We start from the raw sequence: 527032 nt of genomic DNA, 5'->3' as shown, positions 1-527032 counted from the left end.
AAATAAGTTGAATAGAAGTGCCTAAAATTTGATTTCTCGTGATCGGAAATCAGTTTCTGGTGCATAAAAGTAATTCGTTGTCAAATTATTGAGCCTCGGAAGGCTGAATATTGTTCTAGAGTTCAGAGACGGGGGCTGAGGGTCAAGGGGAATCGGACTGTTCCTGGGTTGTCAACGTGTTTCATGATGTCGCTGAAAAATGCGTAAATTCTTCTTGTACTTGAGTGGTCAGAAGTTCGTTTTCATTCGTTTTTTATTATTAAAATCATGTCGCTGTAACTTAAGATGCTTTACAAAGCTTTAATTCGCTAATAACGAGTGCGATGCCTCGTTTTCCTTTTTTCCCTACCGACAGAATGTTCATTGGTAAAATTACCCTAGAATTTAAGTATTTAGTAGTTTATGCTTCGTTTCATTTCGCTCTTACTTCTTTGTTTTCTCATTAATATCGACAAGACGAAGCTTTCGACACAATAAATCTTTGTTTTACGTCCAATCATAATAATGTTTGTTTATAAATGTCAAACGATTATATTGAATCGTACTCTATTCGCGAACATATGAGTTAATAGCTACGTGTATTTCGTGATCGAAAATTTCACCTTCGATTAATAATACTATGTATATAATTGTTTATATATAAAATCATATGTAGTTGATTACTTTTTTGTGGTAAATATGTTTGATCAAACAAGAGGTAGTCAGAGACGACTTGCACTTACATGTCCGGATGTTTTCTTGTTTTATTTTCATTTAGTTTTGTTCCACAGTCACTTACAGACTAAGCGGATTTATCAAAGTCCTGGAAAAATCGTCACGTCGACGGAGAGTGCGGCGATCTCGAGATAGTTTTTGTTTTGTAACCCTCTCATTTTCATTTTTCCACGTTTCTTCTAGTCTTATCATAATATAATAAATGAGTAAACGTGTTGTCACGTAACTGCACATAGAGAATAATAACGAAGAAATATGGGGAGAAAATGAGAAATTTGGAGTTAAAAGAAAAGCCAAAAATCGATCACTCTCGTCTTCGCGAGGGTAAACTAACATACAAATTATATATATGTAAATATATAATGCTTGGATATATAAATACGGACATACTCTTTGCATCAAACCGATTCGTGTCATTTTTCTGTCCTCTATCAACAGTGTCATCGAGCACGAAGAGACAAAGTATTTAGTCTGTTTTGTTCATCAGCAATCCCCCCAATTTTGGATGTAAAAAAGCAATTAATTGTAGAACTGTCGAATGCTAATCGACGTTCGAGACATACTGCAATTCATTCATTTTAACCCCCAAGTCGAGATGATTATCAATCGTAGTCGTAATTTCGTTTCATTCGTATTTTCTTACGTCTCCATTGCTATTTACTTTGTTTAATATCGTCTTCTCTTACTGTTGGGGAAATCGTCAGGGCGGTTTCTGTCGTTGCCACCTTGCCAACGACCACCACCGCCACCCCCGACGTTTCCACCAACACCGATACCACCTCCGCCGCCACCACCCACACCGCCTCCGCCTCCTCCTCCGGCGTTGTTACCACGATTGTTTGGCATGTTGCCCATATCAACCCTCATATCCATCAGATCCATTATCTGTCCGCGATCGTCGTTATATCCCCCACCACCCCGGTTACCACTACGATCCATGGTATTGTAAGCATCCATGAAAGATTTTGGATCCTTCAATTTACAATTTAATTGTTGATGCAAGTATTTTTGGTTGATGTCGTTTGGTTTTTTTTTTTTTTTTCAAAGGGAGACACACAGATCGACGACGTAATTTAGTTGATTTACGTTAGCGATAGCGTGTTTTACGTTTCATAATTTGTTTTGTTTGTTTAGGAATTGCCATAATAGATATCACGTTTCAGGACGACCATCCAATGTTCGACAGCAGCAACGGGTCATCGGCAATTTTCGTCAAATCACATAGAAAAAGAAAGGGGAGAAAACACAATGTTAGAAGTTTGCGATGTTATTTTTTCGATATTCAATCGTTCGGCACGCGCTATAAACGTATCCGTTCAAACAAACAAACAGTTACAACGATAATACTAGAAATAATAAAATTTTAGTTTTAATGCTTAAGTTCAAGAATGACCAGTCAAGAACTCAATCCACTCCCTTCCCCTTCGGTGTCGGAGCATCCAAGTTCTTTCCATCTTATCAAACTCATTTTTGTACTTCATACCAGACCAAGCAAATGCCCAACGCAGACCACGCGCGTTTACTTGTTATTAATTGGTTTTTCATATTTCTTTCACCTGAAAACAAAAATTTCAAATTTTCGAGTAACTTTTCAATCGTTTACAATTCTGCAAACTCCATGTAACTAAATTAGTTCCTCTTTTTCGCTCTAGTTCTTTTTCCGAGCCTATTGACTCGAAAAAATCGCATCGTGATAACTCCGACGACATCGCCGAGAACATTTATTCATTCCTATGTTAATCGCTCGATTTTAGTCGGAGAACAGGGCTGGTTTGTTAAAGGATTTATCATGTGCTTTTGTGCGGACAAATCCATCGAGAATTTCTATTATTCAATTATTTCCCCTCAAAAAATATTATTAGAAATCCGAAAACACGTTTGCGGATTCGTCACGTGCAATCATGTAAGCAGTTATATACCAAAAAGTACTGTTATTCGCACACAAAGAAGATCCAACGATCGTTTCATAAATTGGTCCTGACAAACGAGGAGAAAACGAAACGAGGTGCTCCAAAAGAAAAAAATATAACGAGGTTCGAATGATACTTTGCTAATCGCATGAATAGTTAAGATCTGTTTGAAATTCTCGTTATAAACTTTTCTTTAGGCGATGAATAAGGAGTCATTATAAAATTCGAAGTGAAAAAATAGTTGAGAGAGCCAGAGGAACGTGATCAGGGCTCCTCGGAAAGCTCCCTGAACTTTTTAACCTCCGACTTTTCCAAACGACACAAAATTTTTTTACTACAGTGCTCAATCTCAATTGATACTATGTGAAATCAGAAAATGCAGATTTTTCGGGTGCAAAACCAACACGATACCCCCCCAAGCTTCATTATCAACCCCAGTTTTTAATTCGTAACCGTTTTAATGTTCATTTTGTTCTCAGCCGGAATTGTTTCTCCGGATTCAATAATATCGAATCACTTATTTCAGTGGTGAATTCATTTGCGTCTACTGAAAAAACATTGACAAACGTTCATCTCCAAATTATGAAAATCGAACCAATAAGTTCACGAGAACTTTCAATAATTCCTAATTCGATCTTTTACCACCCCCCCCCCCCCCCCCGCTCTATTTTCCAATATTTGCATGCTTTTTAGTAAAAATACATAAAAGTGCGAGTAAATTTTGGTGCGTTTTTAATTTACAGGACGTGGAAACGTCGGAAATTCAGTGGAAAAATCTTCGGAAAGTATTCATCTTTTGGTCGGTTTTTTCATCATTGTTTACGTTTCCCACGCGGGATAGAGTACTAGAATTTTTTAAATCTTCGGTTCTTGAACCCTGAAGAATATTACAAAACTGCGAATAAGTCACTTTTCAATTCAGCTTTCTGAAAAATAATAACGAAGTCAATTCAAGAGTATTCGTGGTAGAATACTCTCTGAAATGTCCCGGTGATCAGTTGTTCCCATCCTTTTCCGTTTTTCATTTTTCTATTAGAATACGTCGACACGGTTTCGTGAACGAGACCGAATAAACCTTAAACGCAAAGTCTGATGCGGTTGGGCATTTTTTGGTCGGTACGTGGATTTAGCACCATGGAACCGTATTAATTTAATTAGTCTGATTTCTCAAGACGAGAAATGAGATAAAATTTTGTTAAAAATTACACACGCAGCGGTCCCATAGTGCATGAATAACTATTTTCGTGATATATCTAAGCCTTGAAGGATAAGAAATAGAAAAGGACAGTGTCTTTTGTCTGCAAGCACGCGGAGAAATTCAGACGTGGCACGAGAGTATTTAAAAGATAGCAGATCTTTATCGTTATACCGATTAATCTTAGTTTTTCCATTCTGTTCCAAAGAGAGTATCGTTCCCAAAGAGAGTGCGTTTGTTTCCCTAAACATTATTTTCATTTTGGGGTCAAAATATCACTTGTCCCATAAGTTATTGTCAAGAGCCTGTCCTTATTTTCATCAGTTCCGATCCACATTGGGATTAGAATTTCATTTATTAAAATGCGAGAAATAAAATCAGACAATCGAAATATCCACTGATGCGTGTCTCGATGACAAATTGGTTAACTGGTGCTGTTGAAAGTTCGGTCCCCTCAAACATGCTGAATTTTCTTTCGGTCCGCGGTTATCAATGTAACGGCCAAATGCCAGCTGAATTCTCCGTGTGTAAACGCTTATGGTCGTTATCAACAACTTTTTCACTAGATTTTGTTTCTTTATTCAAAATTCTAATCAAAGTTTACCTTTTCACGGTATTCGAAATAGTAAAATTCATTGGACTATTTGATTTTTCGAGCGGTCTTGCAGGCACTAGTACCACTGTTTTATCATCACCAACTTCGTCACAAAGGACTGGTAAGGTATTCTCTTTTATCTTTTCATTTCTGGTTCGAGCAAATTCCCGACTGATCTGGGATTGGAATTTTTCGCGGAAAATTAATATACGCTGTGATCTTTGTAGCGACAAATAAATTGTCAGATGTCCAAAGATTTCTCGGAAAAATCGAGTGAAAATAGGGAAAAACACGAAAAAAAAAAATATAAGAAATTTCGAGTTTTTTTTTTTTTTTTTAACGCGATCGTCGTGAAGTTAGAAAAGGGTTTTTAAACTTAAGAATAGGATAAAATCGTAAAGGGGTACGTTACCACTGGCAAGTTGTTTCCTCCTGCAAAATAAAAATTCAACAAACTTCATTAACAATAGAACTTACGTAGAGTGGAAAAAGATTGAAATTTTCTGAGTCTCAAAATAAGCGGGAATCGTTGATTTATTCGTGAGATTTATACGCCAGTAAGAGAATTGACTATTCATTTATTCTTAAAAAATTATCTTCACAATAAAAAAATGGAAAAAAAAGTGTCATTAGGAATTGTTTTATGACTTACCATCGGGTGCACCATAACCATCGCGTTCACTATTACTGACATTGTCGTAATTCTTTCCACCGCCAACTCCACCACCACCGCCACCGCCTCTCATCGCTTGTTCCTGCACAGAAAGAAATCATTCAAAATTAACACTCGTACGATTACAGTTTACCTTTTCAATGTAAATTAATGTAGTCAATGAATTCTTTGTCTTCTGCACGCCATTATTCGATCAAAATTGCCCTGAACGCCACTTCAAACTTTACGCTCGAAACATTCACTAAAATTTGCATGAAATAACAATTTCCATCACGTCAGCTATGGAATATAGTTGAACAATGTGAAAACATTCCGTAATGGGACTCAATTTTTCAAGTTGCATAAAAACGTTACCTGCATGAAAAGATTGTTTTCTTGCTGACGGCGATGTAATTCTTCTTCCTGTCGGCGAATACGCATGGCCATTTCCTCCTGCTGACGTCTCCGCATTTCTTCGTCGTGAGATCGCTGCTCTTCAACTTCTCGCTCCTTCATCTCCCACTCGCGCTTCTGGCGCTCTCGGTCGGCTTCTCGTTGACGTAGTTCTGCAACACAAAAAGCGATTTCTCAGTTATTTGTTTCCTTTGAGTTTTCACTCTTGAGCTTTATGATATATCGATGTATCCAGTACTTTGGCACATGGAAAGGTATAAAGACCAAACCATGCTTCCTAGCCGGGATTTTTTTCAATATACCCCATGAAAAAAAAAATCTTTCTTCGGCACTCGTCGATTAAAATTCGATCTTACGAGCGTGGCAACGGGGATTTTGTAAACTTTAACAAAATGTGGAATACTCAATGGATTTAGAATCGATTTAAATCTTTATGGGATTGAATATTCATATTGTCAGAAAATTATCAAATATCACGTCTGGCATCTTATGAACATTGATACTTCAAATGTCTTATGAAATGTGAATTGTCATTAAAATTTTAAAGAAACGAATATCACAAAATTTCAGACCACCGGACCTTCATTGGAAAGTTATTATTCCTGAACGACAAATAATGGTTAAAAACAGTACTTACGTTCGCGTAGGAGTTCGGTTTCGTGCTCGTATCTGGCGAATTCCATTTGAGCTTCAAGTTTGTCCTCTTCCATAGCCATTTCGCGTTTGAGTGCTTCCTCCTTTTGTTTGTAAAGCTCGTGAAGCTGTTTCCATCTCGTGCCATACTCATGCTCAAAGCTACCAGGGAGAGCAAAGCGCGGTCCGACTTCACGAGCTTTGTAGAACTCTGGTTTTTTGCGGGCCAAATTTTTATCAGGATAACCATCGATGTCGTCTTGTTGTTCGAACATCTCAACGACAACGGGTCTCAGAGACCTGTGATCGAATTAAATAATTAACCCATTTATAAAACTCAAACAATTGTTCACGTGAAAATGAAATTCTAATGTGATAGTGAAAAGTATAGTGTATCCAGAACTTTGGCACACGGATAGGCATAGAAATGGCCAAACCATGCTTCCTAGTCGGGACTTTATTTTTCTATTCCCCTTGTTTATTATTAAATAATGGCACTCGCTGATCAAAAAAGATCGTAACAAGCGTGGCATCGGGGTTTTTGTTTCCTTTTCAAAACCTTCACATACAGACATGGGTCTTTAAAACCCACACGAGGTTATCACTGACCAAAGTCTAACTTTACTTTTTCTTTATCAATCCATATTAATCAAGACTCTTCAAGATGATAAAGAATTTCAAAAAACATCAGATATTATTCAGAACGACTGCACACGGCTGATCGAATATTGATTTGATCGCAATATTTTTCAAGATTTCAATATATTTTAAGGAATCTACGATTGAAAAACAACTCGAAGTAAGCTGGGACAACTTACGCGGTAAGGAAGTAGCAGCCATCGGTGCACTTGCGTACAGCAAGCATGGCAGATGGTTTACGGCCATATTCGACGATGCCTTCGCCGGTAGTTTTTCCTCGATCGTCAACAATGACAATGGCACGTTCGATTTCGCCGAAAACACTGAATGCTTTTTCCAACAATTCGTTGGAGACCCAAGGTGTTAGATTCTTGACTTTAATAGTGGACGAATTCGGTGCGAAACGAACTTTCAACGCGCGCCCTTTGCGCATTGTACCGTTCAATTCGTGCTTCGCTTTTTCGGCGTTCACTCGAAAGTCCTTGGAAACAGAAAAATCTGTTGATTAGCCTGACATTCTTGACAATAAAAAATTCACGATTCGTTCAAAAAAATGTCATAACTTTGTAAAAAGCAGCCGGGGGTTATTATCACAGCGGTTCAAACGGTAATTTTTTAAATCATATTTCCAAATTTCATTGTTTTGAATATACGAGAAAATTGATAAAGCATAAGTGAAAAGAAAATTCTTACCATTCTCAAAAAAGCGAAATTCTTTACAGTATTGACAAACACTTCGGACACTTCGCCATATTGACTGAATAGCGTCTGAATTTCTTCTTCCGTCACGTCACTTGTCAAGTTACCAACATACAAACGATTACGACCACTAAACTTCTTCTCCGTTATCTCCTGGGGTGGCAACTCGTGGGTCGGTCCTTGTAAAGCCATGACTCGCTCCATTAGACGATCCTGAATAATGAATGGAGTTATGAATTGAATTGAAAAATCAGATAACTTGGACGAATTAATTACGAGATCAATATAATTAATGCTTTTAGCTTGAATTTCCAAAATAAATGGCACTCACATCTTGCGACCTTTGACCCATTGGTCCCCTATCTCCGCCTCTCATTCCACCGCCTCCTCTGCCTCCTCGCATCATACCTGGTCCACCACGACCCATCATCCCGGGTCCACCACCCATGATGCCAGGACCTCCCATTCCGAGAGGCTCAGGCGCACCATCCATAGGTCCATCCATCATTGAATCGTTCATCTTTATTTGCATCTGAAATCATATTGAAAAAATTACGGTATTTCAGTACTTCATAGTTACGCATTGAAAAAAAGAGATCATGCGTAAAAATGCTAACATTCTTCAATTGCGAGGTGTCGGAAGTCTGACTTTACTAGATGAGTTTAAAAAAATGTATACCAAAGGGCTTATAAAAATTGCACTGGAGTTTTCGATACATTTTTCAAAAACGTTTGCTTTTAAACATGAAAAACTTTGCTATTCGTTGTCGCGGGTGGTACGAAAGTGATCAATACTCATTGCCGTAAGAACAATTTGCAAATAAAATGCAACTCTCTGTCAAACAGTTTCCCATGAGAATTTTTTCAGACGATAAATAATCTCAAAGTCTCTACCAGTTATAAGTACAACTGTGGCATTTTTAGGTATATTTTCAATCCCGTATCACAAGGATTATTTTCTCAAACAACCCATGTAAAATGCTAAATGATAAATGACGAGGAATCCTTTGATGAAAAATTGAATAATTAAAACATAATTAAATCATAATGAAGATAAAAGAAACCTAAATGCAGGAGGGCCAAAAATTCAGTCTACATCTGAAATGCTATTTTTTCTGCTGTACAGCTAATATTGATGTAACAATGCGGATAAAACGACTCGAAACTCCATGACAACGATGAGAAGAGAAATATCGTAAAAGAAGCGGTAAAAACAGAAATATTTTCATCACTCTTTAAACGAGGTGAGTTTTTTGGGCGAGTATCATGGTAATTTAGAAATTTCATTGGCAAGAAGCCGGAAACATGCCAATTGTTGGACAGCTTTGAAAATCTTTTCGCCGATTCAACTGATTCAACATGGCGTCGAGTTTTTTTTCGTAAAACTCGTCGCCATCATCGCTAACACGCGTCGTTTTTTTTTTTCGGAAATAGCTTATAAGTAGGTTTTCAAATGAGTGAGGTCTCATTTTCAATGAAATTTACGACGAGAAAAAAAAGGAAAAGCCACGGATTCCGTAGAGGGTAGATTTCAATAACGCAGTAGAGCGAGCTATGCTGAGTAATCAAGATGGCCGCCCATGACCCAATTACGAATCCAGTGAAGGTGAACTTCCGCTTAACATGTGCTGTGCAAAAAAATTTCCAGAATAATTACCTGATTATCATTTCTGCCGGGTCCTCCGCCACCTCCAGCCGGGCCACCTCCGCGTCCACCGGAAAACCTAGAGCCGCCTTTACGACCACGTCCACCGCCTCCACCACCACCTCCTCCTCCTCCTCGTCCACCACCGCCACCCGGTCCATTGGGTCCGCTACGTTGATTATTCTCGTTACTATTTTCTTGCGGAGGTTTTTGAGGTTCGGTTTTGACTGGCGCCGCTTCCGTAGCTGCCATTGCACTTTGACTTTATTTTTCAAAGAAAACTATGCTCTTAGTTTTGAAATATATACTAGCGATGCCTTGTGGGGCACGCTGCTGCGATCTTGACAAAAAAACCCTTTTCGCGAAATGCTGCGCGTCGCTCTCAATCAAAAGGACGAAGAAAAAATAATGGAACGACCCGAACGACGCAGCGACCAACGACGGAGAGAACGGCAAGACGCCAGAATCACCGACAAAACTCGTTCTCCTTCTCCCCACCCCCCCTCCACGTAGCGATAGCGTCTCTTCACTCTCGAGAAACGGTGCGTTTCATTGGACACCGAAAACTCCCGAACGCTTCCATTGGACAACGAAAACTCCCGAATTATTTTATTCCTACACTCGCTAAAAACGACCGATTTCATTGGTTCGAATGGAAAATGCTCAACGGAAACGGATGTGTAGTCGAAGTGTTAATAATTAGCAGAAATATAATCGAACGTTAAGATTTCTCGGTTACACTCATTTATCATGTGCATTCAGATCTTAACGTGAATTCTGAATTATTTTTTATTCTACTTTATTTCCGAATTTTCGCTTAAAAATCCAGTACGATTCCTACATTAAGACAATCAAGTACGGAAATAGCGGCCCGACCTATGAACGTGTAGCGTCATCGTGCGGTATCTTCTTTAAACTTTTATTTCGCCTGGAGTTTTTCAACCAAGTGAAATACCGGTTGAAAAGTGATGAGAGCGAAAGTCTTAGCAGTGTCTTCGTTTTTTATAACTTTTCTTCTTGCTCAAAACATGGATTTGTATAAAAAAAGGAGAATACTTTGTACTAATAAAGACGAACAATGTTTTCTTCAAGTCTTATTCGGGGAGGACAAAAATGTTTACCGACTGGGCGTTTTCACGTATGATAAACTAGCTTCTGCCCCCGCGTCTTCGCTACGTAGGATTACTACACGGGTATAGTAGCTTATTTTTTGGCCGAGCTCTTTTTTTACCAATCACCTTACTATTCACTATATTTATATGACAATTTATATAAATGCAGAAACATTTATTTCTTACAAAATGAAATTATGCATGTTGACTTTTTTTATGTTTCTTATTAAGACTATACCGAGAATTACTTTCGTGCTTTCGCATTCATAAAAGTATAGTAGTGATAAAAATATATCGCGGAAGGTTTTTTTCTTCGTTTTTTGTGATTTTTCGAGAAATGAGAAAACTAATATAGCACAAATGTTTATGCTTTCAAAACTATAATTCGTTAAAATCGTTTTTATAAATGTTTTTTGTTCCGTAAACAACAATTTTTAAAGAAACCTTCGATTCGATAATTTCGATCAATAAATTGACCCTTTGGCGTTTCGACAGCCGTCGATTTCGGTATAGATTTGACGGGCTGATGAACGTGTCGAATTTCCGAGTTGTCGAAGACAGTCGATACGGCCGCGCGAGCCATGCGACGTATCATGCAAAGGTGTTTCGTTTTTTATCGAATTCGAGTCGACATGTCTCAAAATAACACATTCGAGATCATATCAGGATAAGTATTGTGAAAAAAGTTCGTTCTTCAGTTCACCTCACGAGTTTTCGTTTACGTGTCGTAGACGTTTGTGGGTCTACAATATCGTTAAATAATGAGCTTTTCGCAAGGACTTCTGCGGAGCAGGGAAAACAGGTTAGAAAGATAATTCAGTTCAGCAGTTGAATATTTTAGTTGAAACATAATTTTAAGATGTCTCGTGCAAAAAAGCTTGGACAACATTTTTATTGTTAACCGCAGAAAAAAGCCATATACACTTTCACACGTAATCGATCGCTGGTTTTACAATGACGTCGAAAAATTTATAATAATTGAATGTTGTACATGAATATAAAGTCGATAACGCGAATTCACGTTGGTTTCTTTTATTTTTCTCCCGTCATATATTTCTTCTCGTTTTCATGTCTTCTCATTATCATTATTATTATTTTTTCTTTTTTTATTCTCCTGTTGCATAATGGGTATGTGCCAAAACGGTACAAAAATTATTTTGAACATTTATTTCACGAAATGTTTTCTATCGCCGAAGCAACGTATCGGGGTGGCAATTGCGTCGCTACTTCTTACTTCATTATTTTTTTCATGTCACATTTTATTTATTTATTTATTTATTTTTTTTCATCGTATTTCGCGAACGGCATTGTACAAACATTTTGACGCGTTAGATTCAATTGCAATAGGGTGCGCTTAGTTGAAGACGTTTTTCTTTCTTATAACGTTTTTTTTTTCGTATTTTCTTTATATATCCAGAGAGCAATTGGACTTTACAGTATGAGATGCGATATATTTAAAAATTGATAATCAAATGTACGGCCGGAGCGGGTGGAAGGAACGATTTTGGTGTTTTTTTTTGTTGTTATTTTTTTTTTTTGGTTTTTTTTTTAAATCATTTTTTTCCTTTTGTTCTTTTTTGCGCTTCTATCAGTCTATATCTATACTCTAACTTAATTTAGTCGCGATAGGAGGGTGCCATGTTTTTGTTCTTGTTATTATTCATTCTCTTATTTATCTCTCTCGTTCTTACATAATTCTGTTCCTCTTGTCCGCAATAATTCGTAATCGCGTACACGCGCCGAATGATTTCCCGATGTTTTTGTTCCTCTCACGTGTTCGTTTTTCATTATTCTTTAAATCCTTTTTATTTTGTTTGTTTTATTATTAGTTTGCGATTTAGCACGGATTAACAACAGCAAATATATTTTTATCTAGCTCTTACCACGATTTGCCATCACGACGAACGAAATAAGAGAAACAAAACCGTACAGTTTCGATACCCCTCAAATTTGCTCGGTGATTTTTCTTCTCTCTCTCTCTCTCTCTTTATATTCATTTTTTTCCTCTGCTTTTTTTCACTCCCTTCAATTCTTCTATTAATTTGCTTACTTAACGCTGTCTCGTACGCTCCACAGATATTTACAATAAACGCCTTTTTATCCTCGAGAAACGTATGACGATTGCCCGAATTTTTTTTAAGCACTCCCTACAAAAACGAATGAAAAAACGTAAATTTTCTCGTCATTATATCTCACGTCGCGAATAAACTCACCCATTTTTTGTCGTATTTTTATATCCCCCCTTTCTCTTCTCTCGCATTCCCGTCTATCCTTCCTCTCGGTCTAATAAACGTTATCAATATTTGTTTGTTTGTTTGTTTTTTTGTTTTTCATTATACTTTTACTTGTCAATACTTATTACATATCTCTTTTTTTTTTCATCATCTTCTTTTAATTATTGTAGATCACAGACAACTTGTTCTTAATTCATAAAAACAATTTCAATTATTAATTTGTTTTCTCTTTTTAGTTTCGTTTGTTGTTCTTGTTGTTGTTTTATTAAATCCAATGAGTATCGGCGGCGTTTTGAAAATCTCCCGTCCGTCCTGGTTTTAAGTTCGGATGTTCGAATGTGAATCTCGTACAACTCGCAGTGCGCGCGGGGAACGAAAAATATTGGTTTTTTCAAATTCCTTCGTATCTCGAATAGAATGAACAATTATTATTATTATTAATTAACTACTTTTTCGTCTTCCGTTTCATCGAAATTTCTCGTCTAGTTAGTCAGTTAACGTGATTGAGCGAGAACTTGGGTTTTTCTTTTTCTTTTCTTTTTTTTTTTTATTTTTCGTGTGTTGTGTATGCGTGTACGTTTTGTCCTCCACTCGCAATTAAGGGGCTTAGGGCGCTGCAAATTAATTGACCACGCGAACAATTCGCTCCCTCGTTAAGCTCGTAGCTGCTTGAAAATGGCGATTTTGTTGGCCACGCGCGTTATTATTTCGGCGTGCAGTAAAAATCGAAGCTTCGTTAGACGGCAAGGAAACCTATCGAAAAAGCTGCATCGGCAACGAATCCAAAATCAAAGTTTCAAGCGGTCCAAATATTTTCAGCGCTCGAGGGGAGGCAAAGTTTCAATATTTCGCGGCCAAGCACAGCAAAAGTGATTTATAAGCGTCACAATATCTTAATGCAGCTCTCATCTCCGTCGATCGATCGCGGATGCGAAGCATACAGATTTCTCTCATTTTTTTTTCCTTTTCCTCGGTACTCGAGTGAAATAATTATCACGTGCGGCTCGCGGAGCGGAGCGCGGGAGGGAATCAACATCGATTTACAATATATATATATATATATAGTCAATACACGACGGCGAAGTAGAAATATATAGACTTCCGGTTTTCAGTGTAGAGCGAATCGAGAAAGAAAACAATGAATAACAGAAGCGAATGTGATTTCGACAAGAGCGCACTTGAACTTTGTATTGGTTTCTGGAATTGTTCGTTTTTCTTTGTTTCAGTTCCCAACGCGTGCACGTTTCTTCAATTTTTATTATATATATATATGCGTATGTATACAATATCATATCTCGTGTTTGGTGAGCGAGCGCAATGACTTTTGTATTTGAGTATCAGTATTGGATTTTTGTTTATTTTTATATATTCTCCTTCGACGTATCGGACCGCAAGATCTGAGACGTACGATTGAGAAGAGAAGATGTATCGATGGTGAGACACAACGAGCGATTTACTTAGCGGGTACTTAAACATTATCACGATCGTTAATCTCGTCGGTTTTATTCTCGGGCCATTTACAATTTCGTTTTTCCTTGTCTTCGCGCGCGATTAGTCTTTACGATTTCTGTGTTCGCGAGTGACGGGCTCTCGCACTTTGTTTATAAACAACGTTACAGACAAGTGTCCCCGTGCGAGTGAACCGGAGAAGCGCCCGGCTGGCTTCGGCTCCGGCCGTGTTTTGCACCAGCGTCCTTCAACGACTCGAACGAAGTCGATATTTTTCACTTTTATTATACGAATGGATGGCTCGTTCGCTCTAAAAAATTCGGCTCGACGGATACTCAGGAAACTCGACTTCTCTTCGGAGCAGCTTGCAGGAATTTTTCGTCTTTCGCGTGTCTCTATGTACGTGTTACGTGTGTGTATGTGTAATTTTAACATTACTCTTCTGCCTCGAAATCGATGATAGCGATATCAATGAATCCTTACTTTGGACAACATTCATATAGTGAAATTATTTTCTGGCGCAGCTTTCAAATTCTAACTTCGATCCCTCCTCGTATGTACACACTTATGTAAATAAATATTTATGTATATACGAATTTATATTTACATGTGAGACGATCGATATCAAACATTGTTTTTCTCTTGTTGTTCTTGTCAATAGAATCAAGCGAAGGACGCGGCCACTTTTCGGCTCGACTAAAAGACATTGCATATTTTTCCAATCCGTGATGCTCAAGCTCGTTACCTTTGCATATTATAACAATTTTTCATTTTATAATCAGTTAATCGTATATTTATTATTGTTACTATTATTATTAGAATTATTATTATTATTATTGTTATTATAATATCGATATAGCGAATTTTTGTTTTCTTTTTTTTTGTTTTTTTGTTTTTTTGCGCAACTATAATTCGTCGCAGCCGAAACGAGAGACGATTTAGCGTAACGAAAGTGTTTAAGCAGCGATCGAACTTTGATGAATGGTTATATTCGAAACTCTTCGATTTTCGCATGCTTTTTTTTAGCAATTTTTGTTCTCGTGTCCGTGGCAATTTGCTCGATGGTCTGTGATGAATGAAAAAATTAAAATATTTCTGTTTTATTTATATTTCTCGTGAAATTTGGGATTTCGACTCGAATTTACTTCGGAAATGTGATCGTTTGTGGTTTATTATTTTTGCTCTTCGTCACCCGAAGGTGAAGGTTCATATAAACGTCAGTTATACAAGCACACTCGCAAGATCGATCCAGTTCGACGTAGAAAAATTGAACTTACAAAATATCTTATCTGTACAGGTAAAATATCCACGGTTGATGCGACGCGTTTTTTTTTTATTTTGCAAATGAATTAATCAGTTACGTGTGTGTGTGTGTGTGTGTGTTTTTAAATTTTCTCCTTGTTAAATGCAATAATTACTCACATCTGGTGGTTTTCCTCATCGGACTCTGACGCTCGTATTTTTTAAAATAACGTTGCTGTTATGCTTCATTATTTAAAGTCATTTATTTGTTTCATATGTTATTCAGTTTGTGTGTGTCGCATTCGTTATTTCTCCCTAAAGCACCCGTAGTATCGTTACTCAATTTTTTGACATGTTTTTAAGCAACAGGATGTAGAGCAGTAGAAGGCTTTGGGTGGATTTGAATTTGCCCATGAAACTTTATCGAGAATCATTATTGGACTTAATCTGTATGTTTTCTTCAGTTTAATCTCCTTCGAATGTTTTTGTTGTTCGAGCATTTGGGAGGGGTCTTGTAATTGCTAATTTATTTATTATAATGCGTGTACAGGACTTACGATCGATCTTCTCCTTCGGACGGTCCTTTCTTGCTTTCACACGTTATTTAGACAATTTATTTGTATGCTTTTTCAACCCTTTGTTCATCTCTCTCTCTCTCTCTCTCTCTCTCTCTCTGTCTCTATTTCTCTCTGGTTCACTCTGGTTTATCAGTTTCTTGTACATTTTAATATCGTGCTCGGATGTTGTTTTTTCGTATGTTGGAAGAGTGTGAAAAATAGGGCTGAGAGAGAGAATTCGTCGATGAAATTGCGGAGATGCCTTCGTCGAGAGTAATCGCGGCCATCCCCCAATAACAATCACATTTTAATTCAGTGTGGCCTCCACGAAATGTTGTTCAGTCCTTGAAAATGACGCTTCAAACTGCTGCCGTCGGCCCAGGCGGAGTTGAGATACTCGTCGTCATCGTCTTGCTCAAGTTTCTGTAAAAAGAGGACGCAAATGTTGGGTGATTCTTCGACACATTTGTATTACCTTTACCGCCGGAATTATACGCTCTCTCGAACTGTTTTCGTGCTTAGTATTTGTGTTCCTTTGAGAATTCTACGCCCTACGTAACGCGCTCGCTCTCTCTCTCTCTCTCTCTCTCTCGTTTTATCTGTTGAATTATTGAGCCGGCGAGTTCCAGGCAGGTACATAAGTCTCGGCGCGTCACGAGCAATTTGTCCGATTGACCGATCCGAACCGTCAATGATTCTAACCGACTCGAATAAAGAATTTATTGAGCCCTCTTACGAACAGGGAGTTGGCGAGTCTCTAATCATCGTGGGCGCTTACCGAATGGATGGGATCGAGAATCGTTCGTTAAGAAACGCGTTTTCTAATCGTTTTTCTTCGACGTCTCTATGAACGGTCCGGAATCGTATTTTCACGCGGGGAATCTAATCGCAACGAGAATTCGATGCTTTTAGACTCACGATCAGATACCGAGTTCTCAAATACCTTTTTTTTGACCAACGGTTTTCCAAGAGGAGCGAAAATGCTCTTGGGATTGCGATCTTGGGGATCTCGGGGCGGGGTTTTCGGCGGCGAACACCCTCCGAACGTCGAAATATTGGAACAGCCGAACCGCGAACGCTAATGGAAAGAGAGGCAAAGAGAGAACGAGCGTGAGCTCGGCAAGCTTTCAGCAATTTGCGTTCAAATCGATGTCTGACGTCCTTGCCTGACTTAATACTCCTAAAGCTTCTACCCACATAGAATCGGGTACACGTTAATACACGCCGACACGTGTACAGAACTTTGCATCGTTTTTATCCATCCGCCTATAAATATATAAATATATCAGGCCGTAGCAGATACTTTTCATGAATATATAAATGCTCTAGACCAAAGCCCTTGCGAGCAGGTATCGCTTTACGTTGAATTAGCGCGAAGCATGTGCAAGGCCGTCCTCCTGGACTTGCAAATTAATTATAAAACACGCGTACAACTCGGACATGACGTTTTATTACTTATCTAGAGTTCTACTAGGCCCCGGAGGACTGTGTTCGTATGAGTGCGTCGAGAAGACGAGGGAGGCTTGAACATTTCAAAAAATCCACGACCGTCTCGACTGGGTACGAATAGAAGTGGTAAATATGATGATTTTCCAGCCCTGTTTCGCTGCAGCGTTTGAAATGATGCTCCAGAATTGAAAGTAAGTATTCAAAGCTCTGAATGAATCTAAAAGTCAACTAACCGGAAGCGTTTAATCCAAAATATTTTGGAGGCTGTATCTGAGGAAAAAGGAACCTTGTATTCCAGGCTTTTTTAACATTTTTCAAGGGGGAATATCGGTATGAAAAAAAGAGCTGAGGTGCAAAGGAACTTCTGTACGGTCCAGGGATAGCAGACTAATCGGCAAGAACTTGTTTTACATTAATATTTAAGTTACATCATTAAATTTCATCCTCCCAAAACTTTAAACACGTTTTTCTCGAAACTATGTTTTTTCACCTGGTTGACAGTATAACTCTGTCAAATTTTGTCCAATCGACTCCGCTCAAAAAGGCTTCTCATTAGAAAACTTATCGCTATCGTCTTGTTTTTATTAACAATTATCTGCAAAATTTTTGTGTGAAATTCGTTTGTTTTAAATGGCCGCCATTACTGTCTGATCAAAATTTTCAAATTTCCTGCCATGCCGTACTCTTATAATTCAATAATCTTTTGAATTTTTTATTTCAGTTGCTTGCTGTGGCACTTGTACTGTCAACCGTCGGGGAGTCTTTTTTTGGACGCGATTTCGCGACCTCCATTACTTCAATAATTAATACACAAAACTTCAAATAATTTGATGGAGCCGTTGAAAAAAAAATCCGAAAAAATACCTCCTGCCGTCCACACTGATATTCCCCCTTAATGATTCGTCCGTAGAGAATGCGCGAGCAGTGAAAACCCTCGTTAGCGACTGTCCGAAAAATCGTTCTCCGTTGGCCACGGTTGAATGAAAAAACAGAAGCGAAAAGCACATGCAAACTGGATAACCCGTCGAAGCGTGGAAATATGTTTTATGAATAAACGTTAGAGGAGAGAAATCCGTTCAATTGACCCAAATTCAAGCTTTACTCCACGGATTCGATCAATGCGCTGTTCGCAGTCGAGGCTTTCATCGTGGACACACGAATGTCGTTGGTCTTCGAGCATGCGATAATTTTCCGAGTCGTGACACAAGCGAATACGATTTGCGAATGATCGCCCCACGTATTTACCTGCAGACATAGATTCTCGTACACACTATCGAATAATGCACCAACGATGCATATTTCAATCTGGAATTGTCCAGCATTCCGTAGAGAAAGGGAGGAAGGAGCGACTCGGAAGTATCGATCTCGTCGGAAGTGTTGCGCCAGAAAGAGAGAGAGAGAGAGAGGGCCAGAAAATGGTGTTTCAATATGAACTCTGTCGTGGAAGGACGTCCCCGGTCTCGTCTCTGTTTGCAATTGTGCAAAATCGCAGGTACGTTCGTATCGAACCAATTATAAGAGGGCGTCGGAGCGGATGCTCCGTCGAGATTTCGGGACAAAGGTAACTCTGCGAAAAGAAACGACGAAGATTGCTCCACGAAATAGCAGGCTCGAAGCTCGTTACCAAAGGGAAAAAGAGGACGCGCGAATATTATCTCCAAATTGGAAAATAAATGTCCCACGCAACCCCCGTTTTCCCCTCATTTTTTCCTCCTCGTGTATACTTATCTCTCGGGAAGAATGAAGCAAGCATACGCGATCGTTATCGCCTAACTACAGTACTTGGCGATCGTTGACGCATATTTGTGGAAATGGTCAAGTTATTCAGTTGCCTCGTTCACGAGAGAGTTTGTAAGTGTGTGCGACGTCACGCTCCGTCAGAGCCTCGATTCAATAGCGTTTGGTACGTACGTATACAGGATTTGCTCGCTCGTGTTCATTGTTCGGCCACATCTATATATTCCTGCCGATCGAATTCTCATTCTTGCTACGCTACACCGGGCATTTATGACGAATCCGTACCGATAAGTGGCGATAGGCCGATCGATCGCTCGCCAATTGAATAAGTCGAAAACTCACGATAACTCGATGAGTGTTTTGGATTTAAATCTCTAATGAATATTGTCGAAGCGCGACAAATTCCAACGCGCTCGGGCAGCCACGCGTCGATGAGGCTTTTTTGAAGACTGCGAACACGGGAACACACGCTTCGCCTCGGAACAGCCCGAGCTTTCGCGCGCGGTTCTATTTTCCTCATCCTGTAGCCCGAGATCTCTAGCCGGGATAACAGCGCCGATAGACTGCACGTCGCCGCCTAGAGCCAGAGCAGAGAGCCACAAAACCCACCCTTGATGTACTATTATGTATTATGTGGATGTGTGTATGTACGTTAACAGGGGGGGGCTGTAGTGAATGCAAACATAAGGCATCTCGACGTACTCCACCCCCGACATTCAACCGTTTGTTACGACCCTCCTCTCTCTCTCTCTCTCGCCATACCAGCTGAGATTATTTCCCTTCAAGTACCGCAATTTCCTCGGCTACTGGAGCAATGAAAGTGAAGGGAGTGGAGGAACAAAGTCCACAAAGTTTTCGTGATTTATTACATTCGCGGGGATGTTGAAAAAAAACGAAATTGCTTGCTTTTTTACTCCGCACAGAGACCGATGCGTGACCAAAAAAGTGGCATCATTAGTCTTCCGTCCCTTGTTCCGTACATTCGTTATGAATAGTCCTTTTTTTCTATTGGGCTCAGAGCCTTTTTATAAATCGAATTTATAAAGCCTCCAAATTTATTGCTTTTTGTCTATACACAAGGTCTGTAACGTCTCCGAAACGTGTCGCGGCACCGCTGTGTGGGGGGTGCGGCTCGATATGTCGATCGACTGATGGTTTATTATATCCCACATACGTCATGGCCTCACAGCTGCTCGCGGGTGAAGGGATTGGCTAAATGACACTTCACTTCATTCGAAATTCTCTATTGAAAATTTGATGAATCTCTCCATTTTTTCGAGTTCGTATGCTTTAGAAATTTTTGAAAGAAAATCGCGCAGTTGGTCTATTCGTTGGGCCATCGCTAATTAGAGTAGTTTAATAATACAAACACTGATCAAAAGAATCGAATTTAGGAGAGGCTAAAGGTCGACCGACTTTGAATAAATGCTCGATATAAAAAAGCAGTTTTTACACCCACCGATCGAGATATCAACGAAGGTTGCTTATTCCATTTGAAAATACGATTTTTTAAGAAAATTCGAGAAGAAGCTCGATTTTATATTTTTATTCTCCTGGCACTGTTCTGTGTCTCGAAATAATACGCAATTCTCAACGGTGATGATCCGATATCTCGTTTAATTTTTAACGTTAATAAATTTGCCAGTCGTTTCCTATTAATTCGAGTAGCCTTTTCGGCTGGAACTGATTTAAATGAAAGCGAATTTAGGGCGTTTACTAAATCCGTGGAAATCCTTGCCATTCGGACTTTCAGTTTTAACATTTTCCGCTCACTTACGGTTATGAGAAAGTTCGAGTTGTCAGGCGCACTGCTGCGGGAATCGCCCTCGGCGTAGCCAACGAGATTTCCCTAAACAAAATGATCTCATTTTTCAAATGGAGCAAGCGGCATGCGAGTTGAGTCACGAGTTGTTCTGAAGAATGAAAAAAACAGGGGACAACAGTTTTCCAACAGCGAGTCGTCAGAATGCGAAAAGTCGATTACGAAATGACTTTTTTTTATTTTCAAATAAGAACAGTTGAAGGCGAGTTACGTTTTCGATAAAACGATGTTTTTGTCCATACAATTAACCCATTCCGTTTACCCGATTAATAACTTCACGAGACAGGAGAAATACGGTCTTTCTCCCCGAAGCTTTGCTGCCCTAAGTCTCTTGCTTTTTCCAATGAGATAACAGCCCTCGCAACTTCGTAATACACGTATACGTGGCAATTTAATAAAGCTCTACTTATACCCAGAGAGCTTTAACACTTTCGCTCTGGCTGGTCGTCGCGAGAGTGTCAATTTTTCAGGAGAGTGACCACGTCGATGAAGCCGTATGAAAGAGTGACAAGTTTACCACGAAGCATAACGAGGCAGTTGAGATGTTGAGAGTTTGCGACAAATGCCTCCGCTCGCGTGACAAAAGTGTCAAGTTTCGTTAAAGTTAATACGTTAAACGGGGATTTCATCCAAGTGTCTGTGAATAATGCGACCTCATAATTCTCAGGTTTCCAATTTCATGTTTTTTAAGCCCTTAACGTGATTTATAACAGTTCGAACGGTCGCTCCGGGAGGTTCGAGGGTTGCCAGAATCTCCTCGAGTCCGTTCTCACGCGCACTCTCGTCCAGAGTCAATTTAACTGCAAAACTTTGAGGGGAGAAAGGAACGCGAAAGCAAATTTATAAAATCCTGGTCGAAATGACGGACCGCGGAATCGATTCGCTCGAAGGAGCCCCGAGTCCAAGGGCCCCTGGGACTGAATTATAGAAATTTAGGGAGCCAGTGTCGTCGTGAAAAGACATAAATCCTAACTGTAACTCGAATTTTATTAATTATCTCTGCTTACCCCTGCGCTGAAATTGAATTTGGTATTCCTTCGACGCTCTCTCCGCTTATCGCGTCGGCCATAGTCACTTTGAGCTGGTGACCAAAACTCGCGAGGTTCTCCCTGAAGACGTCGCTACCCGGCGTCAATGCACCGCTCGTTGGTGGTATTGGGGTCGCGTTTATGTCAACCTCACCCTCGATACCATCGACACCGTCCTCGTCACGGACCAGCACCTCCTCGTCTTCGTTGTAAATTTTGAAGTAGGCAATTGTGAGATATATCACCGATATTATGAAAGACGGTATCGGTATCGCCATCGCGTAGACGAGATTCATGTAGACCTGTACATGTACATTTATTCCTCTTGTTTTTTACTCTCCAATGATAATCTCCACGCTCTCCTCTCTCCTTCAATTTCTTACGGATGGAGAACACTCTGCACCGACTCTAACTATATTTCGTCTAATCTTTTCTGTCGTTAGAGCGAGCCTCGTTGAGTAGTCGGGCGTCGAAGTACTCGTATCGCGGGTGTAAGCGAAAAATAAAAAAGCGGGAAGCCGAACACGATTCTGTTTCTCTTTCATAACGCGATTATGCTCGCGCTCGTTGCAACTTTTAGTCTTTTTGTTACGATTTTTTAATACGAATTCGACGGGAATTAAACATTTTTTTCGTAACTCACCAACTCATTTTCGCACCCTTCGAATATCGTTATTTTTTCATTCTCAAAGTTGCCTCCTCTCAATTCCGCTTCAAAGCTCTCCATTACCGGCTGTCTCGAGTATTCCGCGGTCTTCGAGTTTGCGGAAACTCCGCGCGGAGATAGACAAGGCCGCTTATTTTCAATTATACGTCGGACCGATGCACAGGCCGTTTGATGAGGGCGTCGAGCAGGTTTGAGAGTTCTTATTGAAAATCGCAACGCAAATTAAGGGCCCTGTGACACGAGATTTTTTCGGTAATTCACGATTCCGCGGGCGCATTCATTACTTTTCATTACATAAGGCTTCGGAGGGGAAGCGAGACACAGCGAAATGGTGGAATCACCGAATCGTTAAGGTGGAAAGACCCATATAAATGGACGTATAAAGGGAGCGTATAAATAGTCGAGGAGTTTTGATGTTATTATCGATATACCGCGGACGAGCTCGAGTGACATACACGCTCGTGTAAATTGAATTCAGGACTTTTTATACGTTTTGTCTCTTCGCACAACTCCCTTTTATCGAAAATAAGGGTAGGGTAGAAGAAGAGGGGAAAGCAGCAGTCGGAGTAAGAGACAGAAAAAAGGAAATTTCCGCTCGACAGAGTTTTATCGAGGATGCTGATGGTTTCCGTCTTTGTCATCGTGACGCTATTCACAGCGAGATGCTCATTGTGGACGACGATGGCGCGAGTTCTCGGCGCAGCGATGAGAAGCTCGAGGATTATTTCTCAGCGTTTTGCAATCCCAACTCTTTATATATTTATATAAATCTATATAAACACGTGAGAGTTTTGCTCTCGCGCTTTCCTCCGAGGCCATGCACAAACGATTTTCTCTTTCTATCGGCCGGCCCGGTGTGTGCCCGCATATTTCCAGGCGAATGGAACGAAAAACGGAAGCTCGTCGAGGCTTTTACACATGCAGGACTCTAGCTTGCACGAGACTTTTTTCCCCGTCTTTTCTCCCCAGTTCACAGAAAGCCTTCAAAGTCCAAGTGATTTTTCAAATTCAGGGCAATAGAGAATATGTACGCGAAGAGAAATAACGAAAGGGGACCGCGAGCTCATTCGAACGATCGTTAGTCAACAAAATAAAAAGGATTTCAAACACTCGATCCGAGTAAAACGATGTTTCGCTCTGCACGACAGAAAAGACACGAAAATGTTTATATTTTCATTGAATTATTTGGAAATAAAATGAACCCCGGTTCTCTCTCTCTCTCTCTCTCATTCGTACGAACAGATTCCTTGAACTAATTGATATCTGGACAAGCACTGGAAATGCTCGCCCTCGTTACGAGTATTGATTGGATAAAATGTTTGAACATTAGACTGAATTTCATGCATTTGTTTCTCCAATGATCGAGGGACGAGAACGCCGGAGGAAAACATCGAAAAAACATAAAATTCGAGACCTGCCACATGTCGAGATCGCTGATGACTATTCTCGGATCCACTTTCGAGTAGTAACAGCTAAAGTTTTGCCCTATGTTGGCGTATTGCCGGTAGAAAATACTGCAATTCAGCATTGGAGGGTATCCACAGCCTTTTACGTTGGGAAACAGCTTAGCACCGGTGAAGTACCACTCGGAGTCGTTGCCCATGAGACCTGAGAACCATCCGTAACGATATCTCTCAGTATCCAAATGGATCATAAAATAATAATCCCCGATAAAAAGTGACGTGCATTACAATGTACAACATTCGGATAGCCGTGTTTTTTCTCAGATTTTTATCACCCGTTCGAAATATTCGAAGCTTCCATTTCTTCGATCCAATTATACATGCTGCGCCCACATCGAAGATTTTCCATTCCAATCAATTTTTTGGCATTACTATCTTTTCGTTAAATCCCCCGTTTCATTCGTCGCGCACATCCGAAGATAAATATACCTGTAGGAAAAGGTTTTGGCAGTCCCAAATCATTATCCTCGTCCTCATTGAAATCGTCCTCCTCGATGTCCTCGATGTAATTATAATCCTTAAGGGCACGTTCGTAACGTGGTCTAGACCTGTTCTCGTCGCCCTCGACACCTCGTACCGCTCTGCCCTCCCCTGTCGTCCCCTCATTTTTCTCAATCACCAAATCCTCCTCAGTCGAGTTCTCGGGCAGCTTGTAATTCACCCGTATTTGCGTGCAATCGTAAAGTTCCTTGGTGCAACCCTCTCTACACGAGGTCCACGAGCAGTTGCTTGCACCTGGAGCCACGACGTTATTTTTCTTAAGCCACCGATTTAACCCTCGAGAAATACTTAGTCTGGGTCGCTCTCTTTTTATATTTTTTCGTGTGCTGCCCTTATTAGAGAGCGTCTCGATATTTCTAATTACATTTCCGTTATATTTTGCTTCAAACCCGATCGAATCTTCCCGATAATGGAAAAAATTCATTAACGAGAGTTTTTTCAATGTGAAATGTGACTCGGAGGCAAACGGTGCTTCACGATTAACGGATAATCATAAACACAATTAAATATGTAAAGTTGAGTGGGGACATGAACGTATAATAAATGGTGTCGGAGGCCGCAGGTTGCGAGAATGCGTCGACGGAAATCAATAAAAGTATCGAGAAGCCGCGTGTTCCACTCGCGGCCAAACTTTCCTATCCGAACGTTTAATCCTAGCGGGAATAGCGAGAAAGTATTTGAAAACGATTGAAAAATGGACGTTGAGAAAGGGCGATTCAAAAGGCTGGAAAAATGAAATGAAATTTACCGATCGTACGTTCGCGTTTGTAGCAAAATAACCGAAACGCGAGGTATTATTTGTTGCTACCAATCGACGAAAAAACGTTGATATTTAGAATCATCTCACGACTTTATTAAGCGCAATTCGTTTCACCGAATAATACGAAACAATGGAAAAACGAGTTTAGAATATTTGCTATGCATTGAACGCGACTGCACGGCGACACGCGGTGAAAAAAATCGTTGGAGCGAAGGTGAGAGAAGAAAACTCATGGAAAATATCCTCCCAACGTAACAACGATAGCAATCGTCCGTTACACTTAATATATTTGTTCTGTTAACACGAGAAAACAAAGTGAAAAACTATTTTGAGCAACGCCAGACTTTCGGGTATTATTAGAACGAATTTTTCGAGGGTTTTCATTCCAATCGTACCTTTGCATGCTTGACACAGATTCGGAAGTAATTAGTAGGAAATATATTCTTCAAGCTTTATTCGTTCCGCTATACGCGCAACCTTTCGACCGAAAATGGCGAGTCTCGTGTTTTTCTCGTTGCTAGGAGTGTATAAATATTCGAGCACGACGAATGACTACTGTTTCAACGGGCCCCGGGTTTCATAAGTTGAATATTTTATAACTTCTCGTATATACGGACGAGATATATAGAATCGCGAGAGAGCACATTGGTTCCGAGTGCTTTCGTTCCCTACTCTCGCGATACATTATTACGAAAGGAATATTTGGTGGCTCGAAGGATATAAACGAATACATAGGAAAGGCAGGTGGAACGTAAAATTTTTATCTCTCTTTTAGTACTCCAATTTCGATTCTTTTTACTATTCTCTTGCTTCCTGATTTTTCAATTTGTCTAATTCCCTCGCTTCCTCTCTCTCTCTCTCTCTCTCGTCTCGAAAATGAATTCGGACGAGTTTTATTTATCGATTTATCTTTATAATTCGTTCACCTCTCCGAGACTCGACATCGATGGTGACACACTCGGCCGGTCGGGTATCGAATTCCATAAATATCGTGGTGAACGCGGGATCGATGACGAAGGGGACCAAAAAGAGGAAGGCGAAAAGGCTAAAGGTGCCAAGGAGGATGAAGAACGCGGTTGTGTAGAACAACATCTTCTGAGCGAAGGTCTGTTGATCTTTTTCGTCCGCCATCTTGGTGAACTTGGGCAGTGAATCTTGCTTTGTTCGAGGTCCAGCGAGGTCGCCTTAGTTGGACGTTGGACGTTGAACGTCGAAGAATTGAGCAATCTGTGGAAATTCTTTTTCAGTTTTTCTTTCTACCATCTTCGAAGATGTCGTTACTGCCGGTTTAGCTATTTCTTGGACTTCAAGGTTTCAAGAGACTTGGAGGGATCAGCATCGTTTTTCTAACCGAGATTTCTTCAGTGCGTGCTGAAAGGATCGAGACTCGTTCGACTTTACATATTAGCAAAAATCCATTCGAATGAGCATCATTTAAAATAAGCCTCGCCAGAAGCTACCCTCGCTCAACATTTATAACGTCACCATGATTTATTCTGGTCCGAACTTCCGGAAAAAGAATACATGAGAATTTGGGATTGCCGGAGGGATGATTTGATCCTTTCGCGAGGCTGAGATTGCTTCTTTTTTATTTTAGAAATCTCGGTTATAATAAAAGGGGCGTTTGCCGCCCCCTTGAGCGATGTATTCGTGAGAAGCCGGAGGAAAGGGGTTGGCAAGAGGGAAAGGGGAGGTTAAAGGGTACACGTCTACACGCTTGGGGCTAAGTTTTCGCGTCATCCGGCTTTCCGTTAGCCCTCCTCTCTCTCTCTCTCTCTCTCTTTCACTCTTTCTTTCTCTCTCGCTTCCGCTCTTTCAGGCAAGCAAAGTTCCGGAAGTGAGAGAAACCCACGTTTCGAGGTGGAAATACATCCGACGTTTGATACCTGACGTCGGAGCTTATTTCACTTTCAACATTCATTACATCGAAACGTAAGTACGCTCACATATTTCAATGAATATGCAAATATATACCCTCTATAAAGGTAAACAATCATCGGGCTCGATAGTCCTATTTCCGTCCTCTCGTTGCATCGTTCATCCCTCACATTCAAAAAAATCCTTCCTACCTCCAAACCCAACAAAAACAACAACAACAACAACAACAACAACAGCAACAAAGAAAATAAGAAGAACAAAGCTGTTCCTAATTTTTTGTTGTTGTAAACATGAATAAAAAAAATATAGTATATCACTATTCGAAGGAGGCAATTTCCTCGCCTCCGAGCACTAAATCCCAAGAGCACTGTCCAATCACCGTACACATGATATTATTATTATTATTATTATTTTATTATCCCTCCGACAGAGACGACACCGACCATACGAAGAAGAGGGTATCCCTCCGTCAGTCTTCTCTTACTCAGGTCATGATTAATTGTTGCGATTTCGAAGGGCTTGCGGAGGGAACAGCGCGCTCCTTATATTTCACGACACAAGATCCACGTGTTTCTTCGATCGATGCTTTCGTTATCATTTATCTTGTTTTCAATATTATTACAAGTCCCGTACGTTGTTCAACATTAGTTTCGACCTTATTCCAATTGATTTGGTTAAAAATTTAAAACGGATTTAAAAAACGTAAAATGTCAAACTGGTAGTTTGTAAGACGAATTGCCTCTCGAGGGAAATGTATTTCGGCCACACGCTCCGTCTCGTTTCCTCGATCGCTAGGATTTTCTTAATGTGTTATTCGCTTCTCGGTCGCGTGTCCCCGTCGCTTATCTACACACGCACCGACTCATCTATATATACATAAATATACATGTACATACGCATATATAACTGACAGGGATATGAGTATGTATCGAATATAATAAATGTATATGCGAGGATGGTAACGCGACGAAACGACACCTCAATTCCTGGTGCGACGGCGGATGCCGGGCTACTGCAGTCGGGGAGCTTTTGGGCGAGCTTATTTTCACGTAGGTATACGACGACAGCGCCGCAACGGCGATTTCTAACATCGACCACCATCCCACCAACCACCGTTTTCCTCCTCCTCCTCCGCCTCCTAGTTTTCTTCTCCATCTCTTCCCTCTCTCTTCCTCTCGCTATTTCTCTGAGGGTGTCTCCGCCTCGACCACCATCAGCAGCGTCTCACTTTTGAGGGGTTTTCTTGCTCTTCAATCTCATCGGAACTCGTGGCCTCCCCTTGCACTTGCTGCGTGCGGTGCGATCTCGTGATTTTATCTTTTCTTAGGAATTTATCGCGAAAGAGCGCCAACAAAGATGAGGGGCACGATGGGACTTGGCGAAATGGGATACACCGAAGTGAAACGACTGAAAATTCCAGCTCGTTGCTTCCGTCGGGCCCGCCATGGGACTTGCTTTCATCGAGTTAACGACCTCCTTAAACGATACCCGCTTTTTAACGGAGATTCTAAATTAATATCCTGCCAAACGGAGGCTCGAACAAACCATTTTCAACGACGAAGCCCGGTGCTATCGACTGGAAAACCCGAGGACAAGTTTCTCTTCTGGTCGCGTAGCTTCTCGACCCGGAAATCTTCACCTTCGATGGATCGTACCGAGGGATCAAACCCCGACGAGGTCAACCGCGCCGATCGTTGTTCAGCATCGTTGCAACACGACTCTATTCCTCGCTAGTATTTACCCAGCGCTCTTCTTTTTTTGTGCAATAGGTTTTGACGTTTAAGGGGATTGGACAAGCCTCAGAGATCCGAAACTTGACACGTAACAGTGGACGTTCGACTTGTTGAGCACTGCTGAACACAAAGGACTCGGAGAAATACAGGCGACAGAAACTCTTTCGACGAAATCAAATTGTTCAAAATTTCTCAAATTACTCGTGCAAACGAGAGCTCCGAATACTCAAAACCTGCTTCGAGTGGCTCAAGCCCTTCCAGGCCGCGATATTTCGTTGGCTCGTAATTTGCGGCTTCTTGATGAGGTTTTCTATCGGTACTCTGCTCAACAATGGTAACCAAAGTCTGGAGTATTTGTTGTGTGTTTTCGAAGAAAAAGTCGATCGAAACGAATTCATCGGAACACGTGCTGGTCTATGCTTGTGTGCACATATTCATAGCAGTATCATAAGAGTGTTTGATTGTATGGGAGACCGACAACGTTATAACGAACCTCCTCGACACCTCGAGCTCCTTGGGCTTTGGCGTATTCAAAGTCGAGGACCCTCAACCCGGGCATAGAGTGCCTCCGGTTTGTTGCTCTAACGAACATAGAACCCCCGATCGCACACTTATGTATGCATTGTTTTATCACACGTAATGAAGAAAAAATCGGACTTGTATGCGTGTATCGACGAATTCCTGAAGATAACGTTGGAGGAAGAAAAAAATTGGGAAGTTTTGTACCATTTGCATCGAAGAATCGGTATAAGCAAGATTTTTTAAAAATTTTGTCCACGAAATTGTGAATTATTGGTACGAATTCTCGAATTGGAACGAGAACGGTTTTCAGTGGAACAGGATGAAAGTGTTAACAAGAGTTTTCGAAACGGAAACTCGATCGATGATTTTTTGCCCCCCTCAACGACTCGCCCCTCTCTCCCCGAGCGTATCTTTTGTTTTGGCAATTGTCACTCAAGGAATTTTCGATACGAGTAGTTGAATAGGCTACGTAAGCCCTCGACGACACTTCTTCAGGAGTGCCGAATCGAGAGGTTGACCTTAACAATTTTCTGGTAAAGTTCCAGACGCCCTGCCGGGGGGCAGGCACACGACAGAAACGAGGATATTTTGGCCGTGCGCCAGGCTCAGTTTGGAAGCAAATGTGGGCCAAACGGCTTCGTACCTTGTGCATGAGATGCACTCCAGGCTTTTACACTGTTAGAGTCCCCTCGTCAAGAGTTTAAGGATTAGCGATATCCGTGCGACGCATGCAAATTACATTGCTTACATTCTTCTTTATCTGTTTATCGCTTTTCTCTCGTTGCTAATTTCAAGTGTTCCTCACTATTTAATAGATCAGTTAATTCCTGAAATTTCTTCCATCTTTTCCCTTCCTTCTCGCCCCATCCATTTTCTTACTATTTACAAACTTGGCTCCAAGAATATTCAGCTAATTGCTTTACAGATTTCTCCCGATCTACGAAGATAATTAGAATCCTCGAGACAAACACGTTAATTGAACACATGGATCGCCGAGCAATCTCTCTTGCAGCCTCGCTTTTATTTCGCAAAACGAGAATGACTGGCGAGTGCAAATTTTCATTACGAGAAGAAAAGACGACGATTTTTCAAGGATTTATCGACACGTGCCTTCTCCCAACAATATTGGCAATTTGTCAGTGTTCGCGTCGACGAGATGTTATATTTATCGCATCGAGAATGTTCCTGTGGCTTTTACCTGTCGTTGTCACTATCACACACCATTCGGTACGCCTTCCCACACGTACCGCTTTCCCATGCTTGTGTACAAGGATACAACAGCTTGTATCGGATTCCATCCAGTTTGATAAACATGCTCGTATCATATTATAGCCACTGCATATTCACAGGCTTTCGAGTGTACCCCATTTATCCATCGTCAGCTAATGCTCATTCTCTGAATAATCCCGTGGTTTTGCGGTGAAATAAAGAAAATTGAAAGGAACAAAAAACCGGGAGAAATAATCGATGAAAGATTCTTCATTTCATCTGAATAATGTTGGTGTTTATAAATTTGTGGTCGCATTGATTTTGACACGATGATGGAGTGGAACGATGATCGGACAAAGTTTCGAACGACTCGTGGGCTGACGGGGTATTTATAAATGCCAGTTTTCCAACGGCATGCGCCAGCGTGTCGAGCGAGCACCTGGCGCAGTAGTAAAATCGGTAACTGGCCAGCCGTTCCAGGAGTTTGTTTTTTTTTGACTCGTTGCGCCTGAAGTTTAAAATCCGTCGGTTTTGGCGCTCCTGCCCGACTTTTTGTTCCATTTTTCTTTTCCATTGGTTCTTCGAATCTGGGCAACTTTGATTCTGGCACGAGGCACAACGCGAGATGCCCGTGTGGATAATCAGGAGGGAAAAGTAGAAAGAGCTGAAAAATAGGATAAAATAAAAAATGGTCATGCGTCAAATGAGGCGGCTGGAACAGTGGCGGTGGTGGTGGTAGTGGTGTCGATGGGTGGGGGGCTTCAAGAGAAAGGTGATGAGAGAAATCGTGGAGTTGGTACGAGAGAGCGACGGTACCACATACTATGTGGTATTGATTTAATAGTGCGATACGGCAAACTCGAGGTGGAGCTTCCGCAGCTTCATCGCAACCGCCATATTTGTTTCCCTCCGAAGGAGGCTTTTACGTGCGGGAATAGTGAGCTTTTAACGTACGAAACATTCTCGTGTCACGCTCCTTGAATTTGGTAAGTAAAATCATTTTTTTCAAGCCCCGTCACATAGCGATTGAGCGATTGGGGAATCCGGAGGAACGGAGAATCGTTGAGGATTTTGTTATTGGTGATGTGACTCGTAAATTTCGTGATGTTTCGCGAATCATTCATAGCCAGCGAACCCGGTGTGATGTGAATAGAAGAGGGAGAGAGAGAGAGAGAGAGAGAGAGAGAGAGAGCTTGCGACAGTTGCAGTACCCGCAGCACGTAAACACTATGCTTTGATCCTGTGAGATATGTGACATGAGAATTTTCACTAATTATTACTCCTCATGCTAAAAGATTCACGAGGCGATGATAAACGTGAAAGCGCGATGGATTTTTATGTTTATTTTTCCACGTGGTACCAGCACGCCCGAATCCGTATATGAATCTGCACAAAGAACGCGTTGCAGTCGATCACTTCCGATATATTTTTTATCCGCGAAAGCACGGGAATCGAAAGGTCCAAAGTACCGAGGCTTTTCCCCACGAATCGTACGAATTTAAGCCGCGTTAGATCGCTCCCGTGAAATGAGTATCGCAGTTATTGGAGCGCGTGGAAATCAAGTGGTAGTGACCGGAAGCTCATCGATTACATCGGAGTGCTCTTATGCACACACAAGCCTCCTAAGCCCCTAGCCAAGACTTCACGACCATCGCGTTTCTATAGACCATCCACCACGGTGTTTTGTCACGTGGTGATTCTCTCGAGGACACGAATCGCTCTCGTTTCGACGTTGGCTAATCGCGCGTGGAATAGCTGTTAGCTTCTCGCAGGGAGGAGGAAAAAATGCTGTTGGAGACTGTTGATAATAATCGGCTTTTCAAGTACCAACTTTGTTGAAGAAAAGCCCCACAAAACGAATGAATTCGACGATGTGCTTTCACCTCGAGCTTTTGTCTCTGATTATATTCCGTCGTTGTTCACGTATCCAATTTATTCGTCATTCGTACCCCCCCGCCCCCCTCTAAATTGTGTTCGAAACTGTGTCTCGAACTTATCACGAGGAAACCTTACGAATATGAGCGTAAGTCCCGTAACTTGTGTAGCAAACGAATGAGGTTTCGAATGATGATGATACAAGATGAGCTTCACGTTCGAAGCTCTCACACCAGACAATGACGTTGTCATGCAAAGATCCAAATACCGAAGACTTGCAATCGCAATGCCAGTCATACTCGGCTCGTACAAATAACGTGTAAATTCGAACGAATGCAATTATCTGGAGGATTATCCTGTGAACTGGATATCGTTCAGCACAGTACGACACATGATCGAATATTTCGTTGGGGCGGCTGAATCAACATTTTCATATTCCTTAACCACGCAATGTTTATCGAATGATTCGACAATTTGCACAGTTCTAAGTGCCATTCAGCTCGTGTGAGAAAATCGATCGTCGAGCGGCGTCAAATATTTACTGGCCGAGGCGACAAAGGTGTTGGGATAGAATTTTTTTTCGTGGGAAACGAACTTCCACTTTATTCGTAAGTCATTTGAGGCTGGGGAAACGTTTTTGTGTTGATTCAAAGAAATTTCTTTTCCCAGTATCACCATTTTAATCGATCAAATGAACAAATGGCTGAATTGAAATTCAGCCATTCAATAATGGACTGCGTCGCGCCCTGGATCAGCTCAACCAGCTCGTTCGAAACGGCCACGTTTTCTTCATAGAAAAAAATATACAGTCGCACTTAACGATTATGGAGTATCCCGTGTATTACTGCGATGCATAAACGGCACGCGACACGCGTATTCCACGGAAACATATATAGGTTAAGCGAGTACCGCATAGCCCCGGCGCCAAGCCGTCTAACCCAGTCGTCACTCTTTCTTTCTTTCTCTCTTGGCCTGGTAGTTTGCGTTCGATAAAACAACGTTTCGTGCAGAAACGAACCTTGCCATCGGCCAGCATTACGAGAGCCCTCGTAATATTTTTTTCCCACCACCAAACATCCTTTCATCCCATGACCTGCATTACGAACGTTAAATCGCGCTAAGTTCGTTCCAAGTGTGTCGAATTAACCGCATTGCACAACTTATCATTTGTGACAGCGATACGCTCGGGAAAAGTATCAAAATCGTGTATAAGAAAGCACAGGTTCGTATCGTTGGAAAAAATGTTGCTTGAATGTGGAAAATTTAAGAAGGAAAGTTAGGCGGGTCGGCATTTTTTATTTCCAACTCGTCTCAATCCCAGTCGCTGGAGCGTCTGAGACTGGTGAATGGCAATTGGCCAAGATCGTTTTCGCATCAATCAGACGTCCCAACCCACAGGTTTTATCCTTCAGTTAGTTATCGATGGTACACAGAGTCTGTAAAAATTCTTCCTCCTTTTTCGATCAGTCTAATACTATTTTCTTTCGTTCCTCAATATCCATCGAGCGGAGACTGCGACTTTCTTCCAATGCCAGTAAAAAATGGTGATAACGGAGGTGTGTAGATTACGGGAAACATGGTCAGGCTGAGCCAGAGCAAAAGTGGGTTAAAGTGGACGCATGACCTACAACCCGCTCACCCAACCAGGTGGATCGTTCGCTCCCCTTGTACCAGAACTCAACCACAATCGCCCCAACACATATTTGTAACTTCCGCGCTAACACACGTATGACTAGGGTCAATGGATTCCTCGCTTCGACCTGGTGACCTCCTACTCACGTGCTTCGAGTTAGGCGTCGACCGACTTTTTCTTGTCTAGATGCATATCTAGATTAATTGGCTGAAAGGGAGTTTGATTACCGCGCGAGTCGATTGTCCGCTTAAAAAACCGTCGAATCGAGCCATCGCCATTGCTATTAAACCTGAACCTTCGACATTCGTTGAATCGACTTTCCCGTCTAGCCGTGGCCCGATACGGCCGATTATTTATCGAATGTCGTCCGTAAAGGAGCCAGAAGAGAATCGATACATGACGCTCCACAGTTAGACACTTTGTAACGATGGCGGGCGGGTATCGAGTGTCGGAATCCCGTGGGAATTCTAACAATCCTCGGCTCCTCGAACAGCGAGCTAATAACAAAAATTGCAGGAGAGTATGAGCAGCCAGCAAAAGGGAAAGAGACGCGAAGCATGCCAGCGGGCGACCTTCGACCTACTTTTCACCTCCCACACAAGCTTCTCTGGACAAGCAGAACTCGACTCGGCCTTCTCTTTGCTCATCAATGAATGTCCTTTTCATTCGGAAACTCTGGCTCGAGTTCCGCTCCCAAGAGCTTTGTCGCGAGCAACTAAGATCCCTCGAGCCTGACGAATCTGCTACGTTGCAAGGAAGCGAGGAGAACAAGAAGCAGAAGCAGGCTCCGCTAATTTCCTTAAACTCACATCCTCCCCCTTGCCACGACGAAGTATCTTCGGTTACTTCGTAATGAGAAGCCCGTATTTAGTATCGAAAAGCTTCGTCACGAGGTTAAAACTATTCTCTGGCTCGGGAAGGGCTTTGACGGAGATTTCATTATCGTAAATCCGACCGTTTTCATCAGTGAATCAATCGACGGGTTTTCTTTCTCGTTTTTCCTCGTTCAACACCTGCGTACGCACTTTTGTGCAATGCACTTCCCCGTATCTTCTAGTCGCACACTTCTCGCAGTACGGGGCTCCCAGTATAGACATATATCCAGGAGAATACGTGTCGTCAAGAATGTGTTGATGACGTCACTGCGGCACAGCGAAAAGTGGCGGTGGAGAGGGCGCGAGGAGTCGGGTTTCGTGGCGCGTAGCTGGGGCGCTACGGCAGGAGAACCCCCTTGCTTATTGATCCTCTAGCACACGGTGTTATCTGGTACGAGGAATCGCGCGCATCCGGAGTCCGATCGGTAGATGGGGGATGGTGCGGGGGAGGATGGGGGCGAGAGGAGGGAGCATGAGCCGACGTTCCGTAGGGTGCAGGTTTGGCGTTCATGCGCAATGGTGTAACCGCGGATTTTCCCACCGTGCTTTTTCACCGCGATGGCCTTCTGACGCGCACGTAATAACGTCGCAGCATCGAGGCTGTCCCCGCAGCGAGAGCTGGTGTGCTTTCGTGTTGCCTCGCGAGAACACACCACGGGGCTGGCTGTTTTATATTTATTTTCGCACGTTTTCACGTTGCTAAGAAAATCATTTTGGTCGTTCGTTCGAAGCGGAGCGGAACGGAGAGCAGTGAGAAGCCGCGGGGAGGAGTCGAGCCGATTGTTTAAAAACGCGACTCCGGAGAGAGCGAGAGCGAAACGCTCCCCTTGGAAAAGGTAAAGCTCTCCGTCGGGAAGACTTAAACATCAAAAATGTAACGATAGGACAGAGCGCGCGCGCGTAATGCCTACGGCCGACAGATATTACGAGAGAGATACGTGATGCTCGTAAAGAGCATCACGATTAACAATTGGTCATCGAGAAGTTTGAAAGTTGTGTGTACCATCGGAATAAAAAAAGTTTAAAGATCAGAAGAATTCGCTCGACCGTTGGCTTCGTCCATATCGTTTGTCGTCGAGTCTCTCGGGTAAGAGACTCGATAGAGAGTGTAGCCATTTAATAATCGGGTAAGAAAACCATATAAATATATCTTTATTGAGGATAAAATGGGGAAACCAGTACCCGATGAGGATCTCGTAATACCACCGCAGGACGGTCGTATATGCGGGACGATATGCGTCTGTCAGATGACGGCCGTATTGTCCTCGGTCGCGCTGGTTTATTTGACCGTTGCGATTTACATGCCCAGCACGAGGGCGTTTCAGTCGGGAATTACCGAAGTTCCGGCAATGTGTACGACAATAAGAACGGTTAACGCGGACAATTGCGAGTGGGGCAGTTGCGGGGAATGGTGTTTGTCCAAGACGTCGGGACCATGCTCCCAGATACACGTAAGCCTCCGGCACAACGGCTCGACCATATTACTCGGCAATTGTACCAACACGACCAACAAAACGTGTTACGGTATCGATCAGGAGAACGCGAAAAAGTCAAAATGCATTGCCGACGAGTGCAGAAATTTAACGGGCACTTTCAATTGTACCGCCGGCACATGCATCAACATAACCGACGCGTTTGAGTGCATGTTTCGCGACACCGATCCACCGCTCAAGTGCTCCGGTAGACGGGGAAAAATCACGTGTATCGCCATAGACGGTCTGTTCAGTTGTAATCGTGGCACCTGCGAACGCATACGGACACCCTACAATTGCGATCGTCGATGCGTCGACATACCAACGAGAAATAAAAATGTAATACTATTGAGCGGTGACAGGGTTTATTTGAGCCAGTGCGAAAGGGCCATCGAAGTTACGGAAAATAAAGAAATTTGGCACGAAAGTCGTGGCGACATTATGATGGCTTCGTGTTACGGTATTTACAATTCGAGCCTCGGCGTCGAAGCGGTTGATTGTATAAACGGCTCCGTCCTCGAGAAGGACATGCTCACCGATCTCACTAACTTCACTTATCTATCGTATTTGAATATATTCGCGACGAAACCTCTCGACGAGACGAGAACGGTGACGCCACCTGAGCAGGACTTGATAATCGCCAACGAGAGTCGTTTGCTCATTAATCTCGAAGGTTGCGTCAACACCCTGCGCGACGAGTGTCGCGACTTTTTACACGAGTTCGGCAAAGACGGCTCCGATCACAACGCCAGAGCAAGATTCCCGTGCTACTACGCCGATGGTAAAACCAACATCGTCGTTTCCAAGTTTGATCTCGAAACAACCTACAAAGAGTTTCTCGTTGCTCTCATATTGCCCAGTGTTTTATTCGTCGTTAGCTGCTTGACCCTTATATTGTGTCAGCGCACCGTTGTCGTCGGGGACGATGCCAAAATGAGGTTCAAGGGCATGCCCGGATCGGCGTTGAACGAAATTGAAAAAAGCGCTTCAGGCAATCTCGCTGATGCTGGAGGGGGAGATTCCGTTATGGCGCTCTGAGATCCGTCACGTAAGACATTCTCGATATCATTTTCGCACGATTATCCCCCCAAAATAGACGCTCTAGCGTCGTCAGTCGTTCGCGAGTTTGGAGAAAATGCTCATTTCTTATATACAACTGCGTTTATCTTCTACTAAAATTATAATTATTCCTTCGATCGATTCCGTCGTTCCTCCAATGTCTCACTCTCAAACTATTCGTTCCATAGTTTCAATCTTCTCAGACATACATGCAGCGAGTTTCATATTTTCACGTCGTGCGTTTTTTTTTTTTTTTCAGGCATTCCCCTCCTGGAGGAGAGCCCTGCTCGCCAATCGATATTCTCCCTACGCGGGCACTACTGAAAAGCGCTCAGCTACGGGTCGCGGGAGGGGGTTTTAACGTAGAAGCGAAGGGGGGGAACGCGTGATCACACAAATGCTACTAATCGTCACATTCCTAGATAAACAAAACCGAAATATCACTCAATCAATGAAAAGAAAGAAAAAAAGCGCAGCACTCGTCACGGAGTGAGCGAAGATTATTCGAGAAGGAACCAAACGAATAAAAAAATTTTTTAAAAATAATAAAAAAAAAAAAAATAAAAAAAAAAAACATAAACACATGAGATCCATGAGAAATTGTGGATGACGAAAAAACTCACTAAGCGAACTAACAAAAACGACACTTTAAAGCAAGAATTTTTCCTACTCGCACTGCCCACGCAAGATTTAACATAAAACGACAAAACAAAAACAGTATAATAAACTATTGTCCAAAAGTAACAGAAGAAGAAAGCAGGAAGGATTTTTTGCTCGAGGCGAATACACAAAAGTGTTCTTGCGAAAGCTTGCACCGCGTAACGTAAAAGGGGTTGAATAAAAATAAGGGTGCGATTTCGCGAAAAAAAAAACAAACAATTTCAATAAGAATAAAAAAAAAAAAAAGTATTGGAGATTACGAGAAAAAAAAAAGAGAGCGGAAGTTGGATTCAAAGATTTCGGGGAGGGTATGGGAAAGACCCTCGGGAAACGGCGGAAAAGATACATTCGTTATTAACGAGAGACTATAAATTAACGTCCAAGGGTTTACATCGCGATTTACACATTCATCGTTCCAAGCGATAAGTAAATAAGAATAAAAAAGAATTAAAAAAAAAGGATTTAAAATACGCGTCGCACATTATTACAATCGCCCCCTTGACTACTGGCTGCCGCCATTAGATAGGTTCAATTATTCGTAAATAGATATTGAAAATAAAAGATAAACCCAAAAAAAAAGAAGATACGGTCTAGCGAATCGCTTCGTTCACATTGTAAGATAATTATGAAAAATAAATAAATAATAAGGATAATAAGAAGTACAACAGCTTGAATCGAGAGCTCATTAATTTGCTACCAATTTTTAACACTAGAATACACGTGACTTTTTCGCAGCTATTCAGCAAAAATACAACTGTCCCTTCGAAGAACGTGTGGAGAATCAGAGATTTTTCTTTCTCCCTCATTCCTCGCACCTCGGTCGATTGTTTCTTTGGATTTATCGTTTCATCAATTTTCCCTCGATTTCTTGTGTTCGTTCTCACATTTCTGATAACTCGAAAAGTGAGAAAAACAAGGAAAAACAAAGAGTAACCGATAAAAATCTCTGGAATACTGTAAATAGCGCACGTGATTGAAGGGTGAAGGGCGCGAGGGTCGCTAAGGGGGTTGAAAACATAACCGGCAAAATTCGTCGCATATCGTCGGGTCTTCGAGACCCGAAAACTGGCTCAATCATTGATTCTGACGAGTCAACAGTGATAATGGGGGCGCAGGAAGAGGACGGTAAATCGAGTATCGTCGGGGACGGCGCCGATGCTGGAAGCGCCGCTGGTGACCCGCGGGACAGCTTACCCGCTGGCGTCTTACCCGGCGTCGAAGTCGCTTCGCTCGTCGAAAAAGCAAAATTTTACACTTCTCTCTGCCTCGGGACTACCGCCATACTCGCCGTTTTCGGCTTTTTGTTCCTCATCCCGTTCGTCGTTGAGCCTGCAATATCGACCATACTCGCGGACTTTTCACCACACTCGGTCGCCTGTGTCGTCACCGAACACGTCTACGTCGAAGGACTGAAAAACTGCTCGTGGGCCAGCTGCAGAGAGGGTGAGGAGAATTTCAACTCTTTTTCTCACCCTCCCCCCTCTTTAGACGACTTTTTCACCTGCATTCTCTCTTTACAGGATGCACCAGCGCTGCGATTCGCTGCCATCAAATAAAGGTCAACTACTCGAGATTGACCTACGAGGAGTACGTTACCAAACCACCGAATACGGTCGCGTGGGACGTCGCCGATACCAAGTTTTTCGTCAACACCGAAGGCTGCGGCTATCCACCGAGAGTCAATTGTTCCGTATTCGCTAAAAAATATGGTTACAATAACATGGGAAAAATATTTCCTTGCTATTACAGCAGAACTTATCCACACACGGTTGTCGCGAGGTACGAACTCGAGCCGAATTCCTCCCTCTCGCTTCGATTTTCATTGTCTTTCTGACACTTCCTAATAATTCATTGTCGAATTCATATTTTTCTCTTAATCTCATTCATTCAGGTATTCCTGGGACGAAAATTTACGACAATTGATTCTGGCTCTCGTCACGCCCATATTACTTTTCGTCATATCACTCGGTGTCCTCTGTTACTGGTACTGTCCACCGATGAACAAGAGTTGCGGTGGTCCAGGAAGAAATTTGATCGACAAGTACGCGAGGAAGGAGGAGTAAGTTCGATTTTTTATGTTTCGCGAAATCCTCAGAGTTTCGCAGGTTTCCTTGAGCACAACAAGACTCCCCGCTCTTCCGATATTGTCGCGGTGAAAGAAAACCTTTTTACCTCGTTTCCAGTATTCTTGGAGAGGACGATTTCGAGGAGGACGAGGAGGAGTACTGATTGTTGCCAAGGGCTCACCCCCCTGCGCGGGAGTGACGCCGAAAGTTTCGCCGAGGACGTTTGGCTTTCTTCGCATTATAAAGGAGGAGGGATAAAAGATTAAATTTCGATACGTGAGGGGGCCGAATCGGGGGCGAAATTCACGAACCGGGAGAAGTTCCGTCAGAGCCTTGGACGTCTCGTTCCGTCCCAGTTAAAAATCGCGTGACGGAAAGTAAAAAAAAAAAAAAATAACGACGAAACGGAATAAATAATCTAGCAGCCACGAGCGATATCTGTTCTTCGAATTAATTCATCATCGAATTAAGGAAAAAAAAAAAAAAAATAATTAAAAAAAAACGCACAGAGCTTCTTGCAATGCAAAGAAAACAAAAGATTTAATTACGACAGTGACGAGAAGACAACCAAATAAAGATACGAGATAATTTCGAGATTCTCTCATTAAAAATATACGATTTTGAAAAGAAATGAAAATACGACGAAAGACTCGAGGTTTTTTTCTCCAACACTCGTCGCTACTCGTTTCAAGTGTACAGTGTCCCATTAAGTATATATATTGAAAAATAAATGATTTAAAAAAGAGAACAAACGAGAAAAAAAAAACAAAAGTGAAAACGCTCATTATATCGTGGTATTGTTGCAATTGTTATAATACGAGAGAATGTATGCAAGAATTACACGGGACTGCTGCAAATGACTTTTTTCCAATCTCGAGAATGAAATTTCCTCGTAATTCGTGTACGAGATCGTTTCGGCGGAGTACAATCATTCCGACGTTTATCGTATTTGCAATATTTCATTTGTTTATTGCTTCATACACGAAATAAAATGCCATTAAATTGAGACCAAGTTAAAAACCAAAAAACGAAAAAAATAAAACAATAAACGTGAAAGCGAAGCAGAAGAACCTACTTAAAAGAAGAAATAAGAATTAAACCAAAATTTTGCGTGGCCTACAATTTGTGAGAGATTCGTCCGTTCACTTATTACTCATCGATTATTATCAATGCATTCATTTATTTTGTTAAGTCAAATAATGTCAACGAATGACTTCCATACTTTCGAAATGTTTTATCAACAAACACCAAACGGTTCGTTGATTCTTTGACGTAAGATATAAAAATTGCAAAAACGACAGTAAAGTTAAGCCGGAGCCTTTTACATCGCCTTACAACAAAAAATATAAAAACGAAGAAAAACAGTTCAAACACTCCGAAAAACGATCATTCGATAACAGTATTCCATGAGAGATTTAAAATCGATGAAAAACAAAGATGAAAAAACAAAAACAACTGACGAGCGTGATATTGCGCGTCGAAAGAAATAAATCACACCTTCCGTAATATCGAGATAATTTATTTCTTGTTTATTAGAATTATATAAAACTGTAAACAGAAGCTCTATGGCCTCTCATGCATCAGCTAATCCTAGAAAATTTTTCATACCCCTTCAGTAATAAAACCGTATAAAGCTGCCCGTAGGAGCTGAAGAAAGAAAAATTTCGTAAATTCAAGTCACGTGCGATAGGTTCAAATTATTATCAACCATAGAAAAATCTACCGAAATCTTCTTACTAATAATTCCGCTTTAGTTGGAAGAAATCTCGGCTGTTTCATTCTTTCTCTCTCTCTCTCTCTCTTTTTTTTTGTTTTTTTTTTTTTATTTCGAGAACGTTTTTCGTTGTATATAGAAATATTTAAAAAATCCAAAGCTCCAATCACGCGAAATTCCTAGAAATTTAAGTATAGAAATAAGTTCTTTGCCTGTGAATATTATTGAAGTTATCGAGAGAATTAGAAGGACGTATTAAGTGACGAAAGAAAAAGAAATGTTATTAAATTGTTACGATTTTTGTACGCGGGCACGAACGAGCTCGTGGTCCTCGTTGGGACGCACCTCGAGATTATTAGACGTTAAAAAGGAGCGATGAGAGATGAAAACATGAGGAATATAATTGGCTTCTTCAACGAAATCCTTTAGCAACAAATTTTGAAAAAACAAAAAAAAAAAAACAACAAAAAAAAACGTTATTCTTCGTTCGTAGAATGATCGAGTACGAAATTTGATAGAGAAAAAATGTTCAAATTATTGAAAAATATTATCATGAGTTGTCACCGTTTTAAAATTGAGGAATACAAAGTGTGAGAATATTGTGATTTAAACATTCGCACTGATCTGCCACAAAAGTTCAACTCTGCATTTTCGTTTGTAAAAAATAAAAAAAAAAAAAAAAAAAAAAAAATCAAAGGACATGCATCAACCATTTTGACTGAATAATTTATTACGAATTTATCTCTCTCTCTTTTTTTTCTACTAAATTGCCGGATTGAGAGATCGATTTCTCCGTTCTATCGAATTTCCTCTATTCATAAGAAATATTTAATTTTATTTATCACTTTTCGCTTGATTCTATCGCCAAAGTGATTTTTACTTCGGACGACAAAGAGATGTGTCTGTGTCGGAGTAGCACGAAGAACGGATGATCATCGCGTAACAATTGAAAAAAAGATTGTAATTCCAGTGAATCATTCAATAGTTTGTATCGCCAAGTTGTAATAGTGCCAATGAGTATATTGAGGTCGATTGAAGATCGACGAAGAAAATGGAAAATTTACGAAATTCGGAACGGAGTTAAGGCACCAGCGATATTTCGAGGAAACAAGTACGGTTTTCACAATTCCGCAAAAATTTCATCGATATCACGTTTGCGTAGAACGTTCGCTACAGCTCCTGCTTGTGAAAGAGAAAAACGAATAAAAAGCAGCCGACATAAAAATTTTTCCAAAGTATTCATTAGTAATCTAATAGAAAATCAAACAAAAATCTATCAATCGAGCAGATGAATGAAAAAAAAATAAAAAAAAAAAAAAGAATAAAAAAATGAAAGACAAAAACTCTGTGACAGTCCTCGATCTCATCATAAAATCGCACTCTCTATTAAGCTTTATTCACACTTTAATCCGAGGACATTATCGATCGCATCGGATATGCTTCCTCATTTTTTCAAATTCGAAACATTACTCTCGCTATAGAAAATCGTTAAAATAAATAAATAAAAGCAATTGATCTTCACACCGCTTGTTGCATTAAAAGCCTGAAGGTAATATACGAAGGATAAAATCGAGAGAGGAATGACTCGTTTATCCTCAGGGTGGCCTGTACATACAGAATTTAATCTCATTATTATTCGCTCTTACGATTAAACAACAACAAAACCAACATAAGCAAAATATATATTGTAAATAAGCAAAGTGTACGAATTGGATTGAATATACGAACACGATTTTTTCTGTTAACCAAACAAGCCATAATTGCTTCAGTTTTGTCGACTGCTCGCTAAACATTTAGTTTCAACGTGATAAATATAAGCTTCCAGTCAGACCTTCCTTGGATATTTATGAAGAATTTTAAATAGCATCCGATCGGTATGATGCTCGACGTCGGTAAATTCGACGCTCCCAATCGTCCGATGGAGCGAGCACAATAGAAATCGACTTTATCAAACGAGGGGCACAGGAATAGGATGTTGGAGGTGCCGAAAACGCGCTCCGCTCGTTCTTAACCGGAAGCTTCGTTGTCTACGACCTTTGGACGAGAGGTCAGAGTGAAAGGAGAGAGAGAGAGAGAGAGAGCGACGGAGATTCGGAGCTGCAGGGGGTATAACGAACTCGGTACAACAGGCGGAAAACGCGAGCGACTCTCTCGAGCCGAAAAGAGGTCGGGGGTGGGTTACTTCTCGAAAGCTCGCTCACTCTCTCTCTCTCTCTCTCTCCATGCTCGGTGGAATTTAGGGCGCAAGCTCAAGCCGCCAGAGGCACGGAGGAAAAGGCATTTGCGCAAACGTGTACGAACGTACATTCATCCCTTTCGGCTGCGACGCATCCCTCAGAGCTCTGTCTCGCTCGCACAGCCCGATGCGTGCGTACGCCGCGCGTACAGACCCCTCACCCTTCCTATAAAACGGTGCGAGTGCGATGCTCACGTACATTCACATACAGAAGCGAACAAACCGTTGACTGACGAGCAGAAGGGCACGAGGTCGGTGTTGCTGCTCAGCGTATCGTAGCTACTTACGCCCTTTTCTCTCCGCGTTCATCATTCGCGTATAGACTCCGCGTACTTGTCTCTGTAGGCGAGTCCCTTGCGCCTCGGAGATTCAAACACTCGCCAGTCGCGAGGTGAGCTCTCAATCGCGCGTTTCGACTCCTGGAGCACGAGAATAAAAACAGTCTCGATAGAAAAAAACGAAGCGCGAAGTTGCCGCGAACTTTTCCTCGATCGGACAGCCCCTGCTGGACATCATCCCTCCTTAAGAGCCCTCCCACGCTCGTTACGTGGGACAGGATAGAGGAGGAGATTTTCAAGAGGGATATGCATCGTTGCAAATGTAGAGAATGGACGGAAATGAGTTCGGTTCCGAGTGTCATAGTGGATATTTAGACGGGTCTATCAAACTACCCGAGGGGTGGTCTTAAGTATACCTTTACATATATGCATACCCACCATTCATACTTTCACGTGAATTAGATCAATGTCCCATAATACTCCATGCTCTATTAATACTCCGTTTGACCCACGAACCATTGTGACTTCACCATCGACGGTCAACGACGACCAAAACATTAGGCGAGTCTCACTACACCCTCCAACCACGCTTCGATGTTTACCATTACCGAGAGCGTGCTCGTCCACCCTCGCACACGAATGCTCGTGGTCATTTGAGCCATTTTCCGTTTCCCCTCGATTAACACAGCTCGAAAAAGCCCATTGATTAAACATCACGTTGCATTCTGTGGCTCACTGTCTCCGGAATATCAAGAAATTACTGTTCAATTTTAACTCGACTTTACTGGGGTGCAAGTTAATCAGGGAAAAAAATTAAACTTCTTATCCTTCTGCCTTTTCTTAAAATAGTCCATGAAAATTGCAACCGTGGAAAAATTGCTGGAATACCCACGTACTCCCGCGCAACAGCCAGCTTCTTCGGGATTAAAAAATTTATGGTCGCTCGAGCTGGTAAACCTTCGGAGCACAAACCCCCGGAGATTCGAGCTTCTCGAATAATTCATAAGTTCAGGATATTTATTTTCCTTCTCACTCATCCTCGACGGTGAAACCTTACGCACAACGAATCGAGATAAACGAAAAATAAGTTTACGCAATAGCGGTACAGAGTCGGGAGAAACGGGGAGGAAATTTCTCGAGTTCTCAATTAAATAGTACTGTAACGAAGAAATCAAAAATCAAAGATATTCGAGACAAAATATATATGTAAGAATGGAAGTGCCGGAGTGAGTGGGAGAGAGAGAGAAGCGTTCGACAAAATAAATACTTGACCATTATTTCAAGTGCATTAGTGTAATTTTTATTGCAATTAAGTAAAAGTTAATGCGAGAGTGAGAGAAATCGAGAAAGAGAATAAAAAAGGTCGCTGGGAGAGGTGCGGCCGAGAAAGTACACATAGAAAAGGTCAAAGCTCCGCAACGTGCTTTTGTTTATTATTACTGCCGAGCTGTGCAAATGCTCTGTGTCGTAACGCGGTCCACAATTTTTCGAGTGACCACCAAACGCGCGAGCTCATTCGGGAAAAAAGTAATTTCAAACTCATTTATAGCAAGGCACTTGATTCATTCATTAGCGAAGTGCGAGTAGAGCGAGCAAGATTCGAGGGATCAAAGCGATAAGTAATACGACGACGAAAAAAATTAGCTATAGTAATTCCTTCGTAAAATTATAATCTAGCGAGACTGTTCTTCAAACACGTGCGCGAGGGGTTAATACGGATCAAAGCGAAAGTAAAACCTAAGAATTTGTTGGCTCGAGACTCAAGATATTTTATCGTTGAAAATGAAAATGAACTGTTGGGCTTTTTTTATTTATGAGAGATAATACGAATTCATTGAAATAACTACACAAACGGCAGAGTCTTTATAGACATATTCTCAAAGTATTTATATTTTCATTGTATCATATAATATATCTTCGAAAACAACAAGAATAACAACAACTAAAATGGGGCGAAAGTACAAGCAACGTATGATACCGGAACAGGATCGTAGAATTTGTGGGAGCATATGTTTCTGCCAATTCACCATTGTTATTAGTTGCGTCGCTCTCGTCTACCTGAGCGTCGCGATCTACATGCCTTCCCACAGGTAACTCCAATCTCTTGTAATCTATTGTTCTACAAAAAATGTTGTATTGAAAAAATGGAGGTCGTTCGATCGATTTCTCTTCACCAAAGTAACATGATCCGGTCGAAGCACTCGAATCAAACACTTTGACGTAAGCTGCGTGGAATTAATTTGACCAAGGTTCAAACGTAATTGCATTTTTACCGGAGTTGAAGTAATGACGAAAGGGTGAGGTAACTGGAGCATTTCGCAAAAGCTTTTAGCCTCCTCTCCATCGTGCGTTTAAACCTATAACGCTCCCGCATTAATTGCTTCTCATAAAATGGAATCGATGTAGACAAGGTTGCTTCGCCACCTCGATGAAGCCGGACGATAAAGAAAAGAACAACAAAGTTGACCCTTTTCCAGTGTGTCACTTGAAATGAAAAAGGAAAAAATGAAATTGCCAATTTTCTGCAAGACCGATCCCGGTTAACGATCCTTTCGTGCAAGCCTCCGTCCCTTGCCTGCGCTCGACTTCTCAACGTCGAGACCTTACGCCGCTTTGTTTCGCGATCAATCATTCGTCGAGTGGCGAAAAGAAACTTTTCAATCTCGAGTTTATCAGAGGGCTTGAATCTATTCTTTGTGGAGCATGAAAACGGTTAACGACGATTATGAAAATCCTGTTACTATTAGAACATCCGAGTCGTGAAAATAAACCCATCTCAGAATCACTGAAATGAATATGAAAATTTGGAAATACACTTTTCGGGGTACGGAAACATTGTTGAACACGCGATTCGGTTTGCAGAGCGTTCAATGCAGGCATCGAACCAAACCCGGTGATGTGCCAAACGGTAAACGCAACTCTGGTGAATTATTGCGCTTGGGCGAGCTGCGGCGAATGGTGCTTGACAAAAACAACGGGTTTTTGTCCCCAAATACACGCCACGGTGAGACGAAACGGGACAGATCTGTCGTTGGAAAATTGTACGAAGTTTACGAGCATTCCGTGTCCCCAGGTGAGAGAAACTTTTTTTATTCGCGTAGAGCATTTCGAGGGGGCGAAAAAATCGAGCGTCTCGATGGTTCGAAGCCCCCTCGCTCTCCCACGTATGCAACAACCTTTTTTTTTTATTACGAAACTGAGTGCGTGTCTAGGCCAAAGTAACAGCCTTTTAGAGACTCGCAAAAGTAGCGTACGCTCGTGATGAGGAGGAGAAAATAAAAAATATGTATTGGAGGTTCTCTTGATCTGGGATTTGCCGCGCCACCTTTTTAGAGATGAAGAAACGTTCGCGTAGCGTTGCCATGGTGATCGGATTTTCCTTCTGTCTGAACTCTCAGCTATTTCTGAAATACCCCAAGCACATTACGACGACTCTTTTGTTCCGAGCAGATAAAATCTCTTACCTCGTACCCGCTTAACTGTCGTCTAACTTTCGGAAGTTCAAGATGCTCTCTGACCTAATAAAGTAGAAATGTAAACGCAGTATCGACGTTAGCCCGTCTTCCAACGCTCGCAAGTTTTTTGAAACTGTCTCGCCAATCTCCGGCGAGTGTCACGGATTGAGGGGGAAAAAACGATCTTTCAAGCAATCTCGAATCAAGCGAATCGTTCCGTCTCCACAAGCCCACCGAAATCGACGGCTCGCCACTAAAAAATCAATTCCATTCAGGTTAATCTGCAGAGTTTGAAAAGATACAATTGCAACAACGGGAGCGAGTGCAGCAGTCTCGTGGGTGTCTTCAACTGCAGCCTCGGGCATTGCGCGAACATGAGCGAATTGATGCTCTGCCATCACAAGGCTGACGGGATAGTGATCGACAGCGAGAAGGACAACATGAAGCTGAACGGCTTTTTCAGCTGTCAAAATTCCCGCTGCACCAAAATAAAACGTCCGTTCTCGTGCGATCGTTACTGTCCGAAGATCAGTACGTCGAACGTCAACGTTTTCATGATGCAGGATGACAATATATTCACTGCGAGATGTTCCCGCGGTTACGCTCTCAATCGAGCCAATGGCAATCTTCCTGGGGAACGTCTCGAGGAGCCGAAAAAAATTTGGGACGAGGAAAACTCGAAGGTCGTCCTCGCCAGTTGCTTTCGCGTTACCAAGGACAACAACAACGTTAGGTAAGTTTCATGAAAAATCAATTGTCACGATTGAATCGCACGCGCTCAACGAGGCCGAGGGGAATGAAAAAACAAGAAAAACTAGGGGGAAATACGGAGAGGAAAGAAATGTCGAAGAAATAGGCGAGGGAGAGATGCGAAGAAAAAAGTGGAAAAACATGTAACAAACCCTCCGTGCGAATTACCGGAAATACGAGATCTCGGAGGGTGCGAGGGTCAAAATTTACTGCAAGGGTAAACTCTACCGTACTAGGACCCTCCTCACATTTGTCGAAAAATATCATGAGCGTTCCTGTTAAAAAACTTGAAAATATTTGTCACTTGGAGAATGAAAAATGAGAGCGATTCTTATCAGCGGCATGATTCATTTGAACACACATAATTCATGAAGAACTGGCTATTACGCGGGTCACCCTTCTCCAGATTTCACTAATTAGAGTCAAATTCGTTTCCCGATTTATCGATCCGGTACAATCGAGACGGGGGTCGTAATTCACGTGGATGGAAGGTCGGTGTTGCAATTTCTTCGTTGCGCTTGGAAAACAATATAAAAAAGGTAAAAATCACATTTTTCTCTGCGGTATTGAAATACCCTGCGAACCAATACGATCGAGATTCGTCCTCGAATTCAAACGTGTTACCATCAAATGAGACATTTATCCGATGAACGTGACGGTTTGTACGGAAAGTAGATAGACTCGGAGGCTCTCGAGGCTGTTGACGAAGGAGGCGAGAGACGCACAAATCGAATTACGAAATGTACGAATCGAGGTGGCTCTGAACCGTGAAAAATACGATAATGGAAAAAAGATGCGAGATGCTATGAAATTGAACGAACGCGAGTCCGATATTCCGCGCGCGCCGTCGCCGCTCACACGTTGCGCAGGTGTTGGTACCTTTTTCAGAAAAACCCTGACTCCGTAACCACGGTAACCCCACATTCCGTCCCGCTCACGTACTTGTATAAATAAATGTTTTCCGCGATGCCGTATGAATCGGCAATGAAGAAGCGGGATAAATCGGCAGGCCGATCGTCCCAAAGTAAAAAAGTATCCGATATCATTGACAACGGAAATTGACTTTATCGATAGCACAAAGATTGTAAAACAATGAACGTTTTGTACAGAACCGAGGATTGCGTCAATGGCACGTTGATCGATGAAAACTCGATAACTCAGCCGTACATAAACTTCACAACATTTCTAAAAATGTACGAGAAAAGCCTCGCGAATCCCATTGATCCTACTGACAACTACGTACCCTCTCAGCGATCACTCACCATCTACAATACTTCGAGGCTCTACATCAATTTGGAGGGTTGCGTTAACACACTCAGAGGAGAGTGCCGTGACTTTCTCGCTAGTCACGGACGTGACGGTGACAATCACACGTCGCAAAGCAGATATCCGTGTTATTATAACAAGGTATGAATTGTTTATTCGCCAATCTTGAGAGTAGTCTCCCTTTGGCTAGCATATTTTTCGACGAATCGCTGCTGTTTTCGTTGGACTTTTAAACGGCTAAGGAAGTTCATCTGGTAATCGAATTAACGAAGAGATTTCGATTCAAAAATTCGAGTACAGTAAGGCTTGTCGAAATTCCAAGGCCTGAGGATACTTTGTTCGTGAGAAAATAATTCAAAGGGATTCTCTGAATTAAAGTAGTTCGGCCGTTCTATGACTAGCGAAGTTCACAACTACTTTTTGTTGATTCATTTGAAGTCTAAATTATTAATAAAATTAATAAACACTCAAATTGAGAAGATTTTTATCACAAGAATGTAATAAAATGCTCCAAGAATATCATAAAAGATAACATTTACACTTCAAATGATGAGTGAAGTCAATTCGTTAAAAAAGCGAAGCTACTTGACGAATAAAAGTACGTGAGTCAGTCTCAAAAATACATATTTTCATGTTTTCTTTCTTAAAAGCCCCGTAGGGTAATGTTTTGTTTTAAAGTAATGAAATCTGTGATAAATTTTCTTCGCGATATAAACTTTTCCGAAGCTCCAACATCGTACAATTTTTCCCAGTTAATATTATTGCAAGTTCTCCCATAAAATACCGCGTTAAAAACTCAAAATTGTAAATGAAATAATTCGAAATTTTGCTTCGCAAGAGGCCCCGGAACTGTGCTCACCGTTATCGGCGGACCTTAAATTTATCATTTACCGCAAAAAAGTGGATCTTCACTGTACTTTATCGAACGGCCCGAACCACTTTACGGACTCTTACAGGTTTCGGTGGTTTTCCTGTCTTTATATATGAAATTTGGAGGCATTGACAACCAATTCTTGCAGAAACTTCCATAAGTGATAGAAAAATATCTAAAGTCTGTGTTTACAGTTTCGTAAAGTCCATCCAATACTTATAAAATTCGCAATTAATGATTTTTTTCTCGAAAAATGGTGATTTTATTGGGAGGTTAACCCAAATGTCACTTTCACGATGGCAACGTTGCGACCGCGTGTTTTTTGAAACCGTAGACGACGTTTTCCGATCGACGCAACTCACACCAGAGACTTGCAATAAAATATGACGGAGGGGTGAGAAAATATTGATGTAATTGAGAAAAACTTGTTTTTTTCGACGTTTCTGTCATGTTTTAATAACGCCAAACGTTTGAACACTGATTATGACATGAAGGCGCCCAAAAAATTCTGTCAAAACCATCCGTATTGACAGCCCCGGTTACGAGGTCGCGGCGTTGCCAAACTCACTGAACCGACCACGCTGGTCAGAATAATTTTTCTTCTGACCAACTCTGTACCGGATGAACTTCCTTAAGTTCGTTACTCCAGTCAAGCCTCGTACAACAGAGTTTCCGTAAAAACACGACATATTGTGGAGCCAGGGGAGAATCGATTCCTATTTATAATGTACCTATAGAAAGGCAGTCGACTAAGGTCGATGTTCCATAGCCACGATTAGAAAACAGTTGAACGAGAACGAAGAAAAATGAGGCTTCCTAGATTAGACGTCTGAGGTTAGTATACCTGTGTGTTTTCTTGCCTCTTTTCAGAACGATTCGTTCTTCGTCGTGGCACGTTTCGACCTGAAGAAAACAAAGACGGAGCTTTTGATCGCAACTATTGTGCCGAGCGTGCTTTTCGTCGTCAGCCTCACAACACTCGTAATTATAACACGATCGGTAAAAGTTGGCGACGATGCTAAAATGCGATGCAGATATTGCACCGAGGGACAAAACGTCGAAGGCGAAGACGAGGATCTCGTCGAGGGTAGCTCCTCCACACCGGCCACCACCATCGAGGAGAGTGAAATACGTAGTTTGACACTTTAGCAGTTTAAGTCTCCAGCCAACAACCTCAGAAATTACGAACGACTTCCCTTGGTAGACGCCGACGAGGTGGAAGATTCGTTCTAACGCTTTTATGGTCGTCCTGAGTTTGGCGATCAGGCAAGATATTCTCCAACGATTTGGCAGCCCGATCCAAGGATTGCGAGTTGTTTTACTTTGTACTCATTTTTTTGAAATTTTTTGAAATTATATTCGATCTTCGATATCACAATTTCATTCAATTCTCGAATAACCTTGGAATGGAATTCGATTTGAGCCAAATAGAGGACAGATAAAGGGGAGAGAATCGCCTATCGAAAGCTATTTGTACTGCAAACAAAAAGCATCGAAAGGCTTAGTGAATCGTGAGAAAATATGTCTGAAGGGGGAATACATGCTTAAAGCGAAAAGCTTTTCTCGAGGTGTTGAACACAAAAGCCTTCATCCTCGCGCTATGTCGGCGTCGTGTCCCGGTTATCCCGGTTGTTTCGTCGATAACGATGGCCGCAGGCGTTCCCGAGCGACCTTAAACGCTCCTGGGAAAAGGGCGGTGCGTAGGAAAGAGGCGTAAACTGCTCCTGCAAGCTCGCGAATAACGCGGGTTCGAATACGTGGTAATTTGTACTTTAAAGTGAAAAAAAGCCTCGAGGTCCAAAACCTTTCATTACAAAACTTCCGGAGATGTGAACTTCGCGTTTGAAACCCTTATTTTCATTGCGTCATTTGTTTTTTCATACATTTACAAATCAGACTGAATTTTACAACTCTAATAAAAACAAAAACTCACACAGATATCGATAAACAAACAACACCACCAGCACGTTAATTAAATGGAAATGAGAACGAAGCTTTACTATTTTACACAATCTGTAGAAAAACTTACACGTTACGAGTCTCATTTCGTGAATAATTTGCATAATTATCGTATACACAGAGAGGTTTTGATATTTTTTCGAACCCCATACCCCTGCAACAGGCTCGGGAACGACTCCAATTTATTTGATGAAATTCTTTTCCTTTTATAGACTTATTATTGTGAATTTGTCGACGAGAGTGACTTTAATACACGTCAGTTCATTCGTCATTGAGAAAAGGAGCGAACGGTGTGTAATTGAACGTCGTTATCACGTCTGAAGGACATTCCGTGCTTAGGAGAAAATTGGGGTCGATTTTGGCTCTGTTGAGGGGTCCACGTCCTGGCAAATATAAGATAGAAATGTTCGGTATAATAACTCGATCATAGAACATGATCGTTCGGTTTTAAGCAAAGTGTTTGAAAGGAAAGTAGTGTGAGAGTCAATCGCTGTGGAGACAGAGAGAGAGAGAAAATTTGTTGTACAATGCTGTCTGGCTTGAACGTAAAGTTGTGCATCTCCATTGTTTCCCTGAGAAACGATACAGAGATGTGATAAAAAGTATCGACCACTGCACGGAATCTTGAAAGTTCCTGCCACCGCGTGTAACGTTAAATCTGAACTCGGTAAATTGACCGATCAAGCGAGCCTGAATGCGAGTATTTTTTTTACGTACGCAAAGCGATTCGATTGTATTTATTTACTCAGCTGAATATTCCAAGTGTTTGGACGATCGTTGAAATGTCTTTTTGAATTTTTAATAGTCATTAATCCTCATTCGATTTCGTTAGCATATACGCGCACATGGATTCAATAAATCTCCAATGCCCCGGTAGTACTCTTTGTGCCTTCTTCCATATATTTACATGTATATATTAAATGCACATGTTTATATTCAGCTAAACATGATAAGAATAAAAATAATAATATTTCAAGTAATAAAACCGTGCAATATCGTGCTATTTACATAATGATACAACGTGCGGTTTAAAGCAAAAGTATGTACCAGAAAATGAAAGAAAACTTCACTGCGTGACGAGGAAAAATCCTCGTGGAATATGAAACATATTTGATAATCCGCCCTGGGCCCTAAATCCGGTGATTTACACAAAAAATAGCTGTAAGAAGTCCACACGAGGTTGCATCTCTCTTTCTGGCTACTTACGAGTTATTCTCGATACTAATCTCGAATAAATATACAATTACGAGAAAGCAAAAATAAATCGATAATTTTTCGATATTATATACACGAAAACATTTTTTAAACTCAAACTGGCCATAATTATACATTCTAAACTTGTTAAAAAAAACATATATACCTGTCATAAAAACACCTGCAAATTATATATCCACACACGCGTATTATACAATGCCATTTACACTGCGTTGGTGTTGACTATTATTATTATTATTATTATTATTATTGTCGTTATCATTATTATTACTGTCAACTTTACATCATCTCTCTATGATAATTCTAAGCCGTGATGTATTCACATAGTTCTCGATTCTCCGCTATCTATGTCGTGAGCTTTTAACGTCGCAATATATTTCTACGAATAAAAGTCTATCGGCCAAACGAACGAGGATTGAAAATTTTTTGTCAATCGCGACGATACTTCTACGCGATCCGCCGAACTGAAAGTATCCTCGCCCTTGCATGTGTTGTCTATAAATTTAATACGTAATGTCGAAACTCAGCCAGAAGGTTGTTCATTTTTATGATTTTTTTTATTAGAATATTTACTTCTCTCGTGAATCTACGTGGAAGGAGCTGAGTAGAAATATGAGGAAAATTTACTTCTTTACGAGCGAAGGGGGGACAAAAGTATCCCCAGAAAACCTCTTTCAATATCGTTAATCGAAGCGAGAGTGGGTCAATAACGAAGGGTCAATATAATACGCAGGTGAACGATCTAAAGTTTTCATGAGTTTGGATGTTGCGTACTCGTAATATATTTTTGCCTTCATACCTAGCCGGGATATCCCTCCGTAACACTATCTTTTAGAATAATATTAAGGCCGTCAACACGCATGGACGATGCACACGAATGGTGCGGGTACACGCTGATTTTTAAAATCGCTACCGAGCGTGTCAAATCGTTTTTCTCTTTTCAACAGAGTCAATGTCCCGAAATAAAAGAGACCGAAAATGTCTCTTGATGCGAAATCAATTTTTATTTGACAATAAATTTATATTTTTAGATCGCACTACTCGTAGTTCCTTTTGATGAATGCACGAACGTGGTTTTTCTATTGATTTTGAACGGTCCGTCGATTTTTCTTGTTCTTTCTTAAACTAGTGTGCGAAATGTGGAATAAATAGAGTATCGATCATCTCGCTCTGGGAAAAGTATGAGCAACGCGTATTCCAAGAGAAGAATGATTCACGCGAGACAAGGGCTGAGCAGGTTTTTAGATTTATCACTTTTCCCAGAAGTAATATTGGCATTTTCCATTTTTTTAATAAAAAATCCCCGTGATCAGTCGCCCTGGGGTCAACGAGGTTCTTCACCTCTCACCTGTCATTCTCCACTTTATTTTTAGGCTTCTCAGAGCCAAACAGTCTGGAGGTAAATGTATCGAATGTCGACACACATTTTCTCATCCATACAGAAAATAACGGACTCTACCTGCAACGAGAATTGTTTTTTGGAATTCTATCAGACGTTCCAAGCAGGAGGAACGTCGAAAAAGAAAATAAAAGTAATTCAATCAGGCTCTGTTGGTGCTGCACACAAATTCATTTAGACTTTTTAATCAAGCAAATGGATTTTACGAACAATTGCGATTGCGGATGCAATGAATGAATTTATGTTTATCCGCAAAAGAAAAGCTGCAGTTTGAGAAAACGCTGGTAAGCCTCTGTTCAGCCTTGAAACTTTGATGCATCGAATATCCACGAATTAGCATGCAAAGCTTCTTTCCTGGTGCGAGAAATTGCATCAGGATTTTTAATGCATACTTTAACTCGAAGTGGGAGTTTTTAGAGTGGATTCGCTCCTGAGAAATTCACCTGAGAATTAATCAACGTTGAAAACAAAGAAAAACTAGATTTTACAAAACTAGCGAGTACGCGAGGAAAAATGGGAAAGCTCCTCGCAATGTGCCTCCCAATAGGCGTATGGTCGATGACGTACTTCGATCGGTCGTTCCATACGAAGCTCTTTATTGCTCCCGCATTCACCCCATAAAAACGATAATCCATATACCTATCTCGGAAGGTGTCGCAAGGGCTTTCCAATTATACTAAAGACTCGAGAGACAAGCGTCCAGGTCCCAACTGACGTTAGATCGATTTTCAGCGGTATATATTTATGCCTGAATGACAGACAGCAACGTTGATCGACAGGATCACATACTCGCGACTGTCACAAGTAGTCATAAAGAAACCATCGATAAGGAAAAATAGTACGGTGTCAAACAGCAAGTGTCGAGGAGGGCGGTTAGTTATCATTGAAATCAAATCGATAAGCAGTCGACTACATTGAATAATAAATGGGTTAAAAGTAACATTATTTCACAGCGGTCGTTGCAATTTTTTCTGCCAGTTTCTCTTCGTTCGAGTGATATTAATAACCGGGTGTGTCTTTCCACACATTTTTAATGATCGCATATCATGCGTGATATTCAGTAATAATGAGATACACGCGTTATGATAAATCAACGAGAATTTTCAGTTATGTCTTTTTTTTTTGTAAAAATGCAGAAATACGAGGTCATGAAAATTGTATGTTTACGTGAGTGAGTTACAACGAGCTAGGAAAAAGGATGTTCCGAGTATCATCATTCTTCGAAGCGAATACTAAAATCCATTACCCCATATACGAAAGGGTGTTTCGAGGACACGCAACGAGCTTCGACGACAAGGGTCAAAGAGAAGGGCAAAAGAGTTGGCGAGCAATCGATAAAAGCGTTCGTAAATGAATGGATCGATGTCGCTCTCGTCGTTCAACATTATCCCTCCAGTAAGAAAATTATGTTGTCTCAAGAAATTTACTGCCCCCATGATAATTGCTCTTTCGCAAGGCTCAATTATTCTCTGTTTTATCTTACTTTTATGATGCGACTTCAACCGATAAAGCTTCGTCGTATTTTCGAGGGAACTTATCAATGGGATATTCGAACAAAAAGTTTCAGTGTGACGATTTTATTCTTGGTTGAGCGAACGTCCGAGCTTCACCGTTTGAGACTCAAAGCCATTGGATTTTCATGGATTTTTGAACGAAGAGCAGATCGAGTTTAACATTCCGTTGAGTTTAAAATAGCGGTTTTTATCTAAAATTGACACATTTTCTTAAAAACTTTACAATTCTGTAAAACTTGAACTCGAGGGCTGACACGTAATTCCTTCACTGCAGAGGGTGAAGCTCAAACCGGAGAGTATTAAAATTAAGTTATCCAATTTGTTGGCGACACCTTCTAAATTGGAGATGTTTGAGAGCTTCAGTGATGGATGCAACTAATTGGATAACTTTGACGTCGCGTCGAGCATTAACAAAGTGTCAAACACACGTTCGCTTGGTAAATATTCTGTGAGCAAGTTTTCTTCTGCAATTTTATTATTCCAAGTGAATAAAGCGAGCTGCGCCCTTCTTTTTTCCACGGGGTGGTAGAAAATAATGGAATTTTTTCCTCAAATGTCGATATTTTTATTCCCAAATGACCGTGTCGTGCTCGCCTGAGGCCTCCAAACGGAGGCGTAGTTATCATTCTGATTCTTTCGTCATAACCAGCCTCTGGCGTGACCGTTGTTCGAGCGAGCGCACTTACCGACGGTAACTACATCGACGGTAGTTAAGGTTCACTTTTTTTATCGGAAATGGTAAAAGAAAATTGTTGTGCTCTCTTCAACTATAAACTTACCTTCAGCTCTTCTTGACGCTTGAAAGCGTGGAGCATCAGTTGCTTCCGCTCGTCCTCCGACATCAGGGGCTCTCGTGCCGGCTTCCCTGTTCCACGTTTGTGCAATTTAACAACGACTTTTGTTTTCTCGTTTGGTCCCAAAAAGTCACAGAGTTTTTTCCCCCGCAACAATTCTTTTCCGGAAAACCATAGCTGCGCCGTTTGTACGTCCATCACCTTTGCATTTGTTCGATTCGAATTTGAAAATAAATAATTGAATTTCATTTCGTTCAAAATGATGAAAATTTTTTTAAAAAATTCAATTTTAGCCAACATTTTCTGTGAAATCATTCGGAGGGAGCGCATGACTTACCTCGAGGGAGGCTTGAGTCCCTTGCAGGTCTTCGGTATTCTCTAATTCGCGACGAATCACATCGTGCGGTGGCAATCCCATGGGATAAACGATCATCAGTGCTCCCTTCAGAATGTCCAGAGCTTCTTGAACGACTTTCAGTGTAACGAGCTTTTCTTGGGGCACCAATTTCTTAATGTCGATGAGGAGATACAACCGAAACAAAAAACGATTAAGGCACTACTTCCGTATTGCAGCATTTCCACACAGCTGTTCTTTTTTTTTTAAAAAATTTTATTTTACCTTCGACGTCATCGCCCGAACATCTTCGATGGCTTTTTTCAAGACTTCCTGCATTTTCTCATTCGGTTGACGACCATTGCGTCGGCCTGAGTGTCCAGTCGATTACCGGATAAGCAAGATTCAATTTATAAATTTACAGAGCTCATTCGATTCGTTCTAAATGTATGAGCGAGTCATGATTCAATTTATCATTTACCGATCGGATCTTTGTTGAAGTTCGATCCGCCCATGGGAACACATTTCTCGCCCCATTCGTCCTTGAGCTTCAATTCTTCGACTTGCTCGTCCGTGAGACCCATCATATTTTCTGGTATCAGAGTTCCATGTTTCGCTAGTTCTTCAATCTCTGGTTGCCAGAGTTGAGGGCAAAAATGATTGAAATTATGAAGCTCCTACAGTGAATTTTCCCAACTGGCGATAATGTCGTCAATGATTTGCGCGAAGTTACGAACGCACTCGAATTTTCGATACAATCCTCCACTTCGTCGTTATTTCGCGAATGATAAAAATTCGAAAAAAAATAGAACATTACATTGACAGTAGTGAGCGAAGCTGTTTTACCGTAACATATACGTGAAATCTTCAACCGGCCGTTGTAGATGACAGTGATGTCTCGGATGACGTCATCGACTCGTGCCTCGACAGTTGTATCGTATAAAAATTGGTTCTCATCCCCCTTTTTCACGTGCAAACGTACCATCTTACCGTCGAACTGTTTTATTTAGCAAAATATCAAGAAATATTACTCTTCGATCAACTCTTGTAATTTCCGGTTCTTTCCCGATGAAGAAATGGGAATGAAGTAGCGAGCAGTGAAACAAAGCAGTGTGCCGGCAGAGAAAGTTGTCTTGCCAACGACTGCCGATCGATCAAACAAAATCCAACGTGTGTTCTAACTGAAAAATCCACGAGATACTCATTTTTTGAGATTTTCTTGGAGGGAAACACTTGGAAAAATAAATAATGGTTATGAACAGTTTAATGAATATATATATATTTTTTTTATATATCATATATTCGTCATGAATTTTCGGAATATCGTACAATAATATACATATTTACATATTTTTCTTTCTCGCTTTTATCTCATTCATTGAAACACGAATTACAATATAATATATTTGAAAGGTTGACGAATACGTTGCTTCGCTCAAATCTCAATTCCCTACTGGCTTTAGGACACAAAAAATATGTTTTTCTTTTTTTTTTTTTCCATTTTCCAATATTCATATACATTTAACTCGAATATATATTCGTACAATTTTTTCCATATACTTAGTTTCTCTCTGTATATATTTCAATCTTTTGTAATCTTATGGATAAAATCTTTCAAATATATAATGACGTTGTGTATTATATACTAATGTTGTGTATTAGAAAAAAAAACTATACATTCATCTTTCTGGTTCCCTTAACTTTTTGTTTTACGTTTTTGTTGTTGTTGTTGTTGTTGTTTTTTTTTGACGAAAAAAAAAAATGCATTCAACTACCGTAAAGTGACTAGTATTATGTCAAAATACATTCATATATATTTCCCCCTTCGATGGGCTTTCATGTCAATGCACTTCGGCATCGTTTAGATTATTTATTTATTTTTTTTGGGATATTTGTGTTTTTTGTTTGTGTAAGGTCCTCGCAATAATCGTTCCAGGTACTCGTAAAGGTTGTTGCATAACACGGATTTCCGATAGTGATTTATTGTTGTTTCATCCATTCGTTTCGTTAATTGAGTTGAATTTTTCGCACACTCCGTGCAATTGGTCCGCATTGATTCGAATTTTTTAAAATATATATATTTATATATTTGTTCACACTCATACCATCTCACACTTACTCTCAGTTATCATTGACTCGAACTACGTTAACCGGGCCAAGATTACATCCATGATTTTTGTTTTTTTGCTTATTTTTCGATTCAAAAAACACGCAGTTAAGAACGACGACTAAATTTTTAATCCCCACAACGAAGGTGGGGAACATTCGAACACACGCTCGAATACTTCTCGCTTGCAATTTATGTACATAGACACGAGGCTCTCCGTTAGGTGACACTCGTTCTCGAAAGTTTTCTTTTATTTCGTAAATTTTTACTTTTCGTTATTATTTTGGAATTTTAATGTGTTTGTGGGCGATGTAATTTATCATTTAATTCTAAACACACGTCCACATTTATGCATACCAATATTTATAGATTGTACGTAATTTAAAGCTAAACGATATAATCGATCGTGCACCGTACATTATTCCATGCACAATTGAAGTGAATTTTGGTCCGAGAAATAAAGGTAAATTCAATAAAAAATGAAATATGTAAAAAAAATGATAAGGCAAAGGCATTGAATTGGATTTTTCATGTCGATGCGTTTGGGTATCCGAGAAATGTTTCGGGTTTTCTCGAGTTGACATTTTTTTTTCCTTGTTTTGACATTCTTTTCTCTAGTCCTCGTCGATAAAAGTGTCGACCATGAGCAAATGCTTCGGCACGGTAGCCTCTGGCTGCGACGAAATATTTTCTTGAGATGATTCCGATTGGCTCGATCCTTGCCTGTACAATGACTCGCATTGTACAGAGGCGTATTCTCAAACCTTACTCTCCGGACCATCGGTCGTGTGTTTGAAAGAATTGCGGATTTTGCTCAAGTGCAAGGCTGCTATGTGACCGTAACTCTTGTTGTACCATTCGGGGGTTCGACCTCTGTGAAAAAAAAGAAATAATTGCTTTTGAGAAAAGAGAAAATATCAGAGAGAAACTTTCACGTCGAAAGATCAAAAAAGTAATAATATTTCAATCTTTTTTCCCTTGCGCGAGGAAAATCATATTTGTGACAGTCAACTCACTTCGTATCGACTCTCGATAAATGCATGATTCGGGATTTTCCACTCCCACAGGGCTCGATTAGATAACGGGATGCCAACACTATTCCACGAGTGCCACCCAACATGACAGGAGCATCCGGATGTTCCACCGATGTCTCGACGACGACGCAAGCGCCCTTTGGTAAATCGTTTCGCCAGGATCTAGAAAAATATTCGAATGATTAAAAATAAATGGACGCACCACCGAAAAGAAATTGACAGTGATTTATATTAATTTGAAAAACTTTATCCGGCTTTGAAACTTTCAAACCATCAGTGTCAAATAATAATAATTTTCATAAGTCATTAAGCATATCGTTCACATAAAATATTCCTCGGCGTATAATCCGACGAGTTTTTTCCTCGTTCGGTGAAACGAGTTTCTCGATCTTCTTAACGCATTTCGTTTTCTTTACTTTCATTTAAAGACTCTTTAAAATACGGAAACTTTCAGAAAAATCGTAAAATCATTCGTCAACAATGTATCGATAATTTGATGACTGCAAAGCTGCCTAATTCGTCTCACATTTTTAGCAAACTCAATAAGGATTGTTACTTTGATGGAACGAAATGATTTGCAGTCGACGGGAAAAATAGTTCGAAAAATGATAGTCACCTCAAAACACAATAATCCCGTGCTGGTAAGGGGCTCATATTTCCGGCAGCGTATTGGAATATCTCGGCGTTGGTGTCGAGTTTGTTGACGAGTCTATATTTGAGTAGCTGGGGATCCCAAATGTGTCTTTCGCGTAATACGCGATGAAGCAATTCGTTTGGTGGTGCTTCAACCTCGGTGGAAACTCGCCAGAGTCTCAACGGATGACCGTCCCCAACTTTTTTGTAAGCCATCTCGACGCTCGTGTCGGCTGGATTGTTCACAGTCACCCAGCCCCGACTCCTAGAATATTAAAAAAAAAAAAAAAAAAAGGAACAATTAATGAATCGATAAATTTAAAAAGATGCCAAAAAATGAAGCTTGTCGATGGAGAACGTTCGACTCACTTTTCACGCGCTTCTTTCAACAATGCAGTCGTACAAGCGTACAAATAACCGCGCCAATCTTGTTTCATTTCAGTACCAAGTTCTTCAAGAGCAACGGGCACGCTCTCTTCCATGTAATTGAAGTGACACTGAGTCAGCATGTCCGAAGAAACCTGATGAATAAAAAAGAAAATATAGTTATCTTCAATAATCGCTGGAAGAATAAAGAATGAAAGAGGAGAAAATAATTCGAATTTGTTTCTCTTATTACCATAAAAAGTTCACGATGCATTTTGATGAGATACAATAGACAATCGTGAGCGGCTTTGTTTTCGGATAGTTCTCTCTGATCGGGAATACCGACGGTCTTTCGCCGGCGAGGTGATACGCTGCTGGATCTGTTGGTGACGTTCGGATTGCTGTGATTGAAGTGGAAGAGGCTCGGTGCGAGGCAAACCGCTAGATTCGATGCTGTCATCTGATTGTAGGGTGAATTGGTCGCTACGTGATTGAGAAAGTCTAGCAGTGTCTCGAGAGCCTCGCGATGCTCGTCGGGCAGCAGGAGCAGCACCGATTGTACAGCATCGGGACGAAGCTCGATAGGTACATCTTTACAAATAAAAATGAAAGTAAGGAAAATAAATGATTAATAAACTCCGATCGCGAGGTTGGTTCCGGGTTGGTCTCGGGGAAATGGGAACTTACGTTGGAATATCGCGATGAAAGTCTCGGAGAGTTTGTTGGTGAGCAGTGCCTCGGGTAACTCGCGGAAATACTGTTTGACAAGATCGGCAACGTCGAAGGCCTGTTGACCGTCGAAATTAATGGCATCGCCTTGAGTCTCGGTCATGACTTTGAGTTTTTGAATGCGGGATCGAACGCCGCTTTTGCGGAATATGCCGACTTGATCGAGAGCGTTGGCCCTCAGCCATCGGAGAGCGATTTGTATGCACTTTGGTAGAGCCTGTCCGGTCCGTTGCAACGAGAGCAACAGAGGGACTCCGAATACGGTTTTGTCCTTGTAATCGGGAGTTTTGATTTTCCTGATGAATTTCGGCAATTCCCAGTTCCATCCGGTCCGGTGAGTGGGGCAGTAGCGTTCCATGCAAGCCGTTAGTTTGAGGAGAGCTAATTTTCGTAGAACCAACAATTGTCCGCAGGACATGGAAGCCATTGCTCTTGAACAAAGTGGATCCAGAGGTTCTGGATAGAGAGAGCCTCGTTGGAAGCTGTGCCATCTAACGACGTTACCCTTGTGTCGTGGCGAGTCTTCCTCGTGATCGGAATCACGACTCGGTGCGGTGGAACTGCTTTCCTGACTTCCAGCGAGTTCGGAACTTCTCGATCGTGATTTTTCTCGATAGACCGTAACCTCTTTGGCGATAGTTTTGTTATCAGTGAACTGGCTCTCGTCCCTCTCGTGACGGAAACTCTTGTGGAGTTTGTCATCGCGTTTCGCGACAGGGCTCAATTTGTCCTCGTTAAAACGTTCCTGATTCTGTGAAAACTTGTCCCGGTATCTTTGGGAATCTTTGCCGAGGTTGAGACTGCTTGCTCGGGAGCCAATACCACCGGACATTTTGGAAGGTGATGTCGACGCTTCTTTGGCGCTTTGTTGATGCGCGTTCACGTACGCGAGTACTTTGGTGTGATTGCTGTTCGCGTCTTTGAGATATTTGTGTCTCCAACTGGTTGGCTGGCACTCCGAATCGCTCAGAGCGCCTTGATCCTCCCTCCCACGGTTTAGGAACCTCCGCGCCTTGTTGAGTTTCGTTCGCGTTGGTATTGGAGTCGGTCCACCACCTTGAGACCCGTCGGAGCAGTAGCTCGACGAATCATCGCCGAATGGACTGACGGAATGAACGTTGCTCATGCCGGACAAGGCCAGGTGATAAGGTGACGAGGGAACGGTCAGCGGTGACGTGGCTCTTGGAAGTGGTGAAGGTGGCAAAAGATCGCCCAGTGATACCGGCGGCAGCACCCCCGTCGGCGACACATCGACGCAGTTCAGATCCTTCATCTTCCGCTGCATCGATATCACGTCCAAAACTTGAGGCCCGCTGATCACAACACCCTCGCGATTCTGACGCTTTCTCCGGCGCGACTTCAACGACTCGACCCGTCGAAGAAACGCTTTGGCACCGTCGCGCAGCCTCTCCGATCCGGTCCTACGAAATCGGGGGCTGAGATCATCCGCTATCGGTCCGGTCGGTAGGCTCCGATACCGCATGGAATCCAGCATCGTGTCATCTCCCTCTTGAACCTCGACGCGATCCTCCATCGATTCCTCCTCCGATTGTAAATGTTGGCCAGCTATCGCCTGCAACCTCTCGACGTTGCTCTGACTGATGTCACCCACTCTTGACCATCGGCGAGTTTTTTTCTCGAAGGTCCAATTTTCACTCAGCGCGCATTGTGTGTCCTCGTCGGAGTCTTCGCCGGGAGCCTGCAACACAGCAACAACGGGAGAAGGTCAAAATAGCGCGTTTCCTCATCAACTTCTCAAGATCCCCGGACAAAAGCCACGTCCACATTGACAGTGCATTCGTGCCACATTTAATAATTCACGAGAAATTATTACCCAAACAAAGGTGAATTGCCTACATGATTGTTTAGAATATTAGGCTCCTCGTGATTATGTGCATGTTCGAGGGAGATAGTTCACAGGGGATTTACGTTACGAAACTTTACGCCTTTGTCACGAGAAGTGAATTTATGGCACGGTGACCTGACCCCGTGCGACAATGGACCTAGTTTCACCGCGGTGGGGCCGCTGCGGCGTCAGATCCTTTTGCTTCTCTCTGGCTTACCGATCGCTACATGAATATACATACCCACATCGCACATATACACACGTATCTTACGGTGTATAACTCTAGGATGAATTCTAGTAGACTCGAGATATCGTGTTACTCAAGTCAAGGAGGGCAAGTGAGCTATTCACTGTTAAAAAGGTCCATTTTTTCAACAAAACCGTTTTTTTGTTGTTCTTCCGTGCCTATATCGTGTCGGGCTACGTGTCTTTTCCGGACTTTCTCGAGTGGTCCATGTGGCAACCTCGCGACACAATAATTCGTACCGTTTCTTCAGACTTTAGGACGAAAGAGTTGTCGAAGCATTGTGTGCTCCTCCGGAAAAAGAGATCAGGAGGGAACGAGGGAGGGAAGAGGCGACGTCGATGGCGTCTCGGTGCGATTGCGTTCAATCGAAAATTAGAAAAATCTTCGGAGGAGGTAGAAAAGTGGGCCGGCTAAAAATACGCGCAACTGTAAGTGGGTCCGGGGTTCTCGCCCCGGCGAGAGGAGCCTAAGAAAAACGGTTCCGTGTGACGTTTCCAACTCGCTCGATTGCAGAATCGAAATTCATGAAAATATCACGTCGTTGAGCGACGTCTAAACATGCGTATAGTAGTGTGTACGCATAAGTTGCGGTCGTGGGACATATTCGTAATTTAGGGGAAGAGCATGCACGCCCACGCGAGCAAATATTGTAAGCGAAGCGAGGGAGAGAGAGAGAGACAGAGGTGAGTGCATTTTGTAAAGCGATTGGCCAAAAGGTTATACGGGGTTTTGACGAAGCGCCGAGTCTCTGGCTGGCCGGGTGCCTCCGACGTTGTTCTTTTTATTCCTTTCTTTTTTCACATCGGCCTCGAATCGTTCGCGTTGTAGCAGAGAGTGTCGGTCGACGGGTATTTTTCGAGAATTTCCGCGGGCCAAAATGCGAGGCGCGGTGAACTTTAGCGAGGAGCGATGACGTCCGTTTACGCGCGAGATAACCGTGGCTCTTAATCATTTCGTGACATGTGTCCACGTGACACACGGACGACTTATGCATACGCGAGTGCGTCTGTCCGCATGCGAGCACGATAAAACGTCTCTCGCGAGTGTTCTTTCGGCCGAAAGGAACATTCGATTATCGTGAATTATCGGTTGTGCATGATGCTTGTAAATCAAAAGAGCCGTTTTGCTTGAAGTATGAGGAGAAGCTCAACATTTCTTTTTCCAAGGTACAAAATATCCTGCGACGAACGCTCGAGCAATGGCCCATGGGAAAAAGTTAAGGATGAACGAGCTTTTAAATGTCGATGGAGGTGACGAGATGCTTAGAAATTCCAGGATCCTGCCTGGCACAATGCTCCACGCGAAGAGGCCAAATGGAATGAATTCCTTCGTATATGGACATCGCGCGTATATGTGTGTACATTAGGCACACATATCGTAACCCGAACGAGATGGACGACCCGCATGCTCCGCGTCTGAGATTACCTTCGCATATGCAAGTGGTTAACTCCCTCACTCTCCCTGCTCGCTTCGCTGTATCTATCTGCATATTTCCGTTCCGGGGTGTTAACGCCGCTGCGTGACGATTCAAGTGTACGAGAAGAGCCACACTCCTGTGTCTATATGAATACATAGTTTCTCCATACATTTGCAGCAGACACAGTAGACGCGTATAATGTACAATACGTGTACGTATAAGGTATATACGTGAGCTATTTTCGCAAGTTCGTTGAGCTCGTCGAGGCGTGCCTATCTCCCGCACCCAGACAGCGTCACTTCCGTCTGTATTTGCGCCCGGACATATACGTGTAATCATATTTGTGCATTAATAAACTCTGTTGATGGGGCGAAGCTAAAACTTAATCGCTCGATAAAAATGTAGAAATCGGAGGGATCGAACGTTACTAAAATTCGTAATTGAATAATTGATGATGCGGATGAGAGCCATTGTCGCGTCTAAGTCGAAAAAAACACTGTGCCCAGCCCAGAATTATTGAGCGACGTATAGCCTGGAGCGTTGAAAAATGATTTGAAAAATTTGAGCTGAAAATAAAAGCCGCCGAAAAAGCTGCGGAGGTTATCGAGTGGAAAGTGTTTTTTAAGTGCTTTTATTTTTCGTGTTTTTCGCGAGCTCTTTCGAACGTGCGCAGGGTAGATATGCGGGTAATTTACTAAAAAAGGCTTTTTTCCGTAGTGTATTGAATAGTGGAAAATATATATATACGCGTCGCGCGGTTGAAAAGAGTTTTAAAGGGCTTAAGGATAACAGCCGAACACTCGGCGAGGAAAGCGCAGCCCGTAACCGTCAATTACTCGGTCGGCTCGTCTCAACGTATTAATTTAACGGTTTCACTTCATCTGCAGTTCCTGTATATATCTATATATGCCTGTGTATACATGGAATGTATATTTATGTATAGTTTTTAGGTGCGTGTGCGCGCGTGTGTGTGTATAGCAGCGATTGCGGCACTTCTTTGCGTCTTGTGAGGCTGGCAGAGATCGCGCGGTAATTGGCTTGCGGGAAGGACCAACGGATCGTCCGTTCTCGCTTTGATCCGCTCCACGTAGGCCGTGACAACGAGAAGTCAGAGAGATGAGGGAACCTCGCGCCCATGCTTACAAGTATATTTATATATTCCTTTGAATTTAGTCAGTTTACGTGAACGAAGTGAGTTCAAAGAGCGTGGAAATAACGAATTATTCGCGGGATTTTTAACGCGAGCTGATTATTTGTTCTCACAATGCTTTTAAATTAAGGACAATTCAGTGAATTCGTACGGTCCCGAGTGTACGAACGTATAGACGATATACCGAAGGCAAAATATATATTAAGGTGTATCTTTGCTCGAGTAAACTCGAAAGTAAGTCGAGGCACGTACTCGTTCCCGGCGAGTCCTCCTCTATCGATCAAACGAGAGAGAGGGATCCACGAGAGGTATAAGAACGTGCGTGTGTGGGCAAGATCGGGATTCCAGGTGAGTCTCGAAGCGATCCCGATCTCGCGGCCTCGCGACGAAACGCGAGGGACAACGCGTCGCAATGTACACGTTACTTGTCCATAGATCCATCGTGCGTGTGCCCATATTCCAATGAAAAATATAATATTTACTCCGATTTTCTTAATTCATTTACAGAATGAGATATATAAAAGTTCGGTAAAAAAGAAACACGAGATGAAAAATCTTCGATTCGATCAAGGTTTCGATCCGCGGAATTCTTTTCTCCCGCATCTCATTCCTCGAGAGTTTAACACACCATACAGTCTACAGCTCCTCGAGGTAGCCTCGTTTTCAACAAAATATCGTTGTCACACGCCAAGAAAAATCTCGTTTTATTAGATTTTTTTAATCCTCTTTCCCAGAATCACACATTCTCGTTGGCATCGTACTGGTATTTCGATCGACTGCGGAATATTTCTTTAATTCAGTAGGCCTCGAAGTGGACTGTTTCCACATAACCAGGTAATAGCTACTTTTCTATACGTATATGCTTATGTACACTCGACACACACACCAATATTACACTGTTCCAAGTTGCCCACACATTTCGATGCGAATAAAAATCCTTCCTACGTCGACTGCATGAGTCGTTTCACATATTCGAAGGAAATCGTGCGCACAAACGTTTTTGAGCATTCCTTCAAAGTGCTGATTAAAGTCGCGTTAGTTTTGAGGAATTTGCTTGAAAGCAGTTGCGATGAGAATGGGAGAGCCGCTGAGAAAACTAGTAAATTCCAGTGATATTTCGTTTTTCAGAAAAGTCAAACGAAACTGTCGTCTCAGCGTAGAATCGCCCATATAGAAATGGCTGTGCAGGGGCTGCGTATAAATGTGATGCTTGGAATTTTTCAATGGGCTCGATGAACAAGTTTTTCCGAGGACAGACATGCATCAGCCTCGTTGATTCTCGCCGTGCCAGGCAGTCTGGTTTATCCGTGGAGGATTATTAAGAGTGTATGAGTATATGCGCGTATGCGTTATAGAGAAATAAAGAAGGAGGGATGCGTGGAGGTTGCTCGTAGCTGTATTGAAGTCTCGTTGAGTGTATTTTTCTCTCGCGATTTTCTCGAGCGCGTACAGACCAATGCGATACATCCGGTTGCGGTATTTCCACATGCATTTCGTGTACGAATCCCTCTCTCTCTCTCTTTCTCTCGCAATTCCATAATATAAAAAGTGTGTTTCTGCGAGGAGTAGTCGGAGTGTCATTGCTAACGAGCGGTTGCAATTGATTGATGGCGTTTAAATAAGCACCCTCGTTTCTTTCGATTCCGCCACGACCGAAACATCATTTTCGTTTGTTTTCATGCTACTTTGATTAATTTATATTTACCGATGATTAGCTCAACGATTTATTACATGTTGCGGCTTCCCTCAAAATCTTTCGATAAAAACAAAAAGCTTATACGCTCGAATTCAATCTGAGGCTGCTCCGCGTACACTTTCCCATTTCCTCGATTGCTTTTATGGACGAGGAAGCAAACGACACCGAGACGAGTTCTTCACTACCTGCTCTCTACTTTATGTATACATACAAATATGTACAATCGCGCACACACGCATTTATATGTATGTATATGAATGAATAAAGCACTCCATACTCGTATACTTTTTCCTGCTTAACAAGCCGCGTTTACTTAGCAGTTGACATCGGTGGTCTCGTTCGCTCCTCATAAATTCCAATCGCTTTCACGCCGCTGCCGTTAATCATTGTTCGGCCGCGATGTGTGCAACCCGATAAATAAATAATTCCGTACATTTAAAGTATCTGTGTTCGGTTACATTAAATCCGGCGTGGCCTATTCCCTTGGTTTTTACGAAGCTCTTCCAAGGGAGCTCGTTTCGTTCGCACGATTGGAAAATTGCACGTCTTCATAAATTCACGTGTATTATACAAAGGTATCCGGACAAATGTACATGTTCGTATATATATCCGCATGTTATACTCGCTTATATTCGAGCGCACTTTGTACAGCGTCGGGCGGAGTATTTCTCGCTGCCACGCAGTCTGGACGACTTCTCTCGTTCCTCACCAGTTTATATATTGACTCAAGCGGATGATGACCCTCTCATCGCTCTCGTCAACTCGATCGCATGCTTCCACCGCGGAGAAAATCATCTTGAAACATACTCATACCCGCACACATTCACGCAATGACAGTCTAATGAAGCTCTTCGTAAACGTATGTTCTCTCACTTCCAAAACGAAATGTGTAGGAAGCTAATACTAAGGCATGGTCCGAGGCATAATCCGTGGACGCCACACTCCCTTTGAGATCACACGCTCGCACCGGACTGGTGCAAATATGCACTTGGACTTTTAAAAACTCTTTATTTCGTGCATGAATGTTACAACGAGACTTTTTAGGGGTAACGATTTATTGGTAATCGATAACGATCATTTGAAAAATTGAAAAATCAAATATTATCATAGAAAAATGGGCAAATTGGAATGGGAGGAAAGGAATTTTGAAGTTTTAGACAGTGGACATTTTCGTGGGTGCAAGTTTGCAGCAGTTTCGTGTCTACGGGACAAAGGACCGCGTGGAGCTGGAAAGTCTGTAGCCTGGATTGGGCAACGTCCAATCATTACGGTATCGAGGTGTTTAGGCTTGCAAATAACCTATAGCCCGGAGTACACGTAGGATTACTATTTGCTTTGGTGATTTTGAAGGAGAAAAAGCGCGGGAGTCGTAGGGTTAAATGAGAAAAAGCGACGTGATCAGAGATTACGAATCTGTGACCTGATTAGGTGTGCTTCGTTCGGTCCTGATGACGTAAAATTTGTTCTGTTTTTATTTCTAAAGGCTTTCTGAACTCCTGTGACGAGTGGAGTATTCTTTGGATGGGGTTGAAAGTGGGGAAAGAATGACGAGGCCGAAGGATGAATGAGAGTACTATGCGCTCTGATGGAAGAGATGTTGTTCGTTATTTTGCTGGTAAACGCGAAGCGTTAATCTTGAAGCGCCCTAGGGCCTTTGCAGTACCGAACACACGCGTATCTTCGTATGTACGAATGAATACGAGAGCTGTGAATATACACAGCTTCGTATCAGAGATCGTTATAACGGTTTAATTCGCGACTTAGAAAACGCCGCGCGAACTCGTGAGGAGAATTAAGAGAGAAGAGCGAGAGAGGAAGAGAAAAAAGAAAACGACGAGCAGCAATTTTTTTTACCTTGGCCTCGTGTTTAGCGAGCGGAATCCTCTTCTCTCCTTCTCATGCATCGCTCACAAGATATTTCTTTGTATGTTATAATATACTAACTCGTCGCGCGGCCGAGATATGTCGGCCAGTCTTCCGAGCGAAGTTTTCCACTCCAATCGCCACTTCCGGTCGGGGCTCTATATTAATTTTCTCACCAGCTTCCTCGTTAAACTATTTTATTTAAAGTATTTATAAAAGAAGAAGAAGAAGATGAAGAAACGCTTACTCGTATGAGCCAAGGTTCATATTGTGTGCGATAAATGGTAATTCGTCCGGTGGGCAAAAAACGAACAATTTTTCACGACGTGAACGCGGTCGTGTCTCAACAAGGTGCTCGATAATTGCAACACCGCGGCCACGTTTTTATCGTTTTTTTTCCATCGATCCTGGCACAACGAGGGAAAATTAACGGCTCGACGAGCGAGAAACTATTAAAATTTATTTCTTCAGACATAACTCCGCTCGATTATTCATACAAAATACAACATTTATTTATCTCGTTATTTATTGCACCAGATAAACAGTCGTTATTCTTCGAACATTTCGCTCGAATAGTGAAATGAGCTCGTCAAAGTGATAATTCTTCTTCATAATCAATATGAAATCCCGATACGCCTCTCCCGGACTCGCTCTTTTCTTTAAATAATATTGAAACTTTCAAAAAAACGATCACTCCTCTCGTATTGAATATACCGAAAAAAGCCTGTCGACATCAAACGGCCCGAATTAATTGGATAAAGAAATGAGTGCTCTTGGATAAAATTCTCATGAATACGACGAAACCAGTTTTCCTTCATTTCTATGGTAAATAAGTTGGGGAAAAAAGCATCAACAAACCGCATAAATAGTGCCGCAGCGAAAGTCATAATCGTGCATCGAAAAATATATTGAAAAATAAGCAAAGAGGTCATTTCCAAAAATCCCTCGAGTGCGGCGATTAATTATCTTTTCGAAAATGTACTGCGGAGAGACGATCACAGCGAAAAAGAGAAATAAATTAAAAGAAAAATGAATTATTCAACGAGATCGGTAAGTACGCTCGCGCGTAACTCGAAGGTACTTTGATCGCTCCTTAATACGTACCGCAAACTACGATACGATGCACCCACCACGTATATATAGAATCATTTCTGACGTGGACAAGAAAAAGACAGCGCAAGTTGTACGGAGAACCGGTTGTGATAAATTGGCGAGTGAGGAGTGTGTCGGAGGGGGAGGGAGGGTCTCACCGATGCGAAATGCTTCTTCGGTGTGTCCGTGCGAGTACATGAACGAAAGAGTCTCGCCCTATCTCCTCGTTTCGACATTTTCTTCCTCCCCGTATATACGCTCTACAGACATCGATAAAATTAATATCAACGTAACATTGATATCGGTGATTAAAACCGGAGGGTTTTGCACACGCGACTGCACGCAGCTCCCAATTCATTCGTATCTTTTGAACAATCGATGGGGAAAACGGAGGAGCATTATAATTGTGGAATGCGAGGAACGAAAGAGCGCGGAAGATCGAGTCGGCGCGAATAGTTTTTTCCACTCGTCGTCGCGACGTTATTGAAAGTTTTTGTACCTCGGAAATATATCCCCCCCCGTAAACGAGAGGAATCGAAAATGTCGGTAGATTCGCGACGCGATTCCTCTCGATAGAGAGAAACGATGTCGAACAACGAGGCGCGCGAGTTGCATCAAGGTAAGCGCAGGTGATCGAAACCGTGCCGCGCAGTCTGGCTGCTATTTCGCGAGAGTGCGAGAGAGAGAGAGAGAGAGAGAGAGAGAGAGAGAGAGAGAGCGGGAGGGAGAGATCGAAGCGCCGTGCAAACTGCAGCAACGTCGAGTGCACTCGACCAGTTTACACCACTTTTATACGCAGAAAAGGCGGCGAGGCCGCGGATGCGTGAGTAATTACGGTTGCCTGCTGCGCTCTTTATCGTGTGCGTGTGTATATACGCATGCGCCGTGCGTACCGCGATGTACGAAGTGTATGAAATACGCTGTACGAATATAGCTAAGAGGATCCATGTGCTTGCAGTACGAAATTCTTGGGACGATCGAAAATATATGCGTGCTCGAGAACATTTTCCCAAAGCAAACATCCATTGCGCAACATTTTATGGGCTCGCATTGTCTGTTTCATCGGTTAAATATTTAACAAATTCCACATTTGATTTATTACTGCATAATATTATTGTAAATAAGGGGAAAAATGTTTCGTAGTAAAACTCTCGCCTTTTCGTTTTATCTCCCGTTACATTCCGAGCCCTCGAGAATAGACTTATGAGCCCGCGATAATAAATTTATAAAATGAAAGTCCCAGGTTTCGCACGTGTTCGAATGAAATTTTTGGCCGAGTGAAAGGTGCCTTTATTATCTGCTTCCAAGTCTCCAAGGGTGAAACACACGTGGGTTTGTTAAACGCGGGAACTTCTCGCGCACCGCGTCTTATTCGAGCTCCTCGCGCAAGCAGATCGAAAGTATCGCATTAAAAGTGGCTAAATGAGAAGGTGGAGTTGATGCGCGCACGGCGTCAAAGAGCGAAAGAAAGGAAAGCGAGGGAATGCCACCGCCGGAGGGGGGAGAGGAAATTAAGAGAAAACAAAAAAGTAAGAATGAAAAGCACACGCATCTAGGCCCGCGGCGTTTGATCGACGATCTCTCCATGTGCGCACCTTCGAGTACACGCGTATATGTGTGTTGTAATTGACCAAATAGATGGCCCCGGGTACCGCTATTATGAAACTGACACACAATACGAGCGTTATTACTCGGAGATTGTGCGCTCGGGAAACGGGAGAATACGCAGTGGCAGGCGAGCGAGACCTCGATTCCTAGGGATCTTGGCGCGTTCATGACGACGGAGAAAAGAGCGTCGAAACTCCTGCCGAAAGTCACGAATTACACGAATCGACTGGCTCGACCGAAATCATTTCGACTGTTGAGTTTACACGCGTCATTTCGCTTTTGTTCTCAATTCTTTTATGTTTAACTGAGTCATGAATAATGAAGAATGTAACGTCGATTATTCTCGGTATAGAAACGTTTCAAAATCAAAGAAATCGATTTCGAAAAGTTGCGAGTTATTATTGATCGCATACGACTCGTCAACGAGTTTAAATACGAACAAACAATTGAGCAATTTTTCCTCATCGTTTTGTTGTTCGATCAATTTGTATACATAAATTCTATGATCAATTTCGTTTTCCCTCATTAAATTATTCGACAAACCCCCAGCACGCGAGATCAACGTTTGCTAGTAGATTTACGATCTTTTGCTACATTCGCGCAATAGTCATCACGCCTGTAATCATCGAATGACTGGTCGAATTTTCGGACAAAAGTGAAAGCGACGTCGATGACGTATCGCTGTGTTGGACACGCGGTGAACGGCGTTCGAATACGCAACGCAATGTTGTCATTTTAGTAACGACAATAATCAATGCTGACGAGCCATGAATCATGAACAATTGGAAAATTTGTGGATCAGTTTTTTCACGTTTTCGTGGTGCCTCATCGAAGCAGCGTTCGAATTTGATTTGAGTAAAAAAGTGAAAAGTCGTCGTCACGATGAATTGTTCCCTTCAAAAAAGACAATTTTTTTTTTTTTTATTTCGCTTTCTGCAAGGATACGATTTTAGGCACCGCCTTACCGGGTTTTTGGGTCGCGTTTCTACGCGATGTTTTTATATTTTGTTCAAGGATCGAGGCAAGAGAGGATGGGAGACAAGGAGTTGGCGGATAACGAGTGCAATCGTACGAGAAGCCTCGTACAAAGTGCATACAAGAGCGCGGGGACTCGTCAAAACCGTTTATGGGCATGAAAGTCGTGGAGTTCGTACGGATCTGACAATATGATCTATCAAATCGTTCGCGGCTCGTTATACAAACTGCAACGCTACGAGGGAGAGAATCGTTCGCGACATTCTCGTTTTGATATGTGACTGCGCATACGTGTATATAAATATACGTGAATATACATTCATAAGAATATATATATAACGTATGAAAAATAAAAATGAAAATGAAACGAAATGAACGTGGGTTCGAATCGTTGCCCGTTTCGGACTTGCGAGAAAGCGTGTCGAGGGTCAATAAAAAAGTTCTTCCAGCACCAAAGATATTTGTGTGGTTCGATATTCATCGTTGTTTTCTCCCAGGAGCGAAGAAGCAGCGATTACCATTTTTATAGTAAATATTTCGTTCTTTCAGAACGGAAGTTTTGAGGCAAAAAATCTTGATAAAAACTGTACCGGCCCCTCGATTTTATCGGACGTAGAGCACGCACATTTTTGAAAACATTTCGCATATCTTCGTTGAAAAATGAATGCCAAAAATGATGTTTCGTCATTAATTTTTCTATTAGATACGATCTTAGCTCGGTATTTCTCGGTGGCAAAGTCGGGACACACTTTTCCCAAGATTCTTGGAAAATTCGTAGCGATAGACGATCTCAGGTGGATGCCAGCAGCGGAGCAGGTTTATTTTTCGGGTATTTCCCAGTCCCTTTCTCCCGCGCGGTCGGCAACTTTTGCAGAGATTGCGCGCGATAAAGTTTTCGTCTTGTTGACGCGCACGTGAATGGCTTCTCAAAGTTTCGTTAATTTTCTACCCCAAGGAAGCTGCGTTTTCGCTAGATTTTCTTCCAGCCAATGAGCGCATTAAGAAGTGCAAATTGATCTGAAAATTAGTACTTACGCTTTTGTCGTGATTGGTGCTGTGGTGGTGGCTGTGATGGTGGGTGTCGAGCTTCATGTTCGCGCAACGATTGAGGGCGTGAAGTCGACGGAAGAGACTCTGCAACGAGTCGGCTTCAAGGAACGGATGGTCCTTCGCCACCCCGGACACGTCGATTGGAAACTGATAGTCTGTAAAATAATGAGCGAAACAAACATGAAATATGGAAATGAGGCGATGTGGGTTGGATTAATTCCGCGGAGGATATCTCTTGAATGAGTTTTAAAGTATCGAAAATCATATCAATGTCGAAAGGTACGGGGGGTTGAGAGCAGGAGTTTGTTCGTGATCGTCGCGCGCAGCAGCGGATTGCGCAACACGGACGACCTACATCCATGATCCATTACCACGCTCGCGCGATCTCGTCGCTCTTGCTCCTCGCCGGGGCAAACATTGTGGGGCACGACCAGGCCGGAATGGAGCAAAAGGGGATCGGTAGGAAAAGAGATGGAAGCGAGGTTCAAATACGTCGAGTACAACCCCGTGTCGCTCGAGATCGTGACGGATGAGAAAAGTAGAACGCGCGATCGGTTTCGATACGATCGTGGAGCTAATGCAAAGCGAGTCTCGTGCGGTGGGGGTGAGAAGGGATTTTGTTTATCGTCTAGTCTCTAGCTTTTCATACCTACTAATACCAATTCGTGAAACGAGCTGTTCGCACAAGGTCGGGGACTCTCTCAACGAGCATTGAGATACGATCCCCGTCTCCTTTGAGCATATATACGTATGGCGTGCACATGCAGAAAGAGTTTACGACGGACGGAGCTATAAGTAACAAGCTCCAACTGCAGCGACACTTCCGGATGACGATCTGATCAGGTCCTTCTAACGAGAGACTGCTTAAAAAATGTGGCTATTGCGAGTCGTGACATTGGCGCGGTCTCAACGAATAGAAATTGCGATAAAAAAGCCCTCCAATGTTTTATTTCAATATGAAAGATCCAGGCCGGCCGACGACTGTGTCGATGCACTTGATGCATTTCCACGGTGCATGCATCCGCATATTCATATACACGTGTGTTGTACGGTATCGATTCTCGAAGCGTGATAACCTCAGCATCACGAGGGAGAAAACGAGGGTGCAATTAATCGTTGAAACGAACCCGATGAGAAAGCATTTCAAATAAGAGATTGTGATCGCCGCGGAGAAGCCTTATTTTTCAATCGCGAAACCATTTTTCTTCGGGAATCTTTACGCATCGAGAAACTGGCGTTCGTACGCGTTCGTGTCTCCCTGTGTGCGCGCACATTCATAATGTGAGTACACAGGCTAACGTATAACTCTGTAAAAGAGCGAGTTTATCGTCGATCACGATAACGAGATCGAGCAGGGCTCCATATGCTAACCGCAATAGAGCATGCTACTTTGCCGCTCCGCGGACGCCTGGCGAACACCCGCAGGAATAAATTAAACTTAACGATTGCTTTCTAGGAGGTACTAATTACCGGCGCACTACACTCCGCACACGTACGCTCGTTTGTGTGTCCATACGTGCACACAGACGCCATTTATAATGGCGAATGGGCCAGTACACCGTAAAGTCCGAACGAATCAATTATCGAGAGTTCCGCCGGTGCGAGAGCTTTATCGTCGTTGGCGTTCTATTAGAAAAAATATTTATTGATTTCATACGGTTTTAATTAGTCGATGAATGAACGCGAATGCAACAAACATTTTGTGCGTGGAACGAAATAAAAGTGTTTTTCGTAGTGCGAATGGGACAAAAATATGTCAAGAATAATGTCACCCCGGGGGTTGAAGGGCAAACACCAAAGGGTGCAAGTTTACTCGAAACGGTGTCAGCGATCCACGAGTCCCACGAACCGATTCCGATCAATAACGGGTCGCGAGGCTCCCGGCATCGCGGGTCCTATAAAGCTGCATTACATATAAAATAGCGGCGCGCACACGCTCGAGACCGATCGATTAATCGGACTGGTGCGCGATCGCGCCACGACTCGTGTATTCGTCGATGCGCCTCTCGATCTCCCAAGATCGCGATACCCGCTCTTCGCTCCCCCTTTCGTTTCTTCTTACGTACCTTCACCAACGCACTTAGATACCTGCACAGATTATAATATGGGATCGCGGAACTGCATCCTGGTCGGGCCAGGCGACAGCGCGAGGAGGGAGAAACGAACATTGACGGTTTATCGTTGAGCGATTCTTCGTGTTCCCAATGTTTGCCCATAAATCAACGAAAAAAAAATAATTTAAAAATATCCTCACGATATTTCATAATGGTTGTTTACAGCCATACTCGAGTTGACTAAAAAATGGAGCATAAAATGCTCCACGAGTCGGGAGTTTCAAAACCATAATCAACAGGGTTTTGTCAAATGACAATGACAAAATGTTCAGAAGAAAAGCATTGATTACAAGTGGTTGTCTGCGTGAAATTCATTATATATAATGTCACTTCGACAACGCAAGTTTTTTGTTCACTTGCAGGATTAGTGCTAAGCCCCAATCAGCTCACTTATTGAAGTGGTCGTTGGTAGGGCCTTATTCTGGCAACCCCTCGATCAGGACCATTTCAGGTTTGCCTGATTTCAAAGTTATTCTTGAAAACCTGGATAATAACCACATCAGGCAGCAACTTATGAGGTTGTCCATTCTCTAACCTGACGATGACCTCATCACAAATGGAGCGATTTAACGATTAAACCTTTATCGAATCGTCTTGCTCGGTTTTTGGTAATTTATCTCGGAATCCACGCATTGCTGAAGCGTGCTTTTTACACTACTACGAAACAAATGCGGCGTGGCTCATTTGTAGGTTTGAAGGCATTCTGCCTTCAAACCCTTCGCGGTTCCCTTTCTGTGCGCTCGCCGCGGTGTGACCGCAACTGCACACGACACACCGGTACACACGTACACGTATTTGCGGCTGAGAAACAGAAGGGTGTTACTCGCAGGGCCTGCAACGCGTAAACCGAGCTCCTTTGGGTCTCAGTGCCGATCTAACGTACCCAACTGTCATGAAACATTCGCTCGTCCCAGGGGTTCCACGCTCGAGCAACGGACACTTCTTTCGTACTCTGAGTGACTCACCGTACAAATATCCGTACAGGCTGTAAGGTAACATGTGTGTATATCAGCCGGTCTCGACCACCGGTCGTTCAAATACTCAAACTTCTCAAAAGTCTATGATGGGACATTTTGCTGTAGCTCTGAACCGAAATTATTCATCCGGGATCTCCTCAGGTTTCGTGTACTCTTTTGGAGCGACGTTCATGCGTGACGGCCCATTTTTCATTGAAACCGAATGCGAAATAATGCGCCGGGAGGAAATTAGAAAGAGGAAATTATACTTTTTCGGAACAACGCGTTCGTACACGACCGCTTTAATTTCTATGCCGTTTAAGCACGTACGGAGCAGCGTAATGGATTAAGTTGGAAGGACAAAAGAATGTCAAGCTCGCGTAAAACGCGTCATACGTGTGGTCCATTAAATATGAGCCGCGTATTTTACTCCAACACTCACGAGTTGGCCTGCCTCTGAGGTGCGCAAAGGGCGGGGGCGAGGGACGAAATATCGCACGACCGGAACTCGACACCGTTTTGCTTTCGACTTTACGACTGAATACGTGCGTATTCCCCGATGAGTGGTGAATACCATATTCCGTGTACGTACATCAACGCGCTTCCCGGTATTAATATATACGCAAAGTCCATGCGAATATTGGCCCTTCGAGGCGAGCCTGGAATTGATGATTTTTTTCTTCGACTCGGATTACCGGAGCTCTCGTTCCTTCGCTTGAAAACTGATTTTTCGAATTTATTTCCAGCCGAAAATAATCGAGCAATATTTAGCAGTTGCCTCTGGATAAATCAAGTGTTTTCGTTATTTGATTGTTTTTTTCATTTTTCTTAAGCAACCACGAATAAAAAAGAGAGAGAGAGAATTCCATAAGCAATCGTGACTCCGTAAGAATTACGTAGTAAAATTCATCGATCTTTATCTCCCTTGAGATCTCCTTTGAGATCTTGTAACAATCAGGAGATGATGATTCGATCATATATTCGTGCGCAGGGACGCTGGGCTGCTGGTGCTGTTGCTGCTGCGTCATCGATTAAATCGTCGAATCGGCAACGGCACTTCGCGATCGCTCAGCCGCATTCTCGTATATATATAAACACATGCGGGCATACAAGCGCGCATTTGTCGAGACTCATTCGGAATATGGAGAAAAAAAATGAAGTGTGCGATGTTGAGTATCATTACGTTTAATGCCCAGCCTCGACACACTCACAAAAGGCTCAAAGGATTGGAACGACAGGATTCTGCTCTCGAGATCGTACGTACATAAATGTGCAATAAACGTGTACACACACTCTTGATATATGACATTTTAAGCTCGATCTGCTAGCCTGCCGTTTTGATTCAGCCTTCGCTATTTTATAGAGATATAAAAACGAAGCGAGCCCATTTTTGAAAGTTTTCGAAGATCATAATTCCGAGTTGACTGAATCGAAAAATTGAAAGATTTGCCTACAGGTGAATTGAGCGTTGAAGGCCTCGCGTCGAGAGATAATAAAATGTCGAGTCTGCTGTGGCACCTGAAGTCGTTAAAATGTCATCTGATCACGAACATGTGTCCGGGGAACGATCGAATTATCGTGGCGATACTCAGATCGATCGATCCAAGCTAGAAACCTGTACAACGCGCTCGAATACTCCGCAAAGATATTTAAACGTTTATTCAAAAATGTAAAATACTATGAAATGAAATTGCGATTTAGACGATCTTCAATACACGCGACGAGGATCGCAGTGAAATTAAAGGGAAACGCAAAACTGGATTTAAAAGGAAAATCACATCCACGAGACGCCCTCGCTTACCGGATACGTTGGGCAAGCATTTCGGAGAGACGAATAACGCGGAGATTCATCTGAGAGGCTTGAATCTAATTACACCCACGCTAAACGGCGGAGTGGGTGACTGCTCGAACGTGAATGAGAATGATATACAATAGAAGCGCGCGTCAATTCGACACGCGGATGACTTCATTCGAGCCCATGGTATTGCGTGCTTCATACACACGTAGCTCGATCTCGAACCTGTTCGAATAAATCTCCCTCGATGTGCAATTGTGTGTAAAAACTATGTGTATCGGTCTCTCAGGATCACGATTCTTAGTTTTATTTTTTCGTTAATTTACAAGCATCGATTTTTACGGTCGCGTCACAGTGTTTTTTCCCGTGTGTGGGACGAGCTTTTTTGCATGCTAAGCCGAGTATTTTTTATTAAAATATATATGTTTTAACATGACGCAATTTACGAGATTCCCTGGCCGTATATTTCCGCTCTTTTCATATACGCTCGTCCGGTGCGTTTTTTCGCAAGTCAAATGATCAATATTCAGTGAGGTATACTCGGAGGTCTTTAAATGTCGATTATTTCAGCATTCGGGAATCGAATTGCGGCGACGTTTCGGCAGGCGGGAAATCGGGAGTAAAACGTTGTTCAATAACTTGCCTCTCATAATTGCCGTCCGATGAAATCGTTTGTGCATTCGTGGCTGGCCCACTTAAACAGGATTTATCTTTTCTTCGTACGCGAGTGTTGGTGCGATTATTTTTTGTTTTTTGCCTCCCTTGATGGTACGAAGTTGTGCCGCTAAGCGGCCCCTTAACCTCGGGTTCAGAGCCAGTAAAACCCGGTCTGTTTATATACACCGTGGATAATGGGGTTTCGGAGCTCTCGGTGAATTCTCACGGCACATTATGGCTACCGTTGGCTGTTTAGAAAAGTATGAACGAGGCTTCTTCCTCTTCTTCTCCTTTTCTCCATGTATCAACGTAACCGGCTCAATTTTAAATCTCGACACAACGAGGATATTTCACCCGTGCAGTATCTCTCAATCTCGGCCAACGGGGAAACAGTGTCACTCGATAAACTCTCGGAGCAAACAGCCCGAACACACAACAACGCGAACAAACAATGAATGAAATCGAAGAATGAATTTTCTTTAATTTTCGATATAATCTAATCTCCCAGTGCTCGAGAAATAAATGGATCGAGAAATCGTTAGTCCACGTGGACCGCGATCGCGACCACCTGATCAGCTCACCGAGAGTCTCATTGATAAACCCAAACGGTTCATTGACACGTAGCCCGGATTGTACGAAACCGAGAATTCGTTCACTCGCGATTAAGGAAGGAAAACACAGTTTTTCCTCCCTCTGCACCTTTGGCGAAGTGCTCGAATTCGCGAAACAGTCCAACCGCGCGGGATCCTTCTCGTTCTATAGAATCGGATCGTCGCATGCTCTCGCGCTGAGAAGTTAATGCAACGAAAGTGTGCGAAAGACTAAGACGAGAGTTCTCGCTCGGCCGTACGAGGCTGAGGAAACCTCGCGGTGGTGTTGGTATTCTGACTCCCCAACCTTATCGAATAGCGGTAGGTTTTGAACTAGCGGCAGTGCGCGTGAGTATCCGTAGAAGAGCTCGACGTCGAGGCAAACTGCCGAAAAGTGGGGGCGTATTCTGTTCCTTTCCTCGTACAAGCGTGTGTGCACATGACAAGTGTGTATGTTTCTGTTCTGTGTATGTCTCTCAGCCACGAACGTAGCTGCTCAAGTTACGAAGAGGGGGAAGAAAAGAGTGACGAGAGAATCGTGTAAAGGGGAACTTGACTGTGGCGTGTGGCTCGATGGAAAGGGAAACCTCTGTCGATGCGGAGGAGCGAGAAAGAGAGAACGACACACACGCACACACACACACACACATACGAACGTTTCAAGTGGTGGAGGATGTTCAAGTCGGAGGCAAGAGTTCGCCGTAACTGGGCTGCTCGGGGGCCTCCTGGAGGGGGATACACGGAGCCACATACGTAGAGATCTCCTGCATGATTATGAGTCAAATTTTCGTATTTTTCAGTAGGAAAACTCGAAAAAAAACGGCAGATCGTTGAAATATTGAAATTCGTTTGATAATCAAAGTACGCCGATTGAGTCGGGCTGTTTTTCGCATCAATTTCGCTTCTTCGTGTCGTTACGTATATCGTGAGAGTATGCAAAAGCCAAGAAGGCTTTGTTATTTCATAGTACAGGAGCGTCGCAACAGTTATATTCAAGCCCTATTGTCTATGCGGTTTATTATGCGCAAGATGCGAGGATTCTCGAGGCTCCCGGTGCGCGAGAGTGGATCCCGGTGCACGTGGTTTAGCTATCGGTGACTGGAATCGCTAGGCGCAATTTGCATGACACTCGCAACCGTATTTTGAGTGGGATGACAGATCGTGATGGAGCGAGGTATCGCTCGAGGTTGAAAAGCTGAGGAATAAAAAGCCTACTCGACATCCCGGAGGATACGACCGGGGAGATGATGCTGAAGTTTCCAACGTTGGAGCCCAACGAAATGATCTAAAAAATTGTTCAATAATTTCAGCAATTATCTAATTTATTTCCTGCCGAATTTATACTTCGTAGTTTCTCAATCTACACAATTATGATTCGCGAAATGAAAAACTGATGGATGTATTATTTTGTTTTCATTCATTTCGTTGGACTCCAACGTTGGAAACTTCAGCGTCGTGCCGGGGAGAACGTTTAATATACACACCCATGTACGTGGGCTGAAAAATCCACTTTTCACAAGTTTTATAAGACTGAATTCGCGATAATCGAGCAATTGGATCGATCCATCCTGATTAAGGTACAATGGGCAGGGCTCAGAAATAAATCGCGGTGCGCGATGAGGCCTAGAAATTCAGCACAAATCGATTCGGTTCGCTGATTTATTTTTTCCCCTCATTCGGAACAGGGATGAATACCGGATGAGGGAGAGTGCGCAGCTTCGAACGATGCGAAAGATGAATAGGCCAGAGGCAGACTCAGCGGTCGCGGGGCTACGCGTTTCTGAAGATCAGCTGTGGAGATATCGAAACAAGGGAGAGAGAGAGAGAGAGCGAGAGGGGGGTCAGTGTTGTGGACTAACCACTTTTTACTCTTCGAAACGCGAAAGAAACGAGGGACCAGTCCCATCCACGTGATCGATGGATCTCCTAAAGATCCACCTTGTGTGCTCGCGGAGAGCTCCGGAATTTTCTCATCGTACGACAAGCAGCACAAGAGGAGGCAGGAGAAGCAAAAAAGCAAGACGAAGCAGGAGAAGAAGCTTTTTCTCGTGAGTTTATATAAAGGCACGCGAGGTGTCGATTAAAGGATTTACTGCGAACGTTTTACCCACTACTCTATAACTTCGTGAAGCAAATGGTAGAGAAGCATCTCTCTTTTTCAGTCTCTAGGTGCAGCACGCCGTATGCATTCATGTCTGTATACATTGGCGCAGTTTTACCGATCGCAATGCTCGATATATCGAAACCGTTGAAGAAGAAGCGAACGCGTGCGAAATCGTGTCCCTGTTCTCTCACTAACTTTAAGAGATGAAGATATACGTATAAATATATCAACGGTGAACAACGTATTTAGCATTTGTCACTTTCACAACCTTCACCAGACGATAAATAAATTGCGTTCGAGATATTAACCCTCGCAAAAGAAAAACAACAGGGGCCATAAATTGTCCATGGTATGGCTCTCAATTATGGCAACGTTTTCAGTGAAAAACAGTGTCGACACCTGTGCTGTGACAGTAGGAAATAATATCCGAAGAATCATTGAGCTCGATTCTCGAACCCCAAGATTTTTGTTTTTGTCGGTTTATTTTTTTCCGAAGAGCCACTGGGTCACGTGCTCGATCAGCCATCCATTGGCTTTGTTGAGTCATTTCCTCGAGCATAACAATTCTCTGGAAAAGATCTCGCATGTTTTTTTGCTTTCGGGAAAAATCGTGCGTTCTCTGGGACAGATAAGATTTTTATGGGTTCACGACGTATTTTATGGCTCACAGGAATGAAAACGGAAGGGAGCTTCGACCATGAACGATGTAAACTTAGAAAAAATAAATGCGTTCTACAAAAAATTTGCGTCTCGCTGGGGTTTTGTGAGCTTTGACGATTCTTTCAGAGAAAAGCGCGCTCGTGGTCGGATGGCTGTGTACAACGTATATAGGTGCTTACACCTAAATTAAGTTGAAGTGAAAAGTGATTGAAGAATCTTTAGAAAGCACAATCGAAAATGTGCACAAAAGATTTTGACGAGTTCCGTAAATGAAGATTTTCTCAAAACAGCGAGAATATTCGACGTTAAGGATAACAGAAAAAACAGGTAAGTGGAAGAGCGCGGGCAGAAAAGCGAGACGAGGGAGCCCGGACGACATCACGCGAACTAAACGAGATGACATCTTTCGGAGAACTCGCAGCAGCGTTGGACAAACCCAAACGCATTAGCGTCTTTGTGCATTTTCTTGGGTCGCTCCTTTCCTTGCTTCTCTGCTGCTCCCTTCCTCAGCTTTTCTCGTTTTTGCCTGTCACGCGCAATTCCATTTAAGCCGTAATTTTCACTAGTTAAACGCCAACGGGGTTGCTGTACCAGATTCGAAGTCAAGTTGAACAAAAGAGACGCACGTGCGAAGATTGATGTCACACGGTTCTGAGCAAGCCTTAAATATTTCAGCAGGGTTAACTTGAATCTGACGAAACGAATTATAACGTCGAGTCAAATGCCAATGCCTGTTTTGTATTCTTTCCCGATCTTCGAGCTAAATTCCTCGCCCCGTGTCTATGCCAAGTGAGCAAGAATCACGCGCTAAAAGACAATCCAAAGATGCAGCTGCGATTCTAGCCCAGGTGTAAGTTGCGCCAACGCCAATGTCACTGCGTACGATCATTCGCGACTAGCGACCCCGAGGAGACCGAGACTTTCTGGCTCCAAACCAACAGATGTGTCAAAGACCTTTTTCGTCAGGATTCCCACAATCTTCCTTTATCTCCGGCCCCAATGTTCAACGTCGTCTTGGACTGAGTCCAGTCGCTGGAATCCGCCGCGTTCTTCCTCGGCGTATTTTGCCCGTGAATTTCTTCGACGACGTCCCTTGTTTCGAGTCTTGGAAGAGCTGGAAATCGAACCGGGCACCGCGAAACTCGAATTCTGAGAAGCTTCAACTCGAAATCATTCAACTCTGGATCGCGCACAATGATGAAGATTTTTTTCTTCAAACCTACTGTTGATCATCGCTGGATCTAGGAAGCGAATAGGCCATAACGGAGCTTTGATCGACGGGCTCTAATTTCGTATATACATACTCGTGTCTCTCACCAAGAGCTTTTGGTAAGTTGCCCAATTTTTCGTCGGCTCCCTCGGAGGAGCCTCCCGCACTGCCTCGCCGCTCGTTCTCTTCGCCTTTTTCTTCGAGCACACGGTTGCGTCGCTTTTTCAGCGTTCTGGACGAGTAGGATAATTTACCGTCGTATTTCGGGTAGTCGGGAGGTTAAAATTGGACGATACTGCGGGCACAAACGATGTATTTTTGGAATACGCTGAATTTCGTTTCGGAGACGGAAGGGGAAAGAGTGCAAGTTAATCCGAGTGTCGCGGTGTTATAGTTGGTACACTCAGCAGGTTGTTTCATCTCGTCATCTTCGCACCGTCGTGTCGGCAGTTCTTCCGATACATTCAAGAGGCTGGCTTTGAAGATTATTCAATGCCGGATGGCCAGTGGCCGATCTGCAAAACCTCACATATTTTATTTCTTCAAGGGAGATTTTTAATCGAAGGATTTTACCTCGGCCCATGTCAATTGGATCGTCTGGAGTGGCCGCCAAAGTCACTGTAATTGTCACTTTTGACGAACGGAGTGGTTCTCACGCCGAAGGAATATGAATTCAGCGGTAGGATGTTGCAGATTCACTCCGCGATGAAAATTTACAAGCGAAGAAAGTCCGGGACGTTTGAGTGCTACTTCAGGACACTTAGGGAATGGCGTCGCGGTTCAAAGCTTTGCTGAGATTCTCCCGGTGCGGCGATACGTGCACAGTGGACTTTCGAGACGTTTCATCTCCCGTCCAATATTAGGTTCCGACTGAATTTAACCAACTTTTTTCCTCCCTTTCTCCACGAGCACTTTCAATCTTAATTTTACGCCGTGGATATACATCTCGCCCTTTTATTCTTCCGCTCTTGCAATAGCTTCCATGAAATTGCGTGACACGTGTCGCACATCCGAGAATATTCTTCGATCGAGAGAAGCTCGAGTGCTCCTTTCATGAATTATGTCCGCTGGAAAGAGCTCCGATGAAGATATTATTCCTTGAGATACGCCTGTGAAAGACGAGCATCGAGGTGGATTAAATAGAGAAACCTTGCGATACGCGCGATTCATGATAATTATTTCCATCGTAAAAAACTGCGATATCAAATCTCAAATGATTCATGTCTGTAGAGCTAGTTCTCGAGCAGTGCGTTGTACCAATTCCCTGTGTATATACGAGTAATTCGTTATGCTGTATACATAAATAGATCGTTCGCACCGTCTTATATACACGAGGCAGAGGGAGGCGAAGGAAAAACTCCGGAGAAAATCGCGCTTGTGCTTACACTCGCCATCATCCTTTTCCTCTTTTTCCCAAGCTTTAAAACTCGCCTGTGTGAATCTCGTTCCGGCCTTCCCAGCAGTATATTTAAGAACACGCGCGAGCTCGCCTGTTCTCGCTCGATTTTTATTTCTCATTTTATCTCTTTCCCCTCCCTCCTCTTCCTTGTCGTTGGCCAATGTCACCGACCGAAATAAACGCTTGTCACTTAAACCGCGATGTATATAACCGGACTTGCACTAATTTTTTATTGCAATACACATCGGTCTTCCGAAGCCTGGATAAATTAAAAAATTATATAACATCGTTGCATTATTGATGAAATTAATGATGGATGCTCTCTGCGAGTTTGCGTAATCGAAATGTCGTCGCTTCGACTGGGTTCACACACCTCGCTCGCGATTGATGATGAGGTGCCAGCGAAATGAAACGTGGACAAATGAATTTCGACGCGCCCAGATATCGTGGCCCTGAATCCAAAGTTAAGATTTTCGTAATTTGTTATTCCCTCTTTCACTCTTTTATTCTACACGGTGACTTCAACAAGAGTTCCACCTGGCGTTGGATGACGTTTGACTCGCCCTTCCACTCATCGGTTGTTCTATATACATATACCTACGTCATTAGGGTGCCAAGAGCGAGAGATACGAGGCCGTATATTTTCAAGACCCTAAGCCACGCTCGATCCGCCAAACGAAATCATCGTGCGCACTCGTTCGGATGTTTTGCAGACATCGCCTCGACCCAAGCATCAAAACCATCCTCTCGCTGATATCTCAATTTTCTTTCGTCTTCCAATTTTTCTTTTCTTTCGTTTTGTTTTTTCACTTTACCTCTCCTGAAAGTCAATCGGGCGGTCTAACTCGTCAGCTTCTCGAGTGGCCAGTTGGCCAGGGAGCTATTTTCATACGTTCTCTGTTGCTCTCTCACCAATCTGGTACAGCATCCACTGGTCACGTTCGAGTATCCTTGCTAACGGATATTGATAGACTCGACAGTTATTCATAGACGATTGACAGACGCAAGACCCTCTTGTGCGAGGGTTTCCTTTTTATTTAGACGATAACGATACTTGGAAACGCGCGAGAAAAAATAAACGCGCATTTACTATAGCTGCAAAGGATTGGGGCGTGTTTTTTGAGCTTTCTATTATCGACGTACGTCGCTCGGTCATCCCGGATTAACCGACGTTTTTTCAAAACCACTTCGTAGAAAAAGACAAAATAGAACTCCGTCGCTGCGGAATTATCCGGACTGTGACTAACGCCCAAGAAGCAGGCAACTTTTGAAAGACGCTATCAACATCGCTCGCGTCCGAGCTCGGAACAAAGATCCGCCACAGTGTCTCCGCCATGATGTTGGCACGGTGTGTTCCAAGAGAGGAAACCGGGGGAAACGTGGGTGGATGTGTTAACGGTAGAGACGATTAAAAGAGAATAAAAAAAGTAAATAAAAAGAAAATGAAGAATCGAGAATCCGTAGACAGTACGTCTCCAAGATTGTCGACAGCGTGGCATCGTTCGCGACTGCATATAACAGAACGATATGTTGGTTGAATCGAAGAGAGAAACGCTGCGATCACCCCCATTCTGCTCGCTGCTCCGAGAGTTGCCTCTCTTTCATCGTCGATTCTCGCGTGCACGAGATAATTTATAACGAAAAGACAAAAAGCTCAGAACCGCGGGCCGAGATTAAGCTCGCGTAGGCAACGCCAAGATTTGCCAGGAAAGTATCGCATGCGTATTTACTCTCCCGGTAGGAAAAACGATAAATTGAGAGACGAGAGACGGTTCGTGAGTTCTCGCGAATACCGCGTTTCGTTTCGCGCATCTTGGGCTCTCTCTCCTCCTCGCCCGTTGGGCGGTCCGAGTCACACATTTACCTCACTCGAATGCACAATGATTTATGCCAAGATTTACTTTGTAGATGAGCGACGATAGGGTTCACAAATTTATACACACGCGCGCACATGAAGATAGCGAATGTTAAGAACTTTTCATTTTCCTTTTGCTACTCGATAAATAATTTCGTGGAAAATTTAGTTACGCCCCGGCAAGTATTTAATTCGAACGACCAGCTGCAACGAAACTCCGAACATTCGCAGCTTGATGCATGGACGTTGCTCTCAGTTTTTTCAGTCTTCCGAAATGTGCAAAATTATTTCCGCTACACGCGGAATCGCGAGTGGCGAAGAACAGCGGAGCTCAGCCTTAACCCAGATCTATTGTATACGTGTCTTCTGAACCAATCTGCGGCTCGAATTGCCCCTAACACATGTACGAGAACACTCGTTTCGAATCGGGTTAGATAATCATCCGGGTAACACGTTCCGCCCTACAATTTATGCAGATTAATGCTTCAAAGTCGTGGTCTGTTTCCTCGGGAAATAGATTTCCACTCACGCATGAAAAAATGAGCAAGCCGATATTCGAATTTCGTGTTTTTTCGCGTTCATCGATGAAAATACGATTATTCACGGGGACGTTGAATGAAAATATTGGCGCGGGTTTTCAGTGCCGAAAAAATGTGATTATTCACGTGTATTCATAGATATAAAGATTTATAACGTACGTCGTATATCGTGCACCAATACGGAACGGTTGGATTACAAATTGGAGCTGAGCCAAGTAAAATTGTTAATCTTATTGTCAATCTGTCATAAGGGACAACTGTTGGCTTTCCACGAAAGTTTCTATTCGCGACGTTCATACGCTAGTCGTCCATTAACTTGCCGTGAAGCCTACGAGACATGCGAGTCCAGAAGCAGCATTGCGAGCGAGAAAGGCGAGCGAGAAGAGAGAGAGAGAGAGGAAAGCGAGAGAAAAGTTAAATTACTTCGAATAACTAATGAAGTTTCTCAAGAAAACGTCAAATGCTGGATATATCCGAAGATTTCTATATCAACAGCTGCGGAAAGCGGATTCCAGGTAAAGGAGACGCGGAATGTCGACGAACTGGCGGAATGGAGATTACGCACCCTTCCTGGTCTGCCCGTAAATTGTATCACACTGGAATAAGCAACGGACACAGGATTTTCGTGGCCCGGTACAACTACTGGACAAAGAGGGAGCGGGCGAAAGTGGTCAAAAGACTGTGGCATCTTTTCAAAGCGCTTCTCGTTGATGGAAACGAGAGCGCGATCTCTATATGTTTGGAAAAGTAAGAAGGGGCGAATCGTCGCCTGCTAGTCTCCGTCGTTCGCGTCTTGGCAAACGTCCCACATCTCTCCTTGATTCTGTCCAACGCTAACATATACTCGGTAGTTTATAAGCATACAAGATCTTCCAAAAGTAGCGTTTATGCTGAGGCGAAGCGAGTTTAATTGTGAAATTTCCAGGAGAAAACTTTCAGTCCTTTTTTTTGTGATGGGCGTGTTACTTCGTTCGCGGGAGCAAGATTAAGTCTCCAGAAGACCGAAACAAGAGCTGCGTCCTTGGAGAGCAGTAGAGTGTGATTCGAAAGTTAACAACTCGAAACGTACATTACAGTTTGTTGGATTGTTGACCAAAATGGACGCGTATCCGGCTGTAACTGTAACTAATTACAGGTTTTCTTCGGAGGGGGAATCGTAGACTTGTCCTTGATGAGATTCACGGTTCTGGTCTACGCCGTTCGAAGCTACATTGACCAACGGGAAATGGATTGAATTCGAGTTACTTCCATCCTTTTATTATTCACTCGTTAGGTCCAATTATATCTCGTGTGCGTGTTTCGTCTTCCGAGAATTTATTTTGAGAGGTCGGCTGAGAGCCCGGAGCAATCATCGTGGCTCATCAATGTGTCCAATTCGACTCAGTTATTCCTTTTTTCCACGACACGCAAGTTAATAATTTTACAAAAGACCAGCTTCGTAGCAACAATACATTTTGTATTAAATATTTCAAAATAATCGCTGACTAGTCCTTCGCGATGGCGATTGTTCACTACGATTTTGAATAACTCGATGATTACCGGCAATCGATTGATTGCAATCATTGAAAGAACATTTCGTCGTAACATTTCTCCGTGGTTATATAAATCCATAAAATATAATCCACTGACCTTCGTACATCTGCGCGTACTGTGGGAAACCAGCTGCCCTCAGCCATTTGCATGCTTCTTGAGCTTCGATTTCTGAAAAAACAAAACGACAAAAGAGTTGTTACAAGCGGGATTCTTGTCGATCGAGAAAAACAAATCCATACGCATTCGTATGATGGATGAGTTTACAAATGTATTTCTTGATGAGGCGAGTCGTGCCACGACGTGACAAATATCATTCTATTAATATCGTATCTATCCTATTTAGCCCGAAGGGCAAAGTTCGAGAGTCTATTATCGACTATAAATCGTAGCGAAAAGGGTTGCTGTGTTCGATGCAAACCGCTGCTCGGGTTCTCATTTGTGTCGGGCATATGGAAATCAATCTTCATTAAACCAAGAGCAAACAGCATATTGGCTTTGTCGAGTTTATTTATGTATTTTTCTTTCAAAGCAGCTCCTCAGCCAATCGAAATTCAGCTCTGTGTTACTCAGGCTCGTAAACTCTTTCTAAAATCTACGACTGAAAATTTTCTCCCAAAGCTCGATGATCCTTTTGATCAGTTTTACAAACTTTAGTTAGAAAACGCAATAATGTTTGAAATCTCGAAGAAAAGTGTTCCTCTCCCGTCGACCCTTCCACGAGGATGCAATTAAATGGTGATTGGAAACTTGGCAAAGGATGAAAGCTCCCGGGGCTCCTCAATGAAATACCGTCGATTCATGATGCGAGTAAACTCTCCGAAGCGGCGAATGGCTTGATCGTATCTCTGCGACTTCTCGATCACTCGTCCTGCACGAGCGAGAGAGGGGAGAAATACAGTGTAGAATCGAGGGCGATACGTCCGCGAGGGATCGATGATAAAAAGTGGTTGGGCGTAAGGTTGGACGAGACGGAATGTAACCCGGGGGTTTTGCGAATGTCGGAAGGGTCGGCGTGTCGTCGTCGTCGTTGTCGCCGTCGCGAGCAAACTCACGAAGAGACCGGGATACGCGACAGGAATATCGGCTATGAGCTCATGAGGAATATCTAAGTAAAAAGGGGGAAAAGGAGCAGAATCAAAGGAATGAAAAAGAAGAGGAGGAATGAAAATAAGAGAGGGCCGTTTCATACGCGAGTACGATGAGGCCCCTCCAACGAGAAGCCGCTACCGAGTCGAAGAGTATATTTTGCGGAAAGCATGAATAAAACTCGGAACGATGGAACGGTCAGCGAGAGACGATATGCCCGACATAACCGGTCTCCCCTTCATCCTTAACTCTTTCTCTCTCTCTTTCTCTCAGTCGCATCCAGCATCTTTCTCAGTCATCTTTGTCCCCAACCTTTTTCGTCCTCACCCCCCTTCGACTTACTGTCTGTTTTATTCTCGGAGGCACTCGCGCGCGGCCTCTGTACAAGAAGCCTTGCGAAGCCTGTAAATCGTCGAATCGCCAAGCACGCTGTTATATGTGACATCTGCCATACAGTCACTGTGGCTCTGGTCCATCTTCCCCCTCTCTTTCGCGTCTCTCAACTTCCGTTGCGCATACATCGCAAAAGTTTTTATATGCGGGTACGAACAAAAAAGGGTCTTCAATCCTCCCGCATTGCACGCAACTACAACCTTTCCATCCGGCGCGGTTTTATCGAGATAATGAACAAAAGTGCGCGTTCGATTGCCTTCCGAATTTCTCGAGAGTAGAAACCCTGTTACGCGCAAACGCTTTAAATTTAAAGAACGAAATGCCTCGAGGCGAGGTTATGTTTGTTCGAAATGATCGATAAAAGTGGACTCGGATTATCCATTTAGTGTCAGCCAAGGGCCTCAGCCCGTTTGCGGTAGGCCCTGCGTCGACGAATGTAGAAGGAAGCCCGAACAACTCCTTCGATCTATCGGACACTCGGTCAAATCAGGTTTCATTAAATCACGTCAGTATATGCGCGCGGTCCACTCGAATAAGAACACGAACCGCAGAATGGCCGATCAGCAGACTGTGCGCCGGTCCACGATCTCTCTATTCGAGCAACTTTGTAACACGCGAATAAGGAACCAGAACGCTCCGACGAGCCGTGTATATGTGCACGGTTTAAATGGAGCCGCAGGCGTAGGAGCAGAACGGAGGATAGTGTATCAGAGAGACGGATAATACAGAGCTAAGGATAGGATCGGTGGTGGACCAGCACGAGCCAGATAATGGTGATTGCTTTGCGGTAGGTCTTTACGTATACCTACCTACCTCCCGATGTGTTTCCACATAGAAAAGTATGCACGTCTATGTAAATACGTGCAGGATATACAAGGATGACTTTTTTGTTTCTCTCGCATCGCCTGTTTATTATAATAACCTCGAACGCAACAACTTTAGGTGTGTCACGACTCGTACAGAATGATACTCGCCCTGCTAATAACCCAGAGACACACATCCGAGGGACTATAGATGTGCATTGTGCTTCGGTTCGTTCAACATATTCCTGCTATTTCGCAAGTGAACCACCGATGGATATTCTCGTACGTAATTTAAGGGACGGATCGTTGTTTATATTTGCAGGATGATGGACTTTTATGTGACGCGTGGTGTTGTTCATGGCGCGTTATTTGTCACGAGCTTGGCAAATAACATGCAAGACTTTTCAGATGTAACGTTTGTGAAGCTTCAATTTAGAAAATCCGAAAAGGGGCTCTCGAGGCTCTTGTTCAATGACGCGAGGGAAAGAGAGAAAATATGAGTGAGAGAAACGATACCGTTGGTACTATCAATCTTACTAGCCGTGACCTACTCCACGTAGGAATTCAATGAATCCGCATGTCCTTCGTCTGCAAACTCGAAATAAAGCGGCAATAAAGTCGTTTTGTGTTTCTATAACCTCACTTATCCCCGCATGGGAGAAGTTGACTTTTGTTGTGCCCCGCAGTAAATAATGCCTCTGTTATCACAGTGATTTTGTCCGACGTTTACACGACGTACCCAAAGTCCAAATATTTTTCTCACACGTCCTTCCATACGGTCTTCAACGATGTTTTACGTTTGCGTATGTTAAATCAATTCGGACGAGATACCCATAAAAGAAAAACGACGAAAACTTCACAAGTCCGCCCGTGACGACGGTTAACCAGCTAATTTTATGCGACGTTGAATATCTGTCGCTTGCCCAAAATACATTTATCTCTTGCCTTCGATTTTTTCTCTCATCCCACGCATTTATGACTCAAACTCTCCCTCCATTTTTCGATCCCCATTTAATTAACCTTCGGCAATTCGTTTGTTTCTATAAAGGGCAAGAATCCATAAAAATATTGAACCAAGGCGAAAATAATTGTTCTAACAAGATGGTTTACAGTAAAAGGGTAGCTCGTACTATCAAAGGACTACCGTGCATAACTTTATTGTGAGAAGAGCTGTGAAGCTTTCGTTATACATCGAAATATACAACGTCGGAACAATGCATATTGTCGAACCGCCCTAGATTAACTTCGATGTAGGTCTGGGTCCATTCATTATAGAAATGTAAATGTGGCCTTCCTGCTGTGTGTCCCGTGTTGGACCAACCACTTCCCATACTGTTCTCTTTCGGTCTCGCTCTTTCTCTTTCGTTACTCACCTTTTATATATTCGAGCACAAGAAGCAAACCTTTCGAATTTGCAGACAACAGCGGAGTTCACGTGGGAAGAAACAAACACACAAAAGGGAGTTTTGATTGTAGTCGCTGAAAATGCCACTGAACATGTCGGCATAATTATTTTTCCATCCGCGTTATGTTCTCAGTCACCTCAAGACTTAGCGATTCCATTTTCAGTATTAAATTAGAGAGAAAAAACGACTCAAAAACTGCTACCTCGCAAAAAGGTATAATGAGTAGGAAAAGTTTATTGGGAAAAGCACCCTTGTAATTTCAAGAGATTTACAAGAAAGTTCTTGCTTCAACGTTGACTCGCCCCCATAATGGAGCTTTGAGTAAATTGTATAGGAACATTCTCACCGTACCTGTTTGCCCTTTTGAGTTTAGCTTTCAAGCGCCACGTCTACGCAGAGGCCACACTGGCTCACGTAAATCATGCGACGATGCAAAAAACGAGACTCATTTACGAAACTTTTCCTTGAATTTATCGAAAGATTCGACAGCTTTTTTTATATTTTTGTCATTACGAAGTATTCTTAAGGTGAAACGCCTCGAGTAAACGAACACAATGAGGTATTTAAATGTTGGGAGAAAAGGGGAACTGGTCAAGGCTAAGAGACACAAGAAGCAGCATTGAACGGTAATAGTGGGATAATCATTACCACAAAAGGGGGTATTTATCACGTGGGCGTATTATAACGAGATGAAATATCCTCTTATTGTTACGGAGGCGAATATACATGCGTGGCCATGACTTTCAGCCCCTAACGACGCACAAAAAACCGCGTTGGGAAAAAAGGAGGCAAAATATTAAGAAAATCTCCTTGGCAAACAATGCTCGAGTGAGAAAGATGCAAAGAGATAAATCGACGTATATCCAGCAAAGTGGCCAAGTTTTAGTGCACTTTCGGAGATTATTGTTATCATACAAAACTCTTTGACGTTGAGCAAAGCGTAAAAGAAAATAATGATTCCCAGCTGTAAATCGCCTTTGTACGAAACTGTACGTAATATATGCTATTTTCGCGCCTCGCGAGACGACTTTCATGATCGATCGATCATCCCGGTAAATCGATGCGAATCAGCTCCGCGTAGATGCCGCGAGTAAGTATTATTACAGACCAAAAACTGCTCAATGCAAACACTCGACACTTGTTATTTTTCGTTTTCCCTTTTTTTATCCCCTCCGGAGGCGAGTTTACGTTCGAGAGGCTCGAAGCTCTTCAACCGAATCGGAAATTTGATCAATATTATCGCAGATAAAAATTCTCGAAGAATTTCCTCTTTGACATACAACGATCTATCATAACTTTTTTTATCACTACTTTATTTGTGCCCACAAACTTTTCGATCAATCAAAAAAACGTTTGAACACATTTGAATGACCTAAGAATTCAATGTATCGAGCCTACTGACAGCGATGGGTGCGTGCTCCGCGTCCGGATCCAGCGGCCTCTCAAGTAGCCTGAGGGGAGGCCAATACTTGGTGACTGCTCAGCCACCCACCGGCTCGTCCATCGGTTGCTGAGCAAAAGACAGTTTCTTTTAAGTTCCTGACGATGCTAACCAACTGGAATGTTTCGAAAATATTGTCACGTGCAACTTAACAACAATTCAACACAAACGAATGTAGCAGAAAGTAAACACGCCGAAATATCTCAATTTCTATTTTGTAACACTATTTTTTTCCTCGTACTATAAAATGAAGTGTGTGATCTAAGAAGACCAATCTTATATCCGCTTCTGAAAAGCAAACTCTCACTCGGTCTCATAAAAAATTGGTAAACATTATTTCTTCATGTTGAAATTTTCGTAAAAGTTTTCACGATTTTTCTCGAGTGTCTCAATCTCGTTATAGCTTAGGCACATCTTTTGGACGAGTCTGTATCGCTGAGAAGGGATAAGACACGCATTGACGTAGCTGGGTAGAGTGTCTGTCGAACTGGGTGTTCACGATGCGGTCTCCTTTTCCCGCGTGCCAACTCTTTTCTCGTCCCGAGTCCACTCCAAAGCGATCACACAAGGCTAGCTTTTATTAGACCCTCCTGTGTGAGCCACCGAGTTGAACTTTTATTCCTCGCACAAGCGCGCCCGATCATCATCATCATCATCATCATCATCATCATAGCCTTTGGTGGCTTGTAAAATCATACAATCCAGCACACACAAATGATGGTTAGGCGTTGCGCTCGCAGAAGCCGACAGGATCAACGTTAAATTGTTGTAAAAACCGTTTCAGCTCGACGATTCTCGTATAAAGTCTGTGAGTGCACTCAGAATGCAATTGCTTCTCGAATAAGGCTTCGCATTCACGATAATTTATGTGAGCTCAATGTAATCAGTTTCGAATGTGGTGGAGTGAGTGCAGCTATACATACAATGACTGAGATTCGAAGCCACCACGAGGATGATCGATCATGCGTGTGCGTGTCATGTGAGTACACGCGACGTCGAGAAATTTAGTACTAACTTCAACATTTTTTTCGTTCTGTGAAGAAAATTATTGTGAATTAAAAAACCAGATTAAAATGGGAATCGCTTGGATTCGTTTCCCCCGAAAAGCTGCATTTGCGATATTATCTCTCGACCGTTCAACACTTTTTTTCTTTCGCAGACCAAGAGCATCGAGCGATTTGAAAAGAAAATATTCAACGTTCCAGCAGAAACGAAAATTCTGTATTCTCTTTGGTGGACTCGGTGACAAAGGGCCGCTACGGATTATTTGTGGGCTATCGGGGACAGATATCGTTGCTTGCGCTGCTTCTATTTACATAGATGCGATACGGAGGGACTCTAGAACCGAGAAGATTACGAGAAGATCACGCTCAGAGAAAAAAGCATTTCAACTATGAAGTATTACGCCACGACGCGAATAAAGATAATTTATTTAATTTATTATTATTCCTCTGTATCTGTTGAGTGAAGAAAACTTTATCGCGTCTCGATTTGATGCGAGTGGTTGAAGCTTTGCGGGAAGTTTCATCGAGCAACAGCTGAGAGGAAAAAGCAAAGGGTAAGAGGCAAAGAAGGAAGAAAAGATAGGGAGAAGAAGTAAGAAGAGAAACGTGACACCACGTGTCGTCGACAAGATGAGTTTTGTGCTTGGCGAAATCCTTTATCCGCAAGAGTAGTTACCTCCCGTAGTTTATTTCGCTTCATAAAGCTGTACGGGAGAGAAAGAGAGAAATATAATGTTGTGGTATGGACTCGCTCGTCCACCGCAAACGGACCTCATCCAGAGGGGTTGCAAAAGACCCGGTGTATAGGTGTATATCTTAGAAGTATACGGTATAATCGTATACACTTAATCTGGCTGTATAGTTAAAACCGACAGGGAACAGCGCGTGAACACGTGTGTCGCACGCTTGAATACCGCAGACGTATATCCTAAACCTCTGCATTTGACGTTCCAGTGGTATCTGCGGAAAAGTATTTATTGTAGCAAAAATGAAAATGCAGTTAAGCGCGTAGATTTTCTACGGTTTCGAGTCAATTCAGTTGGCGCGTCGATATATTTCATTGAGCGTTAGTCGCGAGGAGACTCAAGGCCAGGACTTGGCGTTAAGGCAGCTCTTTCGATGAGTTTGACATGGGTGCGATAACGAGAGTGTTTTTTGAATCGAATTGAGCGTCGTCGCATTTTAAGTTCGTTGAAGAGAGTGTGGCTCTCGAAAGATGGAAGAGCAACTATTGAGGCACGGTGTAACGTACGCTCCCGATATACTTTATCCCGAAGAGGGACGGGGAGAGTGACTGGAGAGAGAGAAAGAGGAACAGTGGGAAGAGGAAAGATCCACGTGCACAGACGTCGCTGTTGGGTGTTACAAACAGTCTTTGCTTCGTTGTTGTGCTTTAAAACTCGACAATGCACCGTGATCGTACAAAATCCTCCTTATTCTTCTGCCTCGCACGTTTTCACACCGGGGAACGGAAAACACAGATGGGGGAGGCGATAGAGAAGGTTGGATTTGACAAGAACAGAGACGGATATCCTCCGTCGTCACAGTGCGTACGTTACCCGCACTGTATATAAATTATCCTTCGCAACCCCTTAACCTTGATCGTATGACTTCGTACTTATAGTTCAATTCGCAGTTTTATGCCGTTTCCTTTCAATATTTTTTCATATGAAAGAGGAAAAATGCAAGTATTTAAACGTGCTTTCTCGTAGTCGTGAAAACTTTTTTCTGCGGCTCCGATCTCTGTACGCGAAGCTTGTGTACTCGCGTGTATCAGCTCCTTAGCACGATGCAACGTTAAACGACCGATAATGAGAAGTTCTCATAAGAATATGCATAAAATATTCGACGACGTGTAATGGGATGAGTGCACGGAAGAGAAAAAAGACTTTTCTACCGCGCTCTCTCCTGCTCTGTGTGCTCGGAGGAAAACATCCCAGGGATCATGGACCCGATCAACGCTCGGTAGCTCAGATGCAAATGCATCAGCTCCGACCCACGCACGCGGTTTTGCACGCAGCGGCGTTTAGCAGCTCGTTAAAATCTTCCTCCCAGAAAACGAGATAGGGAAAAGATGAGAGAAAGAGAAGAGACTGGCTCGCGAGCCACGCGAGAGTAAGACTAGTCAATTTACTGTTCTCGGAACGTCAGAGAGAGAGAGAGAGAGAGACAAGATTCTTCATTTCGTTCTTCTCACTCTCCAGAAATGCACTTCTCTTATAAATGATTTAATTCTGGGAATGCATTCTCTACTCCATCTCTCTATTTTCAATCCCCAACTCGCGTTTGTGTACAAAAATGAGGGAAGAAAAATCGTTTAAGGGAGGGTCTTGCTTTAAGAAGTCAAAAAAATCTATTATTTTCGGGAATGTTTTTAGGGTAAACGGAAATAACGTCGTGACGTCCTATAAATATAGAATTTCGCAATTTTTTCGCATTTTTTCGACTTTGCGCATAAACCATGTACAAATTAATATTTCTCGCATTCCAATAATGCCGTTTTTATACTTTTGAAATATCCTTAAAACTTTACCGAAAAGTTTTGCTATGCCGAGTTCCCGAAACCAATTGATTTTTTTGACTTTATAAAGCAGGACCCCCCCTTAAATCCTCGATGCCTGTAATTACTGATCAACTGCCACGTTGACGGCTAAAATTTCATTTCAACGAGACACGCAGCGCACGCCGTTACGATCTCATCGTCATTTTATAGTTATTGACTTGTGTGTGTGTTTTTTTCTCCGTGATTGCAATATATCTTTGTGGAATACGTGAAACGTCGAGGCGGCATCAACATTTGCGATGAAATATGGTATATAGGATAGCTAATAAATCACTGTTCACAGCCTTTTCTCCCGATCCTTATGTACGAGGGCCAAGTGCTCCAATTGTATAATGGAGAGCGCTGAGAGATCCCCGTGAACACGGGAAGCACGAGGAGAGAATGATGAAGCTACGCGAACGAGAGATAAGAAACGTTCCTTGCATTCCATTACGAGACTTGACTATTTATTTTACTCCTACCGCGTATGGGTCGCTTAACGAGTAGTACAATTCATAAACATTTCATTCCGCGTGCACAAGTCCCTAATAGTCATCACGATTGTAATTTATGTGGAAAGTCTTTTGCGGCGTTTATTAATTACACGAATTATTTCACGATTTATCTTCATTGAACGGTTTAAGCGCTTCGCTATTCGACAGGATAAGATATTTTTATTGAAACGTCTTCAATTATTTTCATTAATTCGATAGCATTTGACTTTTGTGCTCATGAAAATAACGCGTCTTAGCTGTGAAAGAACTTTGAAGTGATAAGGAAGTTAGTTCCAAAGGGAAAATATTGCCGGGAGACAAAAATTCTGACAATTCTCGTGGAATGGCCCTTGTAAGTGTACGCGCTCAACAATATATACGTATACCCACTTAATGTATGTGTATGTACTCGTTGAGCGACCGTAGATAAAGCATTCCGTGTTCTTTCTCCCTGCGTGGACTCGAGAGGTTCGTACTTGTCCGGAGATTTCTGTTGGGAAGTGCCAACGTATTTTCAACGGAAGTGCGCGCATATTTACCCCCCCCCCCCCCCCCCCCGCTTCACTAAAGTGGTGTTGCACAGGATGAGCTAACGTTGGAGCAAGAGCTTCGAATTTTCATTATGAAATTTCGTGTTCTATCTCTCTCGTTTCTCGTCCAAACGAGAATGAAAGATTCCTCGAACAAGTTTGCCCAAAATGTAATTTCCGTTGATGGTGCATCCAACTTTACTGCGTTTCGCCGATATTTCGGCGGCCTTGAAGATTCTACTAGAAAATAATCTTCTTTCTACGACTCTACGGCGCACGGCAACAAAAAGCTCTCCTTGTAGTGCAAATCGTGATCGATGCATTCATTCGGGTTTAACCGAACGCAATAACTTATTTTGAGTTCTAAGAATATATCTGAACTTCCGTAAAGTCTGTTATTACGTAAGAAAATATTGAAATTTCAATAGCAAAGGAGCTCAGTCGTGATTCATGTTCAAATTAAAATTAATACGTACATAATGATTCTCGCACGTGTCTACGTCACTACTGCGCGTGCAAATGAAAATGGCTTATCGCGTGGTTAATAATGAGGGAGTGATAATGTGGCATTTTGCTGGGAGGGAGGAGCGAGAACTGTAAACAGAGACGCTTAGAGAAAGGTTTAGTCACTTCACCGGTTGCACAATGAACTTTGTTCTTGCGTCATTTTATTAACAATATATGAAATTATATCGCGAGAAGATAAACTGCAATCGTTTCTGCCCTCGCAGCCCGATATGAGTCACATTGCGAGCGCTGTATAATTGTTGAAACATTAGTTACCGATTCTTTATCGGTTATCTGCTCTACAATGATTACATTTTCTGTCTGACACGAGCACGAGCAAATGCAACTTATTATAGAAAAATGATTAGTTTGATTGTTCCGATAAAAAATGTTGAGAGTTAGCGAATCGTGAATTGATCCCGAGCTGAAGGGCCGCGGCGAAGCCTCTCAACCGTTCACGTACGAGACGTGAGAGATCTTAGCCGATTTTTCTGCTCTTCGAGTGCGGCTGGATTCGTGCTGTACGTATATATAGAACGAGTCGTAAAAAAATGCGGAGCGTATGTTTCGTTTCCGAAAAGCAAATAATCCGCGCGTCTTTTGAGGTGAAGCTACCGCACGCAGGAAAATGAAGTAAAAAGCAAAAATAAAGGTACATTGACGAACCACCAAGAGGCGTCTTATGAGCCTGGATAAAGGAAAGAACAAACGAGCGGCAGGGAGAGATGAGAGAATTAACAGCAGCCCGGAGGCTTGCGTTACGACCGCGTTAAATCCCGCGAGAGTCTCGTCAGATTGATTTGTTGGAATTGAAAAACGGGAGAAAAAACTTTCGGCCGATTCGCATCGCACAAGGCTTTACGAGAGAAAAAGCAGAGAAAGATCGAGGGGGTAAAGAGGAATGACGATGAAAGATGCCAGTAACGGAATTTTATGCTTTATGGGAATTCGCGTAAAGTACGAAGAGAAGGAAAGATCGACGACCCCATGAAATAAGGTAAAGAGAAAAAATGAAGTATCGTGAAAACGTCACAACATAAACATGAAAAATGATGAGCTCCGAAATGTAACGACGAGGGAAAAAATTCGGCCGGATCTGACGATAAATTTGATGTTTTTATTTTTCATTAGTGTCAGCACGCTCCGTGGGACGCTCGTCTGGAATAATTGTCCTAATTCATTGTCGCACGTATCGGTTTTGAGTCTCGAATTGCACTTTCCCTTTTGGCTCCTGGCTCTCGAGACAGACTGGGGCTATAATATTGCACGACAAAACGGCCAAGAGCGAATGAGAGGAGGCCGAAGTAGAGGAAGAAAAAGCATGGGGAAGCGAGAGAAAGAGAGAAAATAATACAGCGACACGTTTCCCTGTGTGATCTGCTCGCACGGGACGAGCAAGAGTGATTATATATTCGTATGTCGTGTCGGTGGAGCGGGCTGTTCTCCAGCGACGAGCGAAGTCTGCGAGTGAGTCTCGGGCGATAAGTGGGACACGTTGGTATCGCCTTTCCCAGGAAATTCGTAGGTGGTGAATGACGAATACGTCTCACGTATGTAAAGTCAAGTTATAAATTTCTAAAGGCACCGAAGAGTGCACTTCTCTTCGTTGTTCGCGCGCGGACCAACCTAGGGAAAGGATCAAAGATCTTCCATCAGGAGAGGAGGGGATAATACGCGGTAGTATCAATTTCACGTGGGTATTAATTCTATACAACAGTTTCTATATAGGCGAGAAAATATCGAGGCATTTTTATGAAACTAGGAGTTAACGATTTCAAAAATCGAAGGAATAACGAAACAGAACAAAAACAAAAGATGCATTTTTACCGATAGGAGAGTGCATCTCCCGGAGCATCGGTGCAACGAGAGCTGGCCAAGCGCAAGTACGGATGTGTGACTTTCTCGTGGCTGTAAATATGTCAAGTGCCTTCGCGACGTCGCCGAGGCATCGTAATCCCTCGACTTTATGCACAAATTAGTCGTTAAATTCATCTTTTTTTTTAACTTGCTCAATTTTTTTAAATCGACATATTTGCATGTTTTTCTCGTACGTATGTGTAGATATATTCGTACGATTAGCAGCTACATCGTTCAAAGGGGAAAACTGGACGAGACTCGTCGACTCGAAATCCTTTTTTTTATCTTTTGCTTCTACTTTCATCGCTGTGTCACGTGTATCGATGACTCAGAATAAAATTCTCTTATCCCATTGGACGTGTGTGCGTGCGTGTGTGTGTTCACTTCGAGAAACTTCAAACTCCGGATTGTACATTCTCAACTCGGATTCATGAAGGAAAGTGACGAAATTTTCGTGGTTCCCTGTACGAAAAATCAGATTGACAGCTGACGAATTTTCATGTACTTTTCTTCGTCGACCATGCGCGATACTTTGTGCGACCCCCGCTAAAATTGATTGTAAAAAATTGCGACCGCTATACCAAATGGTTTCGGAGAAGATAACGGAAACAAAAGACCGAGCCAAGTGAAGGTGTAGGAGTCTATAAAGTGTGGCGTTCTTCAGAGATCTCTTGAAATCGCCCCACTTTGATGCATGCAGAGTAAGAATATCCGATAGTTCACGATTGCTACCTCTCGATCGTACAGCTCATTTTTCTTTGTCCCGTTTTATTCTTTGCCCTGTGAAATCGTAGCCGAAGGAATAAAGCCCTTCCCACATGTAATGTATGGAAATTATTACACGTTGTATATACGTAATAGCGAAAACGGGATCGAAAATCGAAACTCTTGGTGAAGGCAATCGTCGTGTCCGTGTGAGATAATAATATTTCTCGAAATATTTTAGAATCGTGATCTTAGTGCATGCTCTCGAGATGACTTTTGATCGATATGAAATTCACGCAAATCATACTTTATCCATAAAAGCATAGCGCTCGGAAAATAAAATCATGCTCGTTACATTTAACGCGAGGAAAAAATGCATCGATACGAAAATCAAGGAACAGTTGTTTCCGTACGAAAAGTTTCGTAAATTCGGCCGCACCCTCGCTCGGATTATACGTCACTCGTGTTAAATTCCCCGGGTCTTTGGTACACTTCGAGAGTTATGAAATTAAACTGAACGCTTTTTATTCTAATCGATGTTGAAGCATCGATACAAAGCGAGGTTCACCGAGCTCCATCTTGGACGGTAGAATGGGCCTGCACGTAACATCTTACCGGATAATACACGCGTGCGTGCACATTTCGCCTAGGCCGAATGTACGTAGGCCCTGAATTATTAATATTGTATTTTTCATTACGCAAGTTCACTCGCAGCGCGGAGATATAAATTTGATTTTAATTCACGTAACATCCGAGAGAAGAATAATCTCTGTTCATCGCTTTCTGTTATTCTCAAATCATTACGAAATATATCGACGGGATAGTGTCAACAGAGATGGGTACGGCTCGACACTTTCGTTGCATTGCATTCTCTGTTCGCCCGTCTTTGAAATCGAATTATTTGATGAACCACGTAACAATCCACCGTCGACAATAGGTCGCCTCTGTTCTCGTTGGAATAATTTAGATCGAAAAACTCATTGAAACTTCATTTCCTCATGATATTCATTGGAGCTACTGAATCTTTTCAGGAATGCCGAAACCCTTGGCCAATCGCGAGCCATCCGTTCCAGCGGCTGTTTTCCAGACACCCACGCACATTCGGCATTAGGTTCGTGAAAACGTTAAAACGGTAAAAGTGCACGGCACGTATTTACGAACTCACGTGCGTGCTTACTTTATTTTAAAACGAGCGCAATGCGCATGAATGAGCGAAACCACAATTGGCGGATTCATGCTTCGGAAAGGATCGCTCTATTCTCGATTGATTTTCCCACTCCGATATATTCTTGCGTGAAGTGTTTCCATATGAACAAAACTTCAATGGCAACAAGTTATCCATAGGGTACAGCAACGTGACGTTTTATCGGCGTTACAATTGCATATTTGAACATAAATATATGCATACATCTAAACGTACCGAGTGTATCGACGTTCCTATATATTTATACAGAGAGAGGGAGCATTCGAATCGTGAGAGTGCAGCACACGTCTCGCGAGAACGGTAATACCAGACATAAAATGTTTATATATATACACCGATGCATAGACACAAATATACAGAGATATATATAAAGACGCAGGATCGTGCGTAGAGAACGCACACGGCGTAATCACAGCATCGGCCAACATTAAGCCGTTACGAGATCACCAATGAGTATATATAGGATCGAGTAGACGAGATCGGAGAGCAGAGAAGCAATAAGATCGAAATAAAGTGCGATAAAGATAGAAATAGAAAGACACAAAAACAGAGCGAGCGAGAGAAAGAGAGGAAGAGAGAGAGAGAGGGAGAGAGGAAAATGGCAGAATTGCCGATGCGGTTGCCGAGCTAATATTCTAATTCAAGATGGGCTGGGCGTACGTTGAACTGACCGACATTATAGTTAACCACATAGTGGCAAATGCACATACGAGTACCGTAATTCTCGTACTACTGCACGAGACATTTGCATCTGTGATACGTTGTATCAACAATGTAATTGACAATATCAATGATTTCAAGTCAGTTAATTATGAAAATAGTTAAGAGTGCCTCATTTGATTTCTTCGTAGGTATAAATATAGGAGGCTAAATATACCGAAGGGATTTTTTTCATTTTTCCGGTTGTCGCTTATCTTGAATTATTTAAAAAAAGGTTTAAAAATAGATATTGAATATAGGCCAGAGCGAGCGGCGACAAGAACCCCAACGTGGCAATTTGCATTTTGCGTCTCCTGTGGATGACCTATTGAAAATCAATATGAGCAAACCCTTGATGAGAAAAGCAAGGGCTCGGAGATGCTCTCGAGTGTGTGCATCCGTTACAAATAAATGGCGCAAAAAAACTACAGCGTTTGCCCCGTTAATAACGCCCGAGCGTTTTCGTTCCGCGTGTATTTCATACTTATTTCTTCTTTTTTTCCAACTTTTTGATCGAGAACACGAGAATCGATGCTGCGGGAAAAATACTCGAACGGATGTAGAGAAATTAATTATTGGTGCGATCGTAAAATTACTACGAAAACAATGAGAAATCTGAAGCGTTGGGAATCGGAGAAAAGACTATTAATAATGATTGAAAGGTTAGGGAGGTTTTTTTAGATCCTCCGAGACTGGGAATCGTTGAAGAGGGACAGAACATCAACAAATCGTCTCTGGGAGAAGCCTTGACCCGAAAACGTCGCTATAGTGGTTTCGAGAGAGCGGGAGACGGAGAGATTCCTCTCGCATCTCGTCGAACTGTGCGGATATACGTAGGTTAGGTGTTGTATGATTATGCTCGTCTACAGAGAAAACAAGAGAAAACAAGAGGTGCTGGAGGCGAACGAGAGGGAGACAGAAAAGTGTCAACTCCAATGGCAAAAGTCTCTCGTTTCAAACCACAATGAGTTGTGTCATTCGGACTGCAAAGCTCGCATAACTCAACGCGGATATCGGATCCTCACAAGGAGACGAGGTAGTATTTTGTTTGAGGATTCAACGCTACACAACAAAACACGATTTATATGTGCGCAAATGCGAAATAAGAGAATATGAACAACGAGCGCTTGCTATTTTTTTTTACGTATCGAGCCACACTGAGAAAAAAAATGATTGAATCAATAGAAACTGGTGTTATTGAAAGAGTTTTCTTCATTCAACTGCAATTTTTTCGGAGAGAATAAATCTGATCTGAGAATAAGTCTGATCGAGAAAAATTTTGGTCATTCAATCACTTTTAAGCTTCTGATGATCATATTTTTCATTGGAGTCCCGTAACGCCACATTTCGTTGTTGCACTAACTAACTTCTCAGTGCACACCGAAAAAGTGATCCTTCCAGCACCAATTTCAAATTCAAATCCAAGAACCCAAGAGAGTCGAGAAAAAAGTAGAAAGTAGCAAAAGTAGAATAAGAATTCGAGAGCATAATGACCGGCACGTTCTGTAGAGGAAGCAGATTATTGCGCAAGAGTTTGAGCTTAAAGTAAAAAAGAAGTGAACCAAAAAACCACTTCCTATTGAATATCGTTACATGAACGTTTACGTCGTCCGTCCAGTTTCCCACTAGAGAATATTCACAAAGTTTTCAGGCGGAATGAAAAAAGCAATGGCCCCAAGCGGGCTCTGCTTGGAAATTTCACGGATGGTTATGTCGGAGACCTAAACAAACAACTGATCGCGGTATAGACTGAGGAAATTTTCGTCTCCGACGTTTCGAATTTCACTCTATAGATCGTACCGCAAACCGTCAAAGATTTAACAGACGCAGTTAGGGATTTTGTCAAGCTCGAGATGTCTGAAAGAAAAAAGATAAAAGTGTCTGGTGTATAAGCAATTCGTTTTATTTTGGTTAAAGGCGCGTTATTTTTGTTGGTTGGGCGAGCCGGGGCTGTGCAATATAAACGGGATGGCTATTATATATGCACTATATGCGTCCTGCGCGCATTTCCGGAGCACATTTCCTCTGTATATTTATATATATATATCTGCCAAAGCTCGTTTCACGCATCAGGAAGTCGAAAGATTGAAGCTCATTCGCAGCTTCTCTCTCGCTCCCTCCTTCTTCCTCGCTCTCTTTCTCTCTCTGCACAAATATACATGTATATTTGTACAAACATGAATTTATAGGTCCGAAAGATGCGATGAAAGAAAGCCACAATATTCCCACAGAGTGCGAGTGGCGCGGTTGAGCAGCGGCCATTAGTCTTCGTTCATCTTGCCAATCGTCACAGACAGCTTTCGAGCCTCCCAATTTAGATAATGGCAAAGTTCCCGATCACTTTACAATATCGCTCAGAGTCTTTCGATTACAGACTCCTAAGTAAGATTAAAAAAGCCCACAAAAGAGTCGTCTCGAGTTTTACCCCGATGAAATATGAGCTCGCGGTGAAAGCCCGAAAAATCTTCGGATCATCTGTCGCAACACATTTCTCTGCGTAGCAATATTAATTATTTTATAAATCCATTGCTTTTAGGATCAATAAAACGGCTGCAATTGATAGCGCCCCCGGAATCGGTATGATTGAACCTCGATTATGCGGCGTGCTAACACGACTGACAATAATTAATGTTTCCCGCGACGAGAGAGCGAGCGTATCGAGCCCGTAAGAATTGCTGCACTAACAAAATAAAGCCTCCGATTGACGTCAGCGTCTAAAAAGAAAAAAATTAATAATGAAGCTTTCCGTGATAAAAATGATCCCGAAGAACCGGCGGATAATCGTTTCGCTCAATGTAGCGAATGAATATTCCATTAACTGCGTGTGCATCGACCAATGTAAGAACAAGCAAATACGTTTCTCGCTTTATGATCCTATTGCAGTATCGAACATATTGGCAAGGCTTTTGGGCCAGCCTATACCAGAGAATACAGTCAGAATGACAACTTTACAAGAGTCTCGTGTAAGAGAAGCGAAACAAATCGCGAGAAGAATTGTCTTTGTACATGGTCCGAGTTATGTGCTCTCGAACGGACTCCGGTACCTTAACCTTGTTTCAATGTACTTTACGACTTAACGGTGGACATAATAGGTAAGTATTATCGCTGTTGCGTCATATCGTTACGTATATCAGACCGAGGTTGTTGTGGCACTCTTCGACTCGTATACGTGGCAGCTCGCCCGGACATATTAGTCGACCAGTGAAGATGCTAAACAATGTTTTTATCGAGAAGAGCAACATATCGATACGGGAAAGAAGTTCGAAACACGATTGCAGCCTGGCTAGTAATACGAGAGAGGAATTATCATTAATTCATTCCGAACGAAGCGTGCGATAATTACAGTGAGTTTGATGAAACGCCAACGTGTTGTGAGCCTATTTTTATCGCTATACTCTTGCATGCGCGTTGATCTTTCGATACGTGATGAAAAATCAAATAGTACATGAGAGTAGGCCGCGAGGGTGGGGGCTCGTGTATTCGTCTCGATTCCGAGAATCGTGGCCGGTTTCTAAATTCGTAACGCCGAGAAGACGTTGTGTTTTAGCGGAAGAAAATACAGCGGAGAATCGAGCGTGTTCGGCCAGCCAAATGGACCGCGAATACGAATTGGGTGCCCTCGTGATTTTTCGGATTCGCGATATACCTTCGCGTCCGCTATGCGCGTGGCTGTGCCAGGTGATCGACGCGTGCCGACGCGTCACCGCGTGGCTCTTATCGGCAAATTCCTTTTTCCTAACTCCGAATTACTTCTCGCGGTATGTAACGCGTGTTAGACGATATACGATCATCTAAATATGAACCTCGAAAAGGAAAGCGAGGGAGAGGAGGGAGAGAGAATACGACCGCACCGTAAAACGTGGATCTTAACGAGTCGGCGTTCGGCCGGTATATCCCTCAAGTATATCGTTTTACTATTATGTGCCGTTGAGAAACGAGCAATCGCGCGGTTTTATTTAGTCTCTCTTTCTCTCCCAGAGACTCGATAAGACAGCAACACAGAATCCAGCGCCGAAAGAGTTTCGCGTAGATTGTCGGCATCTCTGAGAACGTCGTCATGCGTCTTGTTGCGATTTTAAACACGAAAACATTGAGCAACGTTCCTATGGATAAATATACGTATGCATCCTTCGAGCTGCTTGACCAAATAATTGCTCGAATCGTTAGCTGCGATTATCGCCCATTTTTCAGTTTATCCAACGTGGGATCGATCATACACGGAATCGGCCACACGCAGTGGCTTGAGCCTTTTTTTGTTTTACGCTGCCGCTCTCGTGTGCGCGTATCACGTAGATATGTGTGTTTATAAATGTTTATCCAAGTATTTATTTTTCAAACATTTTATCGACCTCCGGAAATGTTTTCCTGAGTAGAAATATGAACCATAAGTTATCTATCTCTAAAGTATCGTTACTTTTTCTCGCCAACGTATGCGCGCATATTTTTTACCTAGTGAATTAGAAAATCATATAAATTGCGTCCATTCAATAAAGATATATTTATATAAACATATACGGTTGTTGAAAGTAATGGCGCAAGTGTGTACTTGGGCAAAGTTGAAAATAGCGTTAGATGCGCGCCGGGGCGAGTTCGTCGACCCAAGTCTCGTGAAACGAGAATCTCGGGAGCAAGCAGAAGCCACTACCATACACATATCACCGAGAGAAAGAAGAGCCAACAGTTCTCTGACGTAGGAAATGCTGATGCTGCGTGTTCGCCACTCCGTGTATACGAGCCACATTGCGCGCTTTCTCACATACATTTCGATAGTACTATATGCCAACGTGATAAACGTGAGTTTGTGTCTTTTTGGGCGAGTAGTAACGACCGAGTCGACCAGCGGATTGATCGAGTTCAGCTCCGAAATTGCTGGCTCCAATAACTTTTTCGACAGCAAACGTCTCGAAATTTATTCGATCGATTCAACCAAAAAGATATTTTGTTCTGAGCTATGAATACTCTCGTATGGGACCGCGGAGGGAACTTTTTGTATGAATTTATCGAAACACCCCGGATGGCCTCAAGTACTGCCTTCAATTGAGTGACAAAATAAGCTTGTTTACCCCAACCAACCGCTGCGATATTCTGGGTCAAAGGTTCTGTTCGAACGTGGGTTAAATTGGTACAACAATTCTGATGATTCTTCGTTTGATCTTCATATACGCCGAGACTTTGTGTCCGTGTAACCGGCTCAGCACTTACAGATTTCTGGTCCACTTTTCTCTCTCTCTTTCTGATTATTCTCAACAATAATGCTATTCACTGCATCATACCTTTAGCATTGTGCTTGATATTGTTACCGACGAAGAGATAGAGACACACGCATGGGTGCGCACACAACGCACGTGCAGAGACACGGAAATAGAGAATTCCTTTGTGCCGAGCTGATATATGGATTTGAATAAGGTGAAGAAAAGAACAGAGCTCGAGGTCGAATAAAGAGAGAAGAGTAAAGAAGGTGTAGGTCGTCCCTGCCACCTTTTCTCGGGTACGCAGTGACGAGAGCTCTAGGAAAAAAAACCCCATCGGTCTGGAACGAGATTTGGGATCTCTGAAATTCTCCATGAGAGTTGCCAACATAACAGACCCACACGCACACGCGCGCACGCACACACACACACATCGATCTAGCAAACCCAGCATGAAGGGTTTCTCGACGAGGACGACCTTGCCCGGCACGCTCGAGGAATAAACGGGAGAAGTATACGACGAGATCCAACCAGCATTCCAAACTCACTCTCGATGTACGAGTTGGTGCCAAGTTGGACCAGCTCATCCATACGAATCCCTCAGTTATTGTAGGATCTGCCAATTGTTGGGCGGGGCTATTTCAAGCAGGCAAACCACCGAGAACTCATTTGAAGTATGGGAAATTCCTTCATGAGCAGCATCATCTTCTGGGGATGAAAATTTTACAAAACCGTATGTGCTGGTCCAAATTAGCACCAGTTGTTTCTTATGCGCACAGAGCGCGAGAGTTTTTGTTCATAAGTTTCAAGTCAGTCGACGTGTACGTATCCACGTTAACCTCGCGAAGAACAAATTTATCGCGTGATAACCGGAGCTCTCGTGTGTTCCGTCGAGGCACTTTTGAAAGCATTATTTCGTCATGAACAGGTGGCATGTGAAAAAACGGGAGCCCGCTGACGAAAGAAACTCTAGTGAAATAAGAGGCAAGTTTTTTTCACGCACCGTAGGAGAGGATGGAGAAGGAAAATCTGAGCACGATCTTCCATCTGTAATTGCGATGGAAACCTTACGAAAAGCCAAATAGTGTTGAAAAACGAAGCAGAGAGCAAGAGAAAAAACCACGTCGAGCGCGAGAACGTATCGTTTACCGGGAGATTTATCGATGACGAGCGAATAGAACGGTGAAGCAAAAGTGCCGATTGGATTGAAACGAAAAATCAAACAAAACAACGTCAGTAAAAACGGATAGAAAAGGAAGAAAAGTCGTTTCTTACATTGCTTCGTGCGACGGTGGTCGCGATACCGAGTATCGAGTAAACGTTATTTGGACCAGTGGAGTTGAGGAACGTAGTGGTCGTCATTGTCGTCGGCAATGGCCATAAAAGGAACTTGAACCTCTTGCAATTAAGGACGAGGTCGATATCTTTCTAAACCAGCAGTAATTCGTAGTAAAAATGTGCGGTAATGTGATTCTTCGGTGTATTGTTAAAATCTTTATGATTGAAGGAAACCCTATTTACGACGTGTACAAAGAAAGACGATCGACCGCGAGTCCTCATCGCGAGAACATCAATTTTTTCATAAAACACGCCTGTCGTCCAGTGGCGAACCTCATTTGATCGATTTGTTCTCAAGTGTTGGTATAATGTTAAGCGCGCATAATGTTAAAATGGGTCAATCTTGTCTCAGGAAAGGCTGTTTCCTCCCGTACGATAAGCAGTTTATATTATTCCCATATAGAGTACATACGACGTGGTCCCCGGAGGCGAAACTGGTTCGTAAAGTCCACAAGCGATGAATCGAGTTTGTTCGTAGTGGAATTATGGCGTATATAACGGGCTACCACTAATACCATCCGACTTACCTGAATATATCACCGAACCCTCCTGGCGCATATACCTGCCACGATATCTAAATCACATCGCCCTTGACTCCCTCCCTCCTCGTCCCCTCTCAAGTGTTTTTTCTCTTTTAATATTTCGAGGGTCGTCTGGTTAGAAGAGTTGAAAAAAGAATCATAAAAATAACGAGGATCACGAATTTTATTGTTAACCCGTCAAGTAGCTTCTGAGATCTCGAAATGGAAAGAAAGAATTCTCCATCTCAGTCTCTCGCCGAGGGAGTCGATGAGCTACGAGCTGATTGTTCCCAAGGAGACGAACCACAACATTCGATCAACCGTGGCCAGGGCTCTATATCTTTCATCCTGTTTCTTGAAGGACAGCTTACAGAAGATAACGGATGAGGATGGCTCGCTACGGTATGCTCGTCTATATACGCAAGACAGCTCGGAAAATCTCATCAGAGGCTTTTCTTCCTGTTAGTTCGTAACGGAAGTGAAAGCGGCGAACGTGATGGGGAGGAACACGAACGAGGCTTCTGGCAACCCAAATTTATAACTCTCTCTTACAAATAGGTGGTAATCATGCTTTTGCCGGTCTCTCAGTGTGGACGGAAGTCATGTGTACAAGTTCAAAGACAATTAGAGATCTTCTCAGCGTATATTACAGCAATCTATAAGTCCTGACGTTTGACTGACACTTCGAACAAGTAATTACCGCGTTCAGCACCGGCTAGAAGCAGTTCCTCATATTCGTACAAACACGCAGTGTTTTTCATTCCCTCGCGGATCGCCAAAAGTCTAAGCGCGCATTCTCCTAGCAGCGATACGCTCATCAGCCTGGACTCCACTTTATTTTCAGAACTATAAGTCATCCTCTATCAGGCACAGAGAGTACTTTTTATCTCGGCCTCTATTATTCCTAAAGCCGCGCTGTAGGCTCAGGCAAATTTCAACGTATCTATATGCAGCCGAGTGGATTCATTGATAAATGGTTAAAAGTTCATTCCCTAAGGAATTCTTCCCTAAGTGCCTAGGAGACCGGGAGAGGTTGAGCTACCTCTGAGATATCAGGAAGATCCGCAGTACAGATGATGCCTGCAGGGTCAAGGAAGAATGCGTAGCGGAATGGAGACAAGTTCAGGTTTGCACATCTTTTCCCCGTGTTGAGCTATCTTCTGGCGGATATGTACGCGAGTGATGCTTTCGAGCTCTCTCGAAGCACGATGAATTATCAGCGACAATGAGTACTCGACGGGGACACTTAACCCCGGACACTCGACTGTTCTTCTTCTTCTTCTTCTTCGTTGTCTCCTTCTCGTTCCGCGCCATGACTCTACCCGCGCGGCACTCCCTGCTCGCGTATTTGCCGATGCGATGTACCTGCAGCCGATTCGCGCTCACATGCATTCCCCTTGCGTAGCATATTATACCCGTTGGGTCCATCTGGCTGATGCTGCGATTCCTCGCACCAACGGACCCCGAGGGCAAACGGTGTGTGCTTGCCGCTTGTGGAACGATACATCACCGAATCCAATTACCAATACGTCGAGTCAAATGGAAGTTAAAGAAACGCCTAGTGCGTGACTCCGGGCCGAAGGTATCGCGGGGCACCCGAGGCCCAATACGAGGCTTATTATACCGGAGGATAACAGCGAATCGTGTATTCGCCGATGCACTATCGAAATGATGATGGAAATTATGGGAAAATGGCCCACCGCGTGCAATTTATTACGAACGGGTCAACTGTTTCGTTGGAAGGGAATATAATGAATGAAAATTTGGATGAGTAGGAGTTTTGTGGTTACAATGTGTTCGCATATAAAGGCGCTGATGGAAATATATCCACCTAAATTAGAGACATTCGAATTCGACGAGCGACAAAATGTTGGTGCATCGGGTTAACGATGATCGCGGTTAATAAACCTCAGAAATAATCCGCAGGATTGGGTGGATCGACGCAAATTGGACGACCCTCGTTTCTACACCGGAGAGGATCCATTTGTCAGCTCGGTTGGCTGTTGCCAATCGTGCGATAACAGCCCGACGAGAAGCAGCGTAGTTGTTGGACGTTCAATTAATGCGATAAGGAATCTCGGGTCGAGCGTTTCGTTTACGAGTGCCTCGTACGTTTCCATCCGGTCGTTGCTCGTTCACACTTGTGGATCTCTTTGTATTTCTAGGTTTACTCCGCGACTGTCGATTCGACTCGTCTCACAGACCTCTGTACTCTTATATTTGAGATACACTCACTGAGAACGTAAATAAATATGCAACAGGTTTGAATATAGCCGCGAAAGTCAACGGTTCTTGCCGTAGAATTCACACGCGAGACGATCGATATAAAAGTTTTTGTATCGCAGCGTATCTCCCGAATCAGCAATCTCCCGAGTTCTCGATATGCACACTTTTTATTTCTACTCCGGGGCGACGTGCCATGAGATTCGAGCGATTATTCCGAACAAGACATCGAGGACGAGCTAATTTGTAGTTTATCCTCGCTAGATATTCTCTCTAGTGTAAATGATTAATTCATCAATGGATTTAATAACGAGGAATCAATTCAATCCGAGCCCCTAACTCGTGAGGATCATGGACAAGGCGATTGCTGCTTTATGCTGGGCATGCGAGTCCGACCTTAATGTACCATTGTCGCTACCTGTTGATGCGAGTTCAATACAAGGGACGTCCACGCTTCTGAGCGAGCGAGAGAGGTGAGTAGAATCTCGAATCCGTTATAACGCACGCGATGAGAAACACACACCGGTAACACACATTTCTGAGTTGTCGCATTGCTGTTTTACCGGCCCAGGTATTCTCCGTCATGCTGGAGCGCAGCAACTGCGTATACCGACGAATAACGTAGAATCCGGTTTGTTAACAACTCACACCATCTGGTTATAACTTATATTATCGCGAGTCTGAGACAACGACCGAGTCGATCGATCGACCCATTTTCGAAGGAGCAACCATTTTGTCGTGACTTGTGTGGAAAGCCCGACATAATTATCATCGAGTTACGCTGCAACAAATCCTTCAAACTTGAAGGCCCGGAGAGGATCTGCTTCCAAGAGAAAATGAAAAAACTTTACTGCCGAGATTCCTCTCGCTGTTTTGAAGTCTCATTTTCCAATAAAAATCGATAGCGTCTCAGCCTGAGAGATTGAGTTATGAGCGTTCTACAGAAGCCGCAAAAAGTGTGATCCAATATAAAACGCAATCTCACACGTGAATCTTCGAATTTTACCAGCGTCGTTATAAAAACACTCGACAAGAAAGAGGTGGATCTATAATAATTATTTGAGGGGTGAATTACTTGAAGAGGTGCACGATGAGCAAGTTCTATCCCGTGAAAAACGAGGGTGTTTTTACACCTCATCTCCTCCTCGGTATCTTTTAAAGCATGCTCACCGAGTCTGCAATTATATCTGACCACATAATTCTTCGATTGATCCTAACGATCAAACGAAAGGGGCTGTTTCGCGTGCGCGTGAACTACGTTGTAAATTGTGACGGGATCGAGGACGATGAAGTAGCGCTACAACTAGTGAGCCCCCACATTGAGAATCCACAGATGAGCACTCGAGGGCCTGGAGGTAAATGTTGAATGAAACTAATTACAGTGAAGTTGTGTCTGACCTCGAGACACGGCGTACGTACGAAGAGAAAGGGAGAAAGGAAGATAGGGAAAACTGTATAACGAAGGTACGACAATATTGCCGTATACTTCCGAAAGTTCATTCCTCATCGTAAATTCATTTCAACAATACTGTCGACATACACACAAATTCATCTGCCAACGAACAATGGAAAATTCAATCTCACCCTCGGAAGAAACAGCCAACTAAAGTGCATTATGCGCGGGGGACTATGCCGCTAAACTTTTGCATCAGAAGCCTCCTGAGAGTTAAACAGGCAGCTTACCAACGAGAGAGAATCGAGTCACACGTGACGTACGCAGGATTCGCAACGTGGAATGGAGTTCTTGAGCAGACTCTCTTTCCCTCTTCCTTCTGCTGGCGCTGTACAGCCTACCCCACAATGTGCGAGGATCGGGATCCGGATAGAGTTGCGCAAAAATTAGCATACCCAATCGCAGCTGGCGCATATCTTAAGTCGAAGAGAAGAAGAGGAGGAAGAAGAAGAAGAATAAGAATAAGAATAAGAAAAGGAAAGAAAAGAAAAGAAAAGAAGCAATGGGCAGTCGCAACGCTTGGCGGGAGACTCGTAGGAGCGAGGAGAATGCGTGGTCATTTTGCTACACGTCTTATAACCATCTGGAAGCAAAAAGACGACTGTAGCACAATGAGTGCCTCGTTCTTCGCATTCCAAAGGCACGCAGTGATTTTTCCTTTATTTTTATATCCTACCGATAGCCCCATTCGCCAATTAATCACACGAAACCTCTGGACGCTTAGATTTATTGAATCGATTGGCAATTTTGAGCAGGATAGTGCGAAAGATTGATTCGTCGAGTGGACAATACAATAGTATTGTCCAAGGGCTTTTAATGCCAGGCCATTAAAAGCCCTTGGCGGGAGGTCCAAAAGGTTTCATGAATTGACAATAGCCACGTGGCTTGCGCCTGGTCAATTAGGAGCCTGTGTACACGTTCTCATTGGTACCCAGTAATTTGGGACGTCCCGTCGCTTCTGCGAGCTCGTCCCAACGACCGGACAGGCCCACAACTATCAATCTAGCCATCGTTAGAGGATTGATGGAGAGCTTCCATTTCTCTTATTTTTATTCGAAAAAAAAAAAAAAAACACGCCGGAAGTCTCTAAAACTCGTTAACATTTCATCATACGCTTCTTACATTCGAAATTACGTAATTCCGTTGGAATAAACTCTGTTAAAATTTTCCAAGCCCCTTTGTGTTCGAACTCGAACGATGTGTGTATGTAGAATAATGAGATCTATCTCTGCGGATGCTGAGGAAGAACGGCCCGAGGATGTAAGCGGTAATCTCGTGGCAAGGTGAACGCGTGCATGTATTATACACAGCTAGAAGGGTAACCTTCGTAGGGTATGCCAAGAACGTGACTCACTAATAACACCGCTAATTATGATTGCGTATCCTCAGCACTTTTCAGCAAACTCTCCCGGCATTGGAGGTCGACTGGTCGCCTGAAAATAGGAGGAAAGTGGAGGAATAAACGTAACCTTTCCATCCCTCGATCTCTCTCTCTCTCTCTCACTCTCCTGCTTTCGCTTTGCTTCTTATTACGGTGAACCTCAACGCCGAAGACGGTTCGGTTGCAATCTGAGTATCTTACGTATCGTCCAGCGTGTGTTTGTCCGCAGCCACCGGCTGCAGACCTCTCCGCGTATCTGTATTTCTCACTCTCTCCTCCGGCGATGACTGAACGATTTCCTCGTTCTCTCCACCTTTTTCATCGCTCTCTTCTCTGTGAGAATGAATAATTGTGCGGACATGTTCATGATTCCACGCGATAGAGACGCATCGCTGCCGCTTCTCTCTGATCTTCCTTGAACGTATTAACCACACGACACTTCCGAGCATCCTCACAAGGAATTAAGATTCTTAAGGGGACCAATTACCGTATTGACGAGCCTTCGTCGAATTACGATTGTCCTTGTGATTTTGTTAGCTATTTCATTTTCGCCATGAATTGAGATGTTTTAGTGGAAATTCCATTAGGCTTACTATCGAAAATACCAACGCAACGTCCGGCCGGGAAAATCAACGCACATTCGATCCCAACGAAATGCTGTCCTTTGTTTGAAAATTTTCATCAAGGATTTGAATATTCAGTTTATAATAGCTTTTACGCAGAGGAAGAACAGCTCGTCCTTGCCGGCTTATCTACAACGCTCCGCTGCTATCATTGTACGTACTATTATGAATACGATATAATCTCGAGACCAATCGTCACGTGGGCAACGTTAAATTCCTTCGCGAGAAAATCCGTTATTAAATGAAATCGCCCCTTTATGCTACTGGCAATTATTATACAGCGAGTGGCGGGAACGGGAGATAAATGCGGCGAACAAGAGGGAGAGGGAGAAGCTTACGGATCCATACGCGAATGCAATTACGCTAATCTGCAAAGAGAGTAAGAGATAACGATACGAGCATGTACGGGCAGATTTCATCGCCGTTTCTACTGTTATATAGGCAGACGGAAGAGCAATTATTTTAGTCCTCGCAAAAGGACTTTTTTCTTTCATCAAAAATATACCGTTAACATTCCTGGAACTCCGTCCGTTTGCATTAATGATTACAATTAATTGCGATGAAACTAAATCTACGAATGTGTGTGAAAAATATTATGGCGAATGAGAGAGTCGCGCGTCGTGTGAGCATTCAAAAATGAAAGTTCATCCGAATGATTTATTGAAATATTCCGAGTTAAATTCGTAGTAAACTTCAATACGATGCAAAAATTTGTGATTATTTGCAACTCCGTAGGAGCACTGAAGTAGTGAGTATATTTGAATTTCGTTGTAGCAATTAAGTCGCCTGGTACAGCGAGGCAATTATTCAGAAACTAGTCATGCGGCTCTTTCTCCTTGGATAAAACTCGATGTTGTTAAATCTGGCAAAAGTATGCAGATCGTAAAAACGTGTTTTGTACACGCAGATGAGAAATTCCTCGCGAACTTAGTGACCCAATTCATCGAACCTTTTTGCCTGCCTTTTCCAAGATCCCTTATGCCCTTGAAAGATAATTGAGAAAACTTAACTCTGACCTATTTGTAAAAAACACTTTTTCCCATAACTCATTCTCAACGCCCCGTATCGATGCTCTTTTTTGCGGCGGGAAAAGAGTGCACTAATGGAGGACAAAAACGTCATGAAATTTCATTTTTACGGCTGAGAGACAAAAATCCATAAGTGGAAAGTACAAGGGCGAGTATAAGCTTCGAGTACGTAGCTTCTAGTAAATTCATTCACTGAATTTCGCTCTCTTTTGTGTTCTTTTTGATTCCTCTCCTTTTGGCATCACTCTCGTTTTAAGCCGCATCATCGTAACGCGTCCGAATGCGGTCTGCCTTGAAGAGCGCTGGCGAACCTTTTCGCGATGTACTCTCGGAGGAGATCGCCGTATAGGGAGCCATGAAAATGCAAATTATCCTCCGAGCTTTATACCACATATAACGCCCTAACGATACGATCGTTCGATGCGGAGCACTCTTCGATGCGGCTCGCAAAAAATGAATGGCTCAAAAAAGGAAAAACTTTTTAAAACGAGCGTAAAAGCGAAGGAAGGAGAGCGAGTACACTTACCGGTCGTCTGGACGACATGCAAAGTGACTGCTGCTCTCCCAAGTTTACTGCGATCAATTCATTACTATAGTTTTTATGGAAAATCGAAACGAAATTAATTACAAAAATTACCCAGGCTTCAACGATTAAAACGACCTTAAAAGTCCTTACGAAGTCGTACTTTTGTGATAATTTACAGTCAAATCGTGTTGCTCGTTGAAACAATGCTAATAACGAAATTGCATACGAAAATGAAAACAATAATTCATTGTCCTCCATGAAATTCATTTTCATTGTTTTTTTACAAACTCTTCCAGTAACAACTGGAAGTGGAAAGTTGTGAGTGTATTCACAAGACGATAAATTGACGCAGAGCATCATGGAAACTCAATTTAGAGGAAATTAGTTCACGATGATATACATCGTTAATAGATATTGATGCGCATGTAACGTAGTGTATGAAAATTGTCAGCCAGACTGGCTGAAAACTGCAGCCTAGTTGATAGCTCTCCGGGAACGCTGGTGCCAAGAAGGTTGCTCTTCGCCAGGAGCCGTATTTATAGTTTGGATGCTTCACGTCGACATCATTTTCATTAATATCCACCAGCGAATATTTTCAAACGAAAGGAATAAAATGAAAATATCGAGAGCGTCAGTTTTCAATGGATGTCATCAAATTCGTACGCAATATAAGCCTTTCTTGAAAAAACATGATGTATACAAGCAAGTTCTCCTAGGGACAAAAAAGTTCGGAGAGAATTAGATTTCAGTGTACACATATTGGAAGAGGAAATGAGAATTCTCTTATAACTTTCTTTCTCGTCGTCGTCGCGAGCCACCGAAATTCGATCAACGACGTTGTTGAACTTTGAACACTCGCTTCCTATAACATCTTTCACCGATCTCTAGACTCGTGCAATACGGTCAAACTAGCGATAGCACATACAACTCAACTCCCTCGCGCAGACTCTCATAAATGGACCGACTAACTTCGCAAGTGTTTACACGCACTGCCGATGTTTTTCCGCTTGTATAAAAAGACAGGCGAGAGATGGCCGAACGGCAATGGGAATTTGATGAAAACCTAGACACGTACTCCGTCGAGTCGCAGTATCCAATAAAACTTGTGAAGAATGTTTCGAAAGCCTTCCCGGAAAATAGGATTCTACACTCGATTTCTCTTACGTCATATAACAAGCGAGAAAATACATGTGTAAATCGGGTCATATGCACACTTGTCTATCATAAATGTGTGATGTAACTTTTTATTTCTACTGGATTTCGAGTGATGAGAGTTACAATTGCACACGAGCGTTAGGATTCTGTCAAGATTACAGAGTTCCCATCGACGAACGGAGAAGAGTGTCCAGATACGAATTCTCTTTTTTTTCGCGACGCTTGACAGAAATTGGAAAATTGATTCCGTCACATACGATCTCTAGAAAACGTTCGTGATTCTCACTTTTTCAGGTCGGATATCGTCCTCTCTTTTTATCAAAATTCAATAAAGCAGAGGCGAATGTTTATCGCAAGTGTAGCCAGTCAGCAGTTCAGGCGATGCAGTTTTGCATGGAGGATATATTTGTATATGCAGCAGCTGCATTCCCACGTTTCTCGAATTGATATTTCTGCCATTGTGTTCGTCTCACTCTCTCCTCTTTTTTCTTCGTCTTTTTATATCTCTTGTCGTCCTTTATTGGAACGCGTTCTCGTTGCATTCTCAGGTGTAAAACTCACCTTGTTCTTCGCGGATGTATATCTCGTGTGTGACTCTCGTAAATATGTATACTCACGTATATTCCCCATGTATAGACAAGGGAGAATTTCACATTGAGCTGCCGAGTGCGCAGAGCGAAGAACGCGCGCATGAAGAGAGCTGAGATCGAGTTAGGCATGTGCGTGAACTTTCTAAACCTGGTCACTAACACAATTCGCCCACAAGTTTGACGAATCAGAAAACGAGAAATATGTAAATTAACCTCGATGCATCCCAAAGGAATGCGAAAGGTTTCCTTTTCTCGCCATTAATAGAGTCACCAATTGGGCAGATAAAGAGAAAAAAACGTTTTGTGAGAGGTCCCGAGATAACAATGCAATTTTGAACGAATACTACAAAACCAATGGCGATATCGATGGGAACGAGGCGCAGAGTTAATGCATATCCATCAAGGTATAATTGATGTTGCCCTTGCATACAATGAGACGTCATTGTTTTTTGACTACCAGAGCCCTATTATTTGCAATCGTTAATAATTTTTTGTTAAACGTCCGCTGGATTCCTCCAGCAAATTGAGATTAAATGGATTACCGAGACCGATGAGGGTAAGGAAGGTTGGGGAGCACAGAAATAACGATGTCGAAAGCTGTGAAATCATGGGAAGGGACAGCAGAAATAAGGAGACTAAGAATCGATATTCCTTGGCATGAGATTAAATAACTAATTCCAACAACATCCTGCAACTGTTTTATGACGATGTACGTTGAGATGCACCAAACTTGACGACGATTGACAATGCTTTACTAGCCAGTGTGATTTGAGCAACAATTTCTCGACAATAGTTCACAATTTCATGGATCAACTGATAACCATATGATAGACGATTTTTCACCAAAATCTTCAATTGTTCGCTTGCCTAAGGCTGACGTTGATGTCGGGGAAATTTGACTCTCCTGTCACAACATTTATCAGCGCACGTGGAGGCTCACACACTCGCAGACAGAGAATAATGTCAAACGTGTGTATGTAGAGAAACATCTTGGAGTTTATCGATTGGATGGAAAATGTTGTTTCTGCTGTATGAAAGGGCTGACCAAAAATTCCCATGGTAGGCCTTAATCGACCTATGTGATTAATAAACGATTCCTGAAATATTTTTACCTCAGAGGTTCTAGGTTATGGATTCTTTATATACATGTGATGTCTGAGAACAGCTATAAAGCGACAGAGCCTGAAGGAATGTATGAGAGGAAGATGGAAGAGTTGAGAAGCCACCAACACTTGTAGGCTAACAATGAAACGAGGCCGAAAAAAAATAACTGGAGCGTACATAAAGTTACGTATAGATCGCTAAAGCGGGTACATACACGCCACGTGCATGCAGATTAAAAGCATTGTGCAATGATATTTGACACGGAAGAATGATTTTCCGAAGGATGAAAATTCCAACGAATCGAATGGGAATACGGACTCAGCAGGAGGCGACGATGCACGTGTACCTATGTATATACAAAAGTATTCATCGGCATTTCCCCCTCCCGATGTGCCATTCAGAACGGAGCATTGTTTGAGAAAATAATTGAAACCAGTGTCCACTTTTGTACAACGCGTAGATTTTGTACGAGAAGTGAATTTAGTTATAACTATTCCTAGGGTTTTTCACGTATAAACGTATGAAGAGTGGTCGTCTCATAGGCAATGCATAACGAGAAAAAGAGGAAAAGCTGTGTTTGAAAATCGCTCGTTCAATAGAATTCGATAAAAGCGAGGGAAATAGAGCACGAATTCTATTGTGCACGGAGCGTAGATCTATTATTCTACAAAGCTACTCTTGTGCGAGTGCTTGTTGCCCTCAACGAAAATTACAAATATTTCGCAACGTCGTCTCATGGACACAGGCACAACTGGTTTTCAGCGGAGTCAACTTTTATGCAGATTATTTATTATAACACTCAAATGGTACGCTCTAAATTCGTGCGAAAATCGGGCTCCGGTTGATCCATTCGAGGATCATTGGGTCGAGAGTGCATATTCGTTCTGGAATATCCACCCACTCGGAGTGGTATTTATCGGGCTCCGACGACCTTTATTTATCCATACGAACTATACATACGAAACGTGTAGACTTTTATCGAGAAGGACCATTTTGATTTATTTTCATTGGACTCTTCCTTTGCCATAGTGCTCCAGCATCGCTGACACTCAACAGATATATCATACGTCGTTTGCAAGGACTAATGCAATCAGAGACACAACTATCAATCGAGGGAGATCGAGTTTCTCCGACTCGCCCGCCCCCCCCCCCCCCCCCTCGCCCCTCGCCCCTCGCTCTTTATCAATCGCTCTTTCTGTGTCGTGATAAATTCAACATGGTTGAATACTGCATCCTAGATCACGGTCTCGTCCAAAAGTTCAGGGATTCATCCGCATTCATGATACTTGTGTATGTGGGACTGTGTAGGACGCTTGCAGAAAGACGACCATTTGGCTGAATCGCCTTGATAAATGCGACACGTCGAGAACCGGTAAAAGAATTTGAGATCAAAGAGAAATATCGTGTGTATCGGTATGACAAGAAAAGGAAGAGGCTTCAATGGGCTTACGATTTTACTGGTTAAATTCAATTGCATCGAATATCGTGAGACTTTTGAAATCAGATTATTCGTCAATAATGTGGGCCGAATCTTTATCGTCTTTCGTGACTGATCGAGAAAGCTCCGATCTCAAATAGTCGACCCGCCGGTGTTGGCTCTGATGTTTATTATTTATATATACCGATATTCGGTGGACGCGGGTTCTCGTATAAAGGACCTCCTAACGAGATACCTCACGATATTTGTCAAGGGCAGCCAAGTGGGCATGATATTCTTGCTCGAAGCAAACATTATTACAGCACGAGCCGGAAGATATAAAAGTGGCAAAACGTGATAGAAATGGTCTTGTGACGGGGCAAGATGGGAGGATGTCCTGCTTCCCCCTGGGGATATATTCGGCTCCTTCCTACGGATTGATCCATTAGACTCTCTTTGGAATTTCTACGTGATCCCGCCAGTCACGTAATTGAAAAGCTCAACAATCTTTCTACGGTCTTTCCACTTGATCTTGCCGAGGGAACGTCGCTGTAGGCTTCGGAGTTCCTTCATTGCCGTTATTGGCATTATTAAGGGAATATCACAGCTGGACGTTTTCCTTCATTTGGACAAAACGACTACTCGTGGAGTAAAATTTTTTATCGTTCCTAATTTTTATTTGTTTTTTTCTCTACCCAAGTGCTGAAAAAACGGTCGATAAGGGGTCCTTGTATCACTTCGACATTTGCGGTTCGCGAGAATAAGCTTCTTGAAAGGAATCCACTCTCTTTCTTTCCCCTCACATAAATGATCATACGGATATCAGTATATCGTCGCGCGCAGGCCACTCTCGCAACCTCAACATCCACACGCTCTGTAATACATTTTTTATTAGCACGATCTCGGGAATGGAAGGAAGCGCAGGTAAAAGCGAGAGATCTTCAGATATTGATAAATCAAGACTTGCTTCGCAGTCGCAGCTGCGCAAGGAAACATTTTGTTCAGATTTTATCTGAGGGAAATCGATTTGATTTAGTAAGTAACGATAATCAATTGAGATTTGCAAGATTTCGTAAGATTTTCGTTCATTAAAATTGGTTGTAAGATCGCTGATTATAACTAATGAAAAAGTCTTGATAATCCTTCCGCTCAAGTTCACCACAAACATATTATAATGTTAGTTTTGTATGTACCTGCTATTTTTCTCTCCCTCATACGACGCCAAAGAGCTTCGGCTTTGCGCATCGGCCAATTTTCAACTTTCGCGCTGAAGCTTCGAAAGAATTTGTATTCTTTGAATTGTGACATCCTCCTACCACCCGAGTGGCCAGAAGTTGCTTCACTCAGGATGGACTGCGTCGACGGTGCCGGAGATCCGCGAACGCGACCTTTTTCCGACGCCATTTTTTCAATGTCTCGGATACGAGTCCCTTTTTATACGTTTTTCATTCAAAGTCTTCGGACCCGATGACTAAATTGCGAATTTCAGGTGCAACATCGTTGTCACTCACGTATTGGATGAAATACTTTCGAAAATACTGGATAAATAACATCGAACATCGATCGGTGATATACTCAGGTACTGTATTAGCGCACTTCGACAGATCGAAGGATAGAGTAACGTGAAAAGCTAAAAGAAATTTAACGCATTTATTGCCGCTCTCAAGATTGACGAAGCGAAGTAGAAATTTGAATGTTCTTTTCAATTTAAGGAAACATAAAAATCGACAGGAATCGGGAACGGAGAGGAAGGTGTGAAACCGAGTTAAAGAAACGTTGCGTGAAATGTGTACACACATTGAACAGAATATTGGCTCGACCTTTCAGATACTTCGGAAACTTCTACTCTCGAGATGCATAATTTTAATAACCCCAATAGAAAACGTACAGGACAATTTATCACCACCATAAAGTTAATGGTTATGTATGCGGTGAAAGCGCGTGAGGAAATAGTACTGATATTAAATAAAGAAGGAAAAGAAAAAGAGGTTGGAAATGTTGTGAAAAATTTGCGGAGAGATCGCGCGGATACTCACCGGAGGCGATCAATTATCAGTTATTCGGCTTGATCGATAAAAATTTATTTGCCCACGCAAAACTAGTGCTCGAATGTTTGAACCGGGCGATAATTTTCGAAAATTCGTAAGACCGAATGACGTCGAAATTTTCTTTTCAAGAGCATTTACCGTCACAAATGAGTGTCCCGATTTAAGGGCGAAGATTTTCGGCACGATTAAAAAGTTCCATCTTCAAAGGCCGTGTTGATCGATTAATTATTCCAAAGCCTACAGTGCGGTGGTTTTTTCCCTCATGTTTCAAACTTTATTCAGCGTTATTCTGGCGTCTGGGCACTTTGCCCGTTTATTTCAGCGATTTATTAATGGGAGTTGAGAGAATAAGAAAAAATTACGAAAAAATAAAGTTGAGCACAAAAAACTGGCAAGAGTAATTTAATTGTATCACGAAAGAAGCAATTACTCGGCGCGTGAGGGATGTTTCGAGAGAGTCGAAATTTATGGGGGACGAATTGAATGAGTGGGGATTAACCGTGGCAAATAAAATTTAAAAAAATCGATCGGGTATCACGGATAAAAAATTCTTCAAGCATAAATATAATTTTTTTTCGCGAAAACATTAGCTCCGGTCAAACCTTAATTCGTTGATTATGAAAATCGAGAGTGAAAAAAGCAATTTTGGAGTGCGACTTTCGGGATTACTTCTTTCTCGATCGAAAGTATTCCGTCTGAAAAACTTTGTCGACGAAAAACAAACTCCATCGTGGCAAATTTCTTTTAATTACTTTCTCAGAATCAATATACTCGCCCTATATATGAATTCGATAAAACAAGTTATCAGCAGACGCAACGGTCTACACCGAAACTTTATATCCCCCGACGATAATCGCCAACGAGTTTTAAAAACTGAATCAAAGGTGATACAAACGTCAATCGTTTTCAAAGTGTCAGCGGACCTGCTCCCACCTGTTTTGTAGTCTGCGAAAATGAATTAAATTTGCAATAGCATTTAAGCTAAAGGTTTAACGTTTTGATCGAATCGATACATTGTCCAAGGAAAATGAAAAATTAATCAACAACCCGTGTCGGAACGTGACTTTTTATTGGAATTGTGCGCTCCAGTCAGAGTTTATTTTCGAAAAGCCACGTGAAAAGGGGCAAGAGAAAAAACAATTAAGGAGTGCAGTGTGCTGTGGCAGGAGCTCCGTTGTGTGTTTCCCATGCATCGAGGATGGTGTCTGCTCGGAGGGATGATTTTTTTCAATATGGATGGTCATGTAACCTTTTAGATATGAAGTAAATTCTTATGATTTTTAGTTTCAACAGACTGTCAACGAAAAAATGTATTTTTTATGAGAAACAAGAATGAAATGAGCGTTTAAAGATGTTGGGGGTGAAAAGGTGGAGGAGTTCAAGACTGTTTGAAGGATTCTTTGGAACCCCACGTCCGAAGGCACACAATACTGGTCGCAGTAACGTACGCGAATCTTTCGAGTTCTCGTGATCCTTCCACTGGCTGAAGGTGGTACCGAGCGACTGCGGTTGTCAGGCTCGTAGGATTGTAGAAACGCGCGCGTGGTAGATGCGAGACTGGCTGTTAGGGAGTTAGGGAAACGGGCGAAGGAGTGAATATTTTCCAGCGCAGGCGCCCCCCACGAACCCGCGCTTTTTATCATGAAACCGCCACCGCCGGTGGACGAGCATCCACCCTCTTTAAAGCTGCCCTTTTTTAGAGGAGCAGCTTATTCATGGGCCGCATGTGTATTTTATTCACACCTGCATGCCTGCGCACATGTAAATTAATCGATAACTTGGCTAAATGTCCAGCAAGACACGTGTTCGAGCTTTCCACCCAACAGCGGCGCTGGTTCGGTATCCGACTATAAAATCTCCTTGAAACACCGCGGATGACGTTTCTCAGAGACACCTGCATACGTTACAGATTCAAAATTCTCGGAGTAACATGCTTCTCGCACAACTGGACGATCCTCCTGCTGCAGGCAGTTTTAATCAGACTACTGAAATTGTCATAATGAAAACGCCATAAAACTGAACTCAAACGAAGCAGAACAGCGCTGACGACGATAACGCCTTTAAAAAGTTCATCCACTTACAATATATAGATCCGTAATTCGATGAGAAGAAAAATGGCGATGAGTAATCGCCGATAATAAGATGACGGATATATCAACGAGAACACCTACGCTCAATCCAGTGATTTCTCGGGCTAGAGACTTTTCAACTGCTCGCTCTTTCGTAACGATCTCTGGCTCGTAATACAGAATTGTGCTTTGTACTATCAACACATATACAAAAGGGGAGTTTCGTGACTTGGCAAGGGATCCGAACGAGACACTAAATCCCGGACAGATCCTTTGACGCGTTTGCACACTGAAACACATTCGCACACACGAGCACAATATCGTTAAGACTCATTTCCGCATTGTCGAAAGTCGAACGTTCCGCCTCGTGTCGGTTAATGACGAAGTGTTGTGGCGCTTGTTTCTCCTCGTCCTATCCACGGTAAACAACTCTTCCTGTTACAAGCTTGTGATCGAGTTGAGAGTGGTCGGAAGTCGAGAGTTTCGTAATACCTCTTAATGGCTCTCCTTGTTCAAGAATACATGTTTTTACACACATAATTACATGGACACATATATCCATATGGGGCATTTTGTGTCAAGTTTACCGTTTTCGTTACGCGAGAACCGTTCATTTTGGAGCTGCGCTTCTGATTTACTTTCTCTTTGGCATTTCGGCCATGAAAGGTTCCAGTCAATTTTACTTTAAACTGCGTCTCCGGTTTCTCGATGTTGAAAATCGAAATTTATCGCCTCGAAACAACAAGCTTGTACTTTCACCCCAGAAAATCATCATTTGACTTTTCTTTTCGAAATCAATTCCGGTCTGTTCTAAAATCGAGAGAGTCAAGGGCCTAGAGCCCTAGCCCCATTCATTTTACTTATGCGCATCTCCGAGTAATAAAGGTTCATAAATCTAGACAATAGCCCGGGGAGCCCAGACCCGATGCCCCTTTGCCTCCCTCCTGCTCTCTTCCGCTCTTGTCCTATTTCACCTTTTTTACAAGAGCTCTGGAATAGCTTTGTCTCGGAGGTTCGCTGCAACCAGAGACCCGGAACCGATTTATTAAGGAAAGTCGCGTGAGTGATTGAAAGGGAGAAAATCTTGGCGAATATCTTGCGAGTATCTCGTCGATGAAAATTTGGAAAGTCAACCCATCTGTATATGTACATTTGCTTATTAAACGAACGAGGACAAGAGCAGGGCGGGGGAAAGTATGTGAGCGCGCCAATTCCATTTCCGCAAACCGTCGGAGTTATGCATTGTTCGTTATAAATTGACAAACGGAGTGACGCTTTGTTGACCGATGAATGGCGGTCGCGAAACTCAAATTGGTTATCGATTAAGCTACACAGCGATTCAACATGTATATTTCATAAGTACGTCAATGTTGCTACTCTATGAATCGAAGGGTTCCGAGTATTTTACACACGAACATGCTGTGCACAGAAAGAACGCGGTACCGAGTGATGTCCAACGCTCAAAATGACCCTGTTCGACGTGGATCTGCACTTTATTACAGCGAAGGCAAACGGCTACACGTGTCCATTGAGAAACACGAACGTATACAGAAAACTGAATAAGCATTATCACTCCAGTGGCATCGGTAATTTCAATCGATAGGTTCTTCAATTCACGCGGTTCAATCCCCAAGTTCATTCAGGGTCAGCGCATAGGTTAGGTGACGAGAAAACTATATTTTGCGATAACGGTAGAGTTTTGCGAATCGGAAGCTGGAGGGTTGAATGAAGATGGTTCAAAAAAGTAGAAAAATCAGAATCGACGAAACGTGAACGAAATTATAAGCAGAATGCTCCTTATAATTTCGTTTTTGTCGTCGAGTTCATTGGTGATTCGAAATAGATAAAGTGATTCGAAGTACTCACCAGAAAGTTGACGCTCAGACTGCGATCTCGGCTGTCGCGGTATCTGGAAAAATGAAAAGAAACGAAATCAGTGATACAGAATTGGAAAAACGATTTGGCGCGAGTTGTGAAAATTTTCATATTTTCTAGTTGTTTGCATCGACTACGAACTTTCATTTTTTTTAATTTCTAGGAATCAATCGTCATGATTTGTGTCTCGTCCTATACGCGTGTTTGAAACGAGTGAAATGTTCTCAGAACCTCGTAAATATCAGGTTTTGTATCGGAATGAATTCCTCTTCGTTCGTACTCAATAATGAACTTTAAAAAAAAAAAAAAAAATGTTCGAAACCTCCAGCGCTCCCGGGGATCTCGTGGAATGCAATATCCCGGAAAACCTTGAAATTTTGAATAGTTGTAACGAGAAACGAGACAGATGATTCGATTACATTGATTGAAACTCGCTCGTTCAAAAGGATTTAATTGAAAATCAAAGATATCGTAAAGTTTATCGCGATTTCGAAATCCATGGCAATCGGAAAATTCTATCAGAGCAGTTCAACACATGGGGAAGGAATTCGATTCAAATTTCGATGAAAATGAAAGAATCATTCGAGTTTACTGAGCCATGAGATTTCTCTCAACGACCATCGGTCCATCGATTCGTAATGAAATTCTCGTGCAAGAACTCAAGTCCAAAGAGTATGCGATCTGCCTGAAGTGGAAATTTCAAAATAGCTCGCGTATTTCAAAACGCTAGAAATTTCAGTAATCTGCAAACCCCAATTTTGTAATTCGAGTTATCCACTGTGGATTTGATCACGAAATTCGAATCGCAAATTTATATCCAAGGTGATTCGAAATGGAAAAATTCAGCTCAATCCATACCAACGTATCAATATTTATAATTAAATTGAGAGTACTTTCAATACCGATGAGAGTCAATTATTAAATTGTGCACGAAATGAATTCATTTATTCGTAACGGTTCGACGAGATGAACGTAAACGGGTATATTTTCATGCGAGTTATATATCGTGTCGGAGGCCAAAGGAATTCACCATGCATACGACGAGACACACACGCCCCCTCGACTGCTTGACGAGGAAGAAACAAAAGGGCGTAGCCCAGCTTGGATTTTCACAATTTTTGTTCCCACAGTGATGGCCTTCCGCCGGATAAAATTCGATACAGAATCAATTTATGCTGCTATACACGTATAGACATGGAAATATAGAGCTGTGCATAGAGTAGGTTCGTTGTAGAGCACCACAAGCGAATTATTCGAGGGTCGTGTGATACCAAGCGATTAAAGCGCGACACAGCTCACTGGTCTATTAGCTTTGATCATTCACGGACACCACCTGATCCAACGTATAACGTCTATTGCTATTTTCTCTCTCTCTCTCTCTCTCTCTTTTCTCGTTTGCGTAGTTTAGCGTTTATGTGGAACTCGCCAGTGGCGCCTTCTGGCTTGGCTAAAGCTCGGTATCCGATCATCCAGTCTCGTGTCCGGTTACCTGATCATGCGAAATGATAAAAAAAGTGCAAAACACTGGCGAGAGTAGGATATTGGTGGGCGCAATCTTTCAACGACGAGGGAGCATTTCATTGGCGATTTGTCAATCTCGATATTTCTGATCGCGTCAGAAGCTCCTCGACGAAAAGGTTTTCATTGCTGGGGACTCGCTTCTATCGAATTTATTTCATTTTCAAATAACTCTCTTAATTACGAGGACAAATTCGCAATTACAACGACTAATTTGACTCGTTGTTTTTGAAATATTTCGAATACATATCTCATGCAAATTGGTTTACGGGAATAAAAATTGTGTTAAGTCAGCCTGGAGTGAAATACAAATACCCGTATTTGCAACCGACTAACCGGGGTGTACACGCCTCGCGTGGGTTGTGACTAATGGGGTCCCATAAGCACGCGGATCTTTGCGGATCAAGGAAGGACGAATGGTTACGTTACTCGCGGAGAAAAGCAGAGCTCCATGGTCAAGTGAGACCAAGAAACTACACGGGCATTTGCGCATGCACGCACGCACACACGGACACATATGGAGGCACGATAATCTCAAAACTCTCGCGAACGCTGCGTATACTTCGTTTTTCTCACTTCTGTCACGTGATTAATGTACGCGTATTAAGGATATACACGCGTAAGTTCACACACAGACTGACTATTACAGTGGTACAGTTTCGAACGTTTAGTCACGTTGAATTTCTAAATCTTAAATCCTTCTATCATCGAGACCACCGATTCTGCGGCTTTGCCTATTTTGTGATAAATTAAGGGGGGTTCTGCTTTAGTAAGTCAATAAAATCTATTGGGGTTGTGAATTTTTTCTAGGATAGACGGAATAACATTGTTTTGATGTGAGAAATACTCGTTTGTACACGCTTTATGCGAAAAGTCTGATTATCGAAATTTCGGAGATCGTAATCATTTTCTGAAACGAAAATTCTCAATTTTTTTCCCATTTTCATCTATTTTCCTTCCATGCGAGCTTATAAAAACCCGAAAAAATTGCGAAATTCTATATTTACAGGACATTTTTTTTCTTTAGTTAGAAAATATATGAAAACGGGAAAAAAATTTGGAACTTTCGGCTCAGACAATAATTACAATCTCGACATTGTACACAGCTGAGAAATTTCGACAATTAGACTTTGCGCATAAACCATGTACCTAAAAATGAGTATTTCCCACATTAAAAAAAACGTTTTTGTTCTTTTGAAATATCCTTGAAACTATATCGAAAAGTTCGCAGCGCTGAATTATTTCCGTCTATCCTAAAAACATTCCCGAAAACAATGAATTTTTTTGACTTTCTGAAGCAGGACCCCCGCCCCCCTTAACGGATAATGAGAATTCGATTGGGTCGTATCAGAGACACGAAAAAAGAGAATGGCATCGAAGTACTTTTTGCATTACTCCGATCGTTTTGATGAAAAGTTGAAGCGAGTTTAATTGAGAATTGAATTGCCTGGAACTTGTACCCAGTTTGATGGTATCTACGAGCTCAACAGTGTATCGTGAAGGTAGGGAATCTTACCGGTTTGGTGGTGGTGTCCGTAGCAGATTCCTTGTTCTCAAGTAGAGGGGCACTGCTGCTTTTGCTTCCTAATTCGATCTGAAGGGGCTCGTGCTTGAGTTGAAGACTAGCAGCTGAGGGTGACGAGGGTGCGCGTGGCAGTGCATCGAGTAATTCAGCCGAACTTAAGGAGCTACTCGCTGTGATGCAAATCGCTGTGAATTCGAGAACGTTCGATTAATTTCGGTGTTAAAGTTTGGCGCTGTTTTTCAAACACGTAGGATCATACGAAGTTTCTTCAAATCATCAAAAATCTCATAATGATTCTATTGATTTTTGGCAATCGAATGTAATATTGATGTTGATAAATTCCCTTCAGGATTGAGATATTGCCGCTTTTACCTAGGGGCAGATTGGTCGGCCTTGGGGCTTTTGTTCGTGGCAGCGTGTCGTCCAATCCACTGCTACTGTCGACAGCCTCCTGTGAACATTGATCGTCATTTTCACGTGTCTGAGTGTGAACGCTCTCTCTGCGTATCCAAACGTCCGACGAGCCCCTCTCGCTGTGGCAGCTTAATTTCGAGGGTCTGCGTCGGATTCGTTCCCAGGTCTCTTTGCGGTGGCATTTGTTCCCCGTAGAGGCTGTGAAAATGGCATCGGTTTAGGAAGGGAACAAAAACTGAGAAAATGACGTATATTTTTGGACTGAAAAAAAAAAAAGATTTTCTTCCCCTCGCTACACTTTCACGCATCGTTTGTACGCGAAAATAACGGGAAAACGGAAGGGTGGATGAAGCAGGTTCGTACTCACGTTTGACCGGACGTCGATCTGTACTCCTCGGAGGACTAGCAGTTCCGATTCCACTCTCGAGGGGCGAAGAACCCCTGTCATTGGTCGTGTCAGGCGATATACTTCCGGATGAAATTTCGTCCATGCTCTGTAATAAATCCTGAGACGAGGAGGATGATCTGTTGTCGTCATCGACCGTGTCTTGTGGAGAACTGGGCTCCAGAGCGCTCTCGTCCTGGATGGAATGAGCGTCGAGCTGCGATTCGGCTAAGGGAGAAAGAAAACATGCTACTCAGGCGACGAAATCAAAGGATTTTTTGGTCCAGACGAAGTTAGAGCTTTCGGGTTTACCTCGAGGCGATTCACAATCGCTGACCCACGTAAAACTCGAGCTTCGAGACATGGCTGGTGATGTTTGCGTCGCTATGTTATTGTAGGCGAACGACTCGGTGGGCAGGTTACTCGGACAACAGGAGGTCGAGCCATTGCGGAGTCGGGAAAACAACGATTGGAGAGATATCGGCAGCTGGTTTACAAAATAAAGATTAACACGAGAATCCTTTGACGGCAAGATTTTCCAAATGGAAAATTCGAGTTTGGAAATAGAAAGGGTGAAATGCTTACTGATCCTGATCTCGAATTATTCTCATCGATCCCGATCCCCTTGGCCGCGGCGTCCTCCTGTTTAAACTTTTCTTTCGACCTCACGATTTCTGCGGACTCATCGGTAGCAAGGCATTTCGCCGTATCGTGAATATCGCAGCCAACGGCAGCGTCGTTAACGCTCGTACGTCGCACGGAGTTGAATTTCTTTAATTCAACGGGACTTATCTGGCTCACGTCCTTGTCCGATTCGGAAAGCCTCTTGGCGGTAACGTCGGATCTCAAGGTCAACGGAGATGCCGTACCGATATTTCTCGCAAGAGAAGAATCTTTGGCGACTGTTTTATCATTGATCGTAAAGTTTTCGTTGATCGGTACACCGGAGCCGAGCTCGAGGAGGTCCTCGTCGGGAAGCGAGGAGACTCGAACGAGTACCGCGTCGCTGATGCTCTCCCGAAACACAGGTATGTGACATTTGCGTAGAATTTTTGAAAAGGGAAGTCTCTTGTCGTCGGTCGGCGTGACTGGAGCGGATCTCGGGATTGATGGATTTTCGAGGGATTTCGAACGCGTCACGAACTCTCGAGACCTCGAAGGAAAAACCTCGCTGTAATCAGTGTCAGCAGATTCGGCACTGTTTTCCGAGCGCGCTAGACCGCTTTTTGCCAATTTACCGTGAAGCAAAAATCTCGGACGTTTTTGGGTGATCGGGCTTCTCGGTAGATTAGTCCTTTTGCAACGTTGTTCCTGCTGCCGCTGTCGAGGTGGCAACTTTTTCGAACATTCTTCATTCCCGTCGCTATTTATTGACGTCGATCTATCCGTCTCCCTCTCACTCGCCGGATTATTCGTCGCGAACGACGAACAAGAATCGAATGTTTTATTCTCACGAGCTCGCCTCTCCTTTCCGCACTCAACAGACCCTCGATCGTTCATCTCGCAATCTTTCCCTACATCTACGATTTTATTACTCTTTGGCAATACACTTACGACGACGCAATCGCTCGTACGTCCGCGCGACGTTGGGCCGCAGCGTTCCGAGTTTATCGGCAGACTAGAAATTTTATTCGGTACATCGACGATGAGCGAATCATTCGAATCGAGATTCGTTGACGTTTCTGGGCTATCAGCGAACGGTTCTTCGTAGTCGGAACTCTGAGGCTCGGTCAACGATTCTTTCTCATCTTTGCCGCCTTCGAGACTCTCGAGCGGGTAACTATTGTCTATTTTCGTGGGGAAATTATCGATTTTCTTGATCATCGGTTGTCGCGCGATAATCAGATCTTTCGGATCTTCGTACTCCGAATTTAGCACGTACGACGCGGTTATACCCATTTTCATAGACTCCGGAAGATGCTCATTCTTTACCGACACATCGTTCAACCGCGCGTCGCCATTTGTACAAACGTTCGATGACGATTTATCAGCCTCGAAGCTCTCGGCGCACTCGCTATCCGATAAACCAAATTCGCTCAATAATTCTTTGTAATCGATAATCCGATCATCGATCACGTTTTTCCGCCAACAAATCGTTCCTACCGGGCTCGAAAAATTCTCACGCACCTTCTCGTTCGACTCTTCATTTCCGATCTTTTCAATCGACTTTCCGATTCGATCCTCTGGACACTTAAAAGTCTTTCCAACTTCGTTCCTCTCCGATCGAGGAACAGACGAAATGCCTGAAGTTTCGTTGCATGACGATTTAGTCTCGACTAGAGATCGATCGTTCGGGCAAGATACGCTCGAGATACGAACATTGGAATTTATTTGGCTTTGCTTACGCGAAATGTCCGTTTCCCCGGCTCGGCTCAGCGGCGTCACTGCTGTTGGTATGATAAAATCGTCGATTTCCTCCTGCAACAAACGAGAAAAAAAAAATTACTTCAAAAATGCAAAAGTTCTGAAAAACCTTTTGGAAAAATATGTCCAAATATTGAGAAAACGCGACTCGAAAAAAAATCCTTGGAACGTCATTCCTCGTAGAAAAACAATGATCGATTTAAGGAACACGCGACCGTGTAATGATCGGCCTGTATCTATAGATTCCGGTGATCCTTGGCACGAAGTTGTGCACACGTATATAAAAACCGATTCGCGCAATCGATCGGTAGAAAATCGGCGCTGCGCTGCTTGTACCTCGATAAACATGTACGAGAGAACTGCAATCTGTAGTTGCTGCGAGTATATAGGACTGTATAGATAAGCATTGGCCTCGAGCGTATTATACGTCGATCAATTCAAGGCGCACATCATCGACAAATTGTACGTACACGATCGATAAACTTTTTTTTATTCTCCTTCCACTGGCAATTTAATTATAACGTGATTTCTTCTTAATTCCAGTGATTCCATATCTTCAAAAAAAAAAAATCTGAATAAAAGTATTGATCCATTGAATATTTTTGTTGTCTAGCATATTATGTTCGATCGTCTAAAAATAGATCCTTTGGAACGACTTTATGCATAATGAGACTGAAAAATTCCTGAAGCCTTTGTTGGAATGATTTTTCCAATGTTACGTCTCCCTCGAATATTGAATTATAAGATTAGGCGTGAAACTTCGAAGAATAGATAATTTGCCGGAAGTATAAATGGTTATCTGATGGCAGCGTAAATTTCAAAATATCGTGCCAATTATCAGACAAGAGGGGTGAATAACCCCGTGGCGAATTCGTGCAATTCCGCCAAGGGAAAGCTTCAAATGATTTCATCGAGTCTCGTTCCATCTTTTTCTCTCCTCTGGAGGAATAACACAGGATTACATTGGGGATATAATAATAAGAGGGTATTCGGTCTGGGATTCACCGAGAGAGGACCGGGGCGATTATTATTGTCGATTCCGTGAACGCGCGACGAGAAAGTGTTTCGGTATTCATGGCTGATGCTCTGTGAGACGAGAGCGAGTTCGGGAGAGAGAGATAGTCACGATTCACTCGAGATTCAAGCTCGACAACGGAGTCTGTGTGGTTCAGGTAAGATTACAGTATCGACGTTATGTATACCTGATGCATTCTCTCGTTTTGTTTCTCGTTTTTTTTATCTTGCTGTTTCGTTGTTCGCTTTTTTTTTCACCGTACGGGCGAATTATAATTCACGGCAGTTCGTGCGGTGCACCACGTGGGCGATGTGTTCACGTAATTTAATGGGTCAGACGTGTATACAAAGGAGCGTTGAGACGCAAATTACGTACAAACCATACCGTATTTTATACCGTTAAATTTACCGAATTAGAGTAATTAAATAAGAACGTGAAAATCGGAAAAATAAACAGCGTTGGAAGAGCCTGAAGATAGGAACAAGATCGAAATGCAGGCTAATTATTCAGCCTCGTTGAATACAGACCGATGAGAAATTTTGCTCGAATTTACGACGCGGTTTTTGAGCGAATACGAAAAATAATAAAGTGCAACTTTTACTGAAAAGGCCAACTTCATATTTGTGTATAAATATAAATATGTTTGCACTATTTGCTTCGTAGTTCTGCGAGCTGAAACGTGACGTCAACGAGCAAAAACTCGTGTCGCTTTAATTAGTCCAATTCCAACGGGTGTACTTCCACATGGAATCCTCCATTGGTATCTCAGTATCAATGTGTTTTCTCCAGTTTGTAGAAAATAACGAGATAGCGAGGAAAAAGGTCTCAGTGAAATAATCACTCGTCGAATAAAATTCTATTCGATCCTTTTTCATTCATTCGTGTATCACGTTTCAAACATCAACGAACTTCGGTTGAAATGACCGACGCTCGGATTATTTTCGCAACTTTTATATAAAGTTGTTCCACAGACTCGTAACTCATACGTCGAAGTTACGAAAATTATACGAATTGCGTTTTCCGGGTACCTTCGTTTTGCTCCAATGAGAATTGTTTGAAATTTCATTGTGTCAAATTTCCAGAAATCACAACGTAACCCCTTCGAATCAGCCTTGGAAAAGCTGCTCGCGATATACTCGATGAAATATCTGTCAAAACGAGGATTATATCGAGATGAACTTATCCCTTGGTACGCAAAACAACGACGTGCTTATACATTGGCTGCTTCACAGGGCACGTGGGTTTTCGAAAGCTTGTCGTTCAATCGATATTGGTGTATAGAGTGTTTGACGCACGCGCTACCACCCTTCTATAGCCCTCATTTTATACCTATCGCCAGGTAACCGTTTAAGGTCTATCTTCACAGCGAGATAAAGAGAGAAAGAGAGAAAAGTAGAGGAGGATGAGGGTTTTTCTGACGGTGGACCGAAGGTTCAGCAAGTTTCATCAGCATCCTAAACGAGAACATGCGATGAAGGAGACTTTGAAAGCCCATGAAACAGTTGCACAACCGATGCACCTTGTGACATTTTCTGACCAATTTTCCCTCACAACCCCATCGAATTCACTTGTGTACCCTTCAGATTTTTTATTCCACTGGCATCATCGTATTTGTACTTCTAAATTGATGCATCATTAAAGAGGTTGAAGTGTATCTTATGTTAAAACTATTTTCCAACTTTGCACATTAAAATTTTTTAAACAGAAAGCTTAAGACAGTATTAAACTTCTGGCAGGATATGCCGATGATTCACCGTCGTGAAATTGAGATATTTATTGTTGAAGTTTGCAATTTTTTGAAAGCTTCCATAAGAGCCCACGTTTAACCTTGTCATTATCAACAATGAATGTCTCGATTACTAGGCGGTGAAACCTCTCCAAATTTTTCACACATAATTAAGCGCTATTCAAGAAGATTCACGTAAATTTTCAATTCATTAATTTGGAATAATAAAATCTAATGTATTTTTCTATGTATGTCGCTCGAACTTGCTTAAGGAGCGAGTGGCTAGCGATGATACAATGTTGCCATGCTAAACCATGTTAAATACATTGAAAGTTTCAAAATGATAAGAATTTAATAAAATTTGATGAACATATTCTTTAGTGCCAAATTTGACAATACAAATTTTTAAAAATTTTTCTTCTGCACAGCTATCGAGTAATTGATCACTAAAGTTCACGCGTATAAGCATAGCGTTTCCATACATATAGGTATACATTCCGGGCATGAGAAATCTGCTTTAATGCGTAATTACTCGATAACTAAGCAGAAGAAAATTTTGAAAAAAATTGTGTCTTCGCACTTGATGTTGAAGAACATTATCACCAAATTTCATCAATTTCTTATCATTTTGACGAATGTAGTCACCCTCCTTAATCAAGTCACGCGTAGCTAAGCACAGGAAAGATGGAGTTACTTTACATACGTTTTCTCCATTATCTTCTTTCCTCTTCCACAGTGCTTAAAATCGATAGTTTTTTTCATTGATCACAACTTGGCGTGAAATATCATATACCCATACATATAATAATTTACCCACGACTTTTTCCTCGGTCCACTTATTCTCCAAGCAGAAACTTTATCACACCCACGTGGAGCACTTGTTCTCAGCGTCGTCGAGGTATTAACCAGAAACACTGGACCACGAAGCGATCCATACACAACTCCCACGTTCGCCGTTTAGATACCGAGCGCTATTGCATGTGTGCGTGTCTGTGAGAGATAAAGAATGTTGGAGAGAGTGAGACGGACATCGGGGAACCTCATCGAATTAAATTCCTCGAGTACCAGCACAACGAGAAATTACAAATGTGTCAGCGGAGATCGGTAAGAAAATAATGTTATTTTTCACTTCAAGACCGTGAAACGTGTCTGCCTCTCACAGCTCGCTGATTAAAAACATTTTTACACACTGCCAAAGAATCCCTTTTTCACTTATTTAATTAAACAACGAATAATCTTTTTTTTAATTAATCCATCTTATGCAGGCAAAGCTTCAGACTATTTTTCTCACTGTTTTCGTTCGTTCTCCTTCACGCCGTGACTAACGTTCCGATTGTTAATAATATAAGTAAAAACACAAACTAATATTATTTTGACAGATGAATTGAAGTGGAGACGCGACTTTGTGCATCGCGTGAGAAGAGACGAGCTTTGACTGCTCGGAAAATCGTAACCATGTGCGTCTCCGTCAATTTTGCCCACTCTCCTCGACTATTCTCACTTCTTCGCTCGACGCTTCGGAAAGCTTGGAGAGGGAAACGAGTTGCATGTGTACGCGAACGTCTGCATTCATACGGGAAGACTCAACAATCAATTATCTCAGTCAGTCATTCATTATTCTTATTATTAGTAGATAAAAAACCTTGTTTTCTGAAAACAGAGAAAACCCGATGAAACTTCGAGGCGGATGTAGCGGGGGGCTGGCACACTCATCCGATTCTTCTGGTTCGTTGTCGCATGAAAATGAGACCAGATGCGCTGAACAAAACAGTGGGCCTTTGAATTCGTGCGGATTGAGCGATAGCGAAAGACTTCTCGTTCAGATTTGAATCAAACTACGACGAAGCATCGAGGAATCCTTTCACGCTTTTCTGAACATGAGAAAATCAATATTCACTTCCCCGTTGAATCAAATGATGACTGATTCGTTTATAAATTTTCGCTTCGATTGAAAGAATCGAGAGAGGAAAAAGCATTCGCTGCGATCAGTGTTTGTACAGAATTGCGAGATCAAATCGTTTATGCTCGAATGTTTCGTCATTTTTTTCCATAAAAATATATCCTACGTGCACAATGAGTCGAGATAATTCATTGATCGGTGTATTTGTATATATGTGGAAACTGTTATTACTGGTGAGAGTGCGAGAGACGAGAACCCTTTCACATAGCACAGTGGTCACGATCGGACCTAACGATCGACAAATCGAATTAAGGGTAATCCTCGGCCGCACGAGTCGATAAATACGTCAATATACTCATTCGTATATACGTGTGCATCGACACAGATATGGAAGGAAACTGGAGAAGCAGCGCGGGCAAGGATGTGATAGTTTGTCTCCGTGGCGAAGTATTTTTCAATTTCGCAATAAAAGCAGGAGCGGTAAGCGCTCGGGGCGAGATCACGTGGGTGAAGGCAAGAGGGAACTGGTCTGCCCACCCATCAGCATCGATGCAAAATTCACAACTTATTATCGACACTCGGTTATTATGTTGCTAAAGAGGCAAGAGCCAGGGGGGCAACACGACAACTCTGGGTGGCTGCGGCTGACTCTGTACTTGGATCTTTCGTTTCGCACAACTTCGACGAAACTCTTTTTCTTCTGCTTTGTGTCTCATTTTTTCTTTCTTTCTCTCGCTCTCACTCCATTCGAGTCCACGAGGACACACCACTGTTCGTGACAAATTTATTAATTCCCGATTGATCGATCTACTCGAGCTGCTTTCGAAACGATCCATCATCGTGAGTGTCGCCGTGTTTAACGATATTGATAGAGCTCTATACTTCCGGTCTGTGAAGTCAGCCCGTCCGGTTCTTTACCAAAGTCTGCGATCGATGACTCGCGGACAAAGAAGCAGCGGCGATTGAATCTTCGATCTTTAGAATTCGTCGAAAACATTAAAATTCAACTTTCTTTTTCTCTCTCAATTTTTCATTCTACAACAAACTTTAACAAAAATAAAAACCTTTCTATTGGATAGTGAGATGCACAGCTCGAAAAAAAAAAAGAAAGAAAAAAAAATACCAAAAAAGGCTTCAACACCGAATCATCGACGATGCCGGTGAAGTAAGCCTTTGAATTCCGATACATCGAGCGTAGTGCGAGCTGCTATTCGGAATGGCAACGAGTCAAGTACAGAGGCACGATCGAATATTCAATTGGCGGACTCTCGCGGGGTGAGAAAATAGGTCGATGAGTGCGCGAGAGAACAAATCGGGTGTATAAATACAGTGAAAGTGTTAAAAGAATAAAAGAGAGAGAGAGAGAGAGAGAAAAAGAGAAAGAGAGATAGAAACGTAGAGGAATAGAGCGGGAGAGATTTCGAATGGTATCACGCGAATATAAATTCGAAGGTGTCTGAGAACAATACGAATTAAAAGTCCATCGGTAGATGGCCTAATGAATCGTGAATCTCGATTAGAGGTTTGCGAAAACGGGTTGTAATATTGCGGTACTGGGTGTTCTCGTGTTTCCATTAAAGTAGAAGCACAAACGTACAAAGGATCAAGAGAGAGCGCGGGGTGGTGAAAAAACAAGCAATTTAGAATAAAAAAACGCAAGCAAACAAACAAACATTGGATACATCGAGATTGGGTCAGTGTCCAAGATAAAATAGGCTCTGTCTTTCACTAAAATTAACGTGTAAGTAAAACCCTGTGTGATAGACCATTTTCAGTCTTACATAGTCGAATATACCACGCTCTTTCGAGTGTTTCTTATAATTGAAGATACGGCCTTTTAACCGTTAAAACTTGATATATACACAGGGAAATGGGCGCGAGTGTACGTGCGTGCCCGTCGAGCCCACACTCGAATGTATCGGGTTACGGGGAGGGACGGATCCGGAGAGTGAGTGAGAGTGAGAGAGAGAAGGGTTCAAAGAAAAATTCGAAATCGATGAAATTTACATGAGATCGGAGGCGATAAGTGTCAGCATTAAAAGACCATTCGTTCGTGTCGACGACTACTACCTGGTAACATAACTTTTCGGTACCGCGCGGCGCGGTCTCTATGGCGGCCTTCCCCGTGCACATATTATCCACTATACGAGACGCTACGCACAATACACACGCGTTTCTATACATGTGAAGTGTTTCTGGTGGCTGCTCGGAGCGCTTAGAGTGCTGTCTGGATGTTTAGTACTACGATTAGTCTGTATTACATTGGATGTAATGCGATTTGATTAACATCTCGGTGCGGAGGGGAGAAGAAAAGAGGAGGAGGCGGTGTGGTTGGCTCGCGGAAAGAAAAGAGACGGAGAGAGCGAGCGAGTTGAAACGTATGGTGGGAAACACGAGAGGATAGAAATGGAAAGGTATTATCGTGTGCGGCGTTACCGATACGCGCACCGTACACGCAATTCCCGTAGGCGTTAAGCATCCAGGCATCTGGATCACATGATCCAATTCCCGGAAGGGGGGCTCGAGCAATTGCGGAGTACGTTTTTATTTGATACCCCATTCATTAGGCTATTCTTACGCTTATGATTTCGAGATAATACTATTTATTAATGTCTCGAGAAAGCCCGTAATTAACGGTGCTTGAGAATCGGGCTTTATCATTTTTCACATCGAGATTATCATTTTTCTACTACGAATATCGACGGACTGTCGTCGATTCAGATTACCGCGGAAACTTCGCGATTGTTTGTTGTTGCAATAAGGCATATAATCGCATTAGTGCGACCTGCACTTGTGAAACGTGCTCCAGTTTATATTTACGAAGAGTTTTGTTGCGCGACGACACCGCGCGAACCCACAAACCCCGAAGCGCCCCAACTTCTCGTCGTAAATCATAGAGATAACGCGCCCCCGAGTCCGGCAAAATCCTTCGCGAGGACAGCGAATAGTATTGGAGCCGAGAAAGAAAGAGAGCCACGCTATTCACTTCCTCCGGTCTCGTGCGCTCGCTCTTCCTCTCTCGACCTCTCTTTCTACGCGCAGCTACAATCTCGAACGTACGCTTGAGCGATACTTTAACACGCGAGATACGTAACGCCACGTGACGTTATTAATTATGGTCATTTCGCCGAGAAGAGAGGCCGAGAGCAAGATCCGTGAAGAAGCAGCATAGAGACGGAGGAGAACGAGCGCGCCGAGAAGCGTGCGAGACCCTTTGGCGCCCTCGAGAAACTGGCTCTATACTACGGGGCTTCTTGAGACCGACAGCGCAACCCGCTACCCCATTTACTCTCAATGAAGGTAAAAATAGCTAAAGGGTTTTCTTTCTTTTTTGTATTCTTGGTACGCATCACGGTAAATAATGCATCGAATGTGGATTTACACAAATCAATGGATTAAAACAGCTTGATAGCGACCGACGGAGGGAAAATTCCAGTAAAAATTACTTTGGGGCCTTTGGAGTAGGGCTCTAGAAAAGTAACATTTATTAACCCCTTCCGTGGCACTGGCGCTATTTGGCATCAGATGAATTTGTGCATTTTGGATCCGCCATTTTGAATTTCCCTGAAAAGCTACCGAAAAAACACCAAAAAATTATGAACGCACGTAATCATTTTCTGTGAAGTGAGAAGTCGATGAAAATTCGATGCTTCGAATACAAAGGAAGCCTTGCAATGTATAATGTTTGTACAGGCGCTGTTGAATTTCGCCATAGTACATTTCCAAACATTCTGGCGGATCGGCGATTCAAAGTTTGAATCGTATTGAAATGCTCCACAGTAGAAAATAACTCAAAATGGTATATTAATGATCCTACTTTACAGTTCATCAACGATTAAACACAAATTTTACAATGTTTCCTCGTTCAAGCTTCGTTCAAGGCTCGCACAGGAGAAAATACGCAATTCAGAAATTTTAATTTGAAATTGTCACGAAAGTTACAACGTTTTTGGTAAAAACCTCTAAAATGGGCGATATAGAACCCCAATAATATGGTGTCACAGTAATTCTTACGATTTTTTTCTCTCCGTGATACGCTTCGTTGGATCGAAATTGTTTCTAAGTGATGCGCAAAGTTGTTTTTCACTATATGTTGAAGTTTGCAACGTTCGAGTCCAACGAAATGAACGAAAAAAAGATTAGCAATTCACCAATTTTTTATTTCCCGAACCATTGGTTTATAGGATGAAAAGCTACGAATTGAAAATTCGACAGGTAACAAAATTGGAGACTGGCTGGAATAATTCAAGTTTTTTTAGATCATTTCGTTGGGCTCGAACGTTGCAAACTTCAGCCTCATTGTTTTTCGATAGTCAGTGTTTTTGAGGACGGTGCAGTGCGCGGAGCTTCGACACGGGAGTCAAACGAAAAAGATTGGAATTCAATGGATCCACAGTTATTAATTCTCATCGATTACGGCGTCCTATTTCTCGAAAGCTTTTCTTTCCGATAATTGATCGACGAGGTCTCAAAGCGTATGCGGTGATAAATTGCCGAGCGCTCTCTTCCCTCCCCCTAGTCGATGTAACTGATACTAAATCTCATATAATAGGCGCGAGTATTCACGCGTGTAACGAGAGCCAAGAATGGCACTCGAGAGAGAGGAAACAAGAGAGAGAGCAAGAGCGAGCGCGTGCGAAATACCGCTTCAAAGGGCTTCCAAGTATAATAGCCATGGTCATTGTAGTACAAAAACGTACACACGAGTCACCCATATATTAAATACGTCCTTGTTCAGAGCGCTGCTATTGAAAACTCGAAACAATATATCTACGAAGTTTGCGAGAAGAGAGAGAGAGAGAGAGAGAGAGAGAGAAAAAGCAAAATCGAAGTGTCCCTCGGAGGGATTTCTCCCTCCGAATGTTTCGTTAAAGCGATAATAATCTTCGAGCTTTGGATACCATCAACAATTACATGCATCCTGACATATCGAATCTTCACCGGGAACACGGAAGGCCGAGTTTTCGAAGCCACGGTATTAGCTTCTTATGCAAAATACTCGTCTGACCAAGAGTGTCTATTTCTACTTGATCCTCCGCTGGCGTATTTTCGGCGACGTTCGTCGGGTGTATGGGCTCGCCTGGCGTGCTGGTCGTTCCATAAAAATTCATAAAATTCAAACTTTCGTAATTTTGAAAGCGGCAAACGTATCGAAGTTCCGTCCAGCCAATATTTATTTGGCAGCGATTTAAACCGTCCCTCTACATACTTATATGCGAGTACAAGTGTACGAAGAGAAAAAAATTCGAGTACATCGCGAGACAATGCTTCGAGGAGGATAAATAATGCGTGGCAAAATCGGCGAACAATGAGAGGAAAGCGACAGAGGCAAAGTAAATGGAAGATCGTTCGTGTATATATAAAGGCAAAAAGTTGAACGGGCCACACAGTGTACTGGATGCAGTGCTCTTCCTCCTCGTCTTCTTCTTCGTTACATACTCTTGGCATGATATTTTTTTTCAACCCAGCCCTTTTTTCGATTCCCGTCCTCCTTAACTTTGTTTTTTTCCTCATTCTATTCTTTTATTCTTCTTTTTTCGTTCAACTTCTCCTCCGACCCAGAGAGCACTTTTAAGATGCGGCGTGTGGCATAAATTTGGTCGAAAAGTCTCTGACGACAAGCGCGAGCTCACGTGTGCCCTCGTGCCTGCGTGTGTGCCTGCGTGTGTGAGGGCTTTTGATCGGATCTTTCGGCAGGGAGGGAGGCTGGGTCCCCCTCGACTTCTTTTCCTCCCCCACCGATATCGATCAACACGAAGAGACCAGCAAAAGAGTAACGGTTCCCCTCTTTCATTCTCTCTCTCTCTCTCTCGCCTTCCCTCTTCCTCGCTTCCGTCTCTCCGCTCTTTCGGCATAAATCTGGCTACCTTAAGAGTGTGAATATATCGCACACGATTTTATACATGCGGTACGAAGATTATGCAAGACCGAATGTGGGTGCCAGCAGCTACCGATGCGAGGAGAGGCAGGCACCGGGAGGAGGGGCGGGGGGGGGGGGGGCACGTAAGCGGATGTACGTGATCGTTCCAAACCCACGAAACTGTTTTTTTCCTGCTTTATAACGTGACTCTCCAGTTTTTCCTCATCGGTAATTCAATTCTATAAACCGAAAGTAAATCATACTTGCAGCATTTCAATGATTTTCGTACTTTCAGTTTAATCGAAACGATTATATTTGAGCTGATTTTAAAAATACGATGCCACAGGAATATTGAAACTGCGCTGTGCGTCCATCGCATGAATTTCTTTTAGAGTACACCCGTCAGACCGCAAAATGGGAAGATTAATAAACTGGGAGGCATCGGACGTACTCGAGACCGCGAAAAACAGCAGTGCATCGATTCACGAAGAGTTTCGTAACTGGAATCCCCTGGCCATCAACATACATGTATATATAATCAATAAAAAAGTTCATCGTAAATTCCATTGACGAAGTTGCTCCGGCCACATAAGCGATGGGCAAAGAGCTCGGCGTATCTGTTTCCTAATACGGCAGCTCGGCGTCCGAACCCCGAGAGATCTTTTGGACCCGCAGGGAAGCTGCGAGCCTACGTGGACTTTTGCTCAGAATGAAATGAAAAAGGAGAAGAAACGGCGGCCAGATCATTGCAGCATTTATGAGGGAGAGAAAGGATCGACGCAGCGAGCGGAGGGGAATCGTACACGCGCTGGCAGCCTCTGTGAATGGCTATTGAATGCATGTGTCGTTCGTCTCTCATTTCTGTCGAGGTCCACGCTGACTTAACGAGAGGAAACGGGCCGAAGGAATGTCACACTAAAGACGCGCGTTAAATCGTCGCAAAACCCATGAGAAAGAGAATAAAGAGAGAGAGAGACGAACATATTAAAATTCATCCTCGAGAAATGTCGATAAAAATTCTTCGAGGATTCCTGACGATTATACTCAAGTACTCGAGGAAAACGGGGTTTCCGTCGAAGCGACCGTGATTTCTATCATTTTATGGAAAAGTTGTGGTAAAAATGCTCATAATTCGATTGAGAAAAAAGGAGAAAAATCCTGAGCTCTTCGGTACGATGAGAAATTTAATTTCTTGAGAAAAGTCATTTATTTTCCGTTCCTGAACGTCTGTACAAGAAAAAAAGTTTTATTTGCCCTTCGCATAAGAACGGGACAACAATTTCTCGATAGTTACTTGTTCTATTCTTGATTTAGATGTAGTTTCATTTTCATGGCGAGTGCGAATTTAATGACTCTTGTTCAATCACTCGGATAATTTTGATTAAACGATATTAGCAAGTAGAAATTCATAATTTAATATAAAGTAAACAAAACATCGTTGAAAACATGAAAAATCCATTAGTATGTAAATTTCATTGCGCTAATTATCCGATGCATTTTTTCCCCCCTCGCAATGGTTACATAATGAGCAATCCACACATCAAGTTTTACGTTGGCTATACACAGAATAATTTACTCCAGCAAGGATATTAGCGAGCATGCATATAGCGATGAATGAAGCGAGAAAATATACGCATGTACACTTCGGCGAGATAAATATAAACCACAAATATGTGTATATAAACATAAAACGTTGGTTGTGAAACTACGACGAATAGAACGGTTCGCTCGTTAAGTAGATAAACCCCGATAAAGTCAGACGCACTGGCTCCTCTAATTCTTCACAGGGAAAGTGGCAAGCCGGAGATTAGTGAGGCACAGAAATGATTTCGAATTTTGAGACGCGCGTGTTTCCGATATATTGGTAGCATTAAGCTAGGACAATAAATATTTTGGTGTATACTCGTGACAAAGTAGGTCATCGTCTCATTTGAGAAGTATCGTCGCATGGGGATCGTCGTATCGTTGAGTCTGACGCTCTCGTCTTGTTCGTTTGATCGGAGCTAGGAAAAATACGATCTCAGCTACAGTGGCGCGATCTAGTACTGGGCTCGTCGACTCGTTTCTTCGAAAGTGTGTCGGGAAAACAGAAACCGACGATACCTCCCGATCAAATATGTACAAATTAAGTCGAATGATTGTTTGGGTTTTAAAGTATCGGGGCATTCGTCGATGGAAGAAAAAACAATTGAATTCGTATTTGAAGATTCGTTAAGGTAGTTGTAACTCTCCGGCAGGTCGGTAAATCGAGGAGGTTTTTTACCTCGAACTGGAGACCTCGACGTGATCGGCCGTCGGACATTCGTTGAAACGAGTGGAAGAAAAATTGTGAAACGAGAGCGATAGCGTATGTTGAAATATCATGTCTGGCAGCGATATTGTAATTGGCCTTTTGATTAGAATCACACCTCGTTCTACCGATGCGAAGAAATACTGAAATTCATGATGACCGTTTTATTGATAAAAAGGCAAAGGAAAAACTTGTTATTAAGATAAAATGAAAGGAGAAAAATAAGACGAATCTCGATGGTCGTTGTCGTGACGGGCAGGCACTAAAGACATCGATTAAGGGACTTTACGATTGGGATGATTTGTAACCGTCTCGGGATGAAGCAAATTTGAATATCAAATTTGTTCTCGCAGCCATGGACGGAGACGAGGGAGATCGAGAGAACGGTAAGCAAGAGAGAGGAAGAATGAGAGAGGAAAATATGGAAGAAAGAGATTCACTTCTAACATAAACCTATTCGGAATAATCATCAGCGTACACCAGAGAATCTCCCACTCGAGTGCCTTTTTATTCGGGTCGTTGAACTCTTGCTATTCGTCAATGTAAAATCTTGTTTATGAGCCTCGGAGCCATCTGGGTGCGGGACGAAAATCATAGGGGCCCAAGAACGAACCAAGGAAAATATTAGTTTCGATATACAACCGAGTCTCAAAGTATACGATCGTCCCAGTGACCCAAAGGCCATCGATTCCATACGTCAACAAAAAAGATTTTCATTGATTATTCAATATATTTAATATATTATTATTTGGGCCACAATTATTCAGAGTTGATAAGCTTTGAAAATTTGAAAAATTCAAAAAATTTATACGTGTATAAATTTTGCATATTCACCGGAAAATGTGAGCTCAAATTCGCCACAAAATCGTAGTGCACTGTACCGCTACGTCATTTAACCATTTACTGTTTATTTATATCTGTCTGTACATGCATATCCGTACGTATACGTATATAAACAATTTATGTCGTATAATCGCGAATCCATAGATTACCATACAATAGAAATCGCATAATAAGCAGTTGCAGAAAACATTTTGCATGCATGCTCTATCGTCCGATATCCTGAATTCACTTCCGTATGGTAGTTATAAGTATTTCTGACTAAGTATACATGTATAGAGAGGTGGATATAGGTGGATTCGTGTTTTACCAGACTATCGGATTGTGAATGATCGTTGTGTCGTACTAACGCGACGGCAATTAACCCTTGACACGAGTTTGCAAGATCTTTTATGAAGATACAATAATATATGACAATTAAATAACTGGGTGAAGCAAAGAGTTCGTTTATGACGAATAAAAGTTGAATTTGTTAATTATAAAACCCGATTCGACTGCATATAAATGCTTGAATAATGAACAAAGCAAATGATGGCGGAGCAATGAAATTTTTGAAATTGTAAATACTTTTATTCGAGTCGTGAAATTCGGAGCTCTCGTAACGAGGATTAATGAGTTGAAGACAAACTAAGAATATAGTGAGTTTTGTGCCCGCATCGGCGATCGCGTGTACCAGGATCGTAGTCCACGTCATCCCATTGTGTGAGCCTAAAATCTTGAAAACCTTGTACGGACTATACTCGTGGGAGTGAAAGAAAAAAATTCAATAAAAAAAATGAAATAAGGAGATGTTGGAGAGTTTGCGAGCTCGATCCTCGAGCATTGGATCATCGGCGTGACTCGCCCGATCGAGGGAGGGGGAGGATCGACGCGGGCAATCTCTCGGACGATTTTCTCGGCATATAAAAAATCGTGCGAGCGAGAGAAACAGAGAGAGAGAGAGAGAGAGCGAGAAATTTATAAAGTTAGAGAGACGTTCGCCGCGGCGAGTACTACGTAAGAGCGATCTTTCTCGCGTTTATAATAATTAGCCACGCTATTATTCCTCGTATTAGGTAACCATTGACCGGAGTTAAGCTGGAGAAGAAGAAGAAGAGGAAAAAGGTAGAGGATGAGAAGGCGCATGGGAGGAGGATCGTTCAGATTATTAATCGCGAAAACTCCGTCTCTCTCTTTCCCGCATCTGCCTTCGATAATGCCCGGTTGTTGGTGCGGATGATGCAAAGCTGCATCTGCTCATCGCGCCCTTCCCAGTGACCTCTGCCTCCACGTCGAGCCTAAAATTCTAAAAACGCAGTTCCGAATCGTTTTATGATCGTGGACCGGTATTAACGAAAATTCTGGGAACAACGTTTCATCAAAAACGTCTGAGCAATTCTAGGAAGCATATAAATACAAAAGGAGATAATCATAACAAATCGTCGGGGCAATATTAATCGAGTGACACTTGTGAGAATCTTTGAATTGACGTCGATTAAGAATCTGAGCCATTAATTAAGCCATCTAAAAATGCTCGCGCTCATCTCCACGAATAATTTCTCGCGTCAATGGAAACTTTTTCTCTCAATGAAAAATCACTTGCGTACATAGGGAATTGCATTGCGACAAAGAGTTCGTGAACCCTTGAGACATTTGGTCCCGCTCTCATTCAGGACTTTTATTTGTCTCCGTTCTACGAAGTTCATGATATTACGAGTCGCCAAGATGCCGTAACTCGTAATAGCTCTTGCCTTCTTTTCCCGGTGCCTTATCGGCGACGTTCATGATTCCCGTATACACATGCACGCGCATCGATATATAAATACATGCATTAATATACTTGCATACGCGGACACACATGCGCATGGACAGCGATAGAATAAGAAATATGGGGAAGATAGAGTACACACAAAAAGTACGTTAAATAAGCATCTATCGTTAACCGGTTACGGAACGAGAGAGAGAGAGAGAGAGAGAGAGAGCGGGAGAGAGAAAAGGATAAAGAAATAAAGGGAGAGAGAGAGTGACAGAGAAGACTCGTCGCGTAAAACTGATTCAACGATCGATTTTGTCGCGACTAATATAATACGTGGAGGATGTGTGTGCGCGCACCCGCGAGATATCGCGAACACGATCGACGAGAGAGAGAGAGAGAGAGAGAGAGAAATAAGAGAGTAGCGCGAATGAGCATGATGAGCTCATACGTACATGTGTGTAGAAGAATCTTTGCCGTGTGTCAGTCATTGAACTCGATAGTCGGAGACACTGACCTTTTTATATAGTTGCTAACACTTACGGTGTATAAATATACGTATATAGTGCATGCGTTTGAGCATAGAGACGTATATTTATGAGTGGTAAATGAAAAACAAAACACTATGGGACATTAATCATTCATCAATGCACTTGGGCATCCCGATAACTCGGTATATGTAGCGCAAGCTGAGGAAACTTGAAAAAATATACGTGCGCGTCTCTCTCGCTGTTGATGCAATAAATAAAGTGTCACGCAGCGTGTGTCTTTGATCGGTGCATATATTTTATTCAAATAATTGTTATATTGAGATTAGCCGTGGACCGTTTAACTGAAACATCTCTGAGATTAGATAAGACACTGGGAACGGTGAATCGAGGAATGATTATCATCTGATCGATATTACCCAATCGTTGGACGATAAGTATCGGGATTCGTACGGTTACGGTCTCGCGGTACGAAGGCGAGGGAGCGTGTACGTGGTGCCCGTCGAGGCGCTCGTATAGATAGAGAGATGGAGAAAGAGAGGAGGCTCTGTAAAGTCTTCCGATGTGCCTTATAAATGAGCCGTGACGGGGGATATAAATTGTGGAATAAATAACAACGCGGGGTGGGCAGTAAAGTACAGCTTTACGAGTTTTTCCCTCTTCATCTCTCTTTCTCTTTCTGTTCGCCGGGCTGTCTTATCCTCTCTACTTCTCATCGGATTGTTAAACCAAGTGGCAAAAGAGAGGAGGAGCATGCGGGGTGAACGATGTAATGGGGGTGTGTGCGTCGCATTCGAGTTTGGCAAGTGCGTGAAAATGCAACGAAACGATTGAAACGATAGGAGTGTAAGAGGAAAGAGGATCGAGCACATAATTGTCAGGAGAGTTAAAAGTCAAGATATATTTTTCGTCCAAATCGATAAACCACCGGAGCGTAAAATGATAAAATGCAAATAAACGATCATCGAGGGGCCATAAATCGATAAAATATAATAAATAATATGAGATGCGCGTAGAAACAGAATAATTGTCAAAACCATACGCATATATGAATACTCGATATAAAATGGCGTCTCGAGACTTCGAGAGATGCTCAATGTCCGTACTTTTTTACGAGGCGATTCTCGTATTGCCATAAAAATTCTATTGCCTAATGGCAAATTCTGGCTCAAGAAGGTTAAACGCAGGTAAGAGAGCAAGAGGCTCATTAAGATATGAGTTGTACAGGCATTTTCAGCTCGAATGCCTCTCGATTGGGATGTTCTCCGAGCCTCCTTTCGATCTTCATTCCTTTACACCACTTTCAACTTCGTCGAAGCTTATTCTTATTACGAAATATTTTACCGTCTTATCAGTAACGAAAGAGAAAACACTACGGTGACATGCGGACGTGAACACGGAAAAAAATGGAACAAAATTTTTTTATGAGATCGCTCTTTTCAGTGTTGGAATGTACCCTGAAAAAATAGCCCAGCTGTTTGCGAGGTATAAAAACAGGAAAAAAGGAAGCGAGAGTTGAGGGAAACGACGATCGAGCCATACTCGGCGTTTTCGTTTCGCGTGCATGTTACACTGTAAACGGGCACGCGTGAGAATTGATCGAAGGCACGAATAAAGTAGCGGCGGAATGTAAATTCCGTGGTCGTTGGTGTATCGAACGAGCGAGGGTGGTATTCTCGCCGAATCGCTAAATTTGGATATCGTAAAAGTCTTCGGGTAACTACCCCATAAAGGTGTGCAAGACGTTCTGTTAAGAGCTTTTTTTCTTTCTCTCTCTCTCTCGCCCTCTCTTTTCCTCGTTCCTCGAAGCGGCGCGCGTGTATAGCGCGACCTCTGGGACACGCATATCCTTGCGAGTGCAAATCGGCGAGCGAAGCTATGCGCTTTTTAGAGCCGATCGTAAAACCGATGGATCTTCTTTTGTTTCGCTTTTATATTCATTCTTAGCGAAACGATGTGTGCGCGCGTTAATCCGGTCTCCGCGCGCGAGAGTCCCGATATCGCCTGTTAAATTCGAGTGTAAAAACGAAAGGCCTTTTCGCGAAAACGAGCATGAAAAAGGCTGCCTTTTTTATTAGCAGTATCGAATATCTCAATAATAAAAATGGCTCTTCTCCTCGGTACTTTTCGCGAGATAAAATGGACTGTCATATAATAATATATTAATAAAAACCCGTCCGAGGCACTAAATTCATTAAGGATTCGCACTGGATCGATCGATTTAGTGACCAGCTGATTTTTCACTCGTCCCTTTTCATCCCCCTCGCACACCGCGTTATGGAGCGGATATCCGAGATCATCAGACGCGATTCCGAGTGCTCCAAACGAGTAATAAACTCTACAAGTATTACTGGCACACTTGCCGATGTTTTTATTGACGCGCGCCCGTGCACCAATAGCGCCGCTCCACCGATCAAGTCTCTTGCACACACGCAAGCATGGACTCGTATATTCAGTTTATTGTTACTCCGAAGGCGAATAGTTATCTCGGCAAGAGAAAGAGGAAGATATGCATCAATATATAAACATCGACATACAGCTGTGTACACTTTGTGAAATCGTGATTCGTCCATATACTGCTGTAATCGATGATCTCTCTGATTTTACAGCTCCGACGACTTTTTTCCGTTTTCTTTTTTCGTCCTTTATAACCGCGAATATAGTATTAATAGTCGTAGTAATCTGCCTAATTAAAAAACTTTCACGGCGTCTGATGCCTTTCCTGAGGCTGTTTATAGATGTATGTGGATTCGAGGACGAGTGAATACTGTAAAATGGAGGATTTATCGATCGCCAGTAGACGAAACACACCTGTTCGAGAGGGGACACGGAAGAAGAGAATTATATATGGATATACCGATGTTGTTGCGAGCACAGTCACCGCTAATGTATTTTATGGCACTAATAAGTCGTACAGCGCACGCATCGGTGATTCGCAATTTCTACCGCGAGCCTGATCAGATCTTACGAACACGTGTGCATACACACACGGAATAAACAAATAAACAAATATCTACAAACATACGTATGAAGATTATCAAGGCGATCGATTAACAATATCATAGCGGATGCGCGAGAGCGTAACAAATTTCTCTCACGCTGCTCATTAAAATGTAACATAATTAGGAGAAGTGAGCGCGCCAATCGTTCTGTAAAACCTGCCACGTTTCGTACCTACTAACCGCAAGAATATTACTTTCGCTTTCCCTATCTTTACTCGCTCTTCCTTTCCTCCACTTTTCCGATCCCCTTCCCTCGCGACCAATTATTTAAAGAAACACCCTTCAACACCATGCACTCATACAAATACGAGATGCTTTCACTGCGCGATCGTTGTGAGAGCAACGGAGAGTAAAATCGTGCAATTTTTATGCCGGCCGTTCTCTCCAAATTTCGTCAAAATAAATTCAGACGAAATTCCAATAAATTATTGCCGACTTTCGCAGAACCGAGTCGACTGATTATTGTGATATTCGCGGAGATAATTATACGAGAGATAAATCGAAGCTGACATCTGTTGCCGATCGTTACGAGATCCCTTTCATTGATAACTTACAAAAGACTCGAAGATTTTAGCAAGTTGCACTATACCATTGACGTATATACAGACGTACATTTGTACAGTCGAATCCCCTTTTAAGCCTGTCCGCTACAAGCCTCTTCCCCGCCTCCGACGCGGAGAGCTTCCCCCCCACCTGAAGCGTTTTCAAGGTGTGCAACATATCGATCATTTGAAATTATGGCATTACGTAAACCCAAGAAACAAATCAAGAAAACTGCGCGCGCGAGTAGGTAAAAATTCGATGGCGCGCTCTATAGTGAGAGAGTCCTTAAATTTCCCCGACGCAGCCCTTAAGCAGGTTTATAAGGGGATTCGACTGTACTCGAGACGAACTGCAAAGTGGATTGATCTCGCAAGAACAATAATTTCATTTGGTTATGAAACCTGCAGTCTCGAATGATTACGAAGACGGGAGTTTCGATGAGTTATGACCGAAGGGGTCTGTCCGCCTTAAAACGTGATAGTGCCGCTGTGGTCTCAGCTACAAACATATGAGAATTTTTTCCCGCTGCCGTATCTTCCAGAGCTGTTATATTTCGGGTTTTTTCGAATCTTTTTCCTCCTTTTTTTCTTCATTTTTATATGCTGACCTCCCATCTTTCTCTCGCTCACCGCCGTCATCCACACTGAAATTTTTCTCTCTCCCGCTCTCGTACCTCGCGTACAGACCGAAGGGGTGCAACGTGAGCGCGCTCGTATAGCGCGCCAACATTTCGTAACTCGGCGAGCGTGCAAATCGTGCCGCAAATTGACCGTTCCGAACTCTCGGTGCAGCTCAACGCTCTGTACGGTTGAATATGAGAGTGAGAAAGAGTGAGAGAGAGAGAGAGAGAGCGAGAGAAAGGGAAAGAGCAGCCACAACCGTTTAGTCAACATCGATATATAATATGGTATCAGAATTTTTATTCGAGGGACAACAGATATAGTATACGAAGCTCCTGAATCGCAACGGTTGGGAGATCGAGTATGGTATTCGTGCGTTCCTCTGTAGAGTACGTATTAAGCATGCGGCGTATTAAAATACACGGGATTCCATGAAACTAAACGATTCTCGATATTATTGGTTCTGAAACGTCTCAGCGATTATTACGAGCGTGGAGAATGATATTTCGAAAGATTTTTAATGCAAGCGGGCGTTTAAAATACGAGTGGGTGTGTATTCGTTATTACGGCGTGGATTTATGGCGGGAAATTTAGCTCGTACGCCGCGCGCGCAATTGTAGAGCACTCTGTTGAGACGAGAGAGAGCCCCCCCCCCCCCTCCCCCCCAATAGACAAGATTTATCGACGATTTTTCACTCTCTAGAAAAATATGATACACTTTTGTGTTTCTTTTTGGCGTGCTCTCCGCATTGTCGGCTGTGGACACGGGGTCGAAGCCCATGTGGACGAACAAGCGACCTCGGGCTATGGATCTCGTTATACAACTGTGCGAGCTTGTGCACGTGTGCATGCGGTCGAGAGTCAGCACCTCGACGGACGATTCCCTCGTCGGAGAGTACACTCTCGACCCCGAGAAAACCTCGCGATTCTCGGTGTGCCGGACCCACGAGAGGTCACGTCATACCTATAGAATAATCCCTGTCGATACACCGATAGAATGATCGCTGTTCCCACGTACAGAAATCCCGCTGTTGCACTTTTGTCCTGCTTTTCCTATACGTGTATGCGTAAACACATCTGGGTACAGGAGGGCCCAAAAGTCGTGTCAATTCGAACTGTTTGCGGGTCGGGGAAAAACCGAACACTTTTCACCCACATTTTCTCCGTCCAATTGATGCAACGGTCCCATCGTGACTTTTGGGATGTTCTGTAGACTTAGCTCTCTGCCTATAATACACGGTAAAAAGATGATGCCCATTGCACACACGCCAGAGCTATTACTCGAATGCTCGTCCTGTCGAAGAGTCCTCGGCGCACGAAACGCGCAATGTTTTTTCTCCCTTGAAATGACACCTACGTGAACAGAAGGTGAAAATAAAAGTACAGCATGCGAGAAGAAAAAACTGCGAGTTTTTGCACACTCGGGCGCGCATATTTTCAGATACGAATAAGAAGATTCGGAAATCTGCTCGGTTTCTCGACAGCGTACGGACCTCACGAGCAATAAATCCGGCAAGAAGTACCGAGGAAAAAAATAGAATTGAAAAAATCGAATAACTTGAGAAATGAAAAAAATCACAGACGACACGTGACTTCCTTCGATCGTTGCTACGAGAGCGGACGTTTCTCGTCTTGCATCATACACTCGGGAACGCGCGCGCACTCACACACACGTACCAACGTGCAGACACGTGACTAGGCAACTCGTGTGCGAGGAGAATGATCGAAGAGTCTCTCTCGATTAAGTCGTCGTCCTCGCGTGTGAAAAGTCGACACGCCCACACACTTTCGAGTGTAACAACACTCTTGCACAGAGTACAGACCCTTATTTCGCCATATGTGGATCCACGTAACCCAGAGTTTCACAAATAACGAATTATTTCGAAATTTATACTCGCCGGGTCGTGAGTCACCCTCGGCCTTTTTTCTCTCTTCGTCGCCACTGCACCCAACGAGTTCAATTGCTCTCGCACTCGCCTTTTATATCGTTGATGTTACACATTCGCACGAATTATATTCAAGTATGTACACAGACTTCTAATTTGTATGACGCTGAAGTTTGCAACGTTCGAGTCCAACGATATGATGGAAAAAACCCTCCAATTATTCCAGTAATTCTCCAATTTCCCCGCCGAGTTTGCAATTCGTAGTTTTTCGACCTGCGTCGATACTTCATGAAATAAAAAATTGGCGAATTATAAATGTTTTTTCCTTCATTCCGTTGGACTTCGACGTTGCAAACTTCAGCGTCGTTTATTTGTCGCTGGCGTCAGTTAGAAATGTCGGGTGACGGAGTCACGTGCGACACAAAAAATAAGATTATCTCAAAATGAGTCAACAATACGGAGAAGCAGAGCGTCGGATTCAAAAGTGTGAAGCAGAGCTACAGCGCGAGCTCATTACGGTAGCAATATTTGAGAGATTAAAATTGCTTATCGCGGTTGGCTTTCGTAAGTGAGGGATCCGAGGGTTTTACGTAAAGAAGTACCAGAGAGTCGATCTCAAAAATGGCTGGAACGCAGACTCGATAAGGAGCTCGGCAGGATTTTACAGCCAAAGTTTCCAACTCGCTCAACTGGAGTAAAATCGCTTTTAACACTCTTCACTAAAGGATCGGATGCGACCGCAAATCCTGTTAATTCTCAAAAGATTCTTGAACACGAGAATTATGAGAAATAGATTCGAGGGTGTATTTCTGGAGACGTTGAGGAAGGTGTTGCGACTTTGGTTGCCAGTACTCGTTCGACACCTGTTTGGCTCGTTAATCTTGTCGACACATATACAGGGGAGACCGGAGCGAAACGCAGTAGGAAAAATCTCGAAAATTATTTTTCTTACATTCTTACAATTTTGTGTATTTTATCAGGAAAGTAACAAAACGAACAGTTTTAAAATTTTCGAACGAAAGCTTCAAAAAGGAAGAAAAATAAGAAATTTTGTAAAACTGAAAATTGGAAAGGAATCAGAACGAATTTCGAAGGAATTCGAGTTTTTTTTTCGACTGCTTTTTAAAAGGAGCAGTCAAGATGCATAGGATCAAAATTGCAGTGGAAAAAAAAAATCAGCATTTTTTTAAGGGTACCTCTCATTCGGTCGGAAGAAAAATGATGTTTTATTTTTTCTCGAAAATAGCAAAAAATTGCAGTATATTTTTGGTGTAAAAGCGAGCATAAGACGAGGCTTCTCAAACTCCTAAAAATCAGAATATTTCCTCAGGTATCTCGTTTTGCGCAGTCTCCCCTATATATTTCGATGGAAAAACATTATGAACTCGAGTAAATTGGTGCAAAGATCGAGCGGCCACGTTTTGTCTCTCCATGTCCTGTGTAAGTGGCTAAATGCGTTGATATTCGTGAGGAGGAATGTGTCTATATTAACGTCGGCGCTATTGCTGGCGCCTCATCAATCTTCGCTACGTTGCGTAATTATGTTAGCAAATACTGTATGCCAGAGACAAAAGATATGCTCCACATATACGTGCGCGGGCTCGGAGTATATCCATATCGACTATGAAAACAGAGAGACGTATTTAAAAATATAGTAATACCGCGAAGCTCCTCAGGGAACTCGAATTCGCTATCGCATGTGTCGACGACGGACACCTCGCGAGAAGTATTCTCTCCGATATTTTTCTCTCGCGCGACAGAGCCTCAGACGTGTGTTCCGTTCGCGTGGCATATCCTTTCTCTCTCTCGCGCGCACACACATACTCGGCATCCGGCCGTTTCATCCAAGACAATAAACCATGAGAAGTACACTGTGTGTATATATGTATAGAAAAAGAGATAAAATATATGTAGAGAATGAAGAAGAATGAAGAAATAAAAGAGAGGAGAGTCTCGAGTCTCACAGTACAACGAATGGTACGCCTAACCGCCTTTATCATTGATTTATCGGCACGATAAGTCCATTATTTTCGATCACGTTTCGCATGCGGTCTTTCGCGCGCGTCTCTCTTCTGTATCGCTTCTATCCTAACTCCTCTCTCTCTCTCTTTCCTTTTCCTACTACTCTTTTTCTGAGGAGTACAACACCTTTCTTGGAGCATCGATATATCGGCAATCGACACGTTGACGCTTCATCGGCCACACGCTTTTCTGCCCTTGCTTACCCCATCAGCCTGGGAGGAAGAACTTTTTCGACATTCTCAATCTCCCCAAAAATGTCGTACGCTCGTTGTTTTCGTTACTCACAAATATTTGGTCCCCGGTGTTGAGTACAGATCGCGTGTTCAACGTGCGTTATTACACGCGTAATCTCGTTGTATATTTGTCTGTTTTTAATGAGAGGATTTAAGTGCGGCAAGGAGCGTTATTCGTTTCGAGTTTGGCTTGGCCAGTAGCCTTTCCTATGTACGCGAACCCGCTCGCTTTGGTGGTTAGAGTTGAACCCTCGTTGCGTTAGGCGGATAAAAGGAAATGGGATTGAAGATATTCAAATATGGACACAAATTTTCGGACATCGGGCCAGAATGATTCGCTAGGAGAAACGAGATCCGAAGCGTCTTCGTCGAGGAAATGGGTCACGTCGATATAAAATTTTGGATCTTTGATTTACCCTCGTTCGCTGAGTTTCGCACCGAATCGTTTTCTCCCCAATGGAAGATCATGAATAAATATTCACAGCGAGTGATGAAATTATTTCCGTTCATACTAAATTTAATAACATTTCGGAAACATAATTGACATGAATGATGAAGAAAAATAACGGTCAAACTAACGGAGCGTCGACTGTTGTGGCATTTGCGACAAGTTCGAATGGAACGCAGCACGAAGCCAGCAGGCGTACATTTACGATGTGACATTATGACATTGGCACGCGGTCCAATTGAACTTTAATTACACGTGTGTTGCGTACACACATACATTACTCATGTATGGGGGATCCTATGCGAACGGAACAAAGTGGAATGCGAGGAGCAGAAATATCGACACTGATTTGTCCAGGTACAGAACGCGGTGCGAAACGAAATGCGAAAGCGTTCGCCGTCGGAGCAATTTCGTACGAGGAATTCTCCAATGCCGCGCGGCCGTCCCCAAAGACCGTTTTGGAAAAGAAGCACTCGATTGAACGAGGAGTTGCTCATATATGTAAATAGACGGGATACTTACACGCGAGTGAACCGATCCCTCGCGCATTTGCGTGCGTTGCAAAAATATTCGACGAGAATTTTTATCAGAGCAGTAGCGGGGCATGACAGTCCGGGTGTCTCAAGATTTCTCATTAAAAGCCCGCACTCGAAGCACTCCCGGGGAGCTGAGGCGCAGAGCGCTGCCACGCAGTCGCATTGCTATACTCGCATACCGCGTGCGAGTACTTCTGTCGCGGCTCCAGTTGCACGCTTTGCAACCGAGTTTCGTGCACTCACGCTTATTCGTCCACTCGTTAAACCTCATTTCCTTCTTCCGCGACGAATCATTGCTCCGAGAGAAAGAATTATTCTCATGCGGAATGAGTGACCCGAATAACACGATACGACGGGAGAGGGCAGCGTTCGTTCTGAAAAATGTCAATAAAAGTATCAACAGTTTTTGCGAGAGACTTTTCCACGAATGCTTTTTGCTGATGGTCCAATTGGCGCCTCTCAAAAGTTGATGTTCGGAGTAGAGAACCTGCCGCTACGGGTCTAGTCCTATCGCGGAGGCCGAGTCCCCGCGACATGTGATCTTTATACGAGTGTGCCTCGAGCCACCCCGAGAATAAACGTGCCGCCCGAGTTTCTATCGACATCAATCCAACCGTTCACTTTTTTCTACTCGATTGCTTTCTTTTTTCACCTCGCGTTACTCGCCGGACCGACAAATCGCCCTCGGGGGAGGAGAAAAGTATCTTTTTCCTCCCTCTCGTGGCGGAGGTGCGCGGCGTGGAAACGCCGAGATTTCTTACTAGCCATTTCTCGCGTGCATAAAATACTGCTCGTTTTTTTTAATAGTAACAATTAATACAGCGGTTTTTCGAATCGTTAAGAATATATAAATGGATAAAAAGAATTCCGTTAGTTACGAGTTTATGGTGAGAGGGCCATTCGCCAACGTAATTATGGATAAAGTAACGAGAGCCGTCGATTATACTCGCCCAAGTATCACGGTTGAACTACGCTCGTTTCGGCGGAGGGGGGGAAAAAGCGAATTTCTTCCTTTCAAATTGTGCAAATTTTAATGATCCCCGGAGGGACTTAACAGACTTTCCTCGACGGAAATGCGAATAGCACTGAGATGAAGAGTCGAGATATATGGAGAGAGGAAAAATAAATGAGAGAGAAACGTTCGAGTCTCAATTTGCACCTTTTTTCGAACAAGATTGACTCTCGGCGAAACTTTTAGGCGCCTACACTCGCGATAATTCGATAACGAGCGTAATTACGGACCGGTTAATGTCTTACTGGGCGACTATCCCGCTCGAGCGAACAGGTTTGTTTGGAGAAGCTTCACTCGACCGATGAGATCGAACATCGAAGCTGACTCTATTCCTCCCCCCCGCCTTTTTCGTTCGCCCGACGCGATGACGCGGAGACTGATCATCTCAATTCAGGAAATTTCATTCCCGCTATTGCAGCTAAGCAATAAAGAAAAAACGAGCTGCATCAAGATTTAAGAAGTGGAAAACGATTTTATTCGTTACAACTTACGAGCTCGAAAACGTCCTTCGGATCAAATTTTATGTTCGTTAACATTTTTTTAAGGTAGCTCATGCAAGAGATGATTTTCTTAAGAAAGTCGTGAAATTTAGACAGAGTTTCAATTGATAGTCGACTGACACGTATATCAAATTTTACGCGTAAAAAATAAATAAATAAATAAATTTACGCAAATAAACTACGCGTAAAAAATCGTTTGTCTTTCCATATTACGAATGCGAACGCTTCTTACGAAGTTTATGAAAAAGTACACAACAACAATAGAGTAATAAAACTCAAGACGATTGTCTTACTAGTAATAAAGATATATTACGATAAAGATTGAACGAAATTGGTAATGAGCACTCGTATAAGCTCGCATTTGCTTATTTCAGCATTTTGTTTCTTCTTGGCTTGGCCCATTCCTGTTCTAGCCTTCTGTCTTTTTATTTATATTTTTCTTGATTCATTTCCCGTTGAGTTTTCCCTTGCGCTCTCTAAAGCGTTTTTTACATAAAAACTATAGTATTTTGGCCCGGAGCGAATAAAATTTCGGGTTCACTCAATGATGGATCCCCGATTAATTAAAGGCTTGTATCTTGATTCGTCAAAAGATAAGTTGAAAAGTATATATTTACAATTTTGAATAAATAACTCTGTCATTAATTTAGAGTGATTATTTCTTTAATTGGGGAGCAAGATCGATTGAATTTAGACACCCATAAAGTACGATCCTTCGGGCACGATCTACCTTAAAAAGTCCTCCTTAAAAGAATCCTTTTTGTTTGCTGTAGTCGCTCATCGGAACACGGAAATAACTGGGAAAACATGCACGTATTTATATTGGCGTTTCGGTCGAATATACCGGAAAATTTATTGTAATGACATTGGTATCACGCCAGGTGCAACCAACAGGTGATATATGTATACAAATACCTATGCCAGAGTGTATATAGATACGCGAATGCATACGTATATAGACAGGAGCTCTTGGAGACAGTAAGCAAAGCGACATAAATCGTTGGTCCGCGGGCACAGTCACTCGGAGGCTTGACCGCCGATAAAATCGCCGAATGCAAAATGTCGACAAATAAAAGGCCGGTTCTACCGATGTGTATTGCCCGGGGAATGAAAATGTGGCGCCGGTGTGCTCTGCGTACAATGGATTTGCGAGTAAATCTGCATGAAGCAACAAAACATATGCGCAACTGAGTTTATTTTCTATCGAATCTCGTTTACCATCATTTGATTTTATTTCATAGGGAAATAAACGTTTTCGATTCACTAGCAGATGACAGAGGAATATTGAAATAATAATTGGACGGATAAATCAAAATAGAACTTAGCAAGGCTCATTAATATTTACTATTTTTAGATCTTTATATCAAAAAGGACGAAAAAAACGAGGCCTGCTTTAGGAATAAAGTGAGTTGAGAGGTCCACTATAAATGGAGCAACCCATGTACAAAAGCTATAAGAATCATGGTGTCCACGTGATAGCAGGACTACGCGAGGGCAAAGCAAATGAGTAGCAGCAGCAAACAGCAGCAGCAACAGCAAGAGTCTATGCCTCAATAGTAGCTGGTATAGAGCTCAGGACAAGAGTGGAATGCTGGAATACGGAATGACATCCGGCTGCTGGTACAATTTTGTATTTATATGTTCATCTATTTGAATATCTGTACAGACACACTTACACATAGACACTTACAAGACGCTGCGTGTCAATAAAGATGACAGCGAGAACTTTATGGACACCTAAATTTCGGAAGGCATGTATTTGCTTATACTTTTTGTTTTTCTATCCTGTCAAATCCGAGGAGGGACTGCGCCACGAAGAATCCCATTTAGCCTAGGATCCTCCGGTATACGATAATGGCCATACATAAAGTAAAACTCTTTTTGCTTTCTCGTTTATTTCATCTCTATGCATATTAGTACGTATTCCAACGCGGTCTGTGCCCGAGGTTACGGATTATAATCAAAGCGCGCAGTCCGACCTCGGGCGTAAACACAAATACTCAATGCATATGCTGAATGCCTTGTGATCGAGAGGGACGTGGCGCGCTCGCGATCTAAAGTCCATATATATTCGTATATATACATAGACATATGTTACACAGTATCGTCTCCCCCGCAGGATAGCACGTTCGTGATCCATGCACGGAAAGTCCAGCAGCACAAGACGCCAGCGGTACGCGGGGGTAAGTACTCGCCACACGTCTATCCGCGTAGTTATCTTTCGATCTTGGTTAACACGTACTAAGTAACACACAGCGAGGGGTTTTCATGCCTCTCTTGACTTATACACGTTGCAACGCGGAGGCACACGAGAAAATCCTACGCGGAGAAAACGAATTCGTTTTAAATAGTGAAGAATACATTATTTTTCGAGGAATTTTCAAAGCATTTAGACACCGATTACAAAGAGCGTTGTTTTTATTTTTTTTTTTTCATTTTCCAATTTTTCCTCCCTTGAATTCTAAACAGCTTTATGTGGATTACAAAAAGTCAGCATAGTAAAGTTTTTTTTCAGGGTTGCTCGAGCATTCTTTGCGATATAAACATTTGAAGTGACTGAAAATATTTTTGACTATGCTTGTAGAGAAAAAGACTCTTGAGTCTTCGAATAAAAGATATGGGTGTTGGTCTTTTTACTATGGTGGAAAGAACAATTCTTATTACTGATCTTCGAATTAATGCTGAAATCCAGTCCGTATATACTGTCTGTATAGATCTTATCAATAACCATGAAATGAATCTGAATTGAATTGTCGTTTTTAATCAATCGGATTGAAAGTAATTTCAGCATTTCGTAAAAAAGGTTCCCATACTCGGGAACATTCATCGGAGACTCTCTCAATTTGGCTGTTCGTGTTCACAGTCGCAAATTTGTACATTGCTCGGATTTTTCATATTCAACAACTCACTCCGATTCCCTTGAGTTTTATTTTCGCCCAAGAGAATCGCTTTTACAAAAATTCAAATATGAAAATCTCTGATTTAAATTGTAACGTGAAAATCCGCGGAATCACACCGTGAATGAGAATAAGACACGAAAGATTCGTCGTCACGTACGAGAGATTTATCGCGTTTAAGTAATAATTGTGGAGACAGTTAAAGAAAAATTACGCCCGATTACGATTATTCAACAATTGCAAACCCTGCGAGCCTTTTTCATTTGTTTTTTTCTTCGTGCCGGCTTTGTTTATCATTCTTGTGTTGGAGGATTGGCGAAGAAAATAAGCTTGGTGGATGAGCAAACGACTCACTGAATTATTGCCTCTGGAACTTCCTTCACGGGGCTAGAGCTCGAACATACGCGTGTGCGGTATACACACGCGACTTAATCACTTTTCCACGAAGCCTTTGCGCGCATACGTTAGCTATGGTGAATATCGCCAACGTTAGCTCTCACGTATATAGTTGAGATATTCATATAAACTTGCCGGTATGGATGTCTCTATTTTGCATTTACATATCCCATGTATACGACACACGTTTATATAGATATACGCGTACATCGGCTGTTTACGAGTTTCGAGCACCCCTGACGCATTTGCGATGGTTTTTCGCCTCCTCCTCGCGCACGGACCTTTTTCATGGGTTTTTTTTTCTTTGCGAAACGCGTCATAAGGAGCAGTACCATTGACGCGTGGGAATGAGGTTGTGCTTCAAACAAAGCTGCGTACCACGTGTGTGTCAAGAATTTCGACTTATTCAGAATCTCGTTCTTTTTCTTTGTCAGCGTTTGCCGTAAACGTATTTATCGAAAGAGTCTTCGTATTTGCATTGACAGCAATGGACCTGTTGATAAATACGCGATTCTGAGTCGAATGAGGCAAAGTTGTAATGAGCGGAAAAAAAAATTCGAAGGCAATAGACTATGAAAAAATGCCAAGGTTCGAAAATTTTCGAAAATTTCAAAAATCGATAAAATGACCTCCCACGATGAGTTCGAAACATGTTTCACACGATTTTCAGTCGAATGAGACAAAGTTGTAATGACCGAAAAAATTCAAGTTTCAAAAATTTTCAAAATTTTCGAAAATTTCAAAAATCGAAAAAATGACCTCCAACGATGGGATCGAAGCATATTTCACGCGATTCTGAGTCGAATGAGACAAAGTTGCAATGACCGAAAAAAAAAAATTTTTCGAAGGCAATAGACTATAAAAAAATTCCAGGGTTCAAAAATTTTCAAAATTTTCGAAAATTTCAAAAATCGAAAAAATAACCTCGAACGATGGGTTCGAAACATGTTTCACGAGATTCTGAGTCGAATGAGACAAAGTATAAAAAAAAAAATTTCGAAGGCAATAGACTATGAAAAAATTCCAAGTTTAGAAAATTTTCGAAAATTTCGAATGGCCATGAGTCAAGCCTTTGCTAGGAATTCCAGGCTGCAGAGTTTCCCCAACGACAAACTCGTTCTTCCCTTTATTAAAGGATCGTACGAGGTAGGCTCGTGCGGACAGCGGATCGCGGTGACGCGAAAGAGCCCCCGTGCCAACGACACAGGCGCTGCATATACACCGGTAGCAAAATATCATGGTGCCACGTATGGGCTCAAGAGCGTGCCCGCCCTCTCTGCTGCGTCCTCCGGGCTCAACCATTCCCACTCTGCTCATAGAACTCTCGTTTGCCCCGCGCAAATATCGAAGAACCGCCCCCGCAGTTACATGCAAACCTGCATACTTGTCCTCGACTTTGCGCATCGTAGAGACTCGAATGCACGTGTGTATAAGCATGATAAGAAAGCTTAAAAGATTTCGATACTTGGATTGTTAAGGAAGTTCACGCCAATCTCAGGGAAATCGAGAATTCCAAGTTTAAGAGTTGGAATTTGGAAATATACTAGAAATATACAGCGTGCATCTATTCCCGGAATTATTATAGGACCTACCGTCCAGTTGGGAAAATCACTTGGGAATGGAAAAAGAAAAACACCCATTTGAGGTTAACGAGTAATTACGACACAAACGGTGGAAAGTTTGACAGCACCATGAGCCAGCTGGTTTAAAATATAGATATGCGTATGCATGTAAATAGAAAATGGCTGTTGTCACATTTTGCTTAACGATCATTGTATTAAAAATGTATCAATCTCAAAAAATAAGCTACACGCATAATTTCAATAATTGCGAGAATAAATTTTAATCGTTTCTTTGATCATGAGAAGAGCAAAAAAGTTCACTTGCTTTTTCGAATGACAAGTATCGCATGATCTTCCTTAATCGCTAACGAACACGGAGTCGGTACATAAAGTGGCAGCTCAGTTATGCGGACTTCGATTCAAAACTTCCCAATGTCTATCGTAAAAGATGTAAAAATATATTCGAAGTTTGGAAGTTTCAGGATTCGAAAAAGAATCGATTGGTGATGCGACAGAGTTGAATTCGTTCTTCCGGTCCCTGAGACCCATGTCTGCACAGTTAATAATAGTTTTTCAAAAATACGTTTGTGTTCAATAATCGGAAATTTCAAAGTTCAGCTCCAACGAGGAGATTTATGTACTTTGGTATCTTGATTTCGCGTATGCGATGTCGTACATGTGTACACAGAAGCGGATGTGTTTTTCTGCCTTCTCTGTCTCTCTCTCTCGCTTGCTCTTTCTCTGGAGTGTCAGCCGGATATCAGAGTACTCGATCCATGTGCTTTACGGCCATTCTCTCCGCTATCGATAGATTTTACGCAATCCAGCCTACGATTCGATTACGCGTCGGAGAACAGCACATTGCTAACTCACGCGATTTTTTTTTCGATTCTCTCGCGCACTTCCGGCGACGATAAATTAACCGATCACCGTGATTGGCATTATCATCGATCGTTGGAGCCTGTGGGCCCGCCTTCGTGTACTAATCGTAAACAACACGATACGCTTGTCAAGAGAGTACAAACAAGAATTTAAGCGACTGGGAAATTGTGCGATGAATCAACAAATGATTTTTTTTCCTCTTATAAAATGCTATTCGCGTGAAAAATCAAAAGAACGAAAGAAAATTTGATTTTCATGTACTCACGATAACTCTGGCGAGGTAAATTTCGAGCTCCCTGTAAGGATCCATGGAGCCGTTTTCTCGGCAGCCTCCGGTGTCTTCGTCCCCGACAATTTTCGTCGGCGGCGTCGTTGTCGTGGCTGTTGTCGTGGTCGTCGTCGTCGTGGTCGTCGATCGATCGAGCGAACAGTTTGGTGGCTGCCGAGAGCTCGATAACCCGACCCCGCTTGTCGTTTTGTCATCGATACGCGACTTGTTGTTACCTCCGTTCGATCGTGACCTCTCCATTTTCGCTACGTCACCTTGGTCCCCGGTACCATTTTCACGATAGTCACCTACGAGAAAAACAAATAAAAAATCGATCATTAGGCCACTTGTTTCTTCGGACAGCGGGCTGAATCAGCTCTTCCGAGAGCTTTCGAAGCTCGTCAAACGTTCGATATAGCATATCACCAAGTAAATCCTCGTCGTGCACAACCTTGTGGACGCACACGCGTATATCCAAAACTGTTCTATTTTAGACCGTACACAGATTGACGTTTAAGTATAGAATTTTCGCGTTAGTCAGTGCCCCCGCAATCTTCCAAGCTAATTATAATCCCTTGAGATTAGTTTTCACCGCTTTTCTCACTCTGCGACGAGAGCTGCCGTTGATGTTTATATTAGCCCTGCAGCAGCAGCAGCAGCAGCACCAGCAGAAGCACGTGCGTGGGAATGTATTTTTGAATGTTGTTTATTTCTATTCTCGTCTCTCATGGAGTATTTATTTATTTTTTTTCTCCAAATGAAAAGTAGCCTACAACACGCCGAGACGATCCAGAGCACCGAAAAAGTGAGGGACGACAAGCGACGCTAGGAAAGCTCAACGCACAGGCTCGATCCGGTCGAAAGAGGCGACAAGAAAGTCGATTTTATTGTACTAGACTCAGGCCCCCGATACACGAAATAATTATTCAAGTCAGGAGGGAGTGACCGGAGAATAATTTTCAATGATAACGTGCCAGTCTATCTCGTCGGGGCGATCGTCCGCCGATTCAATTTACCGGGCCCGCTCGTATCGCCGACAGGAGAGAGACACACTCCATATTGTGCGAATGGGTGCGCGCTGTCTCCGGAGGAGAACTCGCGCGCCCTCAACAATATCCACGTAACAAGCATATATTTAGAAGAACATTTTGATCAAACTAACGTACAGACGTTGGACCTCGAGGCATCGATATCGCCCCAGTTATTTACGACACGTATTTCCTCTCTATCTAACGCTACAAATTCCTCCACTACCTACGCGAGTGCGCGCTGCGTCGATCGAGCCTCGCGCAGGTAGACATACGCGAGACTCGGTATCAAACACGCCGGAAGTCTCTCCGCATACTGAGATCCTCGAAACAAAAAAAAACACGCACAAAAATCCAAATTCCAGACCCTGAGTCTGACCATTGAAAACTCGGGACAAGTAAATCAATGAAACGCTGTATTTAGGGAGATCCGAAATGCCGCCGTTTCTTCATGCACTTCGGATATTTTTTCAATTAGTTCAACTGAACGATTGTTGGCCTCAATACCCCGATGAACCACTTGGAATTTTCAACAATTCCGAAGGGAGGTTGAAAATTTACAGGACACTTTGAGGTTTGATTTACAGGACACGAGACAGGACACTTTGATCTATAGAAAATTTCACTAAAAACTACTGTGGTGCCATAGAAGTAGGGTTACGAACATACATAGTAATTTTTTGTGAAGCGACTCGATGAAAATTGATGAGTGATCTCAAAATAAATACATCGGTACACATGTATACCGGTATATTATCGTACAATCGCGAATGAAATTCTGTTATTTACCATAGTAAATTTCAGAATTTACAACCTTTCCTTGGTGAACTATGCTAGGAAAAAATAGCACAGTTTAAACCTTTGTCACAGCAAAATACGCAATCTAAGAAATGTTCATTCAGAATTGACTTGGAAATTACAATATTTTTGGTAGAAACCTTCAAAATGGGCGATATAGAACCCCAATACCATGGCAGCGTAGTAATTCTTACTATTTTTTTCTCTCCGTGTACGTATTATAATTGCCTGCAGCAAGCAACGGTGCCTCAAAAAGGCTAAAATTGTACAACTCGCGCAGAAACGTTGATAGCTACATGGCGGTACGTCGAGAAAGAGAGAAGAGGCGAAACGAGGGAAGGAAAGTGTCTTGCAATTCATTATGCATGTAGTTATAAAGCTTAGGACCCCGAGGAGCGTTAAGATCAATCTCCTTGAGGTGGGATAAGCTCGGTAAGTCTCCTCAGCATGGGCGATGAGTCACGTTCGCGCAGTTCATTCCCTCACTCCTCTTTTCTCCTCCCTTTTTATCAACTCTTCAATGCACGTATATATTTAGTGTGCGAGTGCAAACTTGTATATTTATACACGGCATGAGCATTGGTTGACTGGAGAGTGTCGGGGATGAAACTCCGGACAGCGGTCTAGTCGAAGAATCTCTCGAGCGAATTGTCGCTTGGCGCGCGTGCGAAACTTGCCGATAAACTATCGCGACGCCATCGAACGCGTGCGCGGCTGCTCTCGCGGCTCATCGCGCTCATCGATAACCATCTTCTTCTCCTACCCATACGCTTCCCTCCTTTCGTTCCCCTTCTCTCTTCGCAGGCTTGGCTCTTTGTTTTATCGACTTTATCAACGCTATAACCTATCAGGGATATTAATCGAATCCCACTCAATAATGGCCTAATTAATTTGAGCGAACGTCGATTTACGCTCCATCGAAAACTATAAAATGTTACTTTCACCCACGCACCTACCGATCCATTCGAAATCTCAGTCTCAAGAGCTGCCTAAATCGGTCCTCGAGACGAGGAAAGCAATTTAGTTAACCGTTAAGATGAAACTTATACATTTTTGATGAATTCGACAAGCTCGTAATTGGAACCGGAATTATCGGGTCGCTCAATTTCCTGAAAAAAAAACGAAGCAATTTAATGGACATCGGATTGGAGATTGCGGTGGGAGAAGTTTGGTGAAACGTCGATCTCTCTGAACTGGAAATTCTCATATTTTGGGGGGATGGGGTGAGAGAGTGAGAAAAAAAGCCAGAGATTCGTCTTCTCTGAAGTCGTGCCCGTCACTCGTGCCTTTTCTCGGTCCCATGGGCACAACGCCCTCCGATTTGACGGGAGGCGGCTAATGTACACACACGGACACACGCGCACTCAAAATATGTCGCGGTCTGACTTTGTAAGTTGAGAATAATATTCGGGCGAAGATGAGAAGGCAAAAAATACAGAAAATATTCATGAGGATGAAAAGAGAGACTTCACGAGTGTTTGCTTATGAACACCTCGAAAAATACATAATTCGAACAACCGTTCACGCTGTCGAGAGACCTTAAAATCTTTGGAATTCTTCAGAGTTCTTTCATGTCTGGGCCATTCAATTTGACCTAATTAACGACGCTTCTTTATAGCGAGATAAAATTTTTCGACTTTGAAAAAAGTGAAGAAATGATTCTCGAAGGATTTAGTGCTCGATTCGTTCGTTAGTGATCGAAATAATCGAAAGGCCCGAAATAGCTGCCACGGCTCTTGAAACGAATGAAAGTGAATAAATGTCGTTCCAACGTAGCACAAAGCACCAGTGTCGAAGTTCAAGTTTTATCGTGACCTAAAATAACATGTGCTAACGAAACGATTAAATAATTTTTCATTGTGTTCAACAAGAAAGGAAGTACAAAACGATAAATCAATCGGAACATCTCATTATTAATCGTCGCCTTCTTTGTCATTAAAACATAATTGAATGAGGTTATTTCTGATTATTTTTTCGCCACGTCTCTTGTTTTCGACTCACATTTTTTCTCGTCATTCTCACAATCTTTTATTCCGTCAATCTGGAACGATATTCATTACGTTTTTTTCTCGTACGCCTTGACCTCTTGAAGTCAACTGTTCACGAGTAAAAACACAACGAAGAACAAATGCTAGCCTCAAACTACTCACTTACATATCGCTCGTAGCTCAGTTATTTTCATCGTACGCGAAGTGAGCATTTGATGTTCAAAACTGACGAAAATATTGTAAAATTATTACGTACAGTGAGAAACATTCGGAACGTTTGTCGAAAAACTCCGCGTGCGCAAACGAATGGGGAACGTTTTATTTTCAATCCAGTCGCATTAAATTTAACAATGGATAACTCCGTGCATGCAGAATTCATGTTTTAACAATGATACAGCTGGGCTCTTGTGGTATTGTCCCGTATCCGGTGCAACCAACGACTGTGTACGTTCCACTCTGTCTTTAGGTTTTTCTCTCTTCTTCTCGCTCGCCCTGCCGTTTCTGGTCGCACAGATTGCTGGTAGGAATTAATGTCATGGTAATTACTGGTTGCCCGTCACTGTGGCGTACGAGTCACGCGCCCTAGTCAGCCTCCCAACAATGTACCGCATGCACATTCTCATTTTTCCCTGCTATTTATTTCGTAATAACAGCCAAATAAGATAATTAATTGAGTTTGCCCAGGCAAATTTCCACAAAAAAACCAAATACCGTTTGCTCGTTTTAAAAAAAAAACGACCAACAGCAGAAAATCCTTTGAAAATTATCGCTGTGCTGGTCACGTTCCCAACAACTTTGTCAACTCACATTAATTCATGTTCAAAACAAGTTCTACTGCAAACGAACGCACAAACTTTATTGGACAAAAATTGATTTGAAAAAACTCTGGAAATTACACGACACACAGCGTTCGAGTCGGAAAATATGAGCAAATTGAAAGAGTGTGTTGCGCCGTGTCGTTAAGACCTTACATACGTCCAGAATTTTCAAAAAAGTTTATTTTTTTTACAGATTATTATTCTCTATAGTTTTGGGCGTATTTCTGTGAAAGTCGATTGTAAAAATTCCTTATAGATCAAAAGTTATTACAGAAAACACGACTGCCCAACGAGAGGGCCTGATGCACAGATGAAACTTTAAATAAGTTTTTCTCAAAACTACTTTTTATGGCACGGTATGCACGATAACTCATAGTTTTTAATATTTATTGATGTTTTTTTGTTAAATATTCAAAATTGTTTTCTCTATAGTCTGCCCCATTGGATTTTTGATATTGCGATAAAAAAATTTAATAAAAATAATTAAAGCGTGACATTTATGACACAAAATGCACACTTTTTTCTGCCGTAATTTGCTCAATTTTTCGAATTTCAAAAATCCGGCTCCACAGACTATGACTTTATTTAAAATTTTCTTTACGTTTTGCAGATCTATCAACATATCAAGAAGAAATGTTTCGGAAAACGTCATTTTTTATGTTTTGATTATTGAAAAACCAAAATGAGATTAATTTCAATTGCTATCTCTTCTAGAAACAGTTTTTATCTTATCGCGTTTTAGGCACTGCTGGACGTATGTAAATCGTTGAGAAAAATTCCAGAAGACAAGATCCAGGAATTTGGCCAATCGATTTGAGCTCGTTCGATCTTCTCGTATCATTCCTTTTTGAAGAAAGCCCCTGAATCAACGGGTACACGTTCAACTTTGAGACCTGGAGAAGAAGTAATAAGCACTCGTCGTGCGGGAGTGCACAAGAGCCAATAACCGCGACCACCTTGCTCCCTCTCTCTGTATCCTCGTCTGTCCATCCCGCTCCCTCTTCCTCGCATGCATTGCTGGTTAACGGAACATCTTCTTGGTTCTGGACGAAGTCGACGACGACGACGACGACGACGACGGGGACGACGAAGAGTCCGCGACGTATATGCGCGCGGAGGCGTCGAGTGGCGAGCTCCGTCGTGTCAGTTATATGTCCTGGCCCCTCTCTATATTTCTCTCCCGTGTCTCTTCCCATCACCGCGATACTCTTTCTCTCCTCTCTCCTTTTTCTCGCTCTCCAAGATTTATCACTCGTTAAACGTTTCATGTGCATTTAGGCAAATTATCAAGGCCACCGTGACGCAGGTGCGAGCCTTTAAAAATGGCGCGTGCAGCAACTCGAGAGAATTTCAGTGCCGAAAACCGCTGTCGGTGAATAAGATGGTGAAAAACGCCTCATTTTTGTTCAAATCCTTCACTTTACCATTGGCGAAAGAAAAACCGTGAAATTTCGAAAGTAATACCCAGTGACGCTTGGTATTATATGGCTTCGAAAAATTCAAATTTTAACAAAATAAAATAGAAAACGAAACAACTCAGAGTCAAGGTGTACACTGAGAGGTGTTAATTTATCCTCTTAAATAAAAATACCCACTAAAAAACCCGAGCTATCGCCCCCATTGTGAAATCTCTCCTAAACGAATGTGAATCCACCGCATTTTCTCCGACACGAAAGTAAACAGATATGGAAAATCGGAAGGCGAGTGAGGCTATATAGAGAAAATCTTCTAGATGCGACTATAAAGATAAAAGTGTCAGCAATAAACACGAGATAAAAATGATATACGAATGCATAAAGCACACACATGGATGTGGGTAGAGCACTTACTACGTGAAGATAAATAAGACGATGGTAATTAAATTTGAAAACACTACGTCTATTTCGATTGACTCTCCGTCGCATTTCATTCAGCTACTGCTCGAAGGTAAACAAAAATTAATTAATCACCGCATGTACTCGCGTCGAGGCATTCGTGCTAAATTATCATTGAATACCAGCAATTAATATACTAGACCGAAATGATCCCTTCTTTTTTTTTAATCCCATTTCCGCAATAATAACAATAATGAATGTGTCTATCCACGTATATATACTATAATGTATATCGATGTGAATATTGACAAGGGTCGTTTCGTTCATATTCAACCCTGCTGCATGTAAGCCCGATTCGCTTCCGTCCATTCCCTGCAATCATCGTGTCAACTCGAGTAGCACGATAATGGCCCGTTTGTGATGGCAATTACAAAACGCTTACGCCTGTGTATTTCTCTCTCTCTCTCTCTCTCTCCTCTATCGTTCACATAACACTTATATACAGTGTACATACACACATATAGAAACACAAATTACTCGTGGTTTTTTGCTGCGGCCTCGGCCCTCAGGTAAACGTGTTTACACCACTGTCACGCCGTACGAATTAGCTCTCGACCTGTCCATGCATTTTCCTGTGTTGTTCTGCTCCTTAATATACATGTATACTCGTCCACGTTAATATATCAGGCATACGTATGTGTATTTTTTATAGCTGTCGTTGTTACGTAGCCCAGCTGAGATCGACGGACGTAGACACCTCGCATACGTAACTCTACATCGAATAGTACTATATGTACTGCTGACACTTGGCAAGAGATGAAGGATAAACGCTGGATAATTCACTTTCGATTGAGGCCGCGACGTGTGTATGATCAAATGATTATGCGATTCTCCTTCTCTCTCTCTCTCTCTCTCTGTCTCTCTTTCTCTTTCGTTAAAATAGTCGAACGGTTACCGGATGCTTGGAAATCGTGAATGCATAAATACATTTATAGTATTTCGAAAACACCAATATTATGTAATATCGAATAAAACAATTTTCCATAAACACTCAACACTCGTTTGATTATGGACCGTTCGCTCGGATACTCGCACGGAAAGGTCGAGAACTTTTGATCGTCCTCGAAATCTCGGCTGGAAGGCTTCGAAGTTATTTATTTTCAATGAGCCTTCGGTAGTATTGAGAAATAAAAGTAGCCGGAAGTGACGATTAATGAACAGACGAGGTGTAAATGTAAAGAGTGATATTTTTTTTCCTTTGCATTTGACTGTATCAATTATTCGATTGAAAGTCACAAGATTCACATTTTTTAAAATGACCTCGAACAACCGGTTGGCCCTTTTTCGAGTATTGACTTTAATGTTGTTGTGGAAGATGGAAATTTCTTGGTAAACGTAAATTTAGCGATTGGGCTCTCCGGTGGCGAAGGAGCAGTACGTATGGGAACGTCGCCCGTTTAGAAGCGTTTAGCGCTCGCTAAATAGCATGGGTACCTCTTCCCAGTCCGGCAGAGAAATATCAGAAGCCCCAGCACGACTCTCTTCTTACACACGTGTGTATATAGCTGCTCTTCGTACGTACGGGTCTATATCTATAGAAATCGGCGTTTGCTTCGAGGCTCGCAACTTCTCTCCTCCCATTGAAAGTCTCTCGTAGCGGGTCCCTCGCGATGCGAGATCGCGGGCCCGAGAGGCTGCAAGGAGGCCTTGCAAGGTTGTCTATCCGCTAGCGAAAGCTACGAGACACTGACGAGATCGTTCAAATTTCCACCCTCGCAGTATCGTCCAATAAAAAGTGTGCGGTACAATGATGATTCAGAGAAAATTGACCCTTGATTAGAAGAAATGCGAGTTTTGATTCTTCTGCATTGTTTGTAATTAAAAAAATACAGTTTTCCGTTTCGGGCGGTAGGTTTTTACTATATTTTACCAAATTCTTCGTTCGCAGGGTGTTGAGGGACAATTTGAATCCTAAATCGATCGATTAATTCAACGAGAAACCTCGAGCTCGATGTTCCCTTGGAATTCAGTTCATTCATTATTGCGCTAATTGAAATGAAATGTTGTGAAGATTGAAACTCTCATTGGCGCGATCTCGAGGGGTCCTCTCGATGAAAGACGATGATGCATGACCGCGGCGACCACGCGCGTGCGTCCTTGCAACGATATATCGATTTCTCACCACCAATGTGTAATGTAACACCTTTAACACCAGCATTACTTTGTTTTTTCTCAGGAAACATAAGGCGAGACGTGGCGGCTGCGGAGTTCTTGACACCCCATCGAGACCTTGCGAAGCTTCCGAACCGCGGTCTTTCTATCACTAGTTTTACACGCTCATATTCGTGTGTGTAACGCGCGTCAATGTGTGTTCGCCGGTGTGCCTCGACCGCTTGCCCACGAACGTCGATAAATTATGAAGGTAATACGAGTTTATAAAGTTGCTGAGAAATGGCATAAAATCATTTACAATATACAAATTTCTACTGTCACGGAAACGTAGCAGAGTTTCATCGCTGTTAGTTAAAATCAGCGTTACAGTACCATCGGATTTTCCACCTCTTTCACTAATTTGCAGATATAGTTTGTATATTGGAGACTGTTTGAGGCGCGCGATCCTCGTTGAAACTGGTTTAACACGCAGTTCGATTCCAATATGGTCGGAATATCGGTACCGGATCTTTACAGAATCGACCTCCCTCGGCGGCCTTGCTCTTGGCTACTTCCAGTCGCACTCTTCCATTTCACTTGTTATTTTTCATCGAGCAATACTTTTTGTGGCTCAACCGTGGGCCGAATTCCTCTTGCCTGGGTCCAAAGCACGCCCGCGACAATAAATTTTGCCTCGTTTCATCCTCGCGAAACACAATCGTCGCCAAGAATTTTCATCTTATCGAATGACGAATGAACATTTAAAAACGCTAATTAAAGAGATAAAGGATTGTCTTCCGGAGATTTATCGTCCGCACGAAGGCAGTAGACCAAGATCTCGGAACGAGCGCGCGCACAGCGAGAGAAGGAAAATAAAGGAGGCCGTCTGGTTGGCCGTTGATGCGTGAAATTAAACAGAACCATAGCGCAACGAGACCGGAAGTCCAGTGCACATATATAAAACAGCTGAAAGGATGTACACTTATTTTCATGTATCGCGGGTGAAGCTGCCGCTGGTGCAAGCTGCGCAAGAACGAAGCGCGCCGCATGCACGTGATGACAACTACGGGGGTGTGACGGACGACGGAAAACAATCGTGTTATTTATCGTAATATACGTATCATCAACCGGAAGTGGCGGCCGCGCGAGTCTCGGGTAAGATAGAGTCTCGGAAACGTGGGTGGTTTGTTCCGAGGCTTTTGCTCTCCGGCATTTCCTCCGAGTTTAGCCATTGTAACCCAACTCGTGTCGACCACCCAGCGATAATTGGCTCATTTGCCACTATCTATTTGGCACGAAAAATCAAATACTATTCGCATAAATCTCGCTGCGTTGTTCGTCTCGAAAAATAGCACCGAATTAGCCGAATAAATAAGCGGTCGAGCGGCTTTTTCATTCACACATCACCTCGATGTTACGTGTCCGCAAAGTCACGCTTCAGAGACCAATCATTTTGACGTTTCTCTTCGGCGAGCCCGAACAAATAATGTATTTTATAGGTTTTAGCTCGAGAAACGAGAAGCGTGGAAGGAAAAATAGAGCGTGTTGTCCAATAATAACTGTTTGAGTAAATTTCGCACGTCCAGCCCAGAGCAAGAGGATGTGTGCAATGCCGGAAATTCGCAGTTTCGTACGAGCCGTACGGGTGGTTGAGGTTAGCGTACTCCGCGAGGAAGATCATCGGTGGATTCTGCGGTTAGCGCGGGATAGAAGAAAACACGAGGAAGTATATAGAGGGCGCTCGAGAAATCGTTCGGAGAGATATACAACGCCTACTGCGCGTGCGACTCACGGACGCGTAGGGGTTTTTGCTCTATGTTCTATGAATACCGATACCATATTTTCTGCCTTCTACCTATTCCGCTTCCTCGATATTCCAACACACTATTCCCGAGCTCTCTAACACTCTCGGCTCGAGCGAAAACGGGAGAGAGAGAGAGAGAGAGAGGCTGAGAAAGAGAATTGTTTATACATACGTGTATATATGTATAAAACGAAGATTCGTATGTTAATTTTCGTGCTCGCGCGCGAGATCGACCGCGCGCGCGCAAGGAGAAACCGTAATGCCAGTACAGAGTTCGTTGTATGAAGAGTATCAAACGTTAAGGAGGAACATCATTTTGAGAATAATGCTGATAGCTTGACGAAACTTTTAGTTTACATTTTTGGATATATTTTCCATGGCCTCTCCAATTTTTCATCATTTCGTTCAGCCATTTTTCAGTAAATCGTTACCAAACTTCGAATATTAAACACGCACGCATAGGAAGTAAGTGCACAGACGCTTTCCGTACTCAAAAACAAATAAAAAATCGTGATGGGTTAGAAAAAAATGGACTGTTCCACAGTTTGAAAGCTAAAGAACACGCGTGCAAAATTCGAGGTCGTTTCATGCTGCCATTTTTTTATATCTCACACAAATTCCACCCCAAAATGACGCATTTTTGGGGGTTCATCCCGTATAAAAGAAGCAAACAGGATTTACATAAACTAGATAACTTAGGTAAAAACAATCGAATTCCCTTTACATAACCTCGCTTCACGTGAAGCTGATATTCCTCCTTAAGAGGATGGATCAGTCGGCACTCACGGTTGCGATATACCGACTGATCCATCCTCTTAAAGAGAGAAGGGGAGAAGCGAAAGGACGATCTGCTGGTAGAAGAAATGATTGGATCGTTCGTGCCTGGATTTTGCAGGGAGTCAACTTGGCCAACTTCCAATTCTCCTTTTCATAAAATTTCTTCAAGAAAAGTGAAGTGGGTTTATAGAAGTTTTGATATTTCGTGGTTTCGGGCACTTTGGTTGTGGTGGTGATTCGACAGGAAAGTACTATCGTTACGTAAATATATTTTCGTGGTGTGTTTCCGTGCGCTTGCGATTGCTACCGTTCTACGAATGAGTGGCTCACCGATTACGCTGATCGCACACAGGCCTCGTTTGCACGTTTTCCGGGAATCTCACTCTTTCGCAGCTATGGGGAAACGTGATAAGATTCCCTTCTACTGTATAACCAATTCAATGTACACACCTCCACGTGCACAGATACACGATAAATTATATAAATGTGCGGACATATACAGACAATGCGTATGTATAACTGTGTCTATGTGCATTTAAATAAATGATGTATCAGAAGGCCTCTGTACACGTATAAGTTGAACCAAGTCTCGAGAGATTCTCCGCGCTATATGATTCATAGGCATAACGCTGTACCGCAAACTCAACCGCAAGAAGACTCGGTGTATCTACCCGCACACATAGTTCCCTCCAGAGAACATTCATTCTCCGAGCGAGCGAGGAGTACACGTGTTTCGGTGAATAATTCTCGGTCTCGATGATCGGATAGACAAATGATTGTTTATGGAAGATTTATATTGAGGGTTTAAGTTCAATCGTGCGTTTTAATTAGTTTTGCGTTGGGTGAGAATCCATTGGGATGCTCGAGGGTGACAAATTTGAGAGACTCGCAGTCGTTTAATGTCGCTGAACTTTGCAAGGTTGAAGTCCAACGAATTTGACGACAAAAAAAACATCTGCAATTGACAAATTTATTATTTCACGAAATCATTGTTGCAGATTGAAAAACTACGAATTGCAAATTCGGTAGGAAACAAAATTGGAGAATAGCTGGAAATGTTGGGGAGGTTTTTAGATAATTTCGTTAGACTCCAGCGTTGCAAAGTTCAACGTCATTCGTTCACGTGAGCTCTCGACTCGGATATGCGACGTTCTATGTTTCGCGTTGTCACTCCGCTTGAATGATTGCCCCAATATATTTCGAGGCGTAGGGAGTGTCGAGGATGAAAATATATTTTCACATTTTCCGGGCGATTGATAAAGTTTTTAGTCATTTGGAACGAACGGGTTGTAATGCAGTGGCTAAAGAAACGGTAAAATCCGAGCAACCGATTTGTGCTGACGTGCTCAATGGATATGCAGTTTCTTCACTTTTTCCATTTCCTCCAGGACACATTTATCTCCCTCTCTTTCTCACTCAAGAGAAAATCAGAATAAAAGTCCGGAGACTTTTCGCGTGCATGAGATTTAACGTTGCGTCATAAATGCGGGGACGTAAATCATCGAGGAGTTTTCAAGGCACTCCTCGTGTGAGTGTAATACTCGTTCGGAACGAGCGGAAGCTCTGAGAGCCGCGAAAGAGCAAACTCTTGGCTGTCATGCACTGTTGCACGGTACTCGTTTCTGCTGTTGCTCCTGCTGCTGATCTTGCTCCTGCGAGAACAGCAGCAAAAGAGCCTCGAGGGACGATTCCTCGCGTTCGCCGAGTCGAGATATGCCCATCGATCTCCAAGCCCTCTCCCTCCCTTTTTCACTCCCCCACCTCGATGGATTCTCATACTGCTCATCCTTCACCAACTTGCATTCTCTTCTATGACTCGTAATCTCCCCAATATATTTCATCATCCTTCGAAACAATCAATGTTACAAAAATCCATTCAACTATTTGTAATAATAGAACTCATAAATCCATCGTCGTCTGACTAAACTTTATGGATTCTGATCATCCAGTCGTTACGTTCCGAAATCCCCCGTCAATTCTCTTCGACTCAGAATTTTGCGTCACGAAACGAGAGAAAATAAATAAACGGAGGGAATGAAATTTTTAAAGTTACCGTGAGTAACGATAGTGCGGCGACGAGCTGCAGTTCGTGATATTATTATGAGAGAAAAATTGAAATTACTTATAAATTGAATAATATTTATTTTTATAAAACTAAAAATTAGGCATAATATTTAAAATTTTACAGACGCGACGCTGAACCTTGCAACGTTGGAGTCCAACGAAATGAAGGAAAAGACCGTTTGTAATTCGCCAATTTTTCACGATGTATCGGTGGATGTTGATAAACTACGAATTGCAAATTCGGCAGGGAACGAAATTGGAGAATAACTGGAATTATTGGAGGGCTTTTGTCACATAATTTCATTGGACTCCGAAGTTGCAAACTTCAGCGTCATTTTTACAGTGCGTTACCGGAATGAATACTTTTCGTTAACTTGTCCCCGCAGTAAATACGTCTCAGTAAATTTAACATTGAATTTCACGTTGAATATTATCCTTTAATTCCCTCCGTGCAGAAAGAGGAGGTTCAAAAACTTTTGGAGCCTCGTACAAACTCGTTGAGATGCTTACAGTATACCTCATTGTGCTTCAGTTACCAGGCTAGCAGCTGAAAGAATTTCTCCCACTGCTTGCTGAACACGTGCTCTTTTTCGTCGCCACACTATCAATCTCCGACCTCGCATGAATGTGTCCATACACGTATATTCTAAAATCTATTGGAGAGAAGTATACGCGTATGTAGGTACATAAAATATATGTACGAAGGTAAAGACATGTGTGCAAGCGAGTAACGAAATACGAGACACGCGTAGAGACAGAAAGCGAGCTCAGCTGTGAAGTTATTATTCGAGCTGGTCTCGCCCAGCGACCTAGGTCTTTTTCTCACCGTCTTTCTCTCGCTTCCTCGTGCTTTATTTCTGTAGCTTCGTTCTCGCGGTGGTGCACACATACGCGCACAACCGAGCGAGCCCTAAAGCCCATTGCTCAAACTCCTCGTTTGCCTTCTAATATACCCAGGACCTTAAGCCTCATGGTTTTGCTTGGGGCTGCCAGTTGTACGTGTGTGTATATTTAAAAAGAAAACACATGTGCATCGTGGTGGCGCAGCGCGGCGCGCGAGAGGAAGAAAAAAATGAAAGAAAAGCAAGCACGTGTGTGTGCAACGGGTTGCCCCTCTATCCCCGCGCGAGAGCATAGTAAAATACGCGAGAAGAGGGGAGTGCACGTGAATTATCGGAACGTATACACAGCAGTCTCGAGGAGCAGCTCTCTCGCGGTTGGAAAATAAATTTGTCAATTTTACCGCTCGTAGTAGAACACCGATTAACTCCTAAACTAATAACAATTCCGATGGCTTATCAATCGTTGCGTCACTTGCATCGACTGTGTACGTGTCTCCATTCTATTTTCGTCGATGGCTATATTTTTCAGGGCACACGATCAACTGTATTTCTCTTCTCTACTTTTGTATCTGTTGTTTTTGCTTTCGAGGAATGAAACCGATACTAAATTCCTTGTGGCATAATCGATAGATAAAACGATTGTATCGTGCATGGACAGTAGATCCGGCAGGGAGATTAAGAAGAGTCGTGAGATTTACGAAATTTATGAATTTTCAATTTATTGGAATATCGGTAAAGACATGATTATACTCCGAGCCTGCAAACAGTCATCGAGAGAATGGAAGGAACGCGTATCCTTATCGTTCCCAGAACACTGTCAATGGTCAGCCCCATGATGGAGGTTCCTTTCTTACACCCTCGTTGCTCCGATGAGCCAACCTCTAGCTCCCTGTTTCACGCCTCCGCTATCATCGTACAATGTTTTTTTGTTATCTCCCAAGAAAGAGCTCGTCTTCTGTGTTGTGTATGATGTATACGTGACCGCGTGTCCATGTGTGTGAACACGCTGGGTGCGAGCTCGATAATACCGAAGAGTGTAAATATGCGGGCGGCGGCGTCGAAACGGCGGCTCCAACGTTCAAGTACACAAGTATATCGGTTCGATTAGCTCGAGCTTCGAAATACGAGAGAAGATTACACGCGAACGTGTACTAAAAACATTTCGATTCATATATGGAAATGGGAATGAATAATTTTTGAGGATTAATATTCCGATTCTATACGTCGTTATTCAGGCTTTCAATTGCAGTGGAATAATCATTCGTTTACGCCCAATTCGATTCTATATCTTCACCGTTCTTTGAGTATTCAACAATATTTCCATGAATTTACAGGGCGAGGGTTAAACGGTAATATTTAGCGTGAAATTCACTGTTAAATTTACCGTGATATATTCGACTGCAGGGACGAGTTAAGGAAAAGTATTCATTCCTGTAACGCCGTAAAGATCCAAAGTTTATTGCGAAACTTTCAGTTTTATGATAGCAAATATTGCAGATAGGGCGTCAAAATTTACTAAATACTCCAGTAAAAGTTCTTACTTGGAACAATAAATATTATTTAAGGATGATCGATCATGACTTCGGAGTCAAAAAGGAACCGATAACTATTTCACTTTTTGCAAGATTATTTTGTTAAAAACCTGGTGAGGCACGGTTTTTCTATTTTTTACCAATTTCTTAATGACCCATTTATCATAAAATAGATTTTTAATGAATAATCTTGGATTTTGGGCGAGAAAAATCGTGTTCACGGGACTTCCGGTCGCGATCTTTTAATAAAATATTCATCTCCGTGATACAAAAATTTCAGCTCAGAATCTTGGCCTGGTGATCGATCACCCTTAATTTATAGGAAAATACAATTTTCTTCCATAATAATATCATGAATTACAGCTCGTCACTGTAATGTACCTAGCAAATTTTTCTGCTGTTTTACAACTATTTCTAGTCCTTAACGTGTGCATAAATGATGAAATTTGTTGGACCTCGATGACTTATTGTCTAGAATATGCAGTACCACTTGGGTTATTAATTGAGCAATGGAATAAATAAAAAACAATGTTCCCCACACGCATTGCGCGAGTACCGCGACGCACGCGGCAATAAAACTTTGTTCCCGGGATCCCAGCTCAATGACAACGACGGAATGACCATTCACGTTTTATTTATCGTCCATTGATTGAATTCGTCCCACGTGGTCCGTTCACATTCGTGCGTATATACGCACGCAAAACTTGCGCAATTTGTTTTTGCGAAACTCATTCTTTCTCTCATTGTTGGGAGTAATAATTCGGTCAGTAATCTCGCGGTGTGAATTATCGATTTTTCCGCCTTTCCCATTTACCTTCTCATTAAGGAGCCGGCTCGTTTTTCCTCACGAATTCTGCTTTTATCGCTGAATTTTCTTTAGCGTGCAATAATTTATCATTCTCCACGATTATTACGTGACTCGATATTCCCTCGAAATAAAACCTTTGTAATCGCGAAAAATGGAACGTCATCGTTCGCATCGAAGCGACGCGCAAGCGTCGATCGGAGGTGGGGGGGCAATAAAATATTTATTGGAATCGACACGGTAGTCACGGGACGTAGATAAACGAGTTGTTCGCAAATCGCCTCGAGTATCTCAAGTACAAAAAACGAGGATATATGCGAAATATAAAAAATCGCTCTCCCGCTCGTGATTTAATCGCGTTGCTTGGGAAATTCCAACAGTATGATGATCCTCGATAGAGGTGCGAGTGATGTCATAGCTAATTTACACGCATGCCAAACGATCTACCGGCTCGCCGAGCATCGGTAATCGATTTCGCGCTCGGCGCGGCTCTTTTTTTCTCCGCGTTTCTACACTCAAATTCACCATTAGACCTGACTATTACAGCTTCATATTTTTTTAACCGTTACATCTCCCTACTTTCAACTCAAAAACTTTGCCAATTAGCCGCCCCTCGTACCGGCCCCTCGTGAGGAAAATATTTAATATCTTTCTGCAACCTTGATTCAAAATTAAAACGATTCACTCCGCTACCTTCTCCGAGAATATCCCATTTTATATAAACTCCTTTTTTTATCTCATTCCTTATCTCTTCGGTTGAGTTTGCTCTCGAGTAGGAAAAAATGCGGAGGCGCGAGATTACCCCCTCTCCCCCTCTCTTTTCTGTCACTCTCAAGCTTCTTCACGTTCCAAGCATGTCCGGCTATTACAATGTAACTAGTGTTGCAACTAATCTTGGTAGGCTTTTACCTCGAGCGGAAGTTCCGGTGATGCAGAGTTCAGCGCGGGAACAATTCAACAGATGTCAAGGTTATATCCGTCTTGAGAGAGATTTTATACACAATGCACGCACACGTTCACACAGATGCACACACGAGAAGCCACAGACACGGAAAACACAAGGTGTTTATCCAATGCTCTCTTGGCAGAGGCAATAAATAATATATTTTTGATTAAGAATAACGCACTCGGCAAACACAGCACTGCACTAATGTCTTTGGAGCGAGTTACTCCGAAATAAACGTCGCGATTGCGTGGGCGAATTTAGCGACGAAGTAAAGTCCTCATGAGAGAATGAAAGTCCGCACCGAAATAGTTGAAGCTTGTTTAGTTTAACGAGGTGAAACAGAATCAGGGGAAACGATATTTTGCCGGGATTCGCTTGTTCGCTTCTCCGAAGTTATATCGAAATTCAGATTTTCGTTTCGTGATTCGAGTGCTCCCCGAGGAAGAAGAAAAAAGGTGGAAAATCCGACAGAGACGAGAGAAACTTGTTTCGAAATATCGCGTTATGAGAGAGTCAAGAAAGAGGGGAATCCGCGCGCGCCAAAGTTTGAGCCGCCTCTCCGAGGCGATTTTTGACGGGACTCGATCAACGCTCGCTCAAGGTGCACGTGCTCGTCAACACGCGCGAGACGTCTTACCTCGCGAAAATACGCGATACGAAGAACACTCCGGCGGGTTTTCGTCCGAAATAATTTGTCGGAGTTGGCTGTCGGGAGTCTCCTCGTTGCAAATTAAACGAGATAAATACTCAAGGGACACGTTGATAAGACGCGTGTATATCGCGTTCCTGTCGACTCTTCGATCCTCCTTTTTCAGTCTTTGATCTTGCTGCACTGGCACACACGCGGTAGAAGAAGACACACACCTCGCAATCTCGGTCTCCGAGTGTGTCCCGATGGAATTTCAAGGCCGTCCGGAGAGATCCTCCTTCGAGCGTATATGGATCTTGCCAAGATTCCGATAGATCCTTGCCTCCTTTTCCCACTCGGTAGAAAATTGTTCGACGTTTCACGAGGAGAGCTCGTGTGCAACTAAACAAAAACTTTAAACCCTGAGCACACGAAGCTCATGGGCAGCGAAAATTCCCGATTGAGAGCTCTTGAAAAACAGTGTTTTCTGCACGACCAGACCGGAAGTACGATCGAAAGACGTGATTGACTGGCGGGAAAATAGAGAAAGTCAAACATGAGGATTTTTCGACGAGATCGACAGATCCCACGTGCCCGACGTCGAAAGATCGATTCGATAAAAACACCGACTAATTGCCTTCGTCATTCTCCCGGCTCGTGGGTTTGGCAAAAATGATTGAAATTAGAGAAATAAAGAAAAAGGAAACGCGCCGGTGAAACCGCGACAAAACCGCGTGCCTCGACGGCCGAAGCAACACTGAGAATACGAGCGCGCTTGAAATATACCGCTGGCGGAGAATCTCCCTCTCGCTCCAACGCACAGAGCCACCGCGCTCAACCGGCGCTCCCCTCCCCCGCTATCTTCGTTTCGTTTCACTTGGACATAAGACCCGCGCGCGCATTCGCGACCGGGCACACGCGGCATGCACACACAACGCGCGTATTCATCCTGCTGGCTTTTCTGCCGCTCTTCTCTGGCATGTGTTGCTTACTACATGCTGCTGCTGCTGCTGCGGCTGCTGCTCTTGCTGCTGTTTTGCTGGTGACTCTCGCAAACCCAATGGACAAGAGCTCCTTCCTTGCTCCGTTCTATACACAGTGTTACAAAAGTCACTCTCTCTCTCTCTTTAACATCGCATGGAAAACTCCTTGATCGTTTTCCCTTCGAATCGACTTTTCCCGAATTATTAATAACGCGGAGTTCCCGAAATATCATTGTCCTCGTTGCAGGAGAAAACTGAATTTTCCCAACGCGTGTGATATTCCCTTCATTAAAGTCCATCGGAGCGACGAATATCCGCAGAAATGCCAAGAATCCTGCAGCCGAGCCGATGCGAATACTGCGCGTGATTTTTAAGCGACTCTGTACCCACCTAAGGATAGTTCTCGTTAGTACCACGAGCCTTTTCCCCTGCTGTTAAACGACCAAGAAATTCGAACGTTTCAACTTGCTCGAGTCCGGCTGAAAGGGCACGAGCCCGGAACCTTTTTCTTTACAATTGGTCTTGGCTCCTCCGCGGACAAATTCCCTTCTTCGAGTAAACGAGGATGGTATACAACCGAGACAATTCTCAGCAGCGGAAGCTCAACAGCTTGAAAAATCGCATAAATCTGAGCACAATAGGATTGAAAAGCATTTTTTTCCACATGCGCAATAGTCCGCTCGCGAAGAAAATTACAGTGTTGAATAAACGGCTATCCTATTTTCAAGATTCTTCGAGTCTCCTTTTTTCCTGCCTGTTGAACTGCATCCGGGGTAAAATATGCTGGCTCCTTACCAGCCTCGCTCTGTCTTTATCATTTTTGGAGGCTGCGAGCACGGACGATATGTGTCTTTCGCTCGAAAGATTATGTAAAGATTATTCGATGTTGTGTATAATGAATGAATATGTATCGTGTACGCACGTACACAACAACGTGCTGCCACACGCACGTAAAAACTCGTGCATTATACGGGGAGAAACTTTCGTTCTCATTTAATCGCTTTTATATCGCGGGTGGTCCACCCGTCTCTCCTCCACAATTCCGCTCTCACCGTTCACATATGTTTATACATATGCATGCATGTTCGTACGTACACAAAAATATATGTATATAGAGAGATTTTAGTACAACGTTTGGGATCCACGCCCCGTCGGGCAAATTTCGTTTTCTTCTTTCTATTCTCTTATCCGCCCAAACTCCGCTACGTATTCGAGGGCATATGCAGGATTCGGATGAGGCTCCGAGGCATGAAATTTTTCGTCCGGTTTGTCTCCTCGTCGTCGTTTCTCTCCCTCGTCTTTCCACACATTGTGTATATAGATATGGGCATATTTTCTTTCTCCTCGTACTCTCAAGCGCACAAAGTGTCTCGCGGTCGTTCGAATAGCTGTCGTCGCCGTGGATATGCGAGACCGAGACGAACTTCTCGCACTCTTCAAGAGCTAAGAAAATGATAAGTCAGAGGGAGAACGAGGCGGAGAGAGGGAGAGAGAGAGCCTCGTCAATGCGCATGTGGTTGGCCGAAGACGAAGATGACGATGAGGACGAGGACGACGAGGAGGAGACGCGGACGCACCCACACGTGCATGTGAACGCACCAAAGACACGAACGCTCGAACCCCCCTCCTCGGAGGCAGAAGAACAAACGACCGGCAGAAATAGTCCGACGATATTGGAGCGAGGGCATGGGAAAAGCCGAGTCGAAAATAATAAAAAAACGTCTGATACATGAGTTACGGCTGGTTACACGGGAACGTTGTCTTTTTCTTTGGCTCGGCGATCATCGTCGCAATGTTAACCGGCGATTTTTAATACGAGGTCAAAATATGAACGCGGACGGAGGGAAGAATTTTCATTCAAGCTGCGTAATTCGATTCCTGTAAAACATATTTTGTCGCTGATACACGCGAAACGATAGCATGATCATTTTTATTGTTTATTTTGCTTCAATAAGGAAGAATTTATTCGAGACTCGCTTCCTCATCATTTTTCCCCATTGACGAGTGCCTTTATTTAAGTGGCGGTTTAAATGAAGTTGAGTTATCCGAAACTATTGATTTTCTATTCGAATGAAGAAAGACCCCTCTGCGATTCTCAATCTCGTTTTTTCTTCTTTCAAGTTTAAAGCTTTTCTGCAGCGTAACGCTCGATTGAAATTCGCTCTGTTATCTACTCCCACGAAATTTCTATCGAATCACTCTCATCCTCATTACTATCGTTCGCTCTTGATCATTATATTCACTTTTTTCCGCTGCCCCTGCTGCACTCCATTTTTTCATTTCCTTCCCACACTCCCGACACGAGCTGCTCTGCCTATCATCACCGCGACGTGTTGCACTTTCGTGATTGACGTACTCTCTGTGCACGCGGGTTTATCGAACGTCCTGTCCGTCGACGATGATCGTGGTGGTGGTGTCCGGTCGGCGATATTTGTCTCGTGAACATTGAGTTGAATGAACCGCGCATACGTATGTGTGTATAAAACATTACCGACACGAACATATACTTTATGCACACGGTGCAAAGTGGTTGCTAGAGCTCTCGGGCAACTTCAATGCACTCGGAACGCGCGACAACGAAAGCATTTAACACGAGAAAAAGGAGAGAAGCAAAGACGGAGAATCTCATAATTATACACAATCGTACACTTTCGGAGAGCTCTTCTCGAAGCTCGCTGTTCGCTTACGCACTCGAGGGATTTGACTTCCAATGCAAACTTATCAATTTCTAAATTCCGAAGGCTGCGTGATAACGAAGCTAGTGGATGGACAAAACCTGTGAATATACTCTACTTTTGCGGTCATTATTTAAAGGCTCTACCCTAATTAGACGCGCAAAAAAAATACTATTTTCCAGAACTTTTTTGATCAGTATATAAATTATAAATATGGATATAAAAAGCGTTAGGTCTAAAAAATACACAAAATTTTTCTTTTTATATTTATTTTACTCAGTTTTCGTACAGAAAAATTGAGAGGAAGACAGCAGGTCCAAAAAAAATGGGTGTGCGCTGTTGATAAAATCTCTGGAGTAAATGATTGGAGAAAAAAAATAAAAATCGTTTTAGATTAGGTAGGCAAATGGCTATGGCGCATATCATGCGATTTTTGATTTTTTCAAAAATGACAAAATGGTGGCCATTTTTCCAAAAACTACGAAAAAGCACGTTTTTTTGCAAAAAAAAAATAGTTCCGTTAAAAATTACAAAATTCTTATGATATGCACAATAGCTATAGTCATAAAGAGCGCGTGTTCGAATTTTGGTAAAAATCGGTTGAGTAGTTTCGGAGAATTTATCAACGAGCCGTCCAAAAACGTAATTTTTAGAAAAACGCGTTCAAACAAAAGGGAAGTACGCGGCACCGCACTGAGCAGTGCGCATTAGCGCGCTCAAACAGCCAAGTAACGTCGCTCAAAAGTATATTTGACTGCTCAGATCTTTGTAAAATTTAAGTACGAGACTTTTGAATACGTATACTTTCGAAAAAAGCAATAAAAAAAAATCAATTTGCTGAAAAAAGGCTGGACCCCGTAATATTGCGGAAATGAAAAGTCTGGTAAAGCAATCTACAAAGAAAAGTTTGATTAATTGACGCAATTATTGTTTGACTCGCGGGTACGCGTTCAAGGCTCGGTCGTTCACCACGCGATTACGTTATCACGCGCTACGATCGACTTTCAAACGTCAGCCAATACGTCTTCTCGCTGTTTATATGCAAACACGTTGTACCCGCATATTTAACACTTTATACGAGCCTTATCCATAAATGAGTTCTAAAATCATGTGTGCAGAAGCATGAGGAATAAACGAGGGTGGGTGGCGAGGAAATGTTGTAACGTTTCAGCAAACAATAAACGTAAATCAATTTTAATTTGATAATGAAAACAGAAGAGCGGATTATCCCACGGATCCTGAGCCTGTGGCCACCCACTTCATCATCAACCGTTTTACTTATCCGGGCAGTTTTCATCTGTTAAATAATATGTATACGTGTATGCGCACATGCCTTTCCATTAATCTCAATTAGCGCGTCAATTAAAGACGATTAACGAAAGTGGGGTCACGAACTTGCAGCAAGCGATCCACCTTCGTCGTCCGGGCGCGTAGCCCCCCGAGAGGCATATAATCGCATCTGCACATCGCTTTGGCTGTGTATATGAGTAAGTACAGCGCTGCTGATTCTTCTCCTTCGACCGTTATTATGATCGTCAGGACAGCGGTTAACGGAGCTTTTTAACGACGTACACGGAGCCGCTAATCGAACGCGATTATCGTTAATGCGCCATTAACCAAATAGCGGAAAAACGATTTTCTGTGGTTCGATAAATTTCCAGCATTTCGTCTCCTTCCGAACACATTTTTAACGTTTATTCGATTTTTCTCCACTCGCCCCTCCCCCCCTCTTTGTCCGTCCCTTTTCTCAAGTATTCGCCCAACATCCGAAGCACTTGTCCCGGGTAGTTTTGAGCGCGGTTAAATAAACGAAAACGTATCCGATGCGCGCGCGGCAATAGAACACACTCGACAAAGAAACTTCAGTGGTGGAGACGCGCACTGATTCGATGTGCTACCGCCACACGGTCCAAGGAGATCCGAAATCCGCTCGACAGAGTCTCACAGGCTTCTCCCAACGGGCGGTCGTCTTTCCTAAGTCCACTCCAAGATCCTAATCTTTTTCTTTCGCTCCCATCTCCTATATCTCCTTTTATACGTGTGACATATCTATATTTAAATGCAGCCTACGTTCGTATGCGTTTAGAGCTCATTTTGAGTCTTATCTCCGCCGCGCGCCAAGAGTCACTGAAATATCCCAGGCTTGGAGAAACGACTCGAGCCGCGTCATATCTTGGAGGCTGATTAGACAAGATTCTTCGGGAAACATATATTAAAAACAGCAGTCGAAATCCAGTCAATTTTTCCGCTGCTCGCCTCACCTGCGACACAGTCGGAGCGTGGATCGAAACATACATTAGCTTGTAGGATACGAACGGCGTGGAACCTATCAATGAGTCATAAAACTGCAACACTCTTTATTAATCATCGCCAGAGGAATCAGCAACGAGCATGTCGAGTCCATGCAACATTTGTCCGGCATGCGAGTAACGTTTTACTTTTTTCCCAGTATTTTCACGAATGTGGGCAGCGAGGAAGGATCTCGTTACACACGTATCCCTCAGGCGCTCTGATGCATCGAGGAATAATTGTCTGAGCGAGCAGAGGCTCTTCGGACGAACCTGAGTGCATTCTATCGTTCATTCATCGCCTCTGAGGCTCTCACAGCCATGGATTCTCCACCTTTTCCTCCAGATAATACGTATGTAATCACATACATATAAAATCCACATATGTACGTCGAGTATATAAATATAAACATATATTATATATTTCATTTCACTCGTTACGCTCTCTCGGCTCGTTCAGAGAGAGCCTCGATTTCATTGATAAAATGACCCATTCACCGTTGCCCCTCTCCCGCTCACGGGCACACACACACGCGCGCACACTCCGACATAATATCTTACAGAGTACACACGACTAAGGCAATAAGATTCGTTTCCCCTGCTTCCCTGCTTCGGGGGCCCGATCGGATTATAAAAACTGGTAAGTGCGCATGACAAATCCTGTCACCGACATAAAAAATTCCCCGGGGCTATCTTCATAAAGGTAAAAAAAACACTGAAGAAAGGAACACTCATATTATATTGCTCAAATTTTTCATCGGATTTAACAACAAACAGGGACGAATAAATTTTTCCTTTTCTTTAATCCACATATACACACGAATAGATGTAACACGAGATATTTCGTGAATTCATTTATTCCGAGTCGGTTTCCACCTCAGTTGCACGTTTTTATTGCTCCCTCCGAGACATTATTTTCTTTTCGCTTCGCTTGTTAAATTGCAAAATCGAAAAAAGCCTGAGGTGAATTAGATGCCTCTGGGGAAACGTTTTCGCGAGGTTATTTGGGGAATTATTTTTTCAATGGAACATTGTTGCATCGGTGGGGCTCGCTATCGATGAGAATCCGATATGATTCATATTACTTGCTTGTTATTTTCGTGATTAAGGTACGATTTAGCCACGTTTTAACCATTCGTTACAATCGTATTTCGAAGCTATGCAAATCTCCGGGCTAAATCAAGCGTTTACCCTGTGAATATGGGATGCGGTTGCATCAGCATTATCTCGTAATCGTCATTATATCTATCCCGGAGAGCGTCGAGTCGCGACACATTGCTCTTATCAATGGCATTTTATTATCAGTATAAACAAAAGTGTCTCGAGGTTCTCGTGTGCGTATTACAATACCGCGAGAAGCTTCATTACGCAGAGGTGTGTGACGCGGGGATTAAGGGAGTCTCCTGAAGCTGCTGCTCACGTGGTAACCCGAGAAATAAACACTCGCCCCGCCGTTCACTCCGGGAGACGATAATTGATGATTCGTGCAAGCAATCGAGTCTTTCTCTCGTCAAGAGGACTCGCGTTTTATCGAATCGATTAAATATCAACGCGAATTTGGATAAACGCCAGCGAATAATCAATTTTTATTTCCGTCTGAAGCAACCGAACAATCGGAAAATTTGTTCCGACGAAAAATTCCTTCGCAGCGTTATAATTTGAAGCGGAAAAAAATACTGAGCGTGCAGACAAAGCGTTCGAATCTTCGTATCGAAATATACACATGCACGCGGAATGATACGCTGTTGCGACGCCACGCTATGCAAATCGATGACACGGCTTAAATAAAGATTATGAGAGAGGGAGAGAATAGCATTCTCGGCATGTTGAAAGATGCCTGGATAGAATTCGCAACCAGAACCCTCAAGGCTACCTAGTTCTGCTACTCTCGCGAACAACCGCGCACGCCGCGGTTCGCAAAAAGTTCTGCGCACTTCTTCCAACACACAGTCGTATAGGTCGTATAGGCCTATACAACTGTGAGCACCTAAAAAAAAGAGCAGACCGACCTGTCCGAAAGCCAAATGGATTACGATTTTAGTGGTGAAATCGTTCAATCTCAAGTGAAATTAAGATCATATGGCTCGATAAGATAATTGAATAACTGCTGAGCGGCCTCGCAGGAGGATAATATGACGTTGAAAAATATATAAATTTAGGAAGCTTGCGAAAAAAAGAATAAACGAGTTATGGTGGATTGAGATTCGCGTAAGGGGATTTCTTGCTGCAAGCTTGTCGGGCTCGCTCGGTCTACCCACTTGAAGTGGTTCAACGAGGCCACGCGTGGCGCTGAGCTTCTCGAGAAAATATGTAACGCATAAAAGATCCCCTCTTACGGTTATAAGTACGTATATTTATATGTAAAGATATAGTATAAAGAGGGTTCAAAATATTTCGGTTTCGCGAGCAGTCAGCGCCAGGAATGCCCCGAGGACGTGGATAAAGGCGTCCGAATAGTTTTTTTTTTTATGGAGTTTTTTTTCAACTCTCCCAGACGCACTCTCCTCGTTTATTTTTTGTTCCTCTCGCCCCCGCTTCGTCGTCTCAGCGCCTCGCGATTCTCGCAATTTCTCGCGACGCTGGACTGGCTAATAAATGCACAGTAATTATCGTCGACCGACGGACCCGCGAATACTGGATTTCGCCTTTCGTTCCTCCACTTTCTTACTTCCTTTTTCTTCCCTAAACACTTTATTTAGTGTTTGCCTCGCGAAATTTTCGGTTTGGCGTTACGAGAAATTCCACGGGGTTTCGGCCGTCACATTTGGAACTAAATAATTACGAGTTTCTCACTTCTGACTTAATTCCTTTTCCCAAATTGTTTTTATTTCTGGCTTTTGAATCTCGGATCGGGCCAGTATTTTTTTACTTCCTCATTTCACGGACGTTAATACAATTTACGCTCGATTCGAGAGCCTTGGATGACGTTGGAGCAGAAAAAAAATGTTCCGCTTCGTTATTATCGAGAATGTAAAATCGACGATGAGCTCATCCCCGCGAAACGAAATTTGTTTTTTCGCTATTTTTTTTATTATTCACTCGATCTTGAGGACTTCGGACAAACTCGCGACAACAATGACGTATTTTTTTTATCAACCTTTTTCCCGTTTATCTCGATGCCGCAATTTTTTTTCATTCTCTTTGTTTTTGACCAACCTCCACTTTGTTTTCGTGCTCGCAGACTCGGACGATGGAATCCGCGAAATGAATCATCGTTTCGAATATTTCACGTATCGTATTACTCTGCCCGAGTCACTCGGTCCAACGGTTTATTATCGCGATTTCAGAGACACGGACACAAGAGAGACAAAAGGGCATCGGGACACATTTTTCAAATGTAAATATCGTGCGCTTCGTTATTTGCGGTGTGCATGACCCCGAGAGACGCGAATACGGTCGCATATTTGATCAACAATCATATTCGGTGAGCCTTCACTTATTTTTTCGTAAATTAAACTTCGAGAGAGAATCCTTCGCCGCGAGGAGGCTAATGGAGCGCTCGATTGCAGGCGCAGGCATTTTATTCTCAATAACAATATTGACCAATCTCTTTGTGCAATAAAACTGTAACAATTTTTTTCAAACTGTTACACCAAAGGAACAGTACAGCCGAGATATACGAGGAACCGGCATCCAAAAGTCCGGGAACACTGGCAAAGGGAGAAAGCATAAAAAAAGGAAGAGATCGAAAGAGAAACAAAAAAGATACATGGGGCCAGAAGAAAAAGACTTTTTCACCCTCGTCTTTATTGTTTTCTCGGTGCCATGTACGCGGACAAATAAGCATAAACATCATTCGTGAGACAGTCTTCTCGTCTCATCTCAAGAGCCGTACGGACGACACGGACGATATATTGTTTCGTGGATAAATATATATCTATATGCATAGATGGATATGTTCCTGTTCTTTCGTCGCTTTACGGCCATTCGATAGTGTTTTACGAGCTAGTAATGGACAGGTTGTAGCCTCGCGTTAAAATAACAATGATGATAATATTTCGAGAGATATGAGAGGCCAAGCTTCGAGAATATGAGAGAAAAAGAGGGAGCGAGAGCAGAGGGGAGGGGGCGAGAGAGAAAAGGGAAAAAGAAACGAGTACAATACGCGCGACTCCTTTGGATCCTTCGAAAGGGAACCACAGGGGTGCTTTCCTTCCGCCGCGCGTATCTCTTCGCGCATTTTAATCGAAAAAAGACGAGCCTGTCTGAAAGGGATCTCGGACCACCTCGAGCATGAGAAAACTTAATCCACCCACGTGAGCAACCCTCGAAGGAGACAGGAGAAAAAAAACGAGGAAGCACTATTCCGAATAACTGAAATTTCGACTTGACGGAATTCCCGGAAGCCTTCATTTCCATAAGTCTTTTATGGGCGTGTTAACAATGTTTAAATGTATTTTCAACAGGGCAGTTTTATTTTTCGTATTATTTTCAGCTCAAAATTTAACAAAGAATGGGGAGAAAATGACTCGGCGAAATAACGCCGAGTGTCAGATCATTTTCTTCACTCGAATTCATCGTATCGACCGAGTGTCAAATTCGCTCGGCCCCCGAGGCCCGAACTTCCAGCAGGGGTGGATCTGACGTTTCTTTCTTCCACCAAATATTGTGGCAGCTGCCTCATTTATCTTGCATCGTCAAACTCCCTCGCAGAGACAGGAGGAATATGATGCTTTGAAAAAAAGGATAAAAGGATGAACGACATGGAGTTTACTCTTGAAAACGTATCTACCCTCTTATCCGCTCGTTACCGTTATCGCAGAGCCATCAATGCCCCCGTTACTTTGAATTGCCTGTTCTAAAAAAATGAAGGCTTGTTCAAACCGAGGGATGAGCTCTGCTCCGATTACATTGTAACGAAATACGAGTCAATATAGTAAAAGTGATACTGAAAAAAAATTTCTCCTGAATATTCTTTTTTTTGATACTGCAACGAAAATGAAATGGGTCTGGAAATAAAAAGATGTTTTAATAAAACCATCGTCACTTGGATCCAGAGTTCTAATAATAAATCTTGAGCGAGAAATTCCCCATTTTATAGAACCCCTCTTTGCCTCGGTGAGTTTACATTGTAGCAGACGTTTACTCATTTCTTGCAGCAGCAGCAGCAGCAGCCATTTCACAGGGCTTAGATCAGTGTAAACACTAAAAATTCGTTCGCGTGAGTTTCGTGCTCTGAAAGTAATTCGAACTAAAATCACGTGGGGGAAATAGTCGTCGCTCAACTTAAGATAAAAATTGAAACATCCAAGATGCAAAGGAAAATAAATTTCAACGGTGTTTTCTTTGATAAATCAACTTATGCAACGGCGCATTCGTCTCGCTACAGGACAGCGTGGATTCAACAAAAGTGTCACAATTTTGTTGAAATATAATGAGAGAATGAGAATTATGCGGTGGAGGATGAGCCATGAAACGAAGCTGGCTTGATTCGTAGGACTGTAAATTCGTAGGCTCGAGAAGAGCAGAAAGAGAGCACGAGCCAGAGAGAAACGGAAGAAAAATAAGAAGGTAAGTGACGATGACGCGTATAAGTCTGTCAAAAGGGCTGTGTCATGCGTACAGGGTAGAGTGCAGAGAAACTTTCTTGCTAACATGCATGAATAAAGAAAAAGAGCGAGAGAGGGCCTCGCTCGTATTTATGCACTCGCTCGTTCACCCGCAACGTCAAATTTATGTCCGGCACGAATGAGAGCCGGACCTTTAGTGGCTTAGCCTAAAAATACAAGCCCGATGCGCCATAGTACACTGGGGAGCAGCTCTTGCGCTATAAACCCGGACTTTTTCTCTCTTTTAAAGAGGCAAAAATTCCAGTCACGAAGATAGATTTCTGTTCGGAAGAGCAAAGCTTTGAAACTCGTGGCCTCTCCGTTGTTTTTTCACGACTGTTTTTCTCTACGAATTTTCTTGTTCGTTAAAACCATACGAACAGAGTCCAACAAAGAAAAGAAAGCTCCGAAATTCTTCGCTCAAACTTGGCAGATTTTACATTTCGCGAGCGATATAAAAGCAAAGGAATTCATATATTTTAATACTATTTTTCACGATTTCATGCATTCCGTACCAAAGAATCGAGTTAGTGAAACGTCTTGGAACCGCTTTTCAATTATAGGTCAACGCAATTGTCTCCTCGCTCCTCTTTCTCTCTCCCCCCACTGCGATGCGCTGTTCCAACAAGCCCGCGATAGAAAACGCGTCTTCTCTATATACGTGAGGTTTTTTTCACGGCTCCATTAGGTCTACGAGAATGAGTAGAAACTTTTCTCTTGTCACTCGTTGCGAGCAATATAACAGCGCAACAGTTACGACGGGAGACTTTGACGACAGCAAAATGTGAGCTGTACGCGCGTCCCTGGTGTACGTGTGTACGTGATATCGCGGACAAGCTCGCGGAAAGCAATAGAAAACGGGCCAAACTCGCGAGATATAAGCACACGATCGTAAATCTCAGTCATTCATGATTTCACTTTGTTTATGCGTGTATGCTAAAAAAATGGACACGCTTCTAACACGAGCATATAAAAATAATGGATCAGTCCAATTTTTTACTCCCGAAAATATGCGTGAAAGTTTTATAAGAGGAATGAATGAAAAAAAAAAAAGAAATAAAAATCCATTAAAGAATCCACCGTTTTCGCACTTTTCATCACTTTCTGCCTTCAACGAGCAGAGATCGTAAAATATTTAGCTAAACTGCCTTCGTCGTATTTACACTTGGGAACTTCATGGCACCATTTTGACGATAAAATACCCGAGCACCCCGCTCGACAGGAGCTTCCATAAAATCACTTGCCAATTGTGTGTGCTGTACATTGTGTGTGCTCAATATATAAAGTTAATAACGGGTATTTGCGACTGTCAAGTACACGGTGTGTAACTCCAGAAAGCCCTCATTATATTTTCTATATACGCCAATTATAAAATTCAGGGGATATAATAATGCGGAATGCTCGGTTGCACGCGGCTCTTAACACTCTCTGTATCGACAGATCCATTGAAAGAGAACCGAGAGAAAGACTAGGAAAGAGAGAGAGAGCGCGAGACGTATCTAACGTTCGCGGTTATTATGTGCGAGATCATTAAATCTGACTTATTGAGAAAGACTCGCGTGGCTCGCACTCATTGAATTACATGAGCGCGTGCATTTACCTACACGTGCGAGTACGTATCCGTAAAGTAATTGCAGGCATTCCATTTTATTCATCTCAGGTGAAAATCTCCGGTCTTTCAACGATTTTGTTGAGCGTTTAATATTCAATGGATTACCAAACAAATATGTTTCTCTGATAGAATCGTCTGGGAAAAGGAGGATGCGAAACGGATCATAGAAAAATGGAGTAGTTTTATTTCATGGTGAGAATGTTTTGTTTTTATATCCAACAAAATTTCGTTCGGTCGGACTAAAATATGGTGGATTCAGCTTTTCTTTTGTTCAATGAACTGAACGATTTTGTCATTAAAAATACGGAGGACGACATTTGTTTTCACGGTGCAAACTTAAGGCCTTTCACTTTGAGCAGGCGCAAAAACGTGATTTTCTTGATTTTCTTTTCGACAAGAAAATAAATGTTTATTGAAATACTGTGAACGATATTCGTCAGCGAACATGTTCATGTACTTGTACAATTTTTTTCGTGAAAAAATTTCTCAAAATGGCGCAACTCCAGCTGCATTTCAGTAGCACCTTTTTATGAGTATCGGTTGCAGTGGACATAACTAAAAAACTATTAATCCGATCCATACGAAATTTAGATCACTTATTTATTATAATAATTGCTTGAGCCTGGACGAAGGATTTGTAAATATTTTGATTTGAAAAAAATGACGACAGTTTTAACAAAAAACTCATTTTCAAGGTGCTAAATTTTCATTTTTTTTGTTACAATTTTTTTTTCCAACGACATACGAAATCCTTTGTCCAGGCCCCAGCTATTATTATAATAAACAAGTGGTACAAATTTGGTATGAATCGGGTTAATAGTTTTTTAGTAACCGTGTCGACCGCAAATGTATTTTTCAAAAAAGACGTTTCTGAGATAACCGCGTTTAAAGATTCGAGTTTTCAACGATGTCTATATGAAATTTGGTGAGAATATTCTTCAGACATTGTACCTGAAGAATATCTAATAAAAAAATGTTTGATTTTTCCGCCCATCTTCGATAAACTACCGGTGAACAAAAGTTCCAAAATAACAATGCTTTCTAATTCAACCTTCGAGTTAATTTTTTCTAATTTAAATACTTAGGATACGCGTACGTAAAGTAATGCAATCGCTGATATATTATTTTGCATACACGCAGTGTAAACGCGATAGGATCGCTGCAGGAAAAAGTACGTACATGCTCGTGATAAACCGTTGGTTAAGGCGAGAATAAGAAATCGTCAAAGGTCCGCATACTCGATACGGACTGAATAGTACGAAGGCGCGTTGACTCGTCAATTTTGCGGGAGTGTAAGGCTCGTTTTTCATCGCATTGATCCTCGCAGATCGTCCTCGTTTTTGCTATCGGTGTCCTCCAAGCCGGCGATCATTTTATCTCCATTTTCTTTTTCGGTTACGTCATAACGAAGGCTCGCTTGACGTTGATTAGAATATTCGTTATCCTTAAGGTATGCAACAATTTGCACGTTTTCGTGTATCTGCGTTCGCTCGAGCTAACCTCAATGGCGCAATATATTAATGCACATATTTCAATGCTTGACTTCGCGTGACTCACCCGTCACCTGCTGGCTTGTAAAACGGAGTGAAAAAAGGAACGAATGTCGCTCCAACGGTTTTCAAGCCGCAAGTATCAACCGAACCCGTGAAACACATCGAAAATTTCCACCTCAAAAAAACTCGTGAGACCCCGCAGCAGCCTTAACGTTATCGGATTCTTTACTTTTCCACGACTTGTTTTCATCATTTTCTTAACCGCGTTCTACGCGCTGCAACCAAAAAACCTTGATATTGCACGAACATTGTAAATTCTATTCGACGTGCATTTTCCGCATGCAGAAAGTCATTCCCTATATGCAGCGCCGTACTGCGTTGCCTCTCCGAGTTTCTTTTCTCCACATATCTCGATGAATCTTCCGCACTTTGTCGGTCGTCCGCGCATCGAGGCAAAGTACGAAAGAGACAAAAAGAGTGAATTCCTTGCGATCCCGAGTCTCGCACGTCCGTTGTGTGTGCTCGGATCGTTTAGCATAAAACATTGTTGATTACTCTCGGGATGAGATCGCGTGCGCGCAAACGCCACCGTCCGTACACTCTCAGTTTATGTAATATCGCGTATCGTAAATACAAGAATACACACGAGGCCGCGTTGAGTTTACACTATTTTGGGAAAACCTCAACGGGACTGTCGTCGAAGAAAAAATCGATGGATGCAACGCGAGTGTAAAGTGATTCGAGGAAGCGATTGAAGGGAAATTAAAGCGACTCCATTTGATAGGAAGAACGAGCAACTTTTCCACCATCTTGCTTTGGAAATCGTCACTTTCGTGTTCTTATTTTCGGTAAAGAGGTTTATACACGGTAGAGTTGTAAACGCAGTAAAGAAGACGGGAGGATTTCCGTTGAGGTTTCTCGTAAGGCTGAAGAGAAGGAGAAGCAGGCAAAAAGAGATGCTGCAACGTCGCGGAGTGAGTACGTATTCGCGCTGTCGGCAGAAGCATTGATAGACGCATAATGCAGGCCTAACGAACCCACAATATCCTATAATTATTCCGTTCCACCGCGGAATGTATATTTACTTCGCTCACTCTTGCATACACATCTATGTCTACATAACTATAAACTCGCTACTCGTACTGATGTACGTCTATGCATAAACTTAATCGTATATTATACTACGTCGCAAGTGTGTATAGCGATGCGTTAGGCCAGTGCAAAAGAGGCTTTTGCTTTGTTTTTCATTAGTACGAACTACTTTTTACTTTATTTATATACGATTGATACGAAAGTCCGGAAAAATCAACTCAATTGCTCCATTTCGCGCGATGCTTCCACTCGTTCCCATCTTCCTCATTCGAATAACATACAATCAATGATTCGATGCAAATTGTACTCCAATCATTCGTGCAAAATACTTCATCGATGGTCTGACTGACAGTTGGACTGGAACGAGCGAAGCATCGACATGGGGAAGAAAAAGTGATGGATATTTGGTTGAAATATCATAAAATCGTAAGCCTCCCTTGCATGCCGTTCTCTTCCATTGTACACATTCATCGGAAAGATAATGAGTCGACATGAAATGAGGCAGTTGAGTTCGTGGATTGTAATTTTTTTCCAAATTCGTGTACGTCGATCTTTCACTGAGGTCTGGTGTCTCGACGCGTTACAAGGAAGCAGCTAAAAATGATTTTTTTTCGCTAAAACAACTCGAAGCAGGTGAGAGAATCACGGGCAATGCAAGACAGAGAGAAAACCGAATGTGATACCGCCTTTGAAGGGGTTCTCACACCGAAATAACTCTGAAAGCCCATCTCATCGGGATTTTAAAGTTGTAATAAATGTTTGATCGAAAAAGATGGTTTCTAGCGACGAGGAAGAGTGCTTGACAGTTGTTTACCACTGCGCAAATAAAGCCAGAGTCTCTCTCTCTCTCGCTCGAGTAGATTATTCAACGAGCTTAAAGTGTAGCATGAAAAAGTGGCTGGTGCACACACGCGGCCAGTTGATCCAACGCTCTGGCTGCGAGGACAGAGAGAACGAGCGATTAGCCAATTATCCGTGGAATTAATTGCTACGTCGGGAATAGTTAGTCACGACGTGGTGCGCAGCTGTGTGTACGGAGCGACTCCGCGCGCTCGATCTCGCATCCCCTCAAGACGTAGGCGATCGTTTCTCCTTCGGCCTCAACAATGTGCACGTTTTTAAGTGCCTCCCGTCGTCGAGATTTTTTCTCTTTTGACATTTATTTTTTTCTAAAAATCATTTGCCTTTGGAGCTCGTGAGAGAAATCTATTGTTGAGAAACATCGAATTTTTAATGTTCCTTGTTCGAGCGGAGTTTCGAAACGATTACCGCGAGAGCATATCCTTTGTACCAAATACAATGAGTCGCTTCACCAAATCTATTAAATATATTGATTCAACAGTGATTGAGCGACACCGTAATTAATTTTCATTCGCCTATGCGTCGACGCACGCACATCTGTATTAAAATATCTGGCTCCCCACGCCTGCGCTTTGATCCCGCATCCCGGCTGGAGCAGAATGAATCGAACAATGGCGCACTCGAGCGCTCGAAACATCTCAAGCGTGATACACACCGATTGATCGAGCACGCGTCATGCTCTATACGCTCGAGTGAGAGACAGCTTTCAACGCGAGCGAGGGTCCACAACAACCTGTCCCGTTCACGGCTTACCGATCAATTTCAAATCGGTACTTCTCTCGATGCCTGATCGCGTTCTCCCCGGCCCTTGACAAATCGATCGAGACTATGCGCTCTTGTGTTTATTCTTTTTCCTTTTTTCCGAGACATCTAATGTTCCGTCAGTTCTGAATCGTCCTGTATGTATTCGTATACGCACATAATATGTCCGCATAATAATGTAACCTGACGATCAACGATACAGCAAGTGCGTGCGGTGCGTCGTTGGCACGTGCACGCACATTTATTGCGATTGACTCCGGCGCGTAATAATTTTCGAAGACCTCAAGTCCCTCTCCGCCCTCTCCCGTTCTTGTGCGCGGAGTGAGTCACGCTCCTCGCGTTCCGCGAGAGACGCCTCGTCGGGAATACACAAAAGGGCCAATTGTTCGTAAACCGTAGTGGATAACGAAACTGTTTTCGGACGCCATCAAAGATCGACGTTCTTTACAAGCTCCGTATTTACGGCGCATTAAAAACGTCTCGTTGTGCAATCCCCCTTTTTTAAATCCTCGCCGGTGACGCGGCCCAGAAGAATAAATGTCTCGACATTTTTTTAAAGGGCCGCGACGAAAAAATCCAAATGCTCCAGAAGTTTGACGTTAGCAATGATTATTCGGGAGAGATGACGAGATAGGGGTTGCCGAATATGGCTGCAGCCGCGATGTTTCTGGACTGCGCACAGGGCGCTTGACGCACTCGTCGTACACGCGCGCATCATATACGAAGAAAATAAAAAAAAACGAGCGGACAGAAGGAGATGAAAATACGCGGTGCGATTTCCTGATTTTCGTGGCAATTTACCGCAATTTAAAGCCCACGCGAGCTCGCCAAACGCAAAGTGCACGTAGGCAGAATAAAATCCATGGGGAATCTCTCTCGGGTGCGTGGCACTCAAGATTCTCGACTCGCGCTCTCGCTCTAGCCTCGACGCCGCTTCCTCGCTCTTCTACCAGCACGCATCCGCACACACCTAACGCGTCTCAAGTTACTTTTCCGCGCGTATGTGCCTTCGTTCGTGTGTGTTAGAGGACTTTCGTTTGGCCGACAAACCGGAGAGTTTTGCCTTTGAAGACGATGATATGACGACGCTGATGACGTGGGCGAATATTCATCTGTGCGCACACGTCTCCTACGTTAAATGACGAACGCCAATGCGCGAGAGCCAAAGATTTTCCTTTCTCTCCCTTTTTCTACAAATTGCCTTTTTTTACTTCCTTCGCGGGCACTCGATGGGATCTGACCCGGTGAACGGTTGCTCGACGGACGAGAATTTTCTGCGAGCTTTTCGTCCTTTTCTCGACATTCGCGGTTCGATACATTCCTCGTTGAGTCGATTCTTCCATCCGTGTTTGCCGCGAAGTTACGTAACGTTGTTCGCAAATATAGTGAGACACGAATTTCCCTCGGGCCGTGAGCTTTGAACGCGTCTCTCGAGCCGTATTTCAAAACGTTCGCTCGCCACGCGCGACCAGATACAAAAACGTTTTTTCTCATGTTGCTTAATAATCGGGTGTAATAAAACCCGATGCGTGTTCTCATAATTGAAAATAATTGAACAGGGAAGCAGAGGCTCCTTCATCCCATTCATTGCGGGATGCTCGCGCATGTATCATGCGCTTTCGAAGATCGCCAACGGGGCTACAATAGTCTCGGAGTGATATTTTTCCCAGCTTGAATTCTCCTCGGTCGCTCGGAACCACGCGTTTCTCTATAACACACGTTGCGTCGTCGCGGGGCCTACAAAAGAGCGCGAGCGCGCGCGACCTGATAAAAGGAAAGCTCGATGGGTGCGGGCGCCGCGCTGGAATTTAGTATGATTAATTTGACGCTATTCCAATTCGTTAACGAAGCTTAAGTTACGTGTGATAAAGAATAGGCTCAAATGCATCAAGTGTATACGAGCATGCGCATGAATCACGCGCCGAGAATTCACCGCAGCGCGTTCAATGTTACACGAGCTCTTTCCAGGTCAGCTGACCTTTCGGTACAAATGCGGATGGAAAAAAGAACCTCTCCAAATATGTGGGAGTATTGAATTTTATCTTCTTTGATCAGCACAAATGAGCCACTGATTGAACGATCGAAACGTTCAGCGCGTCTTGTTACCAGCAAAACACGAGTGATCTTAAACTCCTCGTATTTGCTTCGTATCAAAGCTTTTCAACTACCGTTTCTGGAGCGTTACGGGCAAAGCTCTTCGCAGTCCCACTCAATAAGAATTATGCGATGCTGACTCACGCTCGAAGGACGCTAATACGATCCAATAAATGTACAGTCAAATTTATTCCTTATCCACGCATCCATGTGAAATTTCACATTTCATTTTTTTTCTCCTCCGCACTCCATACGCACCAATTTAATAATAACCCTCGCATTATATACTATATACATAATCTGTGATTACATTTATACCTATACTCGTATACATAGTAAGTACTTGGCTATGTATACGCACGTGGAACGTTGGACTCTCAAAGCTTCACGATTTATCGACGCTCGCAGCGTCGGCGCATTCATACAGACGATGCATTTCACTCGTACTGATTGCGATCGTATATGCACAAACGGAGCGATAATATAAAAATATTAATAGTGATTTAGTGGACGATCCCTGGAGGGAGGTACGTCTCGAATCAGGAGACGTTGGTGCGAATGTCTTTTGCCAGGAAATACTCTTCAAGTGTGCGACCCTGTGCTGGCGACATCGAAGAGAGAGAGAGAGAGAGAGAGAAAATTTGCTCCCGCGACGATGAAATCAAGTTCGAGGCTACTCGACCGGTGGATAATGGTAACACGAGTTGTGGCTCTTTACTTATATACATTTACACATATACCTTTACTTTTGTGTACACATATATGTTTGTACTAATGTATATATTGTGAACGAGTACCGAGAGGATACCGGGCGTACCAACGGTGCTCGCACAAGCTTCCTTAAAAGGTCTCCCGACTCTCTTTTAACTCGCGAGCGCACTCATACACGCGCATATACTGCGCGAGGCTCGGGAAAGCCGAGATTGCGGGCTTTTAATACCTCCTCGCAACGGTGGCGGTGGCGGCGGCGGCGGTGAAATGTTCACTCTGCCGCGGATAAGCGCGACCGCATACGATCGTTTAATTTACCAGAAATAAAGTCACCCGCACGTTTAATGCATGTCCCCGTGCACATATATACCTCCGGGTGCGTACAATCCTCGTAATTGTGGTCGAGGTGTGGATCAACCCTCGTTACATGGCACGGTGTATCCGCTTTATACATCGCACTCGCCGGTTGAGTTCGAGGCTCTTTCGGAATTCGTGCAATATCGCAAAATAGATTTAGTAAAAATGTTTTTTTACTGTGTGTCGATGGCTTTTAATTTTTAGGCTGAATCGACGCTCTGCGGAGTGAAGACTGCGTTAACTTTGGAGGAATATTGCCAGTATGAAGTTAGTCGGATCTGGAAATTTCGTTCCAGTTTTTTTCGAGCTCTTTCGACGCGAATCTCAACAAGGTGGAGATTTTATGATTGGCCAGGAAGCTTCGAGCAATAAATTTATAAAAAGCACTTTTATCATCTTCATTTTAACACATATTTCAAGTATTTAGCAGGGCTCGCAGTCGTTATCATTTTATTTTTCACGAGGCATCGATTAAGGGATATCTTTTGGCGGTGTGAGTGGATAAAAAAAGGTGAAGAACAGTCCGAAGGCGACGATGGTGGATGTGTCTCGAGAGCTAAAAGTGATTTATCCTTATCGAGCTCTCTCAGCCGTATCTAATGAGAAGGCAGGACGATTTATTTCAGCTCGTTTCTTCCCATCTCACCTCTCCAATCTGTTCGTATTTTGTTTTCATGCCGCTTTTCTTTTATTTTTTTTTTTTTACTCTAATCCATTTTTTCCTTTACCTCAGACTTGATGCATAATACGCGGGATTGTGCGGCATATACCTACGCGAATACGTGTCCTCGATAGCCGGGCTTTTTTCATATAAATTCTATATCTTGGCTAGGATTAGGCGATAAATCATCGTCCCTTCATCTTCCCGGTATGCAATTAATTATTCAATATATTTTTTCTAGATATACGAGTGCGTGATTTATCGCAAAGCCATCGGGTTCGCGAAGTGTTCTCTAATCAGAAAACGTAACAAGTGCGAAATTTTATCGGTCTAACTGGGCCAGCATTTTCTCTTCGATTATTCTCATCATTTCTTTTCCTTTTCTTCCTCCTGATCGCCGTACACGGTGACACCATTAATCATTCGTCCCTGTCAATTATTGATGGATAATTTATAGAAGTGAGAATTGTAAAAGCCGCGAACGCTTGTTCGCGAGAGAACAGGATCGCGGGATAGTCGCTCGGACGTGTAAACGATACGTGAATTGCGCGGCGCAGCTCCCATTCGCCTTGCAAACACACATGGGCGGTGCAGAGCTGGTCCAGCAGCAACATGCCTCTTTGCTTTTAACGAGTGCTCGACTCTGGCTACCGCCTGTATTTACGCATTCGCGTACTCTTTGTATTATTATCGGTTGGTATACACGTACGATGAAACATGGTACATGTGTACGCGTATTGAACGGTGGTCCAATAGCGTCGTTATAACCGTATCGAATCGATATCTCGAGGTGATTGAGCAACCAACGGCACAAAAGCAGTAGCATTCGTCGATCCGTATCTCGGCCTCTTTCCCCCACTTTTCTATGGCTGCGTAACACCTTCATAAAATGTAATACCGGAAGCAAACTTTGTAATCACGTCCTCGTCGTCGATCCTTCGATCGGAGCAACGCAACGCCCATTTTCATTTTCCGAGTTAAATAAACGCGTAAGCAAAGGAGCAATGAGCCTGTTAAAAGCGTGTTGTTCGACCGATTGAAATCTGCGAAAATGTACAAATGGAATAACGCGTCCTTTGCTCCGTCGCTCGTGTCAGCGTCCCTCGAGGCCTCATGAAGTAATAACTCGTTAGAAAGCGATAAATAATAGACGCTTACATCCTTCGTTCAGCGCATATCCAAGTTCCGCACTAAGTCGAGAAGCGCGCGATCCTTTGAAAACTGACAGTTCTCCCCTCCCCAGAGGCCCCGCGGTGCGGTATTATGTGTCTTCGATACTTTCGAGTCCGGGCAGAGAAAGCGAGACAAAGGGAGGATGAAGAATCTCTCTCACAATGGGACAGTTCGTGTCTTATGCAAATCTACGCATCCCGTGTCTCTGCGTGCATCTCTTTTGCTGTTTCGTTTCTCGAACTCTCGTATATTGTACGTGGATATGCCACGACAATGCTCATCCTTAGTATATACACTCGCGTGCACAATATAAACCGCGTGTATACACGTGCGCGTCGTGTATATTGATGAAGTACGATATTCACGTACGCGCACTCTCGTCCATAGTCCAGTTTGTGTACAAAGTGTGGGTGGTGAGTGTCTCAACGATGTTTATGTATACGTTCATAAACATATATAGACTGACACGGTGAAAGGACCTAATGGATTTCTGATGCGTTCTCTCGCAGTCTCCTCTCCCGGCGCGTCACGCTTCGCTTATGCCCACGTAAATTCGTCTATATTATTATAACAAAGTGCATTGGCACTGTTGGCGGTTGGACGCCGAGCAGGATACACACACGCGTTATTGTTCGTGTTTGAATAAATGGGATTATACGTTGGAAAGGTTCTAGGCGGTATCCGCGACGAGGACGAGCGCTTCGTCCTTGACTCATTGTAGGAACTCGTGTCTCCGCGGGGAGGAACGCGTTTTCGTTAACGTCGATTGTATTCACCGCGGTCAACGGTGAGGTCCGTTCGTCTCATTGGATATTCGAACTCGTTGCGAATTTCCCCTCTTCCTCTTGGCTCGTAAGAGCGCGTATGAAAAACGTGCTCGAGTCCCAAGATAATCAATCGCGCGCGGCAACATATTTTGTCGGAAGACAAAACAGCCGCAAACGTGGTGTACGAAGACAGAAAATCGTTGAGAGATTCTTCGGCTTCGTGGAAGCAAAGCTGCCAGGCGGCCGTGTATTAGCGCGCGGCACTCGCGATGCAACGATTCGCGGGGAAAAAACCGGACGGCAAGTTCTTCGACATCCGGCCATTCTCTTCGTCTCCTCGTTTCAATCAGACCTCGTGATAAATCGCGTCGACGATCGCGATTCCTCGCACAGATCATTTGTTAGTATAATAATGTGGTTACAATGCGGATAAAATTACGAGGATCAATTGTTTTGCTGATGACACGAAAATTACTTTGGTCTCGGCGAAGCAAACCGTTCGCTTTTTGTCCTGCGTCAGCAGCATGCAGCTTCTTCCATCGAGCAACCTCCGTTTGTTCCATGGAAAACCGATTCTTACAGACTCGAAAAACTCGCGAGTTTTTTCTCACCTGCCTCGCATCCGGTAGATGAAACCGTCGAGGGTGAGCTTGAGGGCGAGATTTCTTACGAACTTACCATTCGTGCATCAGATCTCGGAGCTTCCGGTTTCTCAAAGGGTTTCCACGCTTTTTCTTTTCCCATAGCTTCCTGGCACGCCGCACAAATATATACTGCGGATGCTTCCGTTGCATCGTCGTCGATCTACTCTCCTGATGCATATGTAGTCTCCATACGACTGTTGAATTACCAGCATACATAGCGGGCCCGTCACACGGGCCTGTTTTATTATGCAGATATACACGCGGAGACCCAGGCCACGATACATATGCCCAGCACGACCCTCCACACCATCTACGTCATACGCGTATACACACACACACACACACGCGCGCGCGCGCACACACAAATTGTATGCCGTTGTGTGCGTAAACGTGGACAGTCGATGTTTTCGTGTGGTGCATGTGATCACAATAGAATTAGATATAGCGATACTCGTCGCATGAACTTCGCCTCCTGGTGAATGTGCCTCGGTAGGTACCTCCGCGTTTCATCAATGGTGCACACGTACACCCGGTGCCTCATGCCGCTCGCATAACCCCCACCGGATTATCTTTTCTTCCGGCGAGCGTGCATGCACCACTTTGACGGAGAAATTTACTTCTGTGGCTAAGAGCTCGACTTGTCGTCAAAGCTGTTTCCTTCGAGTGGAGGGACACGATTCAGACACTCTTCTCAGTGAGTTCTCGCGCTTAATTCTCGCGCATATATAAACGACCCGCGGTATCCTGGGCGGTGGAAAGTTCCAACGGTTGAAAAATCATTGCGAGCTCGCGAGGGCGAGTTTGAAGGGAAAAGCAAAGACGCTCTCGTTCGGCGCTCGCGCAAACTAATGCGCGCATCGCTCCTTTTCCAGGAGAAAATTCCCCCGGGATTGGCGCACCTCGCGTATCTCTCTTTGTTTCTTCCCCAGGCGGTTGAGCTGCCCCGAGAGAGGTGGTCTCTTCGCTCGCGTCTCGACTCGAACCAACCAGTGGTAAAGGGACGAGTTTTTTCTCCGGGCAAAGAGCTGCTCGAGCCGAGTCTCCCCGATCCTCCGCCACGCTTCATCGCTGACTTGCACAAGTTATTCATCTCGTCGGTATTTGGTGGATGCGAGTGGCTAAAATCGCGTTCTGAAAATGGCAGATCGGGCGACGCAGTTTTACTGCGTCGACGGCGCGTATCTCTCGCGGTTTATAATATATTGTTAAGCGCACAAAGCACTTTTGCGTAATGCCAGGCGTGGCTCGAACGCCACTGCTCGTGTCGCCGAACCGCGCGACACAGCAACGGAGAGCAACGGACAGGATGTGACGACGTTTGAGGAAACCGAGCACGTACATTCGAAGGGAACATGTGCAACGCTCGAGTGCCAACCACGACGAGGCGCGGTGTCAGCAACCTCTTCGACTATAGGCAATCCTTTCGCGCTTGCTGCATTCTCGCCCGCGATATCGAAAGTGATGCTTTTTTCTTCTCCTTATATATACGTTACTTTTTATATTTCTTCGTCGCTTAAAACAGACGGTACGTAAGGTAATTTGCATATAACTAATTACACGGGAGTGCCTCGCCCGAGTACTTTGTCCGACAAATTATATACTTAAGTTCATTTCATTGGTGAAGAAAAAGTCATAAAAAGTTGAACCATCGGAGTGTGTCCTGCATCGGGGAAAGTTATGTCACTGGCTGAGAAAGTATTTATCTTGTAACGCAATCGTAATTAATGTAGTACGTAACGTACGCGCGTGTAGCGGAGAAGCGGCGATCGACGCAAGGCGACAATTCCATCTTTACATTTGTCATGAAAGCCTGCCGATTTGTTCTTCGATTTAGGCTTCGAGTGCGAGGAATTAATTTTAGAATGTCACTGATTTCATGAGTTCTGCGTGAACTTTTATTCCTCATCGCGCGATTTATCGGTGCGAGGCTTGGCGAACTTAAAAACGTCGATCCCGGTGAACGCGATATTTTGTTGGCTCGATGACACGGCCAAGATAAGTTTGCGAAAGATTCATGGCCTCGATTAAAGCCCAACCACGAAGCTCCTTCTTCGATCTTTCCACTCTGGGCAATCCTTCCTTCGCTTTTTATATCTCTCGTTCACAATGAATTCGAAGAGGGAGAGATATACTTGCTGACCGCATCGTATAGGATCACGGTGCAACGCGCACACCCGTCAATGGATCTTTCTCTCCTCCTGACTCCTGAATGGATTCGAGACGTCAGTTGAAATCAAAGAGACGAGAAAGACGGGCTCCTCTGCAGCGCGGGTACTGGAGGAGGAGAAGGAGAATTTCTTATACGAACCAGTTTTAATCGACGATTCATCGACCGCACACTCGTTGTTAGGGGATGCACTTTTTCGTCAGGAAGCAAACCCTTTTTTTAAATAATGCGTTAAAATTATCGAGAAATTAAGAGGAGTTGGGGTAATTCTGACAGCCTGAGGGAAATTGATTAATAACCAACCACATGATGAAATAATAAAATAAATAATGTTCGATCTATTTTACTCTTTGATAACTTGTTTACGATTTCCGATGTAAATTTTAACAAATAGGCGAAAACATTGCTAGATATTTGGCAAAAAACAACACTCCCTGAATTCGGATTTACCACGAACCTTGGGTGAATTCCGGACGACCCTTGGGCTGAATCTAGATTGCTTTAGAAATTGCAACGCATATACTCGACTCGTACTTTCACTTGTGCAACTTTGTCAGCCCACATTTCACACTCGATTCACATGATCCAGTCTTTGGATGGCTAATTTTCATATTTTTCAAAACAAAAATAACTCTTTTCGTATGTATTTACGACGTTACTGAAATTTGAAAAAAAAAATCAATCGATATGGGGTGAGAGCAGAACGTCCAGGATTTCTCCAAACAAGCCGTTCGAAATTACCCCAAACTGCGAAATTTCACAAATCAATAATTAAGAAACACTAGGGTAAGCCCAAGTTTAAACTGCCTTAATGATTCTCATATTAAATAAGGATATAAAATGAATTTTTCAATAACATTGAAACCGTTTATCACGTAGTTTCATCAGTTTAATGTATAAGCAAAAATTCGATCAAAATGTACGAAATTTTATGATCGGTCTTACCTCGAAGAAAATAAATCACTTCACGCCTGTGAGTACACCAAACATCGGCAGGGCTATCGCATCAGTTCAAAAGTGCGTGAGTGTGGGGATTTCGGAGTATAAAGAGATATTGCGCGGTGTCCGTATTATCCTGCGTCCGGAATTGCCCCACTCTTCCTTAGCCTGCAAGATCGAAGATTCCAACTAGTAGGACTGTGAACTTTGTTTCCCAAAGAAGAATCTTCGCTCCACCATCTGATGATACGTTTCGTAACATTTGCCTCGTTAACGTTGGTAAAAGCGAACGAGAAAGCGAGCGACCCTCGCCAAGACGACACGAATGTACTTCCGGCGAAGTTTGAAGCGTTTCCTCTGCACACGTCAGAAAATTTTCACGTTTCGTACATACTCGAGTAGGACAAAAACTAGGAAGCGTTTTGGAAGGGGTGAGAAAGACAGGATACTTTGTTACAACGGTGCAGCGTAGAACGAGTCGCGGGTAAATCTTGCGGAAGGCCTCTTTTGCCGAGGAGAAGACACAACCCATGCAGCGGACCATAGGACAGAGAGAAATTAGCCTGGCGCGCGCGTACCGCACTTTCCGTACGTGGGAAGCTTTGCTTACAAGGATAACGGGAGACGAGCTCCACGGATCCGCGGCGATAGCAAACAATCCCAAACCAATTTCTCCGTGAACAATTTGCGCTATTCGCCACGGTGTATAAGAAGACGAGAGACGTTAACCTTCTCGTATTATACTGATTATACGACGACTCTTTCGTATTTAGCTGCTTCGAACGATGCCGGATTGTTCGGATATCCACGGGGTCTCGTTCCTCCGTTTAGTGTCTGGTCTAATCGCCGTTTCATTTATTTTACTTATCTCTTGAGAGGAAAATTGTTATTCGTAAGAATTGATTTTGTAAGGAGCAAATTCTTCGTTCGTTTCTGAAATCGTCCATTGATCGAATACCGCAGCAGCGCACTTGCCGAATTGATCAGTATGCAGAGCTCACAGCTTCCGAATCCTTTCTTCTGCTTTCTCAACTTTCATGACTTTTTCCACGGCCCTCAACCGTGGCGAGAGGCACGAAAGAAAGATTTCCAAATCAAAGGGTTTCCGCGTCAAAGAATTATTTCTCAACGCGCTTCTTTTACCATACCAGTCACGTTGAAATACTGCTGCTTTTCCAAAGACGCAAAACTCCATACATATTCTGGCATTGGATCCCTTCATCAATATTACACACCACGATCCGTGACTACGTTCCTGAAAAAAACAACATCATTTGTATTGACGCTCGAAGCGCGGAAGGAGAAAAAATAATTAGTAGAATAACACGTTCGTGACAGGCGGGTTGTAAAAAAACGAAATATTGTACGAGTGCCCCGGCGAGAGAAGCTCGAAGACGGAAGGAAATTCGTCGCACTCCCGGTGAAGGGCTTCGAACAAAGAAACAACTGCGACAGACTCTTTCCCCAGCACTTTCGGCGTATGCTCCACACCAGAAACTTAAATATATCGTGGTCTATGGAGAGTATTTCGTTCCGTATCACGAAGCGCACATGCCAAGTCGTCGAAATGAAACGTTCCATGTGATCAGAAAAGACGAAACGAAAAGAGAGTCAAAGCTCGTGCGTTGCTGCTTCAGTCGCACAGAGCATCATATCTCAAATGTACATCTCAACTGGTCGAGTCATCCCGAACTGTGATGACGTTCCATGAGAGAGAAAGAGAGGAAGAAACAGTGACTATGTCTTGGATTCAGGCCTCGAGAATCATTACTAATTTTCCCAGAACTCGGTAGTACCAATCATGAAATACGAAGCGAATAAAAATCTTAGATGCTGATGAAATAGGTTCAGGCTTCCGAACAAAGCAGTAGTCTCCTTCGAGATCATCCAGTTTTTCTCGTCGCCGCGCATGCCATGCAATCATTCCTTCTCTCACTCATGCTTGTGAAATCATTTAACGCTACACCAGATGCTCCGCAGTGTGACATCACTCTAAAATCATTCCTAAGAGTTGAGCAACCACGACGATATTGCGTCTTATGGAAATTGTGTGATCAGAAAGACGAGCGGATCGTACGAAACTTCTGCCAGCTTTTAAGCCGCTTATGTTTTTTGTGGGTGTGTTTTTTTTCTCAAATGTATCTGTTCAAATGAGCGAGGCCGGAATTTCAAATTGCGAGTAAAATCGTCGCTCTGTTACGTCAATTCTTAAAATGAAGGATCTCCAATGGCCTCTCATATTTCATCTTAGTATCTTACCGAGATAAACATATTTTTTGCTTCGAATTACCGAAAGAGGCATTTTCCATTTATAATATTGTCCGAATTCGAACTCGTTTAATGGGTCTTTTGAGCTCTTTCGAAAAAGCCAACTCTTCGAAGAGTCGTTACTAAAACAAAACATAAATAATGCCCTGTACTTCGGCTGATCTCAGTTCAGATCGAAGGAGAAGTCTACTGAACTTGGAAGGAAAATGGTCTCTTCCCTTTTTAATACGACGCTGAAGTTTGCAACGTTGGAGTCCAACGAAATGAAGAAAAAATTCGCCAATTTTTGACTCCACGAAGTATTGGTGCAGGTTGAAAAACAACGAATTGCAAATTCGGCAGGAAACGAAATTGGAGAATCGCTGGAATTATTGGAGGGTTTTTTAAAATATGATTTCGTTGGACTCGAACGTTGCAAACTTCAGCGTAATTTTTTAATTGAGTACCTTGAGTTTAATGAGAATCTGAAATGATTGAAATTCGCTAGTTTGTTTTTTTTTTTTCAGTTACTGGGAACGTTGACAGTGCGATCTCTCCCATTTCACAGCACAAATTGGTTGAGATAGTACATCAAACTGTCTCGTTTTGACCCAGATCTCGGGGCGAATGGTTTGCGTCGAGTGATTCTCTTGTATCCGAAATATGCGGGGGCGAAAAGCAACAATGAGGCAAAAGACCCGCTGAATACTCTTTGTGCTCTTTAGCAATTATCCCGAGAGATTCCCGTCTCTCTTCCGGAACGCGGAAATGGCAAGAGACGTACGTGACGTTTATTATTCGAGTTAAAGTGTATAAGAGCGGCGGAGGCCGTTCTCTTACGCGGTCGCTTTTCGTTTATTCGCTTTTCGAGATCCGTCTACGGCGATGATGAGATACGTCCGTTGGCCCATTTCGTTCAGTTCACATGCAATTGCGGCAACGAGAGACCACTTGACTCCAGGCTCATTCGTTCACCCTGAGGGAAACACTGATCAACCTCACTCATTCTCATTCCGTATATTACGCGTTTGCCAACTTGTCGTTTGAGATTAGTACCAGGCTGCTTTCTCCCTTCAGCGTTCTCACGCAAAACGAGCATACGAAAACGGAGCCGCTTTCTTACCGCTTCGGGGACGCTGCACGTTTAATTACTTACAAATTTCATAAATTATTATCGCCATTGTTACTCGCTGCGCGATTGAATAACTCCGCGGTCGAGCAGCCTACCATTTCGACTAGACTTTTTCTATTCAATTTTCAATAAAACAATCTAATCTCCATCGATTGGGAACACTCGGTCAGGGTTTCGACTGTAGGCTCGGAGAGCGCTCTAATTTTTACAGTCAACGATTCGGGGCTCATCGATCGACCTTTCCTTCCCACCAATCTCACATTTCATCAGTAAATTTGAACAAGAGGGCTTGTAGATATTAATGTTTATGGAAGTAATACATCTTTCTGATGGCGAGACCAGGCGCTCGTAAGCCTCGAATTCTCAGACAAGATGGATATGTGTACGCGTACGGGACATTCCATACCAAAGTTATCCGAAGTAGCTCTGAGAATCTTCCATTCAGATGATATTTCCATCTCCCCTAATACGACGAGGCACCGTTATTTTATCGTGTTCGCCAAACTGAAAAACAAATTCTTCCACTTTTGCATAAGTATGCAGAGAAATACGAAATTGAACATTTTTTCCTTTGCTTTTGGCTGGCCGAGAGAAAAGTGTCGATGAAAATACGAATCCCGAATGTTTTGAAGAGAACTTTTGTCCCGACTGTATGCGTGGTGACAAACTGCTTACGCGCATGCAATTCCAAACTACTCGTGGCAACGTTTAGCTCATTGAGTGTCACAGGACAGCCAAGTCCCTCCGCTAAGTTTAAACTCCACGTTTTAACGTCAGGAACAAAGCAACGTTTCATAATCGTGGAATATTCGTCGGAAAAATAATTCACCAACAATGTTTTTACATGACGAGATTACAGCGAGGCTCGTCCCCAGCTGTTCCCTCAACAACTCAAAGACCAAACGCCAAAGCGATTTGATTGATGAGAATCGGGGATCCCGAGGATTCGGCATGGAAGAACCAATAGACTCGCTCCACTATGCGATATATCTACTAATATGGGATACCGAAATATTTTATCGGATTAAATGCGCGCTCGAGGGATTTCTGGCGAGAGCTAATCGACGCCGTGGATCCCGCGTGTGCGTCATACCTACATCCCGTTCGGTCGACCAACCGAATTACAACCGACAGCTCGGGCCTATGTATAAGGCTCTGAATACTTCAATACACACGAGCAGACGCGTGTATCCATTTGCCTTTCGGAGCCTGCTCGCGGGAACGTGAGCGATTTATAATTTATATACGAGCAAGTAGACTTAGCCCGGAAAGTACCCCTCGGAGGGACGAAAATAAAGCTCAACAAATTGCGCTCTACTAGTCTCGATCCTTCTTTTTAAATCCCGCTTCTTATCTCGCCGAGATTCCTGCAACGGTATTTTTTATTCGTTCGTTCCTTGACGTTGAACAAAAAGTTGAAAAATCCTCCGGTTTTTTCCAAACAACTCACTTTTCACTGTAATAATCACGCTGAATTTTAGGTCACGGAACACCGCGCAGAGGAGCTCAGTTTGCTCATTAAAAAAAGTACCGCGTCGTGGATGAAACGCTGCAAATGATAATCAATCCCAATCAACCCTTCCAATCGTTCCGAAACTCCTTCAGAGACAAATCTTTCCTTTTTCCTTTCGTATCTTTACCCACTCAATTTTTTTTATTCCCCATCGAGGAATTCAGGTTTTGCGCATGTAGCACGCGTACAGCGGCTGGGTGGTCCGCTCAGTGCTGCTGGTCCGGAGGAGACCCCGCGCATTGAGACGTCAACGAAACGTTGGTATTCTTGCCAGCCACCGAGCCTATACAAACGATGCACAATACACACTCATACTCGCTCATATTTATTTATACTATACACACAGCTGATTTCGTAATAATTGAAAGATACAAGAGTTTTCGTATCCGTATCCGAAGCTGAGGTACGACAGTATAAAATACAACGACTGCCGAGCCAAATGCTGCGAAATTACTGGATTAATTATCGCGGTAAATATAACCAGATACCTTCGCGATACTCTCGATAATTGGAGGACGAAAATGGCGTATACTTCATCTACTGATATAATTGGCCCATTGTCAACGATACGAGTTTAGTAAAGGCCGAAACGTACAAATAATACACACACACACGCGCATAGATATATTATCGATGTATGGGTTTACGTTGGATGATAAATTGACCGTCATAGTTGCCGGCTTAAGAGGATGGATCAGTCGGTATATCGCAACCGTGAGTGCGAGAGAGATAGCTGCAAATTTCGAAATCGAAATTCTTTGACACAGTTTAACCGATTAAAAAAAGGCTCTGTCAGTCGATTTTTGCCATCTTTCTGCGCAGGCTGACAGAGCCTTTTTTTAATCGGTCAAACTGTGTCAGAGAATTTCAATTTCGAAAATTCCAAGTGAGGTTAGTCGACTGATCCATACTCTTAAAGGAGGAAAAAGGGTACAGTTCTGGTCGCGTATAGAGCCGCGAGATGCCAACAATCGTTTCTACTCTACAAGCTCCATCTATTTAGCATACATGTAGATCGTTGCAGGAAGCTTCTGGCTTAACATATATTCGATCGAATCTGTTGGTGCATCGATCTTTCTCGGCAGAGCATTTGCAACGAGAGAAATCCTGTTCTATTCCTCCGGGCTCACCGGCGTAACGACACAAACACTCGTATTTATCGGTACACATATTTGCACTCGTACGAATAACACGAGGGAGATATACATATGCACATCAAAATGAGACTACCTACCACAGCAATGAGCCTTCTTCGCTCAGCAATCGACGAGGAGGAAGGATATAAATATTTTTCTATGCTGAATATATCCTGTAAATCGATCGACCACACGCAGTTTTCTTCTCCTTCTGGTTTGCTCTCCATTCGGTTCGCATAAATAAAGCTGCGCTCTGACACGCCGGTAACTGGATCATCGGAGTTCCCTACAGCACGCGCGAGTACAATCGAACGATGCAGAAGCTGGCAATTTTTTCATTCGCCAGTCCCAGCGTCATGCCCCATACGGAATGGCACCTGGGCTAGATCCACGAGAGTTTATAGGTCAAAATGAAATTGTCGAGTATTCAAGACACAAAAGAAAATTAATTGCTGTAATTTAAGGACTGTTTTGTCTCATTGTGTACTTCGTTCGCTACGAAAATGAGAAGTTTCATTGTCCTCGATATTTACTCGACTCGAAAAAAATGAAAAACAATATTCGTGAGAATAATGAGATGCGTTTGTGGAGTTGGCACTCTCGTTATTCTGGCGTGTGAATAACAAGATAGAGTTTCATTCGAGTATCAAACGGAGCGTTACAGCCCATTGTAAATGTGTATCAAGAACAATACTCGTGATCGGGAGATAATATTCTCACGCCGCAGATGTAGAAAGTATTACGGTCATAAAATCCCAATTGCGCAAAAAAAATACAGAAGAAACGAACCGACGAGCGCGCGGGTAATTTTTTTTTCGTTGAGAAGAGAAAAACAAATGATCTCTTCCATGAAACACGTTTTTCGCACGCCACTCGAGCGGTTTTTTCCCGCTCGATTATTGTACGTGCGCACCGAGCAATAAACTTTCACGCTAATAGCGAGCGCATCAAATGACGCATCGCGAAATACTCGCGGAAGCTTCTCGACGTTACTCCGCGAAAATGCCATAATTACGCTCCACAGTCCCGCACGAGTTCCAATTGAACGAATTGTTTTCACGCGTTTTTCTCTCATAAGCGACAAAAACCCGTTGATAAAAACGTATTCGCGTGTCACGGATACTTGAAGACCTTAACGAGCGTGATCCTTTTGTTGCCGAGCTACAGACGCAAACGTACTACGCGATATGCAACATTCCTCAACTATTGTGGCCCGAATTTTTTCATTTTTTGTCCCTGCGCGTCGTCTAAAGTTTCATATAGACCTTCGAATAAGGTCGCATGGTCATTTGAACGACTCGGAAAACTCCCATACCGATTCGCAAGCTGTCCAACGAACTCACTCCACAAGTAATAGTCCCAGGAATAGAGATGGCGTCAGCGTTTCGATCTCCATTTTATGCATGTTTTTCTAAGCAGCATGCACTAATAAGGAGCTGCACGGTCGTATATATTCATATACGAAGACGCAAAGCGAGTCGCAAAACTTGGCGAACAATGCCAGAGATTCATAGAGCATTCAATATGCTTCGATTTCAATTTCGCATATGCCGTAACAATACGAATCGTCGGGAATTCAAATTGAGTACTTTCTCGGTGCGGTATCGGTGGATAAAATGATTGACTTCTCCAGCCTCAGCCGCGGGCTTTTATATCCCTCGCGCCTTGTTTCTGGATCTCCGTTTCTGGGGGCAATCCAGTTTTGTCCAGTTTCAAATGCACTATGAAAAATTTTGTTGGATGCATAAAACAGAGATCGGCATAAGAAGATGTCTGAAGTAGGGGTTTTTTGAGAGTCCGTTGTGAGGGCGCTTTCCGTCGGTCAACTTGGCATATGAAAGTCTTGCTATGGGACTCGGCCGAGTCTGCAGATTCTGTTCCGACTGAGAGCAACCAATATTACAGGCTTACCCTATAAACCGTACAGACGTGCGGAGAACTATATACCCCTTGAGTCTTCAAGGAATTTCTCGAATAACCATCATGAAAAATTGGATGATCAGCATAAAAGTCCATAGACTGATCCCGGATTTTTTTTGTTTCTTTGCCAGCAAGATTTAATTGGAACGTGGAATTGTTAAAAAGTGACGAATGAATGAACCAAAACGTTCGTTCGAGTAGAGAGGTTGGCAAAGTTCTTATTTTTATTTTTTCGCCTGATTCCATCACTGCATTGCATGTGCTAACTTATCGTTTCATTATTAAACGTGTTAGGGAATAATGAAAAGGTTGTTTGAAGAGACAGCCAAACATTTCGACGACGATTTATTCCAGCTATGCGAATCTTATTAAATTTTCACGTTTAAACATTTTAATTGCGTGCTCGGGTCCAACTGGCGGAAGCGTTCCTCTTTAATCATCATTCGAATCGGAGCAATACTCTTTTCAATGTTTACCACTCGGTACCTTCACACATCAAACACGACACACACATACGTACATTCACACCACAAACATTTAGATTCAGGCTCATCAATATTCTGAGGACGAACTTGGGTTGGTTATTTCAAAAATTCTACTGCGTCTGCGCGAGAGTGCGAAATTTGAAATTCAATTTCTCTGATCGGACGTGATTATTATCATTCCCATTTTAGCAAAGTAACAGTAGATGACGCTGAACTTTGCAACGTTGGGGTCCAACGAAACGATCTAAAAAATCCTCCAATAATTTCAATAATTCTTCTATTTCGTTGCCTGCCGAATTCGCAATTCGTAGTTTTTCAACCTGCACCGATACTTCGTACAATAAAAAATTGGTGAATTACAAATGTTTTTTTCTCGTTCGTGATGTTGGACTCCAACGAAACGTCAAGAGCGTTTGTTACTTTACAAGATTTTTCCAAGTTCCGCCGAGGATGAACTCGCCTGCACGAATAAAAAGCGAGCCAATATTTTTTTGTGTTTCTTTTTTGACTCGACAAACTCTTTTATCGATGAACTGTCTCCTCGGAAAAGAATGTGCCCAGCATTTTGAGTGACAGAAAGAGATGCAGAGATAACCCGTGCCCAAAATTTGTGGAGATTCAAGCGTGCTCACGTGGGTTCGCGCGTGTTCTGCTGCTCGCGTGGTTTATGTTAACATTTTAATGAGAAAGAACTATTCGTAATGCCACATAGCTGCGGCTGTACACGCACACATTGCATGCGTCGCGTTGCGTGCAGCATCCGGGTTTTGTGCATGGACCTTGCCTGCGCGGCTTCGATATGATACAAGAATCTGTATCGGGGTCGGAATTGTCAGAATACGAAGTAGGTTTATAGCGTTTTCCGTGGTTCTTACGCCGACAATCCCACTGGTTTTACGGCATGTGTGCGTTTCGTGCACGATTCCCCAAGTTGTGATACAATCGTCACCAGACTCTTGCTCACGATTCTATTTTCCACGACACACACACATGGAAATATTGTAAATATTATTTTTCCTCGAATTTAAGACGGCAAGTAACATCGTGGCCGAGAGGTTTTTTTATCGCGATTAATCTTTGTGGTCGCGTGAATAAAATCCAGTAGACAAAAGTAAAAATTCGGGAATTCAAGACAATGAAAAAAAAGTATCGTTTTTTAATCTCTGTTTAATTCGTGGCCTTATGGCGAAATTATTCACTTTCAGGGATTATTCAATTTCCTATTTTTTTAATCTTTGATCAACGAAGTTAACCAAAATAATAATTGTAACCGATTTCCATGAATATTTCTCTCATTTGTTCATTCATTTGTGAATTATTTATATTTTACTATCTTTTTGTTTGATCAAAAAGAAAATTTGAATGAAAGGAAAGAATTGGATAGAACTCTTGTTTATCCACTGCAGACCAGAAATTTCACGTACCGTATTCTGTGCTCCATTTTCTCAACTTCGATGGAATCGACGAACGATAATGCACAGCGCGGCAGTTTTATATCTCTGCCACAGAAACACTTCTACCGAAATTCAATCCTATCAGAAACATCTATAACAAAACTCACTTATATCCAAAAAATCAAAAGTCACAAAATATCTCTACCATGAGCAAATACTACCCCTTAATAACTGCAGAACGCGGTGGGCCTACGTGAGAGAAAAATTATCCCCCGAGTTGACCCCCCACCCCTTTTCATAGTGACCGTATTGACTTGTTTATTTTCAAATCGTAAGACGGTTCATTATTAAAAAAAAATATATATTTCCACAAAATATCAAAACGTCATCCAGACACTCATGTATTTTGACTGTTCATATTACATTACTACAACTTATGGTAAAAATCTTTTCAGCCATTCATCATTTTCTGGGACATTCGTTGCGATTTATACATTTTTACTAATATAAATGTTCTGGCAAATGCCCTTTTGGTAGAGTCGATCGTTACGTCGTAGTTGTACTATCAAAATTAAATTTACTTTTCAAAACGAGTTTTTACATTCAGTAGAGTTTTTACAGGGTATTCGATCATGGTAGAATGTTGCGGGAGTTGATTTTTTGGGTATAAATAAATTTTAGTATAAATGCTTCTGGTAGAATTGAATTTCGGTAGGAATGCTTTTGGTAGAGATGTATAACTGTGCTCGCAGCTCCATATTGACCGACCAACGATAACAATATTCTCTGCAAACGTTTCTCGTCGCCCCCGCATCCCGGCCATTGGCGCTAGTGGCCGGAAAAACAAGAACGTACCAAGCGTACCAAGCGTTAACTGAGAGCGCGTAAAACGTAAACATATAAATAATTCTACCCTACACAATGGTTAACAAACCGAAAAGTTGATCAAAATTTATTCGGAAATATGAGAAAATCTCTAATTTCTACGGTGTATCAGTCGTCATAATCTGAAATTTGACAAAAAATGAAATATTTTTGTACTTTCTCGTTTATCAACGCACTAAATGTGTTCGAATAGTAAAAAAAATATCATCAACTAAAAAAGGTCGTGAATTTTTAACAAACTTAAAATTTAATCAACTTGGAAAATCTGAGCCAACATGTTTCATGACATTTTTTCCTTACTCGTGCAATTTTTTAAAATAATCCACTATTTAAAATAGTTGAATGGAGAAATGTACCAGAATGTTTAACAAAACAAAGTGTTTTGTTTAAAGTGGTCAAAATTATATTGAAGAAGCCAACTCGCAACACAGCTATTTAAAAAGTAGAAAAAATATTCCACAGGAAAATGAATGAATAAATAGTAACAAATAAAAAGCGAGAAGAACAAAAGAGAAAAAGAATCATGCAAAATAAAAAGAAGAATAAATTAATACAAAACAACATTTTCTTAATACAAGTACAACGATTTATTATCGCGATTCAATAACATAACTTTCGTCCCCTTTAATCTCTACATTCAACGTAGAAAAAAAAAAAGTGCAGTTCATCGTCACGATTGCAAACGCTTCGACAATCCTTTCATAACTTGGTCCCACGAAGGACTCTTCTCTTACTTAACTATTATTTACACTGGCACTTATATAGCTAGGGCAATGCAAACTTTTTTTTTTTTATATTAATTCTAGAATGTTTTTGTATTGATTTTAAAATTAATTTTATTCCAGTGGACTCTGGTATGTAATTCACGTAGTAAAAACAAAGGCATCGTTGAGAAAATGGCATGCGACTTTTTGGAAATATTGCTTACATAACCCGGGCAACAATTTCCATTAATAACTTTCGAATTGTTATTCTACGAGTCTAAACTTGAGACAGTAAAAATAAATCGTGGTCGAATAGCGAGCGTTTTTGCGCTGGTAGTTCTGAACCGTCGATCATATTTTTCTTTATCATATCTATTTACGCTTCAAATAAATTTAAGCTCGGTTAATCTACGAATATAAAAATAAAAGATAAAAGTTAAGAGCTAAATGATGCTCGAATCTCCCTAAGATTCTATCATTTTTATCACTACGAAAGGAAAATATGGGGGGCCACGGAAGAGTTAAACCATCAGTTGATATTTCTGATCCGACAGTTCGTAAGTTTCTGTCGAGTCGGCTGGGCCTGATGTTGCAGTCATTGCGTTAATCGTTGCCGGGTTTAAATGACGATGAGCGAGATGCGACATGGAAGATGTCAGCGTCATGTTGTAATGGTACTGAGAACGGTGGTGGTGATGATGGTGATAATTGTTCTGGGAATTATGATGCATGTTGCTGAGTTGCGTCTGATAATAATCACCGGAAGCGTACGGATTCTGGTAAGCGTTGTAAGCCGTTTGACTCACTGGGTAACATTGACTCGCGCTCATCGAGCTGGGCGATCCAGCGCTCCATGAAAAACCGTAGTCGCCATGGTGCATTTTGCTCACCGAAGTCAAATAGGGCGAAGGTGTCAACGGCGGTGAAGGAGTTGCCAGGGGTCTGTTCGACGCGTTTCCGGCTGGCGTTGCATCCGCTCTTGGATAAGCTGCGCTGCTCGACATCAGCGGAGACGTCGGTCCAGATATTTCCATGGTGCTCGATGGCGACATCGGCGCAGAGTTGATATTATTGTTGTTGTTGTTGTTATTGTTGTTGTTGTTGTTGTTGCACGCCTGATTCGATTGCAGCGCGCTCACGGCGTTGACCTGGGACTGAGCAGCCTTTGCTGATCCTTTGCCAGCCGAAGTTTGCGCCTGCAATTGTTGTCGGCATTTCGCGCGTCTGTTCTTGAACCATACCTATTGTTCGACAAAAATTACGATATCGTAAGCAGCCAATACTTCAGTGAACCACGGCCCAAAATTCTAATTCTTTTTGAACTTCATTTTCTCGAAGTGAACGAAATGAACTCTTACCTGCACTCGAGATTCCGGCAGGTTTATTTTCACAGCGACTTCTTCGCGCATAAAGATGTCCGGGTATCTCGTCTTCGAAAAAAGCTCCTCGAGCACGTCCAACTGGGCCCTCGTGAATGTGGTTCTTTCCCTTCGTTGCTTACGCTGGTTCACGCCTGAATTAACAAACGATGCAAGTGTTGAGAATCCATTTTTCGGACGGAAGCTTTTAACAATAAGCTGTGATTAAATCGTCGCTCATACTTTGACGGACTTGATCTTACCTTGCGGAAAACTCGCCAGCGCATGATCGAACGGATGCGAATGCGGGTGCCCGTGAGTCGCGAGGGCGAAAGGCGACGCGAGCCCCGGATCGGCATGCGGATGGGAATGAGATCCAACCCCCATCGGAGGATAACCGTAGTGATGGTACTGAGAACCGGCAGCCGCACCACACGTGGCGCCTGCTGCTTCGAGATATCCCGCCATATAATCCACGATAGCAACCACTTTCTCACAAAATTACCACGAAGACGCGAAAATCGTTAATTCCTCCGCCTGAGAACAATTCCATAATATCGAAGAAAATGAGTCGTAATTTTGGGGTGGATTACTTGGAATCACGATCGTACATCGGAGTTTTCCGGTTTTCACATCGGAGATCATATTTTTTCTAATTTTTTAAACTTGAAATACAATACTCACGAATTTGATTGAAGAACTTCCGCGAAGTCGAAGATTCGCCGTACACTTTTGGAGACTAGCTGCAGCGTTGTTTATCCTCAGTCTGCTCTGACTGTCCTCTCGCTCTCAAAATCCACGACAATTTCTTAAAGTCCCGAAAGGAGTGCAAGAAACGGGTTGCAGAGTGTTCGGCAGCGCACGAAAATGTTGAGAGTTGTTTCTATTCGAAACTTCAGCGCACTAACCAAAAACTTTGAAAGTATCGAAAACTTTGAAAAGTTCGAATAATTGAACTGACGTGAGTAATGATCTCAAGGAGAAGTGACACGACACTTGCACTTCTCGATCGACTTGGTCAAACTGTGATCAGCTACTCCGACGTTCGACACCTAAATACTTTTCCAGGGGCCCCTTGCGGACATGAGAGGGAGAGAGATGGAAAGACAATTAAGGGTAGTTTCTTGAAAAACTTGGGTCTCCCCCGCTTCAACGTCGTGGAGCCACTGCGGCATGGTGGGAGAAGATCCCTTCGCAAATGGCACACTTGTTTCTTCTCCCCGACTCTCGATTATTCACAGGAGAGTTGACAATTCTTGAAACTTATAATTATTCCCTGATTCCTCAATAACCGTCATTTTTTTCGTTTGTTATTAGCCATTTTTGATAAGTACATACATTCGAACGAATTAACCTTAATTTACGATATTTATAGAAAATTATAATTGATATTGAATTGGAGTCACTCCACAGCAATAAACGTGTCTACATAAATATTCGCGAAATATAAAATATCGTTTTGCTCATTACAATCGATAATCGATTTGCCCTCCTCCTTTTTTTAATACCGTAGAACATTTACAAGGGTATGCCCGTATGTAGCTTTTTCGGAACATTTTCATGGCAATAAAACATTCGAATAATATAACGCCCAAATGTGAGCGGGGCAAGAGAAAACGAGCGGACAACCACAATATTATAAAACAGTCTCGTTCGAACGGGCCATTCGACAGATCGTGCCATCCCCCTCGCACCATTTCCAGCGTACTTTCTTTGTTCCTCTGGAAGAGAAACCCCGGGTGGTCATAGAGCAAGGTGTCATAAGGAAGAAGGGGAGGAGGTTCAAAACGTCCCGCCTAAAACAACCCTTCTGGACTGGGTTCGATTCATAAATTTTTTTGTGGGCTCTGAGCATAGTTTTTTTCGAAAAAATAAAACACAAACGTCGAGATACAGAATCCTAAATACGACGAGTTTTACTGCTAGCCCCGCGGACATCGATGATAATGAGTAAAAACTTTCTGAGACTCATCAGCGCTCGGGATATTTTGATGAATTTTTCTAATGCACCTTGTCGGATAATACTATACCAAAGGCCGAAGTTGCCAAACGTTTTTCATCCATTGTCATCATTGAGAAGATGGACAAGCCTCTGAGGCTTTACCTTTTCGTCTTCTCAGGCCGACCCAGTGCCAAACTATTGACCAATCGGTGCTTCCGGCACTTGGTTTTTAACCCTACACCTCATGTGCCTTTTTTCATACCCTCAACCTCATGACCGGGGTTTGAACGCACCCCACTCTTTTTTTGTTTATAAATCCGGTCCTACGATGCTAAACTGACTTTATCCTGCACCATTTTCTTCGTTTTTTTATAACGAAAATAATGATGTGCGATAAAACTAATTTCAATTGAATTTATATATAAAAAAATCCGTCGATAATCAGTCGATAATGTGACTTGTTAGGACGGGAGCGTAGTTTGAAGTTCGCGTGGTGTGTGCTCACACCCCAGTCATGCGTTCTAGGGTTAAATTTCTCTTACGTCTTCTCGAATATAAACTCTCCCGGATGCCCATCGAAGGTTACGTTTCGCCGATGGTTTGCCAATGATTCGAAGAGTAAATAAATCTTGCGTGGACCAAAGTAGAGATGAAATGGTCAATATTTCTGCAAACCGCGGTGAGTTTCAACGAGTGTTTCTTCCAATTGATATTTCAGTCTGATTAAGGGTTAAAACACTCTTTCTCTCTCGCTCTCATTGAACCCGAGGAAAAGGCCCGCCAGGGTGCATCGCCACGGAAGCAGGTCACTAAACCGAGCCAGACGAGGATTGGGAAATCCCTGGGCACTCGTGTCGCCAGCATTCTCTACGCTCTTTATATGCTTCTCGCTCTCGCTCACTGTGGCGTGCGTGCGAAAGTCTTGGTCGGCCCGAAGTGTACGACGGTGCGGCGATCTCATTGTCGATTCCGACGCCCTTCTGGGTATTAACTAAGCATCGGTAAACATCGTTACGAGGGTGTCGTGGAGCACGTGACAGGTAGTAGGGATATGACCAAAAGTCTCATAATATCCCCATTACTTTTTCCCCACGATAATTACATTCGCCTGCAAATGATTCTTAGGACCGGGGCGTTCGTAGAACTTAGAAACACAGAATTGTTTATTTCGCACGTACAAATTCAAGCATTTTTTTAGTGAAAGAACCTTTTCAAGGAACGGACATTCGTGGCCAGTCTTTCGAAGCTGCCGGACCATTTTTCTGAATCGACGTTAAAAAGTGCGTAATTCAGCGACTGAACGTGAAAAATTGGTCACATCTTAATGAGCGATCAACGGAATGCAAAAAACTTGCAAGACACGGTTTTAACTATTTGATAAACTCATAGGAAGCAGTCACGACGACCCGGTACACGAAGGACTCAAATTTGACAGTTGCGCAAATCGTATAACGCCCTTTTTCTTATAAGCTCGTACACGATGGTTCCAAACTACAGCAGGCCACGGATCGGCTGTATATGACAACCATCCCAATTTACCCTCGGTACAAAACCGTTCCGGAAGTATTTCTATGACCGGGTTGTTGAAATCTTTCTCACTGTGTATTTGCCCCTTCATTTTTCTCTTCACCTCGATTACCACACAATTCTATGTGCCGTTTATTTACATCAGTATATTCTACCATTTCTCTTTTTTATTACCGTCGCAAAAATCTTCGGGTGGCCATAAAAAATTTCTTTTCAGGCACCTGCATTCGTGCGGCCCTAGTGCGGACAGGATGGATCGATGAAACACGCAAAAAACAAAGAGACGCGATAAAATTTCCTGCTATTAAAAAAAAAAAAAAAAAAAAAAAAAAAAAAAAAATTACGATGGCCCTTTTCTTTTTCAACACTTCCGAAACGAGATTTTTCGAAATGAGAGATTTGTTTATTGCCGTTTGCCCCTGAGGAGACATCGTGTGTCGATATTGTTTATTACTCACGGCGCCAAAGTGATTATCGCGCTTCGTCTCTACTAAAAAGGCCCAAGACAAAAAACAGCAGCCTCGTCGTGGAAACTTTTTTGCAAGAACCTTCCAAGCAGATTTAATTTTAACAAGAGAAAGTATAAGCTGAGCCAATTAAATCTTTATTTTGAAAACATCTTGAGAATTTCTACTCCATTCTATAATTGAACCAATATTATGTAAGTATAATCCCTGCTTTGCATTAATGTAATCAGCTCGTAAACGGAATTTTAAAAACGTTTTCGCTACCGTTTAATTTCATCCAATTTAAAGAGAGCCGAACACAATGACGTTCCCATGGATGATCCAACCTCTGAGCTTCTTTCCGAACGAAAAAATACCTCGCGATAGGATAAAGATGAAGATTATGAAGTAGGCAAGTGCGAGTCGAACCTTAGGAAAGGCAAACTCTGCAGTTCGTTCTCAAGCTCAGGGTGAATTTCGAAATTCAATGTTTTTGGAAGAGGAGTGGAAAACTTGCTATCATTCCGCCAACAATTTTCATCTGCCACTTGTAATCATTTCAATTTGACCCACTGCAATTGAATTGACGAAGATGATTCGTTCTCTTTAAGTTTTATATAGATCAACCAAAATGTCAACGAGTTTTATCAATTTCGAAAAACCAATTTTGAAAAGTCTCATTGTATGAAAGCGATTCCGAACGGATTTCATTCAAAAATTCAATAGTTATGTACGCGGATTAATAATCAAAACAAATACATTTAAAGAAAAAGAGTTGGCTCCAAGCCTCTCCAACGAAGCCTTTGCACTTGTTTTCAAGAACTTTTCAAATTATTTTTCAAAATCGTAAGAAAAAATTCCGATGGAAAAAAAAATTTCACATGAGAAGAGCTGAATAGAAATATGAGCACAATCGAGTTGAGGCTGCTCAATTGTTAACACAAATTGTTTTGGGGTTAAATTTATTCTGTATCAGGTTTTTTACAAATTTGGATTCTTGTTGTGCAGAAAAATTGAACTGTGGAAAACAAGGCTCTGGGAACGAAATAAAAGATCGATCCTTTGTTAGAAAGTATTGACTGTTGATGCTTCTGAAAGATTTTTTTCCACGATTTTTTTGTGAAATCTGGCCTACATTTTTATCACTTCAAACTGCTGTCTGGGAGAAATAAATACACTCGTCTCAACTTTTTTCTACAGCACTTTTGCTACTTTTTGCAATGTTTCATTTAATTCTACCAAAAATTCAAAGTACTGCATGAGGAATATGAAGTTTTTCTATCTTCTGTGTATCTGTGGTTCAATATTGAAAAAAATTATATTTAAAATGAATGTAGTATTGTATGAAAAATATATTCCGCATATACAAATAAAACATTTTTTTTAACTTTTATACATACAATTCTATGAATCATGTATTTATTTTATCGATAATTTCGCCGATTTCGGTCTATTAATCATGTTTTGTGTTGTTAGTAACAATATTTTTTTTTATATGAGATATCTATTTTTTTTTTGTATTGAAATTGCATTTTCTGAACATATATTTATCGAACACCAAATATGTGTAATTAATGTATGGAAAAATATATGTTTTTGATGTTTATATGCTAGTTTAAGGTTCCAGGTTAACGTCTTAACGTTATCTAAAAATCTTAGAAACTGCAATATCTATTAAATATCTTAGAAATTATAATGGCATTGTTTGTTTGCTGTAATGTTCTCTTCGCAGTCCATTTTCAAAAATATGAATTTGGAAAAAAACGTTGTTGATTAATAAAATCATACTTAGCCTCCAAGTGTCTCCAAGATGTTATGTTTTTCTATTATTGGCTAAGCTTGAAAATTTATGAAATTCTTTTTTTTTTATATAATTTTTTTACAAACGTTAACATGTAACCTTAAACTGGCATGTAAACATCAAAAACGATAAATATATGTTCAGTGCAATGAAAATGTAATTTCAATACGAAAAATTATAATAATATAGATATTTAAAAAATATACAAATAAATATATTTAAAAATGTATCGTTAATAACAACACAAAACATGATCAATATACTGCAAAATCATCGATAAATAATTACATGATTCATGTATTCGTATGTATGAAAGTTAAAAAAATATATATTTGGATTATACTTTTCATACAATACTTCATATATATATTTTTTAAATCTAAATTATTTGCATGGGGATAAGGCAGACCAAATATATTTAAACATTTGCAATAATGTTGAAAACTAGGCAATAGATGATCGAACGAAAGATACGACGAAATCTCAATCATTGTCATCCAAGAGTAGAAACCCTGAAAAAATGTAATCAATATTGGAACCAGGATCAGAATAGAAATACTCATAATATGTTTATTTCGATTGGCCAAATATTATTCTGCGATTATCGCATTTAAGGTTCTAAATCCAATAAAATCATCCGAGCAATCATTACACAATCTTCTTTTCAAGCATTCCTATATTCGATTCATTAAAATGGCGATATTATAATCGCTTTGTCGATAATTTAAAGTTGTCGTCAACACACGATTGCGTATAGCAGAGAACTCAGAAGACGCTCGTTGTCCACACGCCTCACCAATTTCACCTGACGAATTAATGGACATAGCTGTGAACTCATAAACCCATAAATTCTCAAGAAAAAACATGTTTCCCCAAGGATGTAAAGATATCCTCGTCGAGGCTGGACAATACCAGGATCAAGGGTTTTCCCCATGGACAGTGCATTTGGAAATAGTCCGTGTTCCATACCGCCCTCTGATTTCTATAATCTGAGCTCGAGCTCCAAAGAGCATTGGCGCCTTGATGGCGCCAAAATGAAAGGTGTCAAACGAATGACAATAACGCGGAGACGTTTCATCGCTGCTGACTCGGTAACGCTCACTCGCCGAGACGCGGATGGCACGATCTACGAATTATAACGCTCGTGGGCATTCCCACTTGTCCGATAATATCTTTCGTGGATTTTCCATATCGTGAATCGTCGATCGTTTCCTGAGACGTCCGCGTTCGTGCAGGTATGGGCATTAGCCAAGACGTCACGGGGATAATGAGCATTTCGAGAATGAAATCCCTCCTCCGCGCGCTTGCCTATCCTGACTTTCTTTCGAAGAGATAAAGCAAAGAAGTATTGAATCCAAAAAGGTTCGTCTGAAAAACGAATTCGAATAATCAATCACACAGCAGCAATTAGATTGTCTTTGTCGAGGGAAAGCAAGAAGCATGGCTACGTGGAATCTGACAGCTCGATGCCAAGGAGAACGGCGAAGAAGAGAACTCATCTCTCTGCTGTACCACACGAATGGTGTATTGATTTCGAGGAGCTCCAACAATTGAATTTTCCGACGCAAACAAATATTTGGGAAAGACTATTTTCGTGGATTCAGCAAATTCTAAATTTTTCAATGAGTTTCATTTAAAAACAGTTCCTTTGATCCTCATTATCTCGAGCTGCAGAAAAAATGCAATGCATCATATTTTAGCGCCTCGCACGTCGATTGGATCATGCGCACAAGTCTTTTCTGACACGAGCATGCGACTCATCTGTGTTGCTGATCTGTGTGTTTAGCAGATAGTTAGACGGCAGAAAAGACGGCAAGGAAGGACGCCACCCTTTCCGCAGCACCCCACGGCGGAGCATTGCCGTATTGATTTTTCGTACGGTCAAAGAACAGGGCGAACACTCGCAATTCGGGGTGGATACCAAATGCATCGAGGATGTATTATTTCTCGAGACTCTTCAGATTTATTCTCATCTCTGCGGTATTTTGCATTGGTAAATAAATTTAATAGAGCAACAGTTGTAATGCACGCGTGAATCTCCGAGTGTGTTGGGTTATCGTGACGAAATAAAAATAAGGGTGGTGCGTGTTGTGACATAAACATACTTTTTTCGTAGGTTTCTGTTCCGAAGATGAAGAAAGATTGGTGCGCGATCTCTTTCGTGGCTACAACAAACTCATCAGGCCAGTCCAAAACATGACGGAAAAAGTGCACGTCAGATTTGGCCTCGCCTTCGTCCAGCTCATTAACGTCGTTCGTATTTCCATTTCTCCCTCCTGAAAACGCTCCTGTCTCACTCCAGCGTTATTTATTCTTCATTGTCATTTTTTTCTTCGATTTTTAGAACGAGAAAAATCAGATTATGAAGTCAAACGTTTGGTTGAGATTCGTATGGACCGACTATCAGCTGCAGTGGGACGAGGCGGATTATGGTGGCATCGGAGTGCTGAGATTGCCACCCGACAAAGTATGGAAACCGGATATAGTTTTGTTCAACAAGTAAGAGAACAAAATTTCGGCGAAAAACAACATTTTTTTTATCGCTGATGAAACCACTCGTCCATGCTATTAAATTACTCATTTGCTACGTTCTGCTTTGCAGCGCTGACGGAAATTACGAGGTGCGTTACAAGAGCAACGTTCTCATTTATCCAAACGGCGAAGTGCTGTGGGTCCCACCGGCAATTTATCAAAGTTCTTGCACGATCGACGTGACGTATTTTCCCTTCGATCAACAAACGTGCATCATGAAATTCGGCTCGTGGACTTTCAACGGAGATCAAGTCTCTCTCGCCCTCTACAACGACAAGAATTTCGTTGATTTGTCGGATTACTGGAAAAGCGGTACGTGGGACATAATCAGCGTGCCAGCGTACCTGAACACTTATCAGAGCGAATACCCCACCGAGACGGACATAACATTTTACATAATAATTCGAAGGAAGACGCTCTTCTACACCGTCAATCTGATCCTGCCAACCGTTTTGATCTCATTTCTCTGCGTCCTCGTATTCTATCTGCCCGCTGAAGCTGGTGAAAAAGTAACCCTCGGAATAAGCATTCTCCTCTCACTCGTCGTGTTTTTGCTGTTAGTCAGTAAAATTTTACCGCCGACATCCCTCGTGCTGCCACTCATCGCCAAATATCTTCTCTTCACTTTCATCATGAATACCGTCAGTATCCTCGTCACGGTCATCATCATTAATTGGAACTTTCGCGGTCCGAGAACCCACAGGATGCCGCAAATCATACGAAAAATATTCTTGAAATTTTTGCCCACTTTTTTGCTCATGAGACGACCAAAGAAAACCCGGCTTCGATGGATGATGGAAATACCAAACGTTACCTTACCAGCCTCCACTTATTCCGCTAGTCCTACCGAACTGCCCAAACATTTGCCCACCGCCCTCGGCAAACCCAAAATGGAAATAATGGAATTGTCCGATCTTCATCACCCCAATTGCAAAATCAATCGAAAATCTCATCATACCACCGGAAGTTCCAACGCAGCCGGGGGTGGCAACGAAGGCATGGCCGATCGGAGGGGCTCCGAGAGCTCCGACTCTGTTCTCTTGAGCCCGGAAGCCAGCAAAGCTACGGAAGCTGTTGAATTCATTGCCGAACATCTTAGAAACGAAGATCTCTACATACAGGTGAGAATACGAAAAGTCCAATTTTGGTTCCGTCTTTAAAAAATTACAATGTTTCTGATTCTCTCAACCAAAGATAAGCTACGAACTGAATATACAATTTTTAATGGAATTTGCAATGAAAAACGCGAGCTTAACGTCGAAAAATCATGAAAATTAACTAATCCGAGGTCATCAATTTCAGCATTTCGTATCAGCATCATTCCACGTGAAATGCTTTTACTCAAAGTCCTTTTCAAATAAACATTTTACACTGCTGCTATCGTTAAAATGAGTGGAATAAAACTTTTCTACGATTGCAGACCCGAGAGGATTGGAAGTACGTTGCCATGGTGATCGATCGTCTGCAACTTTACATATTCTTCCTCGTGACAACGGCCGGAACCATTGGAATTTTAATGGATGCCCCGCACATCTTCGAGTACGTTGATCAAGATAAGATTATTGAGATTTACCGTGGAAAGTAATTTGTTACTTTTTACACCTTTACACGAGTGTCCTGCTTGGAAGTTCGTTAGCAGGAAGGGCACGAAACCTTCAACGTGGATTCGTGTCCAGTTCGAAGGAGCTCAGCAAAAATAGAGTGAATTTGTTAATTTTTCTCTTTCCATGTCGCGACATCGAATAAGAATCTAGACGAAGAAAATTGAAAAAATGCCATACACGTATGCGTACATATATCCCAACTCATGGATCTTTGTACCAGAGAATTAGAATCGTTCTCCCATTGTAAGAGAGTAGAAATGAACGATGGTCAACAGAATCTCCATTACGAAGTCAAGCAAAAAACTGCAAAGCTGGTTCAAATCGATCACCGCAGCGCTCTTTTCCTATCGAATTATTTCAAATTCAAGCATCGAAGATAAAAATGACAACACATAGCTACCATCTTCTGATTTCGAGGATGAGAAACACGAAAATATTGAAGTAACATATTTACGGATTTCTATAAACAATCCACTTGCTATTGAAGATCGTTAATCTTATGTTACAACTGTTAAGAGGGTTTAAGGGGGTCACCCTGCGTGGCGGCTGAATTTTTTCCGTTTTTTTCGCGATTTTTTTGCGACGAGAAAAAAGAACGTCGACTTTTAGAGTTTGAAGGGTTTATCTATTGGTATTTCAACTCTATGATCGAATTTTTTAATTCTGATATCTGAAAAAACCAAAAAGTCTTCTGATTTGTAGAACAATGGGTATATCGTCTGAGCTAAAATCATACAGAAATATTCAAAATTGAAGGATTTTTGCGTCTTGAAACATTTTTGAAAATTGAAATCTTGTGTTTCCAAGTGCGAAAGTCCTTTAATTTTTAATATTTCTGTATGATTTTAGTACAGGCGATAGCCACTGCTTTACAAATCAAAACGCTCTTTGGTTTTTTTATCTCGGATTAACCAATGCCCCGGAATAATGGAGACCATGGAGAAACATATGGGTTCCTGGGGAGTAGTTTGACACTGAATTTACTCGAGATAACCCTTCAAATTTCAAAAGTCTGTGTGATTTTTCCTCGCCGAAAAAAAATCGCGAAAAACCTCAAAAAATCCGACTGCCCCACGGGGCGACCCCCTTAACAAATATCATTAGATCATGTTCCAAACTCTGTTATATTTTATAGAAAATTTTTGTAATATCCCGCTACATCGTACAATAACCGAACGGTTGCTATGAGCGACTACAATGGAAAAAAAAAAAAAAAAAAAAAAAACGTCGATAAAACACGGTATCTCCGTTATTAATTGAATATCAAATACCCAGCGTAAAATCACCGGCGAATACGACACGCGACAGAGACGACTTAAAATCTCGTGTGTTATTTAAATCAAATTACGTTTTTTCAAATTTGAGAAGCTCAAATGATGAAATAATAAGAAAAAAATAATAATAACGAAAACAAAAGAAACAGAAAAAATACGATGATGTGTCTGCGTGTTCAAAATTTAACGTGATATACATATGTATATTATAGATATATTATTATATTACCTTTTAAAGTGCTTGCTACGTCGTATATTTATCGGCTCTATTTATACGAAAAATGGTATGACTAAAACTCGTAATCTTTTTCCCGAATCGCATAATCAACAAAAATCTTTTCGTTTCTACCAATATTTCGATGACAATCGAGTGATTTTTTCATCAGCTTTTGGACCTTAAAATCCATCCTCATTGTTTGTTATCCAAAGTCTATGAAACATCTGAAAAAGTGTGATTCATTTGCACGATTGTTCATCACCAAAGAATCGTTCATACATAAGGACTAACGGGCAAAACAACCTGTGCACGCTTTCCCCAAAAGGTTAAGGTGTTATCTCATTCCAACATCCAAAAATCCAAATTCGGCTTAGCTCCCATTACAAATTGTTGCAAAAGCCCAAGTCTTCCTTACAATAAATACAATAATTAGGAAATAAAATTCGAACGAGGAGGAAGTAGATACGATTATCGCGCGGTGTAGCGCCGACAATGGGAATATTCGCGACAAATTATTGTGCGCGCGATGTTAACTCGAACGAAACACGTGAGTCGATCGAAATCGTAGATGAAAAGGAAACAAGAAGACACGTCACAGCTCAAACATTAATCTTCTCGTCAGATACATGCATTTATATATGTATATGTACGTTAGATTATCCGAAGCTTTTAGAACGATTTTTGTAATCGAATATATCTCGTCATAAGCCCGGCAACGTACCCCAACCCTGAATAAATGAAGAAAGAACTAAAATCATTGTACCACCTTCGTTATTAGCGATACGAATGATGCGAAAAAAAACTATTGAATCCGAATCGACCTGTATAGAAACGAGAAAAGTTAGCAGGATGATGAATGTTTAGGGAGTCAAGCTACCACGAGGAGGAATAAATATGTATTAGCTTTTACATAAAAAATTAAAAAAAAAAAATGTACCGTAAAAGCAAAATAAATTTATAATATATAAATATAAAGATTCGTTAGGAAGTATGAAAGTGGCAGTTTGAAGAATTCGTAGTTTATACAATTTCAGTTGTGTCCGAGTTTTAATAAAATACTATTAACGGTCCAAAAGTCTTTTCTATGTTTTATTCCCAAAGTGTTTCGTATTCCTTTGTGTACGTACCTTTTTATTCTTCCGCCGTAGTATCGAAAATCTACATCGAGATTATCATTGTCTGGCTCAATCTCGAAGGAGACACGTCGTGACAGTATAAATTCGTAAATTAGATGGTGAAAAAAAAAAATAAGAAGCAAATGGAAGACATTTATTTTCATTTCGTTTATTTCAACAATTTCATAATAACGTAATAATGTCAATAATATTACAATGCGGTGATTTATGTGCTCACCAGTTAACAGGGATTCTCATATCAATCAACGTTTGCCTCGAGATAGAACCCAGCATAGAAATATAACAAATTTTTTTTCTTTTCTCCTTTTTCTTACTTTTTATACTCCTTCAATATGAATTTACTATTTATTTGAACCAGGCTGTTCTCGAGGCATTAATGAAAAGTCAAGTGAGAAAACAGGTGAGTCATTCCGTTGCATCGTCTCACGATCGTTCGTCGTTTTTTCTTATTTGTTTTTCTTATTTTCGTTTTATTTTTATTTTTTTCTTCTTCTTTTTATTCTTATTCTTCAAGAGGACAGCTCTCTCAATCTCATCAACTGGTTGTAACGTATATATTTTTTTTTTTCTTTTAATTTTTATTATTAACGGAAGATTTTCGCTTTAAAATATTCTTCGTGATCGTATAACGTTTATCAGCCGGTTAAAGACTGATTTGGAACAGAGTCCGAATTACTATACGATTCTTGAAGTTCAGGAGATGAAAGTATAGAAGAGTTGTTGTTGTTATTTTTTTTTTTCTTTTTTTTATAGATCCTCATAAATCTGTTTTTTTTTTCTTGAAATTTTCAGCATTACATACTCTTATCTTTTTTTTCAGTTTGTTTCGTTTCGTTTTGTTCTTCTTTTGTTAAATTCGTAGGTAAGTTTGAGATATTTAGGTTTTGGTTTTTCTTTTTTTGTTTTAGTTTAGAGAGAAAGTTTTCTCGATAAAGATTGACCCTAAATTACTAAGTAAACTACGTTGAACCGATTCCTAAAATTATTTGGCATAGCACTACTACGTCACTATCGATTACAGACTAAGTTTCTTTAATACTCGGTAATTGATTATTCACTTTTATTTTGTTATTCTTTTAATGCTTATTTTCACATTTTTGTTTATACGAATATGATTTTTAGCATTCAATAGTTTAAATATGTATAGATTATGTTTAATGGTACGCGTTTTAATAGTTCCGTTTAAATTTAGAGCTTTTTTCTTCTTCATTAAAGTATTCTCTATTATCGTTCATCTAACAGATCCTCGGTGATTCTTTCTTGTTTTGTTTTTTCTTATATTCTTTTTTATTCATTTCGATTTTGATGACGTGGCGAAGAAGGAGGGCGGGAAAGGAAGACGTGAGAATCAAAGGAAGCAGAGTTGGAGGGCACTGAGAGCTTTGTTTCACGTTATCGCGCGTAATCGGGGAAATAAATAATAGCGCAAAAGAGCTTTTCACACGTTGTTCTTTTTGTTTTACGTCTAATTAATCGTAAGTGCTTTCGGATTTATTGTTTTTTTAACGTCATTTCGGTATGGTTTTTTTTTACAATTCTGAGTGCGGCTACTTCCGTGTACAAAATTGCGTCGCTTGCTCAGCGCAGGCGGCATCGTGGCGGCTTTTCTTCATGCGATTACGTAAATTTATTTATTTTGTTATTTTACTTTGTCATTTTAATAAATCGTCGTTTTCAATCGCTTATCGGGAGATCTCGCGACAAGTCAGCCATTTTTTTTCGTGTAAAAGTCTCATACAAGCGCTCGATGCAAATATCCTAGAAGTTTACAACTATCAGACAGCGAAATGAGTCGACTCGCGATGTAAAAAAGAGACAGAAGATACGGGACAGTCAGGCAGATATCAGGTTCGTTCAACGTTCTTTCGTTTGGCTGTCGCTTTTCTCGAGTTTCCAGTGAAACGACACTCGCGAGGACGCAATTTCGATTTTTTTTTACCGGCACACGGATACCGGCAAGCCGAGTAATCAAGAAGTAACCCAACAATGCAAATAAAATCGGAAAGTTCAAATGGAAAAAAACGAAGGTCGGGAAAACTAAAAAAATATTGGTTCAATGAGACAAACTGCTTGAGATTCAATGGGCTCGTTCAAATCTTAACATTCGTTATCAGTTCTGTATGAATATTTGACGGCTCACGAAAAATTACAAAATACAAACATAAATAAATTCAACTGGAAATAGCAACACTCAATTTCACTTTTGCTTCTACTTCACTGTTGCTCCGTCAATAATTAGCCAAAGAAAAACAATAATATCGTCAAAAATTAGTCCGAATATAAAACTCTCATTGTACTACCCAATTCATTTGTTTTCTCCCGAGAATTGAATTTCACTCTCCAGTCAGAAAATATTATACAGCGAGCAATATTTTTTTCTCTTGTCATTGGAGGATAATTTCGCGAATATCACGCACCCACGGTAATACTTTTCAGTGCGTTTCATTTTTCCATTTTCAATTATCGTGTCGTTCATTTCTGTTTCGAGATCAGTCGTTTGCAACTCTTTCCGTAGCCCATTTCGATTCCGTAGAACGAAACATTTCTGTCAGGTGTTTATTTCATCTTGGCACAATTATTCGAACAGACTCATATCCGTTTGGCATCAAACTCTTACACTGTCCATACGTTTGTATTTTCAATCGATCGCTGTACGGTTCGATCAGTCGTTAACGAATTTTGGCACTTGAATCTCGTCGGACACTCCGCATTAAAAAAAACAGCAAAATCGACTCGAACATCAACGTTCGTTTGTTACTTTCCTCCGAGGGAATCGATCAATTAAAGTTGCTAGTAAAAGAAATTATTCATGCCCCATACGGTGTTGCATAATTTTTGCAAAAATGCGCGAATAATGGTGGTGGAAAAATGTCAAAAATTACGATAATGATGGAAATAAATCGACGAAAAAATGCCATACGAGAATACTCATATTTTTTGAGCTTCGAATTTATCGAGTGACATCTCGAAGTGGAATGATTAGTGAATTGATTCGTTATAGTTTGTTTGCTTTCGAAAAATTCTCTTTGCAATATTCACGTTCCCTCGTACAGGAGTTTTGAGCATTTTTCTTCTTTTTAATATTCGATTAAGTTATTTTAATTTGATTAAAAATTCAATTCGAAGACAATGGATGATCAAACTTGATTTTAGTAAAAGTTTCGACAAAATCACGATCGAGATATCACGCGACACTCGTAAATTTACAAATCCCATAATTATCGAGAAAAACAAACCGCAATACATATTATTTTCGTTATTATTATTATTAGTTTTATTTTTTTATTTTTTTAATTATTAACGCGCGTCAACGGAATCCTTTCTTCGACATATGATTTTTCGAGATGAACGGCTATTCGTTTCGCAAGCAAGTGGCAATATTTCGCGAGCTCGCAAGCGACACGAGCTCTTCTCGTTCGTGTGGTTTTTCTTCTTTTATTTTTATTTTTAAAATTTTATTTTATTTTTAAAATTTATATCTCGTTATAATTTATGTCTCGTGAGCTACGGAGAAGCCGGGAACGAGCCGCGAACATATCTCGTTTATCTACGCATTGATTTCTTTTATTTAATTATCCCTTTTTTTTATTCGATACTTTATTCCTTTTCATCATTTTTATTTTTATTTAATTTTAATTTATTTTATTATTATTATCGTTATTATAATATGCTTTTAAATTATTTTCTCTCCAATAATCCGAGAACAAATCTATGTACGGGCTACGACGATCGGTGAAGCGATCGCCGGCCAAAAATTCGAAAAATTCGCAAACTGGAAATATTATCCACCGACTTGAAGCAAAAGCGCGAGCGCGCGATCTCCAATATGCCATATGTTTTTCTTTCTTTTTCTATTTTAATTCTTTTCATTATTTTTATTTGTTTGTTTTTTTTTTTTTTTTTTTTAATTCTCCGTTAAGCGCGACGATCGTATATATTTGGTTTATATGACCTAACTATGGGCAAACCTCTCATTCATCTTCGTAATGTTTCGGCGTTTGAGTTTCAATTTTCAACGACTTGTATTTCGTTTCGTATCCCTCTTTGATCTACTCTTAAAACTGTTCGTTTTCATTGCGATTAGTTTTTTTTCTTCTTTTTTTTTTTTTAAATATTCTTTGAAGACCGAAATGTGAATTTAATAGCGATCGGAACCCTTGTCGATTATCGTTTAGTTATTTATTTATTTTCCTTTTTTAATACGCTAGTATTATTCATTCGAGTAACATCATTAACAACGTGTTTTTTTGTTTTCATTTCTTTTTCTTTTATCTTCATTAATGGTACGTTAATATTATTTAAAAGATAATGTGATTGGTTGTCGCGTCAATGCCATTGGCCAACTGTACAACTGTATTTGATTCTTCGTATTTTTATCTCACGCATTCTAATCTCTCTCTCTCTCTCTCTCTCTCGCTCTCTTTCTCTTTCTTTCGCCCGCTCGCTCACTCTCTCCCTTTATCTCTTACTCCCTTAATTAATAAATTCTCAATATTACGAGTGTCTACGAATACGCGAGATCGTAAACAAGTTCAGGAGAAGCTTCATTGTTTCGCTTTTAATTATTATATATGCATCTCTTTTTAATTTGATATTTTAATCGTTTCGTTCGGTTGTAAAAAAAGACATAAATGATGATTTCGTATATTAAAATTCAAGTTTCCGAGTGGCTCTCCCGGAATTTCTCCTTGGCTTATTACGGCATTTATCTTCTTTCACTTCCCTCTTTCGCTTGTCTCTGAGAGTCTCGAGTTTTCAATCGAGTGTTGCAGTTGTAATGGCGAGTTGTTGCAATGCAACATAAACCCCTTCAATTATTTGGCAATTACTCAACGTATTCAATGCGGAATGCATATAAAAAAGGTAAATAAACGTACGAACTGAAAATATTTGTTGCCTTTCGTAGTAGTCGCGGTGGCGAATTTACGAGTAATCTTGTACCGATTAATTATTGCGAAGATTCTCCATAAAAATCCCCGAACAGCTCGATCGTGGTTAACTCATTTATTCGCTACCGCAGCAGCGCGATTCCAACACCGTCTCAGTACCGAATATACCGGTGTGAATCGACGACTGCTCGTTCGTTGGTTCACATTCTTTGTGTTCGTCAATCATGATACCAAAAAAAAAGAACAACGAAAATAGTAATCCCGAATGGCCGTGTACACGTTCGATACTCGAAATCACAAAATAGCCAAACCAGTAAAGCAACGAAATTCGATAAAAATGATATTTTTTTTTAAGGAGGGGAACCACGTGGCTTCGCAAAATTTAGCGACAATAATACACTTTCAATCGTTGACAAAGGCAACTTTTTTACATGATATTCCATCATATTGTTTTCAGTTGATATCTCGTAGAAGAAGACAAGCTTTTGAGAGGTCAAGGGGTATGCCAGTATCAATATACATGGATATATGAATAGATATATCTATATATACATAAGCAGTCCTCGATCGTTGATTAAACGTTAGCAAGGAGAGGTGTTGAGGAGTATATCGAAAAAAAGAAGAAACAAAGTCACACTGAAAGAACAGACGGAGAGAAATTGATGAGAAAGTGACTTTAGTCAGGACCGTTTCGTCGTACGAGCGGGAAGTTTATGAGTATTTTTTGTTAAAAAATTCTTAACAAACAAAGAGGAAAGGAAAGCGAATAGTGAACGATTATTGCGAAATATTTGAGCATCCAAATGTTTCGTCAATCGATTGGGAGCTTGCATTTGTATCATTATTTTTATTATGTTTTTATTTATTTATTTATTTATTTTTTTTTTTTTCGTTTTTTTTTCTTTCTTTTCAATAAACTCAATGCAAGTCGACGAAACTAGTCATTGTGTTGATTTGGAAGACGCGATAATGTAGAAGACATCCTCGTGTGCTTTATCGCACTCGAGTGTCCAATCGAAATTCTTGGATGTGCTTGGGTAATCGTGTATCAATGTGTCTTCGTGTTCGGTGTGTACTTCTTTTTTCTTATCTCTCTCTCTGTATATTCGTTATTTAGTGTTTTTAAACTTTTTTTTCGTGTTGTTTCGCGGATAAATCCAATGTGGGCTTTCCATATTTTTTGTATAATAATCGCTGTTGAACGTCCTTCTTGGTGGGGCGTGGCGTGCGCTGCCGGAAAGCGAGTTGAAGGAGTAAACGTACGAGACAACTATATATTACAAGATTTATATAGCTCTTTTCGACAGTCCTTAATTCCACTGTTCAACGTATCTGTTTAGCTATTAGAGCGATGGAAAAATACATTTGAGATGAAACGTTGTATCGCTTGTCATGTTTCGATTGAGAAAAAACGAAAGGTTTTTATTTTGATTTTGGTGGATACGAAGGAAATTTTGTTTACGCGCGATAAGAAGAAACGGCGAGGAGCCAGGTGAGACAAAAATATAGGTGGCTTGAGAGTGAAGTTATAATTGTCGAAAGGAGCCACATAGTACATGTGTAAGTATTTTTTATATACGCCGCGAGATATTTTAGTGTTAAATATCTCATTTCACCTCGTTCACAAAATTACGTACATGGGTTTCTTCGTATCCTTATTATTTTGTTTTCTTTTACTCTTTTTCCCTTCTCCTCGAGTATAAATGAAATTGAAAGATTTCCCGCGATTCACGATGATCCTCAAATGATTTTCTCTTCATATACATACACACACATATGTAAATGCATTAACAAATACATCTATATTTGTGTATGTACGTACACACGATGTATGTACACATATATTTATATATGTATATAAAGTAAAACGTTGCTTATCAACTAAAAGAAAGCTATAATTACCTACGGGAGAAATTTTCGTGATTCATTTATCTTCGTCATTGCGCGTGGATTTGTTTTTCTTTGTTTTTCGTTTAAACCTAATGAAGAATACGGTCCTATTATTCCTGTTTTCCGACATCCTATTTTTTTTTTCATCCTCCTTTATTCTGATTTGTTTTGTTTTTTTTTTATTTTTTATTTTTTTTTTTTCGAGTTACTTTTTTTTTTTGTAATCGCACGTCACGTATAACCGTAGTATAAATCTCCATAGTTGTCATACTTTATGTACTAGTGATACGGATAATAAAATTCACTGGCATTTGAATCACCTTGGCAGTTCATTGCGTTGAGAGTATAATGTGTGCGCTTTTATGCTTCCATTGCACAGTTTACGTTTTTTTACCTTCTGCGTATAGTTTATGGTGTGTGTGTGTGTGTGCGCGTGTGTGTCTGTATATGAGTGAGTTTAAGTTTATTTTCAGGTTTTTTACGAGCCTCCTTCATCTCCCTCTCTATCGCGTGTTACTTCCGTGCTTTTTTCGAATGAATTGTTTTTTTTTTTTTTTTTTCGTGTTTTCTGTTATTTTCGGTCGCCCATATTTTTTTGTCTTGCCATGAATCGCGATGATTTTGTCCGCTAACGGTATGAATGAGATCGCCGTTGTTATCATTAATTCTCAAATCATTCGCTCAAATTTGACCCCGTTTACACGCCCGCATGTGTGTGTGTGTGTGTGTGTGTGTGTGTGTGTGTGTGTGTGTTTTTGTTTTTACTCGAGTCTCTTCAGCGGTGGTTCGTGGTGAAAATGAGTATTTTTTAAGTTATCTCCCTCTACGTGGCATAATTATCAATTATTGCGAGTTGTGGCGTTTGAATCGTGTGATTTTTTTTTAACGCGACAGTGTGTGTGTGTGTGTGTGTGTGTGTGTTTTTCGAGCTCTGCGACCGGATATAATATTTGAGGGACGAATTGAGATTTTATTTGAAAAATTGTAACGGTTTGTTTGGAAAAGCTTACAACTCGAATGGGTATTCGAATCGGAACGTAATGTTATTCTTGATTTGATGCCAGTTTATATATTTGACACTCGAAAATGTCGAATGTGTACCGCTGATGATCAATTGGTAGAAAGGTCATTTCGTCATGAAAATATTACATCGTAATACCGCATCAATTCGTTAAAATGATTGAGAGATGAAAAAAAGGCCAACAAACTCTCGACCGAGTATACAAGTTGAAACAACCACGTGATGTACGCTCGAAGAACCTTTCGGCTAGCGTTGTCAAGAAACGACGAGACTCTTGAAGAAGGCATCGAAAAAAAAAGAAGACTTCCATCCGTGAATCGCTGTACGTATTATGTTTTTTTCGTCGGCGACGACGACGACGACAACGACGACAACAACAAAAACAACAACAATTGCACCGCATACGTGAATCGTCATCTTCGCGTCTCGTAAGTATTTTTTTGTTTTCTGGCCAACTCGTAATTACCCGGTAATTAATATCATCGTATTTATTATTCGCATCTTCACTGTCGTCCGTCACCTCATCCGTGGTTATGATCCATGTCGTACGAGACCCTGGCTTTCTGAATCACGTGACGATAATATGAGGCGCCGAGAACAGGACGGTGATAGTGGCGATAATGGTGAACAAAGTAAAAATGATTAGGCACATCCTGTCGATCACCATCGCCGCGAATTTCCAGTCGTTCGTTATCTTCGTATCCTCATCCGCATCTTTCAATTGATCCGTTATTATCTGCGAAAAACAAAAACAGACAAACGATTCGATCCATCTTTTTTCTGCTTTCCTTTTCATCCGTTTGTTTGTTTCTTTGTTTGTTTGTTTGCTTGTTCACTTCTTTCGATATGATATTGAAATTTTTTTGTTTCTCGCATATCAGGCCGTTGTCCATTGTGCCTATTTCGTTTATACCTGCAGAACATTTGTGTAAGAAGTAGAAGAAGAAGTAGAAGAAGAGGAAAAAGGGTAGAAATTTTGTGAATTCTCTTTGTGTCTTTCTCCCTTGTTCGCCTACTTTTTGTTTGTTGTATCGATACATTATCGATTCAACGACGAAGCGAACGGACGACTGGCAAAAACGCACACGCGCACGTTACGTACGAACTGGAGTTGGCGTGTTTCTTTATTTTTCCTGCTTTTCACTGTTTTTTGTTTGTTAGTTTGTTTTTTGTTTTTTGTTTTTTTGTTTTTTTTTTTCCTTTAAAATGTTTTCTATTTTCTTTTCCTTTTGTTTCGTTATCATCCGCTCTTTCTTCGACAGGGCAGGCTTTCATCGTATAATTATGGAATACTACTGGCTACGAGATTCGAGTATGTTTGAGAGTTGTTGGCTCTGTATCAACTCGTTGTTGCGGACAGGGCAAGGAAGGGGAGAAGAAGCGAATCCGCAACCTCGGAAAAGTAATAACCCTGCACAAACATTCGCGTACACACACGTATAAATACTAAGCATTTAGACATGTGTGTGCACAGACCGAACGCAGAAATCGTATCGTCGAGTCAGCAGAGCTATTGGGCTGAAAATGATGGAAAGCAAGAGGAAGAGAGAGAAAGCGTGTTGATGTGTGCAAGTGTAGCGAAGCTCGAGCAGAACGAGCGATGGATTTGCGGCGATTCTGGTCCCGAGATTTTTCAAGCGAGCCTTCTGCTTCGCCTTCTCTTCAACGACACTTGCGGGAACTCCATTTTTAAATAACCAAAATTGTAATGTAATAGTAAAGAAGAAAATGGATTAAAAGTCGCGAACGAATTGAAAATAAAAAAAACGTGAAGAAGAAACGACGTTGCGAAGGCGTACTCGAGATATTCCTGCGGGGATGCACTCAAAGACGTACGCGCGTGGCAGAATATGATAATCTCGGGAAAGATTAACTGAAAGACAGAAGAATTAGAAAAGTTCGACGCCCCCGTCGACCATAGACGCCGACAGCGAGGAGGATGAAGACCGTAGGCCCGGATCCGAGTGTGTTGTATTTTGTTTGTCTGTATTTTTGGCCAATCGTGAGAAATTTGCATCGAGAGACGCATAATTTGATATTTTGGTCGTCTTACCTCTCGGCGAGAGATTAAAGCTCTGAAATAGAAAAAAGAGAGTGTAACGGCGGGAAGAGAAGCGCATATTTACCTTGATCTCTTTGAGTATAAGAATGAGCTCGTATCGCGCGCAGAAACAAGCGCTTTGCAGTATAGTATCGACCGGTGGGGCACCGGTATCGGTTGGATGCTGATGGTGATGCGGCGTGTGAGCTATCGGATGAGCCGGATAGGACGAATGCGGCAGAGGCGTACCGTGCTGATGATGCGGCGTCGTCGCTGCCGTATGACTGTGATGATGATGAGGCGTCGTGTGTATATGACTGTGACCGTGACCCATCGTGTGATGATGAGGACCCGGCGTGCTGTAAACGTTGTTCAACAAATTGTTGTGCGACGCGAGCGCGTTGTCGTCCAAATCCAATACGTTCGCCAACAATGACTTGCTGCTTCGTTGGTGCAACTCGAGATCGCCGTAGCCTTTGCTCGTACCTGATAATTCACGAGTTTGTTATTAGCCTCGTTCTCCAAACGATCTACAGAGACCACCTTAATTTGAGATAGCTTTCTGTTTGTACTGGTACTCGGTAAGGACACGTGCAAAAAGAAGATTAAGAAGTAATAAATTGTACGTTGAAATTACTCGATAAAATGATCGTGAAACACTGAAACGCGGGGCAACATGTGCAAGGCACATGTCAAATTTTAAGTCTACGCAACGCGTTACTTTTATCGCGACCCGTAAAAAAATAACGTAGCTCTCCACCGCAACGTCAAATACGTACGCGACGTTCAACCGACTGCTGAACAACGCTAATCTTCCAACGCCATGTTTTTCTCAACATTTTTCCCCGAACAATGAATAAAGCGGACGAGCATCTGCTCTAATTGTCCTACTCGAAAAACTACTTCGGATGAACGACCGAATTCTCGACCGGAAAAATTTTGGTGGACATTGTAGAATGGAAAAAAAATATTCATTGGTTTAGGCCCCAAAGTTCATAAAAAACGGATACGGTAATCGGAGACAAATTCAACTAACCGGAAATCCGAAAACAATATTCGAATCTTCAGTACGGTACGAAAAACGGTATTTTTTTTTACATTAAACTGATGAATATTATCATTTGTAATTAAATCCAATTGCGTGGTCGGGATTCGTAGCCATTGTTTCACCTTTCCATTCAATGACTCGAGGATTGATTCGATTAGAACTATATATTTGTGGATTCTACGTCATCGAATGCTCTCTTCTTAGCTTCGTCATTTCTTTATAATTTTCGTAGTTTTTCGTTCAATGATTCAATCTCGATACAATCAAGTAATTTTTCATTGTGCTGATCTTTTTATGAAAATTTGCATAGCCACATTGAATTACCGTTGCAAATCATATGCTCCGGTAGCAGAATTTCGGATTCAAATTCGTTCATGTAATTTTTTCCGTTTTCGAAAACAGTCTATGAAAAAAACATACTGACATCAGCTAGTCGCGTTAAGGGGCCCACCGAGTGTGAAATTTTGAAAAAAATTTTTTTTCCATTTTTCGATAGTCGATATCTTTAAAAATAACATACTAAAATTTCAAATGAATAGTTTTTGAGTTACAGCCTTTTAAAGAGTAGTAGCCGCTCAGCGGTTCTCTTCAACCCCTTTTTTCTCAAAACTACATTTTTCAAATTTGCTGCAGTTGTAATCCGATCGCTTCGATTTTTTTTAACGTTTTTTGTATGTGTCTCTGTACAATGACCCTCCAGTTTTTCAATTGTATGAAAAATGTCAATTCAGCGGGCCAAAAATCATCGAATTTTCGAGCAACAATTCGTCATTTTTTTTCAAAACACCGCCGTTTTGGTAAATTCCAATCTTTGATCGCAATCGTGGGTCATTGTACGGGTAAGACCTTCTAGTTTAATAGTCTTTTTGGTTTTTTTTTTATTTCAGCCACGGAGAAGGCCGCAATCACTGCAGCAGTGGAGGACTTTTTTTGTGACCTGGGAGAAAGCTGATAACTCGCTCAAAAATAATTGTTTTCATTTGAAAATTTTACTGTAAGTTTATCATTTATGTATTAACATATCTTCCAAATTTGAAAACATTCCATGAAGTAGTTCTTTTTGAAAAAATTTCAAAACTCGGTTTTTTTAGGCTGTCACACTCGGTGGGCCCGTTAAAACTCACAATTCCCCTCCGACGTGCAGTCGAGTAAGAAACACAAAAATAATAATGCATTTCTCGTATTTCATTTCTAGCAAATACACTTTTCGAAAATCTGTCCCAAAACATTTACCGAGCACCAAAATTTACCGATGACTCGAACCGGAAGTTGCGATAACCAGCAAAAGTATTTCATTGAGATGCCTCATTTTTTCGAAAGAAATTTCGACGAAATTCGCAACCGTAATTTTTCACTAAAACTAAATTGGCCATTACGATACTTCAGATTTATATCCTGATGCTTCGATCGTGTTCGAGCTTATTTTTCGAATGTAATTATATCGGTGAAGTTTACCAGTAACGGGCGAAGGTTTTTGTGATTTCGCGGCATCTTTTTCCTCCTTGTCGGTTGGCCTGGACATTCTTAGTACAAAAGGCAACCAGCGCAAGAATACGACCCTCACCTGAAAAATGAGTCAACGTCAATTGAGTTGCGAGTATGAAAAATGATGGTGAAAATGATAAAGCATGCACTCGGATTCAATGGAGTACGCGTCATTGTGTTCGAGAGAGAAAGAGCCGAAGCTCAACAATTATTGGCAGACGTTTGACAATTGTCGAGAGATAAAATTACCCAATCGGACATCTCGTGGGTATCCGAGTTTCGATGATGATAATTCAGTATGAGAATAGTGCTGACTACGCTGCTCGCCACCATGAACATAATACAGTTGAAATACGTTCCTGCAAAACACGACGTTGCCGAACATTAATAACCCATTCATCGACGCTCGACTCACGAAGAGTCGTCATCCGTGTTTGATAAATTTCACACTCCTTCGATTCATTGAATCAATCAGCCGGATCAGCACAAAAAAGGTCCTCGGTGTCAACGAAATTTTATAGTTGTATTTATTACTATTATTATTATTGCTTTGCTTAAGGATGTATGTAAAAAATATCGATGTGTCAAACTTTCCATGAATTTGAAATATTTAATAGAGTTGATCACGTTGCATCGATTAAAAAAAAGAAAAAGGTACTTAACCGATGGTTAAAAAGCCGCATTTAACTCCGTGTCATTTGTACCGGAAGTTGACAAAATCGAACTAAAATGATAAAAAAGTGTATGAATCGTTGTCAACGCACGGCAAAAAAAAAAAAAATTTTAGAAACTTCAAACTTTTATCGATTTTTTCACGCAAAAAAAACACCACTGTTTCCGATGTCGTTATGGAGATATTTGGGGTTAACTTTTGACGTTTCAGCGGCGTTCTGTAGTTAGTACGTCCGCTGTATTGAACATGTAATTTGATTGGCTCGCTTGTGCTTGACCACAGTTATCGAATTGGACATTAATTTTATTAAAAATCGTAAATTATGATTCAAAATGACATAGTTTTTTTTATTAAAAATTATAAAATGCAAACAGAAATGATTCCCCATTGGCATTTTAACATAAGACATAACCTTAAAAAATAAATAGATGTACTGCGGAATTGATCTTACATACATCCTTAAGCGTCAATTTATTCGTCCAAATTTCATGATTGAGTTTTCTACTATTTTATACGGAATACTATGAATATTAGAAAATTTATAATTCAATCACAGATGAACGATTGGATGACGAGATGAACTCACCCAGTAACGGCACGGCGTCGGACGTTGCTGGCATTGTCTCGGCTACCATGTTCAAGAACACAGTGAGGGACAAGAGAATCGTTACCCCTGAAAGCCAGAAGAAAATATATAGTGTCGAGAACGAGGCTCATTGTGTCCACTAATTAGCATAGAATTGGCAGCGAGGTATATTCCCCTCACGGGCAAAGAGCACGTTGAGCCAACGGGCAGTTACAAAAAAAGCTCTGAGAAAGGACGAGCGAGAGAAGGCGCGCTCTGCTGCGCTCGATTAAGATGGAGCAAAAGGAGGCCTCTAAGTAGATAAAGTACCTCACGAGTCAGACGTGATTCGCGAGTTTCTAGCACACTTCTAACTACGCTTCATCGATGTCTGCACCGTTTTATTCGAACGATCAAGCTTCGTGATATTTTCGTGGCTTTTTCGCTTATCGTGAGCTGACAATAAGAAATCACTCGAATTTTAATGCCGTCATTTCGTTCGTCTCGAGAGACGAAGTAAACCAAATTTTAAAGAGAGTCCACAAAAATACGGGACTTTATGCCCAAGAGTGTACGCCTGGAGCAAGAATTTAAAATTTGTGGACTCGTTATACACGGAGATTACGGAGAAAAAGCTCTGACCCAAGGATCTTTGTCTCTTTTGGTAAACCTCTGTGTATCAACGAAAAATAAAGCTTTATAAAAGAAATTCTTGCTTTTACTTTGAACGCGGAGGACGTCAAAAAATGTTGCACGACATTTCTTCACTTTTCATAGTGTTTTCGGATCAGTCTTTGAAGTTACCATCATTCGCTCGAAAATCTAAAAATAAATGATAACTACGCTCTCCGATGTGACAATACTTACCCAGTGATAGTTTTTCACCAGAATCCGGCGGCAAGGTGAAACCAAGAACCGCCATACTGGCAATTAGGACGCAGGGTACGATTAAATTGAAGAAGTAATAGAGTGTCCGTCTTCTTATTATTACATAGAATGTGATATCTATATAAGGCTCGGGACAGCAGTTGTAATAAATCTCGTTTCTCTTGCCAGGCACCCCTGGAACGAAATTTTTATTGTACTCTCGTATTTTATAGCTCCTCTCTGCAGTTCTGTGTGCGGGAACGTATTATTTTTTTTCAATTCGATAAATTTATAGGGCCACGATCAATGGGCGCTCGTTGGATCGAGCGTTCGGGAAACACCGTTGAAATATGAATTTTGACTGTGAATAAAGGAGATTGAACCGCTCTCGTTTTATCTAGCGTCGTCGAATAAAAAAGCGGGTAATCCCTTGAAAGAAGGAGCGACGCTAAAAGATATACAAAGAGTGTTAACTCGAGCGAACGTGCGGTCAGTACAAGTTTAGGGGTCGAAGCAGGGTGGAGTCAAGTTCTCGCGTTATAATAGGAGGAAAAAAATGGCGTGTGCTTCTGTGCTTACGCGAAGCGCGGTATAGGTATAGATATGGAAAAACGTTCGGGTCGTGACTCGAAGACTGCAACGTGCGCGAGGGGAGAGAGAAAGGCTCAAAGGGAGGAGGACGAGGCAAAAGAAGTTTCGTAACTGACTTCGGTTCGTTAATGAGGCAAAATATAAAAAAAGCGACACTCACCCAGGAGGTCCCATTCACCGTTGGTGATGAAACTGCTGATGTCTCCGCCGTTTTCGTCTTGCAGCTGAAGATTCAGCTGTGATTAAAGAAAAAATATATATTTCCTTTCTTTTCTTCATTTGTGTTCGATAAGTAAACATATATATGTTGGATGGATGCTACAGAAAATGATAATTGAATTGTATCAGGGTGGAGAAGAAAAATATCTCGTTGACGGTCTTGTTGTTCATTTTTTTTATTATTTTTTACTCCCTTTTTTCATCACTTTTCGATCGATGCGCGATGTGGCTATTTTTTTCGCTTTCGCGTCACGAAGCACTCGAGAGGGATAGAGAAAAAGAGAGAACGAGAGGGAAAAATAGAAAGAGATGATCGCAGGGGTGGCGTACCCCGTTTACGCTGTCCATCAATGTGCGCGTGTATTTCTATACAACACACCAATGTGTGTGTGTGTGTGTGTGTGTGTGCGCGAGGCTCCGTTTAGATACACAGTTATACTCTATTGGACGTTAAAATCTCTCGATGAGTAACTCTGCAGTATCCAGCTAGAAGTACTCTTCCATCGGTTGGAAAAAAGAAAAATAGTAAAACGCATGTTTTTGCGATAGGTCGTAAGGCAGAGTACGAAACAGTGATCGCAATATTTCAATTCCCTTCTCGCTCGTAAAGGTGTCGCTTTATCACGTATGTACATTGCTGAATATTTGAGCACGTTGATTAAACGTTTTCTATGGAATAATGTAGCTTTTAAAGTTTACGCAATACAGCATCAATTTGTATTAATGGAATGTCACAATCGGAAGAGCAATAAAGTACGTAATTAATGACGATGATAATAATAATGGGATTGAAAATCGCGGCAAGTTTGGATGATAAGGAGTGTAAAGTAGTTTTCGTGCTCTCCCCTGGCATACGTGATATCAGATCCGTTTGAGAAAAGAGGGAAAAGCACTGCGAGAAAGTCGGGGCAAGCTTCTACAGATAGGTGAACGTAGACATCAAGCTTAGAGGCGAAAGAATAAGTTTATCTCTCGGGCTATCGAGTATTTGATTTCCGCCTGGGATCCTGATTGGAATCCCCTTTTAGCTTTTTCTTTCCAACGGAAAAGAAATCCCCGGTTGGATGTTTTTTTTTTCACGATTTTCTTTTTAGTGGCGCTTCCGTTCTGCGGACAATTTATATTCTGGGGGAGATAAAAAAAAATGGCAAATATTTCGAAAAAAACGAGAATTTACGCAGAAAATGTAACTCACTATACTTTCGGGGGATTGAAATTTCACGAGCAACTATTGAGCGAGAAAAAAATAATGGCAATTGTTCCCTCGCAGTGGAAGGAACCTCCTCGAGGTCGTTCGTGTAATCGTTCGCTAATAAAATTGCTAAAAACTTCGCGTGTACAATCTCTACGAAACTTACGAGCGATAAAGAGTTTTGATCGGTGAGAAGTGAACTACGAGGTAGAAAATCAAAGCAAAGCTGGAAGAAAGAAGAGCGCTGTTAGGTGGAATAAAAAAAAGAAGGCGATGAAAAGAAAACTCTGTAAGAGTGAAACTTGGAAAAAAGTCCCGATAAATCGAAGAGAAAGCTCGAGACGGGAATCGAGGACGAAGCAATTTTACTTAAATTTCGTTTACCTGAAAGCCGTCGTAGGTCCAAGAGCCGAATTTCATTTCGCAACGTTGATCGTCAAAGGGAAACCAGGTGATGTCTATCTTGCAAGTACTCTTGAATATCCCTGGTGGCACGTACAGGCACGTACCATTGTCCTTGACTACGACGTTCGTCGGATACGTACCGTCGAACCCTTCGTCCGCACTGAAATTAGACATTAATCATTAATAGCCATAGACGTGGACAATGGCTTAGAACAGAGAAAAGCTTGTCCACGGAGTTTGAAAAAACAAAAACAAATCGACCTATCAAAGATCCGAACAGGCTGTGCGATCAACGGACTAATTTTTCATCAATTCGATTGTCCTGAATTCCTGAAAATTGTATCGTTTCCCATTCGATATGCTGCTCGAACGTTCCGCAAAGTTTCGAGCATTTTTTCTAGTAATCTCCCGATCGATTTGGGCCACCGAAACAATTTCTCTTCGGATTAGCACCATTAGAATAATCCCTGGATGCGAGGAAGCGGCGTTCTGAGTGAATTTGTTCGAGTAAAATTTCTCATTGATTTTATCACATCGAGTAAACATGGCCTGAGCGACTTATTATCAAGCTTTGTACCCGCGAAAGGGGTGAAAGAGAATAGGAGGGAAATTGGAGTTGCTGCTTCGTAAACGAGATACGAAGCGGAGGCATCGTTCGACGCCACTGTTTCGGGCCGCTCGACAATAAATTATATCCGCGTCATTTAAAATAAGACAAAATTCTCGAAAATAGTTTGCCACTTGGACAGGAGAAATCTGGTTCGGTAACGTTGAGCCAAGAAAATAGCGACGAAGGAAAGAATGCTAAATCGAGTTTTCTGTTATACACTCACTGTATAAATATGCTAATTTAACCAAGGGAATTTCGTTCTGAGCGAGCGCTCTTTACCGAGCGCTTCGAGCGAGCTCCCCGTGATAAATAGCGGGTATTATGTGTTTTAAATGAGAAAAGAGATCTAAGCATCCATTATTGATTAGGAATGATTTTAAATGGAAAGCCGATGCTGCCCCCTTCCGCTTCCACTCCTCCCCAAGCTTTCTTTCTCTCTCGTTCGCTCTTATTCTCTGTCGTGACAACGTCGATCGTGAATCCAAAAGGTACTATATACCGATTGCCAGAGCAAGCCGACAGTGAGGCGGAGAAAGAGAGAGACAGATAGGTGGAGATAGAGGCAACAAACATCGGTAGGGCCCGAAATCAACGAGAGGAGAGTGAGCGAGAGAGAACGAGGAAGGATTGGTTGGAACCCGGCCAGTTGGCCACAACCCAATCCGTTATTTCATTCTTTTTGAAACCCGCGTGCACTAGCCCCCTTTCTCTCTGTGTCCCTGTACCATCATCCAACTACCCATCCAGCAGCCACCCTCATTCACCCTTCGCTCCGTTCATCCCCCGGACCACTCTCTTCGGCTTTGCTGCTGGGATGCTGCTGCGCTGCTGAAGCCTCGCTGCGCGCTTGGGATTCCCCGGGTACTCTCTTTACACTGTATATACTTGTATCTATACGTCTATATGGAGGAGAGAGCGAGAGAGAAGTGAGTGAACGAGCTGTGTAAGGGTGAGTAGCCCCGCCCACGCTAACCCTTCTTTTTGCGGCCCCGTTCGGCCCCGCGCCTCGCTGCACCGATGCTGCTCTTGCTCTGGGTGCTCCGCTGGATATACGTATAAGTTCATGTAGTCGACCTCGCCTTCTACCTCCTGAATCCCCCCCCCCCTTTTCCCCACGACAATGCTCGTGCATTCGTGTGCTTTTGTTCATGTTTCTAGAATTAAAGCTTCCGTCATTTGGCCTTCGCGAGTCTTCGAGTCCTCTGAATAAATAAAATTAAGTTAAACGAGTCCCTAATTAGTACTCGATTCTCACAGACTTCCGTTCCTCTCATGGAACGGAGCTTTAGCCGTGCGCGCGCGCTCAATCTTAGATAAAATATCCAGCACTTTTATCGTGGAAACCGGTAACGCGCGCCACTTTGAAAATCATTTTTATTAGCTTCGTAGAATAATTTAATGCCGATGTGAAAGTATGCGGAAGGAGGATTAACGAACCATGCGGATTTGTCTCATTGGCACCGGCTTTGATCGCACCGCCTCTGTGTGCATGCTTTGTCCCCGAGCACGGAAGAGAAAATAGGCCAATCACTGGAGAGATATGATAAAACTGTAACACTCAATCTCCTCGGAAAGAATACGAGTACGTGTTGGAGAAAGCACATCGTTCTTTCCTCTTTCCTTCCTCGCTCGCTTCTCTCCTTCCTCAGCGGACCCGCATGCAGTTCTACGGGCCTCCCGAAAAATCAAATTCATCAAGCGAAAAATCCTTCTTGAAGCTTCTTTCTGCACCAGCTGGAGGAGCGCCGTTTCGTCGAAGGTTTCAACACACAACGGACGTCCCCCACACTGATGCATCATCCGGTTTTCTTTCAATCCCCATCCTCGCGCAACTACACATATAAAAATATACTATTGCCCAAGTATAGCTCAAGAACGCGGCTGTCTTTCACACTCGGGACTGAAACACATTATTCCCATTTTTTTTCTTTGCTCCGCTGGCTTCCCTCGAAAAACGTTTCAAACTCTATACTTCGGCGAAAAAGCTCTTCACATTTGAAGCCCAGCTCCGGATGCACCGGCTGCTACCATTCTTTCGGTTCCGCATTATGCGAGAATAAAAATAATGTTATCTTCATTTATTTATCTCTACCATTCGATGCCGAAACCCTGGGGAGGACCTCTGAGCCAGATTTACGACCACTTTCGGGTACAACTTACTTATACCGCTGTAAATACCAGAATGGAATAAACTCTCAATCCATTATAACCCAAGCTTTTTAGTAGCAATGTACTAAGATATTATTAACTTCTCGAGGAATTTCATAGAAATTTAAATTCCCTTAAGCGTCACACTGCTATACGAAAGTTAATTACCTTCCGGCTTGTTCGAATGGGCGTAAGAGAGGGAGAGGGAGAAAGAGAGATGAAAAGCTTTAGCGACGGTTCCAAGTTGCTTCCGCACTCGGACCGCGATGGTCACGGTGCCGGACAACTTTTGAACGCGCGTTACACCGAATACGTGGCATCGAGTGAGATTCGAGGGGCGTGATAAATCGTTTACTTTGTTTCCGATGTCACTTCGACTCCGTGACGGACGAGCAGCAATTCAATTATTGTCAGTGAAAAAATGTGCTTTCACCTTTACTGTAGATTTTTTAACGATTTGCCTCGTATGATATTGGTTCATAATTTACAGCGAGAGAGCGAACTGTGGCACAGAGCGTCCAGTGTTTGTCGAACGAGAACAGTGCAGGGTGAAAACATGCGCTAAACGATCACTTCTCTTCCTCCGGGGACCGAATGGCGTGGCGCAGGGACGGTAATTACCGGAAAGTCGGGGCTTCCGGTCCCAGGAACGAAGCCCGAGGATCGAGCCGGGTGCCCGCTACACCGCAAAATTGATATATGTTCCAATATTGTTCGTGCTTCAACGAGTCACAGAAGAGAGATAGAACGAGGAAGACATACTGCTATACACTCTGTGCAAGTGTCCGGCATGCACCGTCTATAACGATTCGTTCATATGTGCTCGCCCGTATCGATAGGTGCAAGATCGTTTTTTATATTAAATTGCTCCCAATTCAATAACGATTCTCAACTCAATTGAAGATGCAACGAAGAACCTGGGACGATACTAAAAAATTGGAAAACTAGTTTCAGACTGTATGAAGTCAAATGCATTAAAGCAGGCTGTTAAGGTATCCCTTTCGCATGAGCGTATTTTTTGGCGGCGCAAATTGGAGCACTCGAAATTTCGACTGATTCCTAACCTCTGAGAAGTCGCGGTTGTGTAAGAAAAGCTTCTGCTTCTGCCATTTTTCCTTCAAGCATCCGGTAGCCCTTTATTTTTATTGTCGCTACGGATTATTTAGAATTATTGGTTGTATGAATTATTGAATAGAAATGTGGCGATGATGGAATCTCCATAGACTCCCGTACAAATTTTACGATTTTTCAAGTTTTCATTCTTTCATTAAATGCCCGATAACCTGACCTGAAATTTCGTCAATCCGTTCGCATGTACTTTTGCTTTGCTATAATTTGAAATGATTAAAATTTAAAATCAACGAGGCTGATTATTGACTATTAATGGAATTCATTGATTAGAAAATATAAAGCGAGAGACTTGAATTTGACGTTTTGAATTTATTCTAAACCGTGTTTGAATGAAGTTTGACCAAGGAAGAAAATTGGTTGTAAAATGTGACTTCCAGGAGCTTGCACAGGGTCAAGATGAGTGTAGGAAGATGGTTGGACCGCTGTTACTGTCCATCGGAACTCGGATAGGATTGGTTAGTGCTAACAATGTCTGGTCCAATTTCCGATATAACTCATAGAGCAAATATGCTTCGAATTTGTAACGTGGGAAGGTGGTCGGAGGCTGACATCTATAAAAAGCTCGATACATCTGCATAGAGAGTAGTATCGATGCTTAGCGGGGTATCGCGCACCAACATAAAACGGGGTCAGCCGGACGAAAGCCTGCAGAGCCCCGAAGGGGTCTTCCGACAGGAACGAGAGTTATTCGACCGATTCGCGATGCTCGCTCGTATTCTCTCGTGCTGAACAACGAGGAAGAAGCCGACGACGACGAAGACGACGACGACGACGACGACGACGACGAGGGGAATGCCCACGAGTGGAACGATCAAGTCCCTATCCACGAAAAGCTTCATTACGTGGAGGAAAGACGAGGGAGCGCGAGGTTAGGATCGAGCAAAGAGGTGAAGCAGAGTGAGCGAGGGGCAAACACGAATTTAATCTGCTTTGGCTTGAATTTCAAATACGCCGATGGCTAATGCATGTTGGCCTTGGCTAACATCCAACTTCTCTCCGGTTTTCTATCTTCCCTCGTCACTCGAAGCGCTATGCGGTGTACAGAAGAGGATCGCAGCGTGCACTCGTGGACGCTGTCGAGCGACCGCATTTTCGCGTTCCTAGCGTAACGGTCCACCGACGGTTTCCAATGTAAACTCATTTTGCCGTGCATAAAGAGAGAGCCGAGCCAGAGAGCGAGAGAGGAAGACGGAGGAAGGACTCGGCGCTATATTATACTGGGCAGAGAGACCGCGCGGCGAGGGAATCCGGGTTTCGGCTTTTTGTCGTCCTCCAACACCACAGAGGACACAAGGGCCAGAAGGTAATACAAGCTATAAGCGACTTCTCGCTTGCTTACTTCCGCCTCAACGTTCCTCTGTTCCGTATATACATCTGTGCCCGGATATGGATAATAGCGAGCGAGACCTCTCGGGAATCAACATTCGCGCGGCCTATTTCTATCGGCCGTCCCCCTGCCCGCCCCCCTCCTCCTCGGTGGTCCTCCGCGTATGATATTTATGCCATATTAATCGAATATCTCGGGCAGTGAGCGACGAGGTGAGTTCCGCAACCACTGCGGGGGATCTAACCGGCTATATGCTAATATATTACCTCGTGCCTGGAGGACCAAGAGATTGAGTGCGAGAGGGAGAGAGCCAAAAGCAGGGACATACGACGGAGCGGTACTCCAGGAATGGCACTGAGAATTCGGCAATCCTAACTGGGCTTCTGGTTCGACGTCTCACTATACACCGGTCAATATATATACGAAGCCTGGCTTCGTGCATGCAGCGAGTTCTACCGAGCACTCTATATAGAATTGCTGTTGGTTATGTATATGAGATTGTAGGTGTAGCTCGACATCCCTAACTCCGGGAACCTCGATCGCGTTCCATACTCATCGTTCTCTCTCCCTCTCTCTCGTGGCTTCTCTCACTCGCTCCATCTTTCGCCAACTTGCCTACGTAGATCGCCCCTTGTGTGCGCGCTTACACATGTCCGTTCGTCAAAGCCGAGAAACAGGTTAGGACGTCGTACTGCCAAGGAGCACGAGTGAACGTTACACAGAGAGCGCCGAGAGAGTACACGGAGAGAGCGAGGAGAACGGGCTAAGGGGGCAGGCACAGAGAAAAGGTGAGATCCACGCCTCACGGTCGCGCGGAAGATCAAACCGAGGTGTCAAGTGCACGGAGTTTTTATGTTTGACTAACGATTCGTACAAACATGCTTGACGAAATGTATCGCATAATTTATTGTTTTTGCTGGTATATTCAATCGAAATGAAATCACGTTAATGATGCGTATTGAAAAATTAATGGGAATAACAATATCTCGCTCAAGCTCTGTTGTGTTGTTCGGTAATTAGATTTATCGCTCGAATCGTTATTGTCGCATCAAATATTCGTTAATTTTCGCAAGGCTTTCAACTGCCACGCTTTACGAATGCGGTAATCCTGCGTGTTTCGTTTAACACTCGAATAAACAAGATTCCCTCGCGCGCTCGCGCGTTTGAACAACATTTAATTTACCGAAGTGACAAACGCGAAGAGGTGGCAATCGAAACGGTTCTCGTGCCGATAAAACACCATTCGGCCGGGAAGATTGTAACCTCGATTAGAAAATTTAGGAGTCCTAAATGATGGGGACAGGGATGAAAATTTGAGGTTCATCTCGCCCATGGTCGCCGGAGGCCCGCAGCTCCAAAGGCCCGGAGCAGCCTGCGAGATACGCAGCAATCAACCGGTCTCGCTCGTCCGACATCTTTGGGAACAGGGAAATCCTGTGATTTTGCAAGTTTCTCGGAAGCTCACTCGGTTCTCACCGGTTCGAACGATGAATAGTTAAACTCGAACTACACTGCGGATATTTATGCGGCAGAATTACCAAAGTGGGTAACTGCGGAAGGCGTATAGAGAGAACATGGCCTGCAAACTGTCGAGCCGCTGGATATAGGTGCCCACATACAAACGTTGGAGGGTGCCAGGGGGATGGGGAAGAGGGATATAGTTTACTCGCGTATACGTGAGAAATGTCGGCGGCAGTAGCGAGGCACGACATTCGACGCGTTCAGCACACCGCCCGGAACACACATGGACCGCCGAGCGCATATATGTCCTGAGCTCGTGTGTGCTTATGGAGGAGCAAGCAGCCCTCTGCGCTGTATGAAGTACACGGGGGTGAAAAGAGGATGGGGAGGCTGAGGGAGAGACTCCTGTGCTGCGGCATGTCCCGAAAACGTGCAGGATCCACTGCAGCTGCGAAAGCTTCCATGAGGATGTACCCTATATCCTTTGCGAGCTTCGCCGCGCCACACTCCCTTCTTTTTCCATCTCATAGTAGACGTCTGGTCTTTGGCTAACCCAGAATTTATCCCTGTGACACATTCCTTGCTTGGTGAAACTGCTAACGCTCTGAAAGCATCGCACGCTTCGGCAAGATACGTGTGTCGTATTTAAAACATACGAAATTCTCGGTACGTCCCACGTAGTTAACAGGGGAGAAGCTTATTGCGAACGATCCGTAAACTGTAACGTATCTTTATAGTTTCCGTGAGCAACTTCTGATTGCCGATTAATCCACCGGAAATAAAGCTTTTCCTTCGTTTGCTCGAATCATAAAAATTCATTTGTGTATGACGAGCGTGCGAGCTTTTCGCAATTTCTTTCATTTCGTTTCGCCTCGTCCTGCGATTACTTTTATTCCGTCCAACGCCCCAAAGAAGAAAGTCTCTTGGCTCGCGTCTACTAAATTTATTAATTTATCAGAGGCGCTTTCTCTTGGTCGCTTCGTTCCTCGCGAAAACACATTCCCGGAGTAGAATGATCGGCGTAAACGTAACGCCCGACCCCGGCCCCGTGGGTCCTTTTTCTTAAATAATGGCAGGATTTGTCTCGCTCGGGCTTCCCCTCGTGTATGCACGTGGCCATGTACATGTAAATAGATGTACCGAGCGAAGAGGAATTCCATGATCTCGGTGGAATGACGATATGCAACGCCCAAAGTGCATGAGAAACTTTTCGTTTTGTTTTTGGCGACGTACGAGCACGAAGTACACGCGAGACTGATATTTCTCCTCGTCTTCCTCCTCGTCGTCATATATTTTCGACTTTACGCTTCCTATTCCCGTACATAAGAAGAGACATTGAGGACAATTGCTACACTAAATTTCAACGTTGCTCTGCAATACCTGTATATATATATAACAGACAAATGTTCCAAGGTTCCTTCAATATTCCGAATCCTTTGAAATGGACCGTTTCATTAAAGGCACTCGCGAATAAGTGGAGAGAATCGTGTATCACGTTTTACAAGAATTTCAAAAGAAAATTCTCAAAAGTTCTACGCTTTGGCCCTGATTTTGCCAATTTATTTGTACATGTATCATCGCTTTTGTGTATATATACATATAACATTTGCAACGTTGTATACGAGATACAAGTTATCCGAAGGAAACGAAGAGTCGCATAGCTGAGACGTGAGAGCGCGTGAGGCACGTATTCGCTATACGAGTGTGCCTGACTAGCACAGCCAATATCTACTATATCCAGAGATGGATCGTGAGCGCATCCCAGTATCGCGATGTAACCCGCATTTCGTATAAAAGATTTCTCGATTACGTCCGAAATCGCGTGGGAATGACATTTCGAGCTCGAATTAAATGGAGCAATGAATAACGTTTATATTAATGTAAATTCTGCCAGCATTGATTTGTCCCTTTTTTAACTCGAAAGTATATAATTTAAAGTAGTTCATGCACGAAACGATTTTCTTAAGATCGACTTTAAATTTACAGAGAGTTTAAATGGCTAGTCGACTCACACGCATATCAAATTTTAAAGGGTTCGTCTGGGGTAGGGACTAAGCGTAAAGAGTCGTTTATCTTTCTTTATAACGAATGAACGCTTCTTACGAAGTTTATGAAAAAATATGCAATAACAATCAAGTATCGAATGAAGGTCTGGGAAAAATATTCAAGACGATTGTCTTACCAGTAATAAAGATATATTACGTTAAATGATTGAACGAAATTGATAAAATGAGCACTCGTGTAACCTCGCATTTGCTTATTTCAGCATTTTGTTTCTTATTGGCTCAGCCCATTCCTGTCATAGCCTTCTGTCTTTTTATTGATAGTACTTTTTTCTTTATCCCTTTGTGTTTACCCTTTGCGCTCTCTGGTGCGATTTTTTGCGTAAAAAACTACAGTACTTTAGCCAGGGACGAATGAAATTTCGGGTTCGGTCATTATTGGCTTGTAATTTCACTCGCAAAAAGATAAGTTGGAAAAATGTATCTACAATTTTGAATTAATAACTCTAACATTAATTTTAGGCATGATCTATCTGAATGGGAAATTCGATTGCATTGACGCGACATCAACAATATGTTTTCATATTAGCTTTTGGCTGATGAAAATTCGTTTTTTTCATGCTCGTAAATATACCTAAATATTCGAAATTTTCGTAATCCCGCGAGTGTCGCGTTAATTTTGGAATGTCAGCGTAAAAGCAGATAGAAAAATTCCGATCGACCGAGCACTTTCAAAGCTCGTACTCTCGGCGGCAAGTAATAATGAATATTTTGAATATTTCAACAAGTATTTGTCCGTTCGGTATCGAAATATCGGGAACTTCCGGTTCGTGTATGAATAAAAAGTCTTCTTGAGGGTTGACGATGAGACGCGGATTTAGTATTCCGCCCTCGAAAGCTCCTGACGAATCATTGAACCGCGATATTATTTTTCCACCGAGTCGACTTACCTGTTGTACATAAGAACATCGGGTTTCCACAGCCTGTGCGGTGGAATTCTCAGGTCTCTGACGCCTCCGTACTCCGAGACGTTCCACCTCATGTTGACGTCGTTCCATTCCTGAAAAAGAGGATAATCGAAAAAGCCGATTTTTCTTTGAAACTGGTTGAAATTCGAAAACAAAAAGAAGCGAATATAGTCAAAGACACACATATAAACGGGGAATTTCTAGAAAACGAACTGTCAAGATTTCAATACCAGTCACGTTACATCGCCCGTAAAAAAGAATCCGCCGAGAACGAATCCGATTGAATTCCAATTTCACCGTTTCATTGAACCATCTCGGATTCGAAGGATCCTTTGAGTTTCATCGTATGACCCGTGTATAATACAATGCGACGAGTCGATCTGTATAGACGCCCTCCTTATTCTTCACCTCCCTTCACCCATATAACGTTCCATGATCGCAGCCTTATTCTCTCAAAACATCTGAGAAAAATGAAGAATCTTCGAGACGAACGTTTTATTCGTCGAGCAAAAAGAGAGAGTGAGAGAAATAAATTATTTTGCTTCGATATATCAATGTGTTCGTTTAAATTTCACGGAGCACCGGATGAACGTTCATCGTTGAGTTATCTCGTAAAGAATCGAGTAGATGTATAAGTGAAAGAGGAGAAATCGTGAGCAAATTAGCCAATAGAAGTGACACGTTCGAGTTCGAAGATGCAATAATATCGCTGCAGCGTAGCGTGACCTTTTTCCCGATTTACTTTCGGCTGTATTTCTCTTTTCTTTTGTTTTCGTTTTTTTATCTCCCATTTCGTTCGCTCTTTTATGGCGCAATGCAGCGTGCTCGAGAGAAGGAGAAGACGAGAAAAAAAGGAGCGAACGAAACTCTTTTTCTCTCGTCCCATCGGACCTAACTCGGTGCCTCGAGCCCGTATTATAGGAATTCGCAAATCGTACAATCGCAGTAATTTCGATTACTGTCAATGGGCATACCGGGGATTCCGAATCTCTCGGAATTTTATATCGATTCGTTCGAAAAACGAGACTCGAGCGGGCGTGGGGAGGTTTAATGTCACCCAAAACCCGCCGCGTGAGTTTCATTGCACGTGTAACTCGAGAGGTTATTTGCATTCTAAACCATCCCTTATATACGGAGAAAAAAAAACACACACACACACAAGAGTCGCAATTTTACCCTGTGCCTCCCTATATTTTATCTGTCGCTAAAAGCTTCGAGAATGACGCTGAAAAAGTTGCAGTAAATTTCGCATTTTTGTCGCAGTCATTATATACACGAGCGTACATTTTTCCCTTTATTTCTCGCAATGTCGTGCTGAAGTTTCTCTAATAATGGCAGCGATTATTCTCATCCCATTATCACCGTGAATTTCTATGCGCCGGTTACAGCATTTTTTTCTTACAAGCCCTCGATTTTGCGCCGTAGCCTCGCGAGCCCCGTTCGTCGCTTTTCGTTTTGCTAAATTCCTTCGTCCATGCGAATAACGTGAGTTATTTTTTTTTTTTTTATTTCAAATTCAAATACAAGTTTTACAAAGGCCGGAATTTTCGTGTGGATGAGAAATGATATATGATTTAAAAGAGCTTACGCACGAGTCCGTCGTAACTTGGATCTTTTTTTTCTCGGGAATCCGCAGAAATTGAAAGAGATCGCGTCAGACCAGAGAGCGTCCTTGGCGCTTTTTGAATAATCCAGGTGATATCAGGACGTTGAACGTGCGCGGAAAGTGCGAGGCGAAAGGAAATGCAAATGAGAAGCACACCAGCAGCGACTACTTCGGTGTACGTCTCGCTTCGCCCCTTTCGCGGCGCATAACGAATTTCAATCCGCTGCGTGTATCATTTCAGAGTATCCAGGCTTCCTCATTTATTTCTCCCGAGACGAGTGCGAGCTTTAAGCAGCCATTACCGATCGTGCGAAACGGACGAAAATCGACTCCGGATGAGTGTCAAGTTTTAAGTGTAAATTAAAACCGAATATTTTGGAAAGGAGAAGAGGGTCGAGAAAGTAGTGCATTATCGAGGGAGCACGGAGGATATCGCGCGTACGATTCACCCCAATATTCATAGATACATCGCGGAAGAAGGGGAGCGACGTGATTCGCCGAGGGATTCGGTGGATGGACGCAGATGGAAATTCTCAAGTTTCTCGCTTGTGCACCGCGCGCGCGCGCGCGTGATAGAGGGATTTCGTGCTGGGATCGACACGGCGGACTCGTTCGGCTTATATTTATAACGCCAGTGGGACTCCCGGAGATCCTTGACGGGAGTTCCGACCGAGAGAAGGAGCTCGTTCTCCTGTGGAAGAGCGGAAGGAGCCCGGCCGAGGGAGTGAAAGGAAAAGAAGGAGAAATCGGAGCCGCGACCCCCTCGAGGACGAGCCAAAAGTGAGCGAGGGCGAGCCGGAGAGAGCACGATCCTCGTTCGCTTCGGTGTACGCGTTCCATCCGCGAAAAACCAGTTTTACACCCTTAATTCCGGTTAGAGAGGTTATCTCTTCTTCCCACTACATAATATGTATGTGTATATACACACGGAGGAAGAAAACTCGAGCGCTTTACCAGCACCCGAAGCATCCACCCCCCTGAATTGAGTTCATTTCGTGCCGAATGCAGAAAGATCCCTCCGGCCCCGACCAGTACTTAACGAATCCGCTCCTCTTCCTCCTCCTCCTCCTCCTCCTCCTTACACAACGTGACACTCGATATAGAACACAGAAAAAGATCGGGAGAGAAGGAACGGAGATTAAGCGAGGGCGAGTTTCCATTTTGAAAATGTCATGGCCACAGATTCGACGACGAAAGAGAGCGAAAGAGAGAGAAGGCATCCGGATGTATAACTCAAATGTGGGTGGCGATGGATTCATAAATGTATATAGACGCGGAGAGGCGATGAGAGCGACATATACATATATGTGATACGTTGTATCCATCCTCGGAGAGAGATTACGGAAATTTTCCTCGATGCAATTAGTGGGAAGATATCCACGACCCTGGATTCGGCGAAACAAAGAGAGAGAGTCCTCGTCACCGTGCAGCCCAATCCGGTGTGCGAGTCATTGAAAAATATGCCAACTTCATTCGCAATCATAAGAATTGGGTTATTTACGATTTCAAGAATTTTTTCATGTCTCTTTTTCTCACATCAGCATCGAATATCTAACGCATTATTAAAATAATCATAACAAAAGATTAGCCGGTTTTTTTTATAAAGGAAACAGGATAGTAACTCAGGAACGGTACAAAAAAGGTCTCGGTCATTATTCAACGGTTCAACGGAGTGAATACTTCTGATATAAAAGAAGGGAAGAAGTCAGCACCGGGATTGCCAGCGAGTACGTGCGGGGTAAAATTTAAGGGTTTGCCAGCAACGAATTTCGTAAACGAGTGCAAAATTTCCATTCGGATTACCACGAAAAATCCCCGGCGCTCCGATGACGAAGGGGACGTACGCGGATATACATATGGGAATTTTGCTTAAATTTTAAACATTGGCCCTCCTGGACACCGAGATTTATGATATAACATAACCGATGGTGAGACGCTGTAAGTTATCTCCTTCGCCTCCACCCTCGCCCCGACTATTTCACGAATGCACTACGCCCTCTACGTGTGTTAGAACGACGGTATCTATTTCCCGAGTCAGGCACGGGGATACAGCTAAGAAGAGCAGGATACTCGGAATGGCACGCTGCTGGTAAAAGCTCTTAGCTTTTGTACAAACATATCTCTATGTACACGTTGGAAGTTTATTGTCTCGGATCAATCCCACCGAGTCCGAGATTGAGATTAAGGGCGCGATATACTCAGCGAAATGCGAGATGGGAGCAAGAAAGATTATACGAACGCGGGGTATCGAGGTATCAAATGCGCGCGGTTGACGTTGCGTGTACGAGGCTTTCGAGGGGTAACGTTCCTCTCGTATCGTCGTTTCTTATTAAAGCAAATACTTTAGTGTTATGGAAAAATTAAATATCCAGGAAGGTTCTCGCGGCTAGACTCTTTCTCGTATTTCGAAGGAAAGGATTTATTAAAAGGAACTTAAAGTTTGAAGTAATTCGAAGCAATTGAACGATTAAGATGCACGCAAACATTTGCGTATGGAGCCGAAGGACAAAAGCCAATATAGCAGAGTTCAACAAGTTCTTCTTTCCGAGGTGGATTGTGTGTGTGTGTGTGTGTGTGTGTGTGTGTGTTTTCTGCTCTTTTTCTTTTGCACGAAGCAGCCAGGAGAAATTGAGATTCCCATTTGGGTGAGTATCTCGGAGGTGAACTGTGGTTAGTTCGGCCAAAACTTTCACTCGTTAAAGCTCCGTGCACACTTTCCAAACGTTAATTTGTTTCGTTCGAGTTGCACTCCGGAGAAACATCTTCCACCAAGTATACAACGAGCGCGCCCTAACGACTTACCTAAGCGTATATATGCACCTGTAGTATATTGACTTTTCGAAGCAATGTTAATTATCGATCTCACCGTTTGTCCTATCTTTGAAATTTTCAACCTCATCGAGTGAAACTTCAGTTTCAACTTTGCCTCAGTGCACAGCCCTTCGAATTCAGCAAACCTTTCAATTTCATTCGCTTCTCGCATGAAGAGTTTTTAAGGCGAGATAGACGTTCTCGCTCGTCATTTCTGAAGGTATGCAGAAATGGAAATAGCAACGAGGAATACGATCGAGTATCGAGGGGAAAATAAAATCGTACGCTCCAGACAAATATCCAATGGTTTTTCCTACCCCACATACCGCATAATCACAGCTTTTCTCCGAGTCTAAAAAAACTCCTACCGAATATGACAGCCTCGATTTTTGGGCCACCGGAATTTGTTGAACTGATTCAATCGATGGCGTATCAATCAGAAATACTGTAGAGTGTCATATGCTCCGGTGCACATACGTATACGTCATATGTAAGTATGTGAGTACGTACGTATACAATGTCGATCGTAGACATACTGCAACTGCATTTGGGTCATAGAGAAAAGACGAGGAGACAGGGGCACGGGGAGAGATGGGGGTTGAAGCTCAAACTGTCCTCGCGTACGTGACTAACTCTCGACGAGAACTTAAGCTCTTCGATATTAGTCGGGGAAAACGATGGAGAACAAGAAATTGATGAAAGCGTGCGCGCGCGGGGGCGTGTGTGTTCTCGAGTGTATAATCGCGAGTATTTTCCGAGAGGAAGTTACTCCGATTCCAATTAGAAAAATTGGAATGTCTGAGTTTTTATATTTCATTGGTTTATACCGAAATTCAATGAAAAATAAATCGAGTCTTAACGTAGCTGAAAATAGTTCGAGGATGAAGAATAAAAAGTACATTTTTCGAGAAGTTTCGATTGAAAAATTTATCTCATCGTTCACTCTGGCATTGAAATCTCGAAATTGCGTTTCCTTTCAATACGACAACGCAGGACGAACGAAGAAAAATTTGAACTCACCAACTTGAGCCACAGATTGGTGATGAGCAGCTGATTCTTCTCGTCCTGAAAATGCAGAAAAAAATTTTATATGCTTTTATTGTTCACCAGGCAAGAGAACAAGTTTTTTCTCCTCGTACGACTAAATATTGAATCTGAATATAACATCAGCGTATAAAATGCGAATCACGATATCAACTAAATTACGATGGAAAATATGCTAAATTCTACATATTTATTTCTACTGCTAATTATCTACTAATATATTCATAAAGTACACCGCTCGACGCATCGATCATGCAGCCAACGAATCTAAACACGCTGCGTTTCTTCGTTAACATTTTCGCAAAAGCTTCGTGCTCCTTCTACAAAACTCGTCGAAAGCAAAATTCAGCAAGCGATTGTAAATCATACCATTTTTCTCGAATATTCGTGTCGATAAACCAAATTTGGAGCATTTAATCGTCGTTCAATATATCCGCGCTCCTATACGAAAAAAAAATCTTTCGAAAAACTAAAAACATTCGATTAGATTTAAAAAACGTATTTTTAAAATAAATACCAATCAAATGGTAAAAACACTGATCGTTTCAACGTTTTCAAACTACTGGTGATTATATTTGAAATATTGAAATAATGAGGAAATACGTGAAAGTGTACGTACGGCTGCTGCGTCTACGAACACCGATATTTTCGAATATTTTAACGGGGCCATTTCACCGAGCGAAGTCTTGTTCGAACTTCTACAAATATTTGGTTCTGTGCAGCCAAAAATGGCAATGCATGGATGACACCTCGAGCACAACTTGCAGGAATTCGATTCGTCGCTTCATTGAAGCGTCGTGTTTGAATTCCATCATTCGAAATTCCATCTCAATGAAATCATTTCAGGAGAATCGTAAACGCAATAATATATCGACGAGGAGAATGTTAATAAAAAATCGGATCCAGTGATTTTTACAGTTCGTTTTTTTCATTGCTTGGACATCGATCCGACGCGACGTTTCGTACTCGTCACCGAACGCTTGCCAAGGACATGTTTTTATCGGCGAGCTTTTTTAACGGAGCATTCGATTGTATAGCAGTTTTACGTGCGAGTGACATTGCACTAAAGTGACAAAAAACGTAAATACAAAAATAAAATGACGGCGGTAGTTGGACGTTTTTACGATGTCCCGTTCGAGGTAGGCTTTCGAAATGGACAATCGATCGTGACACTGATAGCACAAGTGGATCGGAAAAATTTCGTTATTTCAAAAGGTGAAAAACAAAATGAAAAAATTAGCTCTCCCGAATTTTGGACGTTCGCGTACTCCTGTGAAGAGGCCGCGAGCCGAAATCGACTGAATATTCAATTTCAGAAACATCCAATTTATTATAAAACCTTGAAATAACATTCGTCGATGTGGATTATATCGAAACTGCGAATGATAAGAAAATACCAATTCCGATAATTAAAATCACGCATATGAACAACTTTCTATTTCTCTGCGAATCCTTCGATAAAATATTATCTCGAAACGATTCCGCGAGACGTTTATTTCGGTACGTCAAAATACCGGTTCGTTTGATCAGTTTATCGGTTCCCACGTAGACAGCGAATGCTTCTCGTTTAACCAGGTCGCGAGGATTAATGCAACCTTGTAATAATGAGCAACGCTATTATTCAGGATGTCTGCTGGTATTTTTATGTTCCTACTTTTCATCGCGACTCAATCGTCTGTATATCATCGTCGTGGTCGGTCTCGTTCCTCCGTCCAGAAAAGAGGCACGCGAAATGTCTTTCTGCCCTCAGACATTACGACGCCGCTGAGAAGGACGAAGGAGAAATAAATTCGTATCGAAGGGAATGACACAAACTACGAAAAGTTAAACTACCTTAACTGAAAGTCTAAATTCTTCATTTCCAAGGGTCGAAATAGCAGTCGACCGAATAAATCGATAGGAAAAATAATGCAATAAAACATTGATCCCCCTTCCGATGACTGCGAGGCTTTCCTATATAGTTTGACGACCCTCCGGAGGGCGAGCGGTGAGGGGCAAACCGACCAAATAATTGTGGACAGTGCACTGCATCCTGTGTAAGCAGGGCAGCGTGCGTCTTCGTTTCCGTATTTCTCCCGCTCAGGTGTACACGTTGTTTCAACTTCAAATTGATCCCCGAAGACTGAACGCGGAGGCTGACTGTAGGAGACAAAAAGGAAGTGAGCATGTAAGAGTCGATTTAATCGATTCTCTGAACGAACGGTTCACTTAAGGAATCCATTAAGGGAAGTAGAGCTGCGAGCCGTGCTTTTCGGCTGCGGCAACTTATCGTTGCATCGATTCGAATGAGAAGGTATTCCGGCGCATGAATTCGCGCATTAGGAATACATTGAGAGTCGGCAACCGGCTGCGTGATTTGTTGCTCATTATGGGAGAGTATAAATGGACGATGTGAAATCCCCGTATTCGTGTACTGGCACACAGATATTTGAGTGGGTGTGTTCGAGCCCGTATGAATTGGCGAGAGCCAATTAAGAAGCCAAGTCCGAGGTTTGAATAATAAAGCTCACTTTGTCAAGCCTAATGCACGTGGATGTGTCTACGTACGGGCAATTAAACGTGTACGAAGCGAAGAAGTATCCATATACGCGGAGCTGAGGGTAACGATGTATGTGAGGGACTCGGGAGCACACGTTTATGTATTTTCGATGCGAGAATGTATAGCGCGAAAGCTCATACGTTCACTCACTCCTTTCGTCTCGTCTCGTCTCCTCCCAATCGAGAGAGAGAGAGAGAGAGAGAGAGAGAGAGAGAGAGAGAGAGAGAGTTGAGCATATGCCCTAGCGAGTCTCGGACCACGGCAGCAACTAGCTTCCACCCCTGTTAAGCCCCTTTCCTCGCTGCTCCTTTCCGCGGAGCACCCCTCGCGGCCCGGTAGTCGAGCTACGGGCGCGTTAACTCATCGATGCAGTTATCGATGCAAACGATCGACGGCTGCTTTCTCTCGCACTCTCTCCTTGCGATAACTCACCTGCTTTTCCTCTTCGCTCTCCCGCGATAAACGCTCTTTCAATGTTCGCACCAGCTTCCCCAGAGGCAACGCGGCAATCCCTCTTTCCTCCCTCTCCAATTCATCCACCTGTGTACGGCACCGACGCCTCGGCCGTACCGACCCCCCAAGGCATTGTTTCTCCGCACGAGTATCCTTCATTAAGCTGCGGTTTATCGACGTAGCCCCACTCCTACTCCCATTACGTACCGTTGTAAAACCCTCTTTCCACCGATCGGAACACTTTTCTACTCTCTTCTGTATTACACGGCCACTGCTCTCTTTCCAGCAGAAAGACCGAGACGGAGAGGGAGCGAGGCTGAAATAAGGCCGGTGGATGGTTTGATGTTTCTTGTACGAGTTTTTTCCCCTCTGCACTCGTACTATATAACTCCTATTGGCTCAATATGCCACGTTCTGACCAATATCGAATTTTTTTCATTTGCAACCCTCGCTTTCTGACGCGTGATGATTTTTTTCCACCTTCTATATATACCAGCTCTGCTCCCAAAATACTTATCCGCGTCGTGCAAGTTGGAGCTTCAGTAGCGTAAGAAAAAAGTACAAAATTAACGACGCAAAAAGTGGTTTATTGCCTCGGAAAGTATACGTTTTTTTACCACCTCGCTACAGAACTTTTTACAACTCGATATTTGCCGGTGAAAAAAAAAAAAAAGTTGATCCGCCGATATGTTCGCTAATAGATTTTTTACGTGTAACCAGGTCTGCTCTCTACAAAAAGGACATTATCGTTCACCTCTCGTTTCAGCACTGTCTTCCGAGAAGTTTCCACTTAATGTATTTTAACGTTTCTTTTTATTTTCACGTTTTATCGGAAAGTCTCCTGCCGCCAGCGCGCGCGTCGAGTTTGTCGAAAAATTGTTCGACTCCCATTGGCGCAGCAGGGAGAACGGCTTTTTATCCGCATGTGACACACGGCGAGCACATGTTGTACCTTCCATAGCGGAGCAGAGCGGGAGTCCGGAGTGAGACAGAGAAAACAGTATCAGGAACAAATCCCCTGACCGCGTGGTGCAATGCCTGTTATACTCTTCCTCCGGCGCTCGCTTCCCTCCCTCCGTGCCTCGTCTCCTCTCTTCCTCCACCTCCCAATATCCGCGCACCCTCGCGAAAAAAACATTATCGTGAGATATTGTACGTTCGTGTGGACCGAGACCGAGCCGAACGAGCCGATACATATAAAGTAGAGCAGTCGCTGCAGCTGCACCGCCGCGCTGTATATTCCTCCCGCACGTATATCGGCTCTTCTACGTCGAATTGATCAACCCCACCCCTCCGAAAGCACTTCAATATTCATTAGAATTCGTTCACAACTCACTCGGCCCCGTGGCTTTTCTTCCTCAAGGAACCAGTGAAATTCCAACTGCACGATTGCTTTTCCCTCCAGTTCGAAAGAAAAAAAATAAAAAACTAAAAAAAAATAGCTGCCTCACGAGTTTTGCAAGGAACGTGTGCGCCACAGCTGATCCTGGAGCCACCGCTGGACACCCGGCGCGTAAAAAATAGCTTAGTGAAGAAAACTCAGAATCCGACGCTATCAGTGATCGATAAATTCGGCCTTGCTCACTCCTATATTTGCCAGTCTCCCGTCATCTTCACCACTACAAAGATCATATAATAAACCTACTTCTTGACAATCTGCAACGGACACTCTGTGCACGTCTCGGTGCAAATTTCATCCGAGAGACGGGAAAAGTAGTCGAGCCAGAGAGAGAGAGAGAGAGAGAGAGGCACAAAAAGATCTCCCTTCGTGTCCTTTCAGCGTCGTAATCGGCTGCTGTCAGGTCACATTCTTTCGGGAAAACTCTCCAGAGTTTCACGATGGAATTTCACGAAAGCTCGGAAAGAGCTTCTGCTTTTCTGCTTCGGGTACAGCATAGTTTAGTATGTATACATACACATGAGTATATATGCGTGAGAATAGATACATGTATACAAATATAAGAACATATATTTATGTATATATACGAGGAGGAAGATAGAGTTTATAGTGTGTATATTTGGGTGACAGTAACAGCAGCAGCAGCAGCAGCGGCGGCGGCGGCGGCAGTCATGCCAATGTCGTTGAGAACTCGAGAGACAGCGAACGAGCCATTCCTGCGTATATATTCCAATCTCATCCCCTTTACTCTTCCTCCTCGATCTTTTCATCCCTCGAGTGTCGCGCCGGAGTGCGAATTATCGTGGAAATTTTACATAAAATTTTCCACGTTCATACATCGAGATAGGAACGAAGAAAAAAGCGCTCGCGAGCTATTTTCATCCATCGGCCTCGCACTCGTGCACGGGAGAGACGTCATCGTCCGTCTGCAAAGTCGTTGCGTGCAGCCTGTGCACGACTCGACTCGGAATGAATGTTCCGCGAGGGCTGATGCTCGAAAGATGATGCAGAGGTCGAGGACTCGAGACGCATCTTCCATCGAATCACCCAAATTCCCAGAAGACGATAAAACACGAGAGAAATAGGAATAAGGAATATTTAAAAAAGTCGCAATAAAGGGGAACTCTGACGATTCGCTTTCTTCGGCGTGAATAGTCATTTAGTTACCCGAGGGCAATGGAATTTTCATTCATCTTAACGAAACTCGAGTCGCGACGCAACATCGAAAAATTGAGGGAAACACGTGATTATGGCTGGAATCACATTTACGAGGGATGTGGAACGAGAAAATATTTTCACGTTCGCAATATCATGAAGTTTGCACCATCGAAATTCCGAAGAGTATATGAACATTTTACCAGCGAATTTTCCCTCGGCGAGGGAGCCTCGAAATTTTATTTCGTCACGAGAGCAACTCCGAGTGACTCTCGATTAAAAATATTCAGATACATACGGTATACGTCACCGTGCACGATCGTCGTTTACATATTAATTACAACGTTTGCTCGCGCTGTAAGAGGAACGAGGGGATCTTTCCACGAGTCTCTGCTCGAGCGAATCAGAGATGCAGAAACAACAAATTGCACGTATGCAATTCTGCCCTGCTTACATAAGCGTATTTATATAGACATAACGAGAGCGATTTCTAATGCATTATACATATCAATAAACCGTCTCACGCAAGATATACATATTGATGATTCTCCCACGGCCCTCGACGGCCGAACCAACCGACCGAAGAATTTTATACGCGGACGAAAAAATTCATTATGTCCGTCTCCCTCTCGTGAATGCTTTAATTGCCTGAGCGCCTAAAAAAGTTTAACCATCCGGAAATTCGTGCGATGGTCCACCCAAAAAAACAGCACAAATGTAAATAAATAGTGAAAAAACGAGTGGAACGGAGGAAAAAAAGTGAGATGAAATCTCGTGTGAATCTTCGAATCGGTGCTTTCGAAAACGTAATTAAAATTCATGTCACACTGAAACCCCTTTGTGAAGATAACAATTATTTTTACTTCCGTCCGTATATCGAGGATCGGGCAAAGTTTTGACACGATTAACAGCCCCGCATATACCTCCAGAGAAAATAAAATCTTTATACTGCTATATTATATATTTTAGTACAGTAGAAACTCTCTTGTGAGTACACACTCGTGTGCTTGCCACACACTATAAACCCGGACAAACGAACCACTACCATTGTTATTAAGATAACGAGTTTTGCAGCAAGTTCGTGGTCGTCGTTAGTCATCCGCGAAGGGGACTGAAGAGAGAGAGAGAGACTCGTCTCTTCAGGGGTGCACGAACATGAGGCTCCGCGTTCATGAAACACACACACACACACGCACACATACGAGAACATGAATAAACATATGACGTTATCGGAATCTGATTCAAATCAGTAGTCCCCGTATAGGGAACTATTCCTTTCCACTTATCGTCCCCTTTTTCACAACGAAAAACTTTGTTACTGACGGCGGAAACTCTCGTGGTAAATTATATAAATATAGTATGTGTGTCACGCTGATACAATATTCATATTCATGGCATCCCTCGACGATGGAACATTGGCTCACGGGCGTCGAGTTCGCCTCGCTCAATTTTTCACAAAATTCGCGTGCGTACGTTCAACGAATAGTCGATGAATAACATTTCGGATATTCTCCAGGGAGAATACGTGTAAAATCATTTATTTTGTACGCTCCAATTTTCACAGATCGTTCAATTCCAGCCTTCTTTTCTCACTGTAACAACATTTATTGCAAACTCTCGTTTAACGAGGCCGAATCGCGTACGAGGCTGCTCGGCCCTGCCGCGGGTCTGCGCATTTTAAATAGTATAGTTGGAACAATTCTTGATCGAGATTTGCTTGAAAGTTTATTCGATAACTGAAGAATATTGAGCTATTCGTTTTTCGGCCGGATCCTGCGACGAGAGATCAGAGATCCCAATTTCCAAGCCAGCCCGGATTGGGGAAAAAAATGATTTTTTTATAATGTGGAAATTCTGGATTAATTGAGTCGCTATTTTCGAGGTTTTCCCCCGGAGTTCTTTCATAAATTTATATGAGGAAAAAAAAGGTGGAAGCAAGCGAAACAAGAGAGTTTGGTCGAAACGGGGTTAAATATTGGGCAGAACGCGGCGCACGAGCGCAACGATGATTCAACCCGATTTGTTTCCTATCAATATTCCTTCAATGTTATGCATCTCATCATCGCTGTCTGGTCGTTTAGTTTCGATAAACATTATTTGGCAAAGTGTCGGATGCCCAGTGTACCGAACACGCTCGATACTAGCGGAACTTGAAAATCCATAGATATAGGATAGTCGCGGAAGCCTCTGAAGAATTTACCCTTCGAGAGGGAAACGGGGTCATCGCCGGCAAACTCTAAACAAGCGAAGGGGTGCGGAGGGTGCACGCGTGTGGGAGCGCCCTGGGATGTTTCACCCCCGCGCATAGCCCAAGGAGAATTCAGTCTGGCATTTTTCTTTGCCTACTTGGATAAAACGCGGGAGCGAGAGCGAACGATGAAAAGTTGTTTTGTAACCACCGAGTGGCCATCGCTGTGAGCGTGTCGGTGCGTCGACGGGGGCGGGGGTGTGTGTTAATAACAGAGTTGGAGATCGGGAGAGCACTTGTGCGCGGAAGTTGCGCGGACGCGATGAGTCATCCGAGATCTCCGAAAGGCTCGCTAATGAGAAATATAGTCTGGGAAAATGAATAAACCGTGCAAATGCGTGAAGAAGAAAAGGGAGTGAGGGGAGAAGCGGATTAATGCGCGGCGCGGAGTAACCGCAGAAGAAGGCGCCGAGTCGTTATAAAATCATCACTCAGAAACGGCTCGTTGAGATGCTTGCCCCTCCGGAGTCTCAGCTCCCGGTAATATCCAAGGGTACGAGAGGTCCCACCCTCCGGAACGAGAGTTTTGTCCAAAAGTACCGGCGGCCTGTGTCTCGTAAAGTCAACTCTCCATTATACAGTCATGACAAAGAAACAGACCGCGTCTTTCGTATTTTTCTTCCGACTTTCTTTCTCCGCTGTTTTTCTTTAATTTTTCCCTTCAGCTGTGTATACGTTTCAAATTGTTTTTTCTCTTTTTTTTTCTTTTACCGAGGCCCGTGGAGGCTCAAAAAGAAATGTATTAGCCACAGTAAATATTAAAATTGAAAAAGTTTCCTCCAATTATATGACTTCTCTCGGCATGTATGCCGAGCAGTGTACTGCTTAAAAAAGTTGCTCCCCGCACGAAAGCGATGTTTTATTCTCTCCGATTGAGTACGAGAGAGCCTCGCTGGACTTGCGGTCGACATATTGGGGCCGAGCATGAGTAGATTCGGAAATCAGATATATAACGGAGTTCGGAATCGCTCAAAAGTTGGTAGCATCGGCTGGCTGTGCGCTGGATCGTAAATTTATCAACATTGGTCGAGAAGCTGGAGATGCAGATATAGAAATTGAATCAAAAGAGAAATGAGAGAATTTCTGGTGGGTTGCATAGGAGGAATCAGCGGTTGATGCCGGCTATCTGCGCGAACGCATATACACAGTCTCGGAGACATAGATCCGGTTGGCGGGGCGTGTGCTCGTATGAGAAAACCACAAAACTCAATTGTGTGCGGTCACTCCCTGCCGATAATGGTTCGGGAAGACGAGTTCTCGATAGATATCTCGCCGTTGAATCTGCATCAGCCGCAGAACGCGGAGAAACGATATTGCGATATTTTTCAGAATCGAACGAGCTCAGCTAGAAACTAAATCGATCAAATTTATCCTGGTGCACTCGTGTCACATACATTCTACACTGTATATTTATACGATGATGATATGAAATGCGCAGAGACGCGATTAATCGAGTAATCATTTTGTGCTGCTCGAATGGCTGATTAACGTCTGGTATAAATTTCAAGAGCGTGTCGCACAGCAAAAATAATAATAAATGATTGCGGTGACAAAATATATTTCACAATCGACCGCACAACTGTTTACAACGAATGATTCGACAGGACGAAATACACTAACGACCTAGACTGTGAAAAATTCGAAACGAGAGTCAACGTAGCGTGGATCGTTGTGCGATAAATCTGCTTGTTAATGGATTCGAGAATCTGCGTCGGATCATTGACAGTGTTTACGGCAATAAAGACTAGAAATCGTGATTCATTAGGGCATACGTTGACCGTATCCTCATTCGATTTGCACACGCACATCAACAAATGTGCTTGCTTACCATCTCGTCTACACGCGCGCGTCTATAAATTCACGTGTGTGTCGATGGAGGACATCGGATCAAACGATGCGTCTCTCCTCATTTCATTGTAAATTACAGGATATCAATTCGAAGGAGGGACAGAGAGAACGAGAGATTCCATGTGTTCTAGAACACACGGGCCCGGGTCTCATTTAGTCTCACCGGTGATGGGCAATCGGATCTGGTGTTCCGCATCGCGAGGATGCTACGGAGTCAAAGGGAGAGAGAAATCGATAGAAACACTTCTCCCATCGTACGGACTAATAAGAGAGGGAAGGAGAGAGCGCGAGGGAGAGAGGATCCCGGGAGATGAAGTCTTCGGCATCTGTATTGGATCCATCTCAAGAGCAAATGCTTCCGGTTCGCGTTGTCTTCGGGTGTCTTCTGCATAGTTGGAAACTAATCGAAGTGTCTCCGAACACGATCGTAACTAGGGCTTTTTGGGAGTTGATTTGTTTCAGTCGTGAAATATCTCACCCGAGAATTTCCACGTCGCGCCGTAATGAAACGACGACGCTGCTAGACCGCGGCGCAAGAAAAAAAGCAAAGCTATGGTTCTCCAGGGTTTCGAAGCTTCCTGGAGCGCTCGCTCCGATTCCACGATGGGCTGGACCGGAAGGCCAATACCTCAGGCGCCTCCCATGGGAACAAGTTATTATCCTCTTTGAGGAAGAACGAGGAAACGGTGGCGCGGAGGATCATCAGCAGTTCTTAAGTCCCGCGAGGCAAGCTCGCTCGAGCAAAAATCTTTCGTCCCCCGTGCGGACTCATTCGTGATAAATTGTCCTACTTCCGAGACCCCCTGCACCATGTCTTTTTCTCGCGCATCTAGAAGCAAGAAAAGTTTAATTTCATTGATCTAAGAGGTTCGAGCCACAAAGGCGTATCGAGTCGAGTATACACGGGCAAATTGCGAAAGCTCTTCCGATCCTCCGCAGTATCTGTGTACTCGTATAGGGGAGATCAACCTACGCCATTGTGCGCGGGGATGGGTCGTATAATCCGTGCTGAAAGGACCTTTCCTACGGTCACGAAGTGATAATTAATCAAGCGTGTAATTTCATATGTCCACAAATGTGTCTACTTAAGCGGGAGAGTGTGCTTCGTGAAACTAGGACCATGGTGATTTCATCTTCTATCACATCAGGACGATTCCCCGCGGGGATTTGATTTACGCTTGTGTGTACGACTCGCCCGGCACATCCACGCAAGATTATTCGATACAATATAGATCCGCTTCCACTCCGGAGGATTGGCTTCGAGAGTCTTGGCTGGCCAGGCAGGCCCGATTCGCCTCGGTGGATCATCTCCGAACATATAGAAAACACCAAATTCCTGTGCAGGCTGCGGACGCACGCGACGAATGACGTTGAGACGAACGACTCCCCGAACTTTCCATTTATCCGAGATTTTATTTCCCATCGCGCAACACAATTCCCCCGTTGTTAAATGCAACACGTGTCATCCGAGTTGCCAAACGAACAAGCGCTACAAATTGAGACGCAAAGGGCGCGTGTCTGCGCTCTCTCCTTACCCGGCCCACCAGTTTTACGACTCGCTGCTATTACAAACCTGCTCGAGAATACAAGCCAAGCACGAAGCTATAATCTCGTTCCGCCGCATCGAGAGATTCGAGAAGACGAATTATTCCCCGTTGTCACTATCCTGCCACTTCCCTGCTCCCGCCGTCATTTACCTTTATGTCCCCCTGCTTTATTGCCGCATCCGCGCGAAACTGCGAGCCTTGCTTCTCAGATGCATGCGAATTCCCCGTTCGCCTTCGCTCAACAGCCTCGCGCCCTCCAACCTCAACTTTTATTAGCTAAAAATTTTATTACACGTTCCCTCGAACCCGTACGAACAATTAATATACTCACGTCACCTCGCCACATTTTATTTATCCTTAATAAATTCATTTCTCCAGCAGCAAGCCATGTTACGCCGTTCACGCACGAGGTGTATCAATGTACGCAAACGAGTCAATATCACAACTTAAAACGCGGCAACCTCGAAACGATCTCCTCATGCACACAAGTACGAAATAATATAGTAAATCCCATTGTAAACGTAACGTGTCAAATAATATTTATACACTCTCATACTTTGCCTCGTTCTAAATAAAACACTTTTGTAACCGAGGTTAACTATTCTACGAACACGAACAACTACGTTCTATAAAATACACTACACAACAGCAGTTACTTAGTATATAATAGTGGTGGTATATAAGTAGTGATAGTGGTAAATAGTATATCAATTGTATTCCAGGCCAGCACGACGAAAACTATAATATTGTACTCGCTCATAGTTTATATAACATGCAGGGATATAATCAAAAATTTATAGAGAATGATTTATTTGATCATTTTTAAGGTTGGTGGTTTAGCATAGAAGGATATATATATATATATAACAGTATGTAATAGACGTACAATGAAAAAAGATAATAATTCATAATAATCAATAATAATAATCAATAATAATAATAATCAATAATAATAATAATAATAATAATAATATACTGACAAAAGTGTCCCACTACAGGCATATAGGAAATATATGGATATATATATATATCATATATATATATATATATGATCGATAATTAACCATAATTAATCTTAATGATGATTAAAAATGTATATAATGCATTATATCTAATGTAGTGTAATTCTTTGTTTATCTATCACTTGATGAATATATGCATATATAAATATACCAATACGTATTTATATATACACACGTATATATATATATAATAGTCGAAAGAAATACAACCGTAACCAACTTTTACATAATGATATTTGTGAAAGGTGTATTTTTTTTGTATACGAAGCGTTCCAATCCACCTCGAGTTACGTACGATCCATTAGTTTTTTTCTCTTATTCGTTTGTCTTCGAAGTTAATGAATTTCGTTTATTTTTGTCTATCATTCGATCTGGGATAACGGAGACGAAATAATGATATTGCGAAAGAGCGTTATCAATTTGATCTGGAAAGTGATTGATTCGATAGGAATATTTTCCAGCATGTTTTTTTCATCGTCGTTGTTTTTCGACATTGAAGAGCACGTTTGCGAGCAAATATTGTGGTTATGCCTGAGGAGTGTTTCGGAAGGAAAAACTGTAGAGTCTGTTAAATACTGGTAACCGCGATAGGATCAATCGCACTTCATATTGGCTTAAAATACCTCGTTTACAGAGTGTGATTGTGTGAAAAAAAAACAACGATATGAAAATAGCGAATGTGTTGCGATGCGTTTCTCCGTAATCGGATCGTTCGTCAAGTCCATTTTTCTTGTCTTTAATACGCAAGTACAAAGTCCTGTGCGTCGAGAGTATTTTCGGTCGAACGTGCGTGCTCGTGTCGCATTGTTCGCTCGGTCATCTATCCGAATGCGCGTATTTTATTCACTCCGGTGTTTTATGTCCTGGTATTGTACGGTCACGCATTACATGTGCCTGGCGATTCTCGGGTTATAAAATCGTACGGGAGGGAAGACTCGCACGAAGCCTCCTCACGAGCTCGCACGCATCGGGCCGGCCCGGACCCGCCACTGGGCAAAATCGCACTTCTCCGATGTTTTCTCCTCTACCGAGCTTCGACAATGCTCGTCCAACCAATTAGGCACTTTTATGCTCCAAAAGTATGCTCGACAACGATGCTTTTCCAACGCAATTGCTCGTAGTTTAAACACGAACGAATTTCCACGTTGCAGTTTTGATGCTCGAGCGAAACCTCCGTATTCGAATAATATTGGAACGATAAATAACGAAATTGGCCGTCGGGACGCTTCGCGTATACGGAGGCGACGAAACGGGCGGGGGAGGGCGGGAGGAAAATTAGCTTTTCGTTGGAGGAACGCGGTGACCTATCCTCGTAAAATTGATCTACGTGCATGACGCGAGTAGCGAAGGAAACCGGAAAATCGATCAACACCGTCGCCGGGGCGGCTTTGCATCCGGAGTTTGTTAACACCAAATTCATCTAATTGCACGCCCCGTTCGATTGATCGTGGAAAATGACGAACCGATGATTGTCCGCTCCAAGGAAGTCTCTCACGCCGTTCCGCCCTCCGATCAAGCCCATTTTTCGCACACCCGAAAAGACGCAATTTCTTTGAGCAAAGAAAAAGCCATTTATTGGCAAAGTTGATTGGAATAAATAAGAGGCGAATGGAAAAGCAGAGACGTTTGATCGAAGGACGTCGCGCCACGTCAGTAGCCGAAAGGTCCTTAACCCATCAGAGACTGAGATACTTTGCCGGTAAGAGTCTCGCGAGTGGGTGGAGGGATAATTGACACCCTTTTTGACGCGCCGTGGTCTGCCCTCTGCCGCTCTCACCCTTTCGCTCGCATCGATTTCTCAGGGTTGTGCAGCGCGAGAGAAGAGTATCGGGTCTGCCAACGAGTATACGAGATAATGCGCGACCCCCTCGGCCTCTCTTTTCACATCCGTCCTCCGCACTCCGCGTCCTTTTTTCCTATGTACGAGCCAAGAGCTGCCAGCATATTCTCTCTCTCCCTACAGACGTTCGCGAACCCCTGCCGCGCTTGGTGCTCTTCTCTTCTTGTATTCTCGATGCACTCGAACGTAATTCAGTCGTCGATCGAGAGCTCGAACAAAGTGACCCCCTCCGAGCAAGAAGCCCGGATTGTAATATGCTCCTGACATCGTACCGACAAAGCCATCGTCGTTTTTTGTATACGATATTATAAGAAACGCTCCTTTAGAAAATTCCTTCGAAAGCGTACAATTTCAATAGTGTTAAAACGCTATTTTATATAATGAACAACGCGAAAAGCAAACCGTAGAAATGATCGAAGCCCCATTTTCAAAGCGAATTCAACTCGCGGCACGACGAAGGAGCTTTTTATCGCACAATGTTGCGCACTCGAGCTTTGTGAACGCGCGGAATGACAAATGGAGTATTCGATCACAGTTCGCGAGAAGAAAATCTGTCGCGTGCTGGGTACACGTTGGATGTTCGATAATTGGCCGCTCCGACATATCGCGCGCGCATATCCACACACTCGACTCGTACTTCACAAATTATCCATTTTCCCAGTGGATGTGTATCACGCAAAACGAGAATCGTCGATAACGCGATGACGAAACAATGTGTGAAAGCGCCGGGGAGAATGAAAAAAGCCGCGTAATTATCCGGTTCCTTGAATTATCGCGGGAGGCTGCACCGCGCAATGATACGGGCGGTATTGAATTACGCGGAGAATGGATGGAGCATGTACGTGGATGTAAACGTGTGCATTGGGAGAAGATTCTTTTTTGTTTTCGGGGCGTATCGATTTTGCTCCCTTTTTCTCGTCGTATCGTTCGGAGGAGCAGAGACCACTTCCGCAATTCGATATTCAGGCTAGTCTTTCGAGAGACACGAGGGTTCGAAGAGGATATCGTTAGGAGCACGTCCCTCTTGAAAGAGCCACTCGAATATTTCCTCGTAAAGCGAATGTGCGTTAGTGCGTGCTTGTTTGTTTCGCCCTCTTTTCCCTCGGCGAATAAGAACTACACGCGGAATCCCGTTACAAGATTTTAGGTCAAATAAATTTTCGACAACCCCAAAGTGCCCGGGGGATTGTCGTGTTGTGACAAAATACGAGCTAGGCGGGAGCGACTCGAGTATTTCTTCTTTCCTTGTCGCGCGAGCGCGGTGCGCAACGTGTGGAATCGAATTTTCTAACGCGTCGTCGGAGAAAACGACTCAGACTAGAAAAGCGTGTTGAATAAATGAGTTTTTCGCTACGAATTTGACTCTCCTTCACGTTTTTCATTTACGCATCGTCGATCCGAAATAACACGAGATTTCTCGGATCACAAAAAAGTAAACGTCGCGCTCGGACGCCCGAATCGTCGTCGACGCTTCTGCGGAGCCGCCGAGCATTTACGGAACACGCGCACGCGACGCCGAGTTTCTGTCCTTCGTCTTCTTCGTCCCCTTGCGTCCTCAGTTCGTTTATCTGTTTCTTTGTATCTCTCAATCTCAGTGATAAAAAAAAAAAAGTGTGAATGCGATGAATCGTGTTTGAATTAAGAAAAGAATATCGTGTATAGAGTATATAGACATTTTTTTAAGAGTGAGAGAGATTTTTTTTTGTTTGACTTACAACGTCGATAATTTGCATTAGAGTGAGGCCGAAGCTCAACACGAGGGGCTCGGACTCATTGCCCACAGGCCGCTCCAGCACGTTGTAATTATCCAGGAGGTCCTTTAGCAGCTGCTTCTCATGTAAGCCGCCACTTACCAGCCCTAACCAATTATTATTTCAGTCATGCCCGGTCGAATCGACGTTATACGGTGACACCACTTCTTTGCGTACATTCATCCCTTCGATTTTCATTATTCATTCGATCCCATCAATCAAGTAAAACGATGAAACAAAAATTCGATATTTCTTTATAAACGCTTCGATATTCCTGCTTATTTATCGCTTGTAATCGGCGTTATATTTTATGCCTGTGCGTTTACGGGCGATGGGTTGTAAGGTTTAGGGAAAATAGAGAAAAGGAAACGCGACTGAGATAAAATGGGAGAGAACATGAATCCTGTTTTCGCACGAACGAAATTTTATCGACGTATAAAAAGTTGGAATAATTAATAAAAAGCAAAGCGTTTTTATCACCCGTTCGGGATCCGGTAGCCGGGAAAGAATGGAAAATACTCAACTGCGCGCGAAAGATAGTACAGATATTCGGGAGGATAACGTTGTCAAATGAGATTTTGTTTTTCAACATATGCGCGAGCAACGAAATTCGCCAGACCGTAAATGGAGACAGAGGTTAATGGAAAACAAAGGAAATCCTGGCTTCCCAGACCAGCCGTATAAATATTTTACCAAAAAGAATTCCGTATCGCGCGAGACCCGCGATACGAGAGGACGGCTGAGGACCAAAAAAAAATCAGGTCGTGTGCGAGCTCGCAGTAATTTATACTCGTATGTGTAAACGATTCAAAATTTCATAAAGCTGCGAGAGCGCTGCGTACTGAAACAGGATTAAATATTTGTCAACCCCGCTCTCGACTTTACGTTTCTCAGATTTATTTCATCCAATATACTCAAACATTTTGCAAACGTAACGTTCAGTTTAGCGTTAAATGAACTTTGTCCGTTCACTCTCCGCTCTCTCTCTCTCTCTCTGTCTTTCGACCCGACGCTCAAATGACATAAGCCCCCCGTTGCCATTCGTCTACACTGTTTTCTTCCTTCTCCTCCTTCATAGAAGGCATCGTTCGATGTGCACGATGGATTTTATCAATTAACGCGTTGTTCATCAAATTTTACACGCGATGGCCATATAAATCTGGGTGCTTTAAAACTTCTCGACGCTCCTCGAGAAATCATGATAATTCAAGCATTTCATATTTCTTCATTACAACAGTAAAAGTGAGATAAACGTTGTCAAATAAAACGATTGACGATTTTCGTTTCGAAAGCGTCGAATCATGTATTCCGTACGAGAAGCTTTATTCAGTCGAAACTTTGTCAGTTATTTTCACAGCAATCTATCGATGGAACGTCGTTAACTTGATTAAACTCATAATTCTATAACGCGATTGATGGAGAATGAACAAAAAAATGGTCTTATTTGCGGTGTTATTAATCGGAACAAAGAAAAAGTAATAAAACGTTTGATAATAAACTTGGTATTTACCGGGGACGAGATTCGATCGAAATATTCTCGCAACTATGGCCGCAAACGATTGGGTTAATAATCAGGGGCGTTAGTTAATGAGATAGGGAAGGTGGCCGCTGTCGGTTGAGGGAGGAGATCGCCGATCGGGATTTATCACTGCGCGCACGCGGTTAACGCGGCCTCTATATACGTACTCGGCCGCTTCTACTCGAGTGGTAATAACGGTGGCTGACCGCACCAGGGATATTACTACTGCGCGTGAGGGGAGCACGCTTCTCCGACCACGCAAGGGCGGGGGGGATCGGAAAGCAGAGGAAGAGGAAAATAAGAAGTTCGTGTCTCTCCGGAGCAGGGCCCTGATACGAGCCTTTTCTTTTCGACTCAGCGGTAGATTCTTTCGAGAAAAAAAAAAAGAAAAAAAACAAGAAAAGCGTATTCTAAAGTCACCGGAACGAATGAATTGAAGAGGGGAAAAATCGGCAGCATCAGTGTAGACAAAAAAGCTTATTGGATCAACCCAAAATGACTCGAGTGTCTGATATGTGTGCGGATATGAATATCGTTATGCGACAGTCCCAAGAGCTGCCTCAATGGAATTGCGCAGGGGGAAAAAACACGAGATATACAAAGACCAAGAGTCAAGACCTTTTCTCATGTGGCTTACACATTATCCACCCGAAGCATGCAACTTTGAAACCGGTTTATCTTGCTTAGCAGCTGCTCCAGAGGAGACTCACTTCACTTTGTTGGATGAATAAGCAGCACCCATGCAGTCGTTGGGAAATATATATTTGCACCGAAAGTGAAAGTTGCCCGAATGTGATCGAATTGGTCTTTTGTTAGAGAGCAAGAAGAACATCTCGTTCTTGATACTGATTGAACTTCCTGAATTCGATTTCCCTAAAATGTACTTCATTTATAAATAAATCAGTGATAAATTATTCCAAGGGACGTTTGTTTCTATCAGGTTCACCGAACGACAGGTCTTCATCCAGAGTTACCGGTCTCAAGGGACCCGAAGAACACACGGGAACTAGCTACGTGCTGGCCTACCGGTACTTGCTCCGCAGCTTCCTTTTCTCCTCTCTCCCTCTCTCTCTCCCCCCCTTTCTCCATTCGCTCCCTCGTCGCCTTGCGCTTGATAACCAGCGATATATATACAAGGTCTCTTCCATCCCAGTCCATCGTTGGAAACTCGTTATCGTCCTATCGTGTAAACTCGAGATGAGGACTCTTTGCGGGAAGATTGTTGTTTCGGTGCGGCAAGCATGGGCAGCTCGACACGACCGAGAGACGACAGGGAGTCGTGTATATAACGCAGCGTCAAAGGCGCGTGCCGTCATTGACTTTCGATTAGTATACAACGTCCGTCTCTTCCTGCTTTTTCTCCGTCCATCCATTTCTCTCGGTGCTGCATTCGCCGTGGCCAACGGAGACAGTGGGGTCACTTTTCGTCACGTACTTTTGCCGATGGCGGAACTAAAAGTGAGGGGAGCCACGGACAATTTATGAGCGCCGCTACGTGTTGCGGCGACAGGCTCCTTTCGCCGTAATAAAATCATCCGGAAAATCATTTTCCACAAACTTCCTACTCAGGGCTCAGGGCTCAATTGACGAAACAATGAAGAAGCTTTCAGCCAGGGAAAATTTCATTGTTTCATGGTGAAAAGTGGCTTTGGATAATCACGCGATCCCTCGATATCAGGCACAATACGAAAACTAGGTTCGAGAAGTGAGTGGTGCCAACGACGAACGCGATGGAAAAGCTCTCAAAGGCGCGATCGTCCACGTGTACCGAAACGTTTCGATTCGGGAGGTGGTCGACTTCCCAAATATCGGAACTTGGGATTTTTTAGATCCTCTTTTCTCACGTGGAGATTCGTGAGTGCGCGGATTCGTGCGCTCACAGCCGGATTTTGCCTGCGGAGCATCGGGTGCTCAACATTATTGCTTCAATTGCTTTATCGTTACGCGATTTGGCATAGCCTCGTTAAAGCGTACTGCGATGAACAATCTTCTCGTACATCGAGGTAGATGAGCTCCATTATTTCTTTGCTTGATACAATTTCGGTAGGAATAAGGATGAGGAGAAAGGAAAGGACGGGAGTCTTATTGTCGTACGGCTGACGCGAGAGCCCTCGATCCGTAGCCCTCTGACAGGCTTCTGTGAAACCAGAAATCGTTACAATACGAAAATAAAGATTCTCCGCGGATCGCTGATATGAGAGTGTTGAAAGAAGTTACAGAGACGACGCTTTGCTCCCGTTTGACGAAGCGTATGCAAGTTGCCAGAAAAAATAAAAGAAACGGGCAACACGCGGTTGTGAATTTGGGAGAGAATCTAGACGCGGAGGATCGTTAGATAACGGATTGAGCTACAAGAAGCAGCGTCGCCGGTAAATATACGCTGCTCACAGACACGAAGAAGGGTCGCGCGCTACGCGCGCTCTTCGTTCGTTGTTATACAGTCGCGATATACGATCGGCGAGAAGAAAGTGGCGTGGTGAAGCGTGACTTTGCGTCCCCTTCTGCGACACGAAGTAAAGAAGGCGTGCTCGAGTGAGCTCGCAAGAGAAAGAGAGAGAGAGAGAGAGAGAGAGAGCGAGCAAAGAGGGGAGGAAGAGGGTGCACACGAGGCAAAAAAAGCACCCTTCGATCGAAGAAGAAAACTGAGCCGGACGCGTGTAGCAAAGCAGCTATACCGAATCAGGGGAAAAAAGTTGAAGCGACTTCCCTCCAACGAAATATCCTGCCCACGTTTCTTCCGAACAATGTCCATTTTTCTCCGGATTTTTTCACCACCGCAGCCTTCTATTCGCCTTATTTTCCTTCGGTTTAAGAAGAGGAAGAAAAAAGTTTTCAGTCTCTCGACGATCTGCTGGTCGAACGATACAGACGCAAATCAAACACGTCGCCGCGTAATACGATCCGAAAGTTTGCAGGCTCCAATGAAATTTGTTCGAGGATTAAAATATCTTGAATACAGAAACTTCTTGAGATTCTATTACTGATCGAGGGTGAATCGCGTTTCTCGAATATTTAGCACGACTTAACTGGTGCGTGCTACTTTAGTTTATGGAACGAATAAAAAGACGATTCGAGAATTTTTAATTAGCGTCAAAAGTCCATTATGTGAGTCGCGAGTCATTGGGGCACGACTTCTAATGCGGAAATTCCATTGGAAAAGGGCTCCAGCGCGAAAACCGTCGCAAACTTTTTCATACTTTTGAAAATAATAAAATTCTGGCTTTTCCAATCTCTATTCAATGGAAACTTGGGGATTGTGATGGAACGCGTCGATGAATTTTGCCTCAGACATCCATTTGCATTTGTTTTCGATTTAGAAAGAGCTCTTCCGGACAAAATCAATTGCGGAATATCGAAATAAAAAGTACCCGAGTGAGAGAGTCCGGACGAAAATAGTTTTTCAGAGCCCGGGCCGTTTCGAGTATATAACGAAATTTCCATCGAGAGCTCATATATACAACCGTTTGGAATTCTGGGATTGTTGAGTTTTCGAAAATTCGTGGGCGAACACTCGATCGTGGGTGTTACCGCTCTCTCATTCGCGCTCCGGTTTTTCCTTTGTCGAAAGCGAGCTTCGCGCAAGTTGAGTGTTTATTCAAGGCATTTTGCATAGGGGTGTGGAAAATGTATGCGAAACGATCGACGCTAAACTAGCGGGAGGTGCTGGTTCGAGCCAGATTTTCCGAGGAGTTCGGATAAAGCAAACGCGATGAATGAATTTGCCGACGTGTAACGGTCCTCGGTGTCTCGAATATTTCCATTATTGTTTTTTTCCTTTCACGTTTACTCGTTTCCATGCAAATCTCGCACGCGGTTGTTGCTTCATCGTGCGGTTTTTGTGCCGTATAGCCCTCCGATGGTCGAGCGTTTGACGACGATTTCATTGTGATTTCTCCCTCTCGGGGTCTCTCTCTCTCTCTCGGCTTTGGCTTTTGTCCGCTATCTTCCCCATTTTCCAATCGTTCGTCCGTCGCTCCCTTTTGCTTTATTCCGTCGTCGTTTTCTTTCTTCGGTGAATGTCAATCGAGGCCAAACTCGAGCGCAAACTACGCTCCCGTGTTTGCTTTTGCTGGTGCGTCTAATCGCAGAATTACCAGAGAGAACAAGAGGAGGGAGAGAAAAAGACTTTCGCAATCAAGCCCCTTTTTTTCTCCCATTATTTTCCTTTTTGTTGTTGCGGTTGTTGTTTTTTCTTAGTTCACTTAGAAAACGGAGGCTGTTGGCGAGATGGGCGGCCGCGCGCGGGGAATCAGGCATCTTTTTTCTCCCTCTGTATTTGGGGAAATAGAAAGGAAAAGAAAGCAAATAAAGAGACTACCAGAATGAAATGCTCGAAATGAGAGAAAGGGAAAGAGAGAGGGCGAGAGCAACATCGTCGCGAGTTTATATCTCGCCTCGGAGCCATTGTCCCTTGCCTTCAGCGAGGAAAATAACATGTTCTATATACATATATATGTATACGTGTGCTCGGATATATATAGTATATACGATGTCACAAAACAATACCCGGAGCTAGCAGCATCAGGGCTAGGAGGCCTGGAGCTTGGAACGTCGCGACGCGCCCGCGCTTTTCTCGTCACTCCGTTACTCTCGAGTCGCTCCCTACCTCGCTCTTTCTCTTTGGCTGTTTCTTCTTCAGGGTTTTCAGCTGGAAATGTGCACGCCACGCGCATCCTTCTTCCTCACCGAAGCAGATAGAAAAAAAAGTAATGACAATAATAATAATAACAATAATAATCTCGGCCTATGTCGCGTGTCTATTCGCTATTCTACTTTTACTGCTGGCTCTGCTAACACATATGCGCCAAGGATTGTTTGGGCATGAGTGTTAAACCGGATGCCGGATAGTTACGAAGGGGGGGCGGCGGATGCGAAAAGTCGTACTTGTATCGAAAGTCGTTCCGAGCTCCTCCCGCCCTCGCGTTTATCCGAGTCTTCTAATTGACTGAACAAAAAACCAATTCCTCGGATCTAGATAGAGCTTGCTTTATGGGAAGAAGGAGGAAAGACAAAAGCGAGAAAAAAAGGCGTTTGGGAAGAGGAATGTTTTTGGGGTAGCGAGGACGCAGGGGGAGGAAAGAAATACGTCGCAGAGGAGATAGAACAGACGCGATTTTTCTTGCTGTAGGGTGCAACGAGGTGAGCTTCCATCGAGATGGAGAATCAGAGGGTATGCGAGCGGGAGGGGCGCCAGGCAAAACGGAAATGGAGAAAGAGAGAGCGAAAAGCTTACGTATATACGCAGACAAAGTTGGCGATTTTCTTGCCAAAAAATTCCCGGCGTGTACCAACACACTCGGCGATTCGACGAATCGATAATTCACTGGGTCATGACGAAGCGAAAGAGAACGAGTTTGGAAAAAACAAATGAGGAATATAAAGAACGAAAAATAATGTAAAAGTATGCCAAAGTTGCCGGGGAACGCGCTTGGACGATAAGTTGCGAGCGATAATGCTCTTGATAATAATCAATGATTTTGTAAACGACGGAGGAGCGAACAGCAAAGTCTGACTAGATCCGGGGGGTTCAGGGTGAAAAGCTCGTGTATTTACCGACGAAAGCTTCCTCTGAGGGGTTGCACCGCTTTAAAAAGCGATTGTAGTACATCCCCCCCACAGTCATTGACACAACTTTAGCCTCTTCGCGAAGCCGGATCTTTGCGATCGAGAAAATTCACGAGTATCTTCCAATGCAATAACAAAATCACTTCCACACCTCGGAGGCTTTTTCAACAAGAATTTATCCCTCGCTCAACTGATTTTACGATTAAATCAAATCGCGGAATGCAAAGAAAACGAAACGCGAATGCTTCTACTATTTATTGGTCCTCTCGCCAACAAGTATCGCTCGATTCCTCCGCCGCGTTGCTCAATACCGTTCCAAATTAATCAAGGTAACAACCCTTCCTACCGTAGGGCGTACGAGCCACGAGCTGTGTATTTCCTATTTCCTATATATTCAACTTGGCATAGGTAATGTGCATCGAATCGTGATTACGTGGCTCCCTATACGTGCCGTACCGTTTGCATCCTGTACACATGCACTCGGGTATATCCACAAATTTAGCTTTGAGTGCGTCTGTGGCACGAGTGGGTGCATGGCAACGAAAACACCTGGGAGATGGTGAAAGTTTAGGAGAAACGATGAGCAGACCACTCTACGAGCAAACGAAATTTTCTACGTTAATATCGTACAGCGACTACTGTGCGCGATGGAGCCACTCACCATTATGAATGCTGTATGAACCCCTCGGAATGGCATGATTCGTTACTTCCCACTGAGCGTGGAGGCTTCCTCCTCCAGCAATGCACGCTCCCAAAATTATAGTAATTTTCTTTAAGCTACGTGTGCACTTTGTCAAGGTGGAGACTCAATTGTCATTTGCATCTCGACGAACGATGATCAACGAATTTCCATGACAGGGACCAGAACCACTATTTACTTAAGGAGTCTAGCCTGATTAGAATTTTCAAAAAATCCATTTCTTTATTGCATTTTTCGAAAATATACATATTTAAAAGAATCGTAGTAAAATTTTATAAAAATCTGAGCGCAGTCCGCAAGTGGACTTTTGAGCGACGTTTACGCGTGGCTCAAATGCAGTGCGATACTCGACTCGTTGATAAAATCTCCGAAACTATTAGACCGATCCTTATGAAAATTTTACCACGTGTTCTTTATGACTATAGCTATAGCGCATGTTATACGGATTTTGTAATTTTGAGCAAAACTATTTTGTTTTTATTGCAAAAAACGATGAAAAAAAACGTGCGTTTTCGTAGTTTTTGAAAAAACGGCCGCTATTTTGTCATTTAAAAAAAGAAATCAAAAATCGCATGACACGCGCTATAGCCATTTACCTATTGAATCTAAAACCACTTCTTTTTTCACCGATCATCCATTTCAGAGATTTTATCAACGGCGCACAACCATATTTTTTTGGACCTGTCTTCTTCCCTATTTTTCTGTACGAAAACTGAACAAAATAAAAGTAAAAAAAAATTTCTTGTCTTTTCTAAGAGTGTATTTTTTAGGTCTAACACTTTTTATATCCATTCTCATAATTTCTACCGGTCAAAAAAATTCGTGAAAATAGTATCTTTTTGCCCGTCTAATTAGAGTAGACCCCTTAACGAAGGCTAAAATTGTCATGAGACCGAACGAACGTGTATTTGCTCACGCAAATGATTAAAATGAAAAAACAAATCGAACAGTTTTTTCTCGTGCCAAACGTTCCTGTTTCTACCTCAATTAATGCATCTCTCACTTTTCCCTCCAACATTCGCGTTATAACAATTCCCCAGGCTTTTTCAATCGCGATATTGCCGCCATCTGTTTTCGAGAACTCCAGAAAAGAGAGTGGAGACGAGGGACATTGCGGAAAACCAGTACAAAAGAGATATTTCCCGAAGAAGATATACGTGCCATCTGGACCCTAATCGATGTCCCACGAAACTGCGTGATTTATCGATACGCAAAATGAAAATGCCTTATTTCATACATAAAGATATACGCGTCGAAATGAAAAAAGGTTAGAGGATCGTAAACCACAAAGATTGACGGACGTTGAGCGCAAAAGTGATCAAATGCGAAGGGGGACGCAACGATATCTTTCAGTCGTGAGATAGAGCGCGACTAATGTCAGGAAGAAAATGTTCGTTGGGGCAAGGGACAAGAAAGTATGCCCCGGCAGGGGAAAAAAATGGGAGGATATTTATGAAATAAAAATATAACGAGAGAGTCGAGTGTTGGGAGATTTCCGGGAGAGCGGCCCCGAGGCTTACGCGATGGCGGGTCCAGAAAATGAAATTCTCATTTCTACTTGGCGACTGTACCACTGCTACGACCACCACCGCAGTCCGCCCTGCGGGCTGCATCGCAATTCTCGCATAACTAAGTCGTTTAATATCAAACCAAACTGAAACACCCTCGTGCCTTTTTCCGATTCGAGCATTGCCAGGACAATTTACTCAGAAGCGAAGTTAAGAGAGAACGCGCGACAATTCGAGAAAGGGCGAGCAATTATTGCGAAGGAAACGAAGGCAGAAGGAAAATACCGCGAGAGATCTCGGGTATAAGGACGTCGAAGCCCTGCAGTCAACTTTTTGCCCCATTTTCTCTCATTCTCAGTGGGAGGAGAAGAGAACTGAAGTGAGCAACACGGTGACGAAACAGCGAATTAAAAAAAAAAAAAGAGAGAAAAAAACAAAAACAAAACAATAAGGAAATAAAGAGGCAGAGAAAACGCCCACGTGGCGCCAGCTCCGATGTCTACGTACCTTTTCGCTCACGTAATCTTTTGGCAAGATAGAATTGTGCTCGTGCACGTTTTACTTTTGGCATCGGAAGGAAAGCGCGAGCTCCATCAACCGCGCGAACGTCTCCCGGAAGGGATTCGGGAAACGGATGTTATACCAAGTACAAATTGCCAACGACAACGGGGTCTCAACGGAGTTTTTCCAGACTATCTCCATACCTCGGGCATCTCGTATTTAAATATTTTCACGTGTACACGTAAATACGCGAATCGTAATATCCGACGAGGCTGAGAGGGATTGAAAATTTTTCATCGACAAACACAGCACTAAATAATTGAAGGAATAATAATAACGCGAAAGACGTCCAGCGCGAGTGATCGAGTGTGGAAAAAAGTTGTCGCCGTTCCTCCGCCGTTTACGGAGAAATATAATTAAAAATGCCGGGGGATAAAAAAACGCAAGTGTGTATTCCGGCGATAATTGCTGCTTTATGAACCGGCAAAATCTTGTTTCGTATACATTATCGGTAATAATTACGCGGGTACAACATTTACCGGTACAATTCACTGCGACAGCTCCGCCAAGAATTTCCGCTTAACTCGAGATATTTTTCCATGCGAAAGCGCCCGAGACAAAAGCCCTGTGTTTGTCACCGTGCGCGAGCAGATGCACCGTAACGACGAAAATTTATTGAATTATTATGTTCATTGTGTCCCCTCTAGACTCGAAATGCACGCTTGAAAAACGTGATAAATCTGTTACCATCTCTTACGCAACTTGGATACATATTCGAGGGGTGAAAAATATTGGATATTCTCTACGCTCGATTGGCGCTTACAAAACTCACGATCGACGATGCACGACGAGCGGAAGACTCTCGTAACAATAGGGTGAGACAGAAATAGTTGAGAGCAGACACTCCGCCGTTCAACGAGAGCTGTGTCTATCTCGTTCAATTGGAAAAAATCAATGTTAAGTTACGCTTTATCCAAAAGCTCCAAAACACTCACCCGTACCCCGGCCAAAAGTGAAAAATCATAATAAAAAATAAAAAAAAAACAAAAAAACAAAAAAACAAAAACAAAAACAATATGAATTTCAGTAAAACAAGCGAAAATATCGAAGCCCCGAACATCATTGAACGGGGAATAGAATAATTCGGGATCCGGTAGCGAGAAGAACTCACAAAGCGAACAGATGGGATTACGGGCCGGGGAGCTACCGCTCCAGTCCGATTCCAACACGAGTAAGCTCCGTACACATAGACAGAGAAACTATGGTTTGCCCAAAGGCACCGCAAGTACACACACGGTGTAAGTATACCTTTGGGTATATCATACGAGTAGTAGCTCATGACAGAGCGCACCAGACTCTATATATTTCACTCCCCCCCCCCCCCCTCCCCCTCCTCCTCCCTGCCTCTCCCCGCAGAAGGGGAAAAGAGAGAGAGAGAGAGAGAGCGAGAGAAAACGAGATACAATGGCAAGAGTTTCGTGCCATCGATCACACGTATATGTGCGAATCCTGCGCACAAGCGAGCTCGCGTTGGCAAATGGCAAATAGTTCGAAACATTGTTAATCCGCGGGCACTGATATATAAAGCCGGTGGTGGATTCGCGGGCATAGGAGGAAGGCTTGGCGAAGACGACGAGAAGTAACAATGACGAGTGCCCGAGGCGAACTATCGTCGTGAACTCGTACTATATATAAATCTCGAAAGTACATACAAACGGGTATGTATCTCTATGTAGGTGTGTTTGCTATAGGATATTTCTCAGCCATTTAATATATATTATAATAATAATAGCAGAGGAATTCTGATAATTGGCGCAGCTTTGTATGAAAATGGCAAGTAACCGCAGCTAATTTTCATTCTGAATATTCTCTCGCGCTCGCGGTATACAGCGATTCATTTGACATACTTTTTTCCAATTATGCGGGCGGCGAATGAAAAAGTATTGGTGATTGTTGACACTCAGGAGTGTTTGAATTCTCGAAAATGAGAAGATTCGGAGCGACGACGGCACCGCGCGCACCGTTGAATCAAACTCCTCGAGCTTATTTCATTCTCGTTATATTTTCCTCCATTATAATATGCTCGCGTGGTTCCTACTGCCCTGGGGGAAGTGAAACGAGGCGACGTCGGCCATCTATAATTACTCGCTTTTCTTTACGAGGCACGCACGCAGTGGAATCGGTGGCTGGTGGACCGCGGCCCAAAACCTGAGATCAATCTCGCGGGGGTACATAATTTCCGAGAAAATCCTCAACGCGGCGATTCAAGCTCTTGATAGTACAATCTTGAAGGTCGATTGAGAGGCCGTAAAAGCCCGATCGGCTTGGGAGCTCAACTCGAAAACCAGTTTATTTTCGAATCGTGCTCGCAGGAGGGAGCTACTAAAGATAAAGAATCGCAATGAACGTCTTCCTCCAGGAAAATTGATGCTCCGTAAATGCAGTCAGGCAATTTTCCTCGATTTCCAACAGCTCCGGGGGGGTCCCTCGCGAAGAGAAAGTGTCGAAATCGCACAGCCGCGAAAGCTCGACGAGCGAGCGGCCCTCGAGCAGCAGTGGTAGGACACCCGATATACATGGACGCGCGTTCATAGGTAACGATCGACCGGGAATGTAACGTGTGAACAAAGTGATAAAAGTGACCCGTTGATTCGAGCATGAAAGCCGTGTTGCTATTGCGAGAGAATACACGGAGCTTCGTCATCGAAAAGTTTTTGAAATATTTACAAGGAGGCGAAGCGAGAAGGGGGTTGAAACGTGGTGAGTTTGTTAGAGTCGGGAGGTTCGCGGATGTGGGGATTGGTGCGGAGCGTACGGAAGGGCCGGGTCGAACGTGCGGCTTCTCGAGCGAAAAACAATTCGGAATACGCGCATACAAACGCGAAGTGCTGGTCGGGAGGCCAACCGAGCAGAAATTCCGGTTAGCAGTTTTATGGATGGGAGGACAAGCGGGGGCGGGGATCGAAAGGGAGGAGAAAAATGAGAAAAAAAAGTGTGAAGCATCTCTGCGCTGATACCGCGAGCTAAATGACGCAACGATCAACGCACTCGCGACGAGTAATTCCCGAAGCCTGCACCCCGCGTGCTGGCGAATCGAAGGGGTCATTTCCGCGCGAGAGCGGATCCGCCATGAACCTACTCGTAAGAATTTCAAAGGAATAACTCTCGCATTTAATGCCGCACGTGTTGTGTGCGGCTACGTGAAATTACACTCGTTCCCTTGGCGCAGCGACGACCGTATAATTTAATAGGACGAACATAAATGTATGGCATGTCTCGGGACTGTTTTTTTTTTAACGAGCTACAATTGTTTTTTATTGCACACTCGATATTACTGTACTTTTCTCCGACCTTTACTACCGTGAATCGGGCCAAATTGATTTTCGTTTGATCTTCGATAAAGAGAGAAAAAGTTAAATCCCCGCGATATTTTCCCTCCCACGAATCACTTGGAGTGAATTGTCCCCGTGATTTTTTCGCGTTATTATTTTCGCAAATGATGAATGTGTACGAACGCAGTCGTATCACGATCTATAAAGCCTTTCGGTAACATTGCGCCGTTGGAACACACACGCGGGAAGGGAGAATAAAAAGAGAGGGAAAAAAGTGGTTGGCTCGAGTCGCTCGAACGCTGGCCCATGCTCGGTGTGCCCTAGCGTCAGCCTATCTTGCGCTCCTTTTCTCTGTCACGTTCAATAATGCGCGCGCGCGCCTCGCTGCCAGAGAGAGTGAGGGAGACGACTGCTTTTGCCACGCGCAGTGTGCGTAAACGTTACGAGAGTCAAGTTCCCCTGGTTCTTCCATTTAAGCACATATACACAGCGGACATATACATAAAAATCGAGAGGCAGAGGGGAGTCTGGGATAATGTTCCATTTATATATGAAGGAGGACATTCGTGCGGAGAAAAATCAATTTCTTGTTGAGCCGAAGGAGACAGAGTTGCATGCTAAAGCGTGCATGGGAAATGGAGCCGCGACATTTTCGCGGCGTCGAAGGGCGCGCGGCTTCCGTGCGAGCCACAAATTCCATCAAATAAAACTCCGACGGAAGCTTCGTTCCGTCGAAAAAACTCGATTCCGTTAGTATTAATCCGCACCGCCGCAGCCCCCTTCGCATCGCGCCAGCAGCTTCGGGAAGCTCCGTTTCCATCGAGCGCTCGTTAGACTACTTGCGGAGAGCATTAGCTTATAACAGGGGCTGCGAGCAGAATTGATGGACGCGGATGCGTGCCTGTATATTCGCCCGTACACGGATGTCGGAGGCCGAAATTCCGAGAGATATCGGGCCCTTGGTAAATCGTCGTGCATCACTCTATGCATGTATACGCGTAGAGGGATATAATGCGGCAATGAGAGGATCGTGGAAGCCGTGAGGCTGCCGGAGATATTACGCGAACCCTCTGCGTGTACCGAGCAGCGCGTATATCGTCGCACAGGAATGACCCATCGCCCGAGCACACGTACGCGACCATGTAAATAGCATTGTTAAATAAAACATACATTTATGGGATAGACAATATACGTGAACGCGGGATGGGAACAAAAGAATAAAACTCACATAATATTACGCTTTAAAATGTACGAGTTACGCCCTTTTCTCATCATTCGATCTGCATATGTGCCTCGACAAATATACCTATGTAAATAGATAAAACAGTCACACGGATAGATAACATTGGCATGTGTCTATGCACACGTATGTGCGCGTATATAAAGCGATGAGACGCAAGATGTGGGTCACCGTCGTCGAATAATTATCATTCAGCATCCACACAGAGATTCATACGAGCGCGTTTACGCGCGCGCGCCCGCGCGCACCCAACGCATTTGTGTTATTAAAAAGTTTTTATCGCTCGTTCCTATGGGAAAGTAAAAAATTGGCTGGTTCGACAACAGTTTTTTCCCGTCGTGTGGCTGCATCCGTTCGATTTTTTTCGACGAGGAGGATTCCGACGCGTGCGTTGGAAGCGCGCGAACTTTCATAAATTTTATTTGGATTTGAGTAATCCGCAAATAAATGTACACCGTGGTAGTGGAAAAAAAAACGTAAAAATTAACGGCGGGGCCAAAGAAAAAAGCGACAATGAAAAATCGGCCAATTCTCGCAGTTTTTACCTGAATTTGCCAACTTTTCGTCATTCACGCTTTTACTTATGTATTTAATCCATATGTTTTAGCTCTCGTTATTTTTATTCATAATAATAATAATCATCGTAATAATTATTATAATTATTATTATAATATGGATGGGCGTGGAGTTTGATTATTGTTAACACTCGTTTACCCACGCATGTATACGCCTCTACGCCGATCTCCTCTTTACTCTCATAACGAATCGGAAATTCGGTTGAAAAAACGCTCCAATTGCCGGAAAACGCTCGCAACCGTGTGAACACGCGCGCACGGCTATCGATCGAGCCAATGTAATGTTCGGAAAATCAGAGAAAGAAAACAAAGGCTGAACGCTGATCGAACACACGCCGCGAAAAGACTCGACGCTCATTTTGCTTCTCACGTTATAAACGAGACAGTAGTTACGACGTTGACTAGTCAGACGCGAGTTCCATCCTATGTGACGGGTCAAGGCGGCCCCGCTCGAGTATAGCTCTCGATACTGGAGCAGACTCCTTGGCAACTTTCGCATATACGAAACGAGTCTCATTCAATTTTTAACGAACACTATTTTCAATGCTTATCATTCGTTGCCGAAAAATTTCTGTTTGAAAAACCACGAAACCGATTTTCAACACAACGATTTTGAAGCAATTTTTTCAATTAGGAATCCACGAGGCTAATGCTACGTTTGCGAGTGAAATTTTTACTACTTTACTGTCGAATTGACGGTTTAAAAGTTAGCCATTCAGGCTTTAGAAAGCACATGAATTTGTGGAGTCAGACTGGGCTCATGTGCCATAGTTAGAAGAACGTCAAAATGAGTATTCCGAGATTGGCTCCTTAAAGGGGATGCATGAAACCGGTTAATCGAGAGATACCGTCAAACTCGATTGATCCCAAAAAAAAACGATGTTATTGGAGCGTAACAGTATCCCTGATAAAATCATCTTTTCACGTTGATACGCTTCAAGCATGACAGGAAGATACAGCGTATCAGATAACATCCGCCGATTCGATTCTGAAAGTAGTCGTACCAATTGCCCGTTTCTCTCCCTCCCTCGTTTTGCGGAATCGTGTTACACTTGTCATCGCGATCGCGTTTATCCAGCATTTGGAACAATCTTCGACTTATCGCAGATCTTGCAAGATTCATAAAGCGTTTAAACTCGTTAATTCGATTTTTAATGAAAGTCCAACGAAAAACCGACGACGAACGAGGCAACGGTGATTTGAAGGATCGAGCGACATCAAGCCTGTCGTCGAGAGGTTGCATCCTCGATCACCGGCCGGCAATGAACGAAAATTTGAAATAAAGTCAAAAGTATGAAAAATCCTTCACATAGAGGCGTCATACAGAAAACGTGTGTACTCAATTGTAACGTGTGAGTGTTTATGATCGTAGGTCAGGTGCGAGGTATTTGTTTCTCTCGTTAATTGTTCGGCAATGTTTCTTTTCACTGTTAAAAACGAATGTACTTAAGAACAACTCACCCGATGCGGCAAGGGCGATCGCCGCCATGAGGGTCCAGCAGCGTTTCATTTTCTCTCTTAACGCACCGATTGGCGTCGTAACCGGTGTTTAAGGAAGAATGCCACAGGAAGAGAGAAGTCTAGGGAGTGAAGAAGAGACGTGGCGAGAGAGAGAGAGAGAAAGGGGCAGGGGGGGGAGGAAAAGAACGAAGTGGGATGGAGAGAAAGAGAGAGAGAGAGAGAGAGAGGGGGGGCCTCGTAGAGAGAGCCCCGTGTACGTGTGTGCTGGTTACCCTCGTCGTCACGTGGTCACCTGCACACGGCAAGTTGCCTAGAACGTACGCTGATGAACGACTGCGAGGATGATCATCGAGGATACGGATGATAATGGCAAGTAAATCGATGCTGTGCGCGAGAACAGCACGATTGATGAGTTTCCAACCATTTTTCTAGTCGTTTTTCTTTTCCCCAATTGCTCGTACCAGTAGAGTTTTTGTTGTCGAGTGCTTCTAGCCGAGTGACTGGATTCTCTTTGTTTTCCCCCTCGAATATCGTCGACTCGTCCGATAAGCGATACGAGCGGAGCGCACCGCGCTATCTCCGCCGAGATAACAAGCGTTATTTCTCTGTTTGTTTACCAACGTCGTTTGTCTTCCGTTTATCCAGGATTTACGATGGCGACGCGGAACACAGCGAGAAGAAGAGGGACGTCGTTAACTCGAGCTCCGAGGAAATATCGCACGGGCCGATTACGAGATTTCTTCGTTGTCTCGTTAACGAGCGCTCTGAAAGAAGTGGCATTAATTTGCCATCGAGGAAACACCGATCTCGATGGTACGAAGGATCCGAAGGCGAACGATCCTAATATCGACGACTTGTTATCCGAGAATATTTCGCGATTCACACAACACCGGTTGATCCTAACTGCTCGTGCTGGTGCTGCTGCCACCGCGTCTCCTCGAAGCATCATGAGGAGGCATCGACATTGTACCACGAGCCACTGACAGTTGCGAACATATCCCTCTTGTCATAAGTCAAGATTAACGCGTCTCTATTTTTTCCCTTATTTTTCTCTATCTACCTATCTATCTACCTTATATTTATTTATATCTCGTTATCTGCCTCGGTCTTGCTCACAAAAACACTCAATTTGACGAAACTGCTTCGTTTTATTTGGCTCTCCTTCTCTAGAAATTTGACAACGTAATTACGATTAATCAGCACTCTTATTTCACTGGGATCGTGTGTGTTGTAGAAAAAGTGGACGATAAAACGATTCTGTTTTGCCTCTCTAATGCGATCGATCCTCCAGGATGTAAAATTATTTGGTATTTCAATGATGGTATTTCGTTATTTCACGTTCCCTCGAGTTTTCACTGCACGAATCGAGAGACCGCGGGGCTACGAGTCTCCGTCGTTTTCACCCGGAGGACGAATTATCTCCGAAGATGATTTGACAGATGACATTTCTCCGAGTGAAAGTAACACTGACTCTTCTCTTTCCCTCTCGTTCAGGCTCTTTCCGTTGGGGCTCTTTCAACTGCTCCGATCATGGAATCCTGGATGAGTGGCGCATAAAGATTTTCTTACTCATCGAAGCTCCGTTATCAAAATGATCGGTGCAACGGTGTTTCCTCCGAGCTTTGATTCCGCTTCGGAGCGTTACGACGTTGCTCAATATCACGCGTGTTTCCTCCGCGATCTCCTTTCCTAATTGCTCCTTTTATCTCCCCGAAATCCGATTGAAACAGGTAACTTGGCCATTCCCGTTTCGCGTTTCACTCTCGTTCGAATAGCAGTAGAGACGTTCTCCAAACATTCGTGGAAAATGGCGCGCCTTACGTCTCGTGTATCGGCTCGTTCGCGTTTCAAATCTCATCCGAGTGTTGTTCTCGAGTTCGACTTTTTTCCTCTTCCTTTATTTCCTTTCCGTTTTTTTTCCTCTCAAATGAATTCTTACAACAACGAAGATCCGCCTTCGCCGGCGATCAACGCTGGACTGATATTCATTTAGCCGCAGAGCGCAGCAGTTTGCGCTTTGTAGTTTTCCCCTCTCTCTCTTTCCCACTCCCCGTCTCGGGCTCCATCCGCGTTAGGGATTCTGGCTGCTGATGCTGCTACAGCGGCGGTGGCTAGTTGCTCCTGGTGGTGGTGGCCGTGGTGGTGGTGGTGGTGGTCGTCGTCGTCGTCGTCGTCGTTCTCCCAGCGATCCGCACGGCCCATATAGACCACCGCCGTCGTCGTCTTGCTCCTCGTCGTCGTCGGGCTGGCGAACGAGTTGGTAGTCATCGGCGGCGGTGGCCAATGCCGACGGAGACGACGACGAGGCCGAGGACGACGACAACAACCCGAGATATTAAATGCTCGAGAGGGAGTGAGATCGAGGGAGACGGAGAGGGCTGTATGGTACAAACCATGCGGTACACCCCTCGAGCTATAGTGCGTGCCAGCATCCACGGAGCCAGGAGTTGGAGGGAATCGTTACTATGGCGAGATCAATATGATAGGACCGCGCATGCCTCGGGTATCCTTATGCCTGCTCCAAAATCATTCCCTCTCTCTCTCTTCGCCATCCAGCTCTGCTCCGCACTCCCTCCGCATCTACTTTGCTCTCGCCTCTTTTTCCTCATCTCTGTTTCTCTCCCGCCAACACTTTTCTTTCGCTCTCCTTCTCCAGCAGCCTTTCCATCTTTTTCTCTCTGTGCTCTTCTCTCTTTCTCTCACTCTCGATTTCTTTCCCCTTGTCGCTCCGTCTCTCGCTCTCTTTCTATCCCTCGCTGGACCATCCACCACCAGCGCGCTGGGCAGCGGCGCCGGCGTGATGCATCTTCGCCCACCAAAGTCCCATTCGCTCTCGATCTCTCTCACTCTTTCTCTTTCTCTCTACTTTGCCTGCATACATTTTCGGCCAAGACGCGAGACACGGAGCGCGGCTCCGCTGTCCTTAAGCTCGAAGGAGGAATCGACGGTCATGCACGCGCAGCGTCCACCTCGCACGTACGTCTTCGTATCAATCAATCGACAGAAAACATCGAGAAAATGAATCTCCGCGGGACAAGAAACGAAGAAAGAAAATTGGTAGTAATTAGCAGCTCAGCCGATCAGCTCGTAGCCTTCCTGCAGCTCCTTTTCGAGCGAATTTTTTCAGCTGCGCCCTTTCCGCACGCGGCAAGAAAGCTCCGGGAGCGTGAGAATGTAACGAGGAAGCAATGTGGACCTTCCGGATTCCAGCGATCTACACGCACTCTCATTTTTTCTCATTTTCAAAATGAAAATCCCGAAAATGCGTCCTCGACTTTGGGAGCGGGTGTTACAAAATATCGTAAAAATACGGGAGTTCCCGAAAATGTGGGGTCCTTCAATTCCAACGTTGATTCGACAGCCACCAGCCCCGGCTTGACGAATAATGTGCTTAAAAATTCAACATCCAATCCTGGCATCCTCTTTTCCTTTCGAAGAAAAAGCGACACACGTGCATACTCGCGCGAAGTTAAAAAATCAAGGACGTAGAGTCAAGGATGAAGCTTTTCTGCAACATCTGACCTTTCCGTGTGTACGTATGTGCTAAATTCGTTTTTGGGAAAACGGTTCGGTGCTCGAGAAGACTCCTCTTTCCCTCAGCCTAGCTGCTTTCCTCCGCGTGGAACACGTGTCTGCGTACACTAGTTTTTCTTTACGGATATCGCGTTGCCCAACACCGAGAGCATCTAGTTAGCGTTCATTGTTATTCGATACACCTCACTTCTCGCGTGTACCAATATATCAGCGTTAACAAGAGACGAGAGCGCTTATGTATAATGCAGCTTGAAAGATTTCCAGGTATACGGGCGGATACAAATATGAGTTTACGATGAAACTTTTGTCACCGGGACAAGAGTGTGAGCTGGGAAAATATACCAAGACCGCAATTATTTGTGCCGAGGCGGACGTTGTCTTTCCTCGTGAATAAAACGTTGCGATGAAGAATCGTTGAAATTGGAGATTTCTCCAGACTCGGCTCATTATTTCAGTCTCCTTTTCCTTCTTTATTATTGACGATTTATCAACGCTTTTCGCCTTTTTAACAATACCCTCAAGGCTACTTCTTTTTCAGCCCGATTCGCTGACCGTGTTCGAGCCCCGAGACCCGCTGGGCGATAAAACTTTAGCATTTCCCGCGCGATTATTAATACGCTTTTAAACTTAACCTGCACTTGATAAAATTTTTGGAGAAATCGCAGTCGAAGATTCGACTCGTAAATACTTCTTAAGGGAGACGGAGGTAAGGGAGGCCTCGATTGGACGAGGGTTGACAAAAATCCGTGCCCTCGGGCCCCCCGAGTTCCTAATTCGAGCTGAGCAGCGTCGTTGTGCAGCAGCCATTATCGTAAAACCAACGACGCCAACGATATTTCAAAACGACGATGACTCTCTCGCCCTCGCCGCGTGACACACGAGCTCAAATTCACACGCTTCGTAAATGGAATTTCGAGAGGTTGAATAATCCATCGCGCATATTTCTTCCGGGTTAATGGGCTCGGAAAGGTTTTTCCTCGTTTAACACTGCGGGCATAAGCTCGAGCGTTGTTATATCCAATATTCTACGTTCGACGGCTCGACAGGATCCTCAAAGATTCCTGACAAGTTGGACAAATCTAATTAATCAAGGTGTGTACGAGCCGATGGATTTTTTCCTCCTTTTTTTATGCGGAAGCTAACGAAATTTAGGGAAGAGGGAAAATACGCTCGAGAATTTGATCCCTGGCGAAAAATTGATGAATACTTTTCCTCGCTGAACATCCCTTCGGAAAAAATATTATGTTTTTTGCCGCTTTTTCATTATCTTTACGGGTGGGGGTGAAATATTAGATGGACTCAAACTTCGAACAGAACGGATCTCGAGTTTATAAACCTCGAATGATAATATGGAATAAATTCAACTGGAGCGCGTTGAATGTCGAAAATAAATGAAGTAAAGCTTCAAGGTTCGAGGCGAGTTTACGTCGAAAATAGAACGTAACGATTGCTCGTAGAAGGACGACGAAAACATCGTTTTTCCGAAAATTCGACTGTCATTTTTCCATTCGTAAATTTCTACGGTCAGCAATACCGTGAATATTCACTATTTCGAAAATAAAATAACGAAAGACCGAACCGAGGTCGAAGTATGTACTGAAATGGCAAAAAGTCGAACGGTCAAATGGCGAAAGGTTGGAAAGTCGAGCGAGCAAAATGAAAAAACTCACTCAGACCGGTCATCTCCAATTTCGAATACCGCCATTTTGGCTTCCGCCTTTTCGTGCCATCGCTGTTCCGCACATCCAAGTTTTACAGGCTCGAGAAATTCACTTTCCATTATTTGACACTGGAACGGTCTGTAGTGAATCGGAAATAAAAATTTCGAATTACTTATTTTTCTCCAATCTGACATTGCAGCTTTTAAAATTTCGAAATATCGACCGTTCTACAATTTGGTTATTTGACACTCCTGCCCCTTTTTACGTATGAACCGAAGATCCGAAGCATCTGTGGTATATTTCAATTTTGATGCTTGCCCTCGCAAAACGAGGATTGATTAAAACGGTTTATAGGAAATATCAGGGTCTAACCGAGTCTCTCTTTGGCCTGTGACGTTCATTTCCGTCACGTTTGTCCCCCCTTCCCTAGCCCGCTCGCTCGTTCTTTTTCCCTCCGACTATTCTGCTGCCCGCTTCGTTTCTATCTTTCCCTCGTTCTCTCTGACGAATAGATCGAACTCTCATCAATCTGTCTATCGGCAAAATTTACATACAACGCGATATACTGTATCGACGCGAAGTGGTTCCGCGATGATCTGCCCGGACCGGTCGACGATCGAAAGAGCACCGCGCGACCTCGCACGACGAGAAAGAAATTTTTTCTCGATCATCGAGCTCTGCTGCGCCAATTACACACCGCATTCGAGAACGAGAGAATTAAAAAGAAAAAGAAAAAGAAAAAAAAAAAAGAAACAAAGAGAGATCGCAAAATTGACGTAACGGAATTACCACGCTACTCTCGGCTTTTTTATTCTTTTTCAATTAATATGATCGTACGTGCGTGTGTGCGGTACGTGCGGGCTTCTGTTTTTCACTCGGCTCCTTTTTCCAAACCCCTATCTCCCGCCCCCCGAACCCAGCAATCGTACAGCGAAGCTTCAGAATTCTTTTTCTCCTGCCTCTGCTGCCATGTGCGAATAACCGGGGCAAATTCTTAATTATCTTTCGTTGCCACGGGCGTCAGAAAAAGAGAGCATGGGGTAAAAAGAGGGAGCACGGAGGAAGAGTGAAAAGTGAGTAAATTGAGCCATCTATCCTTCCGGATGTTCCATATGGATCGTGATGAATTGATGAGTATATAAATACACATGGAACCTTTCAACACGCGTATAACTATATTCCTTCTGTTTTTTTTACTCATTCGTCACTTTTCATCAATTCGCACTTTTGTACCGAACGCCCAATATTCAGTTTCCATGCTTTTCGCGATCTTTATAACCTAATTTTCTGTGTCACATCGATTAATATTCGTTTCGTCTCTGGCCATCGCGTATCAACGTCGTCATGCTTTTTATTTTATACTGATCCCCTTCAAACTGCCTGCAGCGGATGCAAATCTTTCTGCTATTTGGATTCCGAAGAAAAAAATCAACGTTTCGAAGGCTCTTCATCGAATAGGGTCACAAAATTGTCAAGTTTTGAAGCTTTTGAAAAAATGCTTACGAACCCGTTCCTTCTCGGCATTACGTAGTATCTATCAGTTCTTTCGTGACCACGAATAAGATAAATTTTACTAATTTACAACTCTTCGAAGAGGCTTCACATGAAAAAAGACGAAAAATGATATCGGACTATTCAGTTTTTTGTATATTCCGTTAGCGAAAAATTCGTAAAAAAATAATTCCAATTGATGCGCTACATGTGCTGGAAGAAACAGGTGGCGACTCCTTCCACAATTTTATGGCACTCGACACTCTTGTTGTGAGATTTTTTACCAACCGAGTTCAGCTGTTTGTGTGTGTCATTCTCTGCTGCCTTGACAATTAGAGAATTCTTTACACACAAATTGCGTGTATATTAAACAAAACACATTTTTTCTATTGTTAATACAATGAGCAACGCAATTAATATGAATTGGTTGTGCTCAGTGGAAGGAGAATCATTGCTACATCATTTTTACGACAGTTCGACGAAAAAGCGACGATTTTATGGTTGAGAAATTCATTACAAATAGAAAAATGCAAAATACATTTCTAGAGTAGACCATAAAATTTCTTCAAACTGTGTATTCATTTTGTTGTTGTAGGTATTCTAGAAAGACCGGCTTTACCTGCTTCGATCGAGGAAGTTACTTACAAAATCTTCATGATTGGTAGACCAGGAGTTGGAAAGTCTTCTGTCGTTAACCGGTTGTCAGGCATTGTAGCAACTGGGGAAAATTCTTCTTACACAGAAACAAATGGTATACGGAAAACTACCGTTTTTTGGCCTGTCAAAATCTGGGACAAAGTCGTACTTTTCAAACTTCAATTCTGGGACACTTCTGAGAACAGTATCAAAAAATACAATCACATACTGCCGGTTGTTAAATTCATAGTGAACTTGTATAGTTAAAGGATTTCATCTAGTTCAGTTTGAAAAAATTGATTTTTTTCAAACTTTCATTTCGATTTACTTACAATGAATTAGAAAACTCAACATCTGCAATGTTGAATCATGTCGGATTTTATTTCAGAAATTTTTCATTAAGACTATCCCTCTGGTACAAAAAATGTGAATATTTTCCATAAAAAATTCCAACTTTCAGTTGGGCAGGCTACTCTTTGGCTTTTTTGTACAAAAACTATCGCCTGAATCGTACAACATACAATTTTTATATTATCTGATGATAGATTCAATGTTCAATAATGATAGTGACCACAAACTTTTCTTGTTTCAAAGTTAATTGCTTCATGTGTTCATTATTTTCATAAACTTGCACCTTCAAAATTGAGTGGTTTACCAAAATGTACTCTTTCAGGAACACAAATTTCCAGTAAACCTGTTATTTTCAATTTTACCTGACTAGATGAAAGCCTTTGAAAAAAATAGCTGAATGTGATATACAATTTAACATTTCTTAGTAAACATTTATTTTTCAGGCCTGTAAAGACAAAGTCGATGCGATTTGTTCAGTTTTTTCGTTTGACGATGCTACCAGTTTCAGAGACATTCCTTACCTCATGAATTCAATGGCAACATGTACACAAAATCCAGCTAACATAGTCATTGGAACAAAGTCAGTAAATTAGCCTATGATAACTAAAACAAAGTTTATCCAATTGCCCTTATAATATTCTTCCTGTCATTCAGGTACCAAGCTTATGCTCCAATGACAGTGACGGATGGTCAAGTAAAAGAATTTGAAGAGCGATGGAAAACAAAAGTCATCAAAATTGATACGAATAAATGTACAGCCAGATCGGAAATCCTCGATTGCTCTTATCACATGAATAGTATCTGTAAAGTTCTGTGGAACAGAGATCAGGAATTCATATCTAAGCAGATAATACAAGTTTGAGGTCAAAATTCATGAATTAATAAAAGAGAAAAGGAATGATAAATGGTGGAAGTGATGTAAGAAATACAAGAGATTAAGACTGATATTTTTTTATATTTCATAAAAAACTTGGAATAGTTTGACATTCCGGTGACTGAATACTTCCTGAGGAATGTTTAATAAATATACTTTATATGCTATATACATATATATAATTTTTCAACACCATAACCATTAAAAAACCTCTCTGCACCGCCAAAGTGAATACTTTACAAAAATAATACAAAAGATTACTGACATTTCAAGAAGCCGGTAATTTGAAGAGGGGATAAGCAAGGCAATAAATTCCAACCGCGGATGAAATAACTCCCAGTAAGCCGACAGTGCCGGGACTCAATTTTGTGTATCCCAAGGCAGAGAGAGGAATAAATAGATCGCAACTGTTTCTAATAGTGTCTAAAAGCAGATCTCTACGACTGGTCAATATTGCTAAAGCCTTGCGATCGTAAAAATTGATATATCTCGAGCGGCTGCAAAATCTAGAGACTTGTGAACTGTTGAACTTTTGGAATATTATTGAAATTTCATAAAGATCTCTCGTCAGGTTCATGAGGATACTGAGGAGCCAATAACGATGCGATATTGATGTCCACTTCTCCAGATTGACTCTTGTTACTCCTGCTCTTCCCAGCCAAATGATATGATCGGCCAGAAGAAAGAGAGCATTTGTTATTCTTGAAAGAGTCATTGTTATTCTTATCGCAACATCTGGATGTTGCATGACGTTCAAAACCCCATATAAACTGTCGAGACATCGTCCAAAATGAAGTACTAAATAAATCAATTCATTACTGGTTTTTCCTGCTTATTTGTTCAAATTATTAGAAGAATGTAATTTTTATTAATTTATTGTAAATTACGTTTTCGGAATGAACTGAAAGTATATTCCAAACTTTTGAGAATGTCTGACGAGTGAGAAGCGTTGCTCCGGGAATAATACCAACCAGCACGAGCACAGTACTGCAGTAATCTGAAAATACGCATCATCGCAAAGTAAAAATAATTTGTTGTTTTTTCTGTTTTATTTTCATCGAAAATTCATACACCTTAACCTCCAAAATGCGAAAAAGGGTAAACAATGCGAGAAAATCATGTGAATTTCCTAGTTACCTTATGATTTTGTCTCTCCCGGCGGTTTGATTGTTCAATTGTACAATTAGATCCATGACTGATTAATCAAAACTTCAGCACAACAGTATTCCTGTATTTGATGTTTGAAATATCATTCGCAACTGTCGACGGTCGTAATAAATTTATATTAGAATTCCAAGTGCACATTTCAACATTGTTATATTACTCGATCAGTAGTATTTACTTTTATCCTTTGCTGTCCTTATCATTCTATTTACTCATAATTTTAACTCAAAGAAATTTCAATTTTTGTATCTAATCTGCCAGTTTTTTATGCGACTGTGACGACCGACGGCAATTTTTGAACATATACACTAAAACGAGTACTATCTGTACGTACACTCGAAAAATCTGCCGATTCTCGAATCCTAACCTTGGATTCAATTTTTTTTTTTAAAGATTCGAACGCGGCTTATCCGAATATTTCGGTCTATCATTCGCGCAATGAAGCACGAATTCGCGCATTTATTAAAAACGACATAAATGATGAAAAATTTTCAAGACTACCAAATGATAAAAAAAGGCAAAAAGTAAACTGCATTCGCGGCGATATATAGTCTTTGGTATAGTGCTTGAATTCTTTTCTTATCAAGCTGTCTATAACTGACAGCACAGCATTTGTACATTTACAGTCGAAAATAAATTGTTAAACATTTATTGCTTTGAAATCGTGACCAACCCTGCTGCTTCATAACTTTATTGTTACGAAAAAGTTATCAACGGCGGCATGACCCAACCAAGATCCAAGGTCACACTCGTATATTAGATCAAAATTGTCGTAATCAGTTGCAATAAGTCCACGCGATCGACGTATCACTCTCGAAATATCGACCTAGCAGGCTTCATTGTATAGCTTACCGAGATCGGAAATTTAAAAAAATTAATAAAATTGTTTGATAAACGATTTCTGGTGCAAGAAAATGGCTACAAAAAAGTTTATGAATGACGTGAACGACGCAGTTTCCGAATCTTTGTCGGGTTTATGCTGTGCTTATCCGCATCTTGATTATCACGCCTCGAAAAGAGTCGTACTGAAAAGTGACGTAAGTAATTAACATGTAAATTACATAAAACCGGTAAGACGGAATAAATTCTATGAGATAAAATTATCTCGCATTGGCAAGCATTGGTGATGTGATGCATAGTAAAAATGACCGCCAAAAATTAGGTACTGCCATGCGCTAAATTCAGAGAGCTGTATTTTTTTTTTTTTTAATACAAACTAAAAAAAATTCGAACATTACCACAAATTTTAACAATTCATTAGAAACAAAAAATTAACTATTATCTTCTTTGATATTTTTCGTCCAATGATATAACGAGGAAAACTGATTTTTTTTTTAATTCAAGCTGTGCTTCTCGCAAAAAGGAAGCATTTTCGAAAAAGTTATGTTCCTGTACATCCTGTTCCTGTGTCCGTTAGCCGTTAGGGAATCGCAAATAAGGAATCCCCGAATACTGTACTGCGCAGAGTGTATTTGGGCGTATTTCCGTTGCCTCTATTCACAAGCTTTTGTTATTTTCTGACGCTGCTTTGCTCGAACGACTCGAACCAAGAGACTCTGTAGAGTTTGTTACATAGCGTTACATAGTATTTCCTCAAAATTCGTTCGACTTTCGATAAAAAAGCACGGGCAACAACGCAAACGATACCAAGTAAAAATAATTGTGCATCAAAAATTATAATTGTTCAGTGAATGTATTCGTTTCCAAATCGATTAAAAGTGTTGTATTAAAAGCGGTGAAACAAAGACAAGCTTTATTTCACACAATAAAAACGAAACAACGGAACATTAGCATTTTCACAGTGCGACTACAAATTGAAAGTACAATATGTCTTGCCGGGAAATGGAAAAATTTTCAATCGCAGAAAATCCAGAAACTGCTTTAGACCGATGGAGAACATGGATGAGATCATTCAACTTTTTGATGGAAACTAAAAACTTATCCATACAAACTCGCGATGCATTCCCGTGGTTGTTTCATTTAGCAGGAGAAGAGATTCAAAACCTTGCTGAGAAAAATGGTTTTTTTGATGACCGACTTCGCTTTTTCAACTATGCAGAGACAATACGTACTATGATGTAATCTTCGAATTCTGTATTTCCAATGTATGACACATTTATAATTCATTCATACGGTGTTATTAAATTTATTCGTATTTTCTCAGAGAGCTGGAGGCAAAAAGGCTAGTAAAATTAAAGTCTCGAATCTGGTAGGCACCATCTTTGTTAACGAAAATGCAGTTTCGACGAGTATTTCACTGCATTGAGGAAAGCAAAGAGTTCAGCGATATCTACAAAAGAAAAAGACTACAAAAGCAGAGAGAAACAACATCTAACACTTTTTTAAAGATTTTTATAACATCTGATGCTGGGAAACCTTATTATTGCAGAACTGTCCGTCAAATCCATATTTGTCTTTAACAGTAATGTCTCATACTGCTAAGAAACTGATTGATGTTTGAGAGTTTAAAAACTACTGTAACCCACTAAATTGATACTCTGAATTAAAAAATAATGTTGAATGTAATTTGGTTAATTTTTTGTATTAGTAAACATTGCAGAAACTGCTGTTTTTCTGGGTGAAAGAAACCATTGAAGTTTCTTGGTCATCTTTATTTTATGACGATTGAATAAACTGAGAAGACTTAAAGATTTCATATATTTTCAAGTATTCAATGTTTTTATATTCGATGGACAATCACATTCACACAGACTCTTCAAAATAACTGTAATCGCTTGGAAATGTTCTTCACAAACGTTATTTATATTTAATCTCGATAATAAAATGAGTTTCGATTAATTCATGGCAATCAAACATGAGCTCTATACTTGGTTCAAGCTCTTTGGTGAAATTAAGAGAACCCATTGTTGCTGCCTCTTTTCAATGGTGCAAATCTTTTGTTAGCCACCCTTTTCCTTGACTTTTAGGATATACCTCTGATCTTCGTAAAAATTTAAGATGGAATTTCAATATCCATAACTATAAATGAATGAATGAATGAAAAAACGCCAAGTTAGACTTGACTGTCGTCAGTTCGTTGTCATTTTGGGAAAAATCTTGGATCGAAAATATTTGTAGTTGAAAAAAAAGAGAATATTTAATGGAAAAATGAAGAAAACTATCTCATTTTAGTGGCACAATGGAAGTGACAAAGTAGCCATAATATGCGGAGGAGGAAGTGGCCATGAACCTTTTGCCTCAGGTCCGTTCTCATATACTTTCACATACTTTCTCATAACTTGAAAAGCGACAAAATGGTTTAACCATGAAAAGAATGTTTTAGGTTTTGTTGGTGCGGGAATGTTGACTGCCGCTGTTGCTGGATCCGTTTTTGCAGCACCGCCTCCCAACAACATACTCCATGCTCTTCGTTGTGCATCGCACAACAATAATGGTGGGCTTATGAAAAATTGAATAGGAATCTCCTAATCTCTTTTCTTCCCTGACAATGATAGAATTTCTTTTTCATTGCATCAACCTATTCGCAGCTGGCGTTTTGGTAATAATACCAAATTACACCGGAGATTGTCTGAATTTTGGAATAGCCATTGAAGAAGCGAGGCAAGATGGTTTGACGGTGGTGGGTCTATTCTAATTTGTTTAAGTTTTCCATGTTCATTTACGAGCAAACGCTTTTATCGAATTTACAACTAAACGATTCGGTATATGTTCAAAAAGAATACAAAGTTTGAACACTAATCTTCAATATTAATTATGATTTCAAAATCTTTTTTAAATACTTTTCAAATCGTATTTTTCTCGATGAATAATTTTACAATATTCTATTTGTCTCTCAGTTTATAAATTGACTTTTTTTTTTCTTTATTGAATGAAATTCTTATTCTGGAGAAATGAATTCTGATAAAAACAAATCTTTTGTATTGATGCATCGATAAAAACATAAGTGACGAATCATCTAGACACGAAGTTAGCCCTGTACTTTCTTGACTCCATGAAAAATCAGAAACCAATACGAAATGAAAAGTGCAAATAAAAACTCCACTTCGTTCTGAAACAGATAGCGGATATTATAGTCGGCGATGACTGTAGTATACCGATTGAAGAACAAGGTCGTGCTGGGAAACGAGGTTTAGTGGGTTTGTTATTCGTAATTAAGATCGCTGGCTCTTTAGCCTTCAGAGGGAAATCCTTGGAAGATATTACTCGGACGGCAGAGACAGTGTCACAAAATATTGCAACGTACGGGGTTGGATTGTGTCCTTGTTCGATGCCCGGTTCGTCTCTATTCCTTCAACTGAAGCAAAAAACAAATCTTTAAACATCATTTTTTCAACTAAAATGAAAAAAAATATTTCAAATAAATGACTCAGGCCAAGGCCCAATGTTTGAAATGCCAAGAAACCAGATCGAAATTGGCCTAGGGGTGCATGGCGAAGCCGGGTACAAGAGAATTGAGTGGAGAGAAGCCTCAAAAATCGTCGAGATTCTTCTCGACCGGATAATCGAAGAGCTGAAATTAATCAAGGGCACCGCCGTTGCCGTGATAATTAACAATTTTGGCGGATCCAGCCAATTGGAGCAGGGAATCGTGGTTCACGAAGTGGTCAAGCAATTGAGTGAGTTTTTGAGTTTCTTTTTCCATCGTAAAAACAGTTAAATTAATTTTGTTTTTGATTGAGCAGAAAACCTTGGTATATCACCGCTTCGCGTATATTCTGGAAGTTTGATGACGTCCCTCGACAGTGCAGGAATGCACATCTCCGTACTACATTTGATGGACGAGAAGTCGAGTCTTTTCCTCGATTGCTTAGACGACCAAACCGAAGCTCCTTGCTGGCCGGGGCGCACCTACAGTTTGCCGCTTACAGAACGACCTCAAATACAGATCGATGAGAAAAGTGGAAAACGAAGCGCCCCGAAAGTCGGAAGAAAATTCGACGACGATCGATTGGCTAACTTGATGCGAGATTGCTTGAAAAATGCTTGCGACGCAATAATCGCGAATGAGGAAAAAATCAACGATTTGGATCGCGGCTGTGGCGACGGTGATTGCGGATCAACCCACAAAAATCTAGCGGAAGGTTGATCGACGTTACACATTCTCAAAAGAAACACCATTTTTTTCTCGTTCTTTATCAACGTAGACAAAATTAAGGGACATTTATGACCTACACGTAATAGAAAATAAATAAACGCAGTAATACGTTTCATTCCGACGACAGGTATTTTGTCGGCTCTTGATGGTCTTCAATTCCGTTATCCCGCCTCGCTGCTATTGGAACTTTCCTGGATAGCGGAAGATCGAATGGGCGGTACGTCCGGCGCTATTTACAGTCTTATGTTCAAAGCTGCGGTTTCGGAATTCGTGGATTGTACTAACGACGAGAAATGCTGGAATCGAACTTGGCTTCGAGTATGGAAACGTGCCTTGGCTGGTATCACGAAATACAGCAAAGCGACACCTGGAGACAGAACAATGGTTATTTTTCGATTTTTCTTCCCTTCTATATCACAGACATCGCGGATATTTATGAAAAGAAAAAACCGGAACTAATGCATTTTTGTTTCTACACAAATTCATTTGATAGCTGGACACTCTGACTCCAGCGTGCGAAGCTCTTGAAAAAAATTTATCAAATCCACTCAACGAAATAGTCAACCAAATCGCTAAATCAGCATGGTCAGGTTGCGAGGCTACAAAAAGCATGACGCCCATGTGAGTGCCAATTTTAGATGATTGACTGATGCGTCGCTTGATCAATAACCGTGGAAAAAATGTATTTTTTCACATAGGACTGGACGAGCAAGTTACGTGAAACAAGCGGAATTTTTGAACAATGTGGATGCCGGTTCATTTGCGGTAGCGATATGTATCAATGCAATCACAGAAACGATTGCAAAATTTTTGTAAATTTTTGTACAAAAAAGTTTTTTGTAAGTTTTCGAATATTATTACAATTGGAAATTTATTTTTTAAAGATCTCGGAAACATCTGGAATTCGGTATTTACCATGAATCTCTCCAATCTACTATTTCAAATATAAACTCTACAATGCAGTTAAAAGCGACCAACATCTTCTCTTGAACATAAAATGTTGCTTGAATAAGATAATGAATCGCAGGATCTAAAATTCATAGTAAACCTATAAAAAAAGACTGGTGAAGTAGATACGCACATACAAAATCGAGTCTACTCGGTTTTGTCCAATGCGCCAAGACGTTCGAGTAAAGGTGGGTGATCGTGATGCCAGCTCGAGTACAACGTGTCGAAGAGAGGATAAGCCAAATTGTCTGTATGCAATTTGACTAAAGCGCGCTTCAGAGGTTCAGCATGACCAAGTTGTTTGCCGAATTGATCAGCTTGGAATTCGAATCTTCGCGAAATCATGGTCATTAAGAATCCCATCAACTATAACAAAAGACGAAAATGTTCGATTCTCTTCTATAGATCTATTGTTGATTGAAGGAAATGATAAATGAAAACTCACTGCATTCACGGGGGTCAAAATATACATCATTACGATGATCAATCCAATGAAAACCGGTTGGCTGTCCATAAAACCGAAGGCAACGTACATCGGTTTGTAGTCGAGCAACAAAGAAAACGGCAGTAAATTCAAACAGAAACTTATCTGAAAATATAAGTTTTCTATTAAATATTAGTATTTTCAGAAAATGATGGTGAAACAAAAATATTCAAAAATTCAAAGCCGAAAATTTACTTTGAGAATTCACAGACTAAAATAGAAAAAAAATCTCACCTGTGTAAGCAGAAATAATTTGATAGTATGACTGTATTTCCAGTGTCCAAGTTCGTGAGCCAAAATACCAACAACTTCGTCAACCTCACAGCCCATATCTTCTTTGCTATCACCGTCTTTAGATTTGCAATAACCTTTGACAAGAGTATCATATAAAACGATTCTTTTGTTCTTGTAAAAGCCGTACATGTATGCATTGCTATGAGACGATCTCTTGGAGCCTTCAACGATGTACAATTTGTACAGTGGAAAACCAACCGAAGCCGCAAGAGCTTCAATGGCAGTTTTCAATTCACCCTCTGACAACGGAGAATACTTGTCAAACAATGGAGCAATCACTTCCGGATAAAGTACAATCATGAATAGCGATATGACCACAGAGAAGAGCCACACGTAGATGAAAAAATTATCCCCGCTGTTCTTCACAATCCAGATAATACCACAGAGAATTGGAAATGTTACAACTTGCATTACAATGAATTTCTTTACTTGATCCTTAGCAAAGAAACCAGGACTCTGTGTAAAAATATCAATGATATCGTGGATTAACATTATTTCACAAACAAATACAATTATCAAAACAGATAAAGATTAGGTTAGTAATGAAAAAAACATTCAGTTCTATAAAAAAGATCTCACCTGCTTGTTGAATCCATACTTTTGTTCCAAAACAAAAACACTATAAATCTTGAAAGGAAGACCAGTGACCATGGTAACCAAATTCATGACAAACATGCAAGCGGCGCTAATCAGAATTTCATTATCCTTGGATATACCATAATAGTCCACTATTGAGCTGCCCCATTGCCAAAAATAGTGGAAGGCAAAGAAATGTATGAATACCTGAAAAAGATTGATTACAAATTAGAACTGAACATTGAATGCTCTGAGTAATTGTAAATTTTGATGGAGAATGTTTTTCGTTCTCTCGAGCCTTGAAATTATCATCACATATATATGATTTTATAATCTTTGACGACTTACCGTGTTAAGTATAGTCGAAAATAGATTGGAAATTTCACCAAAAATATTTTTATCTAAAGAATAATTGCGAGCTTTTTGGTAAACGTCTAATGGCATCAAGCCATCCAAACTTTTGGGTGGAACTTCCAGGGATTGCATCAACTTCCTCTGAAAAAATGAAAACAAATTGAAAAACTGCAAAACAATCATTGTTCTCTACAAGTATTTAAAAAATTTGTGACAACACTAACACATATAAACATGTGCACATATAAACACATGGAAACGTGTAAAATTTATATTTTTATCGACTTTTTCTTATTAGAACTATAGCTCAGGAGTCCTAGCAATATTGAACATTGAAGCCATCGGTAAAATATATTGAAAAATTCCACTGGTAAAAGTAACTTACCTGACGCAGTGACAAATACAATGTCCACAGATAGAGCACCCATATTATAGCTAATATTTCAAGCCGAATATTTTCTTCAACGATAGTCTTGAAATGTCCCATTTAAAAATCGTGCACGTAGCTTTTAGGTTATGTGCACAATTACTACGGTAAATCGAGTTGGGAAAAATCACGTCCTTTCGACCGAAAAAAGAATCAAACGTGAATGAACGAATGAACTATTTTTTGAAATATGCTATTATTTACTTGAAATTAAATGCAGTTTTCGGAATAAAAACTCAATGAGGGTACAGATTCGTTCGGAGCTACAGTTGCCGGTAAACGTTGAAGCCCTGTACCCCGTCACCCCGTCATCAATATATGCATGTTCAGTGTTCAGTGCGAACCTTGGTGCGAACAATCCAGGACAGAGAAGTGACGTGTGGCACCATCTGGAATATTGAGCTTTTCTTTCGATTGTGCTTTTCGAAGGAGAAATCTAGCTTCAATTTCTTTAATGAACCAAAATTGCCTTCTTTTTATTCTATATACAACATGCAAATATTCCGGGTTTTACTTGAAGACAAATAATTTTGAGAGCAAAAAGTCCATGCAGAATTGTAATTTTAAATATTCTACGTTTTTATTTACACGACCATAGCCAACACTTTTTCAATCCCCTGTAATAAACGATGTACGGAAACACAGGTCTTTCCACTTTCACCTTATTTGTATATGGTTTTAAAAAACGGGGTAAGCTCATTGTTTGATTTTTGACATTTTTCACAGGTGAGAATGTTTTACTCGTGCCCCGAGCCAACATTTGTATTTCACTGAATTCTGGTTCTTAATAGATCGACTTTGATCCGTAAAAATTGAGCAAATTTCGAAAAATCAGGAAAGTTGATTCTCAGTAGTAAAAAAATACCGAAAAGTTATCAACAACCATTGTAAAAAATATAACATCGTTGAACGCAAATAAAATGAATTTTTTCTTTACGAAAAATCTACAATTCTGAATTTTTCATCAATTTTCTAGAATTTTTAAGAAAAAACATCTGAAAAGACGTATTCAGAATGATAAACAGATGTCTTAGCACGTTAAATGAAACTTCTGATTACGAATGACACGATTCTACTTTTAACTGACCCGTCGATAACGTTTTGGCATCTTTATTATAGAAAATCAACATTTCTAATATGCCAAAAACGACCGAAGTTTCTGGGAATTGAATTTTCGGCAAGAAAGGTAAATGCGCGAAAATCTTAAGCGTAATAAGCTTTTATAACGTCCGTAACTTTCCGTTTGCATATCGGGCAATGTTTGGTAGTTTTCCATACTTTAATAGCACAGCGATAACAGCAACAAATGTGAGAATCGCGTCCGTGTACGAAAATACTATTTTTTGGTCCGACTGTACAAATAAGGCAATGTTTGTTGTTTTCGTCGTTAACGGACTGCGTTTTCAACGTCGCTTGCCGAATTTTTTCAGCAAAATCAGCATTGCTATTAGCGACATCGTCATCGCTGCTGTCAGAGAGATTCGAAACCGAAACCGTCGTGGCAATGCTCTCCTGAGATTCTTGACTCGCGTGGCTAAACTCGACTTCGGAGCCAAATTTTTCACTCGCTTCTTTGCTGGGTTTCAGTGATTTTTCAGGAAGATTTTCCGACTGCCATGAAGAGCATGGTTGTGGCGAATTTGGTGGTTGGCTTCCGAGGCTCGAACCGAGCCCCGAATCTTGAGACACTAAAGAATCTCCACCTCCCTCGAGAGCGCGACTTCGACGTGACCATCTTTTTTTTATCTCTTTTCTACGTTTTTTGCCTTTTGGACGGGGAGGAAGGAACAGCTTTCGTACCTGTAATACAAAAATGATAAACAATTAAAGAGTGAATACGATTGTAACCGTTCAAAGCGGATAGAAAATTTTCCGCGTTTTCTTTTTACCCGATAACATTTCTCGCAATAACGGAACAACGGTTTGTTATTCTTGTTGTTGCATTGAACACAGGTCCAGTAATCAGCGTGGCTTATTTCGCTGTCTCTTGAAGTCAAAGAGTCATCGCTATCGTCGGCGAGATCGACATCCGAATCGCACATCGCTGCTGCCGCTGCAATCGCCCCAACGTATCCCGCGATATGTTGCGATATCTGCAACTATTGTATCTTCGTTTGAGAATTCGAAAAAATTTTTGATATTTCGAGTATAAATGAGCTTGGAATTCAAATATTTTTCGCACTCCATCGACACGGATTTCCAATGACAAGTGAAAATAAGTAAAAACAGTATCATAATTAATCAACGTACTGAAATCATCGATCCACCGACTAACCCAAAATTTATTCAACTCGACAAATCCAAAAATATAAAATTTCACACAGATTTTCGGACAATAATGCAAAGATAAAATTGTTTTTAGAATCTTATATGTTTTTCAAAACTTTAAAATGGGTCCACAAACAAGGATTATTGACATATTTTTCTCAAAAGATTTAACTCTTAATCCTTTCAGTCACGCAATTCGATTTTAAAAAATTTGAAAACATACACTTTCATGTGAAAAAAATATTGAATTTTGAGACTGAAAATAAAATTACGCCACTATAGTGGCATCCGTGACTGAAGAGGTTTAACTTGATAATGTTTTGTGTTTTCAACTAACCGATTTTGAACCATTTGTACAAACCGATGTCAACAATTACCTCCGGATCAGAAGATGACAAGCAATCAATGAACGGGTTTTCATCTGCAGAGAGAGATACCGGCTCATATTCTTCAACAGCATCTTCTCCAGAACTGATCCAAGTACTAGTCGAAGTGTCCGAAGTGTCTCGTGCATATTCTATAATTTTTTTACAAGAAAATAAATAAACATTGTAACTATGGATCAAGGATATGAATTCACTCATGTTATTAATTAATATTTGAATTCAAGTGAGTGAAAAACTGCCAGACCGATGGTCTTACCCGTCTCTTGTGCCTGTATGCTGTAAATTGACTCATCTTCGTCAGAAGAGGTTGGTTGCGGAGATTCACTCTCAAGGGTGACGTACCAGGAGTACTTTGCTTTTTTGATGGTAGAATTAGAATCATCTTCTTCTAGAATTCAGTATAAAAAAGAATGTCTAGAAAATTGATGTAAAAAGCAGTTGCTTCAAGATAAGAAGTTCTAATTATAGTAAATGTCACTTGGTTATTTTATAATTATGTTATTTAGGCTTTGAAATCATACCTCCTTCGGATCCTCTTCTTTTCCAGCAACCTTGTTTCAGGTTCGATGAAAAAAAAACATTGGACAAAGATTATTTAACATTTGGATGGAAAAAGATGATTAAATCAGCTTTCAAAAAAATTCTAATTACCAGGAGTTAGAGGTTCGGCCACACTCATGTCGTGAATTGATATAAAGGAAACGATGCGAATTTTAAGAATAAAGTTCCCGATATACGCGCCGGTAGTTTAGCTCGGTTCAGTAGTCAAAAAAATCTCCAAGGTCTCTCGTACTCTTACTCGCCGCGAGCATAGTATATAGTAAAAATCTTACGGGATGGAAGAGAAGAGAGAAAAGGAAAGGGGAAAGGAAAAAAAATGAACGAACGAGCACAAACGCGTTTGACGCGATGAGCAACGCGCGATGAGTGTGTGCGGCCAAGAGAGAGACGGAGATAACACCGTGGGTGCTACGCTGCAATGATGCGAGTGATCTTCCGAGTCACAAATACCAACTGGCGAGTGGGGTGGCGACCGAGGCTGCCAAGTAGTCGGACACGGACAGGCTCGTGCGTGCAACAGGCACATACGAGTCTGGAGGGTCTGGAGTATACGATATACGAGAATGAGCGGAAGAAAAGGGGAGGGGCGCGTCCAAATGAGTACCTTGTATCTTGACAGTGATTCTCAAACGTGAAAACATCGCTGGCACAAGCGTGCGGTTTCGCGGGAATCATCATAACATATAGATTTGAAAAAATCAACAATAGAGGCGCTGATGTCGCTTTTTGATGGACTCATTCATAATTAATAAATAGATATATGTACGTTCCACACTTGTTTTTTTTTATTGTAAAATATGAATTTTAAAACTGATTTGACTGTGATTAAAAAACATTCGATCACTCGCTATCGAAATTGGTAAAATTAAAAATCATTCCACGCAATAATTGGAAAAATAAACGAAAAAGTATGTAAAATTGCGAGTGGGCGGCGATGGAAAAGAAGAAATTCTCTCACGTTGCTCGTCGTCGACGTTTGTCGCTTATGAATCGTTTATGAGATCGTGATTGAGTACATTGTACCGTAAAAACAGGCTGAGACATGTTACACGGGCGCGAACGAACGAGAATCACATTGCTTTCCTAAAATGGTCAATGAGATTGCCGATCCGATGAAATGAAAAACTCGCACGAAAGAAGTTTGCGGGCGGTTTGATTGAGTTTTGTTTGAGGGAAAAAGATAAATTTTGAAGGGTCGTGTATAGGGAAATGGTAGAAAGGTAAGAGGGCGCGTGAGGGACGCGTGGAGTGAAGAAGAGGGGAAAGAAGCTCGGTAAAGTAACGGGTATCTCCTACGGTCGAGCAGCGTCGAGTTTAGCGCTGGGAAGAGAGACAACGACGAAAGATCGTGGCTGGATCTAGCTCGATCTGTTGACTGTGAGGTGGCGCGCAATGGCCGCCGTGTGATATTAGCACGCGGGATTTCGTGTTTTGTCATCAGTTTTTATCATCGTTATCACATTTCTTAATTTTTGTGGCGAATCGCGTAGCACAAAGAATCTTGCGCGATTCTTCTTTCGAATGCTTCGCGAATCGTGCGTTCGTGACGGAAGCAAGAAGAAGAAATGAAGCTCGACGACGACTCCGTCGTCATCGTCCCTCATTCCTGTACGACGACGGACCGAAAGTCGATCCTCGTTATTGTTTCTTCGGGCCAGAATCGAACGGTTCGCCGTCGTCGTCGTCGCATCACTGCCGCCTCCGTCTCAACCACTTACCGATCGACAACCTACTCAGCTCCCAACAATAACAACGACGATGACAATTACGTGACAAGGAGCGTGACGCTTGTCGCGAGAAAAAAGAAAACGAGAAGGAAGCGCGACGAGGCGTCCGAGCTGGACGTTCAGTAGCCCCGTGCGGTCTCCACTCGTAGTGTACACATACATATCCTTAGCGCTAATGTTGTTTAGTATACATCGAGGCCTCTCCCACGACGGTCTATCGTGCGTGTCAGAACCTGTCAGAATGCGGCATCTCGCGAATCTCCGTCCCTCGATAAGTTGAGCGCGCCTTATTTTCATTTTTTTCACGACTTTTGCCATTGTCTCTCATTTTCGTTGTACCGCGATGGTATTGAAAGAGGCAACAGGTAAACGAGGATTATTGCCGCGAATGAGTGCGTGGTCAGTGCTATTGTCACATTTTTCTTAATAAATAATATTGATGATCAACGGTATTCGCAATCACGTCCCGAAATCGACGCTCATTTTCAACAAACACACGAACGTTATTTCGTTATGTTTTGGTAAAAGTGAAACTGTACGATTTAACACACGAGCCTCCGAATGTGCGCGTGTGTACGCTCGTGAGATATCAAAGAGAAAAGGCTTTCGGTGGAATCGCTAATACTCGTCGCGCGCCCACGAGGTAGAGGGCGTATCACTTTCCTTTTTCTCTCTCTCGAGCCAAGTTTCTTTAGCCGCTAGTGCTTTAATACATCGCGTTTCGCGTGCACGGTGCAACGAACACACACGATCGAACTGCGGTGTTTTCAAGATAAAACGTCTTCTCTGCGTCAGTCGACGAATCGTCGTCGCGACGAGCGTCCGACGAGTGCGGAATAATGACGAACGAGAGACAAGGAGAAGAGGAAGAAGAAGAGGAGGAAGAGGAGGAGAAAGAGAAAACTCGGATTCCCAGAGAGCCTGAATCTTGGTGCACGAAAATATTGGAATACGTGAAAAACCGAAACCGCATAGGCCCCGGCAAGATCGAGCTGGCCGAGTGCGACTTTTTTGTCGTCGGACCAAGACGTACTCTCCGTGTATTACTGCCGAAAGCTTCGGGCGATCCTTACTACGAAACGACGAAGAACGAGCGGCCGGAAACGATCGACGAAAACTTTGTTTCTCGGTGGGCCTCCCGGCCGCATCCCTCAGGTAATTGCCGCTGCAGTTTTCGACGAACGAGAATTCGAAAGCGCTCGAACACCCTCGACGATCCCGACGACGACGACAGCAGCGAATCGAAAAAGAACAAAATCGTTCAAGACCTTGAAGAATACATCGAGAAACTGCTCCAAGAAGTACTCGCCGATACTATGAAATTCTTCAACGACGCCGGTGACACTCTTAGAAAAAGTAACGAAGTTCTTAACCTCGACGATTCGAAAAAAAGACCCGAAACAACGAGCCACCCGGAGGAAGAGCGCGGCTACGTCAATCCCGCGTTTTCCGGCACCCTCAACAATCCCGACTCCCTCGAATTTCGTATCCAACATTCTCCGAGCACCGACGCAACCAACGAAAACTTGGATTGCACCGACTCCGGTATAAACAGCGTCGAGACGATGGAGTTTCAAACCTCGCAGGAAATCAGCCTCGAACAATCCCTCATGGAAATCATGGACGCCAAATTTGGCAAAATAGCCTCGGGCGAGCACGTCGCGTCGCACGACACCGAGGAAAGTTCCCAAACCGTCCCGGTCGTTCCGGAAGCCCGAGAAAGCGAAGCCGTCGAAACGCCGATCAACGTTGACAGCCAAGATCTCGAGGAGCCTGAGAAGCAACCGAGTTTTGAAAAGCTACAGCTAGAATTTCTAGAACCGGATGGGACTGCCACGAAGAAGAAAAACCCTGTCAAAACTTTGCGCGACAAACTGAGCCAAAGTTTTTCATCGGTGAGTTGCAAAAAACGTGTGAACGACGAGGACGACGAGGTGGAAGAGAGGGTCGAGACGACATCGGCAAACGAGTCGACGAAGGAGAATCGAGTTTGGCAGGAAGTCGGAGATGCGTCGGGAAAGCAGGGGGTTCGCGTCGCCGAAGACGGTAACAAGGATGTCGTGAAATTCCGAAAATATCGAAAGCCCGTCATCGTATTTCTCCACGGTTTCGGCTCTTCGGCGGAGGTTTTCGAGAATCAACTCGAGTATTTTTCGAAGCTAGGATATCCGTGCGTAGCCCCGGAACTTTTGGGCCACGGGATGAGCTCCGCTCCGGATCGCGCCAGGGACTATAAATTCGACAAGCTGCTCCGTGATCTGGAGATCGTGCTCCGTCACTACGCCTTTCGACCGGGCAGAAAGTGCGTTATCGTGGCTCACAATTATGGGTAATTCGCTCAAACTCGCATTTTCAATTCCTTTTATTATTTTATATGAATCAATGTGAATTTCGCACGTTCACAGCTCCGGTCAAAAACGCTATTACTTTCGCTCGCATCTTCGAAAATTTTCCAACCGATCACAATCGGGGCACGCGAGTACCCTTTATTGGTAGAATCGCGTGATTTATTCTCTCATTTTCTCAAGTGGGACGTACGCGCGGCCCAACTTTGCACGCTACGATGAACCGTTAGAAAAAAATAATAATCATGGTAGCTCGAGAGCGCGTGTCCGAATTGAAATTCTCGCCGAGCCAGTCGTCGGAAACGCCTTTGTTTAATTAGTCACATCCACAACCGAGAAGAATATTAACGAGTTTCTGTTCTCAATGAAAAGGTGCAGTTTTGCCACCGCCCTAGCCTGCAAGTACGACAACGAAATCCACCAGTTGGTTCTTATTTCGGGCGGTGGCCCGACCCCTCTCGCACCGCCCAGCATCGAAGGCACCGGACGCTGTTGCCTTCGCGCCTTTCTCAGTCCTCTTCTCGTCTGTGGACTTCGTCGCGATATCCTGTACGCAGCAAGAGGAAGACAACATCCGTACTGCGGTGCTGAAACGATCGAGCAACGCCCTTCCCACATGAAGTACGTTCTCGACGGTATGACCTGGCCCGAAGGTGATTACGTTTTTCACCGCAGGATATCCACGCCTACTCTCCTGGTGCATGGACTTCGAGATGACAAAGTCTCTCTCGTACAGGAATGCCAGATGGAGAGAGTGAGTTCGCTCGTATTGCTCATCCTTGTTTCACAGAGGAAATTTCCTAACGCGATTCCTCCTACGTTTGCTGTTTCATAAATATTTCATTTATATTCTGAAAAAAAAGGAAATTATCGAAATCTCATTTGATGATGATCGATAGAAAAAAGAGTCGTGGTTGCAGACTCATTCATTATGAATTATTTTTTTCTATTACTTGCTTTTTCTATTTTTACAGACAATAATCAAAGCATTCCTCGACGCTATACCGACCGCCGGACACACGCCGATGATCGATTCTCCCGAGGAAGTTAATCACATGATCCACTGTTTTATAGACTTGTGGAGGCGCAAGAAACGCTGAAGAGCGTCCCCCCTCGACTCCCGTTGTCCAACCCGTCTTCGACGACGATTGTGCCAAATAATAAAACGCGGAACAGGGAAGAAAAACGCTTCGGGAGCGTTCGTCGCGGCTGGACGATCCGTTTGATCCGCGCGTTTCGTTAAATATTTATAAATTTATACATATCCGTATATATATATATATATATAAACATATATATCTATATATTTTTGTTTGATCAGAAATCTATTCGATTGAACAGTTTATAAGAGAAGTGTACCAAAGAGATGATTTTTTAAAAGTCGGTCGATGCACGAGACACTGACGACGCGTCGATTGTAAAATACCTTCTTGGTAACTCAATTTGTACAGCTACGAAAAATTTTTATATCGATTAAATTAAAGTTTGCATGGTTAAAACGCAATGGGATTTATTTTCTTCAATATTGTTCATGATTTGAGTACGGATCGACGCTTGAACAATTTGAATTTTTGAATGCCTGGAAAAATAACTGGTAATTGATGAAGAAATTAGAAAGACGGAGCGAACAATAAGAAATTTCCATCACGTTCGAGCCATGCCAAATCCAATTTATACCGATCTTGTGGGAATTCATTTTTATGCGACATTGATATTTATTTTTTTTTAAAACGTATATGATTTCAATGAAAATTAGTCAATTGTTGAACCTCTGATTGAGCGGGTTATCGGGTGACTTGATCCATTCTTTCTTCAATATTTGTTTCAGTTGACTCAGCCTCAGCGTGGGATTTTGTTCCTTTATTATTGGCATTGTGCGCTCTTCGAAACTAGCGTAAGCTGCCTTTAGTCGCTTCTCCGGATGTCGATCGATTTCAGACTCTTTTGATCTGCAAAGAAACATGACTTTTGTATTCGGACAAAAAGTTAAGGGTTGCTCAACAGATCAATTCTGATGAGACATTCTTCACCAATGAAGCAAATAGAGGAAGATCAATCCGAACAAACGACATTTTTTGTATTTAGAAAAATTTCAACAGAAATTATCATTTAAAAAGGAAAATGTTATCAAAATTAATGCATCCGCTTTAATCAAAATTTTTTTTAAAATAAGAAATCAAGCCATACCCGAGTACAGCAATAGCTTCATCAATTCCATGCGCAGTTTCACCCTCCAGAATAATGCGATTCAAGTTTTCTTCTATCGGTTTTTCCTCATCCTTCTTCTTCTGTGCTACTTGTGCTCTTTTTTCAGTCTCAGCCATTATTTCTGCTCTCGTGATCTTAGACGCAGGCTGCTTTCCACCTATCCTTATATTAGCCATTTCTTTTTCAAGCAGTGCCTTTGTTTCTGCTTTTTTTTCCAGTTGCTGTAGCCGTTTTCTTTCAAGTTCATCCTGCAGCAATGGAGTGAGACTAATTGATTCATGTATTCACTGCATAAATTAAGGCTAAAAGTAACTCGGTCAAACCTGTTTTTGTTTTTTCTTCAAAAGTTGTTTGTCGTCATCCTGCCATGCTCTTTCCTCAGCTTCCTGAGCCTTTTTTGAAGTTTCAGCCTCTTTGGCAGCAGCCTTACGTGCTCTCGCCACTACTGCCTTGCTGTTTTCTCCAACGAATTTTTTCGGCATTTTGAAATCTGAAATAAAAGTATTCACAGTTCAAAATTAAGTATGCTAAACATGCACTTACAAAACTGAACATTGTCATGTTGATAGATGAATACACAATAAACTAATGTTAGGGATTCTGAAATTTTTTTGCTCAAATTTTCTTGTTCGCATGAGTTTTGCAATTTCTAAACAATTCCAGAGGTAACTTGAAAGGAGGAATCGTGAAAAATATATCAAAAGCACACACGGAACCAAATGGACATTGCTTGGCATAACTAAAATAGATTTTATCAAAATAAATCAATGAAATTTAAAAAATTCAGAAAATAAACAAATATGAAGAGTGCTTAAAAACTATTCATTATATTCGGCTTTTCAGTTCATTCACTTTCAAACTCATTCGTTAAGCAGCCGGGCGCATATAGTAACATACTCCAGAAATTTAAAAACACGTAGTAATCCATCCTCTGAATTTACGAATACGAAGTTGGCAGCAGTGTTGTGTTCGATATAAGAACGCATACGCTCGGAGCTGAATTCTTTTTGAGGTTATAAAAGACTGGTAGATTTTCATAAACGTGAGATAAACAATTAGGTATAAATATTACGGTGTCAAAAATACGTGATTTGGAAAACTCAAAGATTCGTTTGATACTTTGGCAATTCATGCCGCTCTGTAGTAAATTATTTACAATACAATCTCTGCATAAAATCATCGGAGAAATGTCAAAGCGAACATCAAAGAAAAGTGCCAAAACGCAAGTAGTTTTGAGTAAGACCAGCGATAAAAAAGAGGTAAGTACTCACCGTTAAATGTCAATTTTAGTCCAATGACTCGAATCAGCCGTTTGAGATATTGCTATTAAATCGCGACATTTTCTGTTTTCTCTACGGAGCACTGCAAAGCACGCTTTGCACACCGACAAATCTTATCTCCCTGCATTCTTCACCCAATCCGACAATATTGATATCAAAAATCACTAGAAACCCATTTCGGTGGTAACATTTTGACAATGAATGTCCCTTTCACTTGGCGCTAAATTTTCAAGCCCTTCTGAACCTGACAACTGTGTTGACGACGCACGAGACGAGTTACATATTAATATATTTTTTGTAATAATATTTTCTATACACGCCGGAATGATCACGAATTGTTTTTCCAAGTCTACTTCGAACGCTGTGGAAACAGGGCCAATTTCTCTTGATAAACACGGAAACGTAGTTATCAAAGTGCTTGCCAAACCGGGTGCCAAACACAACAATGTTACAGGTAAATAAAACTCTGTGTATAAACTCAACTTCCCGAAGTTGTTATGAAGACCTCTCGCATTATGAATCCCTCTTATATCCTTATATGGTCTTTTCTATTCTTAGGTTCATTCCTAGTTATAGTCCATCAAAACCTACAATATTCAAAAATATACTGCAATATATTCATTACCTCATGACCAAATAGATTTGTTTTGATGAGAAAGACTCTTGTTTTGATGCTACATCATTATATGCAAGAAAATGTGCAATTGATTCTAAAAATTAAGCAGTCCAACTTTCCCTTCTCTTTGTACCTCAAAAATAATTGCCATTATTTCCAATTTTCACATAAATCTAAAGCAAATTCACTTTTTATCAAACAAACAATATTAAGAAAATATAGAATAGTCAAACAGTCAATTGAATGATTGAGAGCCAAGTTTCCCAGGTCTCCTAATTTTAATCTACGCAAATAAGGTTTCATTTGTATTTGGAATGATCACAACGCACAAAGAAGCAATCATTGATCGCACTTGATCTATTAACCTTTTGAAATTATAGACATTTCAGAGGAAGGTGTCGGCGTCGCAATATCCGCACCGCCAGTGGAAGGTGAAGCAAATACAGAATTGGTTAAATATTTGGCAGCTGTATTGGGTACGAGAAAATCAGATGTGTCTTTGGACAGGGTCAGTATAAAATGCTATCAAAGTATAAGCATGTTCTGACCCATTGGGAGCTCTTTTATTCATGTACAATTTTTTCAATTATCTATGTCAGAATATCGCGTTCTAGGCTAAAAGAAGCGTCATTCATTTTAGTCGTAAACATATTTTAGACATGCAGAAAAGAAGTTTCTTAGCACCCTAGCGATGCAAACTTCAATACCAGGAGTCGTATAACAGTTAAAATAATCATTTAACATGGCACTAAGAATTATTGTTTTTCTTTATTCTAGGGTAGTCGAAGTCGCCACAAGGTTGTAATAGTGAGTAACAGTAACGTTGAGGCTGTTCTGCAGAAACTCAAACGCGAAAGTGGCTCAGACTCGTGAAATTCTGCCACTGGGTTTCTCACTTCCGGATATACATGAAATCATATTTCAAGTACAAACTTTATACACAATTATTAACCGCATACACGAATGATTAAAAACTATAGTTTCTCTCATCTTTCTCCATTGACGATGTTTTTAGAGTCGGGCTCGCGCATTTATTTACACAAATAAGAGGAGAGGGATGAATAGGAAACGAGGATTTTACAGAGGTTTTACTCTTGGACTTCGAAAGCCTTGTCGTCGAGCCAAGGTCGGAAAATTGGCAGTGTCGAGGGATAGTGAGCGCCTCTTTTGGACGGTGCAGTGCCTGCTGGAGCGCCTTCTTGTCTGAGTGGATACGTGGCCAGAACTATCGGTATCTGCAGTTTGATTTCTTTGTCCAAACTCTTTGGACTGATGACAAACTGCAAAATAATTTGGATAACACATTTTGTCAAAACACGATTTGTTACGGACTGGCAAGTACAATTTTGACTCGACGGACTCACATAAACGTGGTAAAGGACGTTTATCAGGTGGCAACCTCGCAGATTGGTGGGTGGCAAAGGAGGGACGTACATTTGCTCGTTAAGCCACTCTTCACCCTCCCCGGGCCTGATTTTGCCCCTTGAAACGCTCGCAAGTTCTCTGGTTTCGCTGGCCAATACTTTGTTTCGACACATGTACTGTATCGTTTCGGTCAATGATGCTTTCGTAAATTTCATAGTTACCTTGACACGAAAAGGAAAGCCCACACTGTTAATACGCGTACTTCACGTGGGACGAGGATCGAAGAATATCGACGAGGGACCGAAGGCAGAGGCTTGGTGGCAAATAAATATGGACAAATCAACTTTGCAAGTTACGAGCTTGCCTTCGAGTCTGCCCTCTTCAATACTCCAAAACGATAATTCCGTGAAATATTTTCGACTTTATCTCACCTTGCTGCGATTGCTGACCGTCGCCGAAATCCCGATCGTCTCGCCAGGCACGTAACCACCTCGATCCAAACTCACTCTACAAAATACGGGTCCGCCGGAGACACAGGAAACTCCCACGCGTTGTTCAACTTCCAGTCTCGCTGGTTGCTACATTGCGCAAATTCCAGACTATCAGAAGTCGCCAGATGGCTTCGATCGTTCGACTCTCCCTGTACTTACCGCCAATATCGGTGGTTCGAGATTTAAATCTATGGGATTCATCACGATGAAAACCTGTTGGTTTTTGTGGGTCAAACCACCGGGTTCTCGGAGAGCAGCTTTGCAGTAGTACTGTACCCAACCGTGTTTACCGAGAAACGTTGACGGAAGTCCCAACGGAAGACCCAGTTTGAAAGGGAAACTGTGGATCCCCGGTGACAAGAGCGACGGTCCCTCGCCTGCGTATTCATTTTGTTATTTGTTCATTTCTCACGAAAATAGAGAGTTTTATACCGGTCTTGAAATTTCGAAACGGGTTCCGCCTTACCGGGTTCGCCGAGTAATCTCATTCGAAAATCTATGTAGTTTTCCTTGTCGTAAACTCTCTCCGCCCGTTGACTCCTAACTCTGACCACTCCCTCGCCTATCACGTGAAAGTGCAATCCGGATACGCTAAATAAATAAATAATTAACTCTTGTTCGCATTAACGCTCATCTATAATCCGTCGTAAATTCACTCACTAAGCTTCATCGTCGAGTTCGATGAGCACACGCCCCGACAAGAAGTGACCAGGAAAATACAAGAGATTCGTATTGTCGAAGAGAATAAGAAATTTGCTCAGTTTCCTCGTCATTTTCGTATCCTCGTTGATCAATTACAAATTATTTAATATCTTCTGTCTATTATTCTATTTATAAAAAAAATAAAAAATAAAATTCGCTGGACTCGAGGCACAGCGAGATAGCAACGTCTCCAGTCTATTTGGTATTCTTCCTTGGCTCTTCCACTTCTTCTTTCGTCCGTGACAACTCCAAGCTTGCACGGAGCGACGTCATTTCACCGTGCGCACTTCAAACGATACTCCGAATACGAAATATTCTTTGTTTATTCATTCCAGATACGAGTGTCACGGGAAAAATAGAAAAATAGCACTAAGATTGGAAGAAAAGATTTTTTAATAGCGATTAAAAAACGGAGCGCCGCGAATAATACAAGGCTCGAGCCCGCGAGCACGAGAAACTCTGGTTCGATCGACGAGGACCGTACCTGAGCGTTGAATCCTGCCCATTCTTGGTCGTCGCTACGCTCTCGCGATCCCCCCTCTCTCTCCATCCCGGCTGACCGTCTCAAGCGTGCGTTCGCCAATCGGCTAACTCCTACCACGCTCTCTTGTGTTGAGCTTCCTCGAAACCTGTTGTTGCACCGTTTCTCGATTGCGGCATCGCGCTGCCGCGAGTCTCTCCCCATATGTGACGAGCTGCTCTCCCGTACGTCGTTCAAATTTTACTTAACTTTTGGAATGCATCAATAGAGCGCGCCCCTGAACCATTACATCAGAAAAAAAACAATAATCCTTTCACTTTTTCTCACATATATGTACGCATACGCCAATTATCACGCATCACTGAAAATACCTACTGGAATCCTCCGTATTATTGTCTCGTTGGTTACGCTAGCTCAAGCCAAACTCGTTCATCAATATTCATGCCTCACCTCCACGACGTTACGTCTACGATCATTTGAATTAAAACTGTTCGTGTTCATATAGATGTTCAATGCTACCGAAACCTTGCAGCCTGAAATTCAGAAACTCTGGCAATTTTTTCGTTGAATTGTTAAATGTGAATCAATATTCTCCTTAACATTGCTTTTTTAACATATTTCTTTCGTTGTATTTTTAACTATGGGTCAAGGAGATCCAGCCCAACATTATTCGAGATACAATGTTTTTTTCCAATTTTACTTTTTATGTTTTATGGGAAAAGAATTTTGTTCAAATGAGTTTTTATTCTTAGGTCTGAGAGATTCGAATACGTTTTACTTGAAAAGCGAGTCCATACTTTTTTACAACGTTTTGTTCAGGGGTCTAGAGGAATAATATTTTCGTACTTTGGAGTAAATTGTCATTATTTTTCTTGCCGCTCGCTCGCGATGTTTATTCCACTTTTCCGCTTTTTCATTCGATCACGCGAGGTGCTTTCTCGCGGAGTAACCATGCTAATCATCCTCGAAATTTATTTTGAAATTAATTTTGAAGACGAAAATTTATGACGTTTATTCACGCTATGAATTATTTTACATTTTTTGCCCGTTAGAAAAAAATAAAAATGTGGTTTATGACGTCAGTATTTGGATGGCAGAGTGGGAGAAAGACGGGAAACGACGCGATTCTCTCTCTCTCTCTCTTTCCCTCTGACGTCACAATTTATGACCACTGAGTACTCATTTTTAAACGAGCTTTTTTTTACCAGTGAATCAAATAATTGAAAAATTGTTATGCTCTTTTCTTTCCATATTTACATACTGCTCAGGGTCGACTGACGTTTTTACACAATAAGGATGACAGCAGATAAAATAAAAATATTGGATAAACTTGTACGTCAGAAAACGGATTGTAGAATGATTTTTTGAAAAATATATATTTTTTCAATCCTCCATAAAGACTACACATAACTATTTGATTCGCTCGTAGCGAAGCAGTATCATAATGCCAATTGTAAAACATTTGTTATACAAAAAAGAAAATCAAATTGTTCGGATACCTTTAATATTCCTGATCACGATAAAAACTGCGTAAAAAATGTTCCCAACACGGCCTCCCTTTGGGATAGCACGTTTGAATAGTTCAACTAATACGCATCGTTTGATTAGCGATCATAGACGTCGTTCGGTACTCAACGAAAGAATGTTATTCCTCTTTGGCCAAACTCCAAACACACACTTCTGTAAACATGTAGCTCGGATCGCTCAGGCTCGAAGACTAGATGATAATGTTTGGTACAATCAAACGTACTCTACGTTACTTATTCCTTCCTCTTCCCACTACTCTCGTGGATTGTGCACACCCGTCTAATGCTACTATTACAAAGTGGATTAAGCTTGACATAAAAAGGAGTAATACTTGGTCAGAATAATCATACAAAAATTCATCTTTGTAAATAATTATACTACACATAAGATAATTGGCACCAAAGATTGTGCGAACACGTTATTTTCGGCATTGATTAGTTTCTTCAATGTACGACCACGACGTACATCGTTTAATCTTGTGTCAAGGCCGTTCGAAGATGTAAATAAAAAAAAAAGACCGAAAACGTTCGATCACGGTTTTCATAAAATACATGATTATCCCGATATTCAATAATAAAAACTCGTACGCCTTGATAAAATCCAGTCTCGTTAAAAAGCTGCTGCTGTTGCATTTCACGATTACAATCAGACGCCCCAGCAACGTTTCCACATCAGGCGCCGTTGTCGACGAATTCACGATATCCCTCGGCTCCCGTGAATACGACGTCGACCCAAACTCTCATTGCCTCCGGACTCGGTGCCATTAAATGATACAGTCTCGTTGTCGTTTTTATAACAAAGGTGAGGGTAGGTTGGGGCGATTTGACCGTATTCATGTGGTCCACGTACACCTCCTCGATCGACTGTAACGAAGACAATTGCTCAATTAAAGTTTTTATAAATTAAACGAAGGAGAATCACGTTTAGTAGTGTTTCCGAACCACTGTCAATCGTTTCTTTTTTTCGTTTTACATTCCGAATTATCTGAACTATTTGCAAACATTGAGAACAACAGTTTCGAGCATCTTAAATTACATTTTTTTCAACAAAATTAAGTAGAAATCACTAATAAAGAATTCTTACATGAAATTGCAGGATTTGTGGATTTGAAATTTCATTATAATTATTCTCACCTGGAAATAAATGAGTCCTCGTGCTTTTTTGTTGCTAGAATCGCTGTAATAAGAAAGGCTCTTTCGTTTCCGATCAAAGACAAACCATCGTTTGTTCCAGTGATGAAACTTTTTGCTCATCTTCGATAAATATCCGGAGCATGTTGTTGCGTCGATAGTTAAATCGTGAATAAGTGGCAAAAGATGATGTCCTGCAGTCTCGATGTGATTTCGTAGATCAAGCGACTCTGATTTTATAGGGAGATATCTCGTAAGAGGTCGCTGAAAAAAAATTGAAAAACAATTTTTCAACTTGTACCAAACATCCGCCTACTATTTCAGTTTCACGATCGTTCATCATTTTTTTTTTTTAAGACTCACTCCGAGTTTTGGTTTATCTCGATGTTTTACAGCTGACTGAACCAAGGGACCCACGCTGTCGGTCATTTCACTCCAAGTTTGCGACAAGGGTCTGCTCTCGTTTTCTTCGCTCGTGACCACACTTTTGGCGGCGTCACTCAGCCTCTGTGCTGTCTCCGTCGACTGCCTTGCTCCAGCATCCCGTCGGACCTTAAACATTATCGAATTCTAAATTGCAGCATTTCTTTGTCGAAACATCACTTTAGAATATAAATAAATCTTTCCACTTCTGATGCTAAGAAAATTTCACATATACGTAGAGCTTTTATTCTCCTGTTCAGTACGCGTATTTTGTTATTGCAGAGAATATCGTTGTCAATAATTTAACAATAGAATCATTTTTACAGTGTTTGTTTTTCCCCTTTCAATTAACGCGAATTTTCTAAAGAAGATTAATTTGAGCCTGCAACTGGATCGTAGAGTCACGCGTACGACAACCCAATGGTTTAGTATTCCCTCAAATGTGTAATAACACCGAAAATCTTGGATCGAGGTACCGACGAATCGCCTTGTACTTCCCGCGCTTTCAGTCTCGGGACGTCGTTGAGATAAAATCATTTTCCACGCTCCTCGCATATTCGTGCGATTGATCACAGTTGTCGCATTTCAAAATCGTTCTGGCCATTGAACCTGTCAAGAAATCTATTTGCGGACGGAATTTTAAAGGGAAGTATGAGACACTGCGAAACAGGAGCAAAGGTCGACGGGGACAGTATTTCGATCAATATTCGTGGCTAGAAGTATCCCTCGCGTAGTTCTCTAAGAAGACAGCATCAAACCATCAAATATTGTAAATAAAATGTAATGACCTTTTTAAAAAACATTGAGACAGTTGAATATTTTTTTTCTTGAATTTCTATGACCGCAGAAAGAACAAAAAGAATATCGTATAAAATGTGAGATGTGAAAATGTATCTGCGAGAACGGAGATCTGCTGTACCACAGAGCGAGCGCGCGTAACTATCCGTGCGTAGCGAGGGGGAGGGCAACTCTGTCAAAAAGTCTGTGAGTGGATGACGCGTCAGCGCGTAGAGAGCCGAAAGTCTCTTACCCTACCCCTCGTGACGCGTGAGTTTCGATCGATACTCAATTCGAGAGGGGGAGAGAAAAGTGCTGAGGCCAATTGTCCCTATTTTCTGTTAGAGCAGGGAAGAGATTCTGCTTTGCTGTCAGTTGTATCGAGCTTGAAAACTGCTTAAAAAAATGTTTGACAAGAATTGACAATTTTTTTTATTGTTTTCAGGGAGAGTGGGCGACGGAAAACTTACACGATCGTCTCCGTGGAGTAGAACGTACGAGTCGTTGGAAGGTCCCGGGCTCGATGAGGAAGCGAATTCGTCGAGTTGTCTACCGGACGATATTTTTTCACTCGTCCCCGTAACTTCGGCTCCGTCGCTGCTTCCGCTACCGCTGAAACATCGAATGTGTTAATAAACATTTGAAAAAGCAAAAGATTTGACGATTTGACTATTGGTCAGCTGGATCATCGTTTTTGCACGTGACGTTAATGACGCACGTTGAAACGATCTATAAACTCACAAATAACGCTTGTAAAAGTGACGAGCATATTTGTTGCAGGGTGTCAGGCAATTGGCGATTAGCCAGTCTTTCGTAGCGAGGTAGATTCGGTTGCTCGTAATCAGAGTTATTAACTGGCAGCTTTTCGAGCGCGCTTCATTTATCGCTGAGGCACTCAATTCTCTCATCGTCGCCGCCACCTCAGCGTTCATTCTTTTTTTTTACTCGAAACCAACGTTGCACGATTGATCGATCGATCTAACGGAGCGAGTCGTACGCGATGCGATCGTCATCCTTTTGGTCGTTAGCTAAAGGAATCTCGCACTCGTGAACGCGTGAAAACAATGGAAAACATTCGTCACCACTTTTGTAAATTCAATTTAATGATTTTCTCTTTCAATTCTATAACGAGTATCGACGAAGACAGCCGCGTTATTAACGCCGCGAGAGTAGGCCTTTGAAAAGTTTGATATCCTATCACGGCCCGATAACACCGACGATTCTCCACGACTCTCTCTCTCCCCCTTCTTCCGCTTCTCCGATTGTGGCGTGCGAATTCACACCAACGACCAATCACCGAAAAGAGGGAAGGGGAACGAGGAGAAAATTTTCCCCCGACGCACCGATCGTTCAATGCGCCTCCCGCTTTCCCCATACGATCTTCTTACACCGCGATCGATTGTCAACGGGCGGCGTTCGAACTGATAAAAAAAAATCGAATCCACGCGCATGTGATAGTTTGATAGCGCGCCATGGTTTATTAATGCGCCGATTGCGCAATCGTCTGATGACTTTTGAACCTATTCGAACAATGTTTTTCGTAGCATAAACTTCTTATCGCGCTTGCCTCCAAAAGAACTGGCACGCGCCGACTTTCATTGTTTTCAGAACCGTTATATTTTTGCCAGAAAAAATAAAGAAGAGCGGGTGAGATATTCACCTTTCAGTCAGCCCCGTCGAATAGTTGGAAGATTCTTCTCCAGATTCCACACTGTTGAACGACGTACAATTCATCTTTCTCTCCTCCCATTGAGATCGAACCTCATCTTGGACCCGTCGCTTCAGTTCCTCGACGCGTCGTCGCTCCTCCGAGATTACTTGACTCCCTTTCGACATTCATACACAAATTCAAATTTACCGCAATAAATATCGAAAAACGTTTCACCATTTTTTCGTCTTTTTAAAAATTTTTATTGATGTTTAGAAACAGAAACAGCGAGCTTTTCGGACTCGTGGCTTTTTTCTTTCACTCCGCCTTACAGAACATCATTTCAATAAGAAAAAACTGCACTTGTTTTTACCTTGTTTTGCCAGATGCAGTTGTCGATTACGTTCAATCTCCTTGAGCGACTCGATCGTCTTTCTACCCAGGCTCCCTTGATGATTTGCCGTGATTGGCGAGTCGGTCGTTACTCTTGATATCCTGTCGAAATCTTCCCTACTCGGTGAACGTTTTTCCTCGCAGTTTTCGGGCGGATCTCTCATTAAATTGTCCAATTCCTCCTCAATTGCTCGCAATCTACCACGGGCCTGAATCGACAGAACAAAAACCATTTTCATTCGTGCAACTCTAGAGAAATGTCGATTAGTGACAATCTTCATCGAATAGCAATTTCACCTCCTCCAATCTTCTCGCGTGGGCCAACTTCTGCCTTTCGAGACTTTTCGTATCTCTCGTCGCTGAATTCTTCATTGTTGAACGCTGAGCCTCCAAATGATCCAGCTGACCTTTTCTCTTTTCGATCTTAGCTGATAATTCGCTCAGATTCCTACAAATCGAACATCCATCAAAGTTTTCATTAATGTTATTCAACGTTGCTAGTACCAGGGCAACTAGGGCATGCCAACCTCTGTAATTCTTCCCTAGTCGCCAGTTTGCTCGCTTCCTCCTCCAAATGATGAAATTCAAGATCCTCGAAAGATTTTCTCTCAGATTCAAGTATATCCTGATGCAGAGCGAGTTTATCAGAGATTGCTCGACGTTTGGCAGCTGCCTCATCGTCGTCAGCATCGTCGCTGGCTTCACAATTTGCCAGTTCCTCCTCAAGACGAATACACGCGCGTTGAGCCCGTTGAACCCGACGTTTTGCCTCAGCTTGTAAAGTTTCTTGAGACCTAGTGTCCTCGGCCATTTCTAGTTCGAGTTCGTCTATTCGCATTTGCGTCCTCATTCTCTCACCTTCGTCGGCGGTCAGCTCCAACGATTCGGAATCGTACTCGGCGGATAAAAGAGCTTTTTCCAATTCCAACTAGAGTCGAATTTACAAGTAAGAATTAGTGAATTCGATCCTCGATCATCGTGGCGAGACAAGTGATAATGAAAGAGAGAAAACCGATTTCCTTACCTCCCTGTTAATCTCTTCCTCCTGAACTTCGATGTCGGCAATGCTTCTCTTCAGGACGTCCATATTGCCTAAAATATGGAGTTTTTCATTGTGCAAAAATTCGACATATTTATTTCGATCTCGTTCCTGAAGACGTTCGCGTTCTCTGTCGGCTTTCGCTTCGTTCGATCTAGCGTTATTTCGCTCGGTGTTGTTTCGTTTCGGAGTCGCTACGATCGTTTCTTTCGATCGGGTAGCGAGCATCGAGAGCTGTTGAATAGCCTCGAGGAGATCGTCGTTCGATATGGCCAATTTGTTCTCGATAACCCGACAAGAGTTGGCCAAATGACCGTTTCGTCTGAGGCTCGAGGTTCCGCTGCCGCCGTTGCTACTACACCCACCACGATTGTTGTTCTCATAAAGACTCAGTTCGCTGCTCGTCGGTGCGAGATTCTCGTAATCCCTCGTCCAACATCCACCTCCGCCGTTCGGTTCGATTGCTCTTCCGTTCAAACGTATCGTCCCGAAAATCGTTTCTCCCGTTCGACGTGGATCGACCTTGGCTCGTTCCTTTTCCGCCGGGAGCAGCGAAACGTTTTCGTACGTTCTTTGAGCCCGGGATACCGACGCCGAGAAACCATTATTCTCGTCGTTATTGTTGTTGTTGTTGTCGTCATCGTTGCTCAATGTCAACTCGTGGCTACAATTGTTGTTTGTACCGTCACCAACGTAACGCTGTTTCGCCCTGTTTTCGCTCGTCTCGGTCGTCGATGAAGAAGAGAAACAACGACGTTGACTTGCAATCGGACTTTCCGGACTGCTACCGAACGGAGAATTGTATCCTGGCCTTTTGTCCCGGGGCAACGAACCGTTCGTTTTTATTCTGTCAAAATAAATAAAAAGAAATTTGTTTACATCAATTGGAAAAGTTTACAAGTATCCGAAAGATTAAAACTAAAAGACCATCGAAGAGTTTGAATTTCGTTCGTTCGCGTTCGAGTTATGAAGCAGGTAAGAATCCTAAAGTTTCTCAACTCCGGCCAAAATGAATAAAATCTTATCAAACGTTAACGAAAATTTTGGAAGGCATGAAAGATTTCCTCCGAATCTTGGGGGCTCATTTGCGTTTTGCGTTTGAGGAATTGAACAAATAAATTTATGCCAAAAATATGATCAAAAGAAACTCTGTTCTGCTGATAAAAATCAACTGAGAGAATAGTGAAATGATTTTAAACAAAATTTACTAAATTGACATTTTTTTTCACTGCAGTTGCTCTATTTGAACTAAATCGTGATAATAACTTTTTAAATACAATCTTAAGATTTTTCAGCGTGTCATTCATCTTGATAAAATAGTTTCCCAGTATATCACCGAGTGAATCATCGTACCCATTGGTAGGAATGCAATGTTATTTTTTCCTATATCGTAAGCGAAGCCGATAAAATTCCGAAGGAGATTTCCTGGTATCACGTTAATGTCACATCACCGATGTATCACAATTTGACTTGAGTACCATAATTAATATGATTTCATTTTTTTAAATGAATTTTAAAATGATATCGTTCCGGCTGTTTGTTTACCGATCGAGACTGTGGGCTACATTTCTGAGAAAATATTATGAAAACTCTTTTGTTATGAACGAGCGTGCAGAAGGAATTTATTTCCGTGTGGAAACAATAATGGGAATCATTTGTTTTGTATCGGTTTAAAGGTTGATCTTTACCTGTTGGGTTGACGAGGTCGATCGGTCGTATTAGCGCTTCCGCTCGCGCTCTGCCTCTCGTATTCTGCACACATGGCCAATATTTCTTCGAGTCGTGATCTCTCGCGTCTTTCGACTTCCTGTTCCCGGAGTCTTTCTTCCTGGGCCAATTTTCTCTTTCTCTCCGGTTCGGGATCGTAGCGATAGCGACAGGGGCTGGCTTCGCAGTTGGACGGACTTCTAGCTGCTGCTGTTTCGTCGTACCTCCGTGGATTGCGATCGAAGGCCGGGCTGGGGGGTTGAATACGCTTGACGCTTGGGACAGAGCCGTAGTTTTGATCGACTCGATGATACGAGGACGGTGAATCGTTGCTAAATTTGTCGAGACGAAGAAATTCGGTTGTCGTAGTTTTGGCGAGGACGAGGCTTTGGCTCATATCGAATTCTCGGGTATATTCGGCAAACTCGCTCGGCCGTCCGGTCGGCAGCGTCGAACCGGTGAAACTACGCGACATGAGATTGTTCGCTGGGATTTGTTTCGGCGCGACTTGCCCCGAATCGATTCGAGGAGCGTTGACCCGCCGGTTGCTCGTTTCGGTGTTTGACCCTTGCTGATTCAGATTGCCACTGCTTTTGCCCAGCAGTGAAACGAGACTCGAAGATCTTGAGCGCCCGACGAGTATCCGCTCGGCAGGTACGTTCGTCGTCGATGCCCCCAACGGAAATACCTTCGGGGATACCGAATTTCTGCTCTGTCGCGCGAGCATCTCGAACTTGCTGAGTTTCCCTAGAAAACCCATCGCGTCTTCCGCGTCTTCCGTCCCATCTCCATCCTCGCCCTGGCCTCTCATTTCCTCCGAGTACGAGTTCCTCGGCGATTTACGAGGCGGTGCCATCGGGGGCTTCCTCTCGAGATTCCGGCTGCTAGTCTCGTTGCAATCCGAAGAAGGGGGATCGTGGCTCGTCGGAGCCATCGATCGTCTCGCGCGTTGTCACCTTCGCCCAGGGGATGATTCGCTGTTGTCTGTCTTCCTGCAAGTAAAATTTTTCCATAAGTATCATTGAGAACGGATAATCGAGGCAAAATTTTGTTTTTCGAGAATCCTTCAAATTTTCAATTCCCCGCAATATTTAGCAGATTTGTTTAAACGAAAATGATGTTCGATTTTTCACAAATTTACATCGATTCTCGTTAAAATGAAAATTAACGAATTTCTATGCGCTCCAAAGCCCCAACGTCACAATTTCTGAGCGCTTAGTCACCGCTGCTTTCCTCGCACACTCGCGTTCTTCGCGACGACGGGGACGAACGCGAAATTGCCGCTCGAGAGTCGAGCAATCCTCGACGTACTGAGAGTGAAATGACGATTCTCGGGGAGGAAGAAATGCGCGATGACCTCGTACAGTCGACGATGGTTACTCGCTCGTGCTTTCGCGGATGAGATTCCCCTCGCACACGCGCTCTCGACCCGCCATTTATATTTAGTTTTGGCGCGGGCGACTCCCAACATTTGTTATCTTTTTGGAAATTCGTCCCGAACCCCGCGCCTGAGGGAAGAAGCGTCGAGTGCGCTTCTTCATTCTCTTTCCCAATAACAATGAAGAATATTTGCCCAAACGCGGATTTTTCAATGCTTTTCAGACTCTGTAAAAACCGCGTGAAACTTCCAATTCCACTTTTCGTATATTTTTCAGAACATAATCAATCCCCAATTCCCACAAGTTTTTTACTCCTCAAGAAGTAAGCAAAGCGGAACTATAAACATTGACGTGATTCAACAAAAAAATGTACTCGCTCGAACCCAATTCGATTTATCGAGAAGCTGAAAACTCGGCGACTGGTTATTCAACAAAAAACCACTTCTTATGCATAAACCTGTGGGACGGTTATTTCAGAAACAGAATAAAGCTTCATTGCTGTTTTTAGAGGCATTTCCCTTCCTCGCACTACTTTCACAGCCTCAATTATTTCACCGCTGCCTCTAGTTTTCCTTTCTAACTTTAGCTTCGATGAAAATTGTGAACGAAGGGGGGGTAAAGTTGGAACGAAACAAATGAATTTTCGTACGCTGAGTGCGCGCTCTCGTACCGAGTCGCCGGCTGTATTGCTGTGCAATAATTAATCGACCGAAGGTGGAAGAGGGGTGCGGAAACGCTGGGAAAATCTTGAGCCGAGAGCTCTTTTTGTGTTTCCTATAATAAACGAGCGCGTCGGCAGTTTAATCGGAGAGTCCCGAGCGACGCATTTTCCTCGGAACGATAGAAAAGAATGGAAGGAGTTTTGATGAAATTTCAGATACGAAAGGGTCTACTCGTGGGAGATCGGTGCGCGGGCTAGACGACGACCGGAAGTTGCAATTATTGCGCCAATTGCGCGATCGGTCCGCCGGCTAGGCCACCCACGTTAAAAGTACGCCCTTTCGTGCTGGCCGATCTCGGACGTTGCTCAACTGTCGTTTGGCCCACACCCATTCGTAAATGATAATCGCGCGCGCGCGCGCGCGACGTCGCCTGCGGCGCGATCGCGATTCTCGATGAGCCTGCGGCGACTGCTTTTTCGATCGAGGCTCTCGGAGCTTTTTCTACCAAATGTAAGAAGAGCGAGGCTCGTCAAAATAGAGCAACAGTGTATTATGCCGAGATGAGGATGAATGAACTCGACACGCCCGCGCGCTCTCGACGACGCACGCTGTCTCGTGCGCCCGCGCTCATGCTGCTCCGAGCCTCCCTAATACGCGCGTTTAATTAAACTTATTTAAACTCGTTAAGATGATTTCGCACGGGACGAAGCCTCTCCCGGCAGCTGCGACCGGACTCTCCTTCCATCTCGTCGTCTTTCATCGATGCTCAACGAAACGGGGGGAAAGGGAGAGCCAGGGAGAAGAAAAGATTGCGAGAGCGTTCTCTCGAGGAGAGTTTGGCTCGCGGTGCAACCGAGAAGCAACCGGATTACGCATGGACGCTCTCGCGTCATCGTGATCGGAGGGAGCTCTTTCTCGTCAACCAACATTTCCCAATAACGAGATTCAACGCCCGTTTTATCGCTCAACTCGGAATTCTTTCGGGCGATCTTTATGAAACTCATCTTTACGAAAGCCCTGCTCGGGCTGCTCTTTTCCTCTCTGGATCTTGCACATTCGTATTTAAATTCTCGTCCCATCGTCGTCGTCGACCAACGACGGGGTTATTCTCAGTGTATATGCTTTCCATTCCCAGTATACTATTTCCGTCGTCGGCAAAGTCCCCTCCGTTCCGTTCCTCCCATCTTTGACTGTTGCGGCTCCACCGACGGTGCGTAACTTGTCCCGTCGTCGCCGCGCACCGGATACGACTTATGTACCATCTTTTAAAACGATACTCCGGCTAGGATAATTAACCGAATTTATTATACGGAAATATTCAAATGTACGATCCTATTGGCGGGGAAATCGGTTTCGAATTCTCCTCGTTTCATTTTCGCTGCACTAAATCTCCGGTGGATTTGAAATCCAGAAGGCTCCGCTCGACGAACGTTACGCGTCCCGGAAACACTCTTCGGTCAGCCTTTTTTTACAACTTTTCTCCACTTTTTTCTTCGAGTGCGTTTTTTAAAGGATTCACCGAATGTTCCTCCATCGAAAAACGAAATAACGATCTAATTACAACGACGCTGAAGTTTGCAACGCTCGAGTTCAACGAAATTAACGAAAAAAAGATTTATAATTCATGATTTTTTTATTTCACGAATCATTGATGTGGCTTGAAGTATGACGAATTGGAAATTCGGCAGGGAACAAAATTGGAGATTTACTGGAATTATTTGAGAGTTTTTTAGACCATTTCGTTGGACTCCAACGTTGGCAACTTCAGCCTCATCTAATTACATTTAAGGAAGCTCGCACGAATCCAACTTTAAAAATTGAAATTCGGAAATATGCTAGAAATTTACAGCGTGCATCTATTCCCGGAATTATTATAGGACCTACCATCCAAACGTCGAGAAAACAATTAACGAAAATCACATTTTTTTAAGGGGCACGCGCTCTTACGGCAGGAACTCTTGCTGTGCGACCATTTGGATTTCATGAAATAGGAACCTCCCAACTTTAAAGAGCCAACAACGAGAATAAGAAAAACAAATGTTTTTAGGATATCAATGTCTTGAGGAAGCCTTGTTCCCGGTGAAAATCACTTGGGAATGGAATGAAAGAAACACTTACTCGAGGTTAACGAGTAATAACGAGACAAACGGCAACACCCTGGAGCCGGCTGGTTTAAAATATAGGTATGCGTGCGCATATAAATAGAAAATGGCTGTTGTCACATTTTGCTTGACGATTTTACTACGAAAGTATTTAAACGGGTATCGTTGTATTAAAAGTTAATCAATATCAACAAGTAAGTAACACGTAATTTTAATAATTGCGAAAATAAATTTAAATCGCGTTCCTTTGATCATCAAAAGAGCAAAAGTTCGGTTGCTTAATCACAAGTAACGCATGATTTTGTTAGTGGAAGCTCCGAGAGCGATAAAATTAACCTTAATGTTGCTGCGGAATGAAATTCTTCCGAGACATCGAAATATTTTGTTGAAAACGTGCAACGAAGAATTTCATCCAGCCAACAATCCTTTCAATAAAGTTTCGTTGTGACGACGAAAATATTTGAATATTGCACGAGATTTGGTTCCCGGTTTTACGGGTTCGGGATGTTCGGCTGATATTAAGGGAGTTGCAACTCTAGAAAGTTTCCGAGAACCGTTTGGATGGAGTTGAAAAGACGAGGATAAGCGTCAGAGATCATTTTTTTTGACGTTGTCCCAACAACGCAAATTCTAACGGCGTCAATTATCTTCTCAATTCATAATCCGTTAAACACCCGCGAATAAAGAATGAATTTTAAAATGACACGCGATGATTTTTCAAGAGAAAAATTGCAAAGCCCTTTTCGGTCACACAGAAGCGAAGAGTTTGCACGAGAGCGAGAAATTTTCGCACGACCGAGCGTCACGCGATACGATAACGGGGAGGGATTCGCTCGAACCCATAGCAGCACGAGGAAAAGCTGCTCTCTCTCGTTGGCGGAATTCGTCGCGAGCGATTCTTCACTTATCTCATCGTCTCTTGTTACTGTGAGAAGTAACCAGAGATATTTAAACTCCGGACGATAAGAACCGGACGTTCGCGAGGAACCTCACTCGAATTTTGCAATAATATTTGTATTCCTGATCAGAAATATCCCGTGGATCGATCGCTTCTCTAGAGCGGATGTCGTTAGGCAGGGAACGACGAGACCGGACGTAGCGGCACGCGCGCTCACTCTTGGTACAGCAGTACCGTGCGGCACGCAAATCGAGCGCACGCAGACGTGATTTATAAATATTTATGTGGAACAAACCCCTTCGGGAAGGTGGACTTTGTTTTTTATCTTCAAAGCGCAATCGATGGAGAGTCCATTTTTTGCACGGTGAAAACGACCACAAAAAATCTTCGCTAGTTAATTCGTTCAATTTCAAAACCATTCATTCTATACGACGCCGAAAAAACTCTCCGATAACTCCAGTAATTCTGCAATTATTCGTTAAATAAAAAATTGGCGAATTACAAATGTTTTTTTCGTTCAATTGTAACGATTATTCGACAACTCGTAACGATTATTTTGACAGCTTCGGCATGAATTCTTCTTTCCAATCAAGTTTGCAACCACTTCATGTTGATTAATTTTAAGTCTAAATTATTAATCAAATTAATAAATACTTACATTGAGAATATTTTTATCATAAAAATGTAATAAAATGCTTTAAAAATACCATAAAAGATAAAATTTATACTCCTACTTGACTATAGTTAGTGATCGAGTCGATACCGGTGACACTTGAAATACACATAACCTAGAGAACATTTTTATTGTGCGAAAGAAAGTTTATATCGGTGTTACGGCACCGAGAAAAAGGAATGGTCAATTTATGAAAAAAAGCGAAGCTACTGGACAAATAAAAGCAGGTGATTTAGTCTCAAAAATAAATTTGATGAAATTCCCGCGATTCCCGAATTTGCTCGAAGTTCAATCAGCTGTTACCAGCAGTCCAACGTAATGACTGGCATCCGGTTTCGACGCGTCAAAAACTCAAGTTTTCTCATGTTTTCTTTCTTAAAAGCCCCGTAAGGTAATGTTTTTTTTAAAGAAATAGAATCTGTGATAAATTTTCTTCACGATAGAAACTTTTCCGAAGCTCCAACACCGTACAATTTTTTCACAATTAATATTATTGTGAGTTCTCCCATATTAGGATACCATGTTAAAAACTCAATATTATAAATGAAATAATTCAAAATTTTTCCCCGTAAGAGGTCCCGGAACTGTGCCCATCGTTATCGTTAAGGATGAATGATACAAAAGTCGAAATAACTAGAAATTGATCAAATTTGGTGATAATGTTCTTCAACATCAAGTGCGAAAACACAAATTTTTTCAAAATTTTCTTCTGTTTAGTTATCGAGTAATTACGCATTAAAGCAGATTTCTTATGCCCGGAATGTATACCTATATATATGGAAACGCTATGCTTATACACGTGAACTTTAGTGATCAATTACTCGATAACTGTACAGAAGAAAAATCTTAAAAAATTTGTATTGTCAAATTTGGCACTAAAGAATATGTTCACCAAATTTTATAAAATTCTGATCATTTTGAATTTTTTTACGTTTTTAGCATGGTTTAGCATGGCAACATTGTATCGCCTGTGCAATATATCCTTAAACTATCATTTACCGCAAAAAAAAAGTAGACCTTCACCGTACTTTATCGAACGGCCGAACTACTTTAAGGAGTTTCGGTACAGGCGATACAATGTTGCCATGCTAAACCATGCTAAAAACATAAAAAATTTCAAAAAGTTCAGAATTTTATAAAATTTAGTCAACATATTCTTTAGTGCCAAATTTGACAATACAAATTTTTTAAGATTTTTCTTCTACACAGTTATCGAGTAATTGATCACTAAAGTTCATGTGTATAAGCATGGCGTTTTCGTATATATAGGTATACATTCCGGGCATAAGAAATCTCCGTTAATGCGTAATTACTCGATAACTAAGTAGAAGAAAATTTTGAAAAAATTTGTGTTCTTGTACTTGATGTTGAAGAACATAATCACCAAATTTGATCAATTTCTTAATATTTAGACTTTTGTACCGAAACTCCTTAATCCGTAAGAACGATGGGACTGATCGGAACGTAATTTTAGTTTTTTCGAAACTTTAAATTCGCTCTTAAATCTGTGAATCCCGTGTAATCTCTCGATTCGTATGTTTTTCGTGTTAACATCATCGAAGATAATTCTTTGGGAGGCCACTGAAATACGATTCGACGTACTCCGGGGATTCTGGATTTGGACGGCACGTGGACGAGCGAAGGGAGAGCCGCTGATGTAAACGTAGCGCGTTCTCGGGAGAAAAAAAGAGAGAGAAGGAGAGGGGGAGGGAAAAAAGAAAACAAAAACGCTTCCCGTGTCGTTGCGACAGTTCCAGAGGCCCTCGCTGGACGAGAATAGCATTTACTTTTATTCCAGGCCCTTTGCTCCACTCCCGACGTAAACACATTCTTTCGAGAACGAATATCCCGCGAGTCCCCCCGTTATCGAATCTCTTTCTCGAGAGAGAAGAAAGAAGGCGCGACAATTACGAAAATTAGTGAGAAAAGCGCTCTTGAATTTGATTCTCTTTCGGTTGTTCTTAAAATTCAATTTCGTATGAGTAAAAAAGCAGAAAATTTAAGAGCGGGGCAACGTCAGTTCGGTGAAAAAAAATTCAAGCATTTTTTTAGACGCTCCAGACAACACAAATCTATTTCACTGATCGTGACATCATGATACAACATATAAACAAGATTTCCTGAGTTTTTAAAACTCGAATATCAATAATTGACCCGATGACAGCTCAGGCACTTGGAAAAAAAGTTTTCCACCGCAGTGAACAGTGCAAATCGAAATCTGCTCGACCGCGATCCTTTCGAAATTTGGCAGGTTACTTCCCCACCCAATTGACCAGCTATCAGCGAGAGCATTTTCCCAATTTTTCATAATTATTAATTTTACAACAACAAAAAGCCTCATTTTTAAGGCGAAAATCAGTGTTTTCACTTCCAAGTGTAACAAAAAATGCAAAAAATCGAAAAAAAAAGTCCTCTCGCAAATCCCCGGACAATTGTGTAGGCAAATACCATGCCAAATTTCAGAAGGATCGGTCGAGTAGATTTCGATTCGCACTGTTCGCACCGTTGGCCAGCTTTTTTCTCGAGTGCCTCTGAAGATTCGCTGCCATCGAGTCAATCGTTGATGTTCGGATATTCAAAATTCCCGAAATATTGTTCATACATTGTACTGCGATGTGACGATCGACAAAATTGATTTGCTATTGCAAGCAGTGTCTAAAATAAATTCTTTAAATTGTGACGTTTCATCTTTTTCACGGAAAAGCCCTTAAAAAGTGAGGCATGAGGGGAGCAATCCCGCTGCGTTGTGAACGGACTTCGACGTTACGTAATAATTATCTCGACGTCATCGGGCGCGCGAGTTCTCGAAGGACGGAATGTCCACGAGAAATTTGCATCGCGTTTGAATAGCAGAAAAATGTGTGAACAATTGAGATTCCATAGTGAAATGAAATTTTTAGAGGTTTAAATGAGAAGCTTCGCGAGCCGATGTTTATAACCGAGGTTAGATATGCTCCGGGGCGAAAGGAGGAAAATAGCTGGGTTCCGAAGGATGCGAAACAGCGAGTCGTCGAAACGCCGGGGCAGCTCCGATACGCGGAGGAAAATACGCGGTTATCGAATCATCGCGTTAGTCATCGTATCTCGAACGTCGTTTTCCTCGAGTCGAGTCCGCGCGCGAGCCTCGACGAGTTGGGAAAGTAAATTAGATCGGGAGAGATGAGGGAAGGGGGAGAAACAAAAAGAGAGTGAAGAAAAAAAAAGAGTGAAAATGATTGGACTTCGTCGAATCGACGTCTCCCTTATAAACGATTCGAATTTTAGTCGCTGACGCGAAGCATCCAAACGGAATAAATAACTCATCGTCAAGGATCTCCGCAGCCAAGTCTTCTCCTTCCTCCACCAATAATTATTATGTGAGAAGCGCGCGTCGTTCTGCCCGGCGTAAGGTTTTCGGGGCAAGTGCCAAGTATATCGAAGAAACGCTCGCTCGTAATTGCGTTGGCACGCGGTATCCAGATGGTGCGATAGAGTAGTTACAGCGCAACACCAACAGCCAATCGTTTGTGTCGCTCGCATGCGTTAGCTCCTTTCACATATACGCACCGATCCTCTCCTCCGCCGCCCCCTTCCTTCTTTGCTTTAATCGAGAGCTCAATGACTCTTTCGACGAGTACACGCACGACGCAGCGAGGCTCTGGCTCGTCTCAAACAACTTCGCACCGATTTTTATCGCGGGACTTAAAAGAGGCTTGGGCTCGATTGAATTGGCGCATGAAAAATTTACGTCAATTTCAGTCCGATGGGAGAGACATTTGAAAAAGTGATTTTCGTGAAGGATCGAACGGTTGGAAATTTCATGCTTTTTTACAATTATTTCGGGCGTGATCGAACAGAAATTCGAATTCTCGATTCGAGGGGCTTGGAGGAAAAAGTTTTTTCGATGGACGACGTTGCTCGTGGGACGAAACGTCGAAGCGATTGTTGCTGTATTTTAGGCAGATTGACATTTTCGAGTCAGTCCTTGACCTTTCACTGAACCGCGAATTTCATATTTTTATTATTGAGATTGAAATTTATTTCGATTGGAATTTAGTTCACTTTTGATCCTGGGGAAAATATTCGTCAGTGTTTTCATGAGGATTTGTATTCCGTTTGGATCTGGCCACGCGGGAAGGCACGAGTCGTTGATGTTTTCGTTTCATAAGATCGAAATATTCGCTCTTATAGTTTTTTCCCTCGGAAAAGTTTCCGGCGTCGCAAATTTTTTGGCGGCTCGTTACGTGTGACAATATCAAGAAACTATGAATTCTGAGCCTCGGCGAAACTCGGACAGAATTTCAAGAGTCTTTCTGGGTGAGAGAAAAGAAAAATAGAATATTTAAAAATTCACGATAATCGTAAATATTTCCTGCTACCCCTTCGTTCGTTCCTATGAGCCGCGTACGACGTTTGTCAGAATAAAATGCTTCGAGCATCGAAGCACTTGATACCATTTTCAACGACTCGAGAAACAGAGTCACACGCGATCGTCGTTTTTTAATTCACAATAAAAAGCGCGAACGAGAACGCGATGATTTCGATGGCGCCGTAACGTCGTACGGACGCGGGAGAGCTCGAGTAAATTGACACGGCGATTCGAGGTAGAGATAAAAGATGATACGCGTACGGTACTGAGCAATACGCGATAAGATACGCCGTCGAGGGCTACGAATAAAGTTTACGTGATCCACGGCTGTGACCCTACCAAATTTCCGAGTAGTTCGTAAATCATTATTTTCGAGTGAAAAACGATCGAAGCGGAAGGTAACGAGTAGCCTCGTGAAGGAAGAAAAAATTCGAGCTGATTGGATTTTTATGCTCCGTCATTATTCCCCTCTCCCGAATAGAGAATAAAAGTTTCGTAATCGAGATCGAGGAGAGAGAATCGTCGCGTATCCGGCGTCGTCTCGTCGAGCAAGAAACGAGTTAAACGACCTTGTCGACCGGTTTCGGCCTTGCCTCGTTTTTTGTTTATGCATTTATTTTATTTTTACAGCGTCTACGCGCCTGACCCAATATCATGATCCACCCGCGTCGATTTCCTCTCAATAGATCGATGAAAAAACGTGCGAAAAGCGAGCAGAGTTTGACAGCAACGCGACGATAATTGTCGCTCGAAAATTTTCGACGTTTCGATTGAGTAGCGGCCACGTATCACACTCGCGACTCTTTTATACACTCTACGCGAAGTGGCTTTTTTGTTTCGCGGCGAGAAACACACGTCAGAGCTAAAAGAAATGGTTCACACCTTTTTTGACAGAGGCCGAAGCCCGAGTGGCGAAAAAAGTGTCAAAAGCTGATCTCGGAAAGCGATTTAGGGCGTGGGCGTCGATCGAGCCAATCGTGCATGCATTTATTTGGGGAAAAAATGCGATTCCAATGATAAACGAAAGCCGGACTAATCGGACGCGAGGTTTTTTTATACTTCCTCACGTGTGTGATTGTTGTCAAAAACATCGACTCAACTCGCTTTTTTGCCAATATTTTTAACCGTAATTCGATACCCTGCTATTTCGATGATTCACTGTTCTAAGCTGTATTTACGTACTCAAGGGGAGAAGGACGGACAGGGAATCGGTACAAAAAATTCGAGCGGTAACCTAAAAATAGAGAGTTATCAAAAAGTATTGTTCAAAACTTACCGAAGCAGCGAGCGGAGTTCGTTACGTTGGAGAAGTCGGCGTATGTATTACGTGCAGCGGCGTAAACTCCTTCGTGGAGAAGATATCGTTACGCGTTCAATATATAATGCCTATTTACGTATATCGTACATTTAAAGCGCGCAGCACAGTGTTATCCCGATCACGCGATAACGACACAAACACCACGCGGACGATGTAGAAAAAAGCGGCATAATCGCTCTACAACTGACGCATCCTCCCAACGTACCCGAACGGTCCAAAAACCGATCCGGCGTTTGTCTCGTGTTCGTAACGATTCGGTAGAAACATTGCTCAAACGATTTTTCACGTGGAACGAATCGTGGTGATGAAATAAAAAAGAAAACTAAAAAAAAACAAGGCCCGACGCGTCGCAGAAGCGCAGAATTCCGGTGGTGAAGTACCAACGGCCACGAATCTGTGTGTGCGCCCCGCGCGTTTACCCAACTACTCTCAAACTCGACTACCTAATGGCACAATGCCGGCCCCTTGCTCGCTCGCGCGACTCCCGGTCGTCCTCGGTCGACTACGATCGGCTACGAACGAGCGCGTTGATCGTGGTGCTACCTCACGGCTGTGGCTCACGTCTTTGTGCTCTTACATATGGCACACATTTGCCTGCTTTTTGTTTGGGACTTCCAGTTTCCGTAGTTGGAGGGGGGAGGGGGGATGCAAAATTTTTACCGAAAATCTTTCATTTTGTTGACTCTTGCTCCCTTCTAATGCACGTCCCTATTTAAACGAAGTGTTTTGTTTTCCTGGATATGAATCTTTCACTATTGCTATTTTCTACCGAAGAAAGACGTCACACATTCCAATTTTGAATGGACTTTGATTTTTCTTTGGAAAAATCTCGCAAGTAAATATTTTTCTATTCGTTTCGTCTGATTTGTGTTTTGTTTTCTTAGTACACGTAACCGTCGGTAGGAGGCGCCAACCGGTGCACGCCTGGCGCCATCAACCGGATTTCAGTAGGAAGCTGCAACAAGTTCATACTCTCTTCGACCTCGAGAAAAAATAACATTGCAAAGTCTCACAATCGTAAGAACAGTCTTTTATTTACAATATTTTGATTCTGTAATGAGAGAGATAAGTTTGCGGGCCGAAGGGCGGCGTTAAAAACCCCATTTTCCAAAATCCGAATCTGTGACAGTTTCCGGACTTATCGGCCACAAAGATGGAGGAAGATTCATACAATTCTGCAACTCGGGCACGACACTCCACGTTGGATAATCGAGTTTTTCTGTGTTGTCGCTCGATACTGGATCGCGAAAAAATTCGTCCAATATTTCTTTCGGATTTGGCCCGTATCGGGACCCGGAAAACCGATGCAATTTTTCATCATTTTTTTGAGCGACTGAAAAAAGGGGGTCGTTGACATAAATTACGTCGCGTGGTCGTATATATTTGATTGATCTTTTATGCGGTTATTCACCCAAGTGTCTCAAGTGCCATATCTCAGCTGGGCTGTAATGTGAAAATTTGCAACCGTATCCGAAAGCGCATTCGCCTGAATTGATAAACCTTTTGCAAGGTGATTTCATACTTTCCTCTCTCAAAATAATAGCAGGTTCTAAAACAAATGGAAGAAACATTGTTTTCGTTTCATTGTTAAGCGAAGCGTGGACTATCGAGTATAAAAACAATCTTTATTTTACCTTTGAACAAGTTGTAGTGATCAGCCCGATTTTTAACGTGTTGGAGACTGGACAAATGTTTTTTCCTCGCTTCCGCATCGTCCTTAAACGAACGTTCGCAATAATCGCAATAGTAGCGTTTGCCCATTCTGACGATTCTCTACTAATTTTGAACAAAATTGCGGTATAAATTCAACCTCTCACAGACTGCCCGTCAATTAATCGACGAGCCGGGTCCAATTTAAATTACTCACGAAGTGTCAAGATAAAATCGAATCGTTCGTTCGTCGTTTCCCTGTCAATTTGACCGGCTGACTGAACGAGGGCTGGGGTGGGGGAAACAACGGGAAAATCAAGGGAAAATAAGGAGAAGCGCTTCTTGCGCAGCGGTCACCGTGGGAACCCTGGAACGGCACCGTTGAACTCGGCCGAGTCTGCAGATTCCTCTCATAACCCTAAATTCCGAGCGAGAGTCCGAAGAATCGTAACTATAGTGTCGATAATGACTCTATTATAAAAACACTAAAGTCTCTGGCATAAAGATCAAAATAATGTAAAAAAAGTATGAAAAGTAACCATTTAAAACAGCAAAACTTTTGTATTTCGTTTTTGCAAAACTGTTGCGAAGTGTCCTTGCGCGATTGCCAAGTGTGATGATATCGTATTCACGTATGACCTTTATTTGAAGCTGTTGCATCCATAAAAAGTGTCAATTTCTCGAAGAACTTTCCAACAATCGTTTGCAGCGGCGCGTTTTCCTTACGTCCATGGCCAAAATAATAAAGTTGATAAAAAAAAAAACGTTCTTTCGACATTCTAATAAACTTTGTAGCGTAGCAGCTCATTTATGAAACTTGATGCGAGACGTGGCCATAACTTATGGTTTCGACGACACGAAAAATAACTTTCAGAACCGATGGACTTGTAACTCGTAAATATATATGAGCAAACCATGACTCTAACATTCACCCTAAACATTAAATATCCAGAAAAAGTGAGTGTAACGGGAGCACCGAAGTATATTCGTGACCACGTATATATGACTCAACTATTTCACTAATCAAGGTAAACAGAATTTTTTTTATACACGCGTACGAAGCGAAAGGAGGAAAGAAACAAAGCGATTATTTATTTAAACTATATCTGTATTTAACTGGTCATCCTGAGGAAAAATATGGGTGAGTAGCTTCGACGAGTGTAAAGAGTGACGTCGAGTTAGTCGACTAGAATTTCCCGTAAATTCCCGTGAAAGCTGTGTGCCCAACGCAAACAAAAGTGCTTTTTCGTCCGTGTCACAGGGGAGCATTGAGAATGAAATAAAAGCTCACAAAACCTCGAATATTAATGCTCGTCATCGTAGCTCCGAATTCCTTCGATCGATCGTCGTCTGTTGAAAGGAAAATAAATAAAAAACTGACACTCCGTTGGTGAATTGGCTCGAGATTTTTGTTGACTCGACTCGTTTCCGCGTTGAATTCACTCGGCGAGTGAAATAATAATAAAAACGTCGTATCGGGGCTGCATTGAGAGAGGCGGCAGAGCTCGTCCAGTTACGAGTTCTCACAATTTTTATTAAAATAGCTCGCGCGCGTCGGGAGACACCGGAGCGCATCTGTTGATCAAGGACTTACGTTTGTTTACAATGTCCCACATTGGATAGTTTCCGATAGCAGCAACCGGTGTGAATTATTATTCCGTTAAAAATAGACGTACCGGCGGCAGATGTGAGCTTTCTCGCGAAGCTCCGCATGCGAACCCGAACGATGAATTCTCCAAGCAGCGACTGTCGTCGAATTCGCATCGTCGTTGGCGTCGCCTCCGCGAGCAGCTCGCCTTTTCCACTGCACAATTTCGCTAAATTTTTTCTCAGCCGGGAGGGGAAGATCAGGGAAGGGGATCGAGCCGAGCGGCGAATGAATACTCCGGCGAAAAAACCTGTCCAAGAGATACGGTTATTTTATTGAGGCAGTAGAGATGACATACACCGTGCTGCTTCGAAGGGTCGATCGATAGAAGCTCGTAAAAACAATATCTACTGTGTAGCGTTATATTCGTATTGACTAGAACGCATAGTGCCGCGAATTCTATTAAACAACACACCGCATTTATAGCCAATTGATGATCGCGAAAAGGGAGAATAAGGGGAGGGGCGAGATGGTTCCTTAGCGATCCGCGGGGCGTTTTCCGTTCGTCTCTCAGTTATTTGCGGAACGTTGAATCTCGGCGATTCGTTCGAACGAGATGAGGAGTTTGCGGTAGTAGTTTATCATCGATTCGCGCTGGAGGGACGGCAATTTTGAAAGCGAACGTCGAATCGAATTTTTTTCATTATACGAGCGGGGGGCAGGGGCATGAAAGAGGCTAAGAGAACAGCAAGGCGATGGTCTCCGGTGCGAATAGAGGTCGGCGAAAAGAAACTTACAGTTTCCGATTGTTGCTTCCTGCTTCGGTACTGGTAGTACATTGCGTGAGGTATTATTGATAGTTGTGTGTGAGTGTCGTGCGTGCAGGATGGAGGGGCGCGGAGCGCGCATCGTCCAGTCCGATTAGCCCACCCACGGGATAGATCGCAAGATAATTGAGTAGTTTTGAAGTTTCGGTGAAACCGGGTCGCGTTTTTCTTCTGTAATCGAGGATACGCTCGGGGTGGCGAGCCGGTGGAACGGACCGAGGGCCGGGAGCGTGGGCTCGCGCTACGAGGAGGAACGCCGCGTTTCTTTGTGAAATTTTCGCGCCGTTGTTCTCCACCTACAAGTGGTCTTAGTCGTCGTCGTCGTCGTCGTCGTCGTCGGTGTCGTTTCGTTTTACGACTCGTCGCATTCAACCCGCTCGTCAAGCAACCAGCCTCGCTCAACCTCTCGACAATCCTTCCTTTCCTTCATCGTTTCTTCGTAATATCAGTTTTGTTGTTGTCGATGTTACCGGTGCTGCTGCTGCTGCTGTCAGCAGCGAAGGTGGACGTGCTCGAGACTGCGGCGGCGTTCTTCCTTGTCCGAGAGGACAAACGTGCGGGGGGGCGGGGGCTCGAGGGAGGGGAATACGCTTTTACTTCTTTTCCTCCGTGACCTCCTGGCGCACCTTGTGACCCCGGAAACTGGCTTGGATCTTGGTCGCTGCCTTGTGCAGATCCGGATCCGTCAGGTCGATCCCGTCCAGCTCGTTCAGCGCATCGTCCATCTGGAACATTAAGCAGTTCAGCCGGTAATAAATCTCATCGCAAGTCGTTTCAACTTCCTCTTGGAAAAATTTACATTTTTTAGCTCTTTCGGACTCACTCCTCTCACCTTTTCCTCGATTTTGGCAGCAGCGTCCTCTGCCATTTCGCCGATCCCTTTTATCACCGAACCAACCGCCTGCTCCTTTCTCGACATGTGGCCCCGGAACGACGCCTGTATCTTCGTCGCGGCGTTACAGAGCTCTGCCAACCAAATTTCAATCGTACAAGTCCATCCCAATTCATTCGTTTCTTCTTATAATCTCAAATCGCGCGCTCCCGCTTTTGGCTAACGTTCCTTCCGGACAACGAACAACGGAATCGAATACATTTACAGAAAATAAACATTCTACGCCATGCTCTTGATTCTTTCTTCACATTCGGTGTCGGATTGAAAAAAAATATTCTTCAGGGTCGAATAACTTTTTCGTTGAGCAGGAAGCCTCAGCGGGATTTCGCGGGAGTTTCATTGATTGCTTTGTCCCGAGGTTTGTTAATTAACGTAAAACGATCACGGAGACGAAAGACGTAATAATTTTGAACGTTACATAAGACCGCTGTCTCGACGAAACATCGACAAAACTGGGCTAAACATTTAGCGAAAATGACACAACGGTAATTCCGTTTAAGTTGGTCAAAGCATCGCGGCGACTGAAGGCTGTGCAATTGCTTGAAAGCGTTGACGTCAAAGAACCGTTGTATGCATCGGTTAACAAATGGAGTCTCCATTGGAAATTGAACAGAAATACGCCAACGTATCCAGCTTCCTTCCCCGGCTTTTTAAAATTCATTTTTTCTCCTCAATCGCGGAGTGGTAGAAAATCCGTAATATTCTGCGCGGGCACCGACAGATTCTGGGGTCGGGAAAAATTTCACTGGAAATTTTGGTCCACTCCCATGCAAGTATCGATTACTTTTGTCCCAAAGCTTTTTATACAATTTTTACAATTTTTTTAACGAACTTTGGACACTGCCAGTGGTAAATGCTCGAAAAATTTTTTCCCAGCGCCGTTAAATAACGAAAGCGGTGGCTCGTGGTCTTACGTTTCAGAGGCATAACGTCTTTCAATGATTTTTATTCATGGCGGGTTAGATGACGCTGAAGCTTGCAACGTTGGAGCCCAACGAAATAATGAAAAAAAACTCTCCAATAATTCTGGTGATTCTTAGATTCTGTTACCTGCCTAATTTGCAGTATTTGCAATATTTTTTCCTTCGTTTCGTTGGACTCCAACGTTGCAAACCTCAGCGTCGTTCGGTGTTCAAAATGATGCGGGAGAATGTACTTGGATGCCGAAAAAGTGAGCGTTTACTTCCGAATTTCTTATAACACGAAACGAACGTGGGTTTTTTTCTCTTTGAAGAAATCTATGGTAAAAGTCGTCACTATCAATCTACGTCTGCGTAGATTGATAGTTGTTCTCTGTGCAGGCTCATCGAATCTTTCGGGGAAAAAACGTGAAAAAATGGTCTCAATTACGTGTTTCCCCTTTGACCGAAATCATGACACAAACGCTGTGATTTCACTCGAGTCATGCATTTTTTTCGACCGATATTCTGAACTCTCAACTGGGTGCCGAGATCGACTGGGCATTTGAGAATGAGGCTGAAGCTTGCAACGTTGGAGTCGAACGAAATGATCTAAAAAAATTCTCCAAAAATTCCAGTAATTCTCCAATTTCGTTTGCAATTTGCAATTTGCAATTCGTAGTTTTTCAACCTGCACTGAAACTTGGTGAGATAAAAAATTGGTTAATTAAAAATGTTTTTTGCCTCATTTCGTTGGACTCCAACTCTGCAAACTTCGGCATTGTCATTTGGGAGTAATATTCAATTTTAAGGAAATTTGATTGAAAATTTCTGTCATGCTCGATATATTTATACATCGATATAAAAAATAGCGGATCGTCACCGAGTTTTTGGCTACTCATTGAAGATGTAATGCCACTAAGAAAAAAAAGAGAGCGATAACGAAAATGTGGAAGCAAGAAATAGGGATGAATGTGTAGGAGCAGAGGCAACTCACCCTTGTCGTCCGCTCGAAACTCTTCCCGCAGTTGTTCCTGGCTCGGTTCCTCTTCAGCTTGAACGGGTTGCTTCCTCTGCGTCGCGCTTTCGGTCTCGGAGGCTTTCATATTTTTTCTCGCGTGGTGTCCCCTGAAGACGGCCTGTATTCTGGTGGCAGCAGCAGCAGCAGCAGCTTCTTCCTCGTTGGACTTGTCCTCCGTGGTGTGAGATCCGTCGAGGGGAGCGGTCGAGTGAGGAGAACGAGGGCTTCCTTCGGCCGGGGATCCCGCTTCAGCCGTCGACTCGCCGCTGACCGTTCTCTCGGCTGCTTCTGCGTGAGGAGACCGGAAGCGAGAATGAGAGAGCGAAGAATTCGTGGGCGAGGAAAAATTCGAGGATGAAGAGCAGGCGGTGGGGGGCCGATAAGCGATCGGATTGTTATCCAAGGCGAACGGAACTCGCACGCTTCCTGTGCACCAGGGCTATAGGAAAGGCGCTCGCGGCGGGGCTGGCCGCTCGGTCGATCGTCCTTCGGGCGGTTCGCCCTCGGCGAGTTTCTTCCCGAGAATGAGCGCGTTTCTTGTTCTCGCCCTCGGGTAGCTCAACATCGAAACCGCGAGGACAATTAAATCCGAGGAGAAAGAGACGGCGGCGCGGGAGGAGGGAACGCGGAGGTGGCGAATTATGCGCCGCTATAAATCCGCTCGAGGTGGTCCTCATTGTCGGTCGCGCGGGCGCGCGTAAACGCACGCACGAGCCTCGCTTTATCCTCGTGAAATGCGCGGTGCACAAAAGCCTCCCATAAATAATGTGCGGCCCCGCGAGGGGCGGAATTTAATCGCGATTCGGCAAAGCGCGGCGGAAAAATGTTTGCATAAACCGTCGTGTCGCGCTCGCGCGCACAAAGCGGCCTGTATACGCGCTTGCCGAACGCGCTGCACGCTCCGAAAAGACTCTTTTTGGGTCATAGAAAATAAGAGAATTTTACGAATTTTTCCTCCCCTCGCGAGCCAGACTCGACGGAGCTCCCGGGTTTCGTTTTGGAAGGATTCCAAATCCCAGCTCAATTGCCAATTACGCGACACGGCTCGTAAAGAGAAAAACAATAACAAGCCTCATCCGTACGGACTGATGATTCGAAGGGAAAGAATCGAGTCGCGAGCGAACCCATCGACCCGAGAGCAGGCTGCCCGCCAAAGTAAAATACTTATCGAATTTATCCAGTCACAATATTTCGAGACTAATGGCATTCCGTGATCGGCTGCGAAAGGGCTACTTTAACGGGCTCGTATTTCAGCCCCGGGCCTAGAGAACTTCTATTTATAGCGGTATACGAGAGAAGGAAAAAATGCGAATTCGTATCCTATTACAGGAGTATATAGCCTCGGTGGAGGATTAAAGCCAGCGCGGCGGGTTCGACGGTTGGAGGGACCGGGCGCGATCAAAGAGGGAAGCGCGCGATGGCAAGTTTGACGAATCCAAGGTAGACACGCGCCTTTGCGATCGATCGATTTTCGCTTACGGTCTACATAAAAGGTAAGCGAAAAAGTGAGGGGAGCAGCAGCGAGAACGAAGCCTCCTCTTTCGTGGCTTTATTGGATTTCGAATTTCCGTCTCGAAACGGCTCATTTTCCTCGGGACACTTGCCAGCGGGGGGTCGTTCGTGCGACGTTCCGAAGAGGTCTCGGCACCAATTTGGCCTGCCGCGAGGGGTCGAGCGACGACCGAATCAATGCTCGATCAAGGCCACGTGGATCTTGTAAATTTGCGTCGACAGCGGGAGAGCAATTGAGAGTGTACGAAGCTTACGATGCAGCCGAGAGCGACGACGCGCTCTATCTCGTCCTGCAATCTACGATTCGAGAGCAGGGGGAAGCACGAGAGCTCCTCCAGCCCGTCCTACAATCCCCGGCTCTGCTCTCTCACCTTTCAATATTTATCGACTTGGCTCTTCCCCCGCCGATCGTCGAATCGATGAACGCGATCGATTCCTCGCTCGCGAAACCGCGGACTCTTTGCTGCCCAAAGCGGCAATTACTCCCTGCTGGGGTTAAACGAAATTGGAGTTTGGAGCCCGCGTCGAGAGAAACGCGGCGCGTTTCCCTCCCCGAGGAGCGACAGCGGCTCAGGGGGAGGAGGAGCACCCGCTTTTCATTTCTCCGAACAATAACCAACGCGGGAATAAAACCGCGAGAGCGCACTCCGCACATACATCCTGGGAGAATGCACGAGATATATTTACGAGGGAGGAGAATCGTCGGATGGAATATTCGAGCGTGTTATCGCTCGGTGGCGGCGGCGGCGGTGGCGGCGGCGGTGCAGCGGCCCTTGGGTGAATTGATCGTTGCAGCCTGTATCCGGAAAAGGTTCAAGTCTCGGTTCAAGTCGCTTGGAAGGAGAGGAGGAGCCACGAGGAAAAGGGGCCTCGGTGTGTGCTCGAGGAATGAAAAAACATGGAGAATAAAAAGAAGGAAAACAAAGGCCGAGGCAGGGAGAGACAAGGCGAAGCGTCAAAGATCGCGACGCGGCTATTAGCGCGCCGTTGTAAAAACTCCTTTCCCGCAGTTGATCCGCGAGAGTGATTACGAACGAAAGAACGATAAGAGGAAAGAAATGAGTCGCGCGGAGTGTGGCTGGGTGACGCGAATAACGCGATTATAGCGGAGGAAGGAAAAAGAAAAACTGGCGAAAAGCTCGATAAAGGGAAACAACGAAGCGAGCTTATCCCGTTGATCGAGGTGCCGCGCACACGACGGCCCTTCGTCGCCGTACGCGTTGATGGATTTTTCGCTCGCTGTTCTCCTCGCCAACAACAACCGCCGCCGCGCGCGTTCGATCGAGCGGGTTAGAGTCGCTCGCTCGGCCAGGATTGGTCCAACGTGGACCGTTCCATGGTAATCGAATAAAGCAGCGAGTAAACTGCACCGATGCGCGAAATATCCGGCTGGAAAGGTGTCCGGGCGAGCAGCAGCAGCAGCAACAACAGCAGCGATAAAACCTTCGCGGCTTATGTTATCGAGACTTTTTTTTCGTTTTCTGGCCTCCCTCCGGAGCGGGCGAGCGCAATCCCCGGCTTCCGCTCAACGCCGAAGCCCCTTAACGCTAGCAAATTGGCGCTCGGATGCACATTTGTCGGACGCACACGATCGTAAGAATCTCCGCGTGCCAGCGGGGAATCCGCTCGTGGCAAGCGGCACCGACGACGCGACGCACTCACCTCGGAACCCGAAAGATCGCGAGAGCTCCCGCGCGCCCGAGTCTCAAAACGGTTCAACCGAAACGGTCGGATGCTCTCCGAGGGCGGTGGCGGCGAGGACTCCTGCACACCTATGATCCAAACTCGAACGTGTCACTGGCGCGCGACGCTTCTCGCAACCTCCTTTTATAAGACTCTCCTCCCGCCGCCTCCCCGAACGAAGCCAACCCCCCCGCGCTACTGCTACGTCGACGGCTTCGAACCCTGCGCGCGTTCAGCACGCGACACTCGGTCTCGTTGCACGCGGGGGGCTCGCGAGGCGGGTGCTCCTTCTCTTCCACCCTCTCTCGAATGTGGGCCACCCCGTGGCCAAAGAAAACTACCCCCTTACCTTCTTACCGACAAATTTACCTTTTTCGCCTCCTTTTCACCCGCGCCCCCTCCTCGCTCGACGCTCCCTCGAGTTTGCACAAGAAATTTCAAACCACTTATCGCGCTCTCGGGCTTATTTACCGGTGAATTAAAAATCCTCGTTATTTCCGTCTCTTCGCACACGCTCGTTCGAACCGATCGGCCGAGGCGTTCTCGTCCGATACGAAAATTTCATCGGATTCATCGCGAACCGATTGAGAAACAAGGACGAGTCGTCGGGGCGAGGAGGGGTCTCTTTTCTCGCGGAATCCCACGCGATCCTCGCCAGAGCTACTCTTTTCGGTGCGAGTGACCGCGAACGAGCGATACCACCGTGCAGCAGTCCCGAACGAGATCCGGAGGATCGTGCTCCCGTTTTTCCATCGGGGCTCCTCCGGCCCGAACCCGTCAGAGGAATCGATCCCTCGTATTCCTCGGTGCATCGCCACGCATGGGGCATCGGGACGCGCAGTTTCACCACAGACTCCGCCATGACCTAGACGCATTTCCATATGGATTTCTTGACTAAAAAGCACATTCGCGAAGCGAGCTCGTACGCGCCCTCTCCGTACGCCGCTCGCGGGCTAGAGTTTATCGATTCGAGACCGTGTCGTCGCGTGTGCTCTCGCTGACTTCCCGTTCTTGTATTATTCCACCGTGAGCATAGTTTGTCTCGTGGTTCATTGTCGGAGAGAATAGAAAAGCGCTCGCGAGCGCCGAGCGATAGGGAACTGCGTCGTCGAACCCTTCCGCACACCGGAAACATCCGAGGCAGCTCTCCGACGTCCTATACGACGAACCGGAGAACAAAAAATCAAAGCAGCCTGCTCAAAGTTCGAGGCATCGATCTATCGGCCTCTTTTTCCCGAAGGAATACTCCCAGCTTTGCTACTCTTGCAATTATACTTTTCGTATTCCTCGCGAGTCTCGAAGCTACAACGAAAAAGCTTCTGTGCTGATTCCACTTCCTGCTGGACAACCGCACTAACACGACTCGATAGTTTACTCGCATCGACATTTTCACGAGGCTTGTAAACTCCTTCGCCCCTCCCCCCTTTCACTCGAGTCTCCTTTCCTCCCTTTTCTCCCTTTTATTGGCTTCGTTCAACCAAACTATCCAACTTTATTTCGCCTACAATCAATGCTAATGCCGATGCCCGCCTATCCCAGCGAGATAGCTTTTCTATGATGGGTACGAACCTTAATTAAGGGCGGGGTAACCTCCCTTCGATGGAAAAAAGCTTCAATTTTAACAAGTTTTTCAGACCCTACGGGCAAATCAATGTTATCGCGATTGTCACCATCGTAGTATAATGTATGAACATTATCAGGGTGTCTAACGACCTGAAAAGTCATGAAAATTCTTAAATGTCATGAAATTACACTCGGACCTGAAAAAATCATTAAATGTCATGAAAAATTACCAAACAACCTGATTTTTTAAGATCTCTGCAACGCTCATTGTCATTGTCGATTTTTTGGTTTTCTTCAACATGATTTCAAAATTCGCGGGGTGGCGACAATGTCTGGTTCAATACTCATCATCGATATAAAAACGAATATCGAATGAATAGTTTGTAAGAAAAAAAAGATTCTTTATTTCAAAATAAAATATCATTTCTTTGTTATTTTTATTGAATTTTTTTATAATTAAAAGATGAATAAAAAGTATCAGAACCATAAGAAAAGTCATGAAAAATTCCTGTTCCTTCACTTAAAAAGCCTTAAAAGTCATGAAATTTCTGTTCTGGTCAAAATTAGACACCCTGATTATTTCGGAAATTTTGAAAATCCGAACATCAACAATTGACTCGACGGCAGCAAATCTTCGGAAGCACTCGAGAAAAAAGTGCGAATCGAAATCTACTCGACCGATCCTTCTGAAATTTCGCATGCTACTTGCTTACACAATTGACCGGGGATTTGCGAGAGAACTTTTTTTCCGATTTTTTGCATTTTTTGTGACACTTGAAAGTTAAAACACTGATTTTCTCCTTAAGGAGTTTCGGTACAGGCGACACAATGTTGCCATGCTAAACCATGCTAAAAATATAAAAAATTTCAAAAAGTTCAGAATTTTATAAAATTTGGTCAACATATTCTTTAGTGCCAAATTTGACAATACAAATTTTTAAAGATTTTTCTTAAATTTTTTAAGATTATTGTGAAATTAATAATTATGAAAAATTGGGAAAAACGCTTTCGCGGATAGCTGATAAATCGGGTGGGGAAGTAACGTGTCAAATTTCGAAAGGATCGATCGAACAGATTTCGATTTGCACCGATCACCGCGCGGTGGAAAACTTTTTTCCAAGTGTCTCTGCTGCCATCGGGTCAATTATTGATATTCGAGTTTAAAAAATTCACGAAATCTTGTTTATATATTGCATTATGACGTTACAATCAGTGAAATAAATTAGTAGTACTGTAGCGTTTAAAAAAATGCTTGAAATTTTTTTCACCGAATCGCCCTTAAACTCGCCCCCCTTCGTACTTGTTCCTACTGATAATTTTACTCGTCATTTTATCGAAGCGGAACGACCCTGAGCCCCGGGCTGACAAAGAACGAGCAGTCTTGGAGCGCAACTTTCATTGCGGCCGCGGAGAAAATCGACTGGGTCAGACTTCCGGTTCAACGGACCTACCGCTTCGACGTACGAAACTCTGAATATTTAGTAGGGGCAATGAATTATTTGACGAATCGCGGGTGTATCGATCGTTCGAACAATCATCTTCGGGCTCGAATTCACGAAATTTTTCGATTCGCGTGTCTCCTTCCCCTGCCATTAGTTTTCCCAAGCGTTCAATTTGCTCGATCGAGCTAGCTCGTGAATTCGTAACTGAATTTTCTGCGTTCCTGAATTCCCAGCGTCAAACACCGTCACGCTTTTATCTTGGTCAAGGAATATTTCACGGCCCGTCGCAACCTCACGAAATTCGCTCGAAAAATAACAACTTTTGGCATTTTAAATGCCAAAATTCAAATAGAATAAGTTTTTCAAAAGCGTCTCACAGTCTCGAGCGCAACGGAAAGCGGCGCCGCGAAAAACTTTCCGCGTTTCTCTCAACGACGCTGCGGACTCCCGCGCTGCCTTATCTTCGGGGGTGGAGAACCTTCTCGGACTTGCCCGTAGAGAAGCCCCCGTCGATAAAGCGGGAAAGGATTGAAAGCCCGAATACCGACAGGGTGGACCGGAATTCCCGTGTTCATTAGTCGGAACGCCGCTCACCGGAAATCCCAGCACGTTTATTTCCGCGGCTGTACTTCCGAAAAGCGGAAACCGAATTTTGAGCTGAAATTTTGCATACTGCTTCTTCATAACAATATAAGACTTCCCCTAAAAGGATTTTTGGCGACTAGCAATATTTATTGAGAAATTGAATTTTTAAGTTGCTATTTTAGCCCGAGCAAGTATATCTATATCGCTTATCTCGCTCGGCCGGTATCCTCACTTCGCTATAGTGCCTAGGCTACATGGATGGCAAACGTTGCGCTCCTTGGCTGAGCTACTCCGGGGATTTTTTCCTTAAAATTCCATTTATTTTTCAAGAATTTTCTTTTTTCTTTGTTCAAATAAAAAAAATAAAAAAAAGGGCCGGGGAGACGGAAAATTCCATTTATTTTTCAAGAATTTTCTTTTTTCTTTGTTCAAATTAAAAAAATAAAAAAAAAAGGGCCGGGGAGACGGAATTTTAAGGAAAAAATCCCCGGAGTAGCCCAGCCAAGGAGCGCAACGTTTGCCATCCATGTAGCCTAGGCATTATAGCGAAGTGCCTTTAGTGCCTTTAGAAAATTTCAGCTCAAAATTCGGTTTCCGCTTTTCGGAAGTTTATCCGCGAAGTATATATTTAAAAATTTCTAAATCGACTGGCGCACACGATAAAGTCGCCGATTCGACGAAATTTTCGGCGGATCAACGAATCGTGAGAGAATTCGTTGATTCGACGGAACATTTCTCGCAACGACGTTGCCGCGGTAAACAAAAGTTCCGTCGGCGGGCCAACAGGTTTAATTCGTCGACGATTCGTTGGCCCAACAAGAAATTTTGTTGAGTCAGCGAGTGTGTTTTCCCAGTAGGCGCGATCCTTGGATGTCATCCGTGTGTCGTTGAACCTCCTCCCGATCGATTCTCTGGAGCTCGATTGGCTCCCGAAACTATTGAAAATTTGGGTGATTTTGAACGAGACTCGAGTATGAAGATGAACCAATCGTACCAACTCTTTTCATATTTTATTTAAATTATGAAAAAAGGGAAAAAGAAGGAGCGCTCGTGCTGGATAATGGGCAGAAGCTTTCGAGCTTTTCTCGTCCTCCCTCGGCGCAGGGCAAGCGATGAGGCTCGAGAACGAGAATGGTTTTGTTTCGAGGGCCGCGGTGGGCCAACGTCGCGGCAAGTAATCCTCTCGAGCGCGAGAGCTTTTCGAAGGATAATTGAGCGCACGCGGTTGGCGGATGATGCAGCGTGCGGGTGTCGGGTTCTCTTGGTGAAACGAGAGGAACGAGCGTACACCATAATCCAACAAACGTACTCTGAGCAAGATCAATAAACGAAAGTCTGGAGGGTTGGGTTGCGGGGGGCTGCAGGAGCGCGAGGCGCCGAGGAAGCGCTTGGAAAATGTTGTTGTATTTTTTATAGACCCCGCGGTTTACGATCGTCCTCGCGCGCCCGGAAGCTCTTTGTTCCCCCTGAAGATGCTCGCGGCGCGATGGCCTTCCGATCATTTGACAAATGTACGCGAGACTTGCGCCCCCGGTGCATCCGGAGCCACTGAAAAGTGGCTTTTTATAGGTCGGATGCCCGACGTCAACTTAAACAAGATTATTACTGTGCAGAGCGACTCGGTATCGATCAAACGCAACGATAAATCCGCTCCCTGACCTGCCCGAATATAAACCTTTTACCAAATTACTCTGGAAATATATTTGATGAAGGGTTCGATAATAAATTCGCAATCCTTGCTGAGAAACAAAACGAAACATCTCGCTGCACCGCGAAGAGGGTAGACGAAGGTCACGACGCGGCGAGACCCCGGTGCGAGCTCGGAGCCCAACCCTTGGTCAGGAGCTTCCTCATAAATATTAAGAATCGTGACTTTTCTCAAACGATCGTGATAAGCCTTTTTCTCCCTTTTTTATTATCAGTCGGAGAACGTGCTTTCTGTAATTTAGGTTGCGCTAGCTCGATCCAATACGAGTACGTACTTTTGCTCCGAGACTCTTTACAGCGAGGACCGCGTTTCTGTTTTAAGATGATGGATCAGTTGGTAATCACAACCGTGAGTGCGAGAGAGATAGCTGCAAATTTTGAAATGAAAATTTTTTCGCATCGTTCGTCTGATCGAAAAAATAAAAATGTCATCGGATTTTTGCGATCGTGCTGCGTACGATGACATTTTTATTATTTTAATCGGACGAACGATGTCAAAGAGTTTCAATTTCAAAAATTCGAGGTGTGATTACCGACTGATCCATCATCTTAAGGAAGTTGAGGCATTAGAATGAAAATGATGTCATCGCTTTTAAACCGATTGCATCTTATAAAGTGAAGTGTAAAAAAAAATCAGTTAAATTTTCAGACAGTTTAGGAGCGTTGTTGCTGAGAAAAATCAATAACAATTTCGGCCAAATAACATGTAATCTCATGGAAGTCAAGACACATTCGGTGATATCTCCGTTAAAAATGATGCTAAAAATATGAAATTTTTTGGGCAACATGAGCAAGGCTTGCCGAACAATGTCAATTTTTTCAGATTTATTAGGAGATTTACTGAGATTATATTAATAATAATCTGTTTCCCGTGCAGTTTTTTGAGGCTAGGATCGTCACCGTTCGTGTTTTCGATTGAGCTTTCACCAGTTTTTCGTCTTCTTTTCCCCAACTTTTCTTTAAAGTGTATGCAACATTGCCAAACTGTAAACTGGCCTAACTTTTAAAAGGTACAGGTCATCACTTTTGGGTAAAAAAAATGACTGTACAGCCTCAACTTCCTTAAGCTCTATGGACGGTGCAGACGTTGGAATTTCAGAAGTCTGTTTGTTTATTTTATAAAGAAAAATTGCTTGAATGGATTTCATTTGTTTTTGCTTTTTCATAGAGGAAGCTGTGTGACGACGAAATTTTTTTTTTTCCAGTTTTCAATGTCAATGTGCTCAAAATGTCCAAAAACATTAAAAAATCATATCTACAAAAAATGTCCAGACGTGTGTGTGTGTGTGTATGTGTGTGTGTGTGTTATGGCACTGCAAAATTCAAACGCTTATTTTTTTGAAAAATTTGAAACCTACGATTTTTGAAATTTTGATTTGAATTTGAAAATTTTATTTGAAAATTTGAAAAAATTTAAATCCTTTGAATTTGAAAATTTGAAAAAAAATACGAATCCTACGACGTTTCGAAATTTTTTAAAAAAGGGTGTCGCGCTCTAACTTCCAGAAATTTTAAGATTTATTACTAATTTTTTTGTTTATAAATAGGAAGGTTGGTATTGAATTCGGGAAATATCGGTTGAGCGGTTTAAATTTTACGGTTTTTTGAATTTTATGAAAATATGAGTTTTTCGAAAAATCTGCCTTAATTTTTGAAAATTAATTTGGAAAAGTTCAAAGTCGATAATCGAGTTAAAATTTTATTTAAAACAAAGTAGCAAATATAGCACCAACCATTATTTTTCAATGATCCGTGGACTGTGAAGTGCTTCATTTTGATGAAAACTCAATATTTAGTGATGAACCGAGTGGTTTAACGGATAAAAAGAAACAGCGAAATATGTTTTCTCATCTGCGAAGATTCAGGCAGAATTTATTTGGCGATCCGAAGAAAATATCGGTAACTCTTTTTCTGAATTGACAAAAATAATAACGGAAATGTGAGAAAAAATTTCATCGCATTTTATTGAGGCTAAATACTTTGGTTAAAAAGACGAAAAGAAAACGGAATCGTTGATCGAAAATGTGCGGTTGCACACGTGCGCGTAGAGGATTGAAAACGGTGGAAAAACTGTGACGAAATTTTCTTCCCGACGAATTGCAATGGACAAAAAATAGCGAAGCTCGTTCGATCGTTCAGCGAACTACGAAACAGTAATTTCCTCGTTTATCCGAAATAATTCCGCTCGAGGAAAGCCTCGGGAAAGCAACCTTTGGCGTTCACCGAGTTTCGATCGAAGTTTCATTCCGCTTGAAGCAAAACAAAGCGAAGAAAAATAAATAAAATTTTCCAAGGATATTACAAGGGGATTGGATCGTGGTTTGTACGATAGTTCGTGGCACGCGTAAACTTATGAAGTTGTATATATTATAGGAGGTAGAGAAACGTGTTGGAGGAAGGGCGTGTCAAAGGCAAAACGCGATCGACCCGGCGTCTGAACGGCAAGCGCGCCTTGTAGCCGCCGCCACCGCCGCTTTGGTCGTGTACCTCGACTTTGACAAGTGTTACATACTTCTCGACATTAGTCGATTAATTTAGAGCGTGGCATTTCGCGCGATGTTAAATTTTGCATCGTTCTAATGCAGCGAGAATTTCTGTTTCGATGTCGCTCGACGTTATCCGCGTGCAGATCAGTCACGAAGCTGCTCAACTGCGTGTTTCTTTTTTTTTTTTTTTTTTTTTTTTTTTTTCAGTTTCGTTGAAACTGAACAAACTGAGGGAACATAGCCTTGACAAACGTCACGAAAAACATCGAAAATGCTGCCGAAAGGGAGGCAATTCTTGGAAAAAAAAAAGCAGCGCTGAAACAATAATTTTTTCGACGTATTTCGTTCGGCGTGATTCCGAGAACGAACTACAGAAAATCGACGAATTTAACGAACGTCTTTCCCTCGCCAGTGCTCGTCCGCTGGACCTGCTGGCTGATCGGAAACAAAAATCGATCGACCGGTGCAGCAAGAGCTCGAGAAATGATCAACTCTCCATTTTCATAGCGCTCTATAATGGATGTGAACGGTGATGTTGTCGCGCGAACAAAGGAGGTCAGCTTGCCGCGAGCACGCGATCACCCCACCCCTCGACTCTTGCGCTCGTGCGTTAGCCCCCGTAAACAAGCGCGGAGGGCCGTCCATAATTGCGCAACGAAGAGACATTATCACGAGTCGAGGATCCAAACATCGATTTTTCAGTAATTGAACGCGATAAGCGTCTTTATGACGAAAGCGATTATGCACAATCGAGCGAATCCAAGTATTTCCGGCGGATTTTTCACGAAACGGAATTCAAATTCGACGTGGGTTTTAACGCTCGTAAGTATCCCGAAGAAACAAGTCCGATTTTACCGCTCGTAACTGGTATTCGCTTTGTGGACGACAATTCTGGAAAAAGCTTTCAGGATATTGGTAAAAAAAAACGACACGGATTTAATCTCGACGGTTCGGGATCGCCGCGGTTATATTCGAAACAGCTTTTCAATAGCAATAGCCGGAGCGCATGATACTCAAAATGAATAAACATGGAGACTACGCATAAATGTGTCGAGCAATTCCTATTTGTAAAAGGATTTTAGATTAAATATTGGTTTGAATTGAAACTGAAGGAAAGACACGAGGAAGTTGCGAATTTCAGGGAACACTCCAACGATTTGACAGATTGTTGTGAACCCCATTTGAAAATGTTGTTTTTGCAGAGCTCGTTACGATTGATTTCCGAATTTATTTTATAATTTTATTTATTTTTGTTTTTGAAAAAAAAAAAAAAAAAAGACGAGTTGACGGGGAAAAATTCGACTCGGATCGTCCAGCTGTGTAAATATTTGATAAATTTGAAGCATTCGAATGTTTGTATTTGGAAGGGTTTTGTTGGGAGGGTGCGCGGGGGGGGACGGGAGGTTCAAGGATCGCGACGTCATGGCGACGGCATGGCGAAGCGAAAAGGCGAGGAAGAGAGGAAAAGGGGAGGAAGAGCGAAAAGGACGAAAACACGGGAGAGAAGGAAATTCGCACGATTCCACCCTCTTTGCGTCGGTATATGTGTCGAGTTATTTGGTCGACTGGAAATCGATGAAGAGAAGAGTGTCGGCGAGCAGCCACGTGCGATAGTAAAGTTTGATTTGTTTTTTTTCTCATTTCTCTCTCCCTTTCGTTTCGAACTGATCGTTTTGAGCGTTGAAAAGAGGGAGGGAGGAAGGGAGGGGCGATCGACAAAAACGTTGAGTATGAAAAGGAAAAACAGAACTCACCGGTATTTTTAACGTCGTCCTTGTTATCCTCGGCAGCGGGTTGGACGCTTTCTTTGCTGGTGTTGCAGCCCATTTTATTATTCTATAAGAATCGTTATATATTGTTTCTTCGAAGCACCAATGAAAAAGCGAGATCGAGGTAAAAGTCTGTTGCGCGAACGCGAAAAGATCGTTCCCCGGCGTTGACGGTTTCGGGTGAAGAATCGCTTCAACGATTAGACGTTGCTAAGCTAAAAATTGTCGCGTTTCCTTTCTGAATCTCGCTCACTTCTCGTTCAACGAAACAATTCCTCCGACTGAAATATCTTAACAGTCGATCGGGCGTTACCAGAACAAAGCAACAAAATGGCCGACAAAAGTGCAATAAAAATCTGCTCGTAATAGTTTTTCCCGAGAGCGATTACCGCAATTTTTCTTTCTTTTTATCTTTCTTTTCTCCCCTTGTAGTAAAACCCGAACTAGGCGCCACCGACGCTGCCGCCACCCCTTGTTTTTCTCGTTGCTCTCGATGACACGAAAAATAATGCCACTGCCGTCGCCGCCTCATTTATGTGTTTCTTTCTCTCCTTTCTATCTCTCTGACTCAAAAGCCCTACGTTTTTTCTTTTTTTATCTCCCTACGCTCTTCTTTTGTGCTTCCTTCTTTGTGCCTGTAATTTCAAAGTATACCAAGATTAATAATACGAGCGAATGAATCCCCGAAGAAAATCAATCCCAATCAAAATTCGAGTTCGATTTTCACCGGCGAACCCAATGATACGATACAACGCCAATAATAATCGACTAACGTATTTTATCATCACACTCTGCTGCCGGCACCTTCCGCTGCTCCTTTTGCTTACGCTCTCGGTTTTTTTTTTATTTTTGTGGCGACGACTGGGCTGGGATGTTGTTGCCGCGAGTCTAAGCCTCGTGACACCCGTTGAACATGCGTTGTTGATCAGTTACAAGAAAACTATTCGGTACTTAAATTACTGATTTTCATTAGAGATTCGCAACTACGAGACTTTTTCGTCTCTCTACAAGGGTATAGATTATCTTAAGAATATATATTTATGAAGATGAAGCGAATGATTATTAGAGGCTGGAATAGTTGTACGAATATGTGACGATGACAGCAAGGGGGTGGGGTGGGGAGGGGAACGGACCGAAGCGTACCGTTGTTGTTCCGTTGACGTCGCGGGGCGTACTGACTGCCGACTGTTCGAGGTCTAACTGCCGACGACCCTGCCCTTGCGTCGCGCGAGTGCCGCTTCTCTATACATCTATCTGCGTCCCTCAAATAACAAATCCACGCACAGGTGTTAACTCTTACCGGCTCAAGTGTTATTTGAATTTACGAGGATACGACCGATTGTTTTTTTAATGAAAAATGCATCGGTTAAGTGGGCTGTCGAACAATGGAAACGCCAGCTGTCAAGGTCGTAGTGATGATTTCAAATTAAATTTGCACTTTTCACTCCTCTCGAGGAAAAAATGCTATGAGAGATGGAAATTTTTCGGTAGAAAGTTCAAATGTACGATCGAAGCTCGGGTTTTCGACGAAAATTCGAGTTTGAAAATAATTTATTGGTTATAGACTCCTCGATGTAATAGTGGGACGCGAGAATGTCTTTCGTGAGCGTAAAATTCAATGAACGATGAAAATACATTTTTAATCGTGTTTGTCGACTCTTCGTATGTCGCTCGATTAACTTTGTTCTACGTTTTTCAGGTAATTCAGGCGTTTTTAATATTGTAATGTCTTTGCCGAATATCTGAGAAGGCCACGGTCGATTCAATAATAATGCACCGACCGTCGTGCGAGTACCGAAGGTCGGAACCCTTCGTACCTCGTACGAAGGGTTGTTTCGAGCTGCTCAAACAAATTATACAAAAAAGTACCCATTCGAAAAAATTGTGATGACCTTGAAATCGGTGTTTTTCGCAATCACTGGAAAAATTCGTTCCTCATCTTCTGGGTTCAGAGAAATTGCAAACCTGAATAGTGAGCTGAAAATCTATCGTGGGTTCCAGACGAAAAATCGAATGCCTCGTTTATCCAGAAGCAGTGAGGCTGGAGCTAAATTCTACAGGACCAATCTTCGAGAGCATAACATTTTCTGGAAAAGTCTCCCACAATATTTTTCTATCTGTAATAATGAAGGCCTGAGAGCAGATTGGAACGATTTTGCTCGCACGCAACTCCATTAAACCAGGATGATTTTGACCAGCGTCAGTGACTCAACTACCGGAGATGCCACTTCATAAAGACAAGTTTTCTGCTTGTAATTTGACTCATAAGTTTACTTGTCTATAATCCAGCATGGAGCACGCTGTCAAAAAATGTGTTTATGAGAAGTGGAAACTCAGGGTCGTTCCTAAGCCGTTGAGGTTGTTCTTCGTAGTAAAAAAGTTTTATAACCGATGATCAGGATTCATGGAGCTGACGATTTCCTCAAATACCAAGAAATTTCTCATCGACTCTTGAAATCAGTCACATTGCGTGTAAACTCATGCCAACAACGACACATCGTTTCATTAAATTCTTATAATTTTATTTCGATCTACCTTTTCTCTCTAATTGATGGAAACAAATTTGTACAAGATTGGAAATCGAAAAAAATGGTGAGAAAATCAAATGGTATGTACAAAGATAAAAATTCACATGTCCGCTGTACTCCACTTGTAGGCTTCCTCTCGAAGGGCTGTACGAGCGTTCCTTGCTTCGAACCACTTCTTCTCGTAACCGTTGCTTCGATCAACGCCGTCCCAACGATAGCCCGGACGTATGCCGAAACGATTTGGTGCGTAAGAACCTTGGTAAACGGCTGGCGCTGCAAATTACACGAAACCGCGAGCGGTAATAGTTCTGACAAACGTTTTCAAACCTAATCAGAGTCCGTTAATTGTACTCGCGAAATCATTTTTATAATCGTTCAATAAACGTCAAAGTTACGAAAAATGATATCATTTATTTTCGTTTTTATGGAGCCGTGCACTTCGAGGGCAGAAATATTTCCAGCTCACCTGGCTCACTCTTTCCTTCCTTAATTCGTCTCTTCCTAATCTCTTCCGCCATCGGATCACCCTCTCGCTCGACCTCTCGAAGAGCTTTATCCAAGTCAGCATCGTTGGCGTATCTCGCCAAAGGTTTACTCATCTCGTACATATCTCGCTCGCGCTTTTCCGCTTGATCGTCGACTTGCTTCAGCCTAAACAATGAATCATTGCCATTTATATTCACGCTAAATCTACGAAAATGATGGCCCAATTTCATGCATTTCGTCACAATCAGTAATGTGAAAATTGTATTTCTGAATAGATTTACTTTCGGAAGTAAACTATTTGAAAACAGAAAATTCATGAGGAAATATACCTCATTTGTGAATCAACGAAAATGATCGAATACGAACCCTCTGCCCCACTTGGCATATTTCTCGTCAATTTCCGCCTGGCGTTTCTCCTTTTCCCGGGTTTCGGCTGCTTCAGCGGCGAAATCTCGTCTCCGACCAGTTTTCCGATCACGGAAAACTGCTGCTTGTCCGACACCGCTCACTTCTGCGCTCATCTGTTGAAAAATTTTGAGTTTTAGAAGAAGTTTGGTTGAAATCTGATGGCAAATGATGTTGCGATTAAATGTAAAATTACCCCTTTGAACACGGCAGCCTCGCGTTTTTTGTGTGCTTCGGTTTCGATCCTGAGGGCACGGGCGTCCTGAAGTCCTGCCGTTTTGCCATCCAGTGTTTTCTTCATTTTTGCTTCACCACCAACTCCACTGTTTTTTCTTTGAGGTTCCATACCCCTAGGTGCCCTCGAATCATCATCATCATCATTCCATCGCGATCTTGATTTCCTCGAAGGTCTTTCGTCGAGTCGACGATTTCGAGCGTCGTTTCTAGTATCAGTTCTTTCGTCTCGGTTGCTTCTCGACTCCTCGATACGAGTGTTTTTCGGAGCTCTCGGTGGGCTCAAATCGGAATCGGAGTCCTTCGATTTTTTACTATGATTTTTCGATGAAATTTCTGTTTTCGATCGTCTCGGTGGGCTCGAATCCGAAACGAAAGTCCTACGAGTTTCCTTTTTTCTGCTGTATTCCTCTTTGTCAGCGTCTTGGTCATGGTTTTTCCTTCTTCTGGGCGGACTCTGATCAGAATCAGAATTTCTGCGATTTTTCTCTTTTCTCCTGTACTCTTTTTCATCATGGTTTTTCCTTCTTCTGGGCGGACTCTGATCTGAATCAGAATTTCTACGATTTTTCTCTTTTCTCTTAGACTCTTCTTCATCGTGATTTTTCCTTCTTCTGGGTGGACTCTGATCTGAATCGGAATTTCTAAGATTTTTCTCTTTCCTCCTATACTCCTCTTCATCGTGATTTTTTCTTTTTCTGGGTGGACTCTGGTCCGAATCGGAATTCTTACGATTTTTCGTTTTCCCCCTATATTCTTCCTCACCGTGGTTTTTTCTTCTTCTAGGTGGACTCTGGTCAGAATCTGAATTTCCACGATTTTTTCTTCTTCCCCTATGCTCACCCTTATCGCGATTCTTCCTTTTCCTGGGAGGACTTTGGTCCGAGTCAGAATTTCCACGACGTCTTTCTTTGCCGCTGTATTCCTTGTTATCAATGGTTCGCTCATTTTCCCTCTTCCTCGGTGGGCTCTGATCCGATTCGGAGCTTTCGCGTTTCGATCTACGAATTGGGCTCGCATCGTGTTTATCTTTGGAAGACATTTTCTTTGATTTTGATTTTCTTCGATCATTAAAATCGGACGAATTTGACTGGCTCGAATCGCTGCTTGATTCTCTTCTTTTTTTTCTTTTTGTCGATCCGTCACGCTTGCCCGAATGCTTCATGTTAGTCATTTTCTTCTCGTTCCCCCAAAGTGGAGATAAATCGCTGTCCAAAGAAGCATTCCTGGAGGGACTCGAATCTCTAAATTTACTGCTTTTACCATTTTCGCTACTGTTTTTCCAGGTTTCTACCCTCGACGCCCCGTCCATGGATCCATAATTCTCATTGGAATCACAAGCAACGTTCCCTTCCCCATCATCCGCTATGATTCTCCATCTTCTCTTATCCGCAAAATCGACGGGTCCTCTCTCATCTATGACTCCGACGATCTGTGGCGCATCTTCTGTGTTATTGAGAATGCTAAATTCGCCTTGCTCGATAGGCCTCATATTTCGGATGTCAACATCATCGTCAATAATTTTGACTCTGAAACCAATGCAAAAAAACATTTTTCAGTTTTTCTTACTCAATACTAATTTGCTTGAAGAACTTTGGTAAGATATCCTTGTACATGACACCAATTTCGTTTCAATTATTGCTAAAATTCTCAAAGCTCATCCCCTAATAAAAGATTATGAAGTTCATAATCTATTGATCCCGATCCATCAAAAAGTTTCTCAAACATTGAAATTACATCGTTTTCAAAAAAAGGTCCCAACAATGAAGAATTACATCGCAATGCCAGTATTCGGCTATCTAACATTCCAAGACTGCTTTTCCTAGTTTATTGTCAGTGTTTTTATATTGATCAATCATATCAAGGCTTCGATCATTGTATTTTGTGGGATCTCTACTGACCTGGATTATTAACTACTGGCATGAAAAATTAGACAAAAGTGTTTGCAAGTTATGATTGTTTTCAAAAAGTTATTCCAATGAATGCGATGTTAAATATTTTCGCTCGCATTGGGTATACAATCGTCCCGCCATCCGAACAGTTCGTAGACGATATCCTAAAACACAAAGTCTCGAATATATGACTTGCGCGCCAAACGCACTCGAGACGCGAATGAAAAACGTACTCACGTTTTAGAGCCAACTTTTGTTTTCTTCTTCTTTTTTCTTTTCGCTGCACCATCATCTTTTTCACTGAGATATTTCCGCAAATATTCTTTCTGACTCATTTTCATGTTTCCCGTTTTATCCATGTTGCCGCTTGTTGATTATTTTTTGCAGTGGTTACGTACTTCATTCACTAACACTCAAAACTGCTTTGGCATTTCCATACAAACAATCAGCTGTTCCCAGATAACCGTGCACGATGGGTGCGACGGTACCTCCCTGAACTGAGCCGATTAACTTTGGATTTCTGACTTTTTTGAGATGTAAATCATTATTTTTGTATTGTAGAGCTTTGGACACGCTTTGGGTGATTGTCGGATCAAAATCGACTCTCCTTGGAAAGTAGTTAAATAGAAACACTGAAATTTACTATTAAAAAGGGACAATGCGGGCCATAAATTTTACCCATAAGTATCCCACAGTACTACCGATTTACTGTTTTTCGTGAGAAACGTGAATCCCAATCTGGCAAAATAAAAATAAACCTTAACGATTTTTTTCAGTAGAAAAACAAAAATTGCAATACGTTCGCAATTAGTTTGAGATCAGATTTTTCACTAGCTCGTTTGGTGCGTTATATTTGTATAGATCGTCGCTCTGTCCCTTTACGTTTGCTACGTACTTTCAGCTTGGGCTGGTAGGGCGGGAATAAGCCAGAGCCAGGGCCAGGAGCAGCCAGGAGAGCCCTTGCGCTGGGTTTTTGGTTTCCATAGCGAGAAGCGAGAATGGTAGTAGGTAGAGCTAACGTTTGGTATTCGCTAGGTGCGCGACTGCAGCGCCAATGAATACATGAACTAAAGAACGCTGTTTTAGTCAGAATGTGAATTTTTTGGCAATAAAAAATTCTCATTATTTGTAAAAATGAAATCCGTCGTTGTAAAAAACAAATAAGGATTTATATTTACTTTTATCTTATATTTATCTGGAGGCAGAGGAAAAAAATGTGTGTATGGCAAATTAAAAAATAATGTTTATTGTCAGCTTAAGTTCTTTGATAGAGTACCACAGGCTTTGCTTACGAATTTTTTATTATTCTCGATCTTCTATTTTTATCAATTTTGTATCTTCGACAATTTCTGTTTGAATTTCAGCATGATTTATGTCTTTATTGACATATCGATTGCAAATAAATGTTTTTGAATTAACATCGGACTCTGAGTAAAAATTTACTTGACACTCTTGGTCAACTGTAGGTTCGGTTAAAATAATTGGAGGACTTTTAATCATTATCTGAACGAATTCAACAATCTTCGGCTCAGTATGAGTTGTTGATGGTAATATTCTTTTTAATCGACGGTCCACTAAACTCTTGCACCTGGAAGAAACAGTATGTCTAAATTATAGTTTTTATAATCATATAATTAAATGTTTGTAAATTTATTTTCTTACAACGAAACTTATCAAGTCAATTATATTATTATTTTTACATTGAATAATCAATACTGTTGCTTTCATTAGGAAAAATTTGATTCATTAGTCTTTTAGATTATTACTAAATTTTTATGACATCGATTTTATATCCAATTTATATTGATACATTTTCTACATATATTTATTTACCTGTTTAGAGCTGAAGATTCATCATCTTTTGAAGATTTGTAGATCGGAGGGAATATGGTTGGAGCATAGCTAGGACTTGACTCCTCTTCAGATTTTTTCCCTCCAATAAAATGATCACTACAAATGTAATTATATGGTTTGGGAATCCACGGTGATCCATCAACACTTTACAAAAAATTATACATGATCAATACATTTTTTTATATAACATGAACATAAAATCTTAATATAATAGAAGATCTATGACAGCAAATAATTTTTAGTTGTCAATAAATTAAAAAAAAAATACATTATTTGTTACACAATTATAAAAAATTTGAAGCATTTCAACATGAAATTTTTTAAATTAACTAAATACGATATTTTATTATTTATACAAAACTAATGAATTTCCGAAAATCTGCTATTCTGTTTTGTTATTGAAATTGAGGTTATGATACTACTTACTTTTGCCTTCTTACTGCAGCTATCCATTTATTTCTTTGATTTATTTTCCATTTAGCCGTTGGAAATTTATAAAATTTACAATCATTTTTTCTCGATGTATTTTTACAAGTCACAACACAGCAACTCCGGTGACTCATTTTGTGTTATTATTAAAACGTAATCGCAACTTTCACGTGTATTCGCTGTGTGCAACTGCAGCGCCAATAATAAATGAACTAAAACAGCGTCCTTTAGTGTCGAAATTGATCACTGCGTACGCTAGTGTCAATTTGGCTTCCCCTACCATGGCACCTAGCGAACGTAAGTAAGTAAGGTGCAGACTGCAGCAGTAAGGTGTTCCGTAGTGGGCGTAGTGGGAATAGCGAAGAGCTCAGCGGCGAAAGCGCGATACGAGACTTGGACGAGAATAAATTTTGAAATTTATTTTTTATTAAATGGTTCACCATTGAACGACTTGCACCACCACGAACCTCAAGACCCCCAAGAAATAAAAAGAAAAAAAAATTCAAAATATTTCTCTTTGGATTACGATGTAATTTTCTAGGTACGGAAAGTTGTGGATCGCGGCATCTACGAGAAAAGAGCAGAAGCTTCAAACTCGACCCCTGTTTTATCGATGTCCTGCATCTATGCGACATTTTGAAAGAAATAGCAGTGAAAAAAGTAAAACACTCGTGTTTCGTTAAAATAGTGTGAGTGAGACTTCTCGGATAGATGTGAGGCGTGTGAGGCACGTACAGTCCCGAGTTGCCGTCGCGTTGGAACTTCATGTTGCCTGACGTTTAAAGTCCCCTTGGGGTTTTATCGAACCGTTCGGATTCGTTGATAAAAAAAAAAAACAACATACGGTATTTGTTTAGAGGGTGATTTCGGGCAGTATTGTCATTACTTTGCAGCCCGTTAGAACGGCGAAAAAGAGAGATTCATGACAATACGTCAAATACAGGCGAGCATGTAGTCGCTTGACGGCAGTAGTTTTTATTTTAAAAGATTTTTATACCCGGAAGGAAAGACACTCGAGCACAATGATCAGAACGACGTGTCCACTCGGCGGACTCTTCGTCGTCGAGGGTGAAGTTGGACTTCTAATGACGGCTATGCGACGAGGGGTACGATGGTCCTCTCATTCTCACCAGGTTCAGCGTTTTTCCATCTTATATACTCCTAACTCTTATCTCAACCAACTGTTTGGTTATATCAATAATAACTTGTTATTTTATCACTTCCATATATATAATGTCCGTACACACGCAGAGGTAAGACATTATCTTTTTTGTGAAATTTCCAATTTTTCCCATCATAGGATGAGGATCAAGATGTGCTGATGAAAGGATTGTCAACATTGAAGGAAGCTCTTAACGACGCAAGGAACTTGTCCGCTCTAGAGCCAGGTGTCTTTCTTGCCCCATTCCTCGAAATTGTCAGATCCGAAGAAACCACTGGACCTGTCACTAGTCTAGCTCTTTCCGCTGTCAACAAAATGATATCCTATGGTCTTATCGGTAAAGAATATCTTCTTATTTTTCACAATTGCAATGTATTTTGTTTACATCTGACAGGTGTTGAGGAAAAATATTTCAGTTTTTAAAAGGTGACAAAATCAAAATTTTTTTCTATTTTTTTTTTAGCAATGGAAACTCATGGATTTCTCTTGCCCATTGAATCATCGTTATGAGGCTGTGCCTGTTTTTAATGTTTTTTTTTTTACTCAACTGATATTATTTTTACATGAAACATAACAATGAGAGATACAGAAGTGATTATATTCATGACAAGTTATTGAAATAAGCGACTCTCAACCATGACTGGAGAGAAGAAATCTGAAAACTTTTATTCCTTCTTTTTGATTTTATATTTTTTAAAAATTTCATTCCTCAAAATCAAGTATACTGAATGTCATGCGGGAAGCTACGATAATAGTAACAATAACAATTTTTTTATTCCTGATATTTAGTAGTTTTCTTTAATTGGTTGTGGAGATTATTTTTTGCATAAGTTTGAAAAACTTTAGGATAATGATAAAATATTCAAATACTATCGAAAGATGCAGTTTTAATGTCATTGCTCGTGATCATTATTTCACTTTCATTAATTTCATATTACAGATCACGAGCATCCAGCGATTGGTGCTTGTGTCGAGGCGATTGCAGATGCAGTAACCCACGCGAGATTCGTAGGGACAGACGCATCTGGCGATGGTGTCGTTCTTATGAGGATACTGCAAGTACTACGAGCTCTTGTGCTCTCTCCTGCAGGCGATCACTTGTCGGATGAGAGTATTTGCGAAATTATGCTCAGTTGTTTCAGAATATGCTTTGAAACTCGTCTCAGCGGTGAGAACAGTTGAATAATATTAAGAGAAAAGAGACCATTGGATGATGAATAATTGAAAATATTCAGCATTCGTGTATATTAATTGATTTTCGGTGAAAGCTCGAATAAATTTGATCGATTATTATTAGAATATTAAAAATATAGAGTGACTGAAGTGAATCAATTTATCTAAAGCACAAATCGATAAAATACAGTTATTAATTTTTTTTGTTTTTATGCCGTTCAACCAGTAATAAGTCAAAATATTGCAATGGCTTCAAGTGAATTTTACTAGAGAATGTAAACCGAAATAATTTTCATAGCAATAAAATCGGCTGAAAAATGTTTTTCCCAGAATTACTACGTCGAACAGCGGAGCACTGTTTGCGCGACATGGTGCACCATTTGTTTGCGCGCCTCTCTCAGTTCGCAGACGACACTCGGGTAATTCCGAATATGAAGAAAATGCGAACGAACGGGATGGAAAATTCGAGAGGAAAGTTGAGGAAGGGAAAGAACGTTGGAAAGCAAAAGTCGCTGGGTGGTGGGGTTAATAAACAAACGGTGGATCAGAACGATGAAGAGAGTGAGACGCGGCTGTTGAGTCCGGTGGATCGTGCGCGGGCGGACCATTTGGCCACAACACCGGTGATACCAGTCGGTAATATCGTGGACATGCAAGGATCTTTGGACCACGGAGCTCCTGACAAGCCGAACGAAGAAGAATCGTCAAAAGTTTCATCGAGTAACGATTCGGAAAAGAAACAAACGAGCGAGAACAACGATGATAAGAAAATCGAGGAAAACCCGTCGCAGGGGGCTGCGAAAACGGAGGAAACTTCTGTCGGAGAATCTTCAACGGTGAAAGAAAAATTGGCCGATTCGCAGGAAACGAACAAGCTCGAAGACTCGAAAGCTTCGGACCCTGTTGAGAAATGCAACAAAAATATTGACAAAGAAATCCAATCTTCAAATACGACAGACGATTCCAAGGAGCCGGTGGACAAAAAGAAAGATGTTATATCCGAGAAAGAGACTGGAGCAACGAGCGACAACGAAAAAGTAAGCGAAAACGTTCAGTCGCCGGTTGGAAGCGTAGAGGACTTGTCGTTGGACGACAATACGAGTATAGGAAGCGGTAACAACAACGTTAAAACCCCGAAGATACCAATGGACTCGGAATCCCAATTAGAAGAATACGTGAACACTCAAGGCGTCAGATTTACCCCGCTCCAGCAGTTGTCCCCTTACGGTGCCCTGTGCGTACGTGAATTATTTCGTTTTCTCGTTTCACTCTGCAGTCCCCTCGACAAGCAAAACACAGAAATAATGATGCACCTGGGACTGAGTCTTCTGCAAGTCGCTCTCGAGATAGCCGCTGATTCGTTGGCTAATTTTCCTTCTCTACTGTCTCTCGCCAAGGACGAATTGTGTAGAAATCTCATATTGCAATTAGGCACCGATCGACTCTCCATCCTCGCAGCCGATCTTCAAGTCTCGTTTTTACTCTTCGAATCGCAACGCGAACACCTCAAATTCCAATTGGAACATTACATACTCAAGCTCATGGAAATCGTAGATTCCGATTCAAACCGAATAACGTACGAGCAACGGGAACTCGCGCTCGAGGCTATAGTCCGGATCTGGCGAGTCCCGGGTCTACCTGCTGAGTTGTATCTCAATTACGATTGTGGCCTCTACTCGACAAACCTTTACGAAGATCTTATGAAGTTACTGTCGAAAAACGCGTCCGCCCTGATGGGTAGCATGTACAGCATACAATTTATATCACTCGAGGCTATAATAAGTCTGGTCGTCGGAATCGAAGCCCGTTGCAAAGGTTATCGGGACTTGTGCAAGCCATCGAGGCACCAAAATACCGAACCATTGCCAACGAGAAGCGAGCTGTTGTCAACGAAAGCCAGCAAGCGATGGCTCGCCCTCGGTACAGAGAAATTCAACGAGAACCCACGCGAGGGCATCGCGAAGCTCACGGAACACGGGCTCCTCAGTACCGTTCCGGGAGGGCCATCGGATCCGGAGAAAATAGCAAAATTGTTACGGGAAAATCCGATGCTTGACAAGAAAGCGATCGGCGAGTACATAAGCAGAAAAGAGAACAAAACGATATTGAATTGTTTCGTGCAAAATTTCGATTTCCATAATACAAGAATAGATCAAGCGTTGCGACAATATCTCGAATCATTCAGGCTCCCGGGCGAAGCACCGGTGATTTCATTGTTGCTGGAAAAGTTTGCCGATCACTGGCACGACAGTAACGGGCGTCCATTCGCCTCCGCGGACGCTGCCTTCACTCTAGCTTATGCAGTTATAATGCTCAACGTCGATCAACACAATTACAATGCTAAACGCCAGAGTATTCCAATGACGGCCGAGGAGTTTAAGAGAAATTTAAAAAAGGTCGACGGCGGAGCGGATTTCGATCAGGATATGCTCGACGAGATTTACACGTCCATTAAGGGCGAGGAGATCGTGATGCCGGCGGAGCAAACGGGCCTCGTGAAAGAAAATTATTTGTGGAAAGTTTTGCTTCGCCGTGGTGCAAGTCGCGAGAGTATTTATTTGAAAGTTGGAAATTCCGGGGAGTTCGTTGACAAAGAACTCGCTGAACGTGCCTGGGCGCCGATAATAAGCGCTCTGTGTCGCGCTTATGACAAAGCGCCTGACAGATCGTTGCAGCGACGAGTCGCACAGACTTTTCTCAGCTGCGCATCGATAAGCTCGTATTACGCCATGAGCAGCGATCTCGACACTCTCGTAGTAAGTCTTTGCAAATTTACAGGTCTGGCAACCGGCGGTGAGCCCGAGCAGATAGTCCTGCATCTCGGTGGTAGCGGAAGATGTCAATTGGCGGCACGAACCCTCTTCAAAATAACCCACCTGTACGGGAACGGCTTGAGATCCTCGTGGAAGAACATCATCGATTCGCTGCAAACTCTTCACAAGGCTCGACTGCTACCGAAGGCGATGACCGAGGGTGAAGACTTTTTGGAAACCGGCGGCAGAGTATCTCTCATAAGAGAACCAACGACTCCGAAAGCGCCTCCCGTTGAGCAGGGAATATTATCCAGTTTGTATTCTTACATAGCTCTGGAAACGACGCGACCGCCCCATCCGGCTGAAGCAATGACGCGAAAGAGAGCGACCGATTGCATTGCTAACTGTTATCTAAAGCAAATTATCGAAGAAAGCAAATTTTTGGAGGTGGACTCGCTGAGATCCCTGATCGGGGCTCTCGTCTCTGTGAATCCTCACGACGAGGATATATCAGTTTTTATTCTTGAACTTTTGCTCGACGTGACGATCCAAAATCGAGATCGAGTGATGTGCGTCTGGCCCATAGTCCAAGCTCATTTGGACGGTTTACTGACGACCGCGGCTCGCGAGAACCATCCGTATTTGTTGGAAAGAGTAGCGGTTGGGATGCTCCGGTTGGCGATAAGATTATTGCGAGGAGAGGAATTCGCTTGGACGGTTTTGCCTCCGCTGATGCCGATCACGCTTTTACCGTCAGCTACGACCCCCCCTCTCTCGCGGCAGATCGCCTACGGCCTATTTGAACTACTAAAAACGGGGGCTGCCAATATTCATAGCTCCGAAGATTGGAAAGTCGTGTTTGCTCTTCTCGAGTGTGCGGGTGCTGGCGCGCTGCAGCCGAAACAGCAGCAGAACGCCACCGGGGCTAATAACAATGTTAGTAACAATTCAGCCGAGGAAACCTCGGCTCCGAGCGCGAGAACATCCGTTTTGGATCAAAGGCCCGTATCGCCCATTCCCGAATGGGTTCTAGTCTCTCCGACCGGCACAGAAGCTCCTTTACCAGTTGCAGCGGACACGATAATACTCGATCGTGATTTGCAGCCCCACGATCCAGTTGCCCTCGCCAAATGTTGCGAGAGTTTGGTCTTCCTGGTTCGAGACGTCGCTCACGTGACGCCCTTCAACTTCGAGCTTTGCATCCGCTGCGTCAGGACGTTCGGCGAAGCCGTTTTGCAGAACAACAGCACAACCAAGCGAGGAAGAGTCAACTCTTCGGTCGGCGACACAGCGACGAATCCGGCTTATCAACAAGCCCCTCTGCAGTTGCTCGATCTCATGCACACCCTGCACACCAGGACCGCTCAGATATTCAACTGGTGGGCCGAGGAAAACGGTCAAAAGAGCGACGAGATTGCCTCCCTCTGGCCGCAAGCTTGGAAGCCTCTGCTCCAGGGGATCGCTCGCTTGTGCTCCGACTCCAGACGCCCCGTCCGAGCATCCGCCATCACTTTTCTCCAAAGCACACTCCTGGCCCACGACTTGGCACAATTAACAGCCATCGAGTGGTCCCAGTGCCTCGAGCAAGTCCTGTTCCCCCTGCTCGCCCAACTCCTCGACCCCGTCGCTCCCAACGATCCATCCGGTATCGAGGAGACTCGGGTCCGGGCTGCCATGCTTTTGTCCAAAGTGTTCCTTCACCATTTAACGCCCCTGCTCACCCTTCCGGGTTTCCTTCCATTGTGGCTGACCGTTCTTGACCTACTGAGGGCTTACATGCACGCCGACAACAGCGAATTGCTCTTCGAAGCTATTCCTGAATCTTTGAAAAACATGCTCTTGGTCATGTCCTCGACTAACGTACTGACTCCAACTTCCAGTCTCTGGGAACCCACCTGGCGCACGATCAATGCTTTTCTCCCAAACCTACGAAGCGAACTCTTCCCCGAGCCTTCGAACGTCGAGAACAGCCCCATCAACCAAGCGTCCTCGGATAGCCGGCCTAAATCACCACAGGGCCCGGTCATCAGTCTCGTCGAACAGGAACAACCGGCTTTCCAGAATTCTATCGCACCTCAACCGGAAATACCGAGACAGAGGTTGAACGATTGCGGGGGTAGTTCTAATTACATTCCTATTAATATTACTTCTTGTGCTCCTGAGATTGGAACGTCGACTGGACTCCCAGCAATTCCTGTTCTCCTCTCAAACGTTGGAACGCAGGAAGAAACCTCGAGAAGCCAGGAGACAGCGAATAGTCAAATTATGGATATCCCAAAACCGGAAGCTCCTCAGGATGTAACCGAGCCTCGTGTCATTAGCCTTTTGGGCCAAGAACAACCGTCCTTCACTGGTCAAATTGCCCTTCAACCGGAAATGTTCCAAGAATCAAGCCGGGTTTTAGGAAATTCAGTCAATTTTTCTTCGCCGACTGACCACGGTGGGAACTTGAGCTATCCTAACGCTTCTAGCCTTCCGAGTGATGTCCTTGAGTCAAAAGAACACCAGCAAGTCGTCAATCTCTTGAATCAACCACCGCCAAGCGTTTCCAGCCCCGTTGCCGTTCAGCCAACCGCTCAATCCTTCGATTTTTATCGCATCGCAGAACACTCTCCTGATTCATCGATATTGATGAAGACTCCTGATCGACAAGCTTGGGATACCCCCGTGGTTGAAACGCTTCCGGACAACCAGAAGTTTCGGGATTTGGAAATTTCCTCCGAATATGTCAACGACCCTGTTGCTTCCGAACACTTGACCAAGTCGACATTTGAGGTGAGAAAGTCCCGAATTTATTTTCTCAGCCGTCCACCACAAAATATTGATGATCCCATCATTTTAAAAGTTTCACGAATCAACAGATAGCTTTCGCCAAAGAGAAAAAATTACGCTTTTCGATACTTTTTCCCAAACAAAAATTTTGATTCTTCATCGAAATAAAAAAAAAAAAAATTCAAAGGTTCAAATAAATATAAAATCTTTTCTCCATTCTGAAATTCAAAGTAATCTCGATACATCGGTATTTAAATAAATGGCAGTCTCTTAATCTAAACCATTTTTGCCTCATTTTTCAATGTTCGGCATGTTATTGAATCTCCGAAATTTCAACCTATCGAAATACTGACTATTTGTTGAACCGATTTCAAATTTCAACAGATTCAAACGGAAGATTCTAAAGTGTCAACGGTAACGGCGCCATCCGCATCATCAGTGACGACAACGATGTTCAATTCAGCGGCGTATTTCAGCGAGGATCCAGCCGCCGATCGTTTGTTCGTTGTGACAAATCCTTGACGATTGTACATTGTATACCGTGTATATTGTATCATATAAAAGTATAAAAACAAACGAGAAACCAACCATTGTTAATTCAATTTATATACTATAGGTGTGTAACACACGTCCTATGAAATCAATTAACAAATCTGCTATGTATAGTTCACGCGTACGTTAAAATAATTAGTCAATCTGATGGTTGTGTTGTTATTGTTACGATCATTTGTTTATTATCATGTTTCTTTTTCTTGAGTAAAAAAAACAAAATTATGTACGTTAAAACTTATGAATGCATTGTTACACAGTATGAACAGGATAATGGAAATTATAATGAAACGCATGAATATAGAAGAGAGGAAGAAAAAACCTGAATTTCAAAAATTATTATTCTGTATATTTCACAAAACAGCGTATTTATCCCACATTAATTAATGAACAAATATTTATCCATAAAGTATAACGAATGAATTATAAACTTTTATTATATCATTGAGGAACACGAAATTTTTGTATCCTTCAAGTAGAGGCACTCGTATTTGGGTTTCTTTTCCTTATTTTAGGCTCTCCGGAGACTTTGTAATAAATGCGAGATCGTTGAAATATATTTATTCTTAAATTCACCTCTTATAAATATTCTTTCTTCTCGTTATAAGTCACATGCTTCCTCATTTATCAACAACTGGAAACAGTCTTCTAGAATGTATTTGTGTAATCTTGAATTTGATAGCAAATTTCTTCTGTCAATGAGCGAAGAACAACGGTAAAAATTAATAATTAATCAAGGTGATAAATTCAACTTCAAAATCCATAAAACTTTCAATTATGGTTCATTTTCAAAATGGAAATTACTTAAAGAGAATACACGAGTCATTGTACTTTGGAGTTTATAGAAAAATAAGAGAGAGAGCTAAGAAATGTATATTATTAATATAAAAAAGATGTTACAAATTTTTTTAACCCTTTAAATTCAACAATCTCGTATTAATTGAAAATTTCTTTGGCTTTCTTCTTCTTCTTCTTGAATGGTTTTTAGATACAATGAACAACATCATCTTTTCACATGTTTCGAAGCCTGGTACAAAGATATAGAAAAATGCCTAAATACGTAGGTTCATACAATCAATGAAACTCATTGACTTTGTAGTCGTTACAATACATTTCCAAGTGTTTATTGGATATAGGATTGAAGAAAACTTAATTATACGATAACGAGAAACAAAATTGTATAGTGAAATAATGGAGTCACAAATAATTCACTTAGAACTAACTGCCTGGAAATAATGATAACGGGAAGTAGCATCCGATTATAGTTACAGCAGTCATGCTATTCATGTCACATTTCGCTCAATTATCACTCCACTCAGGCTGTTTATCAAATCTCATTTTTTTCTATGTTTCTACCAATATTAAAGTATTAAGTAACAAAAATGTTCAGTTGACAAACATTATTAAGTATTAACAGATATTATTTTTTCTGTAGTTGCTTATCGATTACATCGATGAAACTCCCTGGAGCTTTCGCATAACAAAAAACAAAACAAAAATACTTCTTTACTTAAGTATATTTTTATCGGATATAGAAAAATACTTAATCTTTGTATTAAGCGAAGCTACTACTTTTTAGTGCCATTGATCTGGTTACTATTCATTTTTGTTTCTGTCTTTTTTTTTGATTTTTTGGATCTTTTCTTTTTCCCATTTTCTTCAGTGTTATTCTCTCGATTTAGGAACCATACACAACTGTGTCCCAGTTGTTGGCATTTGCCGCACAATTCCTCCGGGTGTGCTTTTGATCTATCAGTGTTACGTAATTTTTTCCTCCATAGCCTTCTCTGTATAACAGTCATCAAGTATTTAAGGAAAGACAAAGGTTTCGATATTAATAGATATAATATTTACCTGTTGTTTAGCATACACTTTCGTCCCGCATCCTCTACAAGTCTGAGTAGTATTAGCCCAACTATTACCTGAAGACCATTGGCGGTCACATTTAGGACATTGGTAGAGTCCAAAGCATCGGCTTTTGCCTTGATACGGCGTCAATTTCTTAGGGTCTTCTGCCTCCGATCCTTCAGCCTCTTTTGGAGCCTGAAACACAATGAAAAAATTGACTGAATTCATGCAAAAAATCTTTTTTCTTCCCGAACTAATTTTCGCGAAGTGAAAGCAACGTTGATATTTTACACACTATTCAACAAGTCTCAAATGCTTTTTTTTCGTCTAAAACAACTGAAAGAAATTGTTACAATTGACAAATTTTACTGAAAAGTTGTTATTTCATGAAATATTTTCTATCGCGTATAGTTCAAAAATAACGTGCGTTTTTCGTGTATGAAGATACGTTGTGTCGTACGACGATCACGAAATAGAATATTTTTAGTCGGCCGTATATGCGCAGTGTCCCCCGTAATTTGAAACGTCGTATATAGCAATAGAATTATATGTGAAATAAAAAGAAACTCTTAGCCCGGTCCATTCCAAGTATATTCGAAAAATACGTTGAGAAGATTCCGAACGGGATATTATGAATAAAAATACATTACCATTTTTTTATCGCACGGACGAGCTGCTCTGCTTTTGTATCGAGACAAATGAATGGTCAAATACACCACTGAATACTTCAAGCTTCAAGTAATTTAAAATAGTTGAAAATCGGAATATGAAGAAGAATGCATGGACGATAGGATGAAAAATGTAGATTTATTATACAAAAAATAAGACAAAAGAATAATTAATTTCTATAGGCGAACAACTAATCAGTACGAAAAAATAGTCACGTTCGTCGAAGAGCGCAGTGCTGAAAACTCTGAACAGTTATTTAGATAAGCTTCTGCGATGCGATAATCTGAGATCATGAGCCATAAATCAACGATAAAGATCGGGTATCGGGTTATACACATGAGTATAGACATGAAATAAAGGGATTCCCCTGAATAACAAAATCGAGGTAAAGAAGTCCCTATTTTTTTTATCCACAAAGTTATACCGGACGGTATATTGTAAAAATCTTTTTAAAAATGATGAAGCGTTTTTCCTATTGAAGAGTTTATAAATTTCGTTTGTTAGTACACATTTTCTACAGCATCCGACGATATTATTATTAATTAAGTTCATATGTAATTTACGAAATCAGGTGAGCCTGGCTTTTTGACTTCGCTCCCATTTTTCAACACAGACGCAATAGAGTAGCTCGTGATTTGTTGAACGATCCAACTGATTGTTAGACAAGTTGGACAATTTTTAAAGGTCATCCTATTACAAGCGGGAAAGTACTCTTAATTCAAAATCACTTTATTGCATTACAAGGCAATTTGGATTTCCAACTCAACTCCTCCACCAAAAAAATGAAGTAGTTGTACAGATTTTGAGATATTTAAAAAAAAAATACCTCTAAGACAGAAACTTTCAAAATTTTTTTGCTAAATGAGGCAGACTCCATAGAATTATATCTGAGAAAAAAAAAATGGAAAAATTGATTCCGAATGTCTGAATTTATGGTGCTTGGTCCTTGAAATAACGTATCCATGGATACCAAGATAACTTCTCGCATTGATTAATCATCAACCCTGTATGCCAAAGTTTACGATTAGCCAGTTCAATTGAAGTCTCGAAAAATAACTGGGGATAGAATAATCACAGAATGGATCAAGAAATCAGCGAAAGTTGTTCAATTCCGAATGACAAGTTGTTGGATCATGTATCGCCTGACCAGAAATTAACGGAGGAAGAATTTCAGAATTTTATGCAACGAGTGACACAAGTCGGTGAGTGCGTATGAAAATTTCATAAATTTGAAGAAAGAAATAAAAGTAAATAAATCAATTTGTTGTAATTTTCTTAAATTGAAGAAAAAATCGTGAAGAAATTAGCCTCAGACGACGTGAATGAACAAGAAAAGGGTAAACGTCTAGCCGACGAAATATTGGGGGAAAATTCAAATAAAGAATTTTCCGAAATTAATGAAATTCGAATAAAAAATGATCGGACGTTAATCAATAAAATCTCACAACCGGAGGTCGATCCGAATAAAATGTCTCAAGGTAAAACAACAATGCAATTATTTAAAATATTTCGCTACAATTTTCAAAGTTATCCATAAAACGATGGAATCCGAGACAATTTTGTTCTGTAAATCAGAGGCCTTTATGCGACATGTTGAAATCGACGCGAGGGAACGAGCCGAAGATCGTAAAATAAGATACGAGCGAGCCGATACTTACAAGAGAATTGCAAATGGCGCTTTTGGTCTCAAAGACTATGAAAAAGCAATAACTTATTACAGCAAAGCGGTGGAACAACGAAAAGATTCGGCTTTGCTCTGGAACAATCGAGCACTGTCGTACATGCGTTTGGGTCTTTATGAAACAGCTCTCAGTGACCTTGAATGGGCTTTGAAAGTCAACGATGCTAATATCAAGGCACTTCTGAATAGTGCCAAATGCCATTCCAAGTTGTCCAACGAAGCGAAACGCGACGAATTTCTTGAACTTGCTCGTGAACGAAATCCACGCTTCACCAACTACATTAACGGTGAGATAAAACGTTAAACGGTAGTTCTGAAAAAATAACTATAATTATTGAAAACGATGACGAAGTATTGTTTTTTCTTTTAACATTTCATTGATGACATTCTATTTATTTCATGATTCATCAAGTAATCAAATAATCAATACTATCTTGAAACCTCGATGTTTTAATATCTTTTTACAGATTTTGAGAAAGAATTGAAAAACGATTGCGGTTTCGAAAACACACAAAATGTAAATACTCCGATAGATTGAGTGGTTCAGTTGTCATCGAAGGACGATGAGAAAATCGATTAATTCAACTGATGATTCATCACTAAAATATGAGGAGAATCTTATAATTTTTCGTATTTCAAAGAAGCGATTTTCGAAATTCGGATAAACTCTACAATGTTTTGACACTTCATGGTTGTTTCGTCAAGAAATTCTGAGGGGTGTTGCATGCTTTTCCTTCATTTCAGACAGCGATCTCGGCTCATGGAGAACTACCGTGCATTCTATTCCCTGAAGAGCGAAATACAAAATTTTAGATGTTGGTATATCAGTGAAACTTGTACTTCAATTTTGTTACTCAATACTGACCTGCATTCTCGCGGCTCTGACAAATCCCTCGTTGGCTGAAATTGTAATACTTTTAGTGCTTTCTCCCGTTGCGAAAACCAATCGAGAACGATTTTTTATTTTTCCACCGAGGCATAATTTCTCAATGATCCTTCCATGTTTCGCATCCTCGACAATTTTAATCTTCTTCTCGAGTTCTTTGGCTCTTGCAGTTTCGCACGGACCTCCGATTATATCGACAATGTCGACGAAATTTTTGTACGCTGTTTCGCACACCAAAAGCTCTTTACCCTGAAATAATTTGTCGAGAAGAGGTTTTACTGGTCTGCTTCTTTCCCACTCGGCTTGGCCCGTCAACAAAGGCTCGCGGTAGACGAAATTCGCGTGACCGTTTGTCATATTGCTGACATAAGCCAAAAGCGTAGAAACGTCTAGATTCAGAGTCTTTATGTCTTTCGAATCAACCTCTGAACTCAGAGTCTGAAAACTCAGTGTCACATTATTCTCATCCTCGCTGACAGCATCCTTTTCCTGTTGCAAACCTTCTCTCTTTTCTTCCATGGACGTCCCTAACTCCAGAACGAAAGAAAAGCTATTAGAATTTCCACCAGTGAGTGCTTCTAAATAATTAGGATTCATAAAAAATTTCAAAATGGAAAGTTTATGGCTCATTTTAGTATAAGATATAAAAAAATTCATCAAAATTGAACATCAAGCTAGCAATTTGAACTATAAAGTAAATGTTCCACGATGAAAACTCAGTGATTTTTGTATAATCATAATTTACCGATTAGGTTCTGATGATAACTTTCGTCATTCGTTACAACTTTCCCATGGACAATGACACCTAAATTTTCAAGTTTACGGGCCAGGAGCATTTCCACTCCGCAAGCAAAGTAGAATACGATTTCTGGTGTTTGGTATCTATAAGGATGATTCTCAGCACATTTTTTGTATGCTTCAGCCTGGTCGAGAACAGATTTTTGACCGTATTCTCCATTTCCCAATGATATCAGCGTTAATGCTCTGGCGTTTCTCGCTATGACTTTGATCCATGTTCCACCCGATTTACAAACAATATCTACTTCCAGACGCTCGTTATTCTTATCTTTGAAAGGCTGCATAACACATATCGGCTCCTTGGACTCAAATAAGCAATCCACCATTGCCGTGAGATGAATCAGATTTGTACTTTGTAAATATTCCTTTTTCACTACGCCAGATGATCGAACCTTCACAGATATAGAATAATCCATAGAATATTATTGATTTGAAAATATCTGTTAAAATGTGTTTTCATATTATGCAATGTTCTCGCTGGGAAGTATCAAAAATCACAATGATAATGTAATTTTTTTAGATTTCATGAATAGGTATTTTAATGCATGATAAATAACCATAAACCTTCGTATTAAAGATTTAAAAAATGGGAGACTCAGCAAAATTTGTGCGTGTGCGTGTGTGTATATATGTACAGCAATGACGAACCTTAACCAAAAATCGAATTTCTTGATTTATTTTTCTCACAAGTTTATCAACTCCTTCTACTTTGCCTTGCATGATTTTCAGCCGTTCAACAAGTTTTTTCCCATCACGAATTTTTTCATCTAAACATTCGATCAAATCTTCATCCTTAACCTCCATTGCAACGTTCAGCTTATTATGAAATATAAAAAATCAGAGCGAAGAATATGACACTTTATGGTTTCTACTTTTTTGATAAAAAATCAAAACAAGCTGCATCATGTACAGTGGTCACATTTCGGAAAATAGATATATATATATATACGAGTTGTATGAAAATTAAGATATATTAGGTCGAATGATCAATCCAAACTGTTTCTTGCGGTTGCACGTAAAACAATCATATTTTCAGTGACATTACAATTGACCTCTAAGAATAGAATCCAGGCAAAACTGGTTTTCTAAATACTAAAACATATTCACAATTACTGTTTCTTAAATATATAGAAAAAAATATTTCGATACATAAGTCGGCAAAATTTTTAGTCATGTTACTATAAAAGTTCGTTCCAATCTGCGATGATTGAGGCCGTTTTTTATACGTTTCAAGAAATTAATGTAATTTCACCACTTTATATATTATAAATAATTGTCATAAGCAAAACAATTTTGTGACATGTATCAATAATACAATTAAAGATGAATTTATGCTCTATAACATTATAAAATCGACTAGATGATACATTTTTTCATCTCAAATCCTCATTACATTTCCTACTCTTAACCAATAACAGTAATGATATAATATTTACAAATTTTAGTGATTTCGAAAAAATTGATGTAATTCACAGATTGTCATTAAACATTGTTATTTCTCGAAAATCTTCTTTCACCATAATACTATCATTTTTCCAATATTTTGAATCAGTATAATTCTTTTTTATAAAATCGCGAAATATCCTGTACTTTGGATAGTACCCATATGTATAGTAATTCAAAAAAATAAGATTTTGGCACATTCAGGTAAAATTGGATGCAGGGGAGGTGAAAGAAAAAAAGGCCGCGAGTAGGGGGCGCGCGGAATAGTGCGAACACACACACACACACACACACACAACACGCACATATCGCATACACAGATGGCGAAGAGCATCATCGCCGTAGTATTAGGTGTGGGAAACAACATGCGAATCGATCGATAACACACCAACTAGACGGCATGACCTGGAAGGGGATTCTTTTTTTTGTACATGGGACAAGGGCGCGCGTAGTGGGTGCGATGGTGGTGGAGATATTAAACGTTGAATTTAACGTGTGCGAGAGTAACACATCGTAAAAAAGGATGCTAGAATATACGAGTTTTATCATCGGGTGTGCGCGTCTCTATGATCACACGGTTATCAAAAACATCCCCCCAAATAAAACACTTTGACAATAAAAGTCTTTTGTAAAGTGCGATCGTTATTACAATACCAGTGTATTTGATTTTTGTTTTGTTATTTTTTTTTTCATTGAAACTCGTATAATGTAGTTATGCCGAAAAAAAGTGGGAGAAATTTGAGAGAATCGCGAATTGGGAAGAGGCTCGATGCTTGCAAAATTCCGAGTTCAGAAGTGATTGTTAAACAATTTCGTAGCATCCATGTGAACGTCAAAAATGCGAAACGATGGTTCATGCTCAAAAAACGTCTGGCTCTCGTTACAGATGATGAACTCGCTGCTTATCTTCTCGATCTCGCCGAACCTATCATCAGGTATGCAAGTTTTTCGCACATTCTTTCTTTTTTTACATAAACTTTTTTTCCCCATTTTCATTTATGTATGGAAGTGCAGGGCCGCCTTTACGATTTTTTGGTCGGCAGAATTATTGTTATTATGACCGCATGGCCAAACTGTCAACGCTTTTCTAGGGCAAAGTGGGGGAAATCGATAAATCCATAACCCGCAAAAATTGGATCGATTTTCGGTAAAATTTTGAAGTTTTTTTTTTAATTAAATACGTTTTTTTTTATAATCCTTTAGGAAATTTTATCCTCAAAAATCATAAGTTTTCATTTATCCAATTCTATATTTTGTATAGAAAATTTATTTCTTTTCATTGAATTTTAAAATCCTCGAATCGTGCTGTTGCAGTATTATGTTGATAGTTTCAATTTGAAAACGATCAGAGAGCAAAGCTGTTTCAAAGTCAAATAATTAGCAGATATTTTTTTTCACAATGAGCGTTTAAGAGTCAGAATTCTTTCTTTCAATGTTTGTAATCTTATAGTGCCATTAATTTGGCCCTTCCAGTCGATTGGCAAACTCGAATGATCAAAATGATTAATACTTATAATTAAAAGCAAGATCGTAATGATTAAATTCTACTTTTTTGTATTCGATATTGAAAGTTTTCATTGAAAGAAAAACAAATATTAAAAGAAAATTTGTTTTGGCTTAATTGAGTGGTCACTGAAGAGAACAGGGCTAAAATAATATTCGTATCAACAGGCGAGATGGGAAATGTTCGAGACCAGGAGATTGGAAAACGGATCAGGACAAAGAGAATGATTTGGAGGTCCTTAAAATCGAGGAGAAAGATCTCAACGCGGAGGAGCCTCTGCGTCGGAGTCCACGAAAACAAAGTATCGTCGCAGTGGCACCAAGCGAATCAGTTATCGTTGAAACTCCAGAGTATCCTAAATTGCAGCAGACAAAAATTCCAGAAATAGTTGGGTCTGAAAGGCGAGAGGCTCATGAGGAGAAACGACGTTCTAGAATGAAGCATCATCACAAAACGAAAGAGAAACACCACAGGGGAAAGCGCACAAAGCGAAAACATTCCAAGAACAATAACAGCAAGGAAGAAAGCAGTTTGTCAAGTAGCCCACAGCAAAGGGAGATTCTGTCACGGGTGAACGCTGAGGTCCACGAGTCCGACATTTTGATGAACAGTCACGAATTGTGTTTGTCGCCAGTGCCGAAAATCATTGTGGAACGATTATCGTTGGAAGAAAAACACCCGATAATTGTAAGTCCTTCGCGGGAGGATAAGAAGAATCCTGTACTGGCAGAAAATTTGAATAAAAACAAAAGAACCGCTTTTGACCCTGAAGAAGATAACAAAACAATTGACAATGGCATAGAGAGGAACATTGAATCGGAAAAAACGACAAATTCACAATCGATCGAGTATAGGAAATCGATCGGAGTTCAAAATGATTCTAAAGTTTCGGAAACAACGAGGAACAATGATTATGGGGTTGATCTCAAGCACGAGGGATTCGAGGGAAGGGTCGAAAATCTCGAGGTTCTGGAAGGAGACGAAGTTGTGACGAGTAAAAAATCAACGGACGAGAAGAGAGTCAAGAAGAAACGTAAACACAATAAGCACGAAACGTCGTCGAAGAAATCGGAAGAAATGATGAGACCTGATGAAACGATATCACCGAATAATAACGAAATTATTCACAAGCGTCGTAAGAAAAAGCACAAACGTGATTCTTCGTCGATCGTTCATAGGACGAAAAAATTTCATGATGTACGTAAAGCACCTCAGGATGGTATAGTGGACAATTCAACGATCAAGCATTCAGAAATAGCTGATAGAACGATACCCGATGAGATAATTAACGATCCTTTCATTGTGGAAACGAATATCGTTAAAGCTCCTTCAGAAATTGAAGCCATCGGAGAAATTCTCGAGCCGCAGAGGCTCGCGATAAAAATAAAACTATGCCAAGATTGTAACGATCGTCATATTAAAGATTCTTGTCCTCTGATTTCCACGGATATTCACTTCAAGGATCGTATCAGTTACGAATCCTGGTCGAAAAAGCATAACGCCAATCCCGAAGTGACGAAAGCACTCAATACTCAAGACCCTATTTCCGAAGGTTATCCCGTGAACAGCGACGACAATTATGAATCCGATGAAGAAACCAGTCCCAATACCGAACAAGGAAAGCACAAAACGAAAGTTGAAAGCGAAGACAAACAATTGCACGTCAATGACGACCGACCTCTATACTCTAGAGAATCCTTGCCCGATTGTTTTGAACTCAAACTAACCATACCCGAACATGGGGTTGGAATATTTGCGTTAAATTCATTACCTATTTACGCGAAATTTGGTCCCCTCGTAGGCCATCCCATCAAAGAAATGGATATCCCGGATGATTTTTCCATGAGACATCTTTGGGAGGTGAGGCATTATCAATTTTTCTTCTATTGTGTTTCCAAAATTTTTACTCACACCGAATTCAGTAACGTTCGACACCAAAGTTTTTGACCGTTTCATTTCAAATTACCAGGTTTTGTTACAATTTTTTGATGGTTAATCTCTCATTTTCTTTTCTTCATTTTGCAGGTAGACAATGACGGTAAAACTTCGTATATAAGCACAACAAATCCATTGAAAAGTAATTGGATACGTTACATGAGACCAGCTGATACCAAAGAGGATAGAAACGTTACGGTTATAACGAAAAATGGCGAATTGTATTTCGTTACAACACAGAATATCGTGAAGGGAACGGAGCTAACGTATTGGGCTGATTCACAATCCTCAGCTTGGACGCGTAAAAATAAAATCGACAAAACCAGTGAGCTTTTTACTGATTCTCTATCTTCTTTCAACAATTGCCTATTGAGCAGTCCAAAACTAATATCGACAGTTCGAATGAGTTTTATAATTCACTCATCAACAGCCGTACTGCCAAACTGTATTTCGGGTCGAGAGCGCAAAAAATTGAAATGCCATTTTTTCAGAAAATTCCCAATTCTTCACTGACTCATCGGAGCAATAGACATTTTAAAGATGTTATGAAAGAAATTGACTTTCGATACTGATAATTTTGCATTGTCTGGAAATTTATCACAGCTACCTTCAATAGCATGCTCAGAATTAATCGAATTGTAAAGGAATCAGTTTTCCTCTATCGTAAACCCAAAAATTGACTGAAAATGAAATGGATCGACAAAAAAAATGAGTTGATGTAATATGTTTTCTATAAAATTGCAGATTGCGGAGGATGTAATTTGAATTTCGCGCATTCGATATATTATCGTCTTCACTGTTGCATCTTTCACGACACGAGATACAGTCTTACCATAAGAAAATACCATTGCAAGGTATGTTTACCATTAACTATTAGATGTACTCACTAACAATTTGCGTGTTTACAAAACACGAAAAAAAGGAACTAAATAATAATTTTGTTATAAAAGGTTTGCGGAGCTGCGGTACTGGGAAAAGACAATATAATGAAACACGCAGCAGATTTGCACGGTGGTCGGGGTGCATACCAGTGTCAATATTGCCGAAAATTCTTTCTCCGTTTGAATTATCTGGAAATGCATCGAACTTACGGTTGTTCTCAAAATCCTCAACGTTCGAGACCTCTGTGTGACTTCTGCGGACGCAAATTTTGTCAGCCTCAGAAATTAAAAGTGCATATTAAAAGAATGCACAGTGGTTAGTTTTCAATTATTTTGGTCAACGATTGAACAATTTTCATCCTACGGACGACAGATGTAATGGGAAAAAAATTGTTTCAGATATGTCGGAGGTATTACGAGAATTTCAATGTAAAATGTGCCTGAAACTTCTGGGTTCGAGGGCGGCTCTTCAACGTCACATGAAGGAAGTACATCATAAGGACGTTGTCGGCGCCGCGACGTGCGATCGTTGCGGCAAAATGTTTCAAAACAAAAGCAATCTAAAAATTCACATGCTCACCCACAGTGGCGTCAAACCCTTCAAGTAAAGATTCAATAAAAAATCCAAATTATAGAAGAGAGAGCGAGGGAGAGAGAAAACAAAATCCTTTTATCGAATCTGTGAGAGAAATTCAATACCGGAATTCATCAAAGTAAAAATATTTCATTTCAACATGAAGATGATCATTTATTTTACTTCGACAGATTCTACTTTGAATCAGACTCTTCAAGAAAAAAACCATTTAAGGCTCTCTGTATGAAGGAAACCTTTGAAAATGATAAGAATTAAAGAATATGAGAAATTGCATATTTTTAATTGAATTAAAAATTGACGAATTGAATTCCAGATGTAAAGAAAGCGATTGCAAAGCAGCGTTCACTACGAAGCAATGCTTGCAATTTCACTACAAAAAAGTGCATGGCCTGAGTGAGGACATGATGCCAAAAATCGAGAGATCAGTGGCTTACACGTTTGATGCATACAGCGGTGGTTTGGTGGAGGGTGGAGATCGACAAAAACCGCAGAGATCCGAAAGAAGAACCTCGCAGGTTTGGAAATATTTAATAATTGGTTCTGAAGAATTATAAATTATATTAAAAAATCGTAAAAGTTCTTCTTGATCGAATGAGAAAACAAAGTTTGACGATCGATCGTTTATCGTTTTGGTTATTGCAGCTGGAGAATAGCAACAGCGTACTGTCGTTGGAGGATTGTAGTTCGGAGCACAGTTCAAGAGCGGATGTATCGATGAATTCCTTCCCTCCGACGATCAGTGAGTTCGAGGGTAGCGTCGTCAGTACACCACGATATAACTTGGACCGTTACATATTGGACCGCGACGAGCAGGAGAGTGATTTGCAAGAACGAGAGTTACAAGATCCGGGTTTGCAGAATTGTGAAATCATGGAACAGGCTCAATTACAGGAGCAAGAGATGCAGCAACAACGGGAGATGCAAGAGCACGGTATGGATGAACGAGATTTGCAAGAGGATGAGATTGAAGAGCGAGAAATGGAAGACAGAGAATTGGAAGAGCGGGACATGGAGGAAAGAGGAAAAGTCGACGAATCATCGCCGTCTCCGATTCCACCGCATTCTCATCAGGATCTCCAAATATCCGGCACCGAGTCTTCGTTGGAGAACGAAAGACCTACCGGTGAGGTTGATTATTACGGGACTCGATTGCAGAGCAAAGGTAGTAAAAAGTGGATGGGTCAATTTAGCAATTTGAACGAAGCTGGGATCGTAACGCAGCATCACAATGAAGGAACGCGATCATCCGACCTCTACGAGTTCAACGAAACGAGCATAAAGAAACACGAGGATAGAAACGAAGTGGTTACGACGAGTGAAAGTTTAATGAACACCGCTAAACTAGGTTTAAATATTTATCGTCGACCGGAAAGTACAAACGCCAGTTTGCTCGTAGAAGCGGCTCTGGATGCGGCCGAACGAGATATCGGAGCAGTTACGAGTTCGATAATCGATGAGAACGATCGGGACACTAGCATTTACGGGCTTTCGAGTCAATTGGGACGACAGGGTGAAGGTCACATGGATCCGTACATTCAACAACAGGAGGAGTTGATGTCACCTGCCTCGATGAATCAGGATAATCGTAAAACACCGAATTCCCATGTACACATTGATTACCATATCCATCGAACGGTGGAATACATAAATTCTTCGAGGAGCCACAGTATAGAACAGTATTTACCGCAAGAGGATTTGCCACGGGTAGGATCGCCGAGCGGTGCCTACAACATTCACATGCAGCAAGACGATCTCGTCTCGCCTTCAGCGACTCCAAATCAAAATCGTTATCAAGACATAACTCATCATCACCTTCATCAGCAACAGCAGCACCATCAACATCATCAACACCAACACCATCATCATCATCATCATCAAGTACCGAGCGATAATTTATCCAGCGACGAAGGTGACTCCGTTGCACAAAATTTGAGTATATCGGTCAAAGAAAAATCTCTACAGTTGGATCTCTCGACCTCGTACAAATACGAACAATTAGACACCGAATTCTCGAGAGAACGGACCAACTTCGAACCTCTGGTACTCAGCAATGGCGAACTCCAAGGATTGGATATGTCCGCTCGAGGCTTTCATCATTCCCTTGGATCCCAAATAACCAATACTCGCTATCATCATCATTTGTACGAAATAACTGAACGACAGAGCGTCGATCTCAGTCGCAATACTGGATATTCCATCTCTCCGCCTCCCACAGCTCCACCGCCACCCCCAACTTATCCTCACAGCGAAGTTTTGAGGATTGTAAGCTTGGATCTCACTCCCGGACACAGTGTTGACCTCAGTCTCTCGAGAGCTCATCACTTGCACTCCACCGGAAGCAGAATCATCACCAGCAGTCCTCAACCCTCGGGCTCTTCACACGTCGTGCCTGATACAGCCGAAGGAAGAATTTTATCCTCGCCACCTTCACCGCCACCGCCACCACCACCGCCACCACCTCCGCCGCCTTCGATCGCAGGATACAACGCTAATTATCCTGTCAGTCCGGCTGCTTATCATCCACCACGGCCTGGCTATCATCATTATTCCGGATATTACTGAATACCTCCGTCAAAGCATTTTTCTAAATTTCTACATCTTCTGAGTTTGTGAAACTCGTAACAAGCTATTCGCCACTTTTATTCCCGGACCAGGTCGCTTTTCAAATGCTCCGGAAACTTTTGCTGTATTCGGAATCCAGATACTTCCGGTAAACCAAGCACAAATTCGATGCCTGCGGCCAGAAGCCCGTGAATCAGCCAGTCACCAAAAGTGAGAATACGATATGGATTTGGAAAAATATTAATCGTATCTTTCAAAAACCTCACGGACTAGACTGATTTATTCAAGATTTTCCTCGAATTCAACGAAATTCCGTTTCGATCCGTCGAACCCTTGAGAAAAGAAACTTTTGAAAATTTTAAGAGCGAACTCATTGCGAAATTAACGATCAGCTAATCTAATCAATCAAGATACTTTGATTTTCATATAAATTGCACAAATCGAACGATATATTAATCAAACGCAATAACGAAACGATACAGTTCATAATTGCATTGAATAATTTAGTTGTAATATTCTACCGTCTTGAAATAGGTCGACTTTTCTACTTCGTTTTTGCGGTAATACGTCCTAGATTAAGAGTCTCCTCGGAGGTCGCTAGTTCACCGAATACGAATATTCGTGATAACTGCGTTCGACAAAATTGCTGTTCATAATTCAGGGTATATTATATTCTTGTATAAGAAACAAAACTCACAATCTCTTCGTAGCGTATAGTTATATTATTTTAACGAAAAAAATGAAGAAAATCAGCACATTCACAGGCATGGGCGTGAATCGCGTCTCAATCGATTGATCGTTCAGTAATGAACAGTGAATCGATCGTCAATGCCTAAAAGTCACTGCAAGTGAGTCGTCGTCTAGTCACTAAAACTCGTAGAGTTTTTTTTTCATAATTTTAAGTCTTCTCGATATTGAGGAAATGCGTTTTGCGAATGAATTACACGTAAATTCATTACAGTCATTTTATTCCATGAGAGATTTTGTACTCGGTGTTCCCCAGAGGATTTCAGAAAGTTCAATCAACTGTGAATCGACAGAAACTTTATAGAATCGTGGGAATCGTGTGTCAATCAGAAGGGAAATAAGAAGAGATTAAAATGATTGATTGAGATGATAAAATTGGAAGGTTCTGATAACGTAAAAGTGCGAGTACATCCAGTGTTTTCCTCGATTAGCCATTAATTATGAAGTTTTGGTAAGCCTGAAAATGTCGTTAGTGCCATATAATAATTGTGCGAGTCACAATGTTCGAATACCTTTGTTTTTAGTAGCTTCGTAAAAAAGGTTGAATGGGATAGAGAACTAAAAAATGCGCAATGGATAGTTTACACACGAAAACAGGAATATATTTATCGCTTAAGTATATTGTTTAAAAAATATATTTCTATAGATACACGAAATATAATTTATTTTTAATTCTCGAATTTAGCTTGTGTATCCTCCGTAAATTTTAAATTAGATTTACAAATGTATTGTACATTAGAGACGCTGAAGCGTAATTCCGTTAAAGAGTAAAAAAGCTTCCGAGCGTGAACGCTCGAAGAGTTTTAATTGCCACAAGAAATCACGTACAACGCAAAATTTCGTAATGCAAAATTATAAATAATTCATTGACAACCAAAGATCTAGATTGAAAATAGGAAAAAAAAGAAGGGTGGGGGGGGGGGGGAAGAGAGTCGCGAGAAATTATAAATCCCGTGCCAAAATGTATGTCGGAAGAAGAAGTCAGAGTTTCAATCCCTGTATCGACACCCAATATTCGAAACGTCTTTTGAAACATCGTATTGATATATATATATTCGTCAATTGTTGTGAAATCAAGGGGATAATTTTTATTTTTCAATACGAAGTAGTATTACGAGTGTACATATATATTATATATCTCCAGTCATCTGAAGTAATAATAATAATAATAATAATTATAATAAGGATAATGACAAAAGTTGTATTCCATTAATCGGTTATTACGATAATAAAATTGTAGAATTTAGAATATTATATCCAAGATAAAAAGAACTCGTCGTGGTATGTTTTACGATTTTTGGTAAAATTTTCCATTTCTTTTTAAATCGAATTCATTAAGCCCGTTTCTTCCACGTTCGAGTAATAAATTTTACCTGGAGCTGAAACATTCGGCTTAGTCTATAAAAGATCTTGTAAAATAAAAAAATCTTGCATTTTGATTACACCAACTTACATGTAAAAATATGGACTTGGGGTTAAAGAGATATTTTCTTTCTATAAAATGCTCATCTTTTTAGTGTTTTCGAAATTCTAAGATTAGTATTGACTTGTAATTGAAATTGTAATTTTTCAGACATTAAATTTTTTGAATTCAAAAAAGCGCGTAATCCTGTATTTTGTTGAATTCACTCAGAATTATCGTCGAGCACACCCTCACGGCAATATCGACAGAGAAAACAAGCGCTCTTATCTTCTCATAGGAGAATGTCGCGAACCAATAAGAGCCTGATAATTTCATTGATAGCTATGAGACGGGATGTTTCATTGGAGCGGTTTTTGGCGTCGTTTTAAATACCGCGTCCTTGCGTCCAATCGAAGCCCTTAATAAGATGGCCGAAGCGTTGTTTGCTGTCGTGTCCGCCATATTGTAACGAGTGGAGCGCGGGTCATCAGCGCGTGTATGGGCTTTTCGTAAAGCAAAGTATATTAACAGTGAAAATATATACAGAGCACGTTAGTGAAAGTTTATTTATATATATTAATTTGGCAAATGATGGATCCAGCGAAGCTGAAAGTTGTCGAGCTTAGGGCCGAACTTTCGAAGCGTGGCTTGGACACGAAGGGCAACAAACCCGTTCTCGTCGACCGTCTCAGAAAGGCGTTGGAAGAAGGCACTGATGACAGTAAGTTTGGCTTCAATATTATCAACAAACACTGCATTTTCTCAATTGTTATTCATCCTCCTGATCACTCCTTGAAAATGGAGATCAATATCGATCAATCGTCATGTCTAAACTACCGAATTTTGTCCCTGTTTTCATCACAACCGTTTCACTTCGATGTTTATGAACGAAAAGTTGCGAAAAAAATGATCTTCACGATAACGTCGATTCTCTCCTATCATTCGACTATCCCACTTGTATTCACTATGAATTTGTATTGTTTCACTTGTTTTGTATTATATCATTGCTCCATTTCCATTCCTAGACACAGTTGACCTTCGAAATATTGTGAATATCTAAAACGCACGAGAAGCTTGTTTGTTTATACGTACGGGGATATACATATATATTTATCTATAGATCAATGTATGCACTCTCATTGATTGTCTCATCTTGAACATTGAATATTTTGATATGAATCAGTGATATCATTCCATAAACAAGCGACTGATTAGTAGCATTTGCCTCACATTCAGAGCATCAATAAAATTGTGTTTTAAATGTACACGTTGAGTACAAATCGATCAGTTTCATGATTTTCAGATCTATGATCCATGTTTATCGTTATCATGCTGATGCTCAAGAATAATGCTATTTTCTAACTATATCCAAATTTTATAAGTATAATTCAGCTCCTGTATTTCTTTTTATGTTGTGTTTCTTATAAATCTTCTTTTATATGCAAATAACATAAAAGGATGAGTAGTTGATATCCCGAGGATTTTTTTTGTGAAATTTCAACATTTTAGGTTAGAATCAATTCTACCACAAACCTTGAACATATTTGAAATTCTTCAAACCCTATGTTTAATACGAGCGTTGTGTAGAGTATACTAATATTTATAAGAGTATTATTCTAATTCTTATGAAACATGGATAACACCAATATTCTTATACAAAATTATTTTTGTAGATGTCGAAGGAGAACATTCTGAGGTTATCTCGGGAGATGACCATTCTGCAGAAACCATGCACAAGAATGCGAGAGAGAAAACACCTGAGCCTGTTATTGCCAACAAAACTCCAGGGAGATCATCGAGAAGTGGTTCTGGAACGACGCCGACGAAAGCTACTCCTGCCAAAACAAATCCAAAAATTGTATTGACACCAATTGCTGAAAAATCATCACCTGCAAAATCGCCGATTCCTGAAAAACAAACAACACCAACAAAATCTTTTGTCGAAACGCAAGTCACTCCAACGAAATCTTCAATTGTTGAGCCACAAACAACTCCAACAAAATCACCGTCGATTGAAAAACAAAGCACCCCCACTAAGTCACCAACAATTGAAAAACAAATGACCCCTACAAAGTCACCCATAGCTGAGAAACAAATGAGCCCAACTAAATCACCAACAATTGAGAAACAAATGACACCGACAAAGTCACCCATAGTTGAGAAACAAATAACCCCGACAAAGTCACCAATAGTAGAGCAACAAACAACACCGATAAAATTGCCAATCGAAGAGAAACAGCTAACCCCACAGAAATCACTGGTTGTCGAGAAACAAACGACGCCATCAAAATCTTCGTTGGTTGATGAAAAACTTGAAACTTCAAGCGAGTTGAACATTGAGGAAAAAGAAAAACAGGAAGAGGTAACTGAGGCTGCAGATGAATCGACTGTGGAATCTGAAAGCAATGAAGAGAATCAACGACATGTACTACAAGTTACTGAAAAAGTAACAAGTACAGTAGAAGAAAAGATTGAACCACTGAACCAAGAGATCAAAGAGAATATGCACAAGGAACAAGAAAACACAGCTGAAGTTTTAAATGACAAAGAAGAAGAAAGTTTACATGCTGAATCCCACAAGCAAGAAAATGTAACTCAGTCGGATGAAAAAATGGTGGAGGACAATGAAAAAGTGCTTGCCGAAGAACAGGCTATTCCAGAAGAGAAAACTTTCACAAGCCAGGAGAGTGCAGACGGAAATGCCGTGGACAATGAACCGATGGAAACCGATCATGGTAATCAAGAATCTTTCCTACCAATGCAGATTAAACCTGATGTCGAGGATAACGAAGATGTCCAAACAGGGGAAAACGAAACAAGCAAGACTTCTGCAAGTCGTCCTGAAGAAAGCGAAACTAATGTGGGTGTTTCAGTGAAAGAAGAGGAGGATGTTAAGCCCAACATTGACAATGCTTTATCGCTTAGTGAACAGGTAAAGTTATATTTGATGTTAATTGAAAACGAATTTTCGGTTATAAATTTGACTGGATCAGAATTTACGACTGGATCATATTTATTTAAATTTACATAACTAAAGAAATTGTATCATCCTTCTAATTTTATGAAAATTGATTTAATATTAATGAAAATTAAAAAGTTCTTTACATATTGTTTGAAAAAAATATTTTCTATAGGCAAATCGATAGTTTTTCTGAATGCATCAGAATTTTTTGAAATCTATAATCCTTTACAGAATTTTTAAAACACCTCAAAGAAATTCATCAGAAACCACAAATTTCACACACATTTCCATAAAACGTTTATTTATAGTGATTTTCGTTATCTCGTTGTGGATTATACATGTGTACGGTTATGATAATTCAGAGATATTTATTCACTTTCGTTTGTGTCTTCGTTCAGCCGCAAGATGTTGAAATGAAGAATGTTAAAGTTGAGGAGGAGAACGATTCGAAAGATCACGACAGAAGAGATCGCAAAGATCGTAAAAGAAAAAGATCACCGAGTCCGCAAGAAGAAAAGGCGAAATCCCCACCGCCGAGCCGTCACATCGATGAGCCTGAGCTCAATGAGGCAGATGTGGTTTTATCGTGGTGTAAGTATTTTTCAAATTCTTGGAAAGTTTAGTGTGTAGGAATTGAAAACCCTGCAACTTTCAAGACAAGTCAAGTTAATTTATGAAGAATTTTACAAATGACAAATGAAAACGTGATTAATACGAATTTAGGAAAATTTTTGAACTAACATTTCTGTTGGTTTTTTAATTTTTAAATTACCAATAACTCGACCTGAATAATTATTTATTATCGTTACTAATACTATGAAAAATGATTTTAAATATTTATTTACAGACGACTCTGATTTGAATCTGGTGATTAGCAAAGACAGCTTTTTATCTGCAACGGCTATGCACAACGGAGGATTTGGTTACATATGGGCGGGGGCAAGAGCGTCTTACGGTTTCACCGAAGGAAAGGTTTATTACGAGACGAAAATAATCGAGTTCTGCGAAGTAGATTTGGAAGATGAGCAAACACCACACGTGCTCAGAGTTGGTTGGTCAGTACAAGGAACGTCGATGCAATTGGGCGAGGAACGGCTAACATATGGTTTCGGTGGAACGGGCAAAATTTCCACGGGCAACAGATTTACCGACTACGGAAGACCGTTCGGAAAAGACGACGTGGTCGGTTGTTACCTCAATTTCACCGAAGACGAACACGTCGTAATGTCGTACACGATAAACGGCGAAGACATGGGACCGGCATTCACGGTGCCGAAGAACGTTCTTGAAGGAAGACCCCTTTATCCTCATATATTGACGAAAAATTGTACTTTTGTTTGTAACTTTGGCCAAGAAAAACCTTGGTGCGAAGCGATTCTCGAAGGCTACATCCCCGTTGGTTCGGTCGAGTTGAAAAATCGTGTTCAAGGACCTCGTCGGCCTGAAAAAACTGAGGAATGTGAAATTATCATGATGTGTGGTTTACCGGCTGCTGGAAAGACTGTTTGGGCAACAAAATACGCCGATGATCACCCTGAAAAAATGTTTAATATATTGGGAACTAACAATCTTATTGAAAAAATGAAAGTAAGTCTTGTCATTTAATGAATGAACGTTCATTTTTTTTTTAATCAATTTTGTAACCCGCACTATTTCAACAGGTCATGGGTTTGCCACGAAGACGAAATTATCACGGGCGATGGGATGTGCTGATAGAAAAGTGTACTAAATGTTTGAACAAACTTTTGGAACTAGCAGTGACACGCAGAAGAAATTACATTTTGGATCAGGTGAGCAAAGTCAGACTATGAAAATTTCAAATTTAGAGGAGTGTGATTCTCATTTTAAACAAAACTTTTGAAATTTTAGACGAACGTGTATCCTTCAGCTCAACGACGTAAAATGCGTGGTTTTTGGGGTTACCAACGTCGTGCTGTAGTTATCGTACCAACAGAAGAAGAATTTAAATCTCGCACAGCGAAGCGAACAGCGAGCGAGGGCGAAGTTATCCCCGAAAGCGCTCTTTTAGAAATGAAAGGTTAGTAATATGATAAGATTTGCTAGAAGATTATCCATTTCGTCTTGTCAGAAAAGTAACGAACGCATTTTTCGTTTAACAGCGAATTTTGGTGCACCTGTCGTCGGTGAAACGTTCGACGTTGTTGAATGGGTTGAATTACCGGCGGAAGAGGCCAAAAAATTGATCGAAAAGTACAACAAAGAGGGTAAAGAAGCTGGCTACGGACAACAACAAGCGAGTAAACGACCGCGGTTTGAAAGAAACGACAACCATAGAGACAGTCGTGACAGTCGACAAAACAGTCGAGACAACCGAGATAACAGAGATAGCAGAGACAGCAGGGACAACAGGGATAATAGAGATAACAGGGACAACAGGGATCACCGTGACCGAAGGAATAACTGTAATTATTCTTCAAACCCATATTTTCAACGTATTTTGAAAACATTATCGCGATCACCATTTATTTGTAAAAAAAATGCGACCAAAACTCTATCAAAGGCAGTTAGAATGAGATCTTTTCGTGTGGTTTGACATGGAACGGGAAAACGGATATTGCATTAAACCTTTTCTTCACAAACTAAAAGAAATGGAAGTTTAAGTTTGATGAGCCATCTCCCAATCGTTCTAACGCCCATGATATAGCTTTGTCTTGCTCCCTTAGCCGAAAGTACGTACTTTCCAGCCGCATTTCAGACCAGAAAGAGCAATTTCCATGGTCGGCTGGCGACAGCGCGCTCTGACGGGATTTTTGCGGCCTGTGATATACTAGCGCGCATTTGCCTCACCCCCGCAAATGTGTTTAGTCAGCATTACAGCGCCCGCGTTTTCACGTTTTTCGCCTTAACCTCTCAATTAAGCTTCTAATATTTTGTGATATTTTTGTACGTGGCTTTTCGTTTGTTTTTAATCCCCGCCTTGACCAGCAAAACCACAGCTTCGTCTCGGTTTTGCGAAAGTCGGGCGACCGCCTCCCTCCTCCTGCGACAACTACGACTTCATTGGCGTAGTACCATGACTGCTGTCAAGTTAGTTAGCTGTCATGTTGTGCGATGTATTTTGTGCATTAAAATTAATTAATGAACGTACTTTCGGCTATAGGAGATCAAGAAAAATAATATACAACCCACGGCTCGAATGCTGGATGCCTTAGCGTGTGTCATACAAAGGCCTCGGCTTCGCCTTATGTGTATACACGCTAGGAAATTTACCTTTCGGGCCTTGGGTCGTAACATACTATTTCGAATGAAATATTTTTGAAGTTGATTAATCGCGCAGTAATTTAAAAGATACAACTCGATTTGGACGACAAAATTTGATTCGAATATTCGTACTGATTTAAAAAATTTACTACGAGATTATCCTGCTTGTTGAAGTTAACGTGAAATACGTTTTTTGGAATCTAAATTGAGAGAAGGTTGATGTAACGAGTCTTCAAATTTAGATTATTTCTTATAGACTTGTTTGAGAAGATGTGTTAGAATCAATAAATAATAGTGAACTTTGATTTGTCTAAAGATCAAGACAGAAATCGGAACTCGACGTGGCGCTCTGGTAGCAACAGCGGTGGTTGGCGAGACCGACAGTCGAGACCGGTAGCAGGTCACGCACGACACGGAGGCAGTAGCAGCGGAGGCAGTGGTGGTGGAAGTGGTTACGGTCCATCTGGAGGCGGCTGGCGTGGACGCGGAGGAGGCTCTGGTGGTCCGTCCTCATCTTATCGACCGAGCAACGACAGACGCGTCGCCAGCGGTCACGACAGAAGAGCTTCCGGCATGGACCGTAATCGTTCGGCACCTTCGCGACAGGGAGGCTGGTCTTCGATGAGGTAAAACGGAACTCATACGATCAATATTTCCAAATTTCAAGAAAATTCTCACGATTCGGCAACGACGATTTGTTGAATTGAACTGAGAACGTTTTGATCGTGTGAAATTGAAATTAATGTGAAATTTTGATTGTTGCAGCAACTACCAGAGTTCACAGCAACAATCTAGCGGTAGCTGGGGAGGAAGCAGTCAAAGTGGTTCTTGGCAAGGAAGCCAACAACAACAAGCCAGTTGGTCAGCTCCGACTGGAGGCTGGGGTCAACAACAACAACAGTGGGGAAATTGGAAAGGTTATGGACAGGGAAGCAATTACAGTCAAGGAAATTACAGTCAACAGGGTTACGGGAATGGCAATTGGGCCGGCTGGAATCAACAGTATTACAATCAGTATTGGGGTCAACAACAGCCATCCGGTCAATCATCCACAGCTAGTAGCCAAGCTGTAAGCAAACAATAATCAGCCCTCCCCAGTTTATGTCACAAGAGTGGAACAGAAAGTAAGGTATAAAATGCCAAATAATTATTCCTTTGCTATCATGTTCATTTTCTTTTTATTAGAGTCATTCATCTGTAGATTCGGAACAACCTAACTCCCCTGATATTTTTTTCACAAATAAAAATATGATTTTCACGTAGTTATTCATGCAAGATGAAAAAATACTTCAAGCCATTTTTTAACATCTTATTGTCTTATCCTTATGAACTCGTACGAAAGTTCAGAGCATTATTTATAAACGAAGTTAGCGGAAATATACAAATTTATATTCTCTCATACATAATTTAATGAAAGAAAAATTGAATTACATTGATATTCCTTTCTATTTAACCGAATGATTCTGTGGAATTCCGAACAAAATTACCGCTGTATACCGGATGAATCAAGTGGACTAATCTGATGTGACGAATTAGAGTGATGATGAAAAATTGAATGGTAAATGAATCATTTTTTCAACTTAGGCTGAAAATCGTCCTGTCATACCTCACTTTCTGACTCGCTTTTTGTTTGTATGTTTTTTGTTGTCAAGATAAACATGTTTAGATTTTTGTTGCGTATATGTTCATTGAAGCACACAAGTAACACAATGAACGAAATATTTTCACGGTCAGCTGATACAATACTTCGTTTTCAATGTGAAGATTTTCATTGGTCGATGACAAAAAGTTTATTTGTGCAATGAAAATCACGAAGGAAAATATGCTACAAGAGTATACTCTTGTAGCACATTGTAAGAAGACGTAAGATTGTAAAAAGACGTAAGAAGACGAAGAAAATAACGTACAATTTGACGATTTTTTTTTTCATTCTTGATTGTTTACTTCAGGTAAATACTAGTAGCAGTACAACAATGGGAAATTCGACGAGCAGCACAGGCTCTACGTACAGCAATTATTCATCGGCCTGGCAAGGTTACACACAACCTTATGGCTATTCTACTGAAAGTTCTAATACCCAAAAACAAAAGGAGGAATAATATTTTTACTTGAGAACGAAATGAAATAATGACAAGGGAAACACATGCATAAGAAAAAAACATGAGAAAACGACAAAAACAAATACTACAACAGCTTCAAAAAAATTACTCGTCATAATCACATGTCATATGAAAACCGCTCGATACTCGCACTGTTTTCCGTTTCGTTGGGGTCTTCGTTCTACAGAGAATGTTTTATGAATAACGATGAGTTTTCATGATGTCGGAAATTTGCGAATGGGAACGACAGAAAAAAATCCAGCAATAGATAACGAAAATCCAGCATCAAGTCTTTATTTTTATCGGGAATTTTTTTCCATAATCCAACGATGGATTGTAAAAATCCAAACGCGTGGAAAGTTGAGAAGACATGGGAAATTCGGGGACTGTAATTAACTGTGTTTTTAGTTAGTGAACGATAATGAGTTAATAATGGGTATCTGTTTATTCAATTACAATTCATCATTCAAAAAGGATTTACAACAAAACACAAAAAAAACCCTGTAGATTGAGAGTTCGACAAAACTTTTATGCCTTTGTGTTGGAGTCAACGCTATTCTTAACATCTAAAGAAAATGAAAAAATAAAATAAAAATGTCATGACAAGTTGTGTAAATATGTACAGATTTCCCAGGTTGAAATGATTGCGCAAAAACAGTGTCCCGCATGTTGATCCGTACCGTTTCCCGAAATTGTATTCTCTTTTATAATCGAGATACACATTTTCTTTTTCTTTCGACATTGTTCGATCAATGTCAAATTATTCCATCACAATTCACATCGATATATGTATATGTATATAAATATGTATGCGCATATATAAAAACTAACATTTTGATTGGGAAAACTTCTTTACGGTACAAATTCACATGTAAGGACATTCCGGAAACTCAGTGTACCTACTTAGGTGAAAAAATAACCAAACAAATGAAAACGGGCAGAATATTTTTCATCGTCCTCGTAGTGATTCACCAACTTTGAAAGTAGGTAACTGAGAACATTATTTCGGCCTGTAATCGTCAGTGTGCATGACAATGATAATGTGCATACAAGCAGTGAAAAAGACCGAAATAATTATCGTGCTTGTCTCATAGCATTTTCATTCTATCGATTGCTTCTTCATGTATGATTTTCACGGATGAACCAAAACATGCGTATATGTAAGTTGATGAAACAAAAGTATAACAAAAATAGATAACTGACGTTGGCGTTTTTAGTCTTTACTATTGCGATTATATTATATTTTCGGTACACTTGGAACAATAAACGAACGAAAAAACATGAGCTTGTAATTTGCGATGTATTCGAATGATCCACATTCCTTTTTGTCTTTACGAACAATCGATTATCCGCAAAATGTGTACGTAAATACTGATAGAACAAGATTGAGTGAAAAGAAAAATAACAAAATGTTATATGCGTTATGTTAAAGATTGACATGTATCGCGGCATTTCGTGATTTTAAAAGGAAAATATGTAATTATGCAATAAATACTTTGGAGATTGAATAACGTCCGATGGCTGTACCATTTGCACACACAATTTTTTTTAATGCTTCATTTTTCAACCCAAACGTTCTGTATGATTGGGTTCTTTGCTACGAATGATGGTGTGTGTGTGTGTGTGTGTAAAAAATACAAACTGTCTCTCGAGGTCTGTGACTGCGCCGCCCACCAAGTTGAAATTTCGTTAAAAAGATGGAATAGTGGAATCAAGAGTGAGAACGAGAGCTGAATCGTGAAGCCTACACTGAGAGAGCCTCGTGTTCTTTCAGTTTATTGACTATATTACTACGTCAAGAACTAGAAGTTGTTTTACACACTTTAACATAATCTCATAAAAATATAAATAAATTTACTGACGCGCCAGAGAGTCTGCCTAATCATTGGTAGAAATGTATGGTTTGCATCTCTGGAAAGAGTGGAGGAAAATGGATTTTAAATGTATTCGTGGCGTCCAAAAGTTCGTATATCCTAGGAACACGAAAAAGGAATTAAATCCATTGGGTATCCCTGTGTCGAAATTTTAATGTTGTTAAGTGTGTTAAATCGAGATTAATTAAGCTGTGCGAATTTGAGAATCGCGCGAAAGATCGAATATAAGAAAGGAGTAACTTAGATCTACTTTCATCGATACGCACCTTGTACAGCGGTGCGAGTTTTGAAAAACCGTTACTCCATGGTCACAAAAAATAATATCGAATTGAAGAAGAGGGAGGGGGGAGACACTTGAAGAAATAATAGCTTAAGCTCTATATATTAAATCTAAAGTAAAAATGGATATGTTAAGGGATGACAAATACGACATATTTTTAAAGAAAGAGTATCTTGCGATGTATTCAATCTGACATTATCATAAGCACATCACACACTTTTAGCATAGAGTTTTTAGGATTAAAGCGTTTCAGTCCAGTTTCAACGTCTTCGGGAGTTTATCAATCGCAGAAAGTAAATAGTCTGCATTCCTCTTGTGGTCGATCTTCTTCTCTCACATCCTCAAGAAATAAGTGCATTCAAACATGTTCAATTAATTAATTTGTTGTTAACGAGCAAACAAAATGTACAAACCTATGCATAAAAATAAACTTGTATGATAAAATAATTTACTTTGTTTTTTTTTTTTTTCCAATTCGACCGATTCAATCGTTCATCTAAGTAATTGAGGAGCTCCTGTAATGTCTTTTCGAACTCATGGAAAATAATACCCAAAAATATTGATTGCACGTTGTTTTATGAAGAGAACAAAAATATATTTTCGTGGTCACTGTGAGATGTCGTACGAAGATACAATATTTGAATATCAAAAGAAGGCTCGCCAGTTTTTCGGAGATTGGACAACCATGAGTGAATCGAAAATGGAATCGTTTTTCTCTTCTAATTTATCGACATACTTAATTGAATAATTCACGAACTCACCTTTCCATGGAACTTGCAGAACGTTCAGATAAATGTGAAGTCTTAAAAATGAACATTCTTCTGTCTGAATGAATTAAACATAATCACATTTATAGTGCAAGGACGTAGTCTTTAACGTATATTAGTTTATGTTCATCAGAAATTAATACATTGTAGTTTGTATATAATCACTTAAATTAGCATCTTTCATTGATCGTGTGAAGGCGGTTAACGGAAAAAGAAAAGGAAATAAAAAAAAAAAATACAATTTCTGACGTATCAGACGAAAAAATCTTAAACAGCTCAGTCTAAGGGCTCAAAGCTCAAAAAACAAAATCAAAACATTTCATTTCAATCTGATACGGTGACAATACAGTTTTTTATAAAATTGTGACACCGTGTAATAACGCCAATAGAAGCACAATTAAAAAAGAAAAAATAATAAAAACAAGAAAATCATGTTCGTTTCCGTGCATGGATCGTCGTGTGATTTATCCTGTTATATCTTCGCAATAATAAACGTCGTTAATCAATACTATACAAAGAGATTATAATGGCAAAGTATTACATGTAATAAATTAATAATTTTCCGAAAATACCAACTAAGCATCGAATGACTACTACTTAAAACGGGAGAGACTGACAATATTCCAAGCGTGTTTTCGTTTTTTCTTCGTTTTTGCTTTTTTTTTTTATATTATATAAAAGCCGATCAACGGTTCAACCTGGCATAGAAATACCCGAACTTAGATACGTCGTTTTTATTGGAGTTTTTTTTCTGTTGCCAAATATTATAAATAAAAATAAAATAGCCACAGAAGGAACATATCGATTAAAATATTAGATTCAACAAACACAAAGACAATGAATAAAAAAAATTTCTCAACGTTGCGTTATATATTAAAAATGATTCTTCTTTGAGGCGACCGCCGAAAAAAATCATCAAGTAAATACTATTATTACAAATAAAAATTATGAATACCCACGTTTTCGCGTTTAATGTTAATTAATAAATATTTATGCCTGGATTTATATGTTGGTATTTACAGTCGAGAATAAAGTGTTTCTGTAAGGATGTTTTCATAAAACAATAATAAAAATAATAATAATTTAAATATGTCGGCAGATTAATCATAATTTTAGTATGCTACTTTACAATTACGATCCCAATAACACCGGGGGCGGGAGGCTTGGGTTATTAAAAATATAATATTCCTTTTGTGCAACAAAGCTCTATTCGCAACCACATTGCGGGTTTTTTTTTACCAATTTTTTTTTTTTTTTTTTTTATAAATTTGTACAATCAACTTTCTGGCTCAACAACGTTTTGGTCTGATAAAAATTAAAGAGTCAATTTATACAACTTTTTTGTACACTTTCCCAATTCATGTTAAGTTTTTTTTCCCAAATCTAATTTTTCGTTTCTTAACGAAATGAAGGAGGCCATGCTTCGACAGTAATCCGAGAAGAAGAGAAAAATGTTTTTGTTATACATCGAATTTTCATGAGTTTGATTTTCATATTCGAGCAAAGTTTTCTAGATAAATATCCCTTCGAATCATCCTTAAAACCCTCGATATATATTCACAGAATTATCTTTCCAGCTATTGGTAAGAAAGGCGAGATTTTCTCGAGACGATTATTTAAATGCGCGCTTTCCTCGAGTTTTTCTCGAAACGCTGTTTTTTCCCCACTACTTTTTTTTTTACGTTGGAGTATTACAACGGAACAAACTTGATGCGTATCGCTCCGAGATAAATATTAACGGCTATAAACATCTGGTAAAAGCTATAAGCTGAATGGACGGGATGTTTTGAAAAATCTAATTATCATATCGGTTACGTACATGAAATAATGTACTTACAATTAATATATATGATACAGCGTAATGATACTGACCACTCGAAAAAACTTTGCTGTTTTTTCTCCATTATTTTCTTTTTCCTCTTCCATCAATATTATTCTTACGTTACAGCTTCACCTGTACGCGAATTTTCATTGTTTTTAACCTCCAGTTTTCTATTCGCGTGGGATCAGGCCGTAGAGTAAAGATAAAAATACATCGCATGCCTTTTCTTTTCAAGCGAATAAGAAATGTTCTCGGAGGCTTTTTCTCATATCGTATTCTTTCTTGTTTGTTCATCAAGCACAGGACTTGTTTCACCAAATCCGACATCGAACTGTCTGAGTGACGATAAGTATCACAACAGTTACGTGTCATTTTCAGTTGCTCTCTTTGCTTCTATCAGGACAAATGAAGGAGTTACAGTTTCGCTCGTCTTGATTCTTGGAATATTTTCGTGCGCTTCTCCTTTTTTGTTCACTGTTTTTTTTCAACGTTTTCAATAAGTTATTCTAGCATTATGGGCAATGTCACCGACGTCACGTCATCCACTGTCACGGATTCGAATTTCCTGCTCTTTTCCGGTTTCGCCTGTTACGATCCAACAAAAACGAAAGATCGAGGGGATCCTTCTTGTTCGGCATTCTTTGAAGGAGATTCAACAGAATATTGTTCAATCGTTTTTGTTGTGCATCCTTCTGCAAAATTTACATTCAAAGATACAAAATAACTCGAATCACTCTTACGAAGATCATGAGAAAACCAAAAAATATACGAATGCGGATAAAATGAATAATAAAGTGAAGTGAAGTATTGAATTCAGATGAGACAATATGAAAATTCGACAAAGAAATATAGAATAGTTTTACCTGAGCAGCAGACATTGCAAAAGTAGTGACAACACTTGCGTCGCAGGATCTTTGTCGTGTTCGGTTGCTGAATGATTTAGTTTGTTCCTTGCCATTGAACTTAGTCGTTTCTGTTACTTCATTTTGAGAATTATTTTCTGTTTCCTGGTGAGTCGTTTTTTTCTTATCTTTTGACACTTTGCTGGTACCAGCGGATTCTATGCCTTCTAAGCTGTGAGGCTGTACAACAAAGACACCAGCATAAATATTTTTAGATTACAAATAGTAATTACATTAGTAAAAATGAGCGATTGAATAATTGACTCAATGTAATAATTTTATACAAAATATTTTATTACCAAGTACGTTCTGTAGTGCTTGATGCGCTCTGGGAAGACTTCAAAAGCGTATGGTTTTACGCAAACTTGGTGACGAGCCCTGGCTACTTTGGTAAAAAGCCTTGCTGCCCGGTCGACTCTGTACTCACAAACGTACGTGTGTTCCGGCGTCGAGCCTACCGGACGTCCTGCATTTCAAAAATTATCTATGATTCTTGTATATAGACAATTGACATCGTTAGTATGTTTTGGGAATGGCAAGTTTTCAACAGAGGCAATCTTATGGAATTTAAAATTGAACATGACGATTACTCGACAATGAACTGATAATTCATTAATCAATTCAGCAACAGCGTAAAAGAAAATAAAGATTTTTTGCCTTTGCAGTAGGTGTTTGGATCGAGAACCCAGCAACGTTCAGCCACGAGATCGCAGGGTACGGCCTCGTAAAGAGGAGCACAAACGACCTCGTTTTCGTAAAATTTTCTTGTTGGCTCGTGATAAGTTTCGTGGGGTCGTAGATAATGATGACCAAAAACAAAACGTTCGCCCCTGCAACAATTAAGGGGTTACGGGAATAAACGATATTGATGAATAATTCTAATGGCTGAAAAATGAACAAATTTGGTTGTGAAATTCTAACTCACTGCTCATTTTTCCACAAGCGTTCGATTCGGAAAATGTCCATCTCTTCGTAGTCGGGCTTTTGTATAGTTTTGTACGTGTGCTTTTCAGGTGTGTCGCGAAGAACATAAACCGTGTCACCCTGTCGAAGTTGTAAATCGCCTCGTAGCAAAGTAACAAACTGTTTTTTGCCTTCTTCCTCTTCTTCGCCTTCGAGTGGAATTTCTAAATCGACCTCACGTGGCTGACATCTCTCACAGAGATATGATTCTGCACTTGTGTCCGCTTTCACACAATCACAGTGTTGCCATACGAGACAACGCTCACATTGAATCATGAGACCTTCGTCCCTGCAATCAAATTCACGAATGATGAAATCATTTCTTTGCTGGGGCTAGAATATTGTTGGAATTTGATGTTGATTATTTTAGCAGTAATGAAAAGCATTGCTATGATTTGAAATGTTGGATAGGAGAAGCTAATGAAAAACGAAAATGTGCACTTTTTCGTATTTTACTTATATTTTGAACTCGTTTTACCTGTGAAGCCCACATATACATCGAATAACGTCTTCTTCACCGGCGGTGGAGCCCTGGGGAGGTAAAAAGCCTTGAGCAGGTGGTGACCCAGTAGCTTCCGTGATAGCATCGATGAAATCAGCTTTGCTCCCGAGATACAATTTCCTGAGTCGAGCAGCTGCGATACCCAGTTCGGAAGTTCGACCAAAAAATTTGACATTGTTGTCGAAGAGTTTGATCATATCCTGATCAAATTGTTCCGCCAATTTATATTGGCCAGTGCTGACAGCTTGTTCGATCATTGTCAGATCAATAGGGTCGACTATTTTCTCATAGTATTCCGGCAATTTCCGTTTTGGTGGTAAAGTTATAAATGGAGTACATAATAATTGGCCATTCTCATCGTTCGCAGTTGCAACTACGTTGTACAAACCCTTCAGTACCTGTAGAATAATTGAATATATTAAAATATTGCTTTGGGAAATAGAACTTTCGATTATTTGAAATGTTTTTTTTCTTAAAATTTTCTATTTACTTTGGCCAATTTTGCAGTCTTATTAACTTCCGGATCATCTTGCGCCTGCGCAAGTCTGCGAGTTCTAACAGTACGACAAGTGACGTTGTTCAATGCTGTCAATTGTGAGTAAAACACGTCGGACTGAGTCTTCGAATCGACGAGATTCTTTTCTTTTGTCGCTTGTACCAGCTTCTCCTTTCCTTTGCCAGTTTGAGCTTGAACGTTGTTGCTCGTCGGAGCTTTCAGACGCCGAACTTTTTCCAAATTCCTCAGTAAGAAACAATGATGCTGCTGTGCGAAACAACGTTGTTGATGGGACATCGGCTTTACCGAGGGTACGTGAATAATCATCGAATCACCGATCTTTCGAGTTTTACACAATCCTTTCGAATTCGACGATTGCACAATTATTGATTTGCGAATGTTCTTTCGCGGGCGTCCTACCGATCTTCTTTCTGTCGAGTCCACCTGAGCTGGAGTTATTGTCAAGCATTTTGCTACTCTCTGGCTCTTTCCACCTGATGAAAATGTTGTCAAATCAAGTTGCTTTCGGAACTTTGTGAAACATGTTGATATCACACATTGCAATAAATTAAGAGTTTAAATTCAAATATCATGTATTCAAGAGCAAAGAATGATTCAATTCGAATCAAAAGTTGCAAATCGCTGCAAATCCAAGCTGAGGAGTAGAATAATATTTTTTTTTCTTTACATGAATACGAAATCACATAAGTCAAGTGGAAACAGGCTTTTGCAAAAGCATGTAAATTCTATATTCGTACACCCTCAATTAAAATGATGAAAATTTGATGCATTGATTATTTTTTCATTGACATTATAAACGAATAAACATACCAATGACTCCTCGGCAAACTTCGCTCCCACATCGACACTGTTGTCCTTCAGAAGGGTTGAAAAGTGCAAAGTTGTAATCGTAAGTCAACTCTTCGCCGGGTCTGATGTTTCTTGACGCGAATAAAGCCATTCGCGGCAAACCGTGAACGCTCCATTTCTGCATCTCACAATTTGGTTCACAAGAATGATTAACGAAACGCCCATCGCCACCCATGCGATGCCCATCGATTACCAAACCTCCGTCGAGGTGTAAACAATAATGATGCGTGTCATTGGCATACCTGGAAGTTCCCAATAAAATTATTTATTTGATGCCATTGAAATTCATTCAATTCGATTTAATTCAAATAATTTATTGTTGACAATTTTTCCTTTTTCGTGACGATAGTACAAAATTTTGTTCAAATATGATGCTCACCTTGTAGCCATTCGAGATTTAAATTCTCGTTCCGAGACAACTTCTCCAACGTATTCCAAAATGAAATCGCCCATTTTTATAGAATCTTGAGTTCTTATGCCCCACCCTTTGCAGTCTGTCATAAATCGTTGCAAACCCGGAGCCCACTCGTGCCTCTGGATTTTTTGATTTCTGCACTTCTCACTGCAAGGACAAAATTGTGGCGAGCATTCGCTGAATACCATGCGATTTATGCATTCGTCGCCACAGCCACTTTCTGGTTTGCATTCGCAAGCCTGAGCCTCATAAAGCGTTGTGGGTTTTACGTCAAAGTAAATATTTGTTCGTATTTTTCTGCAAATAAAAGTTAAATATTTCAATGTTAATTACGTCACAGGTGGAATCGAAAAAATCCAATACCGCATATTAGTAGATCGGGTTTTCCGGGATTCTATCCTTAAAGTTCGTTGAAAATATTTCTTACTTTTGAACCTCATGTGATCCAAAGTATGAAACAATTTGTGAAATTTCGACTATTCCGTTAATAGATTAATTAATGAAAAAAATGTAGAAAGGCGTATTGAAATTACAGTATACATTCTTGAACAAACAATAATTATGCAGCACGTGTATTTCTAACGTTTTGCAATATTTCTTCTCGTCTTCTAGAAAATTTTTCAAAATTATGGAGTTTATCTTCAAACATATTAGAATTTTCCGACAGGAGTTTTCCCCTCGTTAGAAGGGTGGAGGGTACTTTACGAAATTATCGGAGATTCTGCAACATGATTATCTCTGAATAGCTTATAATAATTACCGATAATTCCAAGACGGTACCAAGTCTCTTCCAGGCAATCGCGAATGTGTGTGTAGCCACCACAAATCGTAAGGTAGTTGAAAGTGAATTTTTCTCTGTCGAAGAAATTTGCCACAATGATAAGGGGGTGGTAGTAGTCCATGTGGGTGTTCGGAGCTGTCGTAAATCATTTTGTTTTTGCCAGCGGAAGTTTCGGTACTGGTTACTTTTCGAGGTTCGTCTTCTTTGTAATAATCAGAAAAAAGGCCAGCTTGGAGATAGCGCTTTTTCCATCTCGGTTGTTTTCTTTTGATTTGCGAAGAGCCTAATTGTTTGCCGATTTCGGTTTCGTCACTGGCAACGTCGCTGCTCGGCAGCGCATCGCTTTCAGTGTCGTAGCCTGCGCTTCTCAAGCGTTTTATATTCCTGAGTGTGATATTACAAGGGCTGATCGAGCCTCTTCTTCGTTTATGATTGTTGTTTAGACACGCTGAGATTTCGAGTTTGACGTTAGCGTCGTTGCTCGCGCGATCAAGCTTCTTCACATTCTCTACGCTGAGCTCACCTACGCGTTGACTTTGGTTGTAACGCTCGAGGGACTCCTCGAGGGTCGCATTCTCGTCGTACATGCGGGAATCTTGTATTTTCTCGTATTTGACGGGGCACAATTTGTCACACGGTCTGCTTCCATCGCACTCGACCAAATCCTTGCGAACTCGTAGCTTACCTGAGCGCGCGTGCCCGGTGTTCTCGCAATGATTCATCGACACTTCTTCAACGACCGACTCGGTACATTCATCAAATCCTTTGTAACCGGCTTTGTCAACAAGTTTCTCGATCGCACGTTCGTTCACTGTTTCGTTAACGATTGGCAGCACCTCTTGTATCTCGCTCTCGATCAAAAGATTTTTGTCTTCGTTAGAGATTTTGATATCCGTCACGAGACTTTTTTCGACGACGACGTCGGTCCGTCGAATCAATTTCAACTCCCCGGCGTCGTGCTCGTTGTTCTCGGCTGTCTCCGTGGGCAATATTTTCTTCTTTTTCTTCTTCAAAGTCGGAAAACCTGTACGATTTATCGGTTTCCTACGACGTATTTTTTTCTTCGTCGATATCGTCGCAGCGACAGGGTTAAGAGGACTCGAAAGGCCTGGAGTAACTTCGACTTTTTTATCCCTCGTTTCTGACGGAGGCATCTTGACAATCGTTGATTGTAAGTCACAAGAATCTCCGCTGTTTTTCTCTCGATTATTATCCACCACCGTGACCTCGGTTTCATCCGGTTTTTCCACTGATTCTCCACTCATTTTGTCTACTTTTATGGATCTTTCCGTTGTACCTTTTTCCAATTTAGCCGGTAAGCCGGTCTTGTCCGACTTGACAGGCGCAGATTTATCGGCTTTGAGGCTTTTATCGGAATGACACTTCGGACTCTTTTCTCTCAAATGACCATCGCTTTTTTCATTCTTGTCGTTGCTCCCGTGATTGTCCGAGTTCAATTTCGTAACGGTAACTCGAAGATCTTTGACAATCTTTTTCTTTCTTCTCGGCTGTATTTCGAGCCGATTCGCTGGTTTTTCATCCGCAGATTCGCAACTCTCGCTCGTGTGCGTCTCGACGGATGGTATTTCTGTATCTCTATGGCGTTTTTTCGGTGTTACAGGAACGTTTTCCCGCTGATTACTGTTACCAAGATTTTCACTGTATCGCGTGATCGTAGCTTCGATCGCTTCCTCAATATGATTGTCCGTGGTGTTCGCTTCGTTCGAACAAATTTCATTTCCACTTGCGCTCGAACTTTGCGAGCTGTGAGGGCTCGACACGTGATAATGTCGTTTCTTCAATGGCAATCTCTGCTCGTTCGAATTTGAATTGGAGCTGTTGTTTAAACTACTTCTCGCATCGCCGTTTGCCGGCAATTTTTCTTTCTTCAAGCGCCTTTTCAACTTTTGCTCTTCGCTTGCATTCACATCGCTACCTTTCCGCTTTTTAATCATTTTTTTGACTCGAAATATTTGCGGTAATTCGGAATGAACGACACTCGCATTGTTCCTACCGAGGTTACAAGATCGTGCGAACTCATCGATCAATTTTTCCAACTCTTCGGTCACGCTTGGATTCACTTTGATCGGTTGTTTCGGAGGCACGACCACGCGTCTCCGGTGTTTGTGATGATGATGGTGGTGGTGATGGTGATGGTGATGCTTTTGACGGTTATTTTGTGCGGTTTCCAACGTTTTTTCAGACTTGTGAGCGTCGACCTCGACGTTCTCTGATTTTAGTGGCTTTTCTACTGGAAGTGAAATAACCGTTTGTACCCCGACAACATTAGTATCCGAATCTCTGCAAACGGCTTTCTTACTGCTCTTATTTTCCTTTAAAACTCTCCTCGGCCCGCTTGTCATTTGCAAACACTTTTTCGATGTCAACACTTTTTTACTGACCGAGGTAGCAGTGGAAGTGGTAGTTTCAAGGCGATTCTCTTTCGAGCTTTTACGACCGCTACTACTGCCTCTTTCATCCTGGGGCTGCGGTTGTTCGCGACGGTTGCTCGTTTTTTGTACAACAGTTGTAGCAGCTTTGTTCGAATTAGTTAATTTATCGGTTTTGCTCTTTCTATTAATTTCTCGGTCGAGCGTTTCTTTCTCTCTCGTTTGACCAGATTTTTTACTAGTTTGTTCGCCTCCCGTACGGGAATCCGTTGTATCCTCAGCTTTTTGAGTATCCGAGCGTGCTTTATCGTCTGTTTTTGTCGTATTATCAGTTTCGATATTGACAGACTGAATGGGTTTTTTGTCTTTGAATCTTTTGCTCTTGGGTACATTTGGATTTTTGCTCGATTGTATGTTCGATACTTTGGCCGTTTCGTTGTTGACTTTCGAGCTTTTGATCTCATTAGTTTCGGATTTTTTAGGCTTTACACTGTTCACAGGCTCGCTACGTTCGATCTTTTCAATTTTCTCGGCTACTTCAGGACGTAACCTCGGCCTGCCAGGGCCACGTGGTTGTGTCGATACCATCTTGGCTGGTCTCCCGGGCTTACGCTTCGGCGGATAAAGAACTCGGTCAACGTTTACAGCCGGTTTTGGTGCAGCTGCTGTTTGAAGCGGAGATTGAGACGCTGCCAATTGGCTCGTTGGACTGGTTGCAAGATGGAGCGGACTATTGTCTACCGATTGGATTCCCGAATCTGGCGATACGTTTGAGACACAAGCATATTCCGTGTCGGCTGCTTTTTTTACAAGTTTACTGCGTCGTTTCCTTGGCTCCGAAAGCAATGCCGTTTTCTCGACAAACTGTTGAAGCAACGTCGAGGAATAAACCGGTACGGGGTTTGCGTCCGTTGCTTCGCTAGAGTCTGAATCGGCTCCGAGCGACATACGCTCGATAGCTTTTGAAACCAAACGACCCGATTCGGAATCCTCGAAACCGTCGAACGGCGCATCTTCGTGTTCCTGATCCGGTAATATTGCCGCGAGATCTTCCTGATTAATCTCTTGCAACGGTTGCTGCTGCGACGGAGCCGCGGCCGGAACTACCGTCGTTGTTGTCGTCGTCGTTGCGGCTGCTGGTACTTGTTGAGGCACTTGTTCTTGCGAATTCGGGACACCAGGCCCACTCGATGAATTCGAATCGTCCGTTTCGTATTCACCGCTCTGAAAGTCATTTATTATTTAGTTTATTCGTACTTAATATTTTTCGTACCAAGTGCTCTAAAAAATAATGTAAACTATGGTTTCTATAGAGATTTCGAAAGTCATTCAAAACTTGATTTTAATCTATTTTATTTTGAGAAATGATTTTTTTACCTTCGCGCTATTATTAACTCCTTTCACGTTTCTTGCACCACTTCTTCTCGTTTTATCGCACTTTGATTTATCGATTTCTTCCTTCTTTTGAGCTTTCATGCTAATTTTCAATTTGAGTGCACCCTAATAAAAAAAAAAGTCAATTCAGTTTTTCATTTTTCTGCAGTAATTTATTCCAGGCATTATGCGAAAAAGTTTAAATACCTGTTCAAAATTTGTTTCTCTTATTGAAAATGTTTGTTCGCTGTTTTCTGATGAACAATCCGTGTTTGAGCCTGTTTCGGCACATCCTTCCTCCGCGCTGCTTTCATTTTCAGATTCTGAATCGGAGTAAGAACAGCTTCCCTCAGTTCCACCCGAACTATCTTCATCCGAGTCTGAATCTTCCTCCGAATCAACTGAATCTGTATCTTTAATATTTGCTTATTATCTTTATGTACCACAAGTCAAGGTCAAATTGATTTAGCATCATGGAAAAACACTTCAGCAATTTAACAGGGTAGATTTTGATTATTTTTCTGTACTTTCAGCAGAATTCATTGATCCATAGAAACTTATTTTACCCAAAATTAAATAATGAAGGGAAATATGAAATCATTTGAATCCCAAGAGAGACATTAAATAGAATTAAAATAATTTTATTCAAGAAAACTTTACTTTCGACTTGCATCCGAATTATATTGGATGAAAGTCAACCTGACTTTTCAAAGAGTGTAATTTGCGACTACATAAATATTCAAGTCTGTAGTTTCTTTCTTAAATGACACATTCATCTTTCGAGAAACAAAGTTTCCAATAAGCATGTACAGAAAAAACCAGGTTAGGTTTGAATAAGAAATCTCACCAGTCCATGAGAATTTGCGTCAGTCTTGTGCGTTTTTCTAACGAGGATCACTAGATTATGAACTGTCAGTCATTCTTAAAATTATATTGGGAAAATGAATAGGAAAAACTGAATAGATAAATTACCATTTCTTCCAGTGGCAGGATCCCAGCTACCACCACCTTTTATAGCATCCATATCAACAGTAGAGGGTAATTCTCGCTCGCCCTCTTCATCATTCTCGTCCCAATTCCAATTTTGTAATTCCAATTCCGAAGGATGATGAATGACCGCGTTCCATCCTGAATCACCGGACATCTTTCTGATTGTCAGACATCCACGTTATTTGAGCGTATCCGATTGTTCATTGGAACTTAAATCTTGGCTCTGTGCACTGCCATTGACTTCCTTAGAAGCACAAAATCCTGACGGATGAGGAAATAATGGAAAATTGTTAGACTCAAACTGTACAGAGTTTTGAACACTAAAATATGGAGGAGGCAAATATAGGACGCAATTGAAGATTTGAATGAAAAAACGATTGTTTAAACTACTCGATGAGAGACAAGACGATAAATCGTGATTGCCAAATGTTTTTTATTCATGAAAGCGAGTGGATTATTCACACGAAAACTGTTCACACTGCAAGTTTGTTTCGCGAACTACCATCGGCGATCGTTTTCTTTAATATTTTTGTTTTGGTTGCGTTGGAGCGAAAATCGTTTGGGCTTCTCGAAATCTCGATCGGTCCGTAGTATCCGGTTATAATTCGGCGACGAAAATTGACAACGCCACAATGCAATATCGTGCTCGTTAACGGGTAGACAGGACAGCTGTTTATCCGAATAGTTTGCATGTGTGATAATACATAGGAGGGGGGAGAGCGGAGGGAGGAAAGAGAGAGAGAGAGAAAGAGCAGATGTACGAGGGAGAGATTGCCCAGGGTTGCATCTATAACGAGAGGACGAATTGGCGCGAAAAATCGGTGGCACTGATAAGCTTACGATAGCCAAAAAACACCGCTGTTTGGTATATTTTTGGCTTTTTGGATGATTACCGTTTTTTAGTCAACGTTACATCGGGAACACTCGGAAACTCGTAAACCGACCGTTAGATATTTTTTTTTTCGTGCGTTTCTTTTTTTTTTACGTCTTTCTCCCAGGTACCGCGAGAACGAAGCGACGTCGCGGTAAACTTCTCGATTAGAAAGTTTTTTCCGATGTTTACTTCTCCCTGTGCGTGTTGGTCACAAAATGGCGTTCAACGACGAAGACATTCGTCGAACGTTACACCAGTGAAAAAAAGAGAAGGAAAAAAAAATACACAGATGCACACTCTCTCCTCACTTACAAACAGAGTCGTACAAGACACGGAAATTATATGGGATAAATTTCGCTACAGTCGAACCTCTTACACATCCCGAAGATCGCGTCCCCTTCGGTATATCGACACCAGAACGTTGTGACTTTTTCATTGACCAACGTACGATGAACGATTAAATCTCCTGTCGTTGATTATTACCAAAAAAATTTATTCACAAGCATGTTTTTTTTCTCTCTTTTTAGGGCTTTATACGTCGAACGCATACAACGCGCGCGCGCGTCTCACACGTTTCTCGGTCATTGCTTTACTGCTTTACTGACTCCGCACATCGGTGACTAATTGAACGCTTTTTAGTAGCTTTTTACATTCGCTCCATCGATAACAAAGTAATACCCTTTTTCCCCCCTCATGTCATTTTTTCCTAAAATTATATTATTACTTTTTTTCTTATAATCAGCCTCACGTATAGTGATGAAATAAGTTTAAATATTTTTAAACCATGTTCATCCACGGACATTTAAATACTGGAATATTTAACCAATGATGAAAAATTTACAGTGAGTTGAAAAAAGCAATGCCAGATTATTTTGAAGAGGGTACATTTTTTTATAAAAATCATCTCATTTGTGCTTATGGACATGACTATAAAATTGAAAATAATGACGACTCAACGTTTGAATATCATTTTGTTGGCTTGCATGAATTTGAATTTTGGCGGTTTGACGGTTTTGACCACGATTGTAAGAATAACCGTAAGATGGCAAAAGCTGAAAGTTCCCCGAAGAAGAGTAGGGTATATATAAAAGGAGGCTTGGGTCTTGCCTTCTCAGTAAATCTGTAAGCATCGGGGTTTTTGCGAACACAATTACAACATTCGGAGCGAGGGAGCGAGAGTCGAGATATTTCGTGCTCCGGCAATATGGCCGGCCAGATGTACAGAAGTAGGGTGGTGTCACAGTGGTGTTAGTGACGTTATTATTTATGTCGTATTATCGAAAATCCTGTCCGAATCTCGCGTGTTTTCATGGACTGGGCGAGATATTACTGTGCAAAAGCAGAAATTCGGTTTGCATGAGGTCATAGCACTCGAATCAAAGCCCAGCGAACATGAAGTGAGTACATACATTATTCGAAATACTGATGAAGTGAGTGAGTGCGAGAGAGAAGAAGAGAATGGAAGAAAGAAAGGAACAAACTTCCTCCCTCGGACCAGTAACACGGCTTCGTTCCTTTTTTTATTATTCCTGACAATTGTTTTCTCGTTCTTTCTATGGGTGCATCATCCATTGTTTATAAAAATGAACTGTGGCGTCAGTGATCTTTTGTCACGCTAAGCATTTTGAAATAGTCCTTTCTTTATTTACTCCTTCAATTCGGATTTTTCGTTGCCAATTGCATGTATTTCATTGATATATTTCTGTCGTTCGTAACATGCGAGTGGGGTCGCAGAAAGTAAATGCACGGTCGGCTGGAAAGGGGCGTCGTGGAGGGGTAAGGCGTTTTTCTCGGGGAATTGACTCGGTATGAGGGAGAGAGAAAGAGAGAGATAGCTAGTACGAAGGTATATGTGTGTATAGTAGATCGCGGAGAGCGGCATGGCTAGGTAACGATTTTTGACAGAATATTACTGTTATTATTATATACCGAGTGATCGAGTTTTGTTTACAATTCCAGTTGAGGCTGTATTTCCATGTGTATGAATGATTTCCGCGTTCCTTTATCTACCGAGTTTTAAATGCGAGTGAGCTCAAAATATAATATGAGTACAAAATTAATGCATTGGCTATAAAAAAAATTGTAAGAAAAGGAAATAGATCGCGAGTGATGATGCAGAATTTCGACGAAAGAAGGTTTTCTCCTTTATCGAAGGGAGTGACATGTCAAAACATCGAAAAATACTTCGACAATGAAATGACACGAATTTCAGTCCGGCGAGTGTGATATTTCTGTGGTAAACACTGGATTCATTTGTTATAAATGTCATTTGTTCAGGGATTGGGAAGTACGCATGACGATATCTCGCGCGTGAATCGCCCGAGCGACTCATAACTTCCGGGAAAACACGTTTTTTTGCCAATCCTTTTTTCCGTAGAAAAAAGAAACAGGTTTTTGGTGCGAGCCGTTGAATTCTCTTCGCCGTTATTGTAAGAGGGGAAAAAGTCTTTTTTTTTGTACTTTCGTACGCCGGACCATTCCCTTATTTTATTGGTGAAGTCGAACAACCCTCAGCCACCCTTAGCTGTACCCTAGCACGACGACTCTCTCTCTCTCTCTCTCTCTCTCGCTCGCTCTTGCTCTCGGTGAAACATCACGACCATTGCAGTTGGGATCACGCGCTTACAGACCCGGTCCTTTTATGCCGTCGCTGCATTTGCTAACTAGACGCACACGCCCTAGTATAGATTCTTCGATAAATATGACAGTAGGAATAACTGAAATTCCTGTGCGTAAACGTTCCGATTATTTCAACCGAAATATCTTCGACATTTCTACTCCTTTCATTCCCTATTTTCTGTAATCGATCATTCGAAAAATCTCATCAGAAAAATCATCTGATGTAGGCGAATTTAATTACATTTATTTTCATTCAACGAATTCATTAATCTTCCCTCATTTATCGAGTGAATATTCGATACGGCGAACAATGTGTTTCATGACAATTGTAATTGAGGGATTGTTTCGCAATTTATTTAATTACGATGCGGTGATTTGTTGGAGATCAAATGAAATATGTTCGCTATTAAATGAGTGATTTCGAGTATTTATTTCGTGTTAAGGTAGACCATGCCCGACGGATCGTATTTTACAGGTGTCTAAATTCGATTGATTTTTACTTCCTATAGTTAAAGATATAATCACTTCAACCATTTAGAGTTATTAATTCGAAATTGTAAATACATTTTTTCAACTTGTCTTTTGGCGAATGAAATTACAAGCCACATTAATTAATCGGGGATCCATCACTGGGACCGAACTCGAAATTTCATTCGTCCCTGGCGAAAATACTATAGTTTTTCATGGAAAAAATCACATTAGATAGCGCAAAGGGAAAACACAACGGGAAGTGGATCAAGAAAAAAGTGCTAATAAAAAGACAGAAGGCCAAGCCAAGAATAAGAAACAAAATGCCGAAATAAGCAAATGCGAGGCTACCCGAGTGCTCGTTACCAATTTCGTTCAATCTTTAACGTAATATAACTTTATTACTAGTAAGACAATCGTCTCGAATTTTTTCCCGAACTTACGTTCTATAATTTATTGTTATCGTGTTACTTTTTCATGAGCTTCATAAGAAGAGTTCATGTATGGAAAGATTTTTTACGCATAGTTACTTTAATATTTGCATTACTTCGACTAGCCATTTAAGGTATAACTGGATGGACAATGATGCTGAAGTTTCCAACGTTGGAGTCCAACGAAATGATCTAAAAAATTGTTCAATAATTCCAGCAATTTTCCAATTTATTTCCTGCCGAATTTATACTTCGTAGTTTTTCAATCTACACAATTATGATTCGTGAAATAAAAAACTGATGGATGTATCATTTTGTTTTCATTCATTTCGTTGAACTCCAACGTTGGAAACTTCAGCGTCGTGATGGACAGGCTCGACCAAAAATTATATCTCATTGGAATTTCCGTACTTCGTGATGCAATAAAAATCTGAAAAAATTCAACAACATTTGGAAAGCTATGAACAACGATTATCAATAATAATATTGCCCAAAAGTTAATAGCAAATTGTTTAAACAATTAATTATACAATAATTTTGCGGTGACCTATTGTTTTTTTTTTACGAATCAAATGTGCGTATTTTTCCGAATGCTCATGAATTTTTACAGAATTTTCGTGGATTTTTGGAATTTCTTGAAAAAATTTTGAAAAAAATTTTAAAAAATTTGAATTTTGGATATGTTTTAGAAGACATATTTACTATCAGTTTTGAAGTCTCAAGGTTACCGGATCAAAAATGTACAAATAGAGCCACTTAAAAAATTTAAAAAAGGTAATTTCAAAAATCCATGAAAATTCTGAAAAAAATCACGAGCATTCGGAAAAATGCGCACATTCGATTCGTAAAAAAAACAATAGGTCACCGCAAAATTATTGGATAATTAATTGTTTAAACAATTTGTTATTAACTTTTGGGCAATATTATTATTGATAATTGTTGTTCATAGCTTTCCAAATGTTGTTGAATTTTTTCAGATTTTTATTGCATCACGAAGTACGGAAATTCCGATCAAGATATAATTTTTTGTCGCGAGCCTGTCCATCCAGTTATGCCTTAAACTCTGTCTAAATTTGAAGACTTTGTAAAATCGTTTGTTGCATTAACGTCAACCGTCGTGTCACTTCGAAGAGGAGGCTCGTATCGTTAATCATAACGTAGAAGCGATTATTATCAATTGAATATTAACAATGTCAAAACATCGTTCAATTCGATGTACGCAAACAATCTCGTGAGATTTTCGAAATAATTTTTTGAGTTCGCTGTGATAATGCTACCTCGTGTAATATATTCGCGTCGATCTCTCAGAGAGTATTATTCAATTGAGACCTGATTGTGTCACTCGCTCGTACGTCTCTTGATGCAGGAAGTCAGTATCGGGCTCACGGACGAAGTAATCGGTATCCCTCGACACTCAGATTGCTACAATGATTCATTCGCCGATGATTTTTGTCAGACGGAAATAAAAGTCGATACGCGTTATCAATCGTTCCATTGAAACGAATACGAGACTTTTGAACAGTCAGATTTACGAATTATTACGATAAGAAAATATCGATTAAAATTCTGACTCGACAGCTATTATTTTTCTATACAAAGTTGTTGGGCGAATTTTCAAGTGGAATGCAGCTCGAAGAGGAAGAAAATGAGAAGGACGACACGCCGAATGGGAGGCGGAACGACCACCGGAACAATTCGAATTTCAAACGAGCCGTTCTATCTATGCCTCATGAATGAAAAAGAGATTATCGATAAAATATCGATTACCACATCCGTGTATGATTTTACGAATGACCGACGTGTCGCGTAAAGCCTTTCGTTCAACTTCCCCCTCACTTCCGGGAACAGCGAGACGCGATACGAGTCGCCTTCGTCATCGAAAGTGTTTCTCCATTTTTACAACAACGCAGTTCCTTCGTTTATCGCTGTTCCACCTTAAGATTACGATTGCTGCACGTTTTTTTTCACGCGTCTACAGATCCCTCGGGCACGTGCGTCATTTTACGATGCGTCAACTTCTTCGCACCTTCGGAAATCGGAATCACATTCCTTTCACTGCGGGAGACCAAATTTTTATCAAAACTTGCTAAAGACAGTCGACAAAATTTTATGCTCCAACCAAATTTTTTTTCATCGGTGTGCACTCGTCAAGAATTATTCAATTGTTTCCATTTTTTTATGGAGCAATTAGGAAAATTATTTAGAAAATATTGATTTTCTGACAAATTTCAAATTTCGATCGCGGTTAACGTTATTTTCCATTTATTTTCGGCTGCTGAATTCTCGGAACAGTGTCCAACCCGTAAAGTTCAAAGCCTGACATTGAAACGATTTTTTAAATTGAATTTCCGTACAAAAATATGTCGATTGAGTACAAACGAGTTTAAAAGTAGCGAGGTGGGTGGAAAAAAGGTTTTAATTGACGTGGAATGGCCCATACGCGGCTAGACTTTTGGACTGTTTTTCACGTGTCAGTTTACCACCCCGCTCAATTAACCATATGCCTCTCGCAGCATGCAATCCATATCGGATGACTCAAGGTGGAAACCATACGACGCGACGCTGATCGATCACGATAACGCTAAAAGTTTCTTTTTTTTACTCCAACGCAATTTCGTGGATCAACTATAAAATCGCTTTTTTACATTGGGCTCAAGTAAACCTTTCGACTCGTCGATGCAGGAAAAAACCTCTCGACACGACGAATAAAAAACAGCAAAACAAAGTTTGTCCTTTGCGTAAAAATGGAGAGATCGATTTCCAACGAATAGAAAGTTCACAGATGATCGATTAATTCAGCGAAATTTAGCCACCTTGTCCCTGCAAATGTTGAAGTTCAGCAGAAAATAAAAAGATCGAAGAGCCTTTTTTATTTCTACGATGAAAAAGTAAATCGTGATATAAATTTGTAAAGCAATGTACGGAAACGAGCTTTTCATCGGGCTTAAAAATATCGGAAAAATTCTCAGAGGACTGGAACATTTGTTTCGCGTTATTTGCCTCGATCCGAGGCAAAAGTGAAGAACCATCTGTTAGGAAAAAGTCAACGTCCTTCGGCGTATGTAAATGATTTTTATGAGTTTTTTTAATCCCATTTTTCTTTGACGGTGTTGAGTGGTTCAGAGGGTAGACGTACGTAAAGTACAAGCCTGGCGTAACGTAGCTCTTGGAGATGGTAACCGAATACAAAGTCGTCGGGGAATATATAGCTCGTATAAGGTGACCTGGAACACATACGCTCCAACGAACTATTCGTAAGGGGGTCTCGCGTTTGCACAGCTCGCCTAGTTTCGCGTAGTTTCTCCTCTTCCTCTCCTCCGTTGCTCTCCCTCTCTCACTCTCTTTGGTTGCTACCCTTGCCCCGCGCAGCGCTCCCTACCATCGACCCTTTTATGCACACGCTCCTTTTCTACGTTTTTCACCGTTCTTCGTGGCCGTTTCACGAAACCTCCGCGCCTCCTCCTCCTCCGCTTCGCCCCTCAAACTACAAATGCTTCGAATGATGAATTTTTCGAATTTCAATTGCACAACGAACTTTCAATTCGTAAGCCGTCGACCTCAATTTTCCACTTGCCATCAAAGACCATTGCACTCCCAATTAAAACTGCATCTAAAAACATGCATTTTCAACCTTGTCTCAACCTTGCGACTGAATCTCACACGATCTAAAGAAAAAGCATGTTCCAATTAAAAAACGTCGGATATAGTCACGCAACTCGTGTTTACTCTAGACTGAGATAAAAATTTGGTTGAAACACTTGAAAAATTTTCAATTCAACTCAAATAATTTCACAAAAATATTTAGATCATTATTATTTAGACATATTTTGCTACTACGAAAATAATTGTAGGCTTCGTAGATTGCGTAGTGGTAAGAAAAGCTTCAGCTGAATTAACAAAATGATATGCCATTAGAACAAAAAATAAATGGTATAAATAAGAAACTTTATGCTCTGATGAATAAAAATTCTTCGAACAAAGCATTCGGTTTCGCTCGTTTAAAGGGTCTACGCTAATTAGACGGGCAAAAAAGACACGTGGTAAGGACCGGTTGAATAGCTTCGGAGATTTTATCAACGAGCCGTCCAAAAACATAATTTTGAGAGGCAGGTACGCGGTATCGCACCGGCGGTGCGTATTCACGTGCTCAAACAGCCAAGTTAAACGTAGCTCAAAAGTGAACTTGGACTGGTCAGATCTTTATAAAATTTTACTATGATACTTTTAAATATGTATACTTTCGAAAAATACAATAAAAAAAATCGATTTTTTGAAAATTCTTGTTAGGGTAGACCCCTCAATTCACATAAACGAAAATTTAGTGATTCGAATAAATGAACTATTCCTTATTTATCGCAAGCTGGGGTTAGTTAGATCAAGCAACAAAAATATCAACTAAAGACATTTAGTCATTGCAACCATTTTTTTTCTCAGTGTAGGAATCACAGCACAGGCTTTTTTGAAAAATGCTTCGAAATTATAAATACGTGAATGGATGCTAGAAATTCTTGCAAATTTTGATACCAACATTGTTTTCGACGGACACACTTTTTTAGTCTCAATTTTGTGGCTGAATATTGTTTGTCAAATTTATGGGTCTTATCATCGCGTTCTCGATTTACGAATGTTAGAGTACGGAAGTTATGGCATGTAATCGCTCCACTTCCTCTTTCTCTCTCTCTCTCTCTTTCTGGCATTCTCATCCATTCGCTCTGGTCGTTCGTCACTATTTTCCTCTCAGGATCGAGACGGATTCTACTGGTGTGGGAAGCAATAATTAAGTGAGTTCGTCGAGGCCTGATGGCGGAAGTTTAACAGATATTTTGCATGGCTCGTTATTACTTTCCAGGCGTGATCTCATTTAATTGCAATACAAGGAATTCGCAACAGTAGCAAACTTTATTGTGGCGTTTTAACACGTGCACGCATGTTTATACAGGGGTGTGCATAATTAGTCGGTAGCCTGACGATAATTTGTCACGAACTTCTTTTTTCGTTGCTTTCTAATTTGAGAAAAGTCAGAGTGGAAATTCGACCAGGCGAACCGTCGATAATGTACGAAAAAATGTCATTGAACCGATTTTATTGTCAAGGGCACTCGCAGTAAAGGAAGATATCGTTGAGTCAGTCAATTATTATTTTCGTTTCTGTAAGATCGACAGGAAAAGCGTAAAAAGCGGTATTTTCTCAAGGGCACTCATTGCGGACGTAATTAATCATTAATTTACCTATTCGCTCCAATTGCTTCGGAGCAGAAGATAATTAGAGGCTCTTTGAGCGTTAAGCACACGATCGTAAAGTTTTTCCATCCTGTGTTCGTCCAATAACCCGAACGAAACATTATCTCAGTTGCAAAATTGTCTACAATGGCAACTCCCCACCCCGCTTTCATTTCTCCTCCCCTTAAGTCGAGGTGGAAGTTCAGATTATCGTTAACGCCAATTTGTACGTGCGAGCTTTCGCCCGAGCTTCGAGAAAATAATAGCCAACTGCGTGGGCTTTGCATGTGTCCCTCCGCTCATGCTATATACGTCGTCACAATCATTTATCGAGCACGTGTTTTTCACGCAAAAACACTGAATACGTACATGCACAAACACCTAAAGTTTTTTTCTAGAGCGTATCGACGAATTCGTTTCAACCGGTCCGCTTAGAGAATCAATTTCTATTTACAATCCATTAAAATAACGATGTTGGGATTAGCGTGGTTCGAATGTGCACGAAAATTTCATTTTTTTCGAATTTCAACTCAACTCTTATTAACACTTTAAAACCACGAAAATAGCACAGTTTTTTCAGACTTAAAGTCTTCATCATCGATATTCACCAATTCAAAGATTCACCGATGTATAAATAAAAATACAATTTTTCATCCCGTAAAATGATCGAAATATCGTAATTTCTGATAAGGCGATTACCATCGTAATAGGCCGCAATCTTTCATTCGTATTTTTTAACGTGAAGATACTTTTTTTCATAACATCGTTGGTAGAATACTTTTCCAATTGATTCACGATTGAAAAATTGCATTTAGTAATGCAAATTCAAAAATAACTTCGATCGATCTAATTTAAAAAAAAAGAAATTAAAATTCAACTCGCACCAATTCCAATGTAAATTGTTCAAATTCACAAATTATTCGCAATGGCTAATAAATTTTTGAGTGTTCATTACAATAATTTGCGAATAATCATTTATATTATAATAAATCAGTATGAATAGTTGAATATCCGCGATTAATGTATAATTTTTGTCAACAGCGAAGTGAGCATATCATCTGCCCGCGCCTCGGTGATGGTGTACGACGACATCAACAAAAAATGGATACCGAGCGGCTCGTCATCAGGATTATCGAAAGTTCAACTGTATCAACATCTTGTCAACAATACGTTTCGCGTTGTTGGAAGAAAATTGCAGGATCACGAGATTGTGATAAATTGTGCTATACTCAAGGGATTGAAGTACAATCAGGCGACAGCTACGTTTCATCAATGGCGCGATAACAAGCAGGTTTACGGTCTCAATTTTTCAAGCAAAGATGATGCCGATGCCTTCGCACGTTCCATGCTCCAGGCACTTGATGTGAGTATTTCATTGTTCGTCCAACTCTTCTGCTGAATCCAATGAAAATGATTTATCAATGTAGAATATTAAAAATAAGTTTACCAATTTTCGGAAGTGCCAAATGTTTTTCGGTTTCGGAGGTCGGATTGTTTTTAAAAATAGTCCGAAAATGTAGATTTTTCGATGACTCCGTGTGCATGAAATCATTTGTTTGCTTACCGAATTTTTATATTTCCAAAGAAAATGAAAATGAGTATCGAAGATTTTTAGTAATTTTCCAATGACTGCACTTTGAAATTTATAAAAACGAATTTGTTGAAGCCGCCGAAGAACTTACAGTAAAATATTTCGTGAGAAACCTTCGCACGATTCGCGAAGCGAGAATTTAAAATTGCGTCATTTACTCGACCCTTTGATGAGAAAAATGTGCTCACCAGTGCGCGAATGTCGTTCGAGGGGTTAAAAAACAGAAGAAAAAGAGTCGAGTCGTTGATAGAAAGCTTCCAAGCCTGCCTCCAGACCCGAATCGCCCACACGATCGTAAATTAATTTCTGTGACGCGCAAGAGCGTCCGTTTTAATCGACTACGAAATATCGTTGATGTTTTATCTTCTAGTTAACTGATGAACTTCAATTATCAAACGTTTGATTCCTGGTTTTTTTTTTTCATTAGGTGCTAAGCAATGGGAGCAACATATCACGCAGTCTTGGTCCGACAGTCACACCGGCAACTCAACAACAACCTGCGTATCCGCAACAACAACCGCAGCAACCGCCGCAGCAACAACAACCCTCGTCCCAACAACAACCGCCACAAATGAATCCGCAATACGACGAGGACATGGGCTACAGGTGGGTCACCGAACTTCCATTCCCACGTATCTATTCTCCTTCTCAACTACAGACTAAAAACTTGACACAAAGAAGATTGAGACTTTGACGAACAACTGGGAGAAATAAAACTGGATACTCGTTAGAAAATATTCATTATAACGTCTCGATGGAACAGATTTTTCGACACTTTTGTCGCTAGAAATCCTCGGCGATATCGGCCCCTCGGTTTCACGGTTTTATTATTTTTCCAAATGTTTCGTGGGATGTCTGACGTGGGAGGATAGATTCGAGTAAAACGAGAGGATATTTATCGGCGGATTTGCGAAGATCCCATGAATTGATCAAAATTGTTTTGCCTCTTTTCTACTTCGATGTTTCTATCAGTTTTTCTTTCTCGGCCAAGGAATTTTACACGGAACAACGACGTACACCAAATGTCCAAAAAAATTGCATAATTGATTAAAAATCGTAGCAAATTTGTGGTGAAAGCTCAAACAAATATGAAACACAATCTATTCAATACATGAGAGCGCAAAGAAATAACACTCTAGTCTCCAGAAGGTTGGAGAATTGTGCAATTTCAGTTTGTCTTCATTTTCTCTTTTTCCCCTTAATCGCGTACTGACGAGCAGAAGAATTCGTTTGATTGTGCAGTGTAAGTAGCCTGTAGGATCTTTAAACTCTTGAAAACTACAGCATTTGGAGCGATCCAATTCCATCACAAACGTGGGTCTGCGTAATCCAAGTTTTACCGACGCTCGCGAATTTCATTTGCTAATATCAACGATATCATTTTTCATTCCTTATGCTTGTCCAAGGTGTCCAAGGAGTAAGAATATTTTTAATTTTAAATGAATGTATGTTTTTTGTTCTTAGTTCGCTTTATTTTCGGTATTTTTCACATAAACATTTTTTGCCTTTCATCGCTCGCAATGAAGAAAAAGAGGAGAAGATCATTCCTTCAATTATGATTTCGGGAACGGGACTATCGACGCCTTCCTCTGTCACTAATTTCACGTGTTCTGAGTTTTTCATCACGAATCATCTCATTGAACCCTCCTTGTACGGATGTCGTTACAGTCAAGGTCAGGCACACGTACACGACATTAGCACGATGGGAACTGTTTCACGGGTCTCATTGTCACTTGGTCGTCTAACTACGAGAGGTACCTCGAACTCCTCTGTGCCCCCGACCCCAAGCCCAAACCACAGCCACCCGTCTATTAGTAACGGTACGACGACCGTCATACAGGTCGGTGGCTCTACGCCCTGTACACGCGGTTCACCAGCTGAAACCCCCATGAGGTGACTTCTCGATCTTATTGAAATAAAACAAAAAACGTCGACGAAATATCACCAATGAATTCAGTTACAAAAAAATCATTTCAAGAGTTGAACACTTTCGCGAATATCCGAGGACGATCGAGGCACTCAGCCCTGATCGAATGGCTCATCACGCGAAGCGACAAAAATTCCATTTTCAATTTTCCCTCGTCAATATAATATGTGGAGAAATTATCGAAAAATTAGCTACTTTTTATTATTGGGATTTGATTTTTAAAGGATATTTGTCGAGCCAAGAAATGATTCTATCCATTTATCGTAAAGTAACGTAGTACTTCTGAGAACACTGAAAAAAATCGAATACGATGGATTCCAGCATCTCCAGACGATTCGAGAAAACTTCTTCGCTATTCGTTATTTTCTCTCGCACGTAATAAATCATTGTTAAAAAGATGGTGCGGAGCTAATTCGATTAGTGTTAATACAGCTTGGTCGTCCTTTGAGCGTAATCTACACTCATCTCTCGCAATCTAATGGGTGGCGTTCGTCCGTCAGCTTCCATTAACAAATTGAGTTTTATACCGAAAACCACGTGATGCATGTGTTTTAAATTTCGATTCAATTATAGGCGTAGTATTGAATCAGAGAAGACGAATGAATAATCCTGAAATATGAATATGTTATCGATGAGTTTTTCACTGTTTTCGTTGCCATATCGTTTCACGTGTTCATTATACCGCTAAAGGGGGTTGCTTTTTCACATTTCTTCAAAATTAGTTACCATCGGTAACGCCCATTTGACCGTTCGATTCAGAAAGAAACCTTTCCATCGAATTAGTAAATTCTGCAAATCAAAAGATGCACAAAGGAATGTACCTTAAAGGAGAAGTTCGAAATATTTTCATAATGTACTGTGCAATTTTACATACTGTACAATAACACTGGTCATACATTCCATTTTGCAAGTTTATCTTGCAACGGCCTTGAAAAAAATGAATAAATAAAAACATAGCAAAAAAAATCAGTATCGTTCATCTCAAAGGAGAATGTACAATTATACTAATGCGTATACCACCTTAGCGATAGCCGCTCGTGCGACTGAGGGGGTAAGTATGATATTTCTAACCAACGCGATACCCGATCGTATAACCCGTCACGTGTATGCGCCGATCAGAAACTCTAGTGTAAAAATGCAGCAGTGGAATGCGACTAGAAAATCATGTATCGATATTTTATTAATCTCGCATTGGCTTTTGAGGTAAATTATCGTTTCAAGATGTTTGTTTCGCGGAGCAAGTAACGCGAAATGAGAATCTAATTAACAGTATACTTGATTCACTTTCTCAGCGTCAGTTATTGCGATTAGAAGAGATTTATTGGTAAAATAACTAAAATTGCTAAGGTGGTTTATACGATAATTTCGATATTTCTTATAGGTAGCTCTGGTTCCTAGAGGTATAACACATTTTACTTTTAATACGTTAGTCTAGCTGGCTGACTAATCCTGCTTTGCATTTCATTTATAAATCAACTATGTTCATGACGAAAATATATTTTTTAACAAAGCGTGAATGCTTTTATGTGATTTTAAACAAGTGTAAATTCTTCCTAGGACCATGACCAGAGAGGACGTCGCGATTATTCAGGAACGCAGGATGTCGCAGCAAAGCCAACGTAAGTATTTATCCAATCTTTATCGGTCCTGTAAACAAGACCAAATCATGACGCGAGTATTCGGTCGAAGCTTCAAATTTCTGTCATCGTTTGCACCTGTCAATTTCCACAATTTTAGTAAAAGAAATCATCTGCAAAGTAACGTTTTTACCACTATTTCCAGTTTTTTTTTTTAAATTCACCAATCCAATTGCTCGCTTAAAATTGAGAACCTGAAAGAATTCATGATAAATTTGAAATCTAATAAAATCTTGTACTTTATTACCCGGTACTTTCAGGCTGAGTTTGCACCACATCTGCAACGTATTCACAGCGACTATTTTTATAATTTTATCTGAATTTTATTTTACAGCTGCGAATGGCCCAAGTGCGATATCCCCGAGTTGTCCCCCCCCGACGGGACAACAGCAGCAGCAGCAGCAGCAACAACAGCAACAAGGGCCCGGTCATCACAGAACGTCATCGGCGCCTCCAGCGCCCCAGCCACCGGTAGCGTTGCAGCAAGGACAAATAGCAGCGCAGATAATGCCACAAATGTCGGTTGGTCCGCCGATACCGCCACCTCAACCGCCAGTAGCAGCACCGCCGGCGCCACCTTGTCCTCCATCGATGATGAACTTTGGAGCGCCGGCGCCACCCCCAATGATGACACAGTACGCACAACAAACCGCTTCCCAATCGAGTATCCCCTGTCAATCGCAATCCCAGCCGATTTACGCAACGAATCAATCAACTAATTATTCTAATAACGGGCAACAAGCTCAATATAACGTTAATAATCAGTCTCAGACGCAATACTCGACCGGGTCTAATCAGAATAACGGTATTTATGGTCAAAACAATGGTCAAAATGGGATTTACAGTCAGGCGGGAGCGACTTCAGGTCAAAGTAATAGTCAGTACGCTGTTAACAACGGTAGCCCTGGTCAATTTGCCACTAATAATCAATACGGTAGCAGTAATTCGATTAATTCATATGCCAGCGGCTCGAGTCAATACGCAACCGGTCAAACGCAATTTGGTAACGTCGTACAAACAAACGCACAGTTGCAATACGGTGGACCTGCTCAAACTGCCATTACAAGCACTAATCCTTACGGTACCCCAACCAACGCGGTTAATCAATACACCACCGGCGGCACTACCTTTAATTCTAATGCTTACAATCCCATTAGCAACAGTGGGCCACCACCACCCCCTATGGGACCATCGGCTGGTCCCGCTGCTCCACCTCCACCTCCACCCCCGCCCGCTCCCAACGTTAACAGCAATGTTGTTACAATACCCAACGCCCCGTCTATGGGGCCCGGAATCATTGCCAACAATGATGTTCCACCCGATATGAATTCATTGGCTGCCGCTCTTCAGGCAGCCAGATTGAAGAAGAAACAGGTAAATACTCCTTTTCACCTCTCCCAAACGCTGGGAGTATCATGATTTTTATTTCACCATAACGAGCTCAGGAACCAAATGATATAGTGCAATCATTTGATCGTAAATCATAACTTATTTGTGGTAAAAACTTTGTAAGGTATCCACATATTTCTACAGATCTTTAAAAAATCTATTGTATTTCATGGTAGTTATTACTGTATGCAGATATTTTTGTGCAAATTGTAAGAATACCATGCCGTACTTGAATTCTGACTTTTATTGAAGTGAAAAGTGCCTAATTTTTTATAATGAACTCTAATTTTGCACTCGCACCCACTATCAAGTGAATTTCATCATAAAATTGATATCGTCGTTGTTGTGGATGCGCGTTCGCTGAGACGAGAATAAAAAAGTGACCTAATTGTTTACTTTTGACGAGTAGCAATCGCAACCGGTTGAAAACAGTGGATCGAGCACGAGCAGCAGCGGAAGTGGCGGGGGCAGCGGTAACTATGGAACACTGGGACGCAACGGCGGCGGCGGTATGGCTTCGATGATGGACGAAATGGCGAAAACTTTGGCACGACGACGCGCAGCCGTTGAGAAAAAGCAGCCCGAACAGCCACCGGTAAGAGATGAAAACAGTTCGTTTGTTTGGCTTGACACGACTTTGTAAACTCCGAATCACAACGAAAAAAAATGATATTGTAAACTCTAATTCTTAAAAGGAACCGGAAAGCTCGCCTGACAAAAAGTGGGACAAAAACAGCTCGTCGAATAACAAATTTTCGAACGGTGGAGAATCGCCTAAGTCGGCGCGCAAGAGGTTCGGATCAGCATCGGAAGACACTCTTCTCAAAGTCAACGGAGTCGGTGACGGTCCGTCATCTTCTGCTCAAGAGATAGAGGCCTTTAAAGCTGAAATAATACTGGAACTGCGAAGAGAGTTTAAGAAAATTAAGCAGGAATTACTGGACGGTGAGCTTACATCAATTCATCCACGACATTTTTCATTTAGCATTTTTTAAATAGTGATCAAGCATTTTTCAACTCATCACTGATGGTCGAAAATTTGTTTAATCTTCTTCGCAGCCTTGAGGGGAGAACTCAGAAATGGGTGAAAACGAGTCTGAAAGTGCAACGACAAGCTACAAAAATGATCAGCGAAAAGAAAAAGAGAGATTTGACTAGATAGCTCAACCACCGCATCATCGACAGCCACGGCACAGGTTTTTATTACACATTTGCGAATACGATGTAGCAAAGGAAGAAAGAAAGAGAGAAGAAAAAAATGGAAGAAACAAGAACTAAAACATTCGTGTATATCAGGCACTCGTTTGTAAGTTCGGTCAAGACTAGTTTAGCATTCTAAGTAAACTTTACTGTCCCTCCGTTGCCTCTAAAACATCGATATTGAAAAAAAAATATGGTGAATAGAATCAATTGAGTGCAATCGGATCAAACGTTTTTATGTTTTTTTTTTTTTTTTTCATTCATCGCGTAAATTTCTGCACAATCCTATATCTTTTATAAATTTTTCTCTTATTCTACAACGCACAATTATTGATATTATATTTCCCATCAAAAATCAAACCTAAACTTCCGATTTACAGAAAAAAAGGATTTTTGATGTTTTGATCGAATATTTGAAATTTTTGGTAACTATTGTACGCAGGCTCAATTGATTCTACGGCCGTGGTGAAAGAAAATGAACAAAAACATAATGTCGTCAGCCGTGAAGATGAAACAGAGATGATTATTCAAGACTTGAATTCTAAATGTTAAACACTTTTGAGATTGAAAAAACAAATGTTATTTTCCATTTAACATTACGGTTATTTGGCAGTTGAATACATTTTCCAAGAATGAAAAATGGAAATAACGTCCTGGACGATAAATGAGACTGTCGATTTTTCGATTTCCACATATCGCGATCATTCCAATCAAATTTTTGTCAAATCTCAAGTACAAAATTTCGATACGCATTTAAATACGGCTCTCTAACGTTTGGCCAGTTCTACACGGTCGTCTATCGTTCCAATCGAAGTTGACAATTCAACTGCCAAATGGCACGTTTGACCATCGATATTCATGAATACCACAATGTTCATTCGATTCTACGGAAGTTTCATGGCTCATTATTGACACAAAGAAGATGCCACATAAAATCAAAAGTATTTATGAGCTGCACATGCTTTCTTCTTAGATAATAGCACAAATTATTTGTACTCGGATCAGTCTTTGAACGGAGGGCTTAATTTACACTTATATATAAGCTACGATCTCTATTAGTCATTTAATTCTTAGAAGACAAAAACGAAAATTTGTGATTTTTCTTTTTACACACAATTTATTCGAAAAAAATAGTACGAATTGCTTTACGTACCTATTTTTATAATTTTACTTATCGACCGAGGAGGAAGAATTTCGATTGGAAGAATAAGTAATCAGTCTGTTTTGTAATATCATTTTAACCAATCGAAGAATCCATCAATGAAAGATATTCCATGATTTCGGATTACATAAATTTCTTATTCTTTGTCTTCGTGTAACCGTATTTTCACCAATCGAGGCGCTCGAATAACGGATCTGCAGTATCCCCCATTCGGTACAAATTCCGACTTGCGATAAAAATAAACCCAGAACATTCTTCATGAGGATCCTATATCGGTGCCGTTGCCTTCGTACAAAATTTTTCAAAGGCTGATCGTAAACTTTGCACGACTCGAAGCGCCGTGTGCGCGCGTCCTCGTAAGATTGTCGTCTTCTTTGCCGCCAAATCATTATTTCATGAGTAACAACAGTATTGATTCATTTGACAAAAACAAAAAAAGAAAACCAACGAAAACGTCGCTTGGGAAATGTAACACAATGGAAATTGTGAGTTATCACTGAAAATGTTCCAACGACTGAATTGATTTTGTGTGAAAAAAGTTGCTTCGAGTTTTTCATATGTTTTCTGGCGAAGAACGATAGAGCTTGCGTCATGGACAAAAATCTTTCTAAGGAAGATACAAAAATACTCTTCTTCAATCTATTGCTATCGACCTAGGAGCTTTATCATAATGTTATATCTGTATATATAATTACACACACATATATATATATAAATATATATATATACACACGTACACATAAACACTTTCGTTCTGGTACAGAAAAAGTTCGTGTATTAGAATTTGTCCTGTATGAGAGGAGAAAAGTGAGAAACACTAAAAAAAGCAAGCAAACAAACGTTAAGACTGCGGTCCCGTCACGTGTGAATCGTATTCGTGAAAAACAAAAAACAAAAAAAAAACATGAAAAAGAATAAGAAAATAATGAAATGAAAAATAACACGCAGTTGGCTGTCATTGTCATACAGGGCCCCCCGTTCGGCGCGCGCATGAACTCGGAAACCCCTCGTTTTTTAAATGTATTTTATACGTCCCTTTTGTAAATATAATTCTTATATCTTCCAGTATAATATATTTATTTTTCATTTTTCTACAAAAACGAGAAAAAGACGAAGAGGAAGAAAAAGAAAGGAAACGAAAGAAAAAATAAAACGAAAAACGTTTACGGAATTAATTGTATTCCGCGAATTGTGCGTTTTTGCATTCGATTAGAAAGGCCCAAACGTCACTGACACGTCGAAACGTTTTGTGACGAGAATCGGCTGTTTTCATTTTTACATATTATTTTCTCGTCTCATGAGTTATGACGTTTTTTTTCTCTCGCCGTACGGCCATGACGAAATGCTTTTGTTTTTCTTCTTACGCATTGATTTCGAGATTTTTCAGATCATCGGAGACAAACCTCGATGCAAGTACTGCTTTGCTCATTTTTTTTATGTCTTGGCGCTTTATAAAAGTTGTTCTTTTTTTCCCGATTTTAACTACTTTACGGGTATCTACAACCGGAGCTTACGCTCGACGAAATACGAGAAATATTCATTATCATTACGAAGACAATTCAATGGTTGTTACACTTTTTTACTCACACACAACACACACTCACACACGTAAACACACACTTCCGAAACTTTTTTTTTCTCTTCCGTAAAACGATAATCACCCTCCGGACCAGACGAAAGATTTGTCTAGCAATTAAGATCGCGTTAACAGTGTTTGAAATGTATCATTTAAAAAAACAAAACTTTTAAAAAATAAACGAGGACGGAGAGAAAACCGAAACGAAGGAAAAACAGACTAGAATTTAGCCAGGGAATGTTAGGTCAAGTGTGTTTCTTAACGTTAAATTCATTAACAACTAAAGACGATGATACAAAATACGTTTGTTTATGGGATTAAGTAACGTTATATCAAGAAAAAGAAAATACGACGAAAAAAATGAAAGCGATGGAAGAGGAAAAGAGAGCGTGAGCGAGAACGAATATTTCTCGTGTAATAATGCTGAAGACATAAGTGTAACCGAGGCCATCATAATAACTTGTACTGTAATAATAAATTACCAATGTTCAACAACCGCTAACAAAAGTCATTTTTTTTTTTCACCGTCATATTTGTTTGTATGAAAATAACTGAAACGGGGTATGTTTTTTCGCTCGAACAGACGAAATTTCGCGTCACACTTTCGTTGGCGGTTGTGAATGCATTAAAAAAACAAGGAGGAATAAAATAAAAAATTAAACATTATAAAGTATTTTATATTTCACGAACTTGAAAGAAAAAAAAAAAAAGAAACTACTAAATTGACTATTTCATAGCCACAGGAGTCAGGCAAAATACGAGATCGAATTCGTGTTTTCACGTCAATTACTCTCATTTTCAAAACCGAATTAACGAGCCAAGGAAAGTCGATATTTCCCAAGCTTTTTCGATTCACGGAAGACTGGAAAAGTGTCTTCGTTTTTAAAAAATTCAAATGTAGCTCTGGATCTTTCGTTCATTGAGACAGCTGCTGAACGTAGAATAATTTTGTATTTTTCTACTATACTTTCGCTTTGGCGAAAAGCAATCGGCTCTTCAAGAGCTGTAATGATCATCAAGTTTTAGTAAATTATCGCATCGATCGATCGTTATGAACACACGCGCGCGCGCGCACACACACAGACACACACACACAAAATTGACGATGACGGCTGTGATTGGATTCATGAAACAAAGATTAGTCAGAACGGTCTTATGATGCGAGCTAATTCGTTCCACCGAAACAAGTAAACTGAAGAAAAGAGTTTCTATCTCGGTCCTCCGACTCCTGTGGGAATTGATTGCATTTATTATTCGATTAAAAATAATGAAAAAGCGAATAATGCGACTTAGCTTATACACACAACGTTGTTAAGATTATTCGCTCGTACCGGTGATCTTTTTCAGCATCAATTTAACGACGAACGAAAAAAACAAAAACAAATGAAAACATGTAAATTCGATCGAATATATTATAATATATGTATAGAAAAAAACGAAAATCACCCGCGCAATCCACCACATTTTTATCATCATGATTTTCTGCGTGAAAAATCGCCATCGTTAACGATGGCCATTCGAGCTTTCTTTTTCGTTCCACTTCATTCATTCTCAGATTGTTCATTTATCTTCCGCTAACTGAATGCTGAAAAAATGCTGACGAGTGTGTGGATTATGAAGCGAGAATGACCCCTCGTGACGAAACGTAATAACGATTTCCCGTTTAATTTTTTTCCATCATCACACAGGGCTCAAGTTTTTTCGAGTTTTCAACAGAGAATTCGTACTCGCAATTGAAACCGAAAAGACGAGTGAACATCAGCGAACGTTCGGGTGTACGAACACGCTTATAAATATTACGCGATTGAGAGAAGTCGGTGAAGGAATTCGACAACGCCACATAGTATTTGGAAAAGGAAATTAGACGATAAGTAATGTAAAAGTAATTTGTATGAATACGTTTAAATTATGAATATAAACACCGGCATATAGATGATAAATAAGAAGAGAAAACGTGAGAAAAGTGCGGGAGTAATACTAGGTAAACTAGGTTCTCATTTCATAAACGTATCTCGAGGAAAAAAGCCGCGAAAAAAATGGAAAAAAAAACAATATTTGTATGTAAATTAATGACGAAAAAAAAAAATATATATAAAAACAAAAATATTGATGCGAGTTAGTAAGCTATTTTTATGACTTTCGTTCGAATCTTTTCCTGACGACACCTTCATTCCTCGAAAAAAAATCGATGAGAAATATCCTTCGGCTCGATTCTGAAATAGCAACAAAAAAACGAGCATCAGCGATATTTCCAGCGATGCATTTCATTAATTTCTCAGCTATAAGGTGCTCCGCTGCTCTCGGATACGTTTCACAACGATCTTATACCAATTCCAGCGAATCATTTCTATAAATAGCCCGATACCGACCTTTGTGAGAATGACACGCGGACCCAGTGAGAACCAGCGAGTGAAACGTTGCGTTATGACGAGATAAGCGGAAACGTTGTTTCGCCACCCCAAGTTTCACTAGCTCTCAAATTACAGCTCAACTTTTCCTTCATTGTGGGAAATAAAACATCATTGTTTGTTCTAATGCTCGCCAAATCCGTCGAGGATTTGTAGAGTGCTCGTCTTGTCATCGTGTCCGTCGCGTCAACTTTTTTTCTTCAAAAATCGTTTTACTTCGCTCGATCGTAATCCAATCAATCGAATTAAGCTGGATATCAGTTACCGAATACGAGAAAATCCCGCGTAGAGCACGTGAAATAAAAGCAAAAGATCGCCAAATAAATTGAGTGAATCCAGTTACGGTAGAATGGCAAGGTTCTCGACGGAATTTCAATTTTGTCAAAATTTTTCAAAAACAAATCGCCGTGAGTCTTGGTGGCATGTGTCACAAAGCGGGATAAAATTTTCCCAAATGAAATAACGAGTTTTTGAAGGAAAACAAATTTTGGGTTCAGTACGAAAAAAATAATGGAATTATAAAAAAAGAAAAAAAAACAAAAAACAAAAAAGAACATCGACCAGTTCTCAGGTGTAGTCGCGATACAAAATGTTTGCGAACGACGAAGACACGCCTTCATAAATTGGAGTAAAGTCGATCGTAGTAAAAAAAAGACTGAAATGGAGTAGCCTCGCGAACGAAGCTCGACGAACTTACAACTTTATTGATATCTGTTTTCGGGAATTTTGATGATTTCTTGCAGAGGTTTTCTGGAGTCTGAGTTTAACGAGCCGCGGTACAAGACCGGAGTGGAGCTGCGGGTGCGCATCGGATCGATAGGAAGAGGCTCAACAACGCGAGTGCGAGCTGTGTTGTAGCCGACACGAAAAAGGTCCGTTGGTGGTGGGCATGCGGACGTTTTATACGAGGATGGAGAATGGAGAAGTGGAGAGGGCTTACCGACGACAACCAGCTAGTATGAGAATTTCGGAGTGGGAGAAATGCCGTGAAAAAAGTTACACAGGGAAGTGTGGGACTGGACGTCGCCGGCGTGGCGATATTATACGTTCGCTATTCTTTGATCATGCAGTAGTAAGAAAAAGAGGAGACATATTGGAGAGCGAAATAATTGAAACGTCAGTTAATCAAGGACTGCCGGAGCTGTGGGACGCTGAAACTTCAATTTAGCCTTTTCAGTTAGTAAACAACAAACGTTCCTTTTATTTATTATTCTTATTTGAACTTTATAAGCGAAATTTCGTTGCCCATCACTTCTCGCGTCTTGAGCTATCCTTCAGAACTATTTTCGGGACGATTGGCGTTTTGTGCTCGATAACTCATTTTCATTGGAAAGAAACATTTCACTCGACGAAATAATAAGAAAAGCTATCGCGTGTGCTCGAAGGGAACTTCAGTGAAACCGCACTCTTCGTTTTATTATTCAAATCATTTTTTATAGTGATTTATTCGGTTATTGTTGGTGCGACGATCGACCCTACCTCTCTATTGTTCGTGCATCCTGCATATGAATCACGATTTCTTTTGGGGACGAGTCTAGTCGTCGCTCGGTGGATAAAACTCGGCTTATAGCGATTGGAGTGCGTATGTTTGTTTACGGACACGGTAATTCGAAGCTTCGTTACTCCGATCAGAGATAAAGTCTTCCTATTCATATTTTCCCCTACGAAAATCTTTTCCAGAGTCTCGTTACTAGAAATTTGTGTTCGTCACTGAGTTTCATTGTCGGAAATATATATATTTTTTTTTGAAATTCCGCGAAATTACTCGGCTGAAATATTTCGGAGTAATCCCATTCGGAATTTGGGTCAATGATTTTTGGAGTGTACCAATTCGGTGGCCAATTTCGACGATGATCCAAGTCTTTTGAATATCGAACGTTGAGCATCTAAATATGAATACTTTAATTGAAATAATCGTTTCTCATTTGCGAGTGAATTAACATACTAATAAGGCGAAGAATTAATCGGGACGAGTTATTTTTGTGACTGCTTATCGCCGAGTCGTATACGTGACCGTACTACAAACGCTAATTAGTCTCGAGGTTATTATTTATCTGTAGTTAATATTCTGTGGAGTTATGAATCAGATTATTATTGGTCGGGATAATTGTTTAACGATGTGGAAATTTTGTGTGAGAAAAAGTGAAACATCGAGCAAAATCCTTTTCGACGTTATTTTCGGCTCACGATAATAAATATTTGATGAAACCATTTGAGTTTCAGAATGAGCCGCAAACGTCAGGATCACGTGGTCTCCGTAACACGTGCGTAGCGAGAACTGTCAACTGAGGAAAGCAAAGTTCACGCGATTTGAAATTGGATGGATACGATTTTTATTGTAACTATCAACGTTGGCCAATCAACGGGGAGGTAATTATATTTTTTTTCGCTCAGTTATCACTCATAATTATTCCCTCAATAATACTTTTTCTGCATTCAGATTACGCCTACTAAAAATGCTGGATGAAGATTCTCGGATAATAAATGTGCGGAGCAATAATTCCAGAAGTGAATTTCGAATTTGATGTGAAATGGCACGTACCCATTGAGAAGTGAACGACTTAAATTGGAGCAAGCTGGAAACGTTGTTTCGTCGAGTACAGAGCGCGAAAGAACGAGAGACGAAATGTTTAGCAGGAAGCGATGAAATTCGAGGAGAAAAAATAGTGCAAGCGAGCAGAAAACCGGAAGATCCTTAATGCTGAACGAGCTCCGTGGGCGCCGGGAGTTTGTTCATGAACGACGCTAACAGCGAAGAGAGAAGAAGAAGAGGGAGGGAGCATCGACTCTCGCCAGGGTGTATACCTAGTTTATAAATAGAGTTAAAACACCGTCTCGCGGAAGCTCTCGAGCGTCGAAAGCACGCTTGCGTGTGTTTTCCTCGTGTTTGTGCAAAGAGATCGCGTAGAAGTTTGGGTGTAGGACAAAGTTTTCTCTATCGCAAGACGCACACGAAGGAGCGGGTCGAAGCGTCGAAGGGGTTGGGCTCGGGCGTGTGTGTGTTTGGGTAGTGGGGATTGGAAGGGGCTCCGCTCGTCGGTGGAAATAGAAAAGAATGTTTTCGGAATCCAATTGGACTTGGTTGGCAGAACGATGGGGCAATATGGCCGACTTGGCCGAGCGTGTGGACGATCTGATATGCAGTTTCGATTCTACTGGTGATACGACAATGGATACACTATCGATGCTCATATTTGGGTGGATGTTGTTCGGCCTCGTTGTACTTTGCGTCGGTAAATTTGTTTACAATCGTTTTGTCAACAATGAGATTAAAAATCGTGATAACCTCGGGGCTAGTGCGACGTTAATTAGTGGGCCAACGAGCTCGAGCAAGGAACCACAGCAGCATGCATTCCACCTTGGTGAAAGTGTCGTTGGTGCGGGTAACGTCGCCAGTAAATTATTGGCTAATGAAAAACCCATTAGAGTTATGATGGCGAAAAGTGCATCGATGGGAATCGCCGGCGGTGGTGGTGCTAGTGTTATTGGTGCTGGTCCAAGTGCTGCTGGATCCAATTTCACTGGTGGCTTCATCGGCGGTGGCACTAGCGGCGCTGGAATTCTCATGTCCTCCACTTCTTTCGGGCCAACCGGCTCTCCAGGTGGTTACGTACCACCCACACCCCCTGTCAGAAAACGTCTCACGAGAAAAACTTCCGGCCCCTTATTGAGCCCTTCCAGAAGCTCCAGATCGCTCAACCTCCCTGCTGCCACCGGCCCTGATAACGAAGCCGTTCGATGGGTCAACGAGCTCGTTTATTGGCTCCACAGCGATCTCGTTATACTCAATGAACTTCTCGGCACATGGGTCTTGTCTCTCAATGATTTTGTCAGCAGCTCCGTCGAGGAAGTATGTTTATCACTTTTATAGAAACATTCCAGGAACGAAACAACGACAAGATCATCATTCTGTGAGCGTCATTTTAGCTGATTTGAACTTGAAGAAATTTCATGATCAATTTCATTTATGGTTTGCTAATATTTTCGATTGTCGATCAAATATTTCGGTCAAATACTTCTCATTTGCGTGATCCGTTTGAGGTCAATGACAATAATACTTTTTTTACATTTTTTTCCAATTACAAAAGCGTAAGGTTTATCGAGTCGAATTTTCACGTATTTTTTCTATTTTGGTTTGATTACATTTCACGATGAGGGATCGGGACAATTTGATCTTGTTCAGATTTCCATTCGCAAACTTAATCTCTTGATGCCGTTATAAAAATTCAATTCAATGATTTTATGATTCGTCAGAACGAATCGATGAGAGCTTTTCAGGTTGCGGGGGACTTCTTTTCGCCCCCGAGGTATTATAAATAAACGGCTCGGCTAGAAACACTCGATGGATTTATCCTAAATGGCTTGTACACTATTAAACTTTTGCCTCTTCGGAGAAAGCTTTCTCGTTCGTGAAATAATCAAGTTTTCCAGTCCGCCATAGCTGAGAGTTGCAAATGTTAAAAATACTTGAAAAAACGCTGCAGAAATTAAGATCGAAAAAATCAATAAATCCCATTGTAACCATGGTCGAAAATTCATTTTGAAATTCCAGTAGAATTTTCAAAACTTTTTCATCTTCCATCAATTTCTTCGTACACGTTAAAATAAAAAAAACTCGAATGCAGTTACATCACGCGCTCAGATGCACCGAAAATTCAGCGGTAAACGTTACCCCAGAGCAGAAAAATAATAAAAATAATGCAGCATTTGGCAACGACATTGGTGATTTCGTCGAGACAACTGATTGACCGATGAGACAAGTTAAATGCCAAATTCTACATCCCGACAACATACGTTCAATATACAATGAAGTTACTAGCCAATATCGAATAATCTCTCGCACAATTCCCTTCTCTAAACATGAAAAATACATTTAACCCGTAGACACCACACTGGTATAAATTTGCACCCACGAAAATTCCCAGTGTCTGGAACTTCAAAATTCCTTTCTTCAATTTGGCCTTTTTTCTATAATGAAACTTTATTTTCCAATTTTTTTAATGATTATAATCGATTACTAAGAAATTGTCACTCCTAAAAATTCTCGTTGTAAGATTAATTCCATTAATTCATGGATGAAATAAAAACATTTTGAAAAGTCCGAGTGCAAATTTGCACCAGTCTCGTGAGTGCGTGACTCAAAATCTTATCTCCGAAGCACCTGAAAATCAATTCGTCACTATTCTACAATGGGACCGAAGGCGAAAGGAATTTGGTGAATTCTGAAGCATTATGACACACGGAGACAAAGTTCTCATCATTATTATGGCTTCATTATTCGTTGTTATCGGAGTTATTAAATTTTAGGAATGATAAAATTGCAATTTTCATACTTTTTGAAAGAATCGTTTCTAAATGAACTCTTGATTGAAACCCGAGACAATTGAATTTCGTTACGATGAGGTTACGAGCAGGACAGAAAAATCTGCATTCGTCTTTCCACTCACGAATTATCGTTCAATTATCGATACTTCGTGATTTTATGACACTCGAGTGGGACGTCAGACTCGAGCGTGGACGTTGCATTGTCACGGACGATGTAGTGTCGAACGTTTTCTGATTGGTAGTCAAAACGAGTTTGAGCTCAAATGTAAATAAATCACGTCATCGCGTATGGGAAAAAAATGAAGCTCCGTTTCTCTTATTTTACTGCGCGCTCGAATATTTAAGTTTGAAACGACCGAATGAGGATCGCGAAGGATTTGGAAAAACTGGAAAAATCGTTAGAACCGAAACGACGAAGAAGTTGATCCCGAATATCGGTAATAATACAGGATTCATTAATTCCTCGAAATGGGTCGAAGAGAGGGTCGTTTCGGAGATATTTTATTGATTTTTTGCTGTCGAATGAGATGGTTTTTTGGATTGAGGCCCTCGCATGACAATAGTCCGCAAGGAATTGTCGTGCACCTACACACGCGTTCACAAAAAAAGAGGCCGGTTTATTTATAGGTAAAATTTGTCTCGGCAAAAGCTGTTCTTTGGCGCAGAGAACGAAGATATTGAAGGATGAAAAAGATGCATTGAGCGGTCGTTTCTCAAGAGGCGGCGGCCACCTAGAAAGGAGAATAGTTTTATTTTATCTCGAGAAAAAAAGCGGGTGTTTGTGTTGCACGAATTTGGAACGAAAGTGTGCGGTCGAAATTCATTTGCAATATGAGGTCATGCCGATTACGTCGACTAAACACGCGAGAGATAGGATAGCATAAGATATTTCGTCACACAACCTGTCAACGGCCTTGTGTGTGCCGGCCGTGCCGGAGTGAGAGAAAGAGGGAGAAAGAGAGCGAGAGAATGACGTCACGCTGTCAAAAATAACGTCGAGTTCCACGCAAAACCTGTGGGGCTCTCTCTTGCTCGAACTTTTTCGTCTTTTGCCGATCACCATTTTTCTCGTATTCGGAACGTAATATTTTTTATTTAAATAAGAAACTGTCGGATTCGCGAGCTTTCGATTTCTCGAAACGTTATTTATTCTTCCATCGGTCCTTGGGGCATTCGGGATCGTCCGATTCGATAATAGCGAAACGAATGAAATTGAGACGTCGAAAATTGTGGGAATTTCGAACGAACGAACCAAGCTCGACGGACCGATAAGATTTGAACTATTTTCAAGCAAAAATCGTCGAGTCTTGAATCTTTGAGAAATATTTTTCGTGTTCCGCAAAAGCCTCAAAGTCAAAAGTCTTCCTGACTTTTTGACGCGAGTTTCCCGAACTACGGGTCGAAAAAATTAGTCGCTCTTCATGGCCCCATTGACACGGAAATTTAAGCTCACATTAATTTCGAATTCAAAAACGTCTAATTGAAAGAGCGAAAAGTTCAACGTCTCAATTGCCGACGGTCTGACATCGATTGAATTACCGCGATTAATTTCAAGGCTCGTAGACGTTCTCAACGCTTTACCAGCTCTCGAATACCACTTTATTATTCTTTCGAGCAAAATGACTTTTTTCGCCTTTGAAAGAAAAATGCGAAGAACATTGGTAGGACTTTTTATCGTTGACCTCGGCTGCTCGTCGAGCTGAAGTACAAACGTCGAATGCCACAATTTACTGTCGCCCCCGAGATAAACACTTTTATGGACTTGACTCTTTTTCAATCCATTATAGGACTCTAGTCGCGAGCACGTAAACATTGAACAGATCAAATAAGCTTGGTAAACAGAAATCGCGTATTTTGTCCGATTGACCACGATTCTGATGGACTTCCGGTCAAAATATTCATTGATTTGTTGTTTTTTTTTGTTTTTTTTTTCCAATCATTACGTTTCTTTCAAAGTTTTACCGCCACTGGTTTCAGTACAATTTATAAAACTCACCACTCCGTGGTTCTTTTCTTTTTGTATGTGAAAATTTGTCATTTGTTATAATTTTATTGAAAATTATTTTCAGCACGGAGTTGGCGTAGAATTTGTACGTGTTTTGCCGGAAACGCATCCTCCGGTATTGTCCAATATATTCTGCGAGTGCGACAGCAAGAACGACGTCGTGAGTATGAATAACCCAGGGGATAATCGCAGTACACAAAGTTCGTAGGGAATCATTCGGTTGGACGTTTCATCGTGATTGAAATAATGAAATTCAACGTTTCATCTCGTTTCTTTTACTTTGCAGACTATTACGTGCGACTGCGAGGCTACTCCGGCTTTACAATTGAAAGCTTTTCGTCAGAAAGGTGATAAGGTTGAGGTCAGCCATTATCGCGTAAACGTTAATCGCTTCCGGGCGCGCCTTAACGTCGTTTGCATTACGGAAAAAATGTTGCTCGATCTGAAATGCGACGGTTGGCCGGAGGTAAAAATCTCTATTCTACAAAATGGTTTAACGTCGTAGAAAACTTTCCCTTCCCGTTTCAAGTTTTCATATAAAAATAGCAACGAAAAATTATGCCCGTGGATTCGATATTTTGACGATAAAAACTCGATAAAAGCTTCTCACGTTTGAACGTTCTTTGGAAAAAGGTGGACGTTCAAAGAACCGTCAAAATGCCTTTATAATTGTGCAAAAAAAATGTAAACTCGATAGGCACAGACATAATAATCTTAAAAATTCTCGTCGAGGTTGAACTTCGATTCAAGTACGAAAATACGAAACCCGATGACACTGAAAACGCACGAACAAATGTCAAGATTATCATTTTGAAATAATAATCGTGCTGTTTCGTTGAAAGGTCAAAGTGTCACTGGCCGCTGTCGGTACGATTAAGAAGGATTTAGACGAGAGCCAACTTCAGGAGGTCGTAACGGAGATTGTGATCGGTGCTTTGAGAGGCACAAACGTGCATTTCAACCTCACACAATATCCGACGTGTCCACGACTTTGGAGAGAACCACCACCCCAGCCCGGGCATCCGTTGCCTCTGCACTACGATAGTATGGTAAACAAAAAAAGACTCGATAATAAATCATTTAAAAGAATGTAGAAATATTTTGTGATCGGGGGAAAAGAGATTCGTCGAATTTCCTTTCCCAAGAACTAGACACATATTACGACAGAGACGACCAAAAAAAACTATGAAAGTACAAGAAAAAGACACGAGAAAGTCAAACTTTCACATCATTCTTCTCGACATAACACAAATCTCTCGAATTTTCAACACAATTTCTAAACGTTGTAGACATTTTTGAATAATAAATAAATGTTATGTATAAGATGGCTTAACTATGAGGAAGAGTAGCTAACCCTAGAGCCCCACGATCAATTTTTATTTCGAACGCGACCCCCCGCCCCTTTATTGTTGTAAATAACTATCTTGATTTTTGTAGTTGCATAAAATATTACTTGTATGCGACAATTACGATTAGATGTACACGGTGCTCTTCCATTTTTTATAACGAAGGACGAGAATGTAATGAGATGCCCAATGTAATGAGATCCCATTTGGTAAAGATTTCATCTCGAAATGAGTAGAAAAAAAAGGAAAAAAGTTTTTACCGAAAAATCTACCGACTCGGGAAAAGTGAGCGTGGTTTCCAAAAGAGGCTATCTGAAAAAAATGAAATAGCTGATTGGGCCTCAGAAAGAATGTTGGGATACGTGGAAAATCTGCCAGATGTGACCGAATCCATGTACAACACAAAGTCCTTTCTTCAAATATTTTTTCATAAAGCAGTTAAATCAAAGAAAGTTTTGGAGAATCATAAAGAAACAATTTTGATTGCTCCTGCTTAGTCTGCAGAGGGCTTTTTCCCTATGCTCTCCACAGAGTGAATCGGATCATTTGGCCTTGACAACATCTACTTATCTAGACAACTTCTCTGACTCAGGGTGGGATCCGACATTTCCAAAGGTTTACGTCCTCTTTTAATTCCGAATCCGTTAGACTATCGATATGATTCCCTTCGCAGACTTCTATAGTGCAGGAAGCTCAGAAACTCTGTTGAGGCTTTCGCTGCTGAAGTAGCCCGTGTAACACGCTGATCTTTGAGTATTTTTTCTTCGAGTGAATGATGAATGCATGAAATGTTGTCGTGGACTCCGCAACGGAGTAAAAATCACCCCAACGCAGCTTCTGGCGCTTCTCAAATCGACAGAAAGACAAGCATCGCTGCCTTTGACTGTCGGATTTTGCTTTGTCCGAAAACAAATTGGCTCGTTCGTGCCTGAAATAAAGAGAGTACCAAAGTGAGAATGAAACATAAAATTAGCACGGTTTGGGGTTCTGGGGCCAATCGATCGCAGGAAATAAATTAATGGAACATCCACGTTCCAGTATTTAAAAAAAGGATATGCACGAGTTGCGGTTGAAGGTCAGAACAATTAATAATGAAATTACATCCACACTAGCAACCTCATCAACGTCATCAAACTCACCATTCATCGGCCTCCACGATCCATCAATACGCACCCGGGGAAAGACGTCTCCTCGTCAAGGTCGTTAAGGCTGCTGAATTGGGGGGTGCAGAGGGTTGTCGCGAACCATACTGCGTCGTCGAGTTGGATGAGCCACCTCAGAAGAATCAAACTTCGATTAAAAAAGACACATCAAATCCAATTTGGGAAGAAGCTTTTCTGTTGTGAGTCTTATTTTTAATTTTTCATATTCACTCAAGAATCCGAACTTTTCGACCACTACGTGACAACCCTTTAGTGCTCAATATTTTCTGCATTTCAATTGTAACGAAAACATTATAAATTTTCACCACGCTTTGAAACAATTTTCAGCGACATCAGCCACAACACGTCCGAGGTCTTATTGGAAATTTACGATCACGTGAATAAGGCTCAAAGATTTTTGGGCCTCGGTATCGTCGGGGTAGAGGAACTTCTCGCTAATCCGAGCCAGAGACAAATTATTCCACTTCAGGCTCGTCCGTACGAGGCGGACGAAGTTACTGGAACTCTGACAGTCGAGGTTACCATTTGCTTCACTTTTTTCATTCAATTATCCTTCCCGACGAATCCTGTTTATTGGATTTTCAAAATCGACCAGATCTTCGGATGACATTTTCACAATTCAATGAAAAAACATTGATGAGCCCGAAAGTTTGACGCCATTTATCTGAAAATATATTTTTAACAATTTGATTATTTGCAGTTTCTGTTCATCGAGGGCGCCGAAGTACCCCAAATCGGCTCGAAACCTTTCAAAGTTAAGGAATCCATAAAGCCGTTATCACCAACACGAACATACAGCCCGACCAATCTACTCAGCAATAGTAGCCTAAATTATAACAATGGTAACAGCACACTTATCTTGTACGACTCTACCAGTCAATCTGCCGGCGGTAATTAACGTTTATTACATATCTGGAACGTATTGATTATCCCTGCGTGGAACCTCTAGTCTCGTAGGGCACGTTCCTTCTATAAAATATTCAAAAAAAAAGCCGAAACCAAACTTTTATGGAAACAAGAGTATGAAAACAACAACAAGTCGCTGGAAGCTAATAACGAGAAATTTGGCGTTTTACACTACCCGGGATTTTTTCATGAATATTAGAAACCTATAGATTTCCGAATGGTTGACAGCATGATTTCACGTCCCAAAGCTTTTTCATTTCCATTTTAATGATTTCTGGCGAATTCGATTTTCTTTCGCCTTCCTACCCCGCTGATTTGCTCAGTGAGAATTAGGTTTTTCGCATCATAACGGATTGAACTTTACTTTATATTTGGGAGCGTTTTTCGAAGGATTATTCGAAACTGGACGGAAATAATGTTCACAAAAATTCTTGAAATTCGTCCTTTTCCCCATGGATCGAAGTCTCGAGCAATCATTTTGATTGCGGGGAAAGCCGACCCGGGTATTGCAAAGAAAATTCTTGAAAAATTTATTTTTCGTTATTTCGTCCACTTTCGTGACTTTTATTTCTTTCTCACTATGACTCAGTAACGAGGAAAAATTTATATGATCGAGGGCACGTATGACGAATGATCAGTTCGTTACTCCACACGATTTTTTTTCAGACTTTTTAACAAACGGCAATACCGAGGAATCGCCTTATCGAACCGGTCAAACGAACGGGAATAAAGGAACTCTCATCGTTCACAGTCAACAGAGGGTGAGATTGAGTTTTTTTTCCTCGCACTTTTCCCTTTTCCGTGTGAATTTTGAGGTGCGATTTTACAATTCATACAAGTTTACCTGAATTTTTCATTTTTTTTTTTTATTAATTTGTGAATTGCTGTGATTTTTTTTTAGCAATCGGAACGACAGGTAGTAAAGGTAAGAATTTAAAAGTGACAAGAAATTTAAAAAATTGGAATTTTGCTGAACTTTTCTGTTCTGAACTGCAGTGCGGAGAATCTTTGTTTTATGAGACAAAAAGTTTGAAACGTTGCAGCAAAGTTTATACGAGCACGGTGTATCGTTGCATTACAACCGAATAAAAACAATTTGTACGTTGGCACTTTCGGGGACAGAGAGAAAAGATTTGCTATCCGTCCACGATTATTGGCTCAATTCCAGAATTTCAAGATCGCTCGAAAACTAGAAAAATACACTCACAATTCTTCTTCATTTTCCCTTACTCGCATTAACATGTCGTGAATGCCGTGTGTTTACTAATCCAACAGGTCGCTCTATCGCACAATGGAAGTTGGCAGGAAATTTCGCCAGAGGTAATTCCTTTTTTATCGTTCCTTCAAAAACTTGATTGCAATTCTCAAACTTAGAACTCGTGACCTTATTTTTCCTCGTAGGTTTTTGTTCCTTTGTACACTAAAAGACTTGGAACCATACGAATTTTTTGATAACGAATAAAATAATGTGCAATAAATTGTACTTCTCAGAAAGTCAATTGAGGAAAAAGAGATTCGAATATTGGAAAGTGCAGAAAATATTCGAAAGATTTTTCGTCCAATCACATTTTTTCAATATTCTGCTGGTGTCGAAGTTAAACTCGTTCATAGCTCCTCGAGTTGATTATTTTCTGACAAATTATGCTTTGATTTTAAATCGTTATTTTGGTCTTTTTGTAGCATGGGAACAGGGATACAAGCGCCACATCAGGACCGGAAAGCACGCCTAATTCATCAAATTCTGAAAGCATGAGAGGTGAATATCGAAGCTTGATTTCTTTTTCGCTCACTACTTCAAATTTATAGCTTCGCAGAGTGAAATTGCACGGATCATTTCTCCCTAATGTAAAAATGAAATGAAAAATGCAAGTTAATCGATATCCTTGAGACTTTTCCAATGCTCCAATCGTCCTTTCTACTGGTAATTTGTGTTTCGCAGAACGTGGAAGAACGAGGAGGAAACGGCGAGACTTTTTCGGCACGATAAAGCGACGTCTTGGTAGATCAAAAACGAGAAGTCGATCAGCTGGTCCCGAAGGTGACACGAATCACGAGGAAGCGCACTCAAGATCGATATCCGCTGACAGAGCGAGGGATCCAGGATCCGGTGAGGCTTTATCCTTGTTTCCTTATTCCTTTGGATATCTCTTTTGAATAGCTTGCTGGAAAAAAATAGAATCTTAGACCGTTTTGAAGGCACACGTCTTATTTTTTAAAACGCACTTCTAATGATTCGTCAAACAATAAAAAATTATTATTCTCTGAATCAATTTTGTTCAGATAGTTTGCCAGCATTTTTTCTCAGCGACATGTGAAAATGTTTTTTAAGTGGATTTTCTTACACTCACAAATTTTTAAGTTGAATGAATTATCAAGTCTTTTTAATACGAATTTTCCCTTCGACAAGTGATCGAAATTTTGAAGGAAAAGGGATACCAATGGGCTATTTTTTTTCTTTTTTTCTTAAAAATGGTGAAAAAATTTGTTTGCCAGCTTTACTTACTGTACCAGGAAAAGAGGAACTCTCGAGAAGGTCGAGTCTCAGCGAGGCATCTGCGATAAGTGGAACGTCGACCAGAACATACATCAATGAAGCGTCGACTCTGGTGCTAGAGACTCTAGAAAATGGAATTAAAAAGCAAGTATTCTGGGGAGTGGAAAAAATGACCTTAAATAGTTTTGTAATAAGAGTAGTTCATCATTGTGACATTTTATCACATTTCAGACACTACCTCGTACCCTTGTCTCTTGCACAAAAGAGCAAATGGCGGAAAAAAGGCACAAAACTTCATATATTCAACGATCACACATTCATCGCAAAACACATGCCTGGGTAATTGGAAACTTTTATTATGTCATCAGGACTCTCTCTATGATTTTAAGTCTGCAACATTCAACGCTGAAAGATGTTCTGGAAAAAAATGATCCTAACATTTTTTAGGTCAAAGAATTTAGGTTAAAAAAATAACCATTCTGATTTGAACTCAATTGCAGTCAATTATCTTGATCATTGCTCTGCAAGATTTTTTGCCAAATTTCTGATAAATATTTTAGCAGAAAATGATTCAATACCGATAGAAACTCACATTGCAATAATAGTTAAAATTTTTGGTGAAATTAGGTATAATGAGATAAAGAAAAGTTGTCAAGTTATAATTTTGCTGTTTGTTTATGTAAAGTGTTTTAAAACGAGTTTTTATAGTTTTGTTATTTACGGTGATTCTATAGTGGAACGGTCTGCGAGGTATGCAAAAGGACTTTAGCCCGAAGATTGGGAAAGCAGGGATACGAGTGTCGAGACTGTCTGATGAAATGCCACAAACATTGTCACGTCAAGGTGGAGAGCATGTGTTCAACTTCCACGATCCAAAGCATCGAACTGTAAGTTTGTTCGTACGATTATTCATCTTATTTGGATTCGAAAGATTATTGCCAAATCATATTCCATCAGAGTTGTTACAGTTTTCAAAATTTGCATTGGAAAAAATGGTTTTTCAAAGAGATTGATCGGCTGGCTGCAATAACGTTCATTAAAACAAGTCATGCAAAAACGAGTCACGGCACTGAATTCCAGTCACCTCTGTTTCATTACTCTAATAAACCACCAGAAGACACATACAAATAAAAATTCATACATATTTCATACACTCCACAAAAACCATCGATTAATATATTGTCACAAGTTAGCTCTCAATAATTAAAAAGATGGAAAAATAGTGAAATTGAAGTATCAACGATACGATCGGAGTCACACCGAAATATTAATTCGACTTATATTTCTTTCGACTATTCTTGAAAAAGGTCCCTACTACCGGTACTGAGCGAATAAGATAGGTAAGCTAATAACGAAAAAGTAGTCCGGTTGTCGCTACAAAAATCCTACTTCGATATAACAGAAGGACGGAAAAAAAAGAGCATGAAAATTAGATCCCCATACTTAGCGGCAAATAATGCGTTGATATAGTGTAATAATTAATTATTATTACACGAATTGGCTGTGAAATTTCATCTGTTAATTACCGACGGATGGTAAAGTGTTTATAGATATTGGTCCTGTGTGACGTGTTTGATTGCATCGCAATCATTCTGGTTGAATTTGTCCAAGATTTTTTGTATGATATATCGTTCATAAAAAATGTTGTGGAACTATCGTAACAGTGAGAAAAATCGATTAAAAGCGAATGCTGCTTGCGCACGAACTATCCTCATGGCTTGTGAATTATCGATAACGGAAAATGCTATTGCGCTTGTATCGTGCTTTCCGAATTTTAACACCCTCGAAAGATGAAATTAATTTATATTTGTTTTGATCGATTTTATTGAATACGAATAATTGATTTTAACTAAGAATTATTTGATTTTCATCGAATACATGGTCTACAAACTCCTGACGCAGAAAAAATCAAATGCATTTGATGCTGTAATTATTGAAAATTCGTCTCGAATGGGGTTATCTTTTTTGTCTTTTAATTCCTTTAACAATTCAAATGAAAACATTTTCAGAACTTGTCAGCTTTTTATATTTTCAATAATTCAATTGTAATCGTATATTTCAGACGAGCAAAGTTTATTTTTTTTATATTTTTATAATAATTTTTGTGTGGTCAAGGATGGCGAAGACGACAGCCCTATTTCTTCCATTACAATTGAACATTTTTTCAGGACCTGCATAAAGACTCCGATGCTCGAGAGAAAATATTCAACCCGACGACGTTAGCCACCATTAATTTATCGCTTACGAATCTCGCCACGAAACGACTTCGAACGACGACTTCGTCGAAAAAAAAATTTCGCACATACACGAAATTTGAAAGTTGAGCTTCCTACGAATTTTTATTTATGATTTTTTTTCTTCTTCCATCCCTTTTTTTAATTCCATGTTCACGTATAAACGTATACCGTGAACGTGACTCGATACCAAAAGCTTATTCAAGAGAAAACAAAGGATATTAGCATTTTTAAAAACATCGAACTTACATATTGTTTATTGATTTGTTTCTTTTTTCATCGTTACTTTATTTTCAATGTCAAAATGACTGAAATAATATTATATAGCATATAAAATAACTGTTCGAACGTTTGATTTATGGAAATAAACGAAAAGAAACGAGAGAAAAATTATTCCCCGAAGGAGAAGAAACGGAAACACTAAATTGTTACACAGTTTAACGATATTGGCTTATCACGAAGCTTCAAAGCTTCATTGCTTATCCGACGTCTCGAAAAACTATAAAATAATTGTGAAATTTTGAAAAAATTATTCTCTAACTCAAACCTTCTAATCTTTCCGACTTTGTAATTGAACGTTTCTCTTGATTGATAACAACGTTTCAATTCCAAAGCCATCGTACAGCTGAAACCAATGAACTAATCAAAAGTTTATGTGTCTCGTTTTGGAGGTGGTGGACACTTGTGGAGAATTGGTAACCTAACCTATAATCTATATTCAATATCCATTTTGCACCTGATTCTGACAGTTTAAATTTTTTTTGTTCAATAAGTCACTAATTTCGAAGTATTTATAAATTAATGAGTAGTATGTTCTTCCGAGGTAAAAAAGCGCGGAAATCTTCGTAAAAGTCGGTGCGATGGGTTAGGAGAAAAAGAATATAGGGATGGTGCAAGTAGACTACCGCGCCACTAGTGATGAAAAGTGAAATCTTTTGGAGGTATTTTATCATTATTGTATTATTATATATATTAAATTATTATGATTATATTTCCATCAACGTATTGAAAGTGCTACCCCCAAAAACTTATAATTTATGACATTAGAGGCGCCACGAGTACTTTCGACCTGCCCTCTATCGAATCTGCACCATCCCTATAGTGGAGTTGTTCAACGAAGCAGATGTCGCCACTACTCGTGATAAATCGGTAAAGCAATAAGTGATTTTTCACAATTTCGCGTATTCAACGAAACCGTTTAATTGTTAGAAAAATAACGACGAAAAAACGTTAATGCCTAGAAGAAATAATGTTCTTAGCCTTCCAACGCGCAAAAAGAATTTTCATTCAACATTTCACGCTCGCTAGTCACGAACTTGAGACAAAACGATCGATGTACGCGGACAATCAAACCTAACCTTACTTTCCCGTTCGAAAACTCGAAAGAAAATTTAAAACCGAAACGAGAATTCCGGAATAATACACTCGTTCTCGTATTCGCGTATTGGCCCATGTGTGACATTTTTATGTGAAATCTTTTAAACAAGCACACGTTTGATAATACAACGATAAAGGAGTTACGACTGATTTTTAACTTAATCTATATAATTCAAGTGAGAATAGGGTGAATTTACGTGTACGATCGTATTATACACAATAATATATTTGTATGACTTTTACTATATTACTGCACGAAAAGTCGTCGAGTTATTGGTTTTTTGTCTTATTACGATCAATATTTCATTATTGCCTCCTCGAATCATGGTTCAAATTTTCACAATCGTAACCATTTTTGAACATCGATTTCTTTATTTCTCTTTCGTTTTGTTTCCGTCCGAAATCGCGATGCTGTTGAGCGCACGGGACAGACTACTTTCGTTTCTTCTTTTACCCCCAGACAAAGAACTCAGACGTAGGGTAGAAGCACAGTTCTTATGGCCGCTCTGAGGACAAACTTTCTGCGACTCAAACGGCCGGTTGGCGGCGTGGCGGTCGCAGTGCGGCAGCTATCTCTCTCGCTCCCATTGCAATGCAAAAACTGCTCGAACTGAACGCAGAGGGTCGAGTGATCAAACCCCACTCGTAGAGTTTTTTTTTTTTTTATCCACTATGTAAAAAAATAGTTTTTAACGACACGGTTAATCTTTATTATTATTTTTCATCAATTAAATAAATAAATAGTCTCCGAATATGAAGAGCGTTTGAGATTTTTTCTATAAATCAAGTGCATGAATAGTTTTTAAATTTTTTTTATAAATTTGAAATTGTGAGTCGCATGAAAATTGAGAATCGTTTCAAAGTCGCCTTTAAAATTTTTGAAGTGAATGAAGTAAATAAATATTTCATTTTGATTATTGAATTTAATGAAAATAAGGCGAAAGTACGAAAACTTTGAACATTCAATATAGACGTTCATTATTCATTAAACCAGGAGATCATTTTATCTTCGGTTCTTACTATTTTCGGTTCATGTATAGATCCAAATTGATTATATCAATAAAAACCACCAAGAATTGATAATACAAGCAGCGAAATATTGTGTACCCACTCTTGGTTAATTTTAGTTCACGTGTGTTTAGTAAAGGAAGTGTGTATGAGTGTATGCTTGTATGGAAATATGAATAGATACGTTCAAAGCTTTGTTAATGAACACAAAAACCATGCGTGAGCTAAAATTATTCAATGGAAACCACGGGAAGGTGGTGGGTATCTTCCATCAGGAAAGGAAGGATGTATAGGGAAGAGGAGGGTTGGGATTGAGTGAAGTTGAAATGTTAAGAGGTTTTCCTACTAATATTGAAAAAAAAAGAATAGAACTTTTCCATCAATAAAAAATGAAAAAGAACAGAATGAAACTTTTTCGTTAATGTTCAAAAAAGAAAAAAAAATCATTTTTTAAAATAATTAATCATTTACAGTTGGCTTTAATGCTGTTAAATAGTACAGTAGGATCACCTCTAGAAGGAAAAAATCTAAAAATAGAAAAAATATTAAGTGCATAAAAACAATGGTAAATATTCTCTAGAATTGACAACGTTAGCAAATCAATGTTGATACCATTTAAATTAAACTTTTTAATCTCAAAATAAATGAAAAACAAAGTAAAAAAAAAGTACGTGGAAGAGTACCTGAATAAAATTATTCGAAATAAAATTTGAATTAGACTTTGAAAAAAATAACGTTCTCATTTAAAGCTTTATAAACAAAAACGGTAGCTCATAAATCTTTGAAGACATAATAAGTCGTTATTATGAAAAATGATTTTTTTACATGAATGTGCATATATGATCATAGAGATCAGGACCCCTTGGCTCGTCATTTCCAAGGTATTTATAACGACTCCAAACCCTCTCTACTATATGCACGAACACATAAATTAGTTTGTAGAGCGATCAATCTTTTATTTTATGATTAATTAGAGATCTTAAATTAATTAGCATTAATTTTGTAATGTTCAGCGGGGGGGAGCGCTTCTTTTTAAAATAAGCATGCATTTGGGAGAGGAAGTTTAACGCACGTGTAGACGAAAGAAAAGATTGATCAACCCTACACTTTTGCACTTCTCATTGATGAGAAACTTTCATTAATTTTCTCGAAGTCCTCGCGTATGGTTGTTTTCGCTTACGATTCGCTGCGTCTCGCATATCTCGAGATTTCCATTTTAAATGGTTAAAAATATTCGTGCGCACAAAATGTTTAATAATATATTCGCGGTGGCATGCGCATTCATCCTCAACTGGCCAAAAGTTGACGTGATTTTGAACCACAGCATTGCTGATGCAGTTAACGAGAAGTTTTGAAATGCCCTCCATGTGCCATAGTTTTTGGAATTTCGTTACGAAAACTTCATACGCCGTTTTCACAACTTCCAGAAATTCGTCCGTTGGTACTCGTAACGAACCAAGTTCTTGATTTTCGCTATTTTTAAAAGCTCTCCAAAAGATCAAAAAATCGTTTGTTTGTTCGAAAGTTTGTCCGGCTCGCGTAAGACTAAGTTCACATGTTTGACAATCAAATTTAAGTAAACACTTGTGAGCAAGATAACCAGCAACATACTTCATCGAACACTCCTCTAGGAGTCCAAATGAAACGGGCTCGTGATCTATCTCACAAGCATGCAACTCTTCGAGATCTGCCGGCTCGCTAACCTCGTCGACGTATGACCACTCGTCAAAGAAGACATCGATATTGCTATCGACATTTTCTGTTTCATTAACCGAGGATGTGGACTTATTTACGTGTACATCGGGAGTAAGAAGTGATGTAGTGTCATCGTCAGGTTCGCAATTGGCCCCTGCTGGTGGTCTCATGAGTTGAGTGATCATATTATATTGCAAACTTCGTCGTAAGGACGAAGACGATGGATTATCGCAATGCCCGCCACGACTTCTGAGAACCCCGAATAAATTCTCGATGGGATCTTGATTTAATCTCGATGTTATGAGATAAAGGGTGCCTTCACGTTTCAAGTCCGCCCAGAATTGCAGAACACTGTTAATCGTTAAACGGAATCCTTCAAAACAGGGTGGATTTTTATTTTTACCGGAAACGGTCAACTTTTCAAGCCACGAAAGACAATTCTTAAGGAATTCTTCAACTTGCGGTTGTTTCTCGGATAAAGCGCGTCGCAACGGATTCGGATCGGAAGAAGAACGGCTATTGAGACAATCGAACATGTCATTTACTTTTTTAACAAAATTCGCGGTCGCGACGCTAGCTGGATGTTTTAATTCGCCAATTAATTTGCCCGTATTTATCGCAGCGGAAACAGAGTTGCTGAAAATTTGTGTGGCGAGGCTAACCTTCATTTTTTGAAAATTATTCGGATTCAAGTGTCGATCGGTGAGTTTTGGAGCTGCCTTACATGCGTGAGAGCTCTCGAGGTGCCGGAGCTCACGAAGTACGTCGGCTGAGACTAATTCACCGTCATCATAAAAATCGTAATTGAACCAATTATTCCGAAGGCACTTTATTAAATGCGGAGGATCAAAACCAAAATAAATCTTTCGACCGTTTCTTTCTATAAACGGTTTATCAGTAGTCACCCCGAATGTACTCGCCACCGCACGATTGTTCGAACCCATATCGCAAACCAAATATCTAACTTCAAGCTTGATTGTCTCTAATGCATCTAATACTTTTAATGTCAACTGGGTCAAGTCCGTGTGTCGTACATTCCCATGTGAGAGTACATATCCAATCGGTTGTTTCCAAGCGTGTGTAACGCCACGTAACATGAATACAAGTGCATGATTTGCCCACTCATCTTTTCGTCCGAGTTCGCCCAAGTCTTCAAATCCTTCAACCAAATCGGCTTTCGAGTTATATTCCAATAATTGCTTGATTGAAATCTCATCCCACATGAGAATGCACTGTCTTTCGTTTCTGTCCATTGTCTCAACTTTTGTCTTGAGTTTTGAGATTATACTTGATTTTACTCCTGGACCGAGTTCCAAATCATTCACCCACGATCTAATTAATGAAATGCAAGGTAAAGCAAAATGCTTGTTTTCTCGCAAGTGTTTGTACGCGCTGGGTGATCTATAGTACAAAGATAGAGCAAATTGTTTTTCTGAGTCAGTCCACGGTCGTTTTTTAACATGATTCATTTGCATTTTAAAGAAAGCGAGTTGATCCTCATTCAAATCGTACGCAGTTTTAGCGAATGTCACGGCACTAGCATATCTTTTTAATTTTTCTTCCTGTCTTTTAATTTTTTGATCTTTTCTTTTCAATTCCTTCTTCAAAAGTTTCATTTGTCGTTGCAGTTTCTGTTCATTCGGGGTGGATTGCCTAGATATCTTTTTTCGCGGTGCAACCGGAATACTCCGCCCATCCTGCACGACAGAGCTGCTGACGGATGCAGCGTTCACAGATGTTATCGCGGGTGTTGTCGCGGGTGTTATCATGGATGTTGTCGCGGGTGTTATCGCGGATGTTGTTACGGGTGTTATCACGGATGTTGTCGTGGGTGTTGTCGCGAGTGTTGTCACAGGGGTAGCCGCGGACGTTGAATTTGAAATCGAGAGACATGCGAGCTCGCTATTGGTGGTTTGTAAATCAGTAGCGGTCACATCAATGGGTAGTGCAGTTGTACGTAAAATCCGTTTACCTTTTTTACCATATGGGACAAAATCATCTTCTGCAAAATGTAAACTACACATCCTCATATTTTCCATCTGTTCCTTGGACTTCTGAGTCAAAGCGGGATTTCTGGATCGAACGATCCATATCATGCGACTGTGGGATGTGAAAATGGTATCGGGACAGGGTAAACAATGCACGAAAGAAAATTCACACAGCAAAAGCAGAGAATGACAGAGAAAAAGTTAAGTTTTCTCTGCCATTTAGTTAATTGTATAAAAGTGCAAAATTCTGAAAGTGAGGAAACCAATAAAAAATATGCGTACAGTAGAGTGAAACTATTAGGAAGAACGTTAGTACATTACTGTGACAACCTTTTTTTGACCACACAATTTTCATATAGATACAAATCTGAGATTTTCAAAGGATCAAATAAAAATAGTGAAAAATTCGAAAAAATATTAAAAATTCATGCAAACATATCGGACAGAAATTTTTTTGAAAAACCCCTCTCACCGATTAGAAGAAAAATGATATCAACCATATTTTTAGCGTTTACCTTCAAATAAAGAAATGTTTTTTTTTCAATCGCACTTTCAGGATCTTTAGAAAATATTTGAAACGCAAATTTACTCCTTCATTCATGGCTATTAATCGGTTGACTGGTGAGCTTTTTTCCAGTTTTTGTGCCAAAACTGGTACGAGCCAATATGTTATCGAAAATCACGATAATTTATTTCTGAGGGTTTTCGAGGTTGCTGATTCAATTTCCAAACTTAGCTAGAAAATATGAAAACTTCACCCGCGACCGTTATTTTTCACTCCTTTGGGGATAGTGAATTTTGTTTTATTTCGATAAAAGCGTTTTGTATTCTGAAAAACTTGGAATTTTCATGTGATAAAGCATGAAATTTTCGTAGTGAAAAATTAACAAATTTCACCCTGAACCCTTATTTTTCAAATTTTTGGGGATAGCGAATTTTGTTTGATTTCGATGAAAGAGTCCAGTGTGCTAAAAAACTAAAAATTTTTATGTCATATAGCATGAAAATCCATTGAAAAAACGAAAAATTTCACCCTCAACCTTCGATTTTCCCCATTTCCAAGGGTAGTGAGGTGAAAATTAAGTTCAAAAATCGACTCAGCGACCCAAAAAACCATTGTATACCAATTTTTGTCCAAATCGGTTGAAAGTTGAAAAAGTTTATTTTCAATATGTACACATAACAAAACCAGAATGGGCCCGACTTTTTTTTGTACATATATGATCCAATACCAGTCAACCGGTTAAAGAATTATAAATTTTTGTCACCAGATATTCATTCGTACTCTCGTGATTGGAACATGTAAATATAAATAATAAAATGATATGAAAAAACGATTTCCAAAGAAATTTCAAGTTTTTGATTTATCGATATTTTTCATCTATTATTCAAATCATTCCATCAATTTCAGTTATAAAAATGCTTGAATAAAAAAAAATGCAAATGAAACAAAACGGATTATCGCTACAGACTCATCCAATGTGTATGCCATTCGTATTGATGTATCGGGATTTTTCCTTTTATTTAGATGGCCAAAATCTTTGAATGAATGTATTTTATATATGAACATTAGGGTGGTCGTTATTTGGGGTCAAAATTTATTTTACACTTTCCGCCCCTAAATCGGTTCGAAATACATAAAAAGTAATGCTGTAATTTTTTCAAAGTTTTAAAACATACTTAATCCTTGACCACGGGGGTTGAAGTTTTCCGTTTAAAATACATGGAATTTTTCTGGGATTGTGGTCACGATTTTACTGTGAGTCTCAATACATTTGGAAAATCTTCAAATTTTCAGAAATTACTTACAAGCATGTTGCTATATGGGAATGATTTCCAAAACTTCTACCCTCAAAATGTTGTATAGCATCGCCGTACTAATCCATTAATGCGCAAAACGACAATTATGGACACTCAATTTCAAGTACCCAGTTTTCATTGAGGAACAAAAGAAAATTCTTCAAAATCTGGCATAGGAGGTTTTTGAGGGTGCTCTTTCAGAATATCGCATTTATTTTGTAAAATTAACTGAAAATCTATATTATTTTTGCGTTTTTAATTAAAAAGTCAAGATTTTTTAACGTTTTTTTTTCTTTAAATCGATTTTCGTTATTTTTGCTGCACTCAAATAACTATGTTATTGCTAGTAAAGGTGTCCTTAATGTCTGACCTTTCCAAAACATTGGCTATATGAACTCTTTTCCTCATTCAGTTTTTGCAAAATGGCGGTTTTTGCAAAACAGCATGATGTAAATGTACATGATTTTTTTCTCGAAAGTCTTAACTTAATAAAGAAATGTTACACCAGATAACGTATTGAGAATCATCTAAAAAATCCGTGTGATTTTTTTCAAAAATTTTCTAGCTATTTTTGTATTTTTCAATTTAGACATTTTTTTTTATGATTGTAAACATTTTTTGTCATTTAAAATTTTTTTGTCAAGTTAAAACTTTTAGAAAAAAAATTATAACCCTAAATAACGACCACCCTAATGGACATATATAATACAATGATTTCTGTAAAAAAAAAAAAAAAATGTTATAACGTGGGGGTTCGAAAGCTCAACCTTCCGATTACGAGTATCGTGCGCTAGCACCGAGACTACAATGGGGATTTATAGCCAAAGCGCAAAACTGGTACAAAAATTTTGAACCCCTGCTTATTATGTAGACATATTCAACCGGTTTAATTATGACACTTCCTTCAACTACATATGTACGAATTGTCTCAACATTCAATGATTGATTTCTTTATAAAATTTGGCGCTTTCTATTTTATCGTTGAACATTCGGGAAACACTAGCAGGTTATTCATATATGGTTATTCATATATACTCTATACTGGAAAACGTGACCTTAGGAAATCTATTTTTCTACCTTTTTCTTACTCTAATTGCAAACATTTCAAGTATTTTTTTTCATGTTTAACCAAAAAATTGCTCTATTCATGTTCGAGAAGATTACATTGTAACATTAACTGTAATATTCAAGACTCACGCTGCTTCGTCTTTCGGAAAACGATGAAAAGTTAAACTTGGATTCTTCCTCTTCGTGCTGGTACATCCTTCATGAACACATAAATCGTTAAAAGGCATTTTTGATTGTCACTATTTAAAGTACTCGACGTTTAAAGGTCCCGGCGTAACCGAACAACAAGCAACTCGTCGCGAAAAGCAACAGATATACATATATCTATATCACCTGTTCCCCCAGTGTATTGCTACTATAAGAGCAAGAGAGATGGAGCGAGCGCTTGCGGCTGAGCATGCGAGTGGAAGCGAGAAGGGAGATATGACGCTAGCGCCACCGACTGCGAACTACACTGGGGGAATGACGTCATTCCCCCAGTGAGAATCGGCACGAAAAATATTGAAGAACTGCGCTTCTACCCTACGTCTGAGTTCTTTGGCTACGATGAGACATGGGAAAATGTGAAGCGCATAAATCATGCAAAAAAAAATACACAATTCTGCTGTTTAGAATCAAACTCTTAATAATGAGAAATAAAATGATCACTTTACTCGGGCTGTGAATGAAAAAAATAAATAAATAAATAAACACGGATATTTAATTCATCCTTCGATACGACGAGAGATTTGCATCCGGAAAAAATGTTACTTGTTCGACCTGTGAGTATATTTGAGAATCCTTGACCTTCACGTTTTTAACAAACCTTCCGAAGTTTCTCTTATTCCGTCAATTTGAACAAAATTTGAGAGGAATTTCGTCATTTTGTTTTTCGCACGAACGAAATAAAAAACATTACGAAAGCACGGTAAATCGTGCGACAAAATTTAGCGGTTTTTATCTCGATGATAAATCGAAATTTACTCGATGACGAATAACATTGAAATTCGTTCGGTTTTTTCACACTTGTCTACGTCTGAAAAACTGTCAAAAATTAAATTTATTTTGCTCTTTCTACGATCAAAGGTACGAATATATGTATATAAATACACACGAGCATGAGTTTCGTGCGAAAGTGAATTTGCTAAATTGAAACGAAAAAGTTAATCGTTGAAAAAAAGGTTTTACATGGAAGAATAGCATTTTTACGACGTCCCGTATTGAACGAGGACGGCAAGAATTGAGAAGAAATGGAAAAATGAATTTTTTATTCCACCTTGATTTCTCAGAGAATCGTGGAAACCGAGATTTCAAAATTGAATATTATATTCGCTACACAGTCTACTGTTACAAGAGCATGCAAAGATGCCGATAAAGCTGGAGGAACGCGAATAGCTTGCAAGCTATCGTATTTCGCAATAATAGAATAACTAAAATTATCGAAATGGCACTGTTGCTGAGAAAGTCTTCGAAAAATATGACATTTTTAACTACGAGGTAAATGAAATAATAATTCAGAGTTTTATTACGAAGCTCGACGACGAAGGAAATAAGAAAAAAAAATATATATACGAAATATAAAAGTATACAAAGCTCTAATAAGATTCAGGTGCCTACTTGGTGTCATCGTTGTTCACAAAACACGGTTTATCATGCGTTTCAACACACTTGTGTAGATTATCTTTGTGTACTGACGAAATCCGCGTATGCCGCATGGGTATTGTGTAAACGCCACAAAAAGGTTTCCACCAATCATCGAACTAGCGACACAACGTTCATCGCACGATATCACAACGTCAGGCGAACACGTACATGTGTGTGTACATACGTGAGGCATTCTGTGCGAAAAGCCCCTCGATTTATCAAGTTTGTCGGAAAACTTATTGCTTGTTTCGATTTACAGGCATAAAAACAGTGTCGTTACTTTTTTGCTGGGCATAAAATTCCACGCGATGTTCAAAAACATCGACTCGGAAGTCGACGAAAAATTTTCAAAAGCGTTGCTCGTAAATTTTCTATTGTCCCGGAGTGGTTCTCTTTCATGTTCACTTTTCTGGCACGACAATTTATCACTTCTGTTATGAATTGATATTGATGGTGAAATATTCTAGTCCCGATTATTGATGTAACAAAGAAGTTCGGGTTATCCCCAGCAAAGCCTCGTTTCGTTATGGCGTAGCTGTTAAAACACGAATTTGAGGTTAGGCGGAGTCGATTTATTGTGCGCAGACTGCCTCGTGTATACTTGTTTACGTATTTACATTTTTCAGACCATGACGAGTCGGTTTGTGACGCACGCAATTTGTTTTATTATTACAAAGATTATATTATTTATCGAATCGATGACAGCAATGATTAATGCAGAGCCGACGAAGCAAAGCACATATTTATAATCTCGCACGCGCATGCTGTTTCAACAATGTGTACAATTTATGATGAAAACAATCAAAAAAAAAAAAAAAAGAAAAGAAAAATGAAAGAATATAAAATGAAGAGGGGAAAAATGGCAAGTAATACCCACAATAAATTGTTACAAATCTTATTATTGCGCGAATATACAATGAACCAAAATATGTGTCCCATCCAATCCTGTATACAAACTCGAAAAACCCTTTTTCGGTCTGCGAAATTTGTTCGTTGAGCAAACAGTTGTGCAGTGTTTGTTTTCAGCCGAATCTCTATCGAGGCAACGGTTTTTTATGTCGCCTTTTCCTTCGGCACTCTTTTCGGGTGAGTTTTCGTTGTTTGGATAAGTCTAACCTAAAATGAAAGGAGCAGAAATGGTCTGTGCGAAAGCTCAGCGTGTGTGTTCGGACGTTTCACCCAGAGTCTGATTCCGTATTATCATTTTCGTATTGTGTTTTTGTGATTCGATCGTTGATTCGTTATTTCGAGGTGACAGAATTTTTAAGTATCCGCGGCGCCAAGAAAACGATCGTTTCAGACTGGAACGTTCATGCAAAAATGGTTGCTGTAGGTATATTATAAAACACTGACGTGTGAGGAAAAAAATTATGCTAAGAACGAATTGTGAAGCCAATGTAACAAAAATGTGATTAAAATCGACCAATTTATCAATTCACCGGGACGACTGACAAGAATTTTTCACGGTTTGTGTAAAATGGACAAAATCTTTTGACGTCCAACGAAAAAAAGTGTACGATCTTATATGTCCATCGAATTCGGATTCAGTTTGACAAACATTTTTTTTTTTCGTTCTACGACCCCGATCACAAAATAATGATAATGAAGAGAAAGAAAAATACTTTGTCTCACGTTTAAACTGTACAAGTAACTAAACTGAAAGAAGAAAAGAGAAAAACGTTAGTAGATCGATCAAGCCGACAAGGGGAAGCGAGCAACAATGCCCATCGAGCATGCCATTATGGCATTACGGTTAGAAAGGGTGAACCGTCAAATTACCGGATTGATCGATACCCACACACGTATTTTATACATACACGTCGGCCTGTGCTCGCCGAGCGGTCGCGTACAATTTTACTCGACTCTCTGTGGCTCTTTCTTGTTTTCTCGGACGGTAATCGGTGGCAAAAGGGTTAAAAAGAAAATGGCGAATGCCCTTACGCCCTTTTTGCCCCCACCATTGGCCAAGCGGATTAGACTCGCAGTTTTGGCGCTGGTTGGCTAAACTTTCGGAGGATCGCCCTACGAAAATCAACTGATCACGAAGAATGCGATACTTTTTATGCAAAGTCATCAACAATTTTGTATATGATCGTTCCTAAAATTGGCATAAAAATAAAAATAAGAAAATTGAAATAAAAATCGCAGAGGAATTCGAACTTGTCAATGAAATTCAAAGTTCATTCAATTTTCGACGAAACTTCATACACAATAAGCTGAATATTATCCCGAAATGAGCAAATAAAAAACGAGCTCGGAGCAATTTCGTTTAAACAAACGCACGTACGTACCAAAATCATTTTTATTACAATCTCCGCTAGTTTTCAGAGGCGTTACCTTCGTTAGGCACCACCCAGATATGCGAGAAGCAAAACATATATTCTCCTTCTTTGGTGAACGACGTACTAAAGAGGCATGCTCTCGGGATACATAAAAGAGCTCGCGATTTTACGAGCTATGTATATTTCGTGTATATACACTCGAGAAACAGGATTGCAGCGAGCCAGCAGCGAGCAGCGCTGGCTCGAGCGAGCTCTAACGTTTGCATTTCGTACTAATCGGGATCCTCGGTTAGGAAGGGATGGATGGGAGGAAAAGGCTAAATTTCGAGGAGATTGGAAACGCCTAGGCTTTTAACGTTGACGAATCGCGGAGCTCCGGAGACGCTGGGAATCTTCCAAACACACCAAATTCATTCGATACGAATTCGTGAGCTTTCGAATATTCGATACGAGCCACGATTGATTCACGCGCGAGCAATAAATTCATCGGAAAATTGCAGAACCAGTCGTTCTCAGTACGAAATAAAGAACGAAAGCTCGTTTCGAAATTCGCGTCCTTCGATATTCGAATTCAGAAAAAGAAGAAAATCGATCCGGGAGTTGCTGTTAAGGAAGTTCTCGCGAATCTAATAATGGAAAATTAAAAATTCCGACTTTGAGAGGTGAAATTTGGAAATACAGCTATTTCCGTCTATTTCTACCGTCTCCACTTGTCAATAACACAACTAACGAAAATCACATTTTTCGAAGGGTTATACACAGCCAGGCTGCCTGTGCGACGATCTCGATTAAATGAAACGAGAATGAGAAAATATGTTTTCAGATATCAATGATGTCTCGAGAAAACCTTGAAAAAAATTACTCGCGAATGAAAAAAGAAAAACACTTATATTTGAGGTTAACTAGTAATAAGGACACAAATAGTGGAAGGTTTGACAGCACCATGAGCGAGCCAGCTGGTTTAAAATACAGATATGCAAACGCTTATAAATAGAAAATGGCTGTTGTCACATTTTCCTTGACGATTTTACTACGAAAGTATTTTAACCGGTATCCAGTGTATTAAAAATTCATAAATCTCAACAAATAAGTTACAGGACATTTTAATGATTGCGAGAATAAATTTTAATCGTATCTTTGATGAAAAAGTTCAATTGGCTTTATTTAATCGCACGTTCTTCCTTAACCGTAAGAGCGGAGACTGCGAGATTTTCAGCTCATCTTTTCATGGAATTTATTACTATTATTCATCAATATAACTGTAACGAACGATAATTATAGTTATCGCGACGAGTATACGGTCCCAAATGAGGCTGATCGCGAGAGAAAACGTCATCGAGTAACTCGACTACTCGTAACACGAAGAAAAGTTGAAATTTGAAAAAGAAAACAAAGGATAAAACAAAAGTTGTTGTTCGAAGTACACGAGCGATAAATCACAGCGCGAGTTCAAATATTTGTCGAATATGAGAATCCGATCGATGCTCCCACCGACAAAAAGCGTTTTGCCAAAGTACGTTTAGTTCGAACGCTGATTTTATCGTTGCGCTGGGGGGATTAGCGTTTGGAAAAGGAGACTTGACCGCGTACGGAGGTCATGTAATGCCCGTTTCGCCAGTACGTAATAGTCATGTAAATTGGATGCACGTTGCTCCATCAAGTATCGACAAAAAGGGATATACGTTTCTCCGCCTTTCCACACAGCCGCGGCGTATCCTTTCGCGTTTTATTATTCGCCTGAACTTTAGCTCTGTTATTTTCGTATTCTAGGCATGCGAAAGGGTTTTTCTTGTTTCGTCGGACGATAACCAGACCTCAATTTTTCCGATCGCGAGGAGCTTCGAATATTTATGAATCGCTCGTGAATCACGCAGTTTTTCTTTCGATTGATTTCCCGAGTGCATCGAAGGCGTACTTTTCCTGGGGCGAGTTGCGCTTCGTAAAAGTGCTCAAACGCGGCGCTTCCATTCCACATTTTTCCCCTTTCGTGCTTCTTTATTGGACACTTTTCCCCCTAAAAGTCTCGACTTCGCGACTGCGATCGCGAGCATCCCCGACGCCAAGAATTCAAACAGTAATCCACCGTATTCTTTCCACCGACATTGTGATTTAACTCCCCGGGAAAAACAGCTTCCGGAAGTCGCCTCTTTAATACTCCACAAAAATAATAACAACGCTACCGTCGTGCGTAATATCCCGTCGCGTTTCCCCAGCTTTTATACCCTCCATGAAGCTTCGCCATGCACTTGCTCCACAGTTACGTATGACTTATGGTACGTGTGCAACGGTGTACAGCATTAAACGAGACACGCTCGCAAGAATTTTCATAATCTCTTTTGCTCCCCCCTCTCCTTTGCCTGCGCGATGTTTAAAAGGGGCGATTCGAAAAACACGATCCTTTTATACACTTTTCCTGTTGTGCATAAACTTTTTTATACTTTGTTCTCCGCCTGCTGGAGCTTGTAAAACTTTAGTTACATTATTTTCTCGCAGCACATTCAACCTGTCGAATAAAGGTTCTAGGGCTGCCGCTATAATGTGTTTGGAAGCACGGGCGTTATTTGAAAGGTGGAGAAAAGAGTAAACGAACTGTTGAGATCGATGAAAAGACTACTCTGAGGTTAAACTACCTTCGTGAACGCTGAACCAAAGTCTTCGATAGATTCTGTCCCGCTGGATCGAAAGCGAGAAAGATCTCGACGCGGTACTATAAAGCCGTTTAAAAAATGCCCGGAAGCGGTAAATTCGAAGGTGTCCGGTATATCACTGAGCCTCGGAACGTCGTTAACGATCGTCGAATAATTGAGAATAATGAGACGAGAATCTCTGAGGCTCGAAGTTGCAATTTTATCGGAACGAGGCTTTCTTAGCTTTCGCAGTTTGAGGAACTTCATCTCGTACAGAGTTGGTGGAAAGAAAAATTATTGCGAGTAGCGCAGTCGGTCACGTCATAATCAGTGTTCAAACGTTTCGCATAATTAAAACAGTGCAGAAACGTCTAGAAAAAAACTTTTTCTCAATTACCTCAATATTTTCTCACCCGTCCTTCATATTTTATTGCAAGTCTCTGGTGCGAGTTGCGTCCATCGGAAACCGTAGTCTCCGGTTTGAAAAAGCGCGCGGTTGCAACGTTGCCATCGCGAAAGTGACATATTCAGTTAACCTGCTCCCAATAATCACCATTTTTCGATAAAAAAATCATTAATTGCGACTCTTATAAATATCGAATGGATCTTACGAAACTCTAAACATATTTTTTACATATTTTTCTATCACTCGTAGAAGTGTCTGCAAAAACTGTTTGTTAATGCCTGCAAATTTCACATATAAAGACGGGAAACCATTGAAACCTGTAAGAGGGGCCTCAACATTTTGCCAGGACATTTTTTATTATCCATTACTGTGTTCGAATTTTTAAATTGAAATCTCTTTGTTGATTCGATTACCGATGAACTTCCTTAACGTGAGAGCGTTAGAGTTGTAAGTTGTACGAGTCTACTCCAGAATGTGTTATCGATTGCCCTTGGGCCGGAGCGGACATCAAAGAAGCGTATAATTAAGTGTCCACGATGGCTCGAGGTCTGAGTAAAAAAAAACATCCATTTTGTGGACTTTGTGGCTGCTGTTATTTTTACTTGCTCTTGTTCCGGAACTCGGAGCAACGTCAACCCCTTCGAGTACGATTCTCGGAGTCGTCGACTGCGCGTAGGCACTAAGGAAAGAGTTTGGTCTGCTTGGAAATGAATCGGGAACAGTGGACTCGAAGAAAACCTCCAAGATTATAAAGTTTGTAAAAAAAATGGTTAAAAGAGGTTTTAAGAGCAATAAATTCGGGAATAATTACAAAGCCTTAAATCGTCGAGCATGAATATTCCCAGCGAAAATCTGCGACGCGTGATAATTGCAACGAACCTGTAACGTTTGTAGAGATACGTAAAGAGCGGTGTTGATGCGCAGCAATAAATAATCGGCGATAAGTTTGACGGGTCTAATCTGATGGCCGTGTCCGGTTTTCAAGCGGTTTGCCAATCTCGTCTACGGCATATTTTCGCTGTGTAAAAACTAGTGTGTGCATACATGCATAATGCTGTAAATAATATTTATAAAAAGTAGTAAGAACGATAATGACTCGGACATAGAATGTTTCGGGGCCCTCGATGCCGCTGTACATAAACAAGTATCGGAGTCTTTCGGTTCTTTCTTCCTCTCATTCCCGTGCAACAAACTCAGATACGGTGCGATATCAATTATCGTTACTTAGCAGTTAAACCGCTCGGTGGGATCGTAAAAGTTGGCGCGTTTTGCTGCTGCTGCTGGTGGTGTTCTCTTAGCCTCCCCTGTTTCTACCACGATGGTGTCCATGCTGCCTTTAATAGCAAATTTGCTTTTTCTCTTGGTCCCTCTCTCGCTCGCTCTCCTCGAGAGAGTTTAGCGTCGGAACCACCAGCGTGCGACTCTGCAAATGCATTTTTTACGATCCCTCTCGCTCTCTCACATTCTGTTTCTATCTTTCTTGACGCGTAACGCGTCCGTCTCTTGGCCAATGAGATTCCCGGCTGCGTTTTCACGTGGGCCAACGAGAAACCGCTTCGCGATCGTAAACGCGCCAGGCAAATTATTCCGCTACTCCATGTGAAAGATAAAAAAATTAAAAACAATAAATAAGAGGGAAAAAAACGTGTGTAACGCGGAATAAAAACGGTCGAAAGAAAGAGCAGCGATTATTACACCCCATAGGATTCTCCCGTATATCGCCAGATAACGACGCCATCTTGTTTACAATTATATTCTACTTTTTTCGTGCCCGGTTTTACGCCGGAAAATTCCTCGTGCTAAAGCAGCCTCTTCATGAGCCGTTACGTGCAAAAATGCTTCGAGAATCCGTCCGAGCGGCCCGTGCGCGTTCCAAACGACTATGAAAATTTGGACGCGCACGCATAGTTTGATATTTCGACTCGTCGTAATCGGTGTGCGTACTTTGAGCGGGAATTTCAGCGATTTAAATGGATTCGAAACGGTTTTCGGGCCAGCTGGGCTCGTCGGACTCTAATTCGAGAATTGCGCTTCGCGAAATTCTGTCGCAATGGCAACGCCTCCGGGGACAAATTTTTCGTGCTGCAAGTCCACACACATGCTCGCGTGGAAATGACACTTTGAGGTGTTTAACTCCGACGAAATTATCCGTCCAATAAACGAGGCGCGGCGTCCCGAAGAACTTCTTGTCGTTTTACTCAGGAATAAAATGTGTGTGGAAATGATCGAAGCTTGTGATCGATCAGCGATTAAAATTGGCTCGTACGAAAAATAGAGAATTTTGGAGTCTGCTTTATTGTTGAGTCAACGAGGTTCCGTGCTACCGCGTAATTGCGCCGATCGATATAAGAGCGAGCACAATGTTCAGTGCTCGCGTTCCGGACACGTGAAATTATTGAAATCCCGCAAATAGAATTCTCTATTTCGGTTTTTAGTGTCTCTCTCTTTCCCTCGGCGTTGTAACGACGGGGGATTGCGATCGCTCGTCATTCCGGCCCGAAAAAACAAAGTTTTTCCACTCTCGGAGGAACCGAGTGAATTCAGTTTCGTTTTTTTCCCGTTGCGATCGCGTCACGCGAAGCGATCGGCGAACTTTTACCACCCCGAATCGAACCGGGGGCCAAAAGAGGACGAAATGATAAGAGTGAAATGGGGAAACGATAAAAAGTTGGAGCGAGGCGTTTAGGGCTCTAAAGACCCCGCGCGATCGTTTCCTCCTGCGCGCGGACAAGAGTAACAACGAGAATAAGAGAAAGAGAAACTCCGAAAGGGGAGAAAGCCCCGAAAAAGTACACACGTGAGAAGTGGAGAAAAGAATATTCAGCGACACAAAAACGGCACATAAGAGAGGACGGAACGTAATATCTATTAAATTATTCACAGCCAGTTACCAGCTCGTCAGACGGGCCCGCCTCTCGTACGGTTTTTGTCGTCCAGCGAGCAGCGCTCTCCAAACTCTTCGCCCTTTTCCCGAGAGCCTCTCCCTCCTTCTCTGTCTTCCGCGCGCGATACGACGACGAGGGCATTAACTCTGAGCAACTTTCGGTCCCGAATAAATCATAAGCCGCGCGGCGAGTAAAAACGCGGAGCCTTTTGCTTGGTACCTGAAGCGTGGAGTGTCGTTGACAATGAATGTTTCCGGTGTCTGAAAAAAAAAAAAAACAAACAAACAAATCCGGACGTTTGGTAGCAGGTCACAGATGCGGAGAGTATCGTGGACGAGGGAGATGTCGAAGCGTTTGGAATCGCGCGGATCGAGCTGGCAGCTCTCACGCCCGCGAATGTTCCATTTCGTCGGAAATTTGCGTCCAAAGCTCGCGACCCTGGCACGAAACAAATGAAAAATAAAACATCTCCACGGCCTTTCGCGTCTCCCACAGTACCCAAAAAACGCGCCCTTTTTTCTTGCTCCTTTCGGTGGTCGGATCTTCCGCGGAGCGTGGAATCGGGAGCTCCCGAAGGCAAACCTCGGCTTCTTCATCCCGCTATAATTCGATGCCCGCGCGATATCATCGACGAAAACAACAAAGAAGCAAAGCGAAACGCGTCGCTCTTCCAAACTCGAAAAAAGCCTCTCGCGCCCTTCGTTTTTTGTGGCACAGAAAATCGCTCGTGACGCGTGGGAGCCGATGACTCTCACGGTGGTCCTTTCACAATCCGCTCCGAGGTTTACCGCCTCGTCAACTTTGTCTATCGATCAAAAAATCGAAGCCCATCCAATTTCGAAGCGTTCGAAAGACTTCGATTAACAACAAACAAAGTTAAGCACTCGAAAAACAGAAGTCGAAAGACCAAAAGTTACCGACCTTCGTTCCTCCATTTGGGTGTTGATAAATCAACACCCAAATGGAGAGAGTCTAGAAATCGGTAGTGGATGAATCTCCCGAAAATTCGAGCTCGAAAACTCCACAGTTGAAGTGCGATCATAAAAAAAGTCATTAAAAGAAACAATCGTGGCAAGTATATATTGAATTAGTTGCGCGTATATATGCGAGTGTATAATATCACGCCCGATCTCGCGAGGATCTTTCAACACAATGGAAAGGAAGCGTGTTGAATCGCAAGGACTCGAGCTGCGGACGTGTTATACTCACTAATTGATTCCACGTTCATCATCAACGTCCCGGAATGTTACAGACGAGAAAATAATAAAAGTCCTCTCTCTCTTTTTGTCTCTCTCGGCAGAGCCATACGTATATATATATATATAAAATAGTATTTGGAACGAGAAGTTTACCACGATCGGTACAAGGGCGGGGTTTCTTTCGATTCGCTTGACAAGACGAACAATGAGCTTCCATCACACGGCTCCGCTGATCCTCCCGGATACGCCATCAACGCTTTTAAACATGGAACTAAACTGGCGTGGACCACCGTCATCGAGATCCATAAAAAAGGAAGAATACCTTTGCGTACGGGTTAGAAGAAGCTCTTCCGAGCGGGCCTGGAACTCCCGTAGTCGCTCCGGCTTCCCGAGGCGAGTGCGGTGACAAAAAATGAAGCCTTGTGGATACAGGATCGCGCAATAAAAGTGTAGAAAAACGCGTCGGAATAGTAATTTTTGGAGGCAGGATTGTTCCGAAGCGCGATGAGATTGGTAAGCGACTCAGTTTGGAAAGAAATGAGGAAAAATATTATAGAAAATACTCGAAACGGTTGGGAGCCGGTGAAGAAAAAGTTGGTGTCTCGTCACCGTGAAATTTTCTCATAACGTAATTATCGTTCGAAGCGTGCACACAGTGCGGGAGCGCTCCGTTGAAGCAATCATTCATCCCGCTGAAAATAGTCTTGTAACTTGTGTATATAAATACATCCACATGCGCATATGTATTTATGCCAGTTTATAAATCGCTCGGAGACACACGAAGTGAGCCCGACGGCAGGGACGTTTCTCGTTACGAGGCGTGTACGCGGAATCAGCTACTTGTAATATAAATGGTAAACTCGCGGAGGGAACGTTGTTGCCGGAGTCTAATGCTGGCTAATGCAGCATCGAAGTCGTTCAAAGTCACCGTCTCGATGTGTGAAATCTTTCTCCCAAGTTTATATTTGCGTGTGGCGTATATACGCGATGTGTAATAATTCAATTGGACGAGAAATTTGCCGTCGCGCTCCCACGTTGATTGCGACAATATAAGCAATTTCATGAACACTTGTCCCTTCAGAAGTGACGAGATGAAATCTCAGCTCCTCCGCGCGATCCCATCCGATTCATCCCCGGCGTTCCTTTCTCTCGCTCTCGTTCCTCCGCGATCTCTCCTGCGGACCATAATGGGGATGCTTTATTCACGCTGGTTTATATTTCCCCCCTCGCCTCCGCCGGCGGACGTATATTTCAAGCGCAAATTGCCGCCCTCTTTCCAATGAGAACTGCCGAGAATGCCTCCTGTATAAACCCAATAGAAGAAGAAAACGCAGCGCCCCTGGGCTTCCAGGGATGAAACCAGTCTTCCGCTCCCGCTGCAGTTCCTTCTCATTCTTATTCTTCTTTCATCCTCCTCCTCCTCCTCCTCCTCTTCTTCTTCGTCTTCTGGGAGTCACTGATGGTGATGGCCGCGTTGTTCATTTAGCGATTCGACACGCGCGCCACAGATCGAGTTGCCTCCGGCTCTCGGGCTCTTCTTTCCTCTCGAATGTACCTTTATATTGTTAATCTACCTGCTCGTGCCGTACGTAACGTACGAAATAGAACGCTCGTTTCACCCGTTTTGTTAACCAGTAACAGTGCAATTGCAGCGCGCATCTTTTTCCAAACTTCCTGAGCAATTCGATCGCGATTTTTGTGCGATCAGACCATCGAATGACACTGTTCATCAAAGTTATCGAAGTTTGAAAAAATGATGGAATATTCACTCCCAGGAAGCGAGTAAACAAGCGAATTCAATTTATAATTCGTCGAGCTTTTTTCAACTCCAATCACGAGGCTGAAAAATAATCAATTTACACTAAAATACCAATTTTTTTATCGCTTCGCGCAGACGTACGAAGAACGTTGCTCCATGCGCACGGACACGCCGAGAGACACTGTGCTCTGGGATAAAAAAGCGTGGCGAATAAGCCTCGCACATAGAGATGGGACTCGAGGAAAAAATTAATTAGCACAATCCCGATGAGCCTCCGGTCCTCAAATATCTTCGATTCGAAACACCTTTCATTCCGATGTACCTTCGGGCTTTCGAGAACTTCCGAATATACGTTTCTCCTCCATTATTAAAATGGCTGCCAACCGCTTTATCGTTGCACGCACACGCGCGCCCCTTTTTATTTCTGAACTTATGTGCGTAGATGAAAGTGCACGTGCGTGTGTACGGTTTATAAATACATACATGGGCCGAATGAACCTCCCGCGGGAATCGAGATGAGGATGAACACGATGGGAGAGGGCATTTACTCGGCTCATAAAGTCTTCGGAGTCATGTGCGTCGGTGCGTGCGTCAAGGCACACGCGCCACGTGCGGAAAGTCCACACGGCCGCCATTCCCGTCTCCGAAGATTCGATCAATTCTTTTTTCAGATCGAGAGCTTCGGCACCTGAAAATCTCGGTCCGATTTTTCCTTCTCGAATTTTTTTTATTGCCAAATTGATGAAATTCTCTTCAATCGTCCGATGCTATTGCTGTGCAGTTTCAGATGAAATTTCTCCAAATTTTGGTCGCGAGAACATTTTGGAGGTTGATCCTTCGCCGAAGGTCGTTCCAATCGTCGCTGAGCGAGGCTTCGTTTTTCAGGTTTTTTCAAACCGAAGTAATCGCCGCTGCGGGCCCGAACATTGATCGCATTTAGAAAATCGGCTTTCAAAGCCCGTAAATTTTCAACGATTCCGCGGTCGCGTTTGAAACGGAATTTGATGAGATGTACGTCACGGGATTTTACTCGCTGCCGTAATTTATAAAACCCGGAAAAGTAGGCACACAAAGTGCACATTGTGTGCTTTGGTGCACGGACATCATAATGGCGGCGATTACAACGCGTCGTATATCCGTCGCGTGTTAAATTGAATCGCAACGTAGCCCAGCAAGATTATATTCAATGGTAAATATATTTCTCTAGCTCATAACGTTTTACCATGTCACTCTGACCGCAAGCAAGATTTGCATTATACTCGAGAGCTACCGCAGTTTACACTTTAAGTCTGTCCGTTCGTCAAAGCTCGCCATCTTGGGAATAGATTCTCTCGTAAACGTTTGTCTGTGCGGTCTCCTCACGCAGTGCGATCCCTTGCACACTGTCCAATAAATTTTCTCGGACACGGTCCACAGGCGGATTGTTCAATTCGCTGTAATAATTTACATGGAGAAAAGAGGAAATCGTGGAGAAATAATCTTACGCGGAGGAAGATCTTTTCATAGATTTTTTATTTGTTGAGCAATTGTTGGAATAATTCGTTACCGCGGCTAGTCCTCTCGTTTATGGCGTATTCATTGACGATTTTGAAGATTCATTCAGCTGTTGAGGTACTCCTTTCGCGAACCCGAACATTCCACGGACAACTGATTTTAAACTGCAGTTAAGTAAAAGTGCAAAGAATGAAAACTTGAAAAATGGTAAAATTTATACGGGAGCTTATGGAAATTCCATCATCACATTTCTATTCAATAATTCATGTATTGAATATAATTTTACATTCCTGGTAAAAACTGAAAATGGCAGAAGCAGATGTTTTTCCAACGAAACCGCGCGACTTCTCTGAGGTTGGAATCTGTTCAAATTTCGAGTGCCCCCAATTCGCGCCACCAAAGAATAAATCAATGCAATATTTTCCACATTAGAAAACAAATTAGTTAATTCAACGTAAAATATGAAAGATTCAACTGCTTTATTTAACAGTCACATCATTTTTTTATCAATCAAATTATTATTTTTCACTGGGATGAACCAACAAAAGCTTTGCAGAATTAACGAATTCTGTTTTTTGTTGTGAGAAACGTTCAACCATCGCGACTGGTGGTGTACGAAGATCGAGAAATTACGGTGACTGTGAAGGAATCTCGTGATTAATTCAGCATGCCACGAAGGTTATTTGCCGAACTTATTAATCATGACAGTGATTAATATTGCTCCGGAATGACGTGGATGCGGCCGTAAATTTGAGAAATGTGAACGAGGAAAGCGTTCTCGCGAGTCAATTACATCGGTGAACGCATGCACGTGCGATACTGTATGCGCCATCAAGAAGCATTGTTCGGGCAGGAGCGAAGGATGACTTCCGTTCGAATCTTTCCTGGACTAACGAGCGCCTCGAACACACCAGCCTCTCTTCGGATCCGCACCGATTTTTCTATCTTGAATTATTAAATTTTTTTCACAGTGACGAAAACTGTACGTAATTCAACTAAACTACGTTCCGGCCCGGTGAAGTGAAACAAAGACTGGAAAAAACACTCGATGGACCACCACGAACGTTTTGGTAGTTGGTATTTCTCTCTTAACAATTTTTATGTCACGATCGATCGGTTTGACGATACAAAAACTTCGGGGAGGATAAAAAGTGAATAAAAAGTAATTGTTAGTGTAAAAATTCGATGAACGGTTCGATGAATAATTTACTTTTGTCGTCATTGAACTAAAAATGTTGAGAATCGAAAATTTGTTTGTTTTATTTTGTAAAAAAAAAAGAAAATATTGCAATTTTTGTCGCACCGTCGAAAAAGTAACGTCCAACTCGTTGAACCTGAATTTATACTGCATAAATATTTGCTATCGAGAGGAAAAAAATATGAATAAATTCAGGTAAATGCGAGACTCGGCTGGGTGATTTTAAATCGGGGATCGGATCGTCACATTGTGGGAACGAGAATCGAGAATCGATGAGAGCGCGTCACGATATCGATGCTGGGTATTCGACAAGGCACACGAGTGGGAGTGTGGAATCGAATTATTCACAGTTCATTCGATTGAAGCACGCGCTGTTTTATGTCACGGTTCTTCCCATTGGCAATGTCGTTCGGCACGGAGAATGAGACCAAGGGAAAGAAGAAGAGTGAGAGAAAAATAAAAATGAAAAAGGGGGAGAGGGAGATCGACCGCGATTAAACTCCCTCGACCAATCGTCGTCGGTTCGTCGACACGAGCGTATCCGTGACGAAATTATTGAATCCCGCGAGGCACGAGAGCCTTCTCGTCAACTTTACAAAAAGATTAAATTTGAGAAAGAAAAAGAAAGAGAGCGAAAGAGCGTGGCGGAGTTTTTCTTACATTATTACGCCTGCTCGCAAGATTGGAGATCGACTCCAAATGATCGATAAATTGAAGCAAGCAAAAACAAAAATCGCACCTTAACAGCGTAACGCTCGCGATAGTCAGGAGCCGTAAAGAGGCCCATTGATCCAGAGGAATGATCAATTTTATATATCCATAGTTTTTCGATCCCAACCACAGCTCATTCTTACCCCATTCAGTCTCACGAGGTAAATCGTACTTTGAAACTGTACCACATTGGATCCGACGCCTAATATAATCGCACCGTCATCCGCACCAAAACCTCATTTTTGTTTTATAATCCTCAAAATCCGTCAAAGAACGAAGGCCAAAAACCTTTATTCCAAATAAAAAAAGTGACATTTCAATCTCAATTTTTCCATCACCTCTCCCGAACGAAATGCAAATTCCATCGGTAATAAAATTCCCCCAAAATTCAAGATCCGCACTGCTCCTGCGATCACGGGGCGATAGTTTTATATATTCGTTACGAGGGCAACGTTGGCGCAGAACTTGAAATTTCTCAGCGCACGAACTATAGTCGAATACCGCGATAACGATACTGAAAATTCGTTACGAATGCGTTCGGAGTAACTCAGGGCAGAAGTAATCTCGATAACAATCAGCTCCGTTCTCCGAAGCTATTGAGATTAATATTGTCGCGTATGAACGTATGAAGGTACGAGTACACACACGCTCGGCGCATAAATAAGAAGTGCGCACGGTTTTATACCGCATCGTGAGGTGGAGAAATAAATTAATAAGCGGACGAATTAATTACGTCGAAGCATGTAAGTGTGTACATACACGTAATAATATGTACAAATATGTACGTATACGAAGGTGTGCAAGAGCTTGTGTGGCGCGGTGCCTGCGGCACGATAGACTCTGAGGAGCGATTAAGGCCTACCCTAATCAACGGGATAAAGATCTGAATGCGAGTTTTACCTTCTCCGAGTATGTATCCCGTATTTGCATTTAGTATATCGCGTACGTACACACTCGCTCATCATGGTGGCACATATGCCGCCTACCGTAGAATCATTTTCCTCATAATCATCAGCCGCGTCGTTCAAATTTATACAAGTGCAAAAGAAAAGGCCTCGGTGTCGCTGGAACACGTATATATTTATGTAGAGCAGCAGTACGAGGTGCAAAAATTCATCGTCGGTCTCTTTATTTCGTGATTTTTTTCATCTAGAAGAGCATTGAATCGGCGTCTCGGGCTGTGGCACTGTGGAGAGCGAAACTTCCAATTCTCGCGTAGGGTCATTCGAGTTTGGAGCAGTGGGAAGAAACTCCTTCGTCATTTCGCTCTCCGATTCGAGCGTCGCCGAATTATTGAGCTGCCAATCATGCAGCGCTGTCTCGCGAACGCGGATGTCGATGAATCGCTTCTCGTATCCTTCGCGACGAAAATATCCGAGGGGAAGCCGAATTCCAGGACACTTTGTATACCTCAGCTCAGAATCGTATATATAGAAACTGGACATAAATACGCGGGAAGACGCGTGATTGGTGAGAGGAGAGACTTGGGCTGACTAATTTAATGGCACCAAACATGCACATTATTTGCATAATTACATAGCTCGATGAGCAAACTCTCGTTTCTATTTTCTTGGCACACAGGCTACGCGCAGAACACACGCACGAGAAATAGCTCCGTGCAGAGTTTCCATCGTCCTTCGTACTTTTTATTCCCATTACGATGGAAAATTAACGATTAGGAAAAAAATGAACTTTTTCTCGTCAACGTCAATGCAGTCGTCAACTGTCGATGCGACTGAAACCTGAAAACGAACCTCCGGAAATTACTCTATAAATTATTAAGTCATTGACAGAATTTTTCACGGGCGTTCGCAACTCATAATCAGTGTTCCAACCTTTGGCAAAAACTTGCCAGAAACATCGAAAAAAACAACTTTTTCTCAATTACATCAATATTTTCTCATCCGACCTTCATATTTTATTGCAAGTCCCTAGTGTGAGTTGCGTCGATCGGGAAACATAGTAAAAAATCACTAATTGCGAACGAAACACTTATTAAAGTTTCTGCAAGAATTGTTTGTCAATGCGCCTGCATATTTCATATATTGGCAAGTTGCGAAAAACATTCCTGCCTGAAAACGTTTAAAGTCACAATTATTATTGGAAAATGTTAAACTTAAGGTTAATTTAAAAAAAAAAAAACAATACAAAAAAGATAATAATATTATTTAAAAAAGTAGTCAAAGTAGAACATCTTTTAATGAGCTCTGGTATTGCGCTTTTTAGTTCTTATGTTTTCTAGTTTCTTTATTTACTCACAATACATTTTTTGTATTATGTCGCTTTCATCGCGACCCTCCCAATGAAGGCGGGAAAACCGCTGAAACTCGTAAGAGACCGTGTTAATTTGGAGAATCCGTTTTAATGATTTTCTCACGTGCAAAGTATCCTCGGGCCTTGAAATTTTGACGGGACATTTTGTTCATCGTTCACAATATAACTGTACTCGAATTGTCAAATCGCGAAATCCGTTAATTCGATGAGCAGATAAACTTCGTTAATTCGGTATCTCCGATTCAATATAAATTCAGTAGTTGGCTAGTTGGACGAAACGTTTCATAGGAACGCCCACGCAATGAAAGGTGAGCGCGCGCGTCTCATGCTTTATTTGCAACGTACATTGTGCCTGAGAATTCTCGAGTACACCGAAGAGTGGTAAAAGGAATTCTACCGGTCCCATCATCCATTAGTGACACGTTAGGGTCTTGGGAGTTAAAGAGCCTGTTACGAAGCGTGCAAAATGCCCGCGAGCCGCAGCGACGATGCTACGGGATTGGCAGCAACATCGGCCCCCAATGTATTGTGCGCTTCGTCAACGTGTGCGCGCGTGTGCGTGAAAGACGCGGCGGCGATAAAAAAAAAAAAAAAGTTAAGTATGCGACTGAGAAATGAAAGAATCGCGGGCGTGCTTTCATTGTCCGAGAGTACATTTTGACGTAAATTATTGATGTGTGCACAGGAATCGTCGCACGTGTGTGGATCCTACTATAAAAACTGTGCACACAAAAACACGTCGCGATATTTATAAATAGAAATTTGTGATATCGACGAGGGAGCGATAGACTCCGATCGCGCGCGGTAGGTGCAACACATTTCTACGGGAATTCGATACAGTTTAGTCGGTTAATTCATCGGGTAGAACGCAATTCGTTTCGCTCAGCTGGTTAAGAATACCGATCGACCGTGGCAGATCATCTCTCACCTTTCTTCGTATTCCACCTTAATATGTGTGTACACACACGCAGAAGAAATACGCGTACACACATATAACTGAGCTTTTGCACCCTGACCATTCCGTCCCATCTTCACCAGCTTATATACGTTCACGCGCGTCCTCTCGTCGATAGTTTTGTACTAGCAATCTGCGCTACACGCTCGAGCACAAACTTTCTCTCTCATCGTTTTACGACGGGTCGACGAATTCAACGCCGTCTTATGACACATCAGGGCGTTACACTCTGGCTGAAAATCCACATTGAGACGCCGAATTTTCGTCTCTTGCATCGTATTCCGCGCAGATAATTAATCTTGTTTTATCTCAAGTGCGTTTCAGAACGTTTGGTATCAACTGGAATTACACTAATTTTAACATATTTTCGCACGGAAGATTAGCACGACGCTGAGGCACCAGTTTCCTCGTTCTTCCGTCATCTTTAAACTCGTTTGATCAACGCTCTTCAGCTGAAATTTCGCATCGAGTTTCAGCGTTGCGTTTGCAACGCGATTTTAATCGGGCCGAAGCGAGCGATAGTCGCAGCAGCCCTCACGAATTTCGTTCATTCAACTATCTTTTCGTTGCACTAAAAAATATCGATTCGAGCCACCAAACGCCCGTCAAATTAACGAAACTTTCGTTTGGATTACTAAAATTTCTAGCCACGAGTCGCTGGACGAACAAAGGTCAAATGGCGCCAACAAATTCCATTTTTCACCACCTCAAAATGAGGACCCTTCGCCCCAACCGATAGACGAGAAAATCGAGATATTTTTCCTCGCCCTTCGTACACACGGTCAATCACACGACATATTTTCTGCTCTCTTTCTTCTGCGATATCCACGCGAATCTCGAACGACGCATACGCGCACATCGTGCGCGCTTTACGGCTATAGAACATCGCGTCCACTTGCTCATGCAGGCACGAATATATCTGAGCATATATATTTAGACATGTGAGATACATAACGTAGTCCGAGCTCGTCTCGTTACTCAGAAAGGAAGAGGAGGTTATGAGTATGTGCTCCCCGAGCGGAATCGAGTCTCCCGCGGGAGCCTCTTGGCTTACTTAATGCCAGTAATCATGCCTGTAAAGCAGTAATGTTTATACTGCACTTCGAACGGGCGTTCATGTTATGAATGTGCGTACGCTCGCAACCTTTCATACGTATCACATATGTACGAATGTCATCTGCTGCTTGTACAGCATGCTCGCACGTCTGTACGATGCGTTTTTATGTACAGGGTGTCCGTACATTTTCGGTGTTTGAGCAATCATTTTGAGAGCATACAAGTTTGGACCAACTCGAGGAAATTTGCCGCAAATATTCTGTGGAAACTTTAAAACGAAATGACGAAGCTGTTGTTTTCCGATTTTTCGGGGAGCTCGCAGAAATGAGGAAAAGTTTGCGGAGGCGATTGAAAGTGTTGTTTCTTTTGAAAAACGAGTTAAATTCACCAGTTTCTCCAAGTTCACTCACCCCCATTTTTTATTTTCTGTCAAATTATTCTCACTTCGAATTCAAGCGACGATTCTTTCCACACCGCGTGTCCCCTGTTACGGGAACATCGTTCATTTGTAGAAAACTGGTCGCGCGTTGTGTGCCTCACGAATAATCGATGACCCCCGGCGAGTCTTGTAAAAAAAAATTGATCGAAAAATTAGAACTCGTCTATCATTCAGTGATACAATGTACCTACAAAACGAGCTCTAGAGCCCTGGGACCGTGCTTTTTACAGTCCCGAAGTCCTCTGGGAATAGTGTCCATGACTGAGGCGACTCGGTAGTTTTCCAAGTGAAATTTCCATTCCTGTTTTCCCCTCGACGACCCTCGACGAGCTTTTCATCAATAAACAACCGCCCTGTTTCGCGCTCCACGATTCATTGTCAACCGATTAATCGCGAATCGGAGAAAAAAATCCACGAAACTTTTTCCTCGCAGTTATCGAGAACGAGAATTCTAACGCTCGGTTTCGAGGCGCGATAGAACCTCGAATTTCCAGCTTCTTTAATAACCATATTGCTAACTTGTTCTTAAAGTATCGAGTCAGAGTTCACCTCTTCTTTGGCCTCAATCCTCGACGAATCGCTCGACCAATGCTGATGGCGATTTCAGGGACACTCTGTAATCCGCCGAGTCCGCGTATAGGACGCATACCGCATCGCGAAGACGCAATGTTAAGTGTATCATGCTCGTCCATATAGATGTCTAGGCGGCGCCTCTAGGTGCACTCTGGTGTACGACGTCGGGTATATGTGTCGGTGCGCGCATGTGAATCGTATACACGAATGATTTGCCTACGACCCACAATCTGTCCGCGCTTACTTCCGAGTTGTACACACGCTAATGTATCTCTTTGACAGCGGCAAAAGACAGATTAAATTTCATAGCGGAGTAACTATAGACTTTTGCTGGCTCGAGAGAACAACGATGTTTTAGTTGGGGGGGGGTTTTTTTTTTTTTTTTTTTTTTTTTTTTCCCCTCGAACGTGGAAACCAAGAAAAGTTCCCGCACTCATGAATATACTTGGCTATTTATATGTATACACATGTAGGATGCACCGAAATTTCTCATGACATCCTGAGTTCATTCGCAGCGTTTTTCTCGGAGCAGAATAGTGATGACTGGAATCGAGTGCGCGCGTGGATTATTCTTATGTTCAGAGGCATGTACGTGTACTTTGAGACATGTATATATAGAGGTTTTATAATGAATGAAATACTATGTGAACCTGACAGCTGAGAGATTTATTCCATTTGTTCCCTCGTCGTAATTTGCTTACGAGAATTTTGTTTCGTACACCACAGCCCAACGGATATGCGTGCCACCGAGTTACCTGAGAATTCGTCAAATTTATATCCAAGTTACTGACAGTTCGTGGGGTGGTGAGATTTTTCTCTCCGGGAGCGTATCAATGCTTCTCGGTCACGGGATCTTCGAGTTAAGACGAAAAAATGAAACGATCTTTTCACAAACGTACACTGCGTCTTCTTTTATACTACGGAGATGCTGCACCTTCAATAGAGCGCTTGTAAAGTGAACAAAAAATCACTTCGTTAACCGCAGATATTTCCGCTCGAAAAAATCCCACGCGAAATATCTCCTCTCCGAATGCCAAACTTATTTCACGCACGCTGTACTTTTCCAACGTGGATTAATCATTTGTTTGCTTTTGTATAAACCGCTTTTAAATAATTGTCGCGTCACGATTGCATCGTTCTGTGAACGGTCCAAACGTTGGGATTTTAAGAGTTTTTTGTTTATTTTATAAATAAAAATTGATCGGATGGTTTTGAATAACGCAGATCTTTTACATACTCGGAAGTACTGAAAAAATTTGTTTAATAGTACACTTTTGTACAATGGTGTGTTGAAAATGGCACCCTTTGAATCGGCGTTGACAGCAAAACGGAATGAGTTTTTACCTCAGCGACTTTATTCAAATTGCATTTTGTAGGGAAAACGTATATTTTCAACATGACTTAACCGTTTTTTGGTAACTTTTTTTCTTCTTCTTTTATAAACAATTTTCTACTGAGAATTGTGATTTTTTTTCTTCGAATGGTCGGCATTTTTTTGTTTAAACAATATTTTGAAAATTCCCTACGTCGTGCGATAGCTAGTACCATATATTTTAAGAATCTTTTTGGTTTTTTGTTCCGAGATGTTCCATTTTTCAGGAGGCGCCGTTTTCAACGCACCATTGTATACAAAAAAATACTATAAATTTTTTTTTTTTAAATTTTCCTGTACTTCTCAGTATGTAAAAGATCTGTTTGAGATTTTATTTCAATCCGTGCGACCAATTTTTATTTATAAAATAAACAAAAAACACCTAAAATTCCAACGTTTACACTGTTCGTGGCCCTTAATGCTCGATCATTATTTGATCCTCCAATTAATTTATCGTCCGGTACTGCAGTCACACAATTTGATTTGGATTATTTGGAAAATATGAGAATCAACTTGGACTTTGAGCTCCTTTCGAAATATTTCGTTTGAAAAAATCAATTCCCACGGATCGAAGACTGCGGGAACGTTGAAACGACTGATTACTACTTTTTACTTTGTATTGAACTTGCGCAAATTCGTCTGCATTGAGCAAATGATAATTTAATTCGTTAAAACGAACGCTTCGCGGCAATGTAGTTTTAACAGAAAAACGAAAGAGCGTATATTGTGTAACGTTGGGGACACCGAGAAACGATGACATGAGGCATTTCCGGTAATAATAAGACACGAGGTAAGTCATGACAATGTATGGTCTCTCTTTCTCTGTCATTAGCCGTCTTTAAATTCTCGTGGTGTTATGCTCGAAAAGTACAAGATGACACGCGGAAAGGTGAACTCGATGACAATACGATTGTGCTGCTCGACGAGGATGTGGTCACTCCATTGTCCATTGACTTCCCAATCCGTTTCATTGCGCATCTGGCCTTTGTGGTGTTCTCTTCTGTCAATAGTTTTCATGAGCGCGCACAACAGACCACACGATGTATATACTTTTCAATAAAAACGACGGCTATTTATTTTTATACGTGTGCGTGCATACACTAACGTCCAAAAGTTCAGGAACGGTCCAAAACTTTCGTAGCGTTTATAAATTTTGGAGAAACGAGTTTCGGAAAGCTGAGGAAGCATTCGATCGGAATAATCTCGGTTGACGCGCGAGACTGCTTCTGTCAATTGACGTCGAGTTACTTGGAGAAATAACGGAGAAATAATGAACCTGAAATAAAATTTGTTTGAAAAACAATTAAAAAAATCGACTTTTCGACTAACTTGAAAAGCTCCAATGGCTCATAAAAATTGCTCACCGTATGACGGGGATTCGGAACTTTTGAGCTCTAGTGTATGTACGCGCAACATGTGTGTGCACGTACATAACGAAGATCATTGCTATCACGCATGGAGGAGAAAAGTGGAGGGCCCTTTTTGTCACGTGCGTGAAGCCCCGAACTGCTGCGTTTAAGCGATTCACACGCTCTTCGGCGTGTACAAACACCGCTTGCACAATTCTGACCAATTGACTCTCTTCGTTTTAATTAGATTCTCCCAAAATTTCGAGGATCCAATCTGAAAGTTTGTGGTAAAATATTTGAATGTAATGAGTGGGCTTTTGGTACGAAGATCCGGGAAAATGGGCTAGAAAAACAGTGATTTTGTTGAAAAAGTTGAATGGAAAACACTTGCAAAACACTTGGGTGGAGTTTGAGTTCTGGAAAAAATCGCGTTCTCCAATCCCTTTGGGTTCATTCGACGAAATTCGAACTTGGGCAGCTCGTGCGAAAAACACTCGGGAAAAATTTGTTTTCAAGTCCCCGTTTTCCTTCGTAGTGTCGTTTGCGTACCTTGAAATTCGAGTTGCTCACTTTTGTTCTCGTGCTACATTGTATCCACTGGACATTACGTGTCCATTAATTCGTAATAATTTTGTGTCTTACATCACGCCACGACTGCAGGGAACAGCGAGGCCTCCATTATACTTGTAAGGTGGTTATGGACGGCGATCAAGCACTATGTAATACAGTATCATCGCGTTCGCGGAAATGTTTCGTAGAGAGCCCGCGAAACGAATGTGTCGACTGAAGCGGTAAATTAATGGACAACGACGGTGATCGCGGCAGAACAAATTGTTGGTTCGTCAAATGACGATTCGTTACATATGGGATTTCTTTTTTCCTCCTCGTTTTCCAGGAAGTCCCCTTCGAACTGGATGAACGATTCGTGCTTCCTTGGCAGATTTCAAAATCAATTTCCACGAAATTAACAAAAAGACAATTGAAAAAGCACAGCTGTCACTTCCATTGACGATAGGTTGCGCTGTACGTGTGGGCTTGCAAAATTTCAAGATTCTGTAACCATTTGTCGTCTTCGAGTCAATATTTATAATTCGGATGGCCGTTGATCCTCATTTTTTAACGTACCGTTAGATTCTCCGCGATTCAATTCGCATGAGAAATGGTTTTAACCCGTAGGGACCACGTTCCCTTTGAGGTCACACACTCGCCAGACTGGTGCAAATTTGCACGTGGACTTTTCAAAATGTTTTTATTCCATTCATGAACGTATGGAATTAATGTTACATCGAGACTTTTTAGGAGTAACGATTCTTTGGTAATCGATTACAATCATTTAAAAAATTGAAAAATCAAGTTTTATTGTAGAAAAATGGACAAATTGAAGAAGGGAATTTTGAAAACGTTTTTTTCATTTTTGTGGGTGCAAATTTGCGACAGTGTCAGATCTACGGGTTAATCTTTGACTAACCCTAATTTAGAAATGTGTCAAATTTTGAGTTCAAGATGGTTGAAGGTGCCAGTTAGTCATTGTGGCCATGAGCGACGCGTTAATTTCTGCACTTTTCGGTATAGTTTCAAGGATACTTTAAGAGTACGAAACATCTTTTTAATGTGAAAAATATGCAACTTTGCAAGATTGCAAAGAAACTATACGTCCGATTGAAACGTAATAAGGATTTTTGTGTTCACGATATAATTCTTTTCTACGTGAATCTAAAAAATGAATTGAAGTGTCTGTTTAAACGCCTTTTACAGCACGTCGAAGTGATGGTCTGTTTCTGTGAAAACATTTTTCTTCAAAACTCCTAAAAATGTAGAACTTCGCAATTTTTTTTCGGGTTTTCACGGGCAAGCATGGAAAAAAAATTAAACTTAAAAAAATGGTTCGCGAAGCAATCAAGAATTATGTGCGTCGTGTTGCAATTTTGAAGCGTTGTTCGAGCTGAAAGCGATGCTCGGAGAAAAAAAAGATTGAGCTCATTTTTGAATGCTTCGCGCAGAGTAAAAGAATTAGCAACAAACTAGTACAGTTTTCCGTGTGGGAAGTAAAATAATGAGGAAGTGATATACGCAAGTTTCTAATTTGCAGTATATTTTTGTTCCCTCTTTGGTTGTTTTTTTCCGTCGAGCGTATTCCTTTTCATTCTCATTCTGTAATTGAAGTTCAGTGGCTGGTACTTAACGTGTCTGTATAGTTAGGAATCGTCGTTGACCGTTACTCGCGAGAATGCGTGATTGCAAACTTCTGAACTGGCTTTTATATAATATCCACCGCTTTTTTCTCGTTTAATATATTCTTTCCAATTGTAATACGCGTCCTCGGGCTGCCGGTTTCGTGTGAATGTAAATACCGATGAATTAGAGAGTTTCGAGGACTCCCAAGATCCGCGACGTTCGCAACTGCATCATTTTTAAATAGGAGGAAACTCTTTTTCACCTTTCGAATATTCCGAAGCCTCGAAGAGAGGAGCGATCGTGGAATCGAACGTGGAATTTCATCGAAGCTTCATTAACATGAGAGGCGATGAAAAACGTCGCCATCGTTGGTGCGTCACTGCGCGGACTCGAGGAAGGGTATGTTCGACTTGTGCAGCGCTTCGATGCTCAGCTTAAGATTCGCAGTATTCGCACAGACTCTGTTCCCAACGTGAGAAACTAATGTAACACCGCGAGCGATAAAAAAAGCATTAAAAGAAAATCGTAACTATTTATCGTTTCGTTTTCTTCTTGTCGGGGGCAAGAGGGCGGAAGAGGGGGGGGGGCGGCGGCGGCTCAGTCCTCGCATTTATTCTTCGGGTGATTTTACTGAAAGAAGCAAGTTCCACGGGAGCAGGACTCACTCATTAGACCACTCTGAAACGCGGAAGCTTAATTGATGCGTGCGAATCGCGTATTACTTGCCCCTTCCCGGTTGTCTTTCCCGCCCCCCCTCGTTTCAGCGGGATCTCTGTTCAGTCCCAACGCTCGTTTTACTCTCACCGCGATAATCTGCTTTTAGCAACTTTTGTTCTCCGTAAATGTTCACATACGTTTCTACGTTTTATCGTTTCGTTGTTGTTCACTCTGTGAGAGAGCGAGCAGCGTTTCGAAACCGCGCGGTGCACGAGCGATTTCGCGATACTTTGAAAAAGCCTGTTTTCAAAATGCTTCTCAAATTATTTCACCGCCACATAAAACGATAACTGAAAATAGTGAAGAGCGAACTGCGCTGAGTGAGAAACACTTTTTTTTCTGACGAATCAGGACTCGCGGCCTCCTCCAGTTTTTCGGCTCCTTCGTACCTCCTTTTTCATTTATTCACAGTGCCAAATGTCACATCGAATCAACCTTCACACTGTGCGATGAATAAAATGCTCAATCATGACGAGCATTGGAACAAAACTTCTAAAATGTAGTGCCACGCGAATTGTTGAATCGACCTGCCAGTCTTTTTCTCTATTACAGCTTTATATCGGACGAAAATATTGTCCATGCACGAGGGAGTTATCGACTCGGGCCACCTACCGGTGCAGTAGCAAACTGTCGAGCAGGAAAACAGTGTTTTGTTGCACTATTTACATATTATATTCAGTTCTCCCCTGTTGATTGCTTTTGTGCTCCCACGAATGTCTTCTTTTCCCTAGGATGAGCCCCATCTCTTCTTCGGCGACCCTCGCTCTCGAGAATCGTCGTCGGCTGTACGCGCAAACTTCCATGGATACGTGTACATCCGGATACTTTCGTATTGGAGGTGGAATAAAAAAAAAAAACAACAACAACAACAACAAAAAAATATGAAATAAAAAACATATTGCTCTGGAAAAAGTTTTGTCGCGTCATCCAATATGAATGATTCGTGCATCGTGGAATTCCTCGTATATTCGTACGTAATACATATATTTATGAGTTCTGATGTACCAGGAACGTTTACGTGATCGCTAGACACACCGCCCTGGGGGCAACGTAACTTTCGTGTGTGCACTGTATTTCTTCACGAATTGTTTATAAATATAGATACGGGAAGGGAGCATTCTGGGTTAAGCCGAACTTTAGTTCTTACGAAGCTTGCGTTTATAAAGCTGTCGAAGTTCGTCAACATCGTAGTCGTTTTACTTTCGTATTATTCCTCATCCATTTGTTATATTTTCGCCCAACGAAAATTGGGGCTCGTGAAAACTCTGCAGAAATATATCGTGTTGCAAAGGTAATTTGACATTTGGAGGATTCTTCGGGGCATTAACTCTTTCATGTGCTCCTAAAAGATGAAAGAAAAAAATCGATAATGCTCCTGTAATGTTGGCCACGGGGGATAAGCCGCCCCCATTATCCCTTTACTATACATCATCGCGAATAAGAGATATTTTCATTATTCATTGAAATCGACACGCGAAAGGCAATAAGACGTGTTTATTAGAGCCACGAAGCCCTTTCGCGTAGCAGCTCAAAATCGGTTATAATTAGGTATATTTATCTGTGGCTGTACGAGCAGGGTACAAAGATCACGTGTGCACTTGCCAACCAACCGTTTGAGTATTACCCTCCCAATCAGTGGCACGCAACCGAGGAAATTGCTTTCTTATTTTCATTTCGGACAGACGTGAATTTGGAGATTCGTCATGGGACGTCTATGAATGCGTCAAGTGTGACTAGACGTGGAAAAATTTGGAAGCTCCATGCTTCCGGACGCGAGAGATTTGGACTCGTAACGCCGGAGCAGAATGAAGTTCTTGAGATTTCGTCAAAAAAAGACTCGATCAAATACTTCAGTGATAAAAAAGTTTGGTAGAGGGTGATTTTTTCAAAGTGAAAATTCATTTGCTCGACGCTGATGCATTTGACGAAGCGAAAACCTTCGTCACAATATCATCGAATGAAAGTGGAAGCGAATCCCTCCGAGGGACCGAGCAGCGTATTTGCATTGCGTGCGAATGATTGAGCCTGGAAAAAAGATTGACCTCGTCAAAGGTAGCGAAAGAGTGGCCCCCGATCGGGGCTGAATTTTTGAGCTTAAGACCACGAGAGTTAATCAGCGATGCTGGAATTATTTCGTGAATTTGTTGGTGAAACGAGAATTTCTAATGACACGCAAAAGTATTTTGCCTCAAGTGATAAGCACTTTAGCAGAAGATGTTTCGTCCCGAAAGAACAACCGAGCGAGCCCACCTGAGCCGTTCGCTATTTACATAATAACTATATCTATACAAATGCATGACGCGTATTGTATATACAAGAAAATATGTCGGGCGTAAAGTTAACGTATATAAAGGGAGAACAGATATACCCGGGCCTTAGTTTTGCCCAGCGGCGACTTCTGCACACCGTAGACTCAAACTCGGCCATAAACGACCGAAACGTTAATTTATAGCTCACCGAGCGGCAATGCCCGGTAATCTAATTAGTTTAACGAGCGATAAAACATTCTTCGGCTTTTTACGCGGTGTATCGCCCAGTGTAATAATGATATTTTTTGATTTGTCTTTTCCTGCATCACACCAGCACACAGAATCTACTCAAGATAGTTGTAAAATGTTATAATTATATCGTTGGATGAAGCATTCGTTGCCGTGGAATCTGCGATACTGGGCGCGCTCGTTCCTCAACGTTTTTATCTTCAGATTAAAACCAGTCGAGCATCACCCGGTTATTATTTAAACGCAGTTAAATTTGAAAATCATACGGGGCTGTCAGTTTTAGTAGCTCAAAGTAAAATAACCGGAGTATAACAATTTCGAGAATAATTATTCAATCATTTTTAAGCTTCACTTTTTATTAAAGATTTACGATTTTTCAACGTCGAAAAGTAATATACTTTTTTCAGTCCAAAATATCCAACTGTCCGGTACTTCCGGATCAAAAAAGTTCATCGAAGTTGATGAAATCGAAAATGAAAGTCGCCAGTGCACGCGGAGAAAACGGATTCGTTTTGTACAGTAAGGAATGTATTATCTTTCAAGAATTTTCAAAGTATTCAGCCACCGATTACAAACAGCATAGTATTTTTTGAATTTTATTACTTTTCCTCCCTTCGATTCTAAACAGCTTTGAATACGCGTGACATTTTACCATAAATATAGTTTTTTTTCAGGCTTGCCCGAGTATACTTTACGATATAAACATTTGAAGTGGCTGAAAAGATTTTTGACTATGCTTATAGAGAAAAAGACTCTTGAGTCTTTTGAATAAAAGGTTTGGGGATTTGTCTTTTCACTGTGATGGATAGAACAATTCTTATTATTACAGTTCTTCGAATTAATGCTGGAATCCAGTATGGTTATCTCCGTGTGTAGAACAGACGGTCCTGAAAAATAATTTTGCTTACTAATTTCACTGATCCCGTGATCTAACGAAGGTTTGAGATGAAAAAAGCTGGGAACCGGGCAAACGCCTCTTATCATTCCAGAGCTGAGGGGTCAGTTACGTTTTCGAGAGTTGGAGCCCGATGAGCGTGGCGAACCGGTCGACAAAGGTGTGAAGAAACGATTTGAGGAGGTGTAAAAGAAGAGGAATAAGAATAAGAAAAAGAGAAACTCGTCCCCTTTGCCTCCCCAGGTGGTGGCTGACGGATGGTTCCCTAATCGCGCCGAGGCGGAAAACAAGCGCGATGAGTTGCCGCTTCCTTGGAACTGAGGATGATCTACGTGTTTCAAAGTCAAATGAAATCGGCAACGCAGAGGGGCTCAAAGAGACTTCCCTTTGGATGCAGCGCAACGATCGAACATTTGGACGTTTCTTCGGACGTTTGTGAGCCAGCTATTGTGAAAAATCTCACTCTATATACACAACTTTTCACACGTGTTCTGCGATGTTTGCCAGCAGGTCTGGCGAGTCCGAGGCTCCGAGGGCGTTATTTTTCTCTCGCAGTTCGACTCTCGTGCGATGCGACCGGAGCGTCGATAAACCCCGAATGCATAGGAATGCACAGTAATAAAGTAAGCGCAGTCAGCAAACGTTATTTCCAAGTTCGCTGATGAAATTTCATCGAATCTACAGATTTCTTAAGCCCACCATCATTATTGAAAAATAATCCATGTCCAAAACAAATTCGATCATCACCCACAAGCCGTTTATCCGCCAGCCCGACATATAAACACGTCTCTCTCGGCATTAATCTACACAAATTTCGACGAAGAATGAGCTTTCGAGGAGCTAATCCCTCCCCCGGTGCGTGGGGATCCTCCGAGGAAGAAAGAACAGTTTTAATATACGCGTATATGCATATGCGTCGTGTGTATTTGTGTCTCGGCGCGGCCCCGATGTATAGCGGCCCGTCTCAACCAAACGGCTATCGCGAGATTTAGAAATAATTAATGCAAATTACAGACGTCCGAGCTACTGGTTATGCAGATGGAGCCGGGATATGACTCTCGGGCTCAGAAATATGATACACTCCTCGATGTTTGTGTATACAGTGGGATTGTACGGGTGATGAAAAAAATTCTTTGGTGCGTTGAACGGTTTGCCTGGCTTCGGCCGACTCGATATGTCATGACGCTATAAATATCCATCCGTATGGGTGTGCACATAGATATAGTGCTTGATAAGTCTCATCGTAGGTTTACGCAGGGCGAACGGATCTCGAAATAATCGAGAGAACAGTCCCCACGATACGATGCAACTAATAATCGTTGATGTCGGCCAATCCGGTGGGCTCGTAGTTTATGCACCGTTCTTGCCTACGCCTTTTTATCCGTGGACCGTATTTGGCTATCAGTTATACGAATAAATATCTCGTCATCGGTGAGTTCGATATCGAGTTGGCTAGAGACGACTTTTCTACTTGGAATTTCGCGGTCTGTTTATTCGGCGGGGCGCGCCTTCGAAGGCGACTTTTAGGACAGCTTGTATAGACGGAAACTCGCTGCGGGGTTCCAAAGCGTGCGTTAATTTGTATATTGGAATACGACGAAACCTGGCGGCTCGAAAGAATTTTCAATATAGCTCTGCTGCCACTCGGACTGTACAAATAACAGGAATCGATATAACATTAATATTTTATGCGACCAGTTTCGCCGCCGGTTTTATCGGTGCTTTTGAATTTGTATGGATTTAACGATTCAAATTACTCCACAGTTTAGCCGGTAATACAAATAATCGTGAATCGATTTTCGAACGTTTCTTTTTTCCCCTTTTTTTTTTATCATATCATAACGAGCAACTTCTCTACTTTCTTTATATTCCGGTCACAACTCATTTGAAAAAAAAATATCACGAGTTTCGAGTTTCCCATTTTTTCAATGAGCACGGAGATAAGCGGTAATAAGAATTGTTCTATCCACCACAGTGAAAAAAACAAATCCCCAAACCTTTTATTCAAAAGAGTCAAGAGTCTTTTCCTCTATAAGCATAGTCAAAAATCTTTTCAGTCACTTCAAATGTTTATATCGTAAAGTATGCTCGGGCAAGCCTGAAAAAAAACTATATTTATGGTAAAATGCGACACGTATTCGGTGCATATTCGTGTATTTATCATAGAATTTACCATGCCGGCAGTCCAAATTTGTGATTTACAATACTTTCTACACTTTTTATCCACATAAAGCTGTTTAGAATAAAAAGGAGGAAAAATAGTAAAATTCAAAAAATACTATGCTGTTTGTATAATCAGTGTCTAAATACTTTGAAAATTCTTGAAAGATATATTCCTCACTGTACAAAACGAATCGGTTTTCTCCGTGTGGAAAATAGCCCTCCACAAAGTTATGCAGTCGTCACGTGCAAAAAGTACAGAAACGAAATAGTGAACATAATCGAAGAGCGGAAGGGACTTTTCCCGAGAAAAAAATCCGCTCTAAATCCACGTCCGCGCATTAAAATCGCTCCCGCGACAAAAAGCTGCTTCGTTAAATTTCGATCTCGAACTATCGCGTAACGTAACAATGTAAATAGTGATGATTTTTGCGCATTAATGTGAAAGTTACTTTTACAAGGAGCACGTTTTAACAATCTTGTATAACGGATCGAAGCTGCGAGGGGGAAAACATGATCTTACTATGTTCACTTCGCCATTTTAGAACGTAGTTTGAGAGGTTGGCATATTACCCACACACCCGGATAATAATACATACACGAGTATTCGTATACGTATGTATACCGACCATGCTGTTTCTCCTCGTATATTATCGTGGTTACGACTTGAGAGCTGGAACTCTCTCGTTCTGGGCAATATATGAGAGAGTGAGAGACTCCAGCGCCCTCTGTATCCCCGAGGAGAGCACCATCATATCCACGATAGTTTATACACAACATAGTTATAGCCGAGTTAAGATGATCGACTCTCCTCACTGTATATTTTATGATCTATGTTGAAAATTCTACTAAATCGATCACTCTCCGACCGTTCATAATAGCTTTGAATTCGTCGGTGCAGTAACGAGACGCGAATCTGTTATTTTGAGAAATCCCGAGCATTGATTACGTGCAGAAATGGTTGAGGGATTACGAGATTTCGCTGCAGGAGACCGCGTCGTTTCGGCAAGTTCATTTTTTCATATGGGCTCGTTCATCTCTTCGCGCACGCGTGAATGAATTTATATATACGTCAATCTTGCTTCGGCTCTCGTTGACGCTGCAGACTTGAATTTTCATCAGTCGAACGTTAATTCGCGTGTGCCTAAGTTTAAGAGACAGGGGAGAGGAATCGAAGAAACTATGAGAAGTGAAAAGGGTTGCGGGGAGAAAGAGCTATGGATACTCCCGAATATCGAGGGCCTCCGCATCTCATCTTTCTTCCTCTTTTCCTCTCTTTCCCTCTCGCACTCTCACGCCTTTTCTCTCTCTCTCTCTCTCTCTCTCTCTCTCTCTCTGTGAGGCTCCATCAGACTATCCTATAATTACGAGTAACTCAGCCACATTTGCGTTGATCCGACACCTTAAAGATAGCATTTAGCGGCCCCTTTCATCTCAGCGGCAAACAAACCAATTTATACCGTAGGCCGCTTTGTGCCCTCTCAAGAGGCGTGGTTCCCTCTCTCGCGCTCTCTCTCCATTTCTTTTTCGATCTCTAAACTACGAGGGACAGAGCCACATTCTATTTATAAGAGTTAGAGGATCATATCGTGGAACTTTATGGGCTTTGCACTCATCCGCTCTCTTTATACATGTGCGCGTATACAAATATGCATATTTCATGTTGAGAATAAAATATATTGCTGCTTATCCGTTGTGACCGTTGCAATTCTCGTCGTTCCAAACGTTTAGCAACATCTCATCCTCCGTGGACTTCCGGTATTAGCGCGTACGATCGATTTCTTCGTACGCGTATCTTTGTCCGTTATTTCCGTAGCACGAGCTTTCGGGATCGGATGTCGCCGAACCGCATACGCGACGAATAATACGAAATACTGTCGAGGAATAAAAAACTTGGCCACAATCCTTGAACGGGCCTCGCACGTTCTCATTTGTCGTATCGACAACTGTCACGAGTCTTCGATCACTTCCGTTATGAACGAACATCTGGAAACTTGACATGTTTTATCGGACACGCCGGTTCCCACGCCGTTCGTCATCGACAATAAGACTCGCCAAGTTTCGAGTATCCATGCACTTTCGGCTAAACCGTCGTTCAGAGACGCTATTCAATTCAGTTCTTGGGAAAAATCGATCCTATCGTTGCAGCACAAAATTACACGGCGACAATCCCATTCGATCTTCTTCCAAACCTTTTATTCTCAAAATGAAAATTGATTAAGGTACTCCTTCCACGAACCCGAATATTCTACGAATATCTGTTTTTAAACTACAGTTAAGTAAAAGTGCGTGAAAAAGATTGGCGAAATTTTCGGTCAGGTTATTATCGAACATTCAATAGAGAATGAAAACTTAAAAATCGTACATATACTAAATAATTCGAAATTCCTGATACAAACCGTCTCGCCGATGGAAAAAAATGTAAGGAATCCATAGCGATGATGAAAATAAAGGGTTACCGAATCCTTAAAAGAGATATTAACGATAAAAGTTGGAAAAATTGCAGAAGCAGAAGCTTTTTCAACGTAACCGCGACTCCTCAGAGGTTAGGAATGAGTAGAAATGTCGAGTGCCTCAATTTGTGACAGCAAAAAGTGCGCTCACGCGAAAGGAATACCTTAATACACGCGTAATAACTGTAGCGATTATTTATAAAATTCAGACTTAAAATCGTTGAATGTTCGAAGGAAAATTAATTATACGTCCTCGCGTTTGAGGCATCGTTCGCGCCACACGTTTTTGTAGCCGGTGTTGTTTGAATATTCTCATAAAATGAGAAAACGCAAGTATGTGAAAAACAAATAACGGTTTTCCAGGATTGAACGCAGCGCGGCGATACCGCCTTCGTATTTTTTGTTGTATCGCGGTGCTGCGGATGGAATATCTTTGATACGCGCATTCGATCTCCGGGGGGGATCTCGCCGTGAGTTTTTTTTCTGTCCTGTCCTCTCCGCGCGCCATTAAACTTGTATCGTCTGCATTTGCGTGTGTTTGTGGAGTGCACGCACGCGTTACGTGAATAACACAAGCGCGCAAAAACACTTACACTTTTGAGAGGAAGAAGAATAAGAATAAGAATAAGGATAAGAGGAAGGAGAAGGAAAGGGCCACCCCGCATTTAAGTAAAGTGGCACGTACACGAACGCGTTCTCGGCTCGGAAGTATCTGCCGAGGCAAAAGCATTTTTAATGCGGCGGCTACTCGCCGCCGCAGTTCGACCAAACCAGAGCTCTTTTTTCTCCCTCTCTCTCTCTCTCTCTTTCGTTTGTTCCTTCACTTTCTCTTTCGCGTTTTAATAAACGAGGGATACAAATCGGACTTATGAAAACTTTCGCGTCCTTCGTTTATCGCCGCTTTTACCAAAAATCTTTCTGCTCTTAACTTTGCTCGCGCGCGAGCAAACTCGTTGAAAGCCGATGCGCGCGAGGACGACGAAACTTAATCGTAATCTGACAGGTTTGACCGAGTTATGGAATTCCGTCAAAAGCGAAAGATGAAAATTTATCGTCTTCGAGAGCGGGCTCAGGGGCCTAATAATTCGAAATATCGTCGGTCAAATTTGTAGCTCCAATTTATATAGTTTCATAGGAAAACTGAGGTTTCGCGTTAAAGTTTAAAGTTTATTATATGTTTTTGGGGAGGCCTCGACGCCGAGGAATGTCGCATTTAACACCGGTTCGCGTTAATCGCGTCGAGCTTATTTTTCATGGGCTCTCAAACGCCCCTTTTCAACGGATCTTCGTGCTTTACTTTCTCTCCATCTCGCTGAAAAGAGATTCGCGATAGTTGGTGCGTTCCCGCGCGCCAAGATGCTGCCGTGAGGCACTCTCCTGCGCGAAGAGGAAGCGCGTCTGTCGAGGCTAGACCAACCGAAAAGGAGAGAAAGAGAAAGAGGAAGAGAGGGAAAGAGATGAGGAGGGAAAAATAAAAATTGGAAAAGGACGAGGTCGGACTTTAACGGCCCGAACGAGCCGTCGGCTTCGCGCCCTCGAACCGCCTTTCTTCTTCGCCGACGCTACTACCCATCTTCGAGGCTCTCCCTCTCGCTCCTCGCATCCTCTCGGCTCCGCGGTTTACGATGCCCACGGAATCCTTGAAATATCTCCGGAGCCCCTCAGCTCTCGCTCCCTCTTCCTCGCTCTCATTAAGCGCGCATGTGTGTTCCCGCGAAAAGCTCAACTCCCGCGGAGACGCGCGGTGTGAGCAAAGATCGCTGCAAACGCACGCGGTTCCTCCTTTGCCGTTTCCTCGCTATTGAACTCTCCTATACTTTTGAGCGCCACGGTTCGAACTTATATAGGGCGGTCGTTGAGCGACCTCCCTTCGCGCTCCTTCGTCTCCACCATCTTCGCAGATCTCGCCGTCTCCGCGTGAGCAGATCGCCGCGCAAATCCAGCACGAGCTATCTCCGGCGATCCTCGTAACACTGCCATCTTGGATCGACCGTCGCAATTGCGATTCCGCGGCAAGCCTAGATGAATACTCATGAATACGTTTTTCCAAGGCGTGTTACCACGCAGATATTCGCTAAAACAACAAGCCTTTTTTGTCTTCCGGAACCACCTCGCGCGCCTCGCGCTCGCAAGCATCCTGAAAATTATATATACCGCAAGAGAGGAAAGGTAAAACGAGCAAAAAGGGAGGCCGCGCGAGAGAGAGCGAGAGTTTCGAATGGAGGGTGGAAAAGGAAAGATTTCGGGAGTAGAAGAACGCGGAGGCTTCTCTTGCGGCGCTGGTACCCCGTCGTGAGATGGCACAGGTGTAACGTGTCATTATAGCAGCCGAGGCGACCTCGACGCCCCCAGAACAAACAGATTGTTCGGGGTGTTGAGCCGGACACACCTAACACCTACCATTTATATAGCTCCGCTATCCATCTGTATATATAACACACATACAACCGGCGCACCAAAGCCGTTGAACAACAAAAGAAAGCCGACCAATTCGAAACAGATCCTCGTGTCTAATTGTATCGAGCGAGGAGCACGTACTTTCATCGTAGATGAAAGAAAAATAACGCGAAGATCTGTACAGTGCTCAAAATTATATCTCCTAATTGCCTCGGATCTCGGCCTGCTTCAACGCTTCGATCAACACTTGCAGAAATAATTTCATTCGCGGTCTTTGTCGCTTCGCGTGTTTGCTATCGAACGCTGTTAAAGAGATAAGAATAATGTAAATTCCATAATGATCGTTTATTATAAAAATATTATTGTGGTCACGTTGACAATTATTGCAAAAATAATGCACTCTCAGTTCTCTTGAAATTCGATTTCGAACTATTCGTCTTCGTAGCTGGCTTAACAAGCTCGCCTAATGCGTGCACGTGTACAATGTTTGAATTTGAAACGTCGAGACATTATTCTGTCCACATATGAGAGGATTGTGTACACAGATTATAAATAAACAGCTTACACGATCTTTTACCACGCAACAGATAATATCTAGTTCACACAAACGATCCCGCACCACGTGTGAGCCTCGTACGCCTCGTGTACTGTGAAATTCAACTCTTCGTATACAGCTCGTATCACGTACGTCCATTTTGTTTCCATACAACTTTTGACAGTCGAGAAACAAGGGGACGGTCGGTGATTTCAGTCGGTAGCGATACTAATTGCTGAGAAATTTCCTCGGTAGTGTTTGCACGAAATTTGAAAAGAATGGAAAACGATTTGGAAAAATGCTTCAGGAAATCTTCGATCTTTCCGCAGCAGCGATTCTAACGAAATCGAAAACCCACGAATTTCTATGGAATATCGGAAACTTTGGTCCGCGGTTGTTCGATCGATCGTATCGGGCCTCTCTCGCTCGTTGCTTCCCCATTGTGGGAGGAATTCGAGTTTTCAGTATTTTCAATAACAGAGGCCGTTCGATGTGCATTTAATAAACGTCCGTTAGAGATCATGACGTGGCGAGGATTACGTGTTACTCGGTCACGCTTTCGTTACGTTCCCGACCAGCCAATTCGTTAGTCCACAAAGATTTAATGGAAGATGCTCGTGCAACGTATTTATGAATTTCTCCCGCGCAGTAAGCACCGGTGAATCCGTTCAATCTTCGCTGTAATCAAACCTATCGTGCGAAATAATTTCCATACTGAAAATAACGCGAGAAATGTGTACGAAGAAGCCTCCTACGCGACTACTGTTTCACCTTTGAAGAAGGAGTAAACTTGTTTTCAACACTTTATTCGACTTTTAAGATTATTTTTCGAAGATTCGCTGACGCAAATCGCTTGTTTGCTCGAACAGTCAACTGTGCGTGTCAACAACACTGTATACATGCGACTCTAGTTCTCGTTACGCTCATCAGACTCTTATATGACAATCGCGCGGTTCGTGCACGGCGCGGATGATCACAGAGCCGAGTTATATTCATAGCGCGATATCGATCAAATTTTTATTTACAAAGTGATGTACTTACTGTGGAACGAGAACAGGTAAAAGCGGAAGGAAAGCAACGGCGGAAGGTTTTCAGCATCTGCCTTAGAATCGATAGTCCAACCACCGTCGGGATATAAGCCAAGTGCTTAAACGAGTTTTATGATAACTTTATAGAGAATGTAATTAAAAAGTTTTTTGTCTCTTTGAAACGAAAGATTCGTACCCTGAATGAGGAAAAAATTTGATTGAAACGCTTGGAAAATGTTCAATTTAACTAAAATATTTAGTCCCATATAGGCACGACAAGAAATTTATTAAATTTCACAAAATATTTAGATAATGATTAAAATGTATGGCGGTTTGGATTAACGAAATTGAGGGTTATGTGACGATATTTGGATCACTCCGACGTCTAATTGTATACGGATATAATTGTACTAATATGGCACGAATAAGAAAGTTCATGCTCCGAAGAATAAAAATTCTTCGATTGGTTTCACTCCTCCAGTTGATTCACATAAACAAAAATAAAGTGTGTTTCGGATGAATGAACTATTCCTTGTTCATCGCAAGCGGATATTAGTTGGATAAAGCAACAAAAATATCAACTAAAGACATTTAGTTGTTGGAACGATTTATTTCACAGTGTAGAGATAAGAAAATTTGAGTTGTCGAAGCCTCGCGGGGAAGTCGACTTTGCCGGTCTTTCGAACGTGCATTCGTCGGCGTTGATCGCGTGAACAAAGTATCTTCTCGTTGTATAGATATATGCGTTTGTACGTATTACGAAGGAACTCGAGTCGAAACGCTGTCCACGAAATCGGGCGCCTATGGGCGAACAGACTGATGTTTAGGTTGTTTGACTTGGCGGCCCGAAAGCGCTCTGTAATTATCTCGCCTGGTATGTAACTGGCTTCTCGCGATGCCCAGCTGTATGACTAACCCGATAGCCGCGAACACGTACACGAGCGCGTTCGCATCAACACAAACGCATGCGAGCTCATTTGAACGACAATACGCCTTAGAAGCGATATACTTTTTCTCGCGGTTCCTCGGAATATTACTAACCGTTGTTGCCGAACTACCAATCCTCGGCGATTGATGCAGCCTAAGCTCTCAACAGAGGAGCGCGAGCATCCGCACACTCGTGCATTTAATCGTGCAAGAAAGTTGGCCGCGGTAGCTGACGCGAGCAAGAAAACCAGCTCGAGATTAACTACGTTGAAAAAGTTGAGCATCTTCGACGCTCGATATATTCTGTGTGTGTGTTTGTGTGTTAAGGAAGTTCATCTGGTAGCGAATCAGTCGAAAGAAAAATTATCGCGACCAGCGCAGTCGGTCCAGTGCGTTTGGCAACGCCGCGACCTCGTAATCTGTACTGTCAATACAGCTCTCATTGAAATGGCAGAAATGTCTAAAAAAAAAAGTTTTTTTTAATTACATCAATATTCTCTCACTCGTCCTACGTATTTTCTTGCAAGTGTCCGTAGTGTGAGATGCATCGATCGAAAAACGTAGTCTCCGGTTCGAAAAAGCGCGCGGTTGCAACGTTGCCATCGTGAAAGTGACATATTGGGTTGACCTCCCAATAGTCACAATTTTTCACAATTTTTCGAGAAAATAGTCATTAATTGCGACCTTTATAAGTGTTGAATGGATTTTGCGAAATTGTAAAAATTCTTCCAGTTCTTACAGAAGTTTCTGCAATAACTGTTTGTCAATGCCTGCAAATTTCGCATATAAAGACACGAGAAAGCCACTGAAACGCGTAAGAGACCGTGTTAATTTGGAGAATCCGTTCGAATTTTTTTCTCACGATCAAACGAGCCTTCAATTTTGACAGGACATTTTTTTATTACTCATTACAGTATCCAAATTTATTATTAATCGAAATCTCTTTGTTAATTAGATTACCGGATGAACTTCCTTAAGGCTCGTTTGTTGTCGCGTAAGCGAGAATCCGACAAGAGCCGTTGTTACGCCGCTCAGTGTGCTTACCATCCGCGATCGAAGGGTCGTATTTTGTTTTGTAGTTCGAGCTCTCGTCAATGTTTCAGGATGGCCGTGAATCGGGACGATATTCCAACACCTCGTGGACGGGTGAAATTCGGAGCGATATACGTTGATAGTCCGAATAAATAATGAACCTGGCATAACGAGGACGACAGAGTCTACAAAGGAAGAATAAGCGAATACTGCGGTAAAGAAAAAGTGACATAATGGAGCTTACGTAAATAGCGATAAATTCAACTGCAAAAATATAGCACTTTTGTAACCAAGTTAATCCGCATTGACCTGGACTTGCTCGTGATGGTTGTTAGTCTCCGGTATAAAAGAAAGATCTGATTATTCAGGCTCAAAGGCCCGCGGTCGTATCGATCGTGTATAGAGTACCGAGAGAGCCCGCGTACACAGAGCGCAGGTAACAGGTGCAACGGGGTACAAAGCTCCCGGCTCTGTATACACACCTACATACTTTATAACACATTTTCTGTACGTATGTCGACGGCTCAATGTCAAAGAGGCGGATGGGTCGTACGCCGAGGTGTAATCCTCTGTTGTAATTGTGTTGGAGCGTCGTCGCGTTGGTGCGTTTACGAAAAAAAGGTGTTTTCGTAAATCTACAAAGTGTAGCAAAAATCACGGTGAGCAGTAAGAGTTTGAAGAGATCGCGGAGTACCGAGTGGAAAAGTCCTTGAGAGTTTCATCGTCCGGAGCTCCCTTGACGAAATATCGATTGATAAGGGATAGCCAATCGATCGGGCCTCGGAGGAGCGACCGTTGGGATAGGCCGCGAGTGATCGCTCCGCGCGCTCGCGCCGCCTCTTTCGTTGAATCGCAGCACCGGGTTGGCCGGTCACCGATCGCTTTCTATCCCAAGAACAACGGATCGTGGAGAGAAACGTTTGAGGAGTTTCACCTTCGAAATTTCGTGATTTACCAGCTCCCAAGGGAAAATACGATTTTTGAGACAGCCAGTATGTATAAAGATACGAAACGCTTGCACGTATAGCCTCCCCGGGCATATCGGGAACGGTAAATAGTTTGCATGCACGAAGCTCCCCGAGCGAGGCTGGCGATCGTCAAACCTTCGGAGCATCGCGCGCCTCGACTTTATAAAGTAAATCTACCCAGACTAAATGAATTCGTACGTTCCATTCCACGCACGTCATTTACAAAAGGCACATATGGTAATAACCGTACTCGCGGATGGATAGCAACGAAAATTACTCTATTCCCAATGCGGCTCGAGACTCGCGCGAACCACCAGGTTGAAAAGTCATTTCCCTTCGCCCCCATTTTCCCAGGGGCTTCAACGATTACCCAAAAAGTCCCCCCGCGCGCGGTGTCTCGCCTATAGATATCTCCCGGAGTGGAAGATAATTTCATCCGGAATTAATAACCCGTTCAGTGTGTCTTAGCGTAATCGCCCCGACGTATTTAACCCTAATGCGCGGGTTCTGTTTGATGAAATCCGTCGGTCTTTAGGAAACACACGTGCGTGTACGACTATGAAGCTCCGACTCAAATAGCCGTACCAAAATGCGCGCCTGTAATTAATAAAATAAATGAATAAATAAGTATACATCGTTACACACAAAAGTACGTCCCTGCCCGAGCACGGATACGCGTACTCGGCCGATGCACATAACGCAAAGCAGACTCTGGCTGCTGGCTTCTCCTTCGAATCCAGCACAAATATCGTTACCTGCCCTACGCGTCGCGTATAGTGGTTTATGTACACACATATGGACTTGTGCCTACAGATACACGGCTGTGTTCGCCCGTATAAACGTCAATGTATATATATACACGTATGCGCGCGGTGGAGTTGTAACGCCGATGTACTTATATACACTTGTATATAAACATAGGAGCCGGGAGATATACGATCGGGGTCCGGAGGATCAGAGGTGGTGGCGGCTGCTGAGGCTAATCACAGGCGGCCGAGCTCCCCGCCAATTAATACCACCGCCGGCAACACCTCGGCCTGGAGTTAACCCATCCTCTCGGCAAGCTTCGGCATGCACATCGCGCCCAGAGCATCACCAGGCTCCTCGCCTTTTTCTCCCTTTTCTTTCTCTTCTCATTCGCTTCTCCTCGATTCTTCGTTCGCGGCTTAGCTGGCTCCGTCGCTCGAGAGGAGACTCGCACACGCGGAGAGAGCACGTCGACGCCGTCGTGTTATAAACCCCCTCGGGGTGCCCCGAGCCTCCGCGTCCTCGAGGGTTGCTTCACCGGCTAAAGAACACCTCTCCCGTCCCGATGAATACTGCAGATTCGAGAACTTCTTCGAGGCAAGAAGTAGCTCGCGAGACTTTGCCTCTGGCTCGATGCCGACGTAGGAACGAACGCGCGTACTTTATGCGCGTGTGTGCGCGGATGCGTACGTGCGAGAGAGAAAAATTCGACTTTTTTCACACAGCAGCCCGGTTGCGTCAATGGCAAACCGTATCTTCGGGTATCCAGCATCGAAACACACAAAATGGCGGCGCTCTACGACGCTTCCAGGAGCACTCGAAACTGCGGTTCGTTAACGGGGATTCGCTTGTCAATCAATAAAGTTTGTTCGCGGGATTTCTCATTGGCATGCTCATTATTTCGGAGTCACCGCGACTCATTCGCGATTCGCTGGCATCGGATCGTTCGAGTTTTCGACGCGCGGGCTATTTGAAATCGCGAGATTTCACCGCGCACCACTCGCGGCCTCGACGCGCGTGTGCTGCTCCTGGGCGAATGGATTTTCGCGTGTCGTTTGGCAGGCTCGTTTTATGATGTGGCGAATAAAACGAGGCGCCGCATATACGCGGCTCGTTGTCGTAATGGGATCGCTACGATAAATGTCTCATGAGGAGAAAAGTGGCATTGCGAACGGGAGAGTTTTGAGAAGTAAGAATTGCAGCGCGCAAGGGTAGTAGTTGGAATGAAAAGTTTTCTGCTTTTTCAACTGGGGGAGGATACCTCGTTAATTATCGATTGGCCGATTCAACCCTTTTTCCGTAAGCGTTTCCACGGTCATGGTCGATGCGGAAATAAAGGGTGAAGGAGCGAAGAACGGACGGGAAAAAAGTATCAACAAAGTGTCTGAACAGCGGGGCTGATAATGACGGAAACAAGTTGATGATTGCTCGTTGAAAACAATTCTCATGAGGCACTTCTGAATTGAAAGCATCGGGCTTTGACTGTGATACGCAGGTGGGGAAAAAAGTGTGGAAAATATACGTTTTGCACCGGCGATGCGAGCCCATGTCGAAGAATTGCGATCGAATCGCAGGCACTGCTGTATTCGATAGGAAATATGTGCGGGCATCCGACGCTTCGAAGATCGAAGCTTAGGATCAGATCACGTGGGTGAGATTACGCGAGGAAACGCGACCCGAGCGAAGGCGAGAAGAGAGAAAGAGAGAAAGCGAGGCGAAGCAGGAGGAGGAGAGGGGAAATGGAAGTCGATACGATTGCGACCCCTGGCGGTATTGGTGCGTAGCAAAGAGGGGCCAGGGGAAGGGGAGATCCAAAGGTGTTTTTGGGGCGTGGCGAGAGCGCATGATTACCGCGCGAGGATCGGTCAGAGCGGTGAGAGTTCAAAGCATCAAAGAGCCTCCCGACCAGCGAGAAATTGCTCAGAATTCATCTGCCAGGGATCTCTCTCTTCTTCTACTCTTCCTCTCGTTCTCCAGCTCACACTCTCGCGGAGAGCGCTCACGGCCTTGTTAGAACAGTCCATACTGCTCCATACCAGTATATCGAGAAGCTAATATACCGTAAACGTCTCGTTCGATCTTTCCCGCCAGGTAGAGATACGTGTATCCACATGTACAAAGATTCCTGTATACCCGGAGTCTCAAAAGTCACTTCCGACCTCCCCGACTCGAGTCTCAGAGGTCGTGGAATCGTGAAAAGTCGAGGTTCCCGCGTTGAGGGATCGCGAGGTACGGGTCAAGCCGATTTCTCGAAGAGAAATACTTTTTTATTCAACTGCACTTTTGCTAAGCGAAATTAGTGAATTAATGAACGGAGTCGCAATAAAATTCCTTTTCCACGGTCCGGCATACCGCGCATTGCTCCCGGATTTCAGGAAGAATCATCCCCATCGCTTCTGCCAGCAATAAAACTTCCAGCATCGCGCACTTTTTCCGGTCCATTCGCACCCCGATCATTTGCATCGAATCGGCCAGCACCCTCGTCTCCGTTGCTGTTTCCACGGCGGTGCATTTCAAAGGGGAAGTTCGCGCGCGATTCGTGTCTCCTTCACTTCCTGGGCGTAATTTTCACGACACCCTGTACAACGCGAGTGTACCAGGCTCCGCACCGAATCGGAGTGAACTCCTAGACCTGTTTTACCTCTCTCGCTATGGGAGCCCGCGCTCGAGAACCTGACTCGGGTGGGCCTCAGAAGCGTTCGTCAATCAATCGCTCCTCCGAGCTGAAGCCCCCGTTGAGAAAACCGAGCGTTTTTGTTCACGTTGCAAACTTTTCGAGTAAATGAATTTTCGAATTTGTTCCTCCGCATGCTCGTGAGAATGAGTATGCACACGGGGGACTTGACGCACCTCAACGCTGCACGAGCTCATCCTTAACTGGTTCTTTTTCTCCCTCCCTCTTCGAGCGGCGATCCACGAGAGCTCGTTTATGCTGAAAGAGCCTAACCAAGAAAGCAGGTGAGGATGGATCAGGAGCAACACGCTCTCCTTTTTACAACGTGATACATATGCCTGTGTATATATTCACATACACGCGCAATATACCTGACTTACGTCGATTGAATAAATTGCTCGTATATATGCGCTCTCTCGAACGCAAAAGCTATTTTGTTCCGCGTTGCCTATTATACACCGCGGATTGTTCGTGATCCTCTGCGGAGTTGGGAAAGAGAGAGCGCGCGCGCGCGCGCGCGCGAGGGAGAGAGAGAAGGAAGGATTGAAATATAATAGAGGGGAGAAGTGGACGAGAGGCGGCATTGCACACTCGGCACGCCCCGCGATACGCGACTGCATAAATTTTTCCACAATAACTTCTCGTGATATCTTTATTTATTGACGGAGAGCTGCGAACAGGGGGTGGTTGGAAAACGGAAATGAGAGGATTCGACGTTCGGCTTGCGCCGTTTTCGCAGGAGTCTGATACGCTCCATTTCGGCACGAAGCATTTTCACGAAAATGAGTGTTGCTCCGCTTTTCCGAGCGGCGCATCCTGCTTCCACGATGTCCAGAAGCGCGGGCTCTTCAACGGTCACCGGGCTTTTCGTGGGCTTCCCGTTCGATGGAGCGTCGAAGCACATCGGATGAGACTATTTCGCTAATGGTGCGGAACTCCGAAACCGGAAGCGCAAGAATCGTCGCTGCCGCGCGCGATGACGAACCGCTCCGCAAACTCCCGCCATTGTCCGGAACTCTCGTGCTGGAAAACGCGTCAAGGTGCTGTCATCGCCGCACGGTGGACATCGCGAGGCTTGCTCTTTTTAATATTCTTTCGAGAACTACATTTATGTGTACACCTTCGAGACTCGAGTAATTGCATACTACGAGATATGCACTGCGAGACGAGGTGAATGAGAAGAGGGTCATTCGAGTCTCAAGTATATTGTCGATGTTATCACCGACCGCGGTAATTACACGTTACGTTTATTTCACCGTGGCAAAAGCTTCAAACATATTACACACGTGCACAAACACACGGGCGTTTTTAAACACGAGATTGTTCTCGCGGTGTGTATGCGTGCTCATGTAAAATGCACATATTCTCTCTAAATACACATATGCATATGCGGGTTACCTGTATTAATTAACAAATGTCAAATGTTCCCGTATCGGAAATGCTTACATGCGCGACATGAAAAATGCAGAAGATAAGAGCGAACATGAAGCCGCTATCGCTGCGAACATTCGTGCAAAAAATTGTACGTTTTCCTGTCAAAAGAAAACGGCCCGAAGTAACTCCGCTAATTTCCTCCGACTCGAAACGTTTTATGCTGTTTGTTAGGCAAATTGTTTTTCGCTGAGTTTAGCGAGCCGTGTGCTTTTTCAATAACGGAGCGCCTCGTGCCGATCGGTTTCGCTCCGATTTACGCAGCGCGGTGCAAAAGTAACCGCGTGTGGTCCCACTTTTTTCATCGTCCTGCGAATCCCAGCTCCCAAAACATCGGCCCTTTTTCGCCTTATAAAAGCCAAACTTCCGAGAGGCCAAACCGCGAATCATTAGAGCCAGGGTGGATATAGTTAATCCTTTGTTGACGGGACACCACTCCCTCGCGCATGGCAGCCCGTCCAGTCACACAAAACCGGTGTTAATGCTTTTATAAATTAGTTTCGTCCGTGCCTAAAGAAGAAGAAGAAGAAGGAGACGGAGAGGAAGCGCGAAGGTGGGCGAGGAGGGGAAAATCTTTCGGCTGCTGCGACCATCACTCATCGAGATGAAGAGCCGCTGCCTGCCGGGCAAAAAACTCAGCCCTTAACGTTCGAGCGCAATTATAATTTTTCACAACGAAATATAGCTCCGTTAAAGAGGTCGAATAAACTGCGAAAATTAGATTGAATGAGCAACAATCGGCCCGAAAGTTTGACCAACTTGGAGAGATTTTCGGTCCCTTCGAAATATCTCAGTTCTCGCCCTTTGCCCTCGAACTTCATCCAAGTGCTTTTCACTGCGTATGGTTACCAAAACGCTGAACAACATTGCTCGAATAAAACTCGAAACGGCGGTATCGATCACGCCATTCACCGGCGGAAAGCCGGACCAAGAAAGAGGCAAGTGAACAGGGGAGGCCGCGTTTGAAGGAGAGTTTGCGGGCGGTAATTAAAAGCAAGTCCTTCGGTGAATCCTCGCACCGAGGCTCAATTAATAATTCGCTGTATCCGCACCCCTTTACGCTCCAAGTACACGTCACAATGTAATACTCTGAAAACTATACATGTATTCGTAAAAGTGAGGCACACTGAGCGCTATAGAGCGCCTGTATGAAACTATTCTTCACATTAGATTTATGATATCGGAGTTAGCGGCGGCATTTACCAAGAGTTTTGGCTGGGAGGATAATAAAAGAATTGTGGGAGCGACGGTGTGTGCTCGGGCACGGTTGAAGGGCCAAGTGGAAATGAAAGGGTGAGAAGGAGCAGGACAAGAGTGATGGACGGTGGCCGATCAGCGCCGTCAAAATAATGATCAACGTAAATAATGAGGCTTGTTTGCGGGATCGCGCATCTCTGATGGCATCACACACGCTTCTTCATTTGGCTTGCATTAAATAAAAACGCGTGTATATACGCATGCATTAGAGAAGGTCCGCCCACAGCCGAGTCTCGCTTCTCGTCTAATGTAATCGTTGCGTGAATATCGTTACGATGATCTCCATTCGTCGGTCGGACTTGAAATTATTACGAGATTCGGCAGAGAGAAAAGTCCTTTCAACGCGTTCGATTATTCGGGCCGAGCCCTCGCGGCCGCGCGCGCTCCACACTTTGTTATTTATTCTTATTATTCCCTATGAATCGACGCGAATCCCCATCACTCATGAGTTTATAATTTATTTCTATTTTTTATTTAACTCGGCTCGCTTCGGCATGGGGAAGCGGAGGAAACTCGAGTGCGATGTCGAATACGTCTAATTTATCGATCCCTGTACCGTTTCACCCTCTAATTTATCGTCACGGGATGCACACACCGCGTGAAAATTCGTTCATCTTCATATTTTTGAGGAGGTTAGCGACGAAAACGCACGTGTCGATTGACGAAGCGTATTTTCCACTCGGTTCATGCTTCAAAAAAGTCGTATTTTTTATGTTTAGACAGTCTGATAATTCCGCTTGTTT

General features: G+C 41.9%; 31 protein-coding genes and 8 long non-coding RNA genes across 69 annotated transcripts; 17 read left to right on the top strand and 22 right to left on the bottom strand.

Annotated features, from left to right (window-relative positions):
* Window positions 1-235: 235 nt before the first annotated feature.
* On the bottom strand, window positions 236-9552 carry LOC122413243 (protein no-on-transient A-like). Of its 2 annotated transcripts, none has more exons than XM_043423451.1 (9): window positions 9109-9552; window positions 7783-7983; window positions 7446-7664; window positions 6932-7233; window positions 6118-6413; window positions 5442-5632; window positions 5067-5169; window positions 4827-4846; window positions 236-1686 (listed from the first exon to the last, which is right to left on the bottom strand). In XM_043423451.1, exons 1-9 carry the CDS (start codon window positions 9346-9348, stop codon window positions 1381-1383), a joined length of 1878 nt encoding a protein of 625 aa, XP_043279386.1. In that variant the 5' UTR covers window positions 9349-9552; the 3' UTR covers window positions 236-1380. The 2 variants fall into 2 exon arrangements, with proteins under 2 accessions (XP_043279386.1, XP_043279388.1); XM_043423453.1 differs by lacking the exon at window positions 236-1686 and adding an exon at window positions 1966-2270.
* Window positions 9553-10769: 1217 nt separating this feature from the next.
* Window positions 10770-17533, top strand: LOC122414165 (uncharacterized). 2 transcript variants are annotated; one of them, XR_006261711.1, is made up of 3 exons: window positions 10770-11010; window positions 17154-17330; window positions 17459-17533. It is a non-coding gene; the product is annotated as an uncharacterized lncRNA (long non-coding RNA). The 2 variants fall into 2 exon arrangements; XR_006261710.1 differs by having other exon boundaries at window positions 17438-17533.
* On the bottom strand, window positions 11044-28033 carry tipE (temperature-induced paralytic E). Of its 3 annotated transcripts, none has more exons than XM_043425103.1 (7): window positions 27974-28033; window positions 27092-27861; window positions 26044-26344; window positions 24286-24591; window positions 23808-24001; window positions 21706-22028; window positions 11044-16113 (listed from the first exon to the last, which is right to left on the bottom strand). In XM_043425103.1, the coding sequence occupies exons 3-7, from the start codon at window positions 26246-26248 to the stop codon at window positions 16050-16052; spliced, it is 1092 nt and encodes a 363-aa protein (XP_043281038.1). In that variant the 5' UTR covers window positions 26249-26344; window positions 27092-27861; window positions 27974-28033; the 3' UTR covers window positions 11044-16049. The 3 variants fall into 3 exon arrangements, with proteins under 3 accessions (XP_043281038.1, XP_043281039.1, XP_043281037.1); XM_043425104.1 differs by having other exon boundaries at window positions 27092-27786; window positions 27892-27995; XM_043425102.1 differs by having other exon boundaries at window positions 27092-28012.
* Window positions 28034-31308: 3275 nt separating this feature from the next.
* Window positions 31309-42504, top strand: LOC122414162 (protein tipE-like). Of its 2 annotated transcripts, XM_043425101.1 has the most exons (5): window positions 31309-31445; window positions 37633-39476; window positions 39554-39812; window positions 39925-40092; window positions 40217-42504. In XM_043425101.1, exons 2-5 carry the CDS (start codon window positions 39137-39139, stop codon window positions 40260-40262), a joined length of 813 nt encoding a protein of 270 aa, XP_043281036.1. In that variant the 5' UTR covers window positions 31309-31445; window positions 37633-39136; the 3' UTR covers window positions 40263-42504. The 2 variants fall into 2 exon arrangements, with proteins under 2 accessions (XP_043281036.1, XP_043281035.1); XM_043425100.1 differs by lacking the exons at window positions 31309-31445; window positions 39554-39812; window positions 39925-40092; window positions 40217-42504 and adding an exon at window positions 35398-37362 and having other exon boundaries at window positions 37633-37947.
* A 1932-nt stretch (window positions 42505-44436) lies between these two features.
* Window positions 44437-54252, top strand: Teh4 (tipE homolog 4). Its single transcript, XM_043425099.1, has 5 exons — window positions 44437-46417; window positions 47190-47400; window positions 48058-48515; window positions 49642-49939; window positions 51540-54252. The coding sequence occupies exons 1-5, from the start codon at window positions 46275-46277 to the stop codon at window positions 51816-51818; spliced, it is 1389 nt and encodes a 462-aa protein (XP_043281034.1). The 5' UTR covers window positions 44437-46274; the 3' UTR covers window positions 51819-54252.
* Window positions 54253-55221: 969 nt separating this feature from the next.
* LOC122413165 (cilia- and flagella-associated protein 298) lies at window positions 55222-58869 on the bottom strand. Its single transcript, XM_043423332.1, has 6 exons — window positions 58731-58869; window positions 58366-58515; window positions 58170-58255; window positions 57888-58058; window positions 57536-57751; window positions 55222-55302 (listed from the first exon to the last, which is right to left on the bottom strand). Exons 1-6 carry the CDS (start codon window positions 58867-58869, stop codon window positions 55222-55224), a joined length of 843 nt encoding a protein of 280 aa, XP_043279267.1.
* Window positions 58870-59330: 461 nt separating this feature from the next.
* On the bottom strand, window positions 59331-187918 carry cv-c (crossveinless c). Of its 2 annotated transcripts, XM_043423230.1 has the most exons (17): window positions 186515-187918; window positions 169182-169492; window positions 136508-136580; window positions 134748-136405; window positions 134475-134649; window positions 134145-134390; window positions 133736-133975; window positions 133355-133548; window positions 130312-130354; window positions 91206-91277; window positions 75683-75852; window positions 62712-64452; window positions 62278-62615; window positions 62028-62179; window positions 61642-61923; window positions 61008-61187; window positions 59331-60864 (listed from the first exon to the last, which is right to left on the bottom strand). In XM_043423230.1, the coding sequence occupies exons 2-17, from the start codon at window positions 169443-169445 to the stop codon at window positions 60750-60752; spliced, it is 5943 nt and encodes a 1980-aa protein (XP_043279165.1). In that variant the 5' UTR covers window positions 169446-169492; window positions 186515-187918; the 3' UTR covers window positions 59331-60749. The 2 variants fall into 2 exon arrangements, with proteins under 2 accessions (XP_043279165.1, XP_043279164.1); XM_043423229.1 differs by having other exon boundaries at window positions 134748-136580.
* On the top strand, window positions 67761-69190 carry LOC122413106 (uncharacterized). Of its 2 annotated transcripts, XR_006261491.1 has the most exons (4): window positions 67761-67827; window positions 67921-68064; window positions 68148-68247; window positions 68542-69190. It is a non-coding gene; the product is annotated as an uncharacterized lncRNA (long non-coding RNA). The 2 variants fall into 2 exon arrangements; XR_006261490.1 differs by having other exon boundaries at window positions 67781-68064.
* Window positions 187919-202232: 14314 nt separating the features above from the next.
* nAChRbeta1 (nicotinic acetylcholine receptor beta1) lies at window positions 202233-239199 on the top strand. The gene is made up of 6 exons (XM_043425068.1): window positions 202233-202757; window positions 234284-234490; window positions 234614-234750; window positions 234842-234996; window positions 235100-236150; window positions 236450-239199. The coding sequence occupies exons 2-6, from the start codon at window positions 234433-234435 to the stop codon at window positions 236612-236614; spliced, it is 1566 nt and encodes a 521-aa protein (XP_043281003.1). The 5' UTR covers window positions 202233-202757; window positions 234284-234432; the 3' UTR covers window positions 236615-239199.
* LOC122414150 (homeobox protein OTX2-like) lies at window positions 225945-227249 on the bottom strand. The gene is made up of 3 exons (XM_043425069.1): window positions 227045-227249; window positions 226782-226936; window positions 225945-226664 (listed from the first exon to the last, which is right to left on the bottom strand). The coding sequence occupies exons 1-3, from the start codon at window positions 227247-227249 to the stop codon at window positions 225945-225947; spliced, it is 1080 nt and encodes a 359-aa protein (XP_043281004.1).
* A 193-nt stretch (window positions 239200-239392) lies between the features above and the next one.
* Window positions 239393-305491, bottom strand: LOC122414148 (neuronal acetylcholine receptor subunit alpha-7-like). 2 transcript variants are annotated; one of them, XM_043425066.1, is made up of 12 exons: window positions 303459-305491; window positions 287022-287164; window positions 271232-271276; window positions 265777-265886; window positions 256126-256306; window positions 254491-254566; window positions 253740-253934; window positions 252894-252980; window positions 251884-251993; window positions 251605-251713; window positions 249187-249587; window positions 239393-247796 (listed from the first exon to the last, which is right to left on the bottom strand). In XM_043425066.1, the coding sequence occupies exons 1-12, from the start codon at window positions 303505-303507 to the stop codon at window positions 247629-247631; spliced, it is 1674 nt and encodes a 557-aa protein (XP_043281001.1). In that variant the 5' UTR covers window positions 303508-305491; the 3' UTR covers window positions 239393-247628. The 2 variants fall into 2 exon arrangements, with proteins under 2 accessions (XP_043281001.1, XP_043281002.1); XM_043425067.1 differs by lacking the exon at window positions 287022-287164 and having other exon boundaries at window positions 303459-303533.
* A 2991-nt stretch (window positions 305492-308482) lies between these two features.
* LOC122413854 (uncharacterized) lies at window positions 308483-310251 on the bottom strand. The gene is made up of 3 exons (XR_006261637.1): window positions 310161-310251; window positions 308663-308791; window positions 308483-308588 (listed from the first exon to the last, which is right to left on the bottom strand). It is a non-coding gene; the product is annotated as an uncharacterized lncRNA (long non-coding RNA).
* A 185-nt stretch (window positions 310252-310436) lies between these two features.
* Window positions 310437-312172, top strand: LOC122413849 (ciliogenesis and planar polarity effector 2-like). The gene is made up of 4 exons (XM_043424478.1): window positions 310437-310644; window positions 310740-311014; window positions 311575-311711; window positions 311786-312172. Exons 1-4 carry the CDS (start codon window positions 310545-310547, stop codon window positions 311991-311993), a joined length of 720 nt encoding a protein of 239 aa, XP_043280413.1. The 5' UTR covers window positions 310437-310544; the 3' UTR covers window positions 311994-312172.
* Window positions 312067-313487, bottom strand: Pex11 (peroxin 11). 2 transcript variants are annotated; one of them, XM_043424479.1, is made up of 4 exons: window positions 313348-313487; window positions 313143-313264; window positions 312893-313002; window positions 312067-312803 (listed from the first exon to the last, which is right to left on the bottom strand). In XM_043424479.1, exons 2-4 carry the CDS (start codon window positions 313196-313198, stop codon window positions 312274-312276), a joined length of 696 nt encoding a protein of 231 aa, XP_043280414.1. In that variant the 5' UTR covers window positions 313199-313264; window positions 313348-313487; the 3' UTR covers window positions 312067-312273. The 2 variants fall into 2 exon arrangements, with proteins under 2 accessions (XP_043280414.1, XP_043280415.1); XM_043424480.1 differs by having other exon boundaries at window positions 313143-313233; window positions 313348-313473.
* Window positions 313488-314074: 587 nt separating this feature from the next.
* LOC122413845 (triokinase/FMN cyclase-like) lies at window positions 314075-319194 on the top strand. Of its 2 annotated transcripts, none has more exons than XM_043424473.1 (10): window positions 314075-314206; window positions 316302-316371; window positions 316453-316563; window positions 316658-316746; window positions 317188-317404; window positions 317501-317746; window positions 317813-318211; window positions 318353-318609; window positions 318719-318846; window positions 318924-319194. In XM_043424473.1, the coding sequence occupies exons 1-10, from the start codon at window positions 314084-314086 to the stop codon at window positions 319039-319041; spliced, it is 1758 nt and encodes a 585-aa protein (XP_043280408.1). In that variant the 5' UTR covers window positions 314075-314083; the 3' UTR covers window positions 319042-319194. The 2 variants fall into 2 exon arrangements, with proteins under 2 accessions (XP_043280408.1, XP_043280407.1); XM_043424472.1 differs by having other exon boundaries at window positions 316658-316749.
* On the top strand, window positions 314213-315695 carry LOC122413853 (uncharacterized). Its single transcript, XR_006261635.1, has 2 exons — window positions 314213-315247; window positions 315334-315695. It is a non-coding gene; the product is annotated as an uncharacterized lncRNA (long non-coding RNA).
* Window positions 318230-321722, bottom strand: LOC122413846 (CAAX prenyl protease 1 homolog). Its single transcript, XM_043424474.1, has 7 exons — window positions 321267-321722; window positions 320876-321022; window positions 320531-320734; window positions 319892-320407; window positions 319619-319762; window positions 319307-319539; window positions 318230-318592 (listed from the first exon to the last, which is right to left on the bottom strand). Exons 1-6 carry the CDS (start codon window positions 321366-321368, stop codon window positions 319321-319323), a joined length of 1332 nt encoding a protein of 443 aa, XP_043280409.1. The 5' UTR covers window positions 321369-321722; the 3' UTR covers window positions 318230-318592; window positions 319307-319320.
* Window positions 321723-321863: 141 nt separating this feature from the next.
* LOC122413847 (E3 ubiquitin-protein ligase Mdm2-like) lies at window positions 321864-325127 on the bottom strand. Of its 2 annotated transcripts, none has more exons than XM_043424476.1 (6): window positions 324614-325127; window positions 324484-324513; window positions 324219-324347; window positions 323954-324093; window positions 323198-323407; window positions 321864-323108 (listed from the first exon to the last, which is right to left on the bottom strand). In XM_043424476.1, exons 1-6 carry the CDS (start codon window positions 324639-324641, stop codon window positions 322512-322514), a joined length of 1134 nt encoding a protein of 377 aa, XP_043280411.1. In that variant the 5' UTR covers window positions 324642-325127; the 3' UTR covers window positions 321864-322511. The 2 variants fall into 2 exon arrangements, with proteins under 2 accessions (XP_043280411.1, XP_043280410.1); XM_043424475.1 differs by having other exon boundaries at window positions 324219-324350; window positions 324614-325123.
* Window positions 325128-325937: 810 nt separating this feature from the next.
* Window positions 325938-330269, top strand: LOC122413844 (uncharacterized). Its single transcript, XM_043424471.1, has 3 exons — window positions 325938-328579; window positions 328968-329349; window positions 329570-330269. Exons 1-3 carry the CDS (start codon window positions 327090-327092, stop codon window positions 329693-329695), a joined length of 1998 nt encoding a protein of 665 aa, XP_043280406.1. The 5' UTR covers window positions 325938-327089; the 3' UTR covers window positions 329696-330269.
* Window positions 330270-330286: 17 nt separating this feature from the next.
* Window positions 330287-332225, bottom strand: LOC122413851 (coiled-coil domain-containing protein 124). The gene is made up of 4 exons (XM_043424481.1): window positions 332075-332225; window positions 331127-331293; window positions 330783-331051; window positions 330287-330544 (listed from the first exon to the last, which is right to left on the bottom strand). Exons 2-4 carry the CDS (start codon window positions 331283-331285, stop codon window positions 330352-330354), a joined length of 621 nt encoding a protein of 206 aa, XP_043280416.1. The 5' UTR covers window positions 331286-331293; window positions 332075-332225; the 3' UTR covers window positions 330287-330351.
* A 59-nt stretch (window positions 332226-332284) lies between these two features.
* LOC122413852 (UPF0235 protein C15orf40 homolog) lies at window positions 332285-333572 on the top strand. The gene is made up of 3 exons (XM_043424482.1): window positions 332285-332537; window positions 333080-333207; window positions 333477-333572. Exons 1-3 carry the CDS (start codon window positions 332285-332287, stop codon window positions 333570-333572), a joined length of 477 nt encoding a protein of 158 aa, XP_043280417.1.
* Vdup1 (arrestin family protein Vdup1) lies at window positions 333231-336967 on the bottom strand. The gene is made up of 7 exons (XM_043424477.1): window positions 336114-336967; window positions 335216-336015; window positions 335022-335146; window positions 334715-334932; window positions 334496-334642; window positions 334064-334285; window positions 333231-333979 (listed from the first exon to the last, which is right to left on the bottom strand). Exons 2-7 carry the CDS (start codon window positions 335326-335328, stop codon window positions 333788-333790), a joined length of 1017 nt encoding a protein of 338 aa, XP_043280412.1. The 5' UTR covers window positions 335329-336015; window positions 336114-336967; the 3' UTR covers window positions 333231-333787.
* Window positions 336968-337095: 128 nt separating this feature from the next.
* LOC122413843 (pleckstrin homology-like domain family B member 2) lies at window positions 337096-356258 on the bottom strand. The gene is made up of 11 exons (XM_043424470.1): window positions 355721-356258; window positions 344364-345374; window positions 342661-343522; window positions 342164-342564; window positions 341934-342084; window positions 341617-341845; window positions 341256-341421; window positions 340066-340207; window positions 338759-338947; window positions 338399-338659; window positions 337096-338128 (listed from the first exon to the last, which is right to left on the bottom strand). Exons 2-11 carry the CDS (start codon window positions 345314-345316, stop codon window positions 337937-337939), a joined length of 3546 nt encoding a protein of 1181 aa, XP_043280405.1. The 5' UTR covers window positions 345317-345374; window positions 355721-356258; the 3' UTR covers window positions 337096-337936.
* Window positions 356259-356776: 518 nt separating this feature from the next.
* On the bottom strand, window positions 356777-357790 carry LOC122413289 (zinc finger matrin-type protein 5). 2 transcript variants are annotated; one of them, XM_043423533.1, is made up of 4 exons: window positions 357630-357790; window positions 357397-357538; window positions 357174-357311; window positions 356777-357095 (listed from the first exon to the last, which is right to left on the bottom strand). In XM_043423533.1, exons 2-4 carry the CDS (start codon window positions 357521-357523, stop codon window positions 356854-356856), a joined length of 507 nt encoding a protein of 168 aa, XP_043279468.1. In that variant the 5' UTR covers window positions 357524-357538; window positions 357630-357790; the 3' UTR covers window positions 356777-356853. The 2 variants fall into 2 exon arrangements, with proteins under 2 accessions (XP_043279468.1, XP_043279469.1); XM_043423534.1 differs by having other exon boundaries at window positions 357397-357535.
* A 1523-nt stretch (window positions 357791-359313) lies between these two features.
* On the bottom strand, window positions 359314-376512 carry igl (igloo). Its single transcript, XM_043423532.1, has 5 exons — window positions 376160-376512; window positions 375372-376021; window positions 362616-362927; window positions 360660-360793; window positions 359314-360552 (listed from the first exon to the last, which is right to left on the bottom strand). Exons 2-5 carry the CDS (start codon window positions 375442-375444, stop codon window positions 360421-360423), a joined length of 651 nt encoding a protein of 216 aa, XP_043279467.1. The 5' UTR covers window positions 375445-376021; window positions 376160-376512; the 3' UTR covers window positions 359314-360420.
* A 67-nt stretch (window positions 376513-376579) lies between these two features.
* Window positions 376580-378138, top strand: LOC122413287 (uncharacterized). Its single transcript, XR_006261534.1, has 3 exons — window positions 376580-376792; window positions 377086-377638; window positions 378043-378138. It is a non-coding gene; the product is annotated as an uncharacterized lncRNA (long non-coding RNA).
* LOC122413281 (BUD13 homolog) lies at window positions 377887-381383 on the bottom strand. 2 transcript variants are annotated; one of them, XM_043423524.1, is made up of 6 exons: window positions 381169-381304; window positions 380941-381095; window positions 379002-380568; window positions 378767-378921; window positions 378381-378565; window positions 377887-378187 (listed from the first exon to the last, which is right to left on the bottom strand). In XM_043423524.1, exons 3-6 carry the CDS (start codon window positions 380529-380531, stop codon window positions 378015-378017), a joined length of 2043 nt encoding a protein of 680 aa, XP_043279459.1. In that variant the 5' UTR covers window positions 380532-380568; window positions 380941-381095; window positions 381169-381304; the 3' UTR covers window positions 377887-378014. The 2 variants fall into 2 exon arrangements, with proteins under 2 accessions (XP_043279459.1, XP_043279458.1); XM_043423523.1 differs by lacking the exon at window positions 380941-381095 and having other exon boundaries at window positions 381169-381383.
* Window positions 381384-382161: 778 nt separating this feature from the next.
* Window positions 382162-383715, bottom strand: LOC122413285 (uncharacterized). The gene is made up of 3 exons (XM_043423530.1): window positions 383212-383715; window positions 382765-382929; window positions 382162-382519 (listed from the first exon to the last, which is right to left on the bottom strand). Exons 1-3 carry the CDS (start codon window positions 383346-383348, stop codon window positions 382234-382236), a joined length of 588 nt encoding a protein of 195 aa, XP_043279465.1. The 5' UTR covers window positions 383349-383715; the 3' UTR covers window positions 382162-382233.
* Window positions 383716-383896: 181 nt separating this feature from the next.
* Window positions 383897-392198, top strand: garz (Sec7 domain-containing protein garz). Its single transcript, XM_043423516.1, has 5 exons — window positions 383897-384347; window positions 384515-384713; window positions 385317-385544; window positions 385880-391077; window positions 391459-392198. The coding sequence occupies exons 1-5, from the start codon at window positions 384237-384239 to the stop codon at window positions 391594-391596; spliced, it is 5874 nt and encodes a 1957-aa protein (XP_043279451.1). The 5' UTR covers window positions 383897-384236; the 3' UTR covers window positions 391597-392198.
* On the bottom strand, window positions 391951-394538 carry LOC122413286 (uncharacterized). Its single transcript, XR_006261533.1, has 3 exons — window positions 394122-394538; window positions 393478-393666; window positions 391951-393410 (listed from the first exon to the last, which is right to left on the bottom strand). It is a non-coding gene; the product is annotated as an uncharacterized lncRNA (long non-coding RNA).
* Window positions 394539-395054: 516 nt separating this feature from the next.
* LOC122413284 (tetratricopeptide repeat protein 12-like) lies at window positions 395055-396424 on the top strand. Its single transcript, XM_043423529.1, has 4 exons — window positions 395055-395342; window positions 395427-395618; window positions 395716-396108; window positions 396289-396424. Exons 1-4 carry the CDS (start codon window positions 395219-395221, stop codon window positions 396357-396359), a joined length of 780 nt encoding a protein of 259 aa, XP_043279464.1. The 5' UTR covers window positions 395055-395218; the 3' UTR covers window positions 396360-396424.
* On the bottom strand, window positions 396176-399277 carry LOC122413282 (UPF0415 protein C7orf25 homolog). 4 transcript variants are annotated; one of them, XM_043423525.1, is made up of 5 exons: window positions 399254-399277; window positions 398154-398321; window positions 397453-397897; window positions 396687-397234; window positions 396176-396608 (listed from the first exon to the last, which is right to left on the bottom strand). In XM_043423525.1, exons 1-5 carry the CDS (start codon window positions 399260-399262, stop codon window positions 396522-396524), a joined length of 1257 nt encoding a protein of 418 aa, XP_043279460.1. In that variant the 5' UTR covers window positions 399263-399277; the 3' UTR covers window positions 396176-396521. The 4 variants fall into 4 exon arrangements, with proteins under 4 accessions (XP_043279460.1, XP_043279462.1, XP_043279463.1 ...); XM_043423527.1 differs by lacking the exon at window positions 399254-399277 and adding an exon at window positions 398942-399206; XM_043423528.1 differs by lacking the exon at window positions 399254-399277 and adding an exon at window positions 398942-399204 and having other exon boundaries at window positions 398154-398272.
* Window positions 399278-399292: 15 nt separating this feature from the next.
* Window positions 399293-408065, top strand: LOC122413279 (uncharacterized). Its single transcript, XM_043423517.1, has 8 exons — window positions 399293-399883; window positions 400620-402312; window positions 402478-402712; window positions 403132-403241; window positions 403338-403584; window positions 403668-403872; window positions 404177-404378; window positions 404506-408065. The coding sequence occupies exons 1-8, from the start codon at window positions 399663-399665 to the stop codon at window positions 406423-406425; spliced, it is 4833 nt and encodes a 1610-aa protein (XP_043279452.1). The 5' UTR covers window positions 399293-399662; the 3' UTR covers window positions 406426-408065.
* Window positions 408066-409035: 970 nt separating this feature from the next.
* On the top strand, window positions 409036-419458 carry LOC122413280 (heterogeneous nuclear ribonucleoprotein U-like protein 1). 4 transcript variants are annotated; one of them, XM_043423520.1, is made up of 11 exons: window positions 409036-409295; window positions 410248-411309; window positions 411379-411506; window positions 411935-412127; window positions 412384-413123; window positions 413198-413326; window positions 413406-413574; window positions 413657-413959; window positions 415075-415384; window positions 415524-415827; window positions 416708-419458. In XM_043423520.1, exons 1-11 carry the CDS (start codon window positions 409163-409165, stop codon window positions 416855-416857), a joined length of 3621 nt encoding a protein of 1206 aa, XP_043279455.1. In that variant the 5' UTR covers window positions 409036-409162; the 3' UTR covers window positions 416858-419458. The 4 variants fall into 4 exon arrangements, with proteins under 4 accessions (XP_043279455.1, XP_043279454.1, XP_043279456.1 ...); XM_043423519.1 differs by having other exon boundaries at window positions 410248-411506; XM_043423521.1 differs by having other exon boundaries at window positions 410248-411506; window positions 415524-415887; window positions 416708-416843.
* A 402-nt stretch (window positions 419459-419860) lies between these two features.
* ash1 (histone-lysine N-methyltransferase ash1) lies at window positions 419861-432731 on the bottom strand. 4 transcript variants are annotated; one of them, XM_043423512.1, is made up of 14 exons: window positions 432527-432731; window positions 431266-431544; window positions 430501-430706; window positions 430297-430419; window positions 426509-430143; window positions 425713-426045; window positions 425295-425575; window positions 424458-424957; window positions 423944-424365; window positions 423428-423754; window positions 423160-423332; window positions 422802-422968; window positions 422464-422682; window positions 419861-422292 (listed from the first exon to the last, which is right to left on the bottom strand). In XM_043423512.1, exons 2-14 carry the CDS (start codon window positions 431435-431437, stop codon window positions 422149-422151), a joined length of 6702 nt encoding a protein of 2233 aa, XP_043279447.1. In that variant the 5' UTR covers window positions 431438-431544; window positions 432527-432731; the 3' UTR covers window positions 419861-422148. The 4 variants fall into 4 exon arrangements, with proteins under 4 accessions (XP_043279447.1, XP_043279450.1, XP_043279448.1 ...); XM_043423515.1 differs by having other exon boundaries at window positions 430501-430700; XM_043423513.1 differs by lacking the exon at window positions 432527-432731 and adding an exon at window positions 432177-432484.
* A 559-nt stretch (window positions 432732-433290) lies between these two features.
* On the top strand, window positions 433291-453499 carry ena (enabled). Its single transcript, XM_043424714.1, has 8 exons — window positions 433291-433554; window positions 441936-442257; window positions 442913-443091; window positions 445970-446031; window positions 446384-447423; window positions 447848-448033; window positions 448134-448383; window positions 448498-453499. Exons 1-8 carry the CDS (start codon window positions 433550-433552, stop codon window positions 448524-448526), a joined length of 2073 nt encoding a protein of 690 aa, XP_043280649.1. The 5' UTR covers window positions 433291-433549; the 3' UTR covers window positions 448527-453499.
* A 1142-nt stretch (window positions 453500-454641) lies between these two features.
* Window positions 454642-471640, top strand: LOC122413985 (uncharacterized). 9 transcript variants are annotated; one of them, XM_043424708.1, is made up of 19 exons: window positions 454644-454960; window positions 456008-456154; window positions 456225-457634; window positions 461179-461274; window positions 461401-461580; window positions 461957-462163; window positions 463573-463802; window positions 463951-464140; window positions 464324-464513; window positions 465196-465290; window positions 465431-465454; window positions 465805-465849; window positions 466210-466285; window positions 466469-466636; window positions 467023-467167; window positions 467255-467362; window positions 467758-467910; window positions 468331-468363; window positions 469192-471640. In XM_043424708.1, exons 3-18 carry the CDS (start codon window positions 456840-456842, stop codon window positions 468356-468358), a joined length of 2730 nt encoding a protein of 909 aa, XP_043280643.1. In that variant the 5' UTR covers window positions 454644-454960; window positions 456008-456154; window positions 456225-456839; the 3' UTR covers window positions 468359-468363; window positions 469192-471640. The 9 variants fall into 9 exon arrangements, with proteins under 9 accessions (XP_043280644.1, XP_043280641.1, XP_043280640.1 ...); XM_043424706.1 differs by lacking the exon at window positions 468331-468363 and having other exon boundaries at window positions 454643-454960; window positions 456002-456154; XM_043424705.1 differs by lacking the exon at window positions 468331-468363 and having other exon boundaries at window positions 454643-454960; window positions 469192-469675.
* On the bottom strand, window positions 462330-467763 carry LOC122413988 (uncharacterized). The gene is made up of 5 exons (XR_006261677.1): window positions 467616-467763; window positions 467033-467440; window positions 463929-466691; window positions 463600-463735; window positions 462330-463388 (listed from the first exon to the last, which is right to left on the bottom strand). It is a non-coding gene; the product is annotated as an uncharacterized lncRNA (long non-coding RNA).
* Window positions 471641-477985: 6345 nt separating the features above from the next.
* Window positions 477986-478624, bottom strand: LOC122413989 (uncharacterized). The gene is made up of 2 exons (XR_006261678.1): window positions 478527-478624; window positions 477986-478389 (listed from the first exon to the last, which is right to left on the bottom strand). It is a non-coding gene; the product is annotated as an uncharacterized lncRNA (long non-coding RNA).
* Between the last annotated feature and the right edge of the window lie 48408 nt (window positions 478625-527032).

The sequence above is a fragment of the Venturia canescens genome, chromosome 7, assembly GCF_019457755.1.
Source record: "Venturia canescens isolate UGA chromosome 7, ASM1945775v1, whole genome shotgun sequence".
Lineage (NCBI taxonomy): Eukaryota > Metazoa > Arthropoda > Insecta > Hymenoptera > Ichneumonidae > Venturia > Venturia canescens.
The sequence above is the reverse complement of the archived record's forward strand: the minus strand, read 5'-3'. Positions and strand labels throughout refer to the sequence as shown.

Bases quoted from the DNA above. Each gene is read 5' to 3' on its own strand.
- LOC122413846 (XM_043424474.1), bottom strand. From the start codon at position 321,368: ATGGGACATTTCAAGACTATCGTTGAAGAAAATATTCGGCTTGAAATA. The intron at 320,408-320,530 runs GTGAGATCTTTT...ATTTTTACACAG, and splicing joins AGTATGGATTCAACAAGCAG to AGTCCTGGTTTCTTTGCTAA. The intron at 319,540-319,618 runs GTGAGTTTTCAT...CTTTTGTTATAG, and splicing joins TTTTGACCCCCGTGAATGCA to TTGATGGGATTCTTAATGAC.
- LOC122414150 (XM_043425069.1), bottom strand. From the start codon at position 227,249: ATGGCGGGATATCTCGAAGCAGCAGGCGCCACGTGTGGTGCGGCTGCC. The intron at 226,937-227,044 runs GTAAGATCAAGT...TTGTTAATTCAG, and splicing joins GCTGGCGAGTTTTCCGCAAG to GCGTGAACCAGCGTAAGCAA. The intron at 226,665-226,781 runs GTAAGAGTTCAT...GTCGAACAATAG, and splicing joins TGCCGGAATCTCGAGTGCAG to GTATGGTTCAAGAACAGACG.
- LOC122413843 (XM_043424470.1), bottom strand. From the start codon at position 345,316: ATGGCTCCGACGAGCCACGATCCCCCTTCTTCGGATTGCAACGAGACT. The intron at 338,948-340,065 runs GTAAGTTTTCCG...ATAATGTTTAAG, and splicing joins TACTCCACGGAGACGATCGT to GTCCGACGGGATGCTGGAGC. The intron at 338,660-338,758 runs GTGAGTCTTAAA...ATTTTTTTTCAG, and splicing joins GAGATAAACCAAAACTCGGA to CGACCTCTTACGAGATATCT.
- LOC122414162 (XM_043425100.1), top strand. From the start codon at position 36,009: ATGGGGAAACCAGTACCCGATGAGGATCTCGTAATACCACCGCAGGAC.
- igl (XM_043423532.1), bottom strand. From the start codon at position 375,444: ATGGGCTGCAACACCAGCAAAGAAAGCGTCCAACCCGCTGCCGAGGAT. The intron at 362,928-375,371 runs GTGAGTTCTGTT...CTCCTCACGCAG, and splicing joins GGACGACGTTAAAAATACCG to AAGCAGCCGAGAGAACGGTC. The intron at 360,794-362,615 runs GTGAGTTGCCTC...TTTGGTTGGCAG, and splicing joins GTTTCGAGCGGACGACAAGG to AGCTCTGTAACGCCGCGACG.
- Pex11 (XM_043424479.1), bottom strand. From the start codon at position 313,198: ATGGATCTAATTGTACAATTGAACAATCAAACCGCCGGGAGAGACAAA. The intron at 313,003-313,142 runs GTAACTAGGAAA...GCGTATTTTCAG, and splicing joins GGGAGAGACAAAATCATAAG to ATTACTGCAGTACTGTGCTC. The intron at 312,804-312,892 runs GTAATTTACAAT...TGATTTATTTAG, and splicing joins TTTCAGTTCATTCCGAAAAC to TACTTCATTTTGGACGATGT.
- LOC122413847 (XM_043424475.1), bottom strand. From the start codon at position 324,641: ATGAGTGTGGCCGAACCTCTAACTCCTG. The intron at 324,351-324,483 runs GTATGATTTCAA...ACTGAATTCTAG, and splicing joins AAGAAGAGGATCCGAAGGAG to AAGAAGATGATTCTAATTCT. The intron at 323,408-323,953 runs GTAATTGTTGAC...AAGATACAATAG, and splicing joins TGTCATCTTCTGATCCGGAG to TTGCAGATATCGCAACATAT.
- nAChRbeta1 (XM_043425068.1), top strand. From the start codon at position 234,433: ATGTATTATTTCTCGAGACTCTTCAGATTTATTCTCATCTCTGCGGTA. The intron at 234,491-234,613 runs GTAAATAAATTT...CTTTTTTCGTAG, and splicing joins CTCTGCGGTATTTTGCATTG to GTTTCTGTTCCGAAGATGAA. The intron at 234,751-234,841 runs GTTCGTATTTCC...TTCGATTTTTAG, and splicing joins TCGTCCAGCTCATTAACGTC to AACGAGAAAAATCAGATTAT.
- Teh4 (XM_043425099.1), top strand. From the start codon at position 46,275: ATGGGGCGAAAGTACAAGCAACGTATGATACCGGAACAGGATCGTAGA. The intron at 48,516-49,641 runs GTAAGTTTCATG...CGTTTTGTACAG, and splicing joins AAGGACAACAACAACGTTAG to AACCGAGGATTGCGTCAATG. The intron at 49,940-51,539 runs GTATGAATTGTT...GCCTCTTTTCAG, and splicing joins ATCCGTGTTATTATAACAAG to AACGATTCGTTCTTCGTCGT.
- LOC122413280 (XM_043423519.1), top strand. From the start codon at position 409,163: ATGATGGATCCAGCGAAGCTGAAAGTTGTCGAGCTTAGGGCCGAACTT. The intron at 411,507-411,934 runs GTAAAGTTATAT...GTCTTCGTTCAG, and splicing joins CTTTATCGCTTAGTGAACAG to CCGCAAGATGTTGAAATGAA. The intron at 413,327-413,405 runs GTGAGCAAAGTC...TTGAAATTTTAG, and splicing joins GAAATTACATTTTGGATCAG to ACGAACGTGTATCCTTCAGC.
- LOC122413845 (XM_043424472.1), top strand. From the start codon at position 314,084: ATGGCTACAAAAAAGTTTATGAATGACGTGAACGACGCAGTTTCCGAA. The intron at 316,372-316,452 runs GTCCGTTCTCAT...AGAATGTTTTAG, and splicing joins CCATGAACCTTTTGCCTCAG to GTTTTGTTGGTGCGGGAATG. The intron at 317,405-317,500 runs GTTCGTCTCTAT...TAAATGACTCAG, and splicing joins GTGTCCTTGTTCGATGCCCG to GCCAAGGCCCAATGTTTGAA.
- LOC122413284 (XM_043423529.1), top strand. From the start codon at position 395,219: ATGGATCAAGAAATCAGCGAAAGTTGTTCAATTCCGAATGACAAGTTG. The intron at 395,343-395,426 runs GTGAGTGCGTAT...CTTAAATTGAAG, and splicing joins GCAACGAGTGACACAAGTCG to AAAAAATCGTGAAGAAATTA. The intron at 396,109-396,288 runs GTGAGATAAAAC...ATCTTTTTACAG, and splicing joins CTTCACCAACTACATTAACG to ATTTTGAGAAAGAATTGAAA.
- garz (XM_043423516.1), top strand. From the start codon at position 384,237: ATGATCAGAACGACGTGTCCACTCGGCGGACTCTTCGTCGTCGAGGGT. The intron at 385,545-385,879 runs GTGAGAACAGTT...TGTTTTTCCCAG, and splicing joins CTTTGAAACTCGTCTCAGCG to AATTACTACGTCGAACAGCG. The intron at 391,078-391,458 runs GTGAGAAAGTCC...AAATTTCAACAG, and splicing joins TGACCAAGTCGACATTTGAG to ATTCAAACGGAAGATTCTAA.
- LOC122413285 (XM_043423530.1), bottom strand. From the start codon at position 383,348: ATGAGTCACCGGAGTTGCTGTGTTGTGACTTGTAAAAATACATCGAGA. The intron at 382,930-383,211 runs GTAAGTAGTATC...TTTTTTGTAAAG, and splicing joins GCTGCAGTAAGAAGGCAAAA to TGTTGATGGATCACCGTGGA. The intron at 382,520-382,764 runs GTAAATAAATAT...TGTTTCTTCCAG, and splicing joins GAATCTTCAGCTCTAAACAG to GTGCAAGAGTTTAGTGGACC.
- LOC122413852 (XM_043424482.1), top strand. From the start codon at position 332,285: ATGTCCCTTTCACTTGGCGCTAAATTTTCAAGCCCTTCTGAACCTGAC. The intron at 332,538-333,079 runs GTAAATAAAACT...TTGAAATTATAG, and splicing joins CAAACACAACAATGTTACAG to ACATTTCAGAGGAAGGTGTC. The intron at 333,208-333,476 runs GTCAGTATAAAA...TCTTTATTCTAG, and splicing joins CAGATGTGTCTTTGGACAGG to GGTAGTCGAAGTCGCCACAA.
- LOC122413282 (XM_043423525.1), bottom strand. The intron at 397,898-398,153 runs GTTCGTCATTGC...ATATCTGTGAAG, and splicing joins AAATTCGATTTTTGGTTAAG to GTTCGATCATCTGGCGTAGT. The intron at 396,609-396,686 runs GTCAGTATTGAG...TTCGCTCTTCAG, and splicing joins TCAGAGCCGCGAGAATGCAG to GGAATAGAATGCACGGTAGT.
- ash1 (XM_043423512.1), bottom strand. From the start codon at position 431,437: ATGTCCGGTGATTCAGGATGGAACGCGGTCATTCATCATCCTTCGGAA. The intron at 425,576-425,712 runs GTGAGCATCATA...GGGAACTTCCAG, and splicing joins AAATCTCGAATGGCTACAAG to GTATGCCAATGACACGCATC. The intron at 424,958-425,294 runs GTATGTTTATTC...CATTTTCATCAG, and splicing joins AGTTTGCCGAGGAGTCATTG to GTGGAAAGAGCCAGAGAGTA.
- tipE (XM_043425103.1), bottom strand. From the start codon at position 26,248: ATGGCGGACGAAAAAGATCAACAGACCTTCGCTCAGAAGATGTTGTTC. The intron at 24,592-26,043 runs GTGAACGAATTA...TCGTGGCTCCAG, and splicing joins CGATGTCGAGTCTCGGAGAG to GTGCAAGCAACTGCTCGTGG. The intron at 24,002-24,285 runs GTATATTTATCT...GATGGTTCTCAG, and splicing joins GCCAAAACCTTTTCCTACAG to GTCTCATGGGCAACGACTCC.
- LOC122413289 (XM_043423533.1), bottom strand. From the start codon at position 357,523: ATGGGCAAACGCTACTATTGCGATTATTGCGAACGTTCGTTTAAGGAC. The intron at 357,312-357,396 runs GTAAAATAAAGA...CATTTGTTTTAG, and splicing joins TCACTACAACTTGTTCAAAG to AACCTGCTATTATTTTGAGA. The intron at 357,096-357,173 runs GTGAATAACCGC...CCCTTTTTTCAG, and splicing joins ATGGCACTTGAGACACTTGG to TCGCTCAAAAAAATGATGAA.
- LOC122413985 (XM_043424706.1), top strand. From the start codon at position 456,840: ATGTTTTCGGAATCCAATTGGACTTGGTTGGCAGAACGATGGGGCAAT. The intron at 461,581-461,956 runs GTAAAAATCTCT...TTTCGTTGAAAG, and splicing joins AATGCGACGGTTGGCCGGAG to GTCAAAGTGTCACTGGCCGC. The intron at 467,363-467,757 runs GTAATTGGAAAC...GTGATTCTATAG, and splicing joins ATCGCAAAACACATGCCTGG to TGGAACGGTCTGCGAGGTAT.
- LOC122413165 (XM_043423332.1), bottom strand. From the start codon at position 58,869: ATGGTACGTTTGCACGTGAAAAAGGGGGATGAGAACCAATTTTTATAC. The intron at 58,059-58,169 runs GTAAAATAAAAT...ATCGACATTAAG, and splicing joins TTCGGGCGATGACGTCGAAG to AAATTGGTGCCCCAAGAAAA. The intron at 57,752-57,887 runs GTAAGTCATGCG...ACAAATGCAAAG, and splicing joins GGACTCAAGCCTCCCTCGAG to GTGATGGACGTACAAACGGC.
- LOC122413849 (XM_043424478.1), top strand. From the start codon at position 310,545: ATGAGCAACGCAATTAATATGAATTGGTTGTGCTCAGTGGAAGGAGAA. The intron at 310,645-310,739 runs GTTGAGAAATTC...TTGTTGTTGTAG, and splicing joins GAAAAAGCGACGATTTTATG to GTATTCTAGAAAGACCGGCT. The intron at 311,015-311,574 runs GTTGTTAAATTC...TTTATTTTTCAG, and splicing joins AATACAATCACATACTGCCG to GCCTGTAAAGACAAAGTCGA.
- LOC122413243 (XM_043423451.1), bottom strand. From the start codon at position 9,348: ATGGCAGCTACGGAAGCGGCGCCAGTCAAAACCGAACCTCAAAAACCT. The intron at 7,665-7,782 runs GTGAGTGCCATT...TTCATTATTCAG, and splicing joins TGGGTCAAAGGTCGCAAGAT to GATCGTCTAATGGAGCGAGT. The intron at 1,687-4,826 runs GTAACGTACCCC...TGTAAATTGAAG, and splicing joins GAGGAAACAACTTGCCAGTG to GATCCAAAATCTTTCATGGA.
- ena (XM_043424714.1), top strand. The intron at 443,092-445,969 runs GTGGGTCACCGA...AATTCTTCCTAG, and splicing joins GACGAGGACATGGGCTACAG to GACCATGACCAGAGAGGACG. The intron at 446,032-446,383 runs GTAAGTATTTAT...TTTATTTTACAG, and splicing joins GATGTCGCAGCAAAGCCAAC to CTGCGAATGGCCCAAGTGCG.
- LOC122413844 (XM_043424471.1), top strand. From the start codon at position 327,090: ATGACGAACGAGAGACAAGGAGAAGAGGAAGAAGAAGAGGAGGAAGAG. The intron at 328,580-328,967 runs GTAATTCGCTCA...CTCAATGAAAAG, and splicing joins ATCGTGGCTCACAATTATGG to GTGCAGTTTTGCCACCGCCC. The intron at 329,350-329,569 runs GTGAGTTCGCTC...CTATTTTTACAG, and splicing joins AGGAATGCCAGATGGAGAGA to ACAATAATCAAAGCATTCCT.
- LOC122413281 (XM_043423523.1), bottom strand. From the start codon at position 381,290: ATGGATAAAACGGGAAACATGAAAATGAGTCAGAAAGAATATTTGCGG. The intron at 378,922-379,001 runs GTAATTTTACAT...ATTTTTCAACAG, and splicing joins AGGCTGCCGTGTTCAAAGGG to ATGAGCGCAGAAGTGAGCGG. The intron at 378,188-378,380 runs GTGAGCTGGAAA...TGTAATTTGCAG, and splicing joins GGAAGGAAAGAGTGAGCCAG to CGCCAGCCGTTTACCAAGGT.
- LOC122413279 (XM_043423517.1), top strand. From the start codon at position 399,663: ATGCCGAAAAAAAGTGGGAGAAATTTGAGAGAATCGCGAATTGGGAAG. The intron at 399,884-400,619 runs GTATGCAAGTTT...TCGTATCAACAG, and splicing joins CTCGCCGAACCTATCATCAG to GCGAGATGGGAAATGTTCGA. The intron at 402,713-403,131 runs GTGAGCTTTTTA...ATAAAATTGCAG, and splicing joins AAATAAAATCGACAAAACCA to ATTGCGGAGGATGTAATTTG.
- Vdup1 (XM_043424477.1), bottom strand. From the start codon at position 335,328: ATGACGAGGAAACTGAGCAAATTTCTTATTCTCTTCGACAATACGAAT. The intron at 334,643-334,714 runs GTAAGTACAGGG...TGCGCAATGTAG, and splicing joins TCGAACCACCGATATTGGCG to CAACCAGCGAGACTGGAAGT. The intron at 334,286-334,495 runs GTGAGATAAAGT...TTTCGTGTCAAG, and splicing joins CGGTCAGCAATCGCAGCAAG to GTAACTATGAAATTTACGAA.
- LOC122414148 (XM_043425066.1), bottom strand. From the start codon at position 303,507: ATGAAACGCTGCTGGACCCTCATGGCGGCGATCGCCCTTGCCGCATCG. The intron at 256,307-265,776 runs GTAAGTCGACTC...GTCTAATTTCAG, and splicing joins GATGTTCTTATGTACAACAG to TGCGGACGAAGGGTTCGACG. The intron at 254,567-256,125 runs GTAAACGAAATT...CTTTAATCACAG, and splicing joins GGACCTACGACGGCTTTCAG to CTGAATCTTCAGCTGCAAGA.
- LOC122413851 (XM_043424481.1), bottom strand. From the start codon at position 331,285: ATGCCGAAAAAATTCGTTGGAGAAAACAGCAAGGCAGTAGTGGCGAGA. The intron at 331,052-331,126 runs GTTTGACCGAGT...CCATTGCTGCAG, and splicing joins TGAAGAAAAAACAAAAACAG to GATGAACTTGAAAGAAAACG. The intron at 330,545-330,782 runs GTATGGCTTGAT...GTTTCTTTGCAG, and splicing joins GAAGCTATTGCTGTACTCGG to ATCAAAAGAGTCTGAAATCG.
- cv-c (XM_043423229.1), bottom strand. From the start codon at position 169,445: ATGGAGAGGTCACGATCGAACGGAGGTAACAACAAGTCGCGTATCGAT. The intron at 62,616-62,711 runs GTAAGTTCCCAT...TTATTTGTAAAG, and splicing joins TTTCATCGCGATATTCCAAC to ATGTACCTATCGAGCTTCGT. The intron at 60,865-61,007 runs GTGAGTTGACTG...TTTTTTTCACAG, and splicing joins TTATCGAGAGTCGATACGAA to AGGTCGAACCCCCGAATGGT.